The sequence below is a fragment of the Hyla sarda genome, chromosome 8 (genome assembly GCF_029499605.1).
Source record: "Hyla sarda isolate aHylSar1 chromosome 8, aHylSar1.hap1, whole genome shotgun sequence".
NCBI classification, from domain to species: domain Eukaryota; kingdom Metazoa; phylum Chordata; class Amphibia; order Anura; family Hylidae; genus Hyla; species Hyla sarda.
In genome coordinates, this window is record NC_079196.1 from 62,115,536 (window position 1) to 62,665,429 (window position 549,894).

The 549,894-nt window shown below is 43.8% G+C and overlaps 5 protein-coding genes across 9 annotated transcripts; 3 read left to right on the forward strand and 2 right to left on the reverse strand.

Annotated features, from left to right (window-relative positions):
• Positions 1-15,767: 15,767 nt before the first annotated feature.
• On the forward strand, positions 15,768-21,566 carry LOC130284993 (uncharacterized). Its single transcript, XM_056536023.1, has 2 exons — positions 15,768-16,264; positions 21,068-21,566. The coding sequence occupies exons 1-2, from the start codon at positions 15,878-15,880 to the stop codon at positions 21,410-21,412; spliced, it is 732 nt and encodes a 243-aa protein (XP_056391998.1). The 5' UTR covers positions 15,768-15,877; the 3' UTR covers positions 21,413-21,566.
• Positions 21,567-51,362: 29,796 nt separating this feature from the next.
• LOC130285279 (uncharacterized) lies at positions 51,363-53,137 on the reverse strand. Its single transcript, XM_056536636.1, has 3 exons — positions 53,073-53,137; positions 52,256-52,405; positions 51,363-52,159 (listed from the first exon to the last, which is right to left on the reverse strand). The coding sequence occupies exons 1-3, from the start codon at positions 53,135-53,137 to the stop codon at positions 51,466-51,468; spliced, it is 909 nt and encodes a 302-aa protein (XP_056392611.1). The 3' UTR covers positions 51,363-51,465.
• Positions 53,138-69,414: 16,277 nt separating this feature from the next.
• On the forward strand, positions 69,415-352,301 carry OSBPL6 (oxysterol binding protein like 6). Its single transcript, XM_056536461.1, is given in 25 exon segments — positions 69,415-69,662; positions 114,410-114,550; positions 196,371-196,609; positions 215,333-215,455; positions 218,587-218,640; positions 220,932-221,045; positions 226,120-226,313; positions 235,236-235,270; positions 235,273-235,341; positions 236,531-236,634; positions 248,514-248,606; positions 261,586-261,751; positions 270,394-270,524; positions 273,536-273,643; positions 282,077-282,214; positions 284,002-284,089; positions 286,031-286,284; positions 293,943-294,080; positions 299,341-299,404; positions 300,037-300,115; positions 302,654-302,798; positions 306,588-306,732; positions 334,991-335,117; positions 349,119-349,241; positions 351,314-352,301. Coding segments are annotated over 23 exon segments (2,703 nt in total). The 5' UTR covers positions 69,415-69,662; positions 114,410-114,550; positions 196,371-196,507; the 3' UTR covers positions 351,423-352,301.
• A 36,943-nt stretch (positions 352,302-389,244) lies between these two features.
• Positions 389,245-442,368, reverse strand: PRKRA (protein activator of interferon induced protein kinase EIF2AK2). Its single transcript, XM_056534364.1, has 8 exons — positions 442,177-442,368; positions 431,025-431,194; positions 409,618-409,699; positions 407,920-408,004; positions 391,907-392,024; positions 391,374-391,471; positions 390,516-390,690; positions 389,245-389,648 (listed from the first exon to the last, which is right to left on the reverse strand). The coding sequence occupies exons 1-8, from the start codon at positions 442,260-442,262 to the stop codon at positions 389,491-389,493; spliced, it is 972 nt and encodes a 323-aa protein (XP_056390339.1). The 5' UTR covers positions 442,263-442,368; the 3' UTR covers positions 389,245-389,490.
• Positions 442,369-467,713: 25,345 nt separating this feature from the next.
• Positions 467,714-527,474, forward strand: LOC130284227 (pejvakin-like). Of its 5 annotated transcripts, none has more exons than XM_056534369.1 (6): positions 467,714-468,060; positions 478,504-478,699; positions 520,206-520,347; positions 522,575-522,692; positions 525,679-525,789; positions 526,914-527,474. In XM_056534369.1, exons 1-6 carry the CDS (start codon positions 467,850-467,852, stop codon positions 527,213-527,215), a joined length of 1,080 nt encoding a protein of 359 aa, XP_056390344.1. In that variant the 5' UTR covers positions 467,714-467,849; the 3' UTR covers positions 527,216-527,474. The 5 variants fall into 5 exon arrangements, with proteins under 5 accessions (XP_056390344.1, XP_056390342.1, XP_056390341.1 ...); XM_056534367.1 differs by lacking the exon at positions 467,714-468,060 and adding an exon at positions 477,747-477,829; XM_056534366.1 differs by lacking the exon at positions 467,714-468,060 and adding an exon at positions 477,820-477,923.
• The last annotated feature ends 22,420 nt before the right edge of the window (positions 527,475-549,894 follow it).

Consider the following 549,894-nt stretch of genomic DNA (forward strand, 5'->3'; position numbering starts at 1 on the left):
GAATTGGTAAGTGGAAGTAGGCATCTTTTAGATCGATGGTACACATCCAGGAGTCTCTTTGTATCAGAGGTATGGCTGTCTTCAGGGTCTCCATCTTGAACCTTTTGTAAGAAATAAACTTGTTTAGATTTTTTAGATTTATAATTGTTCTGAACGTGCCATTTGTCTTGGGCACCAAAAATAGATGGAGTAGTGACCCAGACCTTTCTCCAAGAAGTTCATTTAAGGTGTCTGATCCGAGATTTGTAAAACAAAATCTTGGAGGAGGAAGGCTGATAAACTCTATTCTGTATCCCTGAGATATGGAATTTAGAATGAAGGGATTTTTTGTGATCCAAGACCACTGGTGACTGAACAGAGACAGCCTTCCTCCTACAAGACTGTCATTTTTCTTTATATTCTTTGTTCCTATTAAAAGGAATACAGGAATATGGGTGCACTACTGTGGTAGATGTATACAATGACATTGGCTATCCCTCAACACTGATGTTAAAATTGAGACATTCGCCAGCATATCCTTATATGCTGCCGTAATTGCCCACTGGCCCCTGTTTTGCTTATCACGCACAGGTAGGATTAGTGTTGGGTCCCGCGCCATTTTGAGAAACCTTGGCGTTTGTGTGTGTGCTCTGGTATGTCCTTTTATATAAGGATATGCTGGCGAATGTCTCAATTTTAACATCAGTGTTGAGGGATTAGCCAATGTCATTGTATACATCTCCCACAGTAGTGCACCCATATTCCTGTATTGTATTATTCTAATTGTTACACATCCACACCGTCTATCTGGTGTAGGATTCTATTGTGGCACTTGTAGTCCGCTGCAGGCATCCTCCATTGTATGCATTTTTATGCTGGGGATCGCCCCTAGCAACGGACTACAAGGGCAGGATCTGCTCCCCCAGTATAAATGCACAACCGCATTTGGGGTTGAGCACCTCCAGCCATTTGAGACCACGTTTTTTGTTGTTTGTCCTATTAAAAGGAACAACATTTTTTATTTTGTTTAGGTTTTTTTCTGGATAGGGAAATCTTTTTTCCTGTCAGCCATCTGTTCCAGAATTTGTTCAAGGACCGAGACAAACACAAGATTACCCTGAAAGGGGATGGCACCAAGTTTAACATTAGAGGTAGAGTCACCTTGCCAGTTTTTAACCCATAGTGCCCTTCTAGCAGAGTTGGGTAAGGCAGTGGCTTTTGCTGCAAATCTAACCGATTCAACTGATGCATCCACCAAGAAGGCTGTGGCTAGTATCAACATTGGGATGGAAGATAAAATACTTTCCCTAGATGTTTTGTTGACCATATGGCTCTCTAACTCCTCTAACCAAATGATTAGAGACCTGGCTACAGTAGTAGCCGCAATATTGGGGCTGATTAAAGCCGATGAGGCTTCCCAGGATCTTTTTAGAAGACCATCCATTTTGCGGTCTAAGGTATCTTTAAACTGAGCCGCATCCTCAAATGGAAGCGCAGTACTTTTAACAACTTTAGAAAGCTGTACATCCATTTTTGGAGGCTCACTCCACAGATTTACTTCATTGGGGTCAAAGGGGAAACGGTTGCGAAATTCTTTAGGAATCTGTAAGCGCCTCTCCGGAGCCTGCCACTCATCTGTAATAAGCATTTTAATGCTATCATGAACCAAAAAAAACTTTAGTTTTTTGAGGTTTCAGACTAGCAAATATTCTGTCCTGGACGGACATAGGTCCTGGAGTATCTATTATATTCATAGCACTTCTTACAGTGGTAAGTAAGGCTGCTTTCACACCATAAAAATTCATCCGTTACAAACGTCTGTTAGAAAAGCCCTGGTAAAAGGCCGTTAAACAATCCCATTAAAGTCTATGGGATTTTTTGGTTATCCTTTATGATCCGTTATAGTCCGTCATGAATAACAGCCGTTAGTTGTGACGGAAGAAATAACGGCACATGCACAAATTTTTCTTCCGTCACAAGAAACGGGTAAATTAACGGCCGTTATTTTTAACATTGAAGTCTATGGCTGACGGATGAGCCTTTATGTCATCCGTTTGAACACAGTTTATTAGATTCGTTATTACTTCTGAGCATGCTCAGAAGAGGTGACATCAGCAGACTCCTGCAGTGCTGAGGGAGGACTACTACTCCCATCATGGAACAGACTTGTTTCCATGATGGGGGTAGTAATTCCCCAGGGATGCAGGAGTCTGCAGATAGCTGGGGAGGCTAGATTAGTGTTTGTACTACAACCCCCATCATGGAACAGAGTCTGTACCATGATGATGGTTGTAGTACAGGGGCTGAGGGATTGATCGCACCGGGTTTCACTTCTGAGACACCATACGATCAAAAGTTATTAAGCAGGGGAGCGGGCGGCATGGTCCGCAACCCTGCGATGTATCAGTGTGTTTTAACTTTCACTTTTGAATCCCCCAAGGGGAGCCCTGAATGGCCGATCAGGGCTCTCAGCGAGAGATTGAAAAATGAACTTTGAGAGTAGCAGGGGCCAAAGAGCACTGTGGGGGGCAAGATATATAGTGCTGCAGGGGGGGGGGGGCAGACATATAGCCTATATATCTAGCCCCCCAGCAGCGCATTAGATATGACCCCCGCTTGCGCATTAAATATATACCCGCTGGCTCATTAAATATATACCTCCCGCCGGCGCATTAAATATATACCCCCGCAGCGCATGTATATGTGCCCTCGCAGCTCTTCTATATACACATGCCCCTACCGCTGTATGAATGAAAAGTATTTCTATTAGCAGCGCATAGAGCCGGCTCCCAGCACTATGCGCTGCGGATAGAAATACCTTTCATTCATATGGCAGCAGGTGCATATGTATATAGAAGCATACACATGCGCTGCAGGGGTATATATTTAATTCACAGGCGGGGGGTCCTATCTAATGCGCTGCTGGGGGGCTAGATATATAGGCTATATATCTGTTCCCTCTGCAGCCCCCCACAGATCTTTTAATATAGATATGGCCCCTGCTAATCCCAAAGTTCATTTTTCAATCTCTCGCTGAGAGCCCTGATTGGCTCCTCAGTACCGGCCATTCAGTGCTCCCCGCGGGGGATTCAAAAATGGGAGTTAAGACACACTATACATCGCAGGGTTGCGGAGCATGCCGCCCGCTCCCCTGCTTAATAACTTTTGATCGCATCGGGTCTTAGAAGTGAAACCCGGTGCGATCAATCCCTCAGCCCCTGTACTACAACCCCCATCTTGGAACAGAGTCTGTTCCATGATGGGGGTTGTAGTACAAGCACTAATGTAGCCTCCCCAGTTGTCTGCAGACTCCCGCAGCCAGGGAATTTCTACTCCCATCATGGAAACAAGTCTGTTCCATGATAGGAGCAGTAGTAGTCCCGGCTGTGGGAGTCTGTAGGCAGAGGTGTTTGGCCATACATGAGAGATAAGGGGTCTAAACAGATTAATATTTATTCAGCCGTTAGCACCCTTTATTTCATCCGTTATTAAACGTCCATTTTTACACAGAAAACAGACATTTAATAACGGATGAATGCTCATAGTGTGAAAGCAGCCTAAGATATCTGTATCTTCAGAAGAAAAATAATATTTTTTATCATCCCTCTTAGGAGGAGTGTCTTGAATTTCACCCTCTTCTGCAGAGTAAGTAATACCGGAATTCAAATCTTCATTAGAATCAGAGTCCAAAACAATAGCCGTTTTTTGCTTTTTTGGTGGAGGAGGTTCAGCCACAGGTGTATCAGGAGTAACGGGAGCTGAAGAACTAGGCAGTGCAGTAGCTAGGGCAAACTGTACTTGTTGGTTTATAAGTAAACGAAGCTCATCCATAAAGCGCGGAGATTCTTGGAAAACTATTTTGTCAGTGCAGGCTTTACAAAGGGGTTTAGGATGGGTATCAGGTAGTGCAACTGAACAAATTCCAAATTTTTGGGACTTAGATTCCTTAGAAGTTTCTTTAGAGGATTCTGTTTCATTTGATTTCTTCGGGGGCCTCCTTGTCTCCCTAAGTGGGAAAAGGAATTCCCATAAGAATCAAGGCTATATGCTACTTCAGAGAGTAGAATATAGGGAAAAAAAAGCAGCATCGTGCAAGCAATATGGTGCTAATCCCAAAGAAACCACTGCTATACAAAACACCATGTGATACATAAGTAAGAAGCAGTACAGAAATAAGTGAAGCCCCTAAGGGCCAGCTACTCACAGTTAATGCTGATGCCAAGCGCTCCAGATGAGCAGAGCGGGGGGCAACAGACGCATCCATGGTTCACAGGGATGCAGGATGGAACACAGGAGCAATTTATACCCCTCCATCCAAATTTGGTGCCCCTCCACACTTCCCTGGTGTTCTGGTGGGTGCCGCCATCTTGGGGGAGGGACTTCCGGTCCCCAGTGTTACATTCTTATACTGGTCAAATTAAATTTGACACAGTCAGCACTGAAGAATAAATTACGCACGTTACGTCAAATTAACCCCTTAAGGACAATGGACGTACTCCTACGCCCCCGTTTCCGAGTCCTTAAGGACCGAGGACGTAGGAGTACGTCCTGTCCTTTCCCGGCCCCCCGCCGCTAGCCGGAGGGGAGCCGGTGCCCGATGCCTGCTGAAATCGTTCAGCAGGCATCGCGGCATATCGCCCAGGGGGGTCATTATGCCCCCCCATGTCGGCGATCGCCGCAGATCGCTGGACAATTCAGTCCAGCGATCTGCGGCGATTCCGGGTCAATCGGGTCTCCAGTGACCCGGTGACCCGGAATTACTGGCTGATCGGGCCGTCAGAGACGGCCCCGAACAGCCAGAGCCTGCAGGGGTGAGGTGGCACTGGTGCCACCTCACGATCGCCCTGATTCGTCGGCCGGATTACCGGCCGACCAATCAGGGCGCCTGCTGCGGGTGTCACTCCCGCACCCGCTCCGCCCCTCTTCCGGAGGACGTGAGCGGGTGCGGGACGTGCACCCCTGGTGCTGGGGACCCCGATCCCCGGCGTTAATGTTGGGATCGGGGCCCCAGGAGCGACGACAGCGGCGGGACTGACCTGTGGGGCGATCAAGCAGCAGCAGGAGGTGAGTGACAGCCTCCTGCTGTTGCTTAGCAACAGCTCCCAGCATGCAAAAAGGGCATGCTGGGAGCTGTAGTTATGCAACAGGAGGAGGCAGACCACCACAACTCCCAGCATGCACTTATGGGCATGCTGGGACTTATGGTTTTGCAACAGCTGGAGGCACATTCTTTCTATGGAAAAGTGTACCTTCAGCTGTTGTGTAACTACAACTCCCAGCTTGCACAAACAGCTTAAGTGCATGCTGGGAGTTGTAGTGGTGCATCTGCTGGTTGCATAACTACAACTCCCAGCATGCCCGTTGGCTGTCGGTGACTGCTGAGAGTTGTAGTTTTGCAACAGCTGAAGGCGCACTGAGTTAAGTAGCAAACCAGTGTGTCTCCAGCTGTTGCATAACTACAATCCCCAGCATCCCCAGCCAAAGTAGTATGCCTCCCGCTGTTGCATAACTACAACACCCAGCATGCCCTTCCGCTGTCTGTACATGCTGGGGGTTGTAGCTTTTGCAACAGCTGAAGGCACACTGGTTGCAAAACACTGAGTTTGTTGCCAAACTCTGTGTTTCACAACCTGTGTGTCTCCAGCTGTTGCAAAACTACAACTCCCAGCATGCACTGATAGACCGTACATGCTGGGAGTTGTAGTTTTGCAACAGCTGGATGTTCCCCCCCCCCCCCCCCCCCCCCAATGTGAATGTACAGGGTACACTCACATGGGCGGAGGATTACAGTAAGTATCCGGCTGCAAGTTTGAGCTGAGGCAAATTTTCTGTCGCTGCTCAAACTGCCAGCGAGAAACTACTGTGAACCCCCCGCCCGTGCGACTGTACCCTAAAAACACTACACTACACTAACACAAAATAAAATAAAATAAAAAGTAAAAAACACTACATATACACATACCCCTACACAGCCCCCCTCCCCAATAAAAATGAAAAACGTCTGGTACGCCACTGATTCCAAAACGGAGCCTCCAGCTGTTGCAAAACAACTACTCCCAGTATTGCGAGACAGCCACTGACTGTCCAGGCATGCTGGGACTTTTACAACAGCTGGAGGCACCCTATTTGGGAATCACTGGCGTAGAATACCCCTATGTCCACCCCTATGCAATTCCTAATTCAGGCCTCAAATGTGCATGGCGCTCTCACTTTGGAGCCCTGTCGTATTTCAAGGCAACAGTTTAGGGTCACATATGGGGTATCGCCGTACTCGGGAGAAATTGTGTTACAAATTTTGGGGGGTATTTTCTGCTTTTACCCTTTTTAAAAATGTAAAAATTTTGGGAAACCAAGCATTTTAGGTAAAATTTTTTTTTTTTTTTAACATATGCAAAAGTCGTGAAACACCTGTAGGGTATTAAGGTTCACTTTACCCCTTTTTACGTTCCCCGAGGGGTCTGGTTTCCAAAATGGTATGCCATGTGTTTTTTTTTTTTGCGGTTCTGGCACCATAGGGGCTTCCTAAATGCGGCATGCCCCAGAGCAAAATTTGCTTTCAAAAAGCCAAATGTGACTCCTTCTCTTCTGAGACCTGTAGTGCGCCAGCAGAGCACTTTTCACCCCCATATGGGGTGTTTTCTGAATCGGGAGAAATTGGGCTTCAAATTTTGGGGGGTATTTTCTGCTATTATCCTTTTTAAAAATGTAACATTTTTGGGAAACCAAGCATTTTAGGTAAAACATTATTATTATTTTTTTTTACATATGCAAAAGTCGTGAATCACCTGTGGGGTATTAAGGTTCACATTACCCCTTGTTACGTTCCCTGAGGGGTCTAGTTTCCAAAATGGTATGCCATGTGGTTTTTTTTTGCTGTCCTGGCACCATAGGGGCTTCCTAAAGGTGACATGCCCCCCAAAAACCATTTGACGCTCCTTCCCTTCTGAGCCCTCTACTGCGCCCACCGAACAATTAACATAGACATATGAGGTATGTGCTTACTCGAGAGAAATTGGGTTTCAAATACAAGTAAAAATTTTCTCCTTTTTACCCCTTGCAAAAATTCAAAAATTGGGTCTACAAGAACATGCGAGTGTAAAAAATGAAGATTGTGAATTTTCTCCTTCACTTTTCTGCTATTCCTGTGAAACACCTAAAGGGTTAATACACTTATTGAATGTCATTTTGAATACTTTGGGGGGTGTAGTTTTTATAATGGGGTCATTTATGGGGTATTTTAATATGAAGACCCTTCAAATCCACTTCAAACCTGAACTGGTCCATGAAAAATAGCGAGTTTGAAAATTTTGTGAAAAATTTCCAAATTGCTGCTGAACTTTGAAGCCCTCTGGTGTCTTCCAAAAGTAAAAACTCATAAATTTTATGATGCAAATATAAAGTAGACATATTGTATATGTGAACCCAAAAAATATATATTTTGAATATCCATTTTCCTTACAAGCAGAGAGCTTCAAAGTTAGAAAAATGCAAAATTTTCATTTTTTTCATCAAATTTTGGGATTTTTCACCAAGAAAGGATGCAAGTTACCATAAAATTTTACCACTAAGTTAAAGTAGAATATGTCACGAAAAAACAATCTCGGAATCAGAATGATAACTAATAGCATTCCAGAGTTATTAATGTTTAAAGTGACAGTGGTCAGAATTGCAAAAAACGCTCTGGTCCTTAAGGTGTAAAATGGCCTGGTCCTTAACCCCTTAAGGACTGAGCCCTTTTTCACCTTAAGGACTCGGACATTTTTTGCAAATCTGACCACTGTCACTTTAAACATTAATAACTCTGGAATGCTTTTAGTTATCATTCTGATTCCGAGATTGTTTTTTCGTGACATATTCTACTTTAAAGTAGTGGTAAAATTTTTTGGTAACTTGCATCCTTTCTTGGTGAAAAATCCCAAAATTTGATGAAAAATTTGAAAATTTTGCATTTTTCTAACTTTGAAGCTCTCTGCTTGTAAGGAAAATGGATATTCAAAATAATTTTTTTTTTATTCACATATACAATATGTCTACTTTATATTTGCATCATAAAATTGATGAGTTTTTACTTTTGGAAGACACCAGAGGGCTTCAAAGTTCCGCAGCAATTTTCCAATTTTTCACAAAATTTTGAAACTCGCTTTTTTTCAGGGACCAGTTCAGGTTTGAAGTGGATTTGAAGGGTCTTCATATTAGAAATACCCCATAAATGACCCCATTATAAAAACTGCACCCCGAAAGTATTCAAAATGACATTCAGTAAGCGTTTTAACCCTTTACGGGTTTCACAGGAATAGCAGCAAAGTGAAGGAGAAAATACACAATCTTCATTTTTTACACTCGCTTGTTCTTGTAGACCCAATTTTTGAATTTTTGCAAGGGGTAAAAAGGAGAAAATTTTTACTTGTATTTGAAACCCAATTTCTCTCGAGTAAGCACATACCTCATATGTCCATGTTAATTGTTCAGCGGGCGCAGTAGAGGGCTCAGAAGGGAAGGAGCGTCAAATGGTTTTTGGGGGGCATGTCACCTTTAGGAAGCCCCTATGGTGCCAGAACTGCAAAAAAACCCACATGGCATACCATTTTGGAAACTATACCCCTCAGGGAACGTAACAAGGGGTAATGTGAACCTTAATACCCCACAGGTGATTCACGACTTTTGCATATGTAAAAAAAAAAAATGCTTGGTTTCCCTAAAGTTTTACATTTTTAAAAAGGGTAATAGCAGAAAATACACCCCAAAATTTGAAGCCCAATTTCTCCCGATTCAGAAAACACCCCATATGGGGGTGAAAAGTGCTCTTCTGGCGCACTACAGGTCTCAGAAGAGAAGGAGTCACATTTGGCTTTTTTGAAGGAAATTTTGCTCTGGGGGCATGCCGCATTTAGGAAGCCCCTATGGTTCCAGGACAGCAAAAAAAAACCACATGGCATACAATTTTGGAAACTAGACCCCTCGGGGAACGTAACAAGGGGTAAAGTGAACCTTAATACCCTACAGGTGTTTCACGACTTTTGCATATGTAAAAAAAAATAAAAAAATTTACCTAAAATGCTTGGTTTCCCAAAAAATTTACATTTATACAAAGGGTTAAAGCAGAAAATACCCCCCAAAATTTGAAGCCCAATTTCTCCTGATTCAGAAAACACCCCATATGGGGGTGAAAAGTGCTCTGTTGGCGCACTACAGGTCTCAGAAGAGAAGGAGTCACATTTGGCTTTTTGAAAGCAAATTTTGCTCTGGGGGCATGCCGCATTTAGGATACCCCTATGGTGCCAGGACCGCAAAAAATACCCACATGGCATACCATTTTGGAAACTAGAGCCCTCGGGGAATGTAACAAGGGGTTAAGTGAACCTTAATACCCCACAGGCGTTTCATGACTATTGCATATGTAAAAAAAATTTAAAAATTTTTACCTAAAATGCTTCTTTTCCCAAAAACTTAACATTTTTAAAAAGGGTAAAAGCAGAAAATACCCCCCAAAATTTGAAGCCCAATTTCTCCCGAGTACGGCGATACCCCATATGTGACCCTTAACTGTTGCCTTGAAATACGACAGGGCTCCAAAGTGAGAGCGCCATGCGCATTTGAGGCCTAAATTAGGGATTGCATAGGGGTGGACATAGGGGTATTCTACGCCAGTGATTCCCAAACAGGGTGCCTCCAGCTGTTGCAAAACTCCCAGCATGCCTGGACAGTCAACGGCTGTCCGACAATACTGGGAGTTGTTGTTTTGCAACAGCTGAAGGCTCCGTTTTGGAAACCATGGCGTACCAGATGTTTTTCATTTTTATTGGGGAGGGGAGGGGGGCTGTGTAGGGGTATGTGTATATGTAGTGTTTTTTACTTTTTATTTTATTTTTTGTGTCAGTGTAGTGTAGTGTTTTTAGGGTACAGTCGCACGGGCGGGGGTTCACAGTAGTTTCTCGCTGGCAGTTTGAGCTGTTGCAGAAAATTTGCTGCAGCTCAAACTTGCAGCCCGATACCTACTGTAAGCCTCCGCCCATGTGAGTGTACCCTGTACATTCACATTGGGGGGGACATCCAGCTGTTGCATAACTACAACTCCCAGCATGCGCTGACAGACTGTACATGCTGAGAGTTTTAGTTTTGCAACAGCTGTAGGCACACTGGTTATGTATCACGGAGTTTGTGACCTTACTCAGTGTTTCAAAACCAGTGTGCCTCCAGCTGTTGCAAAACTACAACTCCCAGCATGTACGGTGCATGGTGTAAGGTGACTGCTGGGAGTTGTAGTTTGCAACAGCTGGAGGCACACCGGTCGTGAAACACTGAGTTAGGTAAAAAAAAAAACTCTAAGTTTCACAACCAGTGTGCCTTCAGCTGTTGCAAAACTACAACTCTCAGCAGTCACCGACAGCCAACGGGCATGCTGGGAGTTGTAGTTATGCAACCAGCAGATGCACCACTACAACTCCCAGCATGCACTTTAGCTGTTTGTGCAAGCTGGGAGTTGTAGTTATCCAACAGCTGAAGGTACACTTTTCCATAGAAATAATGTGCCTCCAGCTGTTGCAAAACCATAAGTCCCAGCATGCCCATAAGGGAATGTTGGGAGTTGTGGTGGTCTGCCTCCTGCTGTTGCATAACTACAGCTCCCAGCATGCCCTTTTTGCATGCTGGGAGCTGTTGCTAAGCAACAGCAGGAGGCTGTAACTCACCTCCTGCTGCTGCTCCATCGCAGGCTGTCCCTCGCCGCCGCCGTCGCTCCTGGGGCCCCGATCCCAACATGGACGCCGGGGATCGGGGTCGTCTTCCCGCACCCGCTCACGCCCTCCGGAAGAGGGGCGGAGCGGGTGCGGGAGTGACGCCCGCAGCAGGCGCCCTGATTGGTCGGCCGGTAATCCGGCCGACGAATCAGGGCGATCGTGAGGTGGCACCAGTGCCACCTCACCCCTGCAGGCTCTGGCTGTTCGGGGCCGTCAGATACGGCCCCGAACAGCCAGTAATTCCGGGTCACCGGGTCACTGGAGACCCGATTGACCCGGAATCGCCGCAGATCGCTGGACTGAATTGTCCAGCGATCTGCGGCGATCGCCGACATGGGGGGGCATAATGACCCCCCTGGGCGATATGCCGGGATGCCTGCTGAACGATTTCAGCAGGCATCCGGCTCCGGTCCCCAACCGGCTAGCGGTGGGGGCCGGAATTCCCACGGGCGTATGGATACGCCCTGCGTCCTTAAGGACTCGGGATGCAGGGCGTATCCATACGCCCTGCGTCCTTAAGAGGTTAAGGGGTTAAGTAAACAATCATACATTTATTTTAGGCTCATAGACAAATATGGCAAACAGAACAAACTAGTAAATCTTATGTAAATAACAGTTCTTGCTTAAGTATTACAATAATGACATTAGGAAGTATAGCATGTTCTCAGAACAATCTCACCAACTGAGGGTTGTGTGGGCTGGATCCATCATGGAAAGTTCATCTAAGATGGCTTCCTCCTTCATCAGACTGGTTGGCTCCGCCTCCTTCCTCTTAGCTTGGCTTGGCTTACTTCAATGGTCTTGCTTCATCCTTGGTGCTTCTTTATTGATGCTTCCATAATGATGCAGTCTTCTTTTATACCATACTTATGAGTGTGTTCTTTACATATGTGGGCATGGTTATACTAAGTCTTATATCCATACATATACTTATCTCTATATATCTCCTCCTAGTGGGTTGGTTTGAGTATATCTTAACTAATGAGTGTATACATTATGTCATGCTTAACTTGCATACTGATTGGACATTTCACATATATGGTACTGCGGTACTGTTTCAACCTTCACTATTCTTAGAATAGTATAGTGTGTTATGCATACCTCAGCAATTCTATCTATAAGTATTCAGCTATAGCTTAACTGTTCCTAAAGGTCATGGCATCTATTTTAGGTTTGACTTTTGTCAGCCATCTTGTATACCCTTGCATAAGTTATATTGTATATTAATCATTTTAACACCCAGCCAATGCCAGAGCAGGCTGGTGTGTGCGTGTGACGTCACACACGCATGCTGCAACATCAGACGCGTGCGCTCTGGCATCATGGAGCCCGGAACAGCCAGGGAGAACAAGGAGACAAGGTACAAGGAGAACTGAGACCGGCCTGTACAGGAAGGGACCAGATGGCAGCAACCCCAAGGAGGCATGACCTGGTGCAGCACAGGGGTAGGGAGACGCACCGTGCCTGAAACCCCCGCGGCCTGGCAGCCCTGTCCGGAGCAGAAACCAGCCCACCAGAGGTAAGAACCTCACCGCTCCATGTATGCTCCTAGGAACAGAAAACGCTGAGGGGTGGATGGGGAGGGGCCTATTTAACCTCTGTGTTTCCTGTTCCTATTAGAGCTACAGGGGACAATCTCATGGGGGTGCTGTCCTGATGATGAAATGACATTGTAATTGTAATATTTTGTAAATAATTGTAAACAAATACAACATTCAAAGTTGTAAATGTGCGGCTACCAGAGTATAAAAAATGATGTTTTTTAAACCAAACTCAGACAAGGTTTACATACAAACAGTTCTGCTAACAAAATAGCTCACAAGCTGTGAAAAAGACAAGCAAGATTAATGGCAGATCTGTCCCCCACCTACACAGAAGCTTCTCACACCACTGACTACACCAGAGTGATTGTTCTTTATGTGGTGCGACAAATTTACGAATCCCAACATAAATTTGTCGCACATACACCGCCTCTACACATTCAAATCCTGTTAATGGAAACTGTGCCCCTGTATAGCCTTATGTCCCCCATAGATAAATGTCCCCCATAGTTTGCCATAATAACACCAAATACATTTGGCCATTTGTGAACCCCCCCCCCCCCCCCCCCTTTTTATGGCATGTACACAGGATGTGCCATAAATATCTGATAAATGTGGGGCCCCTCCTCTGAGACCTCTGGGACCAATCTCTATTCATCTCTAACGGCTGATTCCATGACTACCATAGAACCGAATGGAGAAAGCTTTGGCTATGTATGACTATGTTTTCATTCATTCCCCACCTGGGGGGCATCAGGCCGCAGCTGCAGGATAGGTGATAAATGTACGATTACTGGTACCCCAGGAATCCTAAGAACTGAGTCATGTGTCTCCCCATTCAGGGAAGTCTAGTCCTATATCCACATACTCCTAAGGAACCATCTTTTACCCATCTCCACACATGCACTCCTTTCCCCCATTATCAGCAGATACCTTCCTTTACACTTAGACTAGGGTCACACCTCGCAATTTTCCTGCAGCATTCTGCTTGGAATGTCCACACGGAAATTCTCCTGCAGCAGAGTCCTGTTGAGTTCTACGGGATTCTGCTGCAACGTGCACATGACAGAATTTCTGTGCCAGATGTTTCTGGCACAGAAATTCAGATTTCTGTGTCTGCACATAGAAAAAAAAAATGAAAATTTTTGTGCGGAGTCCGCATGGAATGCATAGCCGTCTATGAAACAGCACATGCCGGTGCCAGCATTCTCAAGAATGTCCACACAGAAATTCTCCGTGCGGACATTCCAGCGTGTGAACATAGCCATAGACCGGGTTCACATGGCAGAATGTCCATTCGGAATTCTGCATAAATCTGCCGCTCTGACATTATACAGCAGCAGAGTCCCTTTGGTTTCAATGGGATTCTTCTGCTTTGTTCACAATCAGGAAATCCTGATTCTGGTGTCTGCAAAAACACTGAAATATGTTCGATGTTTTTTGCAGATTCCGCAAGGAAATGCATTGCCATATATAAGGTGGCGCAGTTTTGTGCGGTCCTAGCACCGGCATGTTCTGCAAACATTCCACCATGTGAACATAGCCTTACAATACTTACAGGAGATGACTCCCCTGCCTTGTACATTTTAGAGGAAACTTGAGGAAAAGGTATGTGCTTCTGAGTAACACACAAATGCTGCACAGCATTTTTTGGTGAAATAAGGCCACGTCCAGATCTTATGAAACACCATACCCACTATGCGTTTTTCTGAGTTTTTGGTTTAGTGGCAGTTTTATCCGCAACATCCAAAGACATTATTCTGCAAATTAATATTTCTACATACAGCTGAGTGATTGCTTTAGTAATATTTATATAACTGTGATATATTTGTTATGTATTGTTCCTTGGCCACATTGTTTTCTTTGGCCAATCTTTCCTTTGTTGTAAATTTCTCAAAAAAAATTAAAATCCAATAAAAATTATTTAAACCAACCAAAGCATGTTGGGGCTATGGTGTTTCGTTTTGGACAAAATCTTAGCATTTCTCTCCCATAGAAGTCTATGAGAGCAAAATAAAATAAAAAAAAACACCCCAAAATAAAGAACCACCATGTGGGTTTAGCATTGGCTTTTCCTGGTATTTTTTCCTATTTTTTTCAATATAAATCCTTGAGTCACATGATAAAAGAATCACATGACTTGTCATGATAAAATTGCAGAGGAAAAAAGGCCAAAGAAAAAAATACGCCAAGACTAAAACCCACTATAAAAAATAAATAAATAAAACACAAACTTTTATCTTGAGTGAAAAATGACAGGTTTTCACTTGTTTTTTTCCCACCTAACCTAATGGCATTGTTTATCTATTGTGTGGCAGTAACAGTGCCCCCTGTACTGTAAAGAGATCTTACACATCTTATCCCCTATCAAAAGGATAGGGGATAAGATGCCTGATCGCGCGAGTCCCGCCGCTGGGGACCCCCGGGATCATGCACGCGGCACCCCGTCTGATTACCGACGACCACAAGGCTTGCATTGAGGGGCGGAGCGTGATGTCACACGGGGGCGGAGGCATGACGTCATGCTCCGCCCCTCAATGCAAGCCTGCGGGAGGGGGCGTGACATACAGCACCCCACTGATGTCTTGCTAGAAAATCCACTACTTTTACTGCCAGTCATTGGTATAGCCCCTTCTATCACGGTCAGACTGGGATGCCTTGTCCACCTGTAACCTTAAAGCATACTTGTCATATCACAGAAAAAAAAAGAATGCTTATATATATATATATATATATATATATATATATATATGTGTTACTCACTAGGTCATGCAGATTCTTTATATGTCTTTTTTGTGTCTAGCTTATGTATTTGGTTCACAAATCCCTCTGTTCTGCTGCTCACTTATTCTGACATCCACTGCTCAGGAAGGGGAATGTCTGAGGCAAGCACTGAGCCTGCCCTCACACTTCCTTCCTTGAGTATGCTATGCTGTGCTGGGTCTCCTCATCCAATTACTACTGCTCTGTAACCTCCTCCCCTCTGTTTTCATGCCGCAGTCTGATAGGATAGGAGTGAGCACAGAGAAGTCTTAGACCCGCCCTCAGCTGGGACAAAGAGGATTCTGAAGCCGAACAGGATTATAATTCATGTGCACTAGTGGTCTTTTTTGTAAACCATAAAATGGAGACACAGTTTGTTATGAAGTACATTAGAAAGGTTAATGTTTTGCCAAGATGTACAACATATTTACATGATCTGATAAATATTGTTTGTGGAGTCGAAGGACAAGCACAATGGTCATGCTGATATTATTATAAGGTCAAAATACACACTTTGACATCACAGCACAGGGGGAAAAAATGTTGATATCACAATAAAGCAATAATGCACATAGTGATGTCACAGCAGTTCACTAATTAACACTGTTGGGTAACAGTGGAAAATGTCAAGGATATAACAGTGATGTCACAGCACAGGAAGTACAAATTGTTAAGTCGCCTATGCAGCCATAGTGCCCATGTATTTAGTGTTTAGATAAAACTAACTAGGGGCATGGCTTGGCGCTTGCTGGAGATGGCTGCCTGAGTGCTGAGCTCCGTGGAACCACAGCTACTGAAGCGACCTGTGACCGCACAACAGTGATTTTTCCAGCTGAAAACACCCCACCGACGGGCACAATGTCCTACAGATACAGAAAGAGGAAGAAACCCGGCGTTAGGCTGCGCAATCTTACAGATTTCTACTCTGGTCCCGGAGCTCCGGGCTTCCAAGATGGCGCTGGTTCATCCTCTCCAGCGCGCTCTGAGGCTGCTGCTCCTAGAACAGCGCAGTGGGACGACGTTCTGCAGGAACAGAGAAGGAGATCATCTGCACCAGCTTCTTCCAGTGGCTCCCCGCGGGAGACATCCTTTACAGCTGCAGCTTTACAGCGACTCTCCCCAGGAGAGGGAGAAGGGGACCGCCGCTTCTCATCCCACTCTGCTCCTGCTTCCCCTCTGAGTGGCAGCCCGCTGAAGCAACGGCAGAAACTCCAGGAGGACACTGCAGCTGTTACGGAGGACGGGGTGAGTGTGCCTACTGCCTAGTTATCCGGGGCCCCTGACTGCCTTGTAAACCAGCCCACCTCTGACACCCCTGTTACAGATCTCACCCTTAAAAATATGCTACTTGCCCTCTACCAATCTATTCATGCAGACGTGGTTATGATGTTAAAACCTGTGAGGGCTGAGCTGGCTGAAGTACAGCAAAGGGTATCTCGCACTGAAAATAAAATGGGGGACTTTGCTGCATCTCATAACAAGCTGATTGATGCACATTATGACTTAGAATCAGAAGTAACTAGTCTCAGAGCTAAAGTGGCGGATCTGGAGGACAGGTCTCGCAGAAACAATGTGAAGTTCAGGGGGATCCCTGAGTCCGTTCCACCATCTGCCTTAAGGAAGTTTCTGCAAGATTTTATTAAATTGGTCCTGCCGGACTGTACCCAGCTTGATTTGGCCATCGACCAGGCTCACAGGGTCCCTAAGCCAACTCACCTCCCAGATGACATATCGCGAGATGTTACATAGTTACATAGTTAGTACGGTCGAAAAAAGACATATGTCCATCAAGTTCAACCAGGGAATTAAGGGGTAGGGGTGTGGCGCGATATTGGAGAAGGGATGGGATTTTATATTTCTTCATAAGCATTAATGTTATTTTGTTCCAGGAATGTATCTAATCCTGTTTTAAAGCTGTTAATTTTTCCTGCTGTGACCAGTTCCTGAGGTAGACTGTTCCATAAGTTCACAGTTCTCATGGTAAAGAAGGCGTGTCGCCCATTGAGACTAAACTTTTTCTTCTCCAGACGGAGGGAGTGCCCCCTCGTTCTTTGGGGGGGTTTAACCTGGAACAGTTTTTCTCCATATTTTTTGTATGGGCCATTAATATACTTATATACGTTTATCATATCCCCCCTTAAACGTCTCTTCTCAAGACTAAACAATTGTAACTCCTTTAATCGCTCCTCATAGCTAAGATGTTCCATGCCCCATATTAGTTTAGTCGCGCGTCTCTGCACCCTTTCCAGCTCCACAGTGTCCCTTTTATGGACAGGTGACCAAAACTGAACAGCATATTCCAGGTGAGGCCGTACCAATGCTTTATAAAGGGGGAGTATTATGTCCCTGCCCCTCGAGTCCATGCCTCTTTTTATACATGACAATATCCTGCCGGCTTTGGAAGCAGCAGCCTGACATTGCATGCTATTCTGTAGTCTGTGATCTACAAGTACACCCAGATCCTTCTCTACCAGTGACTCTGACAGTTTATTCCCCCCTAAGACATACGACGCATGCAGGTTATTAGTACCCAGATGCATAACTTTACATTTATCCACATTGAACCTCATTTGCCAAGTGGATGCCCAGACACTTAGTCTATCCAAGTCATCTTGTAACTTATGCACATCCTCTATAGACTGTACCGTGCTACAAAGCTTGGTGTCATCTGCAAAGATAGAAACAGAGCTGTTAATACCATCCTCTATATCATTGATAAATAAATTAAACAGCAGCGGGCCCAGTACTGAACCTTGGGGTACACCACTAATAACCGGGGACCAATCAGAGTACGAATCATTGACCACCACTCTCTGGGTACGATCCATGAGCCAGTGTTCAATCCAGTTACAAACTAAAATTTCCAAACCCAAAGACCTTAACTTACCTGTCAGACGTCTATGAGGGACAGTATCAAATGCTTTAGCAAAATCCAGAAACACTATATCCACAGCCATTCCTCTGTCAAGGCTTCTACTCACCTCTTCATAAAAGCAAATTAGATTGGTTTGATAACTTCTATCCTTAGTAAACCCATGCTGGTTATCACTTATAATACAATTATCCCCTATGTATTCCTGTATGTAATCCCTTATAAGTCCTTCAAACAATTTACCCACAATGCACGTTAGACTTACCGGTCTATAATTGCCTGGCGAAGACCTAGAGCCCTTTTTGAAGATTGGCACCACATTCGCCTTGCGCCAGTCCCTTGGCACAATACCAGACACCAGAGAATCTCTAAATATCATGAACAAGGGTACAGATATTACTGAACTTACCTCTCTAAGAACTCTTGGGTGTAGTCCATCTGGCCCTGGAGATTTGCTTACATTTATATCACTTAACTTACCTTGTACCATCTCTACATTAAAGGACAACTGTAGTGGTCAAAAATCCCTGCCCAAATGTTCCCCAAACAAAAGTTATACAATTCAGTCAATTAGTCCTATTTACCTATATGCAGCCGTTTCTGAGATATTAGAGTTGCCAGCATAGCCCAGTAGTCCTGCGTCCGTCCCCTATTCATTACATTGCAGCCGCCATCTTGGGGACGGAGATCTCTTCCTCCCAGCAGTGTTTGTGCTCCCCCTAGCCTCTGTCAGGTCCTCCCTGCTTATGCATATGCATGAGCGGGTGCTTTCTGGGGCAGCCATAGGCTCATCCTCAGAAACGCCCCTATCTGTAAGATTCAAGCAGGGGGAGAATGAGGACGTCCACAGCTCCTCCCCCCTCCCCTGCTCTGTCTACATAGGACCTCACTTATCACCGGGAGGATTCAAGTTTTCATGGGGGAAAACACAGAGCAAACCACAGAGCAGGGAGGGGGGGACGTGTGTGTGAAGGAGACATATTACACTGCACGGGCTGGTGGTGTATAGACTACAGGGAATAAATATCATACTGGAGATGATTCTGTGTGTGAGGGGGGGGGGGGGGGGACTACTGAATGACACATGCTGGGAGTTGTAGTCCCTGTTATGTGTATGTGTGTATGCCAGTGTTTCCCAACCAGGGAATGCTGGGAGTAGTAGTTTTGCAACATCTGGAGGCACCCTGGTTGGGAAACACTGGTGTATGAACTACAACTCCCAGGAGACTACAGAGATACAATATAGGTGTTGGTGAACTACAACTCCCAGGAGACTACAGAGATACAATAGAGGTGTTTGTGAACTACAACTCCCAGGAGACTACAGAGATACAACAGAGGTGTTTGTGAACTACAACTCCCAGGAGACTACAGAGATACAATAGAGGTGTTTGTGAACTACAACTCCCAGGTGACTACAGAGATACAATAGAGGTGTTTGTGAACTACAACTCCCAGGAGACTACAGAGATACAATAGAGGTGTTGGTGAACTACAACTCCCAGGAGACTCCTGATACAATAGAGGTGTTGGTGAACTACAACACCCAGGAGACTACAGAGATACAATAGAGGTGTTGGTGAACTACAACTCCCAGGAGTCTCCTGATACAGTAGAGGTGTTGGTGAACTACAACTCCCAGGAGTCTCCTGATACAGTAGAGGTGTTGGTGAACTACAACTCCTTTATACACTCAAACAGCAGAAAGCTGACACGGCATGCTTGGATGTATAGTCTTACAACAGCTGGAGTCACCTCTGCAACTCCAAGCATGCACATACAGCAGAAAGCTGACATGGCATGCTGGGATTTGTAGTTTTGCAACAGCTGGAGGCACCACTGGAATTCCCAGCATGCCCGAACAGCATATAAAATAACTGGGCATGCTTGGAGTTGTAGTTGTGAAAAAGATGGAGGGACCCCTATCAGGACAGTTTTATAGACAAACAATTATGTGTTTTTTTTTACCATTTTTCCTTTCACTCTCCACTCTCCACACTACAGTGAGCGCGGAGGCAGCTGCTTCATCACTGGACAGGAGCCAGCATGGGGAGGGGGAGATGAGCAGAAGGGGAGGGAGATGTGGGCGTTACAATATAATAATTTGCTTGGGGGGATAGAACAGGGGGAGGGCAGCAGCTTACAGGAAGTAAGCACAAGGCATGATGGGAGATGTAGTTTTTCTTTCACTTGTCCTCAGTAATTCATGTGCTGATAACGGGAGAACAACTGGGCCAATTTTGATGGGGGAGACATCGTTGGAAAGGTCTTTCAAAGACCTATTAAATGAGGTAAAAAAAAGTTTTTTTGCCCAGCACTGCAGATGTCCTTTAAGCCAGTTCAGTACATTACATGATGTGTTACCAGCACTGACCTGGCCAATGTCAGCTCCTTCTTCCATAGTATATACAGAACTAAAGAACCCATTCAGTAGCTCCGCCTTCTCTTGATCGCCTGTGACAACCTCCCCATTATCATTATTAAGGGGTCCTACATGCTCTGTCCTTGGTTTTTTTGCATTTATATATCTAAAAAAATATTTAGGATTAGTTTTGCTTTCTTTGGCCACCTGTCTCTCATTTTGATTTTTTGCTGTTTTTATTACATTTTTACAGATTTTATTAAGCTCCTTTTACTGTTTAAATGTTATCGCTGACCCATCAGATTTGTATTTTTTGAAGCCTATTTTTTTGTTGTTTATTGCTCTTTTAACATCATTTGTCAGCCATGTAGGATTTAGTTTTAGTCGTTTATATTTGTTCCCCTTTGGTATATATTTAGCTGTATAGTTATTTAGAGTTGATTTAAAGATGTCCCATTTACCTTCTGTATCAGTATTTGAGAACACCTCCCCCCAGTCTATGTCCTGTAGTGCAGCCCTCAGCCCAGGGAAATTTGCCTTTTTAAAGTTATATGTTTTTGCCTTCCCCGTCTGTCTTTGTTTTCTACATTTTAAGTCAAAAGTAACTATATTGTGGTCGCTATTACCAAGGTTTTCCCGCACAGTTACATTACCAACCAGCTCTGCGTTGTTGGAAATGATCAGATCCAACAAGGCATCACTTCTTGTTGGGTCCTCCACAAACTGGCCCATAAAATTATCCTGCAATAAATTTAGGAATTGTCACCCCTTTGTAGTTTTAGCCAACGTTCTCGCTCGCCTGCACTTTTTCCAGGTAAAAGACCAGTTGATGACAGCGGCCAGGAAGCTTCCACCTTTGCAAGGGGATTTTGTCAAGATCACCCTGTATACGGATGTGTCCGCAGCTACCTTGCAACAAAGGCGGGCATTCCAACCGATTACCTCAGTGCTGAGAGAACATAAAATCTTATACCGTTGGGGATTCCCGGTACGTTTATTGGTGCAAAGGGACAATGCTCTACATGTGATCCGATCGGTGGAGGAGGGGAATAATTTCCTAGCTAAATGGAAACTCGCTAGCAACCAAGTCTCTGCTAATCCGCGTTCCCAACCGTCGCGAGTTACATCTGAATGGCAAGTCGTTGGCTCGGTGAAATGAGGTCACCATATTGCAATTCCACGGACTTCCGTGCTCTCTTCAGGTTCCAGTACAAGTAAACTATGCTTCCTACCCCACATATATCTGCTCGTGTTAGCAGGATAATTTTTTCTTGTTTTCATCTAAATTCTTTTTGGATCGTTGTGTTTTGTTTGACTGTTTTTCATTACAGGTGGTCCTTTATTAGGGATGAATCGGGACTGTTGAAGATCCTTATTGCTTTGATGTATGGTATGATATTTTTTATAGCAGCAATTTACTGATGTTATGGTATTGAAAATTGTATCTTTAAATGTTCATGGGTTAAATAGCCCTTACAAGAGAGCAATGCTCTGGGCAGAGTCTAACAAACTGAAAGGGGATTTGGTGTGCGCGCAAGAGACGCATGTGCTTCTGAAGGATGCACAGAGAATAAAAAATGCTGCATACCCTGTAATTTTTCAAGCTCACGCTCCCACCAAGTCCAAAGGTGTTCTCCTGGCCATGTAAAATACTGTGGCTTTTTCTTCAGAACACTCAGTGTTAGATTCTCAGGGCAGGTACTTGATTGTGGTGGGCCTTTTCAACAATGTTAAATATAATATAGTGGTTGTATATGCCCCCAACAGGGGACAAGGTACGTTTCTACGTAAAATCCTGCGCATAGTGAACAAACACAAACAAGGTCGCCTTATTATTTGTGGTGATGTTAATACTGTGATAGATCAGGCCTGGGACTGTACCTCTGGTTCACATTCTGGCTCAGTAGATATTGCTAAAATCCTTCTAGATAACGATATTTATGATGTTTGGAGGGCCCAGCATGCTAATGAAAGGGACTTTACATTCTTTTCCTCCTCCCACGGTAGCTATACCCGTATTGACCTGTTTCTTACAGATAGGGAAGTATTATTTAATGCGATAGAGACTACCATAGGCCAAATTACGTGGTCTGACCACGTGCCTATTTCCCTTACAATTAAGGAAGCTAACGTGTCACCTCCCACTTACCTTTGGAGGGTTAACCAGTTTCTTCTAAATCATCCCACACATTCTAAACTATTACAATCAGATCTTTTGGAATATTTCAAACTTAACACTGAAACTATAGCTAGTGTTCCATCCCCATTATAAGGGGTACCTTCATTCGACTTGGCGCTAAAGTAAAAAGGGAAAGAACAAAACATATCAAGGAGCTCCTGTCAGACATACGGGTGTTAGAACAGCTTAATAAGCAGCAACGTACCCAAACGCTTAAAGATCGCCTGACTTTTTTGAGAACCAAATTAAGGGAGAAGCTTTTTATGGATCATGAAAAAAGTATGCGGAAATTTAAAGCATCTTGGTACTCATGCTCCTACAAAGCTGGAAAGATGTAAGCAAATAAGATTAGAAGCAGGAACGCCAAGGCTAAAATTCCCTTTCTGTGGGATCTCTTGGGCACAGGAAAATTGACTAATCCCAGTGATATCGCCAATAGATTCAGGGACTTCTATGCTAATTTATATAATCTGCAAGCGTATCCTGACACGATTCAACCGAGTAAGGAATCCATAGATAGGTTCTTAGAATCTATACGCCTCCCCGCCCTGTCGGAGGAGCAGTTATCCTTCCTAAAAGCCCCTATTACAGAATCTGAATTAGATGCCGTCTTTAAATCACTACCTGCTGGTAAGTCCCCCGGGCCAGACAGCCTGACAAATGAGTACTTTAAGAAATTTGCTCATATTCTTAGGGTGCCCATGTTGCACTTTTTCCAGTATGCTATGGAATCCGGCACCTTCCCAGCTGAGAATCAGGCAGCTTTGATTGTGACTCTACCCAAACCGGGGAAGAGTCCGGATGTCCCGCAGAACTTCAGGCCGATCTCGCTTCTCAATTGTGATGTGAAAATATATGCAAAATTGCTTGCCGCGAGGTTGGCCGAGGTGTTGCCATCACTTATAGCGGAGGATCAGACTGGGTTTGTGAGAGGTCGCCAGTCCTCAGATAACTCCCGCAGAGTACTTAATCTTATACACTACATTAATGAACGAAAGATACAGTCTACCTTGATTGCCCTCGACGACGAGAAGGCGTTTGATTGCCTCCATTGGGGATATGCATTTGCAGTCCTGAAGAGGGTTGGGATGACTGGCATTTTTTCGAGAGCAATACAAGCTCTATACTCCCAGCCCTGTGCTCGGGTATTCTCCAATGGCACGCTTTCGGACTCTTTTCTTCTGTCTAACGGAACCCGTCAAGGGTGTCCGCTATCTCCTTTACTTTTCATTCTTTCGCTTGAACCTCTTGCTCAGTCTTTCCGCTCTTCTTCTATCATATTGGGCATTAGAATAGGTGATTCATCCCATATCCTCTCATTATATGCGGACGATATTATCTTATTTTTATCCAACCCTGCTATCTCTCTACCGTCCTCTCTGAAACTCTTATCTAACTTTGGTAGGGTATCTTACTACAAACTAAACAACTCTAAATCTCAAGTCCTTCCTCTCAATATTCCTCCTACTTTACTCTCCAACTTGTCTGCTCAACACCTTCTTGATTGGCAATCAAAGGGTATAAAATACTTGGGTATCACTCTCACATCTTCTAGTCGGCAATTGTATGCCGCCAATTATATGCCCTTTTTAAACAACTTCAAAGTTGATCTCGGACATTTAGGGAAAGCAGAAGTGTCCTGGCTGGGTAGGGTGGCAGCCTTTAAAATGTCGGTTCTTCCCAAGTTACTGTATCTATACCGAACCTTACCTATACATCTCCCTCTTTCTTTCTTTTCTAGAGCTAGAACTCTGTTATCTTCTTTTATCTGGAGCGGCTCGAGACCTAGAACACCTCATTTCGTAGCGGTCAAACATAAATTGGTGGGAGGATTAGGTATACCGGATCTTAGATCCTATTACATAGCAACTCTGGTCAACCTTCTGCGACCTCTATGGAATAATGACTTACATATACACTGGGTAAAATTGGAGCGCCAATGTGCTGCGGTGGCTGATCCTCAAGCTTTATTTTTTCTCTATTTTTGGAACATCAAGTTACCTTCTTACTTATCCCCCCTTACATTTGCAGGCCTCAGATGCTGGGAACTGATTCATAAGTCGTCCACCCCAACTGTACAAAATTTCCACATGAGAGCCCCGATCTCCCTATTACAGTTGAATATTCCTGACTTTGATCCTTTGCCATGGATGACTGGAGGAATTTCTGCTATTGACCAATTCTATACAGACGGTGTGTTGACCCCTTTTACTGAATTACTGTCCTTATACAATCTTCCTTCCAAGCTCTTGTTTAACTACCTCTGAATTAAGCATTACTTATTACAGCCACGGAGCTTCCCGCCTTTAGCTTCTCATATAGTATCTATGTACTTCACCAGGACAAGTAAGGGGTTAAAACCGCTATATCAATGTATTAATGATCATAATGAACTTACTCTAACTAGTGCTATGTTGACTTGGGAGAAGGAGTTAGGAGTTGTCACGAGTTTGGACCAGTGGGCGAGTGCATATAAATATATACATTCTTCTCTTTTAAGTATATCACATGTAGAGGCTGCATTAAAAACGCACCTTCGTTGGTATCTTACCCCTAACAGACTTCATCATATGTACCCCACCTGCTCGCACCTATGTTGGAGAATGCGCGGTCATAGGGGTACATTAATGCATATTTTGTTGTCCTGTCCTGCCCTGGCTTCCTATTTGCAGTCGGTAGAAAATGTATTAAATTCAGCTTTTGGCTTTTCTATCAAATTGTCCCCTAGCCAGGCTTTACTCCTACTACATATCGTAGAGATCCCTCCATCCTGTCGCCAACTCTTCTGCAAAATACTGGCTATGGCAAAACTCATTATTACTAGACATTGGAAAACCACCACGCCCCCGGACCTTGCAGAATTGATTGCAGCTATAAACCATTCCTACGACTTAGAAGAAATATGGGCTATAGGCAGAGGCCTTACTGGCAAATTTTATTCTGTCTGGGATCCATGGAGATTGAGGGTTACTGTTCTTACAGGGATCCAGCCACTCCCTCCTTACACTGATATCTAGCTGTTCTACTCTTTCTTGCTTCCTCTTTTTCTCTCTCAATTATTGACCCCTTTCCTTTTCTTCCCCCCCCCCCCCCCCCCTCCCCTTTACCTTCCTGGAGTAGTAAATAAAAAATACGAGGAGACGGGACAACAGACTTGGTTCTATCTGTGCCCACTTTTATTAGCCCAAATAGTCCTATTAGTAGAAAGGCCACTGCATTATGAACATAAGTCGTACCATGCCCGCCTAACAGTCCTGATCCTTCTGTTATTTTGATGTCGTGTATGTTCCGGACCACACCTTCAGTTAGTTTGGTTGTTGTTGATGGTTTAAATTGCTTAGTTTTCGAACACTCCGTGTTTCACCTAAGGGAGTTCCATGACATGATATGTGGTCTCTTTAGTATCCTGAGGTTTATAGTGTTGACTTAGCACGCTATGTTAGTGTACTTCATCTAGTACTGAGTATAATGTTACCACTAACTCATACCTTGGAGTAATTTAGGATTTGAAGAATACTCTGAATCGGAGTTAAAGGGGTACTCCCGTGAATACCTTTTTTCTTTTAAATCAACTGGTGGCAGAAAGTTAAACATATTTGTAAATTACTTCTATTAAAAAATCTTAATCCTTCCTGTACTTATTAGCTGCTGAATACTACAGAGGAAATTCTTTTCTTTTTGGAATGCTCTCTGATGACATCACGAGCACAGCTCTCTCTCCTGACGTTATTATAATAATAATAACGCTTTATTTATTGTTGTCCTTAGTGGGATTTGAACCCAAGTCCCCAGCACTGCAAGGCAGCAGTGCTAACCACTGAGCCACCATGCTGCCCTTAGCATAAATCTGCTATGCATGGTTGCTAAAATGGACAGAGATGTCAGCAGAGAGCACTGTGCTCGTGATGTCATCAGTGTTCCAAAAATAAAGGAATTTCCTCTGTAGCATTCAGCAGCCAATAAGTACTGGAAGGATTAAGATTTTTTAATAGAAGTAATTTACAAATATGTTTAACTTTCTGCCACAAGTTGATTTAAAAGAAAAAAGGTTTTCACTGGAGTACCCCTTTAATGTGCAGCTAATGATATTGATTGCAATGTGTCTTCCCTTTCTTTGTAATGTCAATGTTATGATTGTGCATTTATTATGCTTTGGAAATGCATATTTTGTTGTATGTCTTTAAATTTCAATAAAATACTTTGAACCGCAGATAAAACTAATTATTCTCAAGAGTGCTTATATATCAGTGCCAGCCAAAGAATAGTGGTAATCCCAGTCATTCACAAGAATGCTGTGTGAAGCCCTTTTCATGCATGGTCCAGAATTTGGAAACCATTATACACTAAACAATCGCTGCATTAGGAAAAGCTGACACCTGAGATCCATGTGGTGGCTGACTGTCAGACCATGTGGTACAGCAGAAGGCAACACTTACCAGCCATGGTGAAATGTGGTGACTTGAGTGTCTTTGACCACAGGCAGATTGTGTAGGCCTAAAGTGTGGTGCGAGTATTTCCAAAACAGTCACGCTGTTAGTCTCAAGAGAGCACAAGACTGGATGAACCATGGACAAATATCTGACGAAAGATCAGACAAATTACCAAATTAACCATGTGGAGTACTGTTAAAGGGGTACTCCACTGGTCAACGTTCGGAACATTTAGTTCCGACTGCTGTGTTCGCGCTGCGGAGTTCGACCACGCCCCGCACGTGACGCCAGGCCGCGCCCCCTCAATGCAAGTTTATGGAAGAGGGCGTGACTCCCTCCCGGGCAAAATGCCAGATCCACTTGTCGTTTTTCAGTTTGGTGTTTTTTTTAATCCTTTGGGTGTTTTTCAGCTCTTTTTAGCTCTTTTGCAGTTTTTCTAAAACGACCTCTTGTTGAGACTTTGGCGTTTTTTTCTGGAAAAAATGTGGGTTTTAACTTTGGCATTTTTGCAGGTGGTTTTTATTCTGTGATGGCGATACCTTTTTTAATAACATTTCGTAGGGTGCCATAAAGAAAAGGAAAAAAAGATACAGTAGTGATGGAAAAAATAGTATTTAGCTAAATGTATCTTTTTTGTAACAATTTTTTTTATTCATTTTTAATCAGGGATCAATTTATGTGGGTGGGGGGGCGGGGAACTAAAAATGTAGCCGACAATAATAAAAATTTTGAAAGGGGCCATTTAAATGAAAAAATGTTGTTAAACTTTTTATTAATAATGTATTTTAATGATGTGTTGAATAAAGTGTGTGTGTGTTCTATTTTTATTTTTTAGGTAGTACTACCACAACAGACTGTTCCATGATGGGAGTTGTAGTACATGTACTAATTGACAGATCGCCCTGGGTGTCACTTTTGACACCTGTTGTGATCCTTCTGTGTAATGTATAGATGCGGACGGCCGCTCTTCTATGGTCCCCTGCACTGCCATATATATATATATATATATATATATATATATATATATATATATATATACACATCTTCATATTTCCCACAGAGACCTGTGACTGGCCAGATGGTTCCAGCCAATCACAACTCTCTGTGGGAAATATGAATATGTATATATATAATTCAGTGCAGGGGACCATAGAAGAGCGGCCGCATCTATACATTATACAGGAGGATCACAGCGACTGCGCTCCACGTGTCATCAGTGAAACCAGAGTGATAGGTTCAGTTACAAGTATCAGACATTCCTGACCTCAGAGCCACCAGAGAGAGGAAAGAGACACTGACCTGGTGAGACTCCTGTCATGTGTGATCTGTATGTTGAGCTGTGTATCTAATCCCCCATGTGTGATCTGTCTGCTGAGCTGTGTATCTAATCCCCCATGTGTGATCTGTCTGCTGAGCTGTGTATCTAATCCCCCATGTGTGATCTGTCTGCTGAGCTGTGTATCTAATCCCCCATGTGTGATCTGTCTGCTGAGCTGTGTATCTAATCCCCCATGTGTGATCTGTCTGCTGAGCTGTGTATCTAATCCCCCATGTGTGATCTGTCTGCTGAACTGTGTACCTAATCCCCCCATGTGTGATCTGTCTGCTGAACTGTGTATCTAATCCCCTATGTGTATCTAATCCCCCATGTGTGATCTGTCAGCTAAACTGTGTATTTAATCCCCCTATGTCTGATTCTGGTTGTTGAGCCCCTGTATCTAATCCTATAATGTGTGATACTGTCTGCTAAACTAGTGTTTGTTACAGTGTGTCACCCCAGTAGTAAGGAGATTACACGAGGAGGGGGTTTGTTACTGTGTGTCACCCCAGTAGTAAGGAGATTACACGAGGAGGAGGTTTGTTACAGTGTGTCACCCCAGTAGTAAGGAGATTACATGAGGAGGAGATATGTTACAGTGTGTCACCCCAGTATTAAGGAGATTACATGAGGAGCATTGTTACAGTGTCTCACCCCAGTAGTAAGGAGATTACATGAGGAGGAGATTTTTTACAGTGTGTCACCCCAGTAGTAAGGAGATTATATGAGGAGGAGGTATGATACAGTGTGTACCCCCAGTAGTAAGGAGATTTCATGAGGAGGAGGTTAGTTACAGTGTTTCACCTGGGTAGTAAGGAGATTACATGAGGAGCATTGTTAAAGTGTCTCACCCGAGTAGTAAGGAGATTACATGAGGAGGAGGTTTGTTACAGTGTGTCACCCCAGTAGTAAGGAGATTACATGGGGAGGAGGTTTGTTACAGTGTGTCACCCCAGTAGTAAGGAGATTACACGAGGAGGGGGTTTGCTACAGTGTGTCCCCCCCAGTAGTAAGGAGATTACACAAGGAGGGGGTTTGTTACAGTGTTTCACCCCAGTAGTAAGGAGATTACATGAGGAGGAGGTTAGTTACAGTGTTTCACCTGGGTAGTAAGGAGATTACATGAGGAGGAGGTATGTTACAGTGTGTCACCCCAGTAGTGAGGAGATTACATGAGGAGGAGGTTTGTTACAGTGTGTCACCCCAGTAGTAAGGATATTACACAAGGAGGAGGTTTGTTACAGTGTGTCACCCCAGTAGTAAGGAGATTACATGGGGAGGAGGTTTGTTACAGTGGCTCACCCGAGTAGTAAGGAGATTACATGAGGAGGAGGTTAGTTACAGTGTGTCACCCCGGTAGTAAGGAGATTACATGGGGAGGAGGTTTGTTACAGTATGTACCCCCAGTAGTAAGGAGATTACATGAGGAGGAGGTTTGTTACAGTGTGTACCCCCAGTAGTAAGGAGATTACATGAGGAGGAGGAGGTTAGTTACAATGTTTCACCTGGGTAGTAAGGAGATTATATGGGGAAGAGGTTTGTTACAGTGTGTCACCCCAGTAGTGAGGAGATTACATGGGGAGGAGGTTTGTTACAGTGTGTCACCCCAGTAGTGAGGAGATTACATGGGGAGGTTTGTTACAGTGTGTCACCCCAGTAGTAAAGAGATTACACGAGGAGGAGATTTGTTACAGTGTGTCACCCCAGTATTAAGGAGATTACACGTGGAGGAGGTTTTTGCAGTGTGTACCCCCAGTAGTAAGGAGATTACATGAGGAGGAGGTTAGTTACAGTGTTTCACCTGGGTAGTAAGGAGATTACATGAGGAGGAGGTTTGTTACAGTGTGTCACCCCAGTAGTAAGGAGATTACATGTGGAGCATTGTTAAAGTGTCTCACCCGAGTAGTAAGGAGATTACATGAGGAGGAGGTTTGTTACAGTGTGTCACCCCAGTAGGAAGGAGATTACATGGGGAGGAGGTTTGTTACAGTGTGTCACCCCAGTAGTAAGGAGATTACATGGGGAGGAGGTTTGTTACATAGTGTACCCCCAGTAGTAAGGAGATTACGTGAGGAGGAGGTTAGTTACAGTGAGTCACCCCAGTAGTAAGGAGATTACATTAGGAGGAGGTTTGGTACAGTGTGTACCCCCAGTAGTAAGGAGATTACATGAGGAGGAGGTTAGTTACAGTGTTTCTCCTGGGTAGTAAAGAGATTACATTAGGAGGAGGTTTGTTACAGTGTGTCACCCCAGTAGTAAGGAGATTACATTAGGAGGAGGTTAGTTACAGTGAGTCACCCCAGTAGTAAGGAGATTACATGAGGAGGAGGTTAGTTACATAGTGTCACCTCAGTAGTAAGGAGATTACACGAGGAGGGGATTTGCTACAGTGTGTCACCCCAGTAGTAAGGAAATTACGCAAGGAGGGGGTTTGTTACAGTCTTTAACCCCAGTAGTAAGGAGATTACATGAGGAGGAGGTTAGTTACAGTGTTTCACCTGGGAGTAAGGAGATTACATGAGGAGGAGGTTTGTTACAGTGTGTCACCCCAGTAGTGAGGAGATTACATGAGGAGGAGGTTTGTTACAGTGTGTCACCCCAGTAGTAAGGAGATTACATGAGGAGGAGGTTTGTTACAGTGTCTCACCCCAGTAGTAAGGATATTAGATGAGGAGATTTGTTACAGTGTGTCACCCCAGTAGTAAGGAGATTACATGAGGAGGAGGTTTGTTACAGTGTGTACCCCCAGTAGTAAGGAGATTACATGAGGAGGAGGTTAGTTACAGTGTTTCTCCTGGGTAGTAAGGAGATTACATGAGGAGCATTGTTACAGTATATCACCCCAGTAGTAAGGAGATTACATGAGGAGGAGGTTTGTTACAGTGTGTCATCCCAGTAGTAAGGAGATTACATGGGGAGGAGGTTTGTTACAGTGTGTCACCCCAGTAGTAAGGAGATTACATGAGGAGGAGATTTGTTACAGTGTGTCACCCCAGTATTAAGGAGATTACATGAGGAGGAGGTTTGTTACAGTGTGTCACCAGATTAGTGAGGAGATTACATAAGGAGGAGGTTTGTTACAGTGTGTCACCCCAGTAGTAAGGAGATTACATGAGGAGGAGGTTTGTTACAGTCTGTCACCCCAGTAGTGAGGAGATTACACAGGGAGGAGGTTTGTTACAGTGTGTCACCCGAGTAGTAAGGAGATTACATGAGGAGGAGGTTTGTTACAGTGTGTACCCCTAGTAGTAAGGAGATTACATGAGGAGCATTGTTACAGTGTCTCACCCCAGTAGTAAGGAGATTACATGAGGAGGAGGTTTGTTACAGTCTGTCACCCCAGTAGTGAGGAGATTACACAGGGAGGAGGTTTGTTACAGTGTGTCACCCGAGTAGTAAGGAGATTACATGAGGAGGAGGTTTGTTACAGTGTGTCATCCCAGTAGTAAGGAGATTACATGAGGAGCATTGTTACAGTGTCTCGCCCCAGTAGTAAGGAGATTACATGAGGAGGAGGTTTGTTACAGTCTGTCACCCCAGTAGTGAGGAGATTACACAGGGAGGAGATGTGTTACAGTGTGTCACCAGATTAATAAAGAGATTACATGAGGAGGAGGTTTGTTACAGTGTGTCACCCCAGTAGTAAGGAGATTACATGAGGAGGAGGTTTGTTACAGTGTGTCACCCCAGTATAAGGAGATTACATGAGGAGGAGATGTGTTACAGTGTGTCACCCCAGTAGTAAGGAGATTACATAGGGGGGAGGTTTGTTACATTGTGTTCCCCCAGTAGTAAGGAGATAACATGAGGAGGAGGTTAGTTACAGTGTGTCACCCCGGTAGTAAGGAGATTACATGAGGAGGAGGTTTGTTACAGTGTGTACCCCCAGTAGTAAGGAGATTACATGAGTAGGAGGTTAGTTACAGTGTTTCACCTGGGTAGTAAGGAGATTACATGAGGAGGTTTGTTACAATGTGTCACCCCAGTAGTAAGGAGATTACATGATGACCATTGTTACAGTGTGTCACCCCAGTAGTAAGGAGAATACATGAGGAGCGTTGTTAGTGTCTCACCCCAGTAGTAAGGAGATTGCATGAGGAGGAGGTTTGTTACAGTGTGTCACCAGATTAGTGAGGAGATTACATGAGGAGGAGGTTTGTTACAGTGTGTCACCCCAGTAGTAAGGAGATTACATGAGGAGGAGATTTGTTACAGTGTGTCACCCCAGTATTAAGGAGATTACATGAGGAGGAGGTTTGTTACCGTGTGTACCCCCAGTAGTAAGGAGATTACATGAGGAGGAGGTTAGTTACAGTGTTTCACCTGGGTAGTAAGGAGATTACATGAGGAGGAGGTTTGTTACAGTGTGTCACCCCAGTAGTAAGGAGATTACATAAGGAGCATTGTTAGTGTCTCACCCCAGTAGTAAGGAGATTACATGAGGAGGAGGTTTATTACAGTGTGTCATCCTAGTATTAAGGAGATTATATGGGGAGGATGTTTGTTACAGTGTGTCACCAGATTAGTAAAGAGATTACATGAGGAGGAGGTTTGTTACAGTGTGTCACCCCAGTAGTAAAGAGATTACATGGGGAGGAGGTTTGTTAAAGTGTGTCACCCCAGTAGTAAGGTGATTACGTGAGAAGGTCTGTTACAGTGTGCCACCCCTGTAGTATGGTGGGGCGTGTCAAAGTACTGGGCCAATGGGCGAGGTCAAGGGGCAGCAAAACCAGTGCTGTGGAGTCGAAGAGTCGGAGCTGGACGAAATTTTGGGTACCTTGAGTCGGAGTCGGCAAACAATGCACTGACTCAGACTCCTACAAAATTTAGATTGGAATTTAAAAAAAACAAATTTAAATGTCCCAATTCACAAAAAGTTATAATTAATGACTTCTCTACTGTAAGAATAAAGACCAATGCATGCAGTGCCTCACGTAACCGCAAAACGAACACGTTAAAGGAGAACTCCAGAACATAAAAATTGTCCCCGGAGAGTCTTACTGCGCTCAGCCAATCACCGGCCGCAGTGAAGTCCCGACTCGGCCGGCGATAGGCTGAGCGGCAGTGTGACGTTTTTGGCCCCGGCCGCTGTTGCCGGTGTAGTGAAGAATTTTGTGTCCTGAAGCGTTTTCACACTGCCGCTCAGCCTATCCCCGGCCGAGTCTGACTTCGCTGCGGCTGGTGATTGGCTGAGCGCAGTATGATTCATCCGGCAACCAGGAAGTGGATCGCGGCGGAGACCGGAGCCGATTACCGGAGGCCCCGGGGGAGCGGAGGAAGGTATGTACATCTTTATTTTTTTACTGCCGGCAGTATGGGCGACAATTTTTATATTCCGGAGTTCTCCTTTAAGTGTTCATGTGCTTTTCATGTGCTTAACTATATGGCACGCAACGCACAATTAGGAGCGGCAATATTTATACTTTCCATAGTGTTGTGTTCTGCTGTTACAGGGAGCCCATGAGTAACCTAGCCTCTCACTGATAAGGGATTAATTAAATATGTTTTTTGCAGGACTAGAGACAATTGTATAAGTGAAGGGAATGGAGGGTCAATAGTTCAAGACTGAAGCTGAAAACTATTGTAAAAACTGCTGTCATTCAGCTAAGGCTATAAAAATGTGTAAACTCTGATTGTTAGCTTAAACTTTAAACATGACTATGGGATTCTACTAGGGAAATCATGTTTTATAATAAGTGCCCCTTCCTTGATCCTCCCACTGCCCTATCTTCAGCAGCAGATCAGCACACAAAAAGGAAAAGGCAGCAGCTTCTGCCCAACTACCTCTCTCTGCTAGAAGAGCTTGGAAGAACTTGGTGGAACAGCTTCTTGGATTCAACTGTAAGTGTTTATATTTATTTTAAATCCTGCATGCCTGCTTGTCTGTATGAGGGAAGACGTGTACATGTTTCTGGAAGAAACTGTCTATCCTAGGTTTGTAAGTGTGGTGCAGGAATGTATGAATGTTTATGTATAGTGCAGATTGTTTATATGCTCAGAGTACTCAAATTTAGGCTCTGTGTTGTGTGTTCAGTACATGTCTGTGCATGTTTTTCTGTATAGGACAAATCATGTCTAGGTTTAGTGCTGGGAAATATAGCTTGTTTGTTTGTATAAAGCCATGTACATACAACTTAGGCTGCATGCACACCATGTTTTTGCAATACAGTTCCCATATCAGGTTTTTGATGAAAAACGGATTCCTCAAAACCGGACTAAACTGTATCAAAACGTGTGTACAAATTTCAACCTGTATACAGTTAAAAACCGTATACAGTTTGAAAAAGGATGTCCGGTTGCATCCGTTTTTTAAGAGAAAATGTATAAGTTTTTAACTTTTCACTCCATTTTGAATAAAGTTTTACTTGTTTGATTGAAATTTCAAGAAAAAAAATGTGCAAAGTCGAGAAACGTATGGTGAAAACCGGATGGAACCGTATGCACGTACGGTTCTGTACGGTTCCCATTAACTTAATGTTAAAAAAAAAAACGTATACGGTTTAATACAGTTTTTCACCCGGACCAAAAACCGTGGTAGACTACAGTTTTGGGTACAGGAAAAAAAACTGACAAAACCGTACAGGATGCAAAACGGACACAACCTGATGCATCTTTTGGCGTACGGTTTTCAATGGAGAGTCAATGTATACGGTTTTCAATACGGTTCCGTACGGTTTTCACATTGAAAACGTATATGGGAACTGTATTGCAAAAACGTGGTGTGAATGCAGCCTTACAAGACTGTGCATGTTGATATTAAAAATCTAATTATATGCCTGTTAGTATAACATATTTCATATTTTAGGGAAAGAGGCATCCTAAATAATGGCAAAAAGACTGCTAACAACAAACACGACAAAGTCTACTGTTTATGAGCACTTTGCATTATCAAGTGATGGAAAACATTACGTGTGCCAATGTATTAGAAAAGATGATGATGGTGAAAAACAATGTGATGCAAAAATGAACAGTTTCAGTGGGCCTGATAAAAATGCACCTACAAGAGCATCACATTTGAATAGACACTTACAGCGTTTTCATCCCAAAGTGTTAGAAGTCGTGAATGAGAAAGATGGCAATGAAAACATTGCATATACTTCTGTGACAAAAAACGTTCAGAAATCTACTGGAGAACAATCACAAATAAGAAAATTCTTTATATCTGACAGTTACCATAAGGATGACACCAGAAAAATTCAAACACCACATTATTGAAATGGTGGTAAAGAATAGTGTACCACTATTGGTCCTTCTTCTCAGACAGCCTTTTTAGGCCTAAATGGAGAAATGGCAAAAAAAACCTTGGTGTTTCTCTGGAAAGAGAAAGTAAAAGGAAACTTATAATTGAGGAGGACAAATGTAAAAAGGAAGAACTACAGAAAGTTCTGAAAGGACACTTTGTCTTCCTTAACCCCTTAAGGACGCAGGACGTAAATGTACGTCCTGGTGAGGTGGTACTTAACGCACCAGGACGTACATTTACATCCTGTGCATAACCGCGGGCATCGGAGCGATGCCCGTGTCATGCGCGGCTGATCCCGGCTGCTGATCGCAGCCAGGGACCCGCCGGCAATGGCCGACGCCCGCGATCTCGCGGGCGTCCGCCATTAACCCCTCAGGTGCCGGGATCAATACAGATCCCGGCACCTGCGGCAGTGCGCAATTTAAATGAACGATCGGATCGCCCGCAGCGCTGCTGCGGGGATCCGATCATTCATAACGCCGCACGGAGGTCCCCTCTCCTTCCTCCGTGCGGCTCCCGGCGTCTCCTGCTCTGGTCTGTGATCGAGCAGACCAGAGCAGAAGATGACCGATAATACTGATCTGTTCTATGTCCTATACATAGAACAGATCAGTATTAGCAATCATGGTATTGCTATGAATAGTCCCCTATGGGGACTATTCAAGTGTAAAAAAAAATGTAAAAAAATTTAAAAGTAAAAGTAAAAAAAAGTGAAAAATCCCCTCCCCCAATAAAAAAGTGAAACGTCCGTTTTTTCCTATTTTACCCCCAAAAAGCGTAAAAAACATTTTTTATAGACATATTTGGTATCGCCGCGTGCGTAAATGTCCGAACTATTAAAATAAAATGTTAATGATCCCGTACGGTGAACGGCGTGAACGAAAAAAAAAAAAGTCCCAAATTCCTACTTTTTTAATACATTTTATTAAAAAATAATTATAAAAAATGTATTAAAAGTTTTTTATATGCAAATGTGGTATCAAAAAAAATACATATACAAAAATAAAGGGATTATAAACGTACTAATTTGGTTAAAAAGTTTGTGATTTTTTTTAAGCGCAACAATAATATAAAAGTATATAATAATGGGTATCATTTTAATCGTATTGACCCTCAGAATAAAGAACACATGTCATTTTTACCATAAATTGTACGGCGTGAAAACGAAACCTTCCAAAATTAGCAAAATTGCGTTTTTCGTTTTAATTTCCCCACAAAAATAGTGTTTTTTGGTTGCGCCATACATTTTATGATATAATGAGTGATGTCATTACAAAGGACAACTGGTCGCGCAAAAAACAAGCCCTCATACTAGTCTGTGGAGGAAAATATAGATATGATTTTTAGAAGGCGAGGAGGAAAAAATGAAAAAGTAAAAATTAAATTGTCTGAGTCCTTAAGGCCAAAATGGGCTGAGTCCTTAAGGGGTTAAAATGGATTCATGCACACGTCACAGAGTCAATTATTAACCCCTTAAGGATGCAGGGTTTTTCAGTTTTTGCATTTTCGTTTTTTCCTCCTTACCTTTTAAAAATCATAACCCTTTCAATTTTCCACCTAAAAATCCATATTATGGCTTATTTTTTGCGTCACCAATTCTACTTTGCAGTGACATCAGTCATTTTACCCAAAAATCCACGGGCAAACGGAAAAAAAATTATTGTGCAACAAAATCGAAGAAAAAACGCCAGTTTGTAACTTTTGGGGGCTTCCGTTTCTACGCAGTGCATATTTCGGTAAAAATGACACCTTATCATTATTCTGTAGGTCCATACGGTTAAAATGATCCCCTACTTATATAGGTTTGATTTTGTCGCACTTCTGGAAAAAAATCATAACTACATGCAGGAAAATTTGTACGTTTAAAAATGTCATCTTCTGACCCCTATAACTTTTTTATTTTTCCACGTACAGGGCGGTATGAGGACTCATTTTTTGCACCATGATCTGAAGTTTTTATTTTTTGTTTTTATTGGACTTTTTGATCACTTTTTATTCATTTTTTAATGGTATAAAAAGTGACCAAAACTACACTTTTTTGGACTTTGGATTTTTTTTTAACGTGTACGGCATTGATCGTGCGGTTTAATTAATGATATATTTTTATAGTTCAGACATTTACGCACGCAGCGATACCTCATATGTTTATTTTTATTTACACTGTTTTATTTTTATTTATGGGAAAAGGGAAGGGGTTTATTAGGGAAGGGGTTAAATGATCTTTATTAACACTTTTTTTTTACTTTTTCTTTGCAATGTTATTGCCCCCATAGGGACCTATAACACTGCACACACTGATCTTTTACACAGATCACAGGCGTGTATTAACACGCCTGTGATCAGTGTTATCGGCGCTTGACTGCTCCTGCCTGGATCTCAGGCACGGAGCAGTTATTTGCCGATCGGACACCGAGGAGGCAGGTAAGGGCCCTCCCGGTGTCCTGTAAGCTGTTCGGGGTGCCGCGATTTCACCACGGCGGTCCCGAACAGCCCGACTGAGCAGCCGGGATACTTTCACTTTCGCCGCGATCGGTGATGTCCTGTATTAGCCGCAGGTCCCGGCAGCATATCGCGGGAGCCGGTGGAGGACGTAAATATACGTCCTTCGTCGTTAAGGGGTTAATGTTAGATTTGTGGATGAAAATAACAAAACAATAACACGAACCCTCGGATTAAAGGACACTCAGGCACATCACACTAGTGATTACCTTCAGAAGTTTGTGGAGACTGTTCTAGAAGATTTCGAAATTAAAAAGGAACAGATTTTATGTTGTGGCAGATAACGCTTCTAACATGTCGAGCACAATTGAGAAGATGAGCGCTGGTGAAGAAGGTAACAAACAGATATTAGAATTAGAGGAACACAACTCTGCAAGCATTGGAGAAAGTTTAGAAACTGAAGAGAATGCTGACATTTTTTTTTAGACAACTTTGTTGAAGAAGCATTGAAGCTTGCCACTATTCATCATATGCGATGTGCTGTTCATACACTGCAACTTGCCATAAGAGATGGATTAAAGATCGCCATGCAGCTACACTAATTGGCAAATTACGGCAAGTAACTGTTGCAGCCAGGGCAGTTTTGAAAAGAAGTGCAGGAAAAGGAGCCATTTTGGATCAACCAACTCGCTGGGGAAGCACTTATTTAATGGTGAAGCGTTTGCTTGAACTTAAAGGGAACCAATGATCAGATTGGCAAAGCGTTATATAGGGTAAAATCTTTATTTTCGCCATTCCAGGGGGACGCTCCTGCCCCCAGGGATGGTGAAGATATGAAATTATAAACTAGTCGCCGCCGCCGTAAGTAGTCACCTGGGCGGGGAGCTCTTCTCATCTACTCCATGTTCTTCAGCCGGCAGCGACGCCCCCTCCGCTTGATTGATGGACCGTGTCATTGTTCCGCTCACTGAACAGACGAAGCAGAGTGATTTCGGGGCCCGTCAATCAAGCGGAGGGGGCGTCGCTGCCGGCCGAAGAACATGGAGTAGATGAGAAGAGCTCCCCGCCCAGGTGACTACTTACGGCGGCGGCGGCGGCGACTAGTTTATAACTTCATATCTTCACCATCCCTGGGGGCAGGAGCGTCCCCCGGGAATGGCGAAAATAAAGATTTTACCCTATATAACCCTTTACCAAGCGTTATATAGGGTAAAATCTGATGATTGGTTCCCTTTAAAGACTTCATAGAAGAATTGGACAATGAAAATCTTGCATTAACTGAAAGCCAGTGGACTCAAACAAGAGAGCTGGATAATCTTCTTTCTCACCCCTTCACTGTCACCAAGAGGTTGCAATGTGACGATCTAACCCCGGGTAAATTCCTCTTGGAATGAAAAAGCCTGTTATGTTGCCTGAAAAAAAATGGAGGGTTAATAGCTGAGGGGACATTCAAAGAGGGTACAAAAGACGCACTCACCCGGTTTCATGCCATAGAAGATGTGTGTTTATTCCAAGAGGTACATGGAAATCAGAGGCTCGGGTCATGGAGGAGAGAAAGCATGAGCTCGGCTGAGCTTGTGGAACGACGGTCCCGTTTCGTGTGTTCTCTGCTTGGTCACGCCCCAGGGGCGTGACCAAGCGGAGAACCCGCGAAACGGGACCGTTGTTCCACGAGCTCGGCCGAGCTCATGCTTTCTCTCCTCCCTGACCCAAGCCTCTTGATTTCCATGTATCTCTTGGAATAAACACACATCTTCTACAGCATGAAACCGGGTGAGTGCGTCTTTTGTACCCTCTTTGTCTCATTGGCTGCATCATTTTTTCATATGAACGCACCCCCACATCTACTGCATCATCCGTGCACACGTATCACCAGCGTTGGCCTCAGCACTAAGAGGGACATTGCCTTACTACAGTGCCGGCTCCTTTTGTTTCTCTATACACTTAATAGCTGAGGGCATTGCATCTTCAATGATGAAAAGAGAGAGTCTTTTGCTGGAAAATGAAATCTTGTTAGCGGCCATTTATGTTGACCCAATGAGCCGACTTTTGTTGAACAGTGAACAGACTGCTACTGGGACAAAGGCCCTCTATGATGTAGCAGTTCTCATGAAGGGATTACAACCTGAAATACTTCCACAGGAGGATGAAGTTCTTTTAAGTGGTAACTCAGGATCATCTACTTCAAACGAAGAATTAGACTTTGATTCCTTCTTGGACAAAATGGAAGTTGCTAAAGGAAAGCGACGTCACATAAGCGTTACAGAACCAGTAAATGTCCAAATAAAAAAATTCCAACAGGAGTTTTATAAATCACTAAAAGAAGTTGAAAAGTATGATCGCTCATCAAAACTTACTGTAGAAGAAGCCATCCTTGTTTATCCAGAGATCGTTAGTGATGTGGCCAGAATAGTTACTGCAATGCCACCCACCCAAGTCAGTGTCGAAAGATTATTTTCAGCCCTAAAAATAATAAAGTTTGACTTAAAGGAGTACTCCGGTGCACACTTTTTTCATGTTATCCCGTCCGGGCTGCAAAATAAAGGAAAACACACTTTATCTCACCTGCCAACGAGCCCCCGGAGCTCCGGTACAGGTGTTCGGTCCCCGAGCTGTATTCTTCTTACTTCCGGTTAGCCCGGCACGTCACACGGAGCTTCAGCCTATCACTGGCCGCAGCGATGTCCCGCCTCGGCCAGTGATAGGCTGAAGCTCCGTGTGACGTGCCGGGCTAACCGGAAGTAAGAAGAATACAGCCCGGGGACCGAACACCTGTACCAGAGTTCCGGGGGCTCGTTGGCAGGTGAGATAAAGTGCGTTTTCTTTTATTTTGCAGCCCGGACGGGAAAAACATGAAAAAAGTGCGAGCCGGAGTACTCCTTTAAGAGCCTCTATGAAAGAGGATCTGGCAGAGGCAATTCTCTTCCTTAGAACTCTACATTGAATTGATTTGCATTTGCTAAGCCTATAACTACATTTCAAGATTAATACAGTGGTCCCTCAAGTTACAATATCAATTGGTTCTGGGACGACCATTGTATGTTGAAACCATTGTATGTTGAGACCATAACTTTATGGAAACCTGGTAATTGGTTCTGAAGCTCCAAAATGTCATCCAAAAATAGGAAAAAGTGAGAATTTAAAGAAAAATAAGTAGATAACTAATATAGATAAAGCAAATCCTTCCATATAAAAGTAAGAAAGATCTGCTGGGAGCTGTAAATCACTGTCTATGTCAGTGTTTCCCAAGCAGGGAGCCTCCAGCTGTTGCAAAACTACAACTCCCAGCATGGCCCGGACAGCCAAAAACACTGGTCTATGTAGAGGACAGGAGCTTCTTCGGGGGTCTTGTACAGTACACAGTGTCCCAAAAAAGTAACACGGAGTCGCCCTCACCTGGTGTCCAAAGGAGCAGGTAACCCTGGGACAGGTAAAGAGTACAGAACATGTAATACCACCCTGTACTGTAGGGGGCGCTACCAGACACCAGTCACTGCATAAGACACCAGTCAGGGCATACACTTCAGTAATACAGGGGTTTTACCAGTGAATGCCCATTCTGATTGGTCGGTTCTTCCAGCCATTGACACATTCCACAGATCTAGACTGTCTGTAGCATTGTATGTTGAGTCTGGTTTCAACTTACAATGGTCCAGAAAAGACCATTGTATGTTGAAACTATTGTATGTTGAGGCCATTGTAAGTTGAGGGATCACTGTATAAACCATTTCTAGGTTTTACAGATTTTGTTTTTGGTTCATATAGATGAGCTTTGTTTTTGTTCTAAAACAATCAAACAATGTGGATTGTATTTTTGAACTGGTAAAATTCCTGTTCCTGATGTTTATGCCTGCTGCTACTATCCAGCCACTTGATTAATTAAATTAATTAAAAAAATTAATAAAAAACTGTTTGCTTCCCAGTCAGTCGTCCTGTGGTAATGACATGTATGTTGCCTTTCTTTCCTTCAAGGAATGTATAAAATACATTTGCATATTAATACAGAGGAGTCGGAGCCGGAAGTACAAAAAACGTTGGAGTCGGAACATTTATCTACTGACTCCACAGCCCTGGGCAAAATTAGCTTTCGCCTAGGGTTTCAAAAATCCTTGCACCATCTCTGATTAAGGCCATTCCCGCGGATTCATCTTTAGGGTTTAGTAGGCTGGGGGTGGTGGTGTCACGATCTGGGGAGTGTTTGCCTGGCATTCCCTAGGATCATTGGGCATCCCACAACAATGTTTGTTCCGTTTTCTACTAAGCACAGTGGTAGTCTAAGGCTAGGTTCACACTGTGGAATTTCTGGGCAAAATTTCTGCCGGAAACCAAGCTGGCGGTACTAGGACCGCGTGGACTGCATTGCCGTCTCCATAGATGTCAATGCGTTTCTGAGCAGACCTCCCAAAAGATCTACCCAGAAATGCATTGCCATCTATGGAGACGGCAATGCAGTCCATGCGGTCCTAGTGTCGCCGCTAAATCTCCAGCAGAAATTCCACAGTGTGAACCTAGCCTAACAGATCTTATCAGGTTCCATTGGCCTTAAAAAGAAGTGATAAGTTTATGACTTTTTTTTTAAGGTAGAAGGACACATTCCATATATACTCGAGTATAAGCCGACCCGAATATAAGCCGAGGCCCCTAATTTCACCCCAAAAACCCAGGAAAAGTTATTGACTTGACTATAAGCCTAGGGTGGGAAATACATCATACCCCCATGTCATCATCCTGACCCCCGTCATCATCCGGACCATCGGCTGTCCGGGCATGCTGGGATTTGTAGTTTTGGAACCTCTGGAGGTCCGCAGGTTGAAGAGCAATGCAGCCTTCGTCATCATCCAGACCCCCGTCATCATCCACCCCCCTTTCATCATCACCGCCTTTCAATCCCTTCATCAGTAGTCTTCAACCTGCAGACCTCCAGAAGTTGCAAAACCACAACTCCCAGCATGCCCCCCCCCCTTAGTTTTCTACTCACCCCCCCCCCCCCCTCGGTGGGAAGGAAGGGTGAGCCGGTCCGGGCCATCTATGCTGCAGGGACCGTCTGGTCGGGAGGGTTAGTCGTTCCAGGCTATCCATTTTCACCAGGGGGGCCCTCTTTTCCGCTTCAACCTGCAGACCTCCAGAGGTTTCAAAACTACAACTCCCAGCATGCCGATGGCTTTCCGGGCATCCTGGGAGTTGTAGTTTTGCAATGTCTGGAGGTCTGCAGGTTGAAGACCACTGAGAATGGTTTGACAGGCAGAGAGTTCACTCGAGTATAAATGAGGGGGGCGTTTTCAGCACGAAAACCTTGTGCTGAAAAACTCGGCTTATACTCGAGTATATACAGTACATATCAGAAAACACCATCAATCTTGTTGACCAACAATCAGTAAGAATCAGAAACTGGCAGAATTGAGAAGTATTTTTCTTTTGATGGCATATCAACGGTGATGAGAGCCAGAACCATTTTACAGTTGGACCTTGGATTTATTCATACAAGTTATAAAATTAAGGATATTCTATTGTAGATAATCTGCAGCCTATAATAAAGAGGGTACAAATATAACAGTCAATATTGGTTTTCTCCCTTTTTTTTACTTGCTTTAAAGCAGTAGTCCAGTGGTGAACCCAGTGGTGAACAACTTATCCCCTATCCTAAGGATAGGGGATAAGTTTGAGATCGCGGGGGGGGCCGACCGCTGGGGCCCCCTGCGATCTCCTGTACGTTGTCCCAACAGCCCGCGGGAAGGGGGCGTGTCGACCTCCACACGAAGCAGTGGCCGACACGCCCCCTCAATACAACTCTATGGCAGAGCCGAAGCGCTGCCTTCGGCAATCTCCGGCTCTGCCATTGAGATGCATTGAGGGTGTGTGTCGGCCGCCGATTCGTGCGGAGGTCGACACCCACTATCTGGCCAGACAGCCTGGCCCCCGTACAGAGAGATCGCAGGGGGCCCCAGCGGTCGGACCCCCTGCGATCTCAAACTTATTCCCTATCCTTAGGATAGGGGATAAGTTTTTCACCACTGGACTACCCCTTTAAAATCATCAGTGAAGAGGGGGTTTCAATAACTCATGGTCTATAAATAACCAGCAATTCAGACAGCTGATTTTGACAAAGGGTGGGGCTACAAAAAAATCTGAAGTATCATCAGAACAGATCCTTGGTGTTGTACCTCTCCAATTTATTGCATCAAGACCTTCTCTATAGGTAAATAAAGAGGCAAGTGGACTCTGCTCCTCCATGCTTTAACCTGCTACTTCCCCCCACACACCTACCCAAGCAAATTATCCAGACGGCCGCCCCCCCCCAAAAAAAAAACAAAAAAACAACTACTATGTAATGTAATTAAATTATAAGTGGCAATCAGACTCTTCCCCCGAAAAGTAACTTTCATCCTTTTCTGAATAGGGCAATTACATGAGCCGACTTACAGTTCATTCATCAGTCCAGGCCACAAGAGTCTCCACTGGCTGGTAGTCAGAGAGCTTCTGTGGAAATCCAAAAGCTTTTCTGCAGTGTAGGCTGCATTCACATCTCGTTTTTGCAATACGGTTCCCGTATCAGGTTTTTTTAAATAAAAAAATGTATGTCTCAAATCCAGACCGAACCGTATACAACTGTGTACAACCGTATAGACCTCTGTATTGTTTTCTTCTTGCCCTTTCCTTTCTTCCTTCTCCTCTGGGCCCAAATCGTCACCGAAGGAAAAGTTTTCCAGACGGGTGGGGGACTCCTGCATAACAATCACCCACAGGAGACCCCCATCGGCCAAGCTGCTGCAATCACTGCAGATGCTGCCATCATCATCATCATCCTCACTGGAGGGAGGTAAGGCCACCTGAGCTGGGTTTACATGGTCCTCACTGTGCGTAAGTGGGGGGTCAGGGGTAACAGTGGTGGTACACACAGGTCCAGTATCCATATCCCCCTCCTCACCTCCCTCCATCTCTTCCTCCTCACTCTGGCAGTCATCTTGGTTACTCACTTGTCCTGAGACCCTCATGCTGGAGAAACGGTCCTTGTTAACAAGTTTGTCGCTGAATATACCAGCCCCCTCCACAATGTCCGATATCAGCCTCACAATCTCATCCACCTCTTTCTTCAGAGCTCTCAGCTTGGTGGAAAATGCTGCCCTCTTGGTCTTTGCTGCATGGTTTGCTTGGTAGCTTGCAAACTTTAGCTCCTCTCTAAGGCCTTGTAGTTGTTTGCCGAGTTGTTCATACTGAGCCATCTTGGCCTGGATGCTGGATCCAAAGGTGTCCAGGTATTCTCTTGGCCCCTTTACCCCCCCATTACTGGGGTTCTGAGGAAACAGATGCAGATGCCTTTCCACTCCGCTGCCTGGATGAGCTTCTGCTGGAAACTTTGCAGCTCCCAGCTGAGATTGGGGGAGGGGGCCCCACATGGCTGTGGGCCCTGGTCGATCTCCTCACCCCATCCTGACTACTGGCCGTTGCATGTTCCTTTGCACACCCCGCCGGCCGAGAACGGGAGGTGCAAGCTTCCCGGGGCTCCATAGCAGGAGAACCTACCCAGGTGCCTGCCACACACCTGGGGAGGTGCTGATGTAATCTCTGCTTCTCTGGGAAACTCAGGAGCTCAGCAGAACACAACCTCTCTCCAGAGCTGGACTCACTATTCTGCTGGTGGGGTCACTGTACATACATTACATTACTTATCCTGTACTGATCCTGAGTTTTAATCTGTATTATACTCCAGAGCTGTACTCACTATTCTGCTGGTGAGGTCACTGTGTACATACATTACATTATGGGGTGTCCTGGTACCGGATTGCATCCGTTACCTTGTGGTGAGGTCCCCAAAGTCAGAGTCCCTAGATACCGGTGGGGTCCTCATCAATAGTTAGCCCCTTGTCACCCCTGTAATAGTTAAAATTATTCAAATTCAATGTGTAAATATGTAAATAAAGTGTACTTACCTTGTTGTAGTGTCGCAGGACCTGCGGGTCACGTGATGCGTTCCAAAACTCTACGGTTTTATGGTTCAAGGACCTTTGGAGGAAGTCAGGTGATCGCCCACCATGCATTGTAACGGTGAGTGACCGCTGACATGGACCAATCCAAAACGGCCCTGCCCATATAAGGGAGCGGCGGCCATTAATCTCGCTCTTTCCTCGTGGACTGCTGATAGAGGAGGATCTGCGCACCTGTCATCAGCAGTGACTAGGCCCAAGCCTTGCTGCAACGGCCATCTTACAAAACTGTGAGTTACCTCAATCCCTGTTAAGTCTGCAAGATCACCAGACCAAAACAGACCCCTAAATCAGGATGGATCTCTGCATCAATCCTAATTCTATTAGTCCTTTGGATAAGCTAATGGTCCGCAGCATCTGTCAATCGCTGCCGTACTACATAGAGACTGTATTGCTAAGACTGTTGCTGTTAATCGGATGTACCGCAAGTACCTCAGTAAAGTGTATACAAGTTCAAGTTCATCCCTATTGTGGACCTTCATTCATTTAAGCACGCACCTATCGTTTCTGGGAAGGGTGGAGATAGGCCGAAGATTCACCTTCAAGGTTAACCCTCACCCTGGCGTCACGAGTGACAGGGGTTAAATTTACCCCTCATATATCGAAGCAACACCCCAACTACACTACACCCCCAAGGCCCTACCACAATTACTTATCCTGTACTGATCCTGTGTTATATCCTGTATTATACTCCAGAGCTGTAATCACTGTTGTGCTGGTGAGGTCACTGTGTACATACATTATATTACTTATCCTGCACTGATCCTTTGTTATATCCTGTATTATACTCCAGAGCCGTATTCACTATTTTGCTGGAGAAGTCACAAGGAGGGTGAGAGAGCCTGCAACGAGCACTGATTTGGAGGTACCACTGTTAGATAGTAGTGTAACTTGGTTGTAGAATAGTGTGACGCCCAGGACATTGATGCTATACACTGACTACACTGTTTACAACCCTACTGACTAGAACAGTACGAAGGTAATTTGTATGGTGATAATATTATATACATGTATTATTGGTGATATTGGCCTCAGTATACAGGATTTGGTCAGTAAGGCTAGGTTCAGACTACGGAATTTCCGACAGAAATTCCGTTTTAAAATTTCCGTCTGAAATTCCGCTTGCTAAAAAGTACATGCGAGTCAATGGGATTTCCGTGCACCTGTTCATACTTCGGATTTTTTCACTTGAAAATTTCCGCATGAAGAAAGGAGGTGCTCTTTCTTCAGATGGATTTTCACCTCAGAATCCCATTGACTTCAATTGGACTCATTTCCCGGCGGATTTTTGTTCGAACGTGGAACGTAGGCAGATTGAAAGCGGATGACATGCGGAAAATCCGTACGGATTTGAGTCAGAAATTTAAATATGATCAGCCCACTGGTTCTTGGACTAGCCCACATTCTTCCTTTTAAATACGCCCCATATCCAGTTGGCAATCTCCATTTTCCTTTTTGGTCAAGGAGTTGTGCTTTTTCTTGTGGCTTGGTGTTTGGCTTCCTTTCAGCTTTATCTCCACACTAATTTAATATAATGTCGGATCTTACTTCTCCTGCAATCATTCCTGCCGAGGAACCACCAATTACGCACTTGCAACCCCCTGAGATGCATGCTTTGATGAGCATTTTGGTGAATGTATTGCGTTGTCGCAGGCAGTGTCAGGTAATTTATTGTCAAACTTCTTTGTAAATTTAAGGATGTTTTAATCAACTTTACATGTGTTGTACCAATGTGAAATAGCTTTCATTTTGTATGTTGTTTTTAGTTGGAAGCCAGGAGGCTTCGCCATTATTGGGTTCACCCCATAAATCTGCTGCGTGACGACCGTGGTCATATTGGTCATCTTTATCCTGAGCTCAGACGGTATGTGTGTATATGTATCCTGTAAAATTTTTATGTTTGTTACATATTTAGTTACTTTTTTTTTTTATTTCTATTGTAGTTTTCCTGATAAATTCTATAACTTTTTCCGTATGCCAATGGAGGCATTTGATAATCTTTTGGCCAATGTTGGACCACATCTTCAGCGTTCCCACACACATTTGCGCAAAGCAATCTCACCAATGGAGCGTCTGTTGATCACCTTAAGGTAAATGTAATATATTATTTGGATTCCTATGTGGAGTTTAATTATCAAACATTGTATTTTGTCTTATTTAATTTTCTTCGTTTGGTTTTTTATTTTATTAACTTATTAGAATGTAATATAAATCTTCTAAGAATTTTGTAGTATTTTCAAATATATATGTTATGATTTAATAATGTTGACATAGATTTATATGTGACCTTTGGTCATACAGCTGTTTCTAATTTAATTATTATTATTTTTTTTTTTTAGATTTCTTGCGACTGGGGAGAGTTATGCCTCATAACATTTGCAATTCCGTGTTGGCAAATCAACCATCAGCAGTATTGTGAAGGAAACATGCACCTTGATTTGGCAGTACATGCAGCCAATTTCGTTGCCCAGTCCAGGAGAGATGGCTTCAGGCAGCATCAGGATTTCAGTCTGTTGCCCACTTTCCCAACTGCATAGGCGCTGTTGACGGTAAGCATATTCCTGTACAGCAGCCATCGGGATCAGGATCACGCTTCTACAATTATAAAAAGTATTTTTCAGTGGTCCTGATGGCGGTGGCTGATGTTCAGTACAAGTTTATTGCTATTGAAGTTGGCGCCTATGGCAGTACCGGGGATTCACGGGTGCTGATGTCTTCAGAATTTGGCCGTCATGTCCTTCAAAATCAACTTACTCTGCCTCCACCAAAGCCACTTCCGGGTACCATGAATACACTTCCCTATATTTTCGTCTCTGATGAGGCTTTCCCACTTCTGCCGAACCTGATGCGCCCATACCCACAAAGGGGAATTGATGACCGGAAGCGAGTGTTCAACCAGAGGCTTACCCGGGCACGACACTTCGTGGAGTGCGCATTTGGGATCATGGCTGGGAAGTGGAGGATCTTGAGCACTGCTATTCAGTTGGATGTTGACACAGTAGACTCAGTCATTAAAGCGACATGTGTTCTCCACAACTATATTCTGGACTAGTAAAGGAAAGGAACAAAGAGCTTGCACTCACCATCCGAGGTAACTTCTTTTTGCTTCGTGTCAGGCATTACAAACAGTGGATGGGTGGAGGCGGGTGGGGAGGGACCGGGACAGACTGTTTCACGCCGCTCGGGCGCTTCTTCCAGCCGGTGTGCAAACCGGCTGGAAGATGCGCCCGAGCGTCGTAAAACAGTCTGTCCCGGTCCCTCCCTACCCGCCTCCACCTATCCACTGTTTGTAATGCCTGACACGAAGCAATACAGAAGTTACCTCAGATGGTGAGTGCAAGCTCTTTGTTCATTTCCTTTACTATTGCTGATTGCTGTCATAGCTTAGCACCTCCTACACAGAAGTCTCATATACACGGTTTACAGCACTATCCACGTGCCATACGCTGAAGCTCATCTTAGTCATAAGTGCCGGACGTCTGTTTTTCTTCACATTTCATTATATTCTGGACTATAGAAGAGGAGGAACATGTGTCGTGGGGTGAGTCTGCTGGGTCATGGGGTTGTTACGCCGAGCGCTCCGGGTCCCTACTCCTCCCCGGAGTGCTCGCGGTGTTCCTCTCTCTGCAGCGCCCCGGTCAGACCCGCTGACCGGGAGCGCTGCACTGACACTGCCAGCAGGGATGCGATTCGCATAGCGGGACGCGCCCGCTCGCGAATCGCATCCCAAGTCACTCACCTGTCCCGGTCTCCAGCTGTCACGTCCTGGTGCGCGGCTCCGCTCCTTAGGGCGCGCGTGCGCCAGCTCTCTAAGATTTAAAGGGCCAGTGCACCAATGATTGGTGCCTGGCCCAATCAGTCTAACTAGCTTCCATCTGCTCCCTGTCTATATGACCTCACTTCCCCTTCCCTTCCTTGCCGGATCTTGTTGCCTTGTGCCAGAGAAAGCGTTTAGTGTTGTCCAAAGCCTGTGTTCCAGACCTTCTGCTATTGCTATTTACTACGAACCTTGCCGCCTGGCCCAACCTTCTGCTACGTCTGACCTTGCCTCTGCCTAGTCCATCTGTCCCATGCCTTCTCAGCAGTCAGCGAGGTTGAGCCGTTGCCAGTGGATACGACCTGGTTGCTACTGCCGCAGCAAGACCATCCCGCTTTGCGGCTGGCTCTGGTGAAAACCAGTAGCAACCTAGAAACCAGTCCAAAGACATGGTCCACGCCAATCCCTCGCTGACACAGAGGATCCACATCCAGCTAGCCGAATCATAACAGGGGTTATGGACGCACAGCTCAACAAGCGATAGTGGTTAGAGAAGAATTCACTTCCTATTTCCTGTCTACTGAAGGTGCCGTTCCCTGGACAAATTGACAGCCTTTTGTTGATAAACAGGTTGTCCATTTGAAGATGTCTTCTAGACACAAGAAGATGCTCATTGTTGTTCCTTTTTATGTAGTTTTTGTTAAATATGAACAACATCACCCTTTGTAAATGTTGGATCATGCCTAATTTTCTGTGTTATTATTTTTTTTACAAAAGGATGAGTAGTAAACTCAAATTATAATTTGCCTCAATGTCTTAAAAAATATATCTTTATCATATCCTGTATTCAACATTCTGTATTGTGTTACAAATTGATTTGAAACACATCGGCTGTCCGGGCTTGCTGGGAGTTGTAGTTTTGAAACCTCTGGAGGTCCGCAGGTTGAAGACCACTGCGGCCTTCGACATCATCCAGCCCCCTCTCACCCCCTTTAGTTCTGTACTCACCTCCGCTCAGCGCTGGTCCGGTGCTGCAGGACTGTCCGGTGGGATAGTGGTTCCGGGCTGCCATGTTCACCGGGGGGCCTCTTCTCCGCGCTTCGGGCCCAGAATAGAGGCGTTGCCTTGACGATGACGCAGGGGGACGTTGGTAATGAATGTACCTCTGCGTCGTCGTCAAGGCAACGGGACTATTCCGGGGCCGGGCCCAAAGCGCGGAGAAGAGGCCTCCCCGGTGAAGATAGCAGCCCGGAACCACTATCCCACCGGACGACCTCCCCACCGGACAGTCCTGCAGCACCGGACCAGCGCACCCTAACGTCCCGCTGAGCGGAGGTGAGTACAAAACTAAAGGGGGTGAGGGGGGGGGGGGCTGGATGATGTCGAAGGCCGCAGTGGTCTTCAACCTGCGGACCTCCAGAGGTTTCAAAATTACAACTCCCAGCAAGCCCGGACAGCCGATGGCTGCCCGGGCTTGCTGGGAGTTGTAGTTTTGAAACCTCTGTAGGTCCGCAGGTTGAAGACCACGGAGGGCGGAGAGTTCATTCGAGTATAAGACGAGGGGGGTGTTTTCAGCACGAAAAATCGTGCTGAAAAACTCGGCTTATACTTGAGTACATACGGTAACTAGCCATAAAATTACACTTTATAAACATTTTAACATTTTAAAGCAACAATGCTTTAAAAAAAATTTTTTTACAAGATAAATATCTGAAGCAAAAATGTACAAACAATGCAACAATAAAATATGTGGACCAACTTCAATGATGCTCATGGGAAAAATCACAGATTGTGATATGTAGGTTCTGAAGAAAAAGACTCCAATGCAGATGATGCAGAGGGGTTTTGGTGGCTAATTACAGTGCTAGGGTATTGTGTTTGAAAGGGAGGATGGTAGGGGTAAACCCCAGAAGGGGACCGAGAAGGCGGGGGGTTGTAAGTACCCACATAAAAACCCTCGGTTTGTGTGTAAATATTGTGTGCAGGTGGTGGAGGGCTGGGGGCCCTGTGTCCAGCTGTGATGTGCAATTTTTTTTATCATATCCTCTAATGGAGGCAGGGCCTGGGGGGAAAGAAAGACTTTCGCAACAGCGTGACAGTATGCTTTAAAATGGTTTTGGCGGTCAAGAGGCACTTTACGGCAGCAAGATGCCATTTCATAACCAAAATAAGAACTGTCATCACTGTTGTCAACCCTCCGAATAAATGATAGAGCTTGACTTTCAACCTCAAGCTGACTATCAGTTATTCGGAGGGATCTACGAGCCCTTCGAGCAGTGGGTGGTCTGGTCGTTGTTTGTGAAGAAGGTATGTTAGTGGCTTCTTCCATCTCTTCAATCTCACCAGCAGCTGGTGTAGGTGTACTGCTGGGGGGCAGATCACTGCTAAGGTTAGACACATCCTCCTCTACATCCAGATGTTGGTCAAAATATTCCAACGGATTGGATGGGCCTGGTGCTTCAGATTCCAAAGGTGTGTCTGAACGTACTGTCTCAGACCTTGGCTCTTCATCTGCATCTTGTTGTGTATTGGATGGTGCCTGAAAGTTGCCTGAAGTTCTAGAATAAACAGATGTGACATTTTTAGGTTGGATATTTTTTTTAAGGGGGAGTATGGGTGATGAACCTGCATGCACAGATACAACATGTACTTACGGTCTGAGAACTCTGTTAGGGCGTAAAAATTGAAGTTGTTCCTCATAGGGTATTTTTTTTCCTTTTGCCACCAGCTGACCCACTTTTTTCTGCTTTCTTGATACCTTTAACAAAATAGTCGCTCGCAGATTTCCATCGGTTTCTGATATTCTTTACTATATAGTATTTTAAAATGTAACAAAGAAATTAAAAACGATTTTTATCTTGTAAAAATATAATAAACCAAGATACAGGTACAAAAATTCAAGCAAACTCATCCGTTAACAAAATTAGTGATGATTGTCTTGCAATATATAAGGCTATGATTAATGTACATGTGTACACCAAGGGAATATAAAGACAAAGATAAATAGGGATAGAAATACTTTGAGCAACTTCAACTATCTTTCTAATTTTTCATAAGATAAAAGTGTACACGAGGAATTAAAAGTACAAAGATGTATGTTACTTAGAAAAATTAGATTGGCATCCTTTTCATTATTTGATGTTGATAAATTGTACAAGTTATAAATAAACTAAATAAAAATTATACCAAACTTACAAATCTCATTCTGAATTGAAGAAGACATTTGATCAAAGTTGTCAAATAAGGCTACAGCAATCTCATGCCATGCTTCTTCACGTCTGGTTCTATTAAAATATTCACCATGGCCCTTATCCCAAATCCAGGGACGACACTCTACAACCAAATTTTTTTGACAAAACAAAAATGTATAATACCAGATTCACCATATTTTTTGAACAACATGTGCTTGTCAAAATGCAAATCTCTAGTATGTGTACTATTTTGGAGCAGAAAAGTCACGTTTGATGTTACCTTCCTGCGATAAATTCATCAAAAGTCGCAAGCCACGTGATGAATTTACTGGCTCCTATGCCCATGGTACCCATTCAGACTGCTTTACAGGGCTAAAGTAAATGTGTAGGCCGCTGCAACTTTTTTGCGGCTTTTTAGAGAAAGGTTACACATAATGAATCAGTGCCCACTGCATAAAACTAGTCTAAAACACTGCAAATGGTGGTTAACTTTTTAAAAATATGATCAAAAGCAAAAGTCACACAAAAGTCGCATGGGGAGTGACCTGAGACTTTTTGTGTTGAAAAAGGTTCTAAATAGCTTGATGAATTCCCCTCAATACTCCTCCTTATATACTGGTATTATTGATAATATTGGTCTCAGTATACAGATGGAAATATATATATATATATATATATATATATATATATATATATATATATATATATATGTGTACACACATGCATACATTTTTTTTCATTAGGTACTCTATTATACCCAGCTATGATTTACATTTTGTCTCTCCCTTTTGTGGCTCCGCCTTCACATAGCCACATCCACCACTAAAATGGGCTGCTTAGTCTAAAATGCCCGACCCTGTCCAATACCTATTTGCTGCTAGACAGTGGAACAGCAGACAGGATGTTATTGTTAAATTAATAGACATGAATACAACTTAACTAAAGCCGTTGTCGTCACCCTGTACAACTGTTCCAGCTACCATTTGCCAGAAAGTTGCCGGGTAGACGATAGTCTAAAATTTAGCTTAATGCATAAAATGTGTATCAGGTCCTGGAAAGTTTGCAAAATGTATTTTTCTGCATTTCACTTAATCTAATCTTAATCTAATGCGTACACTGAAGTAACCAAGGTGTCAAGGGTTAATATTTCCTTCATTTATTTTACACAGTTGAATAGTGGTTCTGTCATATGCATCTCCCAACCTATCATTGCAGGAGATAGTCCTTAGTCCAACTTTTCTCTGCTGGGGCAATGGAGGGATATTATCCAGGGGCGGACTGGCCTATCAGGATTCCAGGAAAATTCCCGATAGGCCGCCGCCCTGTGGGCCAGCAGTGGCATGAGCGCAGGCTGCCTGAGTACTGACAAGTCACTGTGTTAGGCGGGGTTCACATCACATTTTCTCCCATACGGGAGCGCATAGGGGGGGAGCTAAAACCTTGCGCTCCCGTATGCTTTCGTATGCACTCCCGTATGTAATTCATTTCAATGAGCCGGCTGGAGTGAAACGTTCGGTCCGGTCGGCTAATTTTTGCGCCGTATGCGCTTTTACAACTGGACGTAAAACCGTGGTTGACCACAGTTTTAGGTCCGGGGAAAAAGCGCATACGGAGCAAAAATTAGCTGACTGAACGTTTCACTCCAGCCGGCAGAGGGGGAGACCTGTAATGCTGTGATGTTAGGGGCTGCAGAGAGGGACCTGTGATGGGGGGGGGCAGGGGGGGGACTGCAGAGGGGAAGACATGTAATCCCGTGATGTTATGGGCTGCAAAGGGGCACCTCTGATGTGGGGGGGCTGCAGAGGGGGACCTGGGATGTGGGGGAGCTGCAAAGGGGGGGACCTGTGATGATGGGGTCTGTAAAGGGGGGGGGGAACTGTGATGTGAGGGACTGCAAAGGGGGGACCTGTGATGTGAGGGGCTGCAAAGGGGGGACATGTGATGTGAGGGGCTGAAAAGGGGGGGCCTGTTATGATGGGATCTGTAAAGGGGGGAATTGTGATGTTAGGGGCTGCAAAGGGGGGACCTGTGATGTGAGGGGCTGCAAAGGGGGGACCTGTGATGATGGGGTCTGTAAAGGGGGGACCTGATATGTGAGGGGCTGCAAAGGGGGAACCTTTGATGTTAGGGGCTGCAAAGGGGGGACCTGTGATGTTAGGGGCTACAAAGGGGGGACCTGTGATGATGGGGTCTGTAAAGGGGGAAATTTGATGTTGGGGGGCTGCAGAGGGGGACCTGTGATGTGGGGGTCTGCAAAGGGGGGGACCTGTGATGATGGGGTCTGTAAAGGGGGGACCTGAGATGTTGGGGGGCTGCAAAGGGGGGACCTGTGATGTGAGGGGCTGCAAAGGGGGGACCTGTGATGTGAGGGGCTGCAAAGGGGGACCTGTGATGTTAGGGGCTGCAAAGGGGGGACCTGTGATGTGAGGGGCTGCAAAGGGGGGGGGGGGGCGACGACCTGTGATGATGGGGTCTGTAAAAGGGGGAACTGTGAAGTTGGGGGGCTGAAAAGGGGGGGATACCTGTGATGATGAGGTCTGTAAAGGGGGGACCTGTGATGTGGGGGGCTGCAAAGGGAGGACCTGTGATGTGGGGGGCTGCAAAGGGGGGACCTGTGATGTGGGGGGCTGCAAGGAGGGGGGCTGTAATGTTGGTGGGTGCTGGGGGAGAGGGGAGACCAGTTATGTGGAGGCTGAAGAGGGGGGACCTGTGATATTGGGGGCTGGAAAGGGGATACCTGTGATGTTTGGAGGCTGGAGACGGGGGGGGGGCTGTGATATTGGGGGCTGGAAAGGGGATACCTGTGATGTGGGGGGCTGAAGACGGGAGGACCTGTGATGTGGGGGGCTGGAGAGGGGGACCTGTAATGTTGGGTAGGGGGTAGGTACTGGGAAGAGGAGACCTGCTGTTACTACTTTGTAAGGGAAGGGCACTTTGGTTCTCTTTTTTTTTTTTTTTTTTTTTTTGCAATTTTGGTTGTTTATTCATTATTTCTAAATAACTATATTTTTTAAATTGAACTACAGTTAAGGGGAACCTGTTATCAATTTTATTTTTCCCAAACAGGGGGCAGCATAAAACTGGTGCAGGCATCACGATCCCATGACACTCGGTCATTCAAAGGAATCCGGTGATTAGTCCTCAGGGCGGGTCTCAGCAGGGCAGGTGACGCATCTCTCCCTGTATCAGTGGTCTCCAAACTGTGGATCTCCAGCTTTTTCTAAACTAAAACTCCCAGCAAAATGACAACTTCCAGCATGCACAGACCGTTGTTGGAATACCTAACAGTCCACAGATTCAAGACCTAGGGGAGATTTATCAAAGCCTGTGCAAAGGAAATGTTGCCCAGTTGATTGGTGAGTGCTTCCAATAATGTTCTACTGTGAGACTGTTATGCTTACTGCTATAAACTATTGGGATTGAGCACCCCATCTGTAATTGAATGAGCAGCTGTGTGAGATCAGGTAACCTAACCCAGAAGCGCTGGACACTGGGAACTGAATTCCGTGATTCTGGTGATAGCGCAAGTGCAAAAAAGAAAGGGTTGCTTTTATTTATTTTTTACTCTTTTCCCCAAGTGGATTTTACATAGCATTAATACCACATTACTGTCTTGTATGTTGAGGCTGCACCCCTTTGACTTCAGGACGCAGCCACAGCATAGTTCTCTTATAGAGGCATGGCAAATCAAGTGCCAGGCTTCTCTGTCCCTTCCCTGCAGCCAGTGACTGCTACAATAACGCAATGCTGTGGGGCTGGTATGACTATTTTTCCAGGGCTGGTTTTTAGCCCCAGTCCGGCCCTGCCCGCAGTCTTGTATTCACCACCCACCTGTTTGAGCTGCACACCACGGTGCCAGCTCACAAACAGCCGGGTGGCGACCACGGGGCTAGAGTATCATGACGTCACGACTCTGCCCCATGTGATGTCACCCCCCCCCCGCTATGCAAGTCTATGGAAGGGGGGTAGGGGAGTGTACATGGGTGACAGAGGGGTCTAGAGGAGTGTATATGGGTGACAGAGGGGTGTAGAGGAGTGTACATGAGTGAAAGAGGGGTGTAGAGAAGTGTACATCGGTGATGCAGGGAAATAAAGGAGTGTATATGGGGGAAAGAGGGGTGTAGGGGGTGTACATGGGGGACAGAGGGGTGTAGAGGAGTGTACATGGGTGACTGGTGTGTAGAGGGGTGACAGAGGAGTGTACATGGGTGACAGAGGAGTGTAGAAGAGTTTACATGGGTGACATAGGGGTGTAGAGGAGTGCACATGGGTAACAGAGGGGTGTAGAGGAGTGTACATGGGTGACAGAGGGGTGTAGATGGGTGTACATGGGTGAGAAAGGGGTGTAGAGGAATGTATATGGGTGACAGAGGGGTGTAGAAGAGTTTACATGGGTGACATAGGGGTGTAGAGGAGTGCACATGGGTAACAGAGGGGTGTAGAGGAGTGTACATGGGTGACAGAGGGGTGTAGATGGGTGTACATGGGTGACAGAGGGGTGTAGAGGAGTTTATATGGGTGACTGAGGGTTGTAAAAGTGTACATGGGTGACAGAGGGGTGTAGAGGAGTGTACATGGGTGACAGAGGGGTGTAGAAGAGTGTACATGGGTGACAGAGGGATGTAGAGGGTTGTACATGGGTGGCAAAGGGGTGTAGAGGAGTGTACATGGGTGGCTTGTGTGTAGAGGGGTGTACATGGGTGAGTTGTTGGTAGAGGGGTGTAGAGGAGTGTACATGGGTGACTGGTGTGTAGAGGGGTGACAGAGAAGTGTACATGGGTGACAGAGGAGTGTAGAGGAGTGTACATGGGTGAGAAAGGGGTGTAGAGGAATGTATATGGGTGAGAGAGGGGTGTAGAAGAGTTTACATGGGTGACAGAGGGGTGTAGAGGAGTGTACATGGGTGACAGGGGTGTAGAGGAGTGTACATGGTTGAAAGAGGGGTGTAGATAAGTGTACATGGGTGACAGATGGGTGTAGAGAGTGTACATGGGTGGCAGAGGGGTGTAGAGGAGTATACATGGGTGGCAGAAGGTGTAGAGGAGTGTACATTGGTGACAGGGGTGTAAAGGGTTGAACATGGGTGGCAAAGGGAGGTGGAGGAGTGTACATGGGTGAAAGAGGTGTGTAGAGAAGTGTACATGGGTGACAGAGGGATGTAGAGGGTTGTACATGGGTGGCAAACGGGTGTAGAGGAGTGTACATGGGTGAAAGAGGTGTGTACATGGGTGGCTTGTGTGTAGAGGAGTGTACATGGGTGAGTTGTTGGTAGAGGGGTGTAGAGGAGTGTACATGGGTGACTGGTGTGTAGAGGGGTGACAGAGAAGTGTACATGGGTGACAGAGGAGTGTAGAGGAGTGTACATGGGTGAGAAAGGGGTGTAGAGGAATGTATATGGGTGAGAGAGGGGTGTAGAAGAGTTTACATGGGTGACAGAGGGGTGTAGAGGAGTGTACATGGGTGACAGAGGGGTGTAGAGGAGTGTACATGGGTGACAGAGGGGTGTAGAGGAGTGTACATGGGTGACAGAGGGGTGTAGATGAGTTTATATGGGTGACTGAGGGTTGTAAAGCAGTGTACATGGGTGACGGAGGGGTGTAGAGGAGTGTACATGGGTGACAGAGGGGTGTAGAAGAGTGTACATGGGTGACAGAGGGGTGTAGAGGAGTGTACATGGGTGACAGAGGGGTGTAGAGGAGTGTACATGGGTGACAGAGGGGTGTAGAGGAGTGTACATGGGTGACAGAGGGGTGTAGAGGAGTGTACATGGGTGACAGGGGTGTAGAGGAGTGTACATGGTTGAAAGAGGGGTGTAGAGGGGTGTACATGGGTGACAGAAAGGTGTAGAGGAGTGTACATGGGTGACAGAGGGGTGTAGAGGAGTGTACATGGGTGGCAGAGGGGTGTAGAGGAGTGTACATGGGTGACAGAAAGGTGTAGATAAGTGTACATGGGTGACAGATGGGTGTAGAGAGTGTACATGGGTGGCAGAGGGGTGTAGAGGAGTATACATGGGTGGCAGAAGGTGTAGAGGAGAGTACATTGGTGACAGGGGTGTAAAGGGTTGAACATGGGTGGCAAAGGGATGTGGAGGAGTGTACATGGGTGAAAGAGGTGTGTAGAGGAGTGTACATGGGTGACAGAGGGATGTAGAGGGTTGTACATGGGTGGCAAAGGGGTGTAGAGGAGTGTACATGGGTGAAAGAGGTGTGTAGAGGAGTGTACATGGGTGGCTTGTGTGTAGAGGGGTGTACATGGGTGAGTTGTTGGTAGAGGGGTGTACATGGGTGACAGAGGGGTGTAGAGGAGTGTACATGGGTGACAGAGGGTGTAGAGGAGTGTACATGGGTGACAGAAGGATGTAGAGGAGTGTACATTGGTGACAGGGGTGTAAAGGGTTGAACATGGGTGGCAAAGGGATGTGGAGGAGTGTACATGGGTGAAAGAGGTGTGTAGAGGAGTGTACATGGGTGACAGAGGGATGTAGAGGGTTGTACATGGGTGGCAAAGGGGTGTAGAGGAGTGTACATGGGTGAAAGAGGTGTGTAGAGGAGTGTACATGGGTGGCTTGTGTGTAGAGGGGTGTACATGGGTGAGTTGTTGGTAGAGGGGTGTACATGGGTGACAGAGGGGTGTAGAGGAGTGTACATGGGTGACAGAGGGTGTAGAGGAGTGTACATGGGTGACAGAAGGATGTAGAGGAGTGTACATGGGTGACAGGGGTGTGGAGGAGTGTACATGGGTGACAGAGGGGTGTAGATGAGTGTACATGGGTGACTGTGTGTAGAGGGTTGAAAGAGGGGTGTAGAGGAGTGTACATGGGTGACAGAGGGGTGTAGAGGAATGTAGATGGGTGACAGAGGGGTGTAGAGGAGTGTACATGGGTGGCAGAGGGGTGTATAGGAGTGTAAATGCGTGACGGAGGGGTGTAGAGGGTAGTACATGGGTGACAGAGGGGTGTAGAGGAGTGTACATGGGTGAAAGTGGCGTGTAGAGGAGTGTACATGGGTGACAGAGGAGTGCACATGGGTGACAGAGGGTTGTAGAGTAGTGTAAATGGGTGGCAGAGGGGTGTAGAGAAGTATACATGGGTGACAGAGGGGTGTAGAGGAGTGTAAATGGGTGGCAGAGGGGTGTAAAGAAGTATACATGGGTGACAGAGGGGTGTAGAGGAGTGTACATGGGTGACAGAGGGGTGTAGAGGAGTGTACATGGATGACAGAGGAGTGCACATGGGTGACAGAGGGGTGTAGATGTGTGTACATGGGTTACAGAAGGGTTTAGAGGAGTGTACATGGGTGACAGAGGGGTGTAGAGGAGTGTACATGGGTTATAGAAGGGTGTAGAGGAGTGTACATGGGTGACAGAGGGGTGTAGAGGAGTGTACATGGATGACAGGGGTGTAAAGGAGTGCACATGGGTGACAGAGGGGTGTAGAGGAGTGTACATGGGTGGCAGAGGGGTGTATAGGAGTATACATGGGAGACAGAGGGGTGTAGAGGAGTGTACATGGGTGACAGAGGGGTGTAAAGGAGTGTACATGGGTGACAGAAGGGTGTAGAGGAATGCACATGGGTGACAGAGGGGTGTAGAGGAGTGTACATGGGTGACAGAGGAGTGTAGAGGAGTGTACATGGGTGACAGGGGTGTAGAGGAGTGTACATGGGTGGTAGAGGGGTGTAAAGGAGTGTACATGGGTGACAGAGGGGTGTAGAGGAGTGTACATGGGTGACAGAGGGGTGTAAAGGAGTGTACATGGGTGACAGAGGGGTGTAGGGGAGTGTATATGGGTGACAGAAGGGTGTGGAGGAGTGTACATGGGTGACAGAAGGGTGTAGAGGAGTGTACATGGGTGATAGAGGGGTGTAGAAGAGTGGACATGGGTGACAGAGGGGTGTAGAGGAGTGTACATGGGTGGCAGAGGGGTGTAGAGGAGTGTATATGGGTGACAGATAGGTGTAGAAGAGGGGACATGGGTGACAGAGGGGTGTAGAGGAGTGTACATGGGTGATAGAGGGGTGTAGAAGAGTGGACATGGGTGACAGAGGGGTGTAGAGGAGTGTACATGGGTGGCAGAGGGGTGTAGAGGAGTGGACATGGGTGACAGGGGTGTAGAAGAGTGGACATGGTTGACAGAGGGGTGTAGAGGAGTGGACATGGGTGACAGGGGTGTAGAAGAGTGGACATGGTTGACAGAGGGGTGTAGAGGAGTGGACATGGGTGACAGGGGTGTAGAAGAGTTGACATGGTTGACAGAGGAGTGTAGAGGAGTGTACATGGGTGACAGAGGGGTGTAGAGGAGTGTACATGGGTGGCAGAGGGGTGTAGAGGAGTATACATGGGAGACAGAGGGGTGTAGAGGAGTGTACATGGGTGACAGAGGGGTGTAAAGGAGTGTACATGGGTGACAGAAGGGTGTAGAGGAATGCACATGGGTGGTAGAGGGGTGTAAAGGAGTGTACATGGGTGACAGAGGGGTGTAGAGGAGTGTACATGGGTGACAGAGGGGTATAGAGGAGTGCACATGGGTGGCAGAGGGGTGTAAAGGAGTGTACATGGGTGACAGAGGGGTGTAGGGGAGTGTACATGGGTGACAGAGGGGTGTAGAGGAGTGTACATTGGTGACAGACGGGTGTAGAGGAGTGTACATGGGTGACAGAGGGGTGTAGAGGAGTGTATATGGGTGACAGAAGTGTGTGGAGGAGTGTACATGGGTGACAGACGGGTGTAGAGGAGTGTACATGGATGACAGAAAGGTGTAGAGGAGTGTACATGGGTGACAGATAGGTGTAGAAGAGGGGACAGGGGTGACAGAGGGGTGTAGAGGAGTGTACATGGATGACAGAAAGGTGTAGAGGAGTGTACATGGGTGACAGAGGGGTGTAGAAGAGTGGACATGGGTGACAGAGGGGTGTAGAGGAGTGTAGAGGAGTGGACATGGGTGACAGGGGTGTAGAAGAGTGGACATGGTTGACAGAGGAGTGTAGAGGAGTGTACATGGGTGACGGAGGGATGTAGAGGAGTGTATTCTGAGAGTGTGATGTGACCGAGCGTCATTACGCGCGTAGCTGTGCTTGCTCTTATCTGGGAAAGGTGCTGCCCTAAGTCCCCGGCAACTAAAAAGGTACCAGCCGGGGGTGGGGGTTGTCTAATCTGTGGGTACTACCTGTCTACTGGGGGGGGGGTTTCTAATCTGGATGTACTACCTGTCTGCTGGGGGGTCTAATCTGGTGGTACTACCTGTCTATTGGGGGGGGGGGTTCTAATCCGAGGGTACTACCTGTCTACTGGGGGAGGGGTCTAATTTGGAGTACTACGTGTCTACTGGGGGGGGGGGGGGGGTCTAATCTGGGTGTACTACCTGTCTACTGGGGGGTCTAATCTGGTGGTACTACCTGTCTATTGGGGGGGGTCTAATCCCTGGGTACTACCTGTCTACTGGTGGAGGGGTCTAATTTGGGGGTACTACCTGCCTAATAATACATTTTGATAATTTTTCATAATATTTTTATGACCATATTTCATAATTCTTAACCCCTTAAGGACCAGAGCATTTTTTGCAAATCTGACCACTGTCACTTTAAGCATTAATAACTCTGAGATGCTTGGACTTATGAATTTGATTCCGAGATAATTTTTTCGTGACATATTCTACTTTATCCTGGTGGTAAATTTTTGTCGATACTTGCATCATTTCTTGGTGAAAAATTCCAAAATTTGATGAAAAATGTGAAAAGTTTGCATTTTTCGAACTTTGAAGCTCTCTGCTTGTAAGGAAAATAGACTTCCCAAATAAATGATATATTCATTCACATATACAATATGTCTACTTTATGTTGGCATCATACGGGAGATATCTTTATATTATTATATTATATACAATATATTATGTTGGCATCATACGGGAGATATCTTTATATTATTATATTATATACAATATATTATGTTGGCATCATACGGGAGATATCTTTATATTATTATATTATATACAATATATTATGTTGGCATCATACGGGAGATATCTTTATATTATTATATTATATACAATATATTATGTTGGCATCATACGGGAGATATCTTTATATTATTATATTATATACAATATATTATGTTTGCATCATAAAGTTGACATGGTTTTTACTTTTGGAAGACATCAGAGGGCTTCATAGTTCAGCATCAATTTTCCAATTTTTCACAAAATTTTCAAAATCGGAATTTTTCAGAGACCATGTCAGTTTTGAAGTGGATTTGAATGTCCTTCATATTAGAAATACCCCACAAAGGACCCCATTATAAAAACTGCACCCCTCAAAGTATTCAAAATGACATTCAAAATGTTTGTTTACCCTTTAGGTGTTTCACAGGAATAGCAGCAAAGTGAAGGAAATTTTTTACACTAACATGTTCTTGTAGACCCAGTTTATGAATTTTAACAAGGGGTAAAAGGAGAGAAATCCCCCCAAATGTGTAACCCAATTTCTCTCGAGTAAGGATATACCTCATATGTGTGTGTAAAGTGTTCGGAGGGCGCAGTAGAGGGCTCAGAAGGGAAGGAGCAACAATGGGATTTTGGAGAGTGAATTTTGCTGAAATGGTTATTGGGGGGCATGTCACATTTAGGAAGCCCCTATGGTGCCATAACAGCAGAAAAGCCCCCACATGGCATACTATTTTAAAAACTACACCCCTCAAGGCACACAACAAGGGCGGTACATTCACATGGGGGGGGGGGGGGGTGATCTTCACTGCTGCTTCTAGGAGTTTTAAAACTACAACTCCCAGCATGCCCAGACAGATTTTCGCTGTCTGGGCATGCTGGGAGTTGTAGTTTTGCAACATCTGGAGGGCCACAGTTTGGAGACGACTGTGCAGTGGTCTCCAATCTGTGCTCTTCCAGAAGTTGCAAAACTACAACTCCCAGCATGCCCTTTGGCTGTCCGTGCATGCTGGGGGTTGTAGTTATGCAACAGCTGGAGGCACACTGGTTGCAAAACACTGAGAGTTTGTTACTTAATCAGTGTTTCGCAACCTGTGTGCCTCCAGCTGTTGCTAAACTACAACTCCCAGCATGCATGGTCTGTCAGTGCATGCTGGGAGTTATAGTTTTGCAACAGCTGGAGGCACATGGGTTGGGAAACACTGAGTTAGGAAACAGACAATGCATCCCAACCAGTGTGCCTCCAGTTGTTGCAAAACTACAACTCCAAGCATGCCCAGACAGTCCAGGCATGCTGGGAGTTGTGGTTTTGCAAGTTCTGGAAGAGCACAGATTGGAGACCACTGCACAGTCGTCTCCAAACTGTGGCCCTCCAGATGTTGCAAAACTACAACTCCCAGCATGCCCAGACAGCGAAAATCTGTCTGGGCATGCTGGGAGTTGTAGTTTTAAAACTCCTAGAAGCAGCAGTGAAGATCACATTACAGCGATCTTCACTGCTGTGTCTGATGCCACAGCTGCCTCCTTCACTTGTGCCTGCCGCCGGTCCCGGTCCCAGGTATGTGCCGCTTTCCGCCCCCTCCCCCCCCTCCCCCCCCCCCCCCCCCCGCAGCACTCATCTGCCCCCGCTCTGCCCGACTTCTAGGGACGGGCAGACCGAGGGAAATGAACTTTAACTCCCCCAGTCAGCTGAGACACTGTGATTGTTCCACAGGGACCAATCACAGTGATTGCTGACTAGGACCATCCACAGATGGTCCTGGGGGGGCTTGCAGAAGTTGTCTCCTGCTGGTAACAGCGGGACTTCTGCCAGTTAACCCATGCGATGCCACGCATCGCCAGTATAACTGAATGCCTTTTATAAACGGCGGAATGCATGAAGGACCTGCCCAATCCGCTGTTTATATAAGGCATTCTGCGGGAAGGGGTTAGTTGAGTTATTACCGTACGACAAAGTGCTCCACCAATCAGAGGCTTAGCAGTGCTATTGGCTGCCTGGGCATGCTGGGAGTTGTAGTTATGTGAAACCATATTCAACTGTGGCTCTTCATACATTTGGGGCACCTTACTCCTAGATATTTCTGTTTCTCACTGACATATAAAACACTGATTTATAATAAATTCCCTATTTTGTCTATTATTTTGTAATTACAACTATTGGAATTTTTGTCAAATAAAAATGTTTATTCATCTTTTCCAGTGTTCATACATACAGGTTGGTGGTGAATGCCCATAGTATACTGGCGATGATGGTAATGACACCTTTAATCTCGGGGATATTGACAATTAGGATGGCAACGGTGACCCGTCCCAGGAACTGTCTGACCGAGTTAATATAGTCCATCGGTCCGGTGATGCTGGTCACTATCCCCCTTGGCATAACCCACGTCAGAAGCTGGAGTGTGATGGCGATCCAGGTGAGCCTGTCACTGATGAAGCCGATCCAGCTGATGGCGGTGGGGTTACAGATCACGTAAAGAAGCTCTATAGTGCTGTTGGTGGTAATCCAGGTCACAAACTCATTGACTGGGTTCATCCAGGCAAGCAGGGAGCTGCTGGTGATGGTGGGGATCCAGAAGATCAAGTCAGTGGTGGTGTCTATCCAGGACAGCAGGTCACTGATGATAGTAGCAAACGAGATCAGGTCGTCAACAGCATCTATGAACCGGTCCAGCAGGTTGTTATTGATGGGAATATAGCATAGCAGGCAGATGATCATGTCACCATAAGTGCTGATCCAGCCAAGATAGTTTTTGATGATGGCCGCCCCGCTCTGCAGGTTGTTGGTAATGGAATCCCAGTTGATCGCGTCGTTGCTGGCAGTGGTGTCATTACTCCCCAGGACAGGGGTGATCTTTCTGATCCTGGTCCTGGTCCTGGTCCAGATGGGACACTTCATGTCGCTGCTGGCAGAGGTTTGATTACTCACCAGGACAGGGGTGATCTTTCTGATCCTGGTCCTCGTCCAGATGGGACACTTCATGTCGCTGTTGGTAGTATTCAAGCTGGGCAGATCTCTGATGGTATCGTTCTGCCCTTGCAGGTGGCTGGAGGTGATATTCCGGCTCGGTTGGTTGCTGGTGATTTCAAACCAGAAACTCGGGCCGGTGGTGAAGAGGGAACCCAGGAGGATGGTAACTGTCCAGCACATGCTACAGGCCAAATTGACCTCATCCCTGCTGATGTGGTCCCCTCGAATCATGATAAAATAAAATAAAAAGCGCAAGGAAACAATATAGAAACACTAGTGCTCGCTAGATTGCAGTCCTCAGAATAAGGCCTCTGGGGCTCTGCACCTCTTTTTCCAGCTATCACCATTTGTGAAGTCACATGTGTGATGTCATACGGAATGTCACTGCTCTGAGGACAGGTGTAGACATGGACATTTACATCCATTTGTTTTATAGGATGAAATAAGCTTTTGATTATTAAATAAAGGTATAGAAAACTCTGGGTGTAGGGTGTTTTTTTTGGGGGGGGGCGCGGTGACTTTATACGGAGGACTGGGTATTTGGGTGGGAAGGAACGTCACTTTATAACAGAGGACATACAAATATAATATAATGTACAAATATAAATATTAATAAAATTCTGTCAAAAAGTCCAACGTTATCTACAGATTTGGGTAGTCTGGCAGGAGGATTCCTCATTTTTGAGAATAGGAGGAGGAGGAAAGTGATTGTGGGGGAAGAATACACAGCTCCCGGATTGATCAGAACACTACAGCTCTGCTTCATTGGGAGTAGTCACCGGCACCCCAACCCACATGTTTCTTTTTTTCCCCTATATATTGCAACTTATCCCTTCTAAAAATATACCTACAAACGCCAAAAGCGTAACACATTGTAACCCCGACACCAAATAAAGTACAAATCGATGTATGAAAATACCGTATATATTTTTTATTAATAAAAGAACATGATTCTAAAAATGTACATAATAGACGGAATTAAATAAAAATGTATATAAACTGTATACTCATTATCGCCCTCCAGTTTATAGAATCATTGGGGGAGATTTCTCATTAGGGTCTATTGTAGACACAGATCTGCCCCTTTACACCTCTTGTCTAACACTCTTGCTCAAAAATTGTCAAAAGTTGTGCACGTCCTTTGATAAATTTTGCGCAAATATGGAAACACCCCCCTGGCTCTACCGTGCACTCCTTCTCTACCTCCACGGCACTGCTCACATAGCTAGAAGTGCTGGAGCAGCAGTTTGCGCCGAACAAAACTCTGCACAATAGTAAAATCATAAATATTTATAAAGTACACAGAGGGGAGATTCTGAAAGAATTTTGCGGCACAAAAAAATCTATTTTGCGCCAAATTTTTTGCGCAAAAAGTATCAAACCCATTTTCAAAGAGCTTTGTGCCGCGGTTTACATCGTTCATGTCAGTTTTGTAAAAGTGGGCGTGTCCACGTATATTTTCTGCTTTACATGATATTTTCAAAGGGGTGAGAGTCCAGTTTACATCAAAAATTTCACACTAAAAATCACAGAAATTGTGTTGTAGTTTTACTGTTTTTAGTTTTTTTTTTTCTTAGTTGTTTTGGGAAAAGGTGTTATTTAAGTAATTATATAAAAAAAAAGAAACAATTATTATTGAAAAAATATATATTTATTTTATTTTTTTCTTGGTCCCTGCACCTGCACTCACATTTAACCTGTTGGGGACGAAGGGCATATGCATACGCCCTTGTGTCCTGGTACTTAAGGACGAAGGGCATATCCATACGCCCGTGGGAATTTCGGTCCCCGCCACGTGCCGGGCGGGGAGCGGACCTGGGTGACTGCTGATATCTATTAGCAGGCACCCCGCGCAAATGCCCAGGGGGGGGGTCATCAGACCCCCCCATGTCAGCGATCGGCGCAAATCACAAGTGAATTCACACTTGCGATTTGCCCCGATTCCGGGTCATTACAGGTCTATGGTGACCCGGAATATAAGAGGGATCGCGGTTGTCTAAGACACCTACGATCCCCCTGAAGGCATAGGAGTGAGGTGGCAGGGGTGCCACTCCTCCTATCCCTGCTATTGGTGGTCTAGACGCGACCACCAATAGCAGATCAGGGGCGGGGGGGGTTAACTTTCGTTTTCCCCATCCTGCCCACCCACAATAGGCGGGGCAGGACGGGGAGCCGAAGGGGACCGGCGCCAAAGATCCACTTACCTGTCCGGAGGCAGCGGGCGACGGCGATCGGCGGGCGGTGACATCGCGCGGCAAAAGAGGACGGCTCCCTGGATCCTACAGAAGCCGGTAAGTTGCCTAGCAACATCTGGAGGGCTACAGTGGTCTCTAACCTGTAGCCCTCCAGATGTTGCTAAACTACAACTCCCAGCATGCCCAGACAGCTGTTTGGGCATGCTGAAATATGTATTTTTGCAACAGCTGGAGGACTGCAGTTTGAGACCACTATACAGTGGTCTCTAAACTGTATCCTTCCAGAACTTGCAAAACTACAACTCCTAGCATGCCCAAACAGCTCTTTTCTGTCTTTTGCAGGATTTGTAGTTTTGCAACATCTGGAGGGTCACAGTTTGGAGATCACTGTGCAGTGGTCTATAAACTGTAGCCCTCCAGATGTTGCAAAACTGCAAATCCCAGCATGCCCAAATAGCAAACAGCTGTCTCAGCATGCTGGGAGTTGTAGTTGCGCACCTCCAGCTGTTGCATAACTGCATCTCCCAGCATGCCCTTCGGCGAGCAGTACATGCTGGGAGTTGTAGTCTTGCAACAACTGGAGGCACACTCATTGGGAAATACAGGAAACAGAACTTAACTGAAGGTTTTCCAACCAGTGTGCCTCCAGCTGTTGCAAAAGTACAACTCCCAGCATGCACAGTCTGTCAGTACATGCTGGGAGTTCTAGTTTTGCAACAGCTGGAGGTGCCCTGGTTGGGAAACACTGGTCTATGTAGGGGACAGGAGTTTCTTCGGGGTCCTGTACAGTACACACAATTTCCTAAAAAATTTAAATGGAGCCGCCCTTACTTGGTGTCCAAAGGAGCAGCTAACTGTGAAATAGGTTAAGAGGAGTACTGAACATGTAATACCGCCCTTTACTGTAGGGGGCACTACCAGACAGGAATTCAGTGCATGTGCTTCAGTACTACAGTGCACGCGCTAATACAGGGGTTTTACCAGTGAATATCCATTCTGATTGGTCGGTTCTTCCAGCTATTCTCCTAGATCTGGACTGTCCGTAACATTGTATGTTGAGTCTGGTTTCAAGTTATAATGGTCCAGAAAAGACCATTGTATGTTGAAACTATTGTATGTTGAGGCCATTGTAAGTTGAGGGATCACTGTATATATATATATATTTTTTTTTTTTTATATAATTATATATTATAGTGAATCCTGTAGCAGAAAAACAAAAATTATCCTACTGGAAATGGAGTATACTTGTAAAAATGAAGAAATGTGTTTATAGTTGAAACAAAATGATACCTCCACCAATAGTTTGCTGCTTAGACTCCAGAGCAGCATTGAATAAGGATGTGTTTGCATGAAGCCATATAGACGCAGCCCAGTGTGCACCCTGTACACACCTGCAGTGCACTGTGCTGCATGTCCTGGTTATACTGATGATCAGCAGCCAGATCCATGTGCTCCACTCTCCAGCTCTTCCTCCCAGCTCCTCTGTCCCTATAGGATTGCACATGCCTCTCACTGCAGGGAGGAGCAATCGGTTACCCGGCTCGGAACTGCAGAGGAGAGGGGCACAGGAAAGCAGAGAGGATTGTGCAGGGGGCACAGACTGGAGCCCGGCCAAGGGAGCAGTGTATTGTAGCAGGAGACTGATGCAGTTCATGAGATCCAGTGATCCTCCCCAGTGCCCTTGACTGTATAGTGTGAGGCTTTGCTGCAGGTGACAGATCTGTCTGGCTGCTCTGAGGATTTTCCTCTGCTGCATCACTATCTCTGGTAAGTACATGTCATCTGATCTGGTGCCCACCCCTTTATTGTGTTCTGTCCAGGGTCCTAATACAATGCATGAGGGGCTGCACATTGCAGTGGCTGCTACAGAACCTCAGGACCACAGACCAATGTAATTGATGACCATTACTGCAGTCTTCCCTTCCCTCCCCATGAAAGGGTTTAGAGGGGGGTGGGGGCTTACATTACAAGCAGACCCCACTAGTTATGTAAAAAGTTCTGTATTCAGCATTAGGTGGGGGTGAACTTGGCACACGGATCACCCAGTTTGTGCCCACCGGCGCCTGAGCACCGCAGTCAGACATACATTTATTTATTTCACTCTGCTGCATGACAGCTCACAAGTCATGGACCCTAATGGAGTGCTGGCTGCATGCTCCTAGAGTTGTGTCCTCCACGCCGATGATGTCATCATTGGTATTCCCCCCCCCCCCCCCCCCAAAAGCTGTGGAATGAGCACGGTGTGGGGTAAACATGACGTCATGCAATTTCTTCGAAATAGAACATGAAAGACCATATATAGTGATTGGGTATATCAAATGGGGTTTTGCGTTTGTCATGATGTTTTGTGTGTTATGGGAAAAAGTGCAGTGCTGGGGACGATGTTATGGGCGCAGAAAAGTTTTGTATATGTTAAGGCAGAAATAAGTGTTACATTTAGTAATACGGTAATGTGTAATACATTATCTAGTCCAATCTGAATCTCTCTAAATAGTTATGGCTAGTACTATAATTTCATACACTGCACAGGAGTTAAACAAATCTGTTGCCCATTAAGTATCATATTGTATTTTTACTATACGTTATCTTTATTTTTAATAGGCGTAGAAGAGTGTTTCGCAACCGGTCTGCCTCCAGCTGTTGCAAAACTACAACTCCCAGCATTACTCCTAACAAGATAGATAAATAGATTAGAGAGAAAGATGTTATATGCCATGCATTAAAGCAGTATTTTCCAAACAGTGTGTCTCCAGCTGTTACAAAACTACAACTCCCAGCATTACTCCTAACAAGATAGATAAATAGATTAGAGAGAAAGATGTTATATGCCATGCATTAGAGCAGTATTTTCCAAACAGTGTGTCTCCAGCTGTTACAAAACTACAACTCCCAGCATTACTCCTAACAAGATAGATAAATAGATTAGAGAGAAAGATGTTATATGCCATGCATTAGAGCAGTATTTTCCAAACAGTGTGTCTCCAGCTGTTACAAAACTACAACTCCCAGCATGCCCGGACAGCCTTCGGCTGTCCGGGCATGCTGGGAGTTGTAGTTTTGCAACAGCTGGAGGCAGGCCGGTTGCGAAACACTGGACTAGAATATGACTTATCTAAGCTGGTTGTTCAGTACCCTAAGCCACATAATAATATTAATAACAATTTTTTATAAATTTCTCAGGTTGCTCCTTTTTTACCAGTTTTGGAAGCACCTTTTAAAGGAGTACTCCGGTGGAAAACTTTTCTATTTATTTATTTATTTTTATTATTAAATCAACTGGTGCCAGAAAGTTAAACTGATTTGTAAATTACTTCTATAAAAAAAAAAATCTTAATCCTTCCAGTACTTATTAGCTGCTGAATACTGCAGAGGAAATTCTTTTCATTTTGGAACACAGTGCTCTCTGCTGACACCTTTGTCCAGAGCAGCATATGTTTGCTATGGGGATTTTCTCCTACTCTAGACAGTTCTTAAAGGGTAGCTCCCACCATCACTTTTTTTTCTTTTTTCTGTCCCTGCCTATATTTTACATATTAAAAATGCCTTTTTGTCTGCCTGGTAGTGTGCTCACTACCAGACAGACTTCCCCAGCAGGCACCACGTCACTGATGCCTGCCCGCACAGCCCGCAACCCCCCCCGGCTCCGCTCAACCCACTCCCCCTCCCCAACCCCCTTAGTTCACCTATTCAGTGTCCCTCCAGCTGTTTCCCCACTACAACTCCCAGCTTGCCTTGACATCTATTGGCTGTAAGGGCATGCTGGGAGTTGTAGTGGGGAAACTGGAGGCATACTGTATAGGTGAACACGCAACCCCGACCCCCCCCCCCCCCCGGCATAATACTTTACCTTGTCCCCGGGAGCCTGCGCGCATTCAATTCCTTCAAAGCGCTCGCTCCCGCCTGTCTGATTGACAGGTGGGAGCGAGCACCGCAGTGACTGAATTTCGACTCATTGCCAGGCTTAAATGAGTCGAAATTCTGTAGTGACGTCACTGCCGAATGCATTTGGCCACTAGGAGGGGGACCCCTAGTGGCCGAATTTAAAAGTGATTTTTAAACTGGTTTAAAATCACTTTTTTTTTTATTAAAGTATATTAGAGATATGTTGTAGTACTTATAGGGGTACTCCGCCCCTGGCATCTTATCCCCTATCCAAAGGATAGGGGATAAGATGTTAGATCGCCACGGTCCCGCTGCTGGGGACCCCCGGAATTGCCGCTGCGGCACCCCGCAATCATTACTGCACAGAAAGAGTTCGCTCTGTGCGTAATGACGGGCGATACAGGGGTCAGAGCAGCGTGACGTCATGGCTCCGCCCCTCATGACATCACGGCCCGTCCCCTTAATGCAAATCTATGGCAGTGGGTGTGACGACCGCCACGCCCCCTCCCATAGACTTGTATTGACGAGGGGCGGAGCCATGACGTAACTATGCTCCGGCCCCTGTATTGCCTGTCATTACGTGCAGAGCGATCTCGCTCTGCGCAGTAATGATAGCGGGGTGCTGCAGCAGCGATCCCCGGGGTCCCCAGCAGCGGGACCCCGGCGACCTGACATCTTATCCCCTATCCTTTGGATAGGGGATAAGATGTCTAGGGGCGGAGTACCCCTTTAAGTACTACAACATATCAATTTTTTTATTTCATGACCGTGCCCATTTAAAATGGTCAGAGATGTCAGCAGAGAGCACTGTGTTCATGATGTCAGCAGAGAGCTCTGTGTTCCAAAAAGAAAATAATTTCTTCTGTAGTATTCAGCAACTAATAAGTACTGGAAGGATTAAGATTTTTTAATAGAAGTAATTTGCAAATATGTTTAACTTTCTTGCACCAGTTTATAAAAAAAAAAAAAATCCACCAGAGTACCCTTTTAAAGGAGATCTGCAGCTGTAGACACTTATACCCTATCCACAGGATAGAGGATAAGTGTTTGATCTTGGGGGGGGGGGGTACGATCGAAGGGACCCCCGCGATCTCCTGTACGGGGACTCGGCACTACCGCGGCTCTGCGCCTCGACAACACGCCCCCTCCATACAGCTCTATGGGAGAGGCGGGGATGCTGGGCACTGCATCTCTGCCTCTCCCAAAGACATACATGAAGGGAGCTGCGGCCGACACGCTTCCTGCACTAGAGAGCCGTGGCAGAGCTGTGCCCACATATAGTAGATCATTGGGGGGTCTAGTAGATCATTGTGGATAGGGAATAAGTGTTTTATGGCTGCAGATCTCCTTTAACAGTGGTATAGTCACCAGACTTCCAATGTATCTTTTTCTGTTCTACAGTCCACATGGTATAGCCTATGGCAGGACAAACTCACAGTGCAAGGTATTAGTAGGTTTGGCAGTTTTAGTGCTGAAACCTATAACAACATATTCTTAATCCTATAGAACCTCTTTAAAGTGGTTGTCTTAAATCTGGCTCGTATGTCCTTTAGGCCATGTTGACACGATACAATTTCTGTGTGCGATTCCGCAGCAGCAGAGTCCCATTGATATCATTGGGATTCTGCCTCGCTGTTCACATAGCAGAATGTCTGCACAAAAATTCAAATTCCGGTGTCTGCAGAAAGGATAGACATGTCTATGAGACTGTGCATTTCCGAGCGGTCCTAGCACCGGTGTGTTTTGCCTCTCTGTCACGGGAGATTTTCTGTGCGGACATATCCACAGGGGACCCATCAGGATACCTTTACTGTGCCATATTAAAGAGCTGTTTACATTACAGGTCTTTAGGCTATTGGCCAATAACATCCTGTGGGCCCTTGTATATGCCCCACCCTAGGGTCACATCTGCATCAGAGGCTCTGTTCGGGACCTCCTTTCCAGATCCTGTTTAAGACCAGTATACGTAGCAGGTACGCAGGGCCGTCTCTGCCTATAGGCAAAATAGGCAGCTGCCTAGAGCCCCTTTCCATGGGGGCGCCGCTCTGCCTGCTGCAATAGAGTAAGCCAACATCCGAAGCACCTGCCCATCAAGCTTGGGGTCCAGCTGCTGAGATCTCGCTAAACAATAAAATGAGGGGAGAGAAGCCCCTGGTTAAGTATCCTTTCTAGGAGAAATATACAGATATACTTTGTGTGGATATGTGTTATTTCACAAAAGTGAGTACACCCCTCACATTGTTGTAACTATTATACAGTTTCATGTGAATACACTAAAGAAATGAAACTCTAGTAAGTATGCATTAGAGATGAGCGAATTTCCAGTAAATTCGATTCGTCACAAACTTCTCAGCTCGGCGGTTGCTGACTTTTCCTGCATAAATTAGTTCAGCTTTCCGGTGCTCCGGTGGGCTGGAAAAGGTGGATACAGTCCTAGGAAAGAGTCTCCTAGGACTGTATCCACCTTTTCCAGCCCACCGGAGCACCGGAAAGCTGAACTAATTTACACAGGATAAGTCATCAACTGCCGAGCCGAGAAGTTTGTGACGAATCGAATTTACTGTAAGTTCGCTCATCTCTAGTATGCATGTTAAATAACAGTATGTCCGCTCCCTTTCTATAACGCAATAATAGCGGGTCGGGCCCGGCCTGGACCCGTGGCTAATAGTGCGTGTCATGATTATCCCTTTAAATGCTATTATCCTTTTAGACCCGGCGTTCAAAGTTGATCGCTGCATCGCGTAAACTACTCCCGGCTAGCTCGTGGCTTCCCGAACAGCACACAAGGAGGGCCCCTACCTTCCTCCTCGCTGTCCGATCCCCGAATGACTGCTCAGTGCCTGAGATCCAGGAATGAGCAGTCAAGCGGCAGAATCATTGATAAATATTAACCTATGGGATAACAATGTTCAATGTAAAAGATCAGTGCTTGTAGCTTGAGGAAGTGCCAGATCGGCACGAAACTGAGCTGTCCTACCCCCCACCCCCTGCCTCATTTTCTGCCCTTCCCTGCTGCATTATGTGTCTTCTATGATTTCCTGACGGAATAAACAGAAGTTCCTGCAGAATGGTGAGTCGCCGAGTCTTTTCTTCTATTCCGTGCATTTGAATGAGATTTCTACACTCTCTGCACCACCTGAATCTGCTATTGAACTGTCCAGTGTTACTTTTTGGTTATTGCCCCTTACGTGGTTTCAGCATTGCGGTGGTGCTCGACCCCCCCCCTATCGTTCTTATCAGTGGTCGTAAAAGATCAGTGTGTGCAGTGTTATAGTCCCCTATGGGGGCTATAATATTGAAGAAAAAAAAAAAGTTAATAAAGATCATTTAACCCCTTCCCTAATAAGTTTCAATCAGCCCCCTTTTCCCATAAAAAAAAGTGTAAATATATGTTTTATCCCCGCATGTGTAAATGTCCGAACTATAAAAATATATTAGCATGTACAGAAGAAAAGATCGGAGCACTCACCCAGAAGCTTACAAAATCTTCAGGCTTTATTCAATGTTGGAGCAGGTTACAAACACAGTGCGTAACCTGCTCCAACATTGAATAAAGCCTGAAGATTTTGTAAGCTTCTACTGGGTGAGTGCTCCGATCTTTTCTTCTGTACATGCTATTGCCTATGTTTTATATCAGCCCGTGTAGCACCACCCATAGCTTCACACCAGGAGTTCAGGACATTCACAGCTGCCGTAGTGGGCATCCTAACTAAGGAACTCCAGCGGTGCCAAGGTTCTTTTTCTCTCCCATGTTGCATATAAAAATATATTGTTAATTAAACCGCATGGTCAATGGCGTATGCGCAAAAAAATTCCAAAGTTCAAAATAACGTATTTTTGGTCACTTTTTATATCATGAAAAAATGAATAAAAAGCGTTAAAAAGACAGATCAAAACCACTAAAAACTTCAGATCACGGCGCAAAAAATGAGCCCTCATACCACCCCATACATGGAAAAATAAAAAAGTTATAGGGGTCAGTAGATTTCAATTTTAATTGTATTAATTTTCGTGCATGTATTTATGATTTTTTTCAGAAGTCCGACAAAATCAAATCTACCGTTTTTATTGGGTACACCATGAACCGGCCTATAACAAAGGTTTTTTACCAAATATTTTTACCAAAATATCCTTGGAAAAATGAGGGTGCGTGTGTGTGCAGGTGTACCGCGATAAACTGTTTCTGGCGGCTTCTGCAGTTCAATGATTTAAAGCAATCGCTTTAAATCATTGACGTGCAGTGGCTTCTGTGGAGCCAGAGTGCCGCTGCTCTATTCCCTCCCCGGTTTTATAGTTATATGTCCCGCCACCGCCACTGCCCAATTCCCTCCCCGTCCCCAGTTTTAAAGTTACATGTGCCCTGGGGATTGCGGTCCTTCATGCTCCGGCGGTCTCCTGAGCTGTCACTGTGCGCGCGCACTGACTGACGAGTGATGTCGCGTTGACGACGTCAATCGTCATTGCGCAGCGCACAGTGAGAGCTCAGGAGGCTGCTGGAGCATGAAGGACCGCAATCCCCAGGGCACATGTAACTATAAAACTGGGGACGGGGAGGGAATTGGGCAGTGGCAGTGGGACTCTGGCCCGGCAGAAGCTGCTGCAGTTCAATGATTGTAGTATGGAACTACAGAATATAGATAAGGTGTCCATTTTTACCAAAATATTTACAGCATAGAAACGGAAGCCACCAAAATTTACAAAATGGTGTTTTTTCTTCAATTTTGTCGCACATTTTTTTTTTCTGTTTTGCCGTAGATTTTTGGGTAAAATTACTGATTTCATTACAAAGTAGAATTGGTGATGCAAAATAAAAGCCATCATATGGATTTTTAGGTGCAAAATTGAAAGAATTATGATTTATTTATTTTTTATTTTTTTTAAAGGTAAGGAGGAAAAAACAGAAGTCCTTAAGGGGTTAAGAGTCCTTAAGTGGTTAATGTTGTGTCCCCTCAAAATAAGAATTCAAATAGAGAAAACAGACATGGTCGCACAGCCACAAAATGCGCCTAGATCTAATGCTTCTCAGCAACATTTGTTAAACTAACAGGTCGTTAGTGTACTTTCTGATCATGAAGTGCAAGCCCACTAGCCACGTCACAGCCACCTGTAAGTAGTGGGTCCCTAATGTTCCTAGCATAAAATGGCATAGCAGTGGGCAGCGACCACCACCACCACAACACCACCATTGCCCACAGGGGGCTCAACCCACTGGCAGAGCAGCCCCAATGCCACTCAAACCAGTCCCAGGGCTGCACCTCCACATAGGCACAGTGCCACGACAGCAATGGACATTGCACAGCACCACACCAGTGGGAACAAGGTGTAAAGGCTCACTTACCATGTGCTCCCAGTCAGACTGGGAGGCTGCCAGAAAGGAAGGGGCCTGTGCAGCTTCCTGATAATTTATATAGGGCTGGGCTGAGGGGGAGGGGCAGAGTGCAGACCAAGTAAAAAAAAAAAAAAAAAAAAAAAAAAAATAGGGGATAGAAAACACAATGTGAATCTAAACAGAGAAAACAGACATGGTCGAACATCCACAACATGCACAATGATCTAAAGCTTCTCAGCAACATTTATTAATCTAAAAGGTCATTGGTGTACTTTATGATCATGAAGTGCAAGCCCACTAGCCATGTCACGGCCACCTGTAAGTAGTGGGTCCCTAACATCCCTAGCATAAAATGGCGCAGAACTGAGTAGCGACCACCACCGCCGCAACACCAGTGACAACAGGGGGAACGACCCACTGGCAGAGCAGCCCCAATGCCACTCAAACCAGTCCCAGGGCCGCGCCTCCCCATAGACACGGTGCCACGGCAGCAATAGACGCCACACAGCACCACACCACTCTGCCCCCCCTTCAGCCCAGCCCTATATAAATTGGCAGGAAGCTGCACCGGGCCCCTTCCTTTCTGGCAGCCTCCCAGTCTGACTGGGAGCATATGGTAAGTGAGCTTTTACACCTTGTTCACACTGGTGTGGTACTGTGCAATGTCCATTGCTGGCGTGGCACCGTGTCTATGGGGAGGCGCGGCCCTGGGACTGGTTTGTGTGGTATTGGGGCTGCTCTGCCAGCGGATTGTTCCCCCTGTGGGTACTGGTGTTGCGGCGGTGGTGGTCGCAGCCCAGTGCTAGGACATTTTATGCTAGGGACATTAGGGACCCACTACTTACAGGTGGCCGTGATGTGGCTAGTGGGCTTGCACTTCATGTTTATAAAGTACACTAACGACCTTTTCGTTTAATAAATGTTGCTGAGAAGCATGTTGTAGATGTGCGACCATGTCTGTTTTCTCTATTTGAATTCCCCTCAAAATAACAAAACACAGCCATTAATGTCTAAACCGTGGCAACAAAAGTGAGTACACCCCCTAAGGGAAAATGTCCAGATTGGGCCCAAAGTGTCAATGTTTTTTGTGGCCACTAGAGATGTGCGAACTTACAGTGATTCGATTAGTCACGAACTTCTCGGCTCTGCAGCTGCTGACTTTATCCTGCATAAATTAGTTCAGCTTTCAGGTTCTCCAGTGGGCTAGAGACTCCCTCCTAGGACTGTATCCACCTTTTCCATCCCTAGAAGCTAAACAAATTTATGCAGGCTAAAGTCAGCAACTGCCGAGCCGAGAAGTTTGTGACGAATCGAATCACTGTAAGTTTGCTCATCTCTAGTGGCCACCATTAAAGGGTTACATTGGTGGAAACCAATTATTATTATTTTTTTTAAATCAACTGGTGCCAGAAAGTTAAACAGATTTGTAAATTACTTCTATTTTAAAATATTAATCCTTCCAGTACTTATTAGCTGCTGTATGCTCCACAGCAAGTTGTATTTCTTTCTGGAATTCTTTTCTGTCTGATCACAGTGCCCTCTGCTGACACCTCTGTCCATGTCAGGAACTGTCCAGAGTAGGGACAATTCCCCATAGCAAACCTCTCCTGCTCTGTACAGTTCCTGACATGGACAGAGGTGTCAGCAGAGAGCACTGTGGATAGACAGAAAATAACTTCCTCTGTAGCATACAGCAGCTAAGTACTTGAAGGATTAAGATTTTTAAATAGAAGTAATTTACTAGAGATGAGCGAATTTACAGTAAATTTGATTCGTCACGAACTTCTCGGCTCGGCAGTTGATGACTTTTCCTGCATTAATTAGTTCAGCATTCAGGTGCTCCCGTGGGCTGGAAAAGGTGGATACAGTCCTAGGAGACTCTTTCCTAGGACTGAATCCACCTTTTCCAGCCCACCGGAGCACCTGAAGGCTGAACTAATTTATGCAGGAAAAGTCATCAACTGCCGTGCCGAGAAGTTCGTGAGGAATTGAATTTACTGTAAGTTCGCTCATCTCTATAATTTACAAATCTGTTTAACTTTCTGGCAACAGTTGATTTAAAAAAAATAAAATCCTTCTACTCCTTTTTAATTTCCATCACTGTCTTGGGCCTCTTGGGCATGGAGTTCACCAGAGCTTCACAGGATGTCACTGGTGTCCTCTTCCACTCCTTCATGACAAAAACGGAGCTGGTGGATGCTAAGACCTGCGGGGCGACTACGCCCACTTTCTACCAAGCCTGCCCATATATTTTTTTTTTTTTTTTTTTTTTTTTTTAAGTGACAAGGTGGTATAAAACTGCCAAAAAGTTACACATTTTTGCACTAATGAGCTTTGAACAAAAAATTGATGACATTTGTATGCCAAAAGACCCATAACAAATTCCCCCCAATATATTTCTGTGCTGGTGGCCTCTCACCCCAGAGGAAATATATGTCTAAATTTGGCTTCCCCCTGTAATATTCACTGATCACAGGGGTTAAAGAACCCATATCCCGATTCTTCCAAAAAGGAGGTTGTTGATGTGAGACAACTCTAAGTTCCATAAGCAGCTACACAGAGGGGCATCTGCTGGGCTCCCTTTCTTCTGCTTCACACAGGGCAGTTTGGTAAAGTATTTAGCACCGTTTTTAAAAATATATCTTGTAGCCTAGGCAAGAAGTGGATCCTAAGGAACCATTAAACCCTGCGCTAGGCAAACATGACCTTTAAAGAGTACCTGTCACCAAACTAAATATATTGTTCCTTATGTAATTATAAGACACTTTGGTATTACTTGTTGTTACTTACTTAAAGGGGTTATCCACCATTAGGTGATTTTAGTACATACCTGCCAGGCTATTTGGGTATTTCCTGTTGGAGTTTGTTCTATTTAACTACACATCCCATAGTTCCATGTTTGTAAATGTGAAGTTACATTCCTCCCTCCCACGCATCAGCCACCCCCCCCCCCCCCCACGCCTGTTGCAGGACAAATAGGCTCAAAAGATGTTGCTAAATTATCTCTGTCGCTCCACCCATTGAAGCAGACAGGCTCCCTTTGCACAACTGACTAGTAATGTCAGGTCTTGACGCACTGCAACCTGGGAAATCCCGAGTTATCAGAAATTTTGTATGTTGTTAAAAATAAATGTTGGGGCGAAAATCACAGAAGAATTGCGAGACCACCGTCACACACAGATACAGACTCTATATTATGAACCAAACTAACTTTACAGCCCCTGTAGCATAGTCAAATAAAAAATCCTGGAATACCCCTTTAATATTACTTATGGTTAAAATTCTCAACCATTTACATGTTTTTAATGTGATTGAAAAACAGCCACTAGGTGGCTCTGTTCTGTTCCCTGAGCAAGTCAAACAGTTAATTTGGTCTCCTCCCGGCCGGGCAGGAGACCAAACTCAGGAAGTGCGTGCGGGGCATGGCGAGGCACAGCTCTCGCAGGCTTCAGTGATGTCGTACCTGCTGGAGAACGCCCACTTTCTCCTGCAGGGGGCTCACACAATGTGAGCAAGGGGAAAGGTATGATACACAGCTTTTTAAAGCTTGGGAAAAAAAATGTAAGGGCAGGAGGAGTGTTAGGAGTAGTTAGGAAATATAATCTGAGTTAGTTTAGAAAATATGGTTTGATGACAGGTTCTCTTTAACGGGACAATAACATTGTTTTCTGCTCTTTACCAGGTTCCATGTAAGAGACTGAGCTATCGACTCCCATGGCTCTCAATTACTGCAGACTTCTTCTCCACTCTGCCCATTTCTCTGGTGGATTAGAATTCGCTATAGCTCATGGATGTTTTTGTAGCCATTGGTAAAACAAAATTGATTTAAAAAAAGTATAAATTATAAAGGCTTCGATCCATAGGTTCAATAACAAGATAGAAGTAAACTCCGAAACCTTACTACAGCAGAAACCTTGTTCTTATCGAGTCTGAGTTAGAGCTGACTGTAATACACAGTGTTCCTGCTACATGATCTCTACTACTATTTCTTTTTTCGTTGTTTGTTATTGGCAACATACTTTGCAGTGCTCTCTATATAGGTGTCGCCATATTTGCTGAAAACTCATGCATAAAACAATAGTCCTATTTTATCAATTGTGTAGAATGAATATTCATGAGGATGGCGCCTGTCAGTTCAGTGACATTGGGGGGCATTTACTAAGGGGTTTAGTCATTTTTTTCTGACTATTTTTGGCGCAAAATTGTCGCAATTGCGCCTACCCTATAAATTGTGCGACTTTCCCTAGCAAGAGCTAGAAAGTCAAAAAAAAATTTCCCGCTTAATTTACGCAAGTTTTCAGTTTTGACTTGCAGTGGTCAGGAATTTATTAACTGAGACAGTCGCAGTTGCGCAATAAACTGTCGCAACGGCCGTAAAAATTGACTAAATTTACTCCAGCTCCAACATGGAGCAGGAAAAGCTACTGCCGCCCGGGCTCCGACATACTTTCTCCCCACTACCCTCACTGCGCTACCGGGACACTACAGTGATTTATATCCCCCCCTCTCACCTGCCAGCGCCACACAACTCCCATCTGTCTGCTGTAGCAAGACTACAAGTCCCAGCATGCCCTTACAGTGAGGACACGCTGGGAGTTGTAGTCTTGTAGCAGCGGGAGCTGAGCGGCGCGGGCGGGAGACAAGGGGGGGGGGGGGGGTAGCGGGGAGGCCGAATGAGGAGCCCGGGCGGGAGACAAGGGGGGTAGCGGGGAGACCGTATGAGGAGCCCGGGCGGGAGACAAGGGGGGTAGCGGGGAGACCGTATGAGGAGCCCGGGCGGCTGCACTGTAATGTCAGCCCGGGCTCCTGCCCTGAGAGCCATAGGCTTTGGCTGTCAGGGCATGCTGAGTGTTGTAGTTTTGCAACAGCTGGAGGGCCACAGTTTGCAGACCACTGGTGTGTGGTCTGTAAACTGTAGTCCTCCAGCTGTTGCAAAACTAAACAGCTGAAGGGGACCGGCGAAGAAGTTCACTTACCCTTCCGAGGCTCCAGCGACGATCGCTGACGGAGATCGTCGCGCGGCAGTGTCGTGCAGCGCTGGATCCTACGGAAGCCGGTAAGTTGCGCAAGCTTCCCAACCAGGGTGCCTCCAAATGTTGCAAGACTACAACTCCCAGCATGCCTGGACACCCTTTGGCTGTCCGGGCATGCTGGGAGTTGTAGTTTTGCAACAGCTGGAGGCACCCTTGCTGGGAAACACTGGCCTAAAACAGTGTTTCCCAACCAGGGTGCCTCCAGATGTTGCAAGACTACAACTCCCAGCATGCCTGGACAGCCATTGGCTGTCCGGGCATGCTGGGAGTTGTAGTTTTGCAACAGCTGGAGGCACCCTTGTTGGGAAACACTGGCCTAAAACAGTGTTTCCCAACCAGGGTGCCTCCAGATGTTGCAAGACTACAACTCCCAGCATGCCTGGACAGCCATTGGCTGTCCGGGCATGCTGGGAGTTGTAGTTTTGCAACAGCTGGAGGCACCCTTGTTGGGAAACACTGGCCTAAAACAGTGTTTCCCAACCAGGGTGCCTCCAGATGTTGCAAGACTACAACTCCCAGCATGCCTGGACAGCCATTGGCTGTCCAGGCATGCTGGGAGTTGTAGTTTTGCAACAGCTGGAGGGCCACAGTTTGCAGACCCCTGGTTTGTGGTCTGTAAACTGTAGTCCTCCAGCTGTTGCAAAACTAAACAGCTGAAGGGGACCGGCGAAGAAGTTCACTTACCCTTCCGAGGCTCCAGCGACGATCGCTGACGGAGATCGTCGCGTGGCACTGTCGCGCGGCAGTGTCGCGCGGCAGTGTCGTGCAGCGCTGGATCCTACGGAAGCCGGTAAGTTGCGCAAGCTTCCCAACCAGGGTGCCTCCAAATGTTGCAAGACTACAACTCCCAGCATGCCTGGACACCCTTTGGCTGTCCGGGCATGCTGGGAGTTGTAGTTTTGCAACAGCTGGAGGCACCCTTGCTGGGAAACACTGGCCTAAAACAGTGTTTCCCAACCAGGGTGCCTCCAGATGTTGCAAGACTACAACTCCCAGCATGCCTGGACAGCCATTGGCTGTCCAGGCATGCTGGGAGTTGTAGTTTTGCAACAGCTGGAGGGCCACAGTTTGCAGACCCCTGGTTTGTGGTCTGTAAACTGTAGTCCTCCAGCTGTTGCAAAACTAAACAGCTGAAGGGGACCGGCGAAGAAGTTCACTTACCCTTCCGAGGCTCCAGCGACGATCGCTGTCGGAGATCGTCGCGCGGCACTGTCGCGCGGCAGTGTCGCGCGGCAGTGTCGTGCAGCGCTGGATCCTACGGAAGCCGGTAAGTTGCGCAGGCTTCCCAACCAGGGTGCCTCCAGTTGTTGCAAGACTACAACTCCCAGCATGCCTGGACAGCCTTTGACTGTCCAGGCATGCTGGGGCTTGTAGTTTTGCAACATCTGGAGGCACCCTGGTTGGGAAACACTGGCCTAAAACAGTGTTTCCCAACCAGGGTGCCTCCAGATGTTGCAAAACTACAAGTCCCAGGTTGGGAAACACTGTGCCCGGCCTCCGCCCCACCTTACTGTAAGGGCATGCTGGGAGTTGTAGTCCTGCAGCTGGGGGCAGGGGACAAGCTTGTCACATTTATTATCACCTGCTCACACATCTCCTGCACCACACAACTACAACTCCCAGCATGTCTTTACTGTAAGGGCATGCTGGCAGTTGTAGTCGTGCGGGGCGGGAGATGTGTGAGCAGGTGATAATAAATGTACTAACCCATTTTTTTTGTTTTCTTCTCATTTCAGATCCGTTTATCCTGTGGACTCCTTCGGATTCGGTGGACTACTTCGATGACCAGCGTTTTTCTTTGTTTGATTTTAATAAAATGGTTAACGAGGGCTTGGGGGGGAGTGTTTTTTGTAATAAAAATTTTTTAAAACCTGTTGTGTTTTTTTCTTACTTTACTAGACAGGCTTAGTAGTGGAAGCTGTCTTATAGACAGAGTCCATTACTAACCTGGGCTTAGCGCTAGCCACAAAAACAGCTAGTGCTAACCCCCTATTATTACCCCGGTACCCAACGCCACAGGGGTGCCGGGAAGAGCCGGTACCAACAGGCCTGGAGCTTCAAAAATGGCGCTCCTGGGCCTAGGCGGTAACAGGATGGCGTTATTTAGGCTGGGGAGGGCCAGTAACAATTGTCCTCGCCCACCCTGGGAACGTCAGGCTGTTACTGTTTGGTTGGTATTTGGCTGAGAATGAAAATAGGGGGGACCCTAGGCGTGTTTTTTTTTTTTTAAATAAATAATTAAATATATTAAAAAAACGCATAGGGTCCCCCTATTTTTATTCTCAACCAAATACCAACCAAACAGTAACAGCCTGACGTTACCAGGGTGGGCGAGGACCATTGTTACTGGCCCTCCCCAACCTAAATAACGCCAGCCTGTTACCGCCTAGGCCCAGGAGCGCAATTTTTGACGCTCCGGGCCTGTTGGTACCGGCTCTTCCCGGCACCCCTGTGGTGTTGGGTACCGGGGTAATAATTGGGGGTTAGCGCTAGCTGTTTTTGTGGCTAACGCTAAGCCCGGCTTAGTAATGGACTCAGTCTATAAGACAGCTTCCACTACTAAGCCATTCTAGTAAAGTAAAATAAAAAAAAACACAACAGGTTTAAAAAAAATTTATTACAAAAAAACACTCCCCCACAAGCCCTCGTTAACCATTTTATTAACATCAAGCAAAGAAAAACGCTGGTCGTCGAAGTAGTCCACCGAATCCGAAGGAGTCCACAGGATACACAGATCTGTAGAAGAAGTAACCAAAAAAAAAAAGTGTAAGTACATTTAGGGAGAAAAAAACTGTGTTAAAAAAATGTAATAAACACACACACACACACTAAACGCCGTTTACCACTTCTGAGCCATGACTACAATTTACAGTGATCCCTCAACTTACAATGGCCTCAACATACAATAGTTTCAACATACAATGGTCTTTTCTGGACCATCGTAAGTTGAAACCAGACTCAACATACAATGCTACAGACAGTCCAGATCTGTAAAACGTGTCAATGGCTGGAAGAACCAACCAATCAAAATGGGCATTCACTGGTAAAACCCCTGTATTACTGAAGTGTATGCACTGACTGGTATTACATGTTCTGTACACTTTACCTGTATCAGGGTTAGCTGCTCTTTTGGACACCAGGTGAGGGCAACTCCATTACTTGTTTTGGACATTGCCTGTACTGTACAGGACCCCTGAAGAAGCTCCTGTCCTCTACATAGACCAGTGTTTGCCAAGCAGGGTGGCCCCATTTTTTGCAAAACTACAACTCCCAGCATGCCCGGACAGCCTTTGGCTGTCCAGGCATGCTGGGAGTTATAGTTTTGCAACAGCTGGAGGCTCACTGCTTGGGAAACACTGACATAGACAGTGATTTACAGCTCCCAGCAGATCTTTATTACTTTTATATGTAAGGATTTGCTTTATCTCTATTAGTTATCTACTTATTTTTCTTTGTCACTTTTTCCTATTTTGGATGACATTTTGGTGCCTTTAGAACCAATTACCCTGTTTCCATAGAGTTATGGTCTCAACATACAATGGTTTCAACTTACAATGGTTTTCCTGGAACCAAATAATATTGTAACTTGAGGGACCACTGTAGTTATTGAATTATTTAGATGTGGTGAAAAAGCTAAAAAAAAACTCAAAAACAAAAGATCCAGAAGGAAACCAGCAGCCAAACCTATTCAGACAGCAGGAAAAAGGAACAGACTATTTTTTCTACTACATGAAGTAAATTTCCCACTTTTGCCTATGTGTGCCAAATTTATTAATGCCGTGCAACAATTTAGTAAATTTGTCGCACATAGTCAAAAATGAAGTAGAAAAAAACAGGGTAAAAACCAGACTACATAGTAAAAGATTAGTAAATGCCCCCCTTTGTGATTAGCATTGTAGCTTGTCGGCCATATGTTCACTACTGACCAGAGCTCCGTCTAGGTGACTCTTGTATGTTTTTCTAGTAAAATCCGGAAACACGCAAACTTCTTGTAGATGTTGCCTAAGCCAGTTCTCTACAGTCTGAAATGCAACAGTACATGTTCAATTTGCAGTGACATTGGGATATATATATATATATATATAGTGTGTGTGTGTATATATGTGTGTATATATATATATATATATATATATATATATATATATATATCCAAGAAAGTGACTAATGTGAACACACACATTTCTCTGCGGTGTAAACGTAACCATATCAACTCAGGAGGTGACAGACTCCATCCATGAACTATAGTGTTGTTTCTAAATCAGTGTTCTCCAAGCAGGGTGCCTCCAGCTGTGGCAGAACTACTACTGCCAGCATGCCCGGACAGCCGAATGCTTGAAGTAGTAGTTTTGCCACATGTGGTTGCACCCTGGTTGGGAAACACTGCTCTAAATGGTTTTATCTACCGTAAAATCACTCCCCTAGTTTAGGTTAAAGGGGTACTCCGGTGGAAAACTTTAAATTTTTTTAATTTTCTTTTTTTTTTTTTTTATTTTTTTTTATTATTATTATTTTTTTTTTAAATGAACTGGTGCCAGAAAGTTAAGCAGATTTGTAAATGGCTTCTATAAAAAAAAAAAAAAAAAAAAAAAAAAAAAAAAAAAAAAAAAAAAAAAAAATAAGGATTTATCCTTCCAGTACTTTTTAACAGCTGTATGCTACAGAGGAAATTCTTTTCTTTTTGGAATTTCTTTTTTGTCTTGTCCACAGTGCTCTCTGCTGACACCTCTGTCTGTGTCAGGAACTGTTCAGAGCTATGGACATCAGGTGTCAGCAGAGAACACTGTGGACAACACAAAAAATAAATTAAAAAAAGAAAATTATTTCCTCTGTAGCATACAGCTGCTAAAAAGTACCGGAAGGGTAAAGATTTTTTAATAGAAGTCATTTACAAATCTAACTTTCTGGCACCAGTTGATTTGGGGGGGGGGGGGGGGGAAGGTTTTCCACCGGAGAACCCCTTTAAGTTCACACTACCCTACCCCTTTAAGTTCACACTACCGTTGTGTTCCGACCCATTCTGGGCCCATTCAGACCCTTTTTATCTGCACCTAATGGAACCAGAACAGGTCAGAGCACAACTGAGTTGTATTAGGGCCTGTCAGTGATCCGATCTTTTACTGGAGTTGAGTGGGGGGGAAAAAATAGGAAATATGTCCTTTTGATGGACTGTCCAACGAAGCTCCATTTACCAGAGCACAGGCAGTGTGAACGAGCCCTAAGTAATCTAGGATGTGTGTGTGTGTGTGTTATTTATGTTTATTTAGGCTTTTGTCAAATTTTTTATGTCAATTTTAAAGACTATGAAAACTTGTTAAAATGGTTTCTATGATTGTCTATGGCGTTATTATCTATGGGAGCTATTAGTCGCACGACTATCATTACCGTATATACTCGAGTATAAGCCGAGTTTTTCAGCACGATTTTTCGTGCTGAAAACACCCCCCTCGGCTTATACTCGAGTGAACTCTCCACCCGCAGTGGTCTTCAACCTTCGCACCTCCAGAGGTTTCAAAACTACAACTCCCAGCAAGCCTGGGCAGCCATCGGCTGTCCGGGCTTGCTGGGAGTTGTAGTTTTGAAACCTCCGGAGGTCCGCAGGTTGAAGACCACTGCGGCCTTCGACATCATGCAGCCCCGTCTCACCACCTTTATTTCTGTACAGTACTCACCTCCGCTCGGCGCTGGTCCGGTGCTGCAGGACTGTCCGGAGAGGAGGTGGTCCGGTGGGATAGTGGTTCCGGGCTGCTATCTTCACCGGGGAGGCCTCTTCTAAGCGCTTCGGGCCCGGCCCCAGAATAGTCACGTTGCCTTGACAACGACGCAGAGGTACGTTCATTACCAACGTAATTCTGCGTCATTGTCAAGGCAACGGCTCTATTCCGGGCCGGAAGCACGGAGAAGAGGCGCCCCCGGTGAATATAGCAGCTCGGAACCAATATCCCACCGGGCAGCCCTGCAGCACCGGACCAGCGCTGAGCGGAGGTGAGTACTGTACAGAACTAAAGGGGGTGAGAGGGGGCTGGATGATGTCGAAGGCCGCAGTGGTCTTCAACCTGCGGACCTCCGGAGGTTTCAAAACTACAACTCCCAGCAAGCCCGGACAGCCGATGGCTGCCCGGGCTTGCTGGGAGTTGTAGTTTTGAAACCTCTGGAGGTCCGCAGGTTGAAGACCACTGAGGGCGGATGATGACAAGAGGATGATGAAGGGGGGGTGTGGGATGATGACAAGAGGATGATGAAGGGGGGGTGTGGGATGATGAAGGGGGGTGGGGATGATGACAAGGGGATGATGAAGGGGGGATGTGTGGGATGATGACAAGGGGATGATGACAGGTGATGATGATGAGGGTCTGGATGATGACAGGCGGTGATGATGATGAGGATGTTAATGACGGGTCTGGATGATGACAGGGGGGGATGATGTATTTCCCACCCTAGGCTTATACTCGAGTCAATAACTTTTCCTGGGATTTTGGGTTGAAATTAGGGGTCTCTGCTTATACTCGGGTCGGCTTATACTCGAGTATATACGGTAATTTCTCATAAAAAAAAGGGTCTCAGAAGTGAGATTTATAGGTTTGTCCCATTATTACATAATGCAAAATTGAATGAATTTTTTTTTTCATAACATTCTCATGTTTAGATATTTCGGCGACATACTTGGTGTTCTTTTGATTTCCACTGAATGTCCCTCTAACCTGTTTAGTGGCGATGAGCACTGTTTCTTTTTGGTCAGAATCAGGGGTGTAGAGGTAGCAGTTGCATTGGGGCCCTAGTTGTCATATTTATCAGGGGGCCCAAGGGCACATGTGCACCATAAGAGACCAGTATTGTAAATGTTACATGGGGCCCTGTTGCAGATTTTGCATTGGGGCCCAGAAGCTACATGTTATGTCTCTGGCCAGAATCACTCTGGTATCCGTGTCCATCCAAGAGGGTCAAGCCCTTGGAATTGCGCTACCGACCACCCGGTCTGTATGCAGTAGGTGAATGTTCATATGGGGAATATAACATATGGGGGGGGGGGGGGGGCAGAGCAAGTATATAACAGCTATATCTAGAATCAGACCTTGGAACAGTTTAGATTATTATACAGTAAACAATGGCATTATCAAACCTAACAAAGGTGTGGCATATTACCAGTGTTCTGTATCTGTTTTTATATCTTTGTTGTATTTATGTGCTTTCTTTCACACCTATGAGTGTGTGTCACCCATTACTCGACGCTATTACCATCCCAAACAGCCCAGACAGGTTACTGGCACTACTACTGAACATCATCTTATTATTTAGGTGTAGGGGTGTAGCCCTGCCCTGAAATACCGTCTACTGTAGTTGTCCCTGTGCCATCTCTAGAGTTGTCACAATAAATTATTTTATTGTATTCCTTTCCATTCTGACTTGGCCATACCTGTATTCTCTAACATATTGTGTATTCACTGTGTCTGTGCAAGGTTATTGGCTTAGCAAAAAGCTACAGTAACTGGTAGAACATCTTGTTAAAGGGGTTATCCTTGTATAGAAAAACAGAGCTAATTTCTTTCAAGCAACAGCTCTACATCCGTCCCCAGGTTGGGTGTGATATTACAACTTGGCTCCATTCACTTTAGAACCACACCCAGCCTGGAGACAGACAGGGAGCGTTTTTTTTTAAATCAATTAATTTTTTAAAAAGAAATTAGCTCTGTTTTTCTATTCCTGGATAACCCCTTTAAAGGACATCTGCAGCGTAATTAACACTTATCCCCTATCCACAGGATAGGGGATAAGTGTTTGATCGCGGGGGTCCGACCGCTGGGATCCCCTGTGATCTCCTGTACAGGGCCGCGGCTCTCCCGTGCAGGGGGCGTGCCAGCCGCAGCATGACGTTGCGGCCGGCACGCCTCCTCCATACATCTCTATGGGAGAGGCGGGGAGGCAGTGTTCCTGCCTCCTCGTTTCCCCCATAGAACTGTATTGGGACGGGGAGGAGACGGGGCGTCACCGTCGACGCTACGCGCATTCAGCGCTCACTATGAGCGCTAATGGCGGCGCCCCGTTAGGAAGATCGAGGGGGGGGTCCCAGCGGTCGGACCCCCCGCGATCAAACATTTATCCCCTATCTTTTAGATAGGGGATAAGTGTATATTGTGCTGCAGGTGTCCTTTAAGGCCTTCAGACATAAATAAAGAGCCATCCTCTGAGATTACAGTTACATATCTGGTGCCTTAGGCCAATATACTTTGGAACCTCATGTCTACGTTTGTCGGCAGTAGGTGAGTACACGGTGCCAATCTCCTGTGACCAGACATCTGTAGTCTCTGTTAGTGATTCGGAATAGATCAGCAGTGTAACAGAAGAAACTTTCCTTTCTGACAGCTTCGGTCAGAAGGTTTGCAGAATTTGTTTGCATTCTTTCCCACCTGGGATCTTTATTTTTTTTCTATGAGAAATACATGGTTTTCCACAACAGATTTGAGCTTTCACAAATTGAATTTATATTGGCAGCAAAAAACGCACGCGGTAATTATTTGCGGCACTGCTATTTAGGCGTCACAGTGCCACAGGCGGATTTTCTGCAGCAGAACATCATATGTAAATAACCTGTTTTGGCTCAAAATTGCAGTGGAAAACTTGCTGTTAAATCCACCCATGTGTACATACCCTTACTGCTATGTGCAGCCACAATGTTCCTTGGTGGACACAGCCGTGCATGTATGTCCTTCAAAAAGTTCTAGTGGCTGTCCAGGTATATACACGATCAGAGTGAAGCAACTGCACACTGGGCGAATGGAAACCATACAAGATAGTCGCTGGGCATAAGATGGTTGCCTTGGTAACCTTAAAAGGGTACTCCGCCCCTAGACATCTTACCCCCTACCAACGGATAGGGAATAAGATGTCTGATCGCGGGGGTCCTGCCACTAGGGACCCCTGGGATCTCGAGAGCGGCACCCCAGACATCCGGTGCACAGAGCGAACTTCACTCTGTGCCGGATGACTGGACGGAGGCTCGTGGTGTCACGGCCACTCCCTGCTCGTGATGTCACGGCCACGCCCCCTCAATGCAAGTCTACGGGAGGTGGAGTGACGGCCGTCATGCCCCCTCCCATAGACTTGCAATGATAAGGGCGTGGCCGTAACGTCAAGAGCGGGTCGTGTACATGATGTCACGAGGCTCCGGCGCTGCTCCCGACGCTCTAAACAAACGCCGGGTGCAGCAGGGAGATCGCTGGGGTCCCCCGCGATCGGACATCTTATCCCCTATCCTTTGGATAAGAGATAAGATGTCAAGGGGGGGAGTATCCCATTAATACCAAGCATACAATTGTGTCTCCATCAGATGGAAGAAATGATTAACAGCAACTTACAAAATGACACAGGCTAAGCAAACTCCCCTTATTCCTTCTTGCACAACCCCCTTAATCCACTTCATGCACTTCCCCCAATGGGCAAGGAAGGGCTGTAGACTGATCTCCTTTTAGCCTTGAACCCTTCTGTACTGCAGGGGCACCCTGCTTCCCCCGACCTTTACATTAAGCAGATTCAGCAGAATCCCCATAGCAGCCTGCAACTTAGACTTTGGAAATGGCCCCTCCGGAGAGCTTTATAGTTTGTTGCTGCTTTTGGTGCCGGAGTTGCCGGCTGCTACAGGGTATCGCACGGATGGATCTGGTAAATGTAAAGTTCAGGCACAACAACTAATCGAAATGCAGATTAATCGATAATGGGAATTGTTTACAACAATTTCCATTATTGATTTTCATCGATAATATCAATTAACCGTTGCAGCCCTAGTTTATGTGTCATGGAAGATGTTATCTCCAGATCACATCCAAAGAACCAGATTGGATGATTTTCAAGTGCAGCAAAAAGAATACCCCCTATATAACCTACTACCATACTGTTATTAGAAGGGACAAGAACTGTGTATCAGGAGCTTTGTGAAATGGGTTTTCGTGGTCCAGCAGCTGCGCTCAAGTCAATGATCTGAAGGCACAGTGCGAAGCGCTGGCTGCGAAGGTGTAATTTTTGGCTTCTAATTTTTTTTTTTCTACAAATTTGTGAATCTACATTCAACATACTATTAGCAGGGGCTGTGCACGGCACTGCAGTGCTGTCCTGTTCACTCCATTGAAAACCTTTAAGATAAATTATGTTTTTCCATTTAAAATAAGAATAAATAAAATTAGTTAATTTACCTTCTGATTGGCTGCCACGTTGTGTGCACATGCGGCAGCCAATCAGAACATTAGGAAATTATTTGGCCAAGATTTATCAATCTGAGACAAAAAAAAAAAAAAAAACTAATTTGCCCATGGCAACCAATCACAGCTCAGATTTCATTTTACAAGAGCAGTTTGAGAAATGAAAGCTGAGCTGAGATTGGTTTCTATGGGCTACAAAGACAGTTTTACTGTTTGACTGTTCAATCAATCTACCTGAAACCGCGTGTAGATGACTGTCATAGGCTATAAATTTAGTGTTTCCCAACCAGGGTGCCTCCAGCTGTTGCAAAAGGCTGTCCAGGCATGCTGGGAGTTGTTGTTTTGCAACAGCTGGAGGTACCCTGGTTGGGATACACTGCTATATCTCAAATGGGCACGTTCAGATATAAATATTTTTTGTATGTTATACACCTTAGCAAAACATTAGGCAATATTCCGCCCTTGGACATCTTAATCCCATTTTATCATCACGCCACCTCGCATAGACAAGAATGGAGGGGGCATGCCGTGAATTCACTCCCGCAGTCCCACGGTTAGACAGCTTATCCCCTTAGATGTCCAGGGGCAGAGTACCCCTTTAACCTTTTCTAATATTTTTATAGGAACAATTTTATTTCCTTTTTATAGAAATTATGGCTTTAAAATAAACACCCTATACCATCCAGAACACCATCCTGTCTGGCTGCAGCATCATCTTTGTCTACAGGTATGGACAAAGTCTAGTAAGTGAGTGTGTGACACTAGCACTCCTCTGTGCTCACTCCTGTCCTATCAGACTGCAGCAGAGAGGAGGGGGTTACAGAGCAGCTTGCAGTGATTGTAAGAAGAGACCCAGCACTCGGTGTAAGCTGAGTCATGCAGAGTGAGGACACACCCCCTCCAAAGCACAGAATGACAAAGCAAGTGAGCAACAGAAAGAAGAAATGTGAGAGAAATATAGGTGCTAGACACATAAAAATTGTATGTACATGATCAGGATAAGGTACTGAGTAACATATAACTTTTTAGTGGGATATGACTGGACTTTTTATAGCTATATTACAGCAGGTCCTAATTTGACCATTTCATATGTATTACTATCACATTGAATAAAGCTCCTTCTTGTAAAATAGCAGTGATATCTAAAGTGTTATTGGTATCTAAGTGGCTATGGAACATTGTGAAATAGGGGTTTTTTTTTTAAATATTTTTTTGTTTTTTTTCTTCTCATTTTTGTAAAATTCAGTGTATATATATTTTTTCCCATTAACCCTGCACATCTGGACTGGCTGCTTTAAACAATGAGCTTTTTCTTCAGTATTCCTCTACTGCTAGTTAGTTTTGGATAGAGTCCATCTTCCTTATTCTGATTCATCAGTAACATTTCGACTCTTTGGACTAAGTTTGTTTAGAAATTTTCCAGCTTTGGAAGGTGTGATGTATATACTACAGTGTTTTATTATATAAACCGCCCTTACATAAGCTTTCCTGTTCCTCCCCTGGCAAGGAGACATACATATGACCCACCTACTACTATCTGTCTCTAAGCCACCCAATCTCATTTTGCATATTTTTTCTTCTAGCAGCCATTTGAAAATCAATTACATCTTTGGCGTTGACTTTGAATACTCTTGACATGCTTGGTGTATTTTTTATTTTTTATGTAATTCATTTTGTTTTAGCATTGTGCAGTATACTGCAGCATCAACCATCCCTGACAGCTTCAGTGCTTTTGGTGGTTGAATCAAAGGATAGGTTCACCTTACAGGGATACTCCACTGGAAACATTTTCTGTTAAATGAACTGGTTCCAGAAAGGTACAGATTTGTAAATGACTTCTATTAAAAAAATATTAATTCTTCCAGTACTTATCAGCTGTTGAATGCTCCACAGGAAGTTCTTTTCTTTTTCAATTTCCTTTCTGTCTGACTGCAAGTGCTCTCTGCTGACACCTCTGTCCATGTCAGGAACTGTCCAGAGCAGGAGAGGTTTGCTATGGGGATTTGCTCCTGCTCTGGACAGTTTTTGACATGGACAGAGGTGTCAGCAGAGAGCACTGTGGTCAGGCATACAGGAAATTCGGAAAGAAAATAACTTCCTGTTGAGCATACAGCAGCTGATAAGTACTGGAAGGATTAAGATTTTTAAATTAGAAGCAATTTACAAATCTGTTTATCTTTCTGGCACCAGTTGATATTAAGAAAAAAATGTTTTCCAGTGGAGTACCCATTTAAATCAACTGGTGCCAGAAAGTTAAACAGAATTGTAAATTACTTCTATTAAAAAATCTTAATCCTTCCAGTACTTATTAGCTGCTGAATACTACAGAGGAAATTATTTTCTTTTTGGAACACAGAGCTATCTGCTGACATAATGACCACAGTGCTCTCTGCTGACATCTCTGTCCATTTTAGGAACTGTCCATAGCAGCATATGTTTGCTATGGGGATTTTCTCCTACTCTGGACAGTTCTTAAAATGGGCAGAGATGTCAGCAGAGAGCACTGTGCTCGTGATGTCAGCAGAGAGCTCGGTGTTCCAAAAAGAAATGAATTTCCTCTGTAGTGTTCAGCAGCTAATAAGTACTGTAAGGATTAAGATTTTTTTAATAGAAGTCATTTATAAATCTGTTAACTTTCTGGCACCAGTTGATTTAAAAAGAAAAAGTTTTCCACCGGAGTACCCCTGTAAAGGAATCTACAGAAACATTTTAAGGACATGTATTCGTAATATTAATACATTTTTATTACTGTACTAGCTGGATTTTGCTGCCAGGGTGTTCCATTAATAAGATTCAAGACTGTGTGAGCTTCACTACTGTCGCTTATAAGTAGAAGGCAGTCTATTATCCGTGAAAGGGGTACAAAGAGAGACTGAAATTTATCATTCATGCAATATTCATTCAACCATTTTACCTTAGGGGTAGGGTCACACGTAGCGCATCTGCAGTGCATTTCACGCTGAGGAAAATGCTCTGCCAATTGTGCTATGAGCAGACACACAGGGCTACTCCGCCACAGCTCTGTGTGTGCAGTAAGGTTTGTGACGTGACGTGCGAGCCTGCCTACAAACCTTACTGCACACACAGGGCTGTGAAGGCAATGTGTGTCTGCTCTTAGCAGAATTGGCAGCATATTTGCCGCTGCCTGGCAGATTTCCGGCAGCGGCAAATATGCTGTGGATGTGCTATGTATGACCCTATCCTTAGGGGTTATCTAGAAATAGATAACCAGAGCTAATTTCTTCCAAAAACAGCACTGACGTCTGCTATGTTGGAAAGCTCCATGGATAGTGATCAGAGCAGTGACAAGGCATATGTGCTAACCCTCCATTCACTCGGAATAGCTGGTCTCCATTCTTGTGATTAGTAGTGGTCCCAGCAGTCAGCTAGATGTCCCCTATCCCTTAATTGTCCCTGAAATTTTTATGATACAGAGCTCCAAATCCTCACAAATACATTTTATTTTTAAAAACTTGTCTACAGTTAGGCCCTGATTACATGACAGTGAGGTGTCACGGTACAGAACCTTGTCCTGTCCCTGTCCCAAGTCCCCTCAGTTAGAGTTCCTTCATTCCACAGGGCTCTCCTGCAGGGCTTACCCCTTGCTCACCTCGTATAAGGCATTGTAATTGTATTGAACATATTGTTAATTATGTATAAAGGGGTGTATAAAGTTGTACAAATGTATGGGACCTTCCAGGGTTATGTGATATTGTCATGTGATGTACCCAGAGTTCTCTGGGTTCAGGACCTACAGGCTTTTCCACCAATGGGCTGTAGCCCAGCCTCCTTAGTATATATTGGGCTGTGGTCTCTAAATTCGCGCTCTTGCTCTCTTATCTCCTGGATTCCAGCCAAGCACAATCAGCATATCTCCATTCATCTCACCTAGGCCAAAGCCAAAGGAACCAGCAGCCACTACAAAGCCGTGAGTTACTAAGCTCTATCTACCAATTCCTAGTGACTACTATTCAACTCAAAGCAAATAATTAGTAGCACAATGGCCTGCTTAAATCTCAAGACTACTAGTCCCAGCAAAGCCTGTGAGGTATCCTGCATCCCAGTTACCTCAAGAGAACTGAATAACTGTAAAGACTGTTTCCTGAGAAGTTTAAGTAAAAGTTCCAGTTATCTCATAATCCTGCTGTGGACATTCCATTATTTATTTCCTGCCGTTTTTGGGCCGGCTGTCGGCAGGGCCTTCTATACAAAACAACCGCACCCTGGCGTCACGACAAACCAAGGGTTAATACCACCAGACCCTGTAACATCATTGCATCACCCCAGACACCACAACTCTATCTCAACTTGTAAAATCCATTTGGGTTTTGGTCCCCCTTATTTTACAATGACCATCTGTGCTGTAGTTTACATGGCAATTTTTTTTTTTTTTTTTTTTTTATGTAAAAATTGTCACATGGGGGAAAATATGTAAATTGCCAGTTATTAACTAATTTCAGTGCAAAATCCACAATATGATGCCACAAGAAATCTGGGGCTAAATCCATGGAGTACCAATTCAGGGGTATGGGACCTATCAGCAGTGCTTTTGTTACAGGTCTAAGGATGTTGATCCTAAGGACATGCTTTAAAGGGGTATTCCAGGATTTTTTTTTTATTTGATTATGCTACAGGGGCTGTAAAGTTAGTGTAGTTCATAATATAGTGTCTGTACCTGTGTGTGATGATTTTCTTACAATTCTTCTGTGATTTTCACCCCCAATATTTATTTTTAAAAGCATACAAAATGATTGTTGTCTCAGATTTTTCCCAGGATGCAATGCGGCCGAGACCTGACTCACTAGTCAGCTGATGACAGGGAGCCTGTCTGCTTCAATGGGTGGAGGGATCGCTTGGTGGGAGAGAGATCAATCTGCAACTAATGCAACAGCTGTAGGCACCCTGATTGAAAACCACAGGTCTTTTGAATGGATGCAGCTCATTTATGTTTCAATGGGTGGGGTGGCTGTGTGGGAGGGAGGAAAATGGAATTATGGGATTTGTAGTAAAAAAAAAAAAGAAAAATCAAAAAGGAAATACCAGTTCACAAAAAAGCTAGCTACAGTATTATGGGAATCTCACAGCATAGCCATTTAGCCCCAAGAAAAGCGCAGATCCTTCCTAAGCATGTCCATTACTGTCTGCCAGGTATGTACTAAAATCCCCTAATGGTGGAGAACCCCTTTAAGCTGGCCTCTTACTCCTTTTCTATCTGTATTAACATGGATAGGGAGAATATTTCAGTTAGAGGAATGAGTGGGCAAGCTTCTCATGAATGTCATGAATAAGATCCACATTAATAATCAGTTCACCATGGAGCACATAGTATGTGAGTGACGGTGGTTCTTACAGAAGAAATCACATGACTGTAAAGTGAGAGACTAAAGGGTGCCATAACCATAAGTCTGTATCCCGCAGACTATTTTTACCCCATGTTTTAGGTTTTTACTTTAAATGGAATGAAGTCTTCAGTATTTTCTCCAGGATTATTTCCTGTTTAGTAGTTTAATGAGATCAATTACTGTCACTGCAACTTAAACCCAAGACATCTACAATCCATTTCCAGGAATAAACCCTGATGATGCAAGGAGTGAATCAAGTCGATAAAAGCATTAACTCTTTGTCTTGCCATCACAGTATTACTGGTTCTTACATATGGATCTACAATTATGTGGAGCCTATATCAGACATGTAAGAAAGAAAGAAATGCTTTACGTGTCTTTTTTTTATGTGTTTTTAGTTTCTGTATTTGGCTCACAAATCCTTCTGTTCTGCTGCTCACTCATTCTGACAAAAACTGCTCAGAAAAGGGCATGTCTAAGGCAAGCCTTCACTTAACATGCCTTTACTTCCTAGAGGAGTTCTAGTCCTGCCTCTTGGATGGCATGGGGCCTCTAGTGTGTTTTTTTTAATTAAATTTTATTTTATTATAAGCCATGATTTCTACAAAAGGAAGATAGCTGTCATGTTGGACAGGGATAGAGTGAAGCCCTAATCTTGCCCACACCCTCTGTCCCTGCTTACTTGCGTACCGGTCCTAAACAGGGGGCCACAATCACGAGGATGATCTCTTCCTTTGTACAGGGACACAGTCAAAACAATAAAATACAAAACAGTCGGAAGAGAAATTAAATCTAGTCAAACACAAAGAAAAGCGAGGTCAGACAAGCCGGGGGCGATAACAGGAGTAAGCAGAGTAAAAGAACCAAGCCAAAGATCAAAAACCTGAAGTCAGAAACACTATTATGGACATTTATCAACGGGTTTAGTCAGGTTTTCTTTACTATAATTGTCGCAAAATTGTCGCAACTGCGACTACGTGACTTTTCATGCGACATTTTGACTGGAAAGCGAGAAAAGCAAGTTTTCCAAAAATTAACTACGTAGTAATAATTTTAAAATGGACTACGGGTAGTCAGGTATTTATTAACTGTGACAGTCGCAACTGCGCAAAAAAAAGTCGCAACAGGGTTAAAAATTAACTAAATTTACTCCAGCTCAAACATGAAGCAGAAAAAGCTACTACCAAAGTAAAAAAGGAAAAATTGCTTACGTGAAAGAAAATTATCAACAGGCTGAAACCAGATGATAAATAAGTCACACATAAGCAAAAAACTAAGTAAGGAAAAAATTACTAAAAAAAAGAATACATAAGCAAACATTGATAAATGTCCCTCTATATGATTTCTGGTTGCTAAACAGAGTCTCTCACTGGCCAGGACTCGAAGCACACTGCAGATTTAAATAGCCAGCAATACAGGTGCAATCTTAGCATGGTCAGCTGACCAGCCCAGATAGCTGGGGCATAGCCAGCAACCAAACCAAAGCTCAAGAAGGTTTAATATACAAAGTACATTAGAAAGGTTAATGTTTGGCAAGATGTCCAAGATGTAAAAAGTTTTTGATTATGACAGTGCCCATTAACCTCTTGAGGACCAAGGGCGTACAGGTACGACCTCGCGTTCTGGTACTTAAGGACCAAGGGCGTACCTGTACGCCTTGAATCCTTAAGCGGCTTTGAAGAGAGTGCAGGAGCTGCACTCGCTTCAGAACAGTGAGTGTCAGCTACTATCAGTAGCCAGACACTCACTGCTAATGACATTAACCCTTTAGATGCCATGATCAATGCAGATCCTGGCGTCTCACGGAACCCCCGCAACGTGATCGTGGGGGTTCCATGAGCAAAAACGGTTGAAGAGGGTCCCCTTACCTGCCTCCTGCTGCTGATCACTGATTCACTGATGTATCCTGGCTTGACCAGGCTAGATCAGTGGATCGCCGATCATGCTATGCCATTATACAGTATACACAATCTAATGATTGCATATCAAAGTCCTCTTTGGGGACTTAAAAAGTGAACAGAAAATAAAAAAAAGTTTCAAAATTTATATAAAACCCCCTACCCTAAAAAACTATTAAATTATCCTTATTTTATCATTTGGCATTGCTGCGTGCGTAAATGTCCAAACTATTAAAATATATTGTTTGAGCCCCCGCGGTGAACGGCGTAAACATAAAAAAAAAATTAAAAAAAAATCAAACACCAAAAATACTGATTTTTAATCACATCCTATATCAGAAAAAAATTATAAGAAGTGATCAAGGCAAAAATGGTACAGATAAAAAACTACAGATCACGGTGCAAAAAATTAGCCCTCATACATCCCTGTATACAGAAAAATAAAAAAGTCATAGAAGAAAAATGATATGCATATTTTGCCAAGATTCGCCTTGTGCAGACACAGAGATCCAGCTGTGTCGCCCTCCTGCTGCAGCACATGGTGCTAGGCAACACCCTGGACATATTTGGGTCACTGGCTAGCAATAACATTACAATAACCTAACTTATTAGGGTCTATGAAGGGTTTTCTGGACTGTTATAACTAGAGATGAGCGAACTTACAGTAAATTCGTTTCGTCACGAACTTCTCGGCTCGGCAGTTGATGACTTTTCCTGCATAAATTAGTTCAGATTTCAGGTGCTCCCGTGGGCTGGAAAAGCTGGATACAGTCCTAGGAGAATCTTTCCTAGGACTGTATTTACCTTTTCCAGCCCACCGGAGCACCTGAAAGCTGAACTAATTTACGTAGGATAAGTCATCAACTGCCGAGCCGAGAAGTTCGTGACGAAACGAATTTACTGTAAGTTCGCTCATCTCTAGTTATAACATTTCTAGTGTTCTGTTATATAATCCATTTTGTCAGTTTGTCAATATCTTAAAGCTTCCTGAACCTCAGGGAGCATAAAATCTGACTGGCACCCTTATCCCTGACAACTTTGTTCTCCTCTCAAATACTGGGGCATTACTGAGAAGTGTGGCACTGGTGAAGTGTCCAGGAGGTAGTCTGCCGGCCCCCAACCCCCCTCAGCCTGGCTTGATTTGATTGACAGGTTTCTCCTGTCTTTGTGTATAGAGATAGACCTGTCAAGCAGGGCAGAGGGAAGACAACCCCCTGGACACTTGCTTTGCCGTGCTTTGGCTCATTTTTTACAAAGTTTTTTTCTCTGAAACTTCACAGTGTTTGAGTAAAATCTTCTCCGGACAGAAATTCTGATATGTGAACCTGGCCTTAGTGTTGAGGAAGCCTGTCAGGATGTAATGCTGCTGATGGATCAGTGGTGCCCACAAGGAGGATGGGTGGAGTAGTCAAGGGCAGCGAAGGGTTGTAGTCCCTCGGGCAAGGTGTATTGTATTGTTATGGCTTTGTGGCTTGCTAACCTTATAGGTCCCCCTGTGGGCCTGTAAACTTTTTTAAAAGGGGGTCTTGCACAATATAGTAAGTTCTTGAACTTGGAGCAAACCTGGTCGAGGTCCTGGGGGATGGACCTATGATTGTGTTTGTAACAGGAATAATCCAGACACAGATAACTTGCAAACAGGGGTAAACTTTACTCAATGTTACTGTGCAAAGTCCAGACAACAAATTCTTATTATGACAAAGGATAATAAAGCTAAAGGTTTTAGGGTGGATACGTGGAAATTATCCCTAGGAATTTTGATTGTATTTTGGTCTGTCTGTGATATCTCACAGTTAATTTTTACTTGTGATCTACATTTTTTATTGTGTTCTTCTTTGTCTAGTGTGAACACAGGCATCAGTCTGGCCCTTGTATATGGATATGCGCCGCCCCGGCCCACTCAGGTGTTTTCACCTGGTGGGGGAGGGCGGTGCTGCCCATTATAAGGGCCGGATGGATCCGAGTACACCTTGGTATGACTAAGGCGACTAAGGTTGCTGAAACGCGTCTCTCTACTCCATGATCCGTGTTGCTGTTTGCTGTGTGAATCTACAATAAATATCATCTTGCATCGTGCTTTTGTGCTTGACATTTCTCTATCTTTCATTTATCCGTCCTCGTGGTGTCCGCACGAGTCCGTGCACTGAGGCGGCGGTGGTGAGCTGGACGACCTTTCATTTCTCATACGTGGAAATTAGCCATAGTTCCGTTTTTAAAGGGGTACTCCCATGGTCGTGATGTCACGGCCATGCCCTCTCCATTCATGTCTATAGGAGGGATTATGTTGGCCATTAAGCCTCCTCCCATAGACATGAATGGAGGGGGCGTGGCGTGATATCACAAGGGGGCATTGCCATGAAGTCACAACCACTGCCACCGAAACTCTGTGTTTTGTTTAGAACGTTGGGTGCTGCGGGAGATTGCAGAGGGCCCCAGCGGCGGGACAGACATCTTTGAGGATGTCTAGCAGCAGAGTACCCCTTTTAATTGCTTTGTTAGCTGTTGCACTGACAGAAAGTCTATAGATATTCTGTACACATTTTAGTGTTGCCATTGGAGATCTATGCACAATCTAATTAGATAATTCTTTTCTTAAGAAGGCCTACACAGGTTGTCTTACTGTGGTGTAGATACTTGAGAATATTTTGCTCACCCTTAAGTGTTGCATGGTTCCTTTTAGCAGGGAGTATGCTAAAGACGATTGGGACTGTGTGGATAGCCACACAGCACTGACTCTGGCGGGAAGCCGGGAAACAGTCTTTGGTAAAACCTCCTGAAATGCCACCCAGTGCTGTGATCATCGTGACCTTCCCTGATATGACTCAGATTAGAACTGGGGGTAGGTTACTGGCAAAAACCAGGGATTGGCTACTTGTTTATAGCAGTCTACAGCTCCTTCTCCTCAAGTGACCAAGCGACAAGTAGACAGGCATGGCTGCACACTACCATGGCTAGGGCCAGATTCTGTCTGAACTGGTTGCAGTCCCCTTCGGAGAGAGAGTTGGACTTGGGAGACCCTTCCCTCAGAAGAAAAGAAACTAGACTGTGACCAATGTTCCACTTCAACTTTTTAGTTTTTCACTTTGTAGTGATTGCAAATTTATGTAGTGTGAATGTCACACTGCCATTACATGGTGCTCAGTCCCTACTGCTTACAACTTCTACAGCTATGACCCGCCCCAGCCAGTGATATTAAAGGGGCTATTAACGTTTAATTAAAAAAACACTGTAAAAGCTCAGGTACATGTTTCAGTCTTTCTATACAAGTGGCTTACTCATGACCGCCAATCAGTGGCCCCAGCAGTCATGTGTCATGCTCATGGTATTATGGCCGCCATTACTGAGTGGCGATACTAGAATACAGCATTTGACTGCAGAGGCCACTGATCGACCAGCACTTGTGACATAAGCCCAAGTAGCTTATAGTGCAGATCACTTTTTGTAGATCACAGATTTTTATTAACTTGGATAAGCACTTAAAAGTTCAGCTAATGTAAGTATTTATGGGTCTGTATTTGTTTAGGAGGCCTGGTATGTGGCTTTTATTCATTTTGGGGTTTTCTGAAGTAGATTATACTTATCTTTTTTAATTTGATGACATTTCCTATACTAACAGTAGGTGTTACCCATATATCTACTCTACTTATATGTAGTCACTAGGAGCTCATGGGATTACTAAGGCATAAAGTGACAAGTTCACTGGAATAATAAATACTTCATTCATGTAAGCTTTGTAGAACTTTTTGTTTTCTCGTCAATTGTACCTAAATATTTTTCCCCCGTTGTTACAGCACAGACATCAGCTGAACCTTAATATTTCAGAAACACAGTAAAATGCCCAGAAATAATAATATAACTGGCAACATACATTCCTTGTAAACAAATAAATCACTGTAAGTTAATTTAGAAATTGGAATATTTACTACAATTTAGACTAAATAAAGCAGCAAATCTTCTAAGTAAATTCTATTTGCAAACACAGAAACCAAAGATGGCCATAGGCATTAGAACCTTGTTTGCAGATCTCTCTAAGCGCTTTCAACAAGCAAATGTCTATGAGGCTACACAAGACAAAATAAGGGCACAGTAAAAACCACAATAATGTAGCATAAGGAATGTTTCTATCTAGAATGCAATGGTAGCCTATAATACTGCCCTATTGCCAATATACAATACCACACGTAAATGTACTCCACATGGGCCAACGACACAGATGCTGCGACAGAGGACGGGGTCACTAAACCCCACGCGTTCCTGAGGAAGTCGCTTTGCGCTGTGTTGTGGCTCTTCAGGAGCCTTTTAAATGGTTTTAATATGTCTGTTAACTTGAGCTGTGGTTTTGTACTAATAAAGATATTGTTGTAAATCTAGTGGAGTGCATCTTGTTTCCAGTGGCAGCTGTTTTTGGTAATAATCTTATTAGAGAACTAGCACAATTGGTGGCTGACTAAATACTTTTTTGCCCCACTGTAAATGCTTTTCTCATCTCTTTTTCATTGAAGTAACATGCATTTTGGCTTGTATTTGTTGAAATCGTAACTGAAAACAGTTGCTATTAGGTTATGTAGAAACTTTGGGCCAGCCTCTAAGACGGTGTTCCCCACCCAGCATGCATCTGGCTGTTGCAAAACTACAACTCCCAGCATGTTTGGACAGCCAAAGACTGGAATATTTCTCAACGTGAGGCTAATTTTAGAGTTATTTATGGTTTTTTAGCAGGTAACGAAGAAAAAATTGGCTGTATTCTCAATCGGTTATGAATAAAGCCAATTTTCATTCTTTGTTCATTTATATCTGATGCATTGGGACTTTCTTTTGTGGGCCAAGTTGTATTTTTTAATAGAACAATTTGAAGGGAACCTGTCAGTGGTTCAGTACAATTACGGAGGTACCAAATGTTTATTTGGGTTGTGTTCTACTACTTTTAAAAGTAGTTTTCTTTGTGTCACCATATCCTCACAACCATAATTTTTTTTCTTTCTACACGTTTAATTTTTTTATTTTTTTTAGCAAACTGAGCTGTAGATTTTATTGGTCCCATTTTTTTTTTTTTTGTTCCTCCTGCGAGGAGGTGTGGTGACAAACAACAAATATTTTGGCACTGCATTTTTTTTTTTTTTTTTTAGATTGTTAAAATGATAAATGGGGGGTATATTTTGAAGGAATTTTGTTTTATATTTCTAACTTTCCCATGATTCCTTGTTTTCAAGTGTGCGGTCACTTTTCTCCCTCCCACACATCAGCCACCCCACCCATTAAAACACACTTGTGATCCTTTCCATGCAATAGACCAGTGTTTTCTAACCAGGGTGCCTCCAGCTTTTGTAAAACTACAATGCAGAATGATCTTCTTCCCACCCAGCAGTCGTTCCACCCTTTGAAGCAGGACAGGCTCCCTTTGCACACCTGACTAGTGATGTAATGTCTTGGGCAACACCGCAACTTGGGAAAACTTGAGAGGACACTCATTTTGTGTGCTGTTAAAAATAAACATTGGGGCAAAAAAATCACAGAAGAATTGCGAGACCACCATGATAAACAGGTACAAACACTATATTATGAACTACACTAACTTTACAGCACCTGTAGCACAGTAAAATAAAAAAAATCCCAGATTACCCCTTTATGTCCCACTAGGGGACTGAACCCTTTAAGGACCAAGGACACGCATACACATCCTGGGGGGGGGATGCATGTTCCTGCACCAGCATGCATTTACACATTCTTGGATCCTGTGAGTACTGCCCAATGTACCCATGAGATTGCAGTAAGGTCTCCGCTGTAAACACACAGCCTTGACCCTGCCGCACTGCTAGGACTGAAGTAAACTTCGGGCCCAGCAGATTTAACTCTTAGAGCTACGGTCAGAAACGATTGTGGGCTGTAAGTGGTTTGAGGGAGCTCCCTCTGTCTCCCCTGCAGCACCCCGAGACGCAAACATGGGGTACTGCATGTGATTCATGGCAGGTGGGGACCTGCCACACTGCTGGTATCAAAATAAACTTTGGTTCCAGCAGTTTAACCCTTACAGCCATGGTCAGAAGCCACCGCGAGCTGTAAGGAGTTTGTCGGCTCCCTCTGTCTCTCTCCAGCAGCACTCCGCAATGCTCACAGGGTGCTGATGTTTACCTGCTGCTCACATTTTTTAAATACAAATAAATAAATAAAGTTTATATAAATACATAATGTTTAGGAACACATGGAACACATCTGCCGCATATTACATTCTGCAGATGCCCCGCAGGCAGTCACAATAGTGAGCTCCCTGCTTCAGCTGGGTAGCTCTGTGTGTCCACTTCTAGTGGTGGATTTCCCGCCGGCAGTCATGAGTGGATGAGCTACCTAGGCGCAGTAGTGTGCTCTTGTGACTACCTGCGGGCCATCCATGTGGAATACGCTGTGGATGTGCTCAGTCTAACCCCACCCTTATTAAAAAAAAAAAAAATATATAATTTTATTTTTATTTTTTTAGAAAGGCTCCATTCATAATGCGTTTCTGCAGTATGTTAGAGGTATCAGTCAGCATTCATATCCGAATGAGACTGCTACAGTATACATTGGCATGCCTTTTTTGACATGACTCCTACGGATACCTCTAACATACTGCAGAAATGCAATATGAATGGGGACTATTAACACCCAATGATGGATATATTCGGTTTGAGTGGGTGCTTATTCCCAAAACATGATGGATATATCCATCAGGAACTTCAACTGTCACAGACAGCTGCGCGTCATTGCTAAACAACAAGGGAGCGATAAGAGCGGTCCTGGTCCAGATAATACATATTTCTTTCTGAGACAAACATTTTGTGGTCCACATAGGGTCACTTGTTAGGGTGTGGTATTGTTCAGCCAGCTCCTATGTTTTGCAGGCATGGAGTGGGGTCTATAATTTATATAATGAAGTCCTGAAAGCCAAAGGGGGCTCCTCTCCTTTTCGGTCCTACCAGGCAACCAAATATTGGGGTACTGCCCAGCCTAGGAAGAACACCATGATAAAATATGGGGCCATTTCCTCTATTTCAGAAGTGATGTACCAAAATGATGCCCCATAAATAAAGCATTTGTGAAAAATAAAGCAAATTTTTTTCCGTTGACTTGGAGATAATTCCTGCCAGAAAGGCTCAACATATTCACTACTGCCCTAGGTGAATACTAGGCATAGTTTCCAAAATGGGGTTCCCCATTTGGGAGATCGCGGGCGGTCCCTGTGGCCAGACCCCCCCGCGGTCAAACACTTATCCCCTATCCTGTAGATAGGGGATGAGTGTTATATCACTAAAGATGTTCTTTAAGGGGTTAAACACACTTGTGTATTATTGTATTTCAATATATTGTGTTTTTTACAGTTATCCTTTTACACCGTGCCTCTGGGTTCATGTACACCAGATGTTTACAAAGGTTTCTATTTTCTGATTGTAATTTTTGTTTTGATTTCTTTTTTTTGTACATTATGATGGAACAGCTGTCTTGCCTGAGTTTTTAATGTTTAGAGATATGCTTTACATCAAGCCCTAATGGACATAGGCAACAATAGACAGGAGCTGTCCCATTTACATTAAAGGGGTTATCCAGGAATCAAAAAACAGACCTAATTTCTTTCAAAGACTGCTCTCTGTCGGTCTCCACTTTGGGTGTGGTATTACAATGGAACTGAGTTGCAGAACCACACCCAACCTGGAGACAGACAGGGAGCCATTTTTGATAGAAATTCTCTGTTTTTTTATTTTATTCCTGGATTACCCATTTAATGTAAAACCGAAAAATAAATAAAATAAAAAGTATGCGGAGAGGCGCTACCTTGTGTATTTTCTTCACTGGGTCAGTACAAATGCTCGAGAACCCTAAACCCATCAATCAACGTACTAACCTGCTCAAGTGGGCTGATAGGCCCATGAGCCTTTAGTTTTGCCCCTGCTTCTAGTTTTGACTGTTATCCCATATTCCACCCTCCTACTGTCATGTTATGTTTTTTGGGGCACTTTATGTAGTTTCTCCCGCCATGCTATTTGTCCTGTCAGTTTGTCTGCAGTTTCAGCTATAGCAGTGACTGGAAGTAAATTATTTTTCCTGAAGATTGTTCATGTCAATGTTTGTCTAAGAAATGAGGGAAACATTTTAAAGATCCTTGCAGACACCTGTCATTATAGCAATAGCAGTGACTAGAAGATTTGGCTTCAAATGACAAGTTCACCATCACTATGAGATTGATATTGAAGTGGGGGCTACTGGGAAAACACACTCCGCATTTGTGCTGCACTGTAGAGAGGTAGAACTAGAAGTATAACCTTTGAGGAAGGAAAGTTATATCGGGGCGCGTCCACACTTTTGTTCTTAGTTTTTAATCAATGCAAACTGATTAACTTTTGGCAGAAATTAAAGAGGTACTCCACCACTAGACATCTTATCACCTAGCCAAAGGACCCCCGCGATCTCCGTGATGCACCTGGCGTTTGTTTAGAGCGCCGAGTGCAGCGGCGGAGGCTCATGACATCACAGCCAAGCCTGCGTGTGACGTCATGGCTATACCCCCTTAATGCCAGTCTATGTAAGGGGGCTTCATGCCCCCTCCCATAGACATGCATTGAGGGGGACGTGGCTGTGAAGTCACGAGCCTCCGCCCTGCATCGCCAGTCACCTGGCACGGGGCGAAGTTCGCTCTGTGCACCGGATGTCTGGGTTGCTGCAGCCGAGATCGCGGGGGGCCCAATGCTGGATCGGGGATAAGATGTCTAGGGGGTGGAGTACCCCATTAACCCCTTAGCGATGCAGGACATATATTTACTTCCTGCGCCGGCTCCCGCGATATGAAGCGGGGTTGCGCTGCGACCCCGCATCACATCGCGTCGGTCCTGGCGCTCATCAACGGCTGGGACCCGCGTCTAATACCACACATCGCCAATCGCTGCAATGTGCGGTATTAACCCTTTAGAAGCGGCGGTCAAAGCTGACCGCCGCTTCTAAAGCGAAAGTGAAACTATCCCGGCTAGTCAGTAGGGCTGTTCGGGACCCGAACAGCTTGCAGGACACCGGGAGGGCCCTTACCTGCCTCCTCGTTGTTGATCGACAAATGACTGCTCCGTGCCTGAGATCCAGGCAGGAGCAGTCAAGCGCCGATAACACTGATCACAGGCGGGTTAATACACGCCAGTGATCAGCATGAGAGATCAGGATGAGAGATCAGTGTGTGCAGTGTTATAGGTCCCTACGGGAGCTATAACACTGCAAAAAAAAAGTTAAAAAAAAAGTGTTAATAAAGGTCATTTAACCCCTTCCCTAATAAAAGTTTCACCCCCCTTTTCCCATAAAAAAAATAAAACGGTGTAAATAAAAATAAACATATGTGGTATCGCCGCGTGCGTAAATGTCCAAACTATAAAAATATATAATTAATTAAACTGCACGGTCAATGGCGTATGCGCAAAAAAATTCCAAAGTCCAAAAAAGCGTATTTTTGATCACTTTTTATACCATTAAAAAATTAGTAAAAGTGATCAAAAAGTCCGATCAAAACAAAAATCATACTGATAAAAACTTCAGGTCACGGCGCAAAAAATTAGTCCTCATACCGCCCCGTACGTGGAAAAATAAAAAGTTATAGGGGTCAGAAGATGACATTTTTAAACGTATAAATTTTCCTGCATGTAGTTATGATTTTTTCCAGAAGTACGACAAAATCAAACCTATATAAGTAGGGGATCATTTTAACCGTATGGACCTACAGAATAATGATAAGGTGTCATTTTTACCTAACTATGCACTGCGTAGAAACGGAAGCCCCCAAAAGTTACAAAATGGCGTTTTTTTCTTCGATTTTGTCGCACAATGATTTTTTTTTCCGTTTCGCCGTGAATTTTTGGGTAAAATGACTGTCACTGCAAAGTATAGTTTTTACAACAAATCTTATTTACTGTAGTCATAAGAACTATGCAATAAAGTAAAAAAATAAATAAAATAAAAAATCATATGAATTAAATGCTACCGTGTAGTAAGTTTCCCCAATATAATGGCTAAAAATATGACTGGTCCTATACTTAACAATGCGATATAGCTACATATTGTAAGTTTAAAAAGGAAAAAAAAAGGTAGGGCCCACAGAATGGAAATTCATAAGGGCAAAAATTGTTCAGTAAAGATCATGTCCTTTGGTGAGAAATGTATCCCATATGCACAGGATAGGGGGGATTAATGTCTGATCGCTGGGAGTCCGACCACTGGGACCCCAACAATCTCCCGTACGGAGTCGCGACTCAGCCCCGGGTGGGCTTCTGTGTGAGTTTTCGCACACAGCATATCAGCAGGTAGAAACACGCCCTATCTCTATGGGGGGGCATTTGTGTCTCTGCCTCTCCCATAGAGATGAATGGAGGGAGTGTGTTTCGGCCAGCTGACGTGCTGGGTATGAAACGCGTTGTAGAAGCACAGAGCTGGATCCCTGTACAGGAGATCGCTAGGACCCTCCGCGATCAGACATTTTATCCCCAGTGCTGCAGATAGGGGATACATTTCTTACCACTGGACTTCTATTTTAAGGGTTAATAGAATATACAGATTCAAAATGTTGTATGACATTTCATGGATTTATAGAGTGTATCTGCATGTGGTTTAGTAAAGTTTCGAAGCAGTGATGGTTTCATAACTTTTATATGGATTTTTTTGTAAGCTTTTCTGCTGCATTAAACATTAATTTTCTTGCTTGGAGCTATAGATGGAGATGTTAAGCCTCCAAAAGATTTATGTAACTTGTTTATGAAGTCTTAAATTGCTGCTAGCCATGAGGTAACTTGCTTTCAGTATAGTTTTTTTTTTTTTTATATATATATATATATATATCAACTGGCTCCAGGAAGTTAAACAGATTTTTAAATTACTTCTATTAAAAAAATCTTAATCCTTTCAATAGTTATTAGCTTCTGAAGTTGAGTTGTTGTTTTCTGTCTAACTGCTCTCTGTTGACTCACGTCCCGACATGACATTATCATTGAGCAGTTAGACAGAAAACTTCAGAAGCTAATAACTATTGGAAGGATTAAGATTTTTTAATAGAAGTAATTTACAAATCTGTTTAACTTTCCGGAGCAAGTTGATATATAAAAGATTTTGCCTGGAATACCCCTTTAAGATTACCTTAAACTGCAATATTTTACTTTTTTTTTTTTTCATTTTGGTTAGAAATTTGGACCATTTTATCAGCAACAAGTACAGACAACCAGCCATCCCTGACTCCTAATATAGCAAACCTGTCTTGGTATTAGTAACTCCTTGGAAAGCTGGGTACAGCTTTTACAGAAACAGATACAACTGTGGTGGCCCAGTACAGGAGTTGTTCTCCTGCACCCTTCCTGTCCTGTGTGGACCTTCATTATGTGTATCCTAAATGGTTAATAGTGTCCTATGTTATTTATTCATATGTCTTTCTACTGTTCATATGCCTTTTAAATGTTGTTACCAAGTCCTGTGTAACCAGGGAAGGTGTCAGTGACCAGGTGACTTGTGTGACCCCTCCAAATTGCTCCCATATAAACCAAGGGAGGAGCTAGTTAGTTGTGTCTGTTGAGTTCTTCCTGAGAAGCAGTACAGTCAAGATCTGAGAGTGTCTGGTGTCCTGAGGGAGACCTAGGCCTAACCACCCAGCCACGCTTCAATCACCAAGTGCCCCTTCAGGTGAACGTCAAAGCCTGGTAAGCAAACACAGGGGTGAAGTCTAGTCAGTCATAGTCAAGTCAGTCAAGTCTGCTAAAGTCAGCGTGTGTCTGGTTCACTCAGTCCAAGTCCACTACAAGTCCCAGCGAGTCTGCAAGTCTCCTAAGTCACTGGTAATCTCCTTGGGCCTAACGGAGCTGTAAAGACTATTCCATCTGTCCGCCTCAGTAAAGCTGCTGTTGTTCCATAACTTTGCATCAAAGTGATTATTTGTCCCGCGCCTAGCCCAGGAACTAGTGGCCATATCTCGGGTGGTGTAGAGGGTAACCACGACCTGGCGTCACGTACATAAGGGGTTAATGCCGTCTTCCCCTAGGGTAATAACATTTGCCCTTCATTGCACCCTAACCACACAACTAAAAACAATTGCAAAAAATTAGGCAACAATAACATCTAGGTGTATTGGTTACATGGCACCCGATTGTCGCAGCAACACTCAAGCTTGGCTAGTACAATGTCAGCAAGCTCATTCTCATTTGAGGAAAAACTTGAGACCCTTGTATTAATATTTGTGAGGCCTTCAGTGGGAAAACACTTATAGAATATACTGTGGAACGGTGATGAATGTTTGTTGTGTAAAAACCTTTGTGTTAAGTAAGGCTAGGGAGCACTAAAGGTGGCAATACCCCTTCAACAGCTGTTGACTGAACATTAATTTGGCCGATAGCTATCTATTTTAATCTCCCCAGGCACATGAACGTTTGGCATGGACCAATGTTCATGTGTTCTTAATGGAAAGAGGAGAGGACTCCTGGCAGTGGCTTATCCATTTTCAAATCCAATGGGCCTAACGCTTATGTCTCTTAGAGGAGAGTTTGAAGGCCTCCATATACATTAGACAGTAGGCTGAACCCACTAAAGTCAGTGGGTTCAACTGACTATTCACTAATGTGTATGTGTTTATAAACCACCTACCTACTTCATAGCCTATTCCTAACTGGAAAGCATTTTGAACTTGGGGTACCAAATATGAAAACATTAATAAATAAGAATATACATATACATATAGAGATGATGATGATCCCCATGTAGCGCCTGTGGGTACATATGAATATATCCATAGAAAGCAGCTTGTTAATGCTTTCTATGTACCAACATAAGCTGTGATTTTGATTTATTTTTCAGTTTTGTCCCACAAAAAATATTGTTTATAGATTAATCCACACACAAATTTTTAAGATTTTTCAACTTAGGGCATTGTTAACTAGGCTGAGTAGCAACAGTAAGGGAGCCTTGATCTTGGTGATGGGTACTCGTTTCCAGAGTTTTCGCAAGGCTTGATCAGTCTTGCAGCCATTCAGAATCCTCATTATTGAATGCACGTCAGCTGTTTTACACAGGACATTTATTGGCTTTTAGGCTGGGTCCACATATACCAGTTCCATGAGAATCAGTTTTTGGTGTTAAAATTGACTTACTGATGCCACATCTGATGCAAAAATCCATTGGTCTTTCTTACTGTTTTATTTTACAAAACTTCTAGAGCAGCATAGGAAAACTCTGTAATACACATTTTTGCTATCCAGTTTCTGGATCAGTCCATGTCCCCATTGACATGCAGGATACCGTGAATGTATCATTTGACCACTATAGGATAAGTTCTAGCATCAATTTTCCTCTGGCTTTTTAACTAGAACAGGAAGGGAAACTGAGCTGGTTCACCTTACAAATGGGAAGGAGGCCTTATTAAAAAAAAAACATATACCGTATATCTCATCTCACTAGATAGTCCAGAAATAATGTTGTTAGTATCATGCCACCTGCTGTTTCGTTTCAGTAGCTTTACTGTTTTTACCCCAGTAATTGCTGAAGTCAATATACATTCTTAGTTAAGCTTTTCTCTTTCATTTCACCAGGTATGTGGAGAAATCCCTGGAGTGGTGAGCCAGATGCTTCTGAAAATGCAGCATTTCTCTTATTAGCAGAGGAAGAGCTTAAAATTGTGACTACTTCTTCTCTGACATACAGAGACAGACAACTTAAAAAAAAGTTGCTGTGATACACATTTGAAAGGTTTCAATCACAACTGTTTATTTTTCATAGCTTTACTGTGTTTACCTCTATTAATGCTAGCGTGGATGCTAAGCAGCTTCACTTGTAAACTCCTTCTCTGCCAAGCAGAGATGATGATGCAGCTTCAGAGGCATCCGACTCGCCACACCATGGTGGAGAAGAGAGAGAGAAAGGGTGAGACTAAGCATGTGTACCCACCTAAACAGTTAATTAGCTGGAAACAGAAAAGCTTTTAAAAACAAACAGCAGGTGGTGTGATATTAACATTATTCCTGAAATATTTGATGAGATACAAAAAATATTCAGAATTTGGAGCTGGATTTAACTATGTATAAGTCTATGGGAGGGGGCGTGACTGCCATCACGCCCCGTCCCATAGACTTGCATTGAGGGGGGGGTGCATGACGTCATGATGGGGCGGGGCTATGACATCATGAGCTGCCGGCTCCATCATTCAGAACAGTTTGTTCCAAACACTGAGCAGCGGAGTACCCCTTTAAATTAGTATTTAACTTATAAAGCTGGTTATTGCCATTTAATGAATTTTTTTAATAAATAAAAAACATACGGTTGGGTTGACACAATGACAAACGTAATAACACATCCTTCAAAAACAAACCCAATACTTTGGTCATAGCTTTAATGCTTTCTGGCCCACCGTTACATAACACAAAAAGTAAGTACACAAACTACTGCTGAGTAGATCCCTGTCCCTGCATAATAACCCTTCTTGGCATGTATACTACAAATGTGTATACTGTAGGCTTTTATTTTTTTTTAAAGATTTAATAAAATGAGATAAACTCTATAGAGATGGTTAATTTTAACTAGTCTTATCTTCAGACAAGGGGAAAAAATGCAAAAGCCTTAAAAAAAAAACTGCTTAATCCTATCAAAGCCACAATTCTCATTTATGTCTGATTTGGAATTAGAATATTATCTTTCTTGGTATCCAAGGCGCTGCACATTTGTTCCCAGTGTTCTGCTACAAAATATTTTTCACTTAGAACAAATATATGAAATAATGTTTGTAATGGCAGCAAAATTCCTTTGTGCTCAGAAAGGTCTATTTGTAGTTTGATGAAGCATTAGCGCTTAATATCTTAATATATTTTGACTTTCAGATTTCAAATTGAAGCACTCCATCACGGATTCCGTGTGGAATTGGAAAACGGATTTCTTTTTATTCCCCTCCGTCTACCTGCGCAAAGACAAAGAAATGGGCTTAACGCTTTCCTGTCCATAATTATCAACAGCGGATGAAGGTAAGCTGTTCAATAATGTGAATTATATGTAGTGACACTATATTGCTGTGTAACAGCCAGGTAACTGGGTTCATAGATCTCATCCTCTTAGATACAATGAGAAGTGAAGTTTCTTAGAAATAAATGCATTTTCAGATTAAACTGTTGATAGAATGAAAAATGAAAACTTCAGTGCTCTAAAGAGTACCTGTCATTAACTTGATAAATATTATAATCCTCCCAGTTCACTGCCCCATCATGATTAACCAACCCTGCCTTTTATATTATATTTTAGTTTTTTACCTTGATATTGCTCTGTATTTTCTGCTCAGGTTCAGATTTACAGACTCGGAAGGGGCGTTCCCTACCAGGCATGACATCATCTGAAGCCATACAGGGGAGAACTTCCTCCCTCACTCTGCTACACACAGCCCAGAGCAGTTCAGGGTGAGATGAGCTATGATTGGATAAGGCTGCACACACACACACCCCTCAGCATTTCCTGATTTTGGACTTCTGCCAGGCCATCTGGAGTCCAAGGTCTGTGCAAAAGAGAGGGGGAGTTGTGCTCTGGACAAGTAGGGAGACACCTAGTGGCAGCCTTTTTTAAACGCAAAACATAGAAAACTTCATTTTCTTTAAACAAAGTATATCAGAAAGATTTTTTTATTTACCATAAAAATTAGTTTTAATGAGAGTGCCCATTTAAGATCTTCATGTGCAGAGCCATTGTGGGTTGTCTACTTCAAAATTCAGCCATTTGTATTGCCAAGGTTTTCTTCATAATATACTTCCAGGAAAAGACCATTGTCTCCCATGCTAAAGATACAGTGGGCCTTCAGCCTGGAGATGGTCCTTATTATAGAATATATAATACTTGCTGCTCTTCTTTCTCCTCTCTGCAGTTAATATAGTTCCTACACACTTCTTTAGTGCTGAGGCTGCAGTAATCACAAGACTTTACTAAAGAAACCTGTCATCTTTTTCATGCTCCTTGAATCCAGCCTTGGTTAATTAATTTCTCCATGTTTGTCTAAAGTCCATCCAATGACTTAGGCAGCATGAAAGTAATGACAGTTTCTTTTAACAAGCTGGCGTGCCTTCTACAGACACAACTAGAAGCAAGGAAATGTAAAATGTCATTGCTAATAGTTCAGCATGAAATGTGGCAGCCAGCATATTAAAAAGGCAGCCCATGAAGCTTCAGGCTTGCAGTTGTTACCCCCTTCTTTCTCAGACTCACTGAATTTAAGAAATGGATTCAAGTGGTACTGCATGTTTTAAGTGACATATATGATAGAATATGTGCATTATACCATTAAAAGCATAACTGCAATCACTGTCCGGCAGTAGGATATCTGTTTAAATCTCATAGCTCGAGACCACAGTGATCAGGATGTGGATTTGCCTTAAAGGGGTACTCTGCTGCTCAGTGTTTGGAACAAACTGTTTTGAACGCTGGAGCCGGGACACAGCCGTCATGCCTCCTCCCATAGACTTGCATTGAGGGTGCAGGGCTATGGCGCCATGAGCTCCCGGCTCCAGAGTTCGGAACAGTTTGTTCCAAACGCTGAGCAGCGGAATACCCCTTTAAGTCCCATAGACTTTAGTCAGCTCTGTATCCTGATCACTGTGGCTCTCGCTGATGTCCACCATTAACCCCTCTGATGCCTTGATCAATACAGATCACAGCATCTGCGGCAGTGCAGCACTTAAAATGGATGACTGGATCACCCGTGGTTCTGCCGTGGAGATCCGATCATCCAGCATGGCGGCCGGAGGTCCCCAGCGGCGGGACCCCCGCGATCAGACATCTTATCCCCTATTCTTTGGATAGAGGATAAGATGGCCAAAATGGGCTGTGTCCTTAAGGGATTAATATACCATTATATTGTCATATTTGGAAGTGGCTCATAGCCTACAAGACTTCAGGAAATCAGGTATTACCTACCAAGACTTCCCTGTATATCATAGTTGCTACCTTTAAAAAAAATATATATAATAATAATTGAAATATTCTTAAAACTTGTCAATGCTGAGAGAGCCCTATCTTTCTCAGATTAGAAAAGCAATCTTTGGATTGCCATGGTTTAAAGGACTTCCAGCAAATGTGTAGATGCTTGAATGTGATATGCCACACGTCACTGATCACCATGATAACAGTGGGCAGCATGACCTTGATTAGCTAGCAAACATTTAAGCTTATAATGCTAATGAGTTCAGTCATCACACATTGATGATGGATTTATCATTTTTTTTCTCACTGGCTATTATATTTTATTATCTGAAGTACTCTTTGTGCTGCTTGAAACCTATAAGGGATGGCAGTAACAATGTCTGAATGCATTATAGAATTTTCAATGTAGTCTGGAGTTGCCTTCATTACCTGCTCTGTATTGAGGACCTGTCTTGAAATGCGTCGTTGTGGCTATGTCACGAATGAGTGGGTTGCTGCTCAGCATTTTAAGTGTTTTTGATGGAAATTTGTTACTTTTGCCCATTGGATTTCTGGAATAGTGTGATCTGCTGTTGCTGATTTATTTTAAGTTATAGTAGCCGAGAACATTATGTACAAAGTGTGGAACACCTATGGGCTGTGTAATTTGTTGGTTAATGCAGTATTGCTGGTGCGCAGCAGGTAGCGTATGGTTGATTTTCTTCTGAAGCTGCTTCAGCTGCATTATTCAATATATTTTTTTTCCCTCCATTTGATTGTTTAGAGAACATGGAGCGACATCAAGACATTACCATTTTATCATTCTTATTGTCTAACTTAGTGTTAATGTAATTAAAAAAAATTGCAGGAGACAGGCTCTATTATATGTCTATGGAGCCCGTCTCCTGCAATCAGACATATTGAGCCTCTACTAACTTTTCTCTAGAGATCGTTGGGGATCTCAGCACTAAGACCCCACCTAATAAAAAATGTTAACATCTGTTTGACATTTCAACATTTAAAAAAAATAACAGTGATGCTTTAACTTTTGCCTTTTACCTGTGTTTAAATTTAAGGTAGACCCATAAATACACAGACTGTAGGTAATAATTAAAGGGGTACTCCGGCAGAAAACATTTTTTTTTTTTCATATCAACTTGCTCCAGATAGGTAAAAAGATTTGTAAATTACTTCTATTAAAAAATCGTAATCATTCCAGTAATTATTAGCTGCTGTATGCTCCACAGGAAGTTCTTTTCTTTTTAAATGTATTTTCTTTCTGTCCACAGTGCTCTCTGCTGACATCTCTGTCCATGTTAGGAAATGTCCAGAGTAGGAGCCAACTTTTGGAAACTTTTATTTTTTATTTTTTTTATAAACTGGTGCAAGAAAGTAAACAGATTTGTAAATTACTTCTATTAAAAAAAATCTTAATCCTTCCAGTAATTATCAGCTGCTGTATGCTCCACAGGAAGTTCTTTTCTTTTTGAATTTCTTTTCTGTCTGACCACAGTGCTCTATGCTGACACCTCTGTCCATTTCAGGAACTGTCCAGAGCAGGAGAAAATCCCCATAGCAAACCTCTTCTGCTCTGAAGAGTTCCTGAAATGGACAGAGATGTCAGCAGAGAGCACTGTGGTCAGACAGAAAATAAATTCAAAAATAAAAGAACTTCTTGTGGAGCATACAGCAGCTAAGTACTAGAAGGATTAAGATTTTTTAATATAAGTAATTTACAAATCTGTTTAACTTTCTGGCACCCGTTAATTAAAAAAAAAATGTTCTCCACTGGAGTACCCCTTTTTAAGGTGCTTTTGTTTCTAAATCTTTCCCAAATGTTTTGATTCTTTTTTTGTGGGACACATTTACTTACTTAAAAGTTAGAATTTGAGGGGATTTTTTTTAATTTTTTTTTTAAAGGGCCTTTAGCCAACACCCCAAAAATAAGATTGCATTATCATTGCAAAACTTAGGATGCCCTAATCACACACCTTTTTTATAGTTTCTTAATATGCCCTCCCATTCCTGAGATATGAGGGTTTGTGTTTCAATTCAGGAAATTGGTCAGATGGGGGTGAACTTAATTTTATTAATGGGAGTGAATATTAGTTGATAGGCGGGATTATATAGTCAGGGGGTGTGGATTAGATATACACGCCCCTCAATGTACAAGGGTTACATTAAGCCCTGAGCTGCTACAGTTGTTTCTGTGGAGAAGCTAAAGGGAAGGAGAAGGGTGATATACTGCAGCACAATGAACATACACCTGTGGATACAGTCATATTTTCACAAGGGACAGCTACCCTGAGCTTAATGGGTATTGAGGGATTAGGGAAGCCTACTTTGAGGAACAGTGTGAATCATCTTATATAGGCAGTGGGACTCAGCTTGCAGGTACACAGCCCAATAGTGGACCCAGTACTGACCCTGTGGTGCACCACTTGTAACGGTCACCCAACCAGAGTAAGCTCCATTGATCCCCACCCGCTGCTTCTTATCAATGACCCAGTTGATAACCCATTTACACATGTCCTCCCCTAGTCCCAGTTTCCTCATTTTATGTACTAACTTTTTGTGTTGCACAGCATCAAATGCCCATATATGTAACATCCACAGCTTCACCGAAGTCCATTCTATAACTGACCTCCTCATAGAAGCCGATCAGATTAGTCTGGCAGGACCGATCCTGCATAAACCCATGTTGTTGCTTTGTTGTTAGGTTATTTTCATTGTGATACCCCAGAATAGCATCAAAAATACCCCTAAAAGTAGTTTGAAACAACAGTGCCCATTTAAAGCTGACTTTAATCCTATTGAATTAAGGGGAACTAATATTCACCAGTGGATTTATCTCCCTTATTAACAATATTGGGGGAGATTTTTAAAAACCTGTCCAGAGGAAAAGTTTGAGTTGCCCATAGCAACCAATCAGCTCGCCTCTTTAATTTTTCATCTTTCATTTTTGGCAGGGTGTAAAGTCACCATAGTTGTGATTTTCGGTCTATTTTGCTGCCATTCTTTATCGTTTAGGCTCAGCACACTATTGTATACTTCTTTCTGCAGACTAAATATTCTTCATTTTAATAGATTAATATATGCATGAGAAGGCGAAGTGATCAGTAATTCTCATACCGAAATGTACAAGTACTACATTATGCTACTTCAGCATTAACATATTGTAGCAATTGAAAAATGAGCCACAAAAAAGTATATGTTTTAAAAGGACCCTATTAAAGGCTGTGAATGGAGTGTAATAGATTACACTTCACACTGTTGTAACGAAAAGTATTAAAAGTATTATTTTTTTACACCGAGAATTCTGACCTTAACCCTATCGGTGCCTGACATGTTGCCACAGATAGGCTTCAAAATCTTGTTAAAAGGCTTCCCAGGATAGTTGAAGATGTTAAAGTAACAAATGAGGGGAGAAAACTGATTGGGTTTTTCCAGCCTCAAAATTTTTTTTTAATATTGACTCCAAGCAATACCAGAGCCTGCAATCTGCTAAAAGTGGTATGCTCCTACATCTATCTATAAACAAAAATGTAATAATTGTGCAGCTGCTATGTCAGAACTCTGAAGAATACGCTACTATTATGAATAGGTACAGATAGATCCTCTTGTCAGTGAGGATAGTTAGAAGGATCTATCTGTGCTTTGTGCTTTTTTTTAATATGGGTACCATTTTATTGAGACTGTATTGTGTTCTTTATAGTTGCACCATGGTAGCTGAATAAAAAAATTCACCTAGGGGGCAGAGCATGGTAAATTAATTTTAAAAAGTCTTATACTTACCCTTTCACCTGCTCCCGTGCCAATGCTCCTGCCTCTCTTGAGTCCCTGTTAAAGGTGGTCCAATGACTTCCCTAGTGCTCACCTCAGCCGTTCAGTTCAAGATAAAGTGCACAAATTGACATTTGTTGATTGACTGCAGGATCTCATGCACAGTGATGTCCCCGGGGCACTGGGGAACTCTGAAACAGCATAACATTGCAAACAACAATTGTGAGGCAGCAGTGCTGGCAAAGAGCAAGCAGAGGGGTTAGTATAAGTTTATTTTATTTTATTTATTTATTTATTTTTTTACCATCCCTTGCCCCTTTGCTAATGTTTCATGAAGCTGGAAAACCTCTTTAAAATTCATGCAAGTGAAAGAGATATGCCTAACTGGTGCAAAATGCAATGATAAATCTACACTTCGTAGGGTCCACTTAAATATGTATCAGTTCCTCACCTAGTAAAAAAGTACACCCAAATTCCATTAATTTAAGTTCTGTCTACTGGAACCCAGAGAAGGTTTATCATTTTTTATTATTTTCTAAGCTCCTCCATTATTCCAGTAGCTGTCATGATGATCAAAAAACAGTCTATTTTATCTATAAGATGATCAAATGTCTTTGATGCTCTCATATTGCAGTCAAATGGTATGATTTGCATTATATTAGTAAATGTTTTCCTGATTTATACGTTCCCAATATCTTAAATTTCAAACTCTGCTTGGCCCAGTGTGTTATCGATGGTAGAGATCATTTTTTAAAATTTATAATATTTCACTGGGGTATATACGGCCGAGTCATATGGCTTGTGTTTTGGTGCCAGATTTGTGATCTCCAAGCCATCAGATGTATACACACATACCTGTAGATAGACATAGCATGTACTTGCCATCTCTCTGCATCTCCTTAAAAGAGGTACACCACCCCTAGACATCTTATCCACTATAAGATGTCTGATCGCAGGGGTCCCGCCGCTGGGAACCCCCGCAATATCCCTGCTACACCCAGCCTTCGTCTAGAGCACCGGAGACTCGTGATGTCACGGCCATGCCCCCTCAATGCAAATCTATGGGAGGGGGCGTGACAGCCATCACGCCCCCTCCCATAGACTTGCATTGAGGAGAAGTGGCCTTGACGTCACAATCCTCCGCATCGCCAGTCATCTGGCACTGGGCGAAGTTCGCTTCGTGCACCGGATGTCTAGGGTGCCGCAGTCGAGATTGCAGGTATCCCCAGCAGCGGGATCAGACATCTTATTTCCTATCCTTTGGATAGGGGATAAGATGTCTAGGGATGGAGTACCCCTTTAAGGTCACGATAAAGTCCCGCTGTGCTAAGCGTAGGAGCATCATCCCTAATTGTTACTCGATTGGTATGGAGTTACTGCTTTGTCTGCATCTAGACATTCATGAAGTCCTCTACTTAAATTTATTTATGCTTATTTGTCATAGTTTAAGACTTTATCAGGATTTTTGCTGTTCTTTTTCTTTTACTAAACACCAATTCATCTTTGTCCTGAGTAATTTGAGAGACACTTATTGCTAGGGCCTTTTTAAGCAGTTTATCGCTAGAAACCAAGATGTCATATGGGACCCTGTTGTTAATTGCAAACCATAACATCCCAGAAAAAGGTAAAACAGCTTATCAGCAGTCCAGACGTACTATTGCCCTTTTCATATTATTACGATTTGTTAAAGACATTGGGGTGTATGCCTAGCTGCTCAGTCTAAAAGAGTATGTACTTCTAGATTATGGGGACCATGGGAACAATATACTGAGACTGAGGTATATGCTGTATGCTGAACACTTGCGGGCCTAGGCATCCAGCTTTGTGGCCACCCCAGTATAATGTACTATATGCCCTGCTGCTCAGTAAGTGCAAGACCAGGGACTCCTTTCTTTAACAGGAATCCCTGCTACTTTACATATTTGCCTAAATTGAATCTTAAAAATTTGGCCTAGGATAAATCTGATTCATCTATTTATTTATAATTTTTTTGTTTAATTTCATTCATTCCGAATCAGTTTATTCATCTTCTAGGCACTGGATGTAACTATGCTTAAAATGTAACTATGCAATTGTAGACACACATTACAGGGGTAGGGGGCCCCCTTAGCCCTTAATCCCCACCTATGCCTATAATTATTGGGATTGCAATTTGGAATGATCCATGAACCTCTATTCCATGGGCCTCAACAATGTGGTGGTGGGATGTGTATAAAAACTTTGCATGGGTCCAGCAACCTATATATTTGTTTGGAAGTCAACAGTCCAACACGTCTATTGTTGAGGTGCCTTAGCTAGTTCCAGCTTCTGTTAATACTACTAGTAAAGGGAACTGTTACTTGTAACATTTCCTAAATAATTTAAAAAGCTTTAAAGGCAGGGTCTTCAGAACAATGAACAAGGTCCTCCAGAAGGAGAACTGCTCTTTGTATTATCTCTCCACTCTGGCTAAAAGAAGGGAGTTTGCAACAGGGACACTTTCACTATTATATCCATAGTCTCCAATATTTATACGGCACAGTATCTGTGTCTTGCTATCTACTGCTTTCAAAATTACAGACCCAGCTGGGAATCTCTACAAGGCTGTTTCGACCACCTGGGAGCTGCAGTTCTTCAATAGCTCTGCATTGCCTAAAGCTGCATCTTCACTGTAGCACAGAGGACTGCACTCTCACAGCCATTTTAATATCAGATTCCAAATCCTATTATAAATTGAATTTTGAAATTTCTACTAATTTACAGTGAACGCAGCACGGTCTGAACGTCTCTGTATAAATATGCATGTGCTTGTGGAAATGCTGATCTTTGCCTTACGCAGCCTTCTTCTAAATAGATTAGACTGAGAGACAAGATCTATGTCTTTCCATCAGGCTGATTTGAGCTGTGGAGATTAGTTCCTTTTTATCAAGTGCTTTGGACTCTACAGAATGAGGATTCACATCCGGAAGTAACAATATGATGTCTAAATAAAACTGAAATGCCTAGGAAGAGCGCCCAACAATTACAGTGCACAGCACAAATCTGCTAATGTCATCAAAAGGCTAAATATACATAGTCCAATGCACATATTAAGGCTTCTGTCATGTCAGTAATTTTGAGTGAGTTTCAGACAGGCCTTGGTGACTGTGCAGAATAGTCGAATGTAGTGGATGGGGGTCCAAGTGAGTACTCCTCAGCTTTCCTTATAGATCTGTACTGTACGTACAAATAAGGAAAGCTGTGGTGTACTCACTTGGACTTTCGAGCCAACCAACACTATAATATGCCCACAATTTCTGATCATGAGTCTGACCTCTGAGACTAGTACCAAACATTGGAATAAGAAGGCTGCTGCACTGGTTTAGGAATGGGAACCGGAATACTCTCTGCTAGCCAGTAATAAGGCTACAGTTAACCATCAACTCTCAAGGGTATCACAGTTTAGTAGAATTAATTCCACTAAATAGATGAAGAGGTAGAACCCACATCTATCTGGAGAATATGGGCCCCTGGCCTTTGTCCAGTCTGCATGCAGAGGTCAAGTTGGTCTGGAGGCCAAAAACAGCACAGTGGACTATACAGTATTCATAATAAAAGCGTTTTCCACAACGTGTGGACAGTACTTACTAATTCCCTCTGTGATGCTCTTGCACGGTTCTGCTGTTCCCTGGTGTCATCTTTCTATCACTTCTGACCATGAGCCCCTCAAAACTACAGTTCCCAGTAGTTATTGCATCCTGGCAGAGACTGCTGGGATCCCAATCACTGTACACTATACCTGCCCACCATAACCTAGCCTGCCCACTTTACCTAAACCCGACTGGGATGGAAAATATGGAGCAGGAAAGTCACTGCTAGGTTTGGAAGGGGACTAGCTTGCCAAGAGATGGCACAATAAGCCTACCTCACACTCTCTTGGCCAAAACATCTTGTCTTCATTTCCTGCAAGGGGGCTGAGCCCTGAGCAGGAGACAAAGATGGCGGGAGGATTGGCTTTTCCTACACTTCCGGCTGGTGAGTTCCTAGATAGAACTCAGAAATGGTGCAGCACACATAATGTTGTATTTAAGTTTAGATAAAAATTATTTTTGTAAGCCAGAGTACCCCTTTAATAGAAGTAGGGAAACATCGTAGAACCACAAGGTAAATTGTTTCCATAACTCAGTTACAAGCAATGTTGCTGTGAATCCAAAACTAGGCTGAGATATAACACTTCCTAAAAACAGCATCAATGTCTATGTGTGTCTGGGCCTTTTTCGGAAGCTGCTCCCTCCTCCTGGGCTGCAGCTGTAATCCGGTCCCTCAGTGAGCTGACAATCCTTTTTTGACTTTGCCTTTTTACTAGTGAATTATGTATGATCATTGCATTAGGCGGAAGGAGGAGATAAGTCTAAGTAGAGAGAGAGGCATTTTGTTCTGTAAAAAGATGTATTACAAGGGTTCTTAAAACTTCTTCTATTCCTAATTTGTTAAAAAGATGGAAACAGTTAAACTTTAATATGTTCATTATGTGGTCTGTAAGGTTGCTATAAACCCAGTCCATCCACTTCGCTTACCCTATAGGGATAAGGGATTTTTTTTTTCTTGTTGAGGATTCTCAGTCGGCTGCCCTTTCCTGTGGAGTATCTATGAGTGTCTCCATGCAATCTTGAAGAATGTTAAGTGGTCTTTGTAATGTAGCACTAAGAAACCGGTCTAAAAGTTGGTTTTAAACTTCAGTGTATCTGCTAACATATCTGCTAAGATACAGCCTGAAAGCTTAGTAAACTATACAAATGAATTATTTATTGCTTCTCAGAAGCGGCTCACCGGTGGTGAACATACTGCAAGTAAAGATTATACAATCCATATGGATTATCAGACTGTAAACACAGTAAACAACCCACTACATTCTCTTTATGAATTGATGTTATGTCATCAATGCTGTGGACAACATTGTATCTTATTTTGCATTTGTAATATCTCTGTTACAATGTAATGAGAGAGTAAAAATGTAACCATAATAAATAAAAATGGACCCCTGCGATCATACATCTTATCCCCTATCCTTTAAATGGGTACTCCCGTGGAAAACTTTTTAAATCAACTGGTGCCAGAAAGTTAAACAGATTTGTGAAATTACTTCTATTAAAAAAAATCTTAATCCTTTTAGTTCTTTTTAGGGGCTGTATACTACAGAGGAAATGCTTTTCATTTTGGATTTCTCTTCTGTCACAACCACAGTGCTCTCTGCTGTCCATTTTAGGAACTGTCCAGAGCAGCATATGTTTGCTATGGGGATTTTCTCCTGCTCTGGACAGTTCCTAAAATGGACTGCAGAGGTCAGCAGAGAGCACTGTGGTTGTGACTGAAGAGAAATCCAAAAAGAAAAGCATTTCCTCTGTAGTATACAGCCACTAATAAGTACTGGAAAGATTACAATTTTTTAATAGAAGTAATTTGCTAATCTGTTTAACTTTCTGGCACCAGTTTATTTAAAAAAAAAAAAAAATAGTTCTCCACCGGAGTACCCCTTTAACCCCTTAAGGACGCAGGACGTAAATGTACGTCCTGGTGAGGTGGTACTTAACGCACCAGGACGTACATTTACGTCCTAAGCATAACCGCGGGCATCGGAGCGATGCCCGTGTCATGCGCGGCTGATCCCGGCTGCTGATCGCAGCCAGGGACCCGCCGGCAATGGCCGACGCCCGCGATCTCACGGGCGTCCGCCATTAACCCCTCAGGTGCCGGGATCAATACAGATCCCGGCATCTGCGGCGGTTCGCGATTTAAATGAACGATCGGATCGCCCGCAGCGCTGCTGCGGGGATCCGATCATTCATAACGCTGCACGGAGGTCCCCTCTCCTTCCTCCGTGCGGCTCCCGGCATCTCCTGCTCTGGTCTGTGATCGAGCAGACCAGAGCAGAAGATGACCGATAATACTGATCTGTTCTATGTCCTATACATAGAACAGATCAGTATTAGCAATCATGGTATTGCTATGAATAGTCCCCTATGGGGACTATTCAAGTGTAAAAAAAAATGTAAAAAAATGTAAAAGTAAAAGTAAAAAAAAAAAGTGAAAAATCCCCTCCCCCAATAAAAAAGTAAAACGTCCGTTTTTTCCTATTTTACCCCCAAAAAGCGTAAAAATTTTTTTTATAGACATATTTGGTATCGCCGCGTGCGTAAATGTCCGAACTATTAAAATAAAATGTTAATGATCCCGTACGGTGAACGGCGTGAACGAAAAAAAATTAAAAAAAGTCCCAAATTCCTACTTTTTTAATACATTTTATTAAAAAAAAAATTATAAAAAATGTATTAAAAGTTTTTTATATGCAAATGTGGTATTAAAAAAAAGTACAGATCATGGCGCAAAAAATGAGCCCTCATACCGCCGCTTATACGGAAAAATAAAAAAGTTAGAGGTCATCAAAATAAAGGGATTATAAACGTACTAATTTGGTTAAAAAGTTTGTGATTTTTTTAAGCGCAACAATAATATAAAAGTATATAATAATGGGTATCATTTTAATCGTATTGACCCTCAGAATAAAGAACACACGTCACTTTTACCATAAATTGTACGGTGTGAAAACAAAACCTTCCAAAATTTGCAAAATTGCGTTTTTCGTTTTAATTTCCCCACAAAAATAGTGTTTTTTGGTTACGCCATACATTTTATGATATAATGAGTGATGTCATTACAAAGGACAACTGGTCGCGCAAAAAACAAGCCCTCATACTAGTCTGTGGATGAAAATATAAGAGTTATGATTTTTAGAAGGCGAGGAGGAAAAAATGAAAACGTAAAAATTAAATTGTCTGAGTCCTTAAGGCCAAAATGGGCTGAGTCCTTAAGGGGTTAAGCAAAAGATTTCATGTGTAGTCTGTCTAGTGGTCTGTATAGAGGCAAAGCTATGTTCTTGCCATGATCCTCTTTGCCTTGTTTGATGCACGCTGTAATTGGCTCTGCCTTGGCAGCAGCTGCCTGGCACCGGTCTCTCTAATTGAGTTTACTGCCCACAATATCCCTTTTAAGTGTCAGGTTTACTGTCTATGGTGTTGATCTTTCCTTATGCTGTCTTCACTATATAAAAGTACTTTGCAAAATGTATCCTTATGTACTCGGCAGCTCAAACAAGTACACCAATTCAGCAGAAAAAAGGAGAGAACCCCCCCCCACAAAACTTCATTACCATAATATGCAAACAGATAAACAAATCTATTCTGCCCAGGGAGAAGCCATCCATGACGCAGACATTTATACTCCCTATCAGCAAATGCTTCTGAACCTCTTAGTAGGCCCAAGGCTTCTGAAATCTTACTATTAAAATGAATAGTTTTCAAAAATCATTTAGACATTGACATTTACCACTTGGTTGGCATTTATGTTGCATATTATTGCTAGAAAAACCATTTTGTATGTCTTTGTTTACAGTAAAAGCTGGAAGCTGGAAGAGAATAGAGAATTACATTTTTTCTTACCCAAAACAGCACCACTACTGTCGATATACTGTGTCGGGTATTGCTTAAATTATCCATATAATGCATCAGTTGTACTAAAAAGTATAGGATAAACAGAGCCTTTTATCCAAATGAATGGAGGGGGCCACATATGCATGGGCAATGCTTAATTCATTCTCTATAGGGGCCCATTCTCACTATATATTTTCCAAGCAGAATTACTCTTAAAAAAATATGGCGCAGCAACATCCCATTGTTCTTAATGGGATAAGTAGCTGATCGCGGAGACCCCCCAAGATCACTGGGACAGGACCTCCGTGAGGAGCGTGTGCTGCAGGCAGCACATGCTCCATTCACTTCTATATGAGTGCCGAAAAGACCCGAGCATAGCACTTGGGCATAATCGGCGCTATCATAGAAATTTATGGAGGGCGTGCCGCCTACCGGTAGACAACACAGTCTCCTCATTGAGAGCGGTCCCCGTGATCAGCTACTTATCCCCTATCCTGTAAGTTTACTTTTGCCAGAGTTCTCCTTTAAAGGGGAATTCTGGCTTTATACATCTTATCCCCTTTCCAAAGGATAGGGGATAAGATGTATAATGGCAGGGATCCCGTCGCTGGGACCTCCGCAATCTCAGTGCAGCCCCTGTCACAAGGGGGGGCATGGCCGTGACGTTTCGGTCTCGAAGGCAGCACCTGGCACAGGATGCCGGGGGCTGCACCCAGCAGCGGGACCCCTGTGATCATACATCTTAACCCCTATCCTTTATAAAGCCGGAATACCCCTTTTTAAATGCAAGTGTAATTAAATAACACAACCCAATTATTAAATGGATTTGAAATATATCTCCCCTGTTATTATCTGTCTATAAAATGGGGTCATTTTTTAGTAAGGGATCACTCGCAGAAAAGGCTAGATATTGTCATAACGGTCAAGTATAATTTTGATCCTTGACAGCTGATAAAGTGCAAGATAATCCAAATTGTTTCTGTTTTGGGGAGTTTAACATTCTGCACTTATTGTTCATGACCTTTTTAACTGCTTTTTAACCTTTTTGTAGGACTAGATTTCACATTAAAGTCTATAGTGTATAGTAACAAGGTAAATGGTGGTACTGCAGGGAATTTGCGTCCTTTTCATTCCACACAAAATAGGTATAGGTTGTGCGCAGCTCCAGAAAGTGAAACAGATTTGTAAATTACTTCTATTAAAAAAATCTTAATCCTTTCAGTACTTATGAGCTGCTGAAGTTGAGTTGTTCTTTTCTGTCTAAGTGCTCTCTGACACCTGTCTTGGGAACTGTCCAGAGTAGAAGCAAATCCCCATAGAAAACCTCTTCTACTCTGTGCAGTTCCTGAGACAGATAGAGATGTCAGCAGAGAGCACTGTTGCCAGACAGAAAAGAACAACTCAACTTCACCAGCTGATAATTATTGGAAGGATTAATATTTTTTTTTATAGAAGTAATTTACAAATCTGTTTAGCTTTCTGGAGCCAGTTGAGATATATATATATATATATATATATAAAAAAAAATTTTTTTTTTTTTTTTTAGGACTCCACCAGAATAGTTGGGAAACTGGTGTATGAAGAAGAATATAACTGGAGACTGTGCTTTAAATTAAGTATACTATATTATACCACAGGGCCTATTAAAATGCTAAAAATATATGAATATACACTTCTACTGCATTTCTTATAATAAACATAAATACAAGTAAATACAGATGAGTAGCCATATGTTAGCCAACATATGAGTACTTGTTAAACTTTTACTTTCACTATTATTTACCGGCAGTTGCCGGAGTACCCGATTTCGGACTATGCAATCACTAATGTAGTCTGTATTGGTGCCAGAAAAAATTCCAAGAAATAATCATATCAATCATAACAAGGCTACACCTGTACTCCTTTTTATTACTTTTTATTAATTTGCATTTACCGTACTTAAATTTATTTTTATTATAAGAAATGCAGTACAGTGATCCCTCAAGTTACAATATTAATTGGTTCCAGGACGACCATTGTATGTCGGGACCATTGTATGTTGAGACCATAACTCTATGGAAACCTGGTAATTGGTTCTGAAGCCCCAAAATGTCATCCAAAAATAGGAAAAAGTGAGGATTAAAGAAAAATAAGTAGATAACTAATATAAGATAAAGCAAATCCTTACATATAAAAGTGAGAAAAAGCTGCTGGGAGCTGTAATCACTGTCTATGTCAGTGTTTCCCAACCAGGGTGCCTCCAGCTATTGCAAAACTACAACTCCCAGCATGCCCGGACAGCCAACGGCTGTCCGGGCATGCTGGGAGTTGTAGTTTTGCAACAGCTGGAGACACCCTGGTTGGGAAACAATGGTCTATGTAGAGGACAGGAGCTTCTTCAGGGTCCTATACAGTACACACAGTGTCCCAAATGGAGCCGCCCTTACTTGGTGTCCAAAGGAGTAACTAACCCTGGCACAGGTAAGGAGTAGTACAGAACTTGTATTTCCTCCCTGTACTGTAGGGGGCGCTACCAGACAGCCAGTCCGTGAATGAATTTCAGTAATACAGGTGTTTTACCAGTGAATGCCCATTCTGATTGGTCGGTTCTTCCGGCCATTGACAGGTATCACAGATCTGGACTGTCTGTACATTGTATGTTGAGTCTGGTTTCAACTTACGATGGTCCAGAAAAGACCATTGTATGTTGAAACTATTGTATGTTGAGGGATCACTGTAGTAGTGTATATTCATATATTTTTAGCATTTTAATGATAATGATCCATTATCCTACCACAAGGGCCCTATATATTTTTAAGAAGTCATCTGAAGAATTTGAAGCACGGTCTCCAGTTATATTATTCATCATACACCAGTTTATTAACTATTCTGGTGGAGTCCTTGAAGTTTGGATTTAGGTTTGACTGTATTTCATTCTAATTATATTTGCACCATAGGGTATTCCAGTATAACCTGGTACTTTTGTTCTGTTAATATTGTGAATTGCAGACATTTTCTTGTTTGATTTTTGCTTTGGGTATGACCCTTTTATGTTCTGGTGTTTTTTCAACATAGAATTTTTGTTATAGACTTAAAAATACCGAACACTAAATAAAATAAATAAATAAAAAATAGCATTTTCTTCAGCCCCCTAGTCTGTGCTCTTTCATACGCTCACACGTAAAAGGAAAGCTCATTGAGTTGCATACAGTTCATGTTTTTCTGGCTACTAAGGATCAACAATTTTACACCGCAAAAGAAAACAACCTGGTTAGCTAATCCAAGTATCTATGACTGTTGGGAATATGAGGTTGGATTATATTCAACACCATTAGCACTTTACAGATTTTAGGAGATTTTCTCCTTTAAGAAAATGATGTTGGAACGCCAAGTGGGACAACTTTATAAACATTTAGCTGAGCACAAAATGGATTTTCCTTCCTGCATCCAGGGTATAAGAATTGAATCTAACACAATCATTCTGAAAACAAAATCTCTAGTGTTTCTTACATTTGTAACCTAAGTGATCAGGCTTGAATTTATTTCCCGCTGAAGGTTTGACTATAAGAGATCTGCAGTAAATAAGCGTTACTGTGTATTCCTTCATCACATGGATACAGTGTATATAACTGCTTTGCCTATTATTATTATTCTTGCTGTATTTGGTTCAGAATGTAAATATTTAAACCTTTGAGAGGATTTTGTGCCAACAGTGAAGAGAAAACTTTAGATTTATGCTTAGCAACGCATAAATAGTTCCACACAGTACTATAGAGTATTTAGGAAGATACTGTTCAACTTTACTTAACTAAGATGTTTAGAATTTATTTTCCAAAATAAGGCAATGCCCTGTGTGAAATCTGATTTTCTGACGTCTTAGTCTTCATATTGTACTGACAAAGACAGATATTTGTAGAACACAATGAATGTTTACTCTCCCAAAATTGCACTGCAAAATCACATTTATCTGCAGCATTAGGTATGCAGCAGTTCCCGCTACATTATGTAGCATAGTTTCCCCACATTATGTAGCATAGTTTCCCCACATTATGTAGCATAGTTTCCCCACAATAGGTAGCATAGTTTTCCCCCATTAGGCAGCAGTTTTCCCACATTAGGTAGCATAGATTCCCCGTATTAGGTAGCAGTTTCCCTGCATAGATTCCCCACATTAGGTAGCATAGAGTCCCCACATTAGGTAGCAGTTTCCCCACATTAGGTAGGATAGATTCCCCACATTAGGTAGCAGTTTCCCCACATTAGGTAGCATAGTTTCCTCACATTAGGTAGCATAGATTCCCCACATTAGGTAGCATAGATTCCCCACATTAGGTAGCATAGATTCCCCACATTAGGTAGCATAATTTCCCCACATTAGGTAGTATAGCTCCCTCCCAACACACAGACACACACACAGACACACACAGAGACACACTTACCTGGCCTGCGCAGCGCTTCTCCTCTACGGTAGCAGCCTGACGAGTGACATCCTCCTGAGCGAGTCTGCGGAGGGACGTCACTTGCACGACGTCCCTCGTCAGACCCGGGTCAGCTGGCTGCAGACTCACTGTCTAAAGTGCCCAGAGTGCTATTATGTGCCACAGCTGCTTATGAACAGTGAGCAGCAGCAGTGCAGCGAAAGGGTTGGGGGCCTCCTCACGCTCTGGGCCCCTGTGCAGCTCAACCGGCTGCACAGGCTATATGTCCGCCCCTGATTTGGAGTTTGAATTTATTTTGGGGTCTGATGACTACATTATAGCTCAGAAATTTAGCACTCTAATTTCTTGCTGGAAATTAGAATGCCAAGTTTTATTCTCTATATTAGTATAGAGTAGGATCCCACATTTGGCACCTATAAAGGTTCTGAGAATTCCATGTTACACGTACGTTATATTGTGGGACTGTATGTACTTTGTAGTCTGCCTTAAATCTAGAGTTTTGTCTGTAATATGTATTTTATGGGTCTATATTTACTCTATGGTCAAGTCTGGCGTTGTTATATTCTAGAATTTGGTCTGGGGTGTTGATTTCTTTCAGAGCGTGAATATATTTTAGGGTCTCAATCTAGGATCTGAAATCTTTTTTTGGGTTGTGATCATATGAACATTTATAACTGGTTAGAAGGTAGGAGGTGTGGCCTATACAAAAGGGTGGGGCATTTGGTTAAAAAAATATATATATATAAAGAAAAGTGAAAAGTGCCAGATTGAGACTTATGTTACGCCTAGCGCTCCGGGTCCCCGCTCCTCCCCGGAGCGCTCACGGCGTCTCTCTCCCTGCAGCGCCCCGGTCGGTCCCGCTGACCGGGAGCGCTGCACTGTCATGGCCGTCGGGGATGCGATTCGCACAGCGGGACGCGCCTGCTCGCGAGTCGCATCCCAGGTCACTTACCCGTCCCGGTCCCCTGCTGTCTTGTGCTGGCGCGCGCGGCTCCGCTCTCTAGGGCGCGCGCGCGCCAGCTCTCTGAGACTTAAAGGGCCAGTACACCAATGATTGGTGCCTGGCCCAATTAGCTTAATTGGCTTTCACCTGCTCCCTGGCTATATCTGATCTCCTGCCTTGCACTCCCTTGCCGGATCTTGTTGCCTTGTGCCAGTGAAAGCGTTTAGTGTGTCCAAAGCCTGTGTTACCTGAACTTCTGCTATCCATCCTGACTACGAACCTTGCCGCCTGCCCCCGACCTTCTGCTACGTCTGACCTTGCCTCTGCCTAGTCCTTCTGTCCCACGCCTTCTCAGCAGTCAGCGAGGTTGAGCCGTTGCTAGTGGATACGACCTGGTTGCTACTGCCGCAGCAAGACCATCCCGCTTTGCGGCGGGCTCTGGTGAAAACCAGTAGCCTCTTAGAACCGGTCCACTAGCACGGTCCACGCCAATCCCTCGCTGACACAGCGGATCCACAACCCGTAAGCCGAATCGTGACAACTTATTTATTAAAACACCAGTTATAGGTCACACTTAATTTTTCTACTACAATGTGAAAAATTCATTTTGATTGATCATTAGTGTTGGGCACGAATATTCGTATTTCAAATTTTTATCGCGAAATTTACAAATTTGCGAATATATTCGCTATATATTCGAAATTGTGAATATTCGTTTTTCCGCATATGCACATTTTTGCATATGCGAATATTCACATGTGCGCATATTCGCATGTGTGAATATTCGCATATTCCTTCTTTTCACTTGTGGGCCAATTAGAATCATGCAAATACACTTGTCAGAGGTTATCAACAACATCCATGGCAACCAATAGTAAAGTTGCCCACCCCCTCACTGTTTTCTTCCTCGAATATGCGAATATAACGAATACACGAAATTCACGAATATAGGACGAATATTCGTCTATAAATTTGCAAAATATCGCAAATTCGTATATGGCCAATTCCGCTCATCACTTTTGATCAGATCTTAAAGAAATGCAAAAAAATAGGCTCAAAATATAAAAAGCTGTAATTATAAATCACATAAATTATAAAAAATGATCTCAGTCAGTTAAAACCTGAAATTATCCATTACACATATTTTACAAGCCTGCTGGCTATTACTGTAGACAGTGTACCAACCTATTCTTATAGGATGACATGGGAAAACACTTTGGTACCTGGAGATCAGCTCTATATATTTTAGCATTATTTCTTAAGAATCTATATATCCTATAAATAGGTATTTGGCATAGGAAGCTTTTCCAATTGATGAATGATGGCTTTTGACAAAGGCCAATTGTAGAGTCAAAGCCTTGAGTGTCTTGACTTTGGCTTCAGTCTCTTGTCAGTGCTTTTTTTTTATTGTAGTTTTATCAATCTATTTTTAAAGTGTTCTTTTAAATTGGCTTTTGATAGATGGGGCCATGGGGAGGAAATGTCATAATAATAATAATAATAAAAAAAAAACTATTACTCACCTGATACATCCCCCACTCTTACCATGCTGTTGTTCTTGTGGTCCCCACCAGTCTCTCTTTACTGTGCTGGAGAGATGATTAGTGAGGTCAGTGAATGGCTGCAGTGGTCAAGTGGGTATATGGTATTTTATCAATGCAAACAAAGATGGGTGCTTGAAAGGTCTTAACATGTGGGTGTCATGGAAGCAGAAACCACATCTTTAAGAGAATGGGGGTCACCTCCCCATTTCCCATTCCATACAGAAGACCATGCAGCTCTCTTTTGCATTTCACAATTCCTATCAACTACAATGTAGAGAGCCACATGGATAGACAGCCAGCTCTCTTTACCTTTTTATATCTGTTTATTTAAGCAACACTCTTAATCTAGTAAATAACTTCACTTATAAAATTATTTTACCAGTGGATTTATTTTCCAAATACAATCACCATTAGTCCTTCTGGAAGCATACATGGGGAACCACCAGTACTGCCAGAAACTACTGTGTGGACTAGAGGTCTCTTTCTCAATCTATGAGACTTTTATCAATCATCTCAGATGTTACATGATTGAGTACAGTTGAGTACAGAATGAGTTTTTGCACCATGTACCCTGAACTAGAGGAGAAGAGTGCGTACTAGATACAGGAAATTGACTATAGGAACCGCTCCCATACCTGTTATGTTTAAGATTTGTCTCAGTCTGATAGAAGTGTAACCATCAAGGTTCTGCACCAGTATAGTGAGTTGAGTTAAAGAATACCTATCATGAACTAATCTGTCCCTAATCCCCCCCCCCCATCTGTCCCTGATTTCCTGACACTAATCCTGCATTTTAATTTTTTTAAACCCCCTCATTGTATCCCTGTATGGCTGCTCAGTCTTCAGTCCGTGTGGGAGGGAGGAAGGGGGCGTGTCCCATCAGGCGCAACGTCATCTGAAGCCTGGCTGAGCTCACTTCCGCCCTTCTTCCTCTATGCTGCACTCCTTCTCAGGAGCACGGATAAAGGAGTCAGCACACAGCACGGCTGGCAGCTGCTGAGTCTCCTCCTCTCTGTTTAGCACTGCACTTGCCATACAGAGAGGAGGAACCGGCCGGCCATGTCAGGAGGGCGCCGTGCTGCAGGGACCGCACTCGCTCCCGCCTATCTGATTGACAGGCAGGAAGCTGCACTGTGCTTGTCAGTGTCCCTTTGTGGTTTGGACTCATGCCAGGCCAGCATGAGTCCAAACTCTATGAAAGATTTGAGGCCAGGACATGTAGGGAGACCCTTTGTGGTCATTTTTTAGAAATGAAAAAACAAAGGTAGAAATATACTTTTTGTTTTATTACATGCAATTAAAAAGTTGTTTACAAGTGGTTAGTAAACAACATATAACGTTTTTTTTGATGACCGGTACTCTTTAAATACTTTTCTGCTTCCATGAACTCATTTATTTTGGGTACACTACACAAGAACACAGCCAGGGAGCAGTATGGCTGGGTGCACCCAATACTCATGGAGGTATACTCTGAGACAATGTGGTCTTCACAGAAAAATGTGATCATCATGACTGTGAGACCTAAATGGAAGAAGCCTTGCATGCCTATCGTACACTTTTAAATCCCATGTACTACACACAATACTTGGCCATCCCTCCTTTTGAACTGTGTGCAAGTCTTCTTCTCTCTGAGTACATGTGACCATACAAGTGACAAGCATGCCTATTTACAGATGGTTGGAGGCCACACAGAATGGCGTTGAAGATTGCAAATGGCCCACAGGCCATAGTTTGGGCACTCATGTTTCAAAGTGGACCTGTTGATAACTAAACAGAGGCAAAATAAGACCATGGCTAGAAAGGTATTCTCATCAGGATTCTGGACATACCTTTCTTTTCATCTCCACAGTTCTTTCCAGGGCTGAGATATAAGCCTCTTTGTTAAAATATGTATATAGATCAAGTGCCCAGGGGGCGTTCCCTAAAATGGCAAGAGGCCAGGGTTAGACAGTCCATTATTCACTGCCTCTGCCCACATGGGTACACCTACCCTCTTTGATTGATGGCCATTAGGTTGTCTTCTCTAGAGAGATGTGCTGTCTATCCCAGGGCTCTGATCATGCTGGGAAAGGACCTCCAGGCACTTGAGCCTCCTTTACCTCTCCCATGATCTATTTATACCAAGGACTGTATAACAAGGGGGCATCCTCTATATCTTGAGGAAAGAAGGTTTCTACACCAGCACTGATGGGGTGTCACGATGCCTGCTGGCAGGAGGTGGATCCTCTGTGCCAGAGAGGGATTGGCGTGGACCGTGCTAGTGGACCGGTTCTAAGTCACTACTGGTATTCACCAGAGCCCGCCGCAAAGCGGGATGGTCTTGCTGCGGCGGTAGTGACCAGGTCGTATCCACTAGCAACGACTCAACCTCTCTGACTGCTGAAGATAGGCGCGGTACAAGGGAGTAGACAGAAGCAAGGTCGGACGTAGCAGAAGGTCGGGGCAGGCAGCAAGGATCGTAGTCAGGGGCAATGGCAGGAGGTCGGAACACAGGCTAAGAACACACAAGGGAACGCTTTCACTAGGCACAAGGGCAACAAGATCCGGCGAGGGAGTGCAGGGGAAGTGAGGTATACATAGGGAGTGCACAGGTGAACACACTGATTAGACCCACTGCGCCAATCAGCGGCGCAGTGGCCCTTTAAATCGCAGAGACCCGGCGCGCGCGCGCCCTAGGGAGCGGGACCGCGCGCGCCGGGACAGGACCGACGGAGAGCGAGTCAGGTACGGGAGCCGGGGTGCGCACCGCGAGCGGGCGCCACCCGCATCGCGAATCGCATCCCGGCTGGGGGCGGTATAGCAGCGCACCCGGTCAGTAGATCTGACCGGGGCGCTGCAGCAGCGAGGATGCCGCGAGCGCTCCGGGGAGGAGCGGGGACCCGGAGCGCTCGGCGTAACAGTACCCCCCCCCCTTGGGTCTCCCCCTCTTCTTGGAGCCTGGGAACCTGAGGAGCAGACTTTTGTCTAGGATGTTGTCCTCAGGTTCCCAGGATCTCTCTTCAGGTCCACAGCCCTTCCAATCCACCAAAAAGAACCTTTTTCCTCTGACCGTCTTGGAGGCCAGTATCTCCTTCACTGAGAAGACGTCAGAAGAACCGGAAACAGGAGTGGGAGAAACAAGCTTGGGAGAGAAACGGTTGATGATGAGTGGTTTAAGAAGAGAGACATGAAAGGCATTAGGAATACGAAGAGAAGGAGGAAGAAGAAGTTTGTAAGAGACAGGATTAATTTGGCACAAGACTTTGAAAGGACCAAGATAGCGTGGTCCCAGTTTGTAACTGGGGACACGAAAGCGGACATATTTAGCGGAGAGCCATACCTTGTCTCCGGGAGCAAAAATGGGGGGAGCTCTTCTTTTCTTATCGGCAAACTTTTTCATGCGAGATGAAGCCTGTAAAAGAGAATTTGGGGTCTCTTTCCATATGGTGGAAAGATCACGAGTCACTTCATCTACAGCGGGCAAACCAGAGGACAAGGGAATAGGGAGGGGGGGAAGAGGGTGACGGCCGTACACCACGAAAAATGGGGATTTAGCAGAAGATTCAGAGACTCTGAAGTTATACGAGAATTCGGCCCATGGTAGAAGATCTGCCCAGTCATCCTGGCGGGAGAAAACAAAATGCCGTAAATAATCACCCAGGACCTGGTTAATTCTTTCTACTTGCCCATTGGATTGAGGATGATAAGCAGAAGAAAAGTTTAATTTAATCTTGAGTTGTTTACAGAGGGCCCTCCAGAATTTTGACACGAATTGGACGCCTCTATCCGAGACGATCTGCGTGGGCAACCCGTGAAGACGAAAAATGTGTACAAAAAATTGTTTAGCCAACTGAGGCGCTGAAGGAAGACCAGGAAGAGGAATAAAATGTGCCATCTTGGAAAATCGATCAACGACCACCCAAACAACAGTGTTGCCACGGGATGGGGGTAAGTCTGTAATAAAGTCCATACCAATCAGAGACCAAGGCTGTTCGGGGATAGGCAGAGGGTGAAGGAGACCAGCAGGCTTCTGGCGAGGAGTCTTGTCCCGGGCACAGACAGTGCAGGCCCGCACAAAATCAACAACATCCGTCTCCAGAGTCGGCCACCAATAGAAACGAGAGATGAGTTGCACGGATTTCTTGATGCCCGCATGGCCTGCGAGATGGGAGGAGTGACCCCATTTGAGGATTCCGAGGCGTTGGCGTGGAGAGACGAAGGTCTTCCCTGGAGGAGTTTGCCTGATGGAGGCTGGAGAAGTGGAGATCAGGCAGTCAGGAGGAATGATGTGTTGCGGAGAGAGCTCTACTTCCGAGGCATCCGAGGAACGAGAGAGAGCATCGGCCCTGATGTTCTTATCGGCAGGGCGAAAGTGAATTTCAAAATTAAACCGGGCAAAGAACAGAGACCACCTGGCCTGGCGAGGATTCAGCCGTTGGGCAGACTGGAGATAGGAGAGATTCTTGTGATCGGTGTAAATAATAACTGGAAATTTAGATCCCTCCAGCAGATGCCTCCATTCCTCAAGTGCTAATTTAATGGCCAGTAGCTCTCGATCCCCGATGGAGTAGTTCCTCTCCGCCGGAGAGAAGGTCCTAGAAAAAAAAACCACAGGTAACAGCATGCCCGGAAGAATTTTTTTGTAGAAGAACCGCTCCAGCTCCTACTGAGGAGGCATCAACCTCCAATAGGAAGGGTTTAGATGGGTCAGGTCTGGAGAGCACGGGAGCAGAAGAAAAGGCCGACTTGAGCCGTTTAAAGGCGTCTTCCGCTTGAGGAGGCCAGGACTTAGGATTGGCATTCTTCTTGGTTAAAGCCACGATAGGAGCCACAATGGTGGAAAAATGTGGAATAAATTGTCTGTAATAATTGGCGAACCCCAAAAAACGTTGGATAGCACGGAGTCCGGAGGGGCGTGGCCAATCTAAGACGGCAGAGAGTTTGTCTGGATCCATTTGTAGTCCCTGGCCAGAGACCAAGTATCCTAGGAAAGGAAGAGATTGACATTCAAACAGACATTTCTCCATTTTGGCATAAAGTTGATTGTCACGAAGTCTCTGAAGAACCATGCGGACATGCTGGCGGTGTTCTTCTAGGTTGGCAGAAAAAATCAGAATATCGTCCAGATACACAACAACACAGGAATATAAGAGATCACGAAAAATTTCATTAACAAAGTCTTGGAAGACGGCAGGGGTGTTGCACAGGCCAAAGGGCATGACCAGATACTCAAAGTGTCCATCTCTAGTGTTAAATGCCGTTTTCCATTCATCCCCCTCTCTGATGCGGATGAGATTATAAGCACCTCTTAAGTCCAGTTTGGTAAAGATGTGGGCACCTTGGAGGCGATCAAAGAGTTCAGAGATAAGAGGTAGAGGGTAGCGGTTCTTTACCGTGATTTTATTAAGACCGCGGTAGTCAATGCAAGGACGTAGGGAGCCATCTTTTTTGGACACAAAGAAAAATCCAGCTCCGGCAGGAGAGGAGGATTTGCGGATAAACCCCTTTTTTAAATTTTCCTGGATGTACTCAGACATAGCAAGAGTCTCTGGGGCGGACAGAGGATAAATTCTGCCCCGGGGTGGAGTAGTGCCCGGGAGGAGGTCAATAGGACAGTCATAAGGCCTGTGAGGAGGTAGAGTCTCAGCTTGTTTTTTGCAAAACACATCAGCAAAGTCCATATAGGCCTTAGGGAGACCGGTTACAGGGGGAACCACAGGGTCACGGCAGGGAGTACTGGGAACCGGTTTAAGGCAGTCCTTGAAACAAGAGATACCCCAGCTCTTGATCTCCCCTGTGGACCAATCCAGGGTTGGGGAATGGCGTTGGAGCCACGGTAGTCCAAGGAGAATTTCGGAAGTGCAATTGGGGAGGACCAAGAACTCAATTTTTTCTTGATGAGGTCCGATGCACATTAGAAGGGGCTCCGTGCGGTAACGTATGGTACAGTCCAATCTTTCACTGTTAACACAATTGATGTAGAGGGGCCTGGCGAGACTGGTTACCGGGATGTTGAACCTGTTGATGAGAGAGGCCAAAATAAAGTTTCCTGCAGATCCGGAATCCAAGAAGGCCATAGTAGAGAAGGAGAAGGTAGATGCAGATATCCGCACAGGCACAGTAAGACGTGGAGAAGCAGAGTAGACATCAAGGACTGTCTCACTTTTGTGCGGAGTCTGCGTGCGTCTTTCCAGGCGGGGAGGACGGATAGGACAATCCTTCAGGAAGTGTTCGGTACCGGCACAGTACAGGCAGAGATTCTCCATGCGGCGTCGTGTCCTCTCTTGAGGTGTCAGACGAGAACGGTCAACTTGCATAGCCTCCACGGCGGGAGGCACAGGAACGGATTGCAGAGGACCAGAGGAGAGAGGAGCCGGGGAGAAAAAACGCCTCGTGCGAACAAAGTCCATATCCTGGCGGAGCTCCTGACGCCTTTCGGAAAAACGCATGTCAATGCGAGTGGCAAGATGAATGAGTTCATGTAGATTAGCAGGAATTTCTCGTGCGGCCAGAACATCTTTAATGTTGCTGGATAGGCCTTTTTTAAAGGTCGCGCAGAGGGCCTCATTATTCCAGGATAATTCAGAAGCAAAAGTACGGAATTGTATGGCGTACTCGCCAACGGAAGAATTACCCTGGACCAGGTTCAGCAGGGCAGTCTCAGCAGAGGAGGCTCGGGCAGGTTCCTCAAAGACACTACGAAATTCCGAGAAGGAGTGTACAGAGGCAGTGACGGGGTCATTGCGGTCCCAGAGCGGTGTGGCCCATGACAGAGCTTTTCCAGACAGAAGGCTGACTACGAAAGCCACCTTAGACCTTTCAGTAGGAAACTGGTCCGACATCATCTCCAAGTGCAGGGAACATTGCGAAAGAAAGCCACGGCAAAACTTAGAGTCCCCATCAAATTTATCCGGCAAGGATAGTCGTAGGCCGGAAGCGGCCACTCGCTGCGGAGGAGGTGCAGGAGCTGGCGGAGGAGATGATTGCTGGAGCTGTGGTAGTAGCTGCTGTAGCATCACGGTCAGTTGAGACAGCTGGTGGCCTTGTTGCGCTATCTGTTGCGACTGCTGGGCGACCACCGAGGTGAGGTCAGCGACAACTGGCAGAGGTACTTCAGCGGGATCCATGGCCGGATCTACTGTCACGATGCCGGCTGGCAGGAGGTGGATCCTCTGTGCCAGAGAGGGATTGGCGTGGACCGTGCTAGTGGACCGGTTCTAAGTCACTACTGGTATTCACCAGAGCCCGCCGCAAAGCGGGATGGTCTTGCTGCGGCGGTAGTGACCAGGTCGTATCCACTAGCAACGGCTCAACCTCTCTGACTGCTGAAGATAGGCGCGGTACAAGGGAGTAGACAGAAGCAAGGTCGGACGTAGCAGAAGGTCGGGGCAGGCAGCAAGGATCGTAGTCAGGGGCAACGGCAGGAGGTCGGAACACAGGCTAAGAACACACAAGGGAACGCTTTCACTAGGCACAAGGGCAACAAGATCCGGCGAGGGAGTGCAGGGGAAGTGAGGTATACATAGGGAGTGCACAGGTGAACACACTGATTAGACCCACTGCGCCAATCAGCGGCGCAGTGGCCCTTTAAATCGCAGAGACCCGGCGCGCGCGCGCCCTAGGGAGCGGGACCGCGCGCGCCGGGACAGGACCGACGGAGAGCGAGTCAGGTACGGGAGCCGGGGTGCGCACCGCGAGCGGGCGCCACCCGCATCGCGAATCGCATCCCGGCTGGGGGCGGTATCGCAGCGCACCCGGTCAGTAGATCTGACCGGGGCGCTGCAGCAGCGAGGATGCCGCGAGCGCTCCGGGGAGGAGCGGGGACCCGAAGCGCTCGGCGTAACATGGGGGTTCTTTACAGTAAGAGCAGTGAGACTGTGGAATTCTCTGCCCGAGGAGGTGGTCATGGTGAACTCTATAAAAGAGTTCAAAAGGGGTCTGGATGCATTTTTGGAGAATAATAACATAGCTGGTTATGTATACTAGATTTATAGGGATAGAACTTTGATCCAGGGATTTATTCTGACTGCCATATTGGGAGTCGGGAAGGGATTTTTACCTCTAGTATGAGGGTTTTTACCTTCCTCTGGATCAACTCAGTAGGGACTCATTAGGGTTATAGGTTGAACTTGGTGGACTCTGGTCTTTTTTCAACCTTTTGAACTATGTTACTATGTTATGAACTATGTTACTAAAAGAACATTTTTCATCAAAAAGACATTAAAGGGGTACTAAAGGGGTACATTAAATTAACTGGTGCCAAAAAGTTAAACAGATTTGTAAATTACTTCTATTAATATCTTAATCCTTCCAGTACTTATTAGCTGCTGAATACTACAGAGGAAATTCTTTCCTTTTTGGATTTCTTTTCTGTCTGTCCACAGGGCTCTCTGCTGACACTTCTGTCCTGATATGAACAGAGGTGTCAGGAGAGAGCACTGTGGACAGACAGATACGAAATCCTAAAAGAAAAGAATTTCCTCTGTAGTATACATCTGCTAATAAGTACTGGAAGGATTAAGATTGTTTTTGTTTTTTTTTTCAAATCTTTATTTAGTTTTTTTCAACCAATATAAGACAAAGTTGTGAAGCATAAATTGACAAAGCTGTAAATCAACATTGCTTGAGCATGAATTGAAAAAGTCAATACCTTCTAAGATACAATGAACTCCTGTTCACAATCTAAGGCAACTAAAGGTGCTGTCATATGGGTATACATTTCTTAATATGAATTAGAAGTAATCTGTCTAGCGTTACCTCAAACTGCGTCAAAGGGCAGCAGTAAAAAGACGTTCTGTGTATCTTTCACTTATCGAATTAAATCAACAAACTATTGAAAGTCATTTGTATCTAAATTGCTAAGGTAAAAGATTTTTTTTTAATAGAAGTAATTTACAAATCTGTTTAACTTTCTGGCACCAGTTGATTTAAAAAAAAAAAGTTTTCCACGGGAGTACCCCTTTAAGAAAAACCTCCCACATTGAGATTATAAGTATTTTATATCCTTTTCCCATTGTTATAGTACATTGCACCTGACGCCAGTAGAATATATTTCATGTTGGGAAAATGAATATTCAGCCTTGTGGTGCATCAGCTCTATGTACAGGAGAACAGTACATTTGTTATTATTCAGCCTGGATCTTACTTAGAGTTGACATTTAAGTGTACAGTCTATGTGGGTGTCTAGTATTCTTCAGAGATGTAAAAAAGGGTCTTTCAGTCCTCTAGGCTAGATGAGGATATTTAAAATTAAAATCTTCTATGAATAACAGGATGTGTGTGCAATATATAAGATATTAGGAGCCAAGACAGATTACCATATAATGATGTAACAGGTATACATTTATTAATAAGAAAAACAGTAAACTAGAGGATGCAGTCACAGGGCACTTTAGACAATGCGTTTAGACAATAAAACAATACTAGAGATGAGCGAATTTACAGTAAATTTGATTCGTCACAAACTTCTCGGCTCGGCAGTTGATGACTTATTCTGCATAAATTAGTTAAGCTTTCAGGTGCTTCGGTGGGCTGGAAAAGGTGGATACAGTCCTAGGAAAGAGTCACCTAGGACTGTATCCACCTTTTCCAGCCCACCGGAGCACCTGAAAGCTGAACTAATTTATACATGAAAAGTCATCAACTGCCGAGCCGAGAAGTTCGTGATGAATCGAATTTACTGTAAATTCGCTTATCTCTAAACAATATGTTAAATAAAAAAAAAGTAATAAATATTTTTTTAAAAAGCTCTAAATATAAAAAAAAAGAAAAATCCCAGCATGCCCGGTAACCAATAATGAGACTACATCACACTTGACTCACAAATTCAATAGAGGCACAAGGACTACTGACCCCAGCATACCACAAACACAAATGTATGATAAGCAGCACTTTTAGATTATTATTATTTTTTTTAATATTTATTACTTTTTTAATATTTATTTTATATATCTATTACTTTTTTAATATTTTTTATATTTATTACAACTTTTTTATATCTGTAATATTTATTATTACTTTTTAAAATATTTTTATTTATAAAAAAATTTTTATATTTATTATTACTTTTTTTAAATTTGTATTCTTACTTTTATATAACATATTGTTTTATTGTCTAAATGCATTTGGATATACCGGAGGTGAGTCATAAGGGCCCTGTGACTGCATCTTCTAGTTTACTGTTTTTGTTATTAATAAATGTATACCTATTACATCATTATATGGTTATCTTGGTTCCTAATATCTTATATATTGCACACACATCCTGTTATTCATAGGAGATTTTAATTTTTAATATCCCCATCTATAAAGCCTAGAGAACTGAAAGACCCTTTTTTGCATTATTTGTTTTATATACTCCTGGGATGTGGGAGCCTCTTTCTGTAACCTCGGTTATATATACAGTAGAAAAAGAGAGCTGCACCCAAAGTTTTTGTATTATCTTCGGGTATGTGACTGGTCTTTTCTGACTCACCGATTTTGGTTTATTTGTACTCTTATAAAATGTCTATGGGTTGTATTTAAATTAGCCAGTTGAAGTATAGAAGCATCGGCTTATCTAATTTTTTTGACATGTTATTTCCGAAAGTAAACATGCTGAGCTAATAACCGCTTTTAAATATTTTACGCTGTTATGGACATACACCATTGTTTTGCCCTCAATTTGTATAATTTCTCACAAGAACCTAAAACAATTTCGTTTAATTATTATAGAGTTTAGTGTTGTGGTTAAAGTGAACCTGTTTGTTTTAGGTAACTTTTCAGGATAAGCTGACGTGTGTGTGTGTGTGTGTGTGTGTGTGTGTGTGTGTGTCTCACTATTTCTGGCTCTTAAATAACTTGGATGTGACATTTTTCATTAGCAAGGGTGTGGAAATTTAATAAAAAACGACTTCTCCACGGGACTAAAATGGAGCAAAATCTACTTGTCCCTCATGACGATCCACTTGTCCGGGCCAATTATCGCTTTTGCACTCTCTTTTTTTCCTCCTCGCCCTATAATAGCCATAACTACCTACTATAATGATACCTTTTAATTTTTCCATAACATATATTCTCTGAAACAAAAAACTAAAATTTTGGGAAAGTGAAATTGAAATAGTAAAAGATAATTTTGCTAATTTGGTGGTTTTCTTTTCTACGCCATTTACCTTGTGGTTGAGCTAACATGTTATTTTGATACTTTAGGCCGGCCTAATCACAGCAATGCCAGAGTTGAACTTTAAAAAAAAAAAAAATGTTGTTGACATTTTCTTACTTTTTTCACATACAAAGCTGTACGACGGCTCATTTTTTGCACTATAATCTTTTTTTTTTTTTTTTTTTTTTTTGTATAGGTACCATTTTGGTATTGATCTGACTTTTTAATAGCTTTTAACTTCTTTTCTGGGATATCATAAAAATTGCAATTCTGTGGTTTGGTATTTTATTTTTTTAACATTTACGTCATTTAACTTATGGGATACATAATGTTATATTTTAATAGTTCGTACAATTACACACACAGCAATACCAAATATGTTTATTTTTATTATGTTTACATGTTTTTATATAGGAAAAGGGGGTGATTTGAACTTTTAATATGGAAAGGGGTTTTGTGTCTTTTAAACTTTTATTAATACATTTTTTTTTGCACTTTATTAGTCCCTTAGGGGACTTTTAGGAGGAATCATTAGATTCTTCATATAGATCTATAGAGTTCTATTGAACTCCATTGATCTGTGTACTCTGCGATCCATTGATAAAGCCTAGTCCAGCCAGGCTCTTATCAAGCCACGGACCACAGGAAAGCAGAGGTTAAGCCCTTCGGCTACCTCTGTAGTGGATCGCCCCCTTCGCGATCGCACTGCAGGTGGGGGGGGGGTGAGGGGTGATCCAAGTTCTGTGGACCGATGAGGTTAAAATTTAACTTTTTGGCCGGAATGAGCAAAGGTACATTTGGAGAAGAAGAGGAACAGAATTTAATGAAAAGAACATCTGTCCAACTGTTAAGCATGGGGGTGGATCAATCATGCTTTGGGGTTGTATTGCAGCCAGTGGCACAGGGAACATCTCACCAGTAGAAGGAAAAATGGATTCAATAAAATTTCAGCAAATTTTGGATGCTAACTTGATGCCATCTGTGAAAAAGATGAAGTTAAAGAGAGGATGGCTTCTTCAAATGGATAATGATCCTAAACACACCTCAAAATCTACTGGGGATTACATCAAGAGGAATAAACTGAAGGTTTTGCCATGGCCTTCACAATCTCCTGACCTCAACATAATTGAAAATCTATGGATAGACATTAAAAGAGCAGTGCGGGACAGACAGCCCAGAAATCTCAAAGAACTGGAAGACTTTTGTAAGGAAGAATGGGCAAAGATACCTCAAACAAGAATTGAAAGACTTTTTGCTGGCTACAAAAAGCGTTTACAACCTGTGATACTTGCCAATGGGGGCAGTGCAAGAAATTAACTCTGCAGGGTGCCCAAACTTTTGCAGAGGCCATGTTTTTGTTTTCTTATTTTGAAAGTGTAAATGATGGAAATAAAATCTAACTTTTGTTGACACATTATAAGAATGTCTAATCTGTAATTTGATGCCTTTTGAAGATTTTTCCATCTTTCCTTGTCTTCTTAATGCACATTAATACAAATTTTTACCTGGGGTGCCCAAACTTTTGATCCCCACTGTATATATTTCACAGACAGAAGGGGGTTACTGCTGTTCTTTGTCTGCATTGTATACCCTAAATAGCAGCAGCAAGGAGGACATTATAGAGCTGTAGTGAGCAGTGTAAGTTTTGAATGAAGCACTGGGAAGAGAGCTAATATTTAAAGTAAACTTGCATCTTTTTTTTTTTTTTTTTTTTTATTACTCCCATCTCCATAGACTTGTATGGGCAGCATGTAATTGATCCCTCAGTTAGCTGTTGTTGGAAATTAAGCTGTTGAGTGAAAGTTTAGAAAGGAGCCTGAAAGGAGCCTGAAAAAGGGGTATTATTCCCCATTAGATATATTATAAAAATTCTTATGCTTCCTTGTACTATTGATTTATACAATGTTGGTTGTGCCTGTTAAAGTCTAAACTGAGCATCCAATCTGCAGAGTCACAGCGAACAACTGATTCTAACTGTGGTTCATAGCATTTAATAGTAAATGTATTACAGAAAATACCTAATGGGTACAATTCTCTCTAAGCTATTGCCAGTGTGATAAACACTCCCCGTCATTTGATTTAATTGGCTATTTAGTGGACGTGTCCCAGTGATGTAGTCCCTTATTTTTTATGTTGTGTGATTTGTCTTTTAACCTGTATGGGTTTAATATGTGCAATTTTTTTTTCCATTTAAAGGGAACCTGTCACGTTAATAATGCAGTGCAATCTGCAGGCAGCATGTTATAGAGCAGTAGGTGCTAAGGAGACTGATTTATATATACTTTTGTGGGAAAACTTTTAAATAAGACAGTATTACCCAGACCATTGTTCCTCAACATGTGGCCCTCTGTTACAAAAGTACAGCTTTCTTTGTGCCCTGAGAGCCTTCGAGCACAGATTGAAGAACTGTGACCTTCAGAGATTCGTTTTCCTGTGGTCAGACCACAAAAGGTTATACACCCCTGTTTTACGGGCTAAATTATTTAGTCTTAGAAATAATAGGCAGCTATTAATAATATAACAGTACTTACTGTATACATAGACCAAAAGTGCCTGAAGGGGCTGGACTGGAAATTTAAAAAAAAGATTAAAAGTGAATTGATTTCTACAATTGCTTTTGAAAATAAATTTCTGCAGCTAATTATCACTTTATTAAAAAGGACATTTTAATTTTCTAAATTAAAGTGGAATATAAATTAGTTGCACTACAGGTCCCAATTAGTTATAGAGTGAGAGGACGTCTGTTCTGGGTGATATATTCCAGTGCCTAGACTACAATGTCAGTGCAGTGCCGTCCTAGCGTCATTAGGATTCATGAAATATGCAGAAACCAGATTTTACTCATTTGACATGTTCATGTAATATCATTGTTATTCCAAAGCAAAGTGGTAGTAGTGATAGTGTGCAGCAGGACAAAATTATAAGCATCATAAAGTAAACAGAAGCAAAAAATTTAAAATTGCAAGTCACTTTTTTTTGTTTGATTTTGTATTGTATTGTATTTGTATGAAAAACATATCGCCTATCCAAAGGACAGTTTGTGCCTCCCGCGATCTCTTGTACAGAGCCCTGGCTCTCACTGGCCGCCATGCCCTTTCCATATATCTCTGTGGGTGAGCTGTTTGGCTATCTTCAGCTCTCTCATAGAGCTATATGGAGGGAATGTGTTGGCCCCTGCTTCATACGGGGGTCGGGACACACCACTCTCAGGGAGAGCCTGTGGATAGGGGATACGTTTTTCACCACAAGATTTCTCCTTTAAAGGGATATTCCAGGAATCAAAAACCAGGCCTTTTTTTCTTTAAAATACCTCTCCCTGTCTGTCTCCAGGTTGGATGTGGTTCTGCAGCTCAGTTCCATTGAAGTGAATGGAGCCAAGCTGTAATACCACACCCAATGTGGAGACAAGGAGGGTGCTGTCTTTGATTCCTAGAATACGCCTTTGCAGTATTTGGTGCCACCTTTTGAGGATATGCAGCAGAGCTTATAGGGGCTTGCTACTTGATATTTTTATATAAGGGCTGATACTAAGTTGCTGATAGGGGTCTATTGACACAGGATGTCAACTCCCTGAACAATAATGTCCTTATTGGCATGACCATTGGCAGGTTGAAGGTTAGGACATTACCATAAGTTTGCATTTCTGATGACCAGCTTTTGAGCATGTTAACCTTTTCACACCTGTTGTCTTAGGCAGCGGGGGCCATTGTAGAGGTAGATTGTTTAATGTTTATTCTGTATGATGAATGTTAATTTTGCAAGTGTTTTATTTGGAACCTACAGTTGTTCTTACAGTTTTTCTGTTAGTTGTCTGGGCAACAAAATAGCTTACTGCTCAAAAAATGGGCAACAATTGTTTTATGGCCATAAAATTAAAAGCTCAAAATATGACCATCTATACGAATGTATTTTCAGCTGTATTATGTCTCACAATATGTCCCAGTTGCAATTAGGTTATAGCTTTTGCAACATCCCAAAAAACTGGAAAAAATATGGCAGAAAAAATATCCACAAAAATAGTAAAAAGACCCCATCAATTGCTACGGTGTTTTCTCCTTCTGGCCAAAAGTGGTAAAAATAAAATGTTATATATATGCATACCATGACTCCACAAGGCATCCCAGCCAATTTGTTTCAAAATCGGACCCCCAAAAACAGTTTTTGAAAATCCAGGTACTTCCTGGTTTGTACAGGGAGCTGAAGGTGGCAGAAAACTTCATAGACCATCAGCATCTGCACTTGTTTCCTGTGTAAGTTGCAGGAGGAGCTACTTTCAGAGAGATGAGCAGGTCACATGATTAGAGAAGCAGTGAATATAGATGAGGGAGGTGTGTGTGCCTCAGCCAGTCAGGGACAATCACATACTGTACACTGAAGTACTCTTGGTTCTCTGAAAGCTGAGGAGAAGTAAATGTAACATTTTCATGTGCAGCTATATGAAGGTATTTTTATTTGGCTGGGTCACTTTTAAGTTGGACCATAACGAGAGTCAGTGGCTAGTGTTTGAGTAACATTACTCTTTCTAAACCTCTATGCAGAAACACCAACTATATTAGCTTCAGGCGCATCATTGCACAGCGAAAACAATTCACAGTAATTAATTGTAATTAAGTTTTGCCTTATCCAATGACTGTTCTGCTAAACTCAAAAAAATGTGAGCCCTTTCTATGTGATCACAGTTTGGAGTGTCACAGCTGCTATGTATTATATTTCTGTATTGATCTCTGGCACAGAACAGAGCTGCTATGAGCCAATACTATCGAATTTGTCATGGCCCAAGAGGTAAATAACAACTGGACACGGGGACCTTAGTCACTTAACTATTCGATTGCATCATTGTCCCAGGGTCATCTATGTGCACAATGGTTTTAATGCAGAGGATAACAAAAAATATAATAATTTTGAAAAAAAAAATGTATTGCCACATCTAATAGAGGTAAAAGTGATGGGTTTGGAGCAAGTTTGGTAAAGACTGTGTAATAGTGAAACAATGTCACATCAAGGATAGATATGCAGGAAACAGTTAAAATAAGATAGGAGTGTATAAGAGAATTCTCTTAGACTGGTATCAATATTCTGATGGATGGGGGGCATACTCTAGGCTTGTTCCCTTAGTTCCCTTTTGACACATTTGCGGTAGTAAATCTCCTATTCTGAAGTAACAAACATTTTTTCATTATACATGTACTCCCCATTAGCTGTCAATCATAGACAATTATGTTTTTTAATCTAGCGGTAGTAATTTTATATTTTATTATAGACTCCCATGCTCCTTTCCTATACTTGTAGCTGCTATTTTTAGTCATCTGACTAATAATTAATACACATGGTACAAACCTCTAACTGTGCAATGTCCCTCTGCCCAATTCTGGGAATACAGAATAATAATGACAATTTCATCTTGTACATGAAAAGGTTAGTGCTGTATTTTAGGCATGAACATAAAAAAAAATATTCTGCACTGTACCTTGTGCAAAAACAATTGCTGGAAGGAAAGCTTCAGGGCTAAATTTGACTTTTTGGCTTCTTTATAAGTGACAAATTGGCCTGAACAATGAGGACGGAAAGGTACGTGTGAAAAACCGTCCAACCCATCTTGTCTGAGTAGATCATTGAATATCTGTTATAAAGGAGAGGCTGCCTTTCCTTCTGTCTTTTACTACTGAAGGAATGGAGACACTTAGATGTAATTAAAATGACATGACATTTTATTAATTTGTGGTGTCCTGGTACCGTATTGCATACTGTACCTTGGTTGGGAGTCCCCAAAGTCAGAGTTCCTAGGAACTGTGGGGGTCCGCTTCACTAGTCATCCCCTAGTCACCCCTCATCTAGCTAATATAGTGTTAATTTAAGTATGTAAATGCTGTATATATAATATATGCTTACCTGCATAGCGTCGCAGGACCTTAGGTCATTTGACTCGGGTTAGTACTCTATGGTAGGTAAAAGGACGTCTGGAGGTTCATGGGTCATGTGATTTCCCATAACACTATGTAAAGCTGATTGACAGATGGTGTGGACCAATCCTTAAATGGCCAGCCCCTGCCCATATAAGGGAGTTGCAGCCTATAGTCTCTCTCTTGGGTTGCTGACACTTCATGAGGACAGACCTCCGAAACGTTCAACGACAACTACTGGGCCAAAGCCTGCCGGCCTTGACCTGAAGCTAAACAGTGAGTTCTTATAACTTCCCCGCTTATGCTAGTGAGACCTCTGGACCTAAACAAACCCCTAAATCCAGCGGGTCTATGCTTACAAAATCCTACTAATCTAAAGAATTTACAAAAGTCCCAACCATACGTCAATCCCAGCTGCGCTGTACATAGACTCTGTTATATGGACTGTTCCTGTTATCCCTGTTGCAGAAAATACTCAGTAAAGTTTCCCACAGTTTTCAGCAAAACTTCTGGTTGTGGACATTGCAATTATTCTTCAACTCCCAATCACTTTTGGGAAGGGTGGCGATAGGCCAAGCATCACAGTATTAGCTCTCACCCTGGTGTCACGACTGACAAGAGTTAATTACACCCTTGATATACCGCATAGCAACACCCCAACTGCCATACACCCCCCCCCCCAAGACACCACAAATTAATTAAAGACTATATAAAAAGCTATTTAAATTACAAGTATATGGGAGGTCACACTACAGAAAAAAACAAAGGCAACACCCCCAATTAATTGTACAAACACTAACACAAAGGCTGGACCAAAACGGGCACTTTGGCGGCATCATCTCATCCCTCTCCCGCACCTTGCTGCTTACTTTTTGCTGGTTTGTACAAATTATTGTTCACATTTATGTGACCACTTCAAGCTTCCAGGCTGTTCATTGCTAGATTTGTATAACTCCCCATGGGTTTTTCTCCATTGCATTGTATATGTATATAATTGTGGTGTTGGGGTGGGTAGGGGGTGATGCCTAGTTTTTTTTCTTCTGTAGTATGATGCAGTATATACTTTTTGTAATTTACATTTCATTATGTTTTTATTAAATTAATGCATTTTAATTCCATCTCCAGTGTCGCTATTCCTTCAGTAGTGTTTTAGTTAGAAGTCGACATAAATGCATTCCACATGTGTGGGGCATTTTTATATTTGAACCTGTTATCTATACATTAGTTATTACTATATGCTCTCTCTCCTATTGTCTGCTATAGATTTAATTAACCAGACACACTAGGGGGTATTTTATCATACACAAATGTTTTTTTCTGGCCCAACGAAAAGAACACAATGGCATAATTTTTGCGATAGCTGCAGATGTTGTGTGATTATTTGTGGTTTTTCAGGCACTCTCTAAAGGTATGTGGCCTATAGAAAGGGGGTGTAGTTTCAGACAAAGGGGACATGGCTGCCCCTCTTGACAGTTTTGACAGTTTGCGATGTTAAAATCTTAAATAGCTTGGAGATAGCAGTACTTTTAACATGGGTTTGGTGGATTTATGTAAAGACATCCTTCCACCTCTACATAAATCCAGCGAGCCTGTGCACTGGCTGAGTCTTCATAAATTTCCCCCCTATACTGTATACTTTTACTTTCCAAAGTAAAGAAGCATAAATGGAACATATCATCAGGGGGGGAAATATCTTGCTGATTTATTATAGAGAAAGGGTAAGTTAATAAGGTGGACTCCTAACTCTCGCCCGCCCTTATGGCACATGTCAACCTATCTAATCCTTTTGTTCCTGAGATATGCCAATGCCAGAGTTGTCTCAAAATGGCTTCCACCACTTAAACCATTCAGAATACAGTGGTCCCTCAAGTTACAAGTGGAAATTATTCTATCTTGAAACCAAAACTTTTATGGAAAACTAGTAATTGGTTCCAGAGTCTCCAAAATATCAAAAATAAAAATGAAGATTAGATAAAAATAACATGATATTTAACACAGATAAAGCCATTCCTTATTTACATATAAAGGCAGAAATGGCTGCTAGAAGCTATAATCACTTTATAGTGGGCAGGAGCTTCTTCAGGGTCCTGACAAAGTGGAAAGGAGATAAAAGATGGAGCCACCCTCACCTGGTGTCCGAAGGAGCAGCTTGTCTTGGGTAAAGAGCAGTGGAGTACTGCACTATAGAGTAGGGAAGTCCTGTCTCCTGGGGCTTAGAAGGTCAACTCACGTCACCGGAATAGTCCTGTATGATTTCACTCCACTAATATCCTCTTTGTTTGGTGGTTTGTGTGGCGTCCATCTGGCAGGTCGGCAGCACGAGTAGGCTGGAAAAAGAAGGCAGATTATTCCTGTGTACCAAGGTTTCCATAACAGAAGCCATGCACGGCCACTGTTCAAATGACAAGCCGACCATATTAAGGGAGAAGGGGAGCTATATTTGCAGATCTGTATTGTCCTTGTGTCCTAGGGGATGTTGGAGCGTGCGCTCTTTTGTTTTTAGTGGCTGATCCGTGGTTTTGCAATTCTTGGGTATCAGGTGGTATTGCAAAGTAATTTTAAATATTAAAAAGTATGCTAGCCATGGTTTGAAGCTGTCTAGGCTTCTTTTTTTAATAGCAGTATAGAACTTGGTGTGTATTGTATTTTACATGTGGATAGCCCACAAAAATGTGGCCACATTTTATTTTGTGGCTGCATTTTTACAGCTTACAGCCAAACAAATTTTACGCAGTGTGAACCCAGCCTAACATTTCTCACATCTGTCCTCAAAAAGATTATGGCTTGAATATTTTTCTAAAGAAAAAAGTGACTTATGTTATTGATTAAATAAAGAAATAATGAGATTACAAAATAATAAACTCTCCTATGCAATATTAAAGGTGTACTCCGCCGCACATATCTTATACCATATGCAAAGAATAGGGGATAAAATGTTAGATCGTGGGGTTCCCGCCGCATGGCACCCTTGTCATTCGGATCATGGAACGAATGCCGCTCCGTGCCCGATGACTGGTGATGCAGGCCACCACGCCCCCTCCATTCAACTTTATGGGAGGAGGCTTGACGGCTCTGTACTAGCTGTCACACCCCCTCCCATAGACATGAATAGAGGGGGCGTGGCGTTACATCATGTCCCCAGTCCCGGACATCCCAAACATGGAAGCTGCAAGCTTCTGTGTTCCGGACCCGCAGCTGCCGGCCCGGTGATCGCGGGGGGTCCCTAGCGATCTAACGTCTTATTCCCTATCCTTAGGATAGGGGATAAGATGTGTGCGGCAGAGTACCCCTTTAAGGAATCAAGAATACATATTTGGGTTCCTTGAGGGCTGAACTAATGAACACAGTTCTTACACAATTCTTTTATATGTCACACAATCCCATTCCATGACACAGAATGTGTAATGTAATTTTAGGATACAGAATACAATTTTACACTACTGCTGGGCTTATTGAGACGTCTGTAGCTAAATTCTTAAATCAGTGCTGCAGCGTAGAGGATAATCTTGCCGTACTTGAAGAGCTTCATGCTTTTTTTTTTTTTTTTTTTTTTTTTTTTTTTTACCTGGGGAATGAATGCATAGCCAGTCAAGTAGTACCATAGGCCATTTCACTGTGATTGAATGCATGAAATAATAACCGCTATAATAAAACCCAATACAGAAGAATGCCATCTGTGATTCATGACCATTTACCCCATCAGCAGAAATACAAATACATTTAAATCTTATTTTTTTCTTTAAAAAAAAGCCTCAAAATAAGACGATTGCCAGGCCTTAGTAATACACATACATCACTTCTTAGCTGTCATTTCCATTTCAATAAGTAACAGGTTATTGTAATGTACAACACCTTCTTTTAAGTTGTGTAACATTTATTAGACGTTCTTGTTTTATAGGCAATGGTTTTCTGTTTAATCTTGTTATTGCTGAGTATGAAGCGCTCAGTATTACTGGCAAGACTTCAGCAATGGAAAGAAGTCCAAAGCCAGCTATTTAATCCATCTGCCCGTGTTTCTGTGTAGATGACCTAAATGCCCCAAAGGAGCACTATTTGTGCTGCCGGTTGCATATCTACAATTAGCGGCTTCGGTCTTGAGCAGAAGCCTCGGGATAGAAGCTTTAGAGAAGAAAAGATGTTTCCTTTGGTTACAAGTTAAGTAAAAGGAAAGTTTCACTTTTATGGGGAATCAAAGAAGCAGCTACAAAGCAGACATGACACTAGCTGTTTGTTGTGCTCCTTCATAATGAATTGCTAGTTGTAGTTTTCATTACAGTCTTGTTAATAATAACCCTTTATATCTTCATTAAAAGGGGGTTGTCTGGTTTAGAAAACTTTCTTTCAAATAAAAACTTTTTTTTTTCAATAACATTTTTCTATTGAAAGATTTTATAATTAGATGTAGATAATACCATTTTATGTATATTTGTGATATACATTGGTTAGAAATGTGTATATTTGTGGGTGAAAAAAAATCTTTCCCTGCAGCTATTGCCTGTATGTCCAAATAAAAGTCCAAATACAGAAAGTGAGAACAGGACAAGCAGGGCTCTGTGCAGGCTCTTGGCTTGTCAGTCATCCTGCTGTGTGAGCCAGGAGCTTGTCACAGAGCCTCACTGCACAGAGCCCTGCTTGTCCTCAGTGCGCAGAGCCCTGCTTGTCCTCAGTGCGCAGAGCCCTGCTTGTCCTCAGTGCGCAGAGCCCTGCTTGTCCTCAGTGCGCAGAGCCCTGCTTGTCCTCAGTGCGCAGAGCCCTGCTTGTCCTCAGTGCGCAGAGCCCTGCTTGTCCTCAGTGCGCAGAGCCCTGCTTGTCCTCAGTGCGCAGAGCCCTGCTTGTCCTCAGTGCGCAGAGCCCTGCTTGTCCTCAGTGCGCAGAGCCCTGCTTGTCCTCAGTGCGCAGAGCCCTGCTTGTCCTCAGTGCGCAGAGACCTGCTTGTCCTCAGTGCGCAGAGCCCTGCTTGTCCTCAGTGCGCAGAGCCCTGCTTGTCCTCAGTGCGCAGAGCCCTGCTTGTCCTCAGTGCGCAGAGCCCTGCTTGTCCTCAGTGCGCAGAGCCCTGCTTGTCCTCAGTGCGCAGAGCCCTGCTTGTCCTCAGTGCGCAGAGCCCTGCTTGTCCTCAGTGCGCAGAGCCCTGCTTGTCCTCAGTGCGCAGAGCCCTGCTTGTCCTCAGTGCGCAGAGCCCTGCTTGTCCTCAGTGCGCAGAGCCCTGCTTGTCCTCAGTGCGCAGAGCCCTGCTTGTCCTCAGTGCGCAGAGCCCTGCTTGTCCTCAGTGCGCAGAGCCCTGCTTGTCCTCAGTGCGCAGAGCCCTGCTTGTCCTCAGTGCGCAGAGCCCTGCTTGTCCTCAGCGTGCAGAGCCCTGCTTGTCCTCAGCGTGCAGAGCCCTGCTTGTCCTCAGTGCACAGAGCCCTGCTTGTCCTCAGTGCACAGAGCCCTGCTTGTCCTACAATAGTAATAGCTGAAGTGAAAAATGCATATTTTAACCAATGTACATAACAAATATATAAATAATGTTATTTTCTTCATTATATAAAAAGTTTTTGCTAATGAAACTTTATATAAAGTAAAGAAAAATAAGAAACAAAATAAATAAAAATAAAACTATTAAGAAATTCTAGGAAATTAGATAGGACTTACCTGTTTGGAACAACAAAGAGCATGTCTGACCCTGGAGGACACAACATGTCTGTGCATATAACAGACAGGCCATTGATTTAAGTGGCAACTGTGTACTGCTTTATTTCCCCTTCAGGGGCACTGCATGCAAATTGAGCACTTCCCCAGACAATTAAGGGCCTCAGCTTCTTATCAGAAAAATCTTGTAAAAAAAAGGGGTTGTCCTAAACAGACAACTCCTATGAAAGTGAAGCTTTAATTTAAAGGAGATCTGGCATGGTGGCACAGCTTTAAGGGTGCCAGTCACTACATTTTATCATGTATAGCGCTTGGCAACGCATTACTGTATATACTCGAGTATAAGCCGAGTTTTTCAGAACGATTTTTCGTGCTGAAAACGCCCCCCTCGGCTTATACTCGAGTGAACTCTCCGCCTGTCAATCCCTTCTCACTGGTCTTCAACCTGCGGACCTCCAGATGTTGCAAAACTACAACTCCCAGCATGCCCGGACAGCCATCGGCTGTCCGGGCATTCTGGGAGTGGTAGTTTTGAAACATCTGGAGGTCCGCAGGTTGAAGACCACTGCGACCTTCGTCATCATCCAGATCCGCCTTTAGTTTTCTACTCCCCTCCCCTCGGTGGGAAGGAAGGGTGAGCTTGTCTTGGCCATCTATGCTGCAGGGACCGTCCGGTGGGGAGGGTTAGTAGTTCCGGGCTGTCCATTTTCACCGGGAGGTCCTCTTCACCGCTCCAGGCCGGCCCCGGACTAGTGACGTTGCCTTGACGATGACACACAGGGACGTTCATGCGCACGGACGTCCCTGTGCGTCGTTGTCAAGGCAACGTCAATAGTCCGGGGCTGGCCCGGAGCGGAGAAGAGGGCCTCCCGTTGAAGATGGACACCCCGGAACCAGTAACCCTCCCCACCGGAAGGTCCCTGCAGCATAGATGGCCTGGACCAGCTCACTCTTCCTTCCCACCGAGAGGGGAGGTGAGTAGAAAACTAAAGGGGGGTCTGGATGATGACAAAGGCCGCAGTGGTCTTCAACCTGTGGACCTCCAGATGTTTCAAAACTACAACTCCCATGCTGGGAGTTGTAGTTTTGCAAGATCTGCAGGTCCGCAGGTTTAAGACCACTGATGAAGGAATTGACAGGCTGTAATGATGAAGGGGGGGGGGGGGGTGATGATGACGGGGGTGTTAATGACCAGGGTCTGGATGATGACAGGCGGGGGATGATGACATGGGGGGATGATGTATCTCCCACCCTAGGCTTATAGTATAGTCAATAACTTTTCCTGGGTTTTTGGGGTGAAATTAGGGGCCTTGGCTTATATTCGGGTCTGCTTATACTCGAGTATATATGGTATGTGTGTGTGTGTGTGTGTGTATATATATATATATATATATATGTATACATATTATATTAAAATCTTTCCCAGGGTAAGCCTGGTCAGATAGTTCTGTGATGGCTTATCCCTCATTAGAAATCCAACTTGATCCTTCTCTTCACTGGAATTTCTGTCAATGTAAAGTTAGGAGGCCACCATACACGGTAGACAAGATAGTTGGCTAAAGCTGCCAAAGTTTATAAGTTTGGATGACTTTGTTCTAAGTTTTAAATTCTAAATTCAGATACAGTAAAACATTATACTGTCTTCTTTGGGAGTGGTCTTCTCAAAGGACATGGGCGATATGTATAAAGTATGGTGGACTAAAAATGCTTCCTCGAAAATCTGGTCTGGATCGGACGGTGATCTTCTAAAAAAAAAAAAAAATGGTCTTTTGAAGAGGCTTTGCTGCATTTTACCAGTGAATGAGGTTGTGCCCTATGATTACCCATTTTTGAATTGGTTATCATCTCTCCAGTTTATTTGCCTGATATATAATATATACTTGTATATATTATAATATATTTTTACTAGATGAGTAAAGCTGGACTGATTTTACTGCCCTATCTAGCAATTGGATCAATACTCAAACTTTTGAGAGCTTTTAGAGCAGTGGTTCTGAACCTTTTTAGCGACTGTACCCCCAAAGGCTGAGAGTATGTCCGCAGGTACCCCCTCGCGCGAGGGGTACCCGCGGACAAAAGGCGCGTTCTTACCTTTATACTAATGCATCCCCCCTCCATCTTAATCCCTTTGTGCTATTATTCCCCCTCCATCTTTGTCCCATTATTCCCCCTCCATCTTTGTCCCATTATTCCCCCTCCATCTTTATCCCCTTGTGCCATTATCTCCTCCTCCATCTTTATCCCCTTGTGTTATTATTCCTCCTCCATCTTAATCCCCTTGTGTTATTATTCCTCCTCCATCTTAATCCCCTTGTCCCATTATCCCCCCTCCATCTTAATCCCCTTGTGCCAATATTCCCCCTGCATTTTAATCCCCTTGTGCCATTATTATCCAATATGGCAAAAGGGGATCAGGGGGAGGGGGGAATAATAGCACAAGGGGATTAATGTGGAGGGGGGGATAATGGTACAAGGGGATAAAGATGGAGGGGGAATAATAACACAAGGGGATAAAGATGGAGGAGGAATAATAACACAAGGGGATTAAGATGGAGGGGGGTGGGATAATCAACCCTCCCCCCTCCATATGAAACCCTTTGTGCCATTATCCTTCCCTCCATCTTAATCCCCTTGTGTCATTATTCCCTCCTCCCTATGATCCCCTTTTGCCATTTTCCCCCCTCCATGTTAATCCCCTTGTGCCATTATTATCCGATATGGCAAAAGGGGATCATAGGAAGGGGGAATGGCCCAAGGGGATTAAGATGGAAGGGGAGAGGGATAACGGCGGATGGGGGATGGGGAGAAATAAAGCACAAGGCATTAAATTTTAATGCCTTGTGCTTTATTCCTCCCCATCCCCCTCCGCCATTATCCCTCTCCCCTCCATCTTAATGCCTTGTGCTCCGTCCCATACATCCCCCCCTCTCCGTCCCATACATCCCCCCCTCTCCGTCCCATACATCTCCCCCCCCTCTCCGTCCCATACATCCCCCCCCTCTCCGTCCCATACATCCCCCCCCCCTCTCCGTCCCATACACCCCCCCCCCTCTCCGTCCCATACATCCCCCCCCCCTCTCCGTCCCATACATCCCCCCCCTCTCCGTCTCATACATCCCCCCCTCTCCGTCCCATACATCCCCCCTCTCCGTCCCATACATCCCCCCCCCTCTCCGTCCCATACATCCCCCCCCCTCTCCGTCCCATACATCCCCCCCTCTCCGTCCCATACATCCCCCCCCTCTCCGTCCCATACATCCCCCCCCCTCTCCGTCCCATACATCCCCCCCCTCTCCGTCCCATACAGTCCCCCTCCGTGCCATACAGTTTTTACCTTTTTGTTTTTATCCTTTACCTGGCATCCTTCGGTCCCCTGTGGCCTGTCCTTAGATGCAGCGTGCCCCGTTCGGCGGGGCCGCACTGACGTCGGGGGAGGTCACACGCCTCCCCGGCAACCACGCAGCTCACTCACAGTAGCTATGCGCTGTCAAATACTAGCCAATGCATGGCCGGTATTTGACAGCGCTTTGGCGTATTCCCTGACAGCCCTTGGCGTATCCCTAGGGGTATGCGTACCCCAGGTTGAGAACCCAGATTTTAGAGTATTGTTTCCCAATCTGGGTGCCTCCATCTGTTGCAAAACTACAGCTCCCAGCATGCCTGGACAGGCAACCTGGTTGGGAAGCACTGTAGACACACTGATTAGAAATGCTCAAGAGACTTTATAACATTGTCTTGAGGAGTTGGATCTGCGCTCCTGTGCCTTTAAAAGGGTACTCCGGTGGAAAACAATATTTTTTTTTTAAATCAACTGGCGGCAGAAAGTTATACAGATTTGTAAATTACTTCTATTTAAAAAAAATCTTCATCCTTCCAGTACTTGTTAGTTGCTGTATTCTCCACAGAAAGTTGTATAGTTCTTTCCAGTCTGACCACAATGCTCTCTGCTGACACCTCTGTCCTTGTCAGGAACTGTCCAGAGCAGGGGAGGTTTGCTATGGGGATTTTCTTGCACTCGGTACAGTTCCTGTCATGGACAGAGGTGTCAGCAGAGAGCACTGTGGTCAGACAGAAAATAACTATACATCTTCCTCTGTAGTATACAGCAGCTGATAAGTACTGGAAGGTTTAAGATTTTTAAATAGAAGTAATATACAAATCTGTTTAACTACCAGTTGATCTTAAATTTTTTTTTTCCAGTGGAGTACTACTTTAAAGGTTGTTGGCACTTTACCAACACTTTCCCTTATAGCCGAATGGAAAGTGTGCAGAGTTTTTATGGGTGTGTTAGGCTGGGTTCACACCACGTTTTCTTAAATACGGTTCCCGTATACGGTTTGGAGGAGGGGGCGGGGCTTAATTGCGGCGCCCGCACTCAGACGTATTCGGGAACCGTATTTAATGCAAGTCTATGAGCCGACCGGAGTGAACCGCAGCCTCCGGTCGGCTTCGTTTTCGGCCGTATGCGGTTTCCCGACCGCAGGCAAAAACGTGGTCGACCACGTTTTTGCCTGCGGTCGGGAAACCGCATACGGCCGAAAACGAAGCCGACCGGAGGCTGCGGTTCACTCCGGTCGGCTCATAGACTTGCATTAAATACGGTTCCCGAATACGTCTGAGTGCGGGCGCCGCGATTAAGCCCCGCCCCCTCCTCCAAACCGTATACGGGAACCGTATTTCAGAAAACATGGTGTGAACCCAGCCTTAGCTGGGATATGTGTATTTTGACAGTATTGTGTTGATGAAACATTACACAGTGTGTGAATAAATAGCCTTGTATTATCCAGCCCTGGCAGCAAGTTGGATAGATGCATGACATTTACTCAGCAGACTTTTGTTAGAACGGGTCATACCCTCAATGTAGGCGTATTCATTTCATAAAGGGTTCCCCTCTACAATATCCTGGTAACCAAACACGGTAATTAAGATAATAAAGATAGCTTGGGTACCGTAGTTTGTTAAAAAAGAAAACCTTTGTTGAACTTGCTGGGTAAATATTTAATATTGTCCGCCTCCATGATCCCGTTAATGGCTTTTAATGTCATTTGACTTAATTACATATTTTAGTCTAATTGCATCGTCTCTTTAAGGTCAGATCCAGGCAAGTTTTTTACTATGAAGAAAAGGCGCTTTATTTAAACTGACAATTTGCTATTGTAGCCACTTGGGTAATAACCCACACATTAGTGTATTATATTCACAGTTTTTACTGACACCAGTGACCAATGGAAATTAAGATCTAAATATTTTAAGCAAGGTTAATAGCTAGTTGTCAAATATTTTGATCATAATTTTTTTTTTTTATGAAACTGGGCAGGAGTAATAGCTTTTATTAAGTGAGCAAATATTCATTAATCAGGTGGGCTTGCTGTATATATTGTAATAAAAAAAAACATAGCGTGTTTCTCTGAAAATAGGACCGAGTATTATATAAATTTTAGCCCCAAAAAACACACTAGGGCTAATTTTCAGGGTAGGGCTTATTTATCTATGGTATGCACATTGAACAACATGGCGGTTCCACAGTATTTACCCCCCCCCCCCATTATCATCATGTGATATGCGCGAGCTGCGCATATCACATGATGATAATGGGGGGGGGGGGGTGTAAATGCCCCCCAAGTCCCTAACCCCCCCCTCCCCCGCCGGTTTATCAGCCCAGCGCTGCACCCCACAATCCCCACATCCAGGTACTTATCATTTGTCACCCGCGAGCGCAGCTTCTCTCCCCCCCTGCCAAATAATTATCAGCCGCTGCGCTGTATCTATTCCTGTGCCCGGGCTGCAAATATTAAAAAGCAATCTTTAACTTACCTTCGTCCTCCGTTCCCCCGTTTCTAAGGCACCGGCCTCATGGTCCCTCCGCTGTTCTTGCTGCTTCCTGGTGTTGTGACGTCACAGAGCCTTCAGCCTATCACCGGCCGCGGCGATGTCCCGCCTCGGCCGATGATAGGCTGAGCCGACTGTCATGTAAGAAGCCGGCCGGCGAGCGAGAACAGCGGAGGACAGCAAGGCCGGTTCCTTAGCAACGGGGGAACGGAGGACGAAGGTAAGTTAAAGGGGTAGTCCAGTGGTGAAAAACTTATCCCCTATCCTAAGGATAGGGGATAAGTTTGAGATCGCGGGGGGTCCGACCGCTGGGGCCCCCTGCGATCTCTCTGTACGGGGCCCCGGCTCTCCGCCGAGATAGCGGGTGTCGACCCCCGCACGAGGCGGCGGCCGACACGCCCCCTCAATACATCTCTATGGCAGAGCCGGAGATTGCCGAAGGCAGCGCTTCGGCTCTGCCATAGAGTTGTATTGAGGGGGCGTGTCGGCCACCGCCTCGTGCAGAGGTCGACACGCCCCCTTCCCGCGGGCTGTCGGGGCTCCGTACAGGAGATCGCAGGGGGCCCCAGCGGTCGGACCCCCCGCGATCTGCAACTTATCCCCTATCCTTAGGATAGGGGATAAGTTGCCCACCACTGAATCACCACTAGACTACTCCTTTAAAGATTGCTTTTTAATATTTGCAGCCCGGGCATTGTCTAGGTCAGTGGTCTTCAACCTGCGGACCTCCAGATGTTGCAACATCTGGAGGTCCGCAGGTTGGAGACCACTGGTAAAGGTCTTATTATCGGGGTAGGGCTTATATTGCAGCCCACCCCGATAATCTGGCTAGGGCCTATTTTCGGGGTAGGTACTATTTTTGGGGAAACACGGTAGCTACAAGGCATTCTGAAATAAGCTTTATATTGTATTTACGAATATACTTCAAAGAGAGAGAGAATACCTCTGCACTGCTGTAAGTACACGAAAAAATGTCTTACAGTTCAACTTCAAGACGCTTCCCTTAACAAGGAGCCTGCTCTCCAATCGTGGTGCTCACTTAAACAAAAGCGAAAATCCAATAACGAAATATCCAAGAGAGAGAGAATATCAAGTGCACTCACCAGACTTCACATACTTCACTTCAACATTCTTTATTCATAGAAAAAACAACAATAATATTGGTGCAGAGTGCGAAAACTCGGACGGGACAGACAAACAAATAGCGGGGACAATTCCTCAGGCAACGGTGCCGCTTCACGCCGCAGTGCTTCAACTGGCCTTTAAGCGCTGTGGCGCAAAACGGCACCATTGCCTGAGGAATTATCCCCGCTGTTTGTCCCGTCCGAGCTTATGCACTCTGCACATATATTGCTGTAGTTTTTCTATGAATAAAGAATGTTGAAGTGAAGTATTTGAAGAATGGTGAGTTCGCTTAATATTCTATCTCTCTTGGATAGATCGTATATTATGTTTACTGTACATGTCATTGCAATATAAAAATATTTGTATTCATTAAAAAAACTATCCATCTATTGCAATAACCCCTTAAGGACAATGGACATACATGAAAGAATAACTCTCTTACCGTAAACTGCAGAGAAGTGGATCCTCTGTCCAGTGTGGACAATGGCAGAAATGTACCAGGGAGCGGAGTCTAAGGTACCGCTAATTTTCACCAGAACCCGCCGCAAAGTGAGATGGACTTGCTGCGGCAGGCAGCACCCAGGTCCCCACCCCTGGCACAATCAGTCCACACAGGTTGCCCAGATGTAACTTGGCACAGAGAAGGAAGTGTAGTCAGATGAAGCACGGGTCAGAAGGCTGGCAGCTCATGTCACAGGCACAAGGTCAGGAGGCAGGCGACAAAGGAGCAAGGTCAAGTCACAAGCTGAAGGTCCGGAGGCGGCGGCAAAGGAGCAAGGTCAGGTCACAAGCTGGTGGTCAGAAACACAAATATGGCATGCACACAAGCGCTTTCTCTAGGGCACTAAGCACAAAGATCCAGCACCATGATAGGGAGGGGCCAGACTAATATAGGTTCCGCCAGCAGGTAAACCAATTACCCCTTAAGGACTCAGCCCATTTGGACCTTAAGGACTAAGACAATTTTATTTTTACGTTTTTGTTTTTTCCTCCTCCCCATCAAAAAAATCATAACTCTTTTATATTTTCATCCACAGACTAGTATGAGGGCTTGTTTTTTGCGCAACCAGTTGTCCGTTGTAATGCCATCACTCGCTTTACCATAAAATGTATGGCGCAACCAAAAAAATACTATTTGTGTGGGGAAATTAAAAAGAAAACCGCAATTTTGCTAATTTGGGAAGGTTTTGTTTTCACGCCGTACAATTTATGGTAAAAATAACATGTGTTTTTTATTCTCTGGATCAATACGATTAAAATGATACCCGTGATGTGATTAAACATTTTTCTATTACTGTTGCGCTTAAAAAAAATCGCAAACTTTTTAACCAAATTAGTACATTTAAAATCCCCCTATTTTGAAGACCTATAACTTTTTCATTTTTCCGTATAAGCGGTGGTATGAGGGCTAATTTTTTGCGCCATGATCCGTACTTTTTATTAATAATAATTTTTTTACACTTTTTGGGGGTAAAATAGGGAAAAGACGACAATTTACGTTTTTATTGGGGGAGGGGGTTTTTCACTTTTTTTTTACTTTTATTTTTACACTCTTATAGTCCCCATAGGGGACTATTTATAGCAACCATTCGATTGCTAATGCTGTTCAATGCTATGTATAGGACACAGCACTGATCAGCATTATCGGTCATCTTCTGCTCTGGTCTGCGGGAAGGCAGATCAGAGCAGAAGACTCCCGGAAGACAGCGGAGGCAGGTGAGGGGACATCCGTCTGCCGTGCAGGATGATCGGATTGCCGCGGCAGCGCTGCGGGCGATCCGATCATCCTGTTAAGTGACCGCGATGCTGCAGATGCCGTGATCTGTATTGATCACGGCATCTGAGGGGTTAATGGCAGACATCCATGGGATCGAGGGTGTCTGCCATTACTGGCGGGTCCCTGGCTGCAATCCACAGCCGGGACTTGCCGCGCATGATGCCAGCATCGCTCCGATGCCCCCGGTTATGCTCAGGACGTAAATGTACCTCCTGGTGCGTTAAGTACCACATCACCAGGACGTACATTTGCATCCTGCGTCTTTAAGGGGTTAAAGGGGTACTCCGGTGAAAAACTTTTTTTTTTTTTTAAAGCAACTGTTGCCAGAAAGTTAAACAGATTTGTAAATTACTTCTATTAAAAAAATCTTAATCCTTCCTGTACTTATTAGCTGCTGAATACTACAGTGGAAATTATTTTCCGTTTGAAACACAGAGCTGTCTGCTGACATCCTGATCACAGTGCTCTCTGCTGACATCTCTGTCCATTTTAGGAACTGTCCAGCGTAAAAGGAAATCCCCATAGCAAGCATATGCTGTTCTGGACAGTTCCTAAAATGGACAGAGATGTCAGCAGAGAGCACTGTGCTCATGATGTCAGCAGACAGCTCTGTGTTTCAAAAAGAAAATAATTTCTGCTGTAATATTCAGCAGCTAAGTACAGGAAGGATTAAGATTTTTTTTTATAGAAGTCATTTACAAATCTGTTTAACTTTCGGGCACCAGTTGATTTAAAAAAAATAAAAAAATTTCACCGGAGTACCCCTTTAAGAACAATTTTATTTTTTATTATTTTCCTCCTCACCTTCAAAAAATCATAACTCTTATATTTTCATCCACAGACTAGTATGAGGGCTTGTTTTTTGCACGCCCAGTTGTCCGTTGTAATGCCATAACTCACTTTACCATAAAATGTATGGCGCAACCAAAAAAATACTATTTGTGTGGGGAAATTAAACAAACAACCGCAATTGAAAAATTTTGGAAGGTTTAGTTTTCACGCCGTACAATTTACCATAAAAATGACATGTGTTCTTTATTCTTTGGGTCAATACGATTAAAACGATACCCATGATAACTTACTTTCCTATTACTGTTGTGCTTTAAAAAAAATTGCAAGCTTCTTAACCAAATTAGTACGTTTAAAATCCCCCTAATTTGAAGACCTATAACTTTTTCATTTTTCCGTATAAGCGGCGGTATGAGGGCTCATTTTTTGTGCAGTAATCTGTACTTTTTATTCATATCATATTTGCCTATATAAAACTTAATACATTTTTTGTAAAAAACATTTTGGAATAAAGCAGCTTTTTTTTTTTTTTCTTTACGTTCACGCCGTTCACCATACGGTATCATTAACATTTTATTTTAATAGTTCAGATATTTATGCACGCGGCGATACCAAATATGTATATAAAAACATTTTTTACACTTTTTGGGGGGGAAATGGGACAATTTAATTTTTTATTGGGGAGGGGGTTTTTCAATTTTTTTTTACTTTTATTTTTACACTTTAATAGTCCCCATAAGGGACTATTTATAGCAATCATTCGATTGCTAATACTGTTCAGTGCTATGTATAGGACATAGCACTGATCAGTATTATCGGTCATCTTCTGCTCTGGTCTGCTCGATCGCAGACCAGAGCAGAAGACCCATGGAAGACAGCGGAGGCAGGGGAGGGGACTTCCGTCTTCCGTTCTGGATCATCGGATCGCCGCGGCAGCGCTGCGATTATCCATTTTAGTGAGCGCAACGCTGCAGATGCCATGATCTGTATTGATCACGGCATCTGAGGGGTTAATGGCGGACATCCGCTTGATCGCGGATTACCGGTGAGTCCCTGGCTGCTATCAGCAGCTGGGACCTGCCGCTCATGACCCGAGCATCACTCCCATGCTCGCGGTTATGCACAGGGTGTAAATGTACGTCCTCACCAGGACGTACATTTACGTCCGGCGTCGTTAAGGGCGTACTGGCCCTTTAAATCTAGCAGTGCCAGCACGCACCCTAAGGAAAGGGGATGCGTATGCTGGTGATGCAGAGCAGAAGACGGACCGGGGACTGAGAGGAAGCCCGGGATTAGCCTGCGGGCGTGTCCCACATAGCGAGTCCAAGAGCCACCGAGAAAGGTAGAAAGGGTGTGCTCAATGGGGGGGTTGTGCGCTTACCTATAGCAACACCCGGAACATGCGTGCGGGAGCTTCCCGCACCGCGAGTCCCGGAGCCAGAGCAGACAGGAGAGAGGGAGCGCTCATGGACAGAATGAATGGCCGGAGCGCAGCCCATAACAGTATGTCCTGATGCACTGGTACTTAGTGCACCAGAATGTACATTTACGTCCTGTATATGACGCGAGCATCGGACCAGTGTTCGCATCGTGCACGGCAGACCCCGGCTGCTATCAGCAGCTAAGGACCCGCTGGTAATGGTGGACATCAGCGATCAGCGAGATGTAGGTAAGGGGAGAGAAAAGCAAGATTTAGGTAAGGGGAGAAGATTTTCAAAGAATTTTAAGCAGACAGAGAAGACAACATAGGCCACATTAGCCATGGATATCCCTTTATCTTGTATCGTATAGTGCTACCTAGTGTCAAAAGTGTAAATTTATTATGCATATCCACCTGATGAGCTTAGTGGCTGAGGACACACATACACTGTCCACGCTGCTGTATCCTCAATCCTGTTCTCCTCAGAGTGAGTCTCTATACACTGAACAGCCACCTATACAAATTGCTTCTTTCCTGTATGTCAAATAAGGACTACAGGCTGTGGGGTAGCACAGCAATACACCTACTAAAGCTGGGATAACTGTGTAATTATCTATCTGCAGGGGAAATTGCTTGACAATATATTCATGGCTGCATGAGTAAGAAACTTTATTTGGGAACTTACTGGGAACTATACAGCTACCAGAGACAGAATGAGACTGACTGGGAACTAAATGGGAACTTTATTTACAGCGGCCAGTAGGACTTGGAAATTACTGGGGGCTATATTTACAGCTGCAAGAGGCAGAAGGAGACTGACTAGAGAACTTACTGTGTGCAATATCAACCACTGCCAGAGAGGGAAGGAGACTGACTAGTTATCGTCAATTGGTGACTACATTTACAGCTGCAAGAGGTGGAAGGAGATTGATAGTGAGAAGCAAAAGATAAATTTGTTGAGTTTTAGGCAAAAAAAAAACAGACCACAACGAGCTGACCCAAAAACATCTTGGTATTTGTTTTCAAATCAGAATAATTGCAGAATAAAAAAAAAATAATGGAAATAACCTGACACTGGTACTTGAATTGGAAGCTCTAAACATTATGGGTAGAAAAATTTTCCATGTTAAATTCTTGAATATTCTGAATGGTGGGGATGGCATAAAATTGGCTTGTTGGAAAGGGGCTTGTAAAGGCCTATGATTTATGATGGGGGAATATGTCATAGTGACATGGCCGGCACAAGGAATTTTGTGAATTACTCCCTTATGGACCAATTTAAGAGCAACTAAAAATCATATAGAAAACATGTTGTGGAAAGAAAATTCTAAAAAAAAAAAGTGATGGGTAAGTTTTTTTTTTACAGAGAATGTGGTTACTTACATTGCTGCTTATCTCCATTTAGGGCTTGTAATCGTAGGGTTATGTATCGGCATGTAATCTGTTAGAAACAACTGAAGTTACATTATAAATGTAAATAAATAATTTACAAATCATGCATAAGATATAAAGCAAGAATCATTTAGGTTATACTGGATAAACAAGAAAATTACCTTATTTTTTGCCGTATAAAACGCACTTTTTCTTCCCCAAAACTGGGGGAGGGGGGGGGAAAGTTGGTGCGTCTTATATGGCGAATACCTGCGGCCATCAACGGCCGGGATCCGCGGCTAATACAGGACATCACCGATGCCCTGTATTAACCCTTCAGACACAGCGATCAAAGCTGACCGCCACGTCTGAAGCGAAAATAAGACTAGCCCGGCTGCTCAGTCGTGAAATCGCGGTGTCCCGAACAGCTTACAGGACACCGGGAGGGACCTTACCTGCCTCCTCTGTGTCTGCTCCGTGCCGGGATCCGCTGCATGGCCGGCGCTCTCCTTCGACGCCGTCCCGTCATCCAATAGGAGCCGTGTGCGTAGTGACGTGATGACGGCGACAGAGAGCGTGGATCCCGGGGAAGAAGACGTCCGGAGCGCCGGGGACACCACGGGGACGCGGTGACAGCGATGGAGCGACATCCAGGGCAGCAGTGACGGGTCCGGAGCGGCGGGGACACGTGAGTATTACCTCCTATACCAGTGGTCTGCAACCTGCGGACCTCCAGATGTTGCAAAACTACAACTCCCAGCATGCCTGGACAGCCGTTGGCTGTCCGGGCCTGCTGGAAGTTGTAGTTTTGCAACATCTGGAGGTCTACAGGTTGAAGATCACTGTTGGGTTCAGAATCTTTTTTTTCTAGATTTTGGACCTTCAAAATTGGGTGCGTCTTATATGCCGTTGCGTCCTATAGGGCGAAAAATACGGTAATTTACATAATACCTTACCTACTGCTGCCATATACAGTAGATCCAACAGTGGTCTGCAGATCGCTAATATCAGATGGTAGTCAGTCATTGAACTCCAGACTACCCCTAAAACAACCTGTGGTTACTGGATGGGTTTAGAACAGTGGTCTCAAACTGTGGCCCTCCAGTAGTTGCAAAACTTCAACTCCCATTGGCTGTCCGGGCATGCCGGGAGTTTAAGTTTTGCAACATCTGGAGGGCCACAAATTGAGACCACTGGTATATAAGGAAGCGGTGGAGTATTTGTATTAAATGTTATAGAAACTGTCCAGCTACTATTGAGAATTATTCTGGCAATAATACCATCTTGGGGAATTACTAGTTAAAGACTACCTCTCATGATCTTGTTAAATGTTATAATCCTCCCGGTTCACTGCCCCCATCATGATAAACCACCCCCTGCCTTTACTTTTACTATTTGTTAGTTTTCTACCTTGATATTGCTCTGTATTTTCTGCTCAGTCTCAGTCAGATTCACAGACTGGGAAGGGGCGTTACCCAGCAGGCGTGACATCATCTGAAGCCATACAGGGGAGAACTTCCTCCCTCACTCTGCTACACACAGCTCAGAGCAGTTCAGGGCGAGATGAGCTATGATTGGCTAAGGCTGCACCCCCCTCCTTGAGCACTCCAGACTGCATTTCCTGATTTTTGGACTTCTGCCAGATCAGCAGGAGTCCAAAGTCTGTGCAAGAGATGGGGGGGGGGGGGGGGGGGGGGGGGGGGAGGAATGTGCTCTGGACAAGTAGGGAGACACCTGGTGGCAGCTTTTTTAAACACAAAACAGAAAACTTTTTTTTAAATAAAGTATGTTAGTAAGATTTTTTATTTTCCATAAGGAGTGCAATAGCGAAAATTTGTTTTAATGACAGTGCCCATTTAAGTAATAATAATTTTGTTTTACTGAAAGTAGGCCACCACTGTAAACATGTTCTTCAATTGGATTATATTGTGTTTATTTTGAAGCACCAATCTATTTTATTTCACTCAATTAAAACAAGGAGACGAATGGGAACATTGGGTGTTCTGTTTTCTACCAGCTGTTCTCATGCCAGCTTCAACAAGGGCATTTGGCTTTCCACATAAGTGCCTGGCTGTATCCTACACCCCATCTGTGCGGCGCACGGACATGACTGGGGAAAGGGCTCACTGACCCGGTTAATCTTGGATGTGTTACTTGATCTTTTCCACTTTGCTAAGTATAGAAGCATCGCAGAGGGCAAAGCCATGTCGTGCTGTCAGATTATACTGCTGACCTAATGCTTCAGTGATTCTAAGAAAAACATCATAAGTCAGTTTTCTAAATCATTACTGTTAGTATATATTAATGTATAAACTATATTCTATGTATTACTCTGTCTTCATTCAGAATGACCAGCCTTGGATCATGTCATGTAGACACAGTCTTGGCCACACACATGAAATGTTAAAGGGGTACTCTGGTGGAAAACGTTTTATTTTATTTTTCAAATCAACTGGTTCCAGAAAGTTATACAGATTTGTAAATTACTCCAGAGGAAGTTAAATTCTATGCTGCTGTTCTTTTCTGTCTGACCACAGTGCTCTCTGCTGACACCTCTGTCCATGTCAGGAACTGTCCACAGTAGAAACAAATCCCCATAGCAAACCTATCCTGCTTTGGGCAGTTCCTGACGTGGACAGAAGTGTCAGCAGAGAGCACTGTGGTCAGACTGAATAGAAAAACAACAAATAATTCCACTTCCACTGTAGTATACAGCAGCTGATAAGTACTGGAAGGATTGAGATTTTTTTTTTTTTATAGAAGTAACCCATATCTCTCAGGCATTTCTATCATGTGAATATGCCATAAATATTTAAGATGAGAACACTCCCTTCGGGTCTTTTCACACGTGCAGTATTAAGTGCATATTTAATGCACAGAATTCTGCCCATCAAATCCTGCACATCAAATATGCACCGGTTACTGTACGTGTAAATAGACCATAGGAGTATAACTATTTATGACAAGAGATATGTCAGGAAAGCTGACAAATCCTCTAAGTAAACCTCACTATGTTTAGTTGCACGGGTATTTACTATGTGCGTGATTGTTTTGTTGCTGGGAAATGTTTTCTCCGCATCATTCTGTACAATTTAGCTTAGCAAGTATAATGTAAGCTTCAAGTCATTTATTCTCTGAAATTACTTTTTATTTTTATTTTACTCTCTCTTTTTTTTTCTGGTCTCCCTTCTGGTAATTTTATTTCTTTATGCAAAAAAAAAAAATGCTTCAGACTCTGATTCCGAATCATTCTACATAATGGCTGAAATGGATTTACCTTTTGTAATTTAATCTTTTGAGCTTTCATTGTGTTGCACTGGAGCTACTGAAAGCATTGTATGTAGCTGTGTACACATCATTACTATAACAAATGTACTTATTTACCTACAAGCTGGCTCTGAATAAACTTTTAGGCTGAATATAAATAAAGATTTATTATTTTTGCTGTCAGATGCCTGCCAGTATTAAAGGAGTACAGTGAAAAAAAAATGTATCCTCTATCCACATGATAGGGGATAAGTAGCTGATCGCAGGGGATCAACCGCTGTCCTGTGGATTGGGGATAAGTTCTTTTTTTGCCCGAGATCTCCTTTAAAATGCACACAAAGGGAGCTGTATGCAAGCAATGATTGACTAATCGGCAGTCATGTGATCTTGCTGATAGCTGCAAAGTATTCTAGGCTACCCTGACATAATCTCAATGGGGGAGATTTATCAAAACCTGTGCAAAGGAAAAGTTGCCCAGTTGCCCATAGCAACCAATCAGATCGCTTCTTTCATTTTTAACAAGACCTCTGCAAAATGAAAGAAGCGATCTGATTGGTTGCTATGGGCCACTGGGCAATGTTTCCTTTGCACAGCTTTGATAGATCTCCCCTTATGTTCCTACTTCCTCATCCTATCACACATTCAGGCGCCAAAACTATCATGTGCTCCTCATCCCTTCTCCTATAATAGCAACGTTGCCACTCTTGTTCTAATGTTAGCCAAACATCCTTTTCAGGCAAAGTTCTAAGTCCTATGGTTTCAACTGGTTAATTTTGTACTTTAGTAGGTCAGTCCTAACCTGGTTGAAGATACCACACTTTACCTAAACGAGTTTTCCAGTGATAGAAAAATGTTTTAGATTGGGTGTTTTTAAAGTAAAAAAGAAACCATACTGATCTTCCCTGACTGTTGAGACCCAATTAGCTCCTAGCAGGCTATAACTACCCCTCCCCCTTACTACAATAAATAATTAAATAACTGGCACAACAACAATTTAACTTTTCCATGGGTGGGAATCGGCCACAGCTTTATTTATAAAATTACTTATATAAATAACAATTTAACTGTAGCAAAGACACCGATTGGCTTTTTACCAACCCGAGAGGTGCTGCCACACCGTCCTGTGTGGAGATCTACCCCGGGTTGACCCCGCTTTCACCGTCTTGTTACCGCCAAGCTGTGACTTACAATAAACAGAGATACAAAAAAGGGAGGGAGGGAGGGCAAAACTCCGGGTCCTGGGCAGATTGAGGGGGGAAGAGAGGCACCACAGCTATAAATACCCAGGGGAGGGCCCCTGAAAGCCTGGGAAACTATTGAACCCCTGATTGGTGCACTCCTTCCCCCCCCCCCCCCCACCCATGGGACATACCACTATAGCCACTGGCAAGTTTTACTGGCGGGGGAGGGGGCTAAAACATTGCCTGTATATTTCTTAACCCCTTACTGCTCACCAGTCAGGGGGCAAGCTAGTTATGCACAGCTTGCCCCTCCAAATCCCCCACAGCTACCATTCTGATGGCCCTTTATCCCACTGCTCTTGGCTACTCCCCGCTTCCTGCTGATGGGAGACCTGCTATGTCTGTAATGATGAGCTTGCCATTTACACTTCCCATATAATTTTTTGGATGTGTTTTATATTGACGATATTTTGATTTGTGGGATGGCACGAAGATACTTTTTCAAAGAATTTGCTCATTACCTGAGCCAAAATATGATAGAAGTGTAATTTATGTCTGAAATTCACAAGACCACAATTCAATTTTTAGATCTTAATACTTTGAAAATCTAGATTGAAATATTACATAAGAAAATGTCGATAAATTTGTTCTTAACCTGGGAAAACTTTACATACTTCTTGAACTTATACATGATAATTCTGTCTGGGATCCTCCCAAAAAAAAATTTGATGTTCACAATGTGTTTTTTTTTTTTAAACAATTGGTTCATTGGTCTATTAGCGGATGCTGATTTTTGAAAAGTATTATCTGATCGCCCCAGCATTACAGATTGCCAAGGTAAAAACTTAAGCACAAGTGGGGAGATTTATCAAAACCTGTGTAGAGGAAAAGTGGTGCAGTTACCCATAGCAACCAATCAGATCGCGTCTTTCATTTTTAACGAGGCCTCTGAGAATTGAAATAAGTGACCTGATTGGTTGCTATGGGCAACTGCACCACTCTTCCTCTACACAGGTTTTGATAAATCTCCCCCTATGTTGGTTCATAGTTTTATGACACTTACCGGGTCTATGGTTCAATACAGCGGTGACCTTTAGTCTAGCGGAGTGTGGCTTAATCCTAGAGTTTTTGGATTACATAATTGTGGCCACTGTAAAGCTTTCTGCTTAATGCCATCAATTTAAGATTTTTTTAAATTCGGTGAATTCAAAATGGCATACTATTCACCAGTCCATAATGTGAACTACATAAGGGGGGGTGGGGGTGGGTTGTGACAAGATGATCGTGTCCGTAGTTTTTTGTTAGCAAAACGATTAAACAACTATGATGACAGATATTGTAACATATATTCAGTTTTGGGGTATACAACATGGTCGATTAGGGCCTCCTGAAGACAATTTGGGCACACTACTTTACAAAGAAGATGTTTACAAAGAAGTTTCTTAAAAACTTTGGCTGATTTTTTTTATTTCTTCCCTTTTGGTAGACAATAGTTCTCTCTCTTTATTCAAACAATATTCAAGCCAGTATTCTGACCATTCAATCACGCACTTCTGTATTAAATATATAAACCTACAAAGCTACCTCATCAAAACAAAATATCAACACCAAATCACAAAAAAAATATATCTTTTTATTATGTTCAAAAAAAGTCAAGGACAATCCCTAACCCTTAAAACATAAAACATTTATCCCCAAACAGACACAAAGTAGAGATGGAAGTATATGCACAATTGTGTGTACCCAATATAATACATCTCCAAATGAAGAACAATCACTTTACAAAAATGATATCCCCCTTAGTGTCCAAACAATAACCATACCATAAAAATGTACCATCTATAATTCCATCATATTGCTAACATAAATTACCTTTGATAGCCATCCTCCGTGTAATGTTGGGACCCCCTCGCCAAACACCTGGAGGTACGTTTTGTGGAAGACCGCTTCATCAGGAGGCCTCTGTATTAAAACATTCATAAGATGCCCTAAAAAACAAAGCAGGAATATATCCCTACCACGGGCAGCATGAAAGACTAACCTGAGATTCCACTTTTAAAGCTCTTCTTGCTAGTGAGTTACTATTGATAAGATAACAATAGACAATTAAAAGTCAGCATAAAGTTACTGGGTAGTCCTCCATGGGGCAGATGTTCACAATGTAGTGAGCCTTTTGGACTTGTCAGGAGCAACAAGAGGACTTGTGTGGTTACTTTGTGTTTAATTTGATTTCTGTGTGTGAGCAGCAGATCCCATCTAATGTCCATTGCCGACCGTAGACAATGTTGATGTATTGAACCACTGGCATAGAATATGTAAGAGATGCTCCTTAATTATTTATATTCCTAAAATACATCTGTCCTAAAAATGGCAAGCTATTGATCTGTCAAGAAAATAAGTGTTGTCATTCATTTACATTTGCAAATGATTCCTGGGCCTTTCGCACTGTGAATGATTTGTTGTTTTTGAGGATGTTCAAAGCCAACTGTGGCAGCGATGAAAAGACGGAGACAGATGTGCATGCAGAGCAGGAAACCGCACACCGATGAGTGCGCCGCAGCAGAGAAAACGGAGTGAGATGGCTGATATTCTGCCAACTCCTTTCAGGATAGATCTCATTACCGTAAAGCTTACTTTGCATAAGCAAAACAGCTTAGGGGAAATAGAGCCAACGAAGTGTTACAGAGGTAGGATCTGTTACTAACATGGCAACGTACAGCTGGGACACACTTCATTTAGTATAACAGGACATCGAAATGTCACCCAAATTACTAAATTACTTTCTTTGCTCCATATACTTTTGAGAATAATTTGGAATTTCACTAAATTTAATTCACAAAACATGACATTTATTAAGTTTATTGACCTTTCTAGAAAAGAACATCAAGAATATAAAAATGTATAAATGAGTGGCATATGTACAATGTGTCCCACTAGAGCTTTATGCATTAGCACTGTGGGGTGCCAGCTTGTGCCCGCTAGATCTGTGTGCATCATGATCCTTTTTGTGTTTATAGATTTTCTCCTAAGTTCTAAAATATAAAAACGCAATAAGGCTGATAATGCAGAGGAGGAGGATAAGCTTGGAAACTTTGCTGGTATATTTACATTATTCTCACCCTGCGTGAAACATTTTATAAGTTACAGAAGTAAGTGAAAAGAAACCACACAGTTTGAGTGAGAAGTGCTGGGTAAACATTTTACATAATGCCTGTATTGTTACACAACTTCTTTTGTTTTTAAAGTTTTTATACTTTGTTGTCTTAAAGGGGTACTCCGCCCCTAGACATCTTATCCCCTATCTAAGGATCTCCGCGAGCCACAGGCGCTGCACACAACGCTCTAAACGAACACCGGGTGCAGTAGGGAGATTGCAGAGGCCCCCAGCAGCGGGACCCCCGCGATCAGACATCTTATCCCCTATCCTTTTGATAGGGCAGTGGTTCCCAACCTTTTTCAGCTCGGGGCACCCCTCACAAAAAATAATTTTCACGGGGCACACCTACTGAATAATATTCTACGTGCGAGAAAAAAATGGCTAAAAAGAAACAATACATATCACCTATTACCTATATATCTGTTAGCTATGTAGATTACAGTGCTGCTATATGGTAGGTGATGTCTTCTCTGATCGGAGTCATTCACATGCACACAGTGCCCCCAGCAGCCTCACACATGCGCACACACACACACACAATGCCCCCAGCAGCCTGACACACACACACTATGCCCCCAGCAGCCTCACACATGCGCACAATGTCCCCAGCAGCCACAAACACACGCACAGTGCCTCCAGCCACCCACCCACTCACACCTTTTGCCTTCAGCCTCCCACCCAAATGCCTCCAGCCACCCACCCACATTGCTTCCAGCTTCCTAGTGCCATTGTCTTCATTCCCCCCTGCCATTGCTTTCATTCACCCCCCATCCACCCCTGCCACTGATTCCATTCACCCGCAGCCACCCAACCACCCACCCCTGCTCCCATTCAAACCTCCCCTGCCCCTGCTTCCATTCAAACCTCCCCTGCTTCCATTCAAACCACCCCACCCCAGCCTCTGCCCCTGTTCACATTCAAACCAACCCCCCTGCCTCTGCCCCTGCTCACATTCAAACTAGGGATCGACCGATTATCGGTATGGCCGATATTATGGGCCGATAATCACGATTTTGGGCATTATCGGTATCGGCAATTATCTTGCCGATAAGCCGATAATGCCCCGAAGCCCCCGCACCGCCCCCACCGTGACCGCCACCCCCCTACCCACTGCACCGCCCCCCCCCCCGACCCACCGCACCGCGTCGCACCCCCCACCGTGATGCTGGGCAGTATACCGGTATGGATTTTTGCCCATACCGCTATACCGGTCGGGAACCCTCCCCCACCCTCCGAGTCAATAAAAAAATTAAACTTACCCGTAATGGGGGTGGTCCGGGCCATCCATCCATCCCTCCTTCCTTCCTGTAGTGTCCGGGGGCGTTCCGGGTGAAGAGTGAACCGGTCCGGGCTGTCCTTCTCCGGCGGTCATCTTCTCCACTCCGGGCAGGCTCCGGCCTAGTACACTACATAGACGCCGCTACGCCGTGACGTCGGGTGCGTCGCTGCGCACAGGCGTCACTGCGCAGCGGCGTCTATGCAGCGTACTAGGCCGGAGCCTGCCCGGAGTGGAGAAGATGACGGCCGGAGAAGGACAGCCCGGACCGGTTCACCCTCCACCCGGAACGCCCCCGGACACTACAGGAACGATGGATGGATGGCCCGGACCACCCTGACAGGTAGTGGAGAGAAGCGGGTGGTGGCGGCGGCCTATGGCCCCGCAAAAGCCACTGCAGATCATTGATTTAAAGCGCCCGCTTTAAATCAATGATCTGCAGCGGTGTCGCAGGGGATTAAATAGCCGATAACTTATACCGGAATATCGGTATAAGTTATCGGCTATCGGCCCTAACCTGCACCGATTATCGGTATCGGCCCGAAAAAAACGATATCGGTCGATCCCTAATTCAAACCCCTTCCCCCTTCCCTTGTGCTCGTTCTCATAAAAAATCCTGCTTCCATTCACCCCCCTCTGCTCCTGCCCCTGCTTCCATTTACCCCACTGCTCCTGCCCCTGCTTCCATTTACCCCACCGCTCCTGCCCCTGCTTCCATTTACCCCACCGCTCCTGCCCCTGCTTCCATTCACCCCACCGCTCCTGCCACTGCATCCATTCACCCCACGGCTCCTGCCCCTGCTTCCATTCACCCCACGGCTCCTGCCCCTGCTTCCATTCACCCCACGGCTCCTGCCCCTGCTTCCATTCACCCCACGGCTCCTGCCCCTACTTCCATTCACCCCACGGCTCCTGCCCCTGCTTCCATTCACCCTACCGCTCCTCCCCCTGATTCCATTCACCCTAACGCTCCTCCCCCTGATTCCATTCACCCCACTGCTCCTCCCCCTGCTTCCATTCACCCCCCCTGCTCCTGCCCCTGCTTCCATTCACCCCACCGCTCCTGCCCCTGCATCCATTCACCCCACAGCTCCTGCCCCTGCTTTTATTCACCCCACGGCTCCTGCCCCTGATTCCATTCACCCCACCGCTCCTGCCCCTGATTCCATTCACCCCACCGCTCCTCCCCCTGATTCCATTCACCCCACCGCTCCTCCCCCTGATTCCATTCACCCCACTGTTCCTATGCCTGCTTCCATTCGCCCCCCTGCATCTGTCCCTGCTTCCATTCAAACTCCCCCCTTCTGCCCCTGCTTTCATTCAAAACGCCCCCTGCTTCTGCCCCTGCTTTCATTCAAATCCCCTCCTGCTTCTGCCCCTGCTTTCATTCAACCCCCCCTGCTTCTGCCCCGCTTTCATTCAAACACCCCCACCTGCTTTCATTCAAACACCCACCCCCCCCCCGCTTTTGCCCCTGCTTTCGCCCATGCTTTTATTCGGACCCCCTCCCTGCTTCTGTCCCTGCCCCTGCTTACAATTCAATCCCCTTCCCTTCATAAAAAATCTCGGCTCCCCGACCCCTCACCTGTTCGCTGGAATGTGTGCTGTAAGGTACGCGTAATGCAGTGACGTGGACACTTCCCCGCCTGGCATCCCGACGAAGGATCCTCTCTGGCAGAAGCATTCAGCGCATGATGCTGACACTTCTGCCAGAAGGGAAATTCAAATTTAAAAAATAAGTTTCCTCCTCCGGTGCCTGAGGCACCCTGGTTGGGAATCACTGCGATAGGGGATGTCTAGGGGCAGAGTACCCCTTTAACACCTAAAGGACACAGCGGGTTTTGGTGCTTAGGACACTGCTTATTTTATTTTTTTGCTTTATCCTCCTAAGAGCCCAAAGTTTTTTTTTTTTACCATAAAATGTACGATGAAACAAAAACTTTTTATTTTTTACATTTTTTGGGGGGGGGGGGGGGGGGGGGGGGGAAGAGATGGGAAAAATTACAATCTAGCATTTTTATTTAGATGGGACTTTTTGATCACGTTTTATTACTCTTTATGATTTATGATGTGACAAAAAATCTGCAATTCCAGCAATTTTGTATTATTTTTATGTTTTCTCCATTCACCATACAGGATACTAAACGATAAACCATAAATGTGTAGTTCTGACATGTGGCGCTACCAAATGTGTGGTGTTTTTGTTTGTTTGTTTTTTATATTTAAAAAATAAGTAAAAGGGGGTTATTAAAATTTTTTATGGGGGGGTGTGTTGTTATATTTAGATTTTTTTTTATTTAATTTACAGGTTCCATGGAGGACTTTAATATGTAATCATTAGATTGCTAACACTGAATAATGCTATTGCATATCATTATTTTGAGAGATCAGCGATCTAATGATAGGGTCTGCTTAGTCCACTCTTTCCCCAGAAGATCGAAACTGGAGATTCAGCACCCTTATAGAAAGCGGGTGCTGCAGGGAGATTGCGGGGGGTCTCAACAGCAGGCCCCCTGCAATCATACATCTTATCCCCTATTCTTTGGATAGGGTATAAAATGTTTTGCCTGGAATACCCCTTTAAGGGTTTAAATGGGGTTGTCTCCTAAACCCCATCTCTATATGCCCTGCGCAGGATCCCCCTTTATATTCAAAACAGGGGAGCATCTTTGCAAAAGTGGCTTCTGCTCTGGTGGACTTTACTGGCCATGTATTGCATTTAAAGCTATTTATCTGAATAGCCACCATGTATTACAACATTTCTCTGCTGAGGAAATTTGTAGCCACAGTAGGATCCATCTAAAAAATCTGGGGGAAAAGATGTAGAGGAGACTTATCGCATGGCCACATTACATAGGATGGAGTTTGATCTGTCTGAATAAATATTAAATTATGTAGTGAAATAACAGGGGGATATACAAAAAAAAAAAAAAAAGTTGAAGCAGCACTCTTGGTCAAAAAATGGAGGCTCTTTGATCAAAACCTGTCCTCCATCCACCTCACGGAGATGGCCTAATTTCGGATGGGACCCTAACACTTATTTCGCTCACCTCTGCTGGGCATATAGCCTCTGACTGGGTGACATGCTGGATCCACTATCAATTTAAAAGACATCCTGTGAAACAGTGCTGCTGCAACTTTCTTTTTTGTATACTTTGTATTTGCCACAGCAGCATGCACCCGTGTATTAGGCAGTTGTGCTAGCTATTTATCTTTTTTTGTTTTTTTGCTATATAACAGGTGGATATACCAGAGGGGTAGCCTGCTTAGAAGCCCTGTAGGTGAGAGTCCACCTCCAACTTTTTGAAGTGTACTTGTCATTTGCAAATACTTTTTAGATAGAGTAGATACTAACATTATACAGTGTATATATTTGAAATATATATTGGTTAAAAAATGTTTTAGATTTTTGCGTGAAAAAAAATCTGTCTCGTCTCAAATGCAGGAAGGGTGGGCAGACATGCAGGAAGGGTGGGCAGACAAGCAGAGCTCTGTGTGCTGATGCACTGTGAAATGCTCCTGTCTCACACAGCAGGCTGATTGACATGCCAGGAGCCTGCACAGAGCCCTGCTTGTCCTCGGCGCACAGAGCCCTGCTTGTCCTCGGCGCACAGAGCCCTGCTTGTCCTCGGCGCACAGAGCCCTGCTTGTCCTCGGCGCACAGAGCCCTGCTTGTCCTCGGCGCACAGAGCCCTGCTTGTCCTCGGCGCACAGAGCCCTGCTTGTCCTCGGCGCACAGAGCCCTGCTTGTCCTCGGCGCACAGAGCCCTGCTTGTCCTCGGCGCACAGAGCCCTGCTTGTCCTCGGCGCACAGAGCCCTGCTTGTCCTCGGCGCACAGAGCCCTGCTTGTCCTCGGCGCACAGAGCCCTGCTTGTCCTCGGCGCACAGAGCCCTGCTTGTCCTCGGCGCACAGAGCCCTGCTTGTCCTTGTCCTCATGGATAGATAGTAGAAGTGTAAGAAGTCATAATAATGACCAGAAATGAGACTGGGAGCCATGCAAGAGACCAAAAATAAGATAGGGAGCAATGCTAGAGACCAGGACTGAGATGGGAAACCATGCATAGAACCAGGAATGAGAATAGTAGGCATACTGGGAAATGGGAACCAGGTAAGGAGCCATGCTTGGGACCGGGAATGAGATAGGGAACAATACTGAGACCAAGGAGTGAGATGGGAAACAGGCTGGGAACTTGGAGACAGAACGCTTTGCTTGGGACTATGTATCTGGGAAGTGATGCTGAAGACAAGGAATGAGAGGGCATACCATGCTGGGGACCAATAAATCCTATTATGAAAGAAATTAATTTTGTATTGTTATTCAGGCTATTTGTGTGCTTTTCGTGCTCACTAACTCCCATTAGACACTTTAGCATTCCATATATTCTTTTCTTTGACCGTACCACCTCCATTAAAGACCAATCATTGTGTAAGTTGGGGTGGTCAGCCTAAAGAGGTTCCACTGTATCCTGAACGCAACACAGTGTGCCATATTGCTCTGTATTGTGCACTGTATTATAGACCAAAATTCACATAGACTTGTCTGAGACTTTACAAGCAGTAACTTACAGAGTACGCTATCCTCTGAAATGAAGTTGGTTGTGTAACTGGATTATTTGAGGCTTTATTTGTTCTATTTTAAGCAGTGGGAAAAAAAACAAAAAAAAACAACAAAACCTAAAAGACGATGCAAGAAATGTGAATTCCTGAGAACATTTTGGCTGTAGAAGGTTTGAACTCAACTGGTAGGAGGCCTAGAAACATCTGTTCTGTGGGCCGCGTGTATTTCCAGATAAGACAGTGCCAACTTCAAGCGTTGTTGATAACTATTGAGTCATACTGGGGTCTATGGAGAATGCCTCTGTACTGCACTGTGGTAGAGTAATATTCATGCCTTCTTTACTTCCGAAAGCGGTTTATAGCTAAATAAATCTTCTAATACCAGCATGTTCATCAAGGCTGCTATTGACTTGTGATAAAAGAAATAATTAAAAATAAATATTATGATGCTTAGTATTTTCCTGCTGTGATGTTCTCTCTGCGCAGCTCTCCTGTGCCCTTCATGTTCTTTGTACAGAGACTTCCTAAAGGCAATGGGAAATGATCAATAAGTGTATACATTAGCCAGCACTTTGAGGGGAGTGCTATGGTCACACTATTAGGGGTTACTGACCTCAAAAATACATATTTGGTTTCTGCATATAGAAAATAGAAACCTATATTTATGTACTGTCTTTTGGAGAAACACATTACTGTGGGAGGCCTAAAAAGTTACCAATGTGCAGTTATTAATAGTTCCTGGTCGATCTAAAGGGGGTTTTCTATCCTAAACATCAATTGTATATCCACAGAATATTCCATAAATGCCATAAAGGTACAGACCTGCCTCTACAACCCTTTTTTAAATTTTTATGCCTCTATCACCTATATTTATTATAAAAATCCATCTTTTCATGAGCTCACTGTGTTAGAAATCCTCCCAGGGGAAGGGGGCGTGTCCTTCCCTTGTGGTGGTGGGAGGTGATTGGTGTCTGCTCATGCAGTTTAGTCCATGAGTCATCTCTTGTCCGTGACTAATGGACAAGCCTGGTGCTGCTGCAGGACTGGTAAGTGCCCCAGTAGGTATGGGGACCCCTAGTGGTGGCATTCATTTTTTTACTTAGTGTAGCTCCCACCATCCTTACTTTTTTTTTTTTTTTTTTCTTTTTTACTGTCCCTGCTTATTGCCCTTGTATCCCTAACCCCCTCCCTGCTTTTCATTTTTTTTTATACCATATTAAAAAATGCCTCTTTGTCTGCCTGGTAGTGTGCTCACTAACAGGCAGACTTCACCAGCAGGCACCACGTCACTGATGCCTGCTGGGGGAGGCACACTTCTGCCCTTAGTTCCTCTACACAGGCTGCCTCCAGCTGTTTCACCACTACAACTCCCAGCTTGCCCTGACATCTATTGGCTGTCAGGGCATGCTGGAAGTTGTAGTGGTGAAACAGCTGGAGGCACCCTGTGTTGAAAACAATAAAACAATAAGTTAGGGCCATGGGGCGCTACCCTGTTCTGTCCCCCCGCCCCCCGTGTTGAGATCCCGAACCCCGCTCTCCCCCAACCCCCATGTAAAAACCTTGAACCCCGCACTCCCCTAAAGATAGATACATACTGCAGAGTCCAGCAGCGGGCGTGCAGAAGCAGCAGCGGTGGCGGTGGCGGCGGCGGCGACATGTGCGGGAGGAGTGGCCGTGTGAGCCCAGGGAGCCAATGCGCTCGCCCCCGACTGTCTGATTGACAGGCAGGGAGCGAGTGCAGGTTGAATGAATAAGGACCGATGCCTGACCGGCATCGGTCCGAATTCAGGCGTGACGTCATGCCAGCCTGCAGCGGGCCACTAGGAGGGAGACCCCTAGTGGCCGGTTTTTAAACTTAAATTAAAACGTTTTAATAAAATAAAAAAAAATTATGAAAATATATCAGAGATATGTTGTAGTACATATGTACTACAAAATATCAAAAAAAAATGGTGATGACAGTGCCCATTTAAATATTGAACATTTAAAAAAAATCATATTACAAATGATGTTTAATTTTGTCCATTTAAGTTCCATAGATTTCTATGGGCAGGGCTGAGTGCCCCCTCCTCTCTTTGTTTACTTCTATAAAGAATGTTGTATGACTAAACTCGTACAACTCAGTGGTGGGATCCACACCTACGAGGCATTAATGACATATCTTGTGGATATTTTCTACACAACTATGTAACAGATATGTCTAAAACTCTTCAATATGACCAAGTTTTCAGACCACTTTATTTTGCTACTGCTAAAGAGCAGATGGTTTTGCATGTGTAAGATACCAGATTGATAAAGGTCAAGATGACTGAAGCATTCCATTTATTGCTACTATATTTTATTCCAGTGTTTCCCAACCAGGGGGCCGCCAGCTGTTGCAAAACTACAACTCCCAGCATGCCCGGACAGCCAAAGGCTGTTCGGGCATGCTGGGAGTTGTAGTTTTGCAACAGCTGGAGGCACCCTTGTTGGGAAACAAAACACTGTGTTATTCAGATGCTCAATTTCGATACTGCAATCCTTATGTGTTTTGTGACCTCAACATTGCTAGGATTCCACTTGTTTTTTTGTGCTGCATTTTTTGGGATTAAAAAAAAGCTTGAAAAAACGCCAGTGCAGTGTCCTGCGCCTGGTGTTTTTTCTGGCATTTTTTCATTTGTGTGGAAATTGTATTTTTGTCACCTTTTTGGCATTTTTTTTTTTTTTTTTGTACCCAAAATTTTTTCGGTACCAAAAAAAAAAAAAAGATGCTGCAGTGATGGAAAACATTTATTTAAACGAAATGTATATATTTTATAACAAACTTTATTATTTTTTAATAAAGCGTGTGTGGGTTTCACTTTTTTTTCTCAATTTTTTTTTTACATTTTTTAGGTAGTACTACTACTCCCAGCTTGGAACAGACTGTTCCATGCTGGGAGTAGTAGTACCTGTAGTAACAGACAGAACACACACACAATACATTTTAATAATTGTCGGCTACATTTTTATTTCCCCGCCCACATAAATTGATCCCTGTTTAAAAAGTAATAACTTTTTTTGATAAAAAATATAAATTTCATTAGATACAATTTTTTCCTTCACTACTGTATCTTTTAAAAAAAAAAATTTTTTAATGGTACCCTACGAAATTTTATTAAAAACAGGTATCTCCATCACTTTTTTGGATCGCTAAAGTCCAAAAAAAGATTAAAAACTGCCCACAAAAATGCCAAAGTTAAAACCCACATATCGTTTTTCTTGGAGTTTTCTCACTCCCATAGACGTCTATTGGAGCAAAACGCCACGATTTTGACTAAAAACACCGGTTTGAGCGACATACAGTGTTTTTTTCAAAACGCCAAGGAGCTGAAAAAAAAACATTAAAAAAGTGAAAAAAACGCCAAAAGGATTTAAAAAAACGCCAAAGTGAAAAAACGCCAATTGGAATTAGAAATTTGCGATTTCTCGTTGATTTACAGATAACATCTGGCCGCAGCGTTTTTTGGCCATGGCAATTGGCGTTTTTCTTGGCATTTTGAAAAAAAAAAGTCGAATTCCAGCTTTATAAGGCAGAGCCACATGGATGGTCATACATTGCTTTTCTAAATATATGAACATTTAGGAGTGCTATTGTTTATTCTACATTGAAACTATATATGTGTGAATGTAATGATGATATATATGTGATTACACTATTAGACGGAAAGTTTATTGGGGAAAAGCGGACAATTGAAAGGAAGCTCTAGTACCCTGTTAGGTCGTCTCTACCCTGCATATAGGATTTGATATGGGTGGGCATGGAGGCAAAGAGATTCTGTGGTGACCCAGGGGGGTATACTGGGACTTGAAGTACTACAGATGTTGTGTAGGTCACTGGTGCTGCGGTTCGATGAACAGTAGTCCCTTATACCTCACCCTCAGTTCACACACAATCCTTTGTGCACGTGACGGTAGTGGAAGCGGCATCCTCTGGGTTTACTGCTTTGTACTCTGACTGGGAGGTGGAAACCGGGTTGCTCTAGGTGTTGTGTGGGCAAGATGGCAGATACAGGGAGGGGAAGAGAAGGTGCAGCACAATTTTACTTGGCAATTTGCAGGCGGTACAAAAACAGTTCTGTTGACACTGAAAGGGTTAATTTTGTGTGCATTCACAGGAGAGGTTTTGCTACGTTGTATCGGTGAAAGAATTTGGTTGCTTTAGCTTGGATCAAGTAAGTTTCTGGTAGGCTGTTGCCCTGGACTTCTGTTCCTTGAGGGTATAGCTTTACTAGGTCTGCACTCTGTCTTGGAATTGGGATTTTGGGCCACTCTAGCTCAAGCCTAGTTATGTGGCTAGTTTGGCCCAGTTTCTCTGAAGAAACAAGCAGCACTTTTCTCAAACAACCCTTAAAACAAACCTGTCGGGCGACTTAAGATTAAGCTGCCCCATTACTTCATGACACATAGGATATACTCTGCTTTTTACTCAAAAATCCTGCACCAAATCATATAAACCTGACAGGACTCTGAAGAGACAGTAAGAGTCCTGCTTACCACGCCCCCACAGGATCAATCATTCTGTGTGGGTGGGGTACGCAGGACTCTCACTGTCTCTCCTAGGAGTCCTGTCATGATATACTTAGCTTTTTAGATCACAGAGCTCAGTGTTTCTCCCTCTATCAGATTCTGCTTTCAGGTGGGGCAGCATACATTTCCTCACTTTAACCCCTTAAGGACCCGGGGTTTTTCTGTTTTTGCACTTTCGTTTTTTCCTCCTTACCTTTAAAAAATCAAAACTCTTTAAATTTTGCACCTAAAAATCCATATGATGGCTTATTATTTGCGCCACCAATTCTACTTTGTAATGACATCAGTCATTTTACCCAAAAATCTATGGCAAAACGGAAAAGAAAAAATCATTGTGAGACAAAATTGAAAAAAAAATGCTGTTTTGTAAATTTTGGGGGCTTCCATTTCTACATAGTACATTTTTCGGTAAAAATGACACCTTATCTTTATTCTGTAGGTCCATACGATTAAAATGATACCTTATCTTTATTCTGTAGGTCCATACGATTAAAATGATACCCTACTTATATAGGTTTGATTTTGACGTACTTCTGAAAAAAATCATAACTACATGCAGGAAAATTAATACGTTTAAAATTGTCATCTTCTGACCCCTATAACTTTTTTATTTTTCAGTGTATGGGGCGGTATGAGGGCTCATTTTTTGCGCCGTGATCTGTCATTTTTAGCGGTACAATTTTTGCATTGATAGGACTTATTGGTCATCATTTTTTCATGATATAAAAAGTGACCAAAAATGCACTATTTTGGACTTTAGAATTTTTTTGCGCATACGCCATTGACCGTGCGGTTTAATTAATGATATATTTCTTATAATTCGGACATTTACGCTCGCGGCGATACCACATATGTTTATTTTTATTTACACTGTTCTTTTCTTAATGGGAAAAGGGGGGTGATTCAAACTTTTAATAGGGGAGGTGTTAAATGATCTTGGCCCCGCGTTATAGATCAGGAGCGGACTCATGACGTACACGTACGTCATGGGTCCTTAACAGGTTAAAGGGGTACTCCACTGGAAAACTTTTTATTTTTTATTTTATTATTAACTGGTGCCAGAAAGTTAAACAGATTTGTAAATTACTTCTTTAAAAAAAATCTGTGTCCTTCCACAGGAAGTTCTTTTCTTTTTGAATTTCCTTTCTGTCTGACCCCAGTGCTCTCTGCTGACACCTCTGTCCATTTTAAGAACTGTCCAGAGTAGTAGCAAATTCCCATAGAAAACCTCTCCTGCTCTGGACAGTTCCTAAAATGGACAGAGGTGTCAGCAAAGAGCACTGTGGTCAAGCAGAAAGGAAGTGAAGAAAAAAAAAAAAAAAAATAAATAAATAAACTTCCTGTGGATCATAGCAGAAGCTGATAAGTACTGGAAGGATTAAGATTTTTTAATAGAAGTGATTTACAAATCTGTTTAACTTTCTGGCACCAGTTGATAATAAAAAAAAAAGTTTTCCAATGGAGTACTCCTTTAAGCTACCTGTTAGTTATTCAAGGTTCATTCAGTTTTCTGTGAGGAAGAAGACTAATAAATGTATTTAATGACTGTTAACAAATGTAGGATGTGGTTTCCAATTTAAACTCATCATCACAGAATTACTAAACTATAAAATGCCCAAGGTGAATGCCCTTAATGCTGTGCGTGTGTCTAGGAATATACTTATTGGTCTATCATTTCCTTACCTATATTATGCAGGAATAATTTTCTAAAGGTTGAGTTACAAAAATTAGCCTGAATAAGGAGTTTAACGTTCTGACATTTTTTTGTCTATTTTATATTCTCTAAAACTTCTATAAGATCAAAATAAATTAAACAACTATAGTATCTATATATTATTAACCCCTTCCCGCAAATGGACATATATTTAGGTCCAGTGCGGGCTCCCGCTGTATGACGCACGCTCAGCAGGTGGGTCCTAGTTGCTATCAGCAACCAGGACCCACGGCTAATGCTGGACATCACCGATCAGGCTGATGTCCAACATTAACCCTTTAGATGCCGCAATCAAAGTTGATTGCGGCATCTAAAAGCTGTTAACTCTGTTCCTAGCTAGCTCCCGATCAGCTGAGAGGACGGGGGAGGTGTCTTACCTTTCTCTCTGCCGTTCGATTGGTGCTCCCAGCTTTCAGCCAGCTTTGCCAGGCTGAAGCAATGGAGCACCGATAACACTGATCAATGCTCTCCTATGGAGAAGCATTGATCAGTGTATGCAATCTAAAGATTTTAAATCATAGAATCTTGGGAGCTAAAACAAGTGTAAAAAATTTAAAAGAAGTAAATAAATATGCATTAACCCCTTCCCTAATAATTTTAAATCACACCCCCTTTTCCTATTTTTAGAATAAAAAAAATAAAAAATAAATAAAACCTAAACATGTGTGATATTTCCGTCTGTAAATGTCCGAACTATTAAAATATGATGTTAATTAAACCAAACGGTCAAAGGTGCAAGTCCAGAAATGGGTATTTTTGGTCACTTCATATATTAACAAAATGAATAAAACTCGATCAAAAGGTGCCGTCAAAAAAAAAAAAATGGTCCCGATAAAAACGTAGAAAAAATTAGTCCTCATACATCCATATATACGGAAAAATAAAAAATTATAGGGGTCAGAAGATGACAATTTTAAACATACTAATTTTGTTGCATGTAGTTATAATTTTTTATAGTAGTAAAATAAAATAAAACCTATATAAATCAGGTAACCTTGTATGGACCTACAGAATAAAGATAAGGTGTCATTTGTACTGAAAAGTGCACTGCGTAGAATCAGAAGCCCCGGAAATTTACAAAATGGCCTTTTTTTTTTTTTCAATTTTGCCCCCACAAATTTTTTTTTCTGGTTTCGCCATAGATTTTGTGGTGAAATGATTAATGATATTACAAAGTTAAATTGGTGGCGCAAAAAACAAGTCTTCATATGGGTCTGTAGGTGGAAAATTGAAAGTGTCATGATTTTTGGAAGGTGATGAGGAAAAAACAAAAAAGTGCAAAAATGAAAAATGGCCCGAGAGGGAAGGGGGTTAAAGAAAGTCTGTCACATTAAACTTGAAGTCCAATCTTCAGGCAGCATAATACGGAGCAGGAGGAGCTGAGTGAGTGTATAACTTTGTAGGATAAGTTACATTTACATGAATAAATGACAATGGTTAGTGTTCAAACCCAACCAAGGACAACATCTGCTTGTAGTTTTATATGTTTTCTGCTTTTAGCATATAAAGGCTGTGAGTAGAGATGAGCGAATTTACAGTAAATTCGATTTGTCACGAACTTCTCGGCTCAGCAGTTGATGACTTATCCTGCATAAATAAGTTCAGTTTTCAGGTGCTCCGGTAGGCTGGAAAAGGTGGATACAGTCCTAGGAAAGAGTCTCCTAGGACTGTGTCCACCTTTTCCAGCCCACGGGAGCACCTGAAAGCTGAACTAATTTATGCAGGAAAAGTCATCAACTGCCGAGCCGAGAAGTTCGTGATAAATCGAATTTACTGTAAATTCGCTCATCTCTAGCTGTGAGATGCAGTGTGAACCCAGGCTCCTTCTTTATATATGAAAAAGTTATGCAAATTTCCAATAAACTAGATGTATCATTTTTTTTTTTTCCAAACATAAAGTTTATTAAAGGAGATACAAAGTACATATAAGGCAAGGGCCTATAAAGCCCACTGAGTACACAGCATAACAGGCAGATAGTCCAAAAGTTGGACCACAAACATGGTGTTAATAAACCAACCAAGGTAACAGTAACATATAATATTAAGCCCTGTCCAGTTGTGAGCAGAGTGGACAACAATGAAAACATAGAGGGCGAAAGAAAGAGAGAAAAGAAAAAAAAAAAGGGGGCTTCAAGATAGCAAATAGAAAATGTGAGGGAGGAAGGGGGAGAAGGGGCAGAGAAAGCAAAATAAAAGGAGAGGTGAATCAGGAGGGGAGGGGGAGGGAGCGGCTGGGGTAAGGAAGAAGAAGTCGAGGTCAGACCAAATCGTAGAAAAGCAGGTGAGGTCGTAAAGTCCATCCATGGACGCCAACGCAAGATATACTTGTCAGTGGTAGCATTAAGGTCTGCCAAACACTTTACAGACCCTGGATATGAAGGGCTTCCCTAAGCCAGTCTGTAACCGTGGGAGGGGAGGTAGACTTCTCCGTCTTGGTATAACTCTCCTGGCTGCCGCCAGTAAAATACCTACAAGACTTTTTCTCAATTTGTCTGCAGGACCAGGGAGCATGGAGAGAAGAAGGGCCTGAGGGGTATCTGCCACACGTGTGCCAGTAACAGCGTGTATCATGTCTTGTACCGCTGACCAAAAAGCAGTCAATAAGGGGCAGGAGTGCCATATGTGTATGAGCGTTCCCGTATCTCCTCTGCACCTCCAGCATGTGGGTGAGACCGATGGATAGAAATGATGGAGCAGAGCAGGAACTCTGTACCAACGAGAGATCAACTTATAATTTGTCTCCTGCAGGGCTACTGCCCTGGAGGCCTTATGGCAGAGTAGGAAAGACGTTTCCCAGTCCGCAGTGCTAGGGGAAGCATTCAAGTCTCTAGACCAACCAAGCTGGAAGGGCAGGAGGGACAGACTATTGAGCATAGAGTATAGCAACGAGATCACATGGGTCAGGCTACTAGTAGATAAGCATAAATGTTCAAAAGCAGTAGGTTCCCTATGGAACTCACCAGAGACCCGCCAAGTGCTGTAAAAATGTTTTAATTGGAGGTACTGAAAATAGTGTAAGCAGGACTGGGTCGTATCACCCATGATGTCAGGCAGAGTTTTCAGAGAGGAGGACTGGAGAACCCGAGCCATGGGGAGGGGTGAGCTCGCAGAAGCGGTCAGAAAGCCGCTGTGAGAGGAGCCGGGAGTAAAGTCCGGGTTGTCAGTAATGGGGGTCAGTGGTCCCAAAGTTTTAAGCAAACATGTTTTATAGAGGTGGTGTGAGCAGGAATAGAGGAGGACTCGCAATACAGATACAGACCCACAATTTGGCCCCAGAGGCACGGAACCCGTCCAGTATGTGGGCTGCTAAGGAGGCAAGGTAATAGAAGTAGGGGTCAGGAAAAGCGAGACCACCATTTGCTTTAGACTGTGCCAGTGCGCTTTTGGAGAGTCTATGTCGGCCCCTAGACCACACAAAGTTAGTAAAAAGTGCATTCAGAGGCTTAAAAAGGCACAGGAAAGCATAACTGGCAACGTCTGAAACAAATACAGCAGGCGGGGGAGCAAATTCATTTTCAGAATATTGATGCGGCCAATCCAGGAAAAATCTTTCCGCTCCCACCTGGAAAGATCACCCTTAATCCTAGTTAGAAGGGGAGATAGGTTCAGATCAACAATCCGAGATAGATCTCTAGGGACAAGGACACCTAAATATTTAAAAGAAGATGGATGCCAGGTAAAGGGAAACATTCCCTGAAGTCTGTGAGCCGGCAATGCATCCAGAGAAACATTCATAGCTACGCTCTTTGCTATATTAAGTCCTCAAGGACAGACAGGAGTGCGGGGAGTGACAACTCCAGGGGGCGGAGATATACAGAAGGAGATCGTCCGCAAAGGCCAAGCATTTAATATGGAGATCTCCCACGTGTATCCCACATATGTCAGGGTGCGATCTGATAGCTTGCAACAGGTGTTCCATTACCAAAACATAGATCAAAGGGGACAGGGGGCATCCCTGCCTAGTACCATTATGTATAGACAAGGGCATCAAAAGCGATCCATTCACCCTGATCCTTGCAGATGGCTTGTCGTAGAGCGCCATGATGCGGCTCAGGGCTATTGGGCCAAGGCCCAACTTTGCTAACACCCATCTCATGAATGTATTATTTGTTTTGTAGTTCATGTGTTCCACAATAAGAACCCTTTGCAGATTCGGAAGCTCACCATGTAACACCATTTTACCTTTTTTTTGGTTACCCATTAAAGGGATACTCCGCTGCTCAGAGTTTGTAACAAACTGTTCCGAACGCTGAAGCTGGCGCCGGGAGCTCGTGACGTCATAGCCTCGTCCCCTTATGATGCCCCCTCCCATAGACTTGCATTGAGGGGGCGGGGCTATGGCATCACGTGCTCCCGACGCCGGCTTCAGCATTCGAAACAGTTAGTTTCAAAGCTGAGCATCGGAGTATCCCTTTAATGGGTAACCAAAAAAAAAGGTAAAATGGTGTTACATGGTGAGCTTCCGAATCTGCAAAAAACAAATGATACATTCATGAGAGGGGTGTTAGCAAAGTTGGGCCTTGGCCCGATAGCCCTGAGCCGCATCATGGCGCTCTACGACAAGCCATCTGCAAGGATCAGGGTGAATGGATCCCTTTCGATGCCCTTGTCTAGGCAGGGATGCCCCCTATCCCCTTTGATCTATGTTTTGGTAATGGAACACCTGTTGCAAGCTATCAGATCGCACCCTGACATCTGTGGGATACACGTGGGAGATCTCCATATTAAATGCTTGGCCTTTGCGGACGATCTCCTTCTGTATATCTCCGCCCTGGAGTTGTCACTCCCCGCACTCCTGTCTGTCCTTGAGGACTTAATATAGAGCGTAGCTATGAATGTTTCTCTGGATGCATTGCGGGCTCACAGACTTCTGGGAATGTTTCCCTTTACCTGGCACCCATCTTCTTTTAAATATTTAGGTGTCCTTGTCCCTAGAGCATCATAACTGCAAGACTGCTATAGTAATAAACTTCTGTAGTCAATGAATGGGAACAGGTACAGACTGATCTTATACAGTACCATAGAATAATGGGCCCTACAATAACAGAGCCATGAATATCCTACAGCAGACAATTCATTGTGGAACAATTCACTATTTATTCATATAACCTGTGTGTGCATCATAACAAAGCTGCAACGCCATTTTAAGTGGACATGCATATGTTCTGTACCTAATTGCATTGGGCCCTCAGAATCCTCTCCATGGTGGTTCCAAGATAATCCCAACATGATGCTAAATGGGAACCTATGTTGTTCACTTCCAGGGGATAGAAATCTGTTCTACACATGTGATGGTCGCAGAGCATATTATAATAAGAGTGATCTGATGCTAAACTGTGCACGTGTGTCCATCCTTGCTTCCCTGGAAGTGAATGAATGAAATTGATTGATTGATAAATGAATACGTTTTCCATTTAGTGTCTAAAAGCAGAGATCTTGAAAACTGAATTGATATAGAAAGTGTGTTTTTAAAATGGCACAAATGTCAGAATAGTGTGTTTGTTGTCTATGACAGTACTTTTTTCTTGCATTTTAATTTACTGTATCTATTATGTGACTCATGGTTTTTAGCCCTAATTGTATATGTGTCTTACCTCTCTTAAAGGTGTACTCCACTGGAAAACATATGTGCATATGTATATATATATATATATATATACATATATATATATATATATATGTGTGTATATATATATATATATATATATATATATATTAAGGGCGTACCTGTACCGTGACCCCGCATCACATCGGGTCGGTCCCGGCTGCTATTCATAGCCGGGACCCTGGGCTAACAGCGTGCGGCATCGATCGTTGTGCCACGCGCTATTAAGCCTTCAGACGCGGTGGTCAAAGTAAAAGCTTCTCGGCAGCTCAGTCGGGCTGATCGGGACATCGCGATAAAATCGCGATGTTCCGATCAGCTGGGACACAGGCGGAGGTCTCCTTACCTGCCTCCGTGACGTCCGATTGGGGTTTGATTGGGCCAAGCTTGAGCTATGGCTTTGCAGGGATGAGCATAAGAGATCAGTGTGTACAGTGTTATAGGTCCCTATGGGAGCTATAGCACTGCAAAAAAAAAGTTAACAGGTAATTTAACCCCTTCCCTAATAAAAGTTTGAATCCCCCCCCCCCCCCCATTTTCCCATAAAAAAAAAAACAGTGTAAATAAAAATAAACATATGTGGTATAGCCACGTGCGGAAATGTCCGAACTATAAAAATATATCATTAATTAAATCGCACGGTCAATGGCGTACGCGCAAAAAAAATTCCAAAGTCCAAAATAGCGTATTTTTGGTCACTTTTTATATCATGAAAAAATGAATAAAAAGTGATCAAAAAGTCAGATCAATACAAAAATGGTACCGATAAAAACTTCAGAACACGGAGCAAAAAATGAGCCCTCATACCGGCCCATATGCGGAAAAATAAAAAAGTTATAGGGGTCAGAAGATGAGACTTTTTAACATAAAAATTTTCCTGCATGTAGTTATGATTTTTTTCCAAAGTACGACAATATCCAACCTATATAAGTAGGGCATCATTTTAACCATATGGATTTACAGAATAAAGATAAGGTGTTATTTTTACCGAAAAATGCACTGCGTAGAAACGGAAGCCCCCAAAAGTTACAAAATGAAATTTTTTTTCTTCAATTTTGTCGCACGTTGAATTTTTTTTCCGTTTCGCCGTGGATTTTTGGGTAAAATGACTAATGTCACTGCAAAGTAGAATTGGTGGCACAAAAAATAAGCCATCATATGGAATTTTATGTGCAAAATTGAAAGCGTTATGATTTTTAGAAGGTGATGAGGAAAAAATGAAAATGCAAAAACGGAAAAACGCTGAGTCCTTAAGGTGAAAATCCCTAAAGGGTTAAAGTAAACTGAAAAATGTGGTAAAGTTGTAAAGTTCTGGTAAAACTTTTATATAAGTTCACCCTCAATAAGATAACATAGACACAATGGTTATTATTACTAAATTCACATTGTTTGGATGATAGAAAATATGAACTAAAGAATGTATAGGAGGAATGATTGCCTGTGGTGTCACAGTATGTGGGTAGGCTATATGTGTGATACTAAGTATATTTTTGTTATTTTTTTCCAGCTTTTATCATGTGATGAATTAAAATCAGGATGCTTCTGGAGGGAGAACCCATTTGGCATACTGCATGATATATCTGAAAAGGATTGATATGGTTTTGCTGCCACCTTAGTACTATTTGGATCTATCTACCTTTGAAGATGAGTTCAGAAGAGAAAGGCATATCGCCAGCTCACAAAATATCAACGCCAACGCACAAAAGTGCCTCCTCTTCTTCCTCTTCCCAAAGAGATAGCAGACAGGTAAGAATCATTTATTCTGATAATTCTTCTCTTCTATTGCTTCTCTCTACACAGTGAATTCCCTAGATCAGATGCTGCTTCGCATTGTAAAGAAACACAATGCACAATTTTTGCAAATTTCCAACAGCAATTTTGTGACCTTAGATGACTTTACATCGAGTTTTAAACATAAGAACTAATGTTCACATTCATTTGACCAAATATTTATACAATTTACTCTGAATTCAGCAAAGCTATAGGGATCTTTTTTTTTTTTCTATGTCCACAAAAGAAAGAATAGCGGAGCAACTCACCCGGTATTGGTGGAGTTAATTCAGACGATCGGCATCGCGGTCAGGCGGAGATGCAGCGGGAGGCGGAAGAGGTTACGGGGGAAGTCAGGCGTCAGGCCACAGCCGTATCGCACCTTTTGGTGCTTCGTCAGGCCCCCTGAAGAAGCACCAAAAGGTGCGATACGGCTGTGGCCTGACGCCTGACTTCCCCCCGTAACATCTTCTGCCTCCCGCTGCATCTCCGCCTGACCGCGATGCCGATCGTCTGAATTAACTCCACCAATATTGGGTGAGTTGCTCCTCTATTCTTTCTTTTGTGGACATTGATTTTGCCTATACTATTGGCGTAGAGCACCACCCACAGGAGAGCATACACCTGCTACACCAAGTTATATATTAAGAGGATTTAAGTTGACAGGTATATAGGGAGGTGCCGGATCTGTTTGTTCTTTTGTGATTGCATCTTTTTTTTTCTTTTGCTTCATGGTTTCATTTGTATAAACATGAATTTGACTAATTTGTGGATACCTTCTACTTTCAAGAATAGATTGTATGATGCACTGTAGTATTTTAGTTTTTTACATTTTCAGATTTTGTTAAAATAACTGTCCAATTGTACAAAAATTGAAACTCAGGCAACCAAGAATCTGTTAGGGGTAGTTGGTGCTGCTAAATTTTAAGGCAGAAGTACCTGTAGCACACTCATATTGCTTAAAGGGGTACTCCGCTGCTCAGCATTTGGAACAAACTGTTCCAAATGCTGGAGTTTGCGCCGGGAGCTCGTGACATCATTGCCCCGCCCCCTCATGATGTCATGCCCCGCCCTCTCACTGCAAGTCTATGGGAGGGGGCGTGATGGATGCCACGCCCCCTCCCATAGACTTGCATTGAGGGGGTGGGGCGTGACATGAGTGGGCAGGGCTTTGATGTCACGAGCTCCCGGCTCCAATGTTTGAAACAGTTTGTTCCAAACGCTGAGCAGCAGAGTACCCCTTTAATAGTTTTTCCTCTGCTTTGCTCATACAGCAGAAGTTTCCCAATGGGAAACGAGGATTTGATTTCTGGCATAAGACTGTACATCTTCAATCTTATGTTGGAATCCAACAGTAAAAGCTTATAAGTCAATAGGGACTTTCAGCACCTTTTTCAGTGGCAAACCGCTGCCAAAATAAAGTGTAGATTTAGCCTAATTTCATCTCCACTTACCAGGAAGCAAAAAGGGCATGGCTGTGTGAACATACTCGTGTTACTACTATCTACAATCAGGGCTACCATCAGAGTAGTGTCGAAGGTACAGCCATCAGGGACATGACTATGAAGAGGTCTCGTCTGTCAATTTCCCATTTGGAAGAATCAGAAACAATGTTTTTTTGCTAAACATTATATACTGAAATGAAGAAATTATCAAAAAAATTATACAGTTTCCTTTTAAGCCCAATAGATCTGTATACATCCAAATGCACTGAGCTTCCACAAGTGGTGACTTTTAAAGGGGTACTCCTGTGGGAAAAAAAAAACACATTTTTTTTAAATCAACTGCTGCCAGAAGGTTTAACAGATTTGTAAATTAGGCTGGGTTCACACCACGTTTTGTTAAATACGGCTCCCAAAATTCAGACGATCGACCACGTTTTTGCCTGCGGTCGGGAAACCGCATACGGCCGAAAACGAAGCCGACAGGAGGCTGCGGTTCACTTCGGTCGGCTCATAGACATACATTAAATACGGTTCCCGAATACGGCTGAGTGCGGGTGCCGCGATTAAGCCCCGCCCTCCTCCCAACCGTATACGGGAGCCGTATTTAACAAAACGTGGTGTGAACCCAGCCTTACTTCTATTAAAAAATCTTAATCCTCCCAGTACTTTTTAGAGGCTATATACTACAGAAGAAATGCTTTTCTTTATGGATTTCCCTGATGTCATGACCACAGTGCTCTCTGCTGACCTCTGCTGTCCATTTTTGGAACTGTCCAGAGCAGGAAAAAATCCCTATAGCAAACATATGCTGCTCTGGACAGTTCCTAAAATGCACAGCAGAGGTCAGCAGAGAGCACTGTAGTCGTGACATCAGAGAAATCAAAAAAGAAAGGCTTCTGCTCAGTTCACACTTCAGAAATTCCATAGTAGAACTTCCAACAAGGAATTTGATTGCACCAAAATATGAAACATGTTAATTCTTTCAGCAGAAACACTCCTAAAAGCCCAAAAGTCAAATTTTAGGGCTTTATTTCTGCGGCAAATTGCGTGCAAAATTAGGGTCGATTCTGAGCAGTGTGGATCCACTGCATCAAAACGGCTGTAGAATAGGCAGCACAACCTCCTTTCAATCTAATCTACTAGATACAATATATAAATTTAAGTGTCTGGGTAACACAATCCACCTATCGCATTTATAGTAGATATCACCGCCTGCATGTTTGCTGCTTTACAGACGCAGCAGAGGCCAATATAAATTAAGTGCAGTCCAGTGTTGTGCAGTATTGCTTACATCATCTTAAGTTACAGATCATCGGAATTGCTGAGATCCTGTAATTCACGCTACAAATCTGGTAAATCATATAGAACTGTTTTCTCAGCAATAAATCAGGAGTTTCAAGCACTCAGCGTCTTTCAATTGTTAACCCTTTTAATGCTGCTAGTAGCCAATATCATAGAGATTTTAGGATAGATTTTTTCATTATAAAGTGCAAACAGAATGAAATCTATTTGATATTGAGGATCTAAGCCTAAAAGACAATTGGCTTATTTGAATAAATTCAAGTACATGGACTGGACTCTCTGCTCGAGGCGGACAGCTTTTTTTTTTTTAGTGAAGTTGCTGATCCATATAACATATATTATATAGCAATTGTTATTTCCATTTATACTGCAACTGAAGCATTTCAACATTGATGGCCTTTATTGATAGGTAATGGGACTTTTTGAAAACTGAATGGAGCAGAAGTCACATTAGGGAGTGAACGGAGTGTTGTGCGAACATGGGCACTACCATTCCATTTACTTGAGGGGCCTTTATTTGACTTTTTGGAAATGTATCTCCAAGTCTCAGGTTGTGCTCCTTGCCACTCCATTTACTCGGGAGGCAAGGGATCTCCTTTCTCATCACTGGTAGGGGTCTCAACAGTCAGACGCCCACTAATCAATTGATTATCACCTGCCCTGTTATGAATGACTAAAAGACCACAACGTCCAAAACGCGTCAGTCTTTTTTCAGTGCATGAATTTACCTTGTACTATAGAGATTTTAAGGATGTTTGCATAAAGTTTAATGTTATTACTACACATCACTTAGTTTTGGCTGATACCTACTACTTAATGCATCCTGTGATGAAGGATAACCCTTTAATTACAGTGACATCAGCATACCCCTATGTCGTACACATATTATATTGCTGCTGATGCTAGAGCCTTTAATTTTCTTTCTCCATCATCCTCTTTATTTTGGCAAATGGCTTTTTCAGTTTAAGTAAACTATTTGCCATGTGGATAATGGCAGCAGAATGCAGCAATACTCCCCAATGCAGATTTTCAATTACCGTGATCATTTGCCAATGATGGAATTTTATAGCGAGCTACTGGCAGGACTTTGTTTGGCAGACAGAAACCGGCAGCAGTGGACTGCTTTCTATTACTCAGCTTTTTATTGTTTGCTGAGGTTGTCCCATGGTAATGCTATAGTGATCACCAGCTCAGGCTGCATTTTCTGATGTGGGCGGCCATTAATCTAAATGCTTCCATTATCCGTTTGTTAGGACCGTTCTTGCCTTTTAGTGCAATGTATGGGGAAAACGTCTGCTCACATTCCTTTCAGTTTGTTGAAATACTGTAAAAGTTGCACATATAGTTAAAATCAAATTATCCTTTTCCCTCTCTTTGGAAGAAGCCCAGGCAACACCTCCTAATACCCTCTGAGAAGAAAGTGAATTACTGTGCATGCAATCATCATTGCTTCAGGTGATGTCCTGACTGGGGAGAGGCTTCCTCCCAGGCAAAGTTCTGCCACGCTTGGGCTTTACCTCAGAGTTCTACCCAGCAAGGCTTTACTTCAAAATTTTTCCTAGTTAGGGCTTTACCTCAGAAATCTTCCCAGCTTGGGCTTAACCTCAGAATTCTGCCCAGTTTGGGCTTTGCTTCAGAATTCTGCCTAGATAGGGGTTTACCTCAGAAACCTGCCCAGCAAGGGCATTACCAAAAAAATCTGCCCAGCTAGGACTTTACCTCAGAATTCTGCCTAGATAGGGCTTTACCTCAGAAACCTGCCCAGCAAGGGCATTACCAAAGAAATCTGCCCAGCTAGGACTTTACCTCAGAATTCTGCCTAGATAGGGCTTTACCTCAGAAACCTGCCCAGCAAGGGCATTACCAAAGAAATCTGCCCAGCTAGGACTTTACCTCAGAATTCTGCCCAGCTATCTCTTTATCTCAAAAGTCTGCATAGCTAGGGCTTTACCTCAGAATTCTGCCCAGCTAGGGCTTTTACCTCAGAATATTTAGACCGCTTCAGATATAGATGTTTTCCTAGGTGCGGTGGCAAATTATGTGGATTTCTTTTAGATAGTTGCACCGAAAGTTTCCCAAATGACTACAAAAGTAAATAAGGCTGGGTTCATACAGAATTATTGCAGTATGTCCCAGCTATTTATTTTAGCAATGTCCATGATTTTCAGAGATCCAGCAGGGTAATAACTCATGATTTTGAAGCTTGTTTCAGAAGTTTTCAGAGGCTTTTTATTTTCATTACTTCATTTAAAATCTTCTTACAAAGTGGAACAAAGCTGAAAAATGGACAAATAGGAGCTAGGATCTTCTCTCTGCTCGACACCTTGTACGCGACGGCGTTTCGGGGGCCTGCCCCCTTAGTCATGCCATACCAGGTGTGAAGAGGGGAAGGATTATATAGGAATCTGCGATATACACCCGTTCACATTAGTGAGTTGACAATCAGAAAAAACGCATGCAAAACACTCTACAGTATTTTAGAGACAAATTCACATTAACTAAGGTGCTATCATGTTATAAAAATACTTTAAAACTAAATATCTCATTCAAACCATATGGAAAAGCACTATCCAATTCAGTAATCCAAAAACATTCTCTTTGTAATAGGGCGTCTTTTGTTGAGATTCTCGTTTGCCTGTATGGGAATTTCTTAAAGTATTAGCCATTTAAATGTTGTGATAGAATGGTCATATTCACGAAAATGTCTAGCGACCGTACTCTCTCCAAAACACACTGTCTCCTCCCTTTTTTCAGAACTCAAACATTTTCTAACAACAGATTTGTGTTCAGTTAATCTGGTTTTAATCATCCTGGCTTTTGACCAACATATGTGAGCCCACAGGGACATTTGAGCATGTATATTACATTCCTTGAAGTACAAGTATAGAAACCTTTATGTGAAATACAAAAACCCTTAGATGGATTTTTCTCCCTTGATTATGCCACTACAGTGGCCACAATTTAGGCAGGGATAGGTACCTTTTCTTCTACTGGCCAGAAATGTCTGGCGACTACTTTTCCTCGTTGCTACGTCTCTTTTTATAAGTTTTTCTCCGATTGACTGGCCTTTTTTATAAGCAAACATAGGGAGTTCTTTAAATATTTTACCATAATTTTTATCTGTCTGCGATGTATGCCAGTTCTTCAAGATGGCATTTTTTTTACCACACATGCTCGCTTGTCGTACGTGCCCAGATACATCACTCGGTCCTGCTTATTTTTTATTTTAGGTTCAACAGGTTTCTTTAGTAATTATTTTCTATTTAACATTTGAATCTTCTCTCCCTCTTTTCTAACTTGTTTGGCATCATAACCCTTTTGAACAAATTTCTGTATTAATTTCTCTTGGCTAGCTTTATACTCCTGATCAGAACCAGTAATACAACGGGCTCTAATAAATTGACTATGAGGTAGTCCTTTGAATGTGGTCGGTGCATGAAAACTTTTTTTATGCAAAGTGTTATTGACATCAGTCGGCTTAACATACATTGCTGTGTGAAACCCCTCAGACGTACTTCTGACTTCTACATCCAAAAAATGGATGCTGTCACAATTATAATTTAAAGTAAATTTTTATAGTTTTATGGCATTTATTCAAATTTTCAACAAATTTTAACAAAGATTGTTCATCACCTTTCCATGTCATGAACACCTCATCCAGATAATCGTGCATGTCGCGTTCAAATTTCTGCAATTTATTTTGTAGTAGAGTTGTTGCCAAACAAGTTAGACAAGAGCGAGAGAAGATTCAAATGTTAAATAGAAAATAACCTGTTTAACCTAAAATAAAAAATAAGCAGGACCGCGTGATGTATCTGGGCACGTACGACAAGCGAGCATGTGTGGTATAAAAATGCCATTATTGCAGACAGATAAAAATAATGGTAAAAAAAAAAGGCCAGTCAATCAGAGAAAAACTTATAAAAGCGACGTAGTAGTCGTCAGACATTTCTGGCCAGTAGAAGAAAAGGTACCTATCCCTGCCTAACACTGCACACACTGATCTCTTATGCTGATCCTTGCAAAGCCATAGCTTTGCATGGATCTGTGAGATAGGGGCTCGATTGCTCAAGCCTGTAGCTCAGGCTTGGAGCAATCAAACGGCGATCGGAAGCCAATGTCATTTTGTAAATTTTGGGGCTTCCGATTCTACGCAGTGCTTTTTTTTTGGTAAAAAGAACACCTTATCTGTATTCTGTAGGTCCATACGGTTAAAATTATACCCTACTTATATAGGTTGGATATTGTCGTACTTAGGAAAAAAAAATCATAACTACATGCAGGAAAGTTCTATGTTAAAAATTCTCATCTTCTAACCCCTATAACTTTTTATTCATTTTTTCATGATATAAAAAGTGACAAAAAATACGCTATTATGGACTTTGGAATGTTTTTGCGCGTACGCCATTGTCCGTGTGGTTTAATTGACGATATATTTTTATAGTTCGGACATTTCCGCACGCGGCGATACCACATATGTTTATTTTTATTTACACGGTTTTGTTTTTTTATGGGAAAAGGGGGGGGATTCAAACTTTTATTAGGGAAGAGGTTTTATCGCAATTTTATCACGATGTCCCGATCAGCCCGACTGAGCTGCCGGGAAGCATTTACTTTCATTTTCAAAGGGTTAATAGCACGCGGCACAACGATCGGTCCCCCACGCTATTAGCCCAGGGTCCTGGCTATCATTAGCAGCTGGGACTGGCCCAGTGTGATGTGGGGTCACGGCGTGACTGCGTTTAAAACACCGGGACAGGGCAAGGGGTGTACAGGTACGCCCTTCGTCCTGAAGGAGTTAAACAGCATCTGAGACTGAGTGACAAATTTACACCACAAAAACAGGGTAAAAGTAATGATAAATTCCCCCCAATGTCCTTTGCAAGTTATACACCTGGCTTCTATGGTAAAATTATGACCAGCATGGTGGTGTCCATCACTCCGGATATAGAGTGATGTATATAGTAGATCTATATAACTCAGGATATAGATATACTATATACAATTACCGAATATCATTTATCTTCATTCCGTCTCCTCCTCATATAGATGTATGACCTATGAGGTGTGCAGGGAAGATGTGATAAAAAGACCTTTATCTCCCAGGCGCTCTGATTTTAAAGAAGTGATCTGATTGGTCGGCAACTGCACCACTCTTCCTCTGCACAGGTTTTGATAAATCTCCCCCTTTGTCCACAGGATCAACAGAGGTAAAAGTTATATGCCATAAAACCACTACCAGATGGGAATAAGCCTGTTTTTAATGTATGATAGTTTAAGTATGAAAGATAAAAATTCTATAATTGGCAGCACAAAGTTAAATAAAATGGTATACAAGAAAAGCAGTGTCTGTAGGGTTATATTCCATTGATTAATAAAACATCTAAAGTACCTTCTACAATATTGAACGATGCACCGTATTCTTTAAGCCTGGGAAATGTAATGATTATATGTCAAACAAACCATCACCACATAATCCACAGTAAAGCATCATACTAAAGCCTGAAAATTGTATTAGATAATGTTATACTACCCAGCTGTTGGTTATTATTATAGTAGCTTGTAGGATGTGTGTGTTTTTTGTGTTGTATTAACAACAACAACAACAACAACAAAAAAATAAGAAAATGTCTTTTTATAATGGACAGCCATAAATTATATTTGTAGATAATTTACTTAGCCATGGGAGGAATATAAATGTCTGAGGTGTAATAAACACATTATGACTCACCAGATTATCTACTGTGGTGGCTTTATATATATCCTCAAATTGTAATAAAAAGGACAAATGACTCAAACATCTTTTAATAGTTGTGACCTCAGTATGATTCACTGGACCCTAAACACACAAGCTGTACATGTCTAGTAAGCCATGATGTCCATGTAATGTTTTTAAGTTGGACTGTTGTTATTTGTGGATCTGTCTATGTATGTATGTATGTGTATATATATATATATATATATATATATATATATATATATATATATATATATATAAACTAAATGTGTGTGTATATATATATATTATATATACACACTGTAGTCCCTCAACATACAATGTTAATTGGTTCCAAATGGACCATCGTTTGTTGAAATCATCGTATGTTGAGGGATTCATACCATGGATTATACTCACTTGTCCCTACCGCTCCAGCCCATCTGTTCGCCACTCTTCTGCTGCCGTACCATTATGTCGCTGCTGCTTTCCGTCGCCATCATCACACCTATTGGACGACAAGGCAACGTGAGCGGCAACGTGATGACATTGACAGAGAGCGACTCCGCAGGGCAACGGCAGCAGAGGGGCGGCTGGGACATGTAAGTATAAATCAGTGGGGCACATGGGCACATTAAACGTCTATCCGGCAACAGCTGAAGCAGTCAGCGCTGCCGGATAGCCGTTTTTGCGATGGCCCCAACACACAGAAGCATCGTATGTTGATGCTGCCTTCAACATACAATGTTGAAATGATCGTGTGTTGGGGGACTACTGTGTGTGTGTGTGTGTGTATGTGTATGTCAGTGTATGTATGTGTGTGTATGTATATATATATATATATATATAATTGCACTGATGTGTGAATGTAACACACTAAATATTTTTCATGTGTTGGCTCACTCAAAAATGATATTGCCCTGACGAATGTCATAATCTTAACAAAATATTTATTTGCATAACTTTAGAAAATATAAACTCGTCCGTCACCAAAAGTGCTTAAGTGCATGTTGATACACAGTTGCTATACGTTACTGCAGATCGGGAAACTTAGAACTGCAACAAATTCAAAAGTCTTATGGAGGGTATAGCCTTATACAGTTCACAGATAAATTCTAGCGTATTACACCATGAGCAAGTTTCACATAACAATCGCTGTAGTGTGTATAATGTCCATCTGGGTACTGACTCCTTAGCTGCCTAATGCGTGCACGAATCCGGCAAGAAACCGCACAAAGTATATGGAAAAAATACTCTCTATCAGGTAGCTAGGATAACTGTTCCGTGCATATACCGGTAGTTCACTTCACTTCATTATGTGATGAATAATAACAAATAAGATATATACAGTAGTAAAGTGAGAATAAATCAACTGTATCAATTCTATTTTGGTTACTTACAGTTGCGAGAAAAAGTATGTGAATCCTTTTGGAATTATATAGATTTCTGCACAAATTTGTCATAAAATCTGATCTTCATCTAATTCACAAAAATAGACAATCACTGTCTGCTTAAACTAATAACATATAAAGAATTAAATGGTATCATGTTTTTATTGAACACACCATGTAAACATTCACAGTGCAGGTGGAAAAAGTATGTGAACCCTTGGATTTATTAACTGGTGTCCTTTATGGCCCACTGGGTGAATGTGTTTCCTGCACAGCCACAACAGCAACTTGGACAGTTCACACCACTTCCACCTCCACGCTCTCAGGCCGTTGGTCCTATGACAGTGTGCGACTCTGCCTCCTCATCCTCCACCGTGTCCTCAACCTCCACTGCACGGACAAGTCTCAGTGCCCCTCCAGCATACCATCTTTGCAGGGCACAGCGGTGTCACGCTGTTCTTCACATGGTTTGCTTGGTGAATGGAGTTACACAGGGGAGGAACTGCTAAAAATGATTCATCAAGAAATCTCCACGAAAACTGGCATTAAGAACCATGGTGACTGGCAACAGGAAGAACATCTGAAAGACAAGAAAGCCTGAGGCATGCGCCCTGCATGGCACATGTGTGCAATCTGGTTGTCAAGCGTTTCCTGAAGTGCCCCCCCCCCCCCCCCCCCCCCCATCTGCAAGACATCCTAATAATGGGAAGGAAACTTTGCATGCACTTCAGCCACTTGTACACCACAAAGCACACCCTCCTTGAGCTGCAGCTTCAGAACGGTATTCCTCAACATAGTCTGATATGCGACGTTTCCACATGTTGGAATTCCACCCTCCATATGTCTGACTGATTATACGAACAGAGAAAAGCCATCACTGATTTCTTGATAATCCAAGTGGATAGGGGGACTCCCCTGTGTAACTCCAATGTAAACCAGTGGCAGCTCATAAGTGATACCTGCTGTTTGCTCAGGCACTTTAAGGAAGCCACCTTATAAGTCAGTCACCAGGATTACGGGATGAACAACGTCATTCCACTGCTTCATTTACTACAATATGTGTTGGAAATGGAAGATGGTTAGGGCACTGGGGAAGTGGCGCCTACATCTCATGGCCACATGAGCCCTGTGGGGGCTTGAACTGGAGGAGGAGGGGGAGGGGCACAGTGGAGCACAGTTTAGATTTTGCGAGATGTGCGGTTTTTCTAGTCATCTGACAGGAGAGGAGGAGCAGAATCAGCCAAAGGTGCTAGAGGGTTATGAAGAAGGAGAGACAGAGGACCCAGACACACCGTGGAGGTATGCAGTGTAGATGGAGGCAGGGAGTCCCTCCGAGTCACTTGCACAAATGGCACGATGCATGCTCACTTGCTTGCGTAGTGAGGGTCGAATTGTCACCATTCGGCAGCTGGATGACTTCTGGCTCTCCACCTTATTGGACCCCTGCTACGGGCACAAAATGGGAGCCTTTTTTACACCCACTGAGAGGGAGGACAAACTGACCTACTACTGAAACATCCTACATAGTCAGTTGGCTGATGCCTATCGGCGCCATCGTCCATCCTCTCACAGGTCTGACTTTGGGTCCATCTGCGCTCACCTTCCACTGCCATGGCTGCTGGGGAGGGGTGGGGTGGCAGGACCAGCTCAATCAGCAGCAGCCTGTGTCTACAGTGGTGGATGGGTAGCTTTCTAAACCCGCATAGTGAAGCATCTCATCAGCAGCAGGTAGACCTGGAGCAAGACCTGAACCAGCAGGTGGTGGCTTACCTTGACATGACCATGCCAACACACCTTGAAGATCCGCGGGACTTCTGGGCAGCCAAACTTGATTTGTGGCCACAATTAGCAGAGTTTGCCCTGTCCAGCCAGTAGTGTGCCATCAGAGCAGGTGTTCAGTGGGGGGGGGGGGGGGGCATAGTACACCGAAGAAGAACTCGTCTGTCCACGAAAAATGTGGAGAGACTGACCTTTGTGAAGATGAATCAGGCATGGATCAGCCAGGATTTCTACCCACCAATGCCTGATGCATCAGAGTAGATTGACCATGGTGCCACACCAACACTTCACAAATATGGATAGTGCAAAACATTTTTAAGGTGCTGCTCCCCAGTTACAGACATTCCTCTGCATCAGACCACAAGTAAGTATTGAGGATATGCGTTAACTAAAACTTAAATATTTTTAATGTAAAACATATGTACCCTAAAATTTTTTGAAATCAAGAAAAAGGAAAGGTGTGCAAAAACACCATGTGCCACCTACACCACCAAGTATTGATGTGATGCAAAGACCTCTAAAAGGTGGAAGGGAACAACGTATGGTCCATTGTAACCGGTGGGGGTAAAAGCTTCCCCTGTAAGGCCCTACTCTCGCATTATTAATTCCCTTCTTGGCAAGTGTTACCCGCCCTAAAAAGGGCGGCCCCACACAAGAACCTCTCCCTATTTCTACCTACAAACACTGCCATTTCCCAGGATTTTTTGGTGGAAATAGGGAGAGTTTCCTGTGTGCGGTTTCCCTCTTTAGGGCGAGTAACACTTGCCAAGAAGGGAATTAATAATGCGAGAGTAGGGCCTTTCAGGGAAGTTTTTACCCTCACCTGTTAAAATGGACCATATGTTGTTTCCTTCCACCTTTTTAGACTTCTTTGCATCACATCAATACTTGATGGTGTAGGTGACACATGGTGTTTTTTGCACACCTTTCCTTTGTTTGATAAAAACATTTTTTGGGGTAGATAACTTTTAATGATATTCTTAGGATAAAATCTAAGTTTTATATAATGCATATCTTCAATACTTACTTGTGCACACCAACACTTTTACAAAAGAGTCAGTTTTCTTCTGCCTACCTGTCCCAGCTATTATTCTGATCCTGACATCCACCTGATGCCGCACATCTGATGCCAAGTTCTCCTTTTTTCATCTATTTGAAATCTCATGCTGCCGCCACCTCCAAGCTGTGTCATTCAGCCACTATATGGTCTCCTCATGCTGCTGCCTCCTCTAGGCTGTGTCACTGTACCGCCATGTGGTCTCCTCGTGCTGCTGGTACATTAAATAAAACTTTGTAGGTTCATCTATTTGAAATCTTCAATTTAAATGTTCAAAAATATCTTTAATCTTTTCAATTGTGAGGCCCTATGGTCTGTTGCCACCTCCAGGCTGGGTCATTCAGCCACTATATGGTCTCCTTATGCTTCCACCACCTCCACGCTGTGTCATTCAGCCACTATATGGTCTCCTCATGCTGCCAACACCTCCATGCTGTGTCATTCAGACACTATATGGTCTCGTTATACTGATGTCACCTCCAGGCTCTGTCATTGTGCCGCTCTGCAACAGTGATTCTAATAGCAAATCCTATAATCTGTATGTCATACTGAATAACAGTATTATTTCACTAACCCAGCACACACCCTATGCGTGTTACAGCTAGGCACGTTGTTTTACACCTCTATTGATGCTGTCTGTAGGCCAGAAATAGCCATTTTTAATACAGATTAGCAGCAAATAAATTTGGACTGAACTGAATTTTTTCGGAAAATTTCAGGGAATCGCCCGAATCAAATTTTTCTAAAATTCACTGATCTCTACTGATGTTGCATAATCTTGCATAATGAGTTTTCCTAATTTCCTAGCAGGCCGCCTTAGTAATGCCAGTGATTTCTATTACAAGACCTATCAGTAATGATTTAACCTGAGTTATTTATATAGGCTTTATTCCAGACCCATGTACCGTTGCATCTTCACCTCATGTTGTGTACATCAGTAACATTTGTCTGCAACCTTGAAAGGGGATGATGGTGCATATATTTAGTCATGGACATTCTGTTCTTTCTAAATCGACATTCTAGACATTTTGACATTTCGACATTTCTTAAGATTGTCTCTGTCCATTATTTCTGACACGTCAGGGGGGTTCTAAAGCGTGTGTGTTTTTATTACAAAGTTGAATGTGTGATATAAATGGCATGTTCTCTTTATACTGCAGATTAGTACAAATACAGAGATACCAAATTAGTATAGTTTTTGTTATGTTTTATAACATCAACATTTTTTTGAAACTTCATAATAAACTATTATTTTCCGTTACCACTGGTTTATTATTATTTTTTTTTTTTTTGGGGGGGGGGGGGAAATCTGTAGTTTTTATTGGTATCATTTTGGTGTAGATGGGAGTTTTTTTTGTAACGTTTATCCATTTTTGAAGCTAGTTGACCAAAGACAGCATTTCTGGTATTGTGTATATGTTTTTTTGTGGTAATGAGTTTGACATTAATTAATGCAGAAATACAAATTTATGTTTAGATATTTAGCTTGTTTTATAGTATAATGAATATGCAAAGGTGGAGGGAATTTCATTTTTAATATTTGTTTTATTGTACAAGGAGTACTAACATTGCAACTCTAAAAGCCTTTACTTGGTCCTTTGCTTCAAAGTCAACCACCCTGTAGTCTGTGATTATGTTACAGGGGCACAGATTTAATGATGGGGGACCCTGTCACACAGCAAAGATGTTGTAGTTGCTTTTGACTGCAGCATCTATGTGGCTGAAGGCAAAATTGTGCAGCCATTGGACAGTGCGTGTGGGTGTGGTTTCACCTGCACACAGTGATTACAACTTGGCACCCACCCCCTCTCATCTCCGGTCTGCATACTTCCAAGATGTACCCAGGGGAAAAAGTGGAGTATAAGGGAGAAGAACATGTAATACCTTTTTATCCTCCCTGGACAACCCCATTAAATGGCTAGAGTTGTCTCTGATCTCGGGCATTTTGGGCTGATGTTTGCTGCATAAAACAGCTGCCACCTGCCATGTATGTAGCTAAACTCCTGAGGTCACTTCATATGTCTTGCCTGACAATTTGACCTACGTGTACGTGAAATGTCAGAAAGGGGTTAACGTTTGGTCTACTTATTCCAATTTAACCAATTTTGTGTCACGTATGGACAGGGAAGAGTGAAGCCCTAAAATCACCTGCTTCCACTTGTCTTGCCTACTTGTATACCCGCCCTAGGCGATGGGTCCACAATCACGGTGACAGTCCCTGCCTGAATATGTGCAGGGAATCAAGCGTCAACAAAATAAACTAGAATACAGATGGAGGTTGGGACACTGTATGGAATCAAACACACTAACAGAAATAACTAAACAAACGCACACAATAAGTCACAGTCCAGAGAGCAGAGCCAATAGGTAAAATATGCCAGAAATTCAAGATACAATGCAAACACTAGCTAGGCAAGGTATGAGAGCAGACTGCCAGCTTAAATAGGCCCATACCAGGTGCTCTCAACAAGGTCAGCTGACCAGTCCATGCAGCTGGGCGTAGCCTAAACCAAAACAAAGAGAACTGTCTGAACCGTTTAACCCCATGGGTTCTGACAGTACTCCCCCCCCCTTTTAGGAATGGCCACTGGACCCTTCAATTTGGGTCTGGGTTTGTCCGGGTGAGAGTTGTGAAATCTTTTTACCAAAGTGGAAGCATGAATGGAAAAGGCTGGAACCCACGACCTCTCCTCCCAACCATACCCTTTCCAGTGAACCAGAAATTTTAATTTTATCAGAATTTTGCCCCCGATGACTGTCCAATATTTTGGAGACCTCATACTCCAGTTCTCCATCAGTTTCAACTTGAGAAGGAGGAATCGAGACTGGAGACTGTGTAGGAACATACAATTTTAATAAAGAACAAATTGACATAACCTAAATTATCTCATAAGGCCCAATGAACCGAGAAGCCAACTTTTTAGATGGAACGTAAATTTTTTGTCGATAACCACACTTTATCACCTACTTTAAATTTAATGCCACAAGTACATCTCTTGTTGGCAAATTTACTTTGTATTTCTTGGGCATTTCTCAGGTTCTTCTGAACCTGGGCCCAAACTTTGCACAGCTTACTCATGGTAGTCTTGACTTCAGGATTATCATTAACAGTATTGGTACAGGAAGAAAACAGTGAATGAAATCCATATACACAAAAGAATGGTGACATTCCAGTAGAAGAATTCTCTTGATTATTCAAGGCAAACTCAGCAAGAGACAGAAAAGATACCCATTCATCCTGTCTATCTGCTACGTAACATCTAAGGTACTGTTTAAAATTTTGATTGATTCTTTCTGTTTTACCGTTAGATTGAGAATGAAAAGCGGATAAAATAGACAATTCAACATCCAACTGTTTACAAAAAGCTTGCCAAAATTTTGAAACAAATTGTACCCCTCGATCAGACACAATATTTTCCGGAACCCCATGGTACCTAACGTGTCTTTAAAATAAATCAGCAAGATCTTACGCCGAAGGGAGATTTTTCTGAGGCACGAGATGACACTGTTTTCTGAACCTGCCCACCACCACCCATAGAACGGAAATTCCCTCAGACGGAGGTAGATCAGTCATAAAATCCATAGAAATATGAGTCCAGGGCTTTTTGGGAATGGACAATGGACACAACTCTCCTGCGGGACGTGTCCGAGGAGTTTTGCTCTAGCACAAATTTCACAAGAAGCAACAAAACCCTCCACATACCTGTTGAGTGTTGGCCACCAGAACTTCCTTTTGAAGCAATTTATTTGTACCCCAAATTCCTGGATGATCTGCTAATGGGGAACAATGACACTCTTCAACAATTCGGAGGCGAAACTGACTAGGTTCAAAGATCTTGCCTCTAGGAGTTTCTGGAGGAACCAAGCCTTGATTGTTCAATATCTCAGAAGTTAAATCTGAGGACACTGCAGAAATAACCACACCTTCTGGGAGAATAGTCTCTGGATTAGAATCATTAGGCTGAGAAGCACTGAAACTCGGACATAAGGCATCAGCCTTGACATTCTTCGTACCCGGACGGTAAGTTATAACAAAATTAAACCGAGTAAAAAACAAGGCCCAACGGGCTTGACAAGGATTGATATGTTTGGCAGATTCTAGGAAGGTTACATTTTTGTGGTCAGTGATTACTGTAACCTGATGAACTGCCCCTCAAGAAAATGTCTCCTCCTCAAAAGCCCACTTGATTGCCAAAAGTTCTCGATTACCTACATCATAGTTTAGTTCAGTGGCGGGAAAGGATGTAACTTAGTCAAAGAAGCAGTTCCCTGCTACCAAACTGCTCCAGCACCAACTTCAGAAGCATCAACTTCCACCATAAAAGGTTTGGTCTAATCTGTTTGAACTTATATCGGAGCAAAGATGAAGCATTCCTTGAGATGTTCAAAAGCTGCCTCCGTAGACCAGTTAAAGGGGTACTCCGGTGCTTAGACATCTTATCCCCTACCCAAAGGATAGGGGATAAGATGCCTGACCGCGGGAGTCCCGCTGCTGGGGACCCCCGTGATCTTGCACGTGGCACCCCGTTTGCAATAAGTCCCCGGAGCATGTCTCGCCGCGTGCAAGATCACGGGGGTCCCCAGCGGCGGGACTCCCGCAGTCAGGCATCTTATCCCCTATCCTTTGGATAGGGGATAAGGTGTCTAAGCACCGGAGTACCCCTTTAACCAGATCTGCCCCTTTTTGCGAGTTAAATCAATCAATAATTTTGGGACGATAGAAATTTTTTAAATACATTTTCTGTAGTAGTTCGCAAAGCCCAAATAATTTATTTGCACAAAAGATTAAAAGTTGCAATTTTTTTTTAGCAAGATTTTTGTTTCACAGTGTTTTTCTGGGTTGGGGAAAAGAGTAATTTTCTGTTCCACAATCTTGTTGTATATGTTGTTTTTAGAATAAATTCCTGGGATTTTAGACTACATTGCTGAGCTTGAGTTTGTTTTATTTTTGAAGTCCACAAAAAATTATATACAGCAGCAGTCCCTTAAGGAACATGTATGGCCTGGCAAAATGATATACAATAAGTGTTTGTTCATGTCAGATTAACCTGACCAGTACCTTGGATGAATCCTTGGATGGATGCACCTGGTTCTTAAAGACTAGATTATAGGCCCTTTAGCTGCTCCTGAACAAGTGTTAGGAAAAATGTTGAAAGGGCTGCTATGTTTCAGGGCTCGTTCACACGGCCGTTGTGCTCTGGTAAATGAAGCTCCGTTAGTAATTCTGTCAAAAGGACGGGAGTTCAGCAGAGAGAAAAAAATAGCGCATGTCCTATTTTTTTCACAGATTTCCTGTAAAATACTAGATTCCCTACAGATCATATTCAAGTTAGAGACCCCACAGGAGAAGTTGTGCTCCAACCTGTTCTGGATCCTTACGGTGCAAAAAAACTAACACAAAAAAAAACCACAATGGCATTCTGAACATAGCCTTCTGTTCTAGGCGTCAGTAGTCATCCTAGTGATTTTAGTACTTACCTGATAGAACTGGGTATTTCCTGTTGGATTTTGTTCTCTAAACTACACATCCCAAAGTTTTGTGCTTGAAAGTTTGAGATCACTTTCCTTCCTCCCACACATCAGCCACCCCACCCATTAAACAGTGTTTTCTAACCAGGAGGGCTACAACTGTTGAAAATTGAAGCAGGACAGGCTCCCTCTGATCACCAGACATGAGTAATTTTGTATGCTGTTAAAAATAAATATTGGGGCGATAATCACAGAAGAATTATGAGAAAACCGTCACACACAAGTACAGACACTAAATTATAAACTTCACTAACTTTATATCCCCTGTAGCATAGTCAAATAAAAAAATATCCTGGAATAATGCTTTAACATCTATTCTAGGAGATAAATTGGATGTTATGTTTTTTAATCCTAAATCTTTACTCGCCCCAAGATAATGCAATTAAGATTGTCTGTCTAATATATTCTATGCGATGTGTACTAGAGCACTAAGTAAAGAATACATCTGGGCAATAACATTCATGGTTCTTTTTGTAACAGGAAGGAGACAGCTGGGAAATCATTGAGGGACTGAAGATAGGACAGTCAAGTATCCAGAAGCCTGAAAAACATGAAGGATTCATGTTAAAGAAAAGAAAATGGCCACTGAAAGGCTGGCATAAAGTAAGTGCCAATACCTATTGTATGAACCTATTGTATGAATCATTGCAGTATTACTAATGCCATAATTTGCAGAGACCATATATATATATATATATATATATATATATATGGTGCGGCAGGTCTATGAAGCGAGCTCAGGAGCTGAGCTTGCATTATATCCCGCCACCAGCGACCTGGCTTGATGCCCAGCATTGGAAAATGTTTTCTTTGAAATCAACTGGTACCAGAAAGATAAACGGATTTGCAAATTACTTCTATTAAAAAATCCCAATCCTTACTGTACTTATTAGCTGCTGTATAATACACAGGAAGTTCTTTTCTTTTTGAATTTCCTTTCTGTCTAACCACAGTGCTCTCTGCTGACACCTCTGTCCACGTAAGGAACTGTCCAGAGCAAAAGAGGTTTGCTATGGGGATTTGCTCCTGCTCTGGACAGTTCCTGACATGTACAGAGGTGTCAGCAGAGAGCACTGTGGTCAGACAGAAAGGAAATTCAAAAAGAAAAGAACTTCCTCTGAATTATACAGCAGCTGATAAGTACTGGAAGGATTGGGATTTTTTTTTATAGAAGTAATTTACAAATCTGTTTAACTTTCTGGCACCAGTTGATTTAAAAACATTTTTTTCCAGTGGAGTACCTCTTTAACCCTTTAGACGCCATGATCAAAGTTGATCGCAGCATCTAAAATGCTGAAAATATACTGCCGGTAGCTCAGCGGAGCTAATCAGGATCATTGTGGGAAAATCGCAATGTCCCAATCAGCTGAGAAGATCAGCCCTTAACTGCCTCTTCGCCGTCCGATCGGTTCTCCAAGTCTCCAATCAGCCATGGCAGACTGGAGTAATGGAGTGCCAATAACACTGATCAATGCTATGCTATGGCATAGCATTGAACAGTGTATGCAGTCTAATGCTTGCATGTAATAGTCTCCTATGGGGACTAAAAAAATAGTGTAAAAAAAAAAAAAAAAATTTATAAATGTGATTAAACGCCTTCCCTAATAAAAGTTTGAATCTCCCTCCTTTTCCCATAAAAAAAATGTAAACAAAAATAAACATATTTTGTATCACCATGTGCGTAAATGTCCAAACTATAAAAATATAAGGTTAATTAAACCGTACGGTCAATGGTGTTTACGTAAAAAAGTACCAAAGTCTAGAAGTGTGTATTTTTGGTCACTTTTTATACCCTAAAATTTTTTATAAAAAGTCCCATCAAAACAAAAAATGGTACCAATAAAAACTTTTAGTTTAGCAGCCATAGTGGTTAGAATTGTTCATCACATGAAGCCAATGTACTGTATTGGCAACAAAGTAAATACAAAGGGGGAGATTTATCAAAACCTGTGCAAAGGAAAAGTTGTCCAGTTGCCCATAGCAACCAATCAGATCGCTTCTATCATTTTGCAGAGGCCTTGTTAAAAATGAAAGAAGCAAGCTGATTGGTTGCTATGGGCAACTGGGCAACTTTTCCTTTGCACAGGTTTTGATAAATCTCCCCCTAAGTGTCTGTTAAATGTAGCAGATGAGATGAGCGATACAGTTATAACTTCCACTTTACTTCAAAGAGAGCCGTTTAGTGTAAACCGTATTGTACGGCAGCTGACCTTCTCCGGAGCGGCAGACTCCTGGAGACTGTAATGAATCAGCGCCCGCACGGACTAGAACGAGGGCAACCACCAACCTGGCATGGGTGTAGGGGTTCCTCCGGGAAGGCGTTTGTGAAGGTACGTTGGTCCCAAATGAATAGATGTCCTCTGTAATGCAGAGAGCCGGCATACAATATGAAGCGGTGGGTGAATGAAGTTTTGCTGGGCACTATTCGCCCGTCGGCCTAAGGATCAGCAATCAGCTGTAAGCCGGCGTCCTCGTGGTGTGAATAGCGCGCTATTCAATAGTGGGCCACGGGTCTGGGTACTGCAGCGCTGGCAAGGCGGTATCGGCTGACTTAGTGGCTGATATAAGCAAAAGATGGTTGTGGCAATACTTAAAGATTGAGGCTAACCTCAATCTTTAGCTAGCTAGCCTCAATCTTTGGTCGTTGGCTGCTATCTGATACAAAATATTTTATGAACATTTACATAATTATTTTTATAAGAAGGTTGGCAATCTATAATTTTTTATTTAATTTATTTTTAATAAGCACATTTTTTTCTAATACCTGGGCAAGGGCCCTGCCCAGGTGTTTTAATATAATTTTTACTCAATAAATGCACATTATTGTTTAAGTTATATGTTGCAGGTATTTTTTATTATTACAATAATCAAGGTAGGATTACTTTAGTCATTATTAGTTTCATTTCCATTTATCTCTTATTTTTATTTGTGATCTACCATCTGTCAATTTTTCTATATCTTTTATCTCCATCTTTTTGCTTCTTCCTTTTATTTGATACATGTACGTGGTGCATTACAAATGGGAAAAGCCAAAGCACTGCTCTAGAGCAAAACATATAGCAAGCCTGAAACAAAGCACACCTGTCCAGATTAAGATATGTACACTTTGGGGGAAATGTAATTTAGAACAGTCCTTTCCTACATTGTGCACTGTTGTGTGGACTGTGTATACATTGGTTGCTTTTATTAAGGGTTATTCCAGGCATAGCAATTTTTTAATTAGTTCTGAGTGCTATAAAAATGAATGCATACTCACCTTCCCTATTCCATGCAACTGCTGTTCCAATGGTGCCGGGTCCTTACAGCTTGTTGCTTTTTCTGCTTTGTTTTGTTAATGCAGGAAATACCCTCTCAATCACTTTACAGTAACAGTATCAGGCTTTATGCATTGGCATGGTCTTTCCATAAATTACATTGCTTTTCTTCCTCACTTCAAGGACGTAAATTGATTTTTATCCCTTTGGGAAAGGGATCGGTGTAATTGCATTCTCTGTATAGTGCAGAACATGTCTTATTGACTCCTATAAAAAGGGCACAGTGTAGGATATATAGTATCTTTACATACCACCTAACGTAACTACATTTTCACTACAACTGAAATAATGGACATTCTTTTTACTTAAATTCACTTGCAATGATCGTCTGTGGGTATTCTAGATGTATACAGAACTGCCTTATACTGTCTTTTTATCTTTCCAATTTCCTTCCTTTACACTATTTATTTTTTATTACAGAGATTTTTCGTCTTAGAAAATGGTATATTGAAGTATTCCAAATCGCCGATTGATGTAAGTACTTTAGATTATACTTAATACTGAATACATGGTATTTTCTTAAAACTAGTTTAACTCTTTGGTATCATTGAAATGTCCAAGATGAAGATGGGTTAGCAATAGGCAGGAAACTAAATCTACTTAAAAAATAAATAAATAAAAAAAAAACGCTTTGAAGGTGAAGATCTGTGAACAGAAATTTTGCAGACTATTTTATCTGCTTTAGGGAAAGTCTGGCTAATCCCTCCATCGTGCAGGGAATTGCGTTGTGTCCTGGCTTTGCTCATAGCATCTGTGAAGTACTAATGTAAATTTCTATACATACAAATCCTCTTAAAGGCTATGGATACCTTTGGCATGAAAAAATGATCTGTACATATGCTGGCAGTTACCCTGGGTTATCAGACTTGCACTAAGTTTGACTCTGCAATCGTTATGTATTGATTCAGTTTCAGACCTCTGATATGTGGCCTTTACATAGTTTAGATTCTTACCATGTGGATGCTGGATGTAAGGCCTGTACATGTGTGTTCAGGAGCCTACAGTTTAATTTCTACACTTTAACACAGCCCATATGATCCCCCCCCTGCCCCCCTGCAAACTGCTTTGTATGCTTTGCTTCCTATCTACAGCCAGTGTGATCTGAATTCCTTGAAAACCTGGATTAAAGGGGTCTTCCAGGCCAAAACTTTTTTTATAGATATCAACTGGCTCCGGAAAGTTAAACAGATTTGTAAATTACTTCTATTAAAAAAAATCTTAATCCTTCCAATAGTTATTAGCTTCTGAAGTTGAGTTGTTATTTTCTGTCGAACTGCTCTCTGATGACTCCCGTCCTGGGAGCTGTGCAGCTCCTATGGGGATATTTTCCCATCATGCACAGCTCCCGGGACGTGACATCATCATTGAGCAGTTAGACAGAAAACTCCAGAAGCTAATAACTATTGGAAGGATACAATACAGAAATTTAGGTGCACTACTGTGGTAGATGTATACAATGACATTGGCTATCTCTCAACACTGATGTTAAAATTGAGACATTCGCCAGTGTATCCTTATATGAAGGACACACCAGAGCCCGCACACCAACGCCAAGGTTTCTCAAATGGCGCGGGACCTAACGCTAACCTACCTGTGCATGAAGAGCAAAAAAGTGCCACAATAGAATCCTACACCAGATAGACGGTGTGGATGTGTAACAATTAGAATAATACAATACAGGAATATGGGTGCACTACTGTGGTAGATGTATACAATGACATTGGCTATCCCTCAACACTGATTGGAAGGATTAAGATTTTTTAATAGAAGTAATTTACAAATCTGTTTAACTTTCTGGAGCCAGTTGATATGTATAAAAAAAGGTTTTGCCTGGAATACCCCTTTAATTCCTCTCTCTCCTCTCTGATCTATCATATTCATTCTCCTTCCTTGCAATATCTAACACTGAGAGAACATGGGGTGTAGTGGTGATAGCCCTCAGAAACAAAACATGAATTATAAAGTAATCTAAAAGTCCCATCTACGATACTGCTACCAATAAAAAGCTACAGTGTTCATACAAAAGATGAGGCCTCACACAGGTGTGTAGATAAAAAAATAAAATAAAAAAGGGGTCAAAATATGGAATTTTTTTAAAACAATGTTATTATTTTGTTTAAGTAGAAGAGAAACTAAACAAAATTTTCAAGACCAAAGAGAAAAATAATAAAGTACAATGTAATAATAAAAAAAAGTACAATTCAATAATTAAAAATGCATTTAAAAGGTATCCATATCCTTAGGGGTACTCCTGTGGAAATATTTTTTTTTTAAATAAACTGGTGCCAGAAAATTAAACAGACTTGTAAATTACTTCTATTTAAAAATCTTAATCCTTCCAGTACTTATCAGCTGCTGTATACTAGAGGAAGTTATTTTCTTTTTGAATTTATTTTCTGTCTAACCACAGTGCTCTCTGCTGACACCTCTGTCCATGTTAGGAACTGTCCAGAGCAGGAGAAGATTCCCAAAGCAAGATTAAGGATTAAGATTTTTAAATAGAAGTAATTTACACATATCCTTAACTCTCTGGCACTAGTTGATAAAAAAAAAAAAAAGTTTCACAGGAGTACCCCCTTCAACAAGGACCGTTCAGCTTTCCTGGCATGTTTCTTTTAGTATGTCCTTGCATTTCCTGTGAGATAATACTAGAGCCCTTGTTCTTCAATTCCGTGATGTACTGTAATGTTTACACTTTGTTATAGATCTGTTGTATAATAAATGTTTGGTATTCACACAATGACCTGTAATATTTATTTTTTTAGACTCAGAAAGGGAAAGTACATGGAAGTATTGATGTTGGGTTGTCTGTTATGTCCATTAAGAAAAAGGCACGGAGGATAGATTTGGACACTGAAGAGAACATTTATCATCTTAAGGTTTGTTTACATTTGTCAGGATCCGGGTACTGAGAGGATACTGGTGGTGGATCCTCTGTGTCAGTGGGGTGATGACGTGGGCCGTACCAGGGGAACAGAGTCTAAGGGGTTACTGGTATTCAGTAAAGCGGGATGGACTTGCTGCGGCAGGTAACCCCCAGGTCGTTCCACCCGATGGCGACTCAACCCCGACTGACTGCTGAGATAGGCGCGGTACAAGGGATTAGGCAAGAGCAAGGTCGGACGTAGCAGAAGGTCAGGGCAGGCAGCAAGGATCGTAGTCAGGGGCAACGGCAGAAGGTCTGGAACACTGGCTTGGGACATACAAGGAACGCTTTCACTGGCACAATGGCAACAAGATCCGGCAATACAGGGAAGGGGAAGTGAGGTAATATAGACCAGTGCACAGGTGAATTTACTAATTTGGGCCAGGCGCCAATCAGCGGCGCACGGGCCCTTTAAATCGCAGAGAACCGACGCGCGCGCGCCCTAGGGAGCAGGGCCGCGCGCGCCGGGACTGGACAGACGGAGGACGGGTCTGGTAAGCAGGCTGGAATGCGAACCGCGGATCGCATCCTTGTTAGAGACACTATCGCAGCGCTCCCGGTCAGCGGGTCTGACCGGGACACTGCGAGCAGGTAAACGCTGCGAGCGCTCTGGGGAGGAGCGGGGACCCGGAGCGCTCGGCGTAACAACATTGACTTGACTATAATCCATATGGGTTCTCTAGGAGTATACACATATAATAATAAAATAAACTGAGCACTAGACATATCATAATCTTCTAATATACCGTCTGTTACAATGAATACAGGTTCTGATTGAGGGGAGAACCCGAAATCCTATGACCAAATTGTAAAACTCAGATTGGGCCCCACTCTCCACTAAACATTGCTTAATGTATTATACTTTTATTTAAGAAAATCACTACGCTTTTTAGGTTTACAAATTTTGTTCCATTTAATTTCATAGTAGTATGACTAAGGCGGCTACGCCCGCCGAAACGCGTCACTCCTTGGTCCGTGCATGCTGTGTTCTATGTTCCTGTCGATGACCATTCAATAAAGCAGTGTTCTTATTCCGTGACAACGGTGCTGGACATTCCTTTTGTTTATTTAATTTCATAATATGTCACTATAGAAGAGATCAGTTTTTATGATTTAGTTAATAATATTCGATCTACTTGCAGTCACCACAAGGGGGAGCTAAATATGAAGAGCTTCATAAAGCTAGTATTTAACTCATTGGGAGCTGTAGAACATTTATAATATTCCCCCAGGAAGAACAGGGAAAAAGTCAATCTGTCTGGCTCACCCATCCCAGGTCCCGTAGTAGTAGCTTGCCCTGCCCTATGGTAGGTATAGCATCGGTAAAAACAACTGGACAGGTTGAGGATGCAGCATATATTTATATTTGATTGTCCTATTCTGCAGAACACCTACTTATACAATTAAATCTCCTGAAAAGACATGTGAACAATTTTCCTCCCATTATAGTCCATGGAAACTGCACCACTTTAAGCAGGGTTCCCTCTGGCCAAAGACCACTTTTTTGAACAAATGCTGTATATCAGCTGGTATTCCTCTGAAAAAGAACACATTGGACTTGGGGATCAGGAATGAGACAGAGAGCCATGCATGGGGCCTGGAATGACATTGGGAGCAGGGAATAAAATAGGAAACCTTATTGGGGACCAGAAATTGAATGGGAGCTAGGCTAGGGACTAGAAAAAGGAGAGGTCATATTGTTGGCTTGGAATTAGGTGAGCCATGCTTTGGACTAGAAATGATTTAGGGACAAGAAATAAGATGGGGACCCATGCTGTGAACTAAGAATAACATAGGAAGCTGTGACAGGGTTCACCACGTAAGGATTGTCACACAATCAACAGAGCAGGAGATGGGAGAACAGCACCAGGTTTATTGGCAGAGATCACAAAACAAATCACAATCCACATGATGAGGGGTGATCCGGAGTCTGGGCAAACAATGGGCAACAGAAGGGCACAGTCACTGGGCAGGAACAAACTGCAGATCCCGGGATTCAGCTCTGGGTCCAACACTCCACACGCCAATGTATTGTTCACAGTCCACAGATAACAGCTCTAGTGATACCTCAAGTCTCCTGGGAGGTCCGGTCCTCAAATCCGCTCCTCAGTTCACAGGGGTCCACAGATAAGTCCACAGATAAGTCCAACGCGATTCCTTGTTCCAGAGGGCGGCCTCAGCCACGGCTCCTCTATCCCAGCAATCCTCCAGATTCTGGGGCACAATCTACAGGGCAGGTTGTACTGGCAGCAACTCTTACCCCAGAGATCAACACAGCAACTCCATCAGATGACTTCTCAGCTATCTGGGTACTACAGGTCCCAGCAGGCTCTGTACTAGCATCAGCTCCTGTCTCTGGGACATCACACACTACACCCAGAGTCCCCCACCCAGCTCCTCTTATCTACCCAGATTCCTGTAGGGGGGAGGGAAGGCATCTCCAGCGTCTCCATTGTGTCTGCCCCAGACCTGAGGTGGGCACCAGGAATAATTTGCATTCCTTTGGTCAATATCCCCCCATCTTCCTGTGTCCATCCAGCCCCACCCAGACCAGACATACACAGCAGGATCAATCCACATTCCTCTGCTCAGCATCTTCCTGTGTCCATCTTATGTCCAGTTATATCCACCATGACAGAAGCCATGCTGGGAACAATAATAAGATGGGGAAACTGGGGACCAGGAATGAAACTGGGAACCATGCTATAGACTAGGAATGATATGGGGGAGTCTCATGGTGGCCTGGTGGCCAGGAATGAGGTATTAAGCCAGACTGGTGACCAAGAATAAGATCTGTAGCTTTGCTGGGGACCATAAATAAGATGGCGAGTGATGCTGCAGACATGGTGTTTTAAGACTGCCATTTCATATGCCAGCCTAAATCCTACTTAGAGTTGTTAACCCCTTAACGACGCAGGACGTATATTTACGTCCTGCGCCGGCTCCCGCGATATGAAGCGGGATCGCGCCGCGATCCTGGATCATATCGCGTCGGTCCCGGCGCTCATCAACGGCCGGGACCCGCGGCTAATACCACACATCGCCGATCGCGGCGATGTGCGGTATTAACCCTTTAGAAGCGGCGGTCAAAGCTGACCGCCGCTTCTAAAGTGAAACTGAAAGTGACCAGGCTGCTCAGTCGGGCTGTTCGGGACCGCCGCAGTGAAATCGCGGCGTCCCGAACAGCTGACCGGACACCGGGAGGGCCCTTACCTGCCTCCTCGGTGTCCGATGGACGAATGACTGCTCCGTGCCTGAGATCCAGGCAGGAGCAGTCAAGCGCCGATAATGCTGATCACAGGCGTGTTAATACACGCCAGTGATCAGCATAGGAGATCAGTGTGTGCAGTGTTATAGGTCCCTATGGGACCTATAACACTGCAAAAAAAATGTTAAAAAAAGTGTTAATAAAGGTCATTTAACCCCTTCCCTAATAAAAGTTTGAATCACCCCCCTTTTCCCATAAAATAAATAAAACAGTGTAAAAAAAATAAAAATAAACATATGTGGTATCGCCGCGTGCGTAAATGTCCGAACTATAAAAATATATCATTAATTAAACTGCACGGTCAATGGCGTACGCGCAAAAAAATTCGAAAGTCCAAAAAAGCGTATTTTGGTCACTTTTTATACCATTAAAAAAATGAATAAAAAGTGATCAAAAAGTCCGATCAAAACAAAAATCATACCGATAAAAACTTCAGATCACGGCACAAAAAATGAGTCCTCATACCGCCCTGTACATGGAAAAATAAAAAAGTTATAGGGGTCAGAAGATGACCTTTTTAAACGTATAAATTTTCCTGCATGTAGTTATGATTTTTTCCAGAAGTGCGACAAAATCAAACCTATATAAGTAGGGTATCATTTTAACTGAAATATGCACTGCGTAGAAACGGAAGCCCCCAAAAGTTACAAAATGGCATTTTTTTTTTCCGATTTTGTCGCACAATGATTTTCTTTTCTGTTTCGCCGTGCATTTTTGGGTAAAATGACTAATGTCACTGCAAAGTAGAATTGGCGACGCAAAAAATAAGCCATAATATGGATTTTTAGGTGGAAAATTGAAAGGGTTATGATTTTTAAAAGGTAAGGAGGAAAAAACGAAAGTGCAAAAAACGGAAAAACCCTGAGTCCTTAAGGGGTTAAAAGGGACATGCTTCTCTTAAAATTGGGTTTATATTGAGCTGTCTTGGCAAACATACATTTAGTTTTCTGGCTGTATGAGCAGACATAGATGTATAAAAAGTCAAACACAATAGCAAGATCAGCCGGCACTGCTGCCTCTGTTGTCCAGCGCACTGTAGACCCGCTCTGGTGTGAGCGACGGATGCTGCACCATAAACAGTCCCATATAGACGGTGCTCAGTCCCATGCAGCAAAGGATTCCAAACACATAAAAGGATAGAACACTGCACTCGCTAGAGGAAGTGCTTCATTCTTCATTACGCACGAAACGTTCCGAACGCTCCCCGCTGTCTGTATCCCTCCCTGACCTGTATGTGTCTTTTTACAACTGAAGATGAAAGATTTCCCGTTCTATGGTAAATGCCGGCTTCTATCCTTTTATGTGTATAGATGTATAAAACAATGGGGGAGATTTATCAAACTGTGTAAGAGAAAAACTGGAGTGATTTCCCCACAGCGACCAATCACAGCTCAGCTAACAAGCTCTGGTAAAGTGAAAGCTGAGCTGTGATTGGTTGCTGAGTGGGAAATCACTTTTTCTCTCTCACAGTTTGATAAATCTCCCCCAATGTTTACCATTTTCTGTCAGTTTTTTTCGGTATTTTTATGGCCAGCTGTAATAGTGGCTTGGTATAATCTAACAATATAACTGTACCTAAGCACAATAGTAGCTTTGTTGGTCTTTTGCTTAGATGCGTGGTCCAATAATGAAAATAAAAATATATAGATTGATAAGGATTCATCAGAAGTAGCGTGGGCATTAACAGGATGAAGTTATTCTATACGACCATTTATCAACACAAATCTTCATTCAAATAAGATTTACATTTTCTCTGTAGGTGAAATCTCAGGATACTTTCGATGCTTGGGTGTCAAAGCTCCGCCACCATAGACTTTACCGACAGAATGAAATAGTGCGGTCACCAAGAGATGCCAGCTTCCACATGTTTCCATCAACATCAACAACGGAGTCTTCACCAGCAGCTAATATAACAGTGCCAGAAGGAAAGGTACCCAAATCTAACATTCTCCAGTATTTTCAGGTTTTTAAACATCACTACATTTATGTCATACGGATTAAAGGGGTACTCCACCCCTAGACATCTTATCCCCTATCCAATGGATAGGGGATAAGATGTCTGATCATGGGGGTCCTGCTGCTGGGCACCCCAGACATCCGGTGCGCGGAACAAATTTTGCTCCATGCTGGATGACTGGCGATGTGGGGCAGAGGCTCGTGGTGTCACGCCCCTTCCCATAGACTTGCATTGATGAGGCATGGCTGTGACATCACGAGCCCCCGACACTGCACCAGATGCTCTAAAAGAATGTCGGGTGCAGCAGCGAGATCGCCGGAGTCCTCCCACTCATCTAATATTGACACCTACCCTTAGGATAGGCCACCAATCTTATAGTCCCTTTAAAGCATTAATATTATTTAAAAAAAAAAAAATAAATAACTTTTGACATGTCACGCAGATATGTCAAAAGCTTTGACCTGTTGGAGTCTCAGTGCTAAGAACCCCACCAATCTTTAGATATAGTCGGGCGCACAAACCATCACTTTGCAGATGATGGGCCTCATAGACTTTAATGGAGCCCATATTGTGTAGTGAGTACTGAGCCTGAGGAGTAAAGCACATACATCAAGCGACCACTAGAGAACGGTGGGGTCCTCAGTAGAGATGAGCGAATTACAGTAAATTCGATTCGTCACGAACTTCTCAGCTCGGCGGTTGCTGACTTTTCCTGCATAAATTAGTTCAGCTTTCCGGTGCTCCGGTGTGCTGGAAAAGGTGGATACAGTCCTAAGAAAGAGTCTCCTAGGACTGTATCCACCTTTTCCAGCCCACGGGAGCACCTGAAAGCTGAACTAATTTATGCAGGAAAAGTAATCAACTGCCGAGCCGAGAAGTTCGTGATGAATCAAATTTACTGTAAGTTCGCTCATCTCTAATCCTCAGCACTGAGACCAATAGAAACATGACATGTCAAAAAGTTTTCTTTAATGACAATGCAATTACTGTGGATTTTGATTCTTTAAGAAAGAACGTCTTCTGTAGTTATATTCTTCAGTGTTTAGTATCTGTGTCCACTGCGAGGACTTATTATTGTTTTTTTTCTGATGGTTTTTCTATTTGTAGTCCTCAGTTTTGGTTTGCCTTTATGTCTGTGTTTTTTTTTTTTTTTTTTTTTTTCAATACAGTTGTTTGTTGTTTTGTTTTTTCTTTTGGTTTTCTTTTCACTAAGAACATATGACAATGGTTTACTTAGAAATGTCAGCATGATGTTGTCAGATCAGTGAATTCTTTGTGAATAATTGAGCTTTGCGTGATGGGCTATGCGCTGACCCAGGATGGATCTTTTAAAAGAAGCATTGATGTGTGGCCGGATTATATGTGATGCTTGCACTTTTTAGACTGAGAAACATGGCTATACAAGCAAATGATTGATTTTATTTTGGTTTTCATGATATGGAGAGTGGAAACTCTTTGTACATTGAATTTAATTTGTTTACTGAAGTAGTTCAGATTTATAAAAAGTGTCAATCTGTTCACCCATGAGTGGGTAGTTGTTGTAATGTGTCCTGTATTTGATATAGCTCATACAGGATAAGAATGGTCAGTAATGTCTATACAGGTCGCAGCTCCCTGTTTATTGGCTTTTATGTTATAAATTCTGGGAAGTAATATATGATTTCTGAAATAGGTCCTTATGGATTATATTTTCACTTAAAGGGGTAGTCCGGTGGAAAACTTTTTTTTCATTTTTTTTTAAATCAACTGGTGCCAGAAAGTTAAACAGATTTGTAAATTACTTCTATTAAAAAATGTTTATCCTTCCAGTACTTATTAGCTGCTGAATACTACAGCAGCAGCAGCTCTCTGCTGACATCACGAGCACAGTGCTCTCTGCTGACATCACCAGCACAGTACTCTCTGCTGACATCTCTGTCCATTTTAAGAACTATCCAGAGTGGGAGAAAATCCCCCATAGCAAACATATGCTGCTCTGGACAGTTCCTAAAATGGAGAGAGCACTGTGCTCGTGATGTCAGCAGAGAGCTCTGTGTTCCAAAAAGAAAAGAATTTACTCTGTAGTATTCAGCAGCTAATAAGTACTGTAAGAATTAAGATTTTTTTTAATAGAAGTAATTTACAAATTGGTTTAACTTTCTGGCACCAGTTAATAAATAAAAAAAATAATAATAGGTTTTCCACCGTAGTACCCCTTTAAATCAACTGTGAGCAAACTAGTAATTTTCCAACAAATCTAACCTGAGCTGCACATAGCCACCACTGGTCTAAAGGCTAGAGCCCAGCCCTGGAAACTAATGGTGTCTGCCTTAAAGGGATATTTCAGCACTTGTATAAAAAAAAACTTATATAATGCTGGGGCTCTGTAAAAATTAAAAAATAAATATAGCCATACTTACCTAGCTCCAGTGCCCTTCTGGTGACCAGTAGCTCCTGTTCAGCTCCATCCAGTCCTCTCATGTTCTATCTTTTTCCTGCTTTTAAGATGACCAGTTGGTGCAGGATCAGCCAATCACTGGCCAAGAAGGGACAATGCTGTGGCCAGTGATTGGCTAAGTGGGCATGTCTCAGAAAAACTGCCTGACCACTAGGTGTCTCTCTTTAATGCAATCTGTTATTCACTCCCTGCAGGAAGTGGGAGTGAGTAAGTATGCACAATGCGCTGGAGGGACGAACGAGAGAAATATTGTGTGCCTGCCTCTGTATGTGTCCGCAGGATCTGCATATGCTCATGCATTGTTGCACCTTATAAAGCCAATAATATCTATGCTATGCTATTTTATGCTATACTTTGCTTTCTATAGTAGTGTACTGTATAATTCATCTTCCACCAAAGTGCCAGTCTGTTCAGTCCTTAAGGTAAGCCTTGCTTTGCTGGCAGGTCTCTTTCACACAGCACCTTGCAAAAGTCCAGTGCATCAGTAACCCCTTCTCTCTCCATGTGCCATTTATAGTACTGTACAAATCAGTACACTGCCAACCTGTTCATTGCACTTTTACCAACATTTTGTCAAGGCATAGCAGAAAAGAGTATGTGATGTGCTGGGATCGATTTGACAAGTAAGGGAGGAGGAAACAATGGGTGTACTACTGGCAAACAGCCCAGCTGTGATTCTGAAATGGAGAGAATTAGAAATAGCTATGCACCATAACGGAGGCTCACAGGGACTTAATGACAGCAGTGAGAGCAATAAAATCACCTTGTTACCACTTAGAAGGGTTTATTTAATAAAACCTCGCAGGATTTTAAAAATATTTTGAAACACTATGTGTACTTAAACGATTCAGAACACGATCATATTCTTTTTTTTTTTTTTTTTTTTTTTCTTAAAGGGGTACTCCGGTGCAAAACTTTTTTTTTTTTTTTTTTTTTTTTTTTTTACATCAACTGGTGCCAGAAAGTTAAACAGAGTTGTAAATTACTTCTATTAAAAAAATCTTAATCCTTCCAGTACTTATTAGCTGCTGAATACTATAGAGCAAATTCTTTTCTTTTTGGAACACAGTGCTCTCTGCTGACATCTCTGTCCATTTTAGGAACTGTCCAGAGCAGCATATGTTTGCTATGGGGATTTTCTTAAAATGGACAGTGATGTTAGCAGAGAGCACTGTGCTCATGATGTCAGCAGAGAGCTCTGTGTTCCAAAAAGAAAATTATTTCCTATGTAGTATTCAGAAGTTAATAAGTATTGGAAGGATTAAGATTTTTTAATAGAAGTAATTTACAAATCTGTTTAACTTTCTGGCACCAGTTGATTTAAAAAAAAAAAACAACAACAACAAAAAAAGTTTTCCACCAGAGTACCCCTTTAAATAAGAACTGGTGATTTTTAGGGAAAAATAAAATAAAAGTTATTCCTTATTAAGCAATCATTTGAGATAAAAAAGAATGTATAAAGAATCCACTGGGCTGAATGACAGGAAGCAGAGACTGTAGATGATGATGAGGCCACTCTGTTCCTATCATCTGTCAGTCTCACATTCGATTTTTGTGAGTGTCTGAGTTGTGTTTTCCATGATTAATTCTATATCGGGAAAGCGCTTTATACTTTTTATAGCCGCTATCTCGCTGGAGAATGTGAATTGAGATGGAAATGAATTATGAAGTATTGAGGTCATTTTGAATAACTTTCAAATATCAGGTCAAATTACAGAACTTAGTGGCACCAGGGGAAATTGGTTCTACAATCATTATACAAGGTGGTCACATTTTAAAGGTCCAGTCACTTGTTAGATGCTCTGTATTGTCGAAAATACCATAAATTAATTATAAAAAACATAGGTTGTGTTCAAAATGCAGCACCTTAAAGGGATATAAGATGTCTGATTGCTGGGGGCCCGCCACTGGGACCCCTTGCGATCTCCGTGCAGAAACCAGCATTCTATGCCGGGATGCTGCTCCAGTCTCCGAAACCTCTGTGTTTCTGGGACTGGAGACGTCACACCACGCCCCCCTCCATTCATGTCTATGGGAGAGGGCATGACGGCCATCACGCCCCCTCCCATAGACATGAATGGAGGGGGTGTGTGATGTCATGAGGGGGCGTGGCGTGACACAGAGGTTTCCGAGACTGGAGCAGCAGCCCTGCATAGAATGTGGGTGTTGCACGGAGATCGTGGGAGGTGTCTGTGGCCGGAATACCCCTTTAAGTGTAACTCACTGTGGAGCCATTTTGAAGACTATATTGAGTAATCACAAATATATGTTCTCTAAGAGCTTCTTCATATGGGAAATTAAAGAGGCTGAATATTCCACCTTGAAATCTATGTGGGGATCGGTGTCTGAATTCTGTGTGTTTTTTGTCATTGATTTATGTATGGAATTTATCGTTTAAGAAATCTAAAGTGTTTTCATGCAGAAAGGGTGTACTCACTTATGTGAGATACTGGGTAAAGGAACACTCCAGGCATACAATGTGGATTTAGGGCCGTCCCCAATGATGTCTTTTGAGTTCCTGTATCGTGCAATGTCCCTCCAGTAGTAAGAAAACAGAATATGTGATGCCTGGAGGGTTTACAAACTAGAACTCATCCAGAAGGAAAATATTTTATTCTCTAGTGTCAATGTTTGATCTGAGCATTGGAACAGAATCTTCTTCAAAAGTAAGGAGTACCTATCTGTAGACCACTGTTTGTGGGATTCTTGCCTCTTATTACCGGGTTTCTCCGAAAATAGGACCAGGTCTTATATTACTTTTAGCCACAAAAAAAACACTAGGGCTTATTTTCAGGGTAGGGCTTAGTTATTTACAGTATGGTATGCACATTAAACAACATGGCAGTTCCACGGTATTTACACCCCCCCCCATTATTATCATGTGATGCCCCCCAACGTCCCCCCCGCCGGTTTATTAGCCCAGCACACCACATCGGGGTAATAATAGTTTGTCACCCGCAAGCACAGCTTCTCTCCCCCCCCCCAAATAATTATCAGCCTCTGTGCTGTATCTATACCTGTGCCCGGGCTGCAAATAGGGTATTAAAAAACAAACTTTAACTTACCGTACCTTTGTCCTCCGTTCCCCCGTTGCTATGGCACCGGCCTCATGGTCCCTCCGCTGTTCTTGCTGCTTCCTGGTGTTGAGAAGTCACAGAGCCTTCAGCCTATCACCGGCCGCAGCGATGTCCCGCCTCTGCCGATGATAGGCTGAGCCGACTGTCCTGTAAGAAGCCGGCCGGCGTCTTACATCACAGTGGGCTCAACCTATCATCGGCCAAGGCGGGACATCGCTGCGGCCGGTGATAGGCTGAAGGCTCTGTGACGTTCCCATCCCCAGGACCGCAGCGATAACAGCGGAGGACAGTGAGGCAGGTTCCTTAGCAACGGGGGAACGGAGGACAAAGGTACGGTAAGTTAAAGTTTGTTTTTTAATATTTGCAGCCCGGGCACTGTCTAGGATCAGTGGTCTTCAACCTGCAGACCTCCAGCTGTTGCAAAACTACAACTCCCAGCATGCTGGCTGTCCGGGCATTCTGGGAGTTGTAGTTTTGCTACATCTGGAGGTCCGCAGGTTGAAGACCACTGGCCTAGGTCTTATTTTTGCAGCCATTCAAAAATAAAAGATCTTCCTGTGGAGCATACAGCAGCTGATAAGTATTGGAAGGATAAAGATATTTAAATAGAAATAGTTTACAAATCTGTATAACTTTCTGGCACCAGTTGATTTAAAAAAAATCGTTTTTCACCAGAGTACCCCTTTAAGGAATCAATCTTTGGCTTACAGGGAAGCTACCTCTAATGGGTGGCACTTGAGAGCAAGCTCTTTCCCTTCTGGAGGAGAGCAACTTTGTATGTTTTCCCTAGATTGCATTACATACATGATTCTTAGCTTGGAAGTCTCCCCAAGAACAGACATTACCCCCACAGATGTACATTCTATTCTCCGTTGATTCTCCAAAGTGTAGATCATGTAGACCTGGCAATACAGTGGTCCCTCAACATACGATGGTAATCCGTTCCAAATGAACCATCGTTTGTTGAAACCATCGTATGTTGAGGGATCCATGCAATGTAAAGTATAGGAAGTTGTACTGTCCCCGCCTGTCCCCGCCGCTCCGGACCGTCACCGCTGCCCTGGATGTTGCCCTCCATCGCTGTCATGGTGTCCCCGATGCTCCGGAACGTCTCTGCTGCCCGGGATCGTCGCTCTCACGTCGCCGTCATCACGTCACTACGCACGCCGCTCCTATTGGATGACGGGACGGCGTGCGCGGCGACCTGATGACGGCGATGGAGGAGATCCCAAAGAGGATGCTCCGGAGCCCCGAGGACAGGTAGGAGACCATCACCGGAGCACACGGGGCACCGTAAATTGCTATCCGGTGGCAGCTGAAGCAGCCGTTTATGCAATGTCCCCGACATACAAAAAGCATTGTATGTTGATGCTGCCTTCAACATGCGATGGCCTCTGAGAGGCCATCGCATGTTGAAATTATCGTAGGTCGGGGGGGGAGGCTTCACTGTATACTGTACAATGTCTAAGAATTCTCTTCTCCATTGATTTTCTAGTATGTGAATCCTTCTGATCTGTGGCAAATCTAGCTGACCAGGGAGTAAACCATGAGTAGTGCAGGGGGTGCAGATGAACCCAGGCCCTGAATTTTGTCGAAATCAATTCTCTGCATATACGAGCACATCAGTACTGTAAACAATTATTAATTCTGGACTGGGGCCAGGAGCTTTAAAGGGTTGTAGCGGAACATAAATGGGTATTTTTTAAACAGTACCACATCTGTCCATGGGTTGTTTTTGGTATAGTACCTTAGCTCCAGTGTAATCAATGGGGCTGAATTGTAATACTGCAGACAACCTGTGAACTGGCATGGTGCATTTTTTGAAGAAAACAGTCATGATTTCTCAACTTGGACAACTCCTTTTAAGTTTTGCCTCTGAACCTGATAAAACTGTTCTACGTACACTGTTACACCGGAATGGTAGTTTTGCAGTATTTTACTGTACATGACCTTGAGCATAATATTGCAATTAAGATTCCGCCAATAACAGGTCCTATTCCAATGGTTCTAGTGTTGAATCATTATTAATAGGTACATTATTATTCATGTTTGTAGCTTTAATGAAGAGATTTGTTAATTTAGAATGCTCTGCAAGTAAAAACCCATCAGTGTGAGTCAGTGGTAAATATAAATGAGATCCAAAGTGACAGATGATGTCTAAAATATTAATATGTGAGTGGGTGGTCAGTATCTGGTCTGCTATGGGAAGTGACCTTCATAATTTTGATCCTTGTTATAATAAAATGGTCCCTAGTGAATATAAAAAATTTTAATGAATGAATGAAAAGTAATAAAAAGCACATTATACTTTTCTGATAAAGACTATATATACATTTCTAATGGTTTATGGAGGCGGAATCATAGTGTTTATTTAGCATTTCGGAGCATGGCTCAAAAATATTGGTGGCTCTGCACAATGAATATAAATGACCTGAAATGTGACATGTTGCCAGACACAATGACAGAAAATATTCAAGTATTTTGCATAAATCAGTAGCACCTATGAATATATAACATTTTGTTATTTGTTTGTTTTTAATCTTCCTTTTTTTGCTGTTCTTAAGTAAACAATGAAAAACATTCACAGTCCCCCACAGTCTACTAATGTAGAACAGTAACTACAAGAGAAGGTGAAGGAGTAGGTAGATCTGCAGTATCTCTCTCTCTCTCTCTCTCTCTCTCTCTCTCTCTCTCTCTCTCTCTCTCTCTCTCTCTCTCTCTCTCTCTCTCTCTCTCTCTCTCTCTCTCTCTCTCTCTTTCTCTCTCTCTTTCTCTCTCTCTTCTCTCTCTCTCTCTCTCTCTCTCTCTCTCTCTCTCTCTCTCTTTCTCTCTCTCTTTCTCTCTCTCTTTCTCTCTCTCTCTCTCTCTCTCTCTTATTGTCTTGTACATATTGTTGTTCAAAACATTATTTCCATAGGTCTTTTGTTACAAATGTGGCTCTCTTTCAATTCTGCTGCCTCTTGCTGTGTCCGTCAGAGAAGCAAATGTCTGACAGATTTGTTATCAGCCTTTCTCTCTCTGAAGGAACATCTAAGCTAATTTGTGACCACATCAAACCTATAATCTGGTCATTAATCAGTTTAGAAGAAAGTTCAGAAGAGGAAAGCTAAAGGCTGAAGAAAACAGGACATTTCAGGAGGCTATAGAGGATAAACTTATATACAATTTTAGCAAAGACTTTTGAAGAAAATGTTTTTGTATTGTAATAAATAGAAAACAAGACACTGTCCATAGCCTGTAAATAGAATGCCAAAAAAAAAAATGCAATAATTATTATTAACTGCATTTACAATATTTAGTCTCATGTATTATTTTAATTATTAGAATATGCATTATTCATATTTTGATATATTTCATTATCTCTGTTCTTTTCTAGGTTCCACAGAATAACTTCTTTGTGGCAGTCTCCCTATTCCATGCAGCAGTAGCCTCCCAGCCACAGTACCACCGGGCAGAGTAAAGTTGCAGCATGGTTACAGGATTCGGAGGAAATGGACAAGTGTGCTGAAGGTATAGTGTGCTACTAAAGTTGACTGCTATCAAACTGTTCATAATACAACATTATAATACCATTCTACTTTTTCATGGCTAAAAGGTATTTGTTAGCTCTTTATCATGCGCAGAGCTCAAGTGTCTAGGTCACAACATGCATAGCTCTTCTCTTCCCCATTTTATTCCGCCCTGTATGATTGACATATAGTGCTTGGCTTCCAGTGCTGAGTCATTCAAGGCATGGGGAGTGTTGGAGGAAGCATGCTGCGGCTCAGCACTGCCTCCTTGACGCTGGAGCTCTGAGCATGATCTAGAGCTGACAAATTTCCTTTAAAGGAGTACTCCCAGATATAAAAACGTATCCCCTATCCTAAGGATAGGGGATGAGTGACAGACCTCCCCATGAAGCGGCGGCCGACACATCCCCTCAATGCATTTATATTTGAAAGCCAGAGCGCTGTACTCTGGAATCTCAGGCTTCCCATAGAGGGGCATGGAGGGGGCATGTCAGCCGCCGCTTCATGCGGTGGTCGGCATGCTCCATTTAGAAGGAGAGCTGGGGCCCCGTACAGGAGATCGTGGGAGGTTTCAGCAGCCGTACGCCCGTGATTTAACACTCATCTCCTATCCTTAGGATAGGAATACTTTTTTATAATCCGGAGTACTCCTTTAAGGCAATATTCTAATGTTAGAAATTTGGGATTTATACACAATTGACAACTGTTCTCAGAAAGTTCCTAGTGAGCCCTACTACACAGGCATTTTATACCATAAATAGCTAAGATGGAACCATGTTAGCTAAATAAAAAAATAAAATTTTAACAAATTCACACAGTATTTTTCTGCTCAATCATTTACCTGTATGTTGAACACAGCCCTGAAGTGAACTTTACAGACTAGTATAGCCAACATTAATGTTTCCAGAGTTTCTATTTCACTTTTGACAGCGTTTCCTATTCTTAGTCCTCCATTACAACAATATAATTTATATCAAATCAGAATTCAGATTTTATTTACCAGACAATAATTAACTTAACATAGAGGAATGTAAATGGAAGACTTGGCAGTAACCACTAAATATTCGAGAGGGGACACTGCATAGAATTAGAACAATATTGATTTATCTACCTTTATGTTCATTATTTAATAGATTGCTGTTTTTTCTCCTATTTTGGATCTAATGAAACATGTATTTTGTGTTTTGCAGATCTGTCCCAGTGTCAGGCCAACCTGATTGAACTTAGCAAGCTGCTTCATAACCTCGAAATGCTGCAAAGGACTCAGTCTGCGCCCAATTTCATTGACATGCAGGTACAGTCAAAGCTACACTTAAATAATGTCTAGCATAATGGAGTCTATTCACCTGGAAAAGGTTATAACCCCCCTAATGAATGAGTCTCAGAGCTGTATATTAATAAAATGAATGCCTGGAAGAATGAGATGTATACTAATGGTACACATCACCAACCATAGAACAAACACCTCTGAAGGACAAGGTTAGTCGTTTCCACCTTGATTCTCATGTAGAAGCGGGTAGAAGTAAGCAGGACTGACAAACTGCACACGCCCCAATGTTTCAGATGGCCAGCAAAAGGGACGCTTATTGTGTAATCCAGCTTTTCGTATGTGTATTTACTATTCAATATATATTCAATAAATTTATAATTTCCGCAACATTCAATATATATATATATATATATATATATATATATATATATATATATATACACCATATTTTTCGGCCTATAGGACGCACCGGCATATAAGACGCACCCAATTTTAAAGGTGCAAAATCTAGAAAAAAAAAGATTCTGAACCCAACAGTGATCTTCAACCTGCGGACCTCCAGATGGTGCAAAACTACAACTTGTAGTTTTGCAACATCTGGAGGTTCGCAGGTTGAAGACCACTGGAGGAGGTAATACTCACGTGTCCCCGCCGCTTCGGACCCGTCACCGCTGCCCTGGATGTCGCTCCATCGCTGTCGCCGCGTCCCCGTGGTGTCCCCGACGCTCCGGACGTCTTCTTCCCCGGGATCCACGCTCTCCGTCGCTGTCATCACGTTGCTACACACGCCGCTCCTATTGGGCGACGGGATGGCATGCGCGACGACATGATGACGTCGAAGGAGAGCGCCGGCCATGCAGGGGATCCCGGCACGGAGCAGACACCGAGGAGGCAGGTAAGGTCCCTCCCGGTGTCCTGTAAGCTGTTTGGGACGCCCGACTGAGCAGCCGGGTTAGTGTCACTTTCCCTTCAGACGCGGCGATCAGCTTTGATCGCTGCGTCTGAAGGGTTAACACAGGGCATCACTGCGATCGGTGATGTCCTGCATTAGCCGCAGGTCCCGGCCGTTGATGGCCGCAGGGACCGCCGTGATAGGTGTGTATTCGCCGTATAAGACGCACCAACTTTTTCCCCCCAGTTTTGGGGAAGAAAAAGTGTGTCTTATACGGCGAAAAATACGGTATATACAGTATATATATATATATATATATATATATATATATATACACACACTGCTCAAAAAAACACTAAGCTAGCACATTCTAGATCTGAATGAATGAACTAATCGTATGAAATACTTTCGTCTTTACATAGTTGAATGTGCTGATAACAAAATCGCGCAAAAATGATCAATGGAAATCAAATTTATCAACCCATGGAGGTCTGGATATGGAGTCACACTCAAAATCAAAGTGGAAAACCGCACTACAGGCTGATCCAACTTTGATGTAATGTCCTTATAACAAGTCAAAATGAGCCTCAGTAGTGTGTGTGGCCTCCACGTGCCCGTATGACCTTCCTACAACGCCTGGGCATGCTCCTGATGAGGTGGCGGTTGGCCTCCTGATGGATGTCCTCCCAGACCTGGACTAAAGCATCTGCCAACTCCTGGACAGTCTGTGGTGCAACTTGGCATTGGTGGATAGTGTTGAGCAGCATAGGCCATATTAGAATTTGCGATATTTCGTGAATATATGGATTCCTTTTCGTCATATATTCGCTAAATTTGCATATTCGGAATATTCACGGAAATTTGCATATGTGGAAATTTGCATATGTGAAAATTTATGAACTTTATAGCAAGTATACCAGTGTTACTTAATAGAAGCAGCAGAAGGGAGGGATCAATATTTGCGAATATTCGCCTGGCGGTCTCACACAGTAGTATTAGAGACTTCTTTACACCACACAAGCTGGAAGCAGAGAGAGATGATCACTGTGATGTGTACTGTGAAAAAAAAGCCAATATTCGTAATTTCGAAAATATAGTGCTATATTCGTGAATAAAATTTGAATTGCGAAAATTCTCGAGCAACACTATTGGTGGATGGAGCGAGACGTGATGTCCCAGATGTGCTCAATCAGATTCAGGTCTGGGGAACGGGTGGGCCAGTCTGTGATCAATGAACTGCTTAGACACTCCATCCACATGAGGTCTAGCATTGTCTTGCATTAGGAGGAACCCAGGGCCAACCCCACCAGCATATGGTCTCACAAGGGGTCTGAGGATCTCAACTCAGTACCTAATGGCAGTCAGGCTACCTCTGGCAAGCACATTGGAGGGCTGTGCAGGCACCAAAGAAATGCCACCCCACACCATTACTGACCCCCCGCCAAACCAAACCGGTCATTCTGGGAGGATGTTGTAGGCAGCAGAACGTTCTCCATGACGTCTCCAGACTCTCATGTCTGTCACATGTGCTCAGCGTGAACCTGCTTTAATCTGTGAAGAGCACAGGGTGCCAGTGTTGAATTTGGCAATATTGGTGTTTTCTGGCGAATGCCAAACGTCCTTCATGGTGTTGGGCTGTAAGCACATCCGCCACCTGTGGACGTCGGGCCCTCATACCACCCTCATGGAGTCTGTTTCTGACCTTTTGAGTGGACACATGCACATTTGTGGCCTGCTGGAGGTTATTTTGCAGGGCTCTGGCCATGCTCCTCCTGATGCTCCGTGCACAAAGGCGGAGGTAGCGGTCCTGGTGCTGGGTTTTTGCCCTCCTACGGCCTCCTCCATGTCTCCTAATGTATTGGCCTGTCTCCTGGTAGCACCTCCATGCTCTGGACACTACGCTGACAGACACAGCAAACCTTCTTACCACAGCTCGCATTGATGTGCCATCATGGATGAGCTGCACTACCTGAGCCACTTGTGTGGGTTGTAGACTCCATCTCATGCTACAACTAGAGTGAAAGCACCACCAGCATTCAAAAGTGACCAAAACATCAGCCAGGAAGCATAGGAACTGAGAAGTTGTCTGTAGTCACCACCTGCAGAACCACTCCTTTATTGGGGGTGTCTTGCTAATTGCCTATAATTTCCACCTGTTGTCTGTTCCATGCGAAATTGATTGTCAATCAGTGCTGCTTCCTGAGTGGACAGTGGGATTTCACAGAAGTGTGATTGACTTGGAGTTATGTTGTGTTGTTTAAGTGTTCCCTTTATTTTTTTGAGCAGTGTATATAAACTATTACTACGCATAAATCAACATTTATGTCTGCAAATAATTTCATTAATTATTTGCATAGACATAATATTCTGATGTCAGAACTTGACTTTTATATCGAGATTAATGGTGCTGATATCCATCTGCATATACACCATTATCCGGACTAAATGTACCTGACTTTTCGGCAGAATCATAATTCTATTTTTCAACAGTGTTAATGATGGTTGTTTGTCACCTTTCCTCAACCATCAAGTCATTATTCTAAAGCCTACCACCAGGCTACAATTCACTGGGGAAATTCATGTTCTCATGGAGACAGCTCTCATTCTATAGACTAATATAGATTTTGGACATAAATTTGAATAGCAAAGAATCAGTTACATATGTAAATGTGACACCTCTATAAAAAGATATTCTAAAGTGAACCATGTTCATGAGGTGCATGCGGGCACTTGCTGTACCTTCAGAACACTAAATTATTAATTGACCAATCTGTATAATTGATAAGCTATAATACCTACAATCTATGCTATAATAACTTATTGCTGTACTGCAGTATCCTATTATAGGATACATTTCATGGTGTTTGGGATCTACCTCCATAAGGCTAAGTTTCTACTTGTTTTTTTATCCTGCGTTTTGGGGTTTGAAAAAAAAGCAAGAAAAAACTCCAGTGCAATTTCCTGCGTCTGGCGTTTTTTCTGGCGTTTTTACATTTGTGTGGAAATTGCATTTTTGGCCCCTTTGGCGTTTATTTTTTATTTTTTTGGTACATAAAATTTGTTGGGTACCAAAAGAAAAAAAAAGGATGCAGTAGTGATGGGGAAAAAAAATGTATTTAAGGAAATTTATATTTTTTATAACAAAATTGTAATAAATTTTTAATAAAGTGTGTTTCTCTTTTTTGACATTTTTAAGGTAGTACTACCACTCCCAGCATGGAATACACTGTTCCATGATGGGAGTAGTAATTACCTGTACTAATAGACATATCACCCGATGTGATTGCCCATAGTATAGCAGAGATGTGGAGAGGCTCTATACAGCGCCCACATCTCTGCACTATACTCCGGCCAGTGATATGAATAAAACATCACTCATTCATATTTTCTGCCAAGAGTGGGGATTGGCCGGATGGTTGCAGCCAGTCACAGCTCTGAGGGAAATATGAATGAGTGATGTTCTATTCATATCACTGGACAGAGTATAGTATAGTGCAGAGATGTGAGCGCTGTATAGAGCCGCTCCACATCTATACATTATACAGGAGGATCACAGCGGATGTCAGGCGTGATACCCCCTGTGATCTTTCCTTAACTGCAGGTACTACTACTCCCATCATGGATCACACTCTGTTCCATGTTGGGAGCAGTAGTTCCTGCAGTTAAATAAAGATCACAGCAGATGTCACTCCTGACATCTGCTGTGATCCTCCTGTATAATGTATAGATGTGGCCGGCCGCTCTTCTATGGTCCCCTGCACTGACGCATATATTCACCTATTTATATTTCCCACAGAGAGTTGTGATTGACTGGAACCATCTGGCCAATCACAGCTCTCTGCATGAAGTATGAATAGGTGTATATATACAGCAGTGCAGGGGACCATAGAAGAGCGGCCAGCAACATCTATACATTATACAGGAGGATCGCAACGGAACCCGGGGCGATCTTTCAATTAGTACACGTAGTACTACTCCCATCATGGAACAGTGTGTGTTCCATGCTGGGAGTAGTAGTACCACCTAAAAAATAAAGAATAAAAATTGAAAAACACACACACACTACATTTTTATTATTGTCGGCTACATTTTTTGTGCCCTGACTGCCCACATAAAATGATCCCTGTTTAAAAGTCAATAAAAATTTTGTTATAAAAAAGATAAATTTTGTTAAATACAATTTTTCCATCACTACTGTATCTTTTTTTTTTTTTTTTTTTTTTTTTTTTTTTAATGGTACCCTACGAAAGTCCAAAAGAGAATAAAAACCGCCTGAAAAACGCCAAAGTTAAAACCCACATGGCGTTTTTCTTGGCATTAAAAAAACCCGCCAAACTGGAAAACGCCAAATGGGAAAAGAATTTTGCGATTTCTCTTTGGTTTACAGCGAACATCTGGCCGCAGCGTTTTTTGGCCGAAAAAAACGACATGCGGCAGAATTGGTGTTTTTCTTGGCGTTTCCCCCCCTTGGCGTTTCCCCCCCCCCAAAAAAAAGACAATATTTTTGTCTTTCAGGCTTGCAGGCCTGGCAAGTCCACAAGGACTCATCACTTGTTCTCAAACACAGGGAAAACCTGCAGCATTATTTTCAAAGATTAGCCTGCCCTAGACCACCTTAAAAATTATAGCTGCCCTCTAAAAAAAAAAAAAAGACTCCTCTAAAAATTATAGACCCCAAACCAACTTTATATACAGACCCCAATTCATTGCCAGTGTGAGGAGATTGGACCCCACACCCCCTCCTTTAGAGATTTTCTTTTTCTTATACTCCGTTATGCCTTTGAGGCTATTTTGGTGTCTCACTTAAGACCCATTAATTCCCCTCCCCCCCTTTAAAGGGGTACTCCGGTGAAAACCTTTTTTCTTTTAAATCAACTAGTGGCAGAAAGTAAAACCTATTTGTAAATTACTTCTATTAAAAAATCTTAATCCTTCCTGTACTTATTAGCTGCTGAATACTACAGAGGAAATTCTTTTCTTTTTGGAATGCTTTCTGATGACATCACGACCACAGTTCTCTCTGCTGACGTAATTTTAATAATAACGCTTTATTTATTGTTGTCCTCAGTGGGATTTGAACCCAAGTCCTCAGCACTGCAAGGCAGCAGTGCTAACCACTGAGCCACCATGCTGCCCTTAGCATACATCTGCTATGCATGGTTGCTAAAATGGACAGAGATGTCAGCAGAGAGCACTGTGTTTGTGATGTCATCAGTATTCCAAAAAGAGAGGAATTTCCTCTGTAGCATTCAGCAGCTAATAAGTACTGGAAAGATTAAGATTTTTTTAATAGAAGTAATTTACAAATATGTTTAACTCTCTGCCACCAGTTGATTAAAAAGAAAAAAGGTTTTCACCGGAGTACCCCTTTAACTTCTATTTCCTTCCCCCCATTTTTCCAATTGTTTGCCTATTTGCGCATAGGCATTTTATCATTCTTACTGTATGTTTTAAATGTTCAATAAACATAGAAAAAATACAGACCCCCTAAAAGTATATCCCTTTGCTTGCAGACCACCTTGTATACAAACTAGACATCGTGTTTACATATGCCACATCAGACTTTCCTGTTCACAGACACCAGACCAGACTTCCCTGTTTAAAGACCTGAGCCCAGAACCCCCAACATGTTTATGTACAACAGATCCTAAAATGTTCATTCCCAGACTCAAATCATACATTAAGATACTCACCTCTCCCTGCTTCTGCACCTTTTTTTCATCCTGGGTGCTGCCACAGACAATGTTGCGATGCTACTTTTGTGATGGGGCATTGTGGAAGTGGAGGGAAGTGCTTAAATGGTATGTGGGTCACCCAAGACATTTTCTTAGTCTTTCGGAGGTCTGGGCTTCCTTTATTTCAGCAGTCTCCCATGCATTCTAGGAGAATTGTCAACACTGCCTAGTGCCCACTGACCAACCAAACCCCAGGATGGTAGAGCAGGGGAGTTATGAGATAACCCTTCTAAGGATTCACTTCCCATGAGTAAAGTTGAACTTGCAATTACCTGGGAGATTTACTAGGCCAGGAGAGTATCCATTAGAGGAGTGTTGTGAATTAGAGACCACGGTGGTCTTGTTTGTTGGGGAAGAATTGATGTGCAGATTTTCCATTGTGGAGCAGGCAGTGGGCTGAATGCCTTTTTTGTAAATCTGCTTTCAATATTTGTTCACCCAGTGTTTAATAGGATATCTGATTAATTGTAAAGTCTGCTCTAATGTAGGCTGTATTCTACCAGAGTTTTGGGCCTTATATTTAGGGTACATGATCATACTACAGCTTGGCCCCATCAGGGGATACTCTGGTAAGCCAGACCAACACTGGAAGCAAAGGAGGATGAGAGAGGTTTTTAAGGTAAAAAGATTGCCTATTTACTTCAAAACGGCTATTAACAGCATATCTGAACTTTTTGGTATGGGAATGGTTCAAAGGATAACCTGTCTAACAACAAGGTCATCGCGTGAAGACATGTCCACACATCACTTTTTTTTATCTGACAGCCTTTTCTGGTAGTAAAGATGGAATCTTTAAATACCCATAATCAATAGAGAGCGGCAGCCTACTTTAACTAAATGTAGTATAAAATGATATTTCTGTCACTTTACAAAGCTTATTATTCTGGTATGTTAGTCAACCTTCATACCAACAGATGTTTGGTAAGAGTCCATTGAGAGAGGTTGAGTCATACGACAGTAGTTATACAAAGCTTTGTAATGCCATTAAATAGAAGCTTCCTATGTAGGCTTTTGAGTTACTACTGGCATTACACAAAGCAATGAATGGAGCATAAGCAGTAATGGCAATGGCTTCATTATTGATTTTTGGGTCAATGTTTGTCATGCGGACTACACAGCTGAAAACATCATTTCAGCAAGTCGCTCTATAGACTCGGGCCTGCCAAGTATAATTGAGGATGTATCTTTTATGGCAAGAAAACAGTCTTAACTGCTGCATAATGCAGACATGTATAAGTGCCTGTTACAGTCACCTGACAAGAATATATACGGCCAATAAAGTATATGCAAGGACTAAACTCTCAATGAAGACAGTTTGCAATGTAACATCATGTGTCAGAGAAATACACTTTTTAACAAATTGAGTCATCAAGTGGTAGATATAAATATTGTATACTTTAGTATTACTGTATATCATATAATATTATCAGAATTGCTTGAAATTTTGTCAAAGTTTTAATCTGTAATTTTATTTAATAATAACCGTCAATTGGGGAAATATTTGTAATATTGTTATGCCAGTTTTATATTGGACAAAGGTTGCAAAGCTTTACTTTTGTGGCACTTACACCACGTTATAAAAATTGGACAGGGCTTCACCAACTTCTAATGTTGATGCTATAATGCTATAATGCTACAATGCTATATGTTGCAACCTCACAGCTTCTCTCCTTTATTCAGCTATGTCTATTTATACATATGTGCAGCTTCTTGTGTCTTCACTCTACCTATGTTTATGTGTTAATATATTGACAAGAATCTAAACTGCCTATATGTTTAATATATTTATGTTTTTATTTTATATGGAAATCTGCATTCATCCCATATTTAATATTTTGGTATTTTTATATATGCCCAGAGGTTGCCTGTCTGAGGTTATTAGAGGATCTCTGTGAGCAGAGAACTTCATTGATATTCCTAGTAATACTGTCTGGCTACTCGCTATTGTAAGACGCTACCAAAACCAATGATAGTTAGGAAAACCTACAGTAGTCTTTTTCATTAAAATCACCGTAAGTTATAGAAAACCCAAACTATTTATAGTTTAAAACGCCATCTCTTCTTTAAAGGGTTACTCCTCTGCTAAGCGTTTGGAACAAACTGTTCCGAGCGCTTTACCCGGCATCGGGAGCTCGTGACGTCATAGCCCTGCCCCCCCATGACGTCACGCCCCTTCCCATAGGCTTGCAGGGGGCGGGACATGATGTTATGAGGGGGCGGGGCTATGATGTCCCAAGCTTGAGGGGTACTATGGAGAAAATTTGCAAATACCGTAACAAAAAAAAAAAATCCCAAGCTTTCCAGTACTTATTAGCTGCTGTATTCCCTGAAGGATTTTGTGTAATCTTTCCAGTCTGAAGTGCTCTCTGCTGCACCCTTTGTCCGTGTCAGGAACTGTTCAGAGTAGAAGCACATCCTTATAGAAAACCTCTCCTGCTCTGGATACTTCCTGACATGGACAGAGGAGGCAACAAAGAGCACAGAGAGTAATCTGAATGGAAAGATTACATGACTTCTTTTAGGGAATACAGCAGCTGATAAATACTGGAAGGCTCGAAAGTGAAGTAATTTGCATATCTGTATAATTCTCTGTTACCAGTTTATAAAAAAAAAATCATTATTATTTCTTCCTGAGAACCCCTTTAAAAAATAAATCTTATTCCAGTTATCAATGGGGGTCTAGACTTTTTGACTCAGCATGTTCCTGTAGGGTTAATTATTGCTGTTACACAGCATCACTGGTTTGCTGTCATCCATTTAGCCTCTGTGCACTAAAATCTTGCACATATACAGGTCAATCATAGGACAGAGCATGCCCAACATTCCCCTCTTCCAGCTGCTTCAAAGAGGACCTGTAGCCGAATCAGAAATGGCAGATTTCTAGTATGTGCAGATAGGTTAGGGGGGTGATCACATACTGTTGGGGGCTGACTCTGTTTACAGTATGTTGATCAACTACCCCTCCGAACATAGGCGGGGGTTATTTCCATCTGATGGTCTGCAAATCTGTCACATGGGAGGCACTTTATTACAATAGGGGCTTTTTGTCATAATGCAGGCTATGAGAGGGGGCATGTATATAAAACTGTTGGGCATGTTCGGCACTGCCTGTACTGGGAAACTATACAACTACACAGAGCACCTGCTGCCACCATCCCATTTCATATCCCTACTGCATAAATTCCTACCCCATCATACCACAAGGGGGCAGTTGTTTTATGCTGCCATTCCTGTCTGGTCCCCCATCCTACAGAGCTGTTCTTTGCTTCCAGTGCTCTGCTGTCCCCTGGTACTTCTTCTTTAAAGGGGTGCTCCACTGAAAAACATTTTTTTTTATCAACTGGCACCAGAAACTTAAACAAATTTGAATATTACAATGCAAAAAGGCCAAGAAAGGAGAGAGCACACTAAAGCATTACTGCACCTGAATTGGGAATACTGTGTGACATCAGTGGCCCGTAATGAGTCTCCTGCGTGATGCACATACGAAAAGCTCGAAGTATCAATAAATGTAACAACAAAGGCACGTACGTGCACTCACTGTGGTCAGACAGAAAGGAAATTCAAAAAGCAAAGAACTTCCTCTGTAGTATACAGCAGATTATAAGTACTGGAAGGATTAAGTTTTTTTTTAATAGAAGTAATTTTCAAATCTGTTTAACTTTCTGACACCAGTTGATCCACCGGAGTACCCCTTTAATGCCCAGTGCCGTCTCTGGGTTTTCTTGAAAGTGCTCTGCTGCGCTCTCTCCTCTTCTGCTTTCAATTTATGTATTCGTTTCCCTCCTCCTGTGTATGTGGAAGCAGAAGAGGAGAGAGTGGCACATAGCACTGTAAAGAAGAACCAGGATGTGTCGTCATCCCCCCCCCCCCAACCTTTCTGCACATACTAAAAAAAAATGCTATATCTGATTCGGCCACAGGTCCTCTTCAATGAAACACTGCTTGTGTGTGCTGTACATCATTGTACTTTAGTAGTACTTTACCTCACATTTTTCTCATTTTAAAATTCTGAAGAAATGTACTTTGAGTTGCACACTTTTGGTTGCACACGGGTATGCTCTTGTGTGGTACATTACTGAAGAAACTGGAAGAGCGCTAGGGAGTACTGTGCATGTGCCATCCCTTGATTTTATGGTGTTTGTGCAAGTTTTCAGTGCATGTAGGGGAAATGAGATCAAATTCAGGAGGCAGTGAAAAACACAGATGCTGCTTGTGGCTATCAGTTTTGCCCTATGGGCACTTGCGCATATGCATACGCAAGACTGATATGGAGAAAGTTCAGGGGTGCTGTGGCATTCCAATGGGAAAGATGAGGATGGGGGACACTAGGACACTTGTAGCCTAGCACTGCTACAGGTGTCCTAGCACTACCTAGACCATAGGCAGCATCATGCCTGCAGCCACAAGAGGCCTGAGGCATCTCCTTCTCCAGGACATGCAGAGAATGACTTAATCTTGTGTGACCTGAAGGTAGAGATGCTCCTGGCCTCTCATGGCAGCAGAAGAAGCTGCCTGTGGCCTAGAAGCTGGAGAAAACGACAGTGACGGCAGAAACTGTTCTGACAGGAACTCCAGACAACTGAATATCCAGGAAGGGTGCAGTCACTGAGGTACAGCATAAATGGATCCTCATTGATTGTAAAGCAATATTGGATGTATGTGGGCAGTGTCGGTGTGGTGAAGCTGGGCACTTGCACTAATTTTTAGTAAATAATTCAGTAAATATATTAAAGTAGCACGAAACCTAAAGTCTATGTCCTCTACATTTGCTTTGCATTTCTAACACCACCTACTGTTGTATGTAAATAGGCATTTCATTGGACTGTAGTATTCTTTCAAGGGATTACTGTTAGAAAGAAGTTTACTGCTTCGTTTACCACTTTTATCTCACATTTCTCTATATCTTAATGTATAAATAAATATAATATAGTACTAAAAGTGCATAATTTTGATGTACTGGTCCCTTAAATACCAAAGGGGCTATGTCAGAACCTAGTAGTTCCAAATTACACTTTAGGATTATTGAGAATCATGAGAGGATCATTAGCTGCGTAAAACAGTTAACGAAATTGTGGGTATTGTCCTTTATGTATCACTATATGTGATGTAACACACGGCGGTCTTTGTGTCCATTTACATACAGCACTAGGACAGTAGATGCCTAAACCGTACTTGTTTCTTCTTGACTAATTTACCTTGTCAGCATGTGTTGTCCCGCTTGTGTCTCTGAATTTAATAGCTTTCTGTTGCTTTTAATGGTTTGTGCAATTCAGGCTAACTGTGTAGATATGTCAAAGAAAGACAAGCGCACGGCGAGGAGATGGAGGACAAAAAGTGTCAGCAAAGATGCAAAAATACAACTTCAGGTACAGCATTCATCCGTGCAATTTCTTACTAACTTTTCTGCTCTATTTTGTTGCTGTGCATGGTTCCTCTGCTTTCTGGAGAAAAAAATCTGTCCCACTGGTATACACTGGGTACCTCCAGGTTGGCTGTGACGTGACTACAGACGCCCCAGCTTGGCATGTCTGCACCCATACATAACTTGGTGTCCTTTCCAATGGTTGCTTGGCTGTGTTAATATATGCAAAGACAAGAAGAAACAGACAGGGGAAGGCGTTGCCTTGTGCTGTTACAGAGGATGAGAGGGTTAAAGGAGTAGTCCAGTAGTGACCAACTTATCCCCTATCCTAAGGATAGGGGATAAGTTTGAGATCGCGGGGGGTCCGACCACTGGGGCCCCCTGCGATCTCCTGTACGGAGCCACGACAGCCCACGGGAAGGGGGCGTGTCGACCTCCGCACGAAGCGGTGGCCGACACGCCCTCTCAATACAACTCTATGGCAGAGCCGAAGCGCTGCCTTCGGCAATCTCCGGCTCTGCCATTGAGATGTATTGAGGGGTCGTGTTGGCCGCCGCTTCGTGCGGGGGTCGACACCCGCTATCTGGCTGGAGAGCCTGGCCCCCATACAGAGAGATCGCAGGGGGCCCCAGCGGTTGGACCCCCCGCGATCTCAAACTTATCCCCTATCCTTAGGATAGGGGATACGTTTTTCATCACTGGACTACTCCTTTAAATCGGGGTTATTGATTTCACACGTACCTTGTGATGTTGGGCTCAGAGCTCAACATCTATAGTGGCAAAGAACATGCAGAGCGGGGCTGCCTATGAACTTGGGCTTGAAGTACCGCTGGCGGTTGCCGGACGGGGAAGAAAAATCCAGGGGATTCTCAGGGTGCACGCCGCAGTTACAGAGAACCGAGGATGCCGTAGGTTAAATTATAATTCTTTTATTCACATATTCACATTGACATTTATTAAAGTCCCAGACAACCCTTTAAAGTAAAGCTCTAACTTTATATATTGGGTATTAATCAGAAAATATGAAATGAAGCATCTTTGTAATTTTTCTATCAAAGTTTTCGTAGTTTTGGTGGCAAAAAACATGCTATATGCTGTGTAGTTCTTGCAATCCAAAGTGACAAAACAGGTGAGGGAAGCTCCAGACAGACCCTTGAATGTGTTGCCTCCAGGAAGCTGTTGCTGCTGATAGATCTTTTTATTCTGAAAATGAATATAAATGTGTGTTTATCTAGGATAACTTGGTTCATGTACACTCAGAGCAGCCTTCTGAAAAATTTGTGTTTTTATGGTCATGGAGTTTGAGGCCATGTTCACATGGTGTGGAACGTGTTTAATGATAATTAAATAATCCAGTGGGCACTATGACCGCTCAGAAATGTGCCGTCTCATAGACAGCAATACATTTCCGTGCAAAATTCAAAAAAAGAATAGACTTGTATAATCGGATGCTGGAACCAGGAAATATCACCATGTGAACAGTGCAGCAGAATCCTATTGAAATCAAGAATCAGTAGAATCCCATAGAAATTCCACTTGGACATTCCACCACATGAACTTCCCCTTATAGGAACACTAAATGTCGAAAATGCATTAACAAAAAAATCCCTAAATATCCATATCCATGTCTACTTTGATTCTATTCTATTTTATTATTAACACTGTATATTCAACGCGATATAGGAGGAGAGTATATTAGAAGAAGAAAAACTACCACAAGAGGGCACTGTTATGAATTAGAGGGGCAAAGGTTTATGCAGTAATATCAAGAAGTATTACTTTACTGAGAGAGTAGTGGATGCATGGTATTTATATAAAGAGAAAAGTGGTCCTCTAGGTAACCCTGGGACAGAATTAATATATGTATATAAGAGGTACAAAGATAAAGGGCATATGTGCAGTTACCCCAACCACTGAGCCACTGAAGAAAAGAGAAGGATCTCTTGAAACATGTCTGGCAAAAAACATTGAGTTATATCCACCATCTGGATCACTATTTCTATTGAAGTTTAGCCCACTCCTGTATGGCCACAGCGTGTCGGATATTTGTAGGATAGGATATTTGTGTCACGGTTGGTTAACCTCGGTTCCCCTGAGTTAGGTATAATTGTGAGCTGCACTAGAACACATTTAGTTATCCTTAGCATGCATGGAATAGCCTTCCTGCAGAAGTGGTAGCTGCAAATACAATGAAGGAGTTTAAGCATTCATGGGATAGACAATAAGGCTAGCCTTCATATAAGATAGGGTCAGGGACTATTCATAGTATTCAGAATATTGGGCAGACTAGATGGGCCGAATGGTTGTTATTAGGGATCGACCGATATCGTTTTTTTAGGGCCGATACCGATAATCTGTGGACGTTAGGGCCGATAACTTATACCGATATTCCGGAGGGCGGTCGGAGCATTATCGGCTTATCGGCAAGGTAATTGCCGATACCGATAATGCCCAAAATCGTGATTATCGGCCGATAATATCAGCCATACCGATAAATGGTCGATCCCTAGTTGTTATCTGCCGACACATTCTTTTTTTCTTTATTGCAGTTAAAACAGTGAGAAATGTATATCAAGAATTATCCCAGTTACCAGGCTGCAAGGCAACTAGGTACAGCAGGAGCCCTTCCCTATCAATCCGGAATATGAGCACAAGCATCTTAAGCTCTGCCCCTTAGCATATTCCTACCCCTGTACCTGGAACTGATGAGAGATGAGGAGGAAGATAACCAGAGTTCTTTGTAGGCTTAGGCTTCTTTCACATTACCATTTTCATCCGGTAGGTGAGAAAAATTTGTGCATGACACGTCTTTTTCTCCCACTATCTTCGGCCGCAATAACAGAACTTATAATCGAAGTTAAAGGAATCCCATTCAAGTGAATGGGATCCTCTTTGCCCATTATAACTCCTGTTATGCTCCGTTACAATAACGGATGTTAATGGCAGTTTGTAACTTAACTAGTGTGAAAGAAGCTTTAGACCAGTGTTTTCCAATCAGTGTGTCTCCTGCTGTTGCAAAACTACAACTCCCCGCATGCCTGGATAGCCAAAGGCCTTCTAGGCTCCAGTTTCTTTTTTTTTTTTAATGTTTAGCCAGTGCAGGGTTCCCAGAAGCAGCAGTACAGTAGAGAATATGGAGGACACTGCAAAAGATGTGCGGCCGAGTAGGGCTAGTAGTAGCAGCCACCATTTTGAGAAGTTAAAGGGGCTACTCCGGGGAAATAAACCCCTAGCCCATCCTCTCATCAACCTATTAAAAGATTTTCACTGCATATCTCCTTTAAACTCATCCTGTGCCCGGGCTGAAAAAAAAAAACTTTAACTCACCTTCCTACGTTCCGTCATGTAAGGAGCCGGCCACCGCGCTCAGCCTATGACCTGCCGAGGCGGGACATCGCTGTGCTCAGCGATACGCTGACAGCACTGTGATGTTCCGAGCCTAAGAAGAAGGAAGACGAGCAGCAGCGGAGTAACAGGACGCCGATATCTCCGCAATGGGGGAACATAGGAAGGTGAGTTAAAGTTTATTTTATTTATGCAGCACAAGCACAGGATGAGGTAAAAGATTTTCACTGCATATCTCCTTTAACTGTCTAAATATAATTCATTATCTATATAGAGCAGTTTCCCCTCTTTAGTTGTCACTTACATGCATGAAGTGAGGGAATGCCATCATCCAGCCATCCACTCTCTGTCCAAATCCCTCTCTGATAGCAGCCCCCACCCTTCTGAGAGACACAGACCATGTGGTTTTTGCCCAGCACTGATGAGTCATGCTCTCTTTAGTGCTGAGAACTGGGAGGTGTGTGCAGCCTCAGCCAATCACACACTGCATTTCTCTCTGCTGCTCCAAGCAGGAGGGTGGGGGCTGGCAGAGCAGAGCTGCAATGATTGCTGGGAGATGTAGGCAAGGGGGAGAGAAGGATGGCAAAGAATATCAAGCAGCCAGAGAAGACAACAAAGACCACATGAGCCATGCATATCAGGCATGATGGTTTACAAGGAACATATCAAGGAAGTGTGGTGACTTTGGAGCATTATATATATATATATATACTTCCCTGGAGTACTCCTTCAATACAATAAATCTCAAAAGTTTTTAATTGTCTGAAACTTGATATGGCTCATCTCTGCTTACAACCTGTTCCCATTGTTACTCCTTCTGACATTCAAAAAAATACTTATGGAACATTTAGCAAAATCTATTGAAAGTTGTTTTATTTATTAATAAAATGGAAAAAGAGATAGAAAATTTTGAAGTTAGTCATGGAGATGCATTTGTGATTCAACCTGCCTTCTGTTGTCTTGCATGGGTTCACACACCTGTGGTCACAGGCCATGTTCACTCAGCCAAAAATGATGTAGAATGTCCTCCAGACAAATTATGGGCGGACATTCCGCACATTTACTTCAATCGGCAGCCCTAGGACCACTCGAAAATGTACCATACATCTCCATAAACGGCAATGTATTTCCGAGCAGAATCCACAGAAACATCAAACAGGTTCAATGTTTCTGCAGATGCCGTAATTGGAATTTCCGCAGCAGAAAAATCTGCTGTGTGCACTGTGCAGCAGAATCCCATTGAAATCAATGGGCCTCTTCTGCAGCAGAATTTATAGGAAATTTGAAAATTCCCCAGTGACTCTCCATGCAATGTGTTGTTTTAACACTCAACAAAATCGTATCACTGCAAAAAGCAAAAGGGTATCCCTAAAAGCACTAATGACCTACTGTAGTAGCAGGGAACATTGCAGGAAAAGTGACCAATATTTCCCCAAAAATGTGGGTTTTCTTCGGTTTGTTTTTGTTTTTTTTAATGGTGGACTATCTGCCTCATGAAAAAAAAATAAAAGAAAAAAGACCCTTCTCCCCCCACAAAAATTAAAAAGTTATTGTGGTATCCCAGTACCGGATTGCATCCGTTACCTTGTGGTGAGGTCCCCAAAGTCAGAGTCCCTAGTTACCGGTGGGGACCTCATCTATAGTTAGCCCCTTGTCACCCCTGTAATAGTTAAAATTATTCAAATTCTAAGTGTATATATGTATACTTACCTTGTTGTTAGCATCACAGAACCTGCGTGTCACGTGATGCGTTCCAAAACTCTATGGTTTATGGTTCAAGGACCTTTGGAGGAAGTCAGGTGATCGCCCACCATGCGTTGTAACAGTGAGTGACAGCTGACTCAGACCAATCCAAAACGGCCCTGCCCCTGTCCATATAAGGGAGCGGCGGCCATTAAACGCTCTTTCCTCGTGGGCTGCTGATAGAGGAGGATCTGCACAACTGGGCCTCAGCAGCGACTAGGCCCAAGTCTTGCGGCAACGGCCATCTTACAAAACTGTGAGTTATCTCAATCCCTCTTAAGTCTGCAAGATCACTGGACCTAAACAGACCCCTAAATCCGGACGGTTCTCTGCATCACTCCTAATTCTAATAACCTCTTGGATAAGCTAATGGTCCGCGGCATCTGTCAATCACTGCCATACTACATAGAGACTTTATTACCATACTAAGACTGTTGCTGTTAATTGGATGTACCGCAACTTAGTACCTCAGTAAAGTTTATACAAGTTCAAGTTCATCCCTATTGTGGACTTTCATTCATTTAAGCACGCACCTATCGTTTCTGGGAAGGGTGGCGATAGGCCGAAGATTTACCTCAGCGTATTAACCCACACCCTGGCATCACGAGTGACAGGAGTTAAATTAACCCCTCATATACCGAAGCAACACCCCAACTACTCTACACCCCCAAGGCCCTACCACATTATCGCTGTGTAATATTGTCCGTAAGGATTGTCAAAATAGCTGTGAATAAAGGGTTAAGTATGGTCAGCGTTCTATAAGCGTTTGTAGATTGTATTGTACATACATATTATAGAGTGTCACCTTATTATAAATAATAAGTCTCGTCCTTCAAATATCAATGGGCTTGGAGACCAAGTAAGATTTGGCAGCCACTACTCACACCTTCCCTGTAATAGAACTTGTGAAAGAAAGATTAGAAAACTGAGACTAGACTCCCCGGTGAGATCCAGGACTTCCCAGCTCATTCACATTCTGCTCAGCAAATTTTGTCAAATGGCCTTAAAAAATCCTTTTCAGTCAGCATGGAGTTTCACGCGCCTCTTGCACTACTCTTCCTATCATTAGACACCTGCTGCCATATTTCATAGTACAAATAAAGTGATGATACCAGAGGTGTAGCATCTGGCCCCAATGCAAAAATCTGCAACTGGGTTCCCACCTACCACGCGTTTCAAACTGTACAGTTCTCAATCATGGCATACAAGTGTCTGGGTGCAATCGCCACACATAGTTAAACCTCTGGGGATACCATTAAAGGGGTACTCCGCTCCTAGACATCTTATCCCCTATCTAAAGGATGGGGGATAAGATGTCTGATCACGGGGGTCCCGCTGCTGGGAACCCCGCAATCTCTGTGCAGTAGCCAGCATTCGTTTAGAAAGCTGGGTGCAGGCGGCTGGGGTCGCGGCATCACGGCCACGCCCCTCGTGATGTCACACCACACCCCCTCAATGCAAGTCTATGGGAGGGGGCATGGCGGCCGCCATGCCCCCTCCCATAGACTTGCATTGAGGGGGTGTGGTGTGAAGTCCTGTATCCTGTAGTGTAGATTTACTAGGAATCTCCCAGCAGACTTTAAGTGTATGGATAGAGTACAGCATTAAATGGTAGGTAATAATAGTATACACAATATACTAATTCCAATCATATATCTGTATATTCATCAGATAGCAGGCTGAACCATATGTAATTTGTAGCCCTATGTATCTAGAACCAGTGGTGTATACCATAGATACACAGTACAGAGTACTTTATTCATGCTTACAGACAACGATCACTCATCAGTGACATGGCAAAGGTCGTGCGACATGATATGTGACAAAGACTAAGTGGTTGAGGGTTTCCTTGCATCTGAAAAATATACAAAATTTTTGTCCAACCAGATCTGCCCTATCTGAACCAGAATTAATAGAACTATTATAGAACCCATGACCTTGTACACACAGACTACAATAGAGTCAATGAGTCAGATTTGGCCACCAGTGAGGCCGTGGAGTACACCGCCGCACACCTCATCGGCTTATAACTTGTGATTGTAGTGGGTCTTATCACTGAGACCCAGTGTGATTTAAACTTTTGACATATCAAGACAACATGTCAAAGTTTGTTTATAAATACAGTGATACTTTAGGCTATGTTTATTGAAGAAACCAAAATGCATTGCTGTTTTTGTTATAGGTCAGACGCCAACTGAACTTGAAGGACCCCTTTGAAGGGTACCATTGAGTCCCGCTATGGTGCTAGGGAAAAAAAAATGCCATCATTCCTGTCAAATAAATAAGATATAATCTATGATGGGGGCTCATAAGGGAACTTCCAGCACAGATGTAAACACAGCCTTACCCACATGTTTGCGTAGTGCCCTGTGGCTCCATATAACCCTATGGCTGGATCTCCACTTGGCTTTTAGTTTTTTTTGGAAAACCGCCACTGCAGGTTTGAGCCAAAGCGAGCAGTGGAACCAGCAAGAAGAAGTAGAAGTCCTTCCTTTATATTTCCCATTCCTTTTGAATCCATTTCTGGCTTTGGCTCAAAAACTTCAGTGGCAGAAAAAAAAAAACTACCAGTGGAAATTTAGCCTATAAGAGATACAGAAATAGCAGAGTTGTATGGCTGCCTTCATCACCTCTGATCCAGAGTCATAGGGATTCTACAGCAGTGATTCTTTGGTAAAGTAATTTATCTTCTATGCTCGCTGATTGAATATAACAAAAACTACACCGTTTTGTCTCAAATTAAAAAAAAATGTAATTAAATTGTTGATTTAAAAAATATCTAACTTTTTTGTTCAATATTGAATATGTCCATGCATATTCTTCTTCCACTACGCATCCATTAGCAATGTGATTCCGATTCTTTGTAGATTAATTGTCCCTCCATGAAAAGTGGGTCAAAATAAATTGGGGAACAGATGTCCAATGAATTGCTATATATGTTTTTTAGTCTGTTTATGGTGCAATTAAAATAGTACAGGCAGCACATATCCAGAGAGAGAGAGCCATGAACAGCTGACTGCAATCAACAAAGACAAATGGTAACCTTAGTTGTACCTGGACAGTCCCATGTAAATGTGTACGTGAGTGCTCAAACGCTTTTACAGTTCATCCACATAGGCAAGAAAAGAGAGAGAACATAGCACATACAGTAATGTTCAATGCAGGTGCAGCTCTATTCTTAAAATGGGGAAACGGTTACAAGGGGGCGGATGGATGCTTCGGGGGGGAACCTCAGGCCTGATGGAGCACAGTATAGAGTGACACGGACTGTAGCCCGAGGTTCCCCCCGAAGCCTCCGTTTGTGCTTCGTTCACTCTCTTTCCTTGCCTACGTGATAAAAAAGTACAGGAATGCTTAGCTCACATAGCTTATCTTCATGTGTCAGTGTAAAATAAACCATTTACATTGTATGCTATGTCCGGAGGGCTAGATGGAGCGCAGTATAGCGTGACACAGACCGTAGCCCGAGGTTCCCCTCCGAAACCTCCGTATGTGCTCCGTTCTCTCTCTCTTTCCTTGCCTACGTGATAAAATAGTACAGGAATGCTTAGCTCGCAAAGCGTGTCTTCATGTGCCAGTGTAAGCATAGCGTATCTTCATGTGCCAGTGTAAGCATAGCGTATCTTCATGTGTCAGTGTAAGCATAGCGTATCTTCATGTGTCAGTGTAAAATAAACCATTTCCATTGAATGCCATCCATTAGACCAGTGTTTCCAAACCAGGGTGGCTCTAGCTGTTGCAGAACTACAACTTCCAGTTCGCCAGAATGCTGGGAATTGTAGTTTTAAGACAGCTGGAGTTACACTAGTTGGGAAATTCAGCAGTAAATAATGGAGAGCTGCTTTTCACCTATTAATGCCCCCTACCCTCTGGGCCCCACTGCACAGGTTGTATTTATGATATGTCTACTCTTCGACAATTGTATCTTTATGGCATATTAATTCAGAACAAAAGTGACACAATTATGTAAAAAAAAAGCATGTAAGTGTGACTGACTTTAGCGAAATTGTTGCTGGTGCATTACATTTAAATTCATTTCTGCTAGATCCATTAGAATATTGCAAAAAGTTGCCCTAAACTTTTCATTCAAAAGTGGGCGCTGCATAATAATCACAAGCCTGATTGGCCAAGAGTCAATACGGGTTTACAGCTGGCATGCAGGACACTAATGGCTTTAAGGGCCTGTTCAGATCACTATTTTCCCTTAGGTTTGGGTCAAAAAAGGGTGCCGATGCATACCGCATCATACTGATAGCAGCCCTAATGACTTCCATGCCTCAAATGTAGCCAACCAGTGACTTCATTGGTGCCATTTTCCACACATATGTTACAGGGCTCAAAAGTCCAGCGCACCATGCTTTTGGGTTCTGCAAAATGAACGTATACATGCAAGAACACAGGCCAGAGTTTCCCAATCAGTGTGCCTGCAGATGTGGCAAAAGGATGTCCGGGAATTTTGGAAATTGTAGTTTTGCAACAGCTGGAGGCACCCTGGTTGGGAAACAGTGGCGTGGTTACTAGTTAAAGGGGTACTTCGGTGGAAAAAATCAACTGGCTCCAGAAAGTTAAACAGATTAGTAAATTACTTCTATATAAAAATCTTAATCCTTCCAGTACAGAGGAAGTTGAGTTGTTCTTTTCTTTCTGACATCAGTGCTCTCTGCTGACACCTCTGTCTGTGTCAGGAACTATCCAGAGAAGGAGCAAATCCCCATAGCAGACCTCTCCTGCTCTGGACAGTTCTTGACATGGACAGAGGTGTCAGCAGAGAGCACTGTGGTCAGACTGGAAAGAACTACACAACTTCCTCTGGAGCATACAGCAGCTGATAAGTACTGGAAGGATTGAGATTTTTTAATAGAAGTAACTTACAAATCTGTTTAACTTTCTGGCACCAGTTGACTTGAAAACATTTTTTTTCCACCAGAGTATCCCTTTAACTATGTTTGGATTATTAAAGTGAATACAATGACATGCCCATTTTTTTTATATCGGACTTTCAGATATCTGAACAGGTATAGATAACTTTAACTTTAAAGTTGTTTAAAGTTTAAAACTGTAACTTTTTTTTTTAAGAGTGTGGTGGTGGTTAGGGATGAGCGAATCGAATCCGAATTTGTTACGAATTTCAGGAAAAATTTGCTTCACAATGAACCCGAATATCGCCACGATTCGATCACACAAATCACTTCATTAAACTCCATTTAGTGCGGTAGAGGCTCCAAGGCATCTAAGATGGCGGCTCCACATGTCAGAACATGGGGCAAGGAACTCTGGGAAGGTGGGTAGACGGGATGACCCTGAATCACATGCAGCATGCAGCCTATCAGCAGCCAGTCACCCCTGTGATGTCACAGCCCTATATAATTGGCAGCGATCTTGCACTAATAGGGAAGGGAGAGAGATTGAGAGAGAGAGTGCAATTTTGGGTGTACTACACAGCAACTGTGTGCTGCAGCACTGGTGTGTACAACAACTGAAAAGCTAATAGTAGCCAGCCAGTTAGGGTGAGCAGAGCACTAAAAGCCATAATCACCTGCTATTAGTGCCTTATACAGGTTGCGTAGCGGAGCTTATTGTCCTCTATTAAGTGTAACCTTTGTGTACATAGGTGGTGTACAATTTTTTTCCTGTTAAAGTCTTAAGGGCCTAGTTACTGTGAAAGGCCAGCCAAAAGTACACACCTGCTGCTGTCCTAGACAAATACTGTTTTAAGTGTAGTGGAGCATATTGTACTCCCCTCATAAGTGCATACCACGTACGTACATCTACGTGGTGTACCAATTTGTACTTGCCAAGAAGGGAATTAATAGGGCGAGAGTAGGGCCTTACAGGAGACGTTTTTACCCCCACCTGTTACAATGGACAATATGTTGTTCTCTTCCACCTTTTCAAGGAAATTGTTACTAGTCTTAAAAAGGGCGGCCCCACTCAGGAACCAATCCCTATTTCCACCTAAATACCCTGGGAAATGTCAGTGTTTGTAGGTGGAAATAGGGAGAGGTTCCTGCGTGGGGCCGCCCTTTTAAGGGTAGGTAACACTTGCCAAGAAGGGAATTAATAGTGCAAGAGTTGGGCCTTACAGGAGAAGTTTTTACCCCCACCTGTTACAATGGACCATATGTTGTTCCATTCCACCTTTTAGAGGTCTTTGCATCACATCAATACTTGGTGATGTAGGTGGCACATGTTGTTTTTTGCACACCTTTCCTTTTGTTAAATAAAAACAAAAATTTGGGGTACATATATTTTATCCTAAGATTATTATTAAAAGTAAATTTTTACGTAATGCATATCCTCAATACTTGTGCACATTAACACTTTTACAAAAGAGACCATTTTCTTCTGCCTACCTGCCTCAGCAACTATTCTGATCCTGCCACCCGCCTGATGCCATATATCTGATGCCAAGTTCTCCTTTTTTCACCCACCTTTGTCACCGGGTACTGGTATTGCCACCCACCTCCCCACTCTGTCACCGGGTCACTTTCAGGACTCCTGATGCCACCTCCAGACTGTCTCATTCTGCCATCATATGTTCTCCTCAGGCTGATGCTACCTCCAGGCTGTCTCATTCTGCCACCCTATGTTCTCCTCATTCTGATGCCAGATCCAGGCGGTCTCATACTGCCACCATATGTTCTCCTCATGCTTCTGCCACCTCCAGGCTGTGTCATTCAGCTACTATATGGTCTCCTCATGCTGATGCCAACTCCAGGCTGTGTCATTCAGCCACTATATGGTCTCCTCATGCTGCCACCACCTCCACGCTGTGTCATTCAGCCACTATATGGTCTCCTACTGTGCCGCTATGTGGTCTCCTCATGCTGCTGGCACATTAATTAAAACTTTTAAGGTTCATCTATTTGAAATCTTCAATTTAAATGTAAAAAGATATCTTTAACCCCTTAAGGACACAGGGTGTACCTGTATAACAAAAGGATAACGAGGTGGTGTAATTGTTACCGTATAATGTACTATGTAGAAACGGAAGCCTCCAAAAGTAAAAAAAAAAAAAAAATTCTTAAATTTTTTCACATTATGTTTTCCGTTTCATCATAGATTTTCAGGTAAAATTACTGATGTCATTACAAAATAGAATTGGTGGCGCAAAAAATAAGCCATCATATGAATTTTTAGGTGTAAAATTGAAAGATTTATAATTTTTTTAAAGGTAAGGAAGAAAAAATTAAAGTGCAAAAACTGAAAAAACCCTGATCCTTAAGGGGTTATCTTTTCAATTGTGAGGCCCTATGGTCTCGTCAGGCTGTTGCCACCTCCAGGCTGGATCATTCAGCCACGATATTGTCTCCTCATGCTGCCAACACCTCCATGCTGTGTCATTCAGCCACTATATGGTCTCCTCATACTGATGCCACCTACAGGCTCTGTCATTGTGCCCCTCTGCAACAGTGATTCTAATAGCGACGCCTCTAATCTGTATGTCATACTGAATAACAGTATTATTTCACTAACACAGCACACTCCCTATGCGTGTTACAGCAAGGCAAAGCTTTCTACACCCCTATTGAGGCTCTCTGTAGGCCAGAAATAGCCATTTTTAATAGCAATTCGCCGCAAATAATTTTTTTTGAAAATCGGCCGAATCAAATTTTTCAAAAGTTCGCTCATCTCTAGTGGTGTTAGTAGTGGGGATTCTTGCTGAAATACATCCATCCCTGGAGCTTACATATGAAACATTCAATAATGTTCTTATTAAATATGAATGGTTTTCTGTATTATACTTTCCTTTGCAGTTCAGTGCAGAGTAGCAGTAAAAATTTTAACAAGGACACATGGGACGTACATAATATGCGGATGGAGCAGATTGGGGTAGTCGTGACTAATTAACCCATGCTCCATTATACACCATTTTAATAGCTTATGTTTCCTAGGTACCTCTCAGCGCTTCAATGTCCCCAGTTCGACTGCACGCCTCTAACCCTAACCTCTATGCAGATGTCGAGTTCCAAAACCCTCCAAGTCATATAACCGATGCTCTGGAGTTTGCATCTGACTACACCAAGCTGCAGGAAGAATTTTGCTTATTAGCACAGAAAGGTATACCCAGAAAGAACAGACGCTTATCTTTTTTTTTTTTTTTTATGTTGTCAAGTGTATTTAAATATTCATGATATGTAATGAAGAAAAAAAGCAAATGGCTAAATGTGCATGTGCTATTTAAAAGGCTTTAAATATATTTAAAATGTTTTAATGGTTAAGCAAAGAAAAGCAGCTGTCGGCAGACACTCCATAAGGATAGGGTGATACATAATGGATCTGCCAATGACCGACCCAAGACTGAGCCGCCTGCCTTTGCCCACTCATAGCAGCAATCAGCACACACACACGGGGATCTGCGCAACTGTAGTAAACTGCGTGTGCATGCACAGTTTACTTTCGGACATTGGGGCCATTCTCTGCCTAGCTCAGGGAGCAGAGAATCAGCTGCGATGTCTGTGAGTAAAACCTGCACATTCACAGTTTACTACTGTAGCACAGATCCTGGTGTGTGCGCTCGTAGCAGCGGATCGCACAGGCAAAGGGTCTGTCACTGGCAGGCTCACTCTAGGGTCTGTCACTGGCAGGCTCACTCTAGGGTCTGTCATTGGCAGGCTCACTCTAGGGTCTGTCATTGGCAGGCTCACTCTAGGGTCTGTCATTGGCAGGCTCACTCTAGGGTCTGTCATTGGCAGGCTCACTCTAGGGTCTGTCATTGGTAGGCTCACTCTAGGGTCTGTCATTGGCAGGCTCACTCTAGGGTCTGTCATTGGCAGGCTCACTCTATGGTCTGTCATTGGCAGGCTCACTCTAGGGTCTGTCATTGGCAGGCTCACTCTAGGGTCTGTCATTGGCAGGCTCACTCTAGGGTCTGTCATTGGCAGGCTCACTCTAGGGTCTGTCATTGGCAGGCTCACTCTAGGGTCTGTCATTGGCAGGCTCACTCTAGGGTCTGTCATTGGCAGGCTCACTCTAGGGTCTGTCATTGGCAGGCTCACTCTAGGGTCTGTCATTGGCAGGCTCACTCTAGGGTCTGTCATTGGCAGGCTCACTCTAGGGTCTGTCATTGGCAGGCTCACTCTAGGGTCTGTCATTGGCAGGCTCACTCTAGGGTCTGTCACCGGCAGGCTCACTCTAGGGTCGGTCATTGGCGGATCCCCAGCATAAAATACGCTGCGGATCCCTTACATGTGACCCTATCCTTAAAGGGAATCTGTCAGCTTTAGCAGCAGGATGCACATCTCCTCCCTCCCCCACCCCTGCTGGCCTTGATTGTTGTACAGGGCACGTCTTCCGGCACTGAACTGTGCATGTTGGGGTGGAGGAGGGAAAAGGCATGCATCTTGCAGCTCAGCACAGCCTCTTTGGCACTTGAGCATAATCTAGTGCTGACAGATTCCCTCTTCTATCAGACAAATATCCACAGGAACAGGTGGAGGGCACTATCATGTTCTCAGATACAACCCTCCTCAATCTGCATCGTTATGAGCAATAGCTTATATTGTTTTTTTTCTTATTATTATTGCTTTTAGGGTCCCATCACACTGACTTGTTTTGCTGCAGATTTTGCTGCAGATTATCTACTTCTTATTTTCTTTTCTACTGCTTTTTTTCTGTTGCTTATTGTCTGCTAGTAAGGCAATAATAAAATAGGCAGCAGAAAATCAGCTGCAGAAAATATGCAATAAAATACGCTTGAATAAATGGACCCTTAAAGGGAATCTGTTATCAGTATCACCGCTAACCTGTTGGTACAGACATGTAGTGCAAGTGACACTGATGAAAATAGTGTTGACTTTTCTGTGCGCTGTGGCTCTGTTATGCCAATTTTGTGGATTATGTTAATGAGGTGTCTTGTTGCTCTCAAGACGTTTCCAAATTCCAAGGGCACCTTGTTTTTTTTTTTTTGCAGCTGGTTTTCTGCATTTTATTTTCTTCTACATATTTTTAGCTTCTCATTCTTTGCAGCCTATTTTTTATTGACCTACTAGCCAAATGTAAGTAGCAGAAAATAAGAAGCAGAAAATGTCTAGCAAAATATGCCTGTGTGAACCCTAAAAGCTACAGCAAGAAGTAAACAGTATGAACTATTGCTCATGATCCAGATTGAGGAGCATTGGGTCTGGGAATATACCAGCCCCCTCCCCCATTTTGTGTGAATATTTTGCTGATAGAGGGGGAAATGTGTGTATATATACGATCTTGGCTAGTGGGTGTCATGGTTGGTTGGTTAAGGGTCCCCTTAACCTCCCATGTACACCCGGTGGAGTTTCCTTTTACTTTTCTTTTTTGAGGATACTATGGGGCAAAAAAGTATTTAGTCAGCCACCAATTGTGCAAGTTCTCCCTCTTAAAAAGATGAGAGGCCTGTCATTTTTATCATAGGTATACCTCAACTATGAGAGACAGAATGAGAAAAAACTCCATAAAATCACATTGTCTGATTTTAAAGGGGTACTCAAAAAGTTAAACGGATTTGTAAATTACTTCTATTAACAAATGTTAATCCTTCCAGTACTTATTAGTGGCTGTATACTACAGAGGAAATTCTTTTCTTTTTAGATTTCTTTTCTGTCTGTCCACAGTGCTCTCTGATGACACCTCTATCCATGTCAGGAACTGTCCCGAGCAGGAGAAAATCCCCATAGCAAACCTATGCTACTCTGGACAGTTCCTAAAATGGACAGAGATGTCAGCAGAGAGCACTGTGGACAGACAGTCCAAAAAGAAAAGAACTTCCTCTGTGGTATACAGTAGCTAATAAATACTGGAAGGATTAAGATTTTTTAATAGAAGTCATTTACAAATCTGTTTAACTTTTGGACACCAGTTGATAAAAAAAAAAAAAAAAAAAAGGTTTCCACCGGAGTACCCCTTTGAAGAATTTATTTGCAAATTATGGTGGAAAATAAGTATTTGTTCACCTATAAAGAAGCAAAATTTCTTACTGTCACAGACCTGTAACTTCTTCTTTAAGAGTCTCCTCTGTCCACCACTCATTACTAGGGATGTCCCGATACCATTTTTTTAAGACCGAGTACCGATACTTTAATTCTTGTACTCGCCGATACAAAGTACGAGTACTTTTATTTTAAAGGGAATCTGACACCAGAGTGACCCGGTTTCTGGCGCTGCTTACCGTGCTGATATGTGGGTTTTTGTTGTGTGCAATGGAGGCGGTTGCTGTAGTATGAGCCAAGATTTCTCTCTTCACCATTGGACAGAACAGGGAATTTGCATTGGCGGCGAGACCGATGTCTCCGGAGAGATAGTGTTGATGTTCACATAGTGAGTAGCAGTAGAAACCGGGTCACCTGCACTATCTACATATAAATTGAAGTTAGTGCAGGTGACTCTGCTGTAAGATTGCCTTTAATAATAGGTAGTATCCGTTTGTAGGTAGTATAGATAGCTGCAGACATTAGTAGCAGCCCCCTGTAGACCGCAGCCCCACCCCTGTTGACCGCAGCCACCCTTGTAGACAGCGCCCCCCGTGTCCCACTTGTAGACAACAGCCCCCCCCCCCTTGTAGACAGTGTGCCCTCTTGTCCCCCTTACAGACTGCAGCCCCTCCCCCCCCCTTGTAGACAGGGAGCAGGGTCCCCCCTTGTAGGGAGCAGCCCACCCCTTATAGACAGCAGCCCCCCCCCCTTATAGACAGCAGGCCCCCCCCTTATATAGACTACACTCACCTGCGGCTGTCCTCGGGTGTTGCCGCTCTGCTGTCCCTTTCTCCCGATTGCATAATTGCGTCCTATGGAGGAGCATGTGACATACACGTCACTCTGCTTCCTCCGTAGCATTACGCAGGGGAGGAGTGGTGTCACATGCTCCTCCATAGGACCCAATGATGCGATCGGGAGAACGGGACAACGGAGAACGGGACAGCAGCAGGTATTGGACATGGTATCGGGGACATTAAACGAATCCCCGATACCATGCAAATGCCGAGCATGGGCCCCGATACCGATACTAGTATCGGTATCGGGACATCCCTACTCATTACCTGTGGCACCTGTTTGAACTTGTTATCAGTATAAAAGACACCTGTCCACAACCTCAAACAGTCACACTCCAGGACACCAGAAACAAAATTGTAGACCTGCACCAGACTGGGAAGACTGAATCTGCATTAGGCAAGCAGCTTGGTGTGAAGAAATCAACTGTGGGAGCAATTATTAGAAAATGGAAGACACACAAGACCACTGATAATCTCCCTCAATCTGGGGCTCCACACAAGATCTCACCCTGTGTTGTCAAAATGATCGCAAGAACGGAGAGCAAAAATCCCAGAACCACACGGGGGAAACTAGAGAATGACCTGCTGAGAGCTGGGACCAAAGTAACAAAGGCTACCATCAGTAACATACAATGCCGCCAGAGGGAGTTTAAAATCCGTGCTGCCCAGCAATAGCCCCAAAACATCACTGCTCTAGAGGAGATCTGCATGGAGAAATGGACCAAAATACCAGCAACAGTGTGTGAAAACCTTGTGGAGACTTACAGAAAATGTTTGACCTCTGTCATTGCCAACAAAGGGTATAGAACAAAGTATTGAGATGAACTTTTGTTATTGACCAAATACTTAATTTCCACCATAATTTGCAATAAAATTCTTTAAAAATCAGACATGTGATTTTATGGATTTTTTTTCTCATTATGTCTCTCATAAATGAGTTATACCTATGATGAAAATGACAGGCCTCTTTAAGTGGGAGCACAATTGGTGGCTGACTAAATACTTTTTTGCCCCACTGTAACTATACATCTGAATTGAGCGGAATTACCTGTTTTTATAATTGGTTTTCTCTTGATGACTATAAAAGTCATCAAGAGAAAGATATACTATAAAAGTATAACTAAAGAGAAAAGGCATAAACAGTACAAAATCAAATGAAATGTAGCAAATAGGGACACACAAAGACCCGGTCAGTCAATGACACATTGCAGTAGGTGCGTCATAATCAGACAAAGGGATGCCAGAAAATATCAAGGTATACCAAGAAATGACAGGGCTACAAACTAAGGTAGTATAGGAAAGACACTGCAATAAAGAATGAGCCAAAGGCAGAAAAAAGCTCCAATGCCAGAAAAGAGAGAAAAGAAAAAAAAAATGCCTAAGAAAGAATGGTGGTTTTGCAATGTCAAGGAATAATGGTTATGGTTACCTGTAGATGTCTGAATAAGGATTTTGGGTATTTAGATTGAGCCATACCAAACAGGTACATTGGGAATAGACACACCTACACGTCTGATACTACTTTAAGAACTGCTTACCAAAACAGCGTGAATGTAAGACATTCCCTGAATGTGTGTGATCATACCCTCAGCACTCCCACATCGCCAACAGGTGGTTGGCTCAAAAGGACACTAACTATGAAGCTTCACCGGCATATGGTACTAATGTGACAAGATCTTATATCTGGTCTCTTGGGTAGCGGATTACTGCATTATGGGTTACACAAAAACATTTAGTTCATTGAGTTTCAGCTCCCACACCTGACAGTAAAAGAAGAGGGATTGCAAACTAGAAGAGAATAAAAAGCTGTAGATGGCCGAAATGGACTGTGTTAGTACAAGGAGCCTAAGGGAACGGTGTAAACCAGATTGCCCGAGGGAAAAAGGGCCATAGCTGGAGGTATTCAAGAGGGGCTCAACAAATTGAGGGCCAATCAGCCAGCATTAAGAGGCTTTTGTGAACCTCCAGCCAGAAAATGATGAAAACGAAGAGGGCGGGAGAAAGAAGACCCAAAAATACTTCTTTAAGAACACAAGCCCATTAGAAGCTCTGGATGATCTGATATCGGAAGGAGGGATCCAAGACGATCAACCAAAGAGCCTCTGTGCCAGAGACATACAGAGAGGCCAGGGTATGGAGCATGAATAAAAAGAGAGGCTAGGTATCCTGGACAGAGGGGGGCTATGTCCAGGGGAGAATGAACAAGGCCTGAGTGCAAAGTTCTTGTGCCAGGCAAACCCACAGTTAGATTTGGTGTCATGAAAAAAGTCAAGTATTTGGGTATCTGCAAGATCCAAACAGAACTGAGCTAATAAGGAGATGAAATTTAACTGAAATATATGAGAGAAGTCAGATGAGATTCTGGCCCCTAAATATTTCAGGCCAAGTGAAGGGGAAGGAAGAACAGAGCAAGTCCATTGTATGACTGAGCAATGAGACATTTAGAGCCTCATATTTGGAGAAATTTATTGTAAAGCCGGAGTCCCGCCACAGCTGCCAGAGCCGCGATCATGCCAGTCCCGGCAATATTAACCCCATAGATGCCGTGATCAAACCTGATCACGCATCTATGGTGGTGACAGGGGAAGCGCGCTACCCCTCTTTACCAATGGCAGCGCTGCAATACGATCTCGGGTCGCCGTTGGTTTCTGCGTGCAGCTAATCAGGTCATACTGTGCTGCAGTACAAAAGTATTGCAGCATAGTATAACCTGTAAAAAAATAAAATAAATAGTTCTTCAATAAAAATATGAAGCGTCATTTTTTTTTTAAATGCCCCTTTCCCAATAAAAGCCCTGTATTATCACCAAAAAAGATCAAAAACACAAATCATATACATAATAGGTATTGCCACATCTGTGATGACGTGTACTATAAAACTATAATGTAAATTATCCTGCAAGGTGAACGCCGTAAAAAAATAAAAATAAAAATAAAAAGTGCAAAGTTCACCAATTTTGGTACAAATAGCAGAATAAAAAGGTCAAAAGGTAGCACATATCGTAAAAATTATACCAATAAAAAGTACAGCTCATCCTGCAAAAAATAAGCTCTCACTCAATGGCGTCAGACAAAAATAAATAAGTAACGGCTGTTGGAAAATGAATGGCAGAAAAATAATTTTGCTCAGAAAAGGAAAAAGAACATAGAAAGCTATATAAAATGGGTATCATCATAATCGTACTGACCCACAGAATAAATATAACATCACTTTTACCGCACAATGTACACCATAAAAAAAAAAAATTTTAAATACAGAAATTTTCCAGTTTTTCACCAAAAATGCTGCATGTGTCAACAAAAATGCATCACTTATATAAAGTACAATATGTCACGAAAAAACTATCTCAGAATCGCTCCACTCAGAAAAAGCGTTCTAAACTTATTACCATTTAAAGAGATACATGTCAAATAAAAAAATATAAAGGAGCCTGGTCATTAAAGGGGTTCTCCACCATAAGGTGATTTTAGTACATACCTGGCAGACAGTAATGGCCATGCTTAGGAAGGATCTGCGCTTGTCTTGGACTAAATGGCTATGCTGTGAGATTCCCATAACACTGTGGCTAGCTTTCTGTGAACTTGTATTTCCTGTTTTCAGTTTTCTTGTTTGCCTACAAATCCCATGATTCCATTTTCCTCCTTCCCACACATCAGCCACCCCACCCATTGAAACAAAAATGAGCTGCAGACCTTTGGTCTTCAATCAGGATGCCTACAGCTGTTGCATTAGCTGCAGATCCCTCCACCCATTGAAGCAGACAGGCTCCCTGTCATCAGCTGACTAGTGAGTCAGGTCTCGGCCACATTGCAAGCTGGGAAAAATTCAGAGACAACAGTCATTTTGTATGCTGTTAAAAATAAATATTGGGGTGACAATCACATAAGAATTGTGAGAAAACCATCACACACAGATACAGACACTATATTATGAACTACACTAACTTTACAGCCCCTGTAGCATAGTCAAATAAAAAAAAATTCCCGGAATACCCCTTTAAGGTAAAAAATGGGTCTATCCTTAAGGGGTTATTGTCCCATTGTAGTGATGGAGGGCAAGTAGGAGCCTCCCTCTTGAGTTTCTGCCTAGTTCTCCCATGAATGGCACTAAATAGCAGCCATGTGAGGATGTGCTGGCCCATAGCTCCGGCAACATGCATCCTCACTCCCGCATGCCAAGCCATAACCCCCCAAGGCCTATTTCCTTTAATGAAGCTAAACTTCAATACCAAACACAACCCATGGACAAATGTGGTGCGGTTTGTGAATGAAAGCAATCATGTTTCTTTAACCACATACAAGGGTAGGTGGATGAATAACAAGAATACTCATACTACTTGTGGAGAAGAGAATGACTACTTGAATGACCACTTGCTGCGATTGGGCACGCCCAATAGCTGATTCACAACTGAATTACATTGATTACAAACATCTGTTCTTATCAATAAAGGTACGATTGCTCCTGATGCTGTAGTTAGTTCAATGAAGTAAAGGGCTGTGATAGATTCCCATGTTCCAGGCGTGTGTTCCCATATTTAAAGGGGTAAAAGGATAGGGGATAAGGTGTCTGATCATCGGGGGCCCACTGCCGAGACCCCCCGCGATCTCCCTGTAGCACCCGCATTCTATGCGTGTGCTGAATCTACAGTTTCGGAAACCTCCAGGCTTCCGGGACTGGGGACGTGACGTCACGCCACCCCCCTCCATTCATGTCTATAGACATGAATGGAGGGGGCATGGCATGACATCACGTCCCCAGTCACCGGAGGTTTCCGAAACTAGAGACGCAGTCCCTGCATAGAATGGATAGAGGATAAGTTATTTTGTGCTGGAATACTCCTTTAAGATCGCTCCGAGCACAACTGCAGTGTGAACCTAGCCTAACTGGTTTTCTGGAGCATAGTTTGTATTAGTTTACCATATATGTTGTAGTATTTTAATCCTGGTGTTTCTTGTGTTTCCAGTCCATTCCCTCCTGAAATCTGCCTATAATACAATTTCTATTGAGAAGGAGAAAATGAAGCAGATGGTTTCTGAACAGGACTACAGCAGCCACAGTACACAGATTGCACGCCTAAGACAGTCACTTTCTCAGGTACATTTTTTCTTCTTGCGTTACAAGGCATCTTTCCACGTCTGTGCTGTAGAAAGGAATCAGTAGCCCCTTCTGAACATCAGCCATCTGCTGCACGCTAAAGCTGTTCTGACTTTGTACTAAATAGATGTGCAGAACGAAATTCTAAGCTCAACTTTTATCTTCATGCTGCTTACTGTGTGAAGGCCTATTATACACATTTATTCTTGCTAAGGGTGGGTTCACACCACGTTTTTCAAGTACGTTTCCCGTATACGTTTTCATTATTGAAAACATATGGAACCGTATTGAAAACCGTATATATAGACAAATAATTGAAAACCGTATGCACCCGGATGCATCCGGTTGCGTACGGTTTGCTTGCGGTACGGTTTTCTCCCGTACTCAAAACTGTAGTTGACCACGGTTTTGTCTCCGGTTTAAAAACCGGTACTGCAACCGCATACATTTTTTTTTTAACATGGACGTCAATGGGAAACGCACATGTATACATTTCCATATGGGAAACCATATACGTTTTTTACTTTGTGCATCCACATTTGCATCCTAAAGTCCCCACCCAAGACCCCTCCCATTAAAAATGGACAACATTTTCAAAAACGTATGTTTAAAAAAAAAATTAAAACGGATGGAACTGTATGCACTTTTAAAAACAGTATACAGTTTAAAAAACGCATACGGTTTACTTTTTCCCATACTGTTACATCCATTTTTTCCCAATATGGTTTTCTTTAGAAAAACGGATTGAAAACAGCATGGCAAAAACTGATGTGAACCCAGCCTAATAAAGGAATAGAAATATGCTGGTGCATCTAATAGATTGAAGGCATGGAGTTGCAAAAGTTTGGGGGCTACAGTGCAGTAGCGTGTCAACTTGGTTTGCTTTGAAGGTCCAACGAAGTGGCTGTGATTTAGGTCTTGTTCAAATAGTGCACATTCGGGGCCGTTCCTGAAAGCATTTTTTTAAGCCAAAACCAGTAGTGGATTCTAGCCAAAGGAAAAGTAACATTCTTGTGCAGGGTCCCACTGCTTTTCTCTGTGGGATGTTTGAATTGGTTGCCTGACATTAATATGTTATTCTGAAATGTACCGATTATGTATTACTGTTATAAATAATTTTATACAGTTTATGTGTGATTGTGCTGCTTTTTACGCTGTCATAGATCTTTGTCTTGAATGTAAGTTAGGGGAGCCCATTTAATTACACTGGCCCATAGCTTAAAATTGGAAACATTTTTGGTTAGTAGGAGGAATCTGCTCTAGCCAAACGTGTATCTCTCCAGAGAGAGGAAATCCTGTTTAGTGTAATCTAGCATAGAGTGGAGAAAGGGTGAAGTGCACCTAATCCTCTTCCACAAGGAGGCCTTAAAGGAAATCTGTCATCAGAATCACCCGCACTAAACCTGTTTCTTACCTCATTAAAAACTGTGCAGCGTTTCGCCAGATATCTTCATTTTTAGTTATATGGTATTCCCAGGCTTGGGACTCAGTGGGAGGTCCGCAGCATCAGCACCGACTCGCTTACGTCATTTTCGCCTGGTGTAGGTCACGTGGGTAGCGCCGCGCGCCGTACACCCGGAAGCGGCATTCTCCTGCATATGTATCTATGCAGGAGAACGCCGCTTCCAGGTGTACGGCGCGTGGCGCTACCCAAGTAACCTACACCAGGAGGAAGACTGCGATGAGGCAGCCATGAATATTCATGAGCCGGGCAGTCGCTTCACCCGGCGAAAATAACGTAAGTGAGTCCGTGCTGATGCTGCGGACCTCCCACTGAGTCCCAAGCCTGGGAATACCATATAACTTAAAATGAAGATATTTGGTGAACCGCTGCACAGTTTTTAATGAGGTAAGACGCGTTTTAATCAGGATCACCCGCACTATAAGCCTGTGTAACAGGTTTAGTGCGGGTGATTCTGATGACAGATTTCATTTAAATCTCAGGAGGACTTGGGGAACACCAGCTCCTGTGAAGTAAGGATTCTAAACCTTGGTGAACTTGTCTGTCAAACTACAGATTTTTTAACGGACCTGCACCCCACAGTGGACACTGCAGCTCGATTCAGTGAGCACTACTATGCACCCCACAGAGGAGAATGAGTGCACTAATGCACTACCTAAAGGGCTAGAAGGGAGCATAAACAGTATCTGGGATAAGTATCTCACTTTCTTTGAAGTTGATCCTCTGCTACAGCCATTTTGTTTTATTATTATATTTCAAGAGACGGTGCCTCCATTGTACTGGATTATTTACTAGCAAAGTAGAAGATTGTTATAATGTGCTGCACTTGTATGTCTTCTGTTTTTGGATCTAATTCCAACTTTGACAAAAAAAAAAAAAAAACACTTGCATAAAATGTGTTTTCTGTATTTTTTTAATTGCTGCTCTCCAGTATCCTGTTTGTAAAACTTTTCAGTGCAGAGGTCACATGTTGCAGTAATTCATGGGGCTTGTCAGAATGCCAATGTATAAACCGTTATTTTTAGGCTTTGCATTGCAATGTTTTTCTGCCATTTTCATTCAAAAGTTTGCAACAATGCAAGAAAACTGAGAAGATTAAAGGGGTACTCCGGCCCTAATACATCTGATCCCCTATTCAAAGGATAGGGGATAAGATGTCTGATCGCTGGGGTCTCATTGCTGGGGACCCTTCGCAATCTGTCATTCAGCACCCACCTTTGCAAGCTCTCCGTCACGCCCCTTCCCGTAGACTTGCATTGAGGGGGCGGGGTGTGATGTCACACGGGGGTGCAGTCATGACGATACTCCAGCCACGTGGTCGTCACCCTGCACGCCCGGAGCCTCCAGCGCTGCGGAGAGCTCGCAAATGCGGGTGCTGAATGACAGGTTGCGGGGGTCCCCCATATATAAGATATATTAGTAAGAAAATATAAGATTACATTAGTAAGAAAACACCAAGAGAAGTTTGATTCTATTAATACTATAGGTCTTGTTAATAGAATCCTAGAATCCAAAAGACTTTTAATCATTTCGATATTTTATTTTACAGGCACTGAACCACAACACTGAGTTGAGAACTCGACTTACCAGAATACATACGGAGTCTGTCATCTCCGACCAGGTTGTCAGTGTCAACATTATAGCAAGTCCAGATGAGGTTATTATCTTGCTCACTGTAATATTTTCTTTCAGGTGTATGAGGACACACTTTTAGCATTCGCTAGCTACCTTTGGACACATCAGCTGTATACATTAGGGATGTAAAACATAATTCATGAAGAAGCATGTGCTTTGGTAAACCTAAACCTGCATAATAGCAAAGCCAAGCCCAAGTTCTATTGCCTTTCTTGAGACTAAGTAAATGTTCAGCATCTGACCACTGTCAATTGGATGGGTATATTGGAAGATATGTCATCACATCTTGGTTATTGGACGTGATGACATCTCTTCCAATATGTCGGACTGCTAGGACTCCCATTATCCATATAAAAAAAGGTGTGAATGAGGAGCGCATGCGTGCGGCTCACTGGAACGGACTCACCTGATGTGAGCTCCGTGCTAACTGAACATAACAACCTTATTAAGCGCCGATAATCGGCTCCAACCTAGCGGTAACTTACCTCCTCTTGTGGGGCAACATGTCCCGCTTCTATACCCTATATATTCTGATCAAGCTCCAGTGCTAAGATGGCGGCCTCCCGCTCCAGCTCTCCAGCACCACCTTCAGATGGTGACGACGCCCAAGCACCAGCGGATCTCTCTCCAGTGGCAATGTTCCGTAATATTAAGGAATTGTGATATTACCTGATATTACCACACAGTTGCGTGACCTGGGCCAACGTGTGGCGGACTTGGAAGCTAAGATAGATGAGCTGGCGGATGCTGTGGAGGCTGACTGCCACGATCTTGAGGACCGTGCCGCTCAGTTACAAGCTCTCGAATTAAAGCTCGAGGACCTTGAGAACCACTCACGGCGGGCGAATCTACGTATACGAGGCCTGCTTGAAACGTTCACGGACCTCATCAAGATGGTCTCAGCTCTCTTCTATGACCTCCCCACTCCAACTAGAGCTGGAACTGCTCCATCTCGACAGGACCCATAGGGCCTTGGCTAGGCCGAAAAATCCTGGCTTGCCTAGAGACGTAAGCCAGAAGCTGCATTACCCGGAGGTAAGGGATAACCTACTGCAAGTGGCCTGGAATATCCCAGCCTTGCCAGACTTACCTCCCACAGTACACCTTGATTATGATTTGGCGCCAACCACCTTAGCACGCCGCTGGGACTTTAGTCCTGTTACGCTGGCACTTCAATGGAAGAGAGTGAAATATGGGTGGTGGTACCCCTTTTCCCTCACCTTCCAAGTTAATGGCTGTAACCATGTGGTACGTCAACTCTCTGATGGCCGTGAAGCTTTAACCCGGGAGAATATAGTGGCTGTGTACCTTCCACCTTTACCCCAACGATCTGGCCGCCCTGTTCGGTCTTGGTTGCTGGTTGATACGTCCTTCAGAGCCCCACAACCTCCGGGGCCGGATGCTGCACCATCATGAACCCCCACTGTATTGGATTTGTTCTTATTGTTTTCTATGGATGGACTCCAGTATTTTCTCTTTGAGGCCTGCCTGATTTCATATTTCACCTGTGCCTACCTCGGGATTGACTTCTGCTTATATTTACTGCCCTCCATTCTCACAGTTTATGGTGGACTACGGGACGTTTTATTTTATTACATTTTTTGGCTACTGTTCTCCTACCCCCAGCATGGCCTTATGCTCTGGACTTTATTTCTTATTTTGTTCTATGCTAGTTTACTGCCTTCCTATAGCCATTGGTGGTCTTCGTGTCAACTGCGCTCTCACGACCCGAACTGGTATCTGGAAGTATGATGGACCATGCTCATTGGTGGTCTATCTTTCCGACTACTATGGACTATTTGTTTTCTTTCATATATGTTTTGTTTCTCTATGTTTTGATATTCATATTGTGTACAAAATGCAAGTTTCCTTTTTTGTATATGTCTCCCTGCTCCTTAGATATAGCAGGCTAGCGGTCCTCCAATATATATAACTGCTTGTTTGGTCATTTGTCATCTGGCTGCCCTCATGATATCCCTTCAGCTCTTCTATGTTATTGCACCATGAGTAAGATTTTGTCTCACAATGTACGGGGCTTTAATTCACCGCATAATGGAGGGAAAAGCCTTCAGGCATTACTCGAAGTATGCACCAGTTGCTATATGCCTGCGGGAGACGTATTTTACTAGGGATACTAGGCCTCAGTTTTTTCATAAGTTTTACTCTAGATTTTACATGTCCACTTATGTCACGAAAGGGGTTCAGGTTCAGGTGGAGCGTTTAGACTCAGAGGGTAGATATTTAGTGTTGATCGGATCTTTGTATGATAAGCTTGTCTGCTTAGTGAACACCTACGCACTTACTGACTTACCTTTGCCATTTTTTCAGAAAATTTGTGACCTACTTGGCTCCCTGACCTATGATATCTTGATTTGGGCGGGCGATTTCAACATGGTCTATAATGGTAAGTTGGATCGCTCTAACACTGCCCCATTTCGCAGATCAGGGACCCAGCAGCGCCTTCTTTCTTCTCTCTTTATCACCCATTCGTTGGCTGATACCTGGCGGGGAGTTTAATGGTACTGCCAGGGGCTATTCTTATTACTCTTCTGCCCAGCGTCATTATTAGAATAGATTAGCTACTGACAAATACACATTCCTTGCCTCAGTTACTGTATGCCCCCCATGTTTTATCTGTATGGTCTGATCATGTTTAACTTTGAGTCCCTTTACTTACCCGTTTCGTTGGCGAATCAATGAGTCGCTCTTAATGATTCCTCGAGTTAAACAACAATTGTCAGATGACGTCTTTTTTTTTTCGCCACCAATGTTACACATGATTCTGACCCAAAATGGGTTTGGTTGGCACACAAATCATATATCCAAGATCACATAATTTCCCTTGGCTGCGGGCATTGAGCGTGATCGGACAAAAACACAGTTGGCTTTAGAAGCTAAATTGTATTCGTAATCATATGCTCACCAACAGAATCCCTCTCCTTTCCTTTTTTGGGCTTTGCAGGATACCAGGGTGCAGCTGGCTGCTTTGAAGTCGACTGGGGTTGAGAAGGCCATGATATGGACCGAGGCTAACTACTACAGATTTGCTAACAAACCAGATCGCCTGTTAGCGACTATGCTCAAACGAACAAATTCTCTTAATAGGGTCCACGGCATCCAGCTCCGCCCTGGTCTCTGCTCCTCTTACCCTGATAAGATTTCGTCTGCCTTTCACTCTTTCTTCGCCACCCTCTATTCTGAACCTACTCGCCCCCCTCCTTTCCCGTTATGCTCCTTAACTTTCTCTCTACTGTCTCCCTCCCTACCCTCTCTCCTGACACCAGAGAGACCCTGAATGCACCCATCTCGTTTGAGAAAGTTTCCTTTGCTTTATCTCACCTGACAGCAGCTTATTATAAAATGTTTGGCCCTCTTCTGATACCTCCTTTACTGTCCTTATTTAACTCCCTTATGTCTCCTTCATCCCTTCCTTCAGAGTTTCTAGACGCTTTAATTATGGTTTTGCCCAAACCTAATAAGGATCACCTGTATACGGCTAATTATAGACCGATATCCCTTTTGAATATTGATTTGAAGTTTTTGACCTTAATTTTGGCGACCCACTTGAACAGATAACTGCCAGGCTTGATACATCTGGACTAGGTGAATTTTATACCCGGCTGACAGGCTCCTGATAACATCAGGAAGGTTCTTTCTCTTATTCACTGGTCCAACACTATTTCTACCCCTATGTCTGTGTTATCACTGGATATAGAAAAAGCTTTTGACTGTGTCTCCTGTCAGTATCTGTTTGCGGTTCTTTCAAAATTTGGCTTTTCGGGTCCCTTTGTAAGAGGTGCTAGCTCATTTATATTCTTCCCCTACAGCCTTTTTGAAACTCCCCGCTACATCACCTCAACCTATCTCCATCCACCGTGGCACCCTTCAAGGGTGTTCTCTCTCACCGGCATTATTTGCCTTGGTGATGGAACCCCTGGTGTCGATGATTAGTGGTCACCCGGACATCAAGGGTGTTTCAGTGGCATCCTCGGAGTACAAGGTGTCCCTTTTTGTGGATGACCTTCTCCTGATGTTGACTGAACTTCTAGTGTCACTACCAAATCTTTTGGCCCTTTTGGATACTTTTTCTGCCTGCTCAGGCCTCCGAGTTAATGTCCCTAAATCTGAAATTTTTTATTGCCAGGTTCCCTCACAGCTGAGTGACCTTATTTCCCATAATTTATGTTTTAAAGACTCTCTTATTTGGGTCTTTCTTATTTTTGGGTGAAACTTACTCCTTCCCTTTCAACCGTGGATAGTCGTAATTACCCACCTCTCTATACGTCCATTAGAACTGGTTTGTCCAAGTGGAATTTCTCTCACCTTTCCTGGCTAGGCCACGTTAATGTAGTCAAAATGGTGATTTTGCCCCGCCTTCTTTATTTATTCTGCTCCCTTCCAATTCCCATTATTAGGAAAGATATATTAGCCCTCCAAAAGGATGTGTTTGCTTATATTTGGGCATATAAACGCCCGCATATAGCCTGATCATTGATGAATTATAACAGGAAGCTGGGTGGCCTGTCAGTCCCCAATTTCCTTAAATACAGTATTCTTATGCTCCTCATAGTATGCGTGGGACAATGTACCATGTATGGTGGTTGTGCCCGGTCATGACCGCTCTTTGGACTCAAATAGTAACCCTTTTTGCCTCTCTTTTCTCGAGCCATCTCCCCAGGACACCTGCCTTCTGTCTTTTGGGCCATAAACCTAATAGAATGACTTTTCAAGTCTTCCGCCTTGTCAAATGATTATTTTAGCTACCCGAATCCACATTACTTCTCAGTGGAAGCAGCCCACTTTGAGCTACACTAGTGTCATTAACAGAGTGAATCTTATCATTTTATACGAGAAAATAGCTGTTCTTAGGGAAGACACAGAGGACCGGTTTGAAGTAGTGTGGGAACCATGGCATTTTTCACCCCATACCCTCATATGCACCATTGTTTTGCTTTGTATTAATTGGGAGTGCCTTCTTTTAGTGTCGAGAGACAGACCAGCCTGCTCTTTGCTTTGTTATTATGATTGACACTAGTGATGACAATGTGCCTTGCGTTGTATGTCTTGTTCTAGACTTATGTTTTGGTCATGTTGACCTTGTTTCTCATGGTTTGTAACTATTTTTCTATGTGAACTTCCTGCTTCAATAAAAGCTTCATAGTTTGACTGTTAAAAAAAAGGTCCGAACCAATGGACCGTTCAGTCTAGGGGCAAAGTATTCAGATCACTGCTGCTCATCAAATGAAAGCATATTGGTATACCATCACTTGATACAATAAAAATTTAACTGTCCTGAACCTGTCAAAATCCTTCCATGCCTAATGCAATAAGTGGAAGGCTGTTTTAACCTTGAATAAGTCCAATCTAAGCGTAGCTAAGCCCCACTTCCCAAATCACACCCTTTTAATATCCTAAAGGTTGAGATACTGGAGTGTTATATGTTAGGTGACTTCCAAGGAGCAAGAGAATTTCTGCACGGTGAAAATTGTTACTGCAACATTTCATTTTAAGGTGTCGCCCACTGCCACCCAATATGTTTCCAAACCACTTGACTATAAGTTGAGATGAGCATGGAAATTGTTTTATTTGCAGTCATACCTGAAATTTTATATCAGGCTTTATGATCTCGAGATGCAGAAATATATAGTAGAACCACAAACCCTAAATGAAAAATGGGAAATGTACACACATTCTAGGGCTGGGCAGTATGAGGAAAAACGTGTATCACGGTATTTTTTTAAGTGATGGCGGTTTCACGGTATTTAACGGTATTCCCCCCGCCCCCCCCCCCCCCATGTGACCTGGGCGCCACTTCTCTACCAACACCCCCCGCCCCCTCACAATTAATTATCAGCTGCGCTGTCCCCACATCTGTCCCCACATCATGTCACCCGCGTGCGCTCCTCTGCTCATCCTCCTATGAGTTGCGGGCCGCAGCGCTAGAAATCTGTACTACAAATAACGTTTCCCAGGCTGCAAAAATAAACAAAATAAACTTTAACTAACCTGCCTATGTTCCCCCTTTGCTCTGCTACCGTCTTCACTGTCCTGCGCTGTGGTCCTCTTGCAGTTTCCTTGGGACGGGAAAGTCACAGAGCCGCCAGCCTATCATCGGCCGGGGCAGGACATCGCCGCGGCCGGTGATAGGCTGAGCGCACTGTCATGTATGCTCATTACATGACAGTGGGCTCAGCCAATCAGCGGCCGAGGCGGGACATCGCTGCGGCCGGTGATAGGCTGACGGCTCTGTGACGTTCCCATCCCCAGGACTGCAGCGGAGGGACCATGAGGAGGGACCACGTCGGAAGGTAAGTTAAAGTTTGTTTTGTTTATTTTTGCAGCGTTATTTGTAGTACAGATTTCTAGCGCTAGCGGCAAATCGTATGAGGATGAGCAGAGGAGTGCACGCGGTTGACATGATGTGGGAACAGATGTGGGGACAGCGCAGCTGATAATTCATATCAGCTAGCAGAATAGCGCTCGCGGGTCAAATATGATTAGTTCCCCAATGTGGGGACAGCGCGCTGCGGCGGATAATTCACTCATTCGCGGGGGGGGGGGGGGAGGGGCCCAACCGGTATTGCGGTATGGGCAAAATTTATATCGTGAGGGGGAAAAAAATCGGTATTCGGTATGAACCGGTATACCGCCCAGCCCTAACACTGTTCAATTCTGTATAAAGGAAACTTATATTATATTATAATATTTAGGTGGAAGAAAATTGTAAATGTTCAAGTTTTCTCTATTTCCTATAGCTGTTTACAATGGTTTGTCTTTAAGCAATATCGACACTATAATTGCAATATCATTTGTTACAGTGATTTTCTCAGCTACTAATTGGCTTAATAGAAGAAAGCTGCCTGGGAGATATTAGTTCTTGTAAGGCGAGTGAGAAGTGCCCCACAGTCATCACTCTGCATCATTATCTTCACAATTAGTCACATTGCCTTTGAGCAAGTAATGAACTTTAACATTGTAAGCCCTGGCTATTAGTGAGCAATACATGGGGGAATTTTCTCACACATGTACAGTATATTTAGCCTTATAACCAGTGTCTGTTTTACTATAGTTTCCTTTACATGCATTACCCCATTTATAAAGCGATCGCATATCTATAGGAGGCTTTATGATAGTTGGGGTCCAACTGTTGGGAGTGACAGTCATCCTGAGAAGGAGTTGCAGCACTGGTTTAGCCTCTTGGGAACTTCAGCAAGCCACTTTAATTTAAAGTTACAGCTGATCATACAAATGACAGCATTTTTGTAGATAAAAACAGTGTGTTTATTATTTATATTTATTTATGTAAAGTGGTTTAACCCATGTTATTGGGTTCCATTGAATAATTAAAACAGGCCCCAGTTAAACCAAGGTTTCCCTTTAGTATCTCCCTTTAAGGCTATGGGGCTTTTAAACCCCATCAGACATCAGGCCCTAAGTGTATTAAAGCATACTTCTTTCCTTAGTTTGCTACTGCAGGTCCTTTCTGCTCACATAGCACCTTGCAATACTTGTGGGACAGTAACCTCTTCTTCCTCTTCATTCCATCTATGGCAGTATATTGTGTGAATTATCAGCACAGCACAGTGCAAGCCTGTTCAGGCACTTCCACTAGCATTATGTCATGGCAAAGCAGAGAGGAGTATGTGATGTGTTGTGTGCTGTGATTCGCTAGAGAAGTAAGGGAGGAAGTAACTGTGTGTCTTACTGGCAAACAGCCCAGTTTAAATGGAGAGAATGAGAAATAGCTGTGACCATGGAGGGGACTCTCAGTGGCTCAATAACAGGGTGAGCACTAAAATCACTTTTTCAGCAAAGGGGTTTTCCAAGGAAATATAGCTGCAGTTGTCAGATCTGCCCTACTCCTTTACTCCTTTGTCAGCCAATCACAGGACTAAGTGGGGTGCGGTTCGTCATCAAAAGTAGAAAGTTCAGTATGATAGCTGGGACTGGAAGATCTGACAACTGCAGTGCCAGGGGGCTGGAGAAGTTATGCTGGATTTTATTGTTTTATTGCAGGGGAGGCATATGCTACATGTTGTAAATTTCCCTGGAATCCATCTTTATGGGTTAATCTAATAAAACCATGCATGTTTTTAAAATGATAGGCGTGCTTTAAAGGAGCTTTTTTACTAACTGGCGATCAGCTGTTATTGTTGGGGTTAACTACTGACTATAGATCTCCCCTCCAGCAACTTAATTTAATGCATGATATATACATATATATATATATATATATATATATATATATATATATATATATATATAATATATGTAGTTAAAAATCTTTTTTATATGAGTATTTCATCATACGTATAGATATACAAAGATAATGGCTGACATATTTTGAAGTTTTTCTTTTTTCTTTTAGATTTGCTTCAACAGCAAAAATGTTTACTGTACAGATGAAATACTCCTAGCCCTGACAGCTCATATGTATTTTTTGTCCCCACTGCAGACTGGAGAGAAAATCCATGTCAATCTGCCTCTATCCCAACAGGTCTCTAATGAGGGCAGGTTGTCCATGTCGGAGTCAGTGTCTGAATTCTTTGATGCTCAGGAAGTTCTTATTTCTGCCAGCTCTTCAGAGAATGAGGTAAGTAATGTCCCTTGCCAGACAAGTTCACTCAAAGTAAAGGATTCATAATAATTTAGAAGACATTCCGACTATTCAGATCACAGAGGAATATGGTACCTAGATTTGATATTATTGTAGAATATACAATTCAGCCTGACCCTATCAACCTCTTAAGGACTCAGGGCGTACCTGTATGCCCTGAGCCCAGTCCCGGTGTTTAAAACGGGGTCACGCCATGACCCCGCATCACACCGGGTCGGTCCCGGCTGCTATTCATAGCTCCAAGGGTTTCATTGCTCCAAGCCTGAGCTACAGGCTTGAGCAATCGAGCCTCTATCTCACTGATCCGTGCAAAGCTATGGCTTTGCAGGGATGAGCATAAGAGATCAGTGTGTGCAGTGTTATACGTCCCTATGGGAGCTATAACACTGCAAAAAAAAAGTGAAAAAAAAAAAAAGTTAACAAAGGTCATTTAACCCCTTCCCTAATAAAAGTTTGAATCACCCCCCTTTTCCCATAAAAAAACCGAAAAAAAAACAGTGTAAATAAAAATAAACATATGTGGTATCGCCGCATACGGAAATGTTCGAACTATAAAAATATATAGATAATTAAATCGCACGGTCAATGGCGTACGTGCCAAAAAATTCCTAAAGTCCAAAATAGTGTATTTTTGGTCACTTTTTATATCATGAAAAAATGAATAAAAAGTGATCAAAAAGTCCAATACAAAAATGGTACCGATAAAAACTTCAGATCACGGCGCAAAAAATTTACCCTCATGCCAGCCCATATGCGGAAAAATAAAAAAGTAATAGGGGTTAGAAGATGAGAATTTTTAACATAGAAATTTTCCTGCATGTAGTTATGAGTTTTTTTTCCAAAGTACGACAAAATCCAACCTATATAAGTAGGGTATCATTTTAACCGAACGGACTTACAGAATAAAGATAAGGTGTTATTTTTACCGAAAAATGTACTGCGTAGAAACGGAAGCCCCCAAAATTTACAAAATTAAATTTTTTCTTCAATTTTGTCGCATAATGAATTTTTTTTTCCCTTTTGCCGTGGATTTTTGGATAAAATGACTAATGTCACTGCAAAGTAGAATTGGTGGCGCAAAAAATAAGCCATCATATGGAATTTTATGTGCAAAATTGAAAGCGTTATGATTTTTAGAAGGTGATGAGGAAAAAATTAAAATGCAAAAACGGAAAAACGTTGCGCCCTTAAGGGGTTAAAGCTAAAAGAGTTTTTAGAGTTAAAGGAGTACTCCGGCGTGCACTTTTTTCCTTTTATCCCGTCCGGGCTGTAAAATAAAAGAAAACGCACTGCTCGTTGGCAGGTAAGAGAGAGTGCGTTTTCTTTTACTTTGCAGCCCGGACGGGATAAAGGGAAAAAAGTGCGCGCCGGAGTACTCCTTTAATTAGAAAAAAAAATACAGAAAACACCAAAATGTGTCTGAATGGTCTCCAGATGATGCCATTAATGTTCAAAAGTAGTTATCAGTAGGTTTCATTTTCATTCATTTGCCCAGCTCTGTGCACCAGAGTTGTTTCTATGCTTCCAGAGCCCCCTATTCTGTATGACCGGTGGTGGTTTTAAGGATTGGATACACAGTGAGCCTAAAAATATGGGGGTAATGGCAACTTAGTAATTTCATACAGAATTAAAAAAATAATAATTTCCAGAAGAATTTCTTGCAGTAATACATAATAGCGTAGGAACCACTTAATGGTTATTTCTTAAAATTATGCTCAGAAAAGATGTAGCTGTGTTTATTTTGTTTGTTCTTTTGCTCCTAGGCATCAGACGATGAGTCCTACATAAGTGATGTCAGTGATAACATCTCAGAAGACAACACCAGCGTTGCTGATAACGTGTCTCGTCAAAGTAATTCATACATGAAATACTGATACAATCTTTATATTGTCTCTTTAGTTTATCCTCTATTCAGTTGAAATATATTTTTGCAGTGGTGACATATTAATTCACCTTTGTGTCATAGAGATTATAACAATACACTGGCCTAGATTTATCAATTTGCCTGAAACCAAAAATGTCTGGTTTTGGGTGTAGCAACCAATCACAGCTCATCATATCTCAACGAGCTCTAGTGAAATGAAAGCTGAGCCGTGATTGGTTGCTACACCCAAAACCAGACATTTTTGGTTTCAGGCAAATTGATAAATCTGGGCCAGTGTATTGTTAAAATGTCTGGCAAGACCATATGGTTTCAGGCAGATTGATAAATCTGAGTCTTGCCAAATTTATATAGACCATTGTGTTGTCTGTGGCCCAGATTTACAATTATTGTATATATTTTTTTTAATCCAACTGGGTGTTGTTTTTACCATAGTTACGAATTTGGCACACGTCTGGGAAACGTAGCACACCAATAAAAATGGGGGCATTGCGCTCCAATCGAATTTAAACAAGCCATTAATCAATTTATATTATTTTATTATATTGGAAACGGAAATTACACAAAAAAGGAAATTATGACAAAAGTGTGGTCACTAACCTAAACATACAGGTAGATAGTGTGGGTGACCCTGTTTCTATTGATTCTTACCGGGTGAAAATTGGTGCAGCTGTTCTAGAGATGTTCTTCTTCCTACCATGGTGTTTTATTCATAAAGGGGTACTCTGGTGAAAAATGCTATTTTTTTTTTTTTTTTTAAATCAACTGGTGCCAGAAAGTTAAAAATTTGTAAATTACTTCTATTCAAAAAGCTTTCCAGTACTTATCAGCTGCTGTATTCTCCACAAGAAGTTCTTTTCTTTTTGAATTTGTTTTCTGTCTGACCACAGTGCTCTTTGCTGATACCTCTATCCATGTCAGGAACTGTCCAGAATAGGAGCAAATCCCCATAGCAAACCTCAGTTCCTGACATGGACAGAGGTGTCAGTAAAGAGCACTGTGGTCAGACTGAATAGAAATTCAAAAAGAAAAGAACTTCCTCATGAGCATACAGTAGCTGATAAGTACTGGAAGGATAAAGATGTTTTAATAGGAGTAATTTACTAAGCTGTTTAACTTTCTGGCACCAATTGATAAAAAAAAAAAAAAGTTTTCCACCGGAGTACCCATTTGACTGCACGAGTCGGCTGCTGCTGTGTGTACAATGCTTTCTCGCGCCAACTCTGACCAAAAACCCTGTCCCCTTCAGCCATTAATACTGCCCCTTCACAGACCTGCTGAGGAATATTTATGGCGACGTTATCGGACTAAGCGGGCAGGACAAAGTATTGAACATGCAGCAACCGCCTCCATTGCACATAAGAAGACAATACCATATTGGCAACAAGATCTGCTGAACGGCTGCTCTGATTTTCACCTGGTTAGAAGCGATAAAAAAACAGGGTCACCCGCACTATGTACCTGTATATCTAGGTTAGTGCAGGTTACCCTGTTTTATCTATCCTGTATATCTATCCGCAGGATAGGGGACAAGTGTGTGATCGTGGGGGATCCGAACTCTGGGACCCCTGCGATCTCCTGTACGGGACCCTAGCTCTGCCATGGCTCTCCCGTGCAGGAGGCCTGTCGGCCGCAGCAGTAATGCCAGTAGGCGTGTCGGCCGCAGCAGTAATGCTGGGTTCCCCTACGGAAGATCGTGGGATATTCTACGGATGTCTAAGACTGCAATATTATATAAGACTGTCTAAGACGTATTCTTTAGGTTCCTTCATGTATAATGTCGTAACTGGACAAAATTTTGGCAAAAGCCGATACGTCAGCATGGGAATAGTAAATCTGGGCCTATGTTAGCAATTTTGGTGGCTCTGTATAGATTTCTAGGCCTCTGAAATGTCTGATTTGTCATCCAGTTCTCAATGGAGAACTTTTAGGTGGTGCATACCGAACAGGACGAAGAACAAGTCTAGCTGCGCCTTCCCCTGATACCAGCAATATCAACCTATGGAATATTCTAAGAAATAACATTGGAAAAGACCTGTCCAAAGTATCCATGCCTGTAGAATTAAATGAGCCACTTAATACCTTACAGCATCTTTGCGAAGAATTGGAGTACAGTGAACTGTTAGATAAGGCTTCTGAGACGGAGGATCCTCATGAGCGCATGGTACCATAAATTTATAGCACTGGGATGTCTAATATACATACAAAATATATCTATTAGGTCTTAAAGGGGTTCTCCGGTGGAAAACATTTTTTTATTTTTAAAATTAACTGGTGCCAAAAAGTTATACAGATTTGTAAATTACTTGTATTTAAAAATCTTAATCCTTTCAGTACTTATCAGCTGCTGTATACTACACAGGAAGTTCTTTTCTTTTTGAATTTCTTTTCTGTCTGACCATAGGTTTTTGATCCTGTAAAATGGACAGAGGTGTCAGCAGAGAGCACTGTGGTCCGACAGAAAAGAAATGAAAAAAGAAAATAACTTCCTCTGTAGTATAGAGCAGTTGATAGGTACTGGAAGGATTAAGATTTTTAAAGAGAAGTAATTTACAAATCTGTTTAAAGGGGTACTCCGGTGGAAAACAATTTTTTTTTTTCATATCAACTGGTGCCAGAAAGTTAAGCAGAATTGTAAATTACTTCTATTAAAAAAATCTTAATCCTTCCAGTACTTATGAGCTCCTGTATACTACAGAGGAAGTTGAGTTGTTCTTTTCTGCCTGACCACAGTTCTCTCTGCTGACACCTCTGTCCGTATTAGGAACTGTCCAGAGTAGGAGAAAATCCCCATAGCAAACTTCTCCTGCTCTGGACAGTTCCTGATACAGAAAGAGGTGTCAGCAGAAAGCACTGTGGTCAGACAGAAAAGAACAACTTAACTTCCTCTGTAGCATACAGCAGCTGGTAAGTACTGGAAGGATGAAGATTTTTTAATAGCAGTAATTTACAAATCTGTTTAACTTTTTGGCACCAGTTGATTTGAAAAAAAAATAGTTTTCCACCGGAGTACCCCTTTAACTTTCTGAATTTTTTTCTTTTTTTAATCAATTGGTGCCAGAAAGTTAAAAAGATGTGTAAATTACTTCTATAAAAAAAAAAAATCTAAATCCTTCCAGTACTTTTTAGGGGCTGTATACTACAGAGGAAATGCTTTACTTTTTATATTTCTCTGTTGTCATGACCACAGTGCTCTCTGCTAACCTCTGCTGTCCATTTTAGGAACTGTCCAGAGGAGCATATGTTTGCTATTGGGATTTTCTCCTGCTCTGGACAGTTCCTAAAATGGACTGAGATGTCAGCAGAGAGCACTGTGGTTATGACATCAGAGAAATCTAAAAAGTAAAGCCTTTCCACTGTAGTATACAGCCCCTAAAAAGTACTGGAAGGATTAAGATTTTTTTAAGTAATTTAGAAATCTGAAGAAAGCAGGTAGATTCCAGCGATTAAGAAACTTCACCTTTATTGGAACCACGTAAAATCATTGACATGGAGAGAATTCAGTAAGACAAACATTTAAAATTCCAGGAGTCAGCGCCAAGCATGACGCGTTTCAGGTCATGTGACCTTTCATCAGATGCATGGTGGGAAACAGAAGGGTGGGGGAATAAATCCCAGTCGCCTAATGGAACAGGTGAGTAGGATATCTATCCTACAAACTAGGGATTAACCCTATGCGTTCCAAAAATAGAGACACCCCTCTGCTGTAAATAACAGGTACAAAATCATAAATCATTCAACACCTATAACCATAGTTACAAGATAAGTGCAAACAATGTATATGAAACCTGTATATATTTTTTTAGGGAGACACAAAGTGTATATTTAGAGGAAAAAGGTTGCCAAAACACTAGTAATTATGAAAAATAATACAACAAATAATAATATATATATAAAGTATCAAAGGCAACCTAAAAATAATTAGTAGTGAAGAATGACGTCAGATTTTAAATTTAACCCATGTGGTTGAAATGTGCGCAAAGAGTAAATCCAAAAGATTTCCCTATTGCGTAAGGATTTGATGCGGTTTCCACCTCTGTCAAGTGAACAAACTATCTCAATACCTGAGAAAGAAAAGTGGGCTACATCACCATCATGAACATTTTTGAAATGTTTGGAGACATTTGATGCGTTAGTGTAAGAACTGCTGCCAATAGCTCTAAGATGTTCCTGGATGCGTTTTTTCAAAGTTCTTTTAGTGCTGCCGATATAGGATACATTGCAGCTATTACAAACTATTTTGTATATTACGTGAGTAGATTCGCAATTGATAAATTGTTTAATCGGCACAGAATTCGAATCGGGAATTAAAATCGTAGAAGTCTTGGCAGCATGTGCACACACGACGCATCTAGGTAAACCGCATTTGAAAAACCCATTTACTTTAATCCATGAACGAGAACCAGCAGTGGGAGCAAGTGACAAGGCACTCGGAGATAAAAGATTACCTAGATTAGGGGCCTGTCTACTCGAAAAATTTATACCATTTTTTAAATATTTATTAAGGATGGTGTCCTGACATAAGATAGGTAAGAATTTATTAATAATAGATTTAATACTATTAAATTCTAGACTGTAAGTAGTGGTAAAGGTGGGCTTCGATACCGTATTCGAAAATGTTCGATTAGGTTTTGGTGTAAGGAGGCTATCTCTAGATTTTTGTAAAACTTTCCGTTTGGCTCTGTTCAGACACCAGGGCTGGTAGCCTCTCTGACCCAAACGATAAAAAATATTATCCGATTCTATTTGAAAAGATTCATCTGTGGAACAATTTCTGCGAGCACGGGTCAGTTCACCCACAGGGACGGCTAAAACCGTATGTTTTGGGTGACATGACTCTGCGCGCAGAATGGTATTACCTGCAGTCTATTTTCTGTATGTGGAAGTGTGAACACGTCCCTGTCTGCTGTCAAGTAAAATGTCCACAAATGGAGTGACGGATCTGTGCCAGGTTGATGTAAAGAACAAATTATGAGGATTATTATTAACGTAGTCAACAAAACAGGAGGCACTGTGTTCGGAGGACGACCAAATTATGATGACATCGTCAACATATCTTCCGTACCAAACAATGTTGGAAAAGAAGGGGTTGATGTCAGAAAATATATATTGCATCTCCCACCAGTGGACAAAAATATTTGCCACTGAAGGGGAGGATTTGACTAAAGGACTGGGGTTCTCACCATCTACCCACTTTAACGTATTTAATACCATTTTGGACATCAACAAATTTGTCAGAACTTTGACTTTAAAAAAACATTTCGATATAGTGGACACTGTTGAATCTAATGCAGTCCCATTGTCTAGTGAGGTTTCCACGGCATCACATGTGTCTCTTAACAATAATTTTCCTTCCTTCCATGACCAAAATGCGTTTTGTGATTTATTGTCATTGGATTTTGAGACACGGCGACATGTGACCTCAGTGTCCACCTCACCGTCCTTCAAAATTAAAAATCCTGATTTCTATCCTGTTGGCTCTAGGAGTCCTTACATGGACACCTTTCAAGACATGGTCATGAAAGAGTTAGTTGAACTCAAACGTTCCGGTTTAGGACCCAGAGCCAACAATTTATCAAAATCTGAACGAACTGCTCTAAAGGATTTGAGAGATAACAATAACTGGGTTATTCGATCAGCTGACAAGGGGGGGGGGGGGCTGTTATATGCATGGATGTAGATCTTTAGTGTCTGCTTAATAAGCGGATTTTAAATGATGAGGTCACATATACACCTATTACATATAATCCCACCACTCTGTTTTCTTCCAAATTGGAATCGTTACTTAGATATGGTTTATCTTTAGGGGTATTATCACAAAAAGAATTTGAGTACATATGGGTTACTAATCCCATTACACCAATATTTCATTCATTACCGAAGATTCATAAGGGCCAATTTCCGCCTCCTATGAGACCCATAGTGGCGGGCATTGGTTCCCTTAATGAACCCCTTTGTGAATGGGTAGACTCACTTCTCCAACCCCTTATCTCTACGTGTCCTAGCCACATTAAAGATTCCCAACATTTACTTTCGATAATGAATCAAATTGAATGGCATACTTCTTACTCGTGGCTTACAATGGACATTGAATCTTTGTATTCTTCTCTCCCTCATTCACTTTCACTTCGAGCAGTGTCGGATATTATTCACAACTTTTCCATTTACAGTGAGGACTTGTGCCAGTTTGTTCTCGAGGCTTTGAATTATATATTGACTCATCATTTTTTTAAATTTCAGGACCAATACTATGTTCAGAGGACGGGTGCCTCAATGGGGGCCAAATCCTCCCCTTCAGTGGCAAATATTTTTGTCCACTGGTGGGAGATGCAATATATATTTTCTGACATCAACCCCTTCTTTTCCAACATTGTTTGGTACGGAAGATATGTTGACGATGTCATCATAATTTGGTCGTCCTCCGAACACAGTGCCTCCTGTTTTGTTGACTAAGTTAATAATAATCCTCATAATTTGTTCTTTACATCAACCTGGCACAGATCCGTCACTCCATTTCTGGACATTTTACTTGACAGCAGACAGGGACGTGTTCACACTTCCACATACAGAAAATCGACTGCAGGTAATACCATTCTGCGCCCAGAGTCATTTCACCCAAAACATACGGTTTTAGCCGTCCCGGTGGGTGAACTGACCCGTGCTCGCAGAAATTGTTCCACAGATGAATCTTTTCAAATAGAATCGGATAATATTTTTTATCGTTTGGGTCAGAGAGGCTACCAGCCCTGGTGTCTGAACAGAGCCAAACGGAAAGTTTTACAAAAATCTAGAGATAGCCTCCTTACACCAAAACCTAATCGAACATTTTCGAATACGGTATCGAAGCCCACCTTTACCACTACTTACAGTCTAGAATTTAATAGTATTAAATCTATTATTAATAAATTCTTACCTATCTTATGTCAGGACACCATCCTTAATAAATATTTAAAAAATGGTATAAATTTTTCGAGTAGACAGGCCCCTAATCTAGGTAATCTTTTATCTCCGAGTGCCTTGCCACTTGCTCCCACTGCTGGTTCTCGTTCATGGATTAAACTAAATGGGTTTTTCAAATGCGGTTTACCTAGATGCGGCCAAGACTTCTACGATTTTAATTCCCGATTCTAATTCTGTGCCGATTAAACAATTTATCAATTGCGAATCTACTCACGTAATATACAAAATAGATTGTAATAGCTGCAATGTATCCTATGTCGGCAGCACTAAAAGAACTTTGAAAAAACGCATCCAGGAACATCTTAGAGCTATTGGCAGCAGTTCTTACACTAACGCATCAAATGTCTCCAAACATTTCAAAAATGTTCATGATGGTGATGTAGCCCACTTTTCTTTCTCAGGTATTGAGATAGTTTGTTCACTTAACAGAGGTGGAAACCGCATCAAATCCTTACGCAATAGGGAAATCTTTTGGATTTACTCTTTGCGCACATTTCAACCACATGGGTTAAATTTAAAATCTGACGTCATTCTTCACTACTAATTATTTTTAGGTTGCCTTTGATACTTTATATATATTATTATTTATTGTATTATTTTTCATAATTACTAGTGTTTTGGCAACCTTTTTCCTCTAAATATACACTTTGTGTCTCCCTAAAAAAATATATACAGGTTTCATATATATTGTTTGCACTTATCTTGTAACTATGGTTATAGGCGTTGAATGATTTATGATTTTGTACCTGTTATTTACAGCAGAGGGGTGTCTCTATTTTTGGAACGCATAGGGTTAATCCCTAGTTTGTAGGATAGATATCCTACTCACCTGTTCCATTAGGCGACTGGGATTTATTCCCCCACCCTTCTGCTTCCCACCATGCATCTGATGAAAGGTCACATGACCTGAAACGCGTCATGCTTGGCGCTGACTCCTGGAATTTTAAATGTTTGTCTTACTGAATTCTCTCCATGTCAATGATTTTACGTGGTTCCAATAAAGGTGAAGTTTCTTAATCGCTTGCATCTACCTGCTTTCTTCATATCCTTGGAGGATTATATTGCCGTGCGGTGGCCGGGTGAGCTGACTATCCTTCTACTTTACTCTACTAATTTAGAAATCTGTTTAACTTTCTAGCACCAGTTGATTTAAAAAAAAGTTTTCCACGGGAGTACCCCTTTAAAGACTGTCAGTGCATTAATTGTGATAGCAAAGGTGTCTACTTACCCCAGTGTTTCCCAACCAGCGTGCCTCAAGCTATTGCTAAACTACAACTCCTAGCATGCCCGGACAGCCAAAGGCTGTCCGGGCATTCTAGGAGTTGTAGTTTAGCAACAGCTGGAGGCACTCTGGTTGGGAAACACTGACCCAATGAATGATTTTACCAAAAGTTACACTTCTACTAATCATGGTGTCTCATTGCTGATCAGCAAGTAAAATAAGTGATACATAATACATGAGCCACAAAAAGGCATTACTCTTTCTATCTTCCTTTATGCCACTGGTTTATACTGCATATATAAATAATTTTTAAGTTTTTCAGGCAATACAATTTTACCTAAATTTTACCTCAAAAGGGTCTTAGAAAACTGTTGACTTATTACCAAGGCTCTGATTTTAGGGTGCATTCACTTCTTATTATGTGCATCCGGCAGCCAAATCCCTGCCGGACCCCATTCATTTCAATGAGCCGGATTGAGTCAGCTGGTGGCTCCAGTGGGTTCATTTTCCAACCGTATCCGGCTTTTGACCCAGACTGAAAAATTGTTGTCAGCTGTAGTTTTCAGTCCAGGTCAAAAGCGGGATATAGTCGGAATATGATCTGACTGGAGTCAATTGATAAATTGGATATGGCACGGATCGGGCAGCAGTTGGTTTTGAAATTCTCCCAACAGATCTGGCTGCCGGGTGCACAAAACAATATGTGAATGCATCCTCATTTGCATATTTAGGTTTTCCATCAGACTTTTCGGCATGTTTGATGACAAGGATAGTGCAGTCTCTAGCACTATTATTGCCGACATAAATATGGAAATCCTTATGGCACCATGGAAAATGAAGGCAGTTGTACACTGGCTATAAGACTGTATGTGCCAAATATAAGCAGTCAAGAGGAGAATTGTTCCACTGGATAATGTCTTTACAGCAAACACAGTATGAATTTCTCCTTGTTGCACGTGATTTCACACTGGCAATATTGATATAAACTTTTCCTGGCTTCTTTAAAGGGAATCTGTCATCAGTTTCACCCGCACTAACCTATTGGAACAGGCATGTAGTGCGGTTGACACTGATTATAATGATACTTACCCACCCCTGATCCTTGTCCTGTTCATCTGTTATGTTCCTTATTCTGGGCAGCAGGCTTGGTGCATGAGAGGATCTCTGGAAGCACACTGTGGGTGACACTGATGATAATGACACTTACCTATTCCCAATTCATGGTCCTGTCCACCCATTATGCAAAGGCGGCGCTCCAGGAGTGCGCTGAAGTTACCGCTGCAGCTTCCTCATTTAATATGGCTGCAAGCAGGCTTGGGGAAGGAGCAGCTGGAGCGCCGCCTGTGCATAATGGGCGGACGAGACCATGAATCGGGAATAGGTAAGTGTCATTATTATCAGTGTCACCCGCAGTGTGCTTCCAGAGATCCTCTCATGCACCAAGCCTGCTGCCCAGAATAAGGAACATAACAGATGAACAGGACCGCGGATATCATCAGTGTCACCCGCTCTACCAACCTGTACCAACAAGTTAGTGCGAATTACACTGATGACAGATTCCCTTTAAATAGAACTGTTAAATAAATAACAATAAATAATTTCATGTGACCATAAATTACGTTTCTTACTCTCTCTTTAAGGCCCTTATTGCTGCATTTGCAGTCTCAGGATATGCTGCCACATATTACCGAGCAGGAAGCAAGCCTTTCAACCCTCTGCTCGGTGAGACTTATGAATGTATAAGAGAGGACAAAGGATTTCGATTTTTTTCAGAACAGGTGAAGTTAATCCGTGACACCAGACTATAACAGTTAGAGCTTTTAACTTCCTTACACACTGTTCCAAGAGCTAAAATAACAGGATTGACTACAGATTACATTAAAGTACATTAAGACTTCAAAGACCCCCGAGACAACCACTGTGATTAGATTTTTAATAATTGCTTTGAAAGTTCTCCTTTTATATATCGAATTTGTAAGATAGACCATCAAACTAAACCAGACTTAAACTGGTTGGCTAGTTATTATTTGTTAATGATTTTAATCAAATAAATAATTATTCAATACAATATATTATGTTAATATGAAAGCTGCACCATTCTAACAATATCAATGCCTGTTCCAAGGTTCTGGATTGGGCTGGCTGGGTGACACTGCTCACTAGCCAAGATAGGCCTTTTTTTGTGACTGCTAATTCAGAGCCATTGAAGGGGGTTGACTTTTTTGTGACTTAGTTCAGTAGATGACAGCCCCTTTTGAGAATGTTACTGCTACTAAAAGCAGGGGGAGTAAGCAATCTGATATGTCCAGACTAATGCCGAAGTGCAGGGTTGGTACTGACATTGTGAGAATAGTACAGCTTTTACAGTTACACTATATTAGAAGGTGTTACTGATTCATATTTGCAGACTAAAAGAATAAAGGATTTTTTTTGTGCTTGGGCAACCTCTTTCGAGAGTTCCCAAAATCCAAGAATTTTAATTTCTAGGGGCACTCCGCTGGAAACTTTATTAATTTTTTTTTTTAAGGAGTAGTCCAGTACTGAAAAACTTACTGCTTATCCTAAGGATAGGAGAGAAGTTTCAGATCACGGGGGGTCCTATCGCTGGGGCCCCTGCAATCTCCCGTACGTGGCCCTGGCAGCCCGTGGGAAGGGGGAGTGTTGTCCACCGCATGAAGTGGTGGCCGACCCCCCCCCCCCCCACCACCACCTCAATACAGCGTTATGGCAGAGCCGGAGATTGCTGAAGGCTGCACTCTGGCTTTGCCATAGAGTTGTATTAAGGGGGCGTGTCAGCTGCCGGTTCGTGCGGTGATCAACACGCCCGCTTCCCACTGCTGCCGGGCCCCGTAAAGCTGATCGCGGGGGGGGGCCCAGCGGTCGAACCCCCCGCGATCTGAAACTTATCCCATTTCCTTAGGATAGGGGATAAGTTTTTCAGGACTGTTCTACTCCTTTAAATCAATTGATGCCAGAAAAATAAACAGATTTGTAAATTATAATAGTAACAAAGAAAAGGGTCCGGCCCTTTTCTTTGTTACTATTATTGTTTAGTCTACATATTTCAGTCCTGGCACCATCGTAACGCATGAAATTCATTATGAACATGGACTACCACTATAGTCTGTAGCATTTTGGACTTTCATAATAGATATTTTGCATTTTTTTAGACAGTTAGGTGCCACCACTATTATGTTTTTCTACTTTATTTAAGTTAGATTTGTAAATTACTTCTATTTAAAAATCTTGCTCCTTCCAGTACTTATCAGCTGCTGTATGCTCCAGAGGAAGTTCTTTTCTTTTTGAATTTCCTTTCTGTCTGACCACAGTGCTCTCTGCTGACACCTCGGTCCATTTTAGGAACTGTCCAGAATACAAGCAAATCCCCATAGCAAACCTCTCCTGCTCAGCACAGTTCCTGATATGGACAGAGGTGTCAGCAGAGAGCACTGTGGTCAGACAGTAAAGAAATTCGAAAAGAACTTCCTGTGGAGCATATAGCAGCTGAAAAGTACTGGAAGGGTTAAGATTTTTACATGGAAGTCATTTACAAATTTGTTTAACTTTATGGCATCAGTTGATATAAAAAAAAATGTTTTCCAGGGGTGTACCCCTTTTAAGGTTAAAGTCTTATTACTGCCTTACACTTAGACTGGATTTAATTAGTTTAAATTGCACATTTTTCTTATGAGGAAATTCTGATAAAAACAGTTTAAGCCCTTTAGAGATTGGTGTCATGTATATAAATAAACCATTCCTCTTCCACATTGGTAACATTGCATATTTAGAGGTGTTCTATAGGATTAAAAACTTAAATGCTTTCTTTTAGAATTGGAATGTGTGAATTGAATAGGGCACAGTTTTTTTGTTTTGTTTTGGAACAAAGCAACTATGAATTTTTATTATATGCAACACCTTTAAAGTGTGGCCCCACCATCAGAGCAATTTATCATATATTTCTTAAAAATGTTTATATAAAAATGTGTGTGTCTATATATACATATATATATTCAAGAACTGAAATATTTACATGCACTGACTGCTTAGCTACAGGAATTTTGTTGGTTGGCCAACTGCTAACACTTAATAGTACTTGTCTGCCTTTGATCCTCTGCTTGTGCCGGTCCCTGCTTCTGATCACTTCCTGCTCTGCTCTTGACGCAGAGAAACTGCCTGCTCAGCCAATCACTGACAGAGGTGGGTCACTGCTAACTGTAGTGTGGGGATGTGTTAAGAGCAGAGTAGGAAGCACAAAACAGCATTGATGGGGGATTAGAGGCAGGTGAGTACAGTTAGTTTTTTAATTTAAACTGAAAGGGGTATTCTGAAGCACTAATTTTCTGCTTAGATGAAGGTGGCATACGTTGAGTACATCTTATTAGATAATTATTGCTCAAGAATACCCCTTAAAAATGAAATACCTAATACCTTGTAGCAGAAAGAAAAATGTTGTTCTGATAACCCTGGTTATCAAACCAAACAAATTGCTTACGCTGGTTACAAGAACAGCAGAGATATGCATCTGTAGACAGCATGGTTAAAGGGTAGCCACAGTGTTTTTTATATTTTTTTTTCTGGCTAGCTTATCAAAAATTCACAAAGGCCAAACTTTTTGCAGATAAATTCTAAATCCATGATGAATCGTATAGATTATCGAAGATTTTATAAACGTTTACGTCTTTAGCTCAATTTACTGACATAAAATCACGATTAGCATTTACTCTGAACTGTGAAATGAAGATCATTACAATCACAGTGTCCTGCTACTGTAGCAACAGTCTCGGAAAAGTCACGGATGCATCTATTTTTATCGCAACATTAAAAAATATTCCCCTACTGTTACAGACTGTCCATGAATATATTGACAGATGGCAACTCGGTTAGCCACATTGAGATGGCATTAGCGGAACAGTTTTCTTTCTTCTGAATTACAACAGTTTGACATACTTTTTCCCAGTTACCAACTAAAAGCCTGCAAAGAGAAGAAGTATATTCTGAGAAATGAATGCATGTTTTTTTTTACCTGCAGTAGTATTGCTATGTGTGGACATGATGAGGCGTTTCTTGTTGTATGAGCACCTACAGTATGTTTAGTTATCAGCTTAGCACTATTGAAGTTCAGTGCAGGTCAGTGATCCGTACAGTAACTGCAGTACTCTGTATCTGAGATAAAAATGGAGTAATAGGTTTGTAAATATAACCTATAAACTACACAATCACATGAGAGAATTAGCATACCGCTCACTGTGTAAATATAGGCACTTCAACCGGACGTGTAGAACCACAGACTCCGATCAATCCCGGCAGGGTGGCGGCAGATGGATACGGGTGGAGCTTCAGACGTCCTGCCACGGACCGTTACACGCCCCTAGGCGCTTCGTCAGGCCGCGGCCTGACGAAGCGCCTAGGGGCATGTAACTGTCCGTGGCCCGAAGTCTGAAGCTCCCCCCGTATCTATCTGCCGCCTTCCTGCCAGGATTCTGTGATCGGAGTCTGTGGTTCTACACGTCCGGTTGAAGTGCCTATATCTACACGGTGAGCGCTCCGCTAATTCTCTCTTATGTGATTGTGCATTGGACTCTGCTATTTCTAGCGTGTAGCGCTGTGGGAACAACCATACCTGGCTCAGTATGATTTATGGACCTGGATACTGGGTCTTTCTTTATGCTGGTTGCTAATAGTAACGGCGGTGCTAGCTTTGGTTGCTGCCTTCTTTGACATTACATAACATATATATAAACTGCTGACCATTTTTTTTTTTTTTTTAGGTGGTTAGGTGGATGGACATAGAAGTGTCTAAATGAGTAAATGTTATCTGTTCTTTCCAAATTTAAAATGCACATATGACTTCTGTTTACTTGTCCTGTTTCATAATTACTTTTATTCCCATGAAATACCAATTCTGCAGCATCTTTTCTTAGCTCTGTGTTGTGCCACTCAACTAGAAATGTATGACTAAATAGCCAACTGGATGTGATCCTCGCAACCCTTGACAAAGCCGTGGAAAGGGTCGGTTCTGCCTATAGGCAAAATAGGCTGCTGCCTAGAGCGATCTCTTGATGGGGGCACCGCTCTGCATGCTGCAAGAAAGTTAGTAACCGGCCAGCATCTGAAGCACCCGCCGCTCATCAGAAGCACCCAGCCAGCACCCCTGTCGCATGAGGAGGGGGTTTGTCATAGTGTGTCACCCCAGTAGTAAGGTGGGGCATGCCTAACGGCGGAGCCAATGGGCGTCAAAATTAGCTTTCCTCTAGTGTGGCAAAAATCCCTGGATATGGATACGGCGAAACATCGTGGAGGTTGTTTATGGTTATAATACAGTCTGCCTACGCTGTAGTGGATACTGTAGCTAATTGTTTATTAACACTCAATATAAGTGTAGCAGCAATATAAGTCAATAGTAAATGGTCACAGCTCCACCTGGTGGTGTGAGAGACCACTACTGGAGAGTCAAAAACCATAGGTACAGACTGAATATTTCTGTGAATGTTTTTTCTTTGTTTTGTTTTTTTAAGGGCGGGGGGGGGGGGGGCAACAGCTTGGAAAGAGGCACTCTACAGACTATAGATAGTGTAGAAACACAATGGTAACACCAAGTTGGCTATTTAGTCATACATTTCTAGTAAGAATAACAGAGAAACAGCACCGTACTATGAGAAAAGAGGTTTCAGAATTGTTATATCATTGGGAATACTTACAAAAACAGGCCGGCCAGGAGAGGCCAAAGGTTCTATTTCAGGTGGTTATCCCATCTCAACAACTCCTTTGTAGAATAAAACAGTTTATCATGGCAAATCTGGATGTTCTAAGCTGAAATCAGGTGTTATTTATGTGACCATTCATGAATAATATATAAGGATGACTTGCTTGGAGTCTTTCAGCGCAGAATATGCTTTTTGCCGTGGACTATAGAGCTCTCTACATCTGTACACTTAATAGAGCCAGTTCTTTCTTTCACAAAACACTATGGCTTTTAACCAGCTTAGCCATCCTATTGTAAAACAATCTTACTTATTTATTTATTTATTTTTGTTCCAGGTTAGCCATCACCCCCCAATTTCTGCCTGTCACTGCGAGTCAAAGAATTTTGTTTTCTGGCAAGGTAATTGTGACCATACTATTTTAAAGCAAATCAGCTACACTTGACGTTCCAAACTACTGACACTATTAGATAGCTGTAAGGGCAAGGAGACCTCATCCTGGCCATTAAGCCTAAAACTAAGCCAACGCTTCCTGTTCTGTAGAGAAATCAGTTCAGCATTCTCTTCCTTATCATCACAGGCAAGATTATAGTGAAAGGTGATACCAGTATATAGACAAGATAGGATAAGGCCAATCACAATGGGTGATGGTCATGGCTGCCCTTCTGCCCCTCCCTGCACAATGAATTTTGCACAAGCAAAAGAACATACGTAGAACACTCTCCCATAGAAGTCTTCAAGTCCCCTCCAGTGTGATGCTTTTTATGTTAAAGTAGATGCTGTAAAGAATAACTCTAAATGATGTTAACAGTCTAGACGTTCAGGCAATATGACTTCCACCCATAATAATGTACCAAAAAACTGAAGTAAAAATGTATAAACAGAAAGTGGAAACAGATTAGAAAATGTCAGTCTCGCTCTAAATAATCACTAAAAAAATCCATTTAATGTTCTTTTTTATAGAAATGACCTTTTATTTTGTTTTTACATTGGCTTTGACATGAACTAGTAAAGTGAATTTATTTTATTTCAGATGTCAGATGGAAAAATAAATTTTGGGGAAAATCTATGGAAATACTGCCTTTTGGGACAATGAATGTTACCCTTCCTAGGTGAGTTATTCTGTATTTATGTACAATCTGATCTATCTGTGGTAGCCCTTGGGGAGTGAATGGTATGATGTTGGTATATGAGGGGTTAATATTAACTCAGTCACTCGTGACGCCAGGGTGAGGGCTGGTATGCTGAATCTATGTTCCGGCCTATCACCGCCCTTCCCAGAAGCGATAGGTGCAATAAAATGACTGAAGGTCCACAAGCAGATTTAACTTCAACTTGAATAACTTTACTGCAGTGCTTGCAATATCCAATGCGTAGTAACAGTCTCATATAACAGTTCTTAGGTTGCTTAGCGACTGGCAGAAGTTGCGGACCTTGCATGAAACTTATAGTCTCTGAATTTAGGGAATGATGTGCAGATCCGTCCGGATTTAGGGGAAATATTGAGTCCGGTAATACTGCATAGTGCTTAGGGGATGACACACTCTATAATTTAGATCATTCAGCCGTTGACGCAAGACTCAGGCCTAACTCACTGTGATTACTGAGAGATAGGTCTTCTCTCATCTAGAGCCAGGAGAAAAGAGAGAGATAAGATGTCCGCCGCTCCCTTATATGGGCAGGGGGCGTGGCTATTTTGATTGGTCCGAACGTCCGCCATTCACTTTACATGGCATCATGGGATTGCTTACATCACAGGATCTATATACCAGTGGTCTTCAAACAGCCGTTGGCTGTCCGGGCATGCTGGGAGTTGTAGTCTAGCAACATCTGGAGGGCTACAGTTTGAAAACCATTGTATATACATTGCAAAAACCCAAAATTAGGCTAGAGATACCAAAGTGAGGCTTGGAACGCATCCAGAATGAGGCTTGGAACGCATCACATGACCCGAAGGCCCTGCGACACCATGGAAACCAGTAATTAACCATCTATATACAGAAATAATACTATTTACGTTATTCTATGGATAAATTAGGAATCTATACACTATAATAGAGGCGACTAGGGGCGGACTGACTAACAGATATTACTAAGTCCTAGGTACTCTGGCTACGGGGACCCATAGATAAATAAGTACCGAATGAAATGCGGTACTGGGACACCACATATCTGTCTGTCTATCCATTCATATGTTTCCATATATGTTTCATATCTAAATTTCACCTAGGAATTTGCGGGTCACACATAACGTAGGGAACAGTGCACCCAGCAGAAGTAATCTGCTACTTATTGCTTTTGCCTTGGCTGTACCTACAATATTGCATATGTGGTGAGCTTGGGGGATGTAGGGTGAACAGGGGTGTTGCAGAGTACTGTTGCAGGGTATAGCATTAACCCTTGATTGTCGTGACGCCAGGGTGAGGGTTTCCTCAATGTATATGTCCTACCGCCACCCATCCCAGGAACAATAGGGAGGAATAAAGGATTGTCTACAGCAGAAGTTGTAGTAAACTAGAAATAACTTTACTGCAGATTTTATGCAGATGATGATAACAAACAGTCTTTTACAAGAGGACGGGGATTTAGGCTCCTCACAGGTTGGCTGGGACTTTGTAGTAAAATAAGCTTTGATTTTGCTTTACGCTGTTCCACTGAATTTAGGGGTATGTTTAGGTTCAGTAGTCACGTAGGATTGGTAAGATTTGAGTCGGATTAACTCACGGTTTAGAAAGCGGCTGAGGTGGAAGGCTTCGGGCCTAGCTTGTCTTGTAGCTGTGATAACAGATCTGCTCAGTTTGGTCGTGTGGAACTAATAGCGATTATTGAATGAAGCGCCCTTATATACAGAAGGGGCAGGACCAAAGCTTATTGGTCCCCAAACCTGTCGGTCCTAAACCAAGGCATTATGGTTCCATCACATGACCTAGTCACATGACCCAAAGGTCCTTAAACCAAGCATAACACAATTCATTAGAAATCACGTGACTAAAGGTCCTGTACATCAATTACATTATCATAAAATATATTAAATATATACATGTCTAAATGGCAATATGAGGCGACTAGGGGTTAACCCACCAGGAAAGCCCTACCAGCATGGAGGAACTCTGACTGTGGGGACTTAAGACAAAGGTACGGGACCAAGTCCAGTACTGGGACACCACACATACAATTATCCTGTGAATCGGGGAGGCTAAGGTAATATATACAGACTAGTATATTTATTATATTCTTTTCATATGGATACTCTGGATATTACAATATTAGAAGTTAGTCCGAGGGTAAGAATGGAGGTGTTGCAGTTCCAGCTTAGTGTCCCTCTCCATAAAGTGCCATGCACAGGTTATCCCCAGGACAGCATAGCCTCCAGTGCCACCTAGAATGCCCCCAAGTAGCAATCTAAATACCCCTCCACCGGTGCAAGAAGTTGCTTTTTGTGGGAAAAGATACATAGAATGCCAGGATAATCATCATGTGGTGATATCAGAACACACAATTAGAATTGCACAAATATTATCAATATCATAAGACCTATCGATGGAAAATGTAAATTGACCTGTGTTATATAAAGGTTTGTCAGATCTTGGATCTGGTAGTAATGAATCAGGTATTTACAGAAATAATCTTTTTCTGGCCTTCATTTATAGGTATGGAGACTGCTATGTTTGGAATAAAGTTACAACCTGCATACACAATATCCTCAGTGGTAGAAGATGGATAGAACATTATGGAGAGATCACCATCCGGAACACAAAGAGCAGCGCTTCTACGTGTAAAATGACATTCATCAAGGTATTGAGGTTACCTCCCATTAAATCGCCAACAAAGTTACCTATCTCATTCCTGGCAACCAGCCTATGGTGCTTTCTCATTCCTAGTCCCCAGTATGTATCTGACTGGGAAACTCCCCGAAATGCATAAGGAAGCATTCACATCACATTTTTGTGCATCCAAGGACACTTTTGCAGACGTAGCCACTAGGGATCGACCGATTATCGGTATGACCGATATTATCGGCCGATAATCACGATTTTGGGCATTATCGGTATCGGCAATTACCTTACCGGTCGGGCCCCTCCCCCACCCTCCGAGTCAATAAAAAAAATTAAATTTACCCGTAATGGGGGTGGTCCAGGCCATCTATCCTTTGTGTAGTGTCCGGCGGCATTCCGGGTGGAGGGTGAACCAGTCCGGGCTGTCCTTCACCGGGGGTCATCTTCTCCACTCCGGGCAGGCTCCGGCCTAGTACACTGCATAGACGCCACTACGCCGTGACGTCAGGTGCGTCGCTGCGCACGGGCGTCACTGCGCAGCGACGTCTATGCTGCGTTACTAGGCTGGAGCCTGCCCGGAGTGGAGAAGAGGACCCCTGGAGAAGAAGTACAGCCCGGATCGGTTCACCCTCCACCCGGAATGCCGCCGGACACTACAGGAAGGATGGATGGCCCGGACCACCCTGACAGGTAGGGGGAGAGAAGCGGGTGGCGGCGGCGGCCTATGGCACCGCAAAAGCCACTGCAGTGCATTGATTTAAAGCGCCCGCTTTAAATCAGTGATCTGCAGCGGTATCGCGGGGGGATAAATAGCCGATAACTTATACCGGAATATCGGTATAAGTTATCGGCTATCGGCCCTAACCTCCACCGATTATCGGTATCGGCCCTAAAAAAAACATCATCGGTCGATCCCTAGTAGCCACGATACAGCACAGTCACAGTGGTCGGCACCGATATCCAAGTGAATCAATCACGAACAGCTTGTATCGATTGATTCTAACATTACAGCAGCTCCCTTATGCCTTCAAATCTGCATGTACTTTGGGGTAGTTGAAACCCAAAGAGCACAACGTCTATACAAACAATACCTGAAAGAAGATGGGCAGCACTCAACACTTTGGGCAGATTAAATATTATTTTATTAAAAGGGTACGCCGCTGCCCCAGCGTTCGGAACATTGTGTACCGAACGCTTGGAGCGGAAGTTGGGGGTCGTGACGTCACGGCCATGCCCCTTCATGATGTCACTCCACGCCCCCTCAATGCAAGTCTATGGGAGGGGGCGTGACCCTCCCATAGACTTGCAATGAGGGGTGTGGCGTGACATCGCGAGGGGCGTGGCCATGAATTCACGACCCCCGCCACCCGCACCCAGCATGCTAAATGAACGCCGGCTGCTGCACAGAGATCACGAGGGTCCCAGCGGGACCCCTGGGATCAGACATCTTATCCCCTATCCTTTGGATAGCGGATGAGCTGGCTAGGGGCGGAGTACCCCTTTAAGGTGCAGAAAGCAGGTACAAAATATTAAAACAGACCAGGATGCAGCATTTCAGTTCAGACCGGGTTACAGCTGTTCGGCGTGCATACTACTCGCTTCATCAGACCCTGCCTCCTTAATCCACGTCACATCCTTAAGTATCCTGTGAATCGGGGAGGCTAGGGTAATATATACAGACTAGTATATTTATTATATTCTTTTCATATGGATACTTTGGATATTACAAAATTAGAAGTTAGTCCGAGGGTAAGAATGGAGGTTTTGCAGTTCCAGCTTAGTGTCCCTCTCCATAAAGTGCCATGCACAGGTTATCCCCAGGACAGCATAGCCTCCAGTGCCATCTAGAATGCCCCCAAGTAGCAATCTAAATACCCCTCCACCGGTGCAAGAAGTTGCTTTTTGTGGGAAAAGATACATAGAATGCCAGGATAATCATCATGTGGTGATATCAGAACACACAATTAAAATTGCACAAATATTATCAATATCATAAGTTATATTGATGGAAAATGTAAATTGACCTGTGTTATATAAAGGTTTGTCAGATTTTGGATCTGGTAGTAATGAATCAGTAACTAAAAAAGCTGTCATCAAAAGATTATTTCTTGTAATCAATTAGGGAAGATTCACTTCTTTATTGCAGAAAAAAAGTGATATATATGATGGGGAGGCTTCTCAGGAGGCTTCATTGTATTTCGATAAATATACTTACAGTACATCCAGGTGAGCAGCCTTTTTGAGAACCACATTGTGCCCTTATTGTTTAAAGCTGCAAATAACTATCTAGGGGAAATGAAAAATAATTGTTACTATGGGCAGCATTTATTTGGGTCCAATTTCCACCAACTAGGTATGTTCTCTGCAATACCACTGCTTTCTGGATGCAGTATTACATGTAATACATTGACAGCTTAGGTCTGTCAGAACGGGAGCTGCTGTAAGGGTGGCCCTTTGTTTTGGATCAAAGAGGGGCGTCCTTTTAATGACATCCATATGCACTAATAGGACATATGACCAGGGGTTTTCTACATTAGACAAACCATTTAATTATTGTATTAAGGAATAAGTCTAAGTCAGTAGATTTTTGTTATGATCTCTACGGTGTCAAACAAACATAATAGTAAAGGGTGCTACTACGGCACTACGATAGTATGAATGGGGAGCCGGTCCACAGACTATTGGATGATATTTGCAAAATCAATCACGGTGGTGCTCTAGTATTAAATACAGTCCGGTAAGCAGCCGTATAGAGAAAGGAAAAAACGGCAACTCACCGTCTTCGTTTTCTTGCTTTATTGCATGAACAAATACTCACATTATAACATAGGGAGAGGGAAGGAGTGGGGGGGGGGGGGGTTTCAAGAGGCAACAAGCTCTGTTTCACACTTCTTGAGTTCTTCTTCCGGCCATTGAGTATTTGTTCATGCAATAAAGCAAGAAAACAAAGACGGTGAGTTGCCGTTTTTTTTTCCTTTCTCTATACGACTGTCTACAGTGTCATATGAAGAGTCCATGAAGTTTGGCCATCACTATTAGCTGATGTGACTTACACACATTTTTACATCTTATAACACTCAAGGCAAGAACAGGGTGGAGGAGCAGCAGTGTCATAAATGAAGACTGAGCGATGGCTATAAGTAGTGGTCCCCAAGCTGTTTGGTTAAAGGGGTACTTCAGTGGAAAACTTTTTTTTTTTTATCAACTGGTGCCAGAAAGTTACAGATTTGTAAGTTAATTCTTTAAAAAATCTTAATCCTTCCAGTACTTATCAGCTGCTGTATGCTCCACAGGAGTTCTTTTTTAACTTATTTTCTGTCTGACCACAGTGCTCTCTGCTGACACCTCCATGTCCATGTCAGGAACTGTCCAGAGAAGGAGAGGTTTGCTATAGGGATTTGCTTCTGCTCTGGACAGTTGCAGACATGGACAGATGTGTCAGCAGAGAGCACTGTGGTCGGACAGAAAAGAAGTTCAAAAAGCATACAGCAGCTGATAAGTACTGGAAGTTGTAATATTACAAGGAAGTAATTTACAAATATGATTAACTTTCTGGCACCAGTTGTTTAAAAAATAAATAAATAAATAACCGGAGCACCCCTTTAACTCAGGCTTTACAAAAAGTACATCTTATACTTAAAAAGTTTGTCCTTTCCTGCCTTTTTTGATGTTATTTAACCAGGTATAAAGCAGGTTGTTGTTTGTACACAGGAAGTCTTATTCTATATGCTACAGTTCTAAGGTGAGATATTGCAACCATGTTAGTACTTAGTATATATATTTATAAATGTGCTTCTTTCTCTACTAGGGAAACTATTGGAGCTCCAGCGTGAATGAGATTCAAGGAGTGGTGATGGATCAAGAAGGAAAGGTTGTGCATCGACTGTTTGGGAAGTGGCATGAGGCACTGTACTGTGGTGATGCCCCTGCGGCAAAATGCATATGGAGGCCAGGTATAACAAAATCACTAACACTGTATCGTTTGGTAGCATTGATATTGGGCTCTGTAAATCTGAAGCAGATTCAGCACAAATAATAAACAAAAAGAACAGGTATTTATTGGATCAGTTAAAAACCACCAACTAACGCAAAAGTGATCCCTACACCAAAAGATAAATGATATTCTCCAATATAAAAATGGAAATTTCTGCGGTGTTAGTCCTCACATCACAGAAATGCATAATCCATAACAGCCATACCACGGGTGCCAGAAATTATTCAATAATCTTAGGGTAACACACCACAAGGCGTCATCAGGAGAGATTGTAATATGATGACCCTTGAAGTTCTATCAAACGGGCTCGCCTAGAGGTCACCCTGTGGTGATCAGGAGATATGTGAGGGGTACACACTTTTATGGTCCAGATTCATCAACGTTTTTATTCTGTGGGCAGGCTTTGATTGGGATTTTAAGATGTTTGTGAATTCACTTAATGTGAATGTTGTTTTGCATTTCACATTTGAAATCAGCGGTGGAGCACTTCCATTCCTAGATTTATTAATTACCAAAGGGGTGGATGGTAACCTTCATACCATGGTTTACCACAAAAAACTGTGACTAACAGTCCCCTGAGATGGGAGAGCTGCCACCCGGTCCCCCTGAAAAGGGGGATCCCAAAGGGGCAGTATCTCCGCGTCGCTGGGGATTTAAGAAAGAGATTCCTTAGTAGGGGATACCCCGCTTACATCTTAAAGGGAGCATATAACACAGCCCTTCAGACATCTAGAGAGCAGCTACTTACATCATGTCCCAGATCTGAAGAAAGTGGAGTAGCTAGAATTATAGGGACATGTGATAGAGCCGCACCCATGGTTCATTCTATCCTACAGAAACACTGGGATATTTTGAGAATGGTCAGTGACCTGATGGACTATGTCGGTATGTACCCACAGATCACTTATAGACGAGGGACCAATCTGGGAGACTAACTCACGCAGAGCCACCTGGTCCCCCGTACAAGACATCAAACCAGTATAGACACATGGTTGGGGAGAGATAAAATTAAGGGCAACTATAAATGTGGTCATTGAAAGGCCTGCTCATTCATGTCAAAGACTCAAGAAATACAGAACTTCCATACGGGCAGGTCTTACCGAATTAATTGTTTCATTAATTGTACCACAAGGGCTGATGTTTATGTAGCCACGTGCCCAGAAGGAAGATTTTAGAACACATTGGAGATATACGCAATAAACGCAATAATCCCCTAGCTAAACATATGATCCAGTACCATGGGGGTGATTGCGGTGGACTGTCCTTTCAGGGGGTAGAGACCATACGTCCCTCCTTAAGGGGAGGCAATCTAGACAGGATATTATTGCAAAAGGAATGTAAATGGATTCATGAGTTAGAGAGTTTGGCCCCCAGGCGGATTAATGAGAGTATAAATTAGACTTGTTTTATCTGACTTATTATCTGGGGACGATGGGTGTATGACCGACTATGTCTAGGCAGTGAGGGAGGCCAATAGGAGTTAATATCAGTCCTAATTTGCTACCAAGGGGCTATTAGGGTATATAGGGGTTAGGTTCCAGAGTGGTCCTTTTTAAGGACTACCCCCCCCCCCCCCCCACCTAGGTATAGGGTCCTCATGTAGGAGCCACTAGGGAATTATAGGCACTAGGCCCATCGTATTGCTTATTCCCTGCCATCCATTCACTTAGATAGGCAGGCTAGGGATTACCATCATCCCCAGCTATTTAGGTCTATTTTAATACACTCTCCTCATATTCTCCTTTTAGCCTATTGCACATCATAAGGTATCAATTTAGAATTCAGCTGCAGTAGTCAATTTATTTGTGACAGTATTTCTGTTATACAATATCATTGCCTTGTCCTGCATCAGTCACTTTATATGTAGAAAAAAGCCAATGTCCAGTGCTGCTCCTGTAAGCAGGTGTGTCTGTGTCTACCTGGTCTTTGTGTACGTGTGGTGTTGATGTCATAAATAAAGGAATACATTTTACGGTAGCAGCACTGGACATTGGCTTTTTTCTACATATCTGCATAGAGGTGCATAGTGGTGCGGTCCGCACCAGTCCGTTCACTGCAGGACTCGGAGGTGAGCTGAATATCTTCACACAGCTTGTATAGTCACTTTATATGGACAATTATAAATAATACAAGATATGTTGTTCTGTCCCTTTTTTACCCTCTTTACACACCACGATTTATTTTTAACCGAGGGAATCCTTACCAGCCATAATAACTAATAAGTATGTCACAATGCGCATTATGTATGTTGCTGCTTTTCTCCAGAGCTGGAGACACAGGGCTGCAGACACACACTTGTATGGGCAGATCGAAGAGTGTTGATAGCGGTGGTGAGCTTGGTATGTTGCCAGAGAACGCGGTGATGACCGGCTTAGCTGTGTGCCGTGAGTCCCTGTTGACGTATGGTGATGTCATTAGCCACGCGCCATTCACAGTCTGGTTCTGTTACAGCCGGGACTGGACATGCTAGCCAGGATGCTGCTTATACTCCTTAGGCTCCACTGGGCATCTGGAGTACTGGGTGACTGGCGACACTTGCTGTCCCAATGGGGCAATGTGCAATAAGTAAATGTGCAATAACCTGCAGTACTACTTGTGCAATACATGTATGTGCAATAACTATTAGTGCAATACCCTAGTGCAATAGTTTAATTATGTTTACAGTGGACATGTGCAATATTTGCCTACAGTGTATTAAATGTACAGTGCCCTATTACAGTGCAATTTGATAGCGGTCACAGACACAGGGTGACCTCTAGGTGAGCCCATTTGATATAACTGCAAGGGTCATCATATTCCAATCTCTCCTGATGACGCAGATAGCACCACCAGCAGAAACGTGTTGGGAGAAAAGGTTGATGCCAATTTTTGTATACATTAGACAGCTTGTGGTGTGTTACCCAAAGATTGTTGAATAATTTCTGGCATATTTGGGATCACATTTGTCTTAGAGTGGGTTTTAACTGATCCAATAAATACCTGTTTTTAAGCACTTATTTTTGTTTATTATTTGTTTTCTACTGCCAAGAAGTTTCTGTACATGGGGCAGGGACAGACCATAACACTGCCCTTACATAGAGCAGATTCAGCACAGTCATCACAAAGTAAACGTAATACTCATACCATATAGGGTACGTTCACATGGAACGGTTACCTGTGTGTCTCCCGCAGTGGTTTTGAGTTGCAGCGGGAACTCCACTGTGGATTTTTCGTGGCGGAAAATCTGCACAAAATTACATTGACTTTTTATGGGGCCTGCTGTGAACTTTGGACCCACAGCAGGCAACACACAGGTAAGGCCCTTTCACACTGCCGTTGTGACTCTTTTTTATTTTTATTTATTTCTTTTTTTTGTGCCTTCGACGGCCGTTTTGGTGACAGGGCTCAACGGGCAACTACAGGTCCTGGTGGCTCCCATTTACTATTATGGGGTCTCTCGAGCGCCGTTGTTTTCTGATGGGAATAGTGAGAGAAAACGACGGCGCAAGCAGTATTTTTTCCCCCACTATTCTCCTTGGCTTCCCCGAAAGACGTCACACTGCCGTGTCCAAGCCACTATTCTCTTTGGCTTCCCCGAAAGACGTCACACTGCCATGTCTAACCAAAGTTCCAAAGCTCTATGGATAATTTATGAGAGTCCACAACCAGGTTATGGTTTAACGAAAGGCTTTACTGTCAGACAGTTGTTATAGTCTCTACAGCTCGGCCAGAATCCCAGAGAGGTGGCCAGGAACACAGAAGTACCTCGCAGCTTGCTGGGACCAATTATACTTGTAATAGACTTTAAATAACTGACTTTAGGCTGGACTGGACTGAAGGCAGTGACAGTAGACCTAGACTTGACTTACAGGAAGTGACTGTAGATTTGAGGCCTTCCAGGTAGCTGGACACTACCACTGAGACATCTGGTCTCCACTGTTCCTCAGCAAAAGGATGTGAGAATAGTAATGGCCACCCCCTAATAAAGGGGGGCTGAGCCAGAAGCCCATTGGTCAAGCTGCGGGTCATGTGTTAAGCTGGTGCCCTCTGGGTAACATAAACATAACATGTAACATCTCACGGACCTTTACACAGCAACATGGTCCCCATGCCCAGGGGCGGGACGCTGGCTTTGGCAGGAATCTTTGGCACGCTTCTTGATCATCAAGTTAAAGGGGTACTTCGGTGGAAAACGTTTTAAATGAACTGGTGCCAGAAAGTTAAACAGATTTGTTAAACAGATTTGTAAATTACTTTAAATTAAAAAAATTACTTAATAATATTACAAAAATCTTAATCCTTTTAGTACTTTTTAGCAGCTGTATGCTACAGAGGAAATTCTTTACTTTTTGAATTTCTTTTTTGTGTTGTTCACAGTGCTCTCTGCTGACAACTCTTTCCTTGTCAGGAACTGTCCAGAGCAGCATAGGTTTGCTATGGGGATTTTCTCCTGCTCTGGACAGTTCCTGATACGGGCATCAGGTGTCAGCAAAGAGCACTGTGGACAACAGAAAAAATAAATTTAAAAAGATAAGATTTTCCTCTGTAGCGTTTTTAATAGAAGTAATTTACAAATCTGTTTAACTTTCTGACATCAGTTCATGTAAAAAAAAAAAAAGAAGTTTTCCACCGGAGTACCCCTTTAACCCTTGCAGGTACAACAGAAATTTTGGTGTGCAACATGGCCTCTGTTCTGATCTTGCACATTGTTAATCCAACTTTTGCAGACTTCTTAACATTATACGGCACAGTTTTCTTCACCTGCCCCCTACTTTTTAAGCGCTATTATAAAAACAAATTTCAATGACAAAGTCTTGTACACTTTTCTGGTGCACACTTTTTCGCAACTGCATGCGATCTCTCTCTTGGACACAATTCAGACTGGGGGGGAAAGACTTGCGGCATATTGCTTATGGCACACACCCGCATCTTGATAGCGGTGACTTGACTTGGTGGTTAAATGGTTAAGGCACACACGCGTATCCTGTTCGTGATGCTAAAGTTGTGGTGAGCCACGGTGAATGGCGGGACCACGGGGTGTAGGTGGATGGGGCAGATGGTATTAACCCCAGGGGCAAGGTGTTATTAACCCCTAATGTTCATGACTCCAGAGTGTTTTTTGGGTATTGGGAAACACCCAAATGATGTCTTTGCTGCGAGAGCAGCAGCGGCTTGGGGCATGGGCGGAGCTTAGTGACATCACTGCTGGGTCCCGCTGTGAAAGAACCGCAGCGGTGATGTCAATAGGCTCCGTCCGTGCCCCAAGCCGGGTGCCTGGAGCAGAGCTAACGGAGGAGATTACCAAAGATCGCTGCCGCGGAACGGGACAAGGTGAGTACCGTTGTCATCAGTGTCACCTGCACTATCTGTCGGTACGGACAGGTTAGTGCAGGTGAAACTGGTGATAGATTTCCTTTAAAATTGTACATACAGTATGACAAATTGGTTTAGAAGGACCATGAGTTGGCCTATGTGGGAGAAACTGTGAATCCACCAGGGGTCGATCCAAAATTTTAATCTAGGGGAGGGGCAGACAACACATACACTGCACATTTAGACCCTCTATGCACACATTTAGTCTACATACACATCCATATACTGTACACAAAGACTGTACATTAACATAGATATCATGTTCACACAAATACTGTATATCCACACATACACAATAACTTCACACACATACTGTACAGACAATATACTGTACATGCACATACATTATATACATATTCACTGCATAAACAAATACATATACTGTACACACACAAGGTATATACACATACATATGCTCTTAATACAAACAGATGTATGCCATTCCATCTACACTCACCCTAATGTCCCTGGAGGGATCCCCTGAATGCTCCTGATGGCTCACTACAGTTTTTAGTGGGGAGATGAGGAGATGGTGGGGTGGGGGGGTCCTGTCAGTTCAGAAGCTTTTACCTTGGAGATGCTCTTAACTTAACCATATAAACTGGCACAAAGTTCTCAAAGCTCACATCTTTCAATACAGATATGGTCGTCTCACTGGTTTGAGTCTTGCACAAGCAGGACGGGTGAAAGCATCTATTCATAATTAGCATCTAATAATCTAGATTCGGCAGTTGCTATTGCATGTTAGGATTTAAATGGCTAGGATAAAAGTTCTTTCCAGCATCTACGCCTGGCTGTCGGTCAGTCTTGCTGTTGAACATAGTTTATGTGCTTGTTCAATGATCATGATGTGTACAGGGCTACAATGTTTATAAAAGTCCCTTTAAAATTAATGGAAGTTAAATAGTACCTGTCACGAGATAAAATAAAAAAAAAATGCTCCAGGCTTACACTTTAACTGGTGCTGATCTTGTCTGGGTGCTTAAATCCTTGTTTTAATCCTTCTATGGCTCATAATTTCCCTGTTTAAGTTGCTTACTTCATGCAGTTTACTGAGGAGGAGGAGCATTCCTTTGCTGCTCTGTGCTCTGTGCACTGAGGCTCTGTGACATGCCCCAGCTCACACAGCAGGCTGATTGACAAGCCAGGAGCCTGCAGAGCCCTTTTGGTCCCACCCACACTGCCTGTATTTTGTCCCAGCCAAGACACACAGGCAATAGCTACAGCTACATAGTTACATAGTTAGTACGGTCGAAAAAAGACATATGTCCATCAAGTTCAACCAGGGAATTAAGGGGTAGGGGTGTGGCGCGATATTGGGGAAGGGATGGGATTTTATATTTCTTCATAAGCATTAATGTTATTTTGTTCCAGGAATGTGTCTAATCCTGTTTTAAAGCTGTTAATTGTTCCTGCTGTGACCAGTTCCTGAGGTAGACCGATCCATAAATTCACAGTTCTCATGGTAAAGAAGGCGTGTCGCCCCTTGAGACTAAACTTTTCTTCTCCAGACGGAGGGAGTGCCCCCTCGTCCTTTGGGGGGTTTAACCTGGAACAGTTTTTCTCCATATTTTTTGTATGGGCCATTTAAATACTTATATACGTTTATCATATCCCCCCTCAAACGTCTCTTCTCAAGACTAAACAATTGTAACTCCTTTAATCGCTCCTCATAGCTAAGATGTTCCATGCCCCATATTAGTTCAGTCGCGCGTCTCTGCACCCTTTCCAACTCCGCAGTGTCCCTTTTATGGACAGGTGCCCAAAACTGAACAGCATATTCCAGGTGAGGCCGTACCAATGCTTTATAAAGGGGGAGTATTATGTCCCTGTCCCTTGAGTCCATGCCTCTTTTTATACATGACAATATCCTGCCGGCTTTGGAAGCAGCAGCCTGACATTGCATGCTATTCTGTAGTCTGTGATCTACAAGTACACCCAGATCCTTCTTTACCAGTGACTCTGCCAGTTTAATCCCCCTAAGACATACGAAGCATGCAGGTTATTAGTACCCAGATGCATAACTTTACATTTATCCACATTGAACCTCATTTGCCAAGTGGATGCCCAGACACTTAGTCTATCCAAGTCATCCTGTAACTTATGCACATCCTCTATAGACTGTACCGTGCTACAAAGCTTGGTGTCATCTGCAAAGATAGAAACAGAGCTGTTAATACCATCCTCTATATCAGAATCAAAAACGAATGACCAGGGAGTCAGGAGTTTGTCTGGCGCAGAGAGGAACCATCAGACAGCCAAGTAAAATCAATGGATTTATTAGATGCAACGCGTTTCGCTGCGCATGCGCAGCTTCATCAGGCATGACAAGAGAAGGCTGGTAACAGATATATATACCTCCAGGAATTAACCATTAGAGTGCTTTTTGAAAGAGTTGTTACATAGAATTACATATCCATGTGACAATGTATGAAAAAATATATATAAATAGATATAAATAAATATAAATAGATAAACAAAAATCACAAAAATAGTAATAAAACAGCAATATGAAAGCACAATGCAATCCTGTAAACATATATATATATATATATATATATATATATATATATATATATATATATATATAATATAATATAATATAATATAATTATCGCATGTGGTGTGAATATAACACCACAAGCGACTCAAGAAGTCACACCGCTTAGTCACCGGTGCGGCATTCAACAACACAAGTTGGATATTATTTCGAAAAATGTATATGATATAAAGAGTTATGTATATTAATTCAAGGGATAAAAAATTTTTTTATTGTATATCGCTGCCTTATTAAAATAAAATAAAAAGTAAATAAATGACAGTGCGGTAAACCAAATCGCAACTGACCAGAAGGAAATGTATGAACACTACTTAGAAAAGAGATGAACTAGAATAACTAGTGCGGTATTGAATACAGCAACCGGCGAAAACGCAGGGTGTGCATTTTCGTACAAAAATCCAAATTTACAAACAATAAATAAATAAAAAATACAAAAGTGTTTATATGTAGAAAGGAAAGGAAAATAAACAGAACTTAGATAATAAAACATAAGGAATAATAAATACACAGTGGGGCGCTCCAGGGTGAACAGCACAGAAGGAACGAAGAAAAATCAAGGTATAATATTTTCAAGATTAATCCATATGAAAAAATGGGAAATTTTTAAACCCCAAATTATCAAATTATTTAACTGTATCGATACATTCATTAAAACCTTGAGGGTGCAAAGTATGTAGTTTGTGAATCCAAAAGGATTCGCGATTGTTTAATCTTTGTATTCTATTAGGTAAATGAATGGGGATAGTTTCTAGAATAATTAATTTTAAAGTTTCAGTGTTTTTTTGATGATGAAGAGTGAAGTGTCGGGACAAACTATGCAACAAAAAAACATGTTTTATGTTCCATCTGTGTTTGTTCATCCTGGAGCGCACCGTTTGTGTATAAATTTTTATTTATATTTATATTTTTATTTCTATTGCTCTCCTTGCTCTGACATGGAGTATTTTCCTGATCGTGACCATGTTAGGAACTCCCTGATCAGCCAACTCTTAGGTGCGGTAAAAATTAACCCTGCACCACCTGGTGGCTTTGTTCCAGGAGCCCTCACATAGGGCGATCTCAGTAAATTGACGGCTCTTTTCAATGATTATGAAAGTTGTTGTAAGTCTGAATTGCAGCACAATTTAGATGTTTTATTTTTACAAAGATATCTTAATGATAGTTTCACCCCGAGGGGTCTGAGATTACCCTTTGAATCCTCCTTTCCTGAGGATCTTCTTTTTACTAAAGAGTGGGATGAATTTACGGAAAATTGTTCAAGGGGACTTGTCACTCGTCTCCTGGACAAAAGAAACACATTAGTCCTCTATTATCGGGACAAAGCTAGGTCCATTAAAAATACTCTGGCAGCCTTTTCGGGTTATTCTGAATATCATAAACTTGAAGGACTTCTATCTAATAGATTACAAAAACTGGAGATAGAAACCATAAATAAAAAAGTACATAAGTTTAATCGTGACAAACAGGATTACATGTGTGGCCAAATACTTAAATGGAACACCAACAACAAAAGCGTCAGCAACAAAGATGTATGAAACATTACAAAAGTTTATTTATTGAGAATAAAAAAATGCATCATAGCAATTAAAAAGCACAGTGTACACAGCTGGAAGAAAAGGCAGAAACATACAGGCTCAAGGTAAGGGGTATATGAATGCAAAGAACACTGACAAACGTTGCATAAACAAGGGACTCACATCAAAAGATGCAGACCATGCAATAAAGTTCAATATTTGAGTACAAATGCAACAGCAGTCAGAAAGAATTACAGAAGTATATTACCACAACCGAGCCATGTAGTTACCTGCACCTACCCCAACGCACGTTTCACGCCAATGCGCTTCGTCAGGCCGTACCACACAAACGCTCCAGGATGAACAAACACAGATGGAACATAAAACATGTTTTTTTGTTGCATAGTTTGTCCCGACACTTCACTCTTCATCATCAAAAAAACACTGAAACTTTAAAATTAATTATTCTAGAAACTATCCCCATTCATTTACCTAATAGAATACAAAGATTAAACAATCGCAAATCCTTTTGGATTCACAAACTACATACTTTGCACCCTCAAGGTTTTAGTATCAAATAACCAATTTTATTATAATAGGCATAAAGGTAGCAATACCAAGATAAAGCAAAAATATCGGGACGCAGCCCGAATCAACAAAGAGGTAAAATCAAATGAATAAAAGGGAATAGGGGGATAAACAAGTCTATGGGTCAGACATGTGTGGATAAAAATATACAGCAGGGTAATAAAACAGAACGGGTGTTGTCAGTGATTACGTTAGGGATAAAGTATGGCGAATCTCCGGGCAATAGGAGGATGATATCCAGGGAGACCAGACCTTCTCGTAGGAGGCCATTATGTCGGCGCGAACCGCGTTAATTTTTTCAAAGATCAGAATATTATTAACTCTATCAATTACTCTATCAATAGTCAGGACTGGGCTTTTCCAGCAAGTTGCTATATGGATCCGCGCAGCCAGCAGTATGAATTGCGCTAGTCTAAATTGGCTGTTGGGCATCCTGCGTGGCCGTTTGCTAAGGAGGCAAAAAGCAGGTTGGAGGGGACAGCGAAAAGAGAGAACAGAGCGAAGAATAGAAAGAACAGATGTCCAGAATGTTCTGACGAGAGGACAGGTCCACCATATATGAAGCATGGTTCCCCTATCTGCGCAGCCCCTAAAGCATAAGGGAGAGGCACAGGGGAAGATGGAATGTATTCTCGTGGGAACATAATACGTCCTATGTAATATTTTCAGTGATGTCTCAGTAAGGGACACCTGCCAGCTCCCTCTACTCAAGGTGTCGCAACATTCCCTCCAGTCTTCCAGAGACAGTTCCATATGGAAGTCAGCTTCCCACTGGGTCATGAACGACAGTTTAGTGTCGGTGGGGGAGAATTTAGTATTCCATAGATTATGGATAGAAGTCCTCGTCTAGAAGGACTATATTGCATAAGACGTTCAAACCTAGTCAGCTGTGGTATGGTGCGTGCAGGGAAATTAGAATGTAGGAATGAAAAGATCTGATGCATTCGGAAGAGTTCTGAGGGTGGGGGGCGAAATTGTAGAGCAAACACTTCCTTTGTCATCAGAACCCCTCGAGTGTGGAATTGATGGGCATTAGTCAGGGATAGTGAGGTCCACCAGCTGAATGAGGAATGAGCAAGACCGGGTGGGAAAAAAGGGTTACAGAGGAAGGGCAGGAGGGGAGGAGGGCAAGATTGTAGGTGAAAGCGAAAGCGGACCAGTCGCCAAAGGGAGAGGGAATGAAGAGTGAGGAGAGCAGAGTAAGGGACGTATTTGGTGACAGGTTGAGTAGACCACATTAGAGAAGAGAATGAGTGGGGAGAGATGAGGGAGGATTCGAGATGAACCCAGACGGGGGTATCGCCATCGGTCAGGAACCAGGCCATCTGTCCTAGTCTGGCAGCATAATAGTATTTTTGAAAGTTGGGGACGGACATACCACCTAAACGCTTATGAAGGTACATTACATTACGTGCTATGCGGTGGGTCCCGGATTTCCAAACAAATTTAAAGACATCGGACTGAAGGGACCTGAGATCCGCAGTTGAGACCGGAACCGGAAGAGTGCGAAACAGGTATAGTAGTTTAGGCAGAATCACCATTTTAACCGTGTTTATTCTTCCAATCCACGATAAATATGGTTTGTCCCAAGTGCGGATATCATGTCGAATCGATTTGTATAGAGGCGGGTAGTTCGCACCGTAGAGGGAAGCAACCGCCGAGGTTATATTAACACCTAAATAGGACAGGGCAGGCCTTGGAGGAGGGAAGTTAAAGTTGAGGGAGATCAACTTTTGTGTATGGAGGGGAACATGTATATAGAGTGTTTCAGACTTAGATGGACTAATCCGGAGACCCGAGCAAGACGAGAAGTCAGTGAGTAGGCGAAACAGGTTAGGTAGAGACGATAGGGGGTGTGTCAGGGATAGAAGGAGGTCATCGGCAAACAGACAAAGTTTATGGGTAGAGTCCTCAATCGTGACCCCCAGCACGGTGGAAGAGGCTCGTAGGGATCTCGCCAGGGGCTCCATCGCCAGGGCGAAGAGAGCAGGAGATAACGGGCAACCCTGGCGAGTGCCCCTCTTAATAAAAATCGGGGAAGGGGAGGAGGTAGGGAGTTTGAGAAAAGCCGTAGGATTAGAGTACAGCAGGTGTAGGAGGTGTACAAACGGCCCAGTGAACCCCATTTTAGAGAGGACCCCCCAAAGGTATGGCCAGAGAACTGAGTCGAAGGCCTTTTCTATGTCTAAGGCCAATAGCATAACAGGAGTAGAAGTGGAGGAAGCCCAATGCACCACCCCCAACACCCTCCTAATATTGTCCGCCGCTTGTCTCCCCGGTATAAAGCCCACCTGGTCAGCGTGAACAATACGGGGCAATATTGTGTTTAGTCTGCGTGCTAGGATAGACGTTAATATCTTCGTATCCAGGTTAATTAAGGAGATTGGGCGGTAGTTTGAGACCAGGGACGGGTCCTTTTGGGGTTTGGGGATCACCGTTATAAGGGCATCCAAGTATTCAGGGGGTAAAGAGGGGGCCTGAAAGAGGTTATTATAAAGGTTAACTAGGTGGGGAACTAGAATAGGAGAGAATTTCTTATAGTACATTGCAGACAAGCCATCTGGGCCAGGGGCTTTTCCCAGTTTCAGGGACGCGATTGTATCTGACACATCTTCGTATGAAATTGGAGAATTAAGGAGATCCCTTTCGGGGTCAGTGAGAGAGGGAAGGGAGGTAGAATCAAGAAAAGAGTTCAGACTGGGAGTGAAAGTAGGCGACTGGCCAGGGATAGAATAAAGTTTAGAGTAGTAAGAGTGAAAAGTCTGGTAAATCTTATCGGGGTGGGAGGACCGGGAACCAGGGTGCAGCTGAATGGTGTGAACATAGTTAAGCCGTTGTTTGGTGCGGAGCATATTGGCAAGCAACCTATCCGGCTTATTGGCATAGCGGTAGTATGTGGCCTTAGTCCACCTAAGCGCTTTTTCCACTCCGGTGGACAGGACAGCATCCAGACGCAACCTGGTATCCCGGATAGCATTATGGAGATAAAGGGAGGGGGCACGCTGGTGAGCCAGGGTGAGTCGAGAAAGCTTATTATGTAGCATATGTTGAAGGTGGGAGCGACCTCTTTTCATGTATGAAGCTAACGATATGAGCCGTCCTCTAATGAAGGCTTTGTGGGCAGACCATACCCAGATCGGGTTTGAATTCGGAGTAGCATTGGTGGAGAAGTAGGATGTGAGATCAGCTGTAAGAGAACGTTTAACTGTCTGGTTAGTCAGCATAGACTCGTTAAGTCTCCAGGTAAAAGGTGTGGTAGGACCACCTATGAGATCCAGCTCTACACATACCATCTCATGGTCAGACCAGGGAGAGGCAATGTGTCTCGCGTACAGGAGGCATGGTAAAGTAGAGGTGTTGAGAAGTAGCCAGTCTATGCGAGTGTAATTTTTCTGGGAGGATGAATAGTAGGAATACCCCCTCGACTGACCATTGTGCTCCCTCCAGGTGTCCGCGAGTTGAAGTGAGTGGAAGGCCGAGACCAACCTTTTCTGCAACGCTCTAGATCGACCTAAGGGATTGGGAGAGGACCTATCCAGGACGCCATCATAGACAAAATTAAAATCGCCCGCCCACACCAGAACATCATAAGAGTATGATAGGAGTAAAGAGCAGAGAGAAAGAAAGAATGAAATAGGAGAAGAGTTAGGAGCATAAGAGTTAAGTAGACAGAACTGCTTACCGTACAGGGTGCCCAACAGCAAGACATACCTGCCTTCGGAATCTGTATGAACGCGGGTCACCTCGAATGGCAACGTGTTTTTCAAACAAATCATTACTCCCCTGCTTTTGGAAACAAAAGAAGAGACATAGAACCGGGAGTACTGGGGATGGAGGAAGCTAGGGCAGGAGGACTGGGAGAAATGAGTCTCCTGAATGCAAATTATATCAGGGCGGTAACATCTATAATCAAGGAAAGCTTTCCTCCGTTTGGGGGGGGAATTAAATCCCCTGACATTATGGGAAATTATCTTACACATAAAACGGAAGACCAGGCAATGCGGAGACGGGACAAACACGCAGAGACGGAACAACCATAGAACACATGGACCCACTGACTAACAAATACGAACAACATCAAACCACAAACAAAACAACGAACAAACAGAAAAAAGTCAAACTGGAAAGCGAAGCCGTATAATATGGCGGCTCCGCCTACTTCCATCTATCGAAGGAAACGAAGGACACATCAGTCCGGTCACACCAGCCCTTCCAGGGTCGGTGGCTTCAGGGTGCCAGGTGAGAGGGGGTCACTTGCAACGGCGAGTCAGCCATCCGGGGCCATCCCCAAACATCGCTGTGATTTACGCTGGGTCGAGGGGACGCTGGTCCAAGACTTGGAGGGTCGGGGACCCCGTCGAGGTAAGTCGGTCGCAGGAGGCTGTTCTGGGGCAGTCCAGGAGATACCCTCTTTAGTGAGGGCAGTTTGGGCCTCAGACAGGGAGCGAAACTGGTAGGGGCGCCCCTTAAGTTGGCAGATGAGGGAGAATGGAAATCCCCATTTATACTTCACCCCCTCCCGGACCAGGGCCAGCGTGATGTGGCGGAATGTCCTGCGCCGTTCCAGCGTGGACGGGGATAAGTCCGAGTAGAGGCGCACTTCAGCGGGCATGCCAGGTAGTGCTGTCAAGTTGCGGGCTGCGAAGAGTAGGGGATCTCTCACCTCCGGGTAGTGCAGGCGGAGGACCACGTCCCTCGGCATTTCAGAAGATCTCGGGCGACCTAGGGCTCTGTGGACACGATCCATACGGAGAAGCTCAGGCTCATATTGTGGCAGTAGGGCCTGGAACATCGCATCAACCGCAGATTTCAGGTTAGTCTCCGACTCAGGTAGTCCCCGAATGCGAATGTTGGCTCTGCGGGATCGGTTCTCCAGATCCTCAAGTTTGAGGTCGATAGCATCAAGCTTGGCCGCATGTAGGTCAATGTCCCGACGGTCAGATTCAGCGGCCTCCGCTAAATCGTCCAGTTTAGTTTCATTGTCGGAGACTCTCTGGCCTAGATCTTGGAGTTGCGCCGCGAAGTCTGAGACAGCTTTTCTGAGCTCCGACTGGAACATTTGTTTGATCTGGCGAAACATATCTGCCGGGGACATCTGCGCCAGGTCTGGCTCCCCCTCCTCATCGGACGCCACATCAGAGCGGTGTGGGGAGGACGCTGCCGCCGTCGCCATATTGGGTTTCGGGGAGGCTCTGAAAAAGTCCGGAATGGACTGAGAGAGACGTTGTGAAAGGTTCTTATTTCGTGACCGCTGCCTCCTGGGCATGACCAGGTCCAGTTAGTACTGAAGCCACAGCGTGTGGAGCCTTTAGGGCGCTGAATAGGGCTTAGATAGGTGAGACTGGCGCGGAGCTTACATCACCCACGTCTCTTCCGGTAAGCCGCGCGCATGCGCCCTCTGCACCCTCAAGGTTTTAATGAATGTATCGATACAGTTAAATAATTAGATAATTTGGGGTTTAAAAATTTCCCATTTTTTCATATGGATTAATCTCGAAAATATTATACCTTGATTTTTCTTCGTTCCTTCTGTGCTGTTCATCCTGGAGCGCCCCACTGTGTATTTATTATTCCTTATGTTTTATTATCTAAGTTCTGTTTATTTTCCTTTCCTTTCTACATATAAACACTTTTGTATTTTTTATTTATTTATTGTTTGTAAATTTGGATTTTTGTACGAATATGCACACCCTGCGTTTTTGCCGGTTGCTGTATTCAATACCGCACTAGTTATTCTAGTTCATCTCTTTTCTAAGTAGTGTTCATACATTTCCTTCTGGTCAGTTGCGATTTGGTTTACCGCACTGTCATTTATTTACTTTTTATTTTATTTTAATAAGGCAGCGATATACAATTAAAAAATTTTTTATCCCTTGAATTAATATACATAACTCTTTATATCATATACATTTTTCGAAATAATATCCAACTTGTGTTGTTGAATGCCGCACCGGTGACTAAGCGGTGTGACTTCTTGAGTCGCTTGTGGTGTTATATTCACACCACATGCGATAATTATATTATATTATATATATATATATGTTTACAGGATTGCATTGTGCTTTCATATTGCTGTTTTATTACTATTTTTGTGATTTTTGTTTATCTATTTATATTTATTTATATCTATTTATATATATATTTTTTCATACATTGTCACATGGATATGTAATTCTATGTAACAACTCTTTCAAAAAGCACTCTAATGGTTAATTCCTGGAGGTATATATATCTGTTACCAGCCTTCTCTTGTCATGCCTGATGAAGCTGCGCATGCGCAGCGAAACGCGTTGCATCTAATAAATCCATTGATTTTACTTGGCTGTCTGATGGTTCCTCTCTGCGCCAGACAAACTCCTGACTCCCTGGTCATTCGTTTTTGATTCTACTCTTACCCAGGAGGGCTGCAGTGGACCTTCTTCCATATCTCTTCTGCTCTTAACCTTGTTGTGTGTGGGCGCACAACCAACTTTGGTAAGCGGCTTGGGAATCACCGTCCCCTACCCCCACCTGCAAGATCTACTGATCCCGCACATGAGGTGCCTTCCTTTCTTTCTCTAGATCCTCTATATAATTGATAAATAAATTAAACAACAGCGGGCCCAGTACTGAACCTTGGGGTACACCACTAATTACCGGGGACCAATCAGAGTACGAATCATTGACCACCACTCTCTGGGTACGATCCATGAGCCAGTGTTCAATCCAGTTACAAACTAAAATTTCCAAACCAAAAGACCTTAACTTACCTGTCAGACGTCTATGAGGGACAGTATCAAATGCTTTAGCAAAATCCAGAAACACTATATCCACAGCCATTCCTCTGTCAAGGCTTCTACTCACCTCTTCATAAAAGCAAATTAGATTGGTTTGACAACTTCTATCCTTAGTAAACCCATGCTGGCTATCACTTATAATACAATTATCCCCTATGTATTCCTGTATGTAATCCCTTATAAATCCTTCAAACAATTTACCCACAATGCACGTTAAACTTACCGGTCTATAGTTTCAAGGGGAAGACCTAGAGGCCTTTTTGAAGATTGGCACCACATTCGCCTTTGGCACAATACCAGACACCAGAGAATCTCTAAATATCATGAACAGGGGTACAGATATTACTGAACTTACCTCTCTAAGAACTCTTGGGTGCAATCCATCTGGCCCTGGAGATTTGCTTACATTTATATCACTTAACTTACCTTGTATCATCTCTACATTAAGCCAGTATAACATTGTTGTCTACATTTTGCAAATGACAATGCCCATTCAGCCCATTCAGCTGTTTTTTGCTTTCCAACTTGTGGCGATCAGAGGGGGCTAGAGGGCCCTCGGTCTTGTGACAGGTGCACGTCCCAGAGATGTAACTTGCATCAATCAGGCAGAATACCACTTTAACTGTAATCTTACTGATAGTAGAAACAGGTATTTGCTTTGCAATTTAGTCTTTGCCCTCTTTTCCTTACTTACTGCTGTAGCAGTAGCACTTATGGCATACTCACCTCCCTTACAAATTGTTCCTCTGTGATTTTTTATCTGTATTTTTACATTTTCTTTAACTGTCCTAAACAGGCCCATTAAACTCTGAACAATCAATGTGTAGGCTGAAGGAGCTTTACAGTTTCTTTAAAATATATTGATCTAAGTATTAAAAGAAAATAATAGTGATAAGCAGTGTAGCGTGCAGTCATCCCATCCAATAAACAACGCATTTGTTAAAGGAGTACTCTAGTGCAGAGTATTCCTGCTCCGTTCTGCCCAGGCTGCAAAATAAATGAAAATGAACCCTCACTCACCTCCCTGGGTTCCCGCGGAGCGCCACTACAGCTGTTCGGTCCTCCGGTCCATCCTCTTCATACTTCGGGGTGTAAAGAAGCGTCACATGGCGCTCAGCCTATCGCCGGCCGAGGCTGAACATCGCGGCGGCCGGCGATAGGCTGAGCGCCATGTGACGCTTCGTTACACCCGGAAGTATGAAGAGGATGGACCGGAGGACCAAACAGCTGTAGTGGCGCTCCGCAGGAACCCAGGGAGGTGAGTGAGGGTTCATTTTCATTTATTTTGCAGCCCGGGCAGAACGGAGCAGGAATACTCTGGACTAGAGTACTCCCTTAACATTGCAGGCTTGTTTTATTTTTATTTATTTATTTATTTATTTATTTTTTTAGTTCGCTATAGCAAAAGGTGGTTGGTTGCGTAATCTCCAACTGAGAATAGCAGGGAATTCAGATCATATTGACAACAACCTTTTTAGGGAAATTAAAATGAACAATATGTGAATCCTGAATATGTATGAATTCTAATAGAAATTATTGAGATTAGAGATGAGCGAATCGAATCTGACAAATCCTAATTCGTTACAAATGTCAGGAAAAATGAAATTCGCAACGAATGAGAATATCGCCGCGATTCGATCACGCAAATCGCTTCATTAAACTCCATTTAGTGCGGTCCGGGCATCTAAAATGATGGATCCACATGTGAGGACATGGGGCAAGGAATCCTGGAAAGGCGGGAACAAGGGTAGGCAGGATGACCCTGAATCACATGCAGCCTATCATCAGCCAGCCACCCCTGTGATGTTATAGTCCTATATAATCAGGAATCATCTTGCGGCCAGTCACGTAAGCGTTCTATTACAGAGAGAGGACAGACAGCAGTGTGTGTTGCACAGAAATTTTTTCTTACAGCAGCGATTCACCTCCCAGTCACATGAGCAATCTATTGCAGAGAGAGATGGACAGAGAGCAGTGTGTTGCACAGAAAAGCTTTTACTGCAGCTCAAGCCCAAATCCATCCTAGAAGCACTGATAGGGAAGGGAGTGAGATTGAGAGAGAGAGAGAGAGTGGAATTTTGGGTGTAGTACACAGTGACTGTGTGCTGCAGCACTGGTGTGTACAACAACTGAAAAGCTAATAGTAGCCAGCCAGTTAGGGTGAGCAGAGTACTAAAAGTGTATTGTCCTCAATTAAGTGTAACCTGTGCGTACATCTAAGTGGTGTACCATTTTGTTCCTGTTAAAGTCTTAAGGGCCTAGTTACTGTGAAAGGCCAGCCAAAAGTACACACCTGCTGCTGTTGTAGACAAATATTGTTTTAAGCGTAGTGGAGTGTATTGTCCTCCCCTCATAAGTGCATAACACATACGTACATCTAAGTGGTGTACCATTTTGTTCCTGTTAAAGTCTTAAGGGCCTAGATACTGTGAAAGGCCAGCCAAAAGTACACCTGCTAGTGTTGTAGACAAACACTGATTTAATAGTAGTGGAGCGTATTGTACTCCCCTCATATACGAACTAAGTATGTCAGGCAGAAAAGTGCCAGAACATGCACAGAGGAGTGGCATAGGCCTAAATTCATCAGGCAGAGGTTGCAGCAGACTAGGGACAAGTGGCAGCAGGAGTCTCAGTGAGAGGCCTGAGCGCCGGGTCTCCGCTAGCGGTCGTGTCTCGACCAGCAACCCACCTGCCATCATCGATTGGTTAACACGGTCATCCACTTCATCACAAGTGAGATCTGACACCCCCAGTCAACAGTCAGTGGGTTCTTCAGACACAACCCTCAGTTGGCATGGCCGCTGTCCTATGCTGTTCCCCCACAGAAGTATCTTATGCTGTGGGTTCAGCTCCACTATTTAGTGAGGGTGATCTACTAGAGGACAGTCTGCAGCTACTGCCCAGCCAAGAAGTGGAGGAGACATCCGCCGCTTCCTCCGCTAGGCGAGCAAGTAGTGATGCTAGCGTTCAGGCTCCTAAAGCAGACACTGTTGAGGAACCTGAGGAGGACCTCAGTGACATGCAGACACAACTCGATGATGATGAAGCCAATCGTATTTTGGAGCCAGGTGCAGAAGGGACTTCATCATCATCAGGAGAATCAGGTTGCAGCGTTGCCGTGAGGCAGCAAGAGGTGGTAACATGGTTAGCAGTCAGCATGGTGGCAGAAGTGGAAAGTCTGGAGCCAAACGTGCCCGGGTAGACCACCTGCTATGCGGCAGCCTACTTTCCCAGGAGGTAGTGGAAAAGTGGTTCCTGGAGGCGGCAACAGTTGCAGTCAATCAGTGCAGACTGTTGGTGGGAAAATCAGCTACTCGGCAGTGTGGCAGTTTTTCATCAAGCATCCGGAGGATGTTCACCTGGCCACATGCAAAATGTGTCAGCAGAAGGTGAAGTGGGGCCAGGGATCCAATGTTGGCACCACGGCCCTGCCTCACCATAAGGCGGCCTGGGAGATCCGTGGCTCCGATGTGGTGGTCCTGCCTGCTGCATCACCTAATGGCACGCCGCTCCCTGTTTCAGCCAGCCAAGGCTCCACCACCTCAGCCAAAGGGAGCTGTGTGTCATATCCATCTTCTGTCGCTCCAGATGCTCCTGCTCCTCCTACTTAAAATCAGTCATTCCGCCTTTCCGTCTGCACCTTTCAGAGAACTGATGGCTTGTGGCGAGCTGAGGTGGAGAGTCCCAAGCCATCATTTCTTTGCGAAGAAGGCAGTATCAGCCCTGCACAATTTTGTGGAACAGAAGGTGGGCCAGTCCTTGACCCTGTCGGTGTGTACCAAAGTGCATGGCCGCGTCGATGTGTGGAGCTGTAACTGCGGTCAGGGACAATACATGTCCTTTACGGCCCACTGGGTGAATGTGGTTCCTGCACAGCCACAAAAGCAACTTGAACAGGTCATGCCGCTTCCTCCTCCATGCTCTCAGGCCGTTGGTCCTGTGACAGTGTGCGACTCTGCTCCTCGCCCTCCACCGTGTCCTCTGACTCCACTGCACAGACAAGTCTCAGTGCCCCTTCAGCATACCATGTGTGCAGGGCACGGCAGTGTCACACTGTTCTTCACATGGTTTGCCTTGGCAAATGGAGTCACACAGGGGAGGAACTGCTAAAAGTCATTCATCAAGAAATAGAATCATGGCTTACTCCACAAAAACTGGCAATGGGAACCATGGTGACCGAACGACGGTAAGAACATCTTGTCAGCTCTCCTTTATGGCACGTGTGTTCAATCTGGTTGTCAAGCGGTTCCTAAAGTGTTCCCCCATCTGCAAGACATCCTAACAATGGGGAGGAAACTTTGCATGCACTTCAGCCACTTGTACACCACAAAGCACACCCTCCTTGAGCTGCAGCGTCAGAACGGCATCCCTCAACATAGTCTGATTTGCGACGTTTGGAATTCCACCCTCCATATGTTGGACCGACTATACGAACAGAGAAAAGCCATCACAGATTTCTTGATGATCCAAGCGGATAGGGGGACTCCCCCTGTGTAACTTCAATGTCAACCAGTGGTAGCTCATACGTGACACAAGCCGTTTGCTCAGGCCCTTTTAGGAAGCCACCTTATTAGTCAGTCGCCAGGATTACAGGATCAACAAGGTCATTCCACTGCTTCATTTACTTCAACACGTGTTGGAAACTATGGCTGGTCAGGGCACTGGAGATGTGGCACCTACATCTCACGACCACATGAGCCCTGTGGGGGCTGAACTGGAGGAGGAGGAGAGAGAGGGGCACAGTGGAGCACAGTTTAGGTTTCACAAACTGGGCAGTTTTTCTAGTCATCTGACAGGAGAGGAGGAGCAGGAGCAGCCAGAAGAGCTAGAGGGTTATGAGGAAGGTGAGACAGAGGACCCAGACACACCGTGGCAGTGTGCAGTGGAGATGGAGGCAGGGAGCCCTTCAGAGTCACTTGCACAAATGGCTCGATGCATGCTCACTTGCTTGCATAGTGACCGCCGAATTGTCACCATTCGGAAGTAGGATGACTTTTGGCTCTCCACCTTATTGGACCCTCGCTACCGGCACAAAATGGGGGCCTTTTTTACACCCACTGAGAGGGAGGACAAACTGACCTACTACAGAGTCATCCTATGGAGTCAGTTGGCCTATGCCTATTCCAGTTTTGAAGTGAATTTGAAGGGCTTTCATATTAGAAATGCCCCATAAATGACCCCATTATAAAAACTGCACCCCTCAAAGTATTGAAAATGACATTCAAAAGGTTTGTTAGGTGTTTCACAGGAATAGCATCAAGTTGAAGGAGAAAATTCTAAATCTTCATTTTTTACACTGGCATGTTCTTGTAGACCCAGTTATTGAATTTTTACATGGGGTAAAAGGAGAGAAATCTTCCTAAAATGTAAAACCCAATTTCTCTCGAGTAAGAAAATACCTCATATGTGTATGTCAAGTGTTTGGCAGGCGCAGTAGAGGGCTCAGAAGGGAAGGAGCGACAGTGGGATTTTGGAGAGTGAGTTTTTCTGAAATGTGTTTTGGGGGGCATGTCACATTTAGGAAGCCCCTATGGTGCCAGAACAGCAAAAAAAAAAAAAAAAAACACATGGCATACTATTTTGGAATCTACACCCCTCAAGGCATGTAACAAGGGGTCCAGTGAGCCTTAACACCCCACAGGTGTTTGACGACTTTTCGTTAATGATAGTTTTCCCTCAAATTTACAATTTTTACAAGGGATAATAGAACAAAATGCCCCCCAAAATTTGTAACCCCATCTCTTCTGAGTATGGAAATACCCCATGTGTGGACGTCAAGTGCTCTGCTGGTGCACTACAATGCTCAGAAGAGAAGGAGTCACATTTGGCTTTTGAAAAGCAAGCTTTGCTGAAATGTTTTTTTTTGGGGGGGGGGCATGTCACATTTAAGAAGCCCATATGGTGCCAGAACAGCAAAAAAAAACACATGGCATACTATTTTGGAAACTACTCCCCTCAAGGCACGTAACAAGGGGTCCAGTGAGCCTTAACACCCCATAGGTGTTTGACGACTTTTCGTTAAAGTTGGATATGTAATTTTTTTTTTCACTAAAATGCTAGTTTTCACTCAAATTTTAAATTTTTACAAAGGAAAATAGGACAAAATCCCCCCCCCCCCCAAAAAAAAAAAATTTGTAACCCCATCTCTTCTGAGTATGGAAATACCCCATGTTAGGTCGTAAAATGCTCTGCGGGCGAACTACAATGCTCAGAAGAGGAGTCACATTTGGCTTTTGAAAAGCACATTTTGCTGAAATGGTTTTTGGGGGGCATGTCCCATTTTGGAAGCCCCTATGGTGCCAGGACAGCAAAAAAAACACATGGCATACTATTTTGGAAACTACACACCTCAAGGCATGTAACAAGCGGTCCAGTGAGCCTAAACACCCCACAGGTGTTTGGCGACTTTTCGTTAAAGTTGGATGTGTAAATGATTATTTTTTTTCACAAAAATGCTAGTTTTCCCTCAAATGTAAAATTTTTACAAGGGATAATAGGACAAAATGCCCCCCAAAATTTGTAACCCCATTTCTTCTGATTATGTAAATATCCCATGTGTGGACGTCAAGTGCTCTGCTGGCAAACTACAATGCTCAGAAGAGAAGGAGCGCCATTGGGCTTTTTGAAAGAGAATTTGTTTGGAATGGAAGTCGGGGGCCATGTGCGTTTACAAAGCCCCCCCCCCCCCCCGTGGTGCCAGAACAGTGGACCTCCCCACATGTGACCATTATGGTAACTACACCCCTCACAGAATTTAATAAGGGGTGCAGTGAGTATTTTCACCCCACTGGCATTTGACAGATCTTTGGAACAGTGGGCTGTGCAAATGAAAAATTAAATTTTTCCTTTTCACGGATCACTGTTCCAAAAATCTGTCAGACACCTGTGGGGCGTAAATGCTCACTGTACCCCTTATTACATTACGTGAGGGGTGTAGTTTCCAAAATGGGGTCACATGTGGGACGGGTCCATTGTTCTGGCACTATGGGGGCTTTGTAAACACACGTGGCCTTCAATTCCGGACAAATTTTCTCTTCAAATCCCAATGGCGCTCCTTCTCTTCTGAGCATTGTAGTTCGGCCGCAGATAACTTTACATCCACATATGGGGTATGTTCTTACTCAGAAGAAATGGGGTTACAAATTTTTTTTTCCCCTCTTTTCCCTTGTGAAAATGAAAAATTTAGGGTAACACAAGCATTTCAGAAAAAAATTTTTTTTTCATTTTCCCATCCAACTTTAATGAAAATTTGTCAAACACCTGTGGGGGTGTTAAGGCTCACTATACCTCTTGTTACGTGAGGGGTTTAGTTTCCAAAATGGGGTCACATATGGGTATTCATTTTTTTGCTTTTATGTCAGATCCGCTGTAAAATCAGCCACCCCTGTGCAAATCACCAATTTAGGTCTCAAATGTACATAGTGCACTCTCTCTCCTGAGCCTTGTTGTGCGCCTGTACGTATTTCCGTATTCAGGAAAAATTGTGATACACATTTTGGGTTTTTTTTTTTTGCTTTTACCGCTTGTGAAAACAAAAAGTATGGGGCAACACCAGCATGTTAGTGTAAAAAAATTACATTTATTACACTAACAGGCTGGTGTAGCCCCCAACTTTTCCTTTTCATAAGGGGTAAAAGAAGAAAAAAAAAAACACAAAATTTGTAGTGCAATTTCTCCCGAGTATGGCTCTAAACTGTTTCCTTGAAATATGACAGGGCTCTGAAGTGAGAGAGGGCCATGCGCATTTGAGGACCACATAGGGATTGCATAGGGGTGGACGTGGGGGTATTCTACACCAGTGATTCCCAAACAGGGTGCCTCCAGCTGTTGCTAAACTCCCAGCATGCCTTGACAGTCAGTGGCTGTCCGGAAATGCTGGGAGTTGTTGTTTTGCAACAGCTGGAGGCTCCGTTTTGGAAACACTGCCATACAATAAGTTTTTCATTTTTTATTGGGGGGACAGTGTAAGGGGGTGTATTTGTAGTGTTTTAACCTTTTATTTTGTGTTAGTGTAGTGTGTAGTGTTTTTAAGGTCCATTCACACTGGCGGGTTACGGTGACTTTCCCGCAAGAGTTTGCGCTGCGGTGAAAAATTTGCGAAAGCTCAAACTTCAAGCAGGGAACTTACTGTAAACCTGCCCGTGTGAATGTACCCTGTACATTCACATGGGGGCGGGGCAGACCTCCAGCTGTTTCAAAATTACAACTCCCAGCATGTACTGACAGACCGTGCATGCTGGGAGTTGTACTTTTGCAACAGCTGGAGGCACACTGGTTGGAAAACCTTCAGTTAGTTTCTGTTACCTAACTCAGTATTTTCCAACCAGTGTGCCTCCAGCTGTTGCAAAACTACAACTACCAGCATGTACTGATCGCCAAAGGGCATGTTGGGAGATGTAGTTATGCAATAGTTGGAGGTACGCAACTACAACTCCCAGCATGCCGAGACAGCTGTTTGGGCATGCTGGGATTTGCAGTTTTGCAACACCTAGAGGTCTAGAGTTTAGAGACCACTGCACAGTGATCTCCAAACTGTGGCCCTCCTGATGTTGCAAAACTACAAATCCCAGCATGCACAGACAGAAAACTGCTGTGTGGGCATTGTAGGAGTTGTAGTTTTGCAAGACCTAGAGGGCTACAGTTTGGAGATTACTGTGTAGTGGTCTCTAAATTATAGACCTCCAGCAGTTGCAAAACTACAACTCCCAACATTCCTAAACAGCTGTCTGGGCATGCTGGTAGTTGCAGTTTTGCAACATCTAGTTTAGAGACCACTGTATAGTGGTCTCAGACTGTAGCCCTCCAGATGTTGCTAGGCAACTCAACGGCTTCCATAGGATCCAGGGAGCCAGCCGCACAACATCGCCACCCACCGATCACCGTCGCCCGCATCCTCCCCAGATCGGTAAGTGACCTTCGGCGCCGATCCCTGTCTGTTTCCCCGTCCTGCCCCGTCTATTGTGGGTGGGCAGAACAGGGAAACCAAAAGTAACCCCTCCCCCCCCCCCCGATCTGCTATTGGTCGTCACGTCTATACAACCAATAGCAGGGATAGGAGGGGTGGCACCCCTGCCACCTCACTCCTGTCCCTTTAGGGGGATCGTGGGTGTCTTGGACAACCGCGATCCCCCTTATTTTCCGGGTCAACATAGACCCGTAATGACCCGGAATCGCGCAAATCGCAAGTGTGAATTCACTTGCGATTTGCCGCGATCGCCGACATGTGGGGGTCTGATGACCCCCCTGGGCATTTGTGCGGGGTGCCTGCTGATCGAAATCAGCATTTACCCTGGTCCGGTCCCTGCCCGATGCGGCAGGGACCGAAATTCCCACGGACGTACATGTACGTCATGGGTCCTTAAGACCCAGGGTGTCAGGACGTACCTGTACACCCGGGGTCCTGGACAGGTTAAGGTGCTGCTCCCCAGTTACAGACATTCCTCCGCATCAGACGACAAATATGTATTGAAGATATGCATTAGCTAAACCGTAACTTTTCTTAGGATAAAATATATGTACCCCTAAATTTTTTGAAATCAAACAAAAGGAAAGGTGTTGAAAATACACCATGTGCCACCTACACCATCAAGTATTGATGTGATGCAAAGACCTCTAAAAGGTGGAAGGGAACAATGTATGGTCCATTGTAACCGGTGTAGCTAAAAACTTCCCCTGTAAGGCCCTACTCTCGCATTATTAATTCCCTTCTTGGCAGGTGTTACTCGCCCTAACAAGGGCGGCCCCACACAGGAACCTCTCCCTATTTCCCCCTACAAATACTGCCATTTTCCACGGTTTTGAGGGGGAAATAGGGAGAGTTTCCTTTGTGGGGCTGCCCTTTTTAGGGTGAGTAACACTTGCCATGAAGGGAATTAATAATGCGAGAGTAGGGCCTTACAGGGGAAGTTTTTACCATCACCGGTTACAATGAACCATACCTCCCTTCCACCTTTTAGAGGTCTTTGCATCACATCAATACTTGGTGGTGTAGGAGACATATGGTGATTTTTGTACATCTTTCCTTTTGTTTGATTTAAAAAAAATATTATTAAAAGTTAACTTTTACGTAATGCCTATCCTCAAGACTTACTTGTGCACACTAACACTTTTAGAAAAGAGACTGTTTTCTACCTGCTTCAGCTATTATTCTGATCCTGCCACCCGCCTGATGCCACACATCTGATGTTTTGTTTTCACCCACCTTCGTAACTGGGTACTGGTATTGCCACCCACCGCCCCACTATGTCACTGGGTCACTTTCAGGACTCCTGATGCTGCTGATGCCACCTCAATGCTGTCTCATACTGCCACCATATGTTCTCCTCATGCTGCTTCCAGCTCCAGGCTGTCTCATTCTGCAACTACATGGTGTCCTCATGCTTCCATCACCTCCACGCTGTGTCATTCAGCCTTTATATGGTCTCCTCATGCTACCGCCAACTCCAGGCTGTGTCATTCAGCCACTATATGGTCTCCTCATGCTGATGCCAACTCCAGGCTGTGTCATTCAGCCACTATATGGTCTCCTCATGCTGATGCCAACTCCAGGCTGTGTCATTCAGCCACTATATGTAAAGTCTTCTCTTGCTGCCGCCATCTCCAGGCTGTGTCATTCAGCCAATATATGGTCTACTCATGCTGCTGCCAACTCCAGGCTGTGTCATTCAACCACTATATGGACTGCTCTTGCTGCCGCCAACTCCAGGCTGTGTCATTCAGCCAATATATGGTCTCCTCATGCTGCCGCCACCATGCTGCCGCCACTACAGGCTGTGTCACTGTACTGCCAAGTGGTCTCCTTATGCTGCTGGCACATGAAATATAACTTATTAGGTTCATCCATTTGAAATCTTTAATTTAAATGTTAAAAAATATCTTTAATCTTTTCAATTGTGAGGCCCTATGGTCTCGTCAGACTGTTGCCACCTCCAGGCTGGGTCATTCAGGCACTATATGGTCTCCTCATGCTGCCGCCACCTCCACACTGTGTCATTCAGCCACTATATGGTCTCCTCATGCTGCCGCCACCTCCACGCTGTATCATTCAGCCACTATATGGTCTCCTCATACTGATGCCACCTCCAGGCTCTGTCATTATGCCGCTCTGAGACAGTGATTCTTATAGCGACGCCTCTAATATGCATGTCATACTGAATAACAGTATTATTTCACTAACCCAGCACATACCCTATGCCTGTTACAGCAAGGCAAAGTGTTCTACACCCCTATTGAGGCTCTCTGTAGGCCAGAAATAGCCATTCTTAATACAGATTCGTCACAAATAAATTTGGACTGAACCAAATTTTTCTGAAAATTCGGCGAATTGGCAGAATCGAATTTTCAAAAAAATCGCTCATTTCTAATTGAGATAATGTATAATGTAATTTATTATAAAATATTTTATATTACTGTATTTTGTTTTACAAGGTTCAATGCCAACCAATTATGAACTCTATTATGGCTTTACAAGATTTGCCATTGAACTGAATGATCTGGATCCAGTGATGAGAGAATTTCTTCCAAAGACTGACGCAAGATTCAGGCCGGATCAGAGGCAAGAATTTATTATATCTATCTATCTCGTATCTATCTATTTATCTCCTATCTAACCATCATTATATATCTATTTGATATCTATCTATCTGTCTACAAACAAAGAATGGCGGCAGCAGCACTCAGAGAATACAAAGAATGTGTGGCTTTATTCACCAAACATAGGCGACGTTTCGGCCGTCTCTCATGGCCATTGTCGTGCAAAAAACGGTACAAAGTGCTGGGTATAAATTACTTACATCCAATATTACAATTAGTGCTACAGTGTCAAAATGATTAAGATATTTACAGACAATCCATGATTAAGATTACATAGATCAGGTTCATAAAAAGACTCTACACACTTGTAAGGAGCCCTTACTATGTAAATATAAAACTTAGTGCATAAAAAAATTAGAATTAGTCCATAAATGAATCCATAATTAATGGTGTACAGTGTCTGTGCTAATTAGTGATACCTCAGTGAAGCAGGGGGGGAGGAGCTCCGGCATGCACAGTGTCCATCATATTCCCCGTGGAATGCCAGGATATATGTACACACTCCATGTGTGCAGTGCTTCCAGGTGGCGGGGAGGAAGTTACGTCATCTGGAACGCACTGACTTTAAGCCAGTGACTTGTGCACCTGCCTGCATCAGCAACATCTTAACAAAGGGCATGCCCCAAGTATCATCTTATGCAGATCCAGTGGTATACTGTAGGGCTCTGCAGTTCCTATATACAAAAAACATACTGTACTTGTGCTGGATTTACCAGCGCATCCCGGAGGGTTGGGATGTGTCACAATGGGAGCGTAAACCACAGTCCGCGGCGCATAAAAATTCATGTAACCATGGTGATCTCGGGGCAACATCACTTCTTGGAAGGCGACTAAATTTTGCTGTCCTGATCCGCTCACCAGAGAGGCATCATCCTGGCATCAACCCTTCCACCTTTGCGGCAAGCACTGATGTAAATAAGGCGTTTTTGTGGATCTCATGTGGCACTAGTGCAGACTGTAGTCCTCCTCCTCAACTGCGTCACTGAAAAAAAGAAAAAGGGAAATAATTAGACTAAAGAGATTTTTTTTACCCAAAACCTACATCAGAGTAAAAATCGGAGGCTTCTTATTCATAGCACTTACTTAATCATGGGTTACATATTTTATGGTTAACCTTGAATTCGACATTCAGACCAGAGGGCTTCAAAGAGTTAAGCGTGTAAATCCAATAGAACTCCCTTCTTTTCAAATGGCTGACCCTGTCACCTCCCTTTTTCAATGGGGGGACATGGTCAATTAATATGAAACAAAGGTATTTTTCTGTATGTCCACAATCATAAAAATGTTTAGCAAAGGGGAAGTACTGTCTCTTTTTACGTATGGTGTATCTATGATGATTTATTTATTAAAATCCCACGTGGTCTCCCCTAGGTAAATCAACTTACAGGGACCCCACAATATACGTAGAATTACTGGTTAAATAGTGTTTTATTCTGTACTCCACCCCCATTCCTGGATGTACAAAGGAATTACCTTTTTGCATAAGGGAGCAATTGACACAAGAACAGCATGGAAATGATCCCAAGTTATGAAACTCTGTTTAGGAGCAGATGTAGAGATATCGGCTCGTATCAGCCGATCTTTCAAATTCTTCAATCTACAGTAGGACATAGTATGTAAATTTTTGAATTCTGCAATGTTCTCAAAGCCATCTCGCAGGATGTGCCAATGTTTCCTAAGCACACCTGTCAACCTGTTAGAGAGCCCCCGAGTAGGTAGATACAAAGGCCACCCTTGAAGGGTACCCCTTGTCCCTAGCTTTTGTGGGTGCCACTTCTTTCTTTTGCCTGATGACTGTGTCTTTACACTGTGCAATAAGCTGTCGTAGGTAACCTCGTTCAGCAAAGTTTGATGCCATTTTAGCAAGTGTTGGCTCCAATCTATCTTCTGAACTTACTATTCTTCAGGCACATACCATTTGACTAATTGGTAGGGAGCATAATATGGATCTTGGATCTTGACTCTCAAATCTTTAGTGATGCAAAAACCTTCTATTTGTACCAGTGTGTCCAAAAAACTGAACCGCCCTATCTGAGTGGGTTAGGGTAAATTTGATGTTAGGGTGTATGTTGTTAAGATACTCATGGAAAGCCAGAAGATCTGTACCGCCACCATCCCAGATGAGGAAAATGTTGTCTATGTATCTCCACCACCCCAGCACATGGCTGAAGTGGTAAGACACATAGATGTACTACTCCTCCAGGTGGGAAACAAACATGTTGGCATAGGTTGGTGCAACGTTCGTCCCCATGGCGGTTCCAGTGCACTGTATGTAAAACTGCTGAATTTGAAGTAATTCTTAGTGGGTACTAGCTCCAACAATCTAATGAGGAAATCTACACGTGCTGGTGAAAAATTTGTCAAGATCGCACTTCTGACTGCTGAGATACCACTTTCATGCAGAATTGATGTAAATAAACTTACAATGTCCAGAGAGGCCAGAATGGCCCCCTCTGGAACAAAGATATTCTTGATTTTCTCTAAGAATTGGGAAGTGTCCCTCAATTGTGATTTTGCTTTGCTCGCATATGGTTGCAGAACCTTGTTGAGAAAAATTGATATATGGCCTGTTATTGAATCTCTGCCCGAAACTATCGGGTGCCCTGGAGGGTCTTAAAGGCTCTTGTGAATTTTGGGCAGTAAATTAAAAAAAAATGGTGTCACAGGGTGTTGTACCAACAAAAAATCAAAAAGCGGACTATCAACAAGGTTTTGTTCCCATGCGGTTTGGAGTACTGATTTGATTTCCCGTTCTACCTCCTATTTTGGGTTCATGGAGACCATTTTGTATGTGGTGGTATCCCCCGATTGTCTTAAGGCTTCAGAGATATTTCTGGACTTGTCCATAACCACAACCTCCCCGCCTTTGTCGGCGGGCTTGGTGATAAGGTTGTGGCTATAGACAATCCCAGAAATCGCTGACACCTTTTTACTGGTGAGGTTAGGTCGCAACAAATCATTACATGTGCTTTTTAAGTTGTTAACCTCTTCAGGACGTGGGGCGTATGCATACACCCTGCATCCCGAGTCCTTAAGCACGTAGGGTGTATGCATACACCCGTGGGAATTCCGGTCCCCGCCGCTAGCCGGTTGGGGACCGGACGGAGATGCCTGCTGGAATCATTCAGCAGGCATCTCAGCACATCGCCGAGAGGGGTCCTGAGACCCCCCCATGTCGGCGATCCCAGAAAATCGCATGTCAATTCAGACATGCGATTTTCTGCTATTCCGGGCTGATCGGGTCTCTGGTGACCCGATCGCTCGGAAAATAGGGTTGAACGGAGCTGTCAGTGACAGCCCCAATCATCTTGAGGGATAGGAGCGAGATTGCAGCGCTGCGATCTCCTCCTATCCCCTGCCATTGGTAAGAAATGAATTCTGACCAATGGCAGCGCATGACAGGGGGTTGCCATGGAAACCCCCCGCTCTGCCCACCCCTGGATGTCGGGCAGAATGGGGGGAGAAGATGGAGGCCGGTACCTGAAAAGAAGATGGCTTGGGGACCAGCGATCATTGGAGATATCCAGCGGAGATCACGGCGCAGGTAGGGAAGCGACGGTGGGGGGGGGCAAGTTAGGTGGCAGTAAAGCGATCTTTACTGCGGCCTTCCTAGTGGTTGCCAAACTGCAACTCTCAGCATGCCCAGACAGCCAAAGGCTGTCTGGGCATGCTGGGAGTTGTAGTTTTGCAAAATCTGGAGGGTCACAGTTTGGTGACCACGGTTACAGTATATGTCATGAATATGTCATGAAAAAACAGTCTCAAAATCAGAATATTCGGTAAAAGCATCTTAGAGTTATTAATGCTTAAAGTGACAGTGGTCAGAATTACGAAAAAGGGCTCAGTCCTTAAGGGGTTAATATCTCTTTTTCACAAGGGTAAAAATGTTTTCAACATAGGTGAATTAACCACTGGGGAAAAGTCACTCATCACATTAATGTCATAATTCTTCAAACAAAAACATGTATTGTCTGTCATACATGGAGCTGCAGTTGGAGGTGGACCCCCTTCTCGTTCCCCCAAAAACCAGACTTTTATCCTAAGTTTTCTAAAGAACTGCAGGAGGTCCAGCTCCAACTGAAACCAGTCCAGCTTAGATGTCGGGCAAAAATTCAGTCCCTTGACAAGTAATTGTAACTGAACATTAGATAAGGGTACAGATGATATATTTACCACTAATTATTTATGTGCGGTTTCTTCTTGAATTATCTTTGGTTATAGTGTGTTGGAGCTCCGCTGTCCCCGTGTTTTTATGGGACCTCCTATGTCTGCGTCCACCATGTCTGGTGGGTTGTGGAATGATGGGTGCTGTGTCCTAAAAAATCATCCATGGAAGAAGTGGTTGGATGGGTTTGATTTATGTCCTGTGTAATTCCTCTGTCCTTCTTATTCGATTTCCTGGTTCCAACTTGTTGTGTGCCCAACAGATGGACTTTGTTGGTAAGATAGTCCTGTTGGTCTCTGGCCCACTTGGTCCGTTTGCTCTCCTCTTGCTCTATTTTAAGTTTTTGTAGAAAGTCCTTTGTTTATCCAATAATTTTTCACCCTCACTATTGGGCAAATTTTCTTTAATTAATTGTTCTAGCTCACGTACGTCGAGTCAATGTCTCTATGGAGATAGTTACATAGTTACATAGTTACATAGTTAGTACGGTCGAAAAAAGACATATGTCCATCAAGTTCAACCAGGGAATTAAGGGGTAGGGCGCGATATTGGGAAGGGATGAGATTTTATATTTCTTCATAAGCATTAATGTTATTTTGTTCCAGGAATGTATCTAATCCTGTTTTAAAGCTGTAAATTGTTCCAGCTGTGACCAGTTCCTGAGGTAGACCGTTCCATAAATTCACAGTCCTCACGGTAAAGAAGGCGTGTCGCCCCTTGAGACTAAACTTTTTCTTCTCCAGACGGAGGGAGTGCCCCCTCGTCCTTTGGGGGGGTTTAACCTGGAACAGTTTTTCTCCATATTTTTTGTATGGGCCATTAATATACTTATATACGTTTATCATATCCCCCCTTAAACGTCTCTTCTCAAGACTAAACAATTGTAACTCCTTTAATCGCTCCTCATAGCTAAGATGTTCCATGCCCCATATTAGTTTAGTCGCGCGTCTCTGCACCCTTTCCAACTCCGCAGTGTCCCTTTTATGGACAGGTGCCCAAAACTGAACAGCATATTCCAGGTGAGGCCGTACCAATGATTTATAAAGGGGGAGTATTATGTCCCTGTCCCTTGAGTCCATGCCTCTTTTGATACATGACAATATCCTGCCGGCTTTGGAAGCAGCAGCCTGACATTGCATGCTATTCTGTAGTCTGTGATCTACAAGTACACCCAGATCCTTCTCTACCAGTGACTCTGCCAGTTTAATCCCCCCTAAGACATACGATGCATGCAGGTTATTAGTACCCAGATGCATAACTTTACATTTATCCACATTGAACCTCATTTGCCAAGTGGATGCCCAGACACTTAGTCTATCCAAGTCATCTTGTAACTTATGCACATCCTCTATAGACTGTACCGTGCTACAAAGCTTGGTGTCATCTGCAAAGATAGAAACAGAGCTGTTAATACCATCCTCTATATCATTGATAAATAAATTAAACAACAGCGCTCCCAGTACTGAACCTTGGGGTACACCACTAATAACCGGGGACCAATCAGAGTACGAATCATTGACCACCACTCTCTGGGTACGATCCATGAGCCAGTGTTCAATCCAGTTACAAACTAAAATTTCCAAACCCAAAGACCTTAACTTACCTGTCAGACGTCTATGAGGGACAGTATCAAACGCTTTGGCAAAATCCAGAAACACTATATCCACAGCCATTCCTCTGTCAAGGCTTCTACTCACCTCTTCATAAAAGCAAATTAGATTGGTTTGACAACTTCTATCCTTAGTAAACTCATGCTGGCTATCACTTATAATACAATTATCCCCTATGTATTCCTGTATGTAATCCCTTATAAGTCCTTCAAACAATTTACCCACAATGCACGTTAAACTTACCGGTCTATAGTTTCCTGGGGAAGACCTAGAGCCCTTTTTGAAGATTGGCACCACATTCGCCTTGCGCCAGTCCCTTGGCACAATACCAGACACCAGAGAATCTCTAAATATCATGAACAGGGGTACAGATATTACTGAACTTACCTCTCTAAGAACTCTTGGGTGTAGTCCATCCGGTCCTGGGGATTTGCTTACATTTATATCACTTAACTTACCTTGTACCATCTCTACATTAAGCCAGTTCAGTACATTACATGATGTGTTACCAGCACTGACCTGGCCAATGTCAGCTCCTTCTTCCATAGTGTATACAGAACTAAAGAACCCATTCAGTAGCTCCGCCTTCTCTTGATCGCCTGTGACAACCTCCCCATTATCATTATTAAGGGGTCCTACATGCTCTGTCCTAGGTTTTTTTGCATTTATATATCTAAAAAAATATTTAGGATTAGTTTTGCTTTCTTTGGCCACCTGTCTCTCATTTTGAATTTTTGCTGTTTTTATTACATTTTTACAGATTTTATTAAGCTCCTTGTACTGTTTAAATGTTATAGCTGACCCATCAGATTTGTATTTTTTGAAGGCTATTTTTTTGTTGTTTATTGCTCTTTTAACATCATGTGTCAGCCATGTAGGATTTAGTTTTAATCGTTTATATTTGTTCCCCTTTGGTATATATTTAGCTGTATAGTTATTTAGAGTTGATTTAAAGATGTCCCATTTACCTTCTGTATCAGTATTTGACAACACCTCCCCCCAGTCTATGTCCTGTAGTGCAGATCTCAGCCCAGGGAAATTTGCCTTTTTAAAGTTATATGTTTTTGCCTTCCCCGCCTGTCTTTGTTTTCTACATTTTAAGTCAAAAGTAACTATATTGTGGTCGCTATTACCAAGGTTTTCCCGCACAGTTACATTACCAACCAGCTCTGCGTTGTTGGAAATGATCAGATCCAACAAGGCATCACTTCTTGTTGGGTCCTCCACAAACTGGCCCATAAAATTATCCTGCAATAAATTTAGGAATTGTCGCCCCTTTGTAGTTTTAGCCAACCCCGGACCCCAATCTATATCTGGATAGTTAAAATCTCCCATTATTACCACTGTACCTGCCCGGGCGGCCCTCTCTATTTGTTTATGAAGCCGAACTTCTATCTCTTCAGTGATATTAGGGGGTCTGTAGATTACACAAAATACTATTTTTTCAGTATTTCCCTCCTTTTGTAATTCTACCCACAATGATTCCACATCCTCAGAATCATCACACACTATGGCATCGTTCACACTGACTTTCATACCACTTCTTACATACAGACAGACTCCACCACCTTTTCTGTTCATTCTATCCTTGCGAAACAATGTAAACCCCTGCAGATTGACAGCCCAGTCATGCGAGGAGTCCAGCCATGTCTCAGTGACCCCAACTATATCAATATGTTCCTCCAGTATCAAGGCCTCAAGCTCCCCCATTTTATTTGCTAGGCTTCTGGCATTTGTGAACATACACTTTACATTTCCATCCTTTATGTTATTGGGGTTAATGGGATTCAAGGGTGTAAGTTTTATTTTCCTATGAAGCTTATTCCTATTAACTATTCTAACCCCTCCCTCCGCTCCACCCCCAGGTACATTTATAATTCCCACCTCTCTATCTACACTATCTTCCCCCTCTTTGCTGTAGGTTCCCTCCCCCCAAGTCTCTAGTTTAAACACTCCTCCACCCTTCTAGCCATCTTCTCCCCAAGCAAAGCTGCACCCTCCCCATTGAGGTGCAGCCCGTCCCTACGGTAGAGCCGGTAACCGACAGCGAAGTCAGCCCAGTTCTCCATGAACCCAAACCCTTCCTTCCTACACCAGCTTCTGAGCCACTTGTTTACCTCCCTGATCTCCCGCTGCCTCTCTGGTGCGGCTCGTGGTACTGGTAGTATTTCAGAAAAGACTACCTTGGAGGTCCTTGCCTTAAGCTTGCGGCCTAAGTCCCTGAAATCATTTTTAAGGACACTCCACCTACCTCTTACTTTGTCATTGGTGCCAATATGTACCATGACTGCTGGGTCCTCTCCAGCCCCAAGATTCAAAATAATAAAACACTATTTAACCTGTAATTCTATGTATGTTGTGTACATTTTGTGGTGTCCCTGTAAGTTGATTTACGTAAAGGAGACGACGTGGGATTTTAAGACCCGAATAAATCATCATAATCATCATAAAAAGAGACAGGACCTCCCCGTTGCAAAACATTTTTATCATTGTGGACATCTAGAAAAAGACCTTCGTTTCAAATTGATTGACCATGTGAAAAATGAAAAAAAAAATGAAAAAGGGAGGTGACAGGGTTACCCTTTTTTTTTATAACATATTTTTATTGGTTTTCAAACAACTAAACAACAGACAGATAAACAGTTCCAGCCGACCCTCCCCCTCTCCTTCCAATTAGTCATGCCAAAGGAGTAGCTATACAAAAAAAATGAAACGAATATGCATAATCGAGGGAAGGGAGGCCCACCCTGCAGAGACATCCAGCAGTAACCATGGAACCCAGACCCTGTCAAATTTTTTGGGACATTTCCTACTGACATAAAGGGCATGATATAATGGAACACATTTATTAACTAGGGCTATCCACCGGGCCAGAGGGGGTGAGGACACATCCTTCCAGGCCATCACTATAACTTTACGCGCACAAAAGAAGAGGAATCTGACCAAAATGCATCTATAAGATCCCATCTCCAACCCATTAATAACCCCCAGCAAACATACCTCTGGTGTTAAAACAAAGGTGAATTCCAAGTCATCCAACAAGAAAATCATTACCTCCCTCCAAAAGGGCACAACGCAGGAGCAAGTCCAAACCGTATGTAGAAAGGTGTCCCTCTCTCTCCCACACCTACAACAGACCTCCAACCCCGAGACCCCCATCCGATGTAGTCTAACCGGGGTATAGTACAACCGAAAGAGAAATCTGGATTGAATAAGTTATATTGGATTTACACACTTAACTCTTTAAAGCACTCTGGTCTGAATGAATAATTCAAGGTTAACCGTAAAATATGTAACCCATGATTAAGTAAGTCCTATGAATAAGAAGCCTCCGATTTTTACTCTGATGTAGTCAGTCCGTCACAGCATCCTTGTACCCAAAGAACCAGGCAACACCAGTCTTCAGGTATAACATCAGAACTCTTTATTGTGGAACAATAATCTTCTTTTATAGGAAGGACATCACAGGGGGAAGGGTCAGTAAAGACAATACAGGTGACAGTGAGTCTGGGAGATAATCCAATAAAGGTGATTAGCTCTCCCTATATAGTGCCTTGAGTGCAAAAGGTGGAGGTGTGAATAAGTTGGACTGTGTGCAAAAAAGAGAAGCATGTGCAGAATTAGTGTATTGTACAAAAGGTGAACCGTGTGCAAAAAGTGGACTGTGTGCAAAATGTGAACCATGTGCAAAAGGTGTATTGTGTAAAGGAGGTGGACTGTGTGCAAAAGGTAGACCATGTGCAAAAGGGTGTATTGTGCACCGAAAGTGGACCGTGTGCAGAAAGTGTATGAAAACAGTAAATAAAAGTATTTTAACTCTGAGCTTTATGTCACCGGACAACATCAACTGAGGGGTACAAATAGTGATGTCCTAAAGTCCATCCCAGTAGGTAGGGTGACTCTAGGATCCGTCACAGTAGGATTTGGGTAAAAAAAATTTCTTTAGTCTAATTATTTCTCTTTTTCCTTTTTTCAGTGAAGCAGTTAAGGAGGGGGACTACAGTCTGCACTAGTGCCACATGATATCCACGAGAACGCCTTCTTTACATTAGTGCTTGCCTTTTTCCAATCTACCTTTCGTATTTTGGATCTGCAGCTCCTTTAAGTTAACATGAATAAGCAAAGGAGGAAGGGTGAATGTCAGGATGATGCACCTCGGGTGAGCGGATCAGGACAGCAAGATCTCGTCGCCTTCCGAGGAGTGATGTTGCCCCGAGATCACCATGGTTACATGACGCTTTATGCGCTGCGGACCGTGGTTTACGCTCCCATTGTGACACATCCCCACCCTCTGCGATGCGCTGGTAAATCCAGCACAAGAATAATATGCGCTTTGTATATAGGAACTAGAGATGAGCGAACTTACAGTAAATTCGATTCATCACGAACTTCTCGGCTCGGCAGTTGATGACTTTTCCTGCATAAATTAGTTCAGTTTACAGGTGCTCCCGTGGCTGGAAAAGGTGGATACAGTCCTAGGAGACTCTCTCCTAGGACTGTATCCACCTTTTCGAGCCCACCGGAGCACCTGAAAGCTGAACTATTTCATGCAGGAAAAGTCATCAACTGCCGAGCCGAGAAGTTCGTGACGAATCGAATTTACTGTAAGTTCGTTCATCTCTAATAGGAACTTCAGAGCCTTACAGTATACCACTGGATCTGAATAAGATGATACTTGGGACATGCCCTTTGTTAACCCCTTAACGACGAGCGCCATAAATGTACGTCCTGGTGGGGTGGTACTTAACGCATCAGGACGTACATTTATGTCCTAAGCATAACCGCGAGCATCGGAGCGATGCCCGGATCATGCGCGGCAGGTCCCGGCTGCTGATCGCAGCCAGGGACCCGCCTGTAATGGCGGACATCCGCGATCCCGCGGATGTCCGCCATTAACCCCTCAGATGCCGTGATCAATACAGATCACGGCATCTGCAACATCGCGGTCACTAAAATGGATGATCGGATCGCCCGCAGGGCTGCCGCGGCGATCCGATCATCCAGCACGGCAGACGGAGGTCCCCTCACCTGGCTCCGCTGCCTTCCCGCAGACCAGAGCAGAAGATTACCGATAATGCTGATCAGTGCTGTGTCCTATACATAGCACTGAACAGTATTAGCAATCGAGGGATTGCTATAAATAGTCCCCTATGGGGACTATTAAAGTGTAAAAATAAAAGTAAAAAAGGTAAAAAAATAAATAAAAAAAAAGTGGAAAAACCCCCTCCCGCCAATAAAAACCTAAATTGTTCCATTTTCCCTATTTCACCCCCAAAAAGTGTTAACAAAATATTTGATATACATATTTGGTATTGCCGCGTGCGTAAATATTTCTGAACTATTAAAATAAAATGTTAATGATACTGTACGGTGAACGGCGTGAACGTAAAAATAAAAAAATTCCAAAATAGATGCTTTTTTATAACATTTTATTCCCCCAAAAATGTATAAAAAATGGATTAAAAGTTCTATATAAGCAAATATGGTATCAATAAAAAGTACAGATCACGGCGCAAAAAATGAGCCCTCATACCGCCGCTTATACGGAAAAATTAAAAGGTTATAGGTCTTCAAAATAGGGGATTTTAAATGTACTAATTTGGTTTAAAAGTTTGCGATTTTTTTTTAAGCGCAACAGTAATAGAAAAGTATGTTATCATGGGTATCATTTTAATCGTATTGAACCAAAGAATAAAGAACACATGTCATTTTTACCGTAAATTGTACGGCGTGAAAACAAAACCTTCCAAAATTAGCCAAATTGCGGTTTTCTTTTTAATTTCACCACACAAATAGTATTTTTTGGGTTGCATAACGTAAAAATTTAATTGTCTGTGTCCTTAAGGCCCATATGGGCTGTTTCCTTAAGGGGTCAAGATGGTGCTGATGCACGCAGGTGCACAAATCACTGGCTTAGAGTCAGTGCGTTCCAGATGACGTAACTTCCTCCCTGCCACCCGGAAGCGTTGCACACACGGAGTGTGTACAATATATCCTGGCGTTCCACGGGGAATATTATGGACACTGTGCATACCGCAGCTCTTCCCCCCCCCCCCTGCTTCACTGAGGTATCACTAATTAGCACATACAGTGTACATAATTAATTATGGATTATTTTATGGACTAATTTTACTGTTATTATGCACTAAATTTTATATTTACATAGTAAGGCTCTTTTATAAGTGTGTAGAGTCTTTTTATGAACCCGATCTATGTAATCTTAATCACGAATTGTTTGTAAATGTCTTAATCATTTTGTCACTGTAACACCAATTGTAATATTGGATGTAAGTAATTTATACCCAGCACTTTGTACCATTTGTTGCTCGACAATGACCGTAAGGCTAGGTTCAGACTACGGAATCTCCGGGCAGAAAATTTTCGCCCGGAGATTCTGAGTTCCGCCTGCCCGACTGAATAAGTCGGCGCTAGGACCGCGCGGACACTGCAGTCTCTCATAGACTGCAATGTGTTCCGCAAGGAAATTCCGCCTGAAGAAAGAGCACCGCCTTTCTTCAGGCGGAAATTTCTAAGCGGATTTTCTAAGCGGATTTTCCGCTTCACAAATTCCGAAGTGTGAATTTGTGAACGGAAAACCATTCACTACACTAGACATTTTAGCAAGCGGAATTTCTAACGGAAATTTTACGACGGAATTTCTGTTGGAAATTCCGTAGTATGAACCTAGCCTAAGAGACGGCCGAAACGTTGCCTATGTTTGGGGATTAAAGCCACAAATTCTTTGTATTCCATGAGTGCTTCTGCCATTCTTTGTTTTTGGATTACCCTGGACTTGTGGACTCAAGTCAATTACAGCCTGCACCACCGCACAAATCTTCAGTGCAGCCCTGTTTCTGGATTTTCTATCTATCTATCTCATATCTATCTATCTATCTAAAATTCCAGAAGTTGGGCAGCACTTGTAGCAATGATTATTTGCAATAGTGCAAGCTGTGGTTATACTTTGGTATCAATAATAGTGTTGAGCGGCATAGGCCATATTCGAATTCGCGAATATTCGCGAATATATGGACGATTATTCGTCATATTCGCGAATATTCGCATATTCGTAATAGTCTTGTTTTATTTTCGCATATACGAATATTCGCGCATGCGAAAATTTGCATATACGAAAATTAGCATATACAAAAATAACATATGCGAAAATTCGAATATGCGAAAATTAGCATACACAAACTTTCGCATATGCGAAAATTCGCGCACCAGTCTCACACAGTAGTATTAGAGCCTTCTTACACCACATAAGCTGGAAGCAGAGAGGGATGATCACTGTGATGTGTACTGTGAAAAAAAAAAATATATAAAAAAAAATTAAAAAACGAATATTCGTAATTACGAATATATAGCGCTATATTCGCGAATATGCGATATTCGCGAATAAATTCAAATTGCGAATATTCGCGAGCAACACTAATCAATAAGTCCCAGATAGACCCATACAAAGGAAAACTGCAGCACTCCAATTCACGTGGAAAATGTGTATGGCTTTATTCAGCAAACATCAGAGCGACGTTTTTGCCGTCTCACACGGCCATTGTCAAGCCCAACAATGTGAGCTCTGATGTTTGGTGAATAAAGCCATACACATTTTCCACGTGAATTGGAGTGCTGCTGTTTTCCTTTGTATGTATCTATCTGTCTCAGCATATGTATGTGTGTATGTTCCAGCATAACTTCCAAAAGGCTGGAGATATTTTGATGAAACTTAGTACATGCTGCAAAGATTGCCCTGGACTTTAAACATTCTGCCAACTGTCTGGCAGGTGGGTGTAGCGATTTAAGTGTGGAAGACGGGATATGAGTACTGGATATGAGATCGGGATATTAGGACCTCATATGAGGTCCGGATATGAGGACAGAGTATACATGAAGTCATAAATAACCTGAGCTGCAGAAAAAAAAGCTGGCCTGATTGGAGCCACAGCTGAGCGGAGGGGTCAATGAAGCATTCAGTACAGATAGCGTTGGGCGCTGTATTGAAGGGGCTGCTTCCTGGGCACTTGTGATAGGGGCGATGGAGGCGTTAAAACTAGGATTTCTTGACCATGACAACTGGTATGTTAGTACTGCTCTTCATGTTCTCTAAATTGTGCTATCACCAGTTTGGTGGGCTTAAATTTGGTAAACCTAAAGTACATTGCATCTGTTTGTTTTATATTTTTTTCAGATTACTTGAAGAAGGGAATGTTGAAGCTGCCTCTGCAGAAAAACAGAGAATAGAAGAGCTTCAGAGAACGAGGAGAAAATACTTTGATGATAACCATATAGAATATACACCAAAATATTTCCGGTACGTTTCTCCTTCTCCTGTTCCCATTCACCATTCCCAGCAGCAGAAAATCTATGATCCACTGTATTGGCCAATATTTTCCTGATGAAGCATATGAATACATGCCCCTGGTCCTTTGCACCTAAGTGTGCAACATAAAGGTACCGATAGTCGCCACTGTTACCCATCTTCCATAGCTAAAGGAGCCTTGTCCCTTTCATTGTAAATATCAGTGGGTTCCCCGTGGTTGAATCCTAAAAATCCCACCTAGACTGGGCACAACAAGTGTGTGGTTGTACTCTGGCCCAGGTAGCTAAGGGGTCCCTATGGTCTCTTATTTCTATATGAGGAAACCAGTACCATAAATAAAGCATTACCTGGGGGGGCCCTGAACCAGATTTTGCATTGGGGCCCGACATCTTTAAATGATGCAACTGCACATACATAACATATTTAATTAAAACTGTTGCAACTGTGACATGACCACTACATCTAAATAATACCCTTAGTGTAAGTTCACATAAGTAAAGTGCTATACACCCCAACACACGTATGTCAGAAAACCAGCAAAAGGGTATCCTGATTGATACTGCGACATATCCCTGACAAGCCAATGGAGCTTAATAGATCAGATATAGTTTATTGGTGACTTTGTTTGGTCTTTTTTACCACAGTATACATTTATTTTCTGGATTTCTGTATCAACTGAAGGCTTGATGACCGGAACTGACAGCTGCTATTTTGGGTCATTAGACCCGTGGTCAGGCTAGGATATGTGGGTGTAATACAGATGCATAAAAGTATTGTATTAAGGCTGCATAATATGGCAGGCGTTGACAAGAGAAGAGTGCTAGGTAGTGGTCATGCTGGCTGTAAGCTTTTTTTATTCTCTTGCTGATCCATGTGGTCTTGTAATTTATTTTGTTTTATTGCGGCAACAAGTGTGGAGAATTAACCATCACACTGCCTTCCTGTGGCTAATGTAACAGTTATCTCTGCAAAAAGCAGTGTAAGGGTTAAATCTGTAATAAATAAAGGTAATTGATAAGGAGTCCTGGAGCAGCCAGAGAACTAAGGTAGGAGCTAACAACCCCCTTTACCATCCCCCATACATCCTGGGCCCTGACAGAGAAGTTGGCTGCTGATGCCCCCTCACCCCATCCAGGCTGTGCTTTCTCCAAGTCCTAAAATATTTGATGGCTGCTGACTTAAAGAAAATATCCAGGCAAAAGTGGTAAAAATAAAACCGCAGCATCCCAGCTGATTTGTTTCAAAATCGGGCCTCCATAGCCCCCATAAACAGCGTTTGAAAATCCAGCTGAGTGAGGCAAAAAAAGGTACACAAACCATAAGCCCCTGCGCTCGTTTCTTGTGTGAGCTGCAGGGAGGGGCTGCTTTTAGGGAGTGAGGGAGGTGTGTGCACCTCAGCCAATCAGGGATGATAACCCATGACACACTGAAGCTTAGCTCTTTGAGCTGTGGTCTACTGCTAGTCATCATGTGTGATAAGATCTACTGGACTCCCTGCCTAAAGGAAAAGCTGAGAACAACCGGGTATGTGCTCAGCAAAGACTGTAATTTATAAAAGTTATATAACATTAACATGTGCAGATATATAAAGGTAGTTTCATTTGGCTGGAGTTCTCCTTTAAGCCATCATAAATTACAGTGAACAGAAGGAATCAGTACTCACTCAGCTTTTATTCGCTCTATTCAGGATGGTTTGGGGAGACCCCACTTTCATTTTCAGTAACGCAGCATCTAGCTTTATGCAGCCAGCCATCCTTTTGAAATACATTGTTTAAACTAATAATTCCGATGGGAGGTAGGGGAGGGGGAAGTAAGACATTTTCCTTTTTCGTTCTTATTTAATTTTGACTGGTGCTGCCCACTCCACCCAACAAGGTGCCACATTGGCACTGGTCTTTCAGTGCCTAGGGTGCAAAATGGTCCTGGTGATTATTGGATAATGAGCAGGAAGGGATAACTTTCCTTAGTCACATGATTGTGCCATTATATCTGCTATTGTTTAAAGGCTATTGGTTACATCTCAAATTTAAGGATTTCTTTCCTCTCCATCTTTCTATTTGCAGGAAGGTGGTTGATGCCCATAACAAGGAGACCTGGGTTTCTAATGACACCTACTGGGAACTGCGCAAGGACCCTGGTTTTAGCAAAATTGAATTACCCACTCTTTGGTGATGTTAGAATATGGATTTGTTAAACCTATCATTCTATAAACAAATCAATATCTATGCACAGTTCGGTTTCATTTTGCTACAAGATTTATTTTTTGTGACGCATCATGCCATTTGCTTTTATATTCATTTTTAAGAAAAAGCTGTTTGCTTGTATAACATGTAAAATATACAGAGTTATTAAGAATATTTGCTGCATTTGTAGAAAGATGGTAAAGTATAGAAGCTATGGACCTCTTATTTCTATACTTGGCCTACTGTAGGAATTGACACACCGATTTACCCTCATCCCAATGAATGTTCCAATACTTTTTCACTGTATCAGTACTTCTTCATCAGAACATTCGCCATTAAAAAGCATACTTGCACAGATATTTTGCTGTTATTGGAATCATTTCCCCATGGGGAAAATATTCACATTATAGCAAAAATCAACTCTTTACTGATATTGCCTCCATAGGAAATTCTTGTGTAGAGTACCACATGCTTGCTCTAGTGATGATCTGACAAAATCTTTTCCATAGACAAGAATATGACCTTAAATGGGCACTGTTACTAGTTGTATAAACATGTCAAAAGCCTTGATTGTTCAGGGTTTGGGTGTTCAGACCTCAAATGAACAAGCGTGAATTTCATCCTAAGCGTGTTCTCTCCCACCTACCCTGTTTCCCCAAAAATACACCCTACTCCAAAAATAAGCCCTAGCTGGATTATTGGGGCGGGCTGCAATATAAGCCCTACCCCGAAAATAAGACCTAGGGCCAGGGGTACTCAACTGGTGGACTGCGGTCCAGATCCGGACCACGGCCACCAGTAATGTAGCAGTGTGGAGAATGGTGGGCTGCAGGAGTGTGGAGGATGGGGGGGCTGCGGGAGTGTGCAGGATGGGGCTGTGGAAGGATGGGGGGCTGTATAGCAGTGTGGAGGATGGGGGGCTGTGGGAGGATGGGGGGCTGTATAGCAGTGTGGAGGATGGGGGGCTATAGCAGTGTGGAAGATGGGAGGAGTGTGGCATCCTCCACACTGCTACAGCCCCCATCCTCCACACTCCCACAGCCCCCCATCCTCCACACTCCCACAGCCCCCCATCCTCCACACTCCCACAGCCCCCCATCCTCCACACTGCTACAGCCCCCCCATCCTCCCACAGCCCCCCATCCTCCACACTCCCACAGCCTCCATCTTCCCCACTCCTGCAGCCCCCCATGAATAAATAAGCCCTACCCTGAAAATAAGCCCTAGTGTGTTTTTTGTGACTAAAATTAATATAAGACCCGGTCTTATTTTCGGAGAAACACGGTATGTGTACATGACCGAGACAAACCTAAAGTCTATCGAACCATCCTGTGTTGCGTGCACAAAGAGCGGGAAGAAAATAGCTCAGCCATGCCCTATCTATACCTCCCCCGTTCCTAATTGTTCTAAGAATAAGTCTGGGTCTGAACATACAGACCTACACCTACATCAAAACTTTTGACATGCACACTTTAAACTTTTTATGTTATACAGTGGTCCCTCAAGTTACAATATTAATTGGTTCTAGGACGACCATTGTATGTTGAGACCATAACTCTATGGAAACCTGGTAATTGGTTCTGAAGCCACCAAAATGTCATCCAAAAATAGGAGAAAAGTAAGGATAAAAGAAAAATAAGTAGATAACTAATATAGATAAAGCAAGTCCTTACATATAAAAGTAAGAAAGATCTGCTGGGAGCTGTAAATCACTGTCTAGGTCAGTGTTTCCCAACCAGAGTGCCTCCAGCTGTTGCAAAACTACAACTCCCAGCATGCCCGGACAGCCAACGGCTGTCCGGGCATGCTGGGAGTTGTAGTTTTGCAACAGCTGGAGGCACCCTGGTTGGGAAACAATGGTTTATGAAGAGGACAGGAGCTTCTCCAAGGTACTATACAGTACACCCAGTGTCCCAAATGGAGCCGCCCTTACTTGGTGTCCAAAAGGAGCAGCTAACCCTGGCACAGGTAAGGAGTAGTACAGAACTTGTAGTTCCTCCCTGTACTGTAGGGGGCGCTACCAGACAGTCAGTGCATGCACTTCAGTAATAGAGGTGATTTACCAGTGAATGCCCATTCCGATTGGTCAGTTCCTCCAGTTGTGACACGTTTCACAGATCTGGACTGTCTGTACACTGTATGTTGAGTCTGGTTTCAAGTTATGATGGTCCAGAAAAGACCATTGTATGTTGAAACTATTGTATGTTGAGGGATCACTGTATTATTTACCCTGTGAAGCTGAATTCTATAAAAAAAATCTATAAAAAAACAAACATCATGTATTTAAGTGAGGCCTCAACTTTTATTTAGTGGTAATGCACATGTCTATAGTATTGTTCTTTGCAATCTACGAGTTCTTCCAAACCTTCATACAGCTGTAGAAGTCTCAGTATGACTCTGATTTCACGCGTAGGCTCACAGGAGTTTTAGGAGTGCCTATGGTTGTCATGTGGTGCCATTGTACAGCACCATAATATAAGGAAATCCATTCCTAAAAGCAAAGTTCCTAAGAGAGAACGACTCCACAAAACAGCATCTGATGCGCATGTGTGTGAATCGGACAAAAATAAAACCTCATAGAGAGGTAAAGCTCCAATAAAGTTACAAGCGCCATCTTACAGTCCCATTCATCTTAGGAGAACACTAAAACTGATATACAGAGCCATATTTACTGTGCAGTTGAATGTAACCTATTCCCTGTTATCAGCCATGTTTTACATTAGATTACTAAAAGGAAGTTAAGAAAATGTCTGCCCCCATGATCCCTACTTTACCTCCCATATCTCCACTTCTGATACCCTCTACAATAATATTAGCAGCCGTTTTAATGTAATTTTTGTACTCAAGTTTTACTGCTCTTTTAATGTTAAAAATGGAAAACCAGATATTCTTTCTCACGCTGCACTGTTTCAGCTGGACAGTTTGCTTTAAAGGGGTACTCCGGTGGAAAACTTTTTTTTTTCTTTAAATCAACTGGTGCCAGAAAGTTGAACACATTTGTAAATTACTTCTATCAAAAAAAATCTTAATCCTTCCAGTACGTATTAGCTGCTGAATACTACAGAGGAAATTTTTTTCTTTTTGGAACACAGAGCGCTCTGCTGACATCACGACCACAATGCTCTCTGCTGACATGTCTGACCATTTTAGGAACTGTCCAGAGCAGCATATGTTTGCTATGGGGATTTTCTCCTACTCTGGACAGTTCTTAAAATGGACAGATATGTCAGCAGAGAGCACTGTGCTCGTGATTCAGCAGAGAGCACTGTGGTCGTGATGTCAGCAGAGAGCTCTGTGTTCCACAAAGAAAATAATTTCCTCTGTAGTATTCAGCAGCTAATAATTACTGGAAGGATTGAGATTTTTTAATAGAAGTAATTTACAAATCTGTTTAACTTTCTGGCACCAGTTGATTTAAAAAAAAAAAAAAAAAAAAGTTTTCCACCGGAGTACCCCTTTAACAATGGAAAAACAAGGAGAAAACAAACAACTGTGCTCAGGATTATATAAGGGCAAAGAGCGAAGTAACTTACTCCTCAGTGGGGGACCAAGTGTACACTCCAAGTACCCCCCTCCAAGTCAGCATATTAGTTTCCTGTATAAGCTTTGGTTCCAGTAGTAACCAATTCCCTGTAAAGTAGACCAGAGTCAATCAACTCAAATAGAACATTTAACCCAAAAAGAGTTCTTACAGTACAACAATAATGCAACCTGTTTAGGAGGTTTTCCTATTACAATAACTTTTTTCTCGGGCATAAAACATGCAAATCAGAACAAACTATATATACACTATACTCACGAATGGGTTCCGTTCATCCAGCTCAGGGCAGCCAAAGTCACATCACATCCGGTCCTGCCATCATATAGAATGAATGTCACTGAAGGCCAGAAGTGACGTCAGCCACACCACAACCAGTCTCCCCGAGACCGGAAGTGATGGTGGCCGCGCCACATCCGGTTCCCATGGACCACAGAGAATAAGTTCTTAACACTGGAAATGGTGCGATCAACACGTCTAAATGCCTCATCTACTCCACGATAGCAAACAAAAAGAGGAGTTAAAAAAACCTCCAAAAGTATGTAATAATAAACGTATGCTGCCTAAATCAACAATATTAAAATTGAACAAAAATAGTACAATAATATTAAGAAATATACGAATACAATAATAATAATACAACATAATGAATCCCTTAAGGGTTTTTCTGAGAATTTTCAAAGATATAAATATAAAAACTATGCCCATTGGAAGCCCCTAAAAAGTGTTAAAGAAGGATTTCAGGGTCTCATTGAGACCCTGAGGGTATCCAGTACATCTCCTGGTGTCACAGCTGTCTATAGTCACCATCCCTCACTTGGTCAACAGGGATTATTTATATCACTATGGATCGATGCTTATTAATTGGATCGATGCTTATTAATATGCTGCCTTAGTTGATTAATAGTGTGCCCAATATAGTGCAACCCACATGAGAATACCAAAATATACATAATATACCTTGAACTGCAACCAAGATACTGATTTATAGAACACAACTTTTCCCTCCCAGGTAGGTCCACCTCTTTAGTTTAACTATGAGATTACCCATACTTGTAGCCACCCTTAATTAGAGATGAGCGAAGTTACAGTGATTAGATTTGTCACAAACTACTCGGCTCGGCAGTTGATGACTTTAGCCTGCATAAATCAGTTCAGCTTTCAGGTGCTCCGGTGGGCTGGAAAAGGTGGATACAGTCCTAGGAGAGAGTAAGTTCACTCATCTCTACCCTTAATGCCCGGGCTGTCTCTCTTTTCAGCCTTTCAAGGCTAAGTTTCCCCTTTTTTTTTTCTAGTAGTTTTTGGAAAACTGCCTCTGCAGTTTTTGAGCCAAAGTCAGAAGTGGATCCATAAGGAAGGAGAAGTATAAGTCCTTCCTTTATATGTCCTATTCCTTTTGAATACATTTCTGGATTTGGCACAAAAACTGCAGTGGCAGAAATCCAAAAACTGCCAGAAAAAAAACCAAGTGGAAACTTAGCCTAAAGCTAGTGTATGGATTGTGGAAATATATATATATATTTTTAGAGTTTTGGCTTTTTTAAAAATGCATTTTTTTGGGGGGGATTATGGATAATTTTCCCCAGAATGGTCACTAGTTATAATTAGAGTTGAGCGAACATACAGTAAATTGGCTCGTAGCGAACCTCGCAGCTCGGCTGTTGATTACTTTAGTCTGCATAAATTAGTTCAGCTTCCCAAGGGCTCCAGTTGCCTGGAAAAGGTGGATACAGACCTAGGAGACCTAAAACTGTCATCCTGGACTTTTCCAGGCAACCAGAGCCCTTGGAAAGCTAAAGTAATCAACAGCCGAGCTGTGAGGTTCGCTACGAGCCAATTTACTGTATGTTCGCTCAACTCTAGTTAGAATGTTTCAATCGCTCCCCTGAATGTCTTTTATTTGAGAATAGTAGAAAAAAAGCGGTTTTAAAAGCTTCTGGATTACTATAGCTCTTCGAAGGCTTCCAGGTTGCTTTAGCGTTAGCATCGTTTTTAGGGAATTTACATATAGAAATCCACAGCACAGAATTCATTACACATGAGACATGTTGTACTTGACTCATCTGAAAACCATAATTGAAAAACATAATTCTGCTTATATCCAATACTTTTTGTTTTCATAAGAAACCATCCCCTGTATATTTTGTCTTTTCTGCTTTATTATTTACAACATGTGAAAAAAAATTCTAGGGAACATTTTCAGACATATTTATAGTAGTCATGTGACCATGAGCCACTTTATTGTTTACTTGGTTATATAATACCTTTCACAACACCTCCAGTTGACACAACTAAGGCTCCTTTCACATTGCCGTTTGTGCCCGGCAGTGCGATGGCCGTTAGAAGATAGCGGGAGACGTCTTTCTCTCCCGCTATTTTCTGGCGAAATAACAGGAGTCATAACAGACGTTGGAGGAATCCCATTCAAATGAATGGGATCCTCTGTGCCCGTTATGACTCCCGTTAGGTTCCGTTACAATAACGGACATTAATGGCAAAGTATAAAAAAAATTAAAAAAATAAAAAGCCCTCAACATCATAGTGGGAAAGAAGTCTTAAAATAGCAGAAAAACAATACTACTGTAGTAATACACCATGTAATAGCACAATAATTTCCTTTTCCAAACACAAGGCCATAATAATACAATAACAAAAAACTAATTAAAGAAATAGAAAACCCTAATGTGTTCACCACTCCCAATGTTTAGGAGGTGTTCATCAGGGGGTAACCAAAAAATAAAAATAAAAAAAGGGCTCCAGACAATAGCCCAAAGCCACATAAGCATTAATTCTTCACTGGTGGTTACAGTAGACTTGTGTACTCAAATAATGCATTTCTATTAGCTTATTCAGTAAATTAGTGCAATTTGCCACATATTTTAACTATACATTGACCAATGTAGAAAAACCAGAAAGGAATCCTGATCACCAAAGATATTTATAAATAGTCCAAAAGTCATACAATTTGGGTGTCCATACAAAAAGGTCTTATAGGGCTAAAGTCATAGTATGACCACTTACAGCGTTTCTCCTCTTTGGTTGGACCATTACTTTTATTTCCTTTATTAGGACAATTGGAATAATTGAAAACCAAGTTCTTTTTGGAAGAAGATTGGGACTCCTCCTCTTTAGGTGTTGTACCGTAGCTTGCCCTTGCACCTTGTAGTCATTAACTCATTTTCTCAGTAATAGAAGGTAGTCATCAGGTGTTTCAGCAACAAAAGGATACCCCATAAAAAAACTTAATTTAGAGATATGGGGCTGGCTTAAGAGGACATCTTGACCTAACTAACACAAGGCTGTTGGGTTTTGGTGACATACCTCCTGATTTGAGGCCAAATCATTAACAATATATTCAGTTTTTACTAATGTTAGGTAATGGTATGTCATGCATACTGTGTACGCTGCAGATTTTAAGTCAAAGATTTAGTGATGAGGATTTTATGGTTTACTTTACTATTTACTTATTTGTATTTATTTATTTACATAACATATTCCACATGTACAGTATGTCTGGAAATACCTCAAAAGGAATTGACTAGGGTTTTAAAATAAAAAGACAAATTTTCTCACCCCTAAATCACCCGTAATTTAAGCGCGGCCGCTGCAGTAGTGTTCTCTGCTGGGCCTGGAGTGATGAAAAATATCATACATGTAGTGTTGCAAACAATCACTGGCCTTAGCAGTCTTTGCTTGCACGTATGGCATGTGATTTCTGAGGCCGGAGACTGGCCACATCATCACGTGGATGAACACATCACATATTTGAATGGCCCTCTTGTAATCCTGGACTGGTTAGTTTCTGCGCTGGACCTGTGCAAACTTAAGTGAAGTTTTCTAGCACTGCACCTAGAGGAGAATATAGTACTGCATGAAGGCACCATAGAATGGTCATTTATAACCATTGTTGTGTGCATGAGCACTAAGGCTTCATTCAGGTCATGTTTTGTGCCCTCCATTGGGCTACATGTTGGCATTCTGTCAAAAAGTTATGCCAATGTACAGCTTGACTTTTTGACTATGGGCCCATAGATTTGAATAGGCTGAACATAGTCTAATGTGACCATGTTTGGTCCATTTCCAAAACGTGTATGCTCCCTTTGAGGGACTCCAAAATGCTTTCAGGAAATGCACTAAACATGGTCACAGTTAGAATACAATCGACCCATTAAAGGGGTACTCTGATGGTTAATTTTTTTGGACTATATGGCATCTTCTTTGTAAGTTTAGTTTTTTTGCAATATACATGTTATATGTTTTGGTAGCATGTATGTGTTTTTCTTACCTGTTTGTTGGGCAGGAAGTTCTGTAGTTCAGAGGGTTTTGTTTTACTGTTGTCCACAGCAGCCATTTTCTGAATCTGTTGTGGACAAGATGTCACAGCTTTTTTTTCTCTCTGTCTGCATGAGAAATAAGCCACGCCCCCTCATCTCATCCAGCTGAGTACACAGCTCCTCCCCTCCCCTCCCCCTGCTCTGTATTCTAAGGATGCAGGTCTGCACAGGAGAAGGACCTCACAGAGAAGATAAGTGTTATCTGAACGGGAGGATAACAAGATGCACGGGCTGGGGATGTATGGACTACAGGGGAATAAATCTCATACTGGATTTCTATATGTGAAGGGGGAGGGGGGAACTCCTGAATGACACATGCTGGGAGTTGTAGTCCCTGTTATGTGTGTGTATGCTAGTGTTTACAAACCAGTGTGCCTCCAGCTGTTGCAAAACTACAACTCCTAGCATGCCCAAAGGCTGTCAGGGCATGCTGGGAGTTGTAGTTTTGCAACACCCGGAGGGACCCTGGTTGGTGTATGCCCTACAAAAGTGTGGTGAAGTACAACCCCTAGGAGACTACAGAGGCAGCATGCTGGTGTTATACTACAGACTGAAGACTCCTGAATGACACATGCTGGGAGTTGTAGTCCCTTTTGTGTGTGTATGACAGTGTATCCCAACCAGGACTGATTTATATTAGTGTGCTGTGTATAAGGGGGCTGACCCAGGAAAATAGTAGGGTGGGTAAAGGGCGGAACAAACAAAAAGAGAAAAAGGAGCCGCCCCAAACCAGCAAGGCATGTGGCATGCTGGGATTTGTAGTTTTCAGCACAGCAAGAAACAGGAAATAGAAGCAAACATAGGAAAACAAAGTGGGGGATAAAAAGACAACAAAGAATGAAAATAGAGTAGGCTAAACAACAAGAATAGAAATGAAACAAAACAAATAGGGTAAGTCAAAAATGGAAAAACACGTTGACCACCGGAGTACCCCTTTAAGGTGTATGGGTTGTCTGCATTCCTTTTATACCATTTTGACAGGATGAGGTTTAGCCCAAGAAAGGGTTATAGTGGTTATCTGGGAACAGATATGGTAATAAATCTCCTCGCTTCCTTTATGGCAGATGTGGTTTTGCCTGCATGTGTTGATCGCAATACAGTAGCCGCCCCCTGGTCTGAGAGGATATAATGATAGGGGGGCAGAAGTTGAGCAATGGAGAGTGAAGAAAGTTTAAACATTTCCTAGATAGGCCCCATTCACATTGCGTTGTAAAAGGGTTAAGTTTTGAAAGGCTTATGCGAGCTTCATGTCTACTTGATATAGATAAGCGATAGGTGGACATTTCCATATAATGCTCTATTTTAGGCCTACACACGCTAACACTCACTTGCTTTGCTTTATAAATGCCATAATTTATAATTCCTGTTGGTGGCAGACTTTTCTGAAAAGGTAGAGATGGTGCTATAAGGTTATACCAGTGGTCCCCAAACTGTGGCCCTCCAGATGTTGCAAAACTACAACTCCCAGCATGCCTGGACTGCCAACGGCTGTCCAGGCATGCTGGGAATTGTAGTTTTGCAACATCTGGAGGGCCACAGTTTGGGGACCACTGGGTTATACAGACTATGATGAATGTGTTTGAAGTAAATGACTTGTCCTTATATGCATAAGGTAAATGCAGCATGAAATGGTTAGTATTTCTCTTTAGGCCATGCCAACAAATACATAAACCAGGAACCATGTCACACTCTACACGTACTCTACACAATCCTTCTAACCAAATAGCTTCTACATATTGTTGTTTAATTTGTGCTTTAACTTGTAAGACAGAGGATACTGTCCCTTCCTCCAGGCTGAGCCTGATAACATGTGACAGAACGCCCACCTACGTTTCCAGCGACAAATGACAATACGTTAATGTATTGCACTGTACATAGGTCCTTGCATGTATATCTTATCAGAGTAGCCTGCCGATGAATGTTGCTGAAGCCTTACTCTAGACCTTGTTTTTCATGAAGGCTCATCAAATAATGCAAATTCAGTTTACTGAAGGGGATTTTCTACCTGAACTCTTACAAAGTGTAATAGTAAACTTGATGTCTTTTGCAGACATTTGTCTTTACATCAATCTGCTGCTAATAGTGCTTGTTCTTCTAATAAACTTATATGTGCACTGTTTAACTCATCCTTTGTTGTGGTTATTTATATAATGGAAAGACGTGGGACTAAATCTGTAATTACATAAGAAACAATAATGCCAGTAACATACCCTATGTATGTATGTATGTGTTATAAGACCGGGACAGGAGTGGTGGTCGGGGATCAATACATTTTCCCAAGGTTTAGTATGTGGATACCAGGTTTCAGGAAGTGCATATACCATGCTGATATGGAGAATCCAGAAAATAGTTAAAATTTGGCCTGGTGAAACTTGGTTTGCTAGGGAATTTGGTAAGTCCTGTTATCAAGCCTAGATGTTTATGGGATGAAGGGCAGGCTTAAACAATGTTCACACTTTGGAATTTCCGACCAGAATTACGCTTAGGAATTTTGGTTGGAAATTTTGGTGTAGCAGAATCCCATTGCTACCAATAGGATTCTGCTCCACAATACACATAACGAAATTTCGGCGGGCGGCAGACATTCCGCCGCTTAAATTCCGCTGCCCAAAAAATGGTCTCTACACTGCAGATACAGTGGGGCAAAAAAGTATTTAGTCAGCCACCAATTGTGCAAGTTCTCCCACTTAAAAAGATGAGAGAGGCCTGTAATTTTCATCATAGGTATACCTCAACTATGAGAGACATAATGGGGGAGAAAGAATACAGGAACCAGCATTGTAGGATTTCTAATGAATTAATTGGTAAATTCCTCTGTAAAATAAGTATTTGGTCACCTACAAACAAGCAAGATTTCTGGCTCTCACAGACCTGTAACTTCTTCTTTAAGAGTCTCCTCTATCCTCCACTCGTTACCTGTATTAATGGCACCTGTTTGAACTTGTTATCAGTATAAAAGGCACAACCTCAAACAGTCACACTCCAAACTCCACTATGGCCAAGATCAAAGAGCTGTCGAAGGACACCAGAAACAAAATTGTAGACCTGCACCCTGGTGTGAAGAAATCAACTGTGGGAGCAATTATTAGAAAATGGAAGACATACAAGACCACTGATAATCTCCCTCAATCTCTGGCTCCACGCAAGATCTCACCTTGTGGTATCAAAATGATCACAAGGATATTGAGCAAATATCCCAGAACCACACAGGGGGACCTAGTGAATGACCTGCAGAGAGCTGGGACCAAATTAGCAAAGGCAACCATCAGTAACACACTACACCCCCAGAGACTCAAATTATGCAGTGCCAGACGTGTCCCCCTGCTTAACCCCTTAAGGACGTAGGGTTTTTAAGTTTTTGCATTTTTGTTTTTTCACCCTTACCTTTTAAAAATCATAACCCTTTCAATTTTCCACCTAAAAATTCATATTATGACTTATTTTTTGCATCATCAATTCTACTTTGCAGTGACATTAGTCATTTTACCCAAAAATCCACAACGAAACAGAAAAAAAAATCATTGTGCGACAAAATCGAAGAAAAAACGTCATTTTGTATATTTTGGGGGCTTCCGTCTCTACGCAGTGCATATTTTGGTAAAAATGTTATCATTATTCTGTAGGTCCATACGGTTAAAATGATACCCTATTTATATATGTTTGATTTTGTTGCACTTCTGGAAAAAATCATAACTACATGCAGGAAAATTTATACGTTTAAAAATGTCCCCTTCTGACCCCTAGAACTTTTTTATTTTTCCACATACAGGGCGATATGAGTGCTCATTTTTTGATCACTTTTTATTCATTTTTTAATGGTATAAAAAGTGATCAAAAAACGCTTTTTTGGACTTTGGAATTTTTTTTTTACATGTACGACATTGACCGAGCGGTTTAATTAACCATATATATTTATAGCTCAGATATTTACGCACGCGGAGATACCACATATGTTTATTTTTATTTACACTGTTTTGTTCTTTAATCGGAAAAGGTGGATGATTCAAACTTTTATTAGGGAAGGGGTTAAATGATCTTTATTAACACTTTTTTTTTGCAGTGTTATAGGTCCCATAGGGGCCTATAACATTACATACACTGATCTTTTACACAGATCACTGGCGTGTATTATCACGCCTGTGATCAGTGTTATCGACGCTTGATTGCTCCTGTCTGGATCTCAGGCACGGAGCAGTCATTTGCCGATCTGACACCGAGGAGGCAGGTAAGGTCCCTCCCAGTGTCCTGTAAGCTGTTTGGGACGCCGCAATTTCATCGCGGCGGTCCCCAACAGCCCGACTGAGCAGCCGGGATAGTTTCACTTTCGCTTCAGACGTGACGGTCGCTTCAGACGTGACGCGTCTGAAGGGTTAATACAGGGCATCACCGCGATCGGTGATGTCCTGTATTAGCCGCGGGTCCCAGCTGTTGATGGCCACCGGGACCGACCCGATATGACGCGGGGTCACTGCGTGACCCCGCGGCATATCGCGGGAGCCGGCGGAGGATGTAAATATACATCCTTCGTCGTTAAGGAGTTAAATCAGTACATGTCCGGGCCCATCTGAAGTTTGTTAGAGAGCATTTGGATGATCCAGAAGAGTATTGGGAGAATGTCATATGGTCAGATGAAACCAAAGTAGAACTTTTTGGTAAAAACTCAACTCGTCGTGTTTGGAGGAGAAAGAATGCTGAGTTGCATCCAAAGAACACCATACCTACTGTGAAGCATGGAGGTGGAAACCTCATGCTTTTGGGCTGTTTTTCTGCTAAGGGATCAGGACAACTCATCCATGTAAAGAATGTATGTATCATAAGATTTTGAGTAAAAACATCCCTCCATCACTAAGGACATTTAAGATGAAACCTGGCTGGGTCTTTCAGCATGACAATGATCCCAAATACATCACCCGGGAAATGAAGGAGTGGCTTTTTAAGAAGCATTTCAAGGTCCTGGAGTGGCCTAGCCAGTCTCCAGATCTCCGCCCCATAGAAAACCTTTGGAGGGAGTTGAAAGTCTGTGTTGCCCAGCGACAGCCCCAAAACATCACTGCTCTAGAGGAGATCTGCATGGAGGAATGGGCCAAAATACCAGCAACAGTGTGTGAAAACCTTGTGAAGACTTACAGAAAACATTTGACCTCTGTAATTGCCAACAAAGGGTATATAACAAAGTATAGAGATTAACTTTTCTTTTTTTTATTGAACAAATACTTATTTTCTACCATTATTTGCAAATACATTCTTTAAAAATCGGACAATGTGATTTTATGGATTTTTTTTCTCATTATGTCTCTCATAGTTGAGGTATACCTATGATGAAAATTACAGGCTTCTCTCATCTTTTTAAGTGGAAGAACTTGGACAATTGGTGGCTGACTAAATACTTTTTTGCCCCACTGTATTGCTGTCTATGGGAACGCGGTCCTAGCACCGACTGATTCAAGTGCCCACAGGGTTGGGCAGATAAGCTCAAGTGCCCAGCATTTCTATTCTCTGTTGCTGCTCCTATATCTGATAGGCATCCTCTTTGCTGGGAGCTCTGGGGCTCTCAAGGCACTTACTGCTCATTTGCATATAAAAAGGGCCCAGTTCCCATGTAGAAGCCTGAGAATCTAAGGCTGTGTTCACTCTTTGCAGTACTGCAACTAATTACTGCATACGTTTTTGCTCTGAGAATATGCTAATGACGCAAATCACAGCAATTTCACACATTCACGGCAAAACCGCATGTGGTATTTAGTTGCGGTACCTCAATGTATGAAAACCTTTAAAGACATTGTGGTGCCAAAGATACAGCTTACATAATGCAACCCATCACATTAGTCTCCTCTGCCAACACACATGCGGTTCACAAGCAGTCTCAATCACGCTTTAGTAGTTCAGTATTTTTTATCCATTACTCATTAAAAAAAATCGTGGGTGGATTCAAGAAGAAAATTAGGGATCAATTTTTTACAGTTTAGGATCCATTCCTGGTTTTGACTTTAAAGAGTACCTGTCACCAGATAAATCATTTAAAGGACAACTGCAGCGGAATTACACTTATCCCCTATCCACAGGATAGGGGATAAGTGTTTGATCGCGGGGGGTCCGACCGCTGGGACCCCCCTCAATCTCCCTAACGGGGCGCCGGCAATAGCGCCCATGGTGATGTAGCGTCGACCTAGAGGTCAACGGTGACACCCCGTCTCCTCCCCGTCCCCATACAGTTCTATGGGGGATGCGGGGAGGCACGAATGCTGAAGCCCCGCCTCTCCCATAGAGATGTATGGAGGAGGCGTGCCGGCCGCAACGTCATGCTGCAGCTGGCACGCCCCCTGCATGGGAGAGCCGTGGCCCCGTACAGGAGATCGCCGGGGGCCCCAGCGTTCGGACCCCCCTCGATCAAACACTTATCCCCTATCTTGAGGATAGGGCATAATTGTTTTGTACCGCTACAGATGTCCTTTAATATAGTGTTCCTTGTGTAATTAGCAGACACTTTACCATTCACTTGCATTTAAAATTATCAATATAAATATGTTTAAAATGTAATATAAAAAATGTCCACTAGGTGGCTCTGTTCTGTTCCCTGCCACAATAAATACAGTAAATTTGGTCTCTTCCCGACCTGGCAGGAGACCAAACACAGGAAGTGCTTCTCTGCACTGAGCTTAATTGACAGCTGCACAGAAAGAGAAAGCTCCACAGATTCTCACAGAAAGCTGCACAGACTTAAAGCTGTAGGTAAGCCTCACTGATAGAAACACAGACTGAAAACTGCACAGTGCCTGAGGTCTTCTATTCATCACAGCACTGCAACGATGTGAGGGTGGAAGTTGTCCCCCAGCAGGCTTCAGTGATGTCATGCCTGCTGGGAAATGCCCACTTTCTTCTGCTAGGAAATTGCATTATGTGAGCAAGAAGAAAGGTAAGATACACAGCTTTTTAACCTCTTCAGGACATAGGGCGTATGGATACGCCCTGAATCCCGAGTCCTTAAGGACCGAGGGCGTATCCATACGCCCGTGGGAATTCCGGCCCCCACCGCTAGCCGGTTGGGGACTGGAGCCGGATGCCTGCTGAAATCGTTCAGCAGGCATCCCGGCATATCGCCCAGGGGGGTCATTATGCCCCCCCATGTCGGCGATCGCCGCAGATCGCTGGACAATTCAGTCCAGCGATCTGCGGCGATTCCGGGTCAATCGGGTCTCCGGTGACCCGGAATTACTGGCTGTTCGGGGCCGTCTCTGACGGCCCCGAACAGCCAGAGCCTGCAGGGGTGAGGTGGCACTGGTGCCACCTCACGATCGCCCTGATTCGTCGGCCGGATTACCGGCCGACCAATCAGGGCGCCTGCTGCGGGTGTCACTCCCGCACCCGCTCCGCCCCTCTTCTGGAGGACGTGAGCGGGTGCGGGAAGACGACCCCCGGTGCTGGGGACCCCGATCCCCGGCGCCCCTGTTGGGATCGGGGCCCCAGGAGCAGCGGCGGCGGCGGGACTGACCTGCAGCGTCTGGATCGTTGGAGGTGAGTGACAGCCTCCTGCTGTTGCTTAGCAACAGCTCCCAGCATGCAAAAAGGGCATGCTGGGAGCTGTAGTTATGCAACAGCAGGAGGCAGACCACCACAACTCCCAGCATTCCCTTATGGGCATGCTGGGACTTATGGTTTTGCAACAGCTGGAGGCACATTATTTCTATGGAAAAGTGTACCTTCAGCTGTTGTCTAACTACAACTCCCAGCTTGCACAAACAGCTAAAGTGCATGCTGGGAGTTGTAGTGGTGCATCTGCTGGTTGCATAACTACAACTCCCAGCATGCCCGTTGGCTGTCGGTGACTGCTGAGAGTTGTAGTTTTGCAACAGCTGAAGGCACACTGGTTGTGAAACTCAGAGTTTTTTTTTACCTAACTCAGTGTTTCACGACCGGTGTGCCTCCAGCTGTTGCAAACTACAACTCTCAGCAGTCACCGTACACCATGCACCGTACATGCTGGGAGTTGTAGTTTTGCAACAGCTGGAGGCACACTGGTTGTGAAACACTGAGTTAGGTCACAAACTCAGTGATACATAACCAGTGTGCCTACAGTTGTTGCAAAACTGCAACTCTCAGCAGTCACCGACAGCCAACGGGCATGCTGGGAGTTGTAGTTATGCAACAGCTGGATGTCCCCCCCCCAATGTGAACGTACAGGGTACACTCACATGGGCGGATTACAGTAAGTATCTGGCTGCAAATTTGAGCTGCCGCAAACTTTCTGCTGCAGCTCAAATTGCCAGCGAGAAACTACTGTGAACCCCCGCCCGTGCGACTGTACCCTAAAAACACTACACTACACTAACACAAAAAATAAAATAAAAAGTAAAAAACACTACATATACACATACCCCTACACATCCCCCCTCCCCTCCCCAATAAAAATGAAAAACGTCTGGTACGCCACTGTTTCCAGAACGGAGCCTCCAGCTGTTGCAAAACAACTCCCAGTATTGTCGGACAGCCGTTGACTGTCCAAGCATGCTGGGAGTTTTGCAACAGCTGGAGGCACCCTGTTTGGGAATCACTGGCGTAGAATACCCCTATGTCCACCCCTATGCAATCCCTAATTTAGGCCTCAAATGCGCATGGCGCTCTCACTTTGGAGCCCTGTCGTATTTCAAGGCAACAGTTTAGGGTCACATATGGGGTATCGCCGTACTCGGGAGAAATTGTGTTACAAATTTTGGGGGGTATTTTCTGCTTTTACCCTTTTTAAAAATGTAAAATTTTTGGGAAAACAAGCATTTTAGGTTAAAAAAAAAAAAATTTTTTACATATGCAAAAGTCGTGAAACACCTGTGGGGTATAAAGGTTCACTTAACCCCTTGTTACGTTCCCCGAGGGGTCTAGTTTCCAAAATGGTATGCCATGTGGTTTTTTTTTGCTATCCTGGCACCATAGGGGCTTCCTAAATGCGGCATGCCCCCTGAGCAAAATTTGCGTTCAAAAAGCCAAATGTGACTCCTTCTCTTCTGAGACCTGTAGTGCGCCAGCAGAGCACTTTTCACCCCCATATGGGGTGTTTTCTGAATCGGGAGAAATTGGGCTTCAAATTTTTAGGGGTATTTTCTGCTATTACCCTTTTTAAAAATAAAATTTTTTTGGGAAAACAAGCATTTTAGGTAAAAATTTTTTTTTTTTTTTACATTTGCAAAAGTCGTGAAACACCTGTGGGGTATTAAGGTTCACTTTATCCCATGTTACATTCCCCGAGGGTCTAGTTTCCAAAATGGTATGCCATGTGGTTTTTTTTTGCTGTTCTGGCACCATAAGGGCTTCCTAAAGGTAACATGCCCCCCAAAAACCATTTCAGAAAAACGTACTCTCCAAAATCCCCTTGTCGCTCCTTCCCTTCTGAGCCCTCTACTGCGCCCGCCGAACACTTTACATAGACATATGAGGTATGTGCTTACTCGAGAGAAATTGGGCTACAAATACAAGTAAAAATGTTGTCCTTTTACCCCTTGTAAAAATTCAAAAATTGGGTCTACAAGAACATGTGAGTGTAAAAAATGAAGATTGTGAATTTTCTCCTTCACTTTGCTGCTATTCGTGTGAAACACCTAAAGGGTTAAAACACTTACTGAATGTCATTTTGAATACTTTGGGGGGTGTAGTTTTTATAATGGGGTCATTTATGGGGTATTTCTAATATGAAGACCCTTCAAATCCACTTCAAACCTGAACTGGTCCCTGAAAAATACTGAGTTTGAAAATTTTGTGAAAAATCGGAAAATTGCTGCTGACCGTTGAAGCCCTCTGGTGTCTTCCAAAAGTAAAAACACGTCAATTTTATGATGCAAACATAAAGTAGACATATTGTATATGTGAACCAAAAAAAAATGTATTCGTAATATCCATTTTCCTTACAAGCAGAAAGCTTCAAAGTTAGAAAAATGCTAAATTTTCAAATTTTTCATCAAATTTACGGATTTTTCACCAAGAAAGGATGCAAGTATCGACAAAAATTTACCACTATGTTAAAGTAGAATATGTCACGAAAAAACAATCTCGGAATCAGAATGATAACTAAAAGCATTCCAGAGTTATTAATGATTAAAGTGACAGTGGTCAGATGTGCAAAAAACGCTCCGGTCCTTAAGGCCAAAATGGGCTCCGTCCTGAAGGGGTTAAAGCTCTGAATTTTTTTTAATGGCTGGAGGGGTATTAGGAGTAGTTAGGGAACATAGCCTGAGTTAGTTTAGAACATTTCATTTGGTGACAGGTACTCTTAAATGGGCACTGTCATTTAGAAAACAACTGGAGACATATCAAAAGCTTAGATCATTCAGGGTCTGAGTGTTTAGACCCTAGCCAATCGCTAGATAGGACCGAGAAAAGTGTGTGCTAAGCACAACCTCTCTTGGCTCTAAACAATGCGAATGAGACGGTCACATAATGCAAGTGTGTGGAACCGTCTCAGTCCCATAGACAGAAAGTGGGAAAAGAAGCGCTCAGCTCGTTCTCTTAAGACATCAATTGATAAAGAAATGCTAATGACATATTTAAATGTAAATGGGGCCTGACCATATAGCTATAGCAGGGCCTTCCAGCTTTTGAAACTGGATGACTCCATCACCAACCTCTTCCACCTGATCTCTCCAACCAGAACATCCTTTAAAGGCAACCTAACTGTTACGGTGTACATCTGTCATACAAAGTCTATTACTGTATGGCATTAGTGCCTCATGGTACCGCATCACCTACAGCAAGACTTCCATTTTCCTCTTTAATGGAGCAAACTGCCCCTTTATTCTAGCAGTTAGTGTCGGTCCATAAGCAAAGATGTCCGAAAACATAGTAAGCATATGCAAACAAGAAAACCAGCAACACCTCATATACAGCTCGCACACCCCAAAAACATAGTAAAGTATCCTTCAGTGTAGGATACATTTTCTCGTTTCATTCATCCAAGATTTTCACAGAACTAGTATGTCATTACCGGTTAAGTGACGACTGTCTCCCTCAGTTGGTATATTTCTGTCTTTTATGGTCTCTGAATGACACCAGTGCAGCAGCTGTACTGTATCAAATCATGGGTGGCTATATTTAGCAATTAATGTGGCTGAAAGGTTACACTGGATGTAGAGAATTAGTACATTCTGCAGAGCGTCCCTTACATACGAGTTTCATTGCCATAACATTGTGTTCTAGGTCGCCTGCCAAGTATCTACTGTATTTACTACAGGGTGCACCACAGATATGAACCCTTCAGTGATTCATATATAAAGGTCACTATATGTACAATGAACTCATAACTGCTTCAGAATACAGAAAATAATCTTGTTCTTGATATCAAAGGGGTACTCCGGTGAAAAACTATTTTAAAATCAACTGGTGTCAGAAAGTTAAACAGATTTGTGAATTACCTCAACTTAAAAATCTTGCTCCTTCCAGTACTTATCAGCTGCTGTATGCTCCACAGGACTTATTTTTTCTTTTTGAATTTATTTTCTGTCTGACCACAGTGCTCTCTGCTGACACCTCTGTCCATGTCAGGAACTGTCCAGAGCAGGAGCAAATCAAAGCAAACCTCTCCTGCTCTGGACAGTTCCTGACACAGACAGAGGTGTCAGCAGAGAGCACTTTGGTCAGACTGGAAAGAACTATACAACTTCTTGTGGAGCATACAGCAGCTGATATGTAATGGAAGGATTAAGATTTTTAAATAGACAATGTAATTTACGAAGTTGTATAATTTTCAGGCACCAGTTGATTAGAAATTGACCCCCCGAAGTACCTGTTTCAACCATCTAGGAATGGATCCTATAGGTATGGATCCTATAGGAGCTTTACATTTACCATCCTTCTTCTTCCACTTAACAGTACAAGCTAGGCAACAAAGCATGGCACCTTCTTATGTGTCGGTAGAGCAAAATGTTTAGGATGAGGAAAAAACTACCACTGCCTAATTATTATTATTTTTTTTATAGAAGCCTCTCATTGCCTTAGTTCAACCATAACCCAATCATCGAAAATAGTAGGATAAGGGATATAGGCTGACAAAGCCTGAATTTCAAACACTATTCTAGCAATAGGTAATTTTTAGGGTCGATGTGAGATCGAAATCTCAAGAAAGCTGGAGAGGAAGATAAGACATGGTATATTGGACAATATTATAGGGGGTTCTCCCGGTTTATAAAACAAAGCTGTTTGTTTTTTTCCATAAACAGCATCAATCTCATCTTCACATTTTGTGAGGCTTTGCAGCTTGAAGCAAAGGCAATTCCTACCTTGAAATAATATTGGGGGTTCAGAGAACCTCCTGACTTTTCAGGTACCAAACAGGTCTGTTATAGGAATGCCTCACTTGCTGATGGGTGTACCGTAACACCAATGTGAGCAAGGATGTGTGGTGACTAGTCTGCCACCTGGTTGTTCTGACCCTTCAAGTGAATTGCCCTACAAATAAGATTCTGACCAAAGAATATTTACTTACAGGCTGAGCAGAGAAATTCCCTCCCTCAAATAAAGGACTGCCCTCCCCTATGGACAATAAAATTGCCTCTTGGAGACAGTCCGTCACATTTTCTCAACAAAGAGGAAGAGTGGGGGTGTCTGAAAGCCTGTCGGGCTTGAGGATTGAAGCGGCCTTCGGGCCAAATGCAGTCCTGGGGCATTGTAACCCAACAGCCATTTCCAAGCTGTTGTTTAGCGAAAACTGATAATGCAATAGAGTCTTTTTATAAACGCCCATACGTGCTCTGGTATGTTGTTATTCTCTGTGGAAAGAAGAAAATCTATCCATGACTATGGTATAACATGACTTATGGACTATGACAGTTGATGATACATATTACATTTGAATATACATATAATATTCTATACATGACTAGACACGACACTGGCGGATTGGGTTGCCGGAGTCTCTTTGCCCAATGCCTTGGCTACTGGGGTCCATTGGCATTACACACTTCTCCCCAAAACACTAGTTATTTCTATGTTAGACATTTTCTTATGCTAGACATTTTTTTTTTTAGATCACATTTGACATTTTGTTACCTTTGACTTTTATTATGTGCTTTTGTGAGTAACAGGAATACTTTCTGGCCAGCAAAGTATCCTGAGCATGAGGACACAAAAAATATCACATTTGACATTTTAGATATGACATTTTAAGGGTACGTTCCCACACGGCTTATTTGCTGCTGCTGCATATTTTATTTTCCCTGTTGAAGTCAATGGGTAGGAAAATACGCAGCACCAAATACGCAGCAAATACGCAGAAAAATACGCCACGTGGGAATGCACCCTTATGGACTGTGTGGTTGTGTGTTACGGTCCTACTGTACATGAGACATGTGCACATGACTTTATGTGTACTTATGACTGTGCAGTAGACGACTTTACCGCTACTGTACATGATGTTGGCTATGGGGTGAAATGCTGCTTCTCCCAATTGGCTCAGGACAACTCCCACAAGAAAGCTACTAAACATCAGAGCATAAGGTACACTATGACTTTTTGTTGTACAATGAATTATATACATTTTATTACACTACAACTACAGTATTATAGTGCTGAGGTAGACAGATGGTAACAGTCTTTCCAGCTAGGCCAGGATCCCAGAGAGGTGACCAGTAACATGGAGGGGACCTTGCAGCTTGCAGGGACTTGCAGTGACTTGACAGACTTTAGGACAGCCTCGCTGACTATAATAGACTTGGCTTGACGGAGGAGATGACTTGACTTTCTGACATGTGGCTGTTGGTTAGACTTGAGGCCTCCAGGTGTGCTGGAAACTGGCTCTGAGACGTCTGGCCTGGACTTGACCTCAGCAGAGAATAAAAGAGCGATTGTAGTACCTCCCCCTCTTATAAAGGGGGGCTGAGCAAGGAGCCCATAGGTCAAGCTGCAGGTCACCTGGTTAGCTGGTGCTCTCTGGGTAACAAAACATGTGACAACAGTATCATGTGAGTAACTCAAAGGTCCTTAAAGGTCCTTTATCCACAATACATATAACGCTATGGGGGAGAAGCTGCAGGAAAGCCCCTAGGACACAGAGGGACTCAACCCGACAGGGCCTAAGTACTGTACGGGACTATATCCCGTACTGGGACATCACAAGAAAATCAGCTGTCTTCATAAAAGTGGGGATTACAAAATCTGGGGTCTTTTCTTTAAAATGGACCTCAGACTCACTAACCCAGAGTTTTAGACATTTAACCAAACATGTGACTGCAATACTTAGCTTAAAGGAGTACTGCAGTCTTAGACATTTATCCCAGGGGACCCCCGTGATCTCATGTACGGGGACCCTGCATTGCCGCAGCTCTGCACGGCTAATTTGCACAAGGTCACTGAGCTCGACAACATGCCCCCTCCATACAGTTCTATGGGAGATGAGAGGATGCCCGAACACTGCATCTTCGCCTCTCTAATAGAGATACATGGAGGGAGCATGTCGGCCGCGGCGTCATGCTGCGGTTGGCACGCCTCCTGCATGGGAGAGCTGGGGCCCCGTAAAGGAGATCATGGGGTTCACAGCATTCAGACCCCCACGATCAGACACTTATTGCCTATCCTCGGGATAGTGGATAAGTGTCTAGGGCTGCAAATCTCCTTCAAGGCTAGGGGAAACTGTCTCTGACTTTTTATCCATCTCAGTATCTTTAGACAGACCTGCCAAATTATTTAGCCTCTAAGAACAATATTTACAAGAAAAAAAAAAAAAGGTTAACCCAAGGGGATATCAAAAAAGAAAATACAATCTCTCACCCCCAATGCAGGTAAATATAAGAAGCAAAACAGATAGGTACCAGAATATAGGCTCTGGTGGACTGACATGAATTTACTTCACGTCAGTCATTTCTAGCTTTTTTTTTGAATTTTTTTTATTTATTTATAAAGTTTTATTAAGTATTTCCAAAAAATACAAACATCCATTACATCATTCTGCGTTATATTATATCACCATTACTACCGTATATACTCGAGTATAAGCCGACCCGAGTATAAGCCGAGACCCCTAATTTCAACCCAAAATCCCAGGAAAAGTTATTGACTCGAGTATAAGCCTAGGGTGGGAAATACCTCATCCCCCCCTGTCATCATCCAGACCCGTCATTAACATCCTCATCATCATCCCCTTGTCATCATCCCACACATCCCCCCTTCATCATCCTCTTATCATCCCACACATCCCCCCTTCATCATCCCCTTATCATCCCACACATCCCCCCTTCATCATCCCCTTGTCATCATCCCACACATCCCCCCTTCATCATCCCCTTATCATCCCGCACATCCCCCCTTCATCATCCCCTTATCATCCCACACATCCCCCCTTCATCATCCCCACCCCCCTTCATCATCCCCACACCCCCCCTTCATCATCCTCTTCTCATCATTCGCCCTCAGTGGTCTTCAACCTGCGGACCTCCAGAGGTTTCAAAACTACAACTCCCAGCAAGCCCGGGCAGCCATCGGCTGTCCGGGCTTGCTGGGAGTTGTAGTTTTGAAACCTCCGGAGGTCCGCAGGTTGAAGACCACTGCGGCCTTCAACATCATCCAGCCCCCTCTCACCCCCCTTTAGTTCTGAGTACTCACCTCCGCTCGGCGCTGGTCCGGTCCTGCAGGGCTGTCCGGTCCTGCAGGGCTGTCCGGTGAGGAGGTGGTCCGGTGAGGAGGTGGTCCGGGCTGCTATCTTCACCGGGGGCGCCTCTTCTCCGCGCTTCCGGCCCGGAATAGAGGCGTTGCCTTGACAATGACGCAGAATTACGTTGGCAATGAACGCACCTCTGCGTCGTTGTCACGGCAACGTGACTATTCTGAGGCCGGGCCCGAAGCGCTTAGAAGAGGCCTCCCCGGTGAAGATAGCAGCCCGGAACACTATCCCACCGGACCACCTCCTCACCGGACAGTCCTGCAGGACCGGACCAGCGCCGAGCGGAGGTGAGTACTCAGAACTAAAGGGGGTGAGAGGGGGCTGGGTGATGTTGAAGGCCGCAGTGGTCTTCAACCTGCGGACCTCCGGAGGTTTCAAAACTACAACTCCCAGCAAGCCCGGACAGCCGATGGCTGCCCGGGCTTGCTGGGAGTTGTAGTTTTGAAACCTCTGGAGGTCCGCAGGTTGAAGACCACTGCGGGTGGGGGAGTTCACTCGAGTATAAGCCGAGGGGGGTGTTTTCAGCACGAAAAATCGTGCTGAAAAACTCGGCCTATACTCGAGTATATACGGTACTTTCTTTCCCTACTACCTTCCCCTACCCCCTCCCTTCCCACCCCTTCAGCCTACAGGCTGGCATTGTTTGCTCACCCTCTCTTTACTACGACTACTAAGAGTAAATAATATCCAAACACCTACAACCTTCAACACTATTACCCGGTTTTAAAGTTAAGGCTTCCAATTTACCCATATTCTCCTCTCCATCTCCCCTTTCTTTCTGTTTCTCCCAAAAATTTATTCATATTTTTGACCTTATTAACCAAATTGATCCAGGGGGATCCAGGGGGATAAAGGGGACATCCTCTTCCTTAAAATAGTTATTTTTGCAAGACCCACAAGTTTCTTTACCACTGTACATTTTAATCCTATCCCCAGTATAAAAATTTTAAACTCAAAAGTTTTCTTCTATCAGTTTAAATGCATACCGTACTTCCAAAATCCAACAATTTTTTTACAATTCCAAACCATATGAGCTAAGTCCGCATCCTCTTCCTGACACTTAGGACATCTAGAGTTATCCTTTACCCCGATTCTCCTCAAGAAAATCGGTGTATAATGCACTCTATGAAGTAATTTCCAAAATGATACACCATGATTCCCATTAATTGATGATTGCTTAACATTTTTAAGTGCTTCCTCCCATTCTTCCTCCCTTATAACCCCTATCTCTTCTTCCCATTTCTTTTTTACTCTGATCAAATGGGCATTCTCAGTGGTTTCCACCACTTTCCTGTATAGCAACCCCAACAAATTTTTTACTTTAAGACCCTTCAACCCCTTCACAACTTCAATAATTTCGTTTTTTTTCTATTCTAAACCTATCATTCTCCTTATCTCGTCTCCATGCTTCCATTACCTGGAGATACCCAAACGTATTCTCTATATTCAACCCAAATTCCGTGCTTAGTTGTGCCCATTCTTTCCCTGCCTCCATTACATGTGGAACTTTATTAATTCCTTTTTCACTCCAATTTATAAAATTAGTAGTCATTTTTAGCTTTAAAGGGGGTACTCCGCTGCACACATCTTATCCCCTAACCAAAGGATAGGGGATAAGATGTTAAATTGCAAGGGTCCCACCGCTTGGGACCCCCGCGATCTCTCACCTATATTTCTTTTTACTTATTTGAGACAGATAATAAAACGTTCTTTTTTTTTCTAATCTGTTTCTATTTAAATATGTTTATATTTTCTGATTGTAATTTTTTTCTATAAAATTTTTAGCACGTTATTACAGTGGCTGCTATCTTGCCTGAAGAAAATCCAGGCTTGTCCCTGCAGCTGTGTCTTTATGCACAGACAAAATACAGGAAGTGTGGGTGGACAAACAGGGCTCTTTGCACTGAGGAAATAGAAAAAGAAGGCATAGATCAGCTCACCGAGTTTTCATGTAGCATAAGGCACTTGAACCATGTAGTCCAGAAGCACGGACACAGGGAACCGCTATTCACCAACATATGCAGACATGTAGAAGGGAAAAAGATCCAGCTCCCAGAAAAACTAAAATATTAAAACTTAACGTTTACTTCGTGCAAGCAGGGCTCTGTACACTGAGGACAAGCAGGGCTCTGTACACTGAGGACAAGCAGGGCTCTGTACACTGAGGACAAACGGGGCCCTGTACACTGAGGACTAGCAGGGCTCTGGACACTGAGGACAAGCAGGGCTCTGTACACTGAGGACAAGCAGGGCTCTGTGCACTGAGGACAAGCAGGGCTCTGTACACTGAGAACAAGCAGGGCTCTGGACACTGAGGACAAGCAGGGCTCTGCGCACTGAGGACAAGCAGGGCTCTGCACACTGAGAACAAGCAGGGCTCTGCACACTGAGGACAAGCAGGGCTCTGCACACTGAGAACAAGCAGGGCTCTGTGCACTGGGGGACAAGCAGGGCTCTGTACACTGAGGACAAGCGGGGCTCTGTACACTGAGGACAAGCGGGGCTCTGTACACTGAGGACAAGCAGGGCTCTGTACACTGAGGACAAGCAGGGCTCTGTGCAGTGAGGACAAGCATGGCTCTGTGCACTGGGGACAAGCAGGGCTCTACACTGAGGACAAGCGGGGCTCTGTACACTGAGCACAAGCAGGGCTCTGTGCAGTGAGGACAAGCAGGGCTCTGTACCCTTAGGACAAGCAGGGCTCTGTACACTGAGGACAAGCAGGGCTCAGTGCAGTGAGGTTCTGTGAAACACCCCCAGCTCACACAGCAGGCTGATTGATAAGCCAGGAGCCTGCACAGAGCCCTGCTTTTCCACCCAGACTTCCTGTATTTTGTCTCTGCACAGAGACACACAGGCAATAGTGGCAGAGACAGCATTTTTTCACTCAAAAATATAAAAAAGGTTTTAAAGGGGTACTTTTTTTTTCAACCTGGTGCCAGAAAGTTAAACAGATTTGTAAATTACTTCTATTAAAAAATCTTAATCCTTCCAGTACTTATTAGCTGCTGAATACTACAGAGAAAATTATTTTCTTTTTGGAACGCAGTGCTCTCTCCTGACATCATGACCACAGTGCTCTCTGCTGACATCTCTGTCCATTTTAGGAACTGTCCAGAGCAGCATATGTTTTCTATGGGGATTTTTTCCTACTCTGGACAGTTCTTAAAATGGACAGAGATGTCAGCAGAGAGCACTGTGGTCATGATGTCAGCAGAGAGCTCAGTGTTCCAAAAAGAAAATAATTTCCTCTGTAGTATTCAGCAGCTAATAAGTACTGGAAGTTTAACTTTCTGGCACCAGTTGATTAAAAAAATAATAAATAAATAGTTTTCCACCGGAGTACCCCTTTTACCAATGTTTATTACAACTATACATATGTTATTATCTACATTATATAAAAAAGTTTTGCAAACTACAGGTACACACTATACCAGCATTTGGTGATATTCTTTACTGTAGGACCCATAAAGCATAGACCGTGAGACATGACCTTTCCCATTCAGTTGAATTGGAGACTTTTTTAGAGCTCATTCTTCAGGGAGGGGGATCTCTACTGTGAATGGTGGTGGATCCAGTGTTCACTCTCTTATGGTATCACCTTTCACTGGGCTCTGGAGAAGAAAGGCATTACTGGAAGATGAACTGTACAGCAAGTCTCATCTTTGTTTTAGATCTAGTGGCCAAGATTTCAGGATTAAAAAATATAGATAGCAAAATGGAAACATAAAATAGTAAGACTGACACACATACAAGGGATGGAGTGACACACATACAGGTAAGATGACCTGGTCCTTCTATTCCCCAACTCCGAGGACAGTCACAGGTGGGGAGTTTGACTGGGGCGGTACACCTGTCAAACCGTAACGCAGGTGTCCTAAGGCGAGCTCAGGGAGGACAGAAACCTCCCGTGCAGCAGAACGGTTATGGGAAAAAAGGTCTCTTTAGAGCTGTGCTTCCTAACCAGTGTGTCTCCCGCTGTTCTAAAACTAAAACTCCCAGCATGCCCGGACATCTCAGAGTTGTAGTTCTGCAACAGATCTAGGCACGCTGGTTGGGAAACACTGATCTAGAGAATGCAGAGAGCTTCAACAGGACCTTCCATCGGGTGGACAGGAAACCTGAACTATAGAGGTTTCCTGTTCTGTGATAGGCAGGACTAGTATTGGTGCTGTATTGAGCAAAGATAAAAAACAAACCTCAAAATACAATATATATTAATACTAGCTTTTGCCCACGGACATCCAAACAACCCGAAACATTACATCTGCTGTTTCATGGAATTGAAGATCGACATCCTTTGAGGACTTTTACGCGCAGGGGAACCCGCCTTCTCGCGCTGCTTATATACTGCAAACAGCCCTCATATCCAGTCCTCCTATCCCGTCCTCATATCTCGACCTCCTATCCCGTCCTCATATCCCGTCCTTCAATCCCTCCTATCCCGACCTCCTATCTCGACCTCCTATCCCGTCCTCATATCCCGTCCTTCTATCCCTCCTATCCCGACCTCCTATCTCGACCTCCTATCCCGTCCTCCTATGCCATCCTCCTATCTTGACCTCCTATCCCATCCTCATATCCTGTCCTCCTATCTCAACCTCCTAACCTGACCTCCTATCCTGTCCTCCTATCTCGACCTCCTATCCCGTCCTCCTATCTCGGCCTCCTATCCCATTCTCCTATCTCGACCTCCTATCCTGTGCTCATATCCCGTCCTCCTATCTTGACCTCTTCTCGACCTCCTATCTTTACCTCCTATCCCGTCCTCCTATCCCGTCCTCCTAGCTCAACCTCCTATCTTTACCTCCTATCCCATCCTCCTATCCCGATCATCCCGTCGTCCTATCTCAGCCTCCTATTTTGACCTGCTATCTCGAACTCCTATCCCGACCTCATATCCCAACCTGTAATATGTGTACCAGGTATTGAAATATCTCCAGCCGTACAGAAGTTATGTGGGAACATACATTTCCCATTGATTTGCATGGGACTTTAAACAAAAACCCCAACCCTCACAAATGGGGGTAGTTAAGGGTTAAATTAACTATCCTATATTTTAAGTGGACATATACGTAACATGTGACCAAGTATTATGAAAATATTTCCAGCCGTTTGGAAGTTATGCAGTAACATATATTTCCCATAGACTTTAAAACAAATCCTCTCTTATTCCTTGTCTACATCTTAGAAACAACACCTGTGCAAAAATTCAGGTTTCTAGGTCCAAGGGTTTAGGCTGGGCGTTGGTGAGTCAGGCCTTCTCTTTTTATATATAAGATTCCACAGGTCTCTAAATAGGATAATGTTCAAAGCCTGCTTGAATAAATGTAATCAATAACAGCTCAACATAGTACAGTGGGTAGATACAGAGGAGTGTTAGATACAGAGGACAATGTTTCCTGCACCACTAAATGTATTCAAGCAAGTTAAACGGGTGAGTGCATCCTTTTCTACTTTTGCTCACTGTGTTTTGGTAACACTTATTCTTAAGGAGCAGCACCCCCGTCAGCGTCCCACAAGGTGTAGCCGCTACCATCCAGTTAGTGGACGTTATTATTAGCAGCAGTGCTGGACTTGGATTCTATAGTGTTGGACTTGATGTTCAAAGCTGCCTTGACCTGTATGCTACATAAGTCCTCAGTGCATTATAAGGGTATGTTCAGACTACGGCTTTGTAGCTGAATCTCCGCTCTCAGTCTGGCAGCCAACGGTGGCAGGACCGCGCGGCACTACGCCATCACCATTGACGGCTATGCAGTGCCCGCGGACTTCCGCGCAAAGAATGAATGTTCTTTCTTTGCGCGGAACAATTTAAGCGGCGGAATTGTCCGCCGATGAAATTCCGCAGTGTGAACGGGTCTCGAGGAAGACCCATTCACACAGATGCTAACATTCACTGTTCGGAATTTCACTCGCGGAATACCACTCACGGAATTCCGCAGTGTGAACATACCCTAAAGAAAGCTGTGTCTGCCTGACAACAGAGCACTAAACACTCCAACATCCTTAAAGGTATACTCCACAGCAAAAAAAATAAAATTCTAAATCAACTGATGCCAGAAAGTTAAACAGATTTGTAAATTATTTCTATTTAAAAGTCTTGATCCTTCCAGTACTTATCAGCTGTTCTATACTCCACAGGAAGTTCTTTTCCTTTTGAATTTTCTTTCTGTATGACCAGTGATCTCTGCTGACACCTATGGCCATTTTAGGAACTGTGCAGAGTAGAAGCAAATCCCCACAGCAAACCTCTCCTGCTCTGGACAGTTCCTGATATGGACAGAGGTGTCAGCAGAGAGCACTGTGGTCATACAGAAAGGAAATTCAAAAGAAAAGAACTTCCGTGTGGATCATACAGCAGCTGCTAAGTACTGGAAGGATTAAGTTTTATTAATAGAAGTAACTTACGAATCTGTTTAACTTTCTGGCACCAGTTGATTTTTTGTAAATGTTTTCCAGTGGAGTACCCCTTTAACAGTCAATGGAGCAGAGTTCATGATTCTTACAAATTTTATCCAGCCATCTGCCACCCCTGAACACCACCAGCAGATCTATGCATTTTACAGATCTGTGGCGTGTGACTGTGAAATAGGAAGGCTTTCTGGACTGATGGTGTGCAGTAGAGATGAGCGAACTTACAGTAAATTCGATTCGGCACAAACTTCTCGGCTCGGCAGTTGATGACTTATCCTGCATAAATGAGTTCAGCTTTCAGGCGCTCCCATGGGCTGGAAAAGGTGGATACAGTCCTAGGAGACTCTTTCCTAGGACTGTATCCACCTTTTCCAGCCCACGGAGCACCGGAAAGCTGAACTAATTTATGCAGGAAAAGTCAGCAACCGCCGAGCTGAGAAGTTTGTGACGAATCGAATTTACTGTAAGTTCGCTCATCTCTAGTGTGCAGTGCATGGCACCTAATTCATTCTGCACATTACCATTCAAATAGACACCTAAGACGCTGCACCCCCCCCCCACACTTCTAGCATGACGTTATGATTTAAGGAAGGACAGAGCAAATGACTTTATGCGGCAATATGCACCAAGGTCATGGTAAATCCACAGAACATTCTAGAATAATAAGCTGTAGAAAATGTATTCAACATTAACAAAAATGCAGTCATGCATACCTGCTTCTTATTCCCAAAATGTGGCACAGGCATTAAATTGTGACCAGGCTTTTACATAAGAATATAACAGCATTTTTCGCCGTATAAGACGCACTTTTTCTTCCCCAAAACTGGGGGGAAAAAAGTTGGTGTGTCTTATACGGCGAATACACCCCTATCGCGGCGGTCCCTGCGGCCATCAACGGCCGGGACCCGCGGCTAATACAGGATATCACCGATCGCGGTGATGCCCTGTATTAACCCTTCAGACGCGGCGATCAAAGCTGACTGCTGCGTCTGAAGGGAAAGTGACACTAACCCGGCTGTTCAGTCGGACTGTTCGGGACCGCCGCGATTTCACCGCGACTGAATAGCCGGGTTAGTGCTTACAGGACACCGGGAGGGACCTTACCTGCCTCCTCGGTGTCTTCTCCGTTCAGGGATCCCCTGTACAGAGTTATCTCAATGTGTAGAGCGTATATACAACGCCTATACGACAGAGCTCCAGCCTCTCTGTTCAATAGTTCATGATTAGACACACATGTATAGGGTGCCCTATACATGTGTGTCTAATCATTTTTTTATTTTCATGCCAGAAAATCTTAAAGGTTACCTCTCATCAAAAAAACGTTTGATATATTATAGATTAATGTATGCAGAATAACTTTACAATTGCATGTTATTAAAAAATATGCTTCTTTCTATTTAATTTTCCACTTTGAAGAAATGACCACTAGGGGTCTCCCTACCAGTCCTGGCAGCAAGCATTTCAGACTCATGCTGGAGTCCTAAACACTACGAGCTGCCAGTCTGCTTTGTTCACAAAGGAGAACACTCAGAGCTGCCAGCCTGCTTTGTTCACAGACTGTTTGGCTGTGAACAAAGCAGGCTGGCAGCTCTGAGTGTTTAGGACTCCAGCATGAGTCCGAAATGCTTGCTGACAGGACTGATCGGGAAAAATACAATAGAAAGAAGCATATTTTTCATTAACATGCTATTGGAAAGTTATTCAACATTCATTAATCTAAAATATATCAAAAGTTTATTTGATGGGAGGTACCCTTTAAGAACAAAGCAATAGCCAAACCTACACTACCTCATCATAAAGAATCATTAAACTGCACGGTGTACAATGTAGGCCTCTTATACACTGAGCTCCAGGTCTGCTAGGAAGCAAACTGCAACTAGACAACTCCATGGGGGAGATTCATCAAAACTTGTCCAGAGGAAAATTTGCTGAGTTGCCCATAGCAACCAATCAGATCGCTTCTTTCATTTTTATAAAGGCCTCTGAAAAGTGAAAGAAGCGATCTGATCTGGTTGCTATGGACAACTCAGCATCTTTTCCTCTGGACAGGATTTGATAAATCCCCCCCCCCCCCCCCCCCCAATGCCTGTAAGGCTAGGTTTAGACTATGGAATTTCCGCTTGCAATTCAGCTTTAAAATTTCAGGCAGAAATTCCGCTTGCTAAAATGTATAGTGCAGTGAATGGGTTTCCGTTCACAAATTCACACTTCGGAATTTGTGAAGCGGAATTTGTGAGCGGAAAATCCGCTTGGAAATTTCCGCCTGAAGAATGGCGTTGCTCTTTCTTCAGGCGGAAATCTGCACGGAACACATTGCAGTCTATTGTAGACTGCAGTATCCGCGCGGTCCTAGCGCCGACTGATTCAGTCAGCACTGGCTGCACTTGGAATCTCCGGGCAGAAATTTTCTGCCTGGAGATTCCGTAGTCTGAACCGAGCCTAAATGTGCTGCACAGCAGGTGAATAGAAGAATCTCTGTGCAGGGAAAATGTTGTCTTAACCAGTGGAGGTCCCAGCAGTTAAGACTCAAACAGATCACAGAATGATGGCAGAGCTTAGTAATATACCATTATTTTCCTAATTGGCAAAATCCCTTTAACCCCTTAAGGACACAGCCTTTTTTTGCACATCTGACCACTGTCACTTTATATAATAACTCTGGGATGCTTTTACCTTTCACTCTTATTCAGAGATCGTTTTTTCGTGACATAATCTACTTTAACATAGTGGTAAATTTTTGCCATTACTTGCATCCTTTCTTGGTGAAAAATCCCAAAATGTCATGAAAAGTTCAAAATTTTGCATTTTTCAAACTTTGAAACTTGAAATAAATTATATATTGATTCACAAATACAATATGTCTACTTTATGTTGGCATCATAAAGTTGACATGGTTTTTACTTATTGAAGACATTAGAGGGCTTCAAAGTAAAGCAGCAATTTAAAAAAAAATTCACGAAAAATTCTAAATCTGAGTTTTTCAGGAACCAGTTAAAAGGTTTTTTTTTTTTTTTAAACTGGTGCCAGAAAGTTAAACAGATTTTTAAATTACTTCTACTAAAAAATCTTTACCCTTCCAGTACTTTTTAGCAGCTGTATGCTACAGAGGAAATTCTTTTCTTTTTGAATTAATTTTTTTGTCTTGTCCACAGTGTTCTCTGCTGACATCTGACGCCCGTATCAGGAACTGTCCAGAGCAGGAGAAAATCCCCATAGCAAACCTATGCTGCTCTGGACAGTTCCTGATACGGGCATCAGGTGTCAGCAGAGAGCACTGTGGATGAGACAAAAAAAGAAATTCAAAAAGAAAAGAATTTCCTCTGTAGCATACAGCTGCTTAAAAGTACTGGAAGGGTAAAGAGTTTTTAATAGAATTAAGTTACAAACCTGTTTAACTTTTTGGCACCAGTTGATTTAAAAAAAAAATAAATAAATAAATAAATAGTACCCTTTTAACCTCTTAAGGACGCAGGGCATATGGATACGCCCTGCATTCCGAGTCCTTAAGGACGCAGGGCGTATCCATACGCCCGTGGGAAATCCGGTCCCCACCGCTAGCCGGTTTGGGACCGGAGCCGGATGCCTGCTGAAATCATTCAGCAGGCACCCTGGCACATCGCCCAGGGGGGTCCTGAGACCCCCCCATGTCGTCGATCGGAGAAAATCGCATGTCAATTCAGACATGCGATTTTCTCCAATTCCGGGCTGATCGGGTCTCTGGTGACCCGATCACCCGGAAAATAGGGCTGATCGGAGTTGTCAGCAACAGCCCCGATCAGCCTAAAGGATAGGAGTGAGGTCGCAAAGCTGCGATCTACTCCTATCCCCTGCCATTACTCAGAACGGAGTTCTGACCAATGGCAGCGCAGGCACCGTTCTGCCCGCCCCTGGATGTCAAGGGGCTCTGGAAAGAAGATGGAGGCCGTACCTGCAGGAGAAGATGCCTGGGGACCTGGGATCTGCGCTGGAGCCTGCAGGATCCTGATCAGGTAGGGAATCCACAGTGGGGGGGGGGGGGGGGGGGGGGGGATTGAAAGTGAAAGTAAATCGATCTTTACTGTGGCAACCACTAGGGGGGCCAAACTGCAACTCCCAGCATGGCCAGAGAGCCAAAGGCTGTCTGGGCATGCTGGGAGTTGTAGTTTTGCAACATCTGGAGGGTCACAGTTTGGAGACCACTGTTACAGGGGTGCACAAACAGTAGCCCTCCAGATGTTGCCAAACTACAACTCTCAGCATGCCTAGACTGCCCAGGCATGCTGGGAGTTGTAGTTCTGTAACATCTGTCCCTTCAGATTTAGCAATTTTCATGACATTTTTGAAAATTGCTGCTCTACTTTGAAGCTCTCTAATTTTTTCAAAAAGCAAAAATATGTCCATTTTATGATGCCAACATAAAGGAGACATATTGTATTTGTGAATAAAAATAACATTTATTTGGAATATCCATTTTCCTTACAATTAGAGAGCTTCAAAGTTAGAAAAATGCAACATTTTCAAAATTTTCATTAAATTTTGGGATTTTTCACCAAAAAAGGATGCAAGTAACGCCGAAAATTTACCACCAAAATAAAGTAGAATATGTCACGAAAAAACAATCTCAGAATCAGAATATTCGGTAAAAGCGTTTTCGCGTTATTAATTTGTAAAGTGACGGTGGTCAGAATTGTGAAAAAGGGCTCAGTCCTTAAGGTGAAAAAGGGCTGCGTCCTTAAGGGGTTAAGGTGTACCCGTCAGATCCAACAAAAATATATTTTTTTAAATATATCACTCAGTAAATAATCCTGACCATGTACATAAAAATTTTAAATGTAGCAGCTTTATTTATCTTTTTATTACACTTAATTTAGCTCACTAGTCTGAATTCCTCACAGAGAGAGGGGGTGTGGCCTCACTGTGCAGGTCTCCGCCCCCTCCCTCAGTATGCTGTCTGCTCACATCTCCCCTAGCATTAGCAAAACTACAACTCCCAGCTTGTCCTCACTGACAGTAGCGGGACACAAGCTGACAGTGGGAGGATTTTTCCTCCAGCTGTGAGCCCTGCGCTCACAGCTGTCAATCAAGGAAGTGTGTCCATGACATAGGTGATGACGCATGGACACAGCAGGACTAGTATGTGTCCAAGCAGGCAGGGGTGCAGTTTTTTGACTGTTTCAGTATGAAATACTGAAAATTTTCTAATGAAAGCACTTGCAAAACCTATTGGTTTTGCATGCTCTACATCAGTGGTCTTCAACCTGTGGACCTCCAGATGTTGCAAAACTACAACTCCCAGCTGTCCAGGCATGCTGGAAGTTTTAGTTTTGCAACCTCTGGAGATCTGCAGGTTGAAGACCACTGCTTTACAACATATCAAAAGTTTTTGTATCTGACAGTGCCAATTTAAGTTTAAAGTGGATTTGAGGAGCCTTTCAGTGAAAAATACCCCACAAACTGCACCCCTCAAAGTATTCAAAATGACATTCAGAAAGTTTGTTAACCCTTTAGGTGTTTCATGGGAACAGCAGCATAGTGGAGGAGAAAAATCAAAATCTCCATTTTTTACACTAACATGTTCATATAGCCCAGTTTTTTCATTTTTACAAGGGTTATGAGAAAACGCCCGCAAAATGTATAGCCCAATTTCTCTCGAGTAAGGAAATACCTCATATGTTGATGTAAACTACACTCCTCAAGGAACGTAACAAGGGGTATAGTGAGCCTTAACAGCTCACAGGTGTTTGACAGGTTTGTGATGAAGTTGGACGTGAAAATGAAAAATTTGATTTTTAATACAAAAATTATGGTGTTGCTCCAAATTTTTCATTTTCACATGGGGTAATAGGAGAAATTGCTACAGGTCTCAGAACAGAAGGAGCGCCATTGGGCTTTTGGAGAGAGAATTTTGCTGAAATTGTTTTTGGGGGGCATGTCGCATTTAGGAAGCCCCCATGTTGCCAGAGCAGCAAAACCAACCCCCCCCCCCCACATGGCACGCTAGTTGGGAAACTACACCCCTCAAGGAACGTAACAAGGATATAGTGAGCCTTAACCCCTCACAGGTTTGCATTGAAGTTGGACATGAAAATAAAAAATGTGATTTTTAAACACTAAAATTATGGTGTTACTCCAAATTTTTCTGGCACCATGGGGGGCTTTGTAGACGCACACTGCCTTCAATTCCAGACAAATTCTCTCTCCAAAAGCCCAATGGCGCTCCTTCTCTTCTGAGCCCTGTAGTGTGCCCACAGAGCACTTAACATCCACATATGGGGTATTTACATACTCAGAAGAAATGGGGTTACAAATTTTGGGGGGGGCTTTTCTCCTATTACCCCTTGTGAAAAAAAAGGGATTACACCAGCATTTTAGTGAAAAAAAAAATCAAATTTAAAATTTTTCACGTCCAACTTTAATGAAAATTTGTCGAACACCTGTGGGGTGTTAAGGCTCACTGTACCCCTTGTTATGTTCTGTGAGCGGTGTAGTTTCCAAAATGGGGTGACATGTGAGGTTTTTTTGCGTTTATGTAACCATCAGCCACCCCTGTGCAAATCACCAATTTAGGCCTCAAATGTACATGGTGCATGAGCCCTGTTGTGCGTCCGCAGAGCACTTTATGTCCACATATGGGGTATTTCCTTACTCAGGAGAAATTGCGTTACAAATTTTGGGGTCATTCTTTCCTTTTACCTCTTGTAAAAATGAAAAGTATGGGACAACACCAGCATGTTAGTCTAACATTTTTAACATTTTTTTTACACCAATACTCGTGTAGACCCCAAATTTTCCATTTCATAAGGGGTAAAAGGAGAAAAAGTCCCCCAAAATTTGTAATGCAATTTCTCACGAGTACAGAAATATATGAAAGGATTCTGAAGTGAGAGCGTGCCTAAATTAGGGATTTACACAGGGGTGGACCCAGATGCAAGCATTACACTTTCCTCCGCCACCACAAATACCCTAAAGAAGTGTTTCCCAAACAGGGTTTTGCAAAAATCCCAGCATGCCTGGACAGTCAATGGCTGTCCGTCAATGCTGGGGGTTGTTTTGCCACAGCTGGAGGCTCCTTTTTGGAAACACTGCTGTATGAGATGTTTTTAATTTTCATGGGGGGAGGGAGACTGTAAGGGGTATGTGTACGTAGTGTTTTACCCGTTATTTTGTGTTTTGTAGTGTAGTGTTTTTAGGGTACATTCACACAGGAGGGGGTTCACAGCAAGTTTCCCGCTGGTAGTTTGAGCTGCGGCGGAAAATTTTCAGCAGAAAACTCACTGTAAACCCTCGCCCATGTGAATGTACCCTGTACATTAACATGGGGCGGGTGCACAAACCTCTCCAGCTGTTGCAAAACTACAACTCTCAGCATGGACTGACAGACCGTGCATGCTGGGAGTTGTAGTTTTTCCACAGCTGGAGGCACACTGGTGAGGAAACACAGAGTTAGGTAAAAACTCTGCTTTCCCACCAGTGTGCCTCCAGCTGTTACAAAACTACAACTACCAGCATGCACGGTCTGTCAGTGCATGTTGGGAGTTGTAGTTTTGCAACAGCTGGAGGCACACTGGTGGGGAAACACTGAGTTAGGTTCTGTTACCCAACTGTGTTTCCTCACCAGTGTGCCTCCAGCTGTGGAAAAACTACAACTCCCAGCATGCACTGACAGACCATGCATGCTGGGAGTTGTAGTTATGCAACAGCTGGAGGTACGCAACTACAACTCCCAGAATGCTGAGACAGCAGTTTTCAGAGTTGTAGTTTTGCAACATCTGGATGGCCACAGTTTAGGGACCACTGCACAGTGATCTCCAAACTGTGGCCCTCCAGATGTTGCAAAACTGGAAATTCCACCTCTTGTGGTTTAATCCTCCCCTCAAAACCAATAACATCACAACTGCCAAGAAAAAAAAACTCTGGTTTCTCCAATTTAATTACATTAAAACAAATCCAAAATTCATACCACATAGTCTGGGTTTTAAACTGAAAGTATAACATGATGACATTTAATACTTGGGATGGAGTGATCCAGAACAGTGAAATGTAACATTTTTTTTTTATATTACGACCATTTCATCGACTCTTGAGTAAATGGACAGGTAAAGGGTTAAAGAGAAGTAGGAGGCAAACATTATTTCAGTCTTCATTTTTTCCTTCCATTTCATTTTCTTCCCGCCATGATTTTTAAGTATTGCAGTGCATTGTGGGCAGCATCGTTGTGGGCATTACCACATGAAAGCCCAGTTCCATGGCAGACAGTGACTGGATTGGTGGACAGTTCAGCCAGACACTGGTACTGCCCATTGACACTCAATTCCTCTGCAACAAATCAAAAAGCAATAATGTTGTTAGTAAATAGAAATGAAAGGCAATTTGCACAATGGTACCTTCATATGATCCTGTTGTACTCATGACTGATATAAATTAACATTCTGTACATGAATATAAACTGCCTAGGAAAAAAAGTGATATTCTGTATCAGGAATAAAAGAGTTGTCTTTTTTCCCCCAGAGATCCCAACCTTCTTTTATTAGATTTATTGTAAAAAACATTGATCTATGGAAGATCATGGTAATTGCTCTGACGCACACCAAACATTATAAATTGAAAGGCGTTCTAAGGGAGGAGGGCATCAAACTTTCCCTTGCTTCTCCTTATTATATAAAAATAACATATTGGCCCTAATTTACAAAGTGTTGATTTTCTTTTTTATTAGTGTGGAATGTTGTTTAAGACTTGCAGGATTCCACTTACATTTTAGCTCACAATCCAATAAAAGCAGCTTGGGTTTACAATAGTAAGTCAGGGCCAAGTGACCAGCAGGAGGAGACACTCCAGGGTAAGAGGTAGAGCTGGACTGGCTTAACTATTCTGTGGAGTGGTGACAAGAAAATTGTAGGTTTCTTGCTGTTAAATGCCCAGATAGTTCCCATTTACTGCATTTCAGGGGCTGGGACCAAAGCTGAGATGTTTGCCAGTAGTACTTACATAGGACTTCCTTTCCCTGACTTCTTTCCACAATCACAGCACTTACTCCTCCTTGCTATGCCATGACATAGTGCTGGTAAAGGGGAAATGGAGTGAATAGGCTGGCACTACGCTGGTGATAATTTATAGTACACTGCTATATATGGCATGACGCTTGCCATGATGTGATTATTCCGAGATTTTCACTGAAAGTCTTACCTATATCCATGAAGGAAACTCTAAAATCTTGCTCTTCTGCCACCTCTATTAGCATCTTCACATAGTCTGTGTTGGGAATACTTAGCGGACTTCTTTTCAGCAGGTTTATTTTCTCACCAGATGAATTTTTCAGGGAGTCCCAGGTACATCCAAGATTATTACCAAGAGACTTTTTCTAAAATGATAAAGAAAACTGTTAAAGGGGTACTCCGGTGGAAAACTTTATTTTTAAATGAAATGGTGCCAGAAAGTTAAACAGATTTGTAAATTACTTCTATTTAAAAATCTCAATCCTTTCAGCACTTATTAGCAGTTGTATACTACAGAGGAAATTCTATTCTTTTTGAATTTCTTTTTTGTCTTGTCCACAGTGCTCACTGCTGACACCTCTGTCCGTGTCAGGAGGAATTGTCCAGAGCAGGATAGGATTGCTATGGGGATTTTTCTCCTGCCCTAGACAGATCCTGATACGGGCATCAGGTGTACACAGAGAACACTGTGGACAAGACAAAAAAGAAATTCAAAAAGAAAATAATTTCCTCTGTAGCATACAGCTGCTAATAACTACTGGAAGGGTAAAGATGTTTAACTTTCTGGCACCAGTTCATTTAAAAAAAAATTTTTTTTCCATAGGAGTACCCCTTTAATACCAAAGCCAGAAGGATTATTCTTCAAGCACGATCACAATATATATATTTTTTTTATATATTTTTTGGTTTATTGCATCATAATTCTTTATTCCCCCAATAATGGTGGTAGTAGTAGTAGTACAGGGTGCACCCTTTTGTGTGGCCTGTACCAGGAGGGACAGTAACTCACATGATGTCTATTTGGTGCTCTCATGATCTGCATACTTACTAAAGAGATATTGATATTATCAGCTGGAATGCTTTTTAGTTTGGCAAGCAACTTCTCCGCAGCTATCTTCTTTGCCACCTTTTTTGATGTGCCAGAACCTATAGAGAAAAAGGGGGAAGAATTAACCTATTAGCAATTTTTACCTAAATAAAATACAATGTAAACCCAACATTAAAATGCCTGTAATTTAAGTGGAATAAATGAAGGAATATGTTTCCTATCCTGGATGTATTTATGCCTACACCTTCAGTCGTATTGCAAGATTGTCCCTATGGTCAGACCAAAAGCAGCTGTTTTGAGCACAGGTCCTGTGCCTTATAAAGGCAACATATAGGGGTCATTACCAGGTATTGTATACATGGCTGCAATCTCAAAAGGTCTCTGCGCCTCAGATTTAAAACACAAAAAAAGGTTAAAAAAAACAATATAAAACATGATCTCTTTTACTGTGTGTAAGCATCATTGCAGCCTACATGCCCAGCTTATCCTAATATTACCCGAAATGACAAGGACACTTTAAATAAAATGCTTACCGGTTTCTACAAAACTTTCTACACGACAGGACAAGGTAAACTCTCTCTTATGAGGTGGTCCTGATTCTTGAGACACAAAATACTCAGGTAATCGCCATCCTTTCAGTACAGCAAGCTCCTAGAATGAAAGAAAAGCAGGATACAGGCGATAAGCACAGTGTGATACAAGGCTTCTAAAAATAAAAATGTTTCAGTGAATTTTTTTTTTTACATATTGCCAAAATGGTTCCCAGTTGAAATATCAGTGGACAGTCTCTGCAGAAGAATATATCAGGAATCACCTCATAACTTATGTCACAGCAACATGTCAGCTATAATGCACAAACACTACTCGCTGCCCTACCTCTGGGCTTTCCCAACCACTATTGCCCTCCTATTATACTCCACATGGATTCTAGTAGTAGCTCTAACCTTCTATTATGTTTTACTAACTTAGATGAATTAAAGACTCAACAGACTCTTTCCACTACAGATTTCTAGGGTGGAATCCATGGCAAAAATTTGCCACAAATCCACAGCACAGAAGTCATACCTCAGACTAGTAAAAGTCAAATTTGCACATATTTTCCCACTGCGTAAAAAAATGGCGATTCGCGATACACCTGTCACCACCAATGGACACTATTTCATAGCAGATTTGCAATGTGGAATCTGCAGGAATGTCTGCGGTAATTCCAGCTTCTCTGTAACATACCTCATAAGGCAATAATCTCCAAACTGTGGACCTCCAGCTGTTGCAAAACTACAACTTCAAGCATGTACGGACAGAAGGCCACTGCTATAAAGGATACAATGTGTTGAAGTATGGCCTGTACAGGTAATCTTAGGAAATGTATCAAGACACAGACTACGGCAACGATACCTGATCACTGGTTCATCCGGTGTCCTGCTTTAGACCACTTTTGTCAGGTACTATCCATGCCACACCATGAACACCCAACACACGCACGCACACAACACAGACCTGTTTTGACCAATTGTCTAGCTATCACAATTTGCCTTGTGTTGCCCAGATCCTTACGCTTGCTCATTTTCCTGCTTCCTATGAGTCAATTTCCAGAACAGACTACAGTGGTCCCTCAACATACAATGGTAATCCGTTCCATATGAACCATCGTTTGTTGAAACCATTGTATGTTGAGGGATCCGTGCAATGTAAAGTATAGGAAGTTGTATTCACCTGTCCCCGCCGCTCCGGACCATCACCGCTGCCCTGGATGTCGCCCTCCATCACTGTCGCTGCGTCCCCGTGATTTCCCCGTCGCTCCGGAACGTCTCTGCTGACCGGGAACGTCGCCGTCATCATGTCACTACGCATGCCGCTCCTATTGCATGACGGGACGGTGTGCGCGGCGACGTGATGACGACGATTGAGAGCGCCGGCGATGGTGGGGATCCCGAAGAGGAACACACGGGGCACCGTAAACGGCTATCTGGTGGCAGCTGAAGCAGTCAGTGCTGCTGGATAGCAGTTTATGCGATGGCCCAGACATACAAAAGCATCGTATGTTGATGCTGCCTTCAACATGCAATGGCCTCTGAGAGGCCATCGCATGTTGAAATTATAGTATGTCGGGGCCATCGTAGGTAGGGGGGGGGGGGTCACTGTATTAACTTTTTGTCTTATATACTCCACCCCTCTTAACGCTATTGTCACAACACATTCACGTCACCTTTCCGTGGTTTTAATGTTAGGGCTGAATGGTGTACATTTCACATTGCTATGACAGAACAGACTAACTAGAGTGTAACATCTGCATAAGTTATATCTAAATAAGTTAAACATCTTTAACAAAAAAAAAATTTAAAATTAATAATAATTACAATCATTACTAAAGAGCAATGGTCAAGGATACAAAGGAGGGCTAGGCTGGATGCACATGTAAAACATATCTAGGAGTTTGGTTTAGGCTCCTGTACTGCTCACTGGGGCTTTGTGCCAAACTGAATGGCAGCTGAGCTTAGGCCCTTCTCAAATTTAGTATGAAGAGGACCTGCTGTTGCAGAACGTCAGCTGTGGATTTAGACCAAGTCACAGGCATACTGCCAAAGGCCTTCTGGATAAATAAGTAGGTCAGTAAGTATGTCAGTTTAGTAAGACATACAGCATTGCACATAAGTTAGTCCACCCCATTACATTTTGTATTTCCTATCACTATACTTAAAGCACTACAGTCATGAAAAACAACTTTTGACATGTTACGCAGACACATCAAAAGTTGTTGATTTCGCAGGGTCTCACTCAAGAGATAGAAAGAAGATAGAAGTAGTAGAGAAGTAATAGAAGTCCATGCAGAGAAAAGATGGGATCTCCTGGCCGGCCAATAGGAATGCAATGCCACACACTTCCCCAGCTTATATCCCAGGACTGAAGTGGATCCAACTGCATTAACCCCTCAAGGACTTTTCCGTTTTTGCACCTTACCTTTAAAAAAATCATAACTCTTTCAATTTTGCACCTAAAAATCCAAATGATGGCTTAATTTTTGTGCCACCAATTCTACTTTGTAACGACACCAGTCATTTTATCTAAAAATCTACGGTGAAACAGAAGAAAATGAATCATTGTGCGACAAAATTGAAGAAAAAAAATGCCATTTTGTAACTTTTGGGAGCTTCCGTTTCTGCACAGTACATTTTTTGGTAACAATGACACCTTCTCTTTATTCTGTAGGTTCATACGATTAAAATGATCCCCTACTTATTTAGGTTTGATTTTGTCGTACTTCTGAAAAAAATCCTAACTACATGCAGGAAAATTTAGTTTAACATGGTCATCTTCTGACCCCTATAACTTTTTTTTTTTTTTTCCTGCATATGGGGTGGTATGAGGGCTCATTTTTTGGAGCCACGGTCTGAAGTTTTTAGCGGTACAATTTTTGCATTGATCAGACTTATTGATCGCTTTTTTTCATTTTTTCCATTATATAAAAAGTGACAGAAAAATACGCTATTTTGGACTTGGGAATTTTTTTGCGCGTACGCCATTGACCATGCGGTTTAATATATTTTTATAATTCAGACATTTTCGCACGCGCCCATATCACATGTTTATTTTTATTTACACTTTTTTTTTATGTGAAAAGGGGGGTGATTCAAACTTTTATTAGGGAAGGAGTTAAATGATCTTTAACAATTTTTCTTTTCATTTTTTTGGGCAGTGTTATAGGTCCCATAGGGGGCAATAACACTGCACACACTGATCTTTTACATTGATCAATGGTTTCTCATAGGAAACCAGTGATCAATGATTCTGCCGCTTGACTGCTCATGCCTGGATCTCCGGCACTGAGCAGTCATTCGGCGATCGTACACCAGGAGGCAAGGTAGGAGACCCTCCTCGTGTCCTACAGCTGTTCGGGACTGATGAAATTGTGGCGGCCCCGAACAGTGGACGAATGAAATCGCGGCGGTCCCGCGCAGCCCCGAGCTAACCGGCAGGACTTTAGTTTCACTTTAGACGCCGCGTGTCTAAAGGGTTAATAGTGTGCGGCACCGCGATCAGTGCCGCGTGCTATTAGCCACGGGTCCCGGGCCCCGACCCGCTGTGGCCCCGCGTTATAGAACATACAGGTACACCCTAAGTCCTTAAGGGGTTAAGTGAGAACCAATGCGATCATGTCAAAAATATTTTATTTTTGCTCTTTAAAAAACAAAAAAAGGAAATACCCCTGCCCCCTGCAGTGCTCTCCTCTTCCATGTGCTGGGGATCAATAAGTCAATTGCTGCTAATCCAACCTCTAGGCACATCAGTGTCCTACATCAGCAGCAATGTATAGGCCCAGCCCCACTCTTTCTGGTTCTTGGTTCCAATAAGTCACATTGCCACTTACTGCAGCCAGTATTTGGCTGAGAAGAGGCAGCAAGGGGGTTCAAATACCAGAGGCAGAGAGGGGGGTACAAAAGGTATATACAGCTTTCAGGCAGATAACCTCTTTAAACCGGTATTTCAGATTTTTCAGGCCCAGCAACATTTAAAAAACACCGTAACACATACTGCCCTACCTGGGACCCCTGTGGCTCTCCCTGTGACAACTTCTGGCTCCTCCTCCATCCTACTTCTGAAACTGACTATTCTTGGCAATGACGACCCGTTCACCCAGCCACATTGATTTCCTGTCTCAACTAGTGATTGGCTAAGCGTCCTGTCATTGCTGAGACATGTCTGACTCGGAAGTAGGTAAAACAGCAACACGCAAAGAGCCGAAATACGTAACAGGGGGAACCCTGGGGGACATATATATTCAGGCCTAGAAACATGTTTAACCCCTTAAGGACTCAGCCCATTTTGGCCTTTTAAAACATTTAAAAAAAATTTCACAACATTTTTTCGTATTTTCCTCCTCGCCTTCAAAAAATCACAACTCTTATATTTTCATCCACAGACTAGTATGAGGGCTTTGCACGACCAGTTGTCCGTTCTAATGCCATCACTCACAAAAAAAAATACTATTTGTGTGAGGAAATTACACCGTACAATTTACGGTAAAAATGACAAGTGCTATTTATTCTATGGGTCAATACGATTAAAATGATACCCATGATTACATACCTTTGTTACGGTTGCGCGTAAAAAAAAAAAATAAATAAAAAAAATCGCACACTTAAAGAGTACCTGTCATCAACAAAAACTTTTAATATGTTGTTCATAATCATTAATAAAGAGATATTGTAATATATCTTCATTAAAAAATATTAATATTTATACCAGTTTCTTCATTTTATACTTTTGGCCACTAGGGGTCACTCTTCTATGCCTGGTCTGCAGGCAGCTTCCTATGCTTTTCATAGTAAGTGTACAGCTTTTAGGACTAATGCTGAAAGGGCTCTGGTCCTTCCACAGGAAGTTCAGTGCTCTCAGCTCAGGACTCCCAGCCTGTGAGCTACAAGCCTGCACATGCCTCTCATATAACAGAGGCCAGTCACCTCCCCCTCCCCCCTGCTCTGTGTCCTCCCTGCCCCTCACCACAAGTTATCTTATACATTGTATTATCTCACTGCACTCCCTGCTCTGTGCCCCCCCCCCCCCCCCCCCCCACGACATTCATCTTAATCACTGCCTCTGTAATTACTCCCACTGCCCCTGGTTCTCAGCATTGACTTTTTAGTGCAGAGAAACACAGGAGAGAGAGACAGGCTGCCGTCCCTCCCCTGTAATTAGTCTGTATGCACACTGCAGAGCAGTGTTTCCCAACCAGGGTGCCTCCAGCTGTTGCAAAACTACAACTCCCAGCATGCCCGGACAGCTGTTGGCTGTCTAGGCATGCTGGGAGTTGTAGTTTTGCAACAGCTGGAGGTACCCTGGTTGGGAAACACTGCTGCAGAGGGAGAGCAGCATACAGGAAGAAGACTGGCGGGAGTAGAGTCCCGGACAGGCTTCATGTGACATCATGCCTGCCGGGACCCGCCCCCTTCCACCCCTCAGAAAGACAGTGCTCCTGAGCTAATGAAGAGGGATATAAAAAAAAAAAAAAAAAAAAAAAAGTATTTCCACAGCGTTTTAAACCTCAATAAACAAAGGGATAGGCATAGTTAGAGTAAGGGACAGATGGGGAGGGGGATCAGGGAAAGTTTAGATGATGACAGGTACTCTTTAACCAAATTTGTACGTTTAAAATCCCTCTATTTTGAAGACCTATAAGTTTAATTTTTCCGTATAAGTGGCCGTATGAGGGTTCATTTTTTGCGCCATGATCTGTACTTTTTATTGATACCAAATATGCATTTTTTTAACTTTTAATAAATTTTTTATAAAAATTTTTGGGAATAAAATTATAAATAAGCAATTTTGTACTTTTTTTCTAAGTTCCCACTGTTCACCGTACAGTATCATTAACATTATATTTTAATAGTTCGGATATTTACTCCTGCGTCGATACCAAATATGTTTATAATAGAAAAAAAAAAAAAAAAAATTCTATATATATATATATATATATATATATATATATATATATATATATATATATATAAAATAATAATAAAATAAATATATATTTATAAAAAAAAATTTTTTATATATATATATTTTTTTATTTATTTTTTTTTACACTTTTTGGGGTGAAATGGGGAAAATGGGACGATTTACATTTTTATTGGGGGAGGGGATGGGGAGGGGATTTTTCAAATTTAAAAAAAAAATTTTTTACTTTTAATTTTACACTTTAATAGTCCCTATAGGGGACTATTTATAGCAATCATCGATTGCTAATACTGTTCAGTGCTATGCATAGGGCATAGCACTGATCAGTGTTATCGGACAACTTCTGCTCTGGTCTGCTTTATCTCAGACCAGAGCAGAAGACCCGTGGAAGGCAGCGGAGGCAGGTGAGGGGACCTCAGTCTGTCGTTCTGAATGATCGGATATCCGCGGCAGCACTGAGGGTAAGCCGATTCATTTTAGTGACCGCAGCACTGCAGATGCCATGATCTGTATCTGTGATCGCGGATGTCGCCCATTACCGACAGGTTCCTGGCTGCTATCAGCAGCCGGGACCTGCCGCACATGACCCGGGCATCGCTCCAATGCTTGCAGTCATGTATAGGATGTAAATGTACATCCTGGTGCGTTAAGTACCACCGCACCTGGATGTATATTTACGTCCTGCATTGTTAAGGGGTTAAAAAAATTAGGTATCTGGAATAAGCCTTTAAATTTATCCATTGGGCAATACAGTGACAGTTTGCAGATCAATAATGGTGCCAACACCACCAGCAGAGGGCCTTCACGTAAGCATATCTGGATAGGAAGTCCTAAATCTACACGCTGTTCCAAATTATATTTTTCTCATTTACCTAAATTGATGTAAATAACAGTCAGCATAATTCTCATGTTATCAACTATTAAGAGTACAATTCAAATTTTATTAAACAAACCTGATAACAGTATTTTTTTTAAACAGTAAATAAGGGCCACTGTGCGTAATAATTTGGAACAGTGCATTGTAAGTTTTTTTAATAAGAGTGTTGTGTAGGTTTCTTTGTGGGTTTTAATTCCCTACAATTTGTTTTCCACGGTATTTACTAAAGTTTCCCTACATTTTGGCTTTTTTTTTTTTTTTTTTTTTTTTACACACACATGCTCTGATCTATCTGGTTTTCCGCAGCTCAAATCCACCACATTTTGTGTGGAAACCTTAGTAAATATGTTGGGTTTTTGTGAAAATGTCGGGAACACGCCCACTTTCCCCAGCTGTCACGCCCCTTTTTCGGGTTTTCTTAGCAAAATGGAGAGTTAGTCTGATTTTTTTCAATTCTGCCACAAACTCTGGCGCAATGCAAAAGAATCTGGCGCACAACCTGACAAAACATGTCTGTTTTGCAATAGTAAATGAGGGCCAGTAAGTTTCAAAACACTTTATAGGTGGTAAAGAACTGAAAATTGTCATTTGTAGCAGCATATTTACTGAAATCAAAAGCGATTTCAATCAAACTTTTAACAACATTTTAACTTGTCACGTTACATTTTAACATAGGACCCCTTAATTGATAGGAGCTTCACAAGTCTTGCATCCATTGAACTTGTGAGTTTTTGGTCAGTTTCTGCTTGAATTTGTTTGCAAGATGTCAGAATAGCCTCCCAGAGCTGCTGTTTGAATGTAAACTGCCTCCCACCCTCATAGATCTTTTGCTTGAGGATGCTCCAATGGTTCTCAATAGGATTGAGGTCAGGGGAGGATAGAGTCCACACCATGACGTTCTCTCCTTTTATCCCCATAGCAGCCATTGATGCAGAGGTATTCTTTGTAGCATGAGATGAAGATTTTATTACGGAAAGCATAGTCCTTCCTTCTGTACCAGGGAAGAAAGTGGTCAGTCAGAAACTCCACATACTTTGTAGAGGTCATCTTTTGAGACTGCCTTGTTTCTTGTGGTTTTGCTTTGGTGCGTTCCTCCGTTTCCCCCTTTGAGGCTATACCAATGGCTGTGTCCTGGATAGGTTGCTTATTTGCTTTGATTCCCCCCCCCCCTCCCCCCGCCCTTGTTCTTTGGCCTCCACTTTGACCATTCGGTCACTGGTTTGTTTTGCGACAAGTCTTCTTTGTCAGTGTCTGTTGATTTTTTTTATGGTATGTCTTTCTTGTGTTTTCCCTTTTTTCCTTTTTCTGGTTTTTGACATGAGTGGTTGCAACTTGATCTCTTTGGACCGGTTGTCCCCTCCACTATCCTGGACAGCTCGTTTGGTGGTTTGAGTGAGTATTCTGCAGTTTGTGCTGTGTCTTTTCCCTTTGATTCCTCATGGCCAAGTGTGTCTCTTTGAATGTCAAGGGCCTTAACTCCCCCTTGAAACGGCACCTACCGCGGGAGCTGGTAATGCAGCGAGCAAATATATACCTTCAGGAGACACACTTTGAACATTCAGGCTCCTTTCAATTCCTTCATCACTTGTATCCCCAGGTCTTTATAGCCTCTGCTCCCCAGAAGGTTGCTGGGGTAGCTATCCTTATCTCTCGCACCTGTCCTTTGCTGGTTTCCTCCTGTTATGCTGACCCCCTGGATCGCTTTATTATTATAGAGGGTTCTCTGGGGGGTAAACAACTCCTACAGTGTAATCTTTATGCCCCTAATGCTTCCCAAACCCCCTTTTTGCGACGGGTCCTTGCTCACCTCCACTAGTATCCGCCCTCAGCGTGGCTCCTTGGGAGGGAGGGAGGGAGGGGGGCGGGGGGGGGGATTTTAATCTAGTTTTTTCCCCCCTCTTCTCCCAATGCAGTCTGCCGACTCTCTCGGAGTCTGATCGTGAAGTGCTAAATGCTCCTATTACTTTTGAGGAACTGTCTAACGTGCTTAAGACTCTCCCTGCAGGGCGCTCTCCGGGTCCAGATGGTTTCACCTACTTGTACTACAAGACTTTCTCTTCTACCCTCCTACCTAGGCTTGTTTCCTTTTCAATTCTTTGAGGGTGGGGAAGAGATCCTGTGGTCTCTATTGCAGGATATATCCGGGGTCTCCATCCATGATAGGGAATTCAAGATTTGCCTCTTTGCCGATGATGTCCTCCTTACTCTCACTAAGCCTCTAGTCTCTCTTCCTAAACTTTATAGGGTTCTCCATTCCAATGGTGTGGTTTTGCTGCCCCTGAATCTTACCCTGTCTTTATCCTCCCTTCTATGAACTAACCTCCTTTAAATGGTCGCCTTCTGCAATAAAATATCTGAGGGTACTGCTATCTCCTTTTACTCATCTCTCTATTCTACTAATTTCCCCTCTCTCTTTCGGGACCTAAGGGCTCTTTTGGAGAAGTGGCGGTCCCAATATATTTATTTTTTCGGTCGAATCGCGGCGGTTAAGATGATCATTCTCCCTAAATTGCTTTATTACTTCGAGACCCTGCCAGTGAGGATCCCACTCTCTGCTCTTCGCTCCTTTCAATCTGCTTATTTTTCAATTCATCTGGGATGCTAAATGGCATTGACACCCGATGTCAATCATGTTAGCTAGCACATCTATGGGGGGGGCTTAAGTGTACCTGATGTCAAATGTTACTGGGCTGCCCATTTACGTCAATTTGGTTGCATGGTCTACATATCATGGGGGGGCTGTCATGTGCCCCTCATATATAATATATATAGTGTAGTATGAGGTATAGAACGTATATAAGGAGCAATATGACGTCACGTCCCTTCACCTCCCCTGTCCTGCCGGTTTCTCTCTCAGCTCCATGTTCCTGCTCTCCGCACGTGCTTCCTGTATCACATGCCGCGCAGCACTCCCGCGGATTGGCTGTCGCGCCTCTCACTTGTTAATGTACAGTCAGGACGGGACGCGATTCTGAGGTAAATGTTACCGGCTCGCTGCCGGGGCCCCAGGGTGTACGGGGCCCACCGCCTGATCCAGGTGTAGTAAGATGGCCGCTCTGTCCTCCAATAAGCTGCGAGAACCGAGCCCTGACTCCGCCCACACCGTGAACGGAGCCGAAGGAGGAGAGTGTGGCCCCTACAGGAAGTGATAGCTATGGGGCCCCCTGGGATCAATCTGTTATCCTTTGCCATGCAGAGCAGTGAGACTTCAAGACTGATTGGGGGCGCATGCGCGGGACGCATTATTGGCAAGGTTAGATGCCGATAACTTACAAAATCGTGAATATCGGCCGATAATGTAGGCCAATCCGATAACCGGTTGATCCCTAGTTTTTTTTTTTTTTGTGTCTGTGTTTGGGAGCCTTTCCCTTGCCTATTGTGGCTTGTGTCTGCCCTTGATTACCTCTTCCTCCCCCCCCCCCCCCTCCTGCCCTTCTAAGGTTAAGCCCCCAGTTTTTGCTATTCTAGATAGGTCTTCCTCGGCTTTAGTTGGGTTGAGGTGTGGATTGTGGACTAGTGATGTTTAGTAGCCGTTTGCTGTTATCACACTGCTTGTTTTGCCTTCTGACCTTCGGGTCCCCTGTGTAATTGTTGTCTTGTATCAATTTTGTATTATAAAAATAAAAATTTACAGTTGAAAAAAAAAATCTTAATCCTTTCAGTACTTTTCTGCTGCTGTTATGATCCTTTTTAGGAACGGTCCAGAGCAGGATAGGTTTTCTATGGGGATTTGCTCCTACTCTGGACAGTTCCTAAAATGGACAGAGGTGTCAGCAGAGAGCACTGTGGTAAGGCAGAAAAGAAATTAAAAAAGAAAAAACTTCCTGTGGATCATAACAAAAGCTGAAAAGTACTGAAAGGATTAAGATTTATTAATACAAGTCATTTACAAGGCTGTTTAACTTTCTGGCACCAGTCGATTAAAAAAAAAATTGGAGCAATTGAAGATGACTGGATAGGGCAGTGACCACCTTTAATGTGCTTTGAATAGACTGGCTGTCAAGGCAGACCAAATGCCCCTGCTGTATAATATTAGGTAAAAGTAACAAAAATACAATCTGCTCCATAGTAGAATAGAACCCTATCGATTCTGGAAGGAAGAGAACTATGTAATGCGTTGTTGCCAAGTACTTCAGAAATCAGCACTGATACATGATGAGCCAACAAAAGTGCAAACCATGCTGTGACAGGCATTTCTATAGCCAGGGTGAGATAGCATTTCATCCATGTTACCCAACTACATATCAATTACAGGCATGAGGAATTCCCTGAAAACTGGTCACATGACAGAATCAAAAATGAGGATTGTGTATCTGGTCCTTACTGGATAGGACTACAGCACATATAGGTACAGCATTACTATTCGATTAAATTATTAATAAAACTTGCTTAAAAATGGTATACCAGCATACAAAACTTAACTGCACTTTAAAGTATACAATACCAAGTTAATAGTCTCCATTTTATAGTAATTAAAGACATCCTGCAGCAGCAAAACATGGGTGTATGCAAGCACTTAATGATTCAGGACATTTATTTTTAAGCAAGAACCCATGTAAGTCCATCCTATGTCCTCTTTGTTACAGCTTCTGTGCCTGATTGCATCTCATTAAACCGATTTAACTTAGAGCCACCAAAGAGGATATGGGCAGGACTTATCTGAACTCTTGCCATACTGGGGGAACCCCCTTGGTACTTTGGCCTCATTTGCAATGGTTTAAACAGAAAGGTTTATATCCCACAGATTGAGAGGACTATTGAAATAAAAAGGTATGCCCAGAATCCTGGAGACTAGCCCAATCTAGTCATGGGTTTAGTTACACTCCTGTCTTCCTGCTCACATATCCATCTCTTTAGTAGTTTCCCATGTAATCCCTCATCACTTACAAAATATGACTTTTATAGTTTGTTGCCTAGGGTTTGGACTTTTTTTTTTTTCCCCCCGCACATGCTCATTTGTAGCACTAGAAGTTATGAGGAAGGTTAGACTTAAGACTAGTCCGTTGCTGCCCCGGCGCCGTGTCTATGGGGAGGCGCAGCCCAGGGACTGGTTTGAGTGGTAGTGGGGCTGCTCTGCCAGTCGTGTCGTTCCCCTGTGGGCACTCTTGTTGGGGCGGTGGTGGTGGGCACTCAGTGCTGCGTCATTTTATGCTAGGGATTAGGGATCGACCGATTATCGGTATGGCCGATATCATCGGCCGATAATCACGATTTTGGGAATTATCGGTATCGGCAATTATCTTGCCGATAAGTCGATAATGCCCCGCCCCCACCGCACCGCGACCGCCACCCCCTCGACCCGCCGCACTGCACCCCCGACCCACCGCATCACGTCGCACCCCCCAACGTGATGCTAGGCGGTATACCGGTATGGATTTTTGCCCATACCGCTATACCGGTCGGGCCCCTCCCCCACCCTCCGAGTCAATAAAAAAATTAAACTTACCCGTAATGGGGGTGGTCCAGGCCATCCTTCCTTCATGTATTGTCCGGGGGCATTCCGGGTGGAGGGTAGTCCGGTCCGGGCTGTCCTTCTCCCACGGTCTTCTCCACTCCGGGCAGGCTCCGGCCTAGTACGCTGCATAGACGCCGCTACGCTGTGACGTCAGGTGCGTCACTGCGCAGCGACGTCTATGCAGCGTACTAGGCCGGAGCCTGCCCGGAGTGGAGAAGATGACCGCCGGAGAAGAAGGACAGCCCGGACCGGACCACCCTCCACCCGGAACGCCCCCGGACACTACATGAACGATGGATGGATGGATGGATGGCCCGGACCACCCGGACAGGTAGGGGAGAGAAGCGGGTGGTGGCGGCGGTCTATGGCCCCGCAAAAGCCACTGCAGATCATTGATTTAAAGCGCCCGCTTTAAATCAATGATCTGCAGCGGTGTCGCAGGGGGTTAAATAGCTGATAACTTATACCGGAATATAGGTATAAGTTATCGGCTATCGGCCCTAACCTGCACCGATTATCGGTATCGGCATCGGCCCTAAAAAACAGATATCGGTCGATCCCTACTAGGGATGCTAGGGACCCACTACTTACAGGTGGCCGTGACGTGGCTAGTGGGCTTGCACTTCACAATCATAAAGTACACTAACGACCAGCTAGTTTAATAAATGTTGCTGAGAAGCATTAGATCTAGGTGCATGTTGTGGATGTGCGACCATGTCTGTTTTTTCTCAAGTTGAATTTAGACTGTTTGTCTATGTCACAGAAGAGGATAAAACTAGGAACTAATGTGGGCACAATATTAAGGTGGAGACTTGCACTTTGACAGCTAGGGAAACACAGGCGGAGGAGGACAGCCCGGAATAGATGTCAGCAATGCATGATCTGAATTGTAATTGCAACCCACATGGTTACCACTAAAGCCCCTCCCATTGTTACTGCACTATGTAACACATAAGAAAAAGGGTATCAGTGGTGCAAACTGAGATGGCCGCACACTAGGTCTGCTCCTGCTCCTGTGACCGTAAACTAGCTCCTGGTGACCCTGCTACTTTAGATGGGTAGGACCTCCCGACGTTCCAAGAAGCCTTCCTCCATCATCCAGCTGTCTCCTGCTCCGCCTAGAGACATTCTCTGCTACCTACGGGCGCCCCCGGCCTCCGCACCTGACTGCCCGCCTGCTATTACAGGTCTCTCTTCCGGGGTCCTACCTCCAACCAGGCTGCGGATCCTGCTGCACTCCAGCTACCTGCTCCGGTGGCCCTGGTGACTCCTTTCTGACAGCTGCCGCCTGTCCCCGCTGTTCAGACCCGGCTCCGTGCGGCAGTCCGGATGCCCACACCCTGCTCTTCTGTGGAGACTTCGGAGCTTCTAGTCCCTGACGCCGCTCCTGCTGGGGCGCCTCCTGCATCTTCTGCGCCCGGAGTTGGCGGTGAGTGATTCCTTCAGCATGTCAGCCAGAAGTCCAAGTACGCTGAGTGCTGCTCAGCCATCCATCCCTGCCGGGCATTTGATCTCCTCCCCCTCCTTGAGCACAAGGCTGCCATCTTGGGCATCACTGGTCAAGGGATCACCCTAATCTCCCTCCTGCCCGCTGGTGTCCTCTGCTGGCCCTCCTCACTCTGCACACCCCTCACCTGCATCTACGGCCTTGGGGTCTGCGCTGCCCTCCTCTGTGTTGCCCACCTCGGAGGGGTCTTGGTCTGTGTTGCCTGACCCCCCCCCCCTCTCATTACCCTCTGAGCCCCACTCTGCTGGCTGCGTTCCCTCCTGCTTCAACAAAGTCACAGAGGGTCATGTCAGTACACAAGATGGCTACTGGTGCCTCCTGCCTGCCCTCCCAGGGGAGTCCTCCGCTTTCCTCAGAGCCTTTGGTGCCTCCTATGACAGTGACTGCCACTTCGTCCTGGGATGCCCTTTCAGAAGCTGATCTGGTCTGCTCAGGCTTACCTGCACCCTCACCTGCCCTTCGGATTTAAGTCAGCTCCTCTCCCAAATTCCAACTAAAGAGGACTTCCTTTCATTTATTGTTGAAGTAGAAAATACCTGTCGGGCGGAGATTTCGTCCCTGCGCCAAGACTTGCCGCATGTTTCTGACAGACAACAACAAAAAACGTGGGCTCTGGTGTGTCCTTAATATAAGGATACACTGGCGAATGTCTCAATTTTAACATCAGTGTTGAGGGATAGCCAATGTCATTGTTTACATCTACCACAGTAGTGCACCTAAATTTCTGTATTGTATTATTCTAATTGTTACACATCCACACTTTTTATCTGGTGTAGGATTCTATTGTGGCACTTGTAGTCCGCTGCAGGCATCCTCCATTGTATGCATTTTTATGCTGGGGATCGCCCCTAGCAACGGACTACAAGGGCAGGATCTGCTCCCCCGGTATATATGCACAACTGCATTTGGAGTTGAGCACCTCTAGCCATTTGAGACCACGTTTTTTGTTGTTTGTAAATTTATACGTGGAGGTGTGTAAACTCCATATGTTAATGCGCCTTGAACATTTTCCAGGCAGCATTAGGGTTGCACCTGTGAGGCCATGCACCTATATCAGCCAACTTGGGTGGGGCTTGTAGCCTCTCTCCCCCCTTCCATTGTATGTGTGCTTAGTCACGCTGGAGGGAACTGGGAGTAGGCTACATGTCGACCTAGTGCTGCTGTAATTGCCCACTGGCCCCTGGTTTTTGCTTATTACGCACAGGTAGGTTAGCGTTAGGTCCCGCGCCATCTGAGAAACCTTGGCGTTGGTGTGCGGGCTCTGGTGTGTCCTTTATATAAGGATACACTGGCGAATGTCTCAATTTTAACATCAGTGTTGAGGGATTAGCCAATGTCATTGTATACATCTACCACAGTAGTGCACCTACATTTCTGTATTGTATGTTTCTGACAGGGTTGAGGGTTTAGAGGATGCTCATGATACCACCAGGCTTATATTGCTCAGCTTCACTCTACCATTGCATCTCAAACAGACTATCAGTTACCTCCATGCCCACATTGAGGACCCCCCCCCATCCCTTTGTTTGTGGCCCTCTCGCATAAACGGCTATCCGGCAGTGCAGACTGCTTCAACTGCCGACGGATAGCTGTTTACGGTGCCCCGTGAGCTCCGGTGATGTCTCTTACCTGTCCTCGGGGCTCCGGCTCGTCCTCTTAGGGATCCCCTGCATAGTCAGCGCTCTCCAGCGATGTCATCACGTTGCTGCGCACGCCGTCCAGTCATCCAATAGGAGCGGCATGCGTAGCGACGTGATGGCGGCGACGGAGCGCACGGATGCCGGGGAAGCAGAGGCCTTGCCAGAGCGTCGAGGACACCTCGGGGACGCGGCGACAGCGATTGACGGCGACATCCCGGGCAGTGGTGACAGGTGAGTACAACTTCCTCTAACAGTGGTCTTCAACCTGCGGACCTCCAGATGTTGCAAAACTACAACACCCAGCATGCCCGGACAGCCAACGGCTGTCCGGGCATGCTGGGTGTTGTAGTTTTGCAACATCTGGAGGTCTGCAGCTTGTAGACCACTGGCCTATACTTTACATTGCACGGATCGCTCAACATGCGATGGTTTCAACAAACAGATTACCATCGTATGTTGAGGGACCACTGAAATTTTCTTGCAGCCTTCCTCCAAGTTTTAATGTCTGGACAGTCGGGAAATAACCCTGTACAGCAGTTTTAAAATAAACAGCTATGTTACCCTACATAACCAAGGTATGCAAAAAAATAAATCAGAATACAAACAAGTACCTGTAAGGAACCAACTGGGTTGCCTTGAACCTGATTGGTTGGTTGTTTGGATGCATCTTTTGTGATGGGTTCTGTCATGGGCAAGCTGTAAATTCAAATAAGAGTTGTATGTAAAAAAGGATTTATATTTTTCTTTGCATTACAGAACAATATTCATCAGACTAAAATGGTACCACATAAAGTTTATTATTTCATCTGAAAAGATGAGCCAATGCAGGATGAATCCAGTGAGGACATTTACTGTAAGGGCACAAGTAGAGAAAAGTATATAAACGTTTCAAAGGGGTTAATCCAGGTTAAAAAATGTATGTCCTTTCGGGTATGTTCACACTACAGAATCTATGGACGCCGATGCACTAATATAGCATTGGTGTTAACGATGACAACCGATGACGACTGATTCACACTACAGAATTTCAACAGTGGAAATTCATTTGCCAAAGAATGAGCATGTTCTTTAATTTGGGGGAACAAGACCGGAATGATCAGCTCACCCTTTACTTGGGGGGAGGTTCCAGCGCACGGAGATCCACAGCACAAGTGGTTCAGACCACTTATACAAATTTCTGGTACATGCTCTTTTTATGCAATTGTGAAATAAAGACAAAGTTTTTTATCCAAAATTTTCTACAAGCATTGGACTACTAACTTTCTTAGGCTGGATTCACATCACGATTTGAGTGTCCGCTGCACAGATACGATTTCAGAAGCTCAAATCGCCTGGAATCGTATCTGTGCAGGGACAGGTACTGACAGATACGGAGCCATTAACTCTTATGGCGCTGTGGACTCGATCGTAGTCTGCTAGTGACTACGATCTGGTCCTTTTCTCAGCAGGTCAGATTTTTGACAGGGACTGAAAATCGTTGCAGACCACGGTTTTCAGTCTGTGTCAAAAATCTGACCTGCTGAGAAAAGGACCAGATCGTAGTCACTAGCAGACTACGATCCAGTCCGCAGCCCCATAAGAGTTAATGGCTCCATATCTGTCAGTACCTGTCCCTGCACAGATACGATTTCAGGCGATTTGAGCTTCTGAAATGGTATCTGTGCCGCGGACACTCAAATCGTGATGTGAATCCAGCCTTAGAGTTATGCAAGAACTCCACTGCAGTAAATGATGACGGAGCACACCCTAGAGTGGTCCTAGCATCAAAGGATTTTGGCAACAGCTGCTCTCACGGAATCTCTGGCCCGAAATGTCTTCTGGTAGACATTTTCATTGTGTGAACATATCCTTTCGCAGATAGGCCATCAATATTGGATCGGCCAGGGTGATACATCTGGCATTAATAGTGTGAAGGGGCTGTGGTGCTTGGACGATTAGCATGGCCTTCTAAGGGGTCAGGAGTTTAAGAGCTACTTCTGTACATGCAATCAATGTACTATTAGTAGAAGTTGTGCAACGTATGGCAGCATTGCTTATTTCAAGTGAACGGGACAACATTGCTGTACTTTGCACTGCTGCTACAAATAGTATGACAATTGCTGGTAAAGCACATGTAGACACCAAGGTGGCTGAGCTGCTGGCACAAGTACCACAGACTGTTAGTTGATTGGTGGGGATGCTGGGAGTGATCCAATTATAAATGCTAAGTAACCCCCTTTCAATGTTGCATGACCCACAAAAGAGACTGATAGAGGACCCTAAGGATGAAAAGTAAAAAAAATAAAAAAAAAATAAAAAAAATTTCTTACTTCAAGTTGGCATCTCCTCTTAATATGTTCAAAGCTGACTCTGCAGCTTTATGTTTCGCTACTTTCTTGCTTGGCCCCTCGCCTACAGGAGAAAAAGTTAAAAAAAAAAAAAAGGGTTATGAAAGAAACATGAAAATCAGATAATCAAGGAGGTTGTCTGTAGGAATAGTGAAAATACAGAAAAGGAAATCCTTAGGAAATAAACCAACTCAACCAGCATTGTTCCAGAGCTGATTCTCCAGGGGTTCCTGACATCTTTCTTCACTTTCCCTGCAGCAATGACAGACTAGTACTGTACAGTTGGTTGCAGTAATCATGTAGACCAGTGTTTCTCAACCAGGTTGCCTCCAGCTGTTGCAAAACTACAACTCCCAGCATGCTCAGACAGCCAATGGCTGTCTGAGCATGCTGGGAGTTGTAGTTTTGAAACAGCTGGAGGCACACTCGTTAGGAAACAGTGATGTAGATGTACATGATGCCATCGTTGTAGTAAATAGACTTATGAGGGACTACAGAAGCTCAGGAGCAGTGCACCTGTGTGTTTTTTTTTTTTGTGGCATCTCCTACAGGTACTTCCATTGATTATACTGTCAGACATTCCCTTAAAGGGAACTGGTGCCAGAAAGTTAAACAGACTTGTAAATTACTTCTATTAAAATATCTTAATCCTTTTAGTACTTTTTAGCAGCTGTATGCTACAGAGGAAATTCTTTACTTTTTGAATGTATTTTTTGTGTTATCCACAGTGCTCTCTGCTGACACCTCTGTCCGTGTCAGGAACTGTCCAGAGCAGGATAGATTTGCTATGGGGATTTTCTACTGCTCTGGACTGTATCTGATACGGGCATCAGGTGTCAGCAGAGAGATCTGTGGATAGCACAAAAAAGAAATTCAAAAAAAGATTTTCCTCTGTAGCAAACAGCTGCTAAAAAGTACTGAAAGGATTAAGATTTTTTTAATAGAAATAATTTACAAATCTGTTTAACTTTCTGGCACCAGTTCTTTAAAAAAATAAAATAAAATAAAGAAAAGTTTTTCACCGGAGTACCCCTTTGAAATAAGTACTCAAAAAAGTATTTAAAAAAGGAGACATAAGCTGTGGACAACATTTATAAAGTATACCGGTAAGCATTTTTCCTTGATGGAGTGATTTAAGAGGGAATAGCTACTTAAACTGGTATTCAAGCATTAAAAATGAAAAAATAAAAAAAAACATATGTTGCTGGGGCAGTGTTAAAATACAAAACCCACCTCCTTCAGAGATGAGTACATGAGCAGGACCTGCCAGCACAGTCAATCACTGCCTGAAAATGGACACCATTGTGATGGCCAACAAGTGACTGAACAGGCAAGTCCTGCAGCGAGTGCTCATCTAGGATGAAATGAATGAGAGCTGCAGGGGACTGGTGGTGGGTATGTCTAGTTTTTTTCCCCCTATTTTAACCCAGCCCCAGCAATACACAATAAAAAGATATATAATATAAAAATATAAAAATATAAATATTATAAATATAAAAATATAAATATTATAAATATAAAAATATAAATATTATAAATATAAAAATATAAATATTATAAATATAAAAATATAATTATAAATATAAAAATATAATTATAAATATAAAAATATAATTATAAATATAAAAATATAATTATAAATATAAAAATATAATTATAAATATAAAAATATAATTATAAATATAAATTATAAATATATTATATAAAAATATAACTATATATAAATATATATATATATATATATATATATATATATATATATATATATATTTTACACACACACACACACACACACTATATATATATGCCTGAACACCTCTTCAATGCCCAAGGAGATGCAGCTTCTGATCATTGGTACAATGAAAATGAGGTATGGCATTAAATAAAAATTTAAATTAAAATAGATATGTTGTGATTGTATCCTTTTAGAGAGATCATTAAAAAGCAAATAAAGTTATACATTTCCTATTTTAATATTTTACAGTTGAATAGTATTATACACTTAAAGGGGTACTCCTTTGGATAGGGGACAAGATGTCTAGAGAAGGAGTACCTCTTTAAAACAAACTAGTGACAATGTGTTATACTGGACTTGCTGGTTCCTGATTTATTAAAGAGAAAAATAAAAGTGCGGTCCAGCCTATTTCACCGAGGATGGCGCCATTCCTCTGCCGCATGTGCTTTTTCTTGGTCAGGAAGCTGTGTCTCTATACTGACTACACAGAGCAGCCATCTGTCCTGTATTTTGCTTTCTTTTAATCACTGCCAGACCAAAGAAAAGGCCATCTTCATTTTAGGAGAAAGCAATTCCTTTCAGGCATCTTTAAAGGGAACCTGTCAGGAGTATCATGTGGCCTGTACCATGGGGCAGCATGAAACAGACCCCCAAATTAAAATACACTATGGTATACGCCAGTGTTTTCCAAGCAGGATGCCTCCAGCTGTTGCAAAACTACAACTCCCAGCATGCCCGGACAGCCTTTGGCTGTCCGGGCATGCTGGGAGTTGTAGTTTTGCAACAGCTGGAGGCATCCTGCTTTGGAAACACTGCTATACGCTGAGAAAGTCCATTTTATAACCGTATTGGAACTTGGCCTGGAGTCACCTGGGAGGTCGGCTGTGGTTTCCACCTACCCTGCTTGATTTAAAAAAAAAAATCTCTCCCAATGTTTGTATTGTTCATATTTTTGAAAACCTAAATAAAGATGTAAAAATAAAAAAAAATAAAAAATCTCCCGAAACACATCCACAAAGAGAGACCTGTCAATTAAGCCCATCGGGGTGGGGAGAAGCCTGGTGAAGCCTTGTTTCTGGAAGGTTTTTAAACTATTATTTAAAACACTACAGTATAGTTGGTTGTAAAAAGGGGACTGCCTGTTTCACGCTGAGAGGTTCCCTTTAACCCTAGGAAGATGGTTAGGACCCATCCTACAAAGAACCTGCCCTTTCCTAGGTAAATAAAGCTTCTCTAGAGCTATTTTTTTTTCTCCCTTCCTCTCTAGACAATGGGGTATGCAGATTGGGTGAAAATTATCAAAGGGTTTGTTGGTTTGTTGCAGAAAAGTCAAATTTTGCCCGTTTTTGCCACTCTCACCATTTTTTTTTTTTATAAGTATATCTCACCTCTCCCGCAGCCCAGCAGAGTTATTAAACACACACACTAATCTAGAAAATTTCTTGTATCGTACAATATACTTTCCTTTAAAATTGTTACTAAAATAAAAAAATAAAAAAAATGACATCTCTTGCAGACATGTCAAAGTTTTAATTGGTCAAGGTTTGCGTATTCAGGTCCCCACTGATCACTGGAACAAGCGGGAAGAAGCGCTTAGCTAAGCACATCTCCTCGATTGTCGGTGAAGGTCCCAGCACGCAGACTGATCAAAACATTTGATGTCTCTACGTATGACATGAACATTATGTCTAAATAACAGGGACACTTTAAAACCAGCGTACATATAAAATCCTGCCGTTCGTTAATCCCCCCCCCCCCCCCAAATACTGAATCCACAGGTTTCTGATAATAAATCCCCGTTGAACATTATATGGTTACATAGTATTTTAGGTTCAACTACGGTGCTGCCTGAATACGCATACATAGTTCTGGCTTCTGAGAAACCAGCATAAGCTGCAAGACACCAGATATACATAGCGCATTTACTCATTAGAAAAGAATGATCTCCTCCTTGGAACTTGCAGATGACAGAGAAGAGACCCAAGGTCACGAAAACTGAAAATACAATCACTTTGATTCTACACAATAACATATTGAAAAAATAATCAAACTACCCTTCAAATGGGCACTATTAGAATAAAAAAAACTTTATTGTACATCTTAGCAAAACCTTAACCTTTCTAATAGACGTCATAAAAAATGTTATCTTTTAAGCATGGCTTATAAAAAGAGACCACTAGGTGTCTCCATACCATCCAGAACATGATCCTGTCCCACTTCAGCATCATCTTTGTCCCAGCTGAAACACAGGCAGGGACACTGGTAGGAAGTGAGGGCGGGACAAATCTGTGCTCACTCCTGTCCTGGCTATCACACTGCAGCATGAAGCCAGAGAGGAGGGGTTACAGAGCAGCCTGCATTGAATGGATGACGAGTCCTAGCACAGCAGAGCAGACTCAGGGAGGAAGTGAAAGCTTGCTAAGGGCAGGCTCAGTACTTGGCTTGGACATGCCCTTTCCTTCCCTGGCTTCTCAGCATCCCACTTCCGCCTACCAGTCATCTTTGAAGTACAGTATAACTTCTGAGATTGGGAGGTTGGGCACACACTGTAACACTATCATCGCACACCTGCACAATGTTGAGGTGCATGATGAGGTAGAAGCGGAGCGTCGGGGAGTGATGAAAGGTACTACTTTTCCTGCAACTGGATAACCACTGTAAGTAAACCTGGCCTTGTAGAATAGATGCATTCATGTATAATAAAACACGAATATGCTTTCATGTATAATAATAATCCGAAATGCCAGGGGCTGAAACTATTAGACAAATACTTACACAGATCTTTTCGTAAAGACACTACCCTAAGAGCGCGCAGTCATGATGCATCCATGATCGAAGCCAATTAAATTAAAGTGTACCTATCCTCAACAAAAACCTTTTATATAATGTAGCTAATACCATTATATGTATATTTGCAATATACATGGGTTAAAAAAAAATGTGTATATTTTTGGGTGAAAAAATGCTTTCCCTGCAGCTATAGTCTGTGTTTCTGTGAGGAGTCCAAATACAGGAAGTGAGGGCAGGAGAAGCAGGGCTCTGTGCAAACTCCTGGCTTGTCAATCATCCTTATGTGTGAGCCAGGAGCATGTCACAGAGCCCAGCTTGTCCACCCTCACTTCCTGTATTTGGACCCCTCAGGGACAAAAATGCTCTTGGACAATCGAAAGCAGCTCTAAAACGTATCGTAAAAAATACACTGCTTCCTTTTTTTTTTTTATCCCCAAAAGTGTTACGGTAGACTTGCTAGGTTTTCAATGTATGGAATCATTTTCTTGTAGGACATGAAAATTTTTACAGAGAATCACCATGTAAACTTCAAAAGCCTTAGCTTTAGGTATAATGGCCGTAGAAGAAGACCTCAGTGCTGCATTAGACAAGACTACAATCTGGAACTATACTAACTGATGTCTCTGTTCTTGTCACAATGTTTCAGTGCATATGTAGGAGGGGAACATTCTAGGACAGGTCTGTATAATTTAAAAGGGAACCAGTCATTACTTGCTGTCTGAACCATGAGTTACCGGTGTGGTCCTCAATGGGTTCTTTCTGCCTTTTCAGCCATGAATGATAGACCTGCCCCTATACCCAAAAAAGGAAAAGATATATAGGTCAAGGCAGGTGGGATGAGGAGAAGCCACTGGGGACTCCGCATAACCTTGTGGTTTTAGATTGGATTTTTATAGTCTCATTGCATGTAATATGAAACAAAGCCGCTTTGCAATAGGTTTCAATTAAATATTTTCTGTCGTTTTGCTTCCACAGCCCTTATGTAGAGCTATGTGTCTCCATGGTGACAGACAACAAACACTTTGTATTCTGATCCTGCGGTCACAATCTCATCTGTTTCCAATTATATGCTAACATATGTTCATGGATTAATGAAGAAGCAGACATGACAGGGTATGACTGCAGGATCGGACTGTTTGTTACCATGGAGACACATAGGTCTGTATAAGAGCTGTACAAAATAACATAGCAAGTCTTTAAAGGGGTACTCCAGAAGCCTTCCTATTCCACAGTCACACTCCACAGTGGTGTTCAGGGGTGGAAGATGGCTGTATAAAATGTGAGAATCATGAACTCTGCTATGTTGACTGTTAAAAGGTATACTCCACTGAAAAAAATCTTAATCCTTCCAGTACTTATCAGCTGCTGTATACTACAGAGGAAGTTCTTTTATTTTTGAATTTCCTTTCTGTCTGACCACATTGCTGTCTGCTGACACCTCTGTCTGTGTCAGGAACTGTCCAGAGCAGGAGCAAATCCCCATAGCAAACCTATCCTGCTCTGGACAGTTCCTGACATAGACAGAGGTGTCAGCAGAGAGAACTTGTGGTCAGACAAAAGAAATTAAAAAAGATAACTTCCTGTGGAGCATACTGCAGCTGATAAGTACTGGAAGGGTTAAGATTTTTAAATAAGTAATTTTCAAATTTGTTTGACTTTCTGGCACCAGTTGATTTAAGAAAAAAAATAGATGCACTGTGACATAGGTGGACAATAGCTTTTAAAATAAAGTTCCACCATTTAGGGTAGTGTTTTCCAAACAGGCGAAGGCTGTCCGGGCATTCTGGGAGTTTTAGTTTTGCAACAGCTGGAGGCACACTGTTCAGAAAACACTGCTTTAAGCTGCTTCAATAGGTCACAGAATTTAGGCTTAACATATGCCAGTATAGAGGCACCTAAGAGACAAACCTCCGTGTTCTCCATTTCTCAGAATGCATAGTTATGTTTTTGCACTATATTGTCCCGGATAAGTTAGCATTTTATGGTCATAAAAATAAAGTCATGATATGATAAAACCTGAATAATGAAGACAGAAAGCTACAGAGATGTACAATCCAACATATATCTACAGGTTGATACATATTATAGTACGCCTCCATACAAAAATGTAAAGCAGAGTCCATAGACATTAAGGTTGCATTCACACGTGCGTATTTTTCATGCAGATTTTGCTTCCCATTCACTTCAATAGGTAGCAAAACCTGCAGCAGAAAATATGCACATGTGAACGCACCCGAAGTGTGTAGTTACACATACAGTATCCTGTGCATGGGATTTTAAGTTCTGTTTAGGTAATAAGTTTACATTGAAATCTGTAGCATAAAATCTGCAGCTTCAAATCCTGCGCAGGTTACTGTATGTTTAAATAAACCCTAAGGGAACTTTCACACAAAGGATCTGCTGCATTTTTTTTTTGCAGCCGATTTTGCTACCTTGATGGGTGGTAAAATCAGCTGCAAAAAATATGCAGGAGATCCTGTAGGTGTGAACGTACCCTAAAAGTGAAACCCTGTACCATATAAATCTGGAAGGGACAAAAATGTTGCATGCTCCATTAGAATCTGTTTTTTAATACAATGACAAATCTCTAATAAGTATAGGGGCACCATAGAACAGGGTGGCATTGACAGTGTGCCTCCTATGGGTGCCACATGCTTGAGGCCTGAACTGAAGAAGAAGAAAACTTTTCCCTAAACCAGTGTTTTCCAACCAGGGTACCTCCAGCTGTTGCAAAACTACAACTCCCAGCATGCCCGGACAGCCAAAGGCTGTCCGGGCATGCTGGGAGTTGTAGTTTTGCAACAGCTGGAGGCACCCCAGTTGGGAAACAGTGCCCTAAACCCTCACACAAGATCACTGCAGCTCATCGAGAACCCTGAGAAGAATAAGCAGATCTCACCTCCCTGTTTCTTGGTCGGCTTCTCCGTTTTCTCCGTCTTCTCTGGTTTCTCAGTTTTCTCAGACATGGCAACTGCTCGTACGGCTTCTGTCCCTAACCCAGACTGAGCGAGGGAGGACAGCAAATATCAAAGTCATCTACCACTCCCATCACTTGATCCCGCAGCTACAGCTGTTCACACGTACAAGGCTTATCCGGGGACAAAACACGCTGCGATCAGCAACAGACTCAACTGTGCTATTAGTAAGGCAAAAAGGTTCTCTCTGTATGAATGCATTATATAAAGTATGATCTGGTCAGCGTTAGCCGCAGCACAGATATCACACTGGGTGTATCAGTCAAGAAATGACAAAAAAAAATCCCCAAATCTTATAGACATAGGCCAATCTTAATAGAAGGCTGCTGAGTGATCGAAATATGTATAGAAATGTGCCTAGTCCAACAGATACCAGAAAAAGCTGTTGCAGGAGGGAGAGGCATCAGGGATCAATAGTGATAGTATGGCTGAATATCTATATGTGGAGGATTTTTGCCCATACCGCTGTACAGGTCGGGCCCCTCCCCCACCCTCCGAGTCAATAAAATAAAAATAAACTTACCCGTAATGGGGGTGGTCCGGGCCATCCATCCTTCCTTCCTGTAGTGTCCGGCGCCATTCCGGGTGTAGGGTGAACCGGTCCGGGCTGTCCTTCTCCGGGGGTCCTCTTCTCCACTCCGGGCAGGCTCCGGCCTAGTACGCTGCATAGACGCCGCTACGCCGTGACGTCAGGTGCGTCGCTGCGCACGGGCGTCACTGCGTAGCGGCGTCTATGCAGCGTACTAAGCCGGAGCCTGCCCGGAGTGGAGAAGAGGACCCCCGGAGAAGAAGGACAGCCCGGACCAGTGCACCCTCCACCCGGAATGCCGCCGGACACTACAGGAAGGAAGGATGAATAGCCCGGACCACCCTGACAGGTAGGGGAGAGAAGCGGGTGGTGGCAGCGGCAGCCTATGGCACCGCAAAAGCCACTGCAGTGCATTGATTTAAAGCGCCCGCTTTAAATCAATGACCTGCAGTGGTGTCGAGGGGGGATAAATAGCCGATAACTTATACCGGAATATCGGTATAAGTTATCGGCTATCGGCCCTAACCTCCACCGATTATCGGTATCGGTCCTAAAAAAACGATATCTGTCGATCCCTAGTTAACTCCCCCCAGCCCACAGTTTCAAGGGGCGCTGGCTGCCTCGGTGAGCATCTTGGGGAGTGGGTGGATCACCACCTAGGGCCACTAACTAAGATTACCCCTACATTTATACGACACAAAAAATATAATTTTAGGCATGATAGAGTGTTAGGTGGGTAAACACGTTCTCCTGGTCTACATGGGATGGATGATACAACTAGAGATGAGCGAACTTACAGTAAATTCGATTCGTCATGAACTTCTCGGCTCTGCAGTTGATGACTTATCCTGCATAAATTAGTTCAGCTTTCCGGTGCTCCGGTGGGCTGGAAAAGGTGGATACAGTCCTAGGAGACTCTTTCCTAGGACTGCATCCATCTTTTCCAGCCCACGGAGCACCTGAAGGCTGTACTAATTTACGCAGGAAAAGTCATCAACTGCCGAGAAGTTCGTGACGAATCGAATTTACTGTAAGTTCACTCATCTCTAGATACAACCCTTTACTTGTCCAATCTGTGTAAAATGGGGCTTAAAGGGGAACTCTGGTGTATTATTATTTGTTTAAATCAATATGTGCCAGAAAGTTAACAGATTTGTAAATTACTTCTATTTAAAAATCTTAACCCTTCCAGTACTTAGCTGCTGTATGCTCCACAGGAAGCTCTTAAATTTATTTTCTGTCTGACTACATTGCTCTCTGCTGACACCTCTGTCAGTCTCAGGAACTGTCCAGAGTAGGAGCAAATCCCCATAGCAAACCTCTCCTGCTCTGGACAGTTCCTGAGGTGTCAGCAGAGAGCACTTGTGGTCAGACAAAAAAGAAATTAAAAAAGAAAAGAACTTCCTGTGGAGCATACAGCAGCTGATAAGTACTGGAAGTAATTTACAAATCTGTCACTTTCTGGCACCAGTTGATTTAAAAACAAGTAGTTTTTCACTGGAGTAGGGGTTATCCAGCACTAAAACAAAGAGAGCAGATTACTTCGAAACAGACCAGGTCTGCAGGTTGTGTGTGGTATTAAAGCTCCGTTCAATTAAAGTGAATGGAGCCAAGTTGTTATATCACACACAACCTGAGGACAGGTGTGGTTGTTTTTTGGAAGAAATTAGCTCGGTTTTTGGATAACCCCTTTGAAGTTCTAACAGATCATCTGAACACATACAGATATATATACACACACACACTTGCCATTGTTGTCCAATTTATGTATGGTTTTTTGGGGGAAAATTTTTTTTTAGGGTGTGTTCACACTGCGGAATCTCCGCTTGCTGAATTCAGTGAGCTGTGATTCCGTCTGGCTGACGCCGACGATAATACTTCGGCGCTAGGGCCACGGGGCACTGAGCTGTCACCACTGACGGCTATGCAGTGCTCACAGAATCAGCACAAAAAAAATTAACATGTTCTTTCTTTGCGCAGAACAATTCCACCGCTGAAATTCCACAGTGTGAACGGGTCTCGCGAACACCCATTCACACTGATATTAAGTTCACACCGCAGAATTCTGCTCCCGGAATCCCGCCTGTGGAATTCCGTAGCATAAACATACCCTTACACCCGAAAAATTCCTTTTTCAGCAGTATCCAGCAGACAGCTAGATTTACAGAGGATTCTGTGCTGCCGGGAATTCTATCCCGTTAGGCTTCTTCGTGCCATCTCAAACATGTAATGGGGAGTGGAGAACTTGCATCATCCTCTCTTGCAAAAGGATCCTGTCCCAACTATTTGGACCAGGCTTAATCTGGGGCCTCTTCTGTGACTAGATCAGCTTTCATTGAATAAAAATTCCAAAAAAAGAGGTCACACTACGCAGGGAAAGGAAACCTGCTTTGGCATTCCTTATAGAAAGTTCAGACAAACATTTCTTAGAGATAATAGCAGCTGATGATAAATATATAGCACAGAGGGGTCCATTTTTGGGTTCCTTTTATTATCCCCCAGCTTATTTGTATTGGAGAACAATCACAGTGTTAGGAAACACAGGCTCACTTGGTTGGATGTGACAGGAGTTACTAACGTGGGTGTTATGTTACCTGTTCACACATCCTGAATCCATACTGCTGACAAATTGCTATGAATTCTATAAATTGCAATAAGTCACATTGTGTGAGCAGAAAGCAGTATGTCGGCCGCACAGCACAGTTGCTTAAGAACCACATACGTAGGCATGATGCTGACGCTACGAATAGGTTTGTTTCCCCTTTACAAATTATAAGCATTTAAAGATTCAAAACCTATGTGGTAAATATAGGGGATTCTGGTGAATTGCAAAAGTTATTGGATGGCTATACTGGCAAACAGGCAACTGCAAGGTCTGAACCAGCCTCAAGCGGGATACGTTTGCATGGGGATTTGCTCCTACTCTGAACAGTTCCTCACATGGACAGAGGTGTCAGCAGAGAGCACTGTGGTCAGACAGAAAAGAAATTCAAAAAGAAAAGAACTTTCTCTGTATTATACAGCAATTATTGGAAGGATTACGATTTTTTTTTATAGAAGTAATTTACAAATCTGTTTAAAGGAGAACTCCAGAACATAAAACTTGTCCCCCATAGTGCCGGCAGTAAAAAAATAAGGATGTACATACCTTCCTCCGCTCCCCCGGGGCCTTCGGTAACCAGCTCCGGCCTCCGCCGTGATCCTCTTTCTGGTTGCCGGTGGTCGGAGAGTCGTACTGCGCTCAGCCAATCACCGGCCGCAGTGAAGCCCCAACTCGGCCGGCGATAGGCTGAGTGGCAGTGTGACGTTTTCGGCCCCGGCCGCAGGTGCCGGTGTAGTGAAGAATTTTGTGTCCTGAAGCGTTTTCACACTGCCGCTCAGCCTATCGCCGGCAAAGTCTGACTGCGATGCGGCTGGTGATTGGCTGATTCATCCGACCACCGGCAACCAGGAAGTGGATCGCGGCGGAGACCGGAGCCGGTTACTGGAGGCCCCAGGGGAGCGGAGGAAGGTACGTACATTTTTTTTTTTTTACTGCCGGCAGTATGGGCGACAATTTTTATATTCCAGAGTTCTCCTTTAACTTTCTGGCACGAGTTGATTTAAAAAAATTTTTATAAAATGTTTTCCACCGAAGTACCCCTTTAAATGCTAGCATTCTTCTATATGCTACTTATATAAATATCTTGTATTAAGGAAGGATATCTGGAGCATGCGTCACAGTAGCCAGTTATGTAATCACATTCAGTTATTTTTCTTTAAACATGGGTTTACGTTTTTTAATGGAATGTTTTAATGTAACTGCCATGGTCATTTACCGACATTAGAAATACACTTATTATATATCTTTACAGGTTTAACTTAATGGTGTTGCTTCATGTGACAGGGGTGTACACCATAATGTACAGGGTGGGCCATTCATATGGATACACCTTAATAAAATGGGAATGGTTGGTGATATTAACTTCCTGTTTGTGGCACATTAGTATATGTGAGGGGGAAAACTTTTCAAGATGGGTGGTGACCATGGCGGCCATTTTGAAGGTGGCCATTTTGAATCCAACTTTTGTTTTTTCAATAGGAAGAGGGTCATGTGACACATCAAACTTATTGGGAATGATGTACTTGATTTTAACATAACTTTATTCTTTCATGAGTTATTTACAAGTTTCTGACCACTTATAAAATGTGAAATATAGAAATTGGGGCTCAGAGTCTTGAACATAGGATTTAAATTAAAACATTCATTAAATATATGATATAAAATTGTACATATAGGTATAATGTACTGCGGATCACAGGGCCCTTGTGATCCCACAGTAAAATTAATATTTAATATTTATAATCCTTGTAGAATGGGCAAAACAAAAATTGGAACAGGACCCTCAGTTTACGCAGAAGATTTTGTTCAGTGATGAGGAAACTTTTATGTGAATGGTGAAGTTAACAAACAAAACCACCGCTATTGGTCTGACACTAACCCACATTGGATAGATCCCTCCAAGACTGTGGGAACACAAAAATTGATGGTATGGTGTGGTATATGGGGTACAAAGATAGTGGGGCCATTCTTCATCAATGGAAACCTCAAGGCCACTGGATATGCGAAATTGTTACATGATGATGTGTTTCCCTCTTTATGCACTGAAGCTGGCACGTTCCCTGAGTTTTTCCAGCAAGATGGTGACCACCACATTATGGGTGTCAGGTCCAAGCATTCCTAGATGAACAGTTTCCTGGAAAGTGGATTGGTCGTCGTGGGCCAGTTGAATGGCCCCCAAGGTCTCCCGATCTGACCCCCTTAGACTTTTATCTTTGGGGTCATGTGAAGGCAATTGTCTATGCTGTGAAGATACGAGATGTGCAGCACCTGAAACTACGGATACTGGAAGCCTGTGCTAGCATTTCTCCTGCGGTGTTGCTATCAGTGTGTGAAGAGTGGATTGCGGGTTGCATTGACAATTCAACACAATGGGCAGCACATTGAACACATTTTATAAGTGGTCAGAAACTTGTAAATAACTCATGAAAGAATAAAGTTACATTAAAACCAAGCACATCATTGTTTTTCTTGTGAAATTCCCAATAAGTTCGATGTGTCACATGACCCTCTTCCTATTGAAAAAACTAAAGTTGGATTAAAAATGGCCGACTTCAAAATGGCCACCATGGTCACCACCCATCTTGAAGTTTCCCCCCTCATATATACTAATGTGCCACAAACAGGAAGTTAATATCACCAACCATTCCCATTTTATTAAGGTGTATTCATATAAATGGCCCACCCTGTAATCATGTGACATGGCATATATGTCTGTTTGCTTGCTTGCACATGCCAGACACTATGACTTAGAGGAGTGATCCGAAACACATCAGTTGTCTGGCTTCCAGATGATGGATGTATACTTTTATGAAGATTCGCCAATACTCAAAACACTGGGCTGCTGGATATCCAGTGTTTGCAATTGTATGTGTTGGTTACCGTTACAATGTATCAGTCTATGTACTGCGCTATGAGCTAAACAAAGCAGCAGGGTGCGGTGGGGCTTCGTGGCTTGGCGGTGCGGGGCATTATCGTATTATCGGCAAGGTAATTGCCGATACCAATAACGTCCAAAATCGTGAATATCGGACGATATTATCGGCTAAACCGATAATTGGTTGGATCCCTACTCAAAACGTAGAATTCTGCCAACATTTTGTTTAATGGTATTCCTCTAAAAATAAATAAACAGGTATGTAAATTTTGTGGAATTTCCACTGTGTGAACATAGCCTGTGTAAGAATTTATCATTGGTTTTACCGTTTTTTCAGTGTTATAAAGTTGCAAACTTTAGCGCAGAGTGAAAAGTCAAATCCTTTTAGTGATTTACACTCAAGAAAACAACTTGAATGTAGTGTTGCGGCACGCTTTCAGTGGTCAGTGATTTATCAAGGAATTTTTATGCAATCCCACACGCATCTCTTTGATTAATGTGTGGGAAGTATACTTGGTGTAGACCCAGGCAAACGGGGGTAAAAAGAACCCGATTTACACCAACAATAATAAATTCCCCCTTAAGTCAAGCACTACAGCTTATATTTATTCATGCATTTCATCAAGAGGTGCTTTTGTTCTAGGCCTTCACAGACCTCTAATGGTCCAACAATGACTGCGTTGTGCAGCAATAACAGCTGATCACGTGGACCTCTGGGAGATTGCAGCTCAGCTTTCTTCACTTCAATGGAGCTGAGCTGCAATAACAGGCCAAGGACAGGTTTTGGGCAGAAAGTAGCTCTAACTTTCTAATTCTGGACAAGCCCCTTTAAATGTGTGTGCCAACTAGAATACTAGCCTATGTTCACAGTGTATTTTGAGGCTCAAAAATACGCGTGTGTATACAAGCTAATGAGCCTAAAATTTTCAAGATATTTTATTGCTTTTAAAGCATTTTTCTGCACATTTTCTCTTTTATGGAGCCAAAGGATAGGGGATAACATGTCTGATAGCTGGGGTTCCACCGCTGGGGCTGCGGCACCCCAGACATCCAGTGAACAGAGCGCACTTCGCCTCGTGCCGGATGAATGGCAATGCGGGGCAGATGCTGATGACGTCATAGACACTCCCTCTAAATGCAATTCTATGGGAGGGGGCGTGGCCATGACACCACAAGCCTCTGGCACTGAACCAGACGCTCCTTTGGATAAGGGATAAAATGTCTAGGGGCAGAGTACCCCTTTAAAGGAGAGTGAGAAGCTGCAAGTAGCCCAAGGGGAAAATACAAAAACCACTAATAGAGGTTATCACCACTAACCATATAGAAACGATAAATAAAAATTACATTTACTGAACAGACAGCTCTTTTATACAAAAATTAGTGAGAAGACAAGCAGTCGCACATTAATCTGGGTCATGGGCCTTATTAGACCACGTGATATGTCGTCGTATACAGGGAGATGTGTCATGTATGATGGAAAATTGCATTAAAGTGTCCATGGGTAAAGTGTCAAGTGCTGGGAGGCATTTCTACAATAAATAAGGTGTTCGTTCTTATAAAATATATATTTTATGGTTATATAAATATACCTCTTCCACAAAAATGGGTGTTAAGACAGTGCTCACTCAGTAAGGCGAGCAGCATCCTTGTTACCACCAATCTCTTTCTATACAATACTAGAGGGTCCTGCACATGAAGCGCCTGCTTCGTTTCTTCTAGTTCAGCATTTCTCAAGCGAGGACCTCAAGACCCCCCACCAGGTGATGTTTTCAGGATTTCCTTAGTCTCTCGCAGATGATATGACTGTGGTGATACCTGATTCACTGACCAGAATTATATCACCTGTGAAAGACTAAGGAAATCCTGAAAACATGACCTGAGGACCGCGCTTAAGAAACACTGTTCTAGTTTGCTACTTGCTGGTGTAAAATAGGTTTTTATTTAACCTGTTCAGCTCTGGAATATTCTTGTTCAGACCAGATACATTTTAGTCCCTGTTTTTAAAGCAGGCTTAGGCTACTTACACACTGCCGTTGTGCCCTGTCCATAAACGGCATTAGGCTTTTTTTTTTCTTAAAGCCTTTATGGGCCGTTATCGGGTCGGGGAACAACGGGAAATAATGGGTCCCGATCGATACCATTTACTTCGAGGTCCTTCGAGCATCGTTATTTTGTAGCCAGAGAAAAAGACGAAGCAAGCAGTATTTTTTTCTCCCGCTATTACACCCCCCCCAGCTGCCACACTGCCGTGTCCTAATGGCAGTGTGAAAGAAGCCTTAGTTTGTCAAGGCATATTCTGAAAAACGAAGGCCTCCCTTGATAAAGTTCCTTAACGAAACGTAAGTCTGGGTTGGCTGGACTGGTGATATCATGGGTGAGTGTTCAATGGCACAGAGTGATGTAACCTATGTGGGGTGAGTTAATCTTTGGGGGCCACAGGGCCTTAAATAGTGACATAGGTTATTAATGGTGCAGTGAAGTGTTGGTGAATATCCCCTCTATCCCCTATGCATTGCTTACTCCCCTTTAACAAACAGAACAGTGTATTTTCACGAGTTTACAATATCACCGGCAACAATATTGGATTGTATCTGGACATTGGCACATTTGCACAATTGTTTTATCCTGATTCAATAAAATATATTATTTTAATTGGCAGTGGTAATGCTTTGTTGTTCTCTGGTATATAAGCTACACTGTGATATACAGCAGTAAGACCAAATAGGTTAAATCCAAGGGGTCAATGTGAACTTTTGTTGATAATGTTAAGCATGTAGTGGTTAACAGTTTTATGGATTCCAATTGCAAAATTTGCATGATTATTTTCTTTTGGCTCTAAAAACCAAGTGTGAATAGTGATCAAAAGACTGTGTCGTTACTAAAAGACTGTGTCGTTACTAGAAGTGTGATCAGTGATCTAAAATATATAGCACTGGATGCAGTAAATTACTAACAGTTTTTTGGATTCAAAGTGCGGAATTTGTATGAATATTTTCTCTTGGCTCTACAAACCAAGTGTGAACAGTGATCAAAAGACTGTGGCGTTACTAGAAGTGTGAACAGTGATCTAAAGTATATGGCACTGGATGCAGTAAATTACTAACAGTTTTATGGATTCCAATTGCGAAATTTGCATGATTATTTTCGCTTGGCTCTAAAAACCAAGTGTGAATAGTGATCAAAAGACTGTGGCGTTACTAGAAGTGTGAACAGTGATCAAAAGACTGTGGCGTTAATATAAGAATATAAGAATACAATGTTGGGGCTCTCATCTGTATGAATTAATGTGGAGAGGTGAGCACCAAGAAAGATACCAACATATGGCGGTGGCAATACATTCTTAGTTTTTTCACGTGGTGTGATTTTTTCCAAAAAAGTTTTTTTCATATTTTAATGGATACAATAAATATTAACATTTTAAAGGTTCCCTATTTTTTTCATTTTTGATATATTTATACGAGTTGGGAGACCTACATCCTTTGGATCATTATAGTTTTTTCATGTAGTGGTTTATATTAAACTTTTCTTTATTTTCACATATTAAAAACAGGTACAATGTAAGAAGTTTTATTTGGCCCACCACATGCCGGACAGGTTCTTTGTTTCTTGGATTAACCCGATAACGACCACGGACGAGTATAGACGTCCAGGTTGGCGGCCGTTCCCGCAGCTGGACGTCTATACTCGGCCATTATTCTCGTGGGTGCTGCCCAGTGCACCCACGAGATCGCGGCAGGGACTCGGCTGTATCACACAGCCGGGACCCTGCTGCACTGCCAGGACCGAAGTAAACTTCAGTCCTGGCAGTTTTAACCCTTACAGCAGCGGTCGGAAGTGACCGCGGGCTTTAAGTGTTATGACAGAGGGAGGGAGCTCCCTCTGTCACTCCTGCAGCACCCCGCATCGCGATCGCGGGGTGCTGTGTGTGTCCACGGCTGGCCGGGACCTGCCGCACTGCCGGGAGTGAAGTTCACTTCACTTCCGGCAGTTTAACCCTTACAGCCGCGGTCAGAAGTGACCGCGCGCTGTAAGGAGTTCTGACAGAGGGAGGGGGCTCACTCTGTCTCCTCTGCAGCACCCCGCAGTGCGATCGCGGGGTGCTGCTGCATACCTGGGCAGCCGGGGGTCCTACAAAGACCCCCAGGTCTGCCCTGGGTATTGCCTGAAAGGACGTGCCAGAGGCACGTCCTAATATGCTGCCTGCTAGTGAAAACTGGCAGGCAGCATATAACTGCAATGCTTTGGAATACTAAGTATTCCAAAGCATTAAAAAGTGTAAAAATAAATAAATAAAATAAAAGTGTAAAAATAAAAATGTAATAAAAGTGTAAAAAATTAAAAAAACTATATATATTAAAAATACATTTATTAAATGAATCTAATAAAAAAAAAATGCATAATGTATAGGATCGCATTGGCGAACATCCGCAGCATGTAATATGTTGCGGATGTCCACCATGTGATCCTACACATTATGCAGCAGTCACGGTAATGAGCTCCCTGCTGCGGCTGGGTAGATTTGTGTGTCCACTCATAGCGGCGGATTTCCCGCCGGCAGTCATGAGCGGACACACTGAGCTACCCAGCCGCAGCAGTGATGGATATATTCGCCATGAGCGGGTGCTTATTCCCACAACATGGCGGATATATCCATCAGGAGCCTTAACTGTCACAGACAGACGCATTATACTGCCAGCCGACCAAGGACCAATCAGAGTGGTCCCTGGTGCAGCCAATAACTTGTAGGGGTGCGGTATATAAATGGGGTCACTTGTGGGGGTGGGGGTACTGTTCTGCCCTGAAAGCCAAATGGCGCTCCTCTCATTCTGAGTCCTACCACGCGGCCAAGGAACCATATATGTCCTAAGCGGGGGTATTTCCGAACATGGGACAAGCAGCTAAATAAAATATAGGGTGCATTTCTTTCAATATCAGAAGTGATGTACAAAAAATATGCCCCCCCAAATGATGCATTTGTGAAAAATTGCAAATTTCGAATTTTTAACACTGACTTTGTAATAATTCCTGCCAAAAAACTATGGTGTTAAAATACTCACTGTACCCCCTAGCGAATACCTTGAGGGGTCTAGTTTTTAAAATGGGGTCATTTGGGGGGGGGTGTTCCTATGTTCTACTACCTTTTAATTTCTGCAAACCTTGCATAGCACACAAAAAAAGATGTACTTTTCAAATTTTCAAAATTTCAAGTTAAATTGTTAGGCTTCTAACTAATTTAAAATGTTAATTAAAAACAAAAAAAATGACGTCAAAATAAAGTAGACATCTGAAAGTATAAGTTTCATAAACTATTTGGTCAGTTTGTATAAACATATGCACCCTATTAGTGTTAAAATAGCAAAAAATCGTAATTTTTGGTAAAAATTTCATGAATTTTTGCATTATAAAAAAAAACTACAAATTATATCGGCTTACTTTTACTATGTACATGAAGGACAACTTGTGACAAAAAAACAATGTCAGAATTATCGTGATTGGCAAAACGTTACAAGAGTTATTCTCTAATAAAGACAGACATCCCCGATTAGAAAAAACAGGCCTGGTCTTTCAGGGGCGTACAGGTTTATTTGTATTGGTCCTTAAGGGGTTAAAGTAGATGAACTCTCCCAGCTGTCTGTCCACACCTGCAGTGCAGAAAGGGTGAGAGCTGGAATATTGATGTTTGTACGACTGATAAATAGTTTCTTCTAGAAAAGTTCCCGGATAATTGTCACTAATTCATTTAAACCTCTGCTCTTTCCATGCTTAGTAGTCAAGTGGGCGGTCCTAGTCAGGGACTGACAGACTTCAGTGTCCATACAAAGACAGCCATCAGTAACTAAGTAGGACTGCTCACTGTAAAAGATTTAACCTTTTTTCATACATATACTTCAAATTTTGCTTCAGGTAGTATGGAATAGGCTCAGGTCATGAACATTAAAGGGGTATTCCAGGCAAAAACTTTTTGTTATATATCAACTGGCACCGGAAAGTTAAACAGATTTGTAAATTACTTCTATTAAAAAATCTTAATCCTTCCAATATTTATTAGCTTCTGAAGTTTTCTGTCTAACTGCTAAATGATGATGTCACGTCACGGGAGCTGTGCATGTTGAGAAAATATCCCCATAGAAACTGCACAGCTCCCGGGACATGAGTCATCAGAAAGCAGTTAGACAGAAAAAACAACTCAACTTCAGAAGCTAATAACTATTGTATGGATTAAGATTTTTTAATAGAAGTAATTTACAAATCTGTTCAACTTTCCGGAGCCAGTTGATATATATATTTAAAAAAAAAAAAAAGTTTTGGCCTGGAATACCCCTTTAACCCCTTAACGACGCAGGACGTATATTTACGTCCTGCGCCGGCGCCCGCGATATGAAGCGGGATCGCGCCGCGATCCCGCATCATATCGCGTGGGTCCCGGCGCTAATCAACGGCCGGGACCCGCGGCTAATACCACACATCGCCGATCGCAGCGATGTGCGGTATTAACCCTTTAGAAGCGGCGGTCAAAGCTGACCGCCGCTTCTAAAGTGAAACTGAAAGTATCCCGGCTGCTCAGTCGGGCTGTTCGGGACCGCCGCGGTGAAATCGCGGCGTCCCGAACAGCTGATCGGACACCGGGAGGGCTCTTACCTGCCTCCCTGGTGTCCGATCGACGAATGACTGCTCCGTGCCTGAGATCCAGGCAGGAGCAGTCAAGCGTCGATAATGCTGATCACAGGCGTGTTAATACACGCCTGTGATCAGGATGAGAGATCAGTGTGTGCAGTGTTATAGGTCCCTATGGGACCTATAACACTGCAAAAAAAAAAGGGAAAAAAAAGTGTTAATAAAGGTCATTTAACCCCTTCCCTAATAAAAGTTTGAATCACCCCCCTTTTCCCATAAGAAAAATAAAACAGTGTAAAAAAAAAAAAATATAAACATATGTGGTATCGCCGCATGCGTAAATGTCCAAACTATAAAAATATATCATTAATTAAGCCGTACGGTCAATGGCGTACGCGCAAAAAAATTCCAAAGTCCAAAAAAGCGTATTTTGGTAACTTTTTATAACATTAAAAAATGAATAAAAAGTGATCAAAAAGTCAGATCAAAACAAAAATCATACCAATAAAAACTTCAGATCACGGCGCAAAAAATGAGTCCTCATACCGCCCCGTACGTGGAAAAATAAAAAAGTTATAGGGGTCAGAAGATGACATTTTTAAACGTATAAATTTTCCTGCATGTAGTTATGATTTTTTCCAGAAGTGCGACAAAATCAAACCTATATAAGTAGGGTATCATTTTAACCGTATGGACCTACAGAATAATGATAAGGTGTAATTTTTGCCGAAATATGCACTGCCTAGAAACGGAAGCCCCCAAAAGTTACAAAATGGCGTTTTTTTTTCGATTTTGTCGCACAATGATTTTTTTTTCCGTTTCGCCGTGCATTTTTGGGTAAAATGACTAATGTCACTGCAAAGTAGAATTGGCGACGCAAAAAATAAGCCATAATATGGATTTTTAGGTGGAAAATTGAAAGGGTTATGATTTTTTAAAGGTAAGGAGGAAAAAACGAAAGTGCAAAAACGGAAAAACCCTGAGTCCTTAAGGGGTTAAGGCTGTTAATAGAGTCATCAGCAGCCAGGATCAGAGCTAAAAAGAAAGTGATCAAACCATTACATCTACACAAAAATACCATTAAAAACCTCCATAGCTTCCCCCCAAACACAGTGACAGGATAGAGCATTTTTTTTTATGTCACCCTTATGGCTCTTACAGTCTCTTTAGCTAGTTTATCTGCCTAATTTTTACACTTATTTGTTGAGATACCACTGGCATGGCCTCTTGCAAGATTGTTTTGCTACCATTTTTTTTTCTTTACAAACCTATGCATGATATCTCTCCTATGGTAACACAGAATGTGAAGCTTGTGTTATGGGCTTGTCCTTCGGCTTTTTCTAATGTGTACACAGCGGGGCTGCCGGTCTTGATGCCAAATTCATGTAGCAGCTGAATGGGGGTCTTGCATGGGGTGGTTGTTGGGAGTTCGTTTAAGCTGTGGAGAGAAAGAAAGATGCAAGAGATCAGCAACTACAGACAGCAATTCTACTACAGCTATTAGCCTCCTGACCAGAAGACAGACAATATATGTGCATCAGGCCCAGTACCTCTGAAATCAGTGGGTATCTATAGCATACGCTCTGCCCCAAATAACAGCATACGCAATCATATACAGTGAAACCCCCCTACCTACGATGGCCCAGACATACGATCATTTCAACATAAGATGGCCTCTCAGAGGCCATCGCATGTTGAAGGCAGCATCAACATACGATGCTTTGTATGTCGGGGCCATCGCATAAACGGCTATACGGCAGCGCTGACTGCTTCAGCTGCCACCAGATAGCCATTTACGGTGCCCCGTGTGGTCCGCTGACGATCACTTACCTGTCCTCGGGGCTCCGGCACATTCCTCTTTGGGATCCCCTGCATCGTCAGTGCTCTAAATAGTCATCATCAAGTCACTGCGCACGCCGTCCTGTCATCCAATAGGAGCGGCGTGCGTAGCGACGTGATGGCGGCGACGGAGAGCGAGGATGCCGGGGAAGCAGAGGCCTTGCCGGAGCGTCGGGGACACCCCGGGGACGCGGCGACAGCGATGGACGGCGACATCCTGGGCAGCTGTGACGGTCCGGAGCGGCGGGGACAGGTGAGTACAACTTCCTCTACCAGTGGTCTTCAACCTGCGGACCTCCAGATGTTGCAAAACTACAACTCCCAGCATGCCCGGACAGCCGCTGGCTGTCCGGGCATGCTGGGTGTTGTAGTTTTGCAACATCTGGAGGTGCGCAGGTTGTAGACCACTGTCCTATACTTTACATTGCACGGATCCCTCAACATACGATGGTTTCAACAAACGATGGTCCGTTTGGAACGGATTACCATCGTATGTTGAGGGACCACTGTACTATTTCCCCTTTAAGTAACTAAATGAACACCATCATAATACCTATGGAATGCCCACCCTGTAGGCCTCCTGCACACAGCTCCATTATATAGAGTAGTAGGAGATCCAGAGGTATTAGAGAGATATGCTGCTAGTAGAGAACAGCTCTGCACATTGGGTCTAATGGTGCACGTCATGATTTGCTTTCCTTTGGATCCTGTATGAAGTGAAGCAGGAACAGTAAAGCCCATTATATGGTCATCATATTGCAGCTCAGTAAAATCAGAGGTCTCTATAGGAAGAAACTTGTGACCGCAGAAAAGGAATCTGACTATATAGTGACTTTCTTTTTTCTTTGTGAAACAATGAAGCCACCCACGTCAATGGGTGCAATGAGCACCCTACTGTGGGTGCAATGAGCCTAAGTGACAGCATCACAGAATCTATCCGCTCAGCCTATTAGATCTGCAGTACAGTTCCATTTATTCAATTATTTTAATATATATTAAGGGTAGGGTCACACCTAAGGCATCCGCAGTGTATTTTACGCTGCGGATCCGCCGGTGACCTGACGGAGCAGCCGTGATATCTGAGTACACTGCACATGTGCACTTGGCGACTCGCAAGTCCCCTGTGTGGCTGCTCGTAGTGGCGGATTAACGCTGCTAGCAGGCCAGAGGCAGGGCGAGGTGGCAACAGCTGGAGGAACAAAATGGGTTGGGGCAGCGGATCCGTTACGTGTGACCCTACCCTAAATGCTCTTTCATATTAGGCGGGTTATGGTGGTGACAGGCTGGTTTTACATGAGTATTACCTGCACATTTTTGCAATCTGATATAATTGTGGTATAGGGTAGGGTGACACGTAGTGTATACGCAGCGTATTTTACGCTGCACAGCAGGAAATACACTGCGTATTCTCCCATGAGCAGACACGCAGGGCTACCTTGTGGCAGGTGTGTGTGTGTGCAGTGAGGTTTGGAGACTGGATCAGCGCACATGACTGACACACGGCCCCATCTCTAAACCACACTGCACACACAGGGCTGCTGCGGGTAGCCCTGCATGTCTTCTCATAAAATATGCAGCGTATTTCTCTATGAAGCCTGAAAAACAGTGTACACTGTGTGTGACACGACCCTAAGGCTAGGTTCATACTACCGAATTTCCGCCTGCAATTCCGCTTTGAAATTGCAGGAAGAAATTCAGCTTACTAAAATGTACTGTATAGGTAATTGGTTTCCGTTCACAAATTCACACTTTGGAATTTGTGCAGCGGAATTTGTGAAAGGAAAATCCGCTTGAAAATTTCCGCCTGAAGAATGGCGTTGCTCATTCTTCAGGCGGAAATACTCGCGGAACACATTGTAGTCTATTGGAGACTGTAGTGTCTGTGCAGTCCTAGCGCCGACTTATTCAGTCGGCGCTGGCCACACGGAATCTCCGGGCTGAAAATTTTCTGCCCGGAGATTCCGCAGTGTCAACCTAGCCTAAGGGTCTATTCACACAGAGGAATTTCCGCTAGCGGAATTCCGCCTCAAATGAAAGTCCAATACACCTCTATGCAAGCGGAAATTCCGAAGCGTCAACGGGAGCGCGGAATCCCATAGAAGTGTATTTGGCTTTCATTTGAGGCGGAATTTCACCGTCACATGTGCCTGCTCAGAGCTGCAATACCCCGATACGGGCAGACACACTGAAGCGATGTACTCGTACACATCGCGGCCACTTCCCCTGCTCTATGAGCTAGGCCGAAAGCTGCCGCGATGTGCAAGTACACTGTGCATGCGTTTAGCGATTCGCACGTCGCAGTCCGTCTGCTCGTAGCAGCATATTGCAGCTCCGAGCAGGCACATGTAAAGGCACCATGCAGGGGTCTTTCAGCGGCGGATCCACTGCGTAATATAACCTGTGGATCCGCTCATCTGAATGTTCCCTTAAGGTATATTTACACGGGCGGATATTCTGCAAGTTTATCGCTGCAAAAAAATCTGCAGCTGAGGTTCAGCAGCAGATATTGTTGACTTCAACAGGGTCTGTGTTGTGGATTTTCCACTGCAGAAAATCTGCCACGGCTAAACCCAAAGTGGAAAGTTTGCAGATTTGCCCGTGTGAACTTACTCTAATGGAATCTGTCAGCCTTATATTGTGATCATGGGTCAATGAGGCTGTGCTGAACCATAGCTGGCTTCACCTTCCTGGATGGACGCAAGTGACGGCCATTCAGCCAATCACAAGCCACAGCAATGTCCACCTCAAACAATGATTGTCTGAGAATTACTGCAGTGGCCAGACATTTGTACCCCATCCTGTAAATAGGAGATAAGTGTCTGATAAGTTCAGTTCCCTGGAGTACCTCTTTAACCTCTTGGGGACGCAGGGCGTACTTGTCATGCGGTGACCCCGCGTCATATCTGGTTGGTCCTAGCGGCTGACTGTAGCCAGGACCCGGGGCTAATAGACAGCAGGCTCCCCCCCCCCTTATAGACAGAAGGCTCCCCCCTTTATAGACAGCATCGCCCCCCCCTTAGAGACAGCAGCCCCCCCCTTATAGACAGCAGCAGCCCCCCCCCCCTTATAGACAGCAGCAGGGCCCCCCCCTTATAGACAGCAGCAGCCCCCCCCCCTTATAGACAGCAGCTGCCCCCCCCCCTTAGAGACAGCAGCCCCCCCCTTATAGACAGCAGCAGGGCCCCCCCCTTATAGACAGCAGCTGCCCCCCCCCTTATAGACAGCAGCTGCCCCCCCCCCCTTAGAGACAGCAGCCCCCCCCTTATAGACAGCAGCAGGGCCCCCCCCCTTATAGACAGCAGCAGCCCCCCCCCTTATAGACAGCAGCAGGGCCCCCCCCCCTTATAGACAGCAGCAGGGCCCCCCCCCCCTTATAGACAGCAGCAGGGCCCCCCCCCCTTATAGACAGCAGCAGCGCCCCCCCCTTATAGACAGCAGCAGGGCCCCCCCCTTATAGACAGCAGCAGGGCCCCCCCCTTATAGACAGCAGCTGCCCCCCCCCTTAGAGACAGCAGCCCCCCCCTTATAGACAGCAGCAGGGCCCCCCCCCCTTATAGACAGCAGCTGCCCCCCCCCCTTATAGACAGCAGCTGCCCCCCCCCCTTATAGACAGCAGCTGCCCCCCCCCCTTATAGACAGCAGCTGCCCCCCCCCTTATAGACAGCAGCTGCCCCCCCCCCTATAGACAGAAGCTGCCCCCCACCTCTATAGACAGCAGCAGCCCCCCCCCTTATAGACAGCAGCAGCCCCCCCCTTATAGACAGCAGCAGCCCCCCCCCCCCTTATAGACAGCAGCAGCCCCCCCCCCCTTATAGACAGCAGCAGCCCCCCCCCCTTATAGACAGCAGCAGCCCCCCCCCTTATAGACAGCAGCAGCCCCCCCCCCCTTATAGACAGCAGCAGCCCCCCCCCCTTATAGACAGCAGCAGCCCCCCCCCTTATAGACAGCAGCAGCCCCCCCCTTATAGACAGCAGCAGCCCCCCCCCTTATAGACAGCAGCAGCCCCCCCCCTTATAGACAGCAGCAGCCCCCCCCCCTTATAGACAGCAGCAGCCCCCCCCCTTATAGACAGCAGCAGCCCCCCCCCTATAGACAGCAGCAGCCCCCCCCTTATAGACAGCAGCAGCCCCCCCCCATAGACAGCAGCAGCCCCCCCCCCATAGACAGCAGCAGCCCCCCCCCCATAGACAGCAGCAGCCCCCCCCCCATAGACAGCAGCAGCCCCCCCCCCCCATAGACAGCAGCAGCCCCCCCCATAGACAGCAGCAGCCCCCCCCATAGACAGCAGCAGCCCCCCCCCCATAGACAGCAGCAGCCCCCCCCCATAGACAGCAGCAGCCCCCCCCCCATAGACAGCAGCAGCAGCCCCCCCATAGACAGCAGCAGCCCCCCCCATAGACAGCAGCAGCCCCCCCCATAGACAGCAGCAGCCTCCCCCATAGACAGCAGCAGCCCCCCCCCATAGACAGCAGCAGCCCCCCCCATAGACAGCAGCAGCCCCCCCCATAGACAGCAGCAGCCCCCCCCCATAGACAGCAGCAGCCCCCCCCCATAGACAGCAGCAGCCCCCCCCCATAGACAGCAGCAGCCCCCCCCCATAGACAGCAGCAGCCCCCCCCCATAGACAGCAGCAGCCCCCCCCCCATAGACAGCAGCAGCCCCCCCCCATAGACAGCAGCAGCCCCCCCCCCATAGACAGCAGCAGCCCCCCCCCCATAGACAGCAGCAGCCCCCCCCCCCCATAGACAGCAGCAGCCCCCCCCCATAGACAGCAGCAGCCCCCCCCCCATAGACAGCAGCAGCCCCCCCCCCCATAGACAGCAGCAGCCCCCCCCCCATAGACAGCAGCAGCCCCCCCCCCCATAGACAGCAGCAGCCCCCCCCCCATAGACAGCAGCAGCCCCCCCCCCATAGACAGCAGCAGCCCCCCCCATAGACAGCAGCAGCCCCCCCCCCATAGACAGCAGCAGCCCCCCCCCCATAGACAGCAGCAGCCCCCCCCCATAGACAGCAGCAGCCCCCCCCCATAGACAGCAGCAGCCCCCCCCATAGACAGCAGCAGCCCCCCCCCATAGACAGCAGCAGCCCCCCCCCCATAGACAGCAGCAGCCCCCCCCCATAGACAGCAGCAGCCCCCCCATAGACAGCAGCAGCAGCCCCCCCATAGACAGCAGCAGCAGCCCCCCCATAGACAGCAGCAGCAGCCCCCCCATAGACAGCAGCAGCAGCCCCCCCATAGACAGCAGCAGCAGCCCCCCCCCATAGACAGCAGCAGCAGCCCCCCCCCATAGACAGCAGCAGCAGCCCCCCCCCATAGACAGCAGCAGCCCCCCCCCCATAGACAGCAGCAGCCCCCCCCCATAGACAGCAGCAGCCCCCCCCCATAGACAGCAGCAGCCCCCCCCCATAGACAGCAGCAGCCCCCCCCCATAGACAGCAGCAGCCCCCCCCCATAGACAGCAGCAGCAGCCCCCCCCCCATAGACAGCAGCAGCAGCCCCCCCCCCATAGACAGCAGCAGCAGCCCCCCCCCATAGACAGCAGCAGCAGCCCCCCCCATAGACAGCAGCAGCAGCCCCCCCCCATAGACAGCAGCAGCAGCCCCCCCCCATAGACAGCAGCAGCAGCCCCCCCCCATAGACAGCAGCAGCAGCCCCCCCATAGACAGCAGCAGCAGCCCCCCCATAGACAGCAGCAGCAGCCCCCCCATAGACAGCAGCAGCAGCAGCCCCCCCCCATAGACAGCAGCAGCAGCAGCCCCCCCCCATAGACAGCAGCAGCAGCAGCCCCCCCCCCATAGACAGCAGCAGCAGCAGCCCCCCCCATAGACAGCAGCAGCAGCAGCCCCCCCCCCATAGACAGCAGCAGCAGCCCCCCCCCCATAGACAGCAGCAGCAGCAGCCCCCCCCCCCCCCCCCATTGACAGCAGCAGCAGCAGCCCCCCCCCCATAGACAGCAGCAGCAGCCCCCCCCCCCATAGACAGCAGCAGCAGCCCCCCCCCCCCATAGACAGCAGCAGCAGCCCCCCCCCCCCATAGACAGCAGCAGCAGCCCCCCCCCCCCATAGACAGCAGCAGCAGCCCCCCCCCCCCATAGACAGCAGCAGCAGCCCCCCCCCCATAGACAGCAGCAGCAGCCCCCCCCCATAGACAGCAGCAGCAGCCCCCCCCCATAGACAGCAGCAGCAGCCCCCCCCCCCCATAGACAGCAGCAGCAGCCCCCCCCCCCCATAGACAGCAGCAGCAGCCCCCCCCCCCCCCATAGACAGCAGCAGCCCCCCCCCCATAGACAGCAGCAGCCCCCCCCCCATAGACAGCAGCAGCCCCCCCCCCATAGACAGCAGCAGCCCCCCCCCCCCCATAGACAGCAGCAGCCCCCCCCCCCCATAGACAGCAGCAGCCCCCCCCCCCCATAGACAGCAGCAGCAGCCCCCCCCCATAGACAGCAGCAGCAGCCCCCCCCCATAGACAGCAGCAGCAGCCCCCCCCCATAGACAGCAGCAGCAGCCCCCCCCCCCATAGACAGCAGCAGCAGCAGCCCCCCCATAGACAGCAGCAGCAGCCCCGCCCCCCCATAGACAGCAGCAGCAGCCCCCCCCCCCCATAGACAGCAGCAGCAGCCCCCCCCCATAGACAGCAGCAGCAGCAGCCCCCCCCCCATAGACAGCAGCAGCAGCCCCCCCCCCCCATAGACAGCAGCAGCAGCCCCCCCCCCCCATAGACAGCAGCAGCAGCAGCAGCCCCCCCCCATAGACAGCAGCAGCAGCAGCCCCCCCCCCCCATAGACAGCAGCAGCAGCAGCCCCCCCATAGACAGCAGCAGCAGCAGCCCCCCCATAGACAGCAGAAGCAGCCCCCCCCCCATAGACAGCAGCAGCAGCCCCCCCCCATAGACAGCAGCAGCAGCCCCCCCCCATAGACAGCAGCAGCAGCCCCCCCCCCCAGACAGCAGCAGCAGCCCCCCCCCAGACAGCAGCAGCAGCCCCCCCCCCATAGACAGCAGCAGCAGCCCCCCCCCCATAGACAGCAGCAGCAGCCCCCCCCCCCCATAGACAGCAGCAGCAGCCCCCCCCCCATAGACAGCAGCAGCAGCAGCCCCCCCCCCCCATAGACAGCAGCAGCAGCAGCCCCCCCCCCCCCATAGACAGCAGCAGCAGCAGCCCCCCCCCCCCCATAGACAGCAGCAGCAGCCCCCCCCCATAGACAGCAGCAGCAGCCCCCCCCCATAGACAGCAGCAGCAGCCCCCCCCCATAGACAGCAGCAGCAGCCCCCCCATAGACAGCAGCAGCAGCCCCCCCCCATAGACAGCAGCAGCAGCCCCCCCCCATAGACAGCAGCAGCAGCCCCCCCCATAGACAGCAGCAGCAGCCCCCCCCCATAGACAGCAGCAGCAGCCCCCCCCCCCATAGACAGCAGCAGCAGCCCCCCCCCATAGACAGCAGCAGCAGCCCCCCCCCCATAGACAGCAGCAGCAGCCCCCCCCCCCATAGACAGCAGCAGCAGCCCCCCCCCCCCATAGACAGCAGCAGCAGCCCCCCCCCATAGACAGCAGCAGCAGCCCCCCCCCCATAGACAGCAGCAGCAGCCCCCCCCCCCATAGACAGCAGCAGCAGCCCCCCCCCCATAGACAGCAGCAGCAGCCCCCCCCCCATAGACAGCAGCAGCAGCCCCCCCCCCATAGACAGCAGCAGCAGCCCCCCCCCCCATAGACAGCAGCAGCAGCCCCCCCGCCATAGACAGCAGCAGCCCCCCCCCCCCCCCCATAGACAGCAGCAGCCCCCCCCATAGACAGCAGCAGCAGCAGAAGCCCCCCCCCCCCCCCATAGACAGCTGCAGCAGCAGCAGCCCCCCCCCCCCCATAGACAGCTGCAGCAGCAGCAGCCCCCCCCCCCCCCATAGACAGCTGCAGCAGCAGCAGCCCCCCCAGACAGCAGCAGAACCAGCCCCCCCCCTTTATAGACAGCAGGTGGCGCCCCCCTCTTGTAGACAGTGCTCACCTGTTCTCCCGATCGCATCATGGCGTCCTATGGAGGAGCATGTGACATACACGTCACTCTGCTTCCTCCGTAGCGTTACGCTGGGCGCAGGGGAGGAAGAGTGACGTGTGTCACATGCTCCTCCATAGGACGCCATGATGCGATCGGGAGAACGGGACAGCGGAGCAGGGCCGCACAGCAGCAGGTATACGACATGGTATTGGGGACATTAAACGAGTTCCCGATATCATGCAAATGCCGAGTATCGGCCCCGATACTGATACTAGTATCGGTATTGGGACATCCCTATAAATAGGGTATCATTTTAATCATGTGGACCTACAGAATAAAGAGGTGTCATTTTTTTTTTTACCAAAAAATGTACTGCGTAGAAACAGAAGCGCCCAAAAGTTACAAAATGGCGTTTTTTTCTTCAATTTTGTCACACAATTTTTTTTTTGTTTCGCCGTAGATTTTTGGGTAAAATGACTGATGTCATTACAAAAGTAGAAATGGTGGCGCAAAAAACAAGCCATCATATGTGCCTGTAGGTGCAAAATTGAAAGAGTTATGATTATGAAAAGGTGAGGAGTTAAAAAAAAAACCTGAGTCTCCAAGGGGTTAACTGACATTTATCTGATCTGATTTCTATTAAAGGGGTTATCCAGGAAAAAACTTAGATTATATATATATATATATATATATATATATATATATATATATATATATATATATATATATATATATATATATATATATAATAATAATAATAATAATAATAATAATAATAATAATAATAATAATAATAATAATATATATAATAATAAATAAATAAAAAAAAAAAAAAATATATATATATATATATATATATATATATATATATATATATATATATAATAAATATATAATAATAAATATATATATAATAATAATAATAATAATTATATAATAATAAATATAATAATAATAATAATAATAAATAATATATCTATATCTATATCTATCTCAACTGGCTCCAGAAAGTTAAACAGATTTGTAAATTACTTCTATTAAAAAATCTTAATCCTTTCAGTACTTATGAGCTTCTGAAGTTGAGTTGTTCTTTTCTGTCTAAGTGCTCTCTGGTGAAATGTGTCTCGTGGAACCGCCCAGTTTAGAAGAGGTTTGCTATGGGAATTTCCTTCTAAACTGGACGGTTCCCAAGACATGTGTCATCAGAGAGCACTTAGACAGAAAACAACAAGTCAACTTCAGAAGCTCATAAGTACTGAAAGGATTAAGATTGTTTAATAGAAGTAATTTACAAATTTGTTTAACTTTCTGGAGCCAGTTGATATATATATAAAAAAAAAAAGTTTTTCCTGGATAACCCCTTTAATCTTCTATCCCCCATCACAGATAATGTTCTATTGCTTTATCCTGTAGCACTGATCCCACTGAAGCAAACACAGAAATGTCAGTATACACGCTCCAGCCCTAAACAAGGCTCCATTATTGACCTGCCCTTCATTCGTATATAAATCAGACCCAGCAGTGCAAGGTTGTACACTGTTAGGGCATGATGGGAGTTGTAGTTCTGCAACAGCTGGTGTGTCAGGTTGAGGAACATTGTCCTACACCAGTGGTCTCCAACCTGCGGACCTCCAGATGTTGCAAAACTACAACTCCCAGCATGCCCGGACAGCCAACGGCTGTCCGGGCATGCTGGGAGTTGTAGTTTTGCAACATCTAGAGGTCCGCAGGTTGGAGACCACTGTCCTACACAAACCTGGATGGTCTACCAACTCCTACACATGCTTTACCCTGCAGCACCGATCCCACTGAAGAAAATCGCATGTTGAAGGCAGCATCAACATACAATGCTTTTGTATGTCAGGGCCATCGCATAAACGGCTATCCGGCAGTGTAGACTGCTTCACCTGCCACCGGATAGCCATTTACGGTGCCCCGTGTGGTCCGGTGAGTCTCACTCACCTGTCCCCGGCGATCCGGACCGTCCTCTTCGGGATCCCCTGCATTGCCGTCGCTCTCCGTCGTCATCACGTCACCACGCACGCTGTCCCGTCATCCAATAGGAGCGGCGTGTGCAGCGACGCGATGAAGAGCGACGATCGCAGGCAGCAGAGACGATCCAGAGCAGCAGGGACACCCCGGGGACAGCGATGGAGGGCGACATCCAGGGCAGCGGTGACGGTCCGGAGCGGCAGGGACCGGTGAGTATAACTTCCTATACATAACACTGCACAGATCCCTCAATATACAATGGTTTCAACTAACGATGGTTCATTTGGAACGGATTCCCATCGTATGTTGAGGGACCACTGAACAGAAAAGCCAGGTTATGGAATGGTTCTGCATCCTCCACTCCTACATGATGATCAGTTATGGATCTGCCCTTCCATTATTACAGACCAGGCCCAGCACACTATAAAGCCGCAGCGTGTGAATGGCAGCACCAGGTACCCGCCTCACAATACATCATAGACAATGTGTAACCCCACAGACTCCCCCCTTATCTACAAGGAGAGACTGGCTGAGACTTGTAGTCCCCCATCCTCCCTCTATTGTCCGCCCAGCCCGGCCCTGCAGAGCCCTTCACCTCGCACCTGTTGGCTTTGTCAGAGCTCCTTTTAGGCGCGGCTGGAAACCTCTCCCTTGACATGATGGCGGAGGTGGGGGAAGAGCCGGACATGCTCTCCGAGGATTAGAGCCGCGCAGAAAAGGCTCTCTACCGGCCGTCGGATACTGCTGCGTTTCCTCTCTCAAGGAGTGACTGACATGGCGGAAGGGGAAGGGCTACGCGCGGCCTATTCGCCGGCGGAGGGATACGGATCCTGAAGCAGGCCGATGCCATGGTGATGAGGGGCGTGGCTAACGCGGCGTGCCTGTGAAAAGCTACAGAGAGTGGCTTCATGTGACGAGCCTGGTGGGCGTGGTAATATGCTAACGAGGGCGAAGTGATGGCATTTTAGGGCCCATACTGCGAATCCCGAGCGGAATTTCCGTAGTGTGAGTTGGTCTGGCGGGTGGGAACAGAGGAAGGATACAGGACTGAGGCCTGCGCTGAGTCCTACAATGTACAGAGGCGCATACACCTTGGACTTCACTAAGGAAGCGTTACCCAACCAGGGTGCCTCCAGCTGTTGCAAAACTACAACTGCCAGAATGCCCGGACAGTCAAAGGCGGTCTGGGCACGCTGAGAGTTGTAGTTTTGCAACACCTGGAAGCACCTTGGTTGTAAAACACTGAAACTAGAGTAATAAAATAGTGCAAAAATAGACTTAACCCCTTGAGGATTCAGGGTTTTTCAGCTTTCGCACTTTCGTTTTTTCCTCCTCACCTTTTAACACTTAAGGACCTAGGGCATACCTGTACGCCCGTGGGAATTTCGGTCCCCGGCATTCATCAGGCGGGGACCGGACCGGGTTGACTGCTGATCTCTATCAGCAGGCACCCCGTGCAAACCCAATGTCGGCGATCGCCAGGTCAGTCGTATCTCTGGTGACCCGGAAAAAAAGAGTGTCCGAGACAGCCCCATTTACCCTTACCCATCTGGAGTGAGGTGGTACCTCACGATCACGTGATTGATCGGTTGGAACGACCGAGCAATCACTGCCCTGCTGGGCGGGCCGGCGGGGGTCTCCTACCACTCGCTGGTCTGGCAGGGGTCCCCTCAGAAGCGGCGGTCCCGGCGGCAGGATACAGCAGGAGGTGAGACCTGTTCACATCCTGCTGTTGCTTAGCAACAACTCTCAGCATGCACAGCCAAAAGGCATTCTGGGAGTTGTAGTTTTGCAACAGCTGGAGTTCCAATTACTATTTCCAGCATGCACTTTGGTAGCCTGTGCATGCTGGGGGTTGTAGTTATGCAACAGCTCGAGGCACATTTTTTCTATGAAAAAGTGTGCATCCAGCTGTTGCATAACTACAACTCCCATCATGCACAGACTACCAAAGGGCATGCTGGGAACCAGGGGTGGCTGATTTTACAGCGGTTCTGACATAAACGCAAAAAGATAAATACCCACATGTGACCCCATTTTGGAAACTACACCCCTCACGGAACGTAACAAGGGGTATAGGGAGCCTTAACACCCCATAGGTGTTTGAAGAATTTTCGTTAAAGTTGAATGTGAAAATGGTGGTGTTACTCTACATTTATTTTTCATTTTCACAAGGGAGAATAGGAAAAAAGACCCCCAAAACTTTAACCCCATTTCATGAACGTTCCTCATATGTGGATGTAAAGTACTCTACGGGCGAACTACAATGCTTAGAAGAGAAAGAGCGCCATTGGGCTTTTGGAGAGAATGTGTCCGAAATTGAAGGCCATGTGTGTTTACAAGGCCCCATAGTACCAGAACAGTGGGGGGGGGGGGGGGGACTACACCCCTCGCAGAATTTAATAAGGAGCATTTACACCCCACAGGTGTCTGACAGATTTTTGGAACAGTGGTCCGTGAAAATGAAAAATAAAATTTTTCATTTGCACAGCCAACTGTTCCAAAGATCTGTCAAACACCACACCAAATACTGTGAGGGGTGTAGTTTCCAAAATGGGGTCACATGTGGGGGGGGGGGTTCCACTGTTCTGGCACCACAGGGGGCTTTGTAAACCCAGATGGACCCGACCATCCTTTCCATTCCAACCAAATTCCCTCTCTAAAAGCTCAATGGTGCTCCTCTTCTGAGCATTGTAGTTCGCCCGCAGAGCACTTTACATCCACATATGGGGTATTTATATACTCAGAAGAAATGGGGTTACAAATTTTGGGAGGCTTTTTCTCCTATTTCCCCTTGTGAAAATGAAACATTTGGGGTAACACCAGCATTTTAGTGAAAAAAATTAAATTTTTCATTTTCACGTCCAACTTTAGCGGAAATTTATCAAACACCTGTGGGGTGTTAAGGCAAATGTGACTCCTTCTCTTCTGAGCATTGTAGTGCACCCGTAGTGCACTTGACGTCCACATATGGGGTATTTCCATACTCAGAAGAGATGGGGTTACACATTTTGGGGGAGTTTTCTCCTATTACCCCTTGTAAAAAATGTAACATTTGGGGGAAAACCAGCATTTTAGTGAAAAAAATAATAATTTACACATCCGACTTTAAGAAAAAGACTTTAACACCTTCTCTTTATTCTGTAGGTCCATACAATTAAAATGATACCCTACTTATATAGGTTTGATTTTGTCGTACTTCTGGAAAAAATCAACTACGTGCAGGAAAATTTATACGTTTAAAATTGTCATCTTCTGACCCCTATAACTTTTTTATTTTTCCACGTATGGGACGGTATGGGGGCTCATTTTTTAGCGGTACCATTTTTTTTTTATTGGACTTTTTGATCATTTTTTATTCATTTTTTTAAAATATAAAAAGTGACCAAAAATACACTATTTTGGATTTTGGAATAGTTTTTTTAAACCGTGTGGTTTAATTAACGATATATTTTTGTATACTCAGGTAAAAAATAGACATGGTGCACATCTACAATCTTGCACAATGATCCAATTGCTTCTCAGCATAATTTCAAAAACTAACAGGTTGTTAGCATATACGTTTTGATCAAAAAGTACAAAGCCCACTCTCCACGTCAAGGCCACCTACTTAGAGTGGGTCTCTAACGTCCCTAGCATAAAATGGCATAGCATTGGGCGGCGACCACCACCACCGCGACACCAGTGCCCACAGGGGGAACGACCCACTGGCAGAGCGGCCCCAACGCCACTCAAACCAGTCCATGGGTCGCACCTCCCCGCAGACATGGCGCCACGGCAGCAACGGACGCCGCACAGCACCACACCAGTGTGAACAGGATGTTATAGCACACTTAACATGTTTGAACATGTTGTCTGCACTCTTCCCCACCCCCTCAGCCCAACCCTATATAAGTAGTAGTTAGCTACACATGGGCCTTTTCTTTCCTGGCAGCCTCCCACTTTGACTGGGAGAGCATGGTAAGTGTGCTGTAACAACCTGTTCACACTGGTGTGGTGCTGTGCGGTGTCCGTTGCTGCCGTGGCGCCGTGTCTGCGGGGAGGTGCGACCCATGGACTGGTTTGAGTGGCATTGGGGCCGCTCTGCCAGTGGGTCGTTCCCCCTGTGGGCACTGGTGTCACGGCGGTGGTGGTCGCCGCCCAGTGCTAAGCCATTTTATGCTAGGGACGTTAGGGACCCACTCTAAACCTGTTAGTTTTTGAAATTATGCTGAGAAGCAATCAGATCATTGTGCAAGATTGTAGATGTGCACCATGTCTGTTTTCTACCTGAATTCACATTGTGATATATTTATTTTTATTTACATTGTTTTTTTTTTATGGGAAAAGGGGGCGATTCAAACTTTTATTAAGGAAGGAGTTAAAGGGGTACTCCAGCCCTAATACATTTTATCCCCTATCGAAAGGATAGGTGATAAGATGTCTGGTCTCAGGGGACCCCCACAATCTGGGGACCCCGCAATCTGTCATTGTGCACCCACCTTTGTGAGCTCTCCGCAGCGCTGCAGGCTCCAAATGTAGTGTGACAACCACGGGGCCGGAGTATCGTGACGTCATGACTTAGCCCCCCCGTGTTACGTCACGCCCCGCCCCCTCAATTCAAGTCTATGGGTGGGTGTGCATTGACAGATTGCGGGGGTCCCCAGCGGCGGGACCCCCGTGATCAGACATCTTATCCCCTATCCTTTGCATATGTATTAGGGCCAGAGTACCCCTTTAAATGACATTTATTTACTATTTTCTTACACTTTTTATTTTGCAATGTTATAGGCCCCATAGGGGACTATAACATACATGACATTGATTGCATAAACTGATCAATGCTATGCCCAATCACTGACAGAGTCTGGGCTACCACGTCCACTTTAGCTAGACCTTACCACAAATATCCACAAAAATTTGCTAAAAAATATATCTTTATTAAATACCAAAATTACAAAAAAAGGCAAAATATTATTAAAAACCTACAATCCATTCAGGTTACGGAGTCTCTAATAATGGAGTACTCCAATGGGTCAATCCCCAAAGTTTCATTATCCCAACGCGTTTCTCAGTATACAGATAAAAATACAGTTAATAAGGGGTAGTGAACCCAGATGTCTATATGAAAATGGAGATATTAGGAGATATAAATACACTATATGTACTATTCCACACTATATAACACAATAGCACACAGAGTACATAAATGGCACATAAATAGCACATAGATGGCATAGAAATTTGCACATAGCTGACAAAAACATTGTTAAGGCACAACAGGCACAATGATTATTCTTCCAGTGGTTTGACAGTTAATAACTATTCTTGAGTTGAGGTCCAGTCTCCTTCATATAAGTTAGGATAATATCCACATTAGTATATAGAAGGAGGATAAATGATAATAGTATCCAACCTCTCTCATACTGGCCACCACTGCTAACTTTGAAAAACTCCAGATGTATCCTTTATTATGAAACAAATAATATTCATGCACTTCTAGAACCACTGGAATTACTGGCACTTACTCAACAGTGCTATTGCCCCTTTAAGTATAACATCGCCTGGTAGATGAGAAAGGATAAACGACAGACAAACTGGATCCTCTAAAAATCTCTACTCCACTTCAATCATCTCCGATTCCTGACCACTGCCTATCTGCAGGCCAGGATGCCATAGCATTGCATTGATTAGGGGCTCCACTGCTCCTGCCTGGATCTCAGCCATGGAGCAGTGAGTCAACAATCAGACAACGAGGAGGCAGGAGGGACCCTCCTCGTGTCCGTACAGCTGATTGGGACCACCGCGGTGAACCCCGGAAGGGCATCACTTTCACTTTAGACGCGGCGATCAACTTTGATCACCGTGTCTGAAGAGCCGAGGTGGTTGAAAACTCGGGTAAAGCTAGGAGTTCGGGAGGCCAAGAGTTGACAACCAATGAGGGGAAAAAATAGCAGCGTACCCCGCTGAGGCTGCCACATCAGTGACAACTACCGGTGAAAATTGATTAGCTCTGGGGATAAACATGGAGACCCCAATCCACCCCGTCAGGTACTGGTCCCACATTATTAAATCAGCTTTGGCTGCTTGATCAAGGACCACGGGAGAATCTGCATCAGGGGCTGATGGTAAAAGGGCCAACAACCCAGGAGACAAAGGCCCTGCCCTGAGGAATGATCCTCATGGCGAAATTCAACATGCCCAACAAGCTCTGGAGCTGCTGTCTGTTTGACACCGGAGAACATGTCATGCTGTGGATAACTGCCATATGCGATCCAGCTTCTTCCAGGGTAGTCTGGCCACCATATCTATAGTATCTAGGATGACCCCTAGGAATGTTATGGATGTGGAGGGGCCTTCAACCTTTTTATCAGCAATAGGAATATTTAAGCAACTGAAAACCAATAAAAGTGTTGCAAGGTCCTTAGGCAAACAAGTTGGACTTTCAAGTAGCAGGGAATTCTCCAGATAATGTAACACATTTGCACATGACCATTGATTAATTAAAGTCCACTCTAAGTCTGCAGCAAAAGTGTTGAATAGCCAAGGACTGCTCTTGGACTCAAAGGTGAGGTGTGTCGCAAAGTAGTATAGCCCACCCCACTTAATCCCATGCCATTGCCACAGATATGGACAAATTGGCAACAGCTTAAAGGCGTCAGAGATATCAGCCTTCGACAACCAGGTGTCGGGGCAAAGACGCAAGATTCACTGAATGGCTATATCCACTGAAGTGTATTTCAGGGTAAATTCCTCTGATGGTATGAGTGAAATAAGGCTGGGAATAGTAGAAGAATGGGGTTTGGACAAGTCGTAGATCAAATGTTATTTATTACAAAATTTTCCACACGCCATACTAATAAGACTCACCCACCATTGATTAAAAGGAGCCCTGGAAAAAGGTCCAATCACAAATCCTTTAAGAACCTCATTTCTTAATAGCTCTGACACTACCTCGGGGTTGCTAGCTGCAGACTGGAGGTTCCGGCACTCAAATGTCTCCTGGGGTAGACTAACTAAACCGGTATTGAAACCATGGTCAAAACCCCCGCAGAGCAAATCAACCAGCTCTGGTGCGGGATGGCCGCACAGATATGCCCGGAGGACCTTAGTGTTGACCCCACCTAGTCACGCCTCAGGACCTGTCTTTTTGGGGCACTGACTTTTGGGGTGAGCTCTGTGACAGATGCAGCAATTGAGCAATAACTCACTGCTCCATGGCTGAGATCCACTCACTGAACCGACAAGATGAAAAATTGAAATTATTGCAGATTTGCGCATTCTACAAATAATGTACCAGTCACCCAGTTTGTTGACAGTAGTGATTTGGCTGTGATTTGGGTAAGAATCCACTGTCAGCAGCTAAGGTGCTAGCTACCGCGTTAGGGCACCAGTTTGTGGCATGGGTGGACGACTGGCAAACAGCGCAAAGTGGTGCCCTAAGGCTGGCGAAATGCCTACAAAAGAGTTCAATGTCTAATACAGCCCAATTTGTAATTTGCTGAAATTGTGAGAGAGTGGATGCAGCTTTAGCGGAAAAGGATCGGTGATAATCGTAGAATGCGTATGCTCCATACTTATATCCTAAATCCACTTACTTGTGTAGATACTGGTCCAACTCTATTCTCCTATTGGGGTTGACAGCACACACAACATCCCTATAGAGCCCGAAGGCTAGTATGAATTCAGGGATGTTCAGCTACCTATTGAGCGGATGATCCCTGGCCTATACAATAACTGACACTTCACTGCAAGCAAAGGTCTTATTATTCAACACATCTTGAGAGGCCACCAGGAGAGATGCTAAATTAACATCTTTCCCCTCAAGGATATCTTTCCTGATGGCCTCAGGGATGAAATGAGCGGAATGAGGCTGACTGAAGGCAAGGACATATGTGGAGAAGATAAACCAGGAGAGTAAGCGGCAGTAGATGCAACGACTCCCGGCGCTGACGGGACCGTATGACCTGTGGGGACAACAGACATTGTGGAAGAAACAGGTGCCGGGGTAGCACCAGAACCCGACGGGCCAGCCACCTCGGTGGAGACTCCTGGCATCGGAAAACCGGTGGACTCGGGAGATACCACCAGAGCTGCGGTACTTGCGCGAGATTCTAGCACTATTAACCTATCTTGTATGTCCTGCATGGATGTAGATAGGGAATTTAGGATCGTGTGGATCTGTACCAGTGGGACAGATTCTTGGTCTGCTTGATCTTGGGGGCCTGGGGTCCACTGAGAACAGGATCCTAAACAGTTCTGCTTTCCTAGCCGTGGCAGGGAAAGGGATGCCCCGACGAAGCAGTTCTGCTGAGATCTTAGGGATGGTCCAGGCCCTGAGCGACTGAACGCTCCCCAAAGATGATGATCTAGCTGGCGAAGGGGGGCGGCTGCCCCTTCCATACTTTCAGAGATATGAGACATCCCCTAAAACAATAACAATAATGATAACCATCAGGAACAACCCTCTGACCTGTACCCCGCTTGTAGACAATGGAAGAAGACAAACGTGAAGCGTGTGGATTGACAATCTGCCTCAAGAAGTGCTCAGAGACAAGACAAGTGAACTATAAATATAGCCAAACTACAAGGCACGAGCATTGGCGAGGGCAATCCACCTCTACTGGCAACCCCCGCCCCCCTAACTGTATTGACCCCTGGTGACATGACCTTACAAAGCAAAAAAACGTGAGTCCTCGAGGATTGACCCGGCAATCCACTTCTGAAAAAGAAGTAGAAAAATGATAGTGTAACTAATGATAGCCCCCCCCCCCTTTTTTAACCAGAGAATAGAAAATAAATTGGGAGGCCTGTTAAGCCCTAAAACTTACGAACAAGAAGCGACCGGAGTATTGCTAGAATTAAAAATAAAAGAGCACTAAATACATGTTATTTGGCCAACCGAGCCAGTGCCTATTGCGAGTGACTAACGTAAATACACGTGAAGCAGTGAGCAAAATATCTGTAGGATACCTTAGTACTGAAGCAGGAAATATGACCTCAATAATAGGCGAAGATGGATAGGAAGAACTAACCTATAACATGAAACAAGTACAGAATGGTTAATGAAATGCAACTCTTTAAAGTGTTAACAGAAAACACACACCAGGGTCAACCCCTGAGAAAAAGCAAATATCTTAACGTTACGGTAAGTAAATACGTATTCAAAAGACCCTAAAATGACTGTGAAGACAACAAAATCAGCGCAAGGTAGTAGAATTTGTCAAAGGAGGGCTCTGTAAAATAATGCAGTACATATAACGATATCAGCATGGAATACGTAGATAACATCAGTGTCCCCCAGCCCGCAGGACAATATTTAATGACACCAACGGTATGCAACACGGGGTAGAAAACGTATTGGTATCTAGGCAACCCAGTACGACCTTGAAATTTGGTAAAACCTTAGAAACGTGCCAGAAGGGAAACAAATGAAGTACGTAATGACCAACCCAGTAGGACAGAAGAAAAAGAGCAGTATTACAGTAGTTATATGCTTGTACAAAGGAGCCGCACAACAGAGCTATATATTTATATATATATACAGCAGTATTATAATATATATGACTTATGTGTATGTAGCAGTATTATGGTAGATACATTCTTGTATATATGAAGCATTAATAAAATAAATGTACATTTGTGCATAGGGACAGTTACGTGAGTTAACTAACCAGATAACCTGAACAATAAAACCCCTGCATGTTACAGAGACCCCGCCAATAAGTAAGACCATGCTCAATTACAGGCAGTTAAAGACTTATAAAATAGGGCCCCAGCCGGAGTACAGTGAGCGATCCAAGTAACTATCAAAAAGAAACTATGAACTCCCAAACCAACACCAGAATGCTAGACATCAGGATGAATGATATGTGACAAGTGAAACACCAAAAGTAACACTACCCATATTACAACAACCCAGCAAAAATACAGGGATCTAGTGAAGTCAATACCGACCACTGGCAGCCTTGCACAGCCCCTCAGGATACCCATCAGAACATTGCTGGGCGGAACTCAGTGACTTCCTCACACGCCACTCCGCAATGTTCATATGACATTTTGTGTAAACAAAGCGGGACATGTGCGCAGATGCTGCTCTGCAATACTCACATGCCGCGAGTAATCATGATGCCGCATAACAAACCGGAGCTCGTGCACGGGTAAAAGTTGGCTGGCCGCCCGCCACGCAGCTGCCTGTCCTGCCGAGCCCTGAAGTGAAAGCCTGTGCAAGCTATAGAAACCAGCAAACCATAGCGCAGGCAGGCTGCGCTCTTACCTGGCCCCTCACGGAGGGGGGATGTAGGAGCTGGAAGTGACCACTGCATAGACAGGTAGCCGAACAGAAAGCAATAACGGTAACCGCAACAGAGACCCAGGATCCAGAGTCTCTGCCTGAAACAGTGCCCAGACTCCTCCCACGAATTAGGTTAACTGTTTCAGCTAACCTCCACTTATGAAGTATATTAGAAAGGTTAATGTTTTTACAAGATGAACAAAAAGAATGTTTTTGTATCTGCCCATTTAAACTTTAATCCCCTGGGATTGTTGTTGTGGTATTTTGAAATTACATTAATTGTCCAGTAAATGGCGGATTGCAGGAGCAAATGAGCTAAGCAGTGACTAAAGCTGGGGAAGGAGGAGTTTTGTGGACATGTGCTTGTAGCCATCTTGGATTTTTCAGTTCTAGACAAAGCAAGCAGAGAGAGAGAGAGAGAGAAAACACCCCTACCGGTTTTTATGTTATGCATCATAAAGAGCCGTGTGCAAAGAAGTAAGAAGGATAAGGTACCACAAGGATATATATGGACACCCCCAAAGGCTAAGGCTACTTTCACACTGGTCATAACGGATGGCCAATGTCCATTATTTTAACAGACATTCTGTGAAAATAACAGACATTGGCCATTCGTTGTGATCTGTTATTTTATCTGTTATGATGAGTTATTGTCCGCTAATTTTAACCCCTTTTCGACTTCCTGGTTGAGAGGCTTTACTGAGCATGCTCAGTAGCAATAAAGGATAATAACGGAATATACAAATAACGGCTACTAACCGATGGTCATTTGTGGTTATCCGTCAAGCATAGACTTCAATGTTAAAATTTTAACGTCTGTTATTTGACTGTTATTTTTGACTGGAGAAAATTTTTTGCACTGTTTTTTGTCCCTTTAAAATAACAGATGTCATACATAACGGGCTATAACTGTTGACAATGGATGCTCAAAAAATCCCATTGAATTGACATGAATGGGATTCTTTGACGGACGTTTTCAGGATTTTACAATGGAATATGATAACAGGAGAATTTACAGGGTGACAATGTTAGCGTGAAAGGGGCCTTAGGGTATGAACACACTGTGTTTTCTGTTCTACAGTTAACAGATTACATAACCTATAAAGATGCGCTCATTCCACGTTTTTACTTTACTGCTTAATGCATACTTTTTTTTAAAGAAAAAACATACTGTTGTATGCCATCTCTTTCCCATTGACTTACAATATTTATAAAGAAAATAAAAAAGGAATTGTAACATTGTTTTTTTTTGTTTTTTTTGCATACACAATAGCGTAGTTGAGTATGTTTTTGCATACAGCAAAATTTAATATACTATAAAGGAAACAGTGAAACAGAGACAAAAAAATGTGGTGTGAACATACAAGCATTACATTATTGTATTTAGAAAGTATCTGGTCACACACTCAGGCCCCTGAACCTGTCAGGTGACAAACCTGCCCCATTCTGGTCAGCTCTTTGGTTGTACCAGTGTTTCCCAACCGAGATGCCTCCAGCTGTTGCAAAACTACAACTCCCAGAATGCCCAGACAGCCATTGGTTGTCCGGGCATTCTGGGAGTTGTAGTTTTGCAACAGCTGGAGGCACCCTAGCTGGGAAATACTAAGGTTATACAGTCACGCTCACTGCACCCCCTTCTGCTTTCGCAGTGGTGACTGAGTACACGGAGAAGCTAGGCTTAGTTGCTATGACAACTGTGATGCTGCGGCAGTGCTCAGTCATACTGCCACTCAATAGCCAGCTTGGAGACCAGTCCAGGACCAGTAATTGTTTGGAGATGATATTGTTTCTCACTTGGCCTTTTCTCCTTTCTACAGTGAACCAGGATGGCCAATTTTGTGTAAAAATGGGAACGGAAATATTGCAGCTTCGACAGTGGCGATTTACTGGTCTTTATCGATAGGGAAGTTCAGAGAATTTACAGTATATTGTCTCAGGGCCACTGCATATGTATGACAAAGGGCTCTCACCCCTGCTCCAGGTATTTCTTCCCATTCCTAATTTTCTTGGTGAGAAGGGAGTCCAGGTCTGCAGGACAGGGCATCTTTACTTAGGGCCTGGCTTATATTTCAGGCTAAGGGTAGGGTCACACGTAGCGCATCCTCAGTGTATTTGACACTGCGGATGCGCAACTGTTCATCCCTAGAGTGTGCCTCCAGCTGTTTCCGTGTGTCCTGCTCGTGGCAGCAATCAGCCATTATGAGCAGACACAGAGGGAGCTGCAAGTTGCATGCGCATGCGCAATGGATGCCTCCCTAGCTCAGGGAGCAGGGAAAGCAGCTGCAATGTCTGGAATACAGTTCCTCTGTATCTGCTCGTAACCTAGGAAAAGCCTAATTTTACCACCTCATTGACCCTGGGTGCAGCCGCATCGCAGCGCTATGGAAGCTTGGCATTTGATTTTCCAGGCTTCCATAAAAGAACTATGAGCAGGTTGTCCCTTGACGTCAAATGCCGTAGCCTGCACATAGTTCTTACACTGACTGGCTGCAGGTAGGGCTGGGTACTTAACCCTTTTGCCTAGGCAACAGGCATCTCACCAGCCAAGCCAGAACACCCTGCTCTGTACTCATGAGGGGCAACACCCTTAAAACAGCTGTCTGCAGATGGGTCCTCTTTTTTGGGGGGAGAATTCTGGCTTGGCATTAAATCCCAAGCAGTTTCTGAGATTCCATAACTGGAATTAAAGCGGATGTTTAGAGAATGCTACCTGTGAAGGTTGTGTGATTAAGCTGCTTTGCATATTCCTTAAAAAAAAAAAAATGCGTAGCGTAGCGTACCTACCTAAAACCTAACCACATAATAATACTAGCTAACAGACAGTCTGAGTTGTGCCATGTACTGTCGCGTGTAGGTATACCTGAATGAAATAGAGGGCATACCTTGTTACCAAAAGGTTTCTGAGAGATGAAATGAGTTAAATAAGGGGGGGGCGGGTGGGACGTGAAGAACCCGCGGTGTATCGTGCTAGTGACGCCGCGGGTTCTTAAAGTGATAACCCCGCCCCCTCTCACAAACACAGGCAAACATTCGTTAGCCTTCTCACTTGTGTTCGGGGGCTCAGATGCGTAGCGTACCTACCTAAAACCTAAACACATAATAATACTAGCTAACAGACAGTCTGAGTTGTGCCATGTACTGTCACGTGTAGGTATACCTGAATGAAATAGAGGGCAAAACTCCAATATTTAAAACAAAACGCTTTATAAACAAAACCACCTAAGGATTTAATGCGAATATGTATGATCGACAAATGACGTAGCAGTGAGTGCCACCCCCACTAACAACAACAGCGGCTGACCCCCCACTAGCTCCCAGACATGCGAAAGAAAAGCTCGCAACACTCGAACTAGGCACCACTAGTGGGGGGTAGGAAAATGCCATACGAAACAAGCTGACCGGGTAATGACGTTTGCAGCTATAAGTTTTGGAAACGTGATTGTCCGTATCCCCATAATCCGATGTAATTTCGACCCTGCACCTGCACGTGAATTCCCCGGCCCTAGAAGCCGTAATCACCTGAGAATAGCGTGGCCTCTAACGTTAAGCTGACCTGACATCCATATCGAGAATTATGAGGCGTCTGCTAACCGGCCAGCTGACAAGGCTAGATGGCTAGAGGGTTCTCTAACCTCCATTTTTATAAATGCTTTACAGAGCAGCGCTGCTGGCATGTGACGTATCCAATGACGCCTTGTCAGGCGAGATAACGCGACATGATACTGAAGGCCTGACAGATATACCTTGATAGTATGGGCTAAATGCGGCAAATAGTGGCCAAAACCCAACCAATGCAAGTAGGAATGAAAATGATATTTAAACAGAACCAACCAAGCCCGTATGCACAATCCCAAGTGCTAAACATGAAAACCCAGATGACTACCTAGTCGTCAACCTAAAGCCGTGTTAGGTTGTAACTAAACCGACCTGTGGACATGACAGGCAATGAAACCACTTATGCAACAGGCAAGATCATGAAACTCAACCAATATCATCGACAACCTGAAGCCTAGACAGACGAAACCCTAAACAGAAATCATGCTACTTCCCTGTACATATGTCCCAAATGCTAAATAAACATGTGCAAACATATAATGACATCATCGTCAACCCGAAGTCGTGTCGGGTAATGACTGAACCAACCTGTGGACGTGACAGGTCTAGCCAAAAATGGAAAATTCCACTAAACACGTCTAAAATTATCACCTTGAAGCCAAGACCATTCGTAACCACGAAGTGACCTATTTTTGGGAAATAAAACTATATATCTATAGCCTGACCCAACTACTAACTAAACGCAATCATATGTGATCACATTGTCGCCAACCTGAAGCCATGTCAGGTTGTATCTGAACTGACCTGTAGATGTGACTGGTCAATCCAAAATTGAAAGCCTCAACCAAAGTAATGAATGTACCGAACGAACATATCAGCAATTACCGAGTATGAACGCTACAAGCATATGCCTGGCATAACTCCCTGACACATATGCTGAACATGACAATATGAACGTGAGCCCGGCATAACTAACCAGACCATGTGTACATCAAAGAACACTAAGACCACATACCCAAAAACAGACACCATGACCTTAAACACCGACCAAACTATATGAGCGCCTGTACCGCACAAACTATATGAACGTGAGGCTAGAATGAACTGCATGGGCGAGCGTATGCAGTGAACAAACTATATGAACACCTACCCAGTATCATTCATATGCCCAGTACAAACTGTATGATTGCATGACGCCCTGATGCGTAACACTATACATGAATACCTACAAATGCTGTCTACCCCACTGCACCATGTATATGAAACACTACTTTTTACAAGCTGTCAGAACGTGTGGTCAGAGGAGATTATCAACCCGTATGCCCCGGAGAAACTAAGACTGAATGCACCGAACCCACAATCCGAACGAATTGCCAAACACTATAGAAATGTACACCCCGAACAAACTAAGTGACTATGTACAGCACAAACTATGTGGGCGTATGCACAGAACACATTATGCCAGAGTGGCCTGAATAAGCGTATGATAGCGTAGTCTGAATAAACTAAATGAGTGTATGACCTGAACAACTTATATGCACGTGTGCCAGGACAAACTATGTGAGAAAGCGCACAGCACAAACTATGCATGTATGGTCAAAACAAAACCAAACACTGTATGCGTAGAACCAAAATATGAGCGTAACTGCAGAACAGACTCAGTGAGAGTAAGCATACAACAGATGAGTATATGCCCTGAGCAATAAAAAGCAGAAATAAACTATACGCACGTATGTCCAGGACAGACTGACTAACATACGCCTGGAACAGATTGTGAGCATATAACCAGATCACTTATGACTGCAAGCATGGAGCTAATTACCTGAGCCTAACCAGGGAACAACTAAGTGAGTGTAAGCACAGGACTATGAGCATGTGCACCTGACAACAATATCAGGACCAAATATGAGCTCGTAGCTGGACAGTGTGTGCGTATGCCGAGAACAAACTATGTGTCATGATTCGGCTGGCTGGAGGTGGATCCTCTGTGCCAGAGAGGGATTGGCGTGGACCGTGTCGGTGGACCGGTTCTAAGTTGCTACTGGTATTCACCAGAGCCCGCCGCAAAGCGGGATGGTCTTGCAGCGGCGGTAGCAACCAGGTCGTATCCACCGGCAACGGCTCAACCTCTCTGACTGTTGAGATAAGCGCGGTACAAGGGAGTAGACAAGAGCAAGGTCGGACGTAGCAGAAGGTCAGGGCAGGCAGCAAGGATCGTAGTCAGGGGCAACGGCAGGAGGTCTGGAATACAGGCTAGGAACACACACGGAAACGCTTTCACTGGCACAATGGCAACAAGATCCGGCGAGGGAGTGCAGGGGAAGTGAGGTATAAGTAGGGAGTGCACAGGTGAAGATACTGATTAGGCCTGCTGCGCCAATCAGTGGCGCAGTGGCCCTTTAAATCGCAGAGACCCGGTGCGCGCGCGCCCTAAGGAACGGGGCCGCGTGCGCCGGGACAACACAGACGGGGAACGGGTCAGGTACGGGAGCCGAGATGCTCATCGCGAGCGGGCGCGTCCCGCATTGCGAATCGCATCCCGGCTGGGAGCAATATCGCAGCGCACCCGGTCAGCAGGTCTGACCGGGGCGCTGTGAATAAGAGAACGCTGCGAGCGCTCCTGGGAGGAGCTTGGACCCGGAGCGCTCGGCGTAACAGTACCCCCCCCCCCCCCTTGGGTCTCCCCCTCCTCTTGGAGCCTGAGAACCTAAGGATAAGACTTTTGTCCAGGATGTTGTCCTCAGGTTCCCAAGATCTCTCCTCTGGGCCGCAATTCTCCCAGTCAACCAAAAAGAATCTTTTACCTCTGACCGTCTTGGATGCTAGAATCTTCTTCACCGAAAAGACGTCAGATGACCCGGAAACTGGAGTGGGAGAAACAACTTTGGGAGAGAAGCGGTTAAGGGTGAGTGGTTTAAGGAGAGAGACATGGAAGGCATTGGGGATACGGAGAGAAGGAGGAAGAAGGAGTTTGTAAGAGACAGGGTTGATCTGGCACTTGACTTTGAAAGGACCAAGATAACGTGGTCCCAGTTTACAACTGGGGACACGAAAGCGGACATACTTAGCGGAGAGCCATACCTTGTCTCCGGGAGCAAAAATGGGGGGAATTCTTCTTTTCTTATCAGCATATTTTTTCATCCGGGATGAAGCCTGTAAAAGAGAATTTTGGGTTTCTTTCCATATGGTGGAGAGGTCTCGAGTCACTTCATCAACAGTGGGCAAACCAGAGGGCATGGGAGTGGGGAGGGGAGGAAGAGGGTGACGGCCGTACACCACAAAGAATGGGGATTTAGCAGAGGATTCGGAGACTCTGAAATTGTACGAGAATTCGGCCCATGGTAGAAGATCTGCCCAGTCATCCTGGCGGGAGGAAACAAAATGTCGCAAATAGTCACCCAGGACCTGATTAATTCTTTCTACTTGCCCATTGGATTGGGGATGATAAGAAGAAGAGAAGTTTAATTTGATCTTGAGCTGCTTTCAGAGGGCCCTCCAGAATTTAGACACAAATTGAACGCCTCTATCCGAGACGATATGCATGGGCAACCCGTGAAGGCGAAAAATGTGTATAAAAAATTGCTTCGCCAACTGAGGTGCCGAAGGAAGGCCTGGAAGAGGGATAAATGTGCCATCTTGGAGAATCGATCAACGACCACCCAAACAACTGTGTTGCCATGGGATAAAGGCAAGTCAGTAATAAAGTCCATACCAATCTGTGACCAAGGTTGTTCAGGAACAGGCAGAGGATGAAGGAGACCAGCAGGCTTCTGGCGAGGGGTCTTATCCCGGGCACAGACAGTACAAGCCTGCACGAAATCAACAACATCAGTCTCCAGAGTAGGCCACCAATAAAATCGAGAGATGAGTTGGATGGATTTTTTGATGCCAGCATGGCCTGCGAGGTGGGAGGAGTGTCCCCACTTGAGAATCCCGAGGCGCTGGCGTGGAGAAACGAAGGTCTTCCCTGGAGGAGTTTGTCTGATGGAAGCTGGAGAAGTGGAGATCAGACAGTCTGGAGGAGTGATGTGTTGCGGGGAGGCTTCCACTTCAGAGGCATCTGAAGAACGAGAGAGGGCATCGGCCCTAATGTTCTTGTCAGCAGGGCGAAAATGAATTTCAAAGTTAAAACGGGCAAAGAACAACGACCACCTAGCCTGGCGAGGGTTCAGCCGTTGGGCAGACTGGAGATAAGAGAGATTCTTGTGGTCAGTGTATATAATAACTGGATATTTGGATCCCTCCAGCAGGTGCCTCCATTCCTCAAGCGACAATTTTATGGCCAGTAATTCTCGATCACCAATGGAGTAGTTTTTCTCCGCCCGGGAGAAGGTCCTAGAAAAAAAACCCACAAGTAACAGCATGCCCGGAAGAATTTTTTTGTAGAAGAACTGCTCCAGCTCCCACCGAAGAGGCGTCTACCTCCAATAAGAAGGGTTTAGATGGGTCAGGTCTGGAGAGTACGGGAGCAGAAGAAAAGGCAGACTTGAGATGTTTAAATGCGTCTTCCGCTTGAGGAGACCAGGACTTAGGATTGGCGTTTTTCTTGGTTAGAGCAACGATAGGAGCCACAATAGTGGAAAAGTGTGGAATAAATTGTCTGTAATAATTGGCGAACCCCAAAAAACATTGGATAGCACGGAGTCCGGAGGGGCGTGGCCAATCCAATACGGCAGAGAGTTTATCTGGGTCCATTTGTAGTCCCTGGCCAGAGACTAAGTATCCTAGGAAAGGAAGAGACTGACATTCAAAGAGACATTTTTCCATTTTGGCATATAATTGATTGTCCCGAAGTCTCTGAAGAACCATGCGGACATGCTGGCGGTGTTCTTCTAGGTTACCAGAAAAAATCAGAATATCGTCCAGGTAAACCACAACACAGGTATATAGAAGATCACGAAAAATGTCATTTACAAAGTCTTGGAAGACGGCAGGGGCGTTGCAAAGGCCAAAGGGCATAACCAGATATTCAAAGTGTCCATCTCTGGTGTTAAATGCAGTCTTCCATTCGTCCCCCTCTCTGATGCGGATGAGATTATAAGCACCTCTTAAGTCCAGCTTGGTAAAGATATGAGCGCCTCGTAGGCGGTCAAAGAGTTCCGAGATAAGAGGTAGGGGGTAGCGGTTTTTTACAGTGATTTTATTAAGTCCGCGGTAATCAATGCAAGGGCGTAGGGAGCCGTCTTTTTTGGAAACAAAAAAAAATCCAGCTCCGGCAGGGGAGGAGGACTTGTGGATAAACCCCTTTTTTAAGTTCTCTTGGATGTACTCCGACATGGCTTGAGTTTCCGGAGCAGACAGAGGATAGATTCTGCCCCGGGGTGGAGTAGTAGCCGGGAGGAGGTCAATAGGACAGTCATAAGGCCTGTGAGGAGGCAAAGTCTCTGCTTGTTTTTTGCAAAAAACATCAGCATAATCCAGATAGGCCTTGGGAAGACCAGATACCGAGGGAACCACAGGGTCTTGACTGTGAGTACAGGGAGCCGGTTTAAGACAGTCCTTGTGGCAAGAAGTACCCCAGTTCTTGATTTCCCCTGTGGTCCAATCAAGGGTTGGGGAATGGCGTTGAAGCCACGGTAATCCAAGAAGAATTTCTGAAGTGCAGTTAGAGAGGACCAAGAATTCAATTTTTTCGTGATGGGGTCCGATGCACATTAAGAGAGGTTCCGTGCGGTAACGCACGGTACAGTCCAATCTTTCATTATTAACAGAGTTGATGTAGAGGGGTCTGGCGAGACTAGTCACCGGGATGTTGAACCTGTTGATGAGAGAGGCCAAAATAAAATTTCCTGCAGATCCGGAATCCAAGAAGGCCATAGCTGAGAAGGAGAAGGTAGAAGAAGAAATCCGCACAGACACAGTAAGACGTGGAGAAGCAGAGTTCACATCAAGAGCTGTCTCGCCTTTGTGCTGAGTCAGCGTGCGTCTTTCCTGGCGAGGAGGACGGATAGGACAATCCTTCAAGAAATGTTCGGTACCGGCACAGTACAGGCAAAGGTTCTCCATGCGGCGTCGTGTCCTCTCTTGAGGTGTCAAGCGAGACCGGTCAACTTGCATAGCCTCCACGGCGGAAGGCACAGGAACGGATTGCAGAGGACCAGAGGAGAGAGGAGCCGGGGAGAGAAACCGCCTCGTGCGAACAAAGTCCATATCCTGGCGGAGCTCCTGACGCCTTTCGGAAAAACGCATGTCAATGCGGGTGGCAAGATGAATAAGTTCATGCAGGTTAGCAGGAATTTCTCGTGCGGCCAGCACATCTTTAATGTTACTGGATAGGCCTTTTTTAAAGGTTGCGCAGAGGGCCTCGTTATTCCAGGATAATTCGGAGGCGAGAGTACGGAATTGGATGGCGTACTCGCCAACAGAAGAATTACCCTGGACCAGGTTCAGCAGGGCAGTCTCGGCAGAAGAGGCTCGGGCAGGTTCCTCAAAGACACTTCGAATCTCCGTGAAGAAGGAGTGTACAGAGGCAGTGACAGGATCATTGCGGTCCCAGAGCGGTGTGGCCCATGACAGGGCTTTCCCAGACAGAAGGCTGACTACGAAAGCCACCTTTGACCTTTCAGTTGGAAACTGGTCCGACATCATCTCCAAATGCAGGGAACATTGCGAAAGAAAACCACGGCAAAACCCATCAAATTTATCCGGCAAAGATAATCGGAGGCTGGATGCGGCCACTCGCTGCGGAGGAGGTGCAGGAGCTGGCGGAGGAGATGATTGCTGAAGCTGTGGTAGTAGCTGCTGTAGCATCACGGTCAGTTGAGACAGCTGGTGGCCTTGTTGCGCTATCTGTTGCGACTGCTGGACGACCACCGTGGTGAGGTCGGCGACAACTGGCAGCGGGACCTCAGCGGGATCCATGGCCGGATCTACTGTCACGATTCGGCTGGCTGGAGGTGGATCCTCTGTGCCAGAGAGGGATTGGCGTGGACCGTGTCGGTGGACCGGTTCTAAGTTGCTACTGGTATTCACCAGAGCCCGCCGCAAAGTGGGATGGTCTTGCAGCAGCGGTAGCAACCAGGTCGTATCCACCGGCAACGGCTCAACTTCTCTGACTGCTGAGATAAGCGCGGTACAAGGGAGTAGACAAGAGCAAGGTCGGACGTAGCAGAAGGTCAGGGCAGGCAGCAAGGATCGTAGTCAGGGGCAACGGCAGGAGGTCTGGAACACAGGCTAGGAACACACAAGGAAACGCTTTCACTGGCACAATGGCAACAAGATCCGGCGAGGGAGTGAAGGGGAAGTGAGGTATAAGTAGGGAGTGCACAGGTGAAGATACTGATTAGGCCTGTTGCGCCAATCAGTGGCGCAGTGGCCCTTTAAATTGCAGAGACCCGGCGCGTGCGCCCTAAGGAGCGGGGCTGCGCGCGCCGGGACAACACAGACGGGGAACGGGTCAGGTACGGGAGCCGAGATGCGCATCGCGAGCGGGCGCGTCCCGCATCGCGAATCGCATCCCGGCTGTGAGCAATATCGCAGCGCACCCGGTCAGCAGGTCTGACCGGTGCGCTGTGAATAAGAGAACGCTGCGAGCGCTCCGGGGAGGAGCAGGGACCCGGAGCGCTCGGCGTAACACTATGAATGCACAGGATACCTCTATAACCGTATACACAGAATAATCTGTAAGGTAAACAAACTATGAATGTGCCGAGAACAAATTATGCTCATATGTGTAAAGAAACTATATGATCGTATGCACCTAATAACTATGTGAGCGTATGCCCGGAACAAATCACATGCGTGTATGCAAAGGACGAACTATCTGGGTGTGTTTCCAGAGCAACTATGAGCGTGAGAACGGAACGAACCATGCACGTGCGCATGAACAAACTATATGCAGAGAACAAACTATATGCGGGAATGCTCAAAACAAGTTACGAGCGTATGCACTAAACTATATGGCGTCTAACAATTGAGCATCTGCATCAAACCATGAGGATGAACATATATACAGAACCAATCATGAATGCATGCGCTGAAGTACTCTGAGTATTTGAACTAAATGTGAGTATGCACAATGAACTATGTGAATGTCTGCACAGCACAAACTAAATGTGCATATACTAGAAACACACTGGCCCTCATTTACTATTCTAAACCCGACCTCTTTTGTCGGGTTTTTTTGTCGCATCTTTGTCTGCGCCATGTCGCAGACATCGTGCGCCAGTCTGCGACACTATGCGACATTTCTTCCCGACAGACCCGATGTGGATTCTCCCAAACCCGAAAAAGGGGCGTAACCTGACATTTCTGAGCTTTCCCACATATTTATTAAGGTTTCCAACCCCAATTTGTTGAATTGTTGTGGATTTTTTCCCGACAGCTCAGAGGAGTTGGAAACCAAAACCTACAAAACCTACGTGCGACAAACAGGATGCAACATAATAATAAATACCAGGGGGAAAAAGCAGTCGGGTAAGAAAGCAACATAGACTTACAACCCGATTTTCTTAGTAAATGAGGGCCACTATGTGAGATAATGCAAAGAAACAAACTAAATGAGCGAACGCCCAGAGTAAACTATATGCCCATACGGCCAACTACGAACCATGCGCCTGAGTATGAGAACTATGATCTACTACACCAAACAAACTTGATGAACCTATACTCAGGACGACTATATGCTCGCATGCGCAAAACAAAGTGTATGTACGTATGCCCGGAACAAACTATATTAGTGTCCACCCAAGACAAACTTGATACACGTATGCTCAGTACAAACTATATGCACGCATAATGTAAATTATATGACCACATACTCATGCACATAACACTCTCCATGCTGGACTAGCATGTGCGGCATAATGCTACGAACGTGCGAACAGCATGACACCAAGAATGCATGTTTATCCTAAATACCACCAGTGCATGCTCACCATAAATGCTACCAGTGCACATACAGCATCGCTATGAGCATGCACACAGTATTAATGCTATGAGCGTATGTACAATACAACCCTACGAGCGTACGTACCGTATAGCGACTGCACAGCATAAATGCTACGCCCGTATGTAAATAGTATAATTGCTGCGAGCAGATGCACAGTATGAATATTATGGCTACATGTGCAATACCACCAGCGCGCCATGCAGCAACACTGCTACTGCACAATGGCTACCAGTGCACGTGCAGCAATAAACACATGACACACCCCTTCTATCAACATGAGGGCCGTGTCGAAACCCAATAAATAAAGAGCAAACATGTAGAATGTGACCGCATGCAAGGAACAAAGTATAGGAGCGTGACAAATTGTAGGAGCGTGTGCACACAACAACTAAATGACCGTATGCGTGGAATGATCATAGGAGCGTTGCACCGAATAACTATGATTGTATGTGTAGAATGACTATGGGAGCAAGTGCATTGAACAACTATATGACCGTATGTGCATAATATATTATAGGGACATGTGCACAGAACATATAATTGTGAGCGTAGAATGAATTATGGGAACGTGTGCACAGACCAACAACATGATTGTAGAATGCACTATAGGAGTGTGTGCACAGAACAACTATATGATTGTATGCGTAGAATAAATTCTAGACACATGTGCACTGAACCGCTATATAATTGTAGACTACATTATAGGCGCATGTGCATGGAAACATCTACATGACTGTATGTGTAGAATAATTTATGGAACTTGTGCACCGAACAATTATGACTGTATGCGTAAAATACCTTATATGAACGTGTGCATAGAATAACTATATGACCGTCTGCATAGCACCAAGTTATAGGAGCGTGTGCACGGTACAACTATATAACCATTCTATGCCAAGAGCGTGTGTACAGTATAAAGGCTACGAGCATGTGTACAGTATAAGCTACGAGCGTGTGTACAGTATAAATGCTACGAGCATGTGTACAGTATAAGCTACGAGCGAGTGTACAGTATAAATGCTACGAGCGTGTGTACAGTATAAGCTACGAGCGTGTGTACAGTATAAATGCTACGACCGTGTGTACAGTAGGCTACGACCGTGTGTACAGTATATAGGCTACGACCTTGCGTACAGTATAAATACTACGACCGTGTGTACATTATAAATGGTATGACCGTGTGTACATTATAAATGCTACGACCGTGCGTACATTGTAAATGCTACGACCGTGTGTACATTATAAATACTACGACCGTGTGTACAGTACAGAAGCTACGACCGTTTGTACAGCACAAAACCTACGACCGTGTACACAGCAACGCCCACTGTGACTTGAGATTAACCTAACCTACCTGCCTGACCAAAGCGAAGACCGCACCATGACAGAAATTTTTTTTTTTATTAATTTATTTTTTCCATGCTACCGGGGGGAACCAAATGTGATAAATGAACAGGTATGACATGTGATATAATTCCTCTACAGTGAGCCATGAAAAGAGCACAGCAAATCTGATACCATGGGGCAGACGTGGGGCCGAATCATGTGGACCCCTGCCGTGTAGCCCCCCCTGCTGACAACTCCCTTGGTGTTCCTAGCCCATGTGGGAGCGAGGTATGACGACAGACATCCCCATACACCTGCCGCTGAGACCCTGTTACTGCTATGTCTCGCCCTTCCAGCACCCCTTCAGGCATCCACAGACACCCCGACAAATGAGGGCGGAACAACGCAGCAAAACCAGGGGGGGGGGGGGGGGGTGATGCTGGTGCCAAGAACCGAGCGTGTAGGAACAGGCAAATCCCGTGAATTCCTCCTCCCCCCCCAGGTATCGTGGGGGGAGCGAGGTCTCCCCATGTTACCTACTGCGTGACCCCCTATGAAGAGTGGTGAGGGAGTGGGCCCGGACTGCATGCTGACTAGTCCGACAGCAGGCCCGGAACACGCCGCGAGTGCCCCCACGCTTACCCCACACATGCTAAACATAATAAAAATGCTGCCTTACCAACCACAAGGGACCCGGGTCCCCAAATGCTGAAACCGGGAGCCGGGCTGGCCAACCCCGGCCACCTACCCATACGCTGCACTGCCGACTCTTCCGGTCAGCTGACTCTATGCATCAGCTGATCAACGTCACGTGAAGAACCCGCGGCTTATCGTGCTAGTGACGCCACGGGTTCTTATAGTGATAACCCCGCCCCCTCTCACAAACACAGGCAAACATTCGTTAGCCTTCTCACACATATATATATATATAGCAAACGAATAGGCAACAGCACTCCCATAAGGTGCAAAAAAACGGTACTTTATTCACATAAACGTGGAGGTGGCCACCGTTTTTTTGCACCTTATGGGAGTACTGTTGCCTATTCGTTTGCTATCAGGAAGGATCTGCCACCTGGATCTTACGCAACTATCTGCACCCCACCACCTATCTTATTGAGATATAGGAGTGCGGCTCCCTTGGGACTTTTTATATATATATATATATATATATATATATATATATGTTGCTAAAACAAAATGTTAACATCACTAAGAGATGTTTCTGTGCATGAGATGTAGCGCCATACTGTTACTGACCAAATCCTATACACTAAGGCCAAGATTACCAATAATAGCAACATAAAAAAAAAGAAATGGTCAGCACCTCCAGACAAAGTGAAATATGTGCACAGATAAACACTGCTAGCTTTGTGTGACATACAGTAGTTAGTCCCCTCTGTGCCCTCATATAGTAGTTTAGCCCCCTCTGTGGCAGAATATATGAATTAGGCCCCCTATGTTACCCCATACAGCAGTTAGGCCCCCGCTGTGTCTCCATATAGTAGTTTGGTCTCCTCACATTGGGGGAGATTTATGAAAACCTGTCCAGAGGAAAAGTTGCTGAGCTGCCCATAGCAACCAATCAGATCGCTTCTTTCATTTTTCACAGGCCTTGTACAGTCACTCCATATAATATAAAGCCCCCTCACAGTGACCCAATATAATATTAGGCAATCATAAGATTAGGTCCCTTACAGTACTGTCATATAGTAGTAGGTCCTCATAACTTTGATATTTCACTATAAATTAAAACTGTATTTCACTATAAATAAAAATAAAAATTTGTGTAATGGGATATTATGGCATACAGCAAATATAATGATGAAATGAACTAGCTTAAAAAAAAGACTTTCTTGAATGTTAAAAATGGAAGGGTAGAAATCAAAAAACTTCTATTGTCTCACAGGGAAATGAAAAAATACCTAAATCACCTTCATATTTTTTTAAGTTGAGAACCTTTGTGCTTCAGGACGTGGAACATGTACAGTGTGTTACTAGGAGCAGCAACAAAGGCCCCTATTGCGTTACACATTCAATTATTCATTGACTCAAGTAATAGGAGTCAATGACGGTACATGAGCTGCTGGAAAAAGCACAACATATGCTGTATGCATCAAACAGCAAGGATGCTACCATCTACACTCAAAATTGGGACATTTATTTCATTTTTTGACCATCCACACATAGGGACACAGGCAACTGTCTGACAAGGCTAAAGATATCTTTCTACTATGTTTGCTGCTGCCACAAAGAACTTTGTAAAACAAGTTGGTGATGGGGGGAGGTTGATTCCAGTGCCCAACCTTAGTGAAGCAGATAAATACCAGCCTCTGAGCCTCGTAATAAAGAAGAAGCGCTGCTGCCTTTCCCGCAAGTACAAATTCATCTCAACCCCTTTTACACTCAAGGACATTCTTAATGGAGATAAGGAGATTTCTGCAGGTAATTCCCAATGGTATTATATGTGAATGTAAAAATGTATGCTACTGTGTGGTCTTGCCGTGGTGTTGTTTTGATAGCAGGTATCTGGAATACATATCTAATGAGGTTCTGTCCTATGAGTGATGGGTGTCTCCCCCTGGGTCTCCCAATGTGGATTAATCTACCTTACGCATATCCTTTTCTGTATTACAGCTGTTGTCGGCATCTCTGTATTTCTAAAAGGGACAGCTGAAACTTCTATGCACAGTGCTCACTCACTCACTTTACTGTGTACTGTTTGGCTGGACATTAGGGTGGATATAACTACCCCTAGGTGGGGCAGTATTGTCTGTGTCTGGGGAGTGCAGATTCCTGTAGTCTCTAGGTCTACGTTGTGTGACTACTGTAGCCGCTCTGTTAATTTGTTTTTCACATATATTATGTATTTAATTGTTCACTACAAAAGTAAATTTTGTTATGTTACCTTCTTTTCTTTCCTCTGATGAGGTCACCATATGTGTGACAGAAATGTGTTGGGAAACTATCTGTGAATACATACCCCTAAGAGGGAACATTGTATTTGCCATCTGTATGTGAGAGTTTTCTCCACCTGAAAACGGCAGTCTGACTAGGGTGGACGCTCAGTCGCCTTTTGTTTACTATTTGATCATTGCTTGGGATTTGTTGGTTATATTTGTGAAAGTTTTATGGCATCCTCAGATTTTTGTTTTTAAGGGAATTCCTTGGAAGAATTATGATTAGGTGAGCGATACAACTTGAATATTATACACATTAGAATCATTTTGTCTTGCGTTGTTTCCCTGGTGTTTCAGTATGTTATTAAATAGCCCTAGTCGACCAAGAGGCCATGGGCTTCACCAAAAGGGGGCGTTGTTTAGATGCACCCCAGTCTACCCAGCACCAAACTGCTGTCAGTTCGGATGATCAAACCCACAGTCAGGAATGACTTGCGTCTGTATTATGGATACATATGGATCCAGCCTCGGGGTTTGCTTCAGTTGCATCTAGTTTAGTCAGAATTTGACGGTCCACAATTCTTTTTCTGACATTTTGGCTGATTTCTTTAGATTTTTCCATGATGTCAAAAAGAGAGGCAAGTAGGTCTTGAAAGTAGGCCTTAAAATCCGTCCACAGATACAACTCAACTACGTCACATGATATCAGCTATCCTAACAGTCTGTTTACACATGCAGTTTTTTATATTGTAACTCTTAAATGCAAAGCCAAGAACAGATAATAAATGGAGACACTGGCTTGGTCTTCAATAGATATAGCTGAAAACCTGAATGTGTGATCACAGCCTTTCAGAAGCCTCTGAATCAGAACACAGCCTATGAAAAGCCTCTAAAGCATGGTTTTCTGTAGGAATTTTCAAGCTATTTAAAGTGTCCTATCATTTAATTGTAAGGTCACATGTGCCGCATCCACAGCATACAGCATACAGTATTTGATGTTGCGGATGTGCTACCGACTTTTCATAGAGTCAGCCTCCTACTTTGCCCGTGCGTCCTGCTTTGTCTGCTCCTATCAGCAATATGCCGATAACAGCAGACACAATGGGAGCTGTGAGTTGGGCACTCACATGCGCAGTGCATTTTCAGACATCACGGTCGCTCCCTTGCACCCATGATGTCTGTGAGTATACTGCGCATGCATGCGCACGACCTTGCAGCTCTCTCTGTGTCTGCTCATGGCAGCGGTTTGCTGCTACGGGCAGACAAAGCAGGACACACGGGCAAAGTAGGAGGCTGACTTTAGGGGCAGTAAATAGCGCATCCACAGAATCAAATACACTGCGGATGCGTTATTTGTGACCTTAAATTAAAAAAACTTTTTGACATGTCGCAGAGACATATCAAATGTTTTCATTAGCCGGCCAATCGCTTAGCCGATCACTGTTCGAGGACACAGCTGCGGACAGTGATTGGATGAGCAGACAGGTCCTGCTCCAAATCCCTGACTTGAAAGAATGCGATATCAGTGAGCAGCAGGGGACTGGAAGACTGTGGAATGGGAGCTGCATTTAGCCTATTTATTGAATGAATCCATTTTGTTTTCAGGGCACAAAAACATTGCAGATTACAGTGATCCCTCAACTTACAATGGCCTCAACATACAATAGTTTCAACATACAATTGTCTTTTCTGGACCATTGTAACTTGAAACCAGACTCAACAAACAATGCTACAGACAGTCCAGATCTGTGACACTTGTCAATGGCTGGAAGAACCCAACAACAATTTTGCCCAAAAGGCACCCTCATATTTTCCTCCACCATAAAACTTAACTTTTATTCTTTTAACTTACTATATACAAAAGTTAGAAGATTTAAATCACTATTATGTCAACTATATCAACTATCCAGTCCCGATATATGAAGATACAAGTACTAGACTTGATGTCCTCTCATCTGAAGGATCCAGTACTATTGTATTCTTTATTGTACTGTCTATATTATAGGGAGATGATATTCAATGGTGTATTCATAACACTGACTAAGGGGATTTGTAACTGCAGATTAGCAGTCTGCTTTTGTGATCCTTGAGAAAGCCACGTCAAGTGGTGAAACATGTAGGATGTAGCAGTATATATACTGATTTTAACTAGCACTACTGTCCACAAATCAGCTCACATATCAAGTGTTATTCCACATTGCAGGTGCACTTGCCCTACTGGCAGAAAAATCGCCATTCATCAGTGTTGTGAATACAGCATTAAATATGCTCTCCCTATAATATAGACAATTTACCTGTGCCACAGTTCGCTGCTCCTTTGGAAACCAGGTGAGGTTGGCTCCATTTTACTTTTTTAGGACATGGCATGTATGGTGACGGGTATGGCAGGGCAGATGGTATTAACCCTTTGTGATCGTGACGCCAGGGTGTGGTTTACCTAATTCATCACCCCAGGTATAGGCGCAGGGAAAATAATCAATCCGATGCAAGGTTATGGAGCAACAGCTTTTTACTGAGGCAGACACAGTGTTAAAGTCTTTAGAACTCAGTTTAGGCCCAAGGAGATGCATGGTGAACTTTAGGAAGCTTATCGGCTTTCTGGGACTTGTAGAGAACTTGAACTGACTTGTGCAAGCCACAGTGACTTTGGTAAAGGACACTGGACTATCTTGACTAGACTTCTCCCCTGTATTTGTGCTTACCACCAGGCTTTGATTTTCACATGCAGGGGTTAACTGGTAGTAGATGTGTGGCTGCATGGCTAGGCTTGGGCCTCCCTCAGGAACACCAAGCAAACTTCTTAGGTCCTCATTTCACTGTACCTCAGCTACAAGAGTGTGAGCTGAACCCTGACCTCACTATATAAGGGGGCTGTTTTGAGAGATCCCATTAGTCACTGACAAGCCACCTGTTCCCCTTGCACCTTTCTTAGGTTGTAAAAGAGTCCTGAGGAGTGTGGGGCCAGGTCACATGCATATGTAAAAAAAAAAAAAAAAATTTTAACTAAAAGGCTTGGTTTCCCAAAAGTTTTACATTTTTAAAAAGGGTAATAGCAGAAAATACCCCCCAAAATTTGAAGCCCAATTTCTCCCGATTCAGAAAACACCCCATATGGGGGTGAAAAGTGCTCTGCTGGCGCACTACAGGTCTCAGAAGTCACATTTGGCTTTTTTGAAGGAAATTTTGCTCTGGGGGCATGCCGCATTTAGGAAGCCCCTATGGTGCCAGGACAGCAAAAAAAAAACACATGGCATACCAACCCTACAGGTGTTTCACGACTTTTGCATATGTAAAAAAAAATAAAAAAAATTACCTAAAATGCTTGGTTTCCCCAAAAATTTACATTTATACAAAGGGTTAAAGCAGAAAATACCCCCCAAAATTTGAAGCTCAATTTCTCCCGATTCAGAAAACATCCCATATGGGGGTGAAAGGTGCTCTGCTGGCGCACTACAGGTCTCAGAAGAGAAGGAGTCACATTTGGCTTTTTGAAAGCAAATTTTGCTCTGGGGGCATGCCGCATTTAGGAAGCCCCTATGGTTCCAGAACAGCAAAAAAAAAACACATGGCATACCATTTTGGAAACTAGAGCCCTCGGGGAATGTAACAAGGGGTTAAGTGAACCTTAGTACCCCACAGGCATTTCACGACTATTGCATATGTAAAAAAAAAAAAAAAAAGGGTAAAAGCAGAAAATACCCCCCAAAATTTGTAACACAATTTCTCCCGACTACGGCGATACCCCATATGTGACCCTTAACTGTTGCCTTGAAATACGACAGGGCTCCCAAGTGAGAGCGCCATCCGCATTTGAGGCCTAAATTAGGGATTGCATAGGGGTGGACATAGGGGAATTCTACGCCAGTGATTCCCAAACAGGGTGCCTCCAGCTGTTGTAAAACTCCCAGCATGCCTGGACAGTCAGTGGCTGTCTGGCAATACTGGGAGTAGTTGTTTTGCAACAGCTGGAGGCTCTGTTTTGGAAACCGTGGCGTACCAGACGTTTTTCATTTTTATTGAGGAGGGGAGGGGAGAGGGTATGTGTAGGGGTAAGTGTATATGTAGTGTTTTTTACTTTTTATTTTATTTTTTGTGTTAGTGTAGTGTAGTGTTTTTAGGGTACAGTTGCACGGGCGGGGGTTCACAGTAGTTTCTCGCTGGCAGTTTGAGCTGTTGCAGAAAATTTGCTGCAGCTCAAACTTTCAGCCCGATACTTACTGTAAGCCTCCGCCCATGTGAGTGTACCCTGTACATTCACATTGGGGGGGGGGGGACATCCAGCTGTTGCAAAACTACAACTCCCAGCATGCGCTGACAGACTGTACAAGCTGAGAGTTTTAGTTTTGCAACAGCTGTAGGCACACTGGTTATGTATCACTGAGTTTGTGACCTTACTCAGTGTTTCAAAACCAGTGTGCCTCCAGCTGTTGCAAAACTACAACTGCTAAGCAACAGCAGGAGGCTGTAACTCACCTCCTGCTGCTGCTCCGTCGCAGGACTGTCCCTCGCCGCCGCCGTCGCTCCTGGGGCCCCGATCCCAACATGGACGCCGGGGATCGGGGTCCCCAGCACCCGGGGTCGTCTTCCCGCACCCGCTCAGTCCTCCGGAAGAGGGGCGGAGCGAGTGCGGGAGTGACACCCGCAGCAGGCGCCCTGATTGGTCGGCCGGTAATCCGGCCGACGAATCAGGGCGATCGTGAGGTGGCACCAGTGCCACCTGACCCCTGCAGGCTCTAGCTGTTCGGGGCCATCAGAGACGGCCCCGATCAGCCAGTAATTCCGGGTCACTGGGTCACTGGAGACCCGACTGACCCGGAATCGCCGCAGATCGCTGGACTGAATTGTCCAGCGATCTGTGGCAATCGCCGACATGGGGGGGCATAATGACCCCCCTGGGCGATATGCCGGGATGCCTGCTGAATGATTTCAGCAGGCATCCGGCTCCGGTCCCCAACCGGCTAGCGGTGGGGACCGGAATTCCCACGAGCGTATGGATACGCCCTGCGTCCTTAAGGACTCGGAATGCAGGGCGTATCCATATGCCCTGCGTCCTTAAGAGGTTAAGGACTTCAGCTTCTTTGATTTCAGAGTTCAAGGCAGCTAATTGAGCGGCCGTTAATGATGGAAGGTGTAACGAGTCTAAAAATTTGGTGGTCATGGAGGTTACGTCTGGAGAAGATGCAGTAGAGTCTTTTAAGTTATATAACTAAAAAGAGAGAAAGCCATTAGCAATCTGTGATGGGGTGTGTAGCATGGCACCGAAATCCGGGTGTATGAGGTGTGGGATGCGGGATTTAGTTTGCCTCTTCTTAAGTATGCGGGCAAGGAGCCTACCAGCTTTATCATTCTGCGAGTAATAAGTCGCCCGCATTTTACGATATGATTTTTCATAAGTCGTTAATACAAGGAAACGAAGGTCGCGACATAGAGAAGCAATTTCAGTCGCTAAATTGTCAGAAGGGGCACTTTTGTTTGCCCGGTCAGCTGCTCGTAGACGCTGTAGGGTTTCAGTTAACTTTTGATCTCGTTGCTTTTTTATTAAGGACCCATACTTGATACAGTAACCGCGAACGACCGCCTTATGGCAATTCCATAATGTAGTGGGATCGGCGACTGAGTCTGAGTTAAGGGAAAAAGATTATTCTATATCTTTTTGCAAGCATTCTGCATACTTGGGATAGGACCAAATAAAGGGGTTACTTCTCCATGTATAAGTCCGGGGCGAGGACACTGTGTCCTATAGTGTTAATGTAATGGCTGCATGGTCTGTCCAAGATACCATTTGTATTGTAGAAGTGAGGGATGTGGTGAGGAGGGACCTATCGACAAGAAATAAATCAATACGGGAGTAGAAATTATGAACTGTGGATAGGAAGGTGTAATCCCTCTCTGTGTCGTGGTGTACTCTCCAGATGTCATATAGTTCCTCCTCATAAAGAAACAGAGAAAGGGTAGTAGATATAGAGCGAGAAAGAGAGTTAGTGTCTAAAGAGGAGTCGGAAATAGCATTAAAGTCTCCACAGAGTAATAGAGAACCCCAGGGAGAGCTACGTACCCCCTTCAGAAATTTTTTGAGAAACGTTAGTTGCTCAACATTTGGGGCATACACGGCTACTATAGTCAGGGGGGCAGCATTAATAGTACAGCGAAGGATTACGTATCGTCCCTGGGAGTCCGAGATGACCTCTTTTAGTGTGAATGCAACAGTGTTCTTGATCGCAATCGCGACCCCTCTTGATTTTGTGCTGTAGTGGGAGTGAAAAAGAAAAGGAAACAAAGGGTGAGTAAAACATAATAGTCCTATCTTAATACTGTACATGACTTAACTTCTCTGTACACAATATGCAATATATACATTACTCACTATTATGCATTTGTATTTATCTCAAATCTCTGACTGTACACAAAATTATGTAGTAGGTATACATTTCTTAAGACTAAACAATTCTGACGTAATAATATGCATTTTATTACTGACTATTATATACATTTTTATTATGAATACTAGCTTAATAAACCCTATGGCAATGAAATATCAATTCAGGATACCTCCTGCACAACTGTCATAGCTGAAAGAATAACAATAGACACTATAGGCATTTTCATAAACATTTTATGTACACTTTATTACAATTTTACCAAGTGGATCAACCATCATCAATAATAGGTACTGCATATATTTCTGCAATCAACAACAAAATAATATATTACTCTATTATATGAGTTATAGTACCGCTCTACAGTTCCAGGTACTTAAGAGTTTGTAGTAAAGGATCACGGCCCAAGCGGGGTACACAAGCTTACGAATTTTGGTTGTAGGTGTAGTTCTTGGCAAGTCTGGCAGGTGCATCACTTAAACATTGCAAAGAAAACCTGAAAAACAGCAGTGGTAATCCACAAAAACATTTACAGTCTCACGACTAAATAGCAGACAAAAACAACAAAGTGGACATGGGACTTTCATCTAGGATATTTTCCATCCAAGAGTGCTTTCTGGGCTGGGACATAAAACGTGAGCCCCTAACTTGGGCTCCTTCCAAGGGATTGACAGTGGTGTTCCACGCCACCCTGGAGACATTGGAATTGAAGATGGTGGGATTGACAGTGACCACCATCTGTTCAGAGGGGGCTTGCGCCACTGGGGGACAAACAGTTGGTGCCTGGTAAGTCGGCCAAACCTCCTCCTCAGCAGGAGTAGGCCGAGGCACTTTGGTTGATGCCCGATGGGTCGGCCAAACCTCCGCCAAGCTGGAGTAGGCCGGGGCACTTCTTCTTGGCTCTTGTCTGGTACTTGGGTGCCATGACGGGCACTTCGGGCAGGCATGCCTCTTCCTCCACTTGACCCTTGACTCTTGGAGGTAAGAGACTGAATGGATCCGAATTCCACAGCACACAAAAGGGGAGCTGTGTAGGATTCTTGGGACGGGTCACGGCTGCTGCCCATTCCCCTCGTGCGCTTTGGACTTGGGTATATTCCACTATCTCCCCGCTCTCCAGTTAGTCCCTTTTAATTGCTCGTCTGTTGACTAGGACAGTCCCTCCATGGTAACAGTCCATCAAGGTGCCATACCCCAGGGCTTTTTCGAACTTCACTACTGTGGCTCTTCGCCTTTCGAGGTGTGGCTCTCCTGCTCTAGGGTGGTCCAGCATGCGAATATACAGGTGCTCGAGGTGTCTTGTGGTGTACTGCAGTGCCTGCCGCACTTCATATGGTAGTTGCTTAGAACCGTACTCCCTTCTCCTCTGTTCCCTTATTTCTTCCTCAATAGCAGCCATCTGGGCCTCCTGTTCGTCTCTCACCGCCCGAGTTGCGGGAACTGGGGGATGCTCCTTTCCAGGTAATGGCAGGAGGTACTGACGCATATACTGTATTATCTGCAGCTCATCGCCGAACATCCACCAGAGCAGGGGCTTCTGAACTTGGGGGACAGGCTCTGGGCTGGGAGAAGATGAAGGGTTACTCACTTCTGACTCCTTGGTGTAGATCTCCGCCCAGGATCCCCAGGTCCGATGATGTGGAGATAGCCGTGACGGCGACGCTCCCTGGGATGATGAGGGCGTTCCGCCCTCAGGATTCGCTGGCCACTGCTCGTCGTCCTCCGGCAGCAGGACCTTCAGGTATGCTTCCCCTCCTTCCAGCGACAGCTTCTGCAGCCAGTCCGTAAGCTCCTGGAAGACATGAGCTGCAGCCACTGTTCCAGCCACTGTTCCTTTCCGGGCGCTAAGTGCCATCTTGAGATTCTCAGACCTTGTAGTATTTCATGCTTCCGCCATCTTGCTCTGCTCACCAACTTACTGCAGGCTTCAGAGGTCCGACTGCGCTGCTCCTTTTATCCTGGACTCCCGCAAGATGGCCGCATCAATAAACTGGCTGCGGACTGGAAACACGTGGGCAGCGCAGTTCTTTCAGCCGGCCCCTGGGCAACAGGGGGCTGGCTCTTTATGTTCCACCTTGGATTCGGCAAGGAGTCCTGACTTCCACGCTCAGGGGCAGAATACAAACTTTTGTGGGAATTCTTTGCAGGCTTTTCTCCCGAGCTTTTAACCCTTTCAGGTACCGGACATCTTGTTTGTCCCAGCATGACTTCTGCCCGCACTTTACACATGACGAACACAGTGGCAGACAATAAAATCTTCACCTCCCCCTTTATTTCACAAGTGCCTTCTAGCATATAACTTTTAGACAGAGACAGTCTCATACAAAACTGGCGCAATTCTGTTTCACGGACGTGCGGTTTCATTGCAATACTGTGGACACAGTTCAGACTGGGGGGTATTTTTGTATAAGGCACACACCCGTATCCTGTTCGTAGGATGACAAAAGTTGTTGTGACGGTAATGGAACGGCATATGGTATTAACCCTTTGTGATCGTGACGCCAGAGCGTGGTTTACCTAATTCACCACCCGAAGTATAGCCGATGATTCCTGGGCCAGGCGCGGGGCAAATAATCACTCTGATGCAAGGTTACTGAACAACAGCTTTTTACTGAGGCAGACAAGGAGTTAAAGTCTCTACAGCTCAGTTTAGCCCCAAGGAGATACACAGTGAACTTTAGGAAGCTTATCGGCTTATTGGGACTTGTCGTTTACTTGGACTGACTTGTGCAACCCACACTGACTTTGGTAAAGGACACTGGACTATCTTGACTAGACTTCTCCCCTGTATTTGTGCTTACCGCCAGGCTTTGACTTTTACCTGCAGGGGTTAACTGGAAGGAGATGCGTGGCTGCGTGACTAGGCCTTGGGCCTCCCTCAGGAACACCAGGCAAACTTCTTAGGTCCTCACTTCACTGTACCTCAGCTACAAGAGAGTGAGCTGAACCCTGACCTCACTATATAAGGGGGCTGTTTTGAGAAATCCCATTGGTCACTGACAAGCCACCTGTTCCCCCTGCACCTTCCTTGGTAACATAGCCCTTAGCAACAGTATTTAAAGGCACAATAACATAGTATTACAACTCACAGCATTACAATAACTCAGATATAACTTTAGGTTGTAAAAGAGTCCTGAGGAGTGTGGGGCCAGGGGATATGGACTGAGTCCGCCTTGTAGGACTGACAGGGGTACAGAATGGCACATTCTGTACTGGGCCACCACACATGTACTGTACAGGACCCTGAAGAAGCTCCTGTCCTCTACATAGACAGTGATTTACAGCTCCCAGCAGATCTTTCTTACTTTTATATGTAAGGATTTGCTTTATCTGTATTATCTACTTATTTTTCTTTAATCCTCACTTTTTCCTATTTTTTGATGGCATCTATATACAGTAACTCAGTAGTCTCAAACTGTGGCCCTCCAGATGCTGCAAAACTTCAACTCCCAGCATGCCCGGAGTTGAAGATTTGCAACATCTGGAGGGCCACAGTTTGAGACCACTGATCTAACTGCTATTATGGCTTGTACGTCATTGATGAACGTTCCAGTTCTGTGTACTCAACTACAATTCAGTGTTTTAGAATAATTTCATTCTTTTTTCAACAGGGGTCAGTTCCTATCAGCTGCTGAATTACGAAGATAAATCTGATGTGTCCTTAAACAGGAGACATGGGAACCAGATCTTGAATGATGTTGGGATGAATATTTATGGGTCAGATTCTGTTGCAGTTAAAGCTTCCTTTGGCATTGTAACAAAACATGAAGTGGAAGTCCCAACACTGCTTAAGGAGCTGATTTCCAGGTAAAGTATGATATATAACAGGTATATAACACTAAAGGGTATAGAGGTAGCAGTTGCATACATATTCCAGCTAAGTGCCTTTAAGAGATTTTTCAATAGATGCATAGAAGCATACTGATTTTTATTTTTATTTTTCAAAACTGAATTTTTATTAAGGATTTTTCAATGAAAGTACAGCATATACACGATGCAAACAAACAGCTCACTGGATTATCATCTGAATTGGGAGTGATACATTTCTTGTACAAATAGCCTTGTGGTATGCATTATTTATATTCCCCATGGCGGAAACGACACACCCAGTGCAATGGAGAAAAACAACAAAACAAAGGTTTAACAGTAACCAATGAACTATTAGCTGGAAACAATTCAAGTAACAGTGGAAGTGGTCCATAAATACGATATGGTGTTGGTAATTTTATATATGAGTATTACTCTTATATTGAGGGATAATATGCAGCCTATAGATCTTTGCAGTGTGACGAGGAAGCCCAAAGTGACCAGCGTGTCTGAAATTGTAAACGTTTGCCTGCACCGTAAGCTAATATTTTTTCATAGGCATAGGTCGTGTTTACCCTAGTAATGATATCCTCTACAGTGGGGACGGATCTTGTTTTCCAGTGACTTGTCAGTGCTATCTTTGCCACTATACAGATAATACAGTATAGGGCCCGATGGCCCTTAGGTACATGTTGCAGATCGAAAAAAAGTAAAATAGCTTGAGGGGACCAAGGGAGATGGCGGCCAAAAAGCTCCTGTAGGAGTTGTCTGCATGCCGTCCAGAAAGGGGTGACAATTGGACAGAACCATAAGACATGGGGTAGGGTGCCCCATGCGCCACACCCCCGCCAACATTGGGTGGTAACAGCAGGGTATATCTTGCCCAAGCGATCCGGAGTGTAATACCACCTCAATATAGTTTTAATGGCCGATTCTATTTGGGCAGAGCATTGAAGAGATGCATGAATAATTCTAAAAGCTTTTTGCGATCTCTCCCTGGTGACTTTTATTCCCAGGTCCCTTTCCCACATAAGCAAGGGATATGATTTGGTGAATGTGCTACCCTGTAGGAGATTGTTATAAAACACTTTCAACCCTTTTAATGGGGTGTGGAGTAATGTAAGAGAGGAGCTGTCCAGAGGGGCATCTGATCGCTTCAGACTCGACAGAAAGTAGCAGACTTGCAGGTACTTGTAAAAATCGTGTTTGGCAATTTGAAATTACTGGGTGTGAGGGTGGCAAAGGGGACAATGGAGGAACCATCATATAGATGGTTAGCATTGGTTATACCTTTGGTTATCCAGGTAGCCAGATCGACATCTGGTATGTTGGCTTGTATGAGTGATAGAGGTAATTCACTGAATGTGAGTGGGTGTGTGGGAGTAGATTGAAGAATGTATTTGGTCCATGCCGAAAAAGAGGCTTGAACTATAGGGTTGATGAAGATGGGAGGCGACATGGACCAATAGGGCAAATATAGGAGGTCTTTAATTTTATAGGGCAGTATGGAGTGATTTTCTATATCCACCCAAGGCAGGTCCGTCCGATCTTGCCTCCAATGCCGTAGTGTAGAGACCACCGTGGCAATGTAATAGTGACGTAAGTCAGGAGAGCCTAGACCCCCTGAAAGTTTAGTTTTAACCAGAATTTTGGCTGAGAGCCTCGGTTTACGCCCAGCCCAAACAAAAGAAGAGAGGATCTGGGACGCCTTAGAAAAGAAGGATGAGGGAAGGGAGATGGGTAGAGTCCAGAATAAGTAGAGAAATTTGGGGAGGAGGAACATTTTGAAGGCAGCTACCTGGCCTACCCAGGATATTTCTGACTTAGCTAACCTTTCCGCCTCCGTAGTCACAGAGGCCAGCAACAGCAGGTAGTTTTCTTTAAACAACGACTTGTGGGGGTAGGAGAGGTTTATCCCTAAGTAGTGTAATGAGTCGGTAAGCCAATCAAAAGGGTGCGCAGTGCTGAGTGCGTGAATAGTTTAAGGAGGGAGGTTGATAGCTAAAGCTTGAGTTTTGGCAGTGTTAAGGTGATAATAAGACTGGTCCGTGGATATCAATGTGGGGAGGATTTTGGTGATACGGGATGCTAGCAATTTGGCAAAGATCTTCACATCCTGATTTAGGAGTGAGATAGGCCTAAAGTTCTGGGGTCTGTCCGGAGTCTTGCCTGGTTTCGGCAGCGTCACTATGGTGGCCTGCAAGTTTTCTTTGGGAAGCTCGCCTCTAGTCATGGCTTAGTTGCAGAATCTAGTTAGGTGGGGGGCTAATGAGGTGTGAAAGTATTTATAGTACGAGTTTACAAATCCATCTGGACCCGGGCCTTGTCTGCAGGAAGGGAACCTATCGTGGATAATATCTCTTCCTCTGAGATTTCTTAATTTGACGAGGTCAGTTGGTCTGGTTGTAATGACGGGAGCTTTAGCTTGGATAGGAACTTAGTGGTAATTAGTTGGAGGTCAGGAGGTGAGGGAACGGAGTCTCTAAGGTTATATAAGCTGGAGTAAAAAGAGAGAAAGCCATTAGCTATATCTGTCGTTGTGTATAGTTTAGAGTGCGAGGCTGGGTGGATTAGGCAAGAGACCCGGGATTTAAGTTGTCTGCGTTTCAGGCGGTGGGCCAGTAGCTTCCCTGCCCTGTTATCTTGTGAATAATACGTCGCTTGGAGTTTTCTATGGAATTTCTCATATGAGGTGAGCAACAGGCAACGGAGGTCGCGTCTCAAAGAGGTGACAGCCGCGGCATGTCCCGTGGATGGGTCAGTTTGGTTGGCGGCTTCCGCTGAACGGAGGTTGGTGATCGTGTCAGTTATTAGATTATCTCTCTGTTTCCTTAGCCGAGAGCCATATTGAATGCAGAAACCCCGGATTACCGCTTTATGGCAGTTCCACAGCACAAACGGGTCTGAGACTGAATGGGTGTTATGGGTAAAGTAATCCTCTATGTGTTGTTTTAAACTGGGTGGGACCATAGGAAAGGGTTGCTTCTCCAGGTGTAAGTGGGGGGAGCAGACGAGGTGTCCGCTAGTTGTAGTGTGATAGCCATGTGGTCCGACCATTTTATGGGTTCTACAGTAGATGGAAGGGAGGTGGAAAGTAGAGACCTGTTGGTGAGAAACATATCAGTTCGAGAGTAGGTGTTGTGTACAGAGGACAGAAAGGTATATTCCCGTGCTGTAGAGTGCTGAACCCTAACGAAGCAGGTGCAAAAACGCATTTGGGGCTGGGGTGAGGAGCTCAGGCAGGGTGCATCACCATTTCTCGGTAATATCCATATTCTGTTTACATGTTATTGTGTCTATATGCTTTTTCCTGTACTGTGTACCAGTATACTGCGTGATGGTATTCACTGTTTCATATTGAACTTGACATATATGCTATGGAAGCATCCTGCTTTATATACAATATGTGCTTGTAAGGTAACTTCTTGGATATCTACTGAGTCTCCCACCCTGCTATCTTCCTGTATTGTCCGCTTTACCTCTCATTATATGTTTTTTAATTGTTTTTTATTTATGTCTCAATAAAGATTTGTTGCATATTATTATTTATACTCTGGTCTGTAGTGTTTGGAGTTTAGAGTGCTGAACCCTCCAGATATCATAAAGGTCCTCCTCTAGGAGCAACGGGGAGATGGTGGGAGAGGGGAGGCGAGAAGCAGAGGCGGAGTCTAGGCTGCGTTTAGAGAATATATTAAAATCCCCACTGAGGATCAAAGACCCCCAGGTTGATTCGCGTACCCTGTTCATCAGATGTCGTAAGAAGCGGAGTTGGCCTGTGTTGGGGGCATACAAAGCCACGATGGTCAGTGGGATGGCATTAATGACACATCGGAGGATCACACACCTGCCCTGTTGGTCAGCAATCACTTCCTGTAGAGTGAAAGCCACCATGTTTCTTATAGCGATCGACACCCCTCTGGACTTGGAGCTGAAATGGGAGTGAAAGAAATGAGTGAATTGAGGGTGAGTAAGGCGAGTCGCATCTTTAGATAAAAGGTGCGTCTCCTGCAAGCACAACACATCACATTTAAGCCCTTTCACCTCCCTCCACAAATAAGATCTTTTGCATGGTGCATTAAGGCCATTCACATTAAGGCTGGCGACAGTGATGACTATCTTATACAGAAATAGACATGTGCATATACAAATAGCAGGATCAAGAAATTCAGGAAACAGGACACACCTCCCAGCCAGCGTATGCCTGTCAAAGAGAAATAATTCTCAAATGGTGGACCGAAAGAAGAGATGCTGTTATGAACATATAAACAAACAAACAGACAAACAAACAAACAAACAAAAAAAAAAACACTAGTAGAACTAGATACAAGGATGGTATAAGCCTAGCACCATCCATTCCATGGTGGGGGTCATAGTCCATACTGAAGCCAAGGAACGCGCATAGCGCACTGAAGCCTGCCATTGTTGCAGAAAGAAGCACTGATCGTTCAGGCAACGTCCCAATCTTTCCGGACCCGAGCAGTTGTGGCAGCAGCGCGTGGTTCTTCCGTGGGGGGCAATTTGATGTTCCAATAACTTAGCAACTCTGTACCTTCCGTTATGTTTCTCACAACATGAATTGCATTCTCTCTTCTGATGAGCAGCTTTGTCGGAAAGCCCCATCTATATGGGATGGAGGCAGAGCGGAGGGCAGAGGTAACAGGTGCCAGGGCTCTCCTGGTCTGCAGTGTGGCTGCTGATAGATCTGCATACAGCGAGACGTGGTGGTAGGGGGCAGGTAGTCCATTATTACGTCTGGTAACTTCCATAAGGCGCTCTTTAACGTGGAAAAAGTGCACCCGGGCTAGTACATCCCGCGGGACAGAGTCATCCAAGTGGCGCGATCTTGGAATGCGGTGCACTCTATCCACCGTGAGCTCTTGGGATGAACAGCCAGGGAGCACCGACTTAAGGAGAGCTCGCACATAGTCAGGAATGTCCACCGGGGTGACCATTTCTAGCACACCCCAGAGCTTGATATTGTTGCGACAGCTGCGGTCCTCCAAATCTGCCACTTTAGCCTGTAAAGCCGCCACACTGTCTTCCAGATCATAATGCAAGTCAATAAGGGAGTTATGAGAATCAGCAAATTCTCCCAACTTAACCTCCAGGTGATCTACTCTGCCTCCCAGGTCTTTCAGATCTGACTGTATAGGGCCAATGATTGTGCTAATGTCCTGAAGGAAGGTAGAGCATAGGAGCAAGAGCATGTCCTTCATAGCAGAGTCTGTGAGGGACTTGTTAGAAACTGGCATAGTGGCCAATAAATCAGCGGTTGCAGCTGGGTTGGCTGTTAGGGGCAGAGATCCTCCCGGGAAAGAGCAGCGGCAGGTACATGTTGGCTCTGCTCGGTCAGGCCCCTGGGGGATGAGGCAGGAGGGGAGCATGTTGGGTTCCCCGGCGATGAGCAGGTGCTGCAGGAACTTGTTCGGCCACCCTGACCGCTCCGTGCAGGGGATTGGGAGACACCACATACCGTCAGTAGGTTCCCCGGATCCAGGGCAGCATGAAGAGCTGTGTCCGATGCAGAGTGGCGTCTCAGTGGGGATAATGTCGCCTCGCGGCTGCTGTGTTGAGATGCGGCCTGTAGCAGCAGGTTGCTAGACTACCCCCCCCCCCCCCCCCGCGCCATCTTGTGCAGGTGCGCCTTTCGGGGAGAAGCGGGATTTGGCCAGAGATCTGCTCCGGAGCGGTTTCTTCCTCCTCCCCGGCATGTCAGAGGGTCTTAGGGACCGGATTGCGGTGGTCTGGATCAGTGGTAAGCTAGATTTCAGTCACTATAGCGGTCGGTGAGACGGAGCTCAGCTACTGTGCCACCATCCGCCTCGGCAGCCAGGCCACGCCCTTCCCCTTATTTTTATTTTTTTATATTTAAAGGGGTATTCTGATTCGGTTAAAAAACATAAAAATGCTGTAGTATCCATTTGTTTGTAGAGCCTTAGACCTGTACTTCCTGGTTGTACTCCCTGTACAACAACGTACAACAACTCAGTACTACAATTCCCAAACTGCACTGCTTTCCCTCAGCTCTTCATCACAGCCCTCCGACCCTTCCTTCCCACAGCACTCCTGCCAGTTCCCCAGCCAGAGCTGTTGCAGAACATCTTATTTTGCAGCAGACTTTTGCACGACTAGTGAGGATGCTGTACCTGCTATCCATTCTCTGTCTGATCCTCTGCCTGTGGCATCATTAATGACATGGTTCCATACTGTAAACACACCTCACTTTCTGTAAGGCTATAGTCACAATGTTGAGAGTTGTAATAGCACATAGAAATGATAATGTAGCACTCACCCTCCAGATGGTTCAAGTGAAGAATCTTTATTCAAAGAAATGGAGCCGTTGCTGCTCGCCCCATGCTCTTTGTGAGCTACAGTGTTTTATTCTTCATTTCCTGATGTCATCTTCAGATTTTGATGTTTGAATAAAGATTCTTCACTTAAACCATCAGGTGGGTGAGTGCTATGTTACCACTTCTATGTGCTACTGTATTGAACAATTATTTTAATGCCGACACCCCCCGAGCTCCACACAGACTTTGGTGACTCCTATCATCCACGGCAGTGTATACTTTAATTCACTGTCCATGCCGTTTCCTCATTGTTTCCTAAATTTTTCTGAAATTCCATTAAAAATTACATTATTTTACTGTGATTATTCAAGTTGCTGTAAAAACAATACGTTTACCTCAATTTGCAAAATGGTGGTAAAATAGCACAACCTAAATGTCCAATTAAAAATGTAATAAAAAAATTAATTATATAGATATATATATGGCTGTAAATGTTGGCACCACTGAAATTTTTCAAGAAAATGAAGTATTCCTCACAGAAAATGATTGCAGTAACACATGTTTTGCTATACACATGTTTAGTTCCATGTGTGTATTGGAACTAAAATAAAAAAGGGAGACATAATATCACATCAAACTCCAAAAATGGGCTGGACAAAATTATTGGCACCCTTTCAAAATTGTTGATAAATAAGAATGTTTCAAGCATGAGACGCTCCTTTAAACCTACCTGGGGCAAGTAACAGATGTGGGCAATATAAAAATCACACCTGAAAGCAGATAAAAATGAGAGACGTTTACTTAGTCTTTGCATTGTGTGTCTGTCTGTGTGTGCCACAATAAGCATGGACAACAGAAAGAGGAAAAGAACTGTCTGAGGACTTGAGAACCAAAATTGTGGAAAAATATCAACAATCTCAGGGTTACAAGTCCATCTCCAGAGATCTAGATTTGCCTTTGTCCACAGTGCACAACATTATCAATAAGTTTGCAACCCATGGCACTGTAGCTAATCTCCCTGGGCATGGACAGAAGAGAAAAATTGATGAAAGGTGTCAACGCAGGATAGTCCGGATGGTGGATAAGCATCCCCAAACAAGTTCCAAAGATATTCAAACTGTCCTGCAGGCTCAGGGAGCATCAGTGTAAGCACGAACTATCTGTCGACATTTAAATGAAATGAAACGCTGTGGCAGGAGACCCAGGAGGACCCCACTGCTGACAAAGAGACATAAAAAAGCAAGACTACATTTTGTCAAAATGAACTTGAGTAAGCCAAAATCCTTCTGGGAAAACGTGTTGTGGACAGATGAGACCAAGATAGAGCTTTTTGGTAAAGCACATCATTCTACTGTTTACCGAAAATAGAATGAGGCCTACAAAGAAAAGAACACAGTACCTACAGTGAAATGTGGTGGAGGTTCAATGATGTTTTGGGGTTGTTTTGCTGCCTCTGGCACTGGGTGCCTTGAGTGTGTGCAAGGCATCATGAAATCTGAGGATTACCATTACTGTACAGCCCAGTGCCAGAAAGCTGGGTTTGCATTCGAGATCTTGGGTCTTCCAGCAGGACAATGACCCCAAACATACGTCAAAAAGCACCCAGAAATGGATGGCAACAAAGCGCTGAAGAGTTCTGAAGTGGCCAGCAATGAGTCCAGATCTAAATCCCATTGAACACCCGTGGAGGGATCTTAAAATTGTTGTTGGGAAAAGGCACCCTTCCAATAAGAGAGACCTGGAGCAGTTTGCAAAGGAAGAGTGGGCCAACATTCCGGCTGAGAGGCGTAAGAAGCTTATTGATGGTTATAGGAAGCGACTGATTTCAGTTATTTTTCTCCAAATGGTGTGCAACCAAATATTAAGTTATGGGTGCCAATAATTTTGTCCAGCCCATTTTTGGAGTTTGGTGTGACATTATGTTTAATTTGCTTTTTTTCCTCCCATTTTTGGTTAACTTCCAATACACACAAAGGGAATAAATGTAAACGAGGTGCGCTCCGGCCGGACATACCGACCGTGAGCGCATATTCCCCATGTGTCTGCTCCTGGCAGGGCTGGGATTCGCATAGCATGCGAGTCCCAGCCCGTCACTCACCTCCGGCCTCTGTCCCTCAGCTCCGTCGCGCGCACCCCCGTTTCTGCTCCGTTTCTGCTCCTCCCTAGTACCCCTGCCGGATATTTGTTTGCCTTGCGCCTTAGAGAAAGCAGTACTTTTAATTCCTTGCCGTGTACCAGACCTTTGTATTCCGTGACCTGACCGTGTTTCTAGCCGCCAGCCTATTGACCTTCTGCTACCCAACTGACTACGCTCCTGTGCTGCCTGCCCTGACCTCTAGCCTGTCTGACTACATCCTGCCTATTCCTTTGGTGTCACGCTTCTCCTCCCCCTGTGTGGGTGAGTAGTGCCAGGGGTAGCGACCTGGGTGTCGCCTGCCGCAGTAAGTCCAACCCGCCTTGCGGCAGGCTCTAGTGAATACCAGTGGCACCTTAGACTCCACTACCTGGCATGGCCCACGTCATCTTCCACACAGCGGATCCACTACATCACCTCTTCCAGACTACCGTGGTATTACGGATCTACTACTCCCTGGGTACGTCTGCGGTGAGTCTCACAGTAAGATACGGCCATGGATCCCACTGAGGTACCCCTGCTAAGTATTTGGATCTCTCCTCCGAAGTAGTCCGTCAGACGCAGCAGTTGGCCCATCAGGCACTGCAATTAAATCAACTGTCCGCCATGGTGCAGCTACTTCTGTCTATGCAGCAGCAGTCTCCACCAGTCCCTGCAGCTCCTTCAACGTCTAAGTTTCGTCTTCCCCTTTTCACGAAGTTTGACGGAGATTCTAAGCAATGTAGAGGCTTTGCGATGCAGTGCTCCTTGCACCTGGAGCTCATGGTGGATCAGTTTCCTACGGAGCGTGCTATGGTGGCCTTTGTGATCAGCCTCTTGTCTGGGAAGGACCTGGCCTGGGCTACTCCGCTCTGGGATCGTAGCGATCCAATTACATCCAATCTCTCGGCTTTCCTGGCTAAATTCTGCAGCGTTTTTTAAGAACCCGCACGTGTCTCCTCTGCCGAGTCGGCTCTTTTTAACCTAAGTCAGGGGACTTCCTCAGGCAGACTATGCAGTCCAGTTTCGTATCCTTGCTTCAGAATTGGCATGGAACGATGAGTGATGAGGCCTTGTGTGCTATATTTAAAAAAGGACTATCTAGTAGTATAAAGGACGCTCTTGCTGCACAAGATTCTCCATCTAACTTGTGTAAGCGGATCCATTTGGCCGCACGTATTGATGTGCGTTTTTCCGAAAGACAGAGGAGTTCCAAAAAGAAAGTGGACTTACCGAAAAGGCTATACCAAAGGATCATACTTGTCTCACTCTGGAGGAAAGATCCCGACATTTCAGCAAGAATTTATGCCTATACTGTGCCAGCCCGGAACACTTCCTCAAAGACTGTCCTTCCCGTTCTCACAATCCAGGAAAACGTCCGAACCCAGGATATATAGAAGGGACCTATTTGGGTGTATGCACCGTCTACGTTTCTGCCCAGACTTCTTTCTTCACTACAGCATTTTTGGACTCGGGTTCTGCTGGCAATTTTATTGATAGCTCTCTCGTGCATGAATACCGCCTTCCTGTGACCCGCCTTGCCAAGCCTCTGTTCATCTCTTCTGTCACTGGACAAAATCTGGACTGTAGAGGGCTATATCGCACGGAGTCTCTTCTTTTGAAGGTGGGAGTCTCACATAAGGAGAGGATTGAAATTTTTGTGCTACCACATTGCACTTCCCAAATACTTCTCGGTCTTCCTTGGCTCCAACTCCATTCCCTGCAGCTTGACTGGAAATCCGGAGAGGTCACTCGCTGGGGACAATGCTGCCAAAATCGTTGTCTAGAGTCGGTCCAGCCTAAAATTCTTTCTGCTATTTCTCCCATGTCTGGTCTGCCTACCCCTTATCAAGATTTTTCTGATGTCTTTTGCGAAAGACAGGCCGAGACTTTGCCTCCACATCTTCCTTATGACTGCCCGATTTATTTAATCCACCTCGTGGTAGAATCTATCCTTTATCAGTCCCAGAGACTCAAGCCATGCAAGAATACATCCAAGAGAACCTCCAAAAATGATTTATCCAGAAATCCTCTTCACCGGCCGGAGCCGGGTTCTTCTTTGTGAGCAAGAAGGATGGTTCTCTGCGTATTGATTACAGAGGTCTCAACAAGATCACGGTCAAGAATTGTTATCCTCTTCCTCTGATCTCAGAACTTTTTGATCATCTTCAGGGGACCAAAGTCTTCTCCAAACTGGATTTACGTGGTGCCTACAATCTGATTCGAATTCGAGAAGGAGACGAATGGAAACGGCCTTTTGGCCTCTGCAATGCTCAAGCTGTTTTCCAGGAATTCGTCAATGATATCTTCCGCGACCTTCTCTATACCTGTGTAGTCATTTATCTTGACGACATACTGATTTATTCTTCCAACTTGGAGGAGCTTGTTCGTCTGGTCCTACGACGCCTTTGGAGGTATCATCTCTATGCCAAACTGGAGAAATGCCTTTTTGAGAAATCCAGTCTGCAAATGGATCCAGTAAAATTGTCTGTGGTTTTGGATTGGCCTCGCATTACCGGTCTGCGGGCTATTCAACGTTTCCTGGGATTTGCAAACTACTATCGTCAGTTCATCCCACATTTTTCTTCTGTGGTCGCTCCCATTGTAGCTCTCACCAAAAAGGGCACTAACCCTAAGTTGTGGCCTCCTGAAGCCTAGGAAGCTTTCTCCAGCTTAAAGTCTGCCTTTGCTTCAGCTCCCGTGCTATCAAGACTGGATCCGGGTAAACCTTTTTGCCTTGGAGGTTGATGCTTCCTCCATTGGGACAGGCACCATTCTTACCCAGAAAAGTGCCAAGGGTAAAACTGTGACCTGTGGGTTCTTTTCTAAAACCTTCTCACCAACGGAGAGAAACTACTGAATCGGAGACCGTGAACTGCTTGCTATGAAGCTTGCCTTGGAGGAGTGGCAACATCTGTTGGAACGATCTCCTCATCCGATCAGTATTTATTCTGATCGCAATAATCTTCTGTACCTTCAGTCAGCCCAACGTCTGAACCCTCGTCAGGCAAGGTGGTCTTTGTTCTACTCCCAATTTAATTTTTTCATTCATTTCCGTCCAGCTAATAAGAATATCAGAGCCGATGCCCTCTCCAGATCTTCTGATGTTGTGGGTTTGGATCCTACTCCAAGACATATTATCCCTCCTGATCATCTGATTTCCGCAGCTCCTGACGATCTTTTACAACAGCCTCCTGGTAAAACTTTTGTACCAGTCAGATTGAGACACAAAGTTCTAAACTGGGGTCATTTTTCCTTATTGGCTGGCCATCCTGGAGAACGCAAGACAATTCTTCTAATCTTCCGACACTATTGGTGGCCCATTCCTGAGATTCCATGGACTCACATCGCTATGGATTTTATTACCAACCTTCCACCATCACACAATAATACAGTCATCTGGGTTGTGGTAGACCGCTTTTCTAAAATGGCTCATTTTATTCCTCTCCCTGGGCTCCCATCAGCTCCACAACTGGCTAAGCACTTCTTACTTAAAGTCTTACGTCTTCATGGTCTTCCAGAAAACATCGTCTCGGATCAAAGAGTACAGTTTGTCTCCAAATTCTGGCGAGCCCTCTGTTCCTGTCTTGGCATCAGTTTGGATTTCTCCTCTGTCTACCACCCCCAGTCCAATGGCCAGGTGGAAAGGGTAAATCAAATTTTGGAGACTTATTTACGCCATTTTGTTTCTGCTCGTCAGAGCGACTGGGTAGATCTTCTTCCCTAGGCCAAATTTTCCTACAATCAGAAGGACTCTGAGTCCACAATGACATCTCCATTTTTTATTGGTTTTGGTCATCATCCCCGGTCTTCACTTCCAGTCCCAGTCTCTTCCAGTCTCCATGCTGTAGATGAACTTGTTAGAGATTTCTCCTCCATTTCACAACAGACTCGGCAATCTTTATCTCTGGCCTCCTCCCGAATGAAGACTCAAGCAGACAAGAAAAGAAGATCTCCTCCATCCTTCTCTCCTGGTGATAAAGTTTGGTTATCTTCTAAATTCATCCGGTTTAAAATCCCAAGTTACAAACTTGGTCCTTGTTTCCTGGGTCCGTTCGAGGTATTATAAAGAATCAATCCAGTTTCATACGAACTCCACTTGCCACCTTCTTTACGCATTCCCAACTCCTTTCATGTTTCTCTCCTCAAACCTCTGGTTATCAACCGTTATTCTCAAAGAAAAAATTCCGCTCCTACTCCTGTCTCCAGTTCCTCAGATATTTTTCAAGTTAAAGAGATCCTGGCCTCTAAAATGGTATGTGGCAAAAAAAAAATAAAAAAAAATTTGGGTCGATTGGAGGGGATTTGGTCCTGAGGAAAGCCCGAGGAAAACATCTTGGACCGTAATCTCCTCAAAAATTTTTTGTCCCACAAGGAGAGGGGGACAGTGCATCTTCCCCCGTGTGTCTGCTCCCGGCGGGGCTGGGATTCGCATCGCGGGACGTGCCCGCATGTGAGTCCAAGCCCGTCACTCACCTCCGTCCCTGGCCTCTGTCCCTCAGCCCAGACGCACGCGCCGGAGCTTTGAAATTTAAAGGCCAGCGTGCCTGCAATTAATGTTCGCACCTGTACCTTTGTTATGAGTTTTGCTCCTCCCTAGTACCCCTGCCAGATCTTTGTTTGCCTTGCACCTTAGAGAAAGCAGTCCTTGTAATTCCTTGCCATGTACCAGACCTTTGTAGTTTGTGACTCGACCGTGTTTCTAGCCTCCAGCCTATTGACCTTCTGCTACCCTACTGACTACGCTCCTGTGCCACCTGTCCTGACCTCTAGCCTGCCTGACTACTTCCTGCCTATTCCTTTGGTGCCACGCTTCTCCTCAGCCGCCTGTGTGGTCGCGTCGTGCCAGGGGTAGTGACTTGGGTGTCGCCTGCTGCAGCAAGTCCAACCCGCCTTGTGGTGGGCTCTGGTGAAAACCAATGGCACATTAGACTCCACTCCCTGGCACGGCCGACGTCATCTGCCACACAGGTCCAGCAGATCCACTACATCACCTGTTCCAGACTTCCGTGGTATTACGGATCTACTACTCCCTGAGTACCTGCCCTCTGCGGTGAGTCTCACAATAAACATGTGTATAGCAAAACATGTGTTACTGCAATCCTTTTCTGTGAGACATACTTAATTTTCTTGAAAAATTTCAGGGGTGCCAACATATATGTTTTGTAGCTGTAGGGGCTGGTCAGAGGTGGTGACATTATTCAAGGGGAGAGACTAAGGCTCAGAGACAAGATCCAGCCACACCTTCTGAGACAGCAGATGTTCATGTACTGTTGTAGAAGAGAGGGAGGAGCCGGGGAGCTGGAGAAAAAAACACACTAAAAATGAAGGAACTCTATAACTTCCTGTCAGGGATGAATCAGGCAAAGCATGCAGAAGTCAGTACATTGTGTGTAATAACACATATTAGAAACTTGGGGTAATAGTGTGTTTTATATAAAAATTTCTGATACTTGAATACCCCTTTAATCTCTCTAATAACTCAATAGTTACTGTATTAACCTCTTAAGGACGTAGGGCATACCTGTATGCCTTATGCCCGGTCCCAGTGTTTAAAACGGGGTCACGCCGTGACCCCGCATCACACCGGGTCGGTCCCGGCTGCTAATCATAGCTGGGACCCTGGGCTAACAGCACGCGGCATTGATCGTTGTGCCGCACACTGTTAACCCTTCAAACATGGCGATCAAAGTTGACCGCCGTGTCTGAAAGCCAGACTTCTCATGATCAGGCACTTACCCCCTATGCTTTGAATAGGGGATAAGAAGTAAAATACTGGCTACCCCTTTAGCGGCGTTGATGACAAATGTGTACGTGACACCCACTCCATTGCCCAACAATTCAGACCTTTATAATCTAACAGCAACTGAACTTTAAATGACAAAGAGGTAAAAGTATACCTTACACTTTCCTTTCTGGACTCCATCACCTTACCCACTATCACTCCTAAGAGCTTTATTGTGTTAGCCATTTACTGAACAGGAAATCCTACAGGTCATGAAATCTTATCCAAAAAGAAATGCTTCAAACAAAACTGTCTGCCCCATGTTACACATGACCTTCCAACATAAACTTCTACCATATATTACTGAACTGTACAATGCTGCGTTGCAGGGTTCACCATTCCATCACTATAATCGCTAAGGAAGGCAGTGACCAGGCCAACTGTGGCAACTATAGACCGATCTTCCTGCTCAATGTTATTTAAAACTGTCCGCAAAACTTATGGCCATGTCCTTTTGGCTAAGATCAAGTGTTGTACCTTTCCTGTTAGTTGGCGGTGTAAGAGACCACCAAGGCAGGATGGAGAACCATTAAGGTCCAGGTAGAGTAAGAGCCGAGGTGCAAAAGTGCCCTGGGAGTGGTGACCCCAGGGTGCCGTAATTCACTTGGGAGTTCGTTGCCCCATTTGAAAGATGGTACATAGCATGCACTTTTTCTCTCACTCTTCTGGGCACTCACCTTTAGCGTTCCGGCATTCTGGCTGTTGATCAGCAGAGGATGTCCGTACAGTAATAGACTCAGTAATAGACTGCGCACATTCACTTATCTGTTTTTATAAAAAATTTGGACACTATGTCCACGTTTTGTGTTCCTTGTGTGTGGATTGATCAGGATGCGATAGCCTTTCTGGGTGTCCCTTCTGCCGGTCTAGGGGAGATGTGTGTCATCAGGTTCCTCACCTCCCTGCCATGCCCTGGGCATTCTTGCTTCAGCAAGGATGCCAAGATGGTTTTACTGGATCCATGGTGTCGACTTGGTTTACACCTAGTTGTTCACCAGGAGCACTTTCGGTCCCTGAGTAGCTTCGGCAAGAGGGGACATAGTACCTAGAGCCTTCCAGGTGCCTTTTAGCCTGGAGGCTGGTTTGGTTTGTTGGGGGGCCTCTCTACTTTTGGAGAAGGGCTTGCGTTGGACCTTATCCTCATGCACCCTTATCCCTGTGAACATGTTTTGCACTTTTTGCTTACACTTGGGTGACTTGTGAGAACGGATCTCAGCTCTTAAAAGAAAAAAAAGTGTCTTCAATCCTTCCTCCTCTTCCCTAATAATCCTGACCAGATGGGATGTGTTCCACACAGGGAGGGCAAGGAAAATACATAAAAGAAATTATACAATTGATCAATTTTGCCTTATAGTCTGGAACTCTAGCAGTCAGTAAGGGCACCCATCAGGGCTGTTTGTTTCGCCCCTCCTATTTGTTTTGACTATTTGTTTTAACATATTTTAGGGTTCACAATTCATATGTCAAAATCTCAGGTTCTTAACATTTCCGTCCTCTATACGGTAGAACAAACAGTCAAATGCAACTCTGAATTTGATTGATCTAAAAAGATTTTCAAATATCTAGGTGTCCATCTCTCCAGAGTCCTCTTCACTTAAAGTTAAACTACCTTCCTCTTTTGAAGCAAATCACTACTACTACTTTCCACTGTTATTGGAGTGGAATGTTACAACCTCTCGATCTCGAACTCCTTCCATGTTTCTCTCCTGAAACCAGCCATCTTTAACCGTTTTTCTCCAAGGGACATCTCTCCTGCTCCCATCTCTGGTACCTCAGATGTGTATGTTGTAAAGGAAATCTTGGACTCTAAGTTCATTAGAGGAACACGCTTTTTTCTGGTTGATTGGGAAGGTTTTGGTCCGGAGGAGAGGTCTTGGGAGCCGCAGGACAATATTCTTAACCTCCCTGGCGGTATGATTCTGTCTGGAAATTTGTACCAAAAGCGGTACAATTTTTTTAACTGAATTTCACATCTCCCTCCGCCCATTTCACATCTCCCCTGTCACATCCCCCGTCACATTTCCGCCCCTCCTTGTCACATTCTTCCCCTGTCACATTCCCCCCCTTGTCACATTCCCCCCCCTGTCACATTCCCCCCTTGTCACATTCCCCCCCCTGTCACATTCCCCCCCTTGTCACATTCCCCCCTGTCACATTCCCCCCCTTGTCACATTCCCCCCTTGTCACATTCCCCCCCCTGTCACATCCCCCCCCTGACACATTCCCCCCCCTTGTCACATTCCCCCCCCTGTGACATTCTTCCCCCTGTCACATTCCCCCCTTGTCACATTCCCCCCCCTGTCACATTCCCCCCTGTCACATTCCCCCCCTGTCACATTCCCCCCTTTGTCACATCCCCCCCCCCCCTTGTCACCTTGTCTTGTCCTGCAGCAAATACACTGGGTTTGCCGGCAGATTTCAAACCTAGTGTATTTCCTGCAGAACAAGTCCTTTCCCCTTCAGCCAATCACAGGCTTTACACCACTGCGGCCTGTGATTGGCTGAAAAGTGAAAGGTCCTAGAAGATGAATAGTGAAGAGTGGACACCCCGGACCGCACGGAGGGGAACGGCATCTGCAGGGACTGGGTGAGCAAAAGGTTTTTTTATTTTACTTCTTCTTCCTTTTACACTTAGCTCAGTGTTTTTCTAACAGGGGGCCTCCAGCTGTTGTGAAACTACTACTCCCAGCATGCCCGGACAGCCTTTGGCTGTTCGGGCATGCTGAGAGTTGTAGTTTTGCAACAGCTGGAGGCCCCCTGGTAGGGAAACACTGACTTTTAGTATTTTTCTTTACCTGCTCTGGCCGGCCCCCGCAACGGGAGCCGACCAGAGCAGATAATCGCAAGTTTTCCCGGGGGGGGCCGCATCGCTATATCGCACTGCTTTTGCGATATATCGTGCAGCCCGGCCGGGAACTCTGTAATTCTACCCCGAGCGTGACTCGGGGTTACCGATCCTGGCAGGGAAAATTAACCCCGAGTCACGCTCGGGATTACCGCTCAGGAGGTTAAGAAAGACCTGCTCAAGAAATTCCTTAGCCGCAAAAGGAGGGGGAGGCCAAAAGGGGGGGTACTGTTACAACCTGCGCTCCGGCCGCACAAGTTGGCCTCGAGCGCACTGTCCCTGCTCCCGGCGGGGTCGGGATTCGCATTGCAGGACTCGCCCGCATGCGAGTCCCGGCCCATCACAGCAGTAGAGGGCTCAGAAGGGAAGGAGCGACAAATGGTTTTTGGGGGGCATGTCACATTTAGGAAGCCCCTATGGTGCCAGAACAGCAAAAAAGACCACATGGCATACCATTTTGGAAACTAGACCCCTCGGGGAACATAACAAGGGGTAAAGTAAACCTTAATACCCCACAGGTGATTCACGACTTTTGCATATGTAAAAAAAAAAAAGAAAAAAAGTTCCCTAAAATGCTTGGTTTCCCAAAAGTTTTAAATTTTTAAAAAGGGTAATAGCAGAAAATACCCCCCAAAATTTGAAGCCCAATTTCTCCCGATTCAGAAAACACCCCATATGGGAGTGAAAAGTGCTCTGCTGGCGCACTACAGGTCTCAGAATAGAAGGAGTCACATTTGGCTTTTTTGAAGGAAATTTTGCTCTGGGGACATGCTGCATTTAGGAAGCCCCTATGGTGCCAGGACAGCAAAAAAAACCCACATGGCATACCATTTTGGAAACTAGACCCCTTGGGGAACGTAACAAGGGGTAAAGTGAACCTTAATACCCCACAGGGGTTTCACAATTTTTGCATATGTAAAAAAAGAAAAAAATGTACCTAAAATGCTTGGTTTCCCAATAAATTTACATTTTTACAAAGGGTTAAAGCAGAAAATACCCCCCAAAATTTGAAGCCCAATTTTTCCCGATTCAGAAAACACCCCATATGGGGTTGAAAAGTGCTCTGCTTGTGCACTACAGGTCTCAGAAGAGAAGGAGTCACATTTGGCTTTTTGAAAGCAAATTTTGCTCTAGGGGCATGCCGCATTTAGGAAGCCCCTATGGTGCCAGGACAGCAAAAAAAAACACATGGCATACCATTTTGGAAACTAGACCACTTGGGGAACGTAACAAGGGGTAAAGTGAACCTTAATACCCCACAGGGGTTTCACAACTTTTGCATATGTAAAAAAATATATATATATTTACCTAAAATGCTTGGTTTCCCAAAAAATTTACATTTTTTACAAAGGGTTAAAGCAGAAAATATCCCCCAAAATTTGAAGCCCAATTTCTCCCGATTCAGAAAACACCCCATATGGGGGTGAAAAGTGCTCTGCTGGCGCACTACAGGTCTCAGAAGAGAAGGAGTCACATTTGGCTTTTTTGAAGGAAATTTTGCTCTGGGGGCATGCCACATTTAGGAAGCCCCTATGGTGCCAGGATAGCAAAAAAAAAACCACATGGCATACCATTTTGGAAACTAGACCCCTTGGGGAACGTAACAAGGGTAAAGTGAACCTTAATACCCCACAGGGGTTTCACAACTTTTGCATATGTAAAAAAAAAAAAAAATGTACCTAAAATGCTTGGTTTCCCCAAAATTTCAAATTTTTACAAAGGGTTAAAGCAGAAAATACCCCCCCAAAATTTGAAGCCCAGTTTCTCCCGATTCAGAAAACACCCCATATGGGGTTGAAAAGTGCTCTGCTGGCGCACTACAGGTCTCAGAAGAGAAGGAGTCACATTTGGCTTTTTTGAAGGAAATTTTGCTCTGGGGACATGCTGCATTTAGGAAGCCCCTATGGTGCCAGGACAGCAAAAAACCCCACATGGCATACCATTTTGGAAACTAGACCCCTTGGGGAACGTAACAAGGGGTAAAGTGAACCTTAATACCCCACAGGGGTTTCACAATTTTTGCATATGTAAAAAAAGAAAAAAATGTACCTAAAATGCTTGGTTTCCCAATAAATTAACATTTTTACAAAGGGTTAAAGCAGAAAATACCCCCCAAAATTTGAAGCCCAATTTTTCCCGATTCAGAAAACACCCCATATGGGGTTGAAAAGTGCTCTGCTTGTGCACTACAGGTCTCAGAAGAGAAGGAGTCACATTTGGCTTTTTGAAAGCAAATTTTGCTCTAGGGGCATGCCGCATTTAGGAAGCCCCTATGGTGCCAGGACAGCAAAAAAAAACACATGGCATACCATTTTGGAAACTAGACCACTTGGGGAACGTAACAAGGGGTAAAGTGAACCTTAATACCCCACAGGGGTTTCACAACTTTTGCATATGTAAAAAAATATATATATATTTACCTAAAATGCTTGGTTTCCCAAAAAATTTACATTTTTTACAAAGGGTTAAAGCAGAAAATATCCCCCAAAATTTGAAGCCCAATTTCTCCCGATTCAGAAAACACCCCATATGGGGGTGAAAAGTGCTCTGCTGGCGCACTACAGGTCTCAGAAGAGAAGGAGTCACATTTGGCTTTTTTGAAGGAAATTTTGCTCTGGGGGCATGCCACATTTAGGAAGCCCCTATGGTGCCAGGATAGCAAAAAAAAAACCACATGGCATACCATTTTGGAAACTAGACCCCTTGGGGAACGTAACAAGGGTAAAGTGAACCTTAATAGCCCACAGGGGTTTCACAACTTTTGCATATGTAAAAAAAAAAAAAAATGTACCTAAAATGCTTGGTTTCCCCAAAATTTCAAATTTTTACAAAGGGTTAAAGCAGAAAATACCCCCCCAAAATTTGAAGCCCAGTTTCTCCCGATTCAGAAAACACCCCATATGGGGTTGAAAAGTGCTCTGCTGGCGCACTACAGGTCTCAGAAGAGAAGGAGTCACATTTGGCTTTTTGAAAGCAAATTTTGCTCTGGGGGCATGCCGCATTTAGGAAGCCCCTATGGTGCCAGAACAGCAAAAAAAAACACATGGCATACTATTTTGGAAACTAGACCCCTCTGGGAACGTAACAAGGGGTTAAGTGAACCTTAATACCCCACAGGTGTTTCACGACTTTTGCATATGTAAAAAAAACATTTTTTTTTTACATAAAATGCCTCTTTTCCCAAAAATTTTACATTTTTAAAAAGGGTAAAAGCAGAAAATACCCCTCAAAATTTGAAGCCCAATTTCTCCCGATTCAGAAAACACCCCATATGGGGGTGAAAAGTGCTTTGCTGGCGCACTACAGGTCTCAGAAGAGAAGGAGTCACATTTGGTTTTTTGAAGGAAATTTTTCTCTGGGGCAACTCCTATGGTGCCAGGATAGCAAAAAAAAAAAAACCCACATGGCATACCATTTTGGAAACTAGACCCCTTGGGGAACGTAACAAGGGGTAAAGTGAACCTTAATTCCCCACATGGGTTTCACAACTTTTGCATATGTAAAAAAAAAAATAATAATTTACCTAAAATGCTTGGTTTCCCAAAAAATTTACATTTTTACAAAGGGTTAAAGCAGAAAATACCTCCCAAAATTTGAAGCCCAATTTCTCCCGATTCAGAAAACACCCCATATGGGGTTGAAAAGTGCTCTGCTGGCGCACTACAGGTCTCAGAAGAGAAGGAGTCACATTTGGCTTTTTGAAAGCAAATTTTAGTCTGGGGGCATGCCGCATTTAGGAAGCCCCTATGGTGCCAGAACAGCACAAAAAAACAAACAAACACATGGCATACCATTTTGGAAACTAGACCCCTTGGGGAACATAACAAGGGGTTAAGTGAACCTTAATACCCCACAGGTGTTTCATGACTTTTGCATATGTAAAAAAAAAAAAAAAAATTTAACCTAAAATGCCTCTTTTCCCAAAAATGTTACATTTTTAAAAAGGATAAAAGCAGAAAATACCCCCCAAAATTTGTAACACAATTTCTCCCGAGTACGGCGATACCCCATATGTGGCCCTAAACTGTTGCCTTGAAATACGACAGGGCTCCAAAGTGAGAGCGCCATGCGCATATGAGGCCTAAATTAGGGACTTGCATAGGGGTGGACATAGGGGTATTCTACGCCAGTGATTCCCAAACAGGGTGCCTCCAGCTGTTGTAAAACTCCCAGCATGCCTAGACAGTCAGTGGCTATCTGGCAATACTGGGAGTAGTTGTTTTGCAACAGCTGGAGGCTCCGTTTTGGAAACAGTGGCGTACCAGACGTTTTTCATTTTTATTGGGGAGGGAAGGGGGGCTGTGTAGGGGTATGTGTATATGTAGTGTTTTTTACTTTTTATTTTATTGTGTGTTCGTGTAGTGTAGTGTTTTTAGGGTACAGTCGCACGGGCGGGGGTTCACAGTAGTTTCTCGCTGGCAGTTTGAGTTGCGGCAGAAAATTTGCCGCAGCTCAAACTTGCAGCCGGATACTTACTGTAATCCTCCGCCCATGTGAGTGTACCCTGTACGTTCACATTGGGGGGGGAACATCCAGCTGTTGCAAAACTACAACTCCCAGCATGTACGATCTATCAGTGCATGCTGGGAGTTGTAGTTTTGCAACCACTGGAGGCTCCGTTTTGGAAACAGTGGCGTACCAGACGTTTTTCATTTTTATTGGGGAGGGGAGGGGGGCTGTGTAGGGGTATGTGTATATGTAGTGTTTTTTACTTTTTATTTTATTGTGTGTTAGTGTAGTGTAGTGTTTTTAGGGTACAGTCGCACGGGCGGGGGTTCACAGTAGTTTCTCGCTGGCAGTTTGAGCTGCGGCAGAAAATTTGCTGCAGCTCAAACTTGCAGCCGGATACTTACTGTAATCCTCCGCCCATGTGAGTGTACCCTGTACATTCACATTGGGGGGGGGGGGGAGAAACATCCAGCTGTTGTAAAACTACAACTCCCAGCATGTACGATCTATCAGTGCATGCTGGGAGTTGTAGTTTTGCAACCGCTGAAGGCTCCGTTTTGAAAACAGTGGCGTACCAGACGTTTTTCATTTTTATTGGGGAGGGGGGCTGTGTAGGGGTATGTGTATATGTAGTGTTTTTTACTTTTTATTTTATTTTGTTAGTGTAGTGTTTTTAGGGTACAGTCGCAGGGGCGGGGGTTCACAGTAGTTTCTCGCTGGCAGTTTGAGCTGCGGCAGAAAATTTGCCGCAGCTCAAACTTGCAGCCGCATACTTACTGTAATCCTCCGCCCATGTGAGTGTACCCTGTACGTTCACATTGGGGGGGGGGGGGGGACATCCAGCTGTTGCAAAACTACAACTCCCAGCATGTACGGTCTATCAGTGCATGCTGGGAGTTGTAGTTTTGCAACCGCTGGAGGCTCCGTTTTGGAAACAGTGGCGTACCAAACGTTTTTCATTTTTATTGGGGAGGGGGGCTGTGTAGGGGTATGTGTATATGTAGTGTTTTTTACTTTTTATTTTATTTTGTTAGTGTAGTGTAGTGTTTTTAGGATACAGTCGCACGAGCGGGGGTTCACAGTAGTTTCTCGCTGGCAGTTTGAGCTGCGGCAGACAATTTGCCGCAGCTCAAATTTGCAGCCGGATACTTACTGTAATCCTCCGCCCATGTGAGTGTACCCTGTACATTCACATTGGGGAGGGGGGGGGGGGAGAAACATCCAGCTGTTGCAAAACTACAACTCCCAGCATGTACGGTCTATCAGTGCATGCTGGGAGTTGTAGTTTTGCAACAGTTGGAGGCACACTGGTTGTGAAACACCGAGTTTGGTAACAAACTCAGTGTTTTGCAACCAGTGTGCCTTCAGCTGTTGCAAAAGCTACAACCCCCAGCATGTACGGACAGCGGAAGGGCATGCTGGGTCTTGTAGTTATGCAACAGCTGGAGGCATACTATTTTGGCTGGGGATGCTGGGGATTGTAGTTATGTTACAGCTGGAGACACACTGGTTTGCTACATAACTCAGTATGCCTTCAGCTGTTGCAAAACTACAACTCCCAGCAGTCACCGACAGCCAATGGGCATGCTGGGAGTTGTAGTTATGCAACCAGCAGATACACTACTACAACTCCCAGCATGCACTTTAGCTATTTGTGCAAGCTGGGAGTTGTAGTTACACAACAGCTGATGGTACACTTTTCCATAGAAAAAATGTGCCTCCAGCTCTTACAAAACTTTAAGTCCCAGCATACCCATAAGGGAATGCTGGGAGTTGTGGTGGTCTGCCTCCTGCTGTTGCATAACTACAGCTCCGAGCATGCCCTTTTTGCACTCACTCACCTCCAACTATCCACGCCCCATCACATCAGTCCCCTCGTCGTCGCCGCCGCTCCTGGGGCCCCGATCCCAACATTCACGCCGGGGATCGGGATCTCCAGCACCCGGGTGCACGTCCCACACCCGCTCACGTCCTCCGGAAGAGGGGCAGAGCAAGTTGCGGGAGTGACACCCGCAGCAGGCGCCCTGATTGGTCGGCCGGGAAACCGGCCGAAGAATCAGGGCGATCGTGAGGTGGCACCAGTGCCACCTCACCCCTGCAGGCTCTGGCTGTTCGGGGCCGTCTCCGACGGCCCCGAACAGCCTGTAATTCCGGGTCACCGGGTCACTGGAGACCCGATGGACCCGGAATCTGCTGCAGATTGCTGGACTGAATTGTCCAGCGATCTGCGGCCATCGCCGACATGGGGGGCATAATGACCCCCCCTGGGCGATATGCCCCGATGCCTGCTGAATGATTTCAGCAGGCATCGGGCATCGGCTCCCCTCCAGCTAGCGGCGGGAGGCCGGGATTTGACAGGACATACTCAAACGTCCTGAGTCCTTAAGGACTCGGAAAAGGGGCCGTTTGAGTACGTCCTGCGTCCTTAAGGGGTTAAAGTACTGTGCACAACGTATATATGTGGTTTATTGCTGGGGTCTGCGTGCTGTTTAACAAAACACGGTGGCCGGGAAGTCTGACCATGAGGCTATTTGGTAGTAAACAGGCAATAGCATGAGGAACTTATTCTATGACCATTACATTGTTGGGTCTATATGCTTATTTTAAAATAGGCGGAAAGTGATGACTGTGTACTGCCCGTGTGAGCTGTGACTTGTTGAGAGAGACATCAGCATTCGTGGCTTGTGTAGGACATACCACTGGTGTAGAGATATGAGAGCAACATCAACCACCATAGAGCCACATAGAGCGACATCAGCCACCATAGAGCCACATAGAGCGACATCAGCCACCATAGAGCCACATAGAGCGACATCAGCCACCATAGAGCCACATGGAGCGACATCAGCAACCATAGAGCCACATAGAGCGACATCAGCTACTATAGAGCCACATAGAGCGACATCAGCCCCCATAGAGCAACATAGAGCGACATCAGCCACCACAGAGTCACATGGAGCGACATCAGCCACCATAGAGCCACATAGAGCGACATCAGCCACCATAGAGCCACATAGAGTGACATCAGCCACCATAGAGCCACATAGAGCGACATCAGCCACCATAGAGCCACATAGAGCGACATTAGCCACCATAGAGCCACATAGAGCGACATCAGCCACCATAGAGCCACATAGAGCGACATCAGCCACCATAGAGCCACATAGAGCGACATCAGCCCCCATAGAGCCACAAGGAGTGACATCAGCCACCACAGAGCCACATGGAGCGACATCAGCCACCATAGAGCCACATGGAGTGACATCAGCCCCCACAGAGCCACAAGGAGCGACATCAGCCACCACAGAGCCACATGGAGCGACATCAGCCACCAGGCCAGTATTTTACCAGCACAGCCTTTATTTTGTCGACCCTGCCGTTTTTTTATATTAAAAATACTGGCAATGCAATGGGCGGTATTTATCCAACCAATCAGACTCCTGGAATGGATCCAACCAATCAGATTCCCGGAATGTTGCACCATATACTATACCAGTGTTTCCCAACCAGAGCGCCTCCAGCTGTTGCAAAACTGCAACTCCCAGCTTGCCCGGACAGCCAACGGCTGGGAGTTGCAGTTTTGCGACAGTTGGAGGCGCTCTGGTTGGGAAACACTGGTTTAGAGAGGGCAGCAGAAGAGACAGCTGGAGCCAGGGGACAGACAAGTACCATCCGTGACATGAATAGCACCTGAATAAGAATTGCTGAAGCAGCACAGGGACTACAGAGTGTTAACCCTGAAGTAGGATCATCTGAGAGAGATTAAGAGGTTGTATTATAATAGTCTGCCCCTGCTACGAGGGCCTAGAACTAGTATTAAGATATTTAGCCCTCGGCTATGAGAACATTTGATCTGTCTTAGGCTGCATTCACACTTCGTTTTTACATTACGGGTGCCAGAAATGGCTGGGGGAGGGGCAAACCTGGCTCTTCCGTACCCCAGCCGGACCAGCACTGAACTCCATTTACTTTAATGAACCGACCGGAGTCAAACGGTGACTCCGGTCGGCTCATTTTTTACCCGTATGCGGTTTCCTGACCAGACCTAGAACTGTAGTTCTGCTGCTCAGCAGCAGCGTGAGTTAACTCTTTCCTTGCTGGGCTCCTGAATGGTATACATGGGTACACTATGCACCCCAGTATTCTATACAGCTGGCGTAGGCAAGTAGTGATGCTCTGCACCCTGTATATGCTATATATCACCTCCTCACACTCTGTGGACTGGGCGCTCTGCATCCGACCCATGGAGTGGTACCAGAAGGCAGTTAAAAAATTGCCACAGGATACAAAAATGATTGTTTCCACACACCAGCAAAAACGCAAGAAAAGAACACAAGAAAAACTGAAAAAACGCAGGAAAAAGCTGTATGGAATCCGAGCGTCAAAGCAATAGAACAAAAGAGATTTAGAACTTTGCACAAAATTTATCATGTGCTTTGCAATTGCACCAAATTTAGACAATCTACAAAAAACATGTACCTACAACAATGATAAGTTTCCCCCAATGTATATGTGTGATTGTGTATATGTAGTAGAGCTGAGTGTGAGTGTGTGTATATGCAGTAGAGCTGAGTGAGTGTGTGTATATGTAGCAGAAGCTGAGTGTGTGATTGTGTATATGCAGCAGAGCTGAGTGTGTGATCAGGAATATGTAGCAGAGCTGAGTGTGTGATTATGTAAATGCAGTAGAGTTGAGTGAGGGATTTTGTAAATGCAGCAGAGCTGACTGAGTGATCAGGTGTATGTAGTAGAGTTGAGTGTGTGCGTGGTCATGCTTATACATAATCACACATTCAGCTCTGCTCCATACACATGTTGCACACTAATTTCTGCTACATGTACATGATCACACACTAAGCTCTGGTACATGTACACAGTGTTAACCAACCAGGGTACCCCCAGCTTTTGCAAAACTGCAACTCCCAGCATGTCAAGTTTTGCAACACTTGGAGACATTCTGGTTGGTAAACACTGATATAGAGGTAAGGGGACAGATTGTTCAGCAAAATTACATATTTTTTAAACCCAGACATTCTGGGGGAGATTCTCAAAAACTAATGTAATTTCTGTTCCAGCGATATTATTCACACTTTTTTTTTCTCCTCACATTTTCAAAGATCTCTTGTGCTGCTATGAAAATATGTGAAAATTCATTTTTGCACCCCAAATTTTTTTTTGCAGCCATATTAAAAAAAAATTTTGCGCCAAATTTTACATCCCAGAAAATTCTGGGGGAAACATCTCACAAAATATTCCATGTTTACTAGTGCCCTGTGATAACTGTATAAATAAAAGATTTCTGAGCTTAACCCCTTAAGGACCAAGGACGTACCGGTACGTCCTTGGTCCTGCTCTTCTGATATAACGCGGGGTTACACAGTAACCCCGCGTCATATCATGGCGGGCCCGGCGTCATAGTGAAGCCGGGACCCGCCTCTAATAGCGCGCAGCGCCGGTCGCGGCGCCGCGCGCTATTAACCCTTTAGCCGCGCGCTCAAAGCTGAGCCGCGCGGCTAAAAGTGAAAGTGAAAGTTCCCGGCTAGCTCAGTCGGGCTGTTCGGGATAGCCGCGGCTAATCGCGGCATCCCGAACAGCTGACAGGACAGCGGGAGGGCCCCTACCTGCCTCCTCGCTGTCCGATCGCCGAATGACTGCTCAGTGCCTGAGATCCAGGCATGAGCAGTCATCCGGCAGAATCGTTGATCACTGGTTTCTTATGAGAAACCAGTGATCAACATAGAAGATCAGTGTGTGCAGTGTTATAGGTCCCTATGGGACCTATAACACTGCAAAAAAAAAGTGAAAAAAAAAAGTGAATAAACATCATTTAACTCCTCCCCTATTAAAAGTTTGAATCACCCCCCTTTTCCAATAAAAAAAAAAACACAGTGTAAATAAAAATAAAAATAAACATATGTGGTATCACCGCGTGCGGAAATGTCCGAATTATAAAAATATATCATTAATTAAACCGCTCGGTCAATGGCGTGCGCGCAAAAAAATTCCAAAGTCCAAAATAGTGCATTTTTGGTCACTTTTTATATCATTTAAAAATGAATAAAAAGTGATCAATAAGTCCTATCAATGCAAAAATGGTACCGTTAAAAACTTCAGATCACGGCGCAAAAAATGAGCGCTCATACCGCCCTATACACAGAAAAATAAAAAAGTTATAGGGGTCAGAAGATGACAATTTTAAACATATTAATTTTCCTGCATGTAGTTATGATTTTTTCCAGAAGTCCGACAAAATCAAACCTATATAAGTAGGGTATCATTTTAATCGTATGGACCTACAGAATACATATCAGGTGTCATTTTTACCGAAAAATGTACTACGTAGAAACGGAAGCCCCCAAAAGTTACAAAACAGCGTTTTTTTTTCAATTTTGTCGCACAATGATTTTTTTTCCCGCTTCACCATAGATTTTTGGGCAAAATGACTAACGTCATTACAAAGTAGAATTGGTGGCGCAAAAAATAAGCCATCATATGGATTTTTAGGTGTAAATTTGAAAGAGTTATGATTTTTTAAAGGCAAGGAGCAAAAAACGAAAATGCAAAAACGGAAAAACCTCCGGTCCTTAAGGGGTTAAATGTGAGTGCAGGTGCAGTGACCAAGAAATATATTTTTAATACCATTTTTCAATAATAATTGTTTCTTTTTTTTTTATAATTACTTAAATAACACCTTTTCCCCCAAAAACTAAGAAAAAAAACCCAAAACAGTAAAACTACAACACAATTTCTGTGATTTTTAGTGTGAAATTTTTGATGTAAACTGGACTCTCACCCCTTTAAAAATATCATGTAAAGCAGAAAATATACATGGACACGCCCACTTTTACAAAACTGACGTGAACAGTGTAAACCGCGGCACAAAGCTCTTTGAAAATGTGTTCGATACCTTTTGCGCCAAAATCTTGGCACAAAATTGATTTTTTTGTGCTGCTAAATTCTTTGAGAATCTCCCCTCTGTGTACTTTATAAATATTTATGATTTTACTATTGTGAAGAGTTTTGTTCGGCGCAAACTGCTGCTCCAGCACTTCTAGCTATGTGAGCAGTGCCGTGGAGGTAGAGAAGGAGTGCACGGTAGAGCCAGGGGGGTGTTTCCATATTTGCGCAAAATTTATCAAAGGACGTGCACAACTTTTGTACATTTTTGAGCAAGAGTGTTAGACAAGAGGTGTAAAGGGGCAGATCTGTGTCTACAATAGACCCTAATGAGAAATCTCCCCCAATGACTCTATAAACTGGCGGTCGATAATGAGTATACAGTTTATATACATTTTTTTACATTTTTTGTGTAGAGTTCTTTTTTAAATATAATTTTTAATAGGAAAGAAATAAAAGAAATTTTTGAAAAGGTTCCCAATCTCAGTTTTCGTTACTCAATAAAAGAGATTTACACCATTTCATGAACCATATAATTTCCGTTGTATGTATATAAAGTATACAAAAAAGAAGGTTGCAGCAGCAGCTCTCTTGGTCAAAAAATAGAGGCTCTTAGCGCACTTTTTGATCAAAACGTGTCCCCATCCACCACACGGAGGTGGCCTCTTGTCGGATGAGACCCTAACATGCCTAATCCACTCACCTCTGCTGGGCACATGGCCTCTGACATGCAGGATCCTTTTATATTATGCATGTTTTGTATATATATATATATATGCATTGTACCATGCGCACTATATCTCTGCACTTTTTATATCTTTTGTATATGTATGTATTGTATTGCATGCTCTATATATTCTTGCACTCTGCAGGCACTGCTCCTATCCATTTGGTTTTAGTATACATCATTCCTGCACACTAATCAATATTCATTTATACACTTCTATAAATGTATTTTTGTACAAAAATATTTTTCTCATTTTTGTATATGTTGCATGCACTATTTATTTGTTTTACCATTATGCATGTGATCACATCCTGGTCATTTTTTATGCTTTCATTTTCCCCCGGATTATTATTATAATCATTATTACTATTATCTCTAATGTATTTGTATTAATTATAGCCATGTTATTGCCTTCACAGTCCACAGTCAGTTCTCCTACTATATATTTTCGTTCTTTGTATTATTTAGCCCTGGGTCCGATGTTCAGCTTATTTAGTATATCCCTCTATTAGCAGCGATCTGCGGTCATTTTGGGGAAGCTTGTCTTTCCTCCTAGAATTTTTTCGTGCACACATGCGCAGTATGAGTGACTATGGCCATGTTTTCGTGGCCGCACACGCTTTATAATGTGAATGCACGTTGCGTGCTCCATCACACGAGTGCCGCGGTGTCCAACGTCACTTCCGACCCAGCGGCAGGTGTGTTATTCCTTTTCTATTGGGTCACTATTATATAAATACCGTACCTGTAGCCATTATTTGCCGCCAATATTTTTAACATATATTGATATATATTTATTTAATTCCGTCTATTATGTACATTTCTAGAATCATGTTCTTTTATTAATAAAAAACATATATTTTCATACATCGATTTGTACTTTATTTGGTGTCAGGGTTACAATGTGTTACGCTTTTGGCGTTTGTAGTTATATATTTAGAAGGGATAAGTTGCAATATATAGGGGAAAAAAAGAAACATGGGGGTTGGGGTGCAGGTGACTACTCCCAATGAAGCAGAGCTGTAGTGTTCTGATCAATCCGGGAGCTGTGTATTCTTCCCCCACCATCACTTTCCTCCTCCTCCTATTCTCAAAAATGAGGAATCCACCTGCCAGACTACCCAAATCTGTAGATAACGTTGGACTTTTTGTAAGAATTTTATTAATATTTATATTTGTATATTATTATATATTATATTTGTTTGTCTTCTATGTTATAAAGTGACGTTCCTTCCCACCCAAATACCCAGTCCTCCGTATAAAGTCACCGCGCCCCCCCCAAAAAAAAACACCCTACACCCAGAGTTTTCTATACCTTTATTTAATAATAAAAAGCTTATTTCATCCTATAAAACAAATGGATGTAAATGTCCATGTCTACACCTGTCCTCAGAGCAGTGACATTCCGTATGACATCACACATGTGACTTCACAAATGGTGATAGCTGGAAAAAGAGGTGCAGAGCCCCAGAGGCCTTATTCTGAGGACTGCAATCTAGCGAGCACTAGTGTTTCTATATTGTTTCCTTGCGCTTTTTATTTTATTTTATCATGATTCGAGGGGACCACATCAGCAGGGATGAGGTCAATTTGGCCTGTAGCATGTGCTGGACAGTTACCATCCTCCTGGGTTCCCTCTTCACCACCGGCCCGAGTTTCTGGTTTGAAATCACCAGCAACCAACCGAGCCGGAATATCACCTCCAGCCACCTGCAAGGGCAGAACGATACCATCAGAGATCTGCCCAGCTTGAATACTACCAGCAGCGACATGAAGTGTCCCATCTGGACGAGGACCAGGATCAGAAAGATCACCCCTGTCCTGGTGAGTAATCAAACCTCTGCCAGCAGCGACATGAAGTGTCCCATCTGGACCAGGACCAGGATCAGAAAGATCACCCCTGTCCTGGGGAGTAATGACACCACTGCCAGCAACAACGCGATCAGCTGGGATTCCATTACCAACAACCTGCAGAGCGGGGCGGCCATCATCAAAAACTATCTTGGCTGGATCAGCACTTATGGTGACATGATCATATGCCTGCTATGCTATATCCCCATCAATAACAACCTGCTGGACCGGTTCATAGATGCTGTTGACGACCTGATCTCGTTTGCTACTATCATCAGTGACCTGCTGTCCTGGATAGACACCACCACTGACTTGATCTTCTGGATCCCCACCATCACCAGCAGCTCCCTGCTTGCCTGGATGAACCCAGTCAATGAGATGGTGACCTGGATTACCACCAACAGCACTATAGAGCTTCTTTACGTGATCTGTAACCCCACCGCCATCAGCTGGATCGGCTTCTTCAGTGACAGGCTCACCTGGATCGCCATCACACTCCAGCTTCTGACGTGGGTTATGCCAAGGGGGATAGTGACCAGCATCACCGGACCGATGGACTATATTAACTCGGTCAGACAGTTCCTGGGACGGGTCACCGTTGCCATCCTAATTGTCAATATCCCCGAGATTAAAGGTGTCATTACCATCATTGCCAGTATACTATGGGCATTCACCACCAACCTGTATGTATGAACACTGGAAAAGATGAATAAACATTTTTATTAGACAAATATTCCAATAGTTGTAATTATTGTTATAATAGACAAAGTAGGGAATTTATTATAAATCAGTGTTTTATATGTCAGTGAGAAACAAAAATATCTAGGAGTAAGGTGCCCCAAATGTATGAAGAGCCGCAGTTGAATATGGTTTCACATAACTACAACTCCCAGCATGCCCAGACAGCCAATAGCACTGCTCAGCCTCTGATTGGTGGAGCACTTTCTCGTACGGTAATAACTCAACTAAACCCTTCCCGCAGAATGCCTTATATAAACGGCGGATTGGGCAGGTCCTTTGCGCATTCCTCCGTGCGATGCGCGGCATCGCATGGGTTAACTGGCAGAAGTCCCACTGTTACCAGCAGGAGACAACTTCTGCAAGCCCCCCCAGGACCATCTGTGGATGGTCCTAGTCAGCAATCACTGTGATTGGTCCCTGTGGAACAATCACAGTGTCTCAGCTGACTGGGGGGGTTAATGTTCATTTCCTTTGGTCTGCCCACAGCAGCACATACCTGGGACCAGGACCGGCGGTAGGCACAAGTGGAGGAGGCAGCTGTGGCATCAGACACAGCAGTGAAGATCGCTGTAATGGGATCTTCCCTGCTGCTTCTAGGAGTTTTAAAACTACAACCCCCAGCATGCCCAGACAGCCTTTGGCTGTCTGGACATTCTGGGAGTTGTAGTTTTGCAACATCTGGAGGGCCACAGTTTGGAGACCACTGTGCAGTGGTCTCCAATCTGTGCTCTTCCAGATGTTCCAAAACTACAACTCCCAGCATGCCCGGACTGCCAAGGCATGCTGGGAGTTGTAGTTTGCCAACATCTGAAGGGCCAGATGTTACAGAACTACAACTCCCAGCATGCCTGGACTGTCTCGGCATGCTTGGAGTTGTAGTTTTGCAACAACTGGAGGCACACTGGTTGGGAAGCATTGTCTGTTTCCTAACTCAGTGTTTCCCAACCCGTGTGCCTCCAGCTGTTGCAAAACTAGAACTCCCAGAAAGCACTGACAGATCATGCATGCTGGGAGTTTTAGTTTAGCAACAGCTGGAGGCACACGGGTTGCGAAACACAGAGTTAAGTAACAAACTCAGTGTGTTGCAACCAGTGTGCCTCCAGCTGTTGCATAACTAGAACCCCCAGCATGCACGGACAGCCAAAGGGCATGCTGGGAGTTGTAGTCTTGCCCACCCCCCCATGTGAATGTACAGGGTACAGGGTACATTCACATGGGCGGGGGTTTACAGCAAGTTTCCTTGTTGTAAACCCCCGCCCTTGTTATGTGCCTTGAGGGGTGTAGATTTCAAAATAGTATGCCATGTGGGGGCTTTTCTGCTGTTCTGGCATAATAGGGGCTTCCTAAATGTGACATGCCCCCCAAAAACCATTTCACTCTCCAAAATTCCATTGTTGCTCCTTCCCTTCTGAGCCCTCTACTGCGCCCTCCGAACACTTTACATACACATATGAGGTATTTCCTTACTCGAGAGAAATTGGGTTACACATTTGGGGGGATTTCTCTCCTTTTACTCCTTGTTAAAATTCAAAAACTGGGTCTACAAGAACATGTTAGTGTAAAAAATTTAGATTTTGAATTTTTACCTTCACTTTGCTGCTATTCCTGTGAAACACCTAAAGGGTAAACAAACATTTTGAATGTCATTTTGAATACTTTGAGGGGTGCAGTTTTTATAATGGGGTCCTTTGTGGGGTATTTCTAATATGAAGGACCTTCAAATCCACTTCAAAACTGACATGGTCTCTGAAAAATTCCGATTTTCAAAATTTCGTGAAAAATTGGAAAATTGATGCTGAACTATGAAGCCCTCTGATGTCTTCCAAAAGTAAAAACCATGTCAACTTTATGATGCCAACATAATATATTGTATATAATATAATAATATAAAGATATCTCCCGTATGATGCCAACATAAAGTAGACATATTGGGGGAGATTTATCAAAGGATTTAGACTGGTTTTTCCTGTCTAAATTTGTCGCACAGAAAGTCTCAGTCTAAATATGTGCGACTTTTCTGCGACTTTTGCTGTAGAGGATTTTTAGAACATGATGCATGCAAGTCTATTTTAGACGGAAATGCATTGGAAAATGCATTGGTGCTGAATTTATCAAGTGCGACTTTTGTGCGACAAGTCGCATCTGCCCAAAATACGCTGAAATGTCAGACCATGTTGGAGCAGGTCTAAATGCAGTTTAAGCTGTAGACCCTGAAGTCTGAGCACAGAATTTATCAAGGGCTGTGAGACCTTTGATAAATTAGGAGCACAATAGACAGGAGACTACCACATACGCTGGTCTATAAGCATACCCAGAATAGACTAGATTAGGAAATGTCCCCCATTGTATATGTGAATGAATATATCATTTATTTGGGATGTCTATTTTCCTTACAAGCAGAGAGCTTCAAAGTTAGAAAAATGCAAACTTTTCAAATTTTTCATAAAATTTGGTAATTTTTCACCAAGAAATGATGCAAGTATCGACCAAAATTTACCACTAGGATAAAGTAGAATTTGTCACGAAAAAACTATCTCGGAATCAAATTCATAAATCCAAGCATCTCAGAGTTATTAATGCTTAAAGTGACAGTGGTCAGATCCTTAAAGGGGTTCTCCGGTGCTTACACATCTTATCCCCTATCCAAAGGATATGGGATAAGATTCCTGATCACGGGAGTCCCGCCGCTGGGGACCCCCGGGATCTTGCACCCGGCACCCTGTTTGTAATCAGTCCCCGGAGCGTGTTCGCTCCGGGTCTGATTACGGACGACCACGGGGCCGGTGGCATGTGACGTCACGCCTCCGCCCCCGTGTGACGTCACGCTCCGTGCCTCAATGCAAGCCTACAGGAGGGGGCGTGACAGCTATTACGCCCCCTCCCATAGGCTTGTATTGAGGAGCGGAGCGTGATGTCACAATCTGGTAGTACCCCCAGATTAGCCCCCCAGTAGGCAGGTAGTACCCCCAGATTAGACCCCCCCAGAAGACAGGTAGTACCCCCAGATAAGAACCCCCAAAGTGGACAGGTAGGGACAGATTAACTCCCCCCCCCCCGCAGTAGGCAGGTAGTACCCCCAGATTAACCCCCACACAGGCAGGTAGTCCCCCCAGATTAACTCCCAGTGGGCAGTTAGTACCCCCAGATTAGACCCCCCCAGTAGGTAGGTAGTCCCCCCAGATTGACTCCCCAGTGGGCAGTTATTACCCCCAGATTAGACCCCCCCAGTGGGCATTTAGTACCCCCAGATTAGACCCCCCCAGTAGGTAGGTAGTACCCCCAGATTAGACCCCCCCAGTAGACAGGTAGTACCCCCAGATTAGATGCCCCAGTAGACAGGTAGTACCACCAGATTAGACCCCCCAGTAGACAGGTAGTACACCCAGATTAGACCCCCCCAGTACACAGGTAGTACCCCTAGATTAGACCCCCCAGTAGACAGGTATTACCCCCAGATTAGACCCCCCAGTAGACAAGTATTACCCCCAGATTAGACCCCCCCCAGTAGACAGGTAGTATACCCAGATTAGACCCCCCCAGTATACAGCTAGTACCCCCAGATTAGACAACCCCCACCCCCGGCAGGTACCTTTTTAGTTGCCGGGGATTCAGGGCAGCACCTTCCCCAGATAAGAGCAAGCACAGCTACGCGCGTAATGACGCTCGGTCACGTCACACTCTCAGAATACCTAGGGCCGGCGTCAGAACGTAGGCCCTTAAGTTCTGGGAGCGTGACGTGACCGAGCGTCATTACGCGCATAGCTGTGCTTGCTCTTTTCCAGCCTGGCCCACAGGGTAAGCGGCTGAAATGGGATATTTCCTGGTTGCCAAATAGGCCAGTCCGGCCCGTGTTACTGTACCTCGGCAGGAGGACGGCCCAGCCTGCGGCCCTGACAGGTATTATAAAGATATGCAGGTTCATGAACTATTTCTCCCGTTTCTATCTTCCGTCACAAAATAACAGCCGTTATTAATAAGGGGCTATAACGGGTTAAAACGGCTATTAGAAAAATCCCATAGACTATGATGGGATTTTCTAACGGCAGTATAGGATTTTGGAACTGACGTTTTCAGCTGATTTTCAGACGGAACTTCGTACGGATGTTTAAAAACGGAGAATTTTGTAGTGTGAAAGAATCTTAACAAACACAATGATATATATAAATGAATATCAATTAGATATCATTAGTAAGAAAGCATTACAAGCTTATTAGTTAATTGACTATAGTAGAACAATACATGTGAGTAGGAAGTAACTTGTTACAATACAAAAAAGCTACTTTGGTTAGGATATCATATACAGACTCTATCTAGAGCAGTGATTCCCAACTAGGGTGCCGCGAGATTTTGCCGGCAAATATATATTTTTTAATTCACTGGCCCGGCTTGTGCGTCTGTATTTTATGGCGCCGCAGGGGGGAAGGGAAGTATGTGAGCGCTATGCTGTGCGTGCACACACCGCATCCCCCTGCATCCCTCTCACCCTGCTGCCCAGTGAGTGAGTGCACTGACGGTGCTCTACCTGCTTACCGTGCCGGTGTAGTGACCCGTGCCCCAGTGTCCCCCTCCCCTCCAGCGGCCCAGTGAGTGAGTGCCCTGTCGAAGCCCTGAGTCGGTGCCCTGCGGAGAGGGAAGGAAGGTGGAAGCTGCACCTGATTAGTGTAGTGCCAGTGTAGTGAAGAAAAATGGCTTAAGGGACTGTACGCTTTCCTACCCTCAGTTACCCCTTCTTAACCCTGTCCACCCCCCTCACCCCTGTCATCCATGTCCACTTTGTCCACCCCTACCCCGTCACCCATGTCCACCCCCTATTCACCCCTCTGTCCCTTTGTCACCCCTCTTTTATCCACCTTGTCATCTTTCTCCACCCCCTGTCATCCCTGTTCACCCCCATATCTCCCGTGTCCACCATCCTGTCACCCATGTCCACCTTGGCCACCCCTGTCCATTCCTCTGTAACACATGTTCACCCCCCATCCACCCCTCTGACCACTCCCCAGTCTACATCTGTCACCCATGTCCCTCCACCCTATTCACCCCTCTGTCCCTCCTGTCCACCCTCCTGTCATCCATGTCCACATTGACCATCCCCCTATACACCCCTCTACACCCCTCTGTCACCCAAGTACATCCCTCTACACCCCTCTGTCACCCAAGTACATCCCTCTACACCCCTCTGTCACCCATGTACACTCCTCTACACCCTCTGCCTCCCATGTACACTCCTCTACACCCCTCTGTCACCCATGTACACTCCTCTTCACCCCTCTGTCACCCATGTACACTCTTCTACACCCTTCTGTCATCCATGTACAACCCTCTACACCCCTCTGTCACCCATGTACACTCCTCTACACCCCTCTGTCACCCATGTACACTCCTCTACACCCCTCTGTCATCCATGTACACTCCTCTACACCCCTCTTTCCCCTATGTACACTCATCTACACCCCTCTGTCACCCATGTACACCCCTCTACACCCCTCTGTCACCCATGTACACTCCTCTACACCCCTCTGTCACCCATGTACACTCCTCTACACCCCTCTGTCACCCATGTACACTCCTCTACACCCCTCTTTCCCCTATGTACACTCCTCTACAACCCTCTGTCACCCATGTACACTCCTCTACACCCTTATGTCATCCATGTACACTCCTCTACACCTTTCTGTCACCCATGTACACTCCTCTTCACCCCACTGTCACCCTTGTACACTCCTCTACACCCCTCTGTCACCCATGTACACTCCTCTACACCCCTCTTTCACCCATGTAAACTCCTCTACACCCTTCTGTCACCCATGTACACTACTCTACACCCCTCTGTCACCCATGCACATTCCTCTATACCCCTAAAAACCAGCCCTGGAAAAATAGTCACACCAGCCCCACAGCATTGCACAGTTATTGTAGCAGTCACTTGCGCTACCGCCAGAATCATGGAACTCAGTTCCCAGTGTCCAGCGCTTCTGGGTTAGGTCACCTGATCTCTCACAGCTGCTCATTCAATTACAGGCCGAAGCAATGTCCAGACTCAGGCGCTGATTGGATGGCTGGCCATGTGACGTCACGTCACCTAACCAAAAGTGCCAGATACCAGGAACAGAATTCCGTCATTTCAGTGGCAGTGTAAAAGCCAGGAATTTTAGAGAGGTTCTTTTTTTTTTACTGTTCCCCCTCCCGTAATAGATATTACATAGGGTTAAAATACCGTGGGCAGCATAACACTGGTGCAGGCATTGAGACATAGTTTGAAAAAGCTACCAGAATACAGGTAAATAGTCACAGGGGCAGGTCCTGGCGGCTGCTCCCTGCCCAGCCGGCTTGATTGACACGTCTCTCTAGTCTCTAGCAGTGAATATGGAGACCCTGGAAGACAGTGGTCAACACTACAAAGTCCAACACTACACCTTTTCCCGACTTTGCAGGTTCCTGCATACAGATGGGGTGCTCAATCCCAATAGTTTATAGCAGTAAGCATAACAGTCTCACAGTAGAACATTATTGGAAGCACTCACCAATCAACGGGGCAACATTTCCTTTGCACAGGCTTTGATAAATCTCCCCTAGGTCTCAAAACTGTGGACTGTTAGGTATTCCAACAACGGTCTGTGCATGCTGGAAGTTGTCATTTTGCTGGGAGTTTTAGTTTAGCAACAGCTGGAGATTCACAGTTTGGAGACCACTGATACAGGGAGAGATGCGTCACCTGCCCTGCTGAGACCCGCCCTGAGGACAAATCACCGGTTTCGGTGGCATTTACAATCTAAGATTCCTTTGAATGACCGAGTGTCATGGGATCGTGATGCCTGCGCCAGTTTTATGCTGCCCGCTGATTGGGCAACATAAAACTGATAACAGGTTCCCCTTAACTGTAGTTAAATTAAAAAATATAGTTATTTAGAAATAATGAATAAACAACCAAAATTGCAAAAAAATAAAAATAAAAAAGAGAGCCAAAGTGCCCCTCCCTTACACAGTAGTAACAGCAGGTCTCCTCTTCCCAGAACCTACCCCCTACCCGACATTACAGGTCCCCCCTCATCACAGGTCCCCCCTCTCCAGCCCCCCACATCACAGGTCCCCCCCCTTCTCCAGCCCCCCACATCACAGGCATCCCCTCTTCAGCCCCTCATATCACAGGTCCCCCGTACCCAGCCTCCACATAACTGGTCTCCCCTCACCCCCAGCACCCACCAACATTACAGCCCCCCTCCTTGCAGCCCTCCACATCACAGATCCCCCCTTTGCAGCCCCCCACTTCACAGGTCCCCCTTTGCAGCCCCTCACTTCACAGGTCCCCCCATTTGCAGCCCCTCACATCACAGGTCCCCCCTTTGCAGACCCCATCATCACAGGTCCTCCCTTTACAGACCCCATCATCACAGGTCCCCCCTTTACAGACCCCATCATCACAGGTCCCCCCACCTTTGCAGCCCCCCACATCACAGGACCCCTCTGCAGCCCCCCAACATCACATTTCCCCCCTTTACAGACCCCATCATCACGGGTCGTCCCCCCCCCTTTGCAGCCTCTCACATCACAGGTCCCCCCTTTGCAGCCCCAAACATCACAGGTCCCCCCTTTGCAGCCCCACACATCACAGGTCCCCTCTTTGCAGACCCTCACATCACAGGGCCCCCCTTTGCAGCCCTCACATCACAGGTCCCCCCCTTTGCAGCACTCACATCACAGGTCCCCCCCTTTGCAGCCATCACATCACAGGTTCCCCCTTTACAGCCCCTCACATCACAGGTCCCCCTTTTGCAGCCCCTCACATCACAGGTCCCCCCACCTTTGCAGCCCCCCACATAACAGGCCCCTCCCCCTACCTTTGCAGCCCCACACATCACAGGTCCCCCCTTTGCAGCCCCACACATCACAGGTCCCCCCTTTGCAGCCCCACACATCACAGATCCCCCCTTTGCAGCCCCACACATCACAGGTTCCCCCCTTTGCAGCCCCACACATCACAGGTCCCCTCACCTTTGCAGCCCCCCACATCACAGGCCCCCCCTACCTTTGCAGCCCCACACATCACAGATCCCCCCTTTGCAGCCCCACACATCACAGGTTCCCCCCTTTGCAGCCCCTCAGATCACAGGTTCCCCCCTTTGCAGCCCCCACATCACAGGCCCCCCCTACCTTTGCAGCCCCACACATCACAGGTCCCCCCTTTGCAGCCCCACACATCACAGATCCCCCCTTTGCAGCCCCACACATCACAGGTTCCCCCCTTTGCAGCCCCTCAGATCACAGGTCCCCCCTTTGCAGCCCCACACATCACAGTTCCCCCCTTTGCAGCCCTCACATCACAGGTTCCCCCCTTTGCAGCCATCATATCACAGGTCCCCCCTTTGGAGCTCCTCACATCACATGTCCCCCCTTTGCAGCTCCTCACATCACATGTCCCCCCTTTGCAGCCCCCCAACATCACAGTTCCCCCTTTACAGTCCCCATCATCACAGGTCCCCCCTCCCCTTTGCAGCCCCCCCATCACAGGTCCCCCTTTGCAGCCCCTAACATCACAGGTCTCCCCCTTACCAGACCCCCACACACACACCACATAACAGGACTCCCACCCTTTCCCTTACATAGTAATAACATTAGGTTCCCTTTTCCTCTCACCCAGTATAGTAGATCCTCCCCCGAGCAGCTGCAGTCACTGTGTGCGGACAGGAGGAGGGGCCAGGAGCAGTGAGGAGGCAGAGAGTAGAGGGGAGTGTACTGTCTGTACAGCTCCCATTACAGACTCTGTACCCCAGACCTCCGGACTTCCGCTCACTGTATCAGCCTGTCAGGAGCCTCAGACCTGTGTGTGATGTTGCAGCTGTGGTGCACACAGGTCCAGACACTGCTGACAGACTAAAGGCGGGGTTCACATCACGTTTTCTCCCATACGGGAGCGCATACGGCAGGGGGAGAGCTAAAACCTCGCACTCCCATATGCTTTCGTATGCGCTCCCGTATGTAATTCATTTCAATGAGCCGGACGGAGTGAAACGTTCGGTTTGGTCGGCTCATTTTTGTGCTCTATGCGCTTTTTCCCCGGACCTAAAACTGTGGTCAACCACGGTTTTAGGTCCGGTTGTTAAAGCGCATACGGCGCAAAAATGAGCCGACCAGACCGAAAGTTTCATTCCAGCCGGCTCATTTAAATGAATTACATATGGGAGCGCATAAGAAAGCATACGGGAGCGCAAGCTTTTAGCTCCCCCCCCCCCCCCCCTATGCGCTCCCATGTGGGAGAAAACTTGATGTGAACCCAGCCTAACACAGTGACTTGTCAGGACTCAGGCACAGGGCGGCGGAATTTTCCTGGTATCCCGATAGGCCAGTCCGCCCCTGGATAATATCCCTCCATTGCCCCAGCAGAGAAAAGTTGGACTAAGGACTATCTCCTGCAATGATAGGTTGGGAGATGCATATGACAGAACCCCTATTCAACTGTGTAAAATAAATGAAGGAAATATTAACCCTTGACACTTTGGTTACTTCAGTGTATGCATTAGATTAAGATTAGATTAAGTGAAATGCAGAATAATACATTTTGCAAACTTTCCAGGACCTGATACACATTTTATGCATTAAGCTAAATTTTAGACTATCGTCTACCCGGCAACTTTCTGGCAAATGGTAGCTGGAACAGTTGTACAGGGTCACGACAACGGCTTTAGTTAAGTTGTATTCATGTCTATTAATTTAACAATAACATCCTGTCTGCTGTTCCACTGTCTAGCAGCAAATAGGTATTGGCTGACCAATTCATTTCTTTTTAATCTCATTTGAATTTTTCTATTCTTAGGACAATTGACTTGGATCACTGTTTAGTTCGTCAATCAAGAGAAAATGGGAAGGAAATCCTATGTGTGGTCATGGAGAGCATTCGGACAACTCGCCAGTGTTCTCTGTCTGTCCATGCTGGTATGCGGGGAGAAGCCATGAGGGTAAGTATGCAGATATCACACTTTTCTGTGAACAACTTTCTAAATTGTCTTCTCTGAATTTAGAAACCCTACGTGGATTTCTTTACACCATAAGGCACTACAACTCCCAGCATGTCTGGAGAACAGCAAAAGCCTGTCCGGGCATGCTAGAAGTTGTAGTTTTGATTGTAGATTTGCGCCAAAAGATGCAACAAACTTAAAAGTTGAACATAATAAATCCCTGGCCACTGTAAAAACACAACTCAAAACACGTCTACCACGTAAAAAACACATGTAAATGAAAAGTCACACATAAAGTTGCAAAAAATGCACCGTGCCAAAAGATTGTGACTAGAGATGAGCGAACTTACAGTAAATTTGATTCGTCACAAACTTGTCGGCTCGGCAGTTCATAACTTTAATCTGCATAAATCAGCTTTCAGGTGCTCCGGTGGGAAAAGGTGGATATAGTCCTAGGAGAAAGTCTCCAGCCCACCAGAGCACCTGAAAGCTGAACTAATGTATGCAGGATAAGTCAGCAACTGCCGAGCCGAGAAGTTCATGACGAATCGAATTTACTGTAAGTTCGCTCATCTCTAATTGTGACAAATATACCCAGTAAAATGCTCCATAAATACCCCCCCCCACACTGAAAAACACTGCCATAAGACTATGGTTATACTTCAACTTACTGATCAATAGCTTGTTGTGCTGACATCTAGTGGCCAAAGATATAACTACAATAATTTACTCCAATATTATACTTCATTTTTTGGAATCAGTATTTGGGCGGAAAATGCCCAGGCATTAGCTGGGAGTCAATAGGGAAATATAAATTCCATTCCTTCCTGGTGCTTTTGTTTAGGTGTTTTTTTACATTTTAGTGCCATTTTTAAATTTTAGGGCAGTTTTTCAAAATTTACTGCATGCTCTGGCCATAGCTTTTTTATCTGGATTTTGTGGTTCTATAGGTTGGGGAAAAAAACGTGTACATGTATGTGGCCATTTTTTATAGTGTTTATCTAAATTTACCCAAACACCGCCCACAATTTTTAAGTAGAAATCTTTGAGTCATGATGAAAGAATCACATGTTTTGTGATGAAACTAACAGAAAAACAAAGGAAGAAAACAAGGACAAATAAAAAATGTCTATATAATGCACACCACCACATAATACCACAATAACCACATCAAGAAGGAATAAAAAGACAGGGCAGGTGTTTGACTGGGCAAAAAAAAAAATAGCAAACATAATCCATAGTCTTGATTTTTCGTTATTAAGCAAATGGGGCTCAAGTGCCCAGGGGGCGTTCCTCAACACGACAAGAGCCCATGTAAGTCCAGACCATAGCCTTTCCTCTGTCTAGTCAGTCAAATGGGGTAGGCGAATGCAAGCAGGCTGTGGTTGGTAATAACAAGGACATGGACTGGATTTCATTGGAATCTTGCTGTAATTAAAGGGGTAATCCGGTGAAAACCTTTTTTTCTTTTAAATCAACTGGTGGCAGAAAGTTAAACATATTTGTAAATTACTTCTATTAAAAAATCTTAATCCTTCCAGTACTTATTAGCTGCTGAATGCTGCAGAGAAAATTCCTTTCTTTTTGGAACACTGATGACATCACGAGCACAGTGCTCTCTGCTGACAACTCTGTCCATTTTAGCAACCATGCGTAGCAGATGCATAGCAGATGTATGCTAAGGGCAGCTTGGTGGCTCATTGGTTAGCACTGCTGCCTTGCAGTGCTGGGGCCTTGGGTTCAAATCCCACTAAGGACAACAATAAATAATAACATCAGCAGAGAGAACTGTGCTTGTGATGTCATCAGAGAGCATTCCAAAAAGAAAAAGAATTTCCTCTGTAGTATTCAGCAGCTAATAAGTACAGGAAGGATGAAAATTTTTTAATGGAAGTAATTTACAAATATGTTTAACTTTCTGCCACCAGTTGATTTAAAAGAAAAAAGGTTTTCACTGGAGTACCCCTTTAAGAATGCCCCCCGGGCACTTGAGTATTATTTACATAATAACAAAAAGTCTTGTATCTTAGCACTGGAAAGGACTATGGAAATGAAAAAAAAAAGTATGTGGTCATTTGCTTAATTACACCAATTCCTGCTGACAGGTCCACTATAGAGTTAGTACTTCCCGTGTTCTGACCAATAAGGAATATTTGTATCTTTCGATGGGTAATCAAATATTCCCTATCTTCACTAATGACATTTCTTGTTTCCTTTTGAATTGCAGTTTCACATAATTGATGAGAAAAACCACAAAGGGCGCGACAAAGCTATTGTATTTCCCGCGCACACAACCATAGCGTTTAGTAGCTTTGATCTGTACATTCATCTGGATGGTCACTTTGGTAAGTGTCATCTTTTCTGATGTCTTATGTGTATGTGAAAAAGAAGACTACAAGGAGGGTACAAAGGATGTAGTACACTCACCTCAGGGTGTTGTGCTGTCAACATCAGTATCCGTCTTGTATACAGTATAGCCGGCAACCGCCTGCATCAAACCATATGATAAGAAATGGATCCCGGCACTCACCAGATGATGCAACAAGATCAGTTTTATTTGTAGGAATACATCTTTAAGTACAGGACGCGTTTTGGCAATGTATGCCTTCCTCTGCTGTCTCAGACAGCAGAGGAAGGCATACATTGCTGAAACGCGTCCTGTACTTAAAGATGTATTCCTACAAATAAAACTGAACTTATTGCATCATCTGGTGAGTGCCGGGATCCATTTCTTATCCTATTGACTATCTTATCCACGAGCACCACCTCTACGACGAAGTGCCGACAAACCATCTATACCACTGCATCAAACCATATGTCTGGTCAAGGAACGGAAGTAGCAGTCAGATGTGGAGCAAGTCCAATGAGAAAAAGATAGATGATTCTTTTGGCACTCACCTGCAGACAAAGTATTTTAAACAGTAACCAAATTTCAGGACAAAGATTTATAATAAATAAATGCCATATTAACGCCTAGAGGACACAGGGTGTACATGCAAGCCCAGCGCCTCAAAGGGCTTACTAAAAGACGGTAAGAAATGGCTGCTATTCCCTAATAAAAGTTGACATCACATAATATAGAAACATAGAATGTGTCGGCAGATAAGAACCATTTGGCCCATCTAGTCTGCCAAAAAAAAAAAATGTAAACAAAGTCTAGAATTGCTGAGTTTTGGTCACTTCATATACCAGAATTTTTTTTATAATTAGTGATCAAATACTACCAATATACTATAAAAATACTACCAATAAATACTACAGATCCCTAAGCTAAAAATGAGCCCTCATATCGCCCCGTATACGGAAAACTAAAAGTGTTATAGAGGTCAGAAGAGGACAAGTTTAAGAATACTCATTTTCTAACAAAACATTACGGTATACATTTTTTAAAGTACTGTATATACTCGAGTATAAGCAGAGTTTTTCAGCACGGTTTTTCATGCTGAAAACGCCCCCCCTAGGCTTATACTCGAGTGAACTCTCCGCCTGTCAATCCCTTCTAAGTGATCTTCCCTCCAGAGGTTGCAAAACTACAACTCCCAGCATGCCCGGACAGCCATCGGCTGTCTGTGCATGCTGGGAACTGTAGTTTTGAAACCTCTGGAGGTCCGCAGGTTGAAGACCACTGCGGCCTTCATCATCATCCAGACCCCCCCTTTAGTTTTCTACTCACCTCCCCTCGGTGGGAAGGAAGGGTGAGCTGGTCCGGGCCATCTATGCTGCAGGGACCGTCTGGTTAGGAGGGTTAGTTGTTCCGGGCTGTCCATTTTTACCCGGGGGGCCCTCTTCTCCGCGCTCCGGGCCTGCCCCGGACTAGTGACATTGCATGCTGGAAGTTGTAGTTTTGAAACCTCTGGAATGACGTTGCATGCCCCGGACTAGTGACATTACCTTGACGATGCCGCACAGGGATGTTCATGCGCAGCCTCCCAATGTCACTAGTCCGGGGCAGGCCCGAAGCACAGAGAAGAGGGCCCCCCCCCCCCGGTGAAAATGGACAGCCCGGAACGACTAACCCTCCCCACCGGATGGTTCCTGCAGCATAGATGGCCCGGACCAGCTCACCCTTCCTTCCCACCGAGGGTAGGTGAGTAGAAAACTAAAGGGGGGGTGGGGGTCTGGATGATGACAAAGGCTGCAGTGGTCTTCAACCTGCGAACCTCCAGAGATTTCAAAACTACAACTCCCAGCATGCCCAGACAGCCGATGGCTGACGGGATTGACAGGCGGTGATGATGATGGGGGGGGGGGTGATAACGGGGGTCTGGATGATGACGGGGGTCTGGATGAGGACATGGGGGGGATGATGTATCCCCCCCCCCCCCCCTAGGCTTATAGTCGAGTCAATAACTTTTCCTGGGTTTTTGGGGTGAAATTAGGGGCCTCGGCTTATATTCGGGTCGGCTTATACTCGAGTAAATACGGTAGTAGAATAAAATAAAAACTGTATTGGGTATCATTGTAATCTTATTGACCTACAAATTGATTTGTGGCTTTTAGAAGGTGAGAAGGAAAAAACCAAAAACATAAAAATGTAAAATTGTGGCAGGCCTATTGGGTTAAATCGTACCCGTCAGATCCACCAAAAAAAACATTTTTTTTAATATGTCACTCAGCACCTAATCCTGACCATGTACATCTAATTTTATCTGTCTAGCACCTTTATTTATTTTAGCACACTTTAAATTTAGCTCCCTAGTCTGAATTCCTCTCAAAGGGAGGGGGCGTGGCCTCACTGTGCAGGTCTCCGCCCCCTCCTTCAGTATGCTGTCTGCTCACATCTCCCTTAGCATTAGCAAAACTACAACTCCCAGCTTGTCCTCACTGACAGTAGCGGGACACAAGCTGACAGTGGGAGGATTGTTCTTCCAGCTCTGAGCCCTGCACTCACAGCTGTCAATCAAGGAAGTGTGTCCATGACATAGGTGATGATGCATGGACACAGCAGCACTAGTATATGTCCAAGCAGGCGGAGGGGCAGTTGTTTGACTGCCTTTTTCATTATGAAATACTGAAAATTTTCTATTGAAAGCAATTGCAAAACCTATTGTTTTTGCATGATTTACAACATATCAAAAGTTTTTGTATCTGACAGTGCCCATTTAAAGTCACTGGAGAATAAAGTCCATGACTTTAATAAACAATTTATTTATTTATTTAAAATCTTTGTCCGGACATTAGTTACTGTTTAAAATACTTTGTCTGCCAGGGGAGCACTAAAAAAGCAGCTATCTTTTCTTCTTTCTGATGTAAATTTGAATGTCGGTGATTGTATGGTGTCCAGATAGGGAAAATAAACTTATCATTCTCATGTTTTCTAATTTTTTTTAGAGCTTTGTGTCTCATCTGCTTCAAAAGGAGGATTTGAGAAGGAGCCCAATAGATCGTTTTCATTAAACGCTATACGGAACACCCTGTACCGAACAGGCATCTTATTCACCGGTAAGATGAGAATCACAGGAGTTTGCCGTGACACTGTCAGTGACTATGTTTTTTACTCCATCTTGAGAGCCTGTAGTCAGATGGATGTAGATCATTGTTTCCCAACCAGTGTGCCTCCAGCTGTTGCAAAACTGCAACTCTTAGCATGCCCGGACAGTTGTATGCATTGAACATTGTACATACTCTGGATGTATCCTCTTATGCATTTATTGGGGATTGCTGGAAGGATGTTTAAAGGGGTACTCCACCCCTAGACATCTTATCCCCTATCTTAAGGTATTGAGGGAGCTGGCCGTGACATGATGAGGGGGTGCGGCCATGACATCACAATTCTCCGTCCCCTGTTCCTTCGCTCCTTGCAGCAAATGACAGGGGGTGCTGAAAAAGAGAACACGGGGGTTCCCAGCAGCAGGACCCCCACGATCAAACATCTTATCCCCTATCTTTTGCATAGGGGATAAGATGTCTAGGGGGGGGGAGTACCCCTTTAATGGAATGTCGTAATTGCACATCTATTGCACATTTATCCTACAGCATATATATTGCAAATTATTTCCATATCTAACTTTTTGCATATATTACACATTTAAACTCTTGCAGTTTGAGGTTGTATATCCAGTGTACAGTGCACTGTAGGCATTTAAAGTGGTAATACACCTGCATACATATATCTGTTTATCTATATATTTGTGCATCCCGAGATTGCACCTTACAAAGTGTTGTCGTATTTCAAGTGTTATTACATCTGTTAATGTTGTACACCTATAGTTGTGCATTTTTGTATTTGTAGTTCTCCCATTCTGCCTATAACATCTGAAGTGTTTTATTATATATTGACTGTAACATTCTGGTGGACAGACCTTTGATACCTATATATTCTCCCCTGATGAATTCAGCTTAACTGCTAAAGGAAACATGTAGGGAGTATAGGGCATTATAGGAGATACAAGGACAGGTTCCTGTATGGGGTCTGCCCACTGATCAAGAAGGGCGTAATAGGGTTTGAGATTTAGGATGGGCTAGCCCCCACTACACAATTTCCTGTAAGGTTACACCAATATTTACTGGTATGGCTGCTTTGTACTGTGTGTAACCCTAAAATGAATAATTGTTTTCTTGTACAGGAAAAAGAACAATGGATATCATTGCTAACGCAGATTCTTACATGGATGACATCTTTTCCGATTACTATGACAAGGCTGCTAGCATGACTGACATTTCTACTACATACATGCGAGAAGGCGCTCACACTCGTGTTAACCTCCTGACCAATAACATTTCCAAGGGACCCTGCGCTCTGTGTGGGATGGGAAACTCCAAAAGAGAGACTGTATATGGCTGCTTCGAGTGCTCGTCCAATGGCCAGAAGTACGTCAGGCTGCATGCTGTACCTTGCTTTGACCTGTGGCACAAAAGACTGAAGTGATCATTGTACGTGACACGTTTGTGCCCCTATGTCGATTCTCAGGTGAACCTGTGCCACAGCTCCCGTCACATATATGCAAAAAGTACTCCTTCGACTACTGAACCATGCAAGGTGCTCTGTGACTATACTGTTTAATGGTCAATGATTCAGACGGCCAATAAGCAAACAGTGTCAAATGGACTTATAAACTACTAATCACAAAAAATAAGAAGTAGACAATGCCAGCGTTTCGATGCAGAACAAAATCCTAAATGGTAAAAGGAACCTCCTATAGTTATGGAGGTAGCAGAGGTAGGGGTCGCACCGGGGCCCTGGTTCCTCAGGGGGCCCCAAAGCACATCTGTCCCATTAGAGACCAGTAATATATTTGGCATATGGGGCCCTGTTGCAGATTTTGCATCGGGGCCCAGAAGCTACAAGCTACGCCTCTGCCTCGCATTGTATTCATAGATTAGGGAGACTCCATGAGTTGATCTTGCTAGTTGGCATTAGAAGCAGACCTGGCCACGAGAGGTGGTCTCCTTCTGTATGCCAGTGCTGGTTGTGTGTATTAGTTTTGTCCCTATAGATGGTCATCAGTTTATTTTTATTTTTTTGTACATTGCAGTAAAATTAAAGGGGTACTCCGGTGGAAAACATTTTTTTTTTTTTTAATCATCTGATCCCAGAAAGTTAAACAGATTTGTAAATGACTTCTATTAAAAAATCTTTACCCTTCCAATACTTTTTAACAGCTGTATTCTACAGAGGAAATGCTTTTCTTTTTTAATTTCTTTTTTGTCTTGTCCACAGTGCTCTCTGCTGACACCTAATGCCCGTATCAGGAACAGTCCAGAGCAGGAGAAAATCCCCATTGCAAACCTATGCTGCTCTGGACAGTTCCTGACATGGACAGAGGTGTCAGCAGAGAGCACTGTGGACAAGACAAAAAAGAAATTCAAAAAGAAAATAATTTCCTCTGTAGCATACAGCTGCTTAAAAGTACTGGAAGTTTAAAGATTTTTTAATAGAAGTAATTTACAAATCTGTTTAACTTTCTGGCACCCGTTGATTTAAAAAAAAATATGTTTTCCATCGGAGTACCCCCTTAAGTATAGAGCAGTGTTTTCCAACCTCTATGTCTCCAGCTGTTGCAAAACTACAACTCTCAGCATGCCGGGAGTTGAAGTTTTGCAACAGCAGGAGATGCACTGTTTGGAAAACACTGGCATAAATGGTGACACTGGCAGGAGACAAAATGTCTACCTGTGAGGGTTTTTCATTCATGGATAAAAATGGGATGAAAATGGAAGAACTGGATTTTTCACTGTTTTTTTATTTTGGTTTTTAAATTGTAAATATTTACCCAGTGTCAAAATGTAAAGGGATTGTTTCACTACAATAAGCCCTGTCCATATGCCCTGCTAGGGTATACCCCAATCAGTTCTTATGTTAAAAGTAAATAACAACACTTACAGTACATGATTAGGGTAGGGTCACACATACCGCATACGCAGCATAATTCATGCTGTGAAATCTGCCAGGGAGCAGGAATTACGCTGCGCATTTTGCTATGAGCAGACACACAGGGCTTCCCCAACGCAGCCCTGTGTGTGCAATAATATCCGGAGGAGGGCCCATCTCCAAATCTCACTGCACACACAGAGCTGCAGCAGGGAAGCCCTGTGTGTCTGCTCATAGCAAAATGCGCAGCGTATCTCACGGTGCCCGTCAGATTTATAGCGGCGTAAAATGTGCTACGTATGCGCTATGTGTGACCCTACCTTTACAATGACACTTGTTAAAGGGGTTCTCCACCATAAGGTGATTTTAGTGCGTACCTGGCAGACAGTAATGGCCATGCTTAGGAAGGATCTGCTCTTGTCTTGGGGCTAAATGGATATGTTGTGAGATTCCCATAACACTGTGGCTAGCTTTTTGTGAACTTGAATTTCCTGTTTCACTTTTCTTTTTTTTTACTACAAATCCCACAATTCTATTTTCCACCTTCCCACACATCAGCCACCCCCACACCCAGTGAAACATAAATGAGCTGCAGACCTGTGGTTATCAATCAGGGTGCCTCCAGCTGTTGCATTAGTTGCAGATTGATCCCTCCACCCATTGAAGCAGACAGGCTCCCTTTCATCAGCTGACTAGTGAGTCAGGTTTCGGCCGCATTGCAAGCTGGGAAAAATCCGAGACAACAGTCATTTTGGATGCTGATAAAAATAAATATTGGGGTGAAAATCACAGAATTGTGAGAAAACCATCACACACAGGTACAGACACTATATTATGAACTACACTAACTTTACAGCCCCTGTAGCATAATCAAATAAAAAAAAATCCTGAAATACCTCTTTAACCCCTTCATGACCCAGCCCATTTTCACCTTCATGACCTGGGCATTTTTTGAAAATCTGACCACTGTCACTTTAAACATTAATAACTCTGGAATGCTTTAACTTATCATTCTGATTCCGAGACTGTTTTTTCGTGACATATTCTACTTTATGTTATCGGTAAAATTTCACTGATATTTGTATCCTTTCTTGGTAAAAAAATCTAAAAATTTCATGAAAATTTTGAAAATTTAGCCTTTTTCTAACTTTGAAAGTCTCTGCTTGAAAGGAAAATGGATATTCCAAATAAATTACATATTGATTCACATATACAATATGTCTACTTTGTGTTTGCATTAAAAAATTGACAAGTTTTTACTTTTGGAAGACACCAGAGGGCTTCAAATTTCCGCAGCAATTTTCCAATTTTCTCAAGATTTTCAAAATCGTAATTTTTCAGGGCCCAGTTCAGGTTGAAAGTGGATTTTAAGGATCTTCATATTAGAAATACCCCATAAATGACCCCATTATAAAAACTGCACCCCCAAAGTATTCAAAATGACATTCAGTAAGTGTTTTAACCCTTTAGGTGTTTCACAGGAATAGCAGCAAAGTGAAGGAGAAAATTCTAAATCTTCATTTTTTACACTCGCATTTTCTTGTAGACCCAGTTTTTGAATTTTTACAAGGGGTAAAAGGAGAGAAATCACCCTAAAATTGGTAAGCCAATTTCTCTTGAGTAAGGAAATACCTCATATGTGTGTGTAAAGTGTTCGGCGGGCGCAGTAGCGGGCTCAGAAGGGAAGGAGCGACAATGGGATTTTGGAGAGTGAGTTTTTCTGAAAGGGTTTTTGGGGGGCATGTCCCATTTAGGAAGCCCCTATGGTGCCAGAACAGTGGACCCCCCCCACATGTGACCCCATTTTGGAAACTATACCCCTCATGGAATTTAATAAGGGGTGCAGTGAGCATTTACACCCCACTGGCGTTTGACAGATATTTGAAACAGTGGACTGTGCAAATCAAAAATTTTATTTTTCATTTTCACAGACCACTGTTCCAAAAATCTGTCATACACCAGTGGGGTGCAAATGCTCACTGCACCCCTTATTACATTCCGTGAGGGGTGTAGTTTCCAAAATGGGGTCACATGTGGATATTTATTGTTTTGCGTTTGTCTGAACTGCTGTAACAATCAGCCACCCCTGTGCAAATCGCCTCAAATGTACATGGTGCACTCTCCCTTCTGGGCCTTGTTGTGCGCCCCCAGAGCACTTTGCGCCCACATATGGGGTATCTCCGTACTCAGGAGAAATTGCATTACAAATGTAGATGGTCTTTTTTCCCTTTTACCTCTTGTGAAAATGAAAAGTATAGGGCAACACCAGCATGTCAGTGTAAAAAATTTATTTTTTTACACTAACATGCTGGTGTAGACCCAAACTTCACCTTTTCATAAGGGGTTAAAGAAGAAAAAGCCCCCCAAAATTTGTAAGGCAATTTCTCCCGAGTACGGCGATACCCCATATGTGTCCCAAAACTGTTTCCCTGAAATACGACAGGGCTCCAAAGTGAGAGAGCGCCATGCGCATTTGAGGCCTGAATTAGGGATTTGCATAGGGGTGGACATAGGGGTATTCTACGCCAGTGATTCCCAAACAGGGTGCCTCCAGCTGTTGCAAAACTCCCAGCATGCCTGGACAGTCAATGGCTGTCCGGCAATACTGGGAGTTATTATTTTGCAACAGCTGGAGGCTCCGTTTTGGAAACAGTAGCGTACCAGACGTTTTTCATTTTTTGGGGGGAGGGGGGCTGTGTAGGGGTATGTGTATATGTAGTGTTTTTTACTTTTTATTTTAGGTTAGTGTCAGTGCAGTGTAGTGTTTTTAGGGTACAGTCACATGGGCAGAGGTTCACAGCAAGTTTGACGCTGGAAGTTTGAGCTGCAGCGCAAAATTTGCGCCATCTCAAACTTGCAGCACTCACTGTAAACCTCCGCCCATGTGAGTGTACCCTGTACATTCACATTGGAGGGAGGGGGCAAACATCCAGCTGTTGCAAACTCCGAGCATGCCCTTTGGCTGTCCGTGCATGCTGGGAGTTGTAGTTTTGCAACAGCTGGAGGCACACTGGTTTGGAAACACTAAGTTAAGTAATAAACTTTCAAGTGTTTTGCAACCAAACTTAGTGTTTCCAGACCAGTGTGCCTCCAGCTGTTGCAAAACTACAACTCCCAGCATGCATGGTCTGTCAGTGCATGCTGGGAGTTATAGTTTTGCAACAATTGCAACAGCTGGAGGCACTGAGGTAGGAAACGGACAATGTTTCCCAACTAGTGTGCCTCCAGTTGTTGCAAAACGACAACTCCCAGCATGCCCAGACTGCCAAGGCATGCTGGAAGTTGTAGTTCGGCAATATCTGAAGGATCAGATGTTGCCTAACTACAACTTCCAGCATGCTTGGGCAGTCTGGGCATGCTGGGAGTTGTAGTTTTGCAACATCTGGAGGTCCACAGTTTGGAGACCACTGTATAATGGTCTCCAATCTGTGCTCTTCCAGATGTTAGAGAACTACAACTCCCAGCATGCCTGGACAGACTGAGCATGCTGAGATTTATAGTTTTGCAACATCTGGAAGAGCACAGATTGGAGACCATTATACAGTGGTCTCCAAACTGTGGACCTCCAGATGTTGCAAAACTACAACTCCCAGCATGCCCAGAAAGCCAAAGGCTGTCTGGGCATGCTGGGAGTTGCAGTTTTGAAACTCTCAGAGGCAGCAGTGAGATCACTTTACGGCGATCTCACTGCTGCCAATGAAGATGCCGCACTGCTGCCGGAAACTCACCTCCGGGACGCAGCGCAGCCAGGACCGCATGGAGGACGCCGGGACCGCCGGGACCGCTCGGACGGGTAAGTGACGCCGGGGGACGGGTCAGGGACACTTAGCAGAACGGTTTGTGTCCCGATCCCCGTGATCCGGACTCACACACCGCGCTGCTAAGTATTCTGAGAGCGAAACACTGCTATCAGCTAGTCAGATTTGACCAGCTGATAGCAGCGATCGCTGGGGGGGGTGGGGGATGAAACCCCCCGTGGTCGCACGGTAAGATGGCTGGCTATCAGTGATAGCCACCATCTTTCCGGGCGCTGCGGGATGCTGCGAGTAGCGGCAGTAATGTCCATGACGTACCTGTATGTCATGGGTCGGGAACACCTTGCCACCCATGACGTACAGGTATGTCATAGGTCGGGAAGGGGTTAAGAGGTGGGATATGTTAGGCAGCAGGTGAAGAGTCAGTTCTCGATGTTACGGTTTTGTAAGCAGGAACAATGGTAAAAGGGCAAGTTGTGATGACAACATGAGTCAGAGCATCTCCAAAATACTGGATCTTGCTTGTAGGCTTGTACCTAGCAAATGTGGACCACCAAAGTTGCCCTTGCTAAATGCCCATATTGAGGCATATTAACCGCAAAAAGTACTTACAGTTTGTATATGAGCATTACAACTAGACCACAAAGCAATGGAAGGTGGCCTGGTCTGATAGATCACATTTTATTTTACATTATGTGGAAAACCAGGTGTTTTTGTGCTGCTTACCTAGGGAAGAGATGGCACCAAGATGCACTATGAAGGTAATGTTCTGCTGGGAAACCTTGGCACCTGGCATTAGCATATTGCTGGATGTACCGCCTACATGAACATTTTTGCAGACCAAGAGCGTCCCTTGGTGGTAGTGGTATTTCTTAGTGGCAGTGGCCTCTTTCTGTAGGATAAAGTACCCGGCTACACAATAAAAATACTTCAAGAATAATTTGAGGAACATGACCATGAGTTCAATGTGTTGACTTGGCCAGTAAATTTTCCAGATCTCAACCCAATCTAACATCTGTGGGATGTGCTGGAAAACATGTCCAATCCATGGAGGCTGCATCTCACAACTTGCAGGACTTGGAGGATCTTCTGCTAAGATCTCAATGCCAGATACCATTGGACCCCTTCAAAGAACTTGAGGGGACCTACAACATATCGGGCAGGTGATTTTAAGGTTATAACGGATTGGTGCATGGATGGACTACACAGATGACTATTGAAGCCTTCTTTTTAGGATGATGCATTTGTGGGGCAACCCCTATAAACGGAAATGTATCAGAAAATAGAAAAGCAAATATGTATACATGGGATTTCTCATGTATGTGAATGACATGTACATCACAGCGTTGTGATTACAGGGGAGGAATAAAAGTGATGAAATGTGTTAAAGGGGTATTCTGCAAACAACATATTCAGATCTACCGTACATATGAATATAGGGGAAGATTTATTAAAACCTGTCCACAGGAAAAGTTGCTGAGTTGCCCATAGCAACCAATCAGATTGGTTCTTTCATTTTCACAGGCCTTTTCAAAAATGAAAGTAGCAAGCTGATTGGTTGCTATGGGCAACTCAGCAACTTTTGCTCTGGCCCAATTTTGATAAATCTCCCCCATAGTTTAAAAGTAGAGCCTTACACATATTTTAATTTCCTGATATAGTCTAGGTCAAAATGCACAAGCATTGTGTAACAAAAATTCAAGTACGCCCTTACAGTTTCTGTAGGAAAAGAGCTAAGTGTTAGGCTAGGTGCTTCCAACCAATGCCCTTGATCATTTGGTCATCTCTAGGATTCCACAGGTTTTTCTTCCTGTGTTTTTTTTACAGAAAAATCCGCCAGAAAAAACACCAGTGCAATTTCCTGCGTCTGAAGTTTTTTCTGGCGTTTTTGCATTTGAGTGGAAATTGCATTTTTGCCCCCTTTGGCGTTCTTTTCAAAATTTGTTGGGTACCAAAAAAAAAGGGTGCAGTAGGGATGGGAAAATATGTACTTAACGAAATTTTGATTTTTTTATATTGAAATTTTAATACATTTTTTTATAAAGTGTGTTTCACTCTTTTTACTCAATTTTTTCACATTTTTTAGGTAGTACCACTACTCCCAGCATGGAACAGACTGTTCCATAATGGGAGTAGTAGTACCTGTACTAATAGACATATCACCCTGGGTGTCACTCCTGACACTGGATGCGATCGTCCATAATATAGCAGAGATGCGGAGCGGCTCTATACAGCGCTCGCATCTCTGCACTATACTCCGGCCAGTGACGTGAATAGAACATCACTCATTCATATTTTCCGCCCAGAGTGGGGATTAGCCGAATGGTTGCAGCCAATCACAGCTCTCAGCTTGAAAAATTTATGAGTGATGTTCTATTGACATCACTGGCCGGAGTATAGTGCAGAGATGCGAGCACTGTATAGAGCCGCTCCGCATCTCTACAATAAATAGGATGATCGCATCGGGTGTCAGGAGTGATACCTGCTGTGATCTGTCCTTAACTGCAGGTACTACAGCTCCCAGCATGGAGCAGAGTGTTCTCCATGTTGGGAGTAGTAGTACCTGCAGTTAAGGAAAGATCACAGCGGATGTCACTCCTGACACCTGCTGTGATCCTCCTGTATAATGTATAGATGTGGCCGCTCTTCTATGGTCCCTGCACTGGCGTATATACACACCTATTCATATTTCCCATCTGGCCAATCAGCTCTCTGCGGGAAATATGAATAGGTATATATATGGCAGTGCAGGGGACCATAGAAGAGCGGCCGGCTGCATACACACACACTACATTTTTATTATTGTCGGCTACATTTTTAGTGCCCTGTCCTCACACATAAATTAATCCCTGTTTAAACATTTATAAAAAATGTTGTTATAAAAATATTAATTTGGTTAGATACATTTTTTTATAACTACTGTATCTTTTTTTTTTTTTTTTTTATGTTACCCTACGAAATTTTATTAAAAAAGGTATCTCCATCACTTTTTTGGATTGCGAAAGTCCAAAAAAGAATGAAAACTGCCTGCAAAAATGCCAAAGTTAAAACCCACATGGAATTTTTCTTGGCGTTTTTTTTACTCCTATAGACTTCTATGGGAGAAAAACGCCACGATTTCAGGGGAAAAAACGCCATAGGCTCAACAACTGCCAAGGAGCTGAAAAAGAGTTAAAAAAATACATCTAAAGGATTAAAAAAACGCTAAACTGAAAAACACGTTTTTTCATTGATTTACAGCTAACATCTGGCTGCAGCGTTTTTTGGCCAAAAAAATGCCATGCAGCAGAATTGGTGTTTTTCTTGGCATTCCCCCCCCCCCCCCCCCCCCCTCCAAAAAAGAAAAAAAAAAAGTGGTATTCCAACCTAAGGGTACATTCAGATAAGCGGATCCACAGCGTATTTTACGCTGCAGATCCACCGCTGAAGGGCCCCTACAGGATGCCTTTAGATGTGCTTGCTCGGAACGGCAATACGCAGTGTATGGGTACACCAGCGTATCCCATGCTGGGAGTTGTAGTTTTGCAACAGCTGAAGACACCCTAGTTGGTTAACACTGGGTAACACAGTAACATTGATTGGACGTGTATGTTTGGGAATATCCTTGACATATACCGTCAAAGGATCCCTTTAAAAACTTTTTACATGTCACACGTCACTCAGACATGTCAAAAGTTTTGATCGATCGGGATCCCAGTGCTCATCGATCTCTAGATATTGCCAGAAGGAACGTGCTGCTGTGCACTTCACTCCCTGGCTCACCGTTGATCCAACTCATTGAAAACGACAGGTTCCATAGACTTACAATGAAGCAGGTCTCCTGCAATGAGCGAGCCGGGGAGTGAAGCACACAGCTGCATGCTTTTTCAGCTAGATCAGTGGTGGTCCCAGCAGTGAGACCCTGATCAATCAAAACTTTGACATGTCAGTGTGACATTTCAAAACTTTTTTTTTTAAATAACAGTATCTCTTAAAGGGGTTACTCCGGGGAAAAACTATTAATTTTTTAAAATCAACTGGTGCCAGAACATTAAAGGGGTTATCCAGGGAAAAAAAAACTTTTTTTTATATATATATATCAACTGGCTCCAGAAAGTTAAACAGATCTGCAAATTACTTTTATTAAAAAATCTTCATCCTTTCAGTACTTATGAGCTTCTGAAGTTGAGTTGTTCTTTTCTCTCTCTCTGTTCTCTCGGATGACACATGTCTCAGGAACCGCCCAGTTTAGAAGCAAATCCCCATAGTAAACCTCTTCTACTCTGTGCAGTTCCCGAGACAAGCAGAGATGTCAGCAGAGAGCACTGTTGCCAGTCAGAAAACAACAACTCCACTTCAGCAGCTGATAATTATTGAAAGGATTAAGATTTTTTTTTTATATAACTGTTTTTTTTTATATTTTATAAACAATTTTTCATTTAAACAGTAAGGAAATCAAAAAAGAAAAAACAGACATTGAAAACAAATAAAAAGAAAATATATCGGTATTATCTGAATCCGAACCAATAAGTTGTTAGTCCTCTAATTGTATAATTCACTCAGATATGTGTTGTAATCATAACTTTCAGTTTCATGAAAGTACACATCTAATTACAATAAGGAATAAGATTTGGCATATCACTATATGATACAGCAAGGTTGCCATGTGATAATGCCTTTCAAAATTAGTAACAGTATTCATGCAACCTAACCATTATTCTCTATAACGGTAACAAAGAACATATTGTATACGCAAATAGAAGTGTAATCCTCTCTATCATTTATAACAAGATTTATAATGGACTGGGGATAAAAGAAGGCCAACCTGTGGCGACCCCCCTTCCAAATGAATTTAAGTATGGATGATTGAAACTTTTTCAGAGCCCTTTCAGGTATCAACACAGGTAGAGTTTCTAATAGATACAAAAATTTGGGAAGAACTGACATTTTAACCGTCGAGATTCTTGCCATAAGAGACAATGGAAGAGTAGACCATTTATTAATTGAATTTCAATCTCTCTGAAAAATTGGGGAAAATTGAGCTTATATAAAGTGGAGTAATTAGATGTAAGATGTATACCTAAATAGGTGAGTGAAGAGACCTGCCATTTGTATGTGTAGTCCGATTGAAGAAGGGAGAGTTGTCCATCAGGAATATTAATGGGAAGTGCCTCTGTTTTAGTGTTATTGATCTTATACCCTGACATTCGACCATATGTGTTTATTATTGCATGAAGAGAAGGTAGTGAAGTTAAAGGATTGGTAATTGTCAACAGTACATCGTCTGCAAATAGTGATATTTTATATTCTTTATGTTTAACTTTTACTCCTGTTATATCTGGATTTTTACGGATAAGAGTTGCTAGGGGTTCGATGCATAAAACGAAAAGCAAAGGGGATAAAGGGCACCCTTGTCTCGTCCCGTTCCGTATCTGGATTTTTTGAGATGTGGCATGTGGAAATCTAACCTGTGCTGAGGGGGTGGAATATAAATGAGAGATTGCCTTCATAAATGGACCGGAGACCCCATAAGCCTGCAGGGTGGACATCATAAAAGGCCAGCTCAGGCGATCAAACGCCTTTTCTGCATCAAGGCTCAATAGGAGTCCAGAAGATTTGGACTTATGTATTACGTCAATAAGGTCTATTGCACGTCTTGTGTTGTCTCCAGCTTGTCTATGGAGTAGAAATCCTACTTGATCTTTGTCAATTAAATTTGGAAGGATCATACTAAGTCTATTGGCCAACAGTTTTGTAAATAATTTTAAATCTGAATTAAGTAAGGAAATTGGCCTATAACTTCCACATTCCGATGGGTCCTTCCCTGATTTAGGTATTACGGTAATATAAGACTCTAGCATGTCGAGGGTATAGGGGTGTCTCCAAGAAAGGAATTAAAAAGGGGAATCATTCGAGGGATCAAAATCTCAGAAAAGGTTTTGTAATAGGAATATGGAAGGCCATCTGGGCCAGGGGATTTTCCGTTGGGCAATTCTTTAATAGTGTCTAGTAATTCTTCTGGAGAAAATTTTTGATTTAATGAGGATAGTTCTAAGTTTGTAAGTTTAGGGAGGCCACAGGATTCAAAGTAGTCTTTTAGCAGAGAATCTCTGAGGGATTGGTCAGAAGGTAATTGGGAGGGTAAGTTATACAATTTTAAATAATAGTCCTGAAACGTACTAGCTATTTGCGTTGGGTCATATGTTAATTGTCCTCGGGGAGTCTTAATGGCAAATGGCGTTGTTTGAAGTTTTTGGGAGTTTAGCTGAGAGGCCAGCAAGGTATGAGGTTTATTCGCCTTGCTATAATAAGTATGTCTCGTATAGGTCAATAATTTTTCGACATGGTTAATTTCCATGTCTTTTAATCTATTACGAGTAAGTACGATTTGTTTTAGGATTCTCAAAGAGGGGCATGTTATCATCCTTTTTTCTAAATTTTTCAGCTTCCTGTTAAGTTCATTAGATATATAAGAGGTATTCTTTTTCATTCGTGAAGATAGGGATATGCAATGTCCCCTGAGGACTGCCTTATGTGCCTCCCATAGAACAGAATCAGAGGAAACACTACCCTCATTCCGCTCAAAATCGTCTTTGAGGCATGCTTTTATGGAGCCTCTGTATTCATCTTTTTTTATTAATAGTTCATTTAATCTCCAATGGCAATTTTTCCTTGGTGTATTAGCAGATTTCAAGTCTAATGTCACAGGGGCGTGATCAGACCATGTAATAGGATGGATTTTTGCACTACTAGTAAGGCGAAGTCCCAATAAATTCCCCATAAATGTGTCAATCCCAGAATGAGTGGAATGAGGGTGTGAAAAGAAGGTAAATTCCTTACTGTTGGGGTTACACACCCTCCATAGGTCGAAGAGATGATGTTTCCTCACTAGTTTACGAAAAGCAGTGGAAAGACGAGTTGCTGTTGAAGAGGGGATAGTATGTAACACTGAATGCCTATCTATCGAACTTGAAAAAGGTATATTAAAGTCCCCTCCTATGATCAATGTTGTGGGGAGCATGGTGGAAAGTTTAGCCAAGACACGGTCTAAGAAAGTTATTTGAGCTGTATTAGGGGCATAAAGGTTACAAATGGTCATTGGGGTGCCTGCCAGTTTTCCAGATACTATAAGCCATCTCCCACTAGGGTCTGAGGATGTAGTAGACACTTGGAAAGGGCAATTACGGGATATCAGGATGGCCACGCCTCCTCTCTTTCTATCTTGATTGGCTGTTAATACTGTAGGATATTGTTTAGCAGCGAATTTGAAGGAACAAGATTCGTCATGATGGGTCTCCTGAATAAGGGCGATGTCTATCTTCTTAGACTTTAAGTCTTTTAAAAGAAGACGTCTCTTGACATCAGTATTTAGCCCTTTTACATTTAGGGTCATAAGACGCGCCATGACGAATTTGTGTAAGGGTGGATTATGAGTGTGTATAACGTCCTACCGCATAATGAAAAACAAAGGTCGATCTCCAGTAGATATATCACTTGGTGGTCTGGAAGGAAGGGTATAAGGCACACCTTCATACGAATAGCTGGGAGTCTTGGTTAGAGGAGGCCGGATCACACGAGCATGCAAAAAGAGTTGAAAAAAAGAAAGGTTAATAAGAGAAAGCAAAAACATATAAAATAAAAACATGTGAACAACAAACGTGGTTATTCAACCTATAAGCAAAAGGTTATAGACCCTTAACTTTGAGGTGATACTAAATGGTACTAACTCCTTCAGCCAATTGGGCTCAAGGGACAGTATATCTTCCTCGTCTGAGGGGAACAGTAGGGGGGTGAACAGGAGAGAGGTGTTTTTCTACTAATCTTAATCCTCATCTCCTATGCTCTTTTTCAAATGCATTTTTTCCAACAACTCATGTTTTACTCATTATAAGTCTATAGACTACAATTAGTCCCATTTGTATTGGTCATTGGTTTAGATTCACTATTGCGGTTCTAAATAATGAATGTAAGTGTGTACAATATTGTAGGCCCTTGTGTATGTTAACCATATATCAATTCAAAACGACTTATAATATAAACCTGAACATTAATCTTCATTGTAAAGGATCTGGTCCTGAATGAGAACTTTTAGAGTGGGATGTAAGCATGAGCACAGAGAAATTAGAGAAAAAAAATCTCATGTGACAAGTTCAAGTTGTAGCATCATTTCTTGCATATCTACGGTGTGACGGTGTTGAGTCTTGAGAAGGACGTCCTCTTCGAGGACCTACTTTCGTCCAAACCGGTGGGGGAGAAGGCGGTGGAGGAAGCAATTCCCAGTTGGAAAGTTCCGGGACCGGAATGTCTAGTGCTTCACAAAATGGATGAAGGTCTTGAGATGATTTCATGGTGTAACTTTTTCCCCTATGCCTGGCTGTAAGGCTGAAAGGATACCCCCACCGATAGTTGATGTCTCTTTCTCTTAACGTCTGGAGCAGAGGTCTCAGCATTCTCCTCTTTTGGAGTGTTACCCATGAGAGGTCGGGTAGTAGTTGAATGGAAGCACCATCAAAGTCTATTGTTTTCAAGTTACGTGCTTTCATCATTATTTCCTCTTTAGTATTGTAGTCTGTGACACAACAGATCACATCTCTCGGCGTTGACATGGAACCTTTGGGTTTAAGAGCTCTGTGAGCTCTGTCTAGCTGAATTTTGTTGGAGTTTGGAGCTTGTAGGATCATATTAAAGATCGCCTCAAGAGTAACCTTAAGGTCTTCATCATGGGTGACTTCTGGCAGACCTCTGATTCTTATATTGTGGCGACGACCTCTGTTGTCTAAGTCTTCAAGGTGGCGCTGGTAGTCGCAGAGACTTTGATGTTGAGCAGCTACAGTTGATTGAAGTGATGAAATGTAGTTACGTGTGGTGTCATGCTCATCTTCCAGATTATCTACCCTTTGGGCAACGCCTTTGATGTCTTGTCTAACGGCAGATATTTCAGATTTAAGTGTATCTTTAACATCCTTAATTGTATCTTTAACATCCTTTAAGAAATTATGGAAGTCACTTTTTGTGGGAAGATGCTTCAAGTAACTTTTCCAGTCATCTTCTATCGGAGCTTCTTCCATGTCAGAGTTCGATGAACGTGGGGACCAGGAGGCTTTATCTTGCTTTTTACGTTGTGGTGAGAATGGAGTTCCAGGTGGCTCTAGGTCCCAATTGGTTGTTGTGAATAGAGATCTTTTAGTATGTTGGTTAGTGTCTCTAGACCCCCTTTGAGTTTTGGGGTCTAAGCTAGATTTCTGTATGTTTAGGTCTTGAGGTGAATGAGGGGGTTGAGACCAATTTGTCTCCAGATTTTTATCTGATGATTTCTTAGTTGAAATAGTGTCCATTATTTCAGTGTGTGACAGGATGTCTTCTTGGGACATGTTTAACCCCTTAAGGACTGAGCCCTTTTTCACCTTAAGGACTCAGCCGTTTTTTGCAATTCTGACCACTGTCACTTTAAACATTAATAACTCTGGAATGCTTTTACTTATCATTCTGATTCCGAGATTGTTTTTTCGTGACATATTCTACTTTAACTTAGTGGTAAAATTTTATGGTAACTTGCATCCTTTCTTGGTGAAAAATCCCCAAATTTGATGAAAAAATTGAAAATTTTGCATTTTTCTAACTTTGAAGCTCTCTGCTTGTAAGGAAAATGGATATTCAAAATAAAAAAAAATTTGATTCACATATACAATATGTCTACTTTATATTGACATCATAAAATTTATGAATTTTTACTTTTGGAAGACACCAGAGGGCTTCAAAGTTCAGCAGCAATTTTCAAATTTTTCACAAAATTTTCAAACTCGATATTTTTCAGGGACCAGTTCAGATTTGAAGAGGATTTGAAGCATCTTCATATTAGAAATACCCCATAAATGACCCCATTATAAAAACTACACCCCCCAAAGTATTCAAAATGACATTCAGTCAGTGTTTTAACCCTTTAGGTGTTTCACAGGAATAGCAGCAAAGTGAAGGAGAAAATTCAAAATCTTCATTTTTTACACTCGCATGTTCTTGTAGACCCAATTTTTGAATTTTTGCATGTTGTAAAAGGTGAAAATTTTTACTTGTATTTGTAGCCCAATTTTTCTCGAGTAACCACATACCTCATATGTCTATGTAAAGTGTTCGGCGGGCGCAGTAGAGGGCTCAGAAGGGAAGGAGCGACAAGGGGATTTTGGAGAGAACATTTTTCTGAAATGGTTTTTGGGGGGCATGTCACCTTTAGGAAGCCCCTAGGGTGTCAAAACAGCAAAATAAAAACACATGGCATACCATTTTGGAAACTAGACCCCTTGAGGAACATAACAAGGAATTAAGTGAGCCTTAATACCCCACAGGTGTTTCACGACTTTTGCAAATGTAAAAAAAAATAAAAAAAAATTACCTAAAATGCTTGGTTTCCCAAAAATTTTATATTTTTACAAAGGGTTAAACCCGAAAATACCCCCCAAAATTTGAAGCCCAATTTCTCCCGATTCAGAAAACACCCCATATGGGGGTGAAAAGTGCTCTGCTGGCGCACTACAGGTCTCAGAAGAGGAGTAGTCACATTTGGCTTTTTGGAAGCAAATTTTGCTCTGGGGGCATGCCGCATTTAGGAAGCCCCTATGGTGCCAGGACAGCAAAAAAAAACACATGGCATACCATTTTGGAAACTAGACCCCTTGGGGAATGTAACAAGGGGTAAAGTGAACCTTAATACCCCACAGGGGTTTCATGACTTTTGCATATGTAAAAAAAAAAAAAAAAATTTTACCTAAAATGTTTGGTTTACCCAAATTTTTACATTTTTACAAAGGGTTAAAGCAGAAAATACCCCCAAAAATTTGAAGCCCAATTTCTCCCGATTCAGAAAACACCCCATATGAGGGTGAAAAGTGCTCTGCTGGCGCACTACAGGTCTCAGAAGAGGAGTAGGCACATTTGGCTTTTTGGAAGCAAATTTTGCTCTGGGGGCATGCCGCATTTAGGAAGCCCCTATGGTGCCAGGACAGCAAAAAAAAAACACATGGCATACCATTTTGGAAACTAGACCCCTTGGGGAATGTAACAAGGGGTAAAGTGAACCTTAATACCCCACAGGTGATTCACGCCTTTTGCATATGTAAAAAAAAAATAATAATTTTTACCTAAAATGCTTGGTTTCCCCAAAATTTCACATTTTTACAAAGGGTTAAAGCAGAAAATACCCCCCAAAATTTGAAGCCCAATTTCTCCCGATTCAGAAAACACCCCATATGGGGGTGAAAAGTGCTCTGCTGGCGCACTACAGGTCTCAGAAGAGGAGTAGTCACATTTGGCTTTTTGGAAGCAAATTTTGCTCTGGGGGCATGCCGCATTTAGGAAGCCCCTATGGTGCCAGGACAGCAAAAAAAAAACACATGGCATACCATTTTGGAAACTAGACCCCTTGGGGAATGTAACAAGGGGTAAAGTGAACCTTAATACCCCACAGGTGATTCACGCCTTTTGCATATGTAAAAAAAAAATAATAATTTTTACCTAAAATGCTTGGTTTCCCCAAAATTTCACATTTTTACAAATGGTTAAAGCAGAAAATACCCCCCAAAATTTGAAGCCCAATTTCTCCCGATTCAGAAAACACCCCATATGGGGGTGAAAAGTGCTCTGCTGGCGCACTACAGGTCTCAGAAGAGGAGTAGTCACATTTGGCTTTTTGGAAGCAAATTTTGCTCTGGGGGCATGCCGCATTTAGGAAGCCCCTGTGGTGCCAGGACAGCAAAAAAAAAACACATGGCAAACCATTTTGGAAACTAGACCCCTTGGGGAACATAACAGTGTTACAGTGAGTACTTACACCTCACAGTTTTTTTGAACAATGGGCCGTAAAAGTGAAAAATTTGATTTTTTTGCACTATATTGATAGTGTTAGCCCAAATATTTCATTTTCACATTGGGTAATAGGGCGAAAGGCCCCCAAAATTTGTAGAACAACTTTGTCTGAGAAAAAAAAATACCCCATATGTGGATGTAAATTGCTCTGTGGACGCACTACAATGCTCAGAATAGAAGGAGGGAAATTTTGTTGAAATCGAAGTCGGGGGTCATGTGCATTTATAAAGCCCCCAACAGAAAAAAAAAAAAACACATGTGACACAATTTTAGAAACTACACCCCTCAATGAACGTAACAAGGGGTACAGTGGAAAATAACACCTCACAGGTTTTTTGAAAAATGGGCCATAAATTGAAAAATAAGATGTTTTTACACTAAAATGCTGGGGTTACCCAATTTTTTACATTTTCACATGGGGTAATATGAGGAATTGGGTTACAAATTTTTGAGGACTTTTCCCCCTGACTATAAAAATACATCCACATATGGGGTAACGTGCTGGACGGGCGCACAACAAGGCTCAGAAGTCATAGAGGTCACTTTGTATTTGTGACCTATGGCATATCAGTAGCTGACGGTTACATACATTCCGAGGAAAATACAAAAATGAAACACCCAAATGTGACACCATTACAGAAAGTACCCACCCTGAGGAATGGGTATAGGGGTAAAGAGGACATTTTTAATGCACAGGTGTTTCCTAAATTTATTTTCCAGGAATGGATGAAGGGTAGCTTTTGAAAATTGCAATTTTCAACCTATACTCTGCTTCATCTTTCTGGGAACAACTAACATGTGACTCCGAATTGTCGCCTGGAAATACGACAGAGCTCAGCGAGAACTCTTCGCATTTGAGGCGGATGTTTGTTACGGACCTAACAGTTGCATACATTTGGAGGAAAATACAAGAAAGGAACACCCACATGTGAGAATACTACAAACAGTACACCCCCTAGGGAAGGTGTATAGGGTGAAGTGGAGATTTGGAACAGACGGGTGTTCCCTTCATTTATTTTCCAGGAATGGATGAAGTGTACTATGGGGGGAAGAAAATTGCAATTTTAGTACTGATATGCCAATTATTTTCCCAGAATGATGACCCAGAGTACAGCCAAAAGTAAAAATGATGCCCGCCCCAAACCCTATACTCTGAATCATCATTCTGGGAAGGGGATGTGTGGGGCCGTCCCTATTCTGTTACCTCAAATGCGCAACCCGCTCAGGTGGAGAGAGAGAGCGTTGCGCATTTGAGGCAACTGCAAACCTCCAATGCTGTTGACTCTGTGTCCCATGACCCATTTTTTAGGGTGAAGAAAAAAAAAATATTGGAGTATTGGGAAAAAGTTTTTTTTTTTTTTGGGCGGGGGTATTTTGGTATAAAATTTGGAAGTCAATGTACCCTGGACTGGTACATTGGAGCCGAATTCTGGGGAATGGAAATTAGGGCAAAGGATGGAAAATTTAGTACTCCATGGAAGTGTGATACTCCCTGAAGCATTCTATGCAGAGGCCCGAATTATCTGGGCAAGTGTCACACTGAATGGTGGTGTCCCTCCGTCTCCCCTTCCTGTAACACACTCTGCATTTTTTCTGGGTTCGTCCCGACCTTCTAGTGTTGGGGATCACACCAGGAAAGTGTTGGCCCGGGACGATTCGGGGACCTAAAGTTCCAGAGGTGCTCTGACCCGCTCCTTGGCGGTCACCAAAGATGAGGGCCTTTAGAACTACCTCTTGGAACTCCAGGTATGTCCCTGTGTTGCTAGCGTTCTGGTACAGTATAAAAGAGTTGTACATGGCAACCTGTACCATGTAGACCGCAACCTTTTTATACCATACACGTGTTTTCCGCATGGCATTATATGGCTTGAGGACTTGATCAGAAAGATCAACTCCCCCCATATACTGATTGTAGTCCAGAATACAATCAGGCTTGAGGACCGGTCCCGCGGTACCTCGCACAGGGACAGGGGTGCTGCCATTCCCATGAATTGTGGTGAGCAAAAGGACACCCCTCTTGTCCTTATACCGGACCAACAACAGGTTCTCATGGGAAAAGGCACGGGATTCACCCCGGGGGATAGGAGCATGTAGGGGATGGGGCGGAAGGCCTCTTTGATTCTTCCGGACTGTCCCACAAGCGACCGTGGATCTGGCGGCGAGGGATGTGAAGAGAGGGATACTAGTATAAAAGTTATCCACATAAAGGTGGTAACCTTTATCTAGCAATGGGTGCAAAAGGCCCCAAACGATTTTCCCGCTAACACCCAGAGTGGGGGGACATTCTGGGGGTTCAAAACGGGAATCTCGTCCCTCATACACTATAAACTTGCAAGTGTACCCGGAGGTACTCTCGCAAAGTTTATACATCTTCACGCCATACCACGCTCGCTTGGTCGGGATGTATTGCCGGAAGCTGAGTCTCCCCTTGAAGCTGATGAGCGACTCATCAATAGAGACCTCCCGCCCCGGGACATAGGCCTCCCAAAATCTGGCCCCGAAGTGATTGATGACCGGCCTGATTTTATACAGGCGGTCATACGCAGGATCAGTTCGGGGGGGACATGCCGCATTATCAGCATAATGCAAACATCTCCGAATGGCCTCGAACCGGGGACGTGTCATGGCCATACTGTAGAGGGGTGTCTGGTAAAAGACGTCCCCACTCCAATATTGCCTGACACAGGGTTTTTTAACTATACCCATATGCAGCGCGAGGCCCCAAAAGGTCCTCATTTCGGCTGCATCGACTGGAGTCCAGCCGCCGGGTCTAGCTAAAAATGAGCCCGGGTTAGCGGCGACGAACTGTTGGGCATACAGATTCGTCTGTGTAACCATCAAATTAACAAAGTCATCACTGAAAAAATGACCGAAAAAGTCCTTTTCAGTGAACCCGACAATGTTAATTTTGATTCCTGAGTCGCCAACAAACTCAGGAATCACGGGCTCGTGGTCCGATGGCTCAGCACAGTCAAGTTCTCCGGTACGAGGTACCAGTGACCTTGGCAGGGGGGCTTCACTAGTATGAGCGCCAGGGGGACTCATGCTAGCATGGGGCACAGGGTCAAGGGCAGAGGAGGTTTGCGGCACCGCACGGCGGCGTCTCCGCCGCCTTGGTGGCTCATCATCTGAACTAGATGATGAGGAGGACGATGAAATAAGGAAGGTGGGGTCTTCATCGTCCTCTGAGCCGCTCTCGGTGTCGGAGGCAATTAGGTCATATGCCTCCTCCGCCGAGAACACTCTGCGGGCCATTTCCCTACTCTAATGTGGATACGGGGGGGTGTGTGTGTGTGTGTGGGGAAAAACTTTATTGGTGTATGTGCTGCGTGTGGTGTGGTGCGATATTACCTCCCTAACCCTCCCTAGCCTAACCTAACTAAACTAACCCGCCCTAACAGAAAGAAAAAAAATATAAAAAAGGGGACTTTTATTTTTTTTAAAGTGAAAGGGGACTTCTAACGCAAAAAAAGCCCTGCGCCAAAAAAAAGCGCTTATCTAATCAGTGGTGTGCGCACTGATTAGCGCTTGTGGCGGCAGGGGGCGCAGAAGTCAGTGGGGGGTCCGGCCACTCAGCCCAGAACAGTGGCTGGTGGCTTGTACACAGACCCCCACACAAAAAAAAACGAAAAATAAAATAAAAAAAACGCTTAACCTCGAAAAAATGCACCCGCCTGAACCCCAAAAAAAACGCTGATCAGTGATAAATCACCGACAGCGGTGGGACAGGCTGCACACACAGGTACGGTCCGTCCACACAGTACACGCCTGCTACTGGTGGCACGGAACACCTATGGGTGCAAAAAAATAACGCGGTAACCGAAAAAAGTGCCTTTACCACCAAAAAAAAACGCTGATCAGTGATAAATCACTGACAGCGGTGAGGCACGCCGCACACACAGGTAAGGTCCGGCCACACAGTACACGCCTGCTACTGGGGGCACGGACCGCCTATGGGTGCAAAAACACGCTAGAAAACCCGAAAAAAAGCGCCGGCACCACAAAAAAAAACGCTGATCAGTACTACGGGACTGATCAGCGGCGGGTGGGCTTTAACAAACGGTGGCGGACCGCTCTTTTATAACTAAGAGGGTCCGCACACACGCTTAGGAAAAAAATAAAAAATAAAAGATCTGCGCCCAAAAAAAACGCTGGCGGCAGACCGCAGCGACCCAGCAGGGCCGGGGTCACGCAGCTAAAGGTGCTACGGACCCACAGACACCCACTGAGGTACGCTGGAAAAAATAAAAAAGACTTTTTTTTTTTAACCCTAACCTGTCCCTACCTAATCTAAAGCTATCCCTGGGGATTTCTGTGCCAAGGGGCCACAGAAAGGGGGCAAGGGGCACTTTTTTTTTACTGAGGGGATGGTGGGCAGCACGGGGCTCCGTCCTGCACACCAGATCTCTCTGAAATGGCGGGCAGAACGGAGCAACATGCTCCTAGCCCACCAGATCCCCTCCCATTACATTGTGATTGGTATGGCCACTTTGGCCACCCAATCACAGCTGTACTGAGGGGGTGGCCACAATGCCAGCCCCCAGTACAGCATGGATGGTGATTGGTGGTGTATACTACACCACCAGTCACCATCTATATCCAGGTCACAGGGTCACACGTGACCCTGATGACCTAGAACCGCTGCAGAACGCCGGTTTGTAGTTACCGGCGTCCTGCAGCGATCGCCGGTATAGGAGGTCCTCCGGACCTCCTCCGGCACACTGCCGGGATGTCTGCTGATAGAAATCAGCAGACATCCGGCTCCGATCCCCGCCCGGCGAGCGGCGGGGAACGGAATCGCAGCGCATCGCTCGTCTGAATTGGCGAGCGATGCGCTGCGATCGCCGACATGGGGGGTCATCATGACCCCCCTAGGCGATATGCCGGGATGCCTGCTGAACGATTTCAGCAGGCATCCGGCTCCGGCGCCCCTCCGGCTAGCGGTGGGGGGCCGGGATATGACAGGACGTACTCAAACGTCCTGAGTCCTTAAGGACTCGGAAAAGGGGCCGTTTGAGTACGTCCTGCGTCCTTAAGGGGTTAAACCTCTCTGCCGTGTTGTTGCGGTTTTGTGTTTATGAGGGGTTACACTAGATTTAAGTTGCTGTGCACCAATGAGTGAGCAAGGCGTACTAGTAGCTTGCAATTTTGACTGATTTTTTACTTTAGTTGCTGTGAGGCGTCAATTGTGGAGGGTAAGTTCAAATTCCTGAAACGCTTTTGTAGATTTCACTTTGCGTTGCGATCTTCTCGGGCCTCCCATGGAACTAGACCCATGTATTGTATGAGATGTATTGGTATAATGGGCTTCAGTAAAAGCACAATATGAAATTGAAAAGACTGCAGTTCTCAGTTTCACCAGTAGGTGTCACCAAAGTCCACTTTGTTTGTAATAGTAGCTTAGAGACTTTATCAGAAGGATAAGAACTGAAACTAAATCAGGAACAGTCTATGCTTTAAGCAAGTTATAGTCCTCTTTACAACAAATTGGTAGTACAGCAAGAAAAAGGTTTAAGTTTCCAAGTCAGGTCAATTAGCTGGGATATCCCTTTCTCTACAGCTTTAATTCAGGATGAACAGGTATGTAGATAACCCCTGTGTGTAGTACCATGTAGAGAGCATATGTGAGGCTGCAAATGGCTTCAG

Bases quoted from the DNA above. Each gene is read 5' to 3' on its own strand.
- LOC130284227 (XM_056534369.1), top strand. From the start codon at position 467,850: ATGTTTGCTGCTGCCACAAAGAACTTTGTAAAACAAGTTGGTGATGGG. The intron at 468,061-478,503 runs GTAATTCCCAAT...TTTTTTCAACAG, and splicing joins AGATAAGGAGATTTCTGCAG to GGGTCAGTTCCTATCAGCTG. The intron at 520,348-522,574 runs GTAAGTATGCAG...TTTGAATTGCAG, and splicing joins TGCGGGGAGAAGCCATGAGG to TTTCACATAATTGATGAGAA.
- PRKRA (XM_056534364.1), bottom strand. From the start codon at position 442,262: ATGTCCGGCTCTTCCCCCACCTCCGCCATCATGTCAAGGGAGAGGTTT. The intron at 392,025-407,919 runs GTACTTGTTTGT...CTTTCATTCTAG, and splicing joins ACCCAGTTGGTTCCTTACAG to GAGCTTGCTGTACTGAAAGG. The intron at 390,691-391,373 runs GTAAGTATGCAG...TTATCATTTTAG, and splicing joins ATAATATCAATATCTCTTTA to AAAAAGTCTCTTGGTAATAA.
- LOC130285279 (XM_056536636.1), bottom strand. From the start codon at position 53,137: ATGGGCATAGGAGCCAGTAAATTCATCACGTGGCTTGCGACTTTTGAT. The intron at 52,406-53,072 runs GTAACATCAAAC...TATATAGTAAAG, and splicing joins GATGAATTTATCGCAGGAAG to AATATCAGAAACCGATGGAA. The intron at 52,160-52,255 runs GTAAGTACATGT...TGTTTATTCTAG, and splicing joins CCTAACAGAGTTCTCAGACC to AACTTCAGGCAACTTTCAGG.
- LOC130284993 (XM_056536023.1), top strand. From the start codon at position 15,878: ATGTCCTACAGATACAGAAAGAGGAAGAAACCCGGCGTTAGGCTGCGC. The intron at 16,265-21,067 runs GTGAGTGTGCCT...CACTTTTTCCAG, and splicing joins CAGCTGTTACGGAGGACGGG to GTAAAAGACCAGTTGATGAC.